The sequence below is a fragment of the Furipterus horrens genome, unplaced genomic scaffold (assembly GCF_987537825.1).
Source record: "Furipterus horrens unplaced genomic scaffold, mFurHor1.1.pri manual_scaffold_19, whole genome shotgun sequence".
In the NCBI taxonomy this organism is placed as follows: Eukaryota; Metazoa; Chordata; class Mammalia; order Chiroptera; family Furipteridae; genus Furipterus; species Furipterus horrens.
Genome location: NW_028327189.1, coordinates 1214341 through 1791056, shown reverse-complemented (window position 1 = coordinate 1791056; position 576716 = coordinate 1214341). Strand labels below are relative to the sequence as shown.

The 576716-nt window shown below is 40.0% G+C and overlaps 2 protein-coding genes, 1 non-coding gene and 1 pseudogene across 5 annotated transcripts; all 4 read right to left on the bottom strand.

Moving 5' to 3' along the window:
• Positions 1-41339: 41339 nt before the first annotated feature.
• Positions 41340-49004, bottom strand: LOC149990273 (minichromosome maintenance domain-containing protein 2-like; annotated as a pseudogene).
• A 79792-nt stretch (positions 49005-128796) lies between these two features.
• On the bottom strand, positions 128797-484611 carry LOC149990272 (lysine-specific demethylase 6A-like). 3 transcript variants are annotated; one of them, XM_090265492.1, is made up of 28 exons: positions 484131-484611; positions 483863-483926; positions 435715-435823; positions 384405-384454; positions 339417-339475; positions 336827-336947; positions 300622-300676; positions 298287-298321; positions 264033-264126; positions 262488-262614; positions 248236-248334; positions 247887-248106; positions 247258-247392; positions 246653-246808; positions 244466-244561; positions 226631-227382; positions 210951-211080; positions 209280-209385; positions 208609-208814; positions 194739-194803; positions 194586-194660; positions 194006-194154; positions 185636-185750; positions 174919-175106; positions 173815-173956; positions 132240-132366; positions 130847-131017; positions 128797-129041 (listed from the first exon to the last, which is right to left on the bottom strand). In XM_090265492.1, the coding sequence occupies exons 1-28, from the start codon at positions 484280-484282 to the stop codon at positions 129012-129014; spliced, it is 3828 nt and encodes a 1275-aa protein (XP_090121618.1). In that variant the 5' UTR covers positions 484283-484611; the 3' UTR covers positions 128797-129011. The 3 variants fall into 3 exon arrangements, with proteins under 3 accessions (XP_090121618.1, XP_090121617.1, XP_090121619.1); XM_090265491.1 differs by having other exon boundaries at positions 128797-128968; XM_090265493.1 differs by lacking the exon at positions 247258-247392 and having other exon boundaries at positions 128797-128968.
• Positions 484612-537566: 52955 nt separating this feature from the next.
• On the bottom strand, positions 537567-552892 carry LOC149990271 (ATP-dependent RNA helicase DDX3Y). Its single transcript, XM_090265478.1, has 17 exons — positions 552713-552892; positions 550001-550061; positions 548718-548765; positions 546299-546428; positions 545415-545570; positions 545245-545344; positions 544760-544895; positions 543786-543871; positions 543273-543371; positions 543034-543194; positions 540391-540535; positions 540134-540278; positions 539730-539911; positions 539538-539655; positions 539147-539300; positions 538719-538852; positions 537567-538514 (listed from the first exon to the last, which is right to left on the bottom strand). The coding sequence occupies exons 1-17, from the start codon at positions 552755-552757 to the stop codon at positions 538435-538437; spliced, it is 1980 nt and encodes a 659-aa protein (XP_090121604.1). The 5' UTR covers positions 552758-552892; the 3' UTR covers positions 537567-538434.
• A 2268-nt stretch (positions 552893-555160) lies between these two features.
• LOC149990270 (small nucleolar RNA SNORA38) lies at positions 555161-555291 on the bottom strand. The gene has a single exon (XR_016508876.1). It is a non-coding gene; the product is annotated as a small nucleolar RNA SNORA38 (small nucleolar RNA).
• Positions 555292-576716: the final 21425 nt, after the last annotated feature.

The window sequence follows — 576716 nt, the reverse complement described above, 5'->3', positions numbered from 1 at the left end:
GCCTAGGTGCATGCAGGAGGTTTCAAGCAGTCCATAGTCCTGGTGAAAGGCAGGAGGTGGCTAGCAGTCCTTAGGCCTGGTGCAAGGCAATGGGTGGCTAACAGTCCTCAGCACAGGTACAAGGCTGGAGTTGGCTAGTAGTCCTTAGGCCAGGTGCAGGGCATGAGGTGGATAGCAGTCCTCAGGTCAGGTGAAGACAGGAGGTAGTAAACAGTCCTCTGCCCTGGTACAAGGCAGCAGGTGGTTAACAGTCCTGAGGCCTGGTACAAGGAGGGGGTGGTTAGTAGTCCTCATCCCAGGTGCAAGGCAGCAGGTTGTTAAAAGTCCTCACCCTGATGCAAGGCATCAGTTGGTTGAGAGTTTACAGCCCATATGCAATGCAGCAGGTGGCTAACTGTCCTCAGTCCAGGTGTAAGTCAGCAGGTAGATAACAGTCTTTAGTGCTGGTGCAAATCAGGAGCGCAATAGTAGTCCTCAGACCAGGTGCAAGGCAGGAAATCCCTAAGAGTCCTCAGGCAATGTGCATGGCAAGAAGTTGGTAGCAGTCCTCAGCCCAGTGCAAGACAGGAGATGGCTAAAATTCCTTAGGCCTGGTGCAAGCAGGAGAAGGATAGTAGTCCTTAGCCCAGGTGCCAGGCAGCAGGTGCTAACAGTCCTCAGCCAGATTCAAGGCAGTAGGTGGCTAACAGTCCATAGGCGTGGTAAAGGCAGGAGAGAGCTAGCATTCCTCAGCCCAGTTGCAAGGCAGGAGGTGACTAACAGTCTCATCTCTGGTGTGGCAGGAGGTGACTAGCAGTCCTTAGGCCTGGTACAAGGCAGCAGTTCTCTACCTGTCCTCAGGTCAGGTTCAAGTCAGGAGGTGGCTAGCACTCCTAAGCCCAGGTGCAAGGAAGGAAGTGGTTAACAGTCCTCAGCCCAGGTGCAAGGAAGCAGGTAGCTAAAAGTTCTTAGGCCTGGTACAATGTGGGAGGTGGCTAGTTCTCCTCAGCCCAGGTGCAGGGAAGGAAGTGGCTAACAGTCCTTAGACCAGGTGCAGGGCAGGAGGTGGCTAGCAGTCTTCAGCCCAGGTGCAAGGCATGAGGTGGCTACAGTCCTCAGCCACAGTCAATGCAGGAGGTGACTAGCAGTTATTAGGACTGGTGCAAGGCACAGAGGGCTAACAATCCTCAGCCCAGGTGCAAGGCAGGTGTTGGCTAGCAGTCCTCATGCCAGGTGAAACACAGGAGCTGGCTAGCAATCCTCAGCCAAGGTACAATGCAGGACGTTGCTAACATGTTAAGCCTGGTACAAGGCAGGAGGTGGCTAGTAGTCCTCTTTCAACTTGCAAGGCAGTTGGCTAATAGCCCTCAGTACTGGTATGAGCCAGCAGGTGGGTAACCGTCCTCAGCCAGGTGCAAGGCAGCAGGTGGCTAAAAATTCTTAGGCCTGGTGCATGGCAGGAGGTGGCTAGTAGTTCTCAGCACAGGTACATGGCAACAGGTGGCTAAAAGTCCTCAGGCTGGATGCAAGGTAGAAGGTGGCTAACAATTCACAGCCTAGGTCCATAGCAGTAGATGGATAACTGTCCTGACCTGGTGAAAGGCAGGAGGTGGGTAGTAATCCTCAGGCCAGGTACAAGGCAGCAGGTGCTAGCAGTTGTGAGTCCACATGAAAAGTTCGAGGTAGCTAACAGTCCTCATCCCAGGTGCAAGGCAGGATGAGGCTAAAATCCTGAGGCCAGGGATAAGGCATGACAAGGCTAGCATTCCTCAGACTGGGTTCAAGGCAGAAGTTGGCTAACAGTCCTTAGGCCCGGTTCAATGCAGCAGGTGGCTAAGAGTCCTCAGCCCAGGTGAAAAACAGGAGGTGGCTAGCAATCCTCAGCCCAGGTGCATGACAGGAGGTAACTAACAGTCCTCAGCCCAGGTGAGGCCTGGAGGTGGCTAGCAGTCCTTAGGCCCGGTGCAAGGCGGAAGGTGGCTAGTCGTCCTCAGCCCAGGTGTGAGGTAGCAAGTGGTCTATAATCCTCAGGCCAAGTGCAAGGAAGGAAGTAGCTAACAGTCCCCATTCCAGGTATAGGCAGCAGGTGGCTAGAAGAGCTTAGGCCTGGTGCATGGCAGGAGGTGGCTAGCCGTCCTTAGGCCTGGTACAAGGCAGAAGGTGACTAACAGCCCTCAGGATTCTGCAAGGCAGGAAGTGGCTAGCAGTCCTTAGTCCTGGTGCAAGGCAAGAGGTGGTTAGTAGTCCTCAGCCCAGGTGCAAGGCAACAGGTTGCTAAAAGTCCTCAGCCAAGGTGTGATGTAACAGGTGTCTAACAGTCCTCAGCCCAGGTGCAAGGCAGGAAGTGGCCAACAATTCACAGACCAGGTGAAAGGCAGAAAGTGGCTAGTAGTCCTCAGACCAGATGCAAGGCATGAGGTTGTGAACAGTCCTCAGCCCTGGTGCAGGCAGGAGGTGGCTAGTAGTCCTTAGGCCAGGTGCAAAGCATGTGTTGGCGAGCAGTCATAAGGCCAGGTACAAGGTAAGAGGTGGCTAACATTCCTCATCCAGGTTCAAGGCATAAGGGGCTAACAGTTCTCAAGCCTGGTACAAGGCAGCAGGTGCCTAACAGTCCTTAGCCCAAGTGCAAGACAGCAGGTGGCAAAAAATCCTCAGCCCAGGTGCATGCAGGAGGTTCCTAACAGTCCTCAGCCCAGGTATAGAGAGGAGGTGGCTAGAAGTTCTTAGGCCTGGTACAAGGCAGGAGGTGTCTAATAGTCCTCACCTAGTTGCAAGGCAGCAGGTGCTAGCAGTCCTGAGTCCACGTGCAAGGCAATAATTAGCTAATAGTCCTCAGCCCAGGAGCAAGGCAGGAGGTGGCTAACAGTCCTCATTCCAGGTTCAAGGCAGCAGGTGGCTAGCAGTCCTTAGGCCTGGTGCATGGCAGGAGGTGGCCAGCAGTCCTTAGGCCTGGTGCATGGCAGGAGGTGGCCAGCAGTCCTTAGGCCTGGTACAAGGAAGCAGGTGCATAACAGTCCTCAGTCAAGGTGCAAGGCAGAAAGTGGCTAACAATCCTCAGCCCAGGTGCAAGGCAGACGGTGGCTAACAATCCTTACCCTTGGTGCAAGGCTGCAGGTGGCTAACAGTCCTCAGCCCAGGTGCAAGGCAACAGGTGGCTATAGTCCTCATCCCAGGAACAAGGCAGCAAGTGGCTAGTAGTCCTCAACCCAGGTGTAAGGTAGGAGGTGGCTAACAATCCTTAGCCCCGGTGCAAGGCTGCAGGTGGCTGACAGTTCTAAAACCAGGTGCAAGACAGCAGGTGGCTAACAATACCCAGCAGAAGTGAAGGCTGGAGGTGTCTAACAGTCCTCAGGCCAGTGCAAGGCTGGAGGTAGCAAATAGTCCTGAGCCCAGGTGCAAGCCAGGAGGTGGCTAGTAGTCCTCTGCCCATGTGCACAGCCAAAGGTAACTAGCAGTCCTTAGGCTAGATATAAGGCAGAAGGTGGTTAGTAGTCCTCTTCCCAGTTGTAATGCAGCAGGTTGCTGACAGTCCTCAACCCAGTTGCAAGGCATGAGGTGGCTAAAAGTCCTCAGCCCTCATGCAGGAAGGCTGTGACTAGCAGTCCTTAGGCCTGTTGCAAGGCAGGAGGTGGCTAGCAGTCCTCGGGCCAGGTACAATGCAGCAGTTGGCCAGCAGGCCTCAGGCCACGTGCAAGGCAGGAAGTGGCTAGCAGTCCCGAGCCCAGGTGCTAGGCAAGAGATGACTAACATGCCTTAGGCCTGATGGAAGGCAGGAGGTGGTTAATAGTCCTCATCCCAGGTGCAAGGTAGCTGGTGCATAACACTACTCAATCAAGGTACAAGGCAGAAGGGGGATAACAATCTTTAGCCCAGGTGCAGGGCTACAGGTGGCTAACAGTCCTCAGCCCAGGTGTAAGGCATGAGGTGGCTAACATCATCAGCCCAGGTGCAAGATGGGGGTGGCTAGCAGTCCTTACCCCTTCTTCAGTGCAGGAAGTGGCTAGCAGTCCTTAGGTCTTTGCAAGGCAGCAGGTGGCTAATGTCCTCAGGCCTGGTGAAAGGCAGGATGTGGCTAACATACCTTATGCCTGGTGTAAGACAGGAGGTGGCTAGTAGTCCTAAGCACAGATGCAAGGCAGGAGGTGGCTATCAATCCTTAGGCCTCGTGCAAGGCAGGAGGTGGATAGTAGTACTCAGCCCAGGTACAATCAGCAGGTGCCTAACAGTCCTCAGCCAAGGTGCAAGGCAGCAGGGGGCTAACAATCCTCATCCCAGGTGCAGACAGGAAGTGACTAGCAGTACTTAGTCTTGGTATGAGGCAGCAGGTGGCTATCAGTCCTCAGTCCAGGTGCATGGCAGCAGGTGGCCAATAAATCTCAGCCCAATTGTATGCAGGAGGTGGCTAGCATTCTTTAGGTCTGTTCCAATGCAGGAGGTGGTTAGCAGTCCTTAGGCCTGGTGCAAGACATTGGAGTCTAACATTCCTTAAACCTAGTGCAAGACAGGAGGTAGCTAGTAGTCCTCATCCCAGGTGTAAGGCAGCAGGTGCTGGCAGCCCTGAGTCCACATGCAAGACAGGAGGTAGCTAATACCCTCAGCCCAGGAGCATGGCAGGAAGTGGTTAATGGACCGCAGCCAAGGTGATAGGCAGCAAGTGGCTAACAATCCTCCGCCTAGGTGCACATAGGAGGTAGCTAGCAGTCTTAGTCCTGGTGAAAGGCAGAAGGTGGCTATGAGTTGTCAGCCTAGGTGCAAGCCAGGAGTTGGCTAGCAGTCCTTAAGCTTGGTGCAAGGCAGGAGGTTGATAGCAGTCCTTAGGCCTGGTGTAAGGCAGGAAGTATCTAGTAGTCCTGAGCCCAAATGCAAGGCAGCAGATTCTAGCAGTCCTGAGTTCATGTGCTAGGCAAGGGAAACTAATGGTGCTCAGCCTGGGAGGTAATCAGGAAATAACTAAAAGTCCTCAGCTCCAGTGTAAATTAGGAAATGGCTAACAGTCCTCAGTCTAGGTGCAAGGCTGCAGGTGGCTAACAGTCCTTAGGCCTGATGCAAGGCAGGAAGTGTCTAGTAGTACTGAGCCCAAATGAAAGGCAGGAAGTGGTTAACATTCACAGACAAGGTGAAGGCAGCAGGTGGCTAACATTTCTCAGCCTAGGTACACATAGGAGGTGGCTAACAGTCCTTAGACCTGGTGCAAGGCAGGTGGTGCTTAGTAGTCCTCAACACAGTTGCAAGGCAGCAGGTGCTAGCAGTCCTTAGTCCACGTCCAAGGGAGGAGGTACCTAACAGTCAGCCCAGGTGCAAGGCAACAGGTGGCTAACTGTCCTCAACCTAGTTGCAAGGTAGCATGTGGTAACAATCCTCAGGCCTGGTGCAAGGCAGCAGGTGGCTAACAGTCCTTAGCTTAGGCCTGGTGCAAGGGAGGAGGTGTCTAGTATCCTTCAGTTCAGGGGCAAAGCGTCAGGTCCTAGCAGTCCTGATTCTACGTGCAAGGCAGGAGGTAGCTAATAGTCCTCAGCCCAGGAGCAAGGCAATAAGTGGCTAACAGTCCTCAGCCCAGGTGCAAGGCAGCAGGTGGCTAACAGTCCTCAGCCCATGTGTAAGGCAGTAGGTGTCTAACAATCCTCAGCCCAGGTGCAAGGCAGCATGTAGCTAAGAGTTCCCAGGCCTCGTGCAATGCAGCAGGGTAAGAGGCAGCCTGTGACACACAAGTGAAAAAGAGAAAGTTGCATCAAGGATAGGAATTTGTTTCCTGACCCCCAGCTGACATTGGAATTGCTTCTTATTTTCCTTTGTCCGTGTTCATGAGACTTAGGGGGCTTAGGAAACAAAGGTGCATGTTCTGTGAGCACGGAGGGCAACTGTGGGTGCCACATTTTGGGAATGGGGATGTTGTGTGCCCAGAGCAGGACCCTGGTAAGGAGGGAGGGCAGCTCTCTTCCCCCACGCCCTCCTGTGTCCAAGTCTCCAACTACCCCGCAGACTCCTTCTCCTGCCAGACGTGTTTAGAAGTCCTCCCTGGAATGTCTTCAGAATCTATTCCTGTTTTCACCATAGTGTCATGGGAAGGCAGGTAGGATCCCTACATCCCTTGCACCAGTGGAGCATCTCCGAATTCTGTTGTTTTCACTGTCTTGATCGCGCTTGTCCTGGTCGGGACGATTTCTTTTAGCTGCTGGGAGCCATGCAGGTGGGAGAGGCCCCGGAGGCACTGGACAGGAGGGCGACGACTGGGCTGGGCCTGCAGCAGCCGCGAGTTCATTCTGGGCACATTCTCCGTAGCTCTGTGCGGGCCCCATCAGGGCTGTGTTGCACGTGCCTAGAGTGGCCCCTGTTTTCAGGGCATGCGCTGGAGCCCTGTTTTCACCTAGTCCTTCACAGGTTTGTGTCTCCCTCTGTCCCCAGCAATGGCTGCTGGAAAAGCAGCGGGTCCTCATCCAATAGCACGAGGACGCCAAGGAGCTCAAGGAGAACCTAGACCATCGGGAGCGCCTCGTGTTCGACATCCTGGCCAACTACCTGCGGGAGGAGAGCCTGGCGGACTACGAGTTCTTTGTGAAGATGAAGTCGGCCCTTATTGTTACAGAAACAGAGGAGTTCAAAAACAAACCCCAGAGTTTGTGGCTGGGAGATAGGGAGCAGGAAGCAGCTTTCAGGATGCCCTTGCATGCCTGGAGCTAGTGGCTGGAAACATTGTTACAAAGATCCGCTTTACTTCCAAGACTCAGGAAGATGGGAGGGATCTTTGGCTGTGGGCTGGTACGGAAGAAGAAGACAAAGCCTACGTAGGGTTCTGTGAATGGTCAGGACAGTTTGCAACACCCACTGCGTGAGAGGACGCAGGGAGGGAGAGAGGAGACAGGGAGGAACAGAAGCAGCTTCGGACATATTTTGGGGCTGGCTCTGGCTCTAGGAGGCTCTCTCTCAGGCTCTCTCTGGCCCTCATGCCCTCACTCTCTGGATCTTGTGGGATCCCTCCATCTGGCTTGGAGAAGGGATCTCCAGGCTGCTTTAAGAAGAGGCTCTTGCCAGACTGCTTTGAGAAGGAGAGGAGATCCATGCGGTTTGCAGGAAGAAGGCAGTTTACAAGGAGGCTGAGAATCCAGGCGGTCCTGCATTGAGAGCTGGAGGGCACCACAGCACAGAAAGGACCTCCCCAATCAGAACTGAGTGATTGGCAGCTACTGGTAAAGCTGAACTGTGCCTAGGAAGTAGGGAAACAGTGTTTCTGACTTTCCTAAGACTGGCCAGGTCTGGGAGGGGGAGGCAGGACTTTGTGTAAATAAACAATTCTTTTCCTTTTCACCAAACTCTGGTATTCAGAGTTATGATTCTGGCGGCGGGCAATCGGGCCCCTAACTAAATAGCTCGTGGGTTCTGTTTCAATCGGAGCAGCCCAGGGGTTCTGTTACATTATCATCGAGCAGCAGGAGTTGGAGGACAAGATCCACCTGGGCGAGGAGCAGCTCCGGTGCTTGGTAGACAGCCTGCAGCTCGAGAAAGGCAAGTGACAGGCTCGTCCCCGGTGAGGGATGGACACCGGCCTTGGCTCCGAGGTGCCCAGGAGGCCTGTGAAACGCCAGCCTGTGTGTGTGTCCTGTAGCGAGAGCCCTCCCTCAGCAAAGCGGCTGTGAGAGACGCAGGAATTCGCGTGTGTGTCTGGGATGAGTTGGGGATGCTCCTGGTTTCCCTTTGGAATGCTGAGCCGAGCTGCTCCCTGTCAGCCATTCACCTTTATAAGCAACCGGATGTGGCACCGGGCGGTGGGGCGCAGCGGGTGTCTGCTGTGCAGACCTTGGACTCCGAGCCCGTAGCGCACGCGGGGGCTCATGAGCAGCCGTCAGGGTGCCCTGCCTGCTCCAGAGCCGCTGAGCCAGCCGCGCAGGAAGCGACTGAGGGAGTCTGCAGGGGCAGGAGAGGGGAAACCCTGCCCCCATCTTCTGTGATTCTGCCGGGCCAGGGGCTGCCCTGTGTTCTCCGCATCCGTCCCACGGCGTCAGCCTTCAGTGTCTCTGTCATGTAATGCCAGAGACATTACATAATGTTCCCCTGACCTAGCACAAACCCTGATGATGATGATGATAATTTATTAACGTTTTATAGAGGTGAAGACTTCCCAAGTGGTTGTAAACCAGCTGTGAAATGCATAACCTTTATGTTAGGTTCGCTCGTGCTAAACTCGTGGTGGAAACGGGGAGCATGCTTTAGCACTGAGCATGCTTTAACACAGATGCACAGTGCCGATTCCTTGAATTCACCTCCCCCGGTGGCACAGAGCAGGTGTTTTCCTGCGGTGTGAAATGACTGGTTAAATGTATGTCTGCTCATCCTGAGCTTCCTAGATATTTTGTCTCGTGAGGCCAATGGGAAATTTCTTAAATTACTTTCCCCCCAGAATGTGTATTGTGTGTGTGTAGGGTCTTTAATGGTAACTGGCTACTTTCTGTTTTTGTCTCTTTAAATTGGTCAGCATGCCCTGAAGGCCCCGATCCATTTACTATAAGAACCTTGCCTCCTGCTTTTCAGAGGTCCCATTGACTGTACAACTTTGCCACCAAGTTTACAGAGTTTGTGCCCTCTTGAGGGGTTGAAATTGCAAGATTCTAAAATGAGTCTATTCACATAAAAAAAAGAAAAACACACTGTCTTGCTGTCAATTTCTGGCTTACAAGTCGCAGGCTGGGAGAAGATATTGGCAGGTCACATATGGGGCAAAGGGATAATCTCCAGAATGTATCAAGAACTCTATAAAAATCTACCATCAGAAAACAAACAGCCCAGTTGGAAACGTGGGTGAAAGACTTCGCCAAAGGAGATCTATGCGTGGCAAATAAGCACAGTGGAAAGAGGGGGGACCGCCCATGGCTTGATGATTAGTTATGTATCTCACCTAAATCATTGTAGAGCCTTTGGGTCTCTTCACGGATGCCCATTGGATTAAATGCGTGGTTCATGGGGGGAGGACCCCTTGGACGAGTTCATGTCAAGAGAACATTTGGACATTTGTTTGATGTTGGAGGATCGTTTTAATACCCAGTTGCCCTTATTCCCATACAAGAAGTTTTCCAGCAGGTGGCGAGACGTCTCCTTGTGAGCAGTAACTAGTGCCTTAACAAAACACACACACACACACACACAGACACACGCACGCAGAGATGTCTTAGGACATCGGTCCAGTCCAACACTTCAGGAGCCAGAGGGGCTGAGCCAGACGGGCAAGCTTCGCTAACGCAGGCAATAAGCCTCTTTTTGGCAACCGATCCACACCGAGAGGGCAGATCCCTTCTCAGGCATTTTCATTCCTACTAAGTTAAGCCCTGTGACTTGAAAACCCTGCCAGGGAAGTGCCCTCCTTTCCACTTGGGCGCTGGCTGTGAAAATGGGCCGTGTCAGTAAAGGTCCAGCTAGCTGGCCCTGCATGAACCTCTGTTCATCTCCATCCCTCGGGGGGACAACCACGCTCATTTCCACGTGTCTGATGGTTCATCGAGACAAAGCTTTGATCTGTGATTCCTTCCCCTCCAGTACAGTATTGTGATTTTGGTGATGTCTGTGTCAAATGCGAATAACCGAACGTGTGTGTCTGTGTGTGGCCTCTGGATGTCGCCCAAGAACTTGGTTATACATAGCAATATGTAGTAGTGCTGTTGCTGTTGGCCTCCTCAGCGTCTCAGTAGCAGGGACGCAGAGATGCCAGCGCATGGATGTACACACACAACCTTGTATATAATTATATTATTGCCCAGAAACCCTGTCTGGTGCTACTGTTGAGCCCTTGATGTTCCTGGAGTGGGGGGTGGCTGAGCCCATGATGTGGCTCCCCAGAAGCGTGTTCTGATGGTGGGTGGGCCCGGGCCTGTGATTCACTGTGGAGAACATACATAGATGTCATGCCCGACACTTTCCTCTCAGCACGTCCTCCTGCTTGACTGCCACAAAATAAATGGCGTCTCAGAGTGCACGGCGCATGTGTCTCATTTATCTATGTGACGACCCCTTTCTGGAACAGTCAGAAAGTCTTCCCTGTAAGTCAGATTCCTAAACCATTATTGATTCGTTGAGGGATGTGTAACTATTTATGCCAGTTGATACATAAGGTGGATCCATTCGCAGTCCAAAAACATTGGGGTTGTTGGGAGTGTGTGGGGGTGACATCAGGCTGCACAGCTATGTGACCTATGTCTTGTGACCCACATGTTGTGACCCATCGGTGACGATGTGCAGGGTGTTGTCCCTGAGCCCCCGTGTGCTCAAGCTCACAGAGAATCATCTGTACTTTGGCATAGGCTGTCAGACTTGTTTTGGACCTGCCAAGTTGGGTACAGAGACACAGTCAAGGACATGGGGAAATGTCACTTGCTCCATGTTCAGTCCTGGTGGTTGTACTGTCCCTGGTCTGTACCCTCCCAGCACCCCCTCTGTTGTCTGCATGTCCCATTAAGAAAAAAAAGGAAACCAAGGCACAGTGTGTTTATTCTGGGAAAGGCTGCATCTGAAGTCACAGCCACTTGCAGAAATGGGTCCCCCAAATCCAAGCTGTATTGTCTGCATGCTGCAACATCTCCCCCACATCTCAAAATGTCACATCGGTGTTAGCACCACTGAGACAGAGAGAGGCAGAGGTGACGTAACTGAAACTATCTCTGGCAAGTTTCACCAAAGCACAGGGCTCTGCAAGCTCATTTCTGGCCCCATCAGGGCCTACGAAGGACCAGACTGTGAGGGAGAGGCCCTGGGGCTTAGGCTTTGGAGCTGCACAGTAAGTAAGCCTGTGGCTCGCTTAAACCTGGTTATAGAACTCAACCAAGTAGCATCCTGCAGCCATGTCAAGAGGCATCGTCAGCACTGTTGGCAGCCCCAGGAATGAGACATGGACTCTGGATGTAGGGGCTCCAAGAGACACAACCCACTTCAGAGAAGGTCTTGCCAGGAATACATTGCACAAACCCCCAGGGAGGGAAAGGCTTTCAAAAAAAACTGATCGGTCCTCTTAAAAGCTGCCAAGGTAGTGAAAAGTGATGGCAGATAAACCGACACACAGGTCAGAACTGGAGGACAGGTAGGTACCTGCCGACAGGGAGACACCTGCTCCCAGACGAGTCATCAGATGGCAGGAGTGATGGGATGGGGGTCTGTGGTTCACATCGCTGTGTCAGTGCTCACGTCTGAGATCTGTCCCCGGCACTGGGGTTGTGGAAGTTCTTCCCATTTGGGAAGTCTGGGGGAAGAAGACATGGAGGCCTTTGTGATCTTGGCAATTTTTGGGGGACATCTGAAAAGTTTTTAAGTTTTGCTTATTTTTTCCCCCTATTTTAAGGGCAGTTTTCTTTTGGCCTCTTCCAAAGATCCTTTTCTCCTATCTCATTATAACTCAAGTGCTGTCACCAGGGATGTTCAGAGGCACTTTAAAGTAGAGTTCCGATACTCTCTGGCCACTGTGGCTCAGTGGGGTGGGTGTCATCCCACAAAGAGAATGGTCATGGGTTTAATTTCCCAGTCAGGGACGCATACCTGGGTTGTAGGTTGGCCCCCTGCCAGGGCGTGTGGGAGAGGCAGCCAATTGATGTTTCTCACATCCATGTTTCTCTCCCTCTCTGTCTCCCTCCCTTCCTGTCTCTCTAAAATTAATAAGCAAGTCCTCAAGTGAGGACTCTGTTTAATTTTCACTTCGGAGTTTCCCAAACACATTTGAGGTTTGGTTGCTCCCACCCCGCATTTACAAATTTAATACATCAAAGGCCAACATATCTTGACAGGCACAGTTCTAAGGATGGCAAGTCCTGGAGTCAATGTAGGATGCAGAATGTTGACTATAAGGGGCTCCCGGCCACTGGGATGGAGAGAGGTGCCCAACTCTGTCTCCTTACAAGACCATGGCCTTCGAATTTAATTTCGTATACATTTTTATCCAAATAAAGCCTAGAACATGACCAATAAATATGCAAACACACATGTGTGTGTGTCCATAGCTAATGATATATGTAACCCCCCTTTCACACCAGGTACATATGGGCCATCTCAGACTCTTGCCAAGGAGCCGCCTACCAGTGACGGCACAGCTGGCATTAGACGGCAGGTCTCGGCTGGCTGCATGTCCATCTCTCCCGTGGTCCCTAACCCTGCTGCCAGCTCCACCCTTGGGCAGACCTGAAGCTCCAGAGCAGTGCCATCTTCTACTGGGAGCGGTGACGTTCCTTAGACCCTTAAAGGGCACTACTATCATGTCCATCCCAGCCCCGTGAGGTGAGGACGCTGAGACTCCCCAGAAGTACCGTGCAGGGACCAGGTGATACATCACGTATCTATCTGCTCCCCATCCCCCTTCCGCTCTCTCCATACCCTCCCTCCCTCCCTCCATTCTCTTCCTCCCCGTGCCTTTTTTCTATTCATTTTTATTTTTTAAGAAACAAGGTTCTAGGATCACATATTTTTAAAACCTACTTTTTACTGACACCATTAAAAACTTTTCCCCCTCATTATCTTCAACATCATGTTGAACTCCTGTGTAGGATGGCATTAGAAAGACATAAAATGTTTTCCTGAATGTAGCCTCTCAAGGGGGTTTTTAGATTCTTCTTCTATTTCTCCCTGTTGTAACCTCAGTTATGAGGTTCATTGGTTTTTTTTTTTTTTAATGAAGATATTTGTAGGCATCTCTGTTCATGTGCTTTGAATAATTTCCTCACAACAGAAACTGGAAGCAGAAGATTCCAGGGGAGTTTTGACCCCCATATACATTTACTCCAAATGCTGTCCGACTGAACCCATGGGCATGTGTGGCAACCTCACTTCTTACAAAAACCCCATTCACCACCCTCCCAGGTCTTAGCAGCCAGCTTCTCACAATGGCGATTATCCCTCCTGTCTTGCTCATACACACCATGTTCCAATAACTGGGTCATCCAAGATTCACTGGCAGGTCATGTCCCCCCATTGAAGAGTGCCTTTCCTAATGTGTGACCTGTCACCGGTCTTTCCTGAGTCCCACCCATCGGTGCCACTTCTGCTAACACCTGCATGGATATGTTGTCATGGCTGATTTTAAGCTGTTATTACATCCAGATGGTACATTAGATACCATTTCTGGGGGTTAAGAGTGTGATTAGACATGGCTCAACTTCTGGTTGGCATGGCTCAGTGGATTTAGCACCAGCCTATGCACCAAAGGGTCGCCAGTTCGATTCCCAGTCAGGGCAAAAACCTGGGCTCTGAGCCCAGGTGCCCAGTTGGAGGCTCACCAGAAGCAACCACACATTAATGTTTCTTTCTGTTTTTAAAAACAATTTTTATTGGTTGATTTGAGAGAGAGAGAGAGAGCATCAACGTGTTCCACTTATTTCTGCATTTATTGGTTGCTTATTGTATGTGTCCTGACCAGGGATCAGACCTGCAACTTTGGTGTATAGGGACAATGCTCTAACTAACTGAGCTATGCAGCCAGGGATGATGTCTCTTTCTCGCGCTTTCTCCCTCCCTTACCCTCTCTCCAAAAATAAATAAATAAATAAATAAACCTTTAAAAAGTCAGATTAAAAATTAAAATAAAAAAGGACACAAGGCTCAAATGCAGCAGACCCTGAAAGGATTCTGATGGGCTATTAATGAGCCTCCCCACGCCCTGAAAAGTTGACCAAGTGGGGGACATATTCAAGAAAAGCCAGGACAGGTCGTCAAGGAAAATGGCTGTCATCACGGTGCTCGGAGCCTAGCAACAGAATCCTGGAGGTGCGGACAATGGGGGTGTGGAGTATGATAATGGACAAGAGGCTGCGGAGAGGGTCAGTGCTGCCTGCCTGGCCTGCGGTATGGCTGAGACGCGCATCTGCCCACAGCGAGAAGCCAGCAGACGACCAGCTGCGGCAGTGGGGCCAGCCCCCAGGCCGGTAACCTCCCGCGCAGACGTCTGCTTCCTGGGAGACGTGCCCCCCGGTTGCCTGAGGCTCAGCCTGCTTGTGAGGTGGCTGCTCTTTGTGGTAAGATAGATAGGACAGCAATGTCCCTTATTACCATTTGTGTTAGTGGGGACCTTCACTGTGTTGTTCTACTATCATCCCATAATTGCTCATCTTCACAAACTGAAATCTGTCCCCATTGAGCCCCAGCTCCCCAGTAACCCTTAGTCCCTGGTAGCCATTGTTGCTTTCTCTGTCCATTGACTTTGACTGGCCTAGGCACCTCCTGTGAGTGGAATGATGATGTATTTGTGTCTCTGCTACTGCCTCATTTCACTTGGCAGGATATCTTCAGCGTCCATCCCTGTCATAGCATGAATGAAAATGTCCTTCCTCTTCATGGCTGAGTAATATTCCCCTTGTGGAAACAGACCACATTTTCTGTATCCATACATCCATTTTTGGACGTGGGGTTGTTTCCACCTTTCAGCTATTGTGAATAATGCTGCTATGAACATGGGTGTGCAAATAGCTCTCTGAGTCCCTGCTTTTGCTTCTTTTGGCTATATGTCTAGAAATGTGATGCTGGATCTTAAGAGTCATTCTACAATTAACTTTTGGGCTCTGTGTTTTATTTTCTCAGTCCTTCTTTATTGTATTTTCACTCGCTGGCTGTTGTGGAGCAAGTGCGAGAACCAAAGAGTCAGAGACAACCAAATTAGAATTTAAAGAGCCTTTATTAGCTGGCCAGTGACTGCCCACCCATCCACTAGCCAGACTTGGGTGGACATTTCCGACCTTAGGGATTGGGGGGTTTATAAAGCATTTCAGGTGCGTTCTTGTTCCTGCAGGTGCAGGAACTTGGATAGAAATACAGCTTGTATAGACAAAAATTTTCCACTATTCTCCAGGTCATTGCTTAAAGGAATAGGTCACAGCGATTCCCCAAGTCATTGGTCAAAGGAATAGGTCACTGCTCAAAGGAATAACAGTTAGGTTAAGTTCCTTGTTCTGATTGGTTGAAGCATGCAACTGTGGGGGTCCTGAGTCTGGGACCCAAGTTCAGCTGATTACCCTACTGGCTGGACATCTAAGAAATACCCTTTAACACTGGCCACAGAGTGTGTTTTTTTTTTCCTCCCTCTCAATGTCTATTGGCTGGATCTGTGTCTCCTTTACATTCAGATCCCTATCCCTGGGTCTCTTCTGATGCAGATTCAGGTGGCAGCATGTGAGCGACACTCACCTGTGGAGACAAAAGGAGGTAGAAGGATGTGACCGGCCACTGACCACAGAGTCCTTCCCAGCAGACCATATAGTCTCATTCGAAACCTCGCAGATCCTGTCTTCATTCTGCAGCTTGTACACAGGGCCCTCTTGTGGTCCTCACACATCTACTGTCCTAACTGTTTTAAGTTATTGGTATTTCACTGCCCGGGTTCAAGGTCATTCACACACTCAACAAAGTCCACCTCTCCCAACTGCTTCTCTGCCTGTGCCTTCTTGATCCCGTTCCTCTTTTTCTTTTATGTCTTCCAATTATTGGACAGCTGTGTTCCTTCAAGGTCATCTCCTCATCCAGTGAAAAAAAAACCTGACTGTCCCTAAGAACAATCAGCCTTGTGTCCTTGCTCCCTCACCCCCTTAGCTCCTAGAGACGCTCGCCTGAGCACAGGACCACTCATAACTCAGGCACCATGTGAGGTCTATGGCTCCCATGTGACTGGAATCCAGCATCTCCCAGGACACTCCACAGACAGGGTCTCCATCTTAGGGAAACCATTTCAGACTTCCTAGAGCTGGGTTTAATTCAAAGGGTGGACGTCACCAGACTTTTCAGGTTAGGAGCCGGAGTCTGGTTAGGTACTTGTGTTTTAACCAACATGAGGCCAGAAAATAACCAGAAGACTACAATTAAGATCAGTTTTAAGGAGAAGACGGTAGAGGAGTGAGGGTAGGCTGCGCTTTCAGGCTCCCAAGACCCATCTGTAGTTTGGACTAATTGCAGACAGAACATCTCAGTGAGCAACTGGACACTGGCAGGAGTCGAGCCTTGGCACTGATGGATTAGAGAAAAACCATCTGGGAACAACCTGTTTAGTGAGGATAGCAGAGGAAAAAAGGATGAAATGGGATTCCTGACTGGGGTGGCTTCCCGAGCTGCAGCTGGAAGTACACAAAGGCTTTTTGGTGACCACAGGCTTCCCCAGAGAGGACTTGTGAGGAGAGTGGTTCTCTGCCCGCTGGCAGAGATGGGACTCAACCAAGTGGCATTGGCGCTGAAGGATAGGAGACAGCGTACTGCCGGGCAAGTGAGAACATAACTCTCCTTTATATATTTTTCTTGTGGACTGCGGAGAGGGGTGGAAAGTTTGGGGGTGGTAGGCCATTCTTGAGGAGCACAGTCGCAGAGGTGTGCTCGTCCACTCCCCAACCCTCCCCTTGGGTCGCATGGGCGCGCATAGGGAAGTGCTCTCATTTACTGGCCCAGGTGCATGGCCGCAAGTTCAGGTGCCCCGGGACACGCCACAACAAACAAGATCAGTGCCCCAGCAGGCAAAGGGAGGACCCACTGAACACGCAGAAGACCGTGTGCAGACACTGCTAGCTAGGTCCAGTGGGTGCCAGGCCCCAGGCCAAAACGCAGACCACTTGCCTATAGGTTCTGCTCGTGCTGGCCCAGATGGGTGCGGGAACAGTGGGTGGAAGCAACTCACAGACGTTCACTTCCACTGTGCACAACTGTCCAGGGCCCTGCCCTAAGAGGTGAGAGATCAACTCCGGGAGTGCGACTTGGCTCTGCGGGACTGAGGCTAGCTTTCGAGTTGCCTTGCATGTGCACAGGCACACGAGCATGGAAGCACCTCGGCCCAGCTTCAATAGGTGCCAATCGCTCCCTTCCACTGTGCTCAAGTGTCTGGGACCCCGCCCTGGAAGGCGAGAGACCAGCTTCCGGAGCGCAGCTCCACAGGCCCAAGGCAAGCTCTCGGGCCGCCCTGCAGGCGCGCAAAGGCACCTCAGCTGGCTCCAGCGGGCGCTAAAGGAGAGCGCTGTGCCGGCCACCACGAGCACACACCACTACTAAAAGGAACAAAAACCTCTGACCCGCCACATTAGACCAGCTGGTGACACAGAAAAAGAAGTTGACACACGAAGGCTGAACTGAGTAAAACATTCCCTTTTTTTTTCTTTGTTTTTCTTTCTTAAAAAAGGGAAAAAAGAAGAGAAGAGAGGAAGAAAAAAAAAACACTATATATCTGTTTCATTTCATATAATCTCTCCTTCTCATCCTTCCTCTTTAATCGTTGTTTATTTGTTTGTCAGTCTAGTTTAGCCTCCCTTTCACTCTAAATAAATAGAATATAATTACTATATACATCCAATACTATACAATCCCACTTTCTTATTATATTTTGCATTTTCCATCCTTTTTTTCTATTTTTATTAACATACAATGTAAATATTACCTACTGTCTTGCATAGTCTCAACTATTATTAATCTATCATTCCCACCCTCAAAAATCATATTTTTCCTCCCTAAAAACAATTCTTATCTATTCTTCCTATAGTATAAAAGCTCCAATCTCTCTACATTTATATTAATACTGGCTTGTTGGCTGACGATAGCGGAATTGAGGATGGGGAATATTTTTGAGAGTGTGGGTCTCCTGCCTGGGCTGTGTGTTTATGTTTTTAACAGCATCTCCACAAAAGAACTCAAGACAAAGTGGACACAGTGACCATCAATCAACTAGCCAGAAGGAAGATCCTACCAAAGAGCGTCTGAAATAAAACCATAGAGTATAAACAAATGACATAAAGGAAAACCCAAGAACATCAGACTCAGGAGATCTAAGAGACTGCTCCACTGAAACTCCCAGATCTCCCATAAAGAACCTCACACCACAAAGTTGGGAAGTCAAAGCAGACAAACCCACAAAAATAAAATCAAACAAGAAGAATCCAACATGGTAAGACGTAGAAATATCCTCTCAATGAAAAGAGAAGAGGAATCCCCAGAATGAGAGGTAGATGAAATAGACATAGCCCAAGTGTTAGACACGGAATTCAAAACAATGGTGGTGAAGAGGCTAAATATACTTGATAACCTTAAAAACAACTATGAAAACCTCCAAGGAAGTTACCAGCAGCTTCAAGAAAATTACAGGGAACTTTCAGAGAACTACACCAGCATAAAAAAAAGACATAGAAACTATTAACAAGAACAAGGAAGAAATGAAAAATTCAATCTATGGACTGAAAAACACAGTAGAATAAGTCAAAAGCAGACTAAAAGAAACAGAGGATTGATTAGTGAGCTAGAAGATAATGTAGAGAAATACTTCCAGACAATACAGCAAAATGAAAAAAGACTGAAAAAATATGAACAAGATGTAAGAAAATTACAGGTTATCATAAGAAGAAATAATATCAGGATAATCGGAATTACAGAGGGAGAAGAAAAGGAACATAAAATTAAAAAATTGATAGGAGAAAGAGTGACACAAAACTTTCCCAACCTGCTGAGAGAAAAAGTTATACAAGTTAGGAAACACAGAGTCCCAATGAAGAGGAACGCCCCAAAACCCACTCCAAGGCACATCATAATTAAAATGACAACATTCCAAGACAAAGAGAGAATCCTAAAAACAGCAAGAGAAAAATAGCAAATAACACACAAGGGAGCTCCAATTTCTCAACAGAAACACTACAAGTCAGAAGGGAATGGTCAAAAATATTTCAAGCTTTCAAAAACAAAAGCCTATAACTAAGAATACTGTACTCAGAAAGGCTCTCATTCAAAATGGAAGGTGAAATGAGGAGTTTCCCAGATAAAGGAAGACTAAAAGTATACATCTTCACCAAACCACCATTGTAACAAATGCTAAAGGGAATGTTCTAAGAAAAAAGAAGAAAAAGAAAAAAAAAAGAGGAGAGGAACAGAGGTAAGAAAGGGAAGTGAATAAAAACACATCAATAATAACCTTAAATGTAAATGAGTTAAATGCTCCAGTTAAAATACATAGGGTAATGGAATGGATAAGAAAACAGGACCCACATATTTTCTGTCTACAAGAAATACATCTCAAGACAAAAGAGTTACATAGACTGAAAGTGAAGGGATATAAAAAGAATATTCCAAGCAAATAGACATGAAAAAAAAGCCGAGGTAGCAGTCCTCATATAAGACAAAACAAACTTCAAAGCAAGGGCAATAAAAAGAGACAAAGAAGGACATTTTATCATACTTAAAGGAACAATCCATCAAGAAGATAGAACACTGATAAACATATATGCACCCAATATAGGAGCACCCAAATACAAAAAACAAATACTAGAAGACCACAAAAAAAAATATCAACAACAACACACTCATAGTAGGGGACTTTAACACTTCATTATAAACAATAGAGATGTCATCGAAGCAAAGAAACACCCAGGATATACAGGCACTGAACAACACACTAAGCCACATGGACTTAACTGATATATATAGAACTTTCCACCCCAAAGAAGCAAAATATACATTCTTTTCAAATGCACGTGGGACATTTTCAAAGATAGACCGCATGATAGGACATAAAACAAACCTCAACAAATTCAAGACAACTGAAATTATATCAAGTGTCTTTTCAGACCACAATGCCTTGAAATTAAATATCAACCTCAGAGGAAAAACATCAAAGAAACCCAAATTCATGGAGAATGAATAACATGCTATTAAATAATGTATGGGTTAACGATGACATCAAAGTAGAAATCAAAAAATTTCTAGAAATTAATGATAATGAATACACAACCCCCAAACCTATGGGACACAGCAAGATCAGTTCTAAGAGGGAAGTTCATAACAATACAGGCATATCTGAAAAGGATAGAAGACTCTCAAATAAAAAATCTAATTCTAAAGCTACAAGAACTAGAACAACAGCAAACAAACTGAGGGCAAGAAGAAGAAAGAAAATCATCAAGATCAGAGCAGAATTAAATGACATGGAGACTAAACAAACAATCCAAAAAATCAACAAAACTAGGAGCTGGTTCTTTGAAAAAATAAACAAAATCGACAAGCCTCTAGCCAGGTTCATCAAGAAAAAAAGAGAGAAGACCCAAGTAAACAAAATCAAAAATGAAAGAGGAGAAATCACGACTGATACCACAGAAATACAAAGGATAGTAACAAGTTGCTACAGACAACAGTATGGCAAGAAATTTGGCAACCTATAAGAAATGGACAAATTTTTAGAAACATATAACCTTCCACAACCGAATCAAGAAGAAGTGGAATGTCTCAACAAACGAATAACAAAGAAGGAAATTGAAACAGTAAGAAAAAATCTCCCTGCATACAAATGCCCTGGACCGTATGGCTTCACAGGCGAATTTCACAAAACATTAAGAGAAGAACTAACTTCTACTCTCCTCAAACTATTCCAGAAAATCCAAGAAAAGGAAAAAATCTCAAACTCTTTCTATGAAGCCAATATTACCCTAATTCCAAAACCAGGTCAAGCACAGCAAAGAAAGAACACTACAGGCCAATATCACTGATGAACATAGATGCTAATATCCTCAACAAAATTTTGGCAAACAGGATCAAGCAATACATCAAAAAGATCATACATCACGATCAAGTTGGATTCATCCCAGGGATGCAAGAATGGTTTAATATTCACAAATTAATAAATGTCATACACCACATAAACAGAATGAAAGACAAAAATCACATGATCATATCAATATATGCAGAAAAAGCATTTGATAAAGTACAACACCCATTTATGATGAAAACACTCAGGAAAATGGGAATAGGGGGAGCATACCTTAACATAATTAAGGCTATATATGAAAAGCCTGAAGCCACCATCATACTCAATGGGCAAAAATTGAAAGCATTCCCCCTGAAATCAGGAACTAAACAAGGCTGTCCACTCTCTCCCCTCCTATTTAACATCGTGTTGGAAGTCCTAGCCACAACAATCAGACAAGAAAAAGAAATAAAAGGCATCCAAATTGAGAAAGAAGATGTAAAACTACCATCATATGCAGGTGACATGATATATACCTAGAAAACCCTATAGACTCCACTAAAAGACTACTCGATATAATAAGTGACTTTGGCAAAATAGCAGAGTACAAAATAAATATACAGTAATCTAAGGCATTTCTGTACACCAACAATAAATTATCAGAGACAGAAACAAAAAAGAAAATACCATTTAGTATAGCAACAAGAAAAATAAAGTACCTAGGAGTAAACTTAACCAAAGAGATAAAAGACCTGTACTCTGAAAATTACATAACATTGAAGAAAGAAATTAAGGAAGATACAAATAAATGGAAGCAAATACCATGTTCTTGGATGGGAAGAATCAACATCATCAAAATGGCCATACTACCCAAAGCAATTTACAGATTCAATGCAATCCCTAGTAAAATACCAACGACATATTTCATAGACCTAGAACAAATACTCCACAAATTTGTATGAAACCAAAAAAGACCCCGAATATCAAAAGCAATCTTGAGACAGAAGAACACAGCAGGAGGAATCACAACACGAGATATCAATCAATACTACAAAACGACGGTGATCAAAACAATCTGGTACTGGCATAATAACAAAAATATAGATGATTGGAACAGAATAGAGAGTCCAGAAATAAAGCTAGGCCTCTATGGTCAACTAACCTTTGATAAAGGAGGAAGGAACATAAAATTGAGTGAGAAGAGCCTCTTTAACAAATGATGCTGGGAGAACTGGATTGAGACGTGCAAAAAAATGAAACTAGACCACCAACTTACACCATACACTAGAGTACACTCAAGATGAGTCAAAGACTTAAATGTAAGCCATGGAACCATAAAAGTCCTAGAGGAAAACATAGGCAGGAAAATTTCAGATATCCCACGTAGCAACATTTTCACTGATATATCTCCTAAGGCAAGGGAAATAAAGGAAAGAATAAACAAATGGGACTACATCAAACTAAAAAGTTTCTGCTCAGCTAAAGAAAACATCAGCAAGATGCAAAGGAAACCAACCATATGGGAAAATATATTCGCCAATGACATCTCAGACAAGGGATTGATCTCCAAAATATATAAAGCACTCATACGACTCAACACCAAGAAGACAGACAACCCAATTAAAAAATGGGCAAAGGACCTGAACAAACACTTCTCCAAAGAAGACATACAGAGGGCCCATAGACATATGAAAGTATGCTCAACATCACTAGCCATCAGAGAGATGCAAATTAAAACCACAATGAGATACCACCTCACACCAGTCAAAATGGCAATCATCAACAAATCAACAAACAACTTGTGCTGGAGAGGATGCGGAGAAACGGGAACCCTGGTGCATTGCTGGTGGGAATGCAGATTGGTGCAGCCACTGTGGAAAACAGTTTGGAATTTCCTTAAAAAACTAAAAATGGAACTGCCTTTTGAACCAGCAATTCCATTGCTAGGATTATATCCAAAAAATCCCGAAACACCAATTCAAAAGAACCTATGCACTCCAATGTTCATAGCAGCACTATTTACAATAGCCAAGTGCTGGAAAAAACCTAAGTGCCCATCTGTAGATGAGTGGATCAAAAAACTGTGGTACATTTACACAATGGAATTCTATGTAGCAGAAAGAAAGAAGGAACTTCTACCATTTGCAACAACATGGATGGAACTAGAGAAAATTATGCTTAGTGAAATAAGCCAGGCAACAAAAGAAAAATACCTTATGCTGTCACCTATTACAGGAAACTAATGAACAACACAAACAAATGAGCAAAATTGAACCAGAGGTATGTAAACAAGAAGTAGACTAACAGTAACAAGGGCGGCGGGGGGGAGGAAAAGAAAGGTGTAAGGGGATGGGTCAAGTTAAAAAATATATATATATATATGAATTACCCACAGACAGGTGCAACTGAGTGGGGACTAAATGTGGGGGAGGGGAGGGACAGGGTGCAGGGAAACAAGAGGGCTAAAAAAGTGAGACAACTGTAATGAAAAAACAAACCAAAATTTTTTAGTGGGGGAAAAATGAAAATATGAAGAATGGAAATGCCAGTTCAGTGAATATTAGGACAAAGATTTTCCTTCACGTTGTATATGTTTCTCCCTATTTGATCCCTCCAGAGTTTGGCATTCTAAACAAGTAAATAATGACATAAGTTCCTTTGCATAGAACTAATAAGACCAGTTGTCAACAGAGGTTCTTGTTTTTTTTTTTTTTTTTTTTTTTTTTTTTTGACCAAGTCTTTGACTGGAATGTCAAGCCTAAAGGAAACATACTTGGGCTCAGATTGTTACCAGAAAGCCCTGAGGAACTGGGAATGACTTTCAAAGGTAATAAAAGCCCGTGAGATAAAAGGCCTGGTACCATGGTTGGTTGTGCTGTCCACAGCAATCTAGTGATCATTTGCTGCTCTTGTTATGTTTATGCAAACGAACAGGATAAATTAAAAATGGACTTAATGTAGTCCCTTTAAAGACAAGGAGGGTAACCTTAGGGAGAAAAATTATTATTCAAGGAAAATCACAGTGATCAGTAGTAGAGTATAAAACAGGGCAACTAACCGTCTTAAAAGTTTCTTCTCCAGATTTAGAGACTTGTTTGCGGGTTATGTTACATAAATTAACACGTGTTTTCTGTTTTCAAAGGACATAAGCCTATGATCGCATTACCTGAGTGATTATCTGTATGCATAAACCTCACTTAATCCTCTCTGCAGCGCTGCCTCCTGAGACTCAACGGTTTGGCTGAACTAAATGGCTGGGTTGGGGAAGAATGGGGTGGTCTGTGGGCTTCACTATAAAACGGGTTTCTCTTTTCTATCCTAATGGCTTGGACAGAAAAGGCCCAGAGGTCTGAGAGGGGGAAAAACCTAAACTATTTCCCTCAGCCCAAACTAAGTATAATGGGCAAAAGGGTTTTGGACAGGCGAGATGTGCCTAGCACACCTTCTTACAAAGAAACTTTTTTCTTTCCCTAATATGGAACATTGAAAAATTAATCCCTGCCTTTTGTCATCTAGTAGTTATGGATTGAATGATGTCTTTTAACCCTTTTCGCCAAATCTGTTGCCCTCAGAACACAACAAGGACACCAGCCTGTTGAACCAAGCACGCCGTTGACCGGAGGCAGCCAACTGACCTGGAGTCTGCACGATCCTTCCCCATGTGGGAAGGCCACCCTCCCCTCCACACCCCCACTGTTATTAGGGTTTTCTGGACCCAAGGGTAGGTAGGACGATGACCATGTCCAGCTTGAAGAAGCTAGAGGAGCTTGAGACCTTCGCCCATTGTCCTTTACAAGATTACAAAGGGTCCTAATATTTGAGAGGGGGGGGATAGTTAATTTTTACGAACCAGGGGTATGGACTTGGGGGGGATTGCTGGGGGAGAAGGGTGCTGTGGGGAGAGGAACAAGGGGGAGAAAATTGGAACTGTTGTAACAATATAATCAATAAAAAACATTAAAAATAAAAAAAAATAAAAATAAAAATAAAAGGGAAAAAAAAAAAAAAAGGAAAACATCAGCAAGATGAAAAAGAAATGAACCATATAGGAAAACATATTTGCCAATGACATCACAGACAGGGGACTGATCTCCAAAATATATAAAGAGCTTATACGACAACATCAAGAAAACAAACAGCCCAATTAAATAACGGGCAAAGGATCTGAACAAACACTTCTCCAAAGAGAACATACAGAAAGTCTATAGACACATGAAAAAATGTTCAACGTCACTAGCAATCAGAGAGGTGCAAATAAAAACGACAATGAGATACCATTTTACGTCAGTCAGAATGGCCATCATCAACAAATCAACAAACAACTAGTGCTGGCGAGGATGCGGAGAAACGGGAACCCTGGTGCACTGTTGGTGGGAATGCAGACTGGTGCAGCCACTATGGAGAACAGTATGGAATTACCTCAAAAAACTGAAAATGGAACTGTCTTTTGATCCAGCAATTCCACTGTTAGGATTATACCTCCAAAATCCTAAAACACTAATTTTAAAGAACTTATGTACCCCTATGTTCCTAGCAGCCATGTTTACAACAGCCAAGTGCTGGAAACAGTCTAAATGCCCATCTGTAGATGAATGGATCAAAAACTTGTGGTACATTTACACAATGGAATTCTATGTAGCAGAAAGAAAGAAGGAACTCCTCCCATTTGCAACAACATGGTTGGAACTAGAGAGAATTATGCTTAGTGAAATAAGCCAGGCAAAGAAAGAAAAATAGCATATGATATCACCTAATACAGAAAACTAAAGAACAACACATGCAAAAGAACTAAATAGAACAAATAGCAGAATAGCAGTCAATAGGGGGGAGAGGGGAGGTAGAGAAGGGGATAAGTAAGAAAAGGTTTTAGGCAAAGAACGTGTATTAATGACTCATGGACATGGACAACAAGGAAGAATATGATTTAGGGAGGAGGAGTGGGCCCAGTGGGGAAGAGAAATGGGGAAAAATGGGACAACTGTAATTGAAAAACCAAAAAAAAAAAGAGATAAGTTTTAAAGCTTCCCTTGTCTCCCAAGGTTCCTGCACCCTGAGAGGGCATAGCGATTGCAGACACAGACAGGCAGCCATGAAAGCTAAACAGGTGAGCAGTAAAAAGTGCTGCGTGGGCAGAGATGTTGCTGGTGGGATTGTCAAATGGCACAGATGCTTTGGGAAATGGGGGGGGGGGGCTGAGAAGGGGAATCGTGGAGTGTTTGTTCAGGTCCTTTGCCCATTTTTTAATTGGGTTGTCTGTCTTCTTGGTGTTGAGTCGTATGAGTGCTTTATATATTTTGGAGATCAATCCCTTGTCTGAGATGTCATTGGCGAATATATTTTCCCATATGGTTGGTTTCCTTTGCATCTTGCTGATGTTTTCTTTAGCTGAGCAGAAACTTTTTAGTTTGATGTAGTCCCATTTGTTTATTCTTTCCTTTATTTCCCTTGCCTTAGGAGATATATCAGTGAAAATGTTGCTACGTGGGATATCTGAAATTTTCCTGCCTATTTTTTCCTCTAGGACTTTTATGGTGTCACGGCTTACATTTAAGTCTTTGATCCATTTTGAGTTTATTCTGGTGTATGGTGTGAGCTGGTGGTCTAGTTTCATTTTTTTGCATGTCCCTGTCCAGTTCTCCCAACACCATTTGTTGAAGAGGCTCTTTTCATTCCATTTGATGTTCTTTCCACCTTTGTCAAATATTAGTTGACCATATGAACCTGGGCTCTCTATTCTGTTCCATTGATCTATATCTCTGTTTTTATGCCAGTACCAGACTGTTTTGATTACCGTGGCCTTGTAGTATAGTTTGATATCGGGTATTGTGATTCCTCCTACTGTGTTCTGCCTCAAAATTGTTGTGGCTATTCGGGCTCTTTTTTGGTTCTATATAAATTTTTGAAGTATTTGTTCTAGGTCTGTGAGATATGTTGCTGGTATTTTAATAGGGATTGCATTGAATCTATAAATTGCTTTGGGTAGTATGGACATTTTAATGATGTTGATTCTTCCCATCCATGAGCATGGTATACGCTTCCATTTATTTGTATCTTCTTTAATTTCTTTCTTCAGTGTTATGTAGTTTTCTGTGTACAGGTCTTTTACCTCTTTGGTTAAGTTTATTCCTAGGTATTTTATTTTTCTTGTTGCTATGGTAAATGGGATTTTTCTTTCAGTTTCTATCTCTGAGATTTTATTGTTGGTGTATAAAAATGCCTTCGATTTCTTAATATTGACTTTGTATCCTGCTATTTTGCCAAATTCACTTATTAGATTGAGTAGTTTTTTTGTGGAGTCTAAAGGATTTTCTATGTACACTATCATGTCATCTGCAAATAATGACAGTTTTACTTCCTCTTTTCCAATTTGGATGCCTTTTATTTCTCTTTCTTGTCTGATTGCTGTGGCTAGAACTTCCAAGACTATGTTGAAAAGGAGTGGAGAGAGCGGACATCCTTGTCTTGTTGCTGTTGTCAGGGGGAATGCTCTCAGTTTTTGCCCATTGAGTATGATGTTGGCTTCAGGTTTCTCATATATGGCCTTTATTATGTTGAGGTATGCTCCCTCTATTCCCATTTTGCTGAGAGTTTTTATCATAAATGGGTGTTGTACTTTATCAAATGCTTTTTCCGCATCTATTGATATGATCATGTGGATTTTGTCTTTCATTTTGTTTATGTGGTTTATCACGTTTATTGATTTGCGAATATTAAACCATCCTTGCATCCCTGGGATGAATCCTACTTGATCGTGGTGTATGATCTTTCTAATGTGTTGCTGGATCCGGTTTGCCAATATTTTGTTGAGGATTTTAGCATCTATGTTCATCAGCGATATTGGTCTGTAGTTTTCTTTCTTTGTTGTGTCTTGACCTGGTTTTGGAATTAGGGTTATACTGGCTTCATAGAACGAGTTTGGGAGTCTTCCCTCTTCTTGTATCTTTCGGAATAGTCTGAGGAGGATAGGAGTTAGTTCTTTCCTAAATGTTTTGTAGAATTCACTTGTGAAGCCATCTGGTCCTGGGCTTTTGTGTGCTGGGAGTTTTTTGATTACTGCTTCAATTTTGCTAGCTGTTATTTGTCTATTCAGACTTTCTGCTTCTTCTTGATTCAGTTTGGGCAGAGTATAGTTTTCCAGGAATCTGTCCATTTCCTCCAGGTTGTCAAATTTCTTGCCATACAGTTGTTCGTAATAATTTCTTATAATTCTTTGTATTTCTGTGGTATCAGTTGTGATTTCTCTTCTTTCATTTCTGATTTTATTTATTTGGGTTCTCTCTCTTTTTTTCTTGATGAGCCTGGCTAAAGGCTTGTCAATTTTGTTTATCTTTACAAAGAACCAGCTCCTACTCTTGTTGATCTTTTGAATTGTTACTTTAGACTCTATGTCATTTAATTCTGCTCTGATCTTGATGATTTCCTTCCTTCTACTTGATCTGGGTTTTGCTTGTTGTTCTTCCTCTAGTTCTTGTAGCTGTTGGGTTAAATTTTTTATTAGAGATTCTTCTAGCTTTTTTAGGTAGGCTTGTATTGCTATGAACTTTCCTCTTAAGACTGCTTTCGCTGTATCCCATAGGTTTTGGGTTGTTGTGTGTTCATTATCATTGGTTTCCAGGAACTTTTTGATTTCTTCCTTGATGTCATTGTTAACCCATTCATTATTTAATAGCATGTTATTCATTCTCCATGAGTTTGAATGTTTTTGAGTTTTTTCCTTGAGGTTGATTTCCAATTTTAAGGCATTATGATCTGAGAAGATGCTTGATATAATTTCAATTTTCTTGAATTTGTTGAGGCTTGTTTTGTGTCCTACCATGTGGTCTATCTTTGAAAATGTTCCATGTGCACTTGAGAAATATGTATATTTCGCTTCTTTGGGGTGTAAACTTCTATATATATCGACTAAGTCCATTTGATCTAAAGTGTTGTTCAGTGCCTCAATATCTTTGTTGTTTCTTTGCTTTGAAGATCTGTCCATTGTTGACAATGGGGTGTTAAAGTCCCCTAGGATGAGTGTGTTGCTGCCTATATCTTTCTTGGAGTCTTTCAAAATTTTCCTTACATATTTGGGTGCTCCTAAGTTGGGTGCATATATATTTATAAGGGTTATATCTTCTTGATGGATTTTTCCCTTAAGTATTATGAAATGCCCTTCTTTGTCTCTTTTTATGGACTTTGCTGTGAAATCTGTTTTGTCTGATATAAGTATTGCTACCCCGGCTTTTTTTTCATGTCCATTTGCTTGGAATACATTTTTCCATCCCTTTACTTTCAGTCTGTGTAGATCTTTTGTTCTAAGGTGGGTCTCTTGTAGACAGCATATATGTGGGTCATTCTTCCTCATCCATTCAGCTACCCTATGTCTTTTAATTGGAGCGTTTAATCCATTTACGTTTAAGGTTATTACTGATAAGTACTTATTCATTGTCATTTTCCCCCTTTGTACTCGTGTTCTTCTTTGTTTCTCTCTGTTTCTTTATCTTTTTAGAGCAGACCCTTTAGCATCTCTTGCATTGCTGGTTTGGTGGAGATGTGTTCTTTTAGTCTTCCTTTGTCTGAGAAACTCCTTATTTCGCCTTCCATTTTGAATGAGAGCCTTGCTGGGTAGAGTATTCTTGGTTGTAGGCCTTTGTTTTTCATTGCTTGGAATATTTTTTGCCATTCCCTTCTTGCTTGTAGTGTTTCTGCTGAGAAATCTGAGGATAGCCTTATTGGAGCTCCCTTGTATGTTATTAGTTGTTTCCCTCTTGCTGCTTTTAGGATTTTCTCTTTGTCTTTGGATGTTGCCATTTTAATTATGATGTGTCTTGAGGTGGGCCTGTTGGGGTTCATCTTCATTGGGACCCTCTGTGCCTCCTGGATTTGCGTGACTCTTTCTCTCCTCATGTGAGGGAAGTTTTCTGTCATTAGTTTTTCAAAGAGGTTTTCTATCCCTTGCTCTTCTTCTTCTCCTTCTGGAATTCCAATGATACGGATATTGTTACGTTTCATGTTGTCCTGCAGCTGTCTTAGAACCTCTTCAGTCTTGTCCAGTCTTTTTTCATTTTGTTGCATTGTCTGGGAGTTTTTGTGTACGTTGTCCTCCAGCTCGCTGATCCGATCTTCTGCTTCCTCTAGCCTGCTATTAATTCCTTCTACTGTGTTCTTCAATTCAGAGATCGTATTCTTCATTTCCTCCTGGCTCTTATTGATAGCTTCCATGTCCTTTTTGATGCTGGTATAATTCTCAGTAAGTTCCCTATAGTTCTTCTGGAGTTCACTGTAGTTTTTCTGGAGTTCTTTGTAGTTTCCGCTGAGCTCATTTAGCTTCTCCATAATCCATGTTTTAAATTCTGTATCTGATATTTTGCTCCCATCTATTTCATTTAGCACTCTTTCTGGGGATTCTACCTTTCCTTTTGATGGGGGGTTGTTTCTCTGTCTCCCCATTTTTGTGATTCCTTTTGTTTGTTGGTGCTTCTTAGAATGATCAGTTCTTCCTGGATCTGCCTCTGGTAGCGTCAGATCATGTACCAGACTGGCCCTAGGCAGCCTGTTGGAGACTTCCAGTGATCTACTGCCTTTGTCTCTCTTCTTTAGTTGTTACTATACTCAATCTGTGATCAGCCGTCAGGCTTAAGGACCGTGGGTGTGGCAACTTAATTCCTGTAGGCAGGGCTTTTATTTCCCCTTAGTATGACACCACTTGGAGGGGGATGGTCTGTCTTTTGTACTGGGGCTGAGTCAGCACTGGCTGGTCCTGGGAGGGGGTTTGTGTAGCTTCCACTTACTCCTCCGCCCTCCTGGATCTCCGTCTGTGTTGTCCTTGATGATATTTCTTTAATCTGTCTGGTTGTATTTCAGCTACTTTTTGGTGGATCTTTTTCTCTGGTTAGTTGATTGAGAGTCACTCTGCCCACCTTGTCTTGAGATCTTTTGTGAAGGTGCTGCTAAAACATAATTACACAACCCAGGCAAGAAACCCACACCCTCCAATGTCTCCCCCAAATACAATCCCACTATAGGCTGCCAATGAGCCCGTGTTAATATACTTGTGGAGATACTGGGACTCTTATTTTGTAGGAGAAACAGAAAGGAGTTGTTTTAAATGAAGGAAGGGTAATTTTTGAGCTGGAAGTTGATAGAGTATTAATATTAGCAATTGGGATCAAGGTTATGTAAGAGAGCAATTAACACTTACACTGTCTGTTTGAAAAGGAGGGGAGGGTTACAGTGTGGAGAGAGAAAGTGGAAGTGTATAGTATTAGGATTATATAATCGGTATATACTATATGATTAGCGTGGGAGGTAGGGTAGACACAACAGACATCCAGGTAGACAGACAGCCAGAAATTGAAAGAGAGGGATGGGGAGGTTAGAAGGTAGGAAATAGATTGAGAGAGAATTTTTTAAGGATAAAAATACAGAGTAGAAAATAGCAAGACAGGAAGGGAGAGAGGAAAGAGAGAGAGAAAGTAGAGAAGAGAAGGGTAGGAGAGAGAAGAAAAGAAGAAGGGGAGGTAGAAGAGAGGGGACTGGATTAAAATTCTTTTTTAAATTATATGTTATAAAAAAGATTAGGAGATTAAAACATGATATAAAGTTGTAAGATAGAGAGAAAAGGTGAATATAGAGAGAGAGGAATAGGAGATAGGAAAGCAAGAGGATTTTGGAGGAAAAGAGCTCACAGGAGGGAAGGAAATCAGGAGGAAGAGGAGATATTAGGGAGGGGAGGATTGAAATTGAAGAGTTGGCAAAAGATAGGATGAAGGAGAGAAATACAAGAGGTAGGGAAAGAAGTGGGGGGGTGGGGTAGAAAAAGAGAAGGGGTAAGAATAGGAGAGTAAAGGGAGAGGGGGATAGATTAGAATTATAATTTGAATATTAAGAGATTAGAATATAAAGTGTAATAGGGAGAGAGAGAGATTATGTATAGAAAGAGAAGGAAAATAAGGACAAGAGATGAAAGAAAAATGAATGTAGACTGAAGGGGGTACAAAATAAAGAAAGAAATTTAATAAAGTTGAAGGTGAGTAGCGCAGAGAGAGGAGAGGGTGAGAAAGGGAGAGAACTTAAAATTATAAAATTAACTGAGAATAGGATGCAGGGGAGAATGCTAAGGGGAGAGAAGGGGGGAAGGGGAGGGGAGAAAAGGAACGAGAATAAGAAGGGACTGACGGTAGGGGTAGTTAGAGAGAGAGTGAGAGATAAAAGAATGAGGATTTTAACTCTATTCAACTTTTATGCACAGTCTCTGTGTGTTTTTGGTTTGTTTGTTTTTTGGTTTTTCCTTGCTTCCTTCCTGAGTCTGCTCCTATTCAAAATTCGATGAGTTTCAAATCTTTTCTGGTTGGTTGGCTGGCTGTGGGAGGGTTCTGCTTGATTCTGGGGTTGCTAGTCTTTTTTTCGTGGGCCTACCACCGCTCTGCTGTGAGCTGCCTTTAGTTGTCCCCTCCTGAGGCAGCCTCAGCCCTCCTCAGGCTTGTCCAGCTACTCCTTCCCTCTGTTGGTCCAGCCTGTGCCTGCCAGCAATCCCCGCCCTGCCTCCAGTCCTGTCTCTATTCCCAGGCTACAGCTTCTGCTCTCTTTCCTGTCTATATGCCTGAGCACCCCACCTCTCTCCCTGTCTCAAGATCGTCCTTTTGTTCTGCAGGACTCTGGCACAGTCGGTCAAAGTGCCGGGCCCAGTGGCCCTTTCCTGCCCAGGGCCTCTCCCCTAGTCTGGAGCTTTGCAGTGTCTTTCCTGCCTGTGCTCTTCTCCTTGCCCCAAAACTTTCTCTATTCCGAGCTACCGCTTCCGCTGGCTTCCCTGTCTATCGGCCTGCGCGCTCTATCTTTCTTCCCGCCACAGCACCGTCCCTTTGTTCTGTGGGACTCTAGTGTGGTCGGTCAGTGCAGCACTCTCCTTCACCGGAGCTCTCTGCCGGTCCGGAGCTTCACAGCAGCCCCTCCCCGCTGGCCCTTCTCCTTGCCCTAAAACCGTCTCCCCTCCAGAACCTCCGCCTCCGCCCTCTTCCCTACTTACACACCCTGCACGTCCTATTTCTCTCTTAGCCCCAAACCTGCCTTTTGTTCTGTGGGATTCTAGCGCGACTAAAGAGCAAACACTGATTTCAAGAACACAGTTCTCCCCCGGTCCGGAGTTCCGAAACAGCTTTTCTGTGAGGCCCGTCTCCTAGCCCCAAAACTGCTCCTTTTTTCTGTAGGGCCCTAGCGCAAGTGCTGGGCGCGCCCGGGATGCCGAGCTTTCCGTCGGAGGTTGCAGCTGAGGATGTTTCTCTCTAGACTCAGGTCACACAGTTTCTCCCAGTCCTGGTTGTTCACTGTTCTCTCCCTCCTCTGACTTTTTCGGCCAAATCCTCTCCCTAACTCCCTACAAGAATTCACTCCCGGCTAGTTAGCTCTCTGGCTTGATACTGCAAACGCACGGAGTCTCAGAATGACTCAGCCTGCAGTTTGTGATAAACCCCTCCACCCCCCTCCACGCTGCTCCCACTATCTCCTCCCTGTTCACGTTATCAGATATTCCCACTCACTCAGTCATTCCTCCCCGAGTTTGTTCCTCCTGGATTGTCTCCTTAACAGGAGCGAGCTGAGAACACTGTTCCTACTCCGCGGCCATCTTGGTCCCCCCCTAGAAATTCTTAATAATAGTGGGGGTGTTGTAGGGGAGGGTAGATTTCCCACATGGGGAACGATCTTGCAGAGTCCAGGTCAGTTGGTTGTCCCCAGGAAGTGGCATGCTTGTTTTAACAGGCTGGCATCCTTGTTGTATTCTGGGGGGCAACAGATTTGGCAACAGGGTTAAAAGGCATTATTAGAACAATAACCACTAGATGACAAAAGGCAGGGGTTAATTTTTCAATGTCCCACATTTTAAAAAATGGCTTTTTTGGAAGAAGGTGTCCAAGGCACATTACACCTGTCCAAAGCCCTTTTGCCCACTATACTTAGTTTGGGCTGAGGGGAATATTTTAGTATTCCCCCCTCTCATACTTCTGGGCCCTTTCTGTCCAAGCCACCAGGACAGAGAAGAGAAACCAGTTTTCAAGTGAAGCCTACAGACCACCCTTTACTTCACCAAACCAACCATTTAGTTCAGCCAAACTGTTGAGTCTCAGGAGGCGGCAATGGAGACAGCCTTCTCAAGTGAGGCCCATACATACAGACAATCACTCAAGTAATGAGATCATAGGCTTATGTCCTATGAAAACAGAAAGAACACACATGTTAACTCACATAGCACAATTCACAAACCAGTCTCTAAATCGTCAAGACTGTCTTATTGGGAAGACATCCAGTTGTAAGGCATTTGAAATTCTTCTTGCCTGTAAATTAGGTATCTTTGATAATGTCCCAGACCTGGTTTAACTTTCAAATGAAAACAAACTTTAAATGAAAATAAACTTTATAAACAGTTACCTGCACTACTTTATAGTCTACCACTGAGCATTGTAATTTCCCTTAAGCCATAATTTTTATCCTTAAGATTATCATCCTTGTCATTAAAGGGGCCACATTAAGTCCAGTTTTAATTTAGCCTGTTCATTTGCATTAACACAATAAGAGCAGTGATTGATCACATATGATCTTTATGTCTGCTTTGCTGAAACTTAGTCAAGGAACATTTAGGGTGACCTTCAGTCTGCCATTCAGGGCACAGAAGCTGAGCCACACACCTGCCATTCAGCCTTTCCTGTAAACACCTGTATTTTACAAGTCCTTCACATTTTCCATTGTGCCTTAATGTTCCATCTAGCCATCTTTCAGGAAAGCAACCTCTGTTTGTTCCATGGAAATATTGCCATGAACTCCACAACCAACCAAGGTGCCAGGCCTTTTTTCCCCTGGCCTTTTATTACCTTCAAAAGTCAATTCCAGTTCCTCAGTGCTTTCTGGTAACAACCAGAGCCTAAGCATGCTTCCTTCAGGCATGACATTCCATTCAAAGTCTTGGTTAACAAAACCTCTATTCACAACTGGTATTATTAGTTTTATGAAAAGAAACCTAATGTCATTACTTACTCCTTCAAATTGCCAAATTCTAGAGGGATCAGGTAGGGAGAGAAATATACAGTGTGAAGTAAAACCCTTGTGCTTCTAATATTCACTAAAATTGCATTTCCATGCCTAATACTTTCTTTTGTTCACTCTCCTACATGTGAAGTTTTAACTTTCCCTTGGAAACCTCAATTTTCCTTTCAGAACATATGGCCTATATCAATACAGAGAATCCCATATGACCTTTCCTAGGTCTCATTAGCCAATACCAATTCAGAGTACAGTAACCATACAATCAGACCACGAGTAGTTGAGGTTTCCTCTTCCCAGGTTTAAAAACTTTCACAACCTTTCCATATATTAACCCATTCAGATTTAACCATACCCATTTTCAATTCTTGTTCTTTTCCACACTGTAAAGGACTATACACTCATATTCAGTATTTGGCAGCTCAAAGTTCTCTAGGTTTGTAGATCCTGCAGTTTCCTGAAGCTTAGACCTTGCAAATACCCTGTCATGTAGCAATGACCTCAATGTGTAGACATATGCCATTGTACTAACAAGGCACATCGCCTGAAGAGCATACCTAACCGATCATTTTGCCCACTTCAAAGATGGTGGCAGCATTACATGTAGCATCTTCAAAGATGGTGGCACCCATATGTACCACCCACAAAATGGTAGGAAACCCACATGACTCATGCTCATGGTGGAGCACTTACATTATTTAATTGGCTAGCATTAAGTTGGGAGGCCCCCAGTGTATATTGGGTTCCTTGGTGGGTGTTGGCAGGGGAGACCCACTCCTCCTCCTGTGGGGGTGGAGCTGTGGGCGTTGCGGTCACTTCAGAGGCCATAACCTAAAGGAGTGGTGGGAGGGAAGCCCCCTGAGTTTGAAGAGGGGTGGGCGCTGCGGAAGCCACTCCCACCTGTGGAGGAGGAGGTGCAGTGAAAGCAGCCTCCACTTGTGGAGAGGGCGATTTCACAGAAACCGCCTCTACCTGGGCACAGTTTGGCGCCAAAACAGCTCCTTTTGTTTGCAAGTCTTTGTCTCCCGGATTCAGAATGTTAATGAGGGCTATTTCCTCATTCTCTCTTTCTTCTGGTGTTTTACTCTCAGGAAAAAGCTTTGGGACAACTTTTTCCGTTACACCATTCCAGTGAAAACCCCTCCCATCTTCTTGGGGCCTTGAAAGAAGTAAAGCCATTTGCATAACTGAGACACTATTTACCAGCCATAGTCATGCAAAGGCATCTTAAAAGCTGTTCTCTTTTCCCCATCCATCAACCCGCAGGTTCTGGGGATTTTTTAGGGGGAAACCCCCCACTCTGTAATAACTACCCCCTCTAGCCCCTAGACAAGACCTTTGGAGTCCATCCTGGGACCACTTAGATAGCTGAGTCTGGGGGAGGCTCTGTGGTGAGGAGGAGGAGCTGGGTGTCTTCAATGCTGACCTATATTGCTCTTTAGAAAAGCAAACAATTTATAAGTATAATTACAGAACACATAAACACATATAGGAGTCCAAATAGAATGTGTTCACAAAATTTCCAGTCAGCTGGAGCATAACAGCCACCCCAGTGGCAAAGAACACTACAACTAAAGTAATGGGTACTAAAAATAACCAGTAACACTCTTCTATCATTGCCATCGCTTGAGACGCTCTGACCTCCAAGGAGGGATTGGTGCTGTTGGCAATTCCTCAGTCCCTTTGAGGCCTATTTTGGGAGTCCCTGGTGGACAAGGCTTGACCCATGTGTGATGTACCCAAGCAGTGACACAGGCAACCTTGATAGCCATGGGGGTGGTAAGAACAAAAGTGTGAGGCCCTTCCCATAATGGTCCTAAAGGTTTTCTTTTCCAAACCTTTATAAGAACTTGGTCCCCTGGCCTAATTGGGTGCAGGGGCATTACTATAGGGACTGGGCACCTCTCCAGGACTCACTGTTGGATTGAAGCGAGGGTCTTTTGGAGGGCCTGCAGTTGCTGGACTAAGGTGTGTTAACCCATGACTTGTAAGTCCCCTACCTGGAGTGTCAAAGGTGGTGGCCTGCTATATAATATTTCAAAAGGGGTCATGCCATCAGTATATGGAGTACACTGGGACTGGAAAAGGGCCAACAGAAGGAGGTCTGGCCAGGGAGAATTAGTTTCCTGGTGGGTTTTTTGTGGGGTTTGCTTCAGGGACTGGTTCATACATTCTACCTGACCTTCACTCTGGGTCCAATAGGCGGCATGGAGGTTCCACTTGATTTTTAAAGCCTGGACTACAGCCAGAACAGTTTCTGCCCCAAAACCTGGACCATTGTCTGACCCAATGCTAATAGGCAACCCATATCAGGGAATAACTAGATTCAACAAAGCCTTTACAACCTCTCGATTCTTCTCAGTCCAGGTGGGAACTGCTTCAACTCATAGAAAAAAAACCATCAAGATTTGCTGACAGTCCTCCCAGGTTGGTCGATATGACCAGCAAATAGATTCAAACAGTTAGTGAGTGCTCAGGGCTGCTCGTAAAATGACAGATTCTGAGCTCGCCAGTTATAAAATTCACTAGTGGAGAATGGGACATAAATGTATGTGGTTCAGTGCCCAGGACTGGGCTCAACAGCCTCCCTCAAAGGGAGGACAGGCCTAGCGGCCTGGGCCTCATTAGAAGAATTAGCATAGCTGGGTGGGTGCCTTGGCTGTAAATGGGTGGAAGGGGGACTCCGCCACGGGAGACAGCTCAGAAGAGGCTCCACCCCTGGGACCTAGGGGTAGAGGGACTCGGGGGCTCCACTATAGTGTGGGGGCTGCAGAAGATGATTTTCCTCAGGGTCTGAAGGGAGAGGTGGGGAGCTTGAGTGACAGGGCTTAGTGGACTTTGATCCATCACGCTGATCCTTGCCCTGGGGCTGTCAGGCTAAGAGAACTTTACAGGTTTCTGACCCTACACACCTTCCAAGTCAAGTAGGTGGGTCCCTAGCCAGTTCCTGCGAGTGGCCAATGTCATCAAACTGGTCATGGTAACCAGGCTTCCCTGAGACAATGAGGTGCACTGCCCGTGTGATGCCTAGATTCAGAGTTCCTCCCAGGGGCCATCCCACACTGAAAATTGGCCATTCTGATCTGCAGAGGATCTCTAAGACATCAGGGCTCATAGAAGGGTCTTGCCCCTGGGATTGGGAAAAATTCCAGAGCACACAGTCGAGAACCACGGGCAAGAACTTGGACTGACACCCACCCATGATGACTAAGGCGACTTCTGCAAATATACACTTAATTTGGATTACAATCAGGGGCAGGAACACAAGACACAGGAGCAATTCCACCCCTCATGGCGCAGAAAAACAAGGGTAGGGAACTCTCCAAAGGAAGCTACTCAGATGCCCACCTGGTCCCTCCTCTTGTGAGGAGCTTAGGCTTGGCTAAGCTAAGGCTCCCTGAGTAAAATCTGGGTTTAGCAGCCGTTATGCCATATGACAAGCCAAGGAATTGCAGGTTAGGGCCCACTCAGACTCCGTAGCGATAGCTGTGGAGCCACACATTGGATGAATTAGGGACGAGCCACTAATTCCCCTTACTCACTTCACATGCACACATAAGTTAAACAGTTTCCCTCCCTGTCCCTTGTCTTGACTTGAACCCCCCTGGGACGCACCATGTCGACTAACAGGTGGTCAAGCCAAAACTTGATTCCAGAGAGCTCAATAACCAACAGGCATGAATATATCAGACCAATCAGATTCACTAAAGGAGAACTAAACTTGACCCTGCATCCAGGTGTCAAGGGGTGCCTTGCCCACACACGACGGGTGCCTCTAGGTGTCACCTATCCCAGTGGCTGTGACTCACCTGTTCACTGAGTCTGGTCATCCACTTTTGTTGTCCCTATACCAATCCACTGGAGGGAACTGTGACCCCATACATTCCATGAAGACATGAGGGATGCTCAGAATTTTGAGTGTGTGGCCAGTCTCATAGCCACTTGGAGAACTTCACAGAGTCCCCAGGGGGTCCTCCCAAGTTGGCACTGTGCTCAGGAGAGGATATCTCACTGGGGCCTCGAAAATGTTATGGCAGATTCAGTGAGAATAAACCACTCATGGACAGTGGATAAGGAAATCAAAGGGTTTATTGCCGGTGGCCAGGCTGAGACCAAGTCTCCAAAATGGCACCAACCCTGAATGAGGTTTAGGGCAGGGCTTATATATGGTCTTTCCTTCAGTGGGAAAACGACCCTGGCAGGAAATGGAACAATTGCAGGTAGGTGTGTATATGATATCCGGCAGCAATAGGGACAAGGTTTATGGGGTTATCTTCAGTTGTAGTTGGCTAGCAGCAGACATTTGCAAATATTTACAGGCCTTAGGCAATGGGACCTTATGGGATGACTGGAATTCCTTACAAGGAATGGCTGAAGACCATACAGTACAACTACCCACCAACTTATTCTTCTTTTTAACATCCTTTAGAGAGACCCAGATTTAAATTTGTCTCATACTTTATCTCCTCAGGCTCCAAAAACAACTAAATATTATAAACCAGCATATTAAAACTAGGCAAATATAAATAATTAATCCTTCTTACCCCATCAGGTTTTTCTGCTTTCCTATGTTACAATCCCCTCTGGGACTTCTTGGACAGCTGCAGCCACAGCCACTATGATCAAATATTTCTTTCCCATCAACCTAAAAAAACTATAACTACTTATGTCTCTACACTTTGCCATTTAATAATCAAAGGATGAGATAGAGTTCAGCAATTATTTGGCTATGATCTGGGGGTATTCACTTACCCCTGACTCAAGTTTATTCCTCAATTGAATCTACATATTAAAAGCAAAATTAGTCCTACCCCAATATCTGAAGCAAAAAGTATGTTTATAAATCAGGAAAAACCGGAAAAGAAATAAGAAGAAAAAGTAAGCATATAAGTTTTTTAAACATTGTAAATTTTAGAATTAAAAACTACTGTTCCAAAAACAAGTCATGCCAAGCTTCCTATCTCCCCTGTCTTCTCTAGCCTCTGTGAAGCTGTCAAAATAACTAAATAATTAAAATAGCCCACTTTTAAACACACTAAAGGAATGCAGTAATCACCAAAAATAAAAAAAGTTTCTCTTTTTTTTAGCAGAAATGGGAGCACACTCCCAGCTTCCTCCCAGGGTATAGCTGCCACTGTTTAACCCCTTAATTCTCCCCTGATATCTTACAGAAAGAGGCTTGTCTCTGCAGAAAGTCCTAGGTTTATAACATCATCAAAAATAAAGTATTATTCCAGCAAATGCCCTGTAACTGGGTGTCTCCACAGTCTTACAGACTCAAAGTCCAGTTTATGCATTATGTAAACTAACCATTTTGCACAAGTTTGTTCATTGCATGTTTATCTATCCACCTAAGAAGCCTCATCACTGACTTCAACCAGAGATCAATCTTACTGAAGGCCTGGAAGCCTCAAGACCCTAAACAGCCTCTGGCTAAACAACAGACTGGTTCCTATGATGTCCTGTTGCAGACCTGTATTGATCAGGAAACCCTAGCCCACGGAATCAGCTGTACTGTAGCTGGGGATAAAGACAGAATACCCTGGTCACTAGACAACAGCTCACCTGTGACTCCAGATTCTTGAGACTATATATCGCCCCACAAAAATAGAACACTAGTCAGCATTCTTGGGCTGACACATAACATCATTTACAGGTACCTTTTCCACCATCCTAAAAGGCCAAACTGATTGGCTACAATTTGAACTCCATCAACAACTTATGGACTTGAAGTAGCTCACTAAGCAAGAGGTTTTACAAGTCCTCCATAATAATCTCAGTTAGCTAAACCTAAACAACTGTTTTGATGGACTTAACCTAAGGTCGTGGCTCCTAGGAGCTACTGGTTTCTTACTGATTTTAACAACAGTCTGTATGCTTTGCTATATTTATAAATTATTTTCTCAGAGTCATAAGAGAGACCAGCAAGTAGTAAGCTTTGTAGGTCTCACTAATAGGAACGATTTAACTAAAAACAAGGGGGGCATTTATGGGTAGCTGGGGTGCTGGGTGGTGGCAAATGTAGCTCAGCCCCAGATTTGGAAAACCACTGGGAACGTGGGGGCACATGGGACCCACTCCACACACCAGTTCTCCTGTGGGGAACCACAGCTGCGTTTCTATAATAGCTTAAAAGCTTGCTTTCTGCTAAAGGACTCCCTCATCCTGGGCTGAGAACAACAAATGTTCACCATGTAACCTTGAAGCAGTTTCTTTTCTTTTTTTTTTTCTTGAATATAGAATTTTACTGTACTTTTAAAAACTACTTTCTGAAAATGGGCCTCAGTGGATATTGAATATTGTCAAGTGACAAGTGAATGATTTGTCAAAGTCCTATAGGGTGAGAACTGTCTACCGTATGGTTCAGCTCCTAAAGAATTAATGCATGGTAGTTTCTTGGTTAATAAGATGACAATTTTGTGATGATTCATTTAGTGAATAAAATTAATTTGAGAAATGAAAGAATTTGGGGGTTTTTACAAGGAGTATATTTTCTCATGATGTCTACTTTTTCATGGCAGTTTTCTTCCCTCCAGTGAGGTTTAAAGAGCCAGTTAAAATAATTTGTAGTACTCTCATTTAAAGTTGTCATCTTGTGACAAATAGAGAGTACATAAAATTACTTTTTTTACAGTGCTTACCTTGCAATGTTAAAATAGTAAATGACTTATTTTTTTAATCTGTCACCCAGTGGTGTACTGGGCTAGCCAGGGGTTTGTTTGTTTTAAATAGGATTCTCCTACACTTTAAAGTTATGCTGTTGGCTTTGAGATTTGAATTAGTGTTTGTTAGCATTTAATTTGAAGAAATTATATTTTTAAGGTGTCATTCTAATGTATCCCTATATATAGTATTAACTGAAGCATTACTTCAAAATCACACTTTTTTTCCACTGCTGTAGTAGAAATGAAGAAAATTTTTCTCAGATTGCCTATTCATCACTAGCAAAAATGGCTGTCCCGCGTCCTTATGTGGCAATAAACTGTAGGAGCTGTTGTTGGCACTGAGTCAGATAGATGTCCCTTTGTTCCAAATATTCTTCATAATATGGTTCAAATGGAAATAATGCGTTTGGAGCAACACAAAATAGAGCGGCCCCATATTTCAATGTGAGAGATGTTTCAAATAATAAAGCTGCAATTAGTATATCTTCTTTAAGCATTTTGCTCCTTAAGTTCAGTCGAGCATGAGCTTCAGATAGGGAAACTAGATATTTTAATGCAGATGCTGACAGTTTTGATCCACATATAGAATCTGTTCTTATTTGCGACTTGCTAGATAATAGCCACGAATCATTCTTTCTGCCTCCAAGCTGAATTCTACATTCACATTCTTTGCAAAAGCCAGCAGCTTTTCAAAATCTTATGTTGTGAACTGTTTAGAAGTTAAATAAAGCAGTCCTTCAGGATCCATGGCTTTCTTTAAAGTATGTTGCGCAGTAGAAAGAAATGGGTGGCAAGGATATGACTCATTAGAGTTAGTCAATAATCCAAATGCCTCTACAAGATTAGCTGGAATCAAATTGCAATCCATCTCACCAATTAGAGTGTTGGTTTTCTGCATATTTTTCTTGAGGCTGAATCCATATCAATGAAAGACCAAAAACTGCTCTGAATTGGAAAAGTCATTTGTTGATCGATATCATCCCCAAACTTCTTTCCAGGGATATATATACTGTGATGCTTCTGTTTTCCATAACTGATTGAAGTTGTTCAAGTTTATCTTTTTTGTGCGAAGCCAAGTCTCCTATAAAGCAGATACCACCTTTAGCTAGCAAAGCACTACCAGCTTGAATGCTAACAGCTACAGTTTCATAAATATTCCTGGATAGAGTAGAAAAAATTTCAGTAGAAACTGAATGACGTATACCACGGGGCACAAGGCTTGTACTAAAATTCAAAAGCCTTTCTACAAGTAGAGAATCACTTGTTACAATTAAAATATCCAGCCAATCTTCCACTTCCTTGTTAAAATGACTTATCTGGGCTAAACTCATCAGCAAACATAGCTTGAGCAAATTGTAAGTCCCAGGAGGAACAATGTGTGATGCAAAGATATTGGTAAGTATTGCTGTAAACTTCCAGAATGAGCTGGAAGTCAAAGAGAGGAGATATCTGAAATTGTCGCTAATTCCTGAAGGAACTTTTGGATTGCAAAAAGTGATGCTATTTGCTTCTATACAGACAGAAGTTTGTCAAGTTTTTACACAGGTTGATATGTCAATAATTTTATACTCATTTCCTATATTCATTTTATTCACTGATTCATCTCTTAGGAAAACTGTAAAAAATTGAAACCTAAATGGCTGGTTGTTAGAATATCCTTGAAAAGCATAAAGGGCCTTTGCAGTAATTATTTCAACTATCAGTTTATCACCAAGTACTCTAAATTTTCTGTCTTCTTGAAGTGAAGATGAACACAGATTATACAAAAAAGTCATTTCTTACTGTTGTAGATTCTGTAGCACCAGGCATATGAACTCTTATATACTGAAATCCTTTTGAAAGAGGACATGCTTCATCTGAACAAAGAAATCTTGCACATTGTGTATACTAGGTTACAGTTGTCATTGCAATCCAAATTCCTTCCATCATATAAAATCTTTGAGATGTATAATCAAGTGGAAACTCACAAATATTAAGACTATAATTTGGCAGAGGAGGTAAATGTGTTAACTTTAGCGCTATATTAATCTAATAAGAACACAAACATTATATTAATAAAAACTGCAGATCCAATTGGACTTGCATTACAATATATAAGTATATTTGTAGGGTAAATCAAGTAAATGATTGTTAGTGTTATTAGGAACAAAAATTTTAAGCAAAAAAATAGATTTAAATATACAATTAAAGTTGTAAAACTCATATTCTTACATTTTAATTGAAAGTATCATTATGAACTCATAATTTTTTTTAAAAGTACACATTTTCTGGAAAGACATAAAGCAATGAAAACCCAATAGCAAGGAACACTTCTACTGTTCAAACTATGATTGCTAACTATAACTTTTCAGAAAAAAAAACCAAAACAGGGCTCCTTAGGAAAAATGGCTCATTCCAGGTCTGGGGCAGAAAATATACCAGATGGACCTGGTACATCTATTTGTGCCAGAAACCAAGGGACTTATAAAAAGCCAATGTGATGGTTCCAAATGAGACAGAAGCAAATTTTAAGGGACTCCCAATAATCAAAGGTAGGATAATAGAAGCATCAAAAAAAAAAGACAAAAATTTATTAAAACATATCAGATATATTTATAAATTCATGAGTTCCTCAAAATATTTTTTAAAAGAAAAGAAACATTAATTGGTCATCATTATTAGAAGCTAGATTTCAACTAATTTCTTTCTGAAATTTTATAAATGGAAATAATCAAACATTTATTCTGTCTTTATTGTATAAATTGTATTTCAGAGTAACCAAATAGTTGATGAAAGAAATTTCTCTTATATTTCAGTTAGTAAATTCTGAAAGGATGCTAAAGTTAAAAAAGTCACAATTTTGCAACTCCTAATGAAATAATAGATTATAGGAAATTATCATCAATAACTGCAAAAACCATTAAGTGAAAGCTCATAGAAGACGGTATATTGGAGGGACCTGGACACATCACTTGAACCCAGTGACCCACAGTGGCATTGCTAAAATTGGGACAACATAGTATAGTTCTTTTTTTTCTTTCTGCTAGTTTATAATTTTGGCTTTTATTTTTTTATTTATTTTATTTTTTGGTGTTTCAATTACAGTTGTCCCATTTTTTTCCCATTTCTCTCCTCCACCCAGCCAACCCCTTCTCCCACAATCATATCCCTCCTTGTAGTCCATGTCCATGAGTCATTTATACACATTCTTTGACTAAACCCTTCCCTTACTTATCCCCCTTCTCTCCCTCTCCCCTCTCCCTTCCCCCCTATTGATTGCTACTCTGCTCTTTGTTCTATTTAGTTGGTTTGTTTGTGTTGTTCTTTAGTTTCTTTGTTTTTTAGGTGATACCATATGATTTTTTTTTCTTTGCCTGGCTTATTTCACTAAGCATAATTCTCTCGCGTTCCATCCATGTTGTTGCAAATGGCAAAAGTTCCTTCTTTCTTTCTGCTACATAGTATTCCATTGTGTAAATGTACCACAGTTTTTTGATCCACTCATCTACAGATGGGCATTTAGGCTGTTTCCAGCACTTAGCTATTGTAAACAGGGCTGCTATGAACATAGGGGTTCATAAGTTTTTTTGAACTAGGGTTTTAGGATTTTTCGGGTATAATCCTAGCAGTGGAATCGCTGGTTCTAAAGGCAGTTCCATCTTTAGTTTTTTGAGGTAATTCCATACTGTTTCCCACAGTGGCTGCACTAGTCTGCATTCAAACCAACAGTGCAGTAGGGTTCCTGTTTCTCCACATCCTCGCCAGCACTTGTTGTTTGTTGATTTGTTGATGATGGCCATTCTGACTGATGTAAAATGGTATCTCATTGTGGTTTTTATTTGCATTTCCCTGATGGCTAATGATGTTGAGCATTTTTTCATGTGTCTATGGACCTTCTGTATGTCCTCTTCAAAGAAGTGTTCATTCAGGTCCTTTGTTCATTTTTTAATTGGGCTGTTTTCTGGATGTTGAGTCGTGTAAGCTCTTTATATATTTTGGAGATCAGTCCCCTGTCTGTGATGTCATTGGCAAATATGTTTTCCCATATGGTTCATTTCCTTTTCATCTTGCTGATGTTTTCTTTTGCTAAGCAGAAACTCTTTCGTTTGATGTAATCCCATTTGTTTATTTCTTTTCTTTATTTCTCTTGCCTTAGAAGATGTATCCGTGAGGATATTGTTACGTGAGATAACTAAAATTTCCCTGCCTATGTTTTCCTCTAGGACTTCAATGGTTCCATGGCTTACATTTAAGTCTTTGACCCATCTTGAGTGTACTCTGGTGTATGGTGTAAATTAGTGGTCTAGTTTCATTTTTTTGCACGTCTCAGTCCAGTTCTCCCAGCACCATTTGTTAAAGAGGCTCTTCTCACTCCATTTTGTGTTCCTTCCTCCTTGATCAAAGATTAGTTGACCATAGAGGCCTGGCTTTATTTCTGGACTCTCTATTCTGTTCCATTGATCTATATGTCTTTGCGGTATTGATTGATACCTGGTGTTGTGATTCCTCCTTCTGTGTTCTTCTGTCTCAAGATTGCTTTTGATATTCTGCGTCTTTTTTGGTTCCATATGAATTTGTGGAGTATTTGTTTTAGGTCACAGAAATATGTCGTTGGTATTTTACTAGGGATTGCATTGAATCTGTAAATTGCTTTGGGTAGTATGGCCATTTTGATGATGATGATTCTTCCCATCCAAGAACATGGTATTTGCTTCCATTTATTCGTATCTTCCTTAATTTCTTTCTTCAGAGTTATGTAATTTTCAGAGTACAGGTCTTTTATCTCTTTGGTTAAGTTTATTCCTAGGTATTTTATTTTTCTTGTTGCTATAGTAAATGGTATTTTCTTTTTTGTCTCTGTCTCTGATAATTTATTGTTGGTGTACAGAAATGCCTTAGATTACTGTATATTTATTTTGTACTCTGCTATTTTGCCAAATTCACTCATTTTATCGAGTAGTCTTTTAGTGGAGTCTATGGAATTTCCTAGGTATACTATCATGTCATCTGCATATACTGATAGTTTTATTTCTTCTTTCACAATTTGGATGCCTTTTATTTCTTTGTCTTGTCTGATTGCTGTGGCTAGAACTTCCAACACTATGTTGAATAGCAATGGAGAGAGTGGACAGCCTTGTCTAGTTCCTGATTTCAGGGGGAATAATTTCAGTTTTTGTTCATTGAGTATGATGTTGGCTTCAGGTTTCTCATATATATAGCCTTAATTATGTTAAGGTATGCTCCCGCTATTCCCATTTTGCTGAGTGTTTTCATTATAAATGGGTGTTGTACTTTATCAAATGCTTTTTATGCATCTATTGATATGATCATGTGATTTTGTCTTTCATTTTGTTTAGGTGATGTATTATATTTATTGATTTGCGAATATTAAACCATCATTGCATCCCTGGGATGAATCCCACTTGATCATGGTGTATGAACTTCTTGAAGTATTGCTGGATCCTGTTTGCCAATATTTTATTGAGGATTTTAGCATCTATGTTCATCAGTGATATTGGCCTGTAGTTTTCTTTCTTTGTTGTGTCTTGACTTAATTTTGGAATTGGGGTAATACTAACTTCAAAGAGGGAGTTTGGGATTTTTTCCTCTTATTGGATTTTTTGGAATAGTTTGAGGAGGATAGGAGTTAGTTCTTCCCTGAATGTTTTGTAAAATTCGCCTGTGAAGCCATGCAGTCCAGGGATTTTGTGTGCAGGGAGATTTTTTCTTACTGTTTCAATTTCCTTCTTTGTTATTGGTCTGTTGAGACTTCCCGCTTCTTCTTGATTCAGTTTCGGAAGGTTATATGTTTCTAGAAATTTTTCCATTTCTTCTAGGTTGTCAAATTTCTTGCCATACAGTTGTTTCTAGTAATTTCTTACAATTGTTTGTATTTCTGTGGTATCAGTCGTGATTTCTCCTCTTTCATTTCTGATTTTGTTTATTTGGATCTTCCCTCCTTTTTTCTTGATGAGCCTGGCTAGAGGCTTGTCGATTTTGTTTATTTTTTCGAAGAACCAGATCCTAGTTTCACTGATCTTTTAAATTGTTTGTTTAGTTTCCATGTCACTTAATTCTGCTCTGATCTTAATGATTTCCTTCTTTCTTCTTGCTCTGGGCTTTGTTTGTTGTTGTTGTTCTAGTTCTTGTAGCTTTACGATTAGATTTTTTATTTGAGATTCTTCTATCCTTTCAGATATGACTGTATTGCTATTAACTTCCCTCTTAGGACTGCTTTTGCTGTGTCCCATAGGTTTTGGGCTGTTGTGTGTTCATCGTCATTAATTTATAGAAATGTCTTGATTTCTTTTTTGATCTCATTGTTAACAATAGCGTGTTATTCATTCTCCATGAGTTTGAGTGTCTTTAACTTTTTTCTCTGAGGACGACTTGTAGTTTCAAGGCATTGTGCTCTGAAACGATGCTTGATATAATTTCAATTTTCTTGAATTGTTGAGGCTTGTTTTGTGTCCTGTTATGTGGTCTATCTTTGAAAATGTTCCATGTGCCTTTGAAAAGAATGTATATTTTGGTTCTTTGGGGTGAAAAGTTCTATATATATCAGTTAAGTCCATGTGGCTTAGTGTGCTGTTCAGTGCCTGAATATCCTTGGTGTTTCTTTGCTTGGATGATCTGTCTTTTGTTGATAATGGAGTGTTGAAGTCCCCTACTATGAATGTGTTGCTGTTAATATTCTTCTTGTGGTCTTCTAGTATTTGCTTTATGTATTTGGGTGCTCCTATGTTGGGTGCATATGTTTTTCAGTGTTCTATCTTCTTAATGGATTGTTCCTTTAAGTATTATGAAATGTCCTTCTTTGTGTCTTTTTATTGCCCTTGCTTTGAAGTTTGTTTTGTCTAATATGAGGACTGCTACCCCAGCTTTTTTTTTCAAGTCTGTTTGCTTGGAATATTTTTTTATATCCTTTTAATTTCAGTCTATGTAAATCTTTTGTTTTGAGGTGTGGTTTTTTTTATTGTATTTTATTGATTATATTGTTACAATAGTTCCAATTTTCTACCCTTTACTCCCCTCCACACAGCACCCCCATCCCTCAACCCCCCCCCAATTCCATATGCCTGGTTCGTAAAAAATAACTATCCCTCCCCCTCAGATATTAAGACCCTTTGTAATCTTGTAGAGGACAATGGGCAAAGGTCTCAAGCTCCTCTAGCTGCTTCAAGCTGGACATGGTCATCGTCATACTTACCCCTGTGTCCAGAAATCCCTAATAATAGTGTCAGTGTGGAGGGGAGGGGGGCCTTCCCACATGGGGAAGGATCGTTCAGACTCCAGGTCAGGTGGCTCTATTCAGACAACGGCGTGCCTGGTTTAACAGGCTGGCATCCTTGTTGTGTTCTGGGGGCAACAGATTTGGTGAAAGGGTTAAAAGACATCATTCAATGCATAACTACTAGATGACAAAAGGCAGGGATTAATTTTCCAATGTTCCACATTAGGGGAATTTTTAAAAGGGGGGGGACTTTTTGGAGGAAGGTGTGCTAGGTACATCTCACCTGTCCAAAACCCTTTTGCCCATTGTACTTATTTTGGGCTGAGGGAAATAGTTTATGTTTCCCCTCTCTCAGACATCTGGATCCTTTCAGCCCAAGCCATTAGGATAGAAAATAGAAAGCAGTTTTAAAGTGAAGCCCACAGACCACCCAATTCTTCACAAACCCAGTCATTTAGTTCAACCAAACCATTGAGTCTTAGGAGGCAGCACGGCAGACAGGATTTAGTGAGGCTTATCTGTACAGATGATAACGCAGGTAATGCGCTCATAGGCTTATGCCCTTTGAAAACAGAAAACACATGTTAATTTATGTAACGTAACCCACAAACAAGTCTCTAAATCTGTAAGACTGTCTTATAGGGAAGATATCCAGTTTTAAGGCACTTGATATTCTACTTACCTGAAACTTGAATATCCTTGATGATATCACAGACATGGTTTAACCTTCAAGTAAAACCATATTTTAAATGAAAAGAAACTTTTAAGACGGTTAGCTGCACTACTTTATAGTCTACCACTGATTATCGTGACTTTTTTTGAATAATGATTTTTCTCCCTAAGATTACTCTCCTTGTCTTTAAAGGGATTACATTAAGTCCATTTTTAATTTATCATGTTCATTTTCATAAACACAACAAGAGCAGCAAATGATCACTTATGATCTTTAGTTCTGCTTTGCTGGAACTTACCCAAGGAACATTTAGGGTGACCCTCAGTCTGCTCTTCAGGGCACAGAAGCTGGGCCACATAACTGGCATTCATCCTTGCCTGCGCACACCTGTCCTTTCCAAGGCTTTGTGCATTTTCTTTGTGCCTCAATGTCCCTTCTAGCCATCTTTCAGGAAAACAACCTTCATTCCTTCTCTGGAAAGATTGCTGTGGACCGCACAGCCAACCATGGTACCAGGCCTATTATCTCGCGGGTTTTTATTACCTTTGGAAGTCATTCCCCATTCCTCAGGGCTTTTTGATAACAACCAGAGCCCAAGCATGTCTCCTTTAGACTTGACATTCCAGTCAAAGACTTGGTCAAAAAAAAAAAAAAAAAAAAAGAACCTCTATTATCAACTGGTCTTATTAGTTCTATGCAAAGAAACTTATGTCATTATTTAATTGTGTAGAATGCCAAACTCTAAAGGGATCAGATAGGGAGAAAAATATACAGCGTGAAGGAAAATCTTTCTCCTAGTATTCACTGAACTGACATTTCCGTTCTTCATATTTTCAATTTTCACCCACTAAAAAAAAATTTTTTTTCCATTACAGCTGTCTCACTTTTCCCCCCCTCTTGCTTCTCTTCACCCTGCCCCTCCCTTCCCCCACATTCAGTCCCCGCTCAGTTGCCCATGTCCGTCGGTCATTTACACATGTTCTTTGACTTTACCCTTCCCCTTCCTACTCCTTTCTCTCCCTCACAGTTACCCCCTTGTTACTGATAGTCTACTTCTTATTTACATAGCTCTGGTTCAGTTTTGCTCATTTGTTTGTGTTGTTCATTAGTTTCCTGTAATAGGTGACAGTGTAAGTTATTTTTCTTTCGTTGTCTGGCTTATTTCACTAAGTATAATTCTCTCTAGTTCCATCCATGTTATTACAAATGGTAGAAGTTTCTTCTTTCTTTCTGCTACATGGTATTTCATTGTGTAAATGTGCCACAGTATTTTGGTCCACTCATCTATAAATGGGCATTTAGGTTGTTTACAGCACTTGGCTATTGTAAATAGTGCTGCTATGAACATTGGAGTGCATAGGTTCTTTTGAATTGGTGTTTCAGGATACTTTGGATATAATTCTAGCAATGGAATTGCTGGTTCAAAAGCCAGTTCCATTTTTAGTTTTTTGAGGAAATTCCAAACTCTTTTCCATAGTGGCTGCACCACTCTGCATTCCCACCAGCAATGCACCAGGGTTCCCATTTCTCCTCATCCTCTCCAGCACAAGTTGTTTGTTGATTTGTTGATGATGGCCATTCTGACTGATGTGAGGTGGTATCTCAAAGTGGTTTTTATTTGCATTTCTCTGATGGTTACGGATCTTGAGCATACTTTCATATGTCTATAGGCCTTTATATGTCTCCTTTCGAGAAGTATTTGTTCAGGTCCTTTGCCCATATTTTAATTGGGTTGTCTGTGTTCTTGGTGTTGAGTCGTATGAGTTCTTTGTATATTTTGGAGATCAATCCCTTGTCTGAGATGTCATTGGTGAATATTTTCCCATATGGTTGGGTTTCTTTTTTTCATCTTGCTGATGTTTTCTTTAGCTGAGCAGAAACTTTTTAGTTTGATGTAGTCCCATTTGTTTATTCTTTCCTTTATTTCCCTTGCCTTAGGAGATATATCAGTGAAAATGTTGCTACGTGGGATATCTGAAATTTTCCTGCCTATTTTTTCCTCTAGGACTTTTATGGTGTCACGGCTTACATTTAGTCTTTGATCCATTTTGTGTTTATTCTGGTGTATGGTGGAAGTTGGTGGTCTAGTTTCATTTTTTTGCATGTCCGTGTCCAGTTCTCCCAACACCATTTGTTGAAGAGGCTCTTTTCACTCCATTTGATGTTCTTTCCCCCTTTGTCAAATATTAGTTGACCATATGAACCTGGGTTTATTTCTGGGCACTCAATTCTTTTCCATTGATCTATATGTCTGTTCTTATGCCAGTACCAGACTGTTTTGATTACCGTGGCCTTGTAGTATAGTTTGATATCAGGTATTGTGATTCCTCCTACTGTGTTCTTTCTCAAAATTGCTGTGGCTATTCGGGCTCTTTTTTGGTTTTATATATATTTTTGAATTATTTGTTCTAGGTCTGTGGAATATGTTGCTGGAATTTAATAGGGATTGCATTGAATCTATAAATTGCTTTGGGTAGTATGGACATTTTAATGATATTGATTCTTCCCATCCATGAGCATGGTATATGCTTCCATTTATTTGTATCTTCTTTAATTTCTTTCTTCAGTGTTATATAGTTTTCTGAGTACAGGTCTTTTACCTCCTTGGTTAAGTTTATTCGTAGGTATTTTATTTTTCTTGTTGCTTTGGTAAATTGGGTTTTTCTTTCGGTTTCTATTTCTGCGATTTTATTGTTGGTGCATAAAAATGCCTTCGGTTTCTTAATATTGACTTTATATCCTGCTATTTTGCCGAATTCACTTATTAGGATGAGTAGTTTTTTTGTGGAGTGTATAGGGTTATCTATGGACACTATCATGTCATCTGCAAATAATGACAATCTTACTTCCTCTTTTCCAATTTGGGTGCCTTTTATTTCTCTTTCTTGTCTGATTGCTGTGGCTAGAACTTCCAAGACTATGTTGAATAGGAGTGGAGAGAGAGGACATCCTTGTCTTGTTCCTGATCTCAGGGTTAATGCTCTCAGTTTTTGCCCATTGAGCATGATGTTGACTTCAAGTTTCTCGTATATGGCCTTTATTATGTTGAGATATGCTCCCTCTATTCACATTTTGTTGAGAGTTTTTATTATAAATAGGTGTACTTTATCAAATGCTTTTACTGAAATTATTGATATTACCATGTTGTTTTTTTTGCCTTTTATTTTGTTTATGTGGTGTATTACGTTTATTGATTTGCAAATATTAAAACATCCTTGCATCCCTGGGATGAATCCCACTTGATCGTGGTGTATGATCTTACTAAAATGTTGTTGGATCCGGTTTGCCAATATTTTGTTGAGGATTTTAGCATCTGTGTTCGTCAGCAATATTGGCCTGTAGTTTTCTTTCTTTGTTGTGTCTTGACCTGGTTTTGGGATTAGGGTTATACTGGTTTCATAGAACGAGATTGGGAGTCTTCCATCTTCTTGGATCTTTTGGAATTGTCTGAGGAGGATAGGAGTTAGTTCTTTCCTAAATGTTTTGTAGAATTCACTTGTGAAGCCATCCGGTCCAGGGCTTTTCTTTGCTGGGAGTTTTTCTATTCCTGCTTCAATTTCACTAGGTGTTATTGGTCTATTCAGACTTTCTGCTTCTTCTTGATTCAGTTTGGGAAGACTATAGGTTTCCAGGAATTTGTCCATTTCCTCTAGGTTATCAAATTTCTTGCCATTCAGTTGTTCGTAATAATTTCTCACAATGCTTTGTATTTCTGTTGTATCAGTTGTGATTTCTCCTCTTTCGTTTCTGATTTTATTTATTTGTGTCCTCTCTCTTTTTTTCTTGATGAGCCTGGTTAAAGGCTTGTCAATTTTGTTTATCTCTTCAAAGAACCAGCTCCTACTTTTGTTGATCTTTTGAATTGTTAGTTTAGTCTCTATGTCATTTAATTGTGCTCTGATCTTGATGATTTCCTTCCTTCTACTTGATCTGGGCTTTGCTTCTTGTTCTTCCTCTCGTTCTTGTGGTTGTAGGGTTAAATTTTTTATTAGAGATTCTCGTAGCTTTTTTAGATAGGTCTGTATTGCTATGAATTTCCCTCTCAGGACTACTTTTGCTGTATCTCATAGGTTTTGGGTTGTTGTGTGTTCATTATCATTAGTTTCCAGAAACTTTTTTATTTCTTCCTTCATGTCATTGTTAACCCATTCGTTATTTAATAGCATGTTATTCATTCTCCATGAGTTTGAATGTTTTTGAATTTTTTCCTTGAGGTTGATTTCCAATTTTAAGTCATTGTGATCTGAGAAGATGCTTGATACAATTTCAATTTTCTTGAATTTGTTAAGGCTTGCTTCGTGTCCTACAATGTGGTTTATCTTTGAAAATGTCACATGTGCATTTGATAAGAATGCATATTTTGCTTCTTTGGGGTGAAAACTTCTATATATATATATCGACTAAGTCCATTTTGATCTAGAGTGTTGTTCAGTGCCTCAATATCTTTGGTGTTTCTTTGCTTCTAAGATCTTTTCATTGTTGACAGTGGGGTGTTAAAGTCCCCTATTATGAGTATGTTTCTGTCTATATCTTTCTTGGAGTCTTTCAAAATTTTCCTTATATATTTGGGTGCTCCTAAGTTTGGTGCATATATATTTTTCCCTTAAGTATAATGAAATGCCGTTCTTTGTTTCTTTTTATGGACTTTGCTGTGAAATCTGTTTTTTCTGATATACGTATTGCTACCCCAGCTATTTTTTCATGTCCATTTGCTTGAAATACTTTTTTTCCATTTTTTTACTTTCTGTCTGTGTAGATCTTTTGTAGTAAGATGGGGCTCTTGTAGACAGCATATATGTGGGTCATTTTTTCTAATCCATTCAGCTACCCTATGTCTTTTAATTGGAGCGTTTAATCCATTTACATTTAAGGTTATTACCGATAAGTACTTATTCATTGTAATTTTCTCCCTTCATACTCATGTTCTTCTCTGTCTCTCTCTGTTTCTTTATCTTTTTAAAGCAGACCCTTTAGCATCTCTTGCATTGCTAGTTTGGTGCAGATATATTCTTTTAGCCTTCTTTTGTGTTGGAAGCTCCTTATTTCACCCTCCATTTTGAATGAGAGCTTTGCTGGGTATAGTATTTTAGGTTGTAGGCCTTTGTTTTTCATTGCTTGGAATACTTTTTGCCATTGCCTTCTGGCTTGTAGTGTTTCTGCTCAGAAATTTGATGATAGCCTTATTGGAGCTCCCTTGTATGTTATTAGTTTTTTCTCTCTTGCTGCTTTTAGGATTCTTTCTTTGTCTTTGAATGTTGCCATTTTAATTAAATGTGTCTTGAGGTGGGCCTGTTGAGTTTCATCTTCATTGGGACCCCCTGTGCCTCCTGGATTTGCATGACTCTTTCTCTCCTCATGTGAGGGAAGTTTTCTGTCATTAGTTTTTCAAAGAGGTTTTCTATCCCTTGCTCTTCTTCTTCTCCTTCTGGAATTCCTATTATATGGATCCTATTATGTTTCATGCTGTCCTGCAGCTGTCTTAGAGCCTCTTCAGTCTTGTTCAGTCTTTTTTCATTTTTTTGCACTGTCTGAGAGTTTTTGTTTACATTGTCCTCCAGCTCGCTGATCCGATCTTCTGCTTCCTCTAGCCTGCTTTTAATTCCTTCTACTGTGTTCTTCAATTCAGGGATTGTATTCTTCATTTCCTCCTGGCTCTTATTGATAGCTTCTATGTTTTTTTTCATGCCCATGTAATTCTCTGTAAGTTCTTTGTAGTTTCCCTGGAGTTCTTTATAGTTTCCACTTAGCTCATTCAGCTTCTCCATAATCCATGTTTCAAATTCCATATCTGATAGTTTGCTCCCCTCAATTTCATTTAGCACTCTCTCTGGGGAGTTTACCTTTCCTTTTGATGGGGGGTTGTTTCTCTGTCTCCCCATGCTTGTGATTCCTATTGTTTGTTGGTGCTTCTTAGAATGATCTGCACTTCCTGAATCTGCCTCTGGTAGCGTCAGATCATGTACCAGACTGGCCCTAGGCAGCCTATTGGAGACTTCCAGGGATCTGCTGCCTTTGTCTGTCTTCTTTAGTTGTTAATCTATTCAATCTATGATTTGCCATACAGCTTAAGGACCATGGGTGTGTGAGCTTAATTACTGTAGGCACGGCTTTTATTTTCCTGTAGTCTGATGCCACTTGTAGGGAAATGGTCTGTCTGCTGTACTGGGACTGAGTCAGCACTGAGTGCTCCTGGGAGGAGATTAATGTAGCTTCTACACTACTCCTCCGCCCTCTTGGATCTCCATCTGTGTTGTCCTTGATGTTATTTCTTTAATCTGTCTGGTTGCATTTCAGCTACTCTTTGGTGCATCTTTTTCTCTGGTTAGTTGATTGAGAGTCACTCTGCCCACCTTGTCTTGAGATCTTTTTTGGAGGTGCTGCTAAAACATAATCACACAACCCAGGTAAGAAACCCACACCCTCCAACATCTCCCCCAACTTCAATGTCACTATAGGTTGCAAATGAGTCCGTATCAATATACTTGTGGAGATATTGGGACTCTTATTTTGTAGGAGAAACAGATAGTTGTTGTTTTAAATGAAGGAAGGGTAATTTTTGAGGGGGAAGTTGGTGGGGTAATAGTATTAGCAATTGGGATCAAGGTTATGTAAGACAGCAATTAACATTTACATTTATGTTTGAAAAGGAGGAGAGGGTTACAGTGTGGAGTGAGAAAGTGGAAGTGTATATTATTAGGATTATGTAATCAGTATATGCTATATGTTTAGCGTGGAAGAAAGGATAGACACAACAGATATCCAGGCAGACAGACAGCCATAAATTGAAAGAGAGGGCTGAGTAGGTTAGAAGGTAGAAAACAGATTGAGAAAGAATTTTTCAAGAATAAAAATACAGAGTAGAAAATAGCAAGACAGGTATGGAGAGAGGAAAAAGAGAAAGTAGAGTAGAGAAGGGTAGAAGAGAGAATGAAAGAAAAATGGGAGGGAGAAGAGGGGCGACTGGATTAAAATATTTTTTAAAAATATATATTATAAAAAAATTAGGAGATTAAAACATGTTATAAAATAGCAAGATAGAGATAAAGAGAGAATATATATAGAGAGAGAAATAAGATATGGGAAAGCAAGAGAATGGGGGAGGAAAGGACATGGAGGAGGGAAGGAATTCAAGAGGAAGAGTAGATATTAGGGAGTGAAAGATTGAAATTGAAGAATTGACAAAAGATAGGATGAAGGAAAGAAATATGAGAGAGAGAGACAAGTGAGGGGATGGGAGGAAAGAGAGAAGTTTTAAGGGGAGGGTGAAGGGGAGGGGAGTAGATTAGAATGAAAATTTAAATATTAAAAGATTAGAATATAAATTGAAATAGGGAGAGAGAAAGAAAGAGAGAGAGAATATTTATAGGAAGAGAAGAAAAATAAGGACAAGGGAGAAAAAAAACAAATGTAGAATGAAAGGGGACAAAATAAAGAAAGGAATTTAATAAAATTGAAAGTGCTTAGCACAGAGAAAGGAGAGAGAGAGAAAGAAAATGGAGGGAGGATGAGGGTAAGGGTGAGGGAAGGGGATTAGAAGAAGGGAGTAGGAAGGAATGGGAGAGAACTGAAAAATAAAAAATTAACAAAGAATAAGATGAAGGGGACACATGCTAAGGGGAGAGAAGAGTGGAAAGAGTAGGGGAGAAAAGGAAAGAGAATAAGAAAGGATGGGAGGGGCAGTTAGAGAGAGAGTGAGAAATAAAAAATGAGAGGATTTTAACTCAATTCAACTTTTAGGCACAGTCTCTGGGCATTTTTGGTTTGTTTGTGTTTTGTTTTTCCTTCCTTCTTTCCTGAGTCCGCTCCTATTCAAAATTTCATGGGTTTCAAATCTTTTCTTGTTGGTTGGCTGATTGTGGGAGGGTCCTGCTTGATTCTAGGATTGCTAATCTTTTATTCCAGGGCCTACCGCTGCTCTGCTGTGAGCTGCCTTTAGTTGTCCCCTCCTGTGGCACCCTCCGCCCTCCTCAGGCTTGTCCAGCTACTCCTTCCCCTCCCCAGCATTGTCCCTTTGTTCTGCAGGATTCTAGTATGGTCGGTCAGCGCAGCGCTCTCCTACCCAGGAGCTCTCCACCAGTCTGGAACTCCACAGCTGCCTTTCCCTGCGGACCGTTCTCCCTGCCCTGAAACCATCTCCACTCCAGAACCACCGCCTCCGCGCTCTTCCCTACTTACACGTCCTGCGCACCCTATTTCTCTCCTAGCCCCAAACCCGCCTTTTGTTCTGTGGGATTCTAGCACAATCACTCAGTGCCACAGGCATGCACTGTTCTCCTGCTCAGGAGCTCTCCCCCAGTCCGGAGTTCCGCAGCAGCTTTTCTGTGCAGCCTGGCTCATTGCCCCAAAACTGTCTCTTTGTTCTGTAGGGCCCTAGCTCTAGTGCTGGGCGCTCCCGGAATGCCGAGCTTTTGGTCGGATGTTGCAGCTGAGGAGGTTTCCCTCTAGACTCAGATCATACAGTTTCTCCCAGTCCTGGTTGTTCACTGTTCTCTCCCTCCTCTGGCTTTTTCAGCCAAATCCTCTCCCTAACTCCCTATGAGAATTCACTTATCGGTGTGCCCCGAGCAGGGGGAGGCTCCAAGCAGCTCTCGGCTAGTGAGCTCTCCTTCTTGGTACTGCAGATGCACCAGGTCCCGGAATGACTCAGCCTGCAGTGTGTGGTAAACCACTCCACCACCATCCACGCTGCTCCCACGCTCTCCTCACTGTTCACGCTATCAGAGATCTACACTCACTCAGTCACTCCTCTCCACATTCGTTCCTGGAGTCTCTCTTTAACAGGAGTGAGCTGGGAACATTGAGCCTACTTTGCTGCCATCTTCCCCACCTCTGAGGTCTGTTTCTTGTAGTCAGCAAATATGTGGGTCCTGATTTCTGATCTATTCTGTTACCCTATGTCTTTTAATTGGAGCATTTAATCCATTTACATTTAAGGTTATTATTGAGATGTATTTATTTATTTCCCTTTGTACTTCTTCTACTCTTTTTTCTTCTTCTTTTTTTTCTTAGAATATTGCCTTTAGCATCTCTTGCAATGCTGGTTTGGTGGAGATGTATTCTTTTAGTCTTTCTTTGTCTGAGAAACTCCTTATTTCACCTTCTATTTTGAATGAGAGCCTTGCTGGGTAGAGTATTCTTGGTTGTGGGCCTTTGTTTTTCATTACTTGAAATATTTTTGACAATTCCCTTCTGGCTTGTAATGTTTCTGTTGAGAAATCGGTCGATAGCCTTATTGGAGCTCCCTTGTAAGTTATTTGTTGTTTTTCTCTTGCTGCTTTTAGGATTCTCTCTTTGTCTTGGAATGTTGCCATTTTAACTATGATGTGCCTTGGAGTGGGTTTTTGGGGGTTCCTCTTCATTGGAACTCTCTGTGCTTCCTGGACTTGCATAACTTTTTCTCTCATCAGGTTGGGAAAATTTTCTGTCACTATTTCTCCTATCAGTTTATCTATTCCTTGTTCTTCTGATCCCTCTTTAACTCCAATTATTTTTATATTATTTTTCCATATGCTATCCTGTAATTTCCTTACTCTTCTTCATACTTTTTCAATCTTTTTTCATTTTGCTCTATCATCTGAGAATTTTTTTTACATTATCTTCTAACTCACTAATCTGACCCTCTGCTTCGTTTAGTCTGCTTTTGACTGATTCTACTGTGTTGTTCAGTTCAGAAATTGCATTCTTCATTTCTTCCTGGTTTTTGTTGATAGTTTCTATGTCTCTTTTTATGCTGGTGTAGTTCTCTACAAGTTCCCTGTACTGTTATTGGAGCTGTTGGTAGCTTCCTTGTAGGTTGTCAAAGTTGTTTTTAAGGTTCTCGAGTGTATTGAGCTTCATCACTGAAATTGTTTTTAATTCCGTGTCTGATATTTGGGCTATGTCTATTCTATCTACCTTTCTTTCTGGGGATTCATCTTTTCTTTTCATTGAGAGGTTATTTCTGTGTCTTACTATGTTGGATTCTTCCTGTTTGTTTTTGTTATTTGGATTTATCTGCTCTGCCTTCCCACCTTTGTGGTATGAGATTCTATATTGGAGATCTTGGGGTTTCAGTGGTGCCGTCTCTTTGATCTCCTGAGCCTGATGTTCTTGTGGTACCCTTTATGTCATTTGTTTATGCTGTCTCGTTATATTTCAGATGCTTTTTGTTAGGATCTTCCTTCTGGCTAGTTGATTGAGAGTCACTCTATTCACTTTCTCTTGAGTTCTTTTGTGGAGATGCTGTTAAAAACATAAACACACAGCCCTGGCAGGAGACCCGCACCCTCAAAAATATCCCCCACCCTCTATCCTGCTATCATCAGCCTATGAGCCAGTATTAATATAAATGTAGAGAGATTAGAGCTTTTACACTATAGGAAGAATAGATAAGAGTTGTTTTCGGGGAGGAAAAATTAGATTTTTGAAAGAGAGAATAATAGATTAATAATAGTTGAGACTGTGCAAGACAGTAGGTAATATTTACATTGTATGTTAATAACTATAGAAGAAAAGAAAAGGGAAGAGTGCAGAATATAGTAAGAAAGTGGAATTGTATAGTATTGGATTTATATAGTAGTTATATTTTATTTATTTAGAGTTAAAAAGAGGCTAATCTAGACCCACAAACAAATAAACAACAATTAAATAAGGATAAGAAGGAAAGATTATATAAAACAAATTAGTGATATAGTTGTCTTTTTTCTCCCTTATTTCACCTCCTTCCTCCTCCCCTCCTCTTTCAGGAAGAAAAGAAAAAAGAAAAAGAGAAAAAGAAAAAAAAGGAATGTTTTTACTCAGTTCAGCCTTCTCAGTGTCGTCTTCTTTTTCTACGCCCACAGCTGGTCTAATGTGGCAGGTCAGAGGTTCCTATTCCTTGCAGCAGTGGTGTGCGCGAGGTGGCCAGCAGGGTGCTATGCAAGGTGCCTGAGAGCCCACCTCAGGCCTGCTGCACTGCACTCAGGGGAAGCAGGCCGCGCCGCGCTCCGGGGGTAGCCGCCAAGGTGTTTTTTCACTCGAGCGCTGGTGCGCACCCAAGGCGGCCAGGGAGCTAAGATCAGGCCTGCCGTGCCTCGCTCTGAGAAAGCCGGCCAAGCCACGCTCTGGGAAAGCCCTTGAGATGTTTTTTCGCTCGAGCACTGATGCACACCCAAGGTGGCTGGGGAGCTAGCCTCAGGCCTGCAGCACCGCATTCTGGGAGTTGGTCTCTCTCCTCTTAGGGCAGGGCCCCAGACACTAGTTCTCAGTAGAAGTGAGTGTCTGTGAGTCGCTGTTGCCCGCTGTTCCCACACCGCAGCCGCCCACCGTTCCCGCACCGCCTGGGCGGGCACATGCTGACACTGAGCAAGTGCTCTGCACTCTGGACTGGCACCCAACGGGGCTGGCCATGGGTGGCTGTGCACAGTCTTCTGCATGTCCAGTGGGCCCTCCTGGCGCATGTTGGCATACTGATCTTGTGTCTGTTGGGGTGTGTCCGAGGGGCACCAGGACGCACGGCCCTGCACACCTGGGACAGTGAATGAGGGCACTTCCCTATGCACGCCAGCTCGACCCAAGGGGAGGGTTGGGGAGTGGGCAAGCGCACTTCTGCGCCTGCACTCCTTAAGACTGTCCTATCACCCGCAAACTTTTCCACCCTCTCCGCAGTTCACAAGAGAAATATACAAAGGAAAAATTACGTTTTCACTTGTACAGCAGCACGCTGTCTCCCATCTTCCAGCATCAATGCCACCTGGTCGAGTCCCATCTCTGCCAGCAGGCAGAGATCTGCTTTTCTCCTGACTCCCCTCTGGGGAAGCCTGTGGTCACCAAAAATCCTTTGTGTCCTTCCAGCAGCAGCTCAGGCAGCCACCCCAGTCAGGAATTCCATTTTGTCCCTTTTTCTTCCGCTATCCTCACTAAACAGGTTGTTCCCAGATGAGTTTTTTCTAATCCAGCAATGTGAAGGCTCGACTCCTGCCAGTGTCCACCTGCTCACTGAGATGTTCTGTCTGAATTAGTCCAAACTACAGATGGGTCTCTGGAGCCTGAGAGCGCAGCCTCCCCTCACTCCTCTGCCATCTTTCTCTTTATGTCTATTTCATCTACCTCTTTTTCTGGGGATTCCTCTTTTCTTTTCATTGAGACGTTGTTTCTGTGTCTTATAATGTTGAATTCTCTTTGTTTCTGTATGTTTTTTGGGGTTGTCTGTTTTGACTTCCCACCTTTGTGGTATGAGATTCTTTATGAGAGATCTGGGGGTTTCACTGGTGCAGTCTCTTTGATCTCCTGAGCCTGATATTCTTGGGGTACCCTTTATGTCATTTGTTTATACTGTCTGGTTATTTTTTTAATGTATTTTATTGGTTATATCGTTACAATAGTTCCAATTTTCTCCCCTTTACTCCCCTCCACCCAGCATCTCCCTCCCCCAGAAATCCTCCCCCAAGTCCATACCCATGGTTCGTGAAAAATAACTATCCCTCCCTCTCAGATATTAAGACTGTTTGTAATCTTGTAAAAGACAATGGGCGAAGGTCTCAAGCTCCTCTAGCTGCTTCAAGCTGGACATGGTCATCGTCCTACCTACCCTTGGGTCCAGAAAACCCTAATAAGAGTGGGGGTGTGGAGGGGAGGGTGGCCTTCCCACATGGGGAAGGATCGTGCAGACTCCAGGTCAGTTGGCTGTCTCCGGTCAATGGCGTGCTTGGTTTAACAAGCTGGCATCCTTGTGTTCTGGGGGCAACAGATTTGGTGAAAAGAGTTAAAAGACATCATTCAATCCATAACTACTAGATGACAAAAGGCAAGGATTAATTTTTCAGTGTCCCACATTAGGGAAAAGAAGGGCTTCTTTGGAGGAAGGTGTGCCAGGCACATCTCACCTGTCCAAAACCCTTTTGCTCACCATACTTAGTTTGGGCTGAGGAAAATAATTTATGTTTCCCTTCTCTCAGACCTCTGGGTCCTTTCTGTCCAAGCCATTAGGATAGAAGAGAGAAACCCGTTTTAAAGTGAAGCCCACAGACCACCCCATTCTTCACCAACCCAGCCATTTAGTTCAGCCAAACTGTTGAGTCGCAGGAGGCAGCGCTGCAGAGAGGATTAAGTGAGGCTTATGCATACCGACAATCACTCAGGTAATGCGGTCATAGGCTTATGCCCTTTGAAAACAGAAAACACATGTTAATTTATGTAACATAACCCACAAACAAGTCTCTAAATCTGTAAGACTGTCTTATTGGGAAGATATCCAGTTGTAAGGCACTTGACATTCGACTTGCCTTCAATTTGAATATCTTTGATGATATCACAGACATGGTTTAATTTTCAAGTGAAACCATTTTGTAAATGAGAAGAAACTTTTAAGACTGTTAGTTGCCCTACTTTTTAGTCTACTACTGATCATTGTGATTTTCCCTGCATAATGATTTTTCTCCCTAAGATTACCCTCCTTGTCTTAAAAGGGACTACATTAAGTCCATTTTTAATTTATCATGTTCATTTGCATAAACATAACAAGAGCAGCAAATTATCACTTATGATCTTTAGTTCTGCTTTGCTGGAACTTACCCAAGGAACATTTAGGGTGACCCTCAGTCTGCTCTTCAGGGCACAGAAGCTGGGCCACATAATTGGCATTCATCCTTACCTGCACAAACCTATCCTTTCCAAGGCTTTCTGCATTTTCATTGTGCCTTAAGGTCCCTTCCAGCTATCTTTCTGGAGAACAACCTTCATTCCTTCTCCGGAAAGATTGCTGTGGACCGCAAAACCAACCATGGTACCAGGCCTTTTATCTCACGGGCTTTTATTACCTTTGAAAGTCATTCCCAGTTCCTCAGGGCTTTTTGGTAACAACCTTAGCCCAAGCATGTCTCCTTTAGGCTTGACATTCCAGTCAAAGACTTGGTCAAAAAAAAGAAAAAAAAAAAAAGAACCTCTATTAACAACTGGTCTTATTAATTCCATGCAAAGAAACATGTCATTACTTAATTGTTTAGAATGCCAAATTAAAGGGATCAGATAGGGAGAAAAATATACAACGTGAAGGAAAATCTTTGTCCTAATATTCACTGAACTGGCATTTCCATTCTTCATATTTTCATTTTTCCCCCACTAAAAAATTTTTTTTTCCATTACAGTTGTCTCACTTTTTCTCCCTCTTGCTTCCCTGCTCCCTGCCCCTCCCTTCCCTCGCATTCAGTCCCCGCTCAGTTGCCCATGTCCGTGGGTCATTTACACATGTTTTTTGACTTGACCCTTCCCCTTCTTACCCCCTTCTTTCCCTCCTACCCCCCCTTGTTACTGTTAGTCTACTTCTTGTTTACATAACTCTGTTTCAACTTTGCTCATTTGTTCGTGTTGTTCATTAGTTTCCTGTAATAGGTGACAGTATAAGGTATTTTCCTTTCATTGCCTGGCTTATTTCACTAAGCATAATTCTGTCTAGTTCCATCCATGTTGTTGCAAATGGTAGAAGTTCTTTCTTTCTTTCTGTTACATAGAACTCCATTGTGTAAATGTACCACAGTTTTTTGATCCACTCATCTACAGATGGACATTTTGGTTGTTTCCAGCACTCGGCTATTGTAAATACTGCTTCTATGAACATTGGGGTGCATAGGTTCTTTTGTATTGGTGTTTCAGGATTTTTTGGATATAATCCTAGCAATGGAATTGCTGGTTAAAAAGGCAGTTCCATTTTTAGTTTTTTGAGGAAATTCCAAACTGTTTTCCACAGTGGCCGCACCAGTCTGCATTCCGACCAGCAATGCACCAGGGTTCCCATTTCTCCGCATCCTCACCAGCACAAGTTGTTTGTTGATTTGTTGATGATGGCCATTCTGACTGATGTGAGGTGGTATGTCATTGTGGTTTTTATTGGCATCTCTCTGATGGCTAGTGATGTTGAGCATACTTCCATATGTCTATGGGCCCTCTGTATGTCTTCTTTGGAGAAGTGTTTGTTCAGGTTCTTTGCCCACTTTTTAATTGGGTTGTCTGTCCTCTTAGTGTTGAGTCATATAAGTTCTTTATATATTTTGGAGATCAATCCCTTGTCTGAGATGTCATTGGCGAATATTTTCCCATATGGTTGGTTTCCTTTTCATCTTGCTGATGTTTTCTTTAGCTGAGCAGAAACCTTTTAGTTTGATTTAGTCCTATTTGTTTATTCTTTCCTTTATTTCCCTTGCCTTAGGAGATATATCAGTGATAATGTTGCTACGTTGGATATCTGAAATTTTCCTGCCTATTTTTTCCTGTAGGACTTATATGGTGTCACGGCTTACATTTAAGTCTTTGATCCATTTTGAGTTTATTCTGGTGTATTGTGTAAGTTGGTGGTCTAGTTTCATTTTTTTGCATGTCCCTGTCCAGTTCTCCCAACACCATTTGTTGAAGAGGCTCTTTTCACTCCTTTTGATGTTCTTTCCCCCTTTGTCAAATATTAGTTGACCATATGAACCTGGGTTTATTTCTGGGCTCTTTATTCTGTTCCATTGATCTATATGTCTGTTCTTATGCCAGTAGCAGACTGTTTTGATTACCGTGGCCTTGTAGTATAGTTTGATATCAGGTATTGTGATTCCTCCTACTGTGTTCTTCCTCAAAATTGGTGTGGCTATTCGGGCTCTTTTTTGGTTCCATATAAATTTTTGAAGTATTTGTTCTAGGTCTGTGGAATATGTTGCTGGTATTTTAATAGGGATTGCATTGAATCTATAAATTGCTTTGGGTAGTATGGACATTTTAATGATGTTAATTCTTCCCATCCATGTGCATGGTATATGCTTCCATTTATTTGTATCTTCTTTAATTTCTTTCTTCAGTGTTATGTAGTTTTCTGTGTACAGGTCTTTTACCTCCTTGGTTAAGTTTATTCGTAGGTATTTTATTTTTCTTGTTGCTATGGTAAATTGGGTTTTTCTTTCGGTTTCTATTTCTGCGATTTTATTGTTGGTGTATAAAAATGCCTTCGGTCTCTTAATATTGACTTTGTATCCTGCTATTTTGCCGAATTCACTTATTAGGTTGAGTAGTTTTTTTGTGGAGTGTATAGGGTTTTTTATGAACACTATCATGTCATCTGCAAATAATGACAGTCTTGCTTCCTCTTTTCCTATTTGGATGCCTTTTATTTCTCTTTCTTTTCTGATTGCTGTGGCTAGAACTTCCAAGACTATGCTGAATAGGAGTGGAGAGAGCGGACATCCTTGTCTTGTTCCTGATCTCAGGGGAATGCTCTCAGTTTTTGCCCATTGAGTATGATGTTGACTTCAGGTTTCTCATATATGGCCTTTATTATGTTGAGGTATGCTCCCTTTATTCCCATTTTGCTGAGAGTTTTTATCATAAATGGGTGTTGTACTTTATCAAATGCTTTTTCTGCATCTATCGATATGATCATGTGGTTTTTGTCTTTCATTTTTTTTATGTGGTGTATTACGTTTATTGATTTGCAAATATTAAACCAACCTTGCATCCCTGGGATGAATCCCACTTGATCGTGGTGTATGATCTTACTAAAGTGTTGCTGGATCCTGTTTGCCAATATTTTATTGAGGATTTTAGCATCTATGTTCATCAGCGTTATTGGCCCGTAGTTTTCTTTCTTCGTTGTGTCTATATGCTGTCTGGTTATATTTCAGATGGTCTTTGTTAGGATCTTCGTTCTGGCTAGTTGATTGAGAGTCACTCTGTCCACTCTGTCTTGAGGTTCAGTTCATCCTTTTTGTGTCCTCTTCTTTTTCTTCATCCACAGCTGGTCTAATGTGACTGGTAAGAGGTTCCTATTCCTTACATCAGTGGTGTGCATGCGGTGGCTGGCACAGCATGTGTTTGGCACCCGTTGGAGTAGCTGAGGTGCCCCTGCATGCAAGGCGCCCAAAAGCCCACCAAGGCATGCCCAGCCGCTCTCCATTAGTTGGTCTCTTGCATCCTAGGGCTAGGCCCCAGACACTCTGCACAGTGAAAGTGTGCGATTGGTGGGTGTTTTTGTGCTCACGTGCTAGTGGGCGCCCAAGGCGGCCAGGGAGCTAGCTTCAGGCCTGCTGCGTCGGGCTCCCGGAGTTGTTCTCTTGCCTCGCTGCACCTGTTGGGGCACTGATCTTATGTCTGTTGGGGTGTGTCCGAGGGGCACCTGGACGCGCGGCCCTGTGTACCTGGGCCAGTGAATGAGGGCACTTCCCTATGCGGGCCCCTGAGACCCAAGGGGAGGGTTGGGGAGTGGGCGAGTGCACTTCTGCGCCTGTGCTCCTCAAGAATTTCCTATCACCTGCAAACATTTCCCCCTCTCTGCAGATCACAAGAGAAAAATACAAAGGAAAAATTACGTTTTCACTTGCACAACAGTACACTGTCCCCTGTCTTCCAGCGTCAAAGCCTCCTGGTCGAGTCTGGTCTCTGCCAGTGGGCAGAGTTTTGCTTTCCTCCTGACTCCCCTCTGGGAAGCCTGTGGTCACCAAAAAACCTTTGTGTCCTTCCAGCCGCAGCTCAGGCAGCCATCCCAGTCAGGAATCTCATTTCGTCCCTTTTTCTTCTGCTATCCTCACTAAACAGGTTGTTCCCAGATGGTTTTTCTCTAATCCAGCAGTGCCAAGGCTCGACTCCTGCCAGTGTCCAGCTGCTCACTGAGATATTCTGTCTGCAATTCATCCAAACTACAGATGGGTCTCAGGACCATGAGAGGGCAGCCTTCCCTCACTTCTCCGCCATCTTCCTCCTCGACCCTTTGTCTCTTTTTATTGCCCTTGTTTTGAAATCCTTTTTGTCTGATATGAGGACTGCTACCCCGGCTTTTTTTTTCAGGTCTGTTTCCTTGGAATATTTTTTTATATCCCTTTACTTTCGGTCTTTGTAAATCTTTTGTTTTGAGGTGTGTTTCTTGTAGACAGCAAATATGTGGGTCCTGTTTTCTTATCCATTCCGTTACCCTATATCTTCTAATTGGAGCATTTAATCCTTTTATATTTAAGGTTATAATTGACGTGTGTTTATTCATTTCCCTTTGTACCTCTGTTCCTCTCCCTTTTTTTTTTCTTTTTCTTCTTTTTTCTTAGAACATTCCCTTTAGCATCTCTTGCAATGCTGGTTTGGTGGAGTTGTATTCTTTTAGTCTTCCTTTTTTTGAGAAACTCCTTATTTCATCTTCTATTTTGAATGAGAGCCTTGCAGGGTAGAGTATTCTAGGTTGTAGGCCTTTGTTTTTCATTGCTTGGAATATTTTTGACCATTCCCTTCTGGCTTGTAATGTTTCTGTTAAGAAATTGGTCGATAGCCTTATTGGAGCTCCCTTGTAAGTTATTTGCTGTTTTTCTCTTGCTGCTTTGAGGATTCTCTCTTTGTCTTGGAATGTTGCCATTTTAACTATGATGTGCCTTGGAGTGGGTTTTTGGGAGTTCCTCTTGATTGGAACTCTCAGTGCTTCTTGGACTTGCATAGCTTTTTCTCTCATCAGGTTCGGAAAATTTTCTGTCACTATTTCTCCTATCAGTTTTTTAATTCCAGGTTCCTTTTCTTCTCCCTCTTTTATTCTGATAATCCTGATATTATTTCTTCTCATGCTATCTTTAATTCCCCTACATCTTGTTCATATTTTTTCAATTTTTTTTCATTTTGCTGTATTGTCTGGGAATTTTTCTCTATATTATCTTCTAACTTACTAATTTGATCCTCTGCTTGGTTTAGTCTGATTTTGACTAATTTTACTGTGTTTTTCTGTTCAGAGATTGCATTCTTCATTTCTTCCTGGTTCTTGTTGATAGTTTCTATGTCTTTTTTTATGCTGGTGTAGTTCTCTGCAAGTTTTCTGTAATTTTCTTGTTGCTGCTGGTAACTTTTCTGGAGGTTGTTATAGTTGTTTTTTAGGGTGTCAACTATATTGAGCCTCTTCACCACCATTGTTTTGAATTCCGTGTCTAACACTTGGGCTATGTCTATTTCATCTACCTCTCATTCTGGGGATTCCTCTTTTCTTTTCATTGAGAGGTTATTTCTGCGTCTTACCATGTTGGATTCTTCTTGTTTGATTTTATTTTTGTGGGTTTGTATGCTTTGACTTCCCAACTTTGTGGTATGAGGTTCTTTATGGGAGATCTGGGAGTTTCAGTGGAGCAGTCTCTTAGATCTCCTGAGTCTGATGTTCTTGGGTTTTCCTTTATGTCATTTGTTTATACTGTCTGGTTTTATTTCAGACGCTCTTTGGTAGAATCTTCCTTCTGGCTAGTTGTTTGAGTGTAACTATGTACACTTTGTCTTAAGTTCTTTTTTGGAGATGCTGTTAAAAATACACAGCCCAGGCAGGAGGCCCACACACTCAAAAAATCCCCCACTTTCTATTCCACTATCGTCAGCCAAGGAGCCAATATTAATATAAATATAGAGAGATTAGAGCTTTTATACTATAGGAAGAATAGATAAGAGTTGTTTTTAGAAAGGAAAGTATGATTTTTGAGAGAGGGCATGAAAGATTAATAATAGTTGAGACTATGCAAGACAGTAGGTAATATTTACATTGTATGTTAATAAAAATAGAAGTAAAGGATGGAAAAATGCAGAATATAGTAAGAAAATGGGATTGTATAGTATTGGATGTATATAGTAATTATATTCTATTTATTTAAAGTGAAAGGGAGTCTAAACTAGACAGACAAATAACGATTAAAGAGAAAGGATGAGAAGGTGAGATTATATGAAATGAATTATAGATATAGTTTTTTTTCCACCTTCCTCTCTTCTCTTCCTTTTTCCCTTTTTTAGAAAGGGGAAAAAGAAAAAGAAATGTTTTTACTCAGTTCAGCCTTTGTGTGTCGTCTTCTTTTTCTGCGTCACCAGCTGATCTAATGTGGCGGGTCAGAGGTTCTTGTTCCTTGCAGCAGTGGTGTGCACCCGTGGTGGCCAGCACAGCGCGCTCCCTTGGGGTCCGCTGGAGCCAGCTGAGGTGCCTTTGCGCGTGAGCATGGCAGCCTGAGAGTTTTCCTCAGGCCTGTGGAGCCGCGCTCCTGGTGCTGGTCTGTTGCTCCCAGGGTGGGGTCCCAGACACTTGGGCACAGTGGAAGTGAGCGATTGGCACCTATTGAAGCTGGGCTGAGGTGCTTCCACACTCGTGTGCCTGTGAGCATGGAAGGCAGCCTGAGAGCAAGCCTCAGTCCCGCAGAGCTGAGTTGCACTCCGGGAGTTGGTCTCGTGCCTCTTAGGGCGGGGCCCCGGACACTTGTGCACAGTGGAAGTTAGCGTCTGTGAGTTGCTCCCACCCGCTGTTCCCGTGCTGTAGCCGCTCACTGTTCCCGCACGTGCCCGCCATTCCCAAACCCGTTTGGAGGGTCACAAGCAGAGCCTAAGCAAGTGCTCTGCGTTCCAGCCTGGGGCCTGTCACACACTGGAGCTGGCTAGGGGTGTCTGCACACCGTCTTTTGCGTGTTCAATGGGCCCTCCCTTTGCCCATTGGGGCACTGATCTTATGTTTGTTGGGGCATGTCCATGGGGCACCTGTACTTACAGCTGCACACCTGGGCCAGTGAATGAGGGCACTGCCCTATTCGCGCCCGCGCAACCTGGGCACTGGAACCCTGGGCTGTGTAGTCTGGCCTGGGCTGGGATTGCTGTCTCCCAGGGTATCCCCCTGATTTTTACTCACCACATATAATTTGGGACTGTCCATTCTGCTGCCACTGCCACTTGTCTGATCCGCACCACCTCTCTGCCCTGTCTTCATGACTCTGCCCCTCCTACTTATCCGGGTGAATGTAGCTTCTTTAAATACTTGGTTGTGTGACTTCCATATAGATCAGTTTTTGATAGTTCAGGTTATTTGTGATCTGGTTGTAATTCTTTCTATGGATGTACAAGGTGAAGTGTGTCTACCTACTCCATCTTGACCGGAAGTCCTAAAATTTTTAATTCTTAAAGTGTAAAACTCTGGCAGGATTAGATAACTAGATGGATAAAGCTTAAGAGAGGACTGGGAAACCTGGAAGATAAGTCAGATGAAATGCCTGAAACAGAGAGTGAAATAGAAATTGTAAACTTGATGGAGTACTGAAGAGGCATGGAGGATAGCATGAGAAGGCCCAATGTATGTCTCCAGGCATTTCAGGGGAATAAAAAGAGATTGTGAAAAAGGAAATATTTAAAGTGAAATAGAAATTTTTTCCAGAGTTAGCAAAAGATGTGAATCCTCAGGTCAAGAAATTTTATTGTCTTACGTAGGATGAATAAAAATAGGTTCACATCTAGATGTATCAATGAAAAAGTAGAAACTTCATATACAAAGAAAAATTCTTAAAAACAAAAGCCAGAGAACAAACAGAAATTTATGATAAAGGGTTTAGAATTAGACCAAAAAACCCCATATTTCTTAGCAAAGAGAATAATATTGAAGCAATATCTTCTAGCCCTGACCATTGTGGTTTAGTGGGTTGAGCATTGTCTCACAAAGTGAAACGTTGCTGATTTGATTGATGATCAAGGCACATACATGGATTTCAAGCCAGGTCCGCAGTTGGGAGTGTATACAAGAGGCAACTGATTGATGTTTCTCTCACATATTGATATTTCTCTCCCTCTCTTTCTCACTCCCTTCTCCTCTCTCTGAAAATAAATAAATAAAATCTTTTTAAAAAACACAATACATACCAAGTGCTAAGAAAGCAATGGTAAACCAGTAATTTTATACCTACTAACCCATCACTCAAGAATTAAGACATTTTCAGATAAAGAACTTACAAAGGGAGACAGTTTGGGAAGAAAGTAATTGGATACAGAATTAAGGAGTTAGATCCGGAAGCAATGATGAACACGAATTGTTGAACATGTGGGAAAATCCAAACCAGCACTAATTATGTTTTATTTTTATTTACTCATATTTTAAAATATTTTATTTACTCATTTTTTGAGAGACGGGAAGGGAGGGAGAAAGAAAGGAAGAGAAGCATCAATGTGAGAGAGAAACATTGGTCAGTTGCCTCTCCCATGCACCCCTACTGGGGACTGAACCTGCAACCCAGTGCCCTGTCCAGGAATTAAGCCAGCTCAACTGTTGGATACAGTATTTTTTGTTTGCTTTATTCTTTGTTTGCTTGGTCTTTTCGGTTTTTTTTTTATTATATGCAAACATAATTTAAAGTTTGTTGTTTTGTGTACACTGGAAATTCTATGTCTATACAATGGGACTGGTGGCTGAGAGAATATCTCTGCTATTGGGACTAGGAAAGTTCACTTGGTGCTGATAGAATATGGCTGTGGTGAGAGACCAAGTCTCTGCCATGAGACTGGTTGGTGGGAGGTCACTGGATACACTCGTAGGTGAGAGAGTGCCTCTACCAATGGGATTTATGGCCATCTGGACCTCAAAATTGTCTGTGTGATCAGCTGGTAGGGCCAGTTAGTATGAGACCACATTCTAAGGCTATAGTCCCCTTCTTCCTTTGAAACTGTCTTTGCTTTGCTTCTGTTCTGAAAGAAAATTGAGGTTGCCTGGGGAGAGTAAAAACTTCACATCAAGTGGAAAAGTAAATAATATTAGAATGATAAGGACTTTTTTTCATGTTATGCATTTTTCTCCCTGCCTGATCCCTCCAGAATTTGTCATTCTTATTAAGTGAGTGACAGCATAGTTTTTTTTTTGCACAAAATCAGTAAGACCAGTTTTGGTTGGTGATTTTGTTAACCAAGAGTTTAATTGGAGAGTTACACCTGAAGGAGGCATATCAGGTATTGTTATTGCCACAAAGCCTTGAGGAACTGATACAGACTTTTGAAGCTGTCAAAATCCCACTGGAGAAATAGCCTAGTAATTTGGTTAGTCATGTGGATCATGGCAATCTTTCCAGGGAAGAAGTGAAAGTTGCTTTCCTGAAAGATGGTAAGGAGGAATCTTGACACACATCAGGAACCTCAGGAACTTGAGGGATACAGGCATTGCAGGCAAAGCCTGATGTAAGTTGTGGTTCTTGGCTTCTGGGCCCTGATGGCACACTAAATGTTAATTTAGAGACAATCCAGGAAGAGCAAATGCAGAGAGGGGTGACTGAGTGAGTGTGGATATCTGATAACGTGAACGGGGAGGAGATAGTGGGAGCAGCGTGGAGGGGGGTGGAGGGGTTTATCACCCACTGCAGGCTGAGTCATTCCGAGACTCCGTGCGTTTGCAGTATCAAGCGGAGAGCTCACTAGCTGGGAGTGAATTCTTGTAGGGAGTTAGGGAGAGGATTTGGCCGAAAAAGCCAGAGGAGGGAGAGAACAATGAACAATCAGGACTGGGAGAAACTGTGTGATCTGAGTCTAGAGAGAAACATCCTCAGCTGCAACCTCCGACCAAAAACTCAGCACTCTGGGCGAGCCCAGCACTAGCGCTAGGGCCCTACAGAACAAAGGAGCCGTTTTGGGGCAAGGAGAATGGCAGCACAGAAAAGCTGCTGCGGAACTCCGGACCGGGGGAGAACTGCGTTCTTGAAATCAGTGTTTGGTCTTTAGTCGCGCTAGAATCCCATAGAACAAAAGGACGGTCTGGGGCTAGGAGGGAAATAGGATGCACAGGGTGTTGAAAGTAGGGAAGAGAGCGGAGGCGGAGGTTCTGGAGGGGAGAAGGTTTTAGGGCAGGGAGAAGGGTCAGCAGGGAAGGGCTGCTGCGGAGCTCCAGAGTGGCAGAGAGCCCCAGGGTAGGAGAGTGCTGCGCTGACCGACCACACTAGAATTCTACAGAACAAAGGGACGGTGCTGTGGCAGGGAGAGAGATAGAGCGCGCAGGCCAATAGACAGGGAAGCCAGTGGAAGCTGTAGCTCGGAATAGAGACAGTTTTGGGGCAAGGAGAAGAGCACTTGCAGGAAAGCCGCTGCAAAGCTCCAGACTAGGGGAGAGGCCCTGGGCAGGAAAGGGCCACTGGGCCTGGTGCTTTGAATGACTGTGCCAGAGTCCTGCAGAACAAAAGGATGATCCTGAGACAGGGAGAGAGATAGCGTGCGCAGGCATATAGACAGGGAAGAGAGCAGAAGTTGTAGCCTTGGAATAGAGACAGGACTGGAGGCAGGGCGGGGATTGCAGGCAGGCACAGGTTGGACCAACAGAGGGAAGGAGTAGTTGGACAAGCCTGAGGAGGACTGAGGCTGCCTAAGGAGGGGACAACTAAACGCAGCTCACAGAAGAGCGGTGGTAGGCCCACGAAAAAAGAGACTAGCAATCCCAGAATCAAGCAGAACCCTCCCACAGCCAGCCAACCAACCAGAAAAGATTTGAAACTTATGGAATTTTGAATAGGAGCGGACTCAGGAAGGAAGCAGGGAAAAACAAAAAAACAAACAAACCAAAAATACCCAGAAACTGTGCATAAAAGTTGAATTGAGTTAAAATCCTCATTCTTTTATCTCTCAGTCTCTCTCTAACTACCCCTACCGGCAGTCCCTTCTTATTCTCTCTCCTTTTCTCCCCTCCTCTTCCCTCCCTTCTCTCCCCTTAGCATGTCTCCCCTTCATCCTATTCTCAGTTAATTTTATAATTTTAAGTTCTCTCCCTTTCTCACCCTCTCCTTTCTCTGTGCTACTCACCTTCAACTTTATTAAATTTCTTTCTTTATTTTGTCCCCCTTCAGTCTACATTCGTTTTTCTTTCATCTCTTGTCCTTATTTTCCTTCTCTCCCTATATATATTCTCTCCCTCTCCCTATTCCTCTTTATATTCTAATCTCTTAATATTCAAATTATAATTCTAATCTATCCCCCTCTCCCTTTACTCTCCCATTCTTACCCCTTCTCTTTTTCTACCCCATCCCCTTACTTCTTTCTCTATCTCTTGTATTTCTCTCCTTCATCCTATCTTTTGCCAACTCTTCAATTTCAATCCTCCCCGCCCTAATATCTCCTCTTCCTCCTGATTTCCTTCCCTCCTCTGAGCTCTTTTCCTCCCAAATCCTCTTCTTTTCCTATCTCCTATTCCTCTCTCTCTATATTCACCTTTTCTCTCTATGTTGCAACTTTATATCATGTTTTAATCTCCTAATGTTTTTTATAATATATAATTTAAAAAAGAATGTTAATCCAGTCCCCTCTCTTCTACCTCCCCTTCTTCTTTCATTCTCTCTCCTACCCTGCTCTTCTCTACTTTCTCTCTCTCTTTCCTCTCTCCCTTCCTGTCTTGCTATTTTATACTCTGTATTTTTATTCTTAAAAAATTCTCTCTCAATCTGTTTCCTACCCTCTAACCTCCCCGGCCCTCTCTTTCAATTTCTGGCTGTCTGTCTACCTGGATGTCTGTTGTGTCTACCCTACCTCCCACACTAATCATATAGTATATGCCGATTATATAATCCTAATACTATACACTTCCACTTTCTCTCTCCACACTGTAACCCTCCCCTCCTTTTCAAACAGACAGTGTAAGTGTTAATTGCTCTCTTACATAACCTTGATCCCAATTGCTAATATTAATACTCTATCAAATTCTAGCTCAAAAATTACCCTTCCTTCATTTAAAACAACTCCTTTCTGTTTCTCCTACAAAATAAGATTCCCAGTATCTCCACAAGTATATTAACACGGGCTCATTTGCAGCCTATAGTGGGATTGTATTTGGGGGAGACATTGCAGGGTGTGGGTTTCCTGCCTGGGTTGTATAATTATGTTTTAGCAGCACCTTCACAAAAGAACTCAAGACAAGTCGGGCAGAGTGACTCTCAATCAACTAACCAGAGAAAACGATCCACCAAAAAGTAGCTGAAATACAACCAGACAGATTAAAGAAATATCATCAAGGACAACACAGACAGAGATCCAGGAGGGTGGAGCAGTAAGTGGAAGCTACACTAACCCCCTCCCAGGACCAGCCAGTGCTGACTCAGCCCCAGTACAGCAGACAGACAATTCCCCTCCAAGTGGCGTCATACTAAGGGGAAATAAAAGCCCTGCATACAGGAATTAAGTTGCCAAACCCATGGTCCTTAAGACTGACGGCCAACCACAGATTGAGTATAGCAACAACTAAAGAAGAGAGACAAAGGCAGTAGATCACTGGAAGTCTCCAACAGGCTGCCTAGGGCCAGTCTGGTACATGATCTGACGCTACCAAAGGCAGATCCAGGAAGAACTGATCATTCTAAGAAGCACCAACAAACAAAAGGAATCACAAAAATGGGGAGACAGAGAAACAACCCCCCATCAAAAGGAAAGGTAGAATCCCCAGAAAGAGTGCTAAATGAAATATAGGGGAGCAAAATATCAGATACGGAATTTAAAACATGGATTATGGAGAAGCTCAATGAGCTCAGAGGAAGCTACAAAGAACTCCAGAAAAACTACAAGGAACTCCAGAAGAACTATAAGGAACTTACTGAGAATTATACCAGCATCAAAAAGGACATGGAAGCTATCAATAAGAGCCAGGAGGAAATGAAGAATACAATCCCTGAATTGAAGAACACAGTAGAAGGAATTAATAGCAGGCTAGAGGAAGCAGAAGATCGGATCAGCGAGCTGGAGGACAATGTACACAAAAACTCCCAGACAATGCAACAAAATGAAAAAAGACTGAACAAGACTGAAGAGGTTCTAAGACAGCTGCAGGACAACATGAAACGTAACAATATCCGTATCATTGGAATTCCAGAAGGAGAAGAAGAAGAGCAAGGGATAGAAAACCTGTTTGAAAAACGAATGACAGAAAACTTCCCTCACATGAGGAGAGAAAGAGTCACACAAATCCAGGAGGCACAGAGCGTCCCAATGAAGATGAACCCCCAACAGGCCAACGTCAAGACACATTTAATTAAAATGGCAACATTCAAAGACAAAGAGAGAATCCTAAAAGCAGCAAGAGAGAAACAACTAATAACATACAAGGGAGCTCCAATAAGGCTATCCTCAGATTTCTCAGCAGAAACACTACAAGCCAGAAGGGAATGGCAAAAAATATTCCAAACAATGAAAAACAAAGGCCTACAACCAAGAATACTCTACCCAGCAAGGCTCTCATTCAAAATGGAAGGCGAAATAAGGAGTTTCTCAGACAAAGGAAGACTAAAAGAATACATCTCTACCAAACCAGCAAGAGATGCTAAAGGGTCTGCTCTAAGAAGATAAAGAAACAGAGAGAGACAGAGAAGAACACGAGTACAAAGGGGGAAAATGACAATGAATAAGTACTTATCAGTAATAACCTTAAACGTAAATGGATTAAACGCTCCAATTAAAAGACATAGGGTAGTTGAATGGATTAGAAAGTATGACCCACATATATGCTGTCTACAAGACACACACCTTAGAACAGAAGATCTACACAGACTGAAAGTAAAGGGATGGGAAAAAGTATTTCAAGCAAATGGACATGAAAAAAAAGCTGGGGTAGCAATACTTATATCAGACAAAACAGATTTCACAGCAAAGTCCATAAAAAGAGACAAAGAAGGGCATTTCATAATACTTAAGGGAAAAATCCATCAAGAAGATATAACCCTTATAAATATATATGCACCCAAGTTAGGAGCACCCAAATATATAAGAAAAATTTTGAAAGACTCCAAGAAAGATATAGACAGCAACACACTCATCGTAGGGGACTTTAACACCCCATTGTCAACAATGGACAGATCTTCAAAGCAAAGAAACACCAAAGATATTGAGGCACTGAACAACACTTTAGATCAAATGGATTAGTCGATATATATAGAAGTTTTCACCCCAAAGAAGCAAAATATACATATTTCTCAAGTGCACATGGAACATTTTCAAAGATAGACCACATGGTAGGACACAAAACAAGCCTCAGTAAATTCAAGAAAATTGAAATTATATCAAGCATCTTCTCAGATCACAATGGCTTAAAATTGGAAATTAACCTCAAGGAAAAAACTCAAAAACATTCAAACTCATGGAGAATGAATAACATGCTATTAAATAATGAATAGGTCAACAATGACATCAAGGAAGAAATCAAAAAGTTCCTGGAAACCGATGATAATGAACACACAACAACCCAAAACCTATGGGATACAGCGAAAGCAGTCTTAAGAGGAAAGTTCATAGCAATACAAGCCTACCTAAAAAAGCTAGAAGAATCTCTAATAAAAAATTTAACCCTACAGCTACAAGAACTAGAGGAAGAACAACAAGCAAAACCCAGATCAAGTAGAAGGAAGGAAATCATGAAGATCAGAGCAATATTAAATGACATAGAGTCTAAAGTAACAATTCAAAAGATCAACAAAAGTAGGAGCTGGTTCTTTGAAAATATAAACAAAGTTGACAAGCCTTTAACCAGGCTCATCAAGAAAAAAAGAGAGAGGACACAAATAAATAAAATCAGAAACAAAAGAGGAGAAATCACAACTGATACCACAGAAATACAAAGAATTATAAGAAATTATTACGAACAACTGTATGGCAAGAAATTTGACAACCTAGAGGAAATGGATAGATTCCTGGAAACCTATAGTCTTCCCAAACTGAATCAAGAAGAAGCAGAAAGTCTGAATAGACCAATAACAGCTAGCGAAATTGAAGCAGTAATCAAAAAACTCCCAGCACACAAAAGCCCAGGACCAGATGGCTTCACAAGTGAATTCTACAAAACATTTAGGAAAGAACTAACTCCTATCCTCCTCAGATTATTCCAAAAGATACAAGAAGAGGGAAGACTCCCAAACTCGTTCTATGAAGCCAGTATAACCCTAGTTCCAAAACCAGGTCAAGACACAACAAAGAAAGAAAACTACAGACCAATATCGCTGATTGAACATAGATGCTAAAATCCTCAACAAAATATTAGCAAACCGGATCCAGCAACACATTAGAAAGATCATACACCACGATCAAGTAGGATTCATCCCAGTGATGCAAGGATGGTTTAATACTCACAAATCAATAAACGTAATACACCACATAAACAAAATGAAAGACAAAAACCACATGATCTTATCAATAGATGCGGAAAAAGCATTTGATAAAGTACAACACCCATTTATCATAAAAACTCTCAGCAAAATGGGAATAGAGGGATCATACCTCAACATTATAAAGGCCATATATGAGAAACCTGAAGCCAACATCATACTCAATGGGCAAAAACTGAGAGCATTCCCCCTGAGATCAGGAACAAGACAAGGATGTCCGCTCTCTCCACTCCTATTCAACATAGTCTTGGAAGTTCTAGCTACAGCAATCAGACAAGAAAGAGAAATAAAAGACATCTGAATTGGAAAAGAGGAAGTAAAACTGTCATTATTTGCAGATGACATGAGAGTGTACATAGAAACTCTTTTAGCCTACACAAAAAAACTACTCAACTTAATAAGTGAATTTGGCAGAATAGCAGGATACAAAGTCAATATTAAGAAACCGTAGGCATTTTTATACACCAACAATAAAAACTCAGAGATAGAAACTGAAAGAAAAATCCCATTTACCATAGCAACAAAAAAAATAAAATACCTAGGAATAAACGTAACCAAAGAGGTAAAAGACCTGTACACAGAAAACTACATAACACTGAAGAAAGAAATTAAAGAAGATACAAATAAATGGAAGCATATACCATGCTCATGGATGGGAAGAATCAACATCATTAAAATGTCCATACTACTCAAAGCAATTTATAGATTCAATGCAATCCCTATTAAAATACCAGCAACATATTTCACAGACCTACAACAAATACTTCAAAAATTAATATGGAACCAAAAAAGAGCCTGAATAGCCACAGCAATTTTGAGGAAGAACACAGTAGGAGGAATCACAATACCTGATATCAAACTATACTACAAGGCCACGGTAATCAAAACAGTCTGGTACTGGCATAAGAACAGACATATAGATCAATGGAACAGAATAGAGAGCCCAGAAATATGTCCACGTTCATATGGTCAACTAATATTTGACAAAGGGGAAAGGAACATCAAATGGAGTGAAAAGAGCCTCTTCAACAAATTGTATTGGGAGAACTGGACAGGGACATGCAAAAAAATGAAACTCGACCACTAGCTCACACCATACACCAGAATAAACTCAAAATGGATCAAAGACTTAAATGTAAGCCATGATACCATAGAAGTTCTAGAGGGAAAAATAGGCAGGAAAATTTCAAATATCCCACGTAGCAATATTTTCACTGATATATCTCCTAAGGCAAGGGAAATAAAGGAAAGAATAAACAAATGGGACTACATCAAACTAAAAAGTTTCTGCTCAGCTAAAGAAAACATCAGCAAGATGCAAAGGAAACCAACAATATGGGAAAATATGTTCGCCAATGACATCTCAGACAAGGGATTGATCTCCAAAATATATAAAGAACTCATTCGACTCAACACCAAGAGTACAGACAACCCAATTAAAAAATGGGCAAAGGACATGAACAAACACTTCTCCAAAGAAGACATACAGAGGGCCCATAGACATATGAAGGTATGCTCAACATCACTAGCCATCAGAGAGGTGCAAATAAAAACCACAATGAGATACCACCTCACACCAGTCAAAATGGCAATCATCAACAAATCAACAAACAACTTGTGCTGGCGAGGATGCGGAGAAATGTGAACCCTGGTGCATTGCTGGTCGGAATGCAGACTGGTGCAGCCACTGTGGAAAACAGTTTGGAATTTCCTCAAAAAACTAAAAATGGAACTGCCTTTTGAACCAGCAATTCCATTGCTAGGATTATATCCAAAAAATCTCGAAACACCAATACAAAAGAACCTATGATCTCCAATGTTCATAGCAGCAGTATTTACAACAGCCAAGCGCTGGAAACAACCTAAATGCCCATCTGTAGATGAGTGGATCAAAAAACTGTGGTACATTTACACAATGGAATTTTATGTAGCAGAAAGAAAGAAGGAACTTCTACCATTTGCAACAACATGGATGGAACTAGAGAAAATTATGCTTAGTGAAATAAGCCAGGCAACAAAAAAAAATACCTTATACTGTCACCTATTACAGGAAACTAATGAACAACACAAACAAATGAGCAAAATTGAACCAGAGGTATGTAAACAAGAAGTAGACTAACAGTAACAAGGGAGAAGGGGGGGAGGAAAAGAAGGGTGTAAGAGGAAGGGTCAAGTAAAAAAATATATATATATCAATGACCCTCAAACAGGGACAACTGAGTGGAGACTAAATGTCGGGGAAGGGAGGGACAGGGTGCAGCGAAGCAAGAGGGGTAAAAAAGTGAGACAACTGTAATGGAAAAACAAACAAAAAAATTTTTTTAGTGGGGGAAAAATGAAAATATGAAGAGTGGAAATGCCAGTTCAGTGAATATTAGGACAAAGATTTTCCTTCACGTTGTATATTTTTCTCCCTATTTGATCCCTCCAGAGTTTGGCATTCTAAACAAGTAAGTAATGACATAGGTTTCTTTGCATAGAACTAATAAGTCCTATTGTCAATAGAGGTTCTTTTCTTTTTTTTTTTTTTTTCGACCAAGTCTTTGACTGGAATGTCAAGCCTAAAGGAAACATACTTGGGCACAGATTGTTATCAAAAAGCCCTGAGGAACTGGGAATGACTTTCAAAGGTAATAAAAGCCCGTGAGATAAAAGGCCTGGTACCATGGTTGGTTGTGCGGTCCACAGCAATCTTTCCAGGGAAGGAATGAACATTGTTTTCCTGAAAGATGGCTAGAAGGGACCTTAAGTCGCAATGAAAAACCAGAAAGACTTGGAAAAAACAGGTGTGTACAGGCAAGGACGAATGCCAGATATGTGGCTCAGCTTCTGTGCCATGAAGAACAGACTGAGGGTCACCCCAAATATTCCTTCAGTAAGTTTCAGCAAAGCAGAACTAAAGATCATAAGTGATCATTTGCTGCTCTTGTTATGTTTATGCAAACGAACAGGATAAATTAAAAATGGACTTAATGTAGTCCCTTTAAAGACAAGGAGGGTAACCTTAGGGAGAAAAATTATTATTCAAGGAAAATCACAATGATCAGTAGTAGAGTATAAAATAGGGCAACTAACCGTCTTAAAAGTTTCTTCTCATTTAAAATATGGTTTCACTTGAAAATTAAACCATGTCTGTGATATCATCAAAGATATTCAAGTTGCAGGCAAATAGAATTTCAAGTGCCTTGCAACTGGATGTCTTCCCAATAAGACAGTCTTACAGATTTAGAGACTTGTTTGTGTGTTATGTTACATAAATTAAGACGTGTTTTCTCTTTTCAAAGGACATAAGCCTATGATCGTATTACCTGAGTGATTGTCTGTACGCATAAGCCTCACTTAATCCTCTCTGCAGCGTTGCCTCCTGAGAGTCAACGTTTTGGCTGAACTAAATGGCTGGGTTGGTGAAGAATGGGGAGGTCTGTGGGCTTCACTTTAAAACGGGTTTCTCTTTTCTATCCTAATGGCTTGGACAGAAAAGGCCCAGAGGCCTGAGAGGGGGAAAACCTAAACTATTTACCTCAGCCCAAACTAAGTATAATGGGCAAAAGGGTTTTGGACAGATGAAATGTGCCTAGCACACCTTCTTACGAAGAAGCCCCCCCCCTTTTTTTTTTCCTAATATGGAACATTGAAAAATTAATCCCTGCCTTTTGTCATCTAGTAGTTATGGATTGAATGATATCTTTTAACCCTTTTTGCCAAATCTGTTGCCCCCAGAACACAACAAGGACACCAGCCTGTTAAACCAAGCATGCCGTTGACCAGAGACAGCCAACTGACCTGGAGTCTGCACGATCCTTCCCCATGTGGGAAGGCCACCCTCCGCTCCACACCCCACTCTTATTAGGGTTTTCTGGACCCAAGGGTAGGTAGGACGACGACCATGTCCAGCTTGAAGCAGCTAGAGGAGCTTGAGACCTTCGCCCATTGTCCTTTACAAGGTTACAAAGGGTCCTAATATTTGAGAGGGGGGGGCGATAGTTAATTTTTATGATCCAGGTGTATGGACTTGGGGGGGATTGCTGGGGGAGGGATTTGCTGGGTGGAGGGGAGCAAGGGGGAGAAAATTGGAACTGTTGTAACAACATAATCAATAAAAAAACATTTTAAAAATGTGAAAGAAAATGTTAATTTAAAAGTTCCTAGTGTGATTTCCTACAAAGCGGACTTAAAGGACCTATGTGATCATTTGCTGCTCGTGTTGTATTTATCGAAGTTAACAAGTATAAATTAAAATACGACTTAATGCTGTTTCTTTGAACAGCAATGAGGGTAATTATAAGGAGAAAATTTATGTTTCAAGGAAAAGTATAATGCTCAGTGTCAGACATTGGACTCTAATGCAGCTGTCTTCAAAGTTTTATTTTCACTTGGAAGTTGAACTGAGTTTACATCACCAGGGATGCTAAATTTAGAGGCAGAAAGAATTTGTCAAACAGTCACTGTGTTAATATTATTTCAGCAAAAGCCTTGCAATTGGATGTCTTTGCAAAAGACAGACTCATAGACTCAGAAACTGATTTGTGATTTGCTGTGTGAATTAACCTGTGTGTTCTCCTTCTTGTTATCATAGGGTGTACCTAGGTGATTTACCTGGGTTATGGTTTACATAGTATAGGCCTCACTTTAGCAGCCCATCTGAGTCACCACTTCCTGAGACTGAAAGGTTTGGCTAGGACAAGTGGTTGAATTGGTGAAATATGGATCAGTCTGTTGGCTTCACTTAAAGCTATTTTCCTTTCTGCCCTAAGAGTTTGGACAGAAAGGACCCAGACATGTTAAAGGGGGGAATCTCAGGATATTCCCCTCAGCCTAAGTTAAGTATAGTGGGCAAAGGATCTCTGAACAGGTGTGACACGCCTTACACACCTTCCTCCACGGATGCCGCTCTTTCTTAATGTGGCACATTGTAGAATTAGTCTCTAACTTTGTCATTTAGTGGTTATAATTCTGATTGTGCCTCCTAACTCTCTTGCCAAATTTGTCACCTCCAGAATGCAACAAGGATGCCAACTTATCCAGCAACGCTATCCTTTGCAGATCATACACACAGCTTTCCATGGGCAGCCAACTGATCTGGACTCTGCAAGATTCTTCTCTTTGTGTGAAGGCTACCATCCCTCCATTCTAGAACCCCTTTCTGTTAGCGATCTATGGACCAGGGGATAGGTAGGACTATGTCTATGGCAGCAGGAATTAGTTCCAGAAGACTGAGAATTTCTCCCATTGTCTTTGTAGGATAACATCCAGAGAGTATTGAAGGGGGCAGTTGTAACAGAATGTTACTGGAAAAACCCTAAAATTGATTAAAAGGGATTTTTGCCCTCTCTGTGATGGGAGGGAACAGAAAACAAGAAAGATCGCCCCAGGCAGCTGAGCAAGTTGTGACTCAGCAAAAGGGAGCTTGTACAAAGCATGTGTGGTTCAAGAATTTGGCCCCTTGCTAAACATGGTGTCCATAAGAGGGGCAAAGGCAAACGTGGTTGACTCTTGCTTCCCTTGGTTGAAAAGCTAGACACTGTCACTGGCTTCTGGAACACAAAGGATTGTGGGAGAGGACTTTTAAACAAAAGGCAGGAAGAAGCTCACACTTTTGGTCTCTTGGCCTCTGGGCCACTTGGCCTTTTGGCTTCCTGAGCTCCCTTGTTTTTGCCTTGCACAGATGGGACAGATGCCAGGATGGCTCAGGCCCTAGGTCCTGCATGGCTGGAGGCCAGCTCCTGGAGGTAGAATCCCATGCTGCGATGCATGCCTCAGTAGGAGCCAGCCCTTAGGATTCTGTAACCTTATGCAGCAAAGAACATGGGTTTGGTACTTTTTCCATTCTCTTGTCCTGAGAGAATTTTGAGATAGAAAGATGAAGACTTATTTGAGTAACACCCTTGGGTTACAGATAAGCAATACTGGGGAACCTCTGGACCTGGATTTGGACTTTAATCTTCCTAGGGTGGCTGCAGAGGCAGATTAAGGTCGGTTGAGGCTCTGGGCACAGAAAATATTGAGTCCCTTAAAAAAAAAGAGAGACACACAAAGAACCCGTATAAAAGACTCATGGACATGGACAACGGGGAGGGATATGATTGCGGGAGAGGGGGTGGGTTGGGTGGGGGAGAGAAATTAGGGGAAAAGGGGACAACTGTAATTGAAAAACCAAAAAAAAAAAGAGAGACACAAAAAATAAAAATACATGTTAGCCATATTTTTAAATAAGTAAAAAATATCATGTGCTATTAATGTTTTATTTCCAAAAAAATTTGAATATAACTTGTATAATTAATGACAGTATAATAATAATCACAAAGTTTTGAACTAATAGTTGAACATATGTAAAAGTATAATTATAATTAATGATAGTATACATATTATAGTAACAATCATAAATTTGAACAAAAAATTACAGAATTTTGCTTGAAATTAAAATTACAAATGTGAAAATATTTAAATAAATGTTTTTCTTGCTGATGTAACAACAGGAATTAACTTTTATCTTAATATAATTTTAACAATAAAAATTAATTTTATTTTAATATAATTTCAAATTACCTGAATATTTATTTATACACACAGAAAACTATTTTTAAAACCATAAATGAAACAAATACATATCCACAAACTAATTTACACCCCTGCATATTTGTGTATATTGTGTCTACACTGCAGGAGAACCTTTGTAAATACAAAGTAGCAAGTACGATTTTATTGCTCCAGTGAGCCGTAGCACAGCTACGCAGCGTAGTATGTGTATAGTATGCAGCATAGTAATGAAATCATGAAAATAAGCGAATATAAACATACTATCAGGTTTTACCACTGATTGCAAACTTGTACATAATTAAAATTGCACATATGAAACCTAACTTTGTGTCATTAGAAAAAAGTGTAAAGTTGGGATTCTGTGGGGCCCTTCAGAAGTCAGGGCCCATGGCGCGTGCCCGGTGCACTGGCTGTTAAATCCCCCTCTGGGTGGCTGGTTTTCTGTGCTCTTATGGGAGGTCAGCTCATTTGGCTTGGAGCAGGAATGCTCCCAGCTCTCTCAAATTGGAAACCCTGCTTATAAAATCCTATTCCTTCCCCACGAATCTTCATGTTATGTATGTTCAAGGCAAAACGTGACCAGACCCATGCTGCCTGGTTACATAAGCACTGCCCACTATCTTCTGCTAGATTTAGTTTTCTAATAATCTGTTGAGGTTTTTAGCATCTATATTCATCAGGGATATTGACTTGTATTTTTATTCTTTGTAGTGTCTTTATCTGGATTTGGAATTGGGATAATGCTGGCCTCATCACAGTTTGGAAGTCATTTCTCTTGAATCTTTTTGGAAGAGTGTGAGAAAGAGAACTGTTAGTTCTCTGAATGTTTGGTAAACTGCCTGTGAAGTCATCTGGCTCAGGACTTTTGTTTGCTGAGAGTTTTTGATTACTGCTTCAATTTCATTAGTTGTAATTTGTCTTTCAGGTTTTTTGCATCTTCCTGATTTTGTTTTGGAAGATTGTATGTTTCTAGAAATTTATCCACTTTGCCCATGTTTTCAGATTTGTTGGCATGTAGTTGTTCATAGTAGTTTCTTACAATTCTTTGAATTTCCTATTCTCTTTCATTTCTGATTTTATTTATTTGGGTTGACCCTCTTTTATTTTGTTGATGAGTCTGGACAAAGGTTTGTCATTCTTGATTATCTTTTTAAAGAACTCCCTCTTGGTTTTACTGCTTTTTCTTTTATTTATTTATTTTTTGGTCTCTATAGTATTTATCTCCATTCTGATCTTGATTATTCCCTTCCTTCTGCTTATTCTGGGCTTTTTGTTGTTGTTGTTCTTTTAGGTGTATTGTTAGATATTTTATCTGAGATTTTTCTTGCTTCTTGAGGTAGGCCTGTAGTGTGCTATGAACTTCTCTCTCAGGACTGCTTTCACCATGTCCCATAGAGTTTACATTGTTGTGTCCTCATTTTCATTTCTTTTCAGGTAACTTTTTATTTTTTCCTTGATCTCATTGGTAACTCATTTATTGTTTAATAACATGCTATTTAGCCTCCATGTGTTTGAATGGTTTTCAGTTTTTAATTGTAGTTAGTTTCTAATTTCATACCATTGTTACCTGAGAAAATGTTTGAGATGATTTCAATCTTCTTGAATTTGTTATGACTTCTTTTGTGTCTTAACATGTGGTCTGTTTTTTTAGAATAATCCATGTACACCTGAGAAGAATGTGTATTCCACTTATTTAGGATGAAATGTTTTGTAAATATCAATTAAATACATTTGATCTAGTGTATTCTTTAAGGTCACTGTTGCCTCGTTGATTTTTTTGTTTGGAAGATCTATCCATTGATAACAGTGAGGTGTTAAAATCTTTCACTATAGCTGTATTGCTTTCTTCTGTTTCTTAAAGTCCTCCAAGGTTTTCTTTGTATATTTAGGTGCTCCTATATTGGGCACATATATATCTATAAGGGTTATATCCTCTTGTTGGATAAAGCCCTTTAGAGGTATGTAGTAACCTTCTTTGTCTGTTATTATAGCCTTTGTTTTAAAGTCTATTTTGTCAGATGTTAGTATTGCTATGCCAGCTTAAATTTTTTGTAATTTGCATGGAATATTTTATTTCATTCACTTTCAGTCTGTGTGTATTTTTACTCTGAGATGAGTCTCTTGAGTCATGTTTTCTTATCTATTCAGCTACCCTGTGCCATTTGATTGGAGCATTTCATTCATTTACACTTAAGGTTATTATTCATGGTTACTTCTTTATTTCCATTTTTTCCTTTTTACTTATGTTCTGCTTTCTCTCTATTTCTTCTTCCTCTTAAATCAGTCCCTTTAACATTTCTTGCAATTTGGTGATAATAAAATTAATTAATTAATTAATTAATTAATTTTTTTCAATCTTTTTTTTGGTTTTTCAATTACAGTTGTCCCCTTTTCCCCTAATTTCTCTCCCCCACCCAACCCACCCACTCTCCCGCAATCATATCCCTCCCCGTTGTCCATGTCCATGAGTCTTTTATACAAGCTCTTTAATTAAACCCTTCCCTTACTTATCCCCCTTCTCTCCCCCTCCCGTCCCCCCTATTGACTGCTATTCTGCTCTTTGTTCTATTTAGTTCCTTTGTTTGTGTTGTTCTTTAGTTTCCTGTATTAGATGATATCATATGGTATTTTTCTTTCTTTGCCTGGCTTATTTCACTAAGCATAATTCTCTCTAGTTCCATCCATGTTGTTGCAAATGGCAGGAGTTCCTTCTTTCTTTCTGCTACATAGTATTCCATTGTGTAAATATACCACAGTTTTTTGATCCACTCATCTACAGATGGGCACTTAGGTTGTTTCCAGCACTTAGCTATTGTAAACAGGGCTGCTATGAACATAGGAGTGCATAAGTTCTTTTGAATTGGTGTTTCAAGATTCTTTGGGTATAATCCTAGTAGTGGAGTCGCTGGTTCAAAAGGCAGTTCCATTTTTAATCTTTTGAGGTAATTCCATACTGTTTTCCATAGTGGCTGCACCAGTCTGCATTCCCACCAACAGTGCAGTAGGGTTCCCGTTTCTCCACATCCTCGCCAGCTCTTGTTGCTGGTTGATTTGTTGATGATGGCCATTCTGACTGGTGTAAAATGGTATCTCATTGTGGTTTTTATTTGCATCTCCCTGATGGCTAATGATGTTGAGCATTTTTTCATGTGTCTATGGACCTTCTGTATTTCCTCTTCGGAGAAGTGTTTGTTCAGGCCCCTTGCCCATTTTTTAATTGGGTTGTTTGTTTTCTTGATGTTGAGTTGTATCAGCTCTTTATATATTTTGGAGATGAGTCCCCTGTCTGTGATGTCATTGGCAAATATGTTTTCCCATATGGTTGGTTTCCTTTTCATCTTGCTGATGTTTTCTTTTGCTGAGCAGAAACTCTTCAGTTTGATGTAATCCCATTTATTTATTTTTTCCTTTATTTCTCTTGCTTTAGGAGATGTATCCGTGAAGAGATTGTTACGTGAGATATCTGATATTTTCTTTTTTTTTTATCTTTCAAATTTAGTCTTTATTTATCTCTAAGCAAATCATGTTTTTTTTTTATTTTTATTTTTTATTTTGGTGTTTCAATTACACTTGTCCCCTTTACCCCTAATTTCTCTCCCCCACCCAACCCACCCCCTCTCCCGCAATCATATCCCTTCCTGTTGTCCATGTCCATGAGTCTTTTATATGGGTTCTTTGACTAATCCCTTCCCTTACTTATCCCCCTTCTCTCCCTCTCCCCTCCCCCCTATTGACTGCTATTCTGCTCTTTGTTCTATTTAGTTCCTTTGTTTGTGTTGTTCTTTAGTTTCCTGTATTAGATGATATCATATGGTATTTTGCTTTCTTTGTCTGGCTTATTTCACTAAGCATAATTCTCTCTAGTTCCATCCATGTTGTTGCAAATGGCAGGAGTTCCTTCTTTCTTTCTGCTGCATAGTATTCCATTGTGTAAATGTACCACAGTTTTTTGATCCACTCATCTACAGATGGGCACTTAGGTTGTTTCCAGCACTTAGCTATTGTAAACAGGGCTGCTATGAACATAGGAGTGCATAAGTTCTTTTGAACTGGTGTTTCAAGACTCTTTGGGTATAATCCTAGTAGTGGAGTCGCTGGTTCAAAAGGCAGTTCCATTTTTAATCTTTTGAGGTAATTCCATACTGTTCTCCATACTGGCTGCACCAGTCTGCATTCCCACCAACAGTGCAGTAGGGTTCCCGTTTCTCCACATCCTCGCCAGCGCTTGTTGCTTGTTGATTTGTTGATGATGGCCATTCTGACTGGTGTAAAATGGAATCTCATTGTGGTTTTTATTTGCATCTCCCTGATGGCTAATGATGTTGAGCATTTTTTCATGTGTCTATGGACCTTCTGTATGTCCTCTTCAGAGAAGTGTTTGTTCAAGTCCTTTGCCCATTTTTTAATTGGGTTGTTTGTTTTCTTGATGATTAGTCGTATCAGCTCTTTATATATTTTGGAGATGAGTCCCCTGTCTGTGATGTCATTGGCAAATATGTTTTCCCATATGGTTGGTTTCCTTTTCATCTTGCTGATGTTTTCTTTTGCTGAGCAGAAACTCTTCAGTTTGATGTAATCCCATTTATTTATTTTTTCCTTTATTTCTCTTGCTTTAGGAGATGTATCCGTGAAGAGATTGTTACGTGAGATATCTGATATTTTCTTGCCTATGTTTTCCTCTAGGACTTTTATGGTGTCACGGCTTACATTTAAGTCTTTGATCCATCTTGAGTTTATTCTCGTGTGTGGTGTAAGTTGGTGGTCTAGTTTCATTTTTTTGCAGGTCCCTATCCAGTTTTCCCAGCACCATTTGTTAAAGAGGCTCTTCTCACTCCATTTTATGTTCCTTGCTCCTTTATCAAAGGTTAGTTGACCATAGAGGCCTGGGTTTATTTCTGGACTCTCTATTCTGTTCCACTGATCTATATGTCTGTTCTTATGCCAGTACCATACTGTTTTGATTATAGTGGCTTTGTAGTATTGTTTGATATCTGGTGTTGTAATTCCTCCTGCTGTGTTCTTCTGTCTCAAGATTGCTTTTGCTATTCAGGGTCTTTTTTGGTTCCATATGAATTTATGGAGTATTCGTTCTAGGTCTGTGAAATATGTCATTGGTATTTTAATAGGGGTTGCATTGAATCTGTAAATTGCTTTGGGTAGTATGGCCATTTTGATGATGTTGATTTTTCCCACCCAAGAATATGGTATTTGTTTCCATTTATTTATTTCTTCCTTAATTTCTTTCTTCAGAGTTATGTAATTTTCAGAGTACAGGTCTTTTATCTCTTTGGTTAAGTTTACTCCTAGGTACTTTATTTTTCTTGTTGCTATAGTAAATGGGATTTTCTTTTTTGTCTCTGTCTCTGCTATTTTATTGTTGGTGTACAGAAATGCCTTAGATTTCTGTATATTTATTTTGTACCCTGCGATTTTGCCAAATTCACTTATTATATCGAGTAGTCTTTTAGTGGAGTTTATAGGATTTTCTAGGTATACTATCATGTCATCCGCATATAATGAAAGTTTTACTTCCTCTTTCCCAATTTGGATGCCTTTTATTTCTTTTTCTTGTCTGATTGCTGTGGCTAGGACTTCCAACACTATGTTGAAAAGGAGTGGAGATTGTGGACAACCTTGTCTAGTTCCTGAGTTCATGGGGAATGCTTTTAGTTTTTGTCCATTGAGTATGATGTTGGCCTCAGGCTTCTCATATATAGCCTTAATTATGTTAAGATATGCTCCCTTTATTCCCATTTTGTAGAGTGTTTTCATCATAAATGGGTGTTGTACTTTATCAAATGCTTTTTCTGCATCTATTGATATGATCATGTGATTTTTGTCTTTCATTCTGTTTAGGTGATGTATTATATTTATTGATTTGCGAATATTAAACCATCCTTGCATTCCTGGAATGAAGCCCACTTGATCATGCTGTATGATCTTTTTGATGTATTGCTGAATCCTGTTTGCCAATATTTTATTTAGGATTTTAACATCGATGTTCATCAGTGATATTGACCTGTAGTTTTCTTTCTTTGTTGTGTCTTGACCTGGTTTGGGGATTAGGATAATACTGGCTTCATAGAAAGAGTTTGGGATTTTCCCCTGTTCTTGGATTTTTTGGAACAGTTTGAGGAGGATAGGAGTTAGTTCTTCCCTGAATGTTTTGTAGAATTCGCCTGTGAAGCCATCCGGTCCAGGCCTTTTGTGTGCCAGGAAATTTTGTATTACTGTTTCAATTTCCTTTTTTGTTATTGGTTTGTTGAGACTTTCCACTTCTTCTTGATTCAGTTTTGGAAGGTTGTATGTTTCTAGAAATTTGTCCATTTCTTCTAGATTGTCAAATTTCTTGTCATACAGTTGTCTGAAGTAATTTCTAACTATCATTTGTATTTCTGAGGTATCAGTCGTGATTTCTCCTCTTTCGTTTCTGATTTTGTTTATTTGTGTCTTCTCTCTTTTTTTCTTGATTAGACTGGCTAGAGGCTTGTCGATTTTGTTTATTTTTTCGAAGAACCAGCTCCTAGTTTTGTTGATCTTTTGGATTGTTTGTTTAGTCTCTATGTCATTTAGTTCTGCTCTGATCTTGATGATTTCATTCCTTCTTCTTGCCCTAGGCTTTGTTTGTTGTTGTTGTTCTAGTTCTTGTAGCATTGTGGTTTGGTTTTATATTTGAGATTCTTCTATCCTTTTCAGATATGCCTGTATTGCTATAAACTTCCCTCTCAGGACTGCTTTTGCTGTGTCCCACAGGTTTTGGGTTGTTGTGTGTTCATTATCATTAGTTTCTAGAAATTTCTTGATTTTTTCTTTGATGTCATTGTACACCCATTCATTATTTAATAGGATGTTATTCAATCTCCATGAGTTTGGGTGTCTTTGATTTTTTTCTCTGAGGTTGATTTCTAGTTTCAAGACATTGTCATCTGACAAGATGCTTGATATGATTTCAATTTTCTTGAATTTGTTGAGGCTTGTTTTGTGACCCATCATGTGGTCTATCTTTGAAAATGTCCCATGTGCACTTGAAAAGAATGTATATTTTGCTTCTTTGGGGTGAAAAGTTCTATATATATCAGTTAGGTTCATGTGGTTTAGTGTGTTGTTCAATGCCTGTATATCCTTGGTGTTTCTTTGCTTTGATGATCTGTCTATTGTTGATAATGGAGTGTTGAAGTCCCCTACTATGAATGTGTTGTTGTTGATATCCTTTTTGTGGTCTTCTAGTATTTGCTTTATGTATTTGGGTGCTTCTATGTTGGGTGCATATATGTTTATCAAAGTCATATCTTCTTGATGGATTGTTCCTTTAAGTATTATGAAATGTCCTTCTTTGTCTCTTTGTATTGCCCTTGCTTTGAAATCCATTTTGTCTGATATGAGAACTGCTACCCTGACGTTTTTTTCCAGTCCGTTTGCTTGGAATATTTTTTTATATCCCTTTACTTTCAGTCTGTGTAAATCTTTTGTTTTTAGGTGTGTTTCTTGTAGACAGCAAATATGTGGGTCCTGTTTTCTTATCCATTCCATTACCCTGTGTCTTTTAATTGGAGCATTTAATCCATTTACATTTAAGGTTATTATTGACGTGTATTTATTCATTTCCTTTGTACCTCTGTTCCTCTCCTCTCTTTTTTTTTTCTTCTTTTTTCTTAGAACACTCCCTTTAGCATCTCTTGCAATGCTGGTTTGGTGGAGATGTATTCTTTCAGTCTTCTTTGTCTGAGAAACTCCTTATTTCACCTTCTATTTTGAATGAGAGCCTTGCTGGGTAGAGTATTCTTGGTTGTAGGCTTTTGTTTTTCATTGCTTGTAATATTCTTGACCATTCCCTTCTGGCTTGTAATGTTTCTGTTGAGAAATCAGTTGATAGCCTTATCGGAGCTCCCTTGTATGTTATTTGCTGCTTTTCTCTTGCTGCTTTTAGGATTCTCTCTTTGTCTTGGAATGTTGCCATTTTAACTATGATGTGCCTTGGAGTGGGTTTTTGGGGGTTCCTCTTGATTGGAACTCTCAGTGCTTCTTGGACTTGCATAGCTTTTTCTCTCATCAGGGTCGGAAAATTTTCTGTCACTATTTCTCCTATCAGATTTTCAATTCCATGTTCCTTTTCTTCTCCCTCTCGTATTCCGATGATCCTTAAATTATTTTTCTAATGCTATCCTTTAATTCCCTTACATCTTGTTCATATTTTTTCAATCGTTTTTCATTTTGCTGTATTGTCTGGGAGTTTTTCTCTACATTATCTTCTAACTCACTAATCCGATCCTCTGCTTTGTTTAGTCTGCTTTTGACTGATTCTACTGTGTTTTTCATTTCAGAGATTGTATTCTTAAGTTCTTCCTTGTTCTTGTTAACAATTTCTATGTCTTTTTTTTATGCTGGTGTAGTTCTCTGCAAGTTCTCTGTAATTTTCTTGGAGCTGCTGGTAACTTCCTTGAAGGTTGTCGTAGTTGAGTTTAAGGATGTCGAGTATATTGAGCTTCTTTACCACCATTGTTTTGAATTCCATGTCTGAGATTTGGGCTATGTCTATTTCATCTATCTCTCTTTCTGAGGATTCCTCTTTTCTTTTCATTGAGGGGTTATTTTTGCATCTTACCATGTTGGATTCTTTTTGTTTTTATTTATTTATTTATTTATTTGGTTTTTTTTTGGGGGGGTGGTAGTCTGCTTTGACTTCCCTCCTTTGTGGTGTAATATTCTTTATCGAAGGTCTGGGAGTTTCAGTAGTGCAGTCTCTTTGATATCCTGAGCCTGATGTTCTTGAGTTACCCTTTATGTCATTTGTTTATGCTGTTCGGTTATATTTCAGATGTTCTTTGATAGGATCTTCCTTCTGGCTAGTTGGTTGAGAGTCACTCTATCCGCTTTGTCTTGAGTTCTTTTGTGGATATGCTGTTAAAGACATAAACACACAGCCCAGGCAGGAGACCCACACCCTCAAAAAGTATCCCCCACTCTATCCTGCTATCGTTAGCCAACTAGCCCGTATTAATATAAATGTAAAGAGATTTCAGCTTTTATACTATAAGAAGAATAGATAAGAGTTGTTTTTGGGGATGAAAAATATAATTTTTGATAGAGGGGGTGATAGATTAATAATAGTTGAGACTGTGCAAGCCAGTTAGTAATATTTACATTGTATGTTAATAAAAATAGAAGAAAAGGATAGAAAAATACATAATATAGTAAGAAAGTGGGATTGTATTGTATTTGGGTTTATATAGTAATTATATTATATTATTTAGAGTGATAGGGGGGCTAAGCTAGACACACAAATGAATAAACAACGATTAAAGAGAAAGGATGAGAAGGAGAGGTTATATGCAACACATTAGAGATAAAGTTTTTTATTATTGGAAGAGGAGAAGGAAAAACACCCCCCCAAAAAATCCCCAAGAAAATAGAAGAAAGAAGAGAGAAAGAGAAGAAAATAAAAAATTTACCACAACCCCCCCAAAAAAACCCCAAAAGGGAAGAAAGAAAGGAACAAAGAAAGATAGAAAAGAAAGAATAAAGAAGAAAGAAAGAAAGAAAAAAGAGAGAAAAAAATTGAAAAAAAATTATATATATATACCCCCCAAAAAACCTCCGCTGCCTTGCGGCATACCTCTTCAGGGGAAAGGCTAAGGGAGTAAACCCCGACAGAAAATCCAGAGCCGGAGTCCCTAAGGCGGTTTGACGTTGTAGTCAACACCGGCAACTCCTGCGGCGCACCTGAAGCCAAGCTGTATTGACTCCGTCTTTCCCTTGGACCCTTCAGCTGCGAAGAGAGGGGGAGGTCTGCTGCAGGGGCAACAGCAGACCCTCCATATCACCCTGCCCAGGCTCTGTAGCTTCAGCTTCACTGGAGAGGACACTCCAGCGTCATCGTAAGATGTCGATTCAACACGGGAGGAGACAAATACCGTGTCACTCCCGAGTTGGACTGCACAGCCATTCTCGGCGGTGCAGATAGACTCTTAAGAAGCTACACCATCGTCTCTCGAGACGGACGGCTGCCGACGACCCCCCAAAACCCCCCCAAAAAAACCCCAGGAAAAGAATAAAGAAAGAAGAAAAGAAAAGAAATAATTAAGAAGAAAGAAAGAGCAAGGGAGAAAAAAAATTGGAAAAAAAAAAAAAAGCGATGTTTTTACTCCGTTTTAGCCTTGGTGTTTTGCCTTCTTTTTCTGGGTCCACAGCTGGTCTAATGTGGCAGGTCAGAGGTTCTTGTTTTTTGCCGGACTGGTGTGCGCCCCCGGTTGCCGCTATGGTGTGCGCCCGCGGTTGCCGGCACAGCGCGCTCCCTTGCTGCCCGCTGGAGCCATTTGAGGTGCCCTTGCACGCGAGCCCCTGCGCGCTCGGGCGGCCCGAGAGTTTGCCCCGTGGTTGGAGCCCACTGCTGCCGGGCCGCGGTGGTTCTGCGTTTACGCCGAGGTGTCCCTGCGCGCGTCTCTGCACTCGTGGGCGGCCCGAGAGCTTTCCCCGGGATTGGCGCCCACTGACCCTGGGCTGAGGTGCTTTCGCGCTCGCGCACTGCCCTGTGCACTCAGTCCCGCTGAACCGAGCTCCGGGAGTTGGTCTCTCGCCTCTTAGGGCAGGGCCGGGGACACTTGTGCTCAGTGGAATCGAGCATCCGTGGGTTGCCGCTTCCCGCTGTTCCGGTGCTGCAGCTGCCCGCCTTCCCTCACCCGTCTGCGCGGGCACAAACAGAGCCTGCGCTAGTGGTCTGCTTTCCGGCCTGGGGCCCTGCGCCCACGGGAGCTGTCTAGGGGTGTCTGTGCACGGTTCTCTGCCTGTTCAGTGGGCCCTCCCTGTGCCCGTAGGAGCACTGATCTTATGTCCATTGGGGAGTGTCTGAGGGACGCCTGGACTCATGGCCCCGCGCACCTGGGCCAGCGAGTGAGAGCACTTCCCTATGTGCGCCCCCGCGACCCAAGGGTAGGGTTGGGGAGTGGATGAGCGCGCCTCTGCGCCGGGGCTCCTCCAGAATGGCCTACCACCCCTAAACTTTCCTCCCCTCTCCACCGTCTACTAGAGAAAAATATAAAGGAGAATCATGTTCTCACTTGCCCGGCAGCACGCTGTCTCCTGTCCTTCAGCGCCAATGCCACTTGGTCGAATCCCGTCTCTGCCAGTGGGCAGAGGTCCGCTCTCCACCTGACTCCTCTCCAGGAGAGCCTGTGGTCACCAAAAATCCTTTGTGTGCTTCCCGTCGCAGCCCGGGCAGCCGCCCCAGTCAGGAATCCCGTTTCGTCCCCTTTTCCTCCGCTATCCTCACTAAACAGGTTGTTCCCAGATGGATTTTCTCTAATCCAGCAGTGCCTTGGCTCAACTCCCGCCAATGTCCAGCTGCTCACTGAGATGTTCTGTCTGCAATTAGTCCAAACTGCAGACGGGTCTCCGGAGCCTAAAACCGCAACCTCTCCTCACTCCTCCGCCATCTTACCTCTCCCTAATTAATTAATTAATTAATTAATTAATCTACCTAAGCTCTTTATTTCACCTTCAATTTTAAATTATAGCTTTGCTGGATGGAGTAATTTTGGTTGCTTTCCATCACTTTGAATACTTTTTGCCAGTCCCTTCTGCCCTGAAGAGCTTCTGCTGAGAAATTAGCTGATAGTCTTATGGGAACTCCCTTCTACATAACCAACGGTCTCTCTCTTGCTGCCATTTTAATTATTATTTGCCTTGGTATTGGTCTCTTTGGCTTCATGTTGACTGTAACTCTCTGTGCTTCCTGAAATTGTGTGACATTATTTTTAAACAAGGGTAGCCAAGTTTTCTGCCATTATTTCTTCATATAAGTTCTCTATTACTTGCTCACAATCGCCTCAAGGCTTCTGGCACTTCTGTGATGCAGATTTTATTTGCTCAATGTTGTCCCAGATGTTCCTTACATTTTGCTCATTTTTCTTCAAATCTTTTTTTTTTTTTTAATTTTTTGGGTGTGTACTGTTATCTTGTTTTCTAACTTGCTGATTTATCCTCAGCTTTGTCTAACTTGCTGTTAATTCCCTCTAGTAAGTTCTTCATTTCAGATATTGTAATATTCATTTTTGGTGCTTTTCCATGTTTTCTATGTCCTTTTGAATGCTTTGTATCTCTTTAAGTTCTCACTGAGATCATCTACTCTTCCCCTAAAGTCATTGAGCATCTTTATAAACATTAAGTCTTTTCTTTTTAAATTCTCACACTAGGATATGCTTACTGGTTTAAAGGCAGGAGTATTTGTGTGTGTGTATGTGTGTGTGAGAGAGAGAGAGAGAGCGAGGGAGAGAGAGAGAGAGCGAGAGAGAGAGAGAGAGAGAGAGAGAGAGAGAGAGAGAGAGAGAGAGAGAGAGAGAGAGAGAGAGAGAGAGAGAGAGAGAGAGAGAGAGAATGCTGATTAGTTGTCTCCCATATGTGCCCTGAGTGGAAATCAAGTCCTGAACCTTTTTGGTGTACAGGATAATGTTCCAACAATCTGAACCAGCTGACCAGGGCTATGATTATTGTTTTAAACTCTGCATCTGGTATTTTGGTTGCTTGCATTTTATTTAATTCTTTTTCTGGATATGTCTCTTGTTTTCTTCATTTGGGGCATAATTCTTTGTCTCCCCATTTTGTCTCTGTGTATTAGTTAGATCAGCAATGACTCATAAATTTGTTATGATGGCATTATAATGAAGTGTCTTGTTAGGCTCAGTGACACAGTCTCCCAGACCACCTGAGTTCTATGATCTAGGAATGTTTCTTGTGGATTATGTGCACTCTTTTGTGATTGAGTCTTGAATGCTCAGCTACATGGGTAGAATTAACCCTTTAGGCTGGCTGATTATGACAGACTGTTTCAAGGGTGTCCTGAAGGCAAGTTCAGTTTTTTTTCCAGCAGGGTCTTATGACTGCAGGTATACCTCTTTCGGTATGCCACTTGTGTGGTTAGTTGGATGGAGCTCTGGTATATTCTGAAGCCCATGACTGGTTGTATTGGTTCTGGATTCACTTGGGAGTAGTTCAGGTACAGATCAATATCAGATACTAGATGTAACTGGCCTTGGGCTACCTGTCTGGTGACACTACTTTGTTCACTGTCTGTGTCTGCATCTACTGGACCTGGCATGTGGGAGGAACCAGCTTGTATATAATGGTCAGCTGCATCTAGCTTAGAGATGTAGGCAGATCTGTAAAAGAACCGAGACTTTCTGAGGTATGCCTCCTCTTGTCAGCCCTCTCACCTTTCTCTGAGGTTGCCTCGTCTTCCTCCAGAGCCTTCCTTAGAGAGACTATAGGATTAGCCCAGATTAGTGCAATTCATATCCTCTTCCACAGGTTTTGAACTTGGTAAAGTGGGTCAAGAAGGGTCAGCAGGACAGAGCTAGTGGATTCTCTACTTGAGGATCACAAAGTGAGGCCCTCAATGAGAAAGTGACCCCGCTTCAAAGCCAAACCACTCAGTCTGCCAGTTTCTAACTCTAGCTCCCCTTATAGGGGCTTGCTGCAGGTTCAGGTTGGGTGCAACCCTCTGTCCTCTCTGCAGGTGCAAGCTCAGGTGAAGATCAAAAGATTCTCCCATTGGTAGTGATGCTGATCCAGCTCACAGGAGGGGCTAAGAACTTCATCTCAGTCTGAAACAATAGCCTTCAAAGGTTTCACACTTTGAATGTCCAAACTCTAAGTAAGCTGCTCTCCCTCCCACCCATGGAACTGAGGCCAGTGGAGCAGGGTATTTGGAACTTGTCAGGGCTGATCCAAACAGTCTCTTGTTGGGGGTGGTGCGAGGGACCCTTTGGGCGGGGTCAGGTAATTCTTCTCCTTACTTAGGTATTGTGGGGTGAACAAACAGACTCACAAGTGGTATTGGATTTGCCCCCATCAAGGTAGGTACACACTGCAGGACTCACCCATATAGTTCCTGGAAAGATTCCCTGGGATACATGGTCCAAAAGTTTTAGCTGTGCACAGCACTCCGGTATGCCTGTGTCAATGAACTCAGCAGGATAGGGCCAGGCAAGTGATTCAACCTGTGAGGAGAAGGTCACTGCTTGTGTGCTTGAGGTGGGAGAGACCAGTTCTTTTTCAAGTCACACAGGTTAGTCACCTAGTTTTGCCAAAATCCTCCCCAGAAAAAGATGGCTCCTTAAACTCTCTGCTGGGTGTTGCCAGCAGACCCTTCTATAGGACTCAAGTATGGCAGTGTGCTGTCACCAGAAACTGAAGGCCAGATAGTACACTTCCCAGGCTGGTGCTGTAACAACAGTAGTGTTCAACCCTGAAATTGTGGCATCTGGGTCTTCCAAGCAGACAAAATTTCACCACCAGGTGCTATGTAGGCTCCTCTTCCTATCTTTGTTGCTCTGAGTTGGAAATACCATTTGAGACCCTATGCTCCTGTGGAAAGGGATTCACAGTCACAATATCACTCTGGCTTCTCAGCTGATGTCACACCTGTGTGGGGACTATCTCTCTTTCTGTGTTTCTGTCCTTCTCGCCAGTCTCTGTGCATCTTCTGCAAATTCTTGGTTATAATATTTCAGTTAAGCTAGCCTTCAGTTGGTTATTCAGGCTAATTGCAGTATAATTTAGTTGTAAATCTGGTTCAGCGTAAGGAGCAGGTGGGTGTAGCTTCCACCTACTCTGAATACATCTTGCAATCCCCTTGACTTGATTTTTAATATTGTTGTGTCTCAGGAAATAGGGAGGCTGACAAGACATAGAGAGATGAAAATAGCCAGTTAGCAGAACAGACCACATGTGTATTAATTAAGTTCACCATTTAAAACATGACGCAGAGATTCAAAGTGAGCAAATGCTGTTGAAAACAATGGTGCTGATAAACTTGGTTGACACAAGCATTGCCACAAGCCTACAAATTGAAAAATCTCAGCATCTGAAAAGCACAGTAAAATGAGTGATTCCTATCCATAATATACTTATCCCATGATATTATGAACCTAAAATAGAATATAAATAATAACAAATGAACCTAAGTATATTATAATTGAATTACTATAAACACATTGAATGAATGAATGAGGGCACAAAGAACTAACCTAAGCTCAATACAAAAAAAAAAAAAAAACTATTAGTAAAAACATTTTGTATTATGCTTCTTACATGTATACAAAAATTGAAAAAATGTGCATAGTATGAACCACATTTTGTAACTCTGTTTAATGAGTCTAGATGAAATGACACCCCAACAGAAATGAAGACACCTGAGTTTATATGTTGGTTTCTAAAAGTCATTCTTTAACAAAGCCATCAGGCTTTACTGGAGGAATGACTGGTCTAGGAATGGGGAGTTATGAACAGAAAATAATATAAAATGAAACTAAAATATCTCATGCCATTAAATTAGAAAATATTAAAAAGGAAGGAAAGAAGGTTAAAAGAAGATGTAAGACAAAGAAAGAGGGGTAGAGAGGGGTATAAATGTAAAAACAATAAGAACACTTGGTTCTAAAATTTTCCAGGTTGGCTTAGATATCATGTGTTTAACAGATTCCTCCTTGAAATGGAAACTTATGCAATACAAATAGTACTTATACTTAGAATATTGTCTTAAAATTTTTTTAGCTCAATCACCATTATGATTTTAATATAGGTACAATGCAGTAGATAGCTATTAATATTTTGAAATGGAAAGTATTTTCTCATCATTTTTATTTTCCAGTGCATGCATCTTCACTTTATCATTCTAATATTTTAACCACAATATAGGTTACAATTAATCACCTTTTTCCACTCGAAGAGTGAACAACATATAGTAACATAAGGCTGAAAGGAGGTAACTATTACGTCCCCAAAGTGTCTTTCTAATAACTTAAAAATCTGTGCTGACTGTGGTCCAAATTGCATGATAATGCATGCCAGGTTGCCCAAGAAGATAAACAGTCTCTTTCCCCACCCTCTATTTTTGGTGCCCAGTTGTGAATTGAGGATTCACACTGCTATCCCACCACATCCAACTCTCTCACTGATCACAAAACCAAGGAGGCAAAATTGATGAAGATAAGTAAACCTGACTGACATTCCACATCCTTCCATCTCTCACAGGGTGTCAGTAGATCCCAACAATCTTACACCCTCTTCAGAGGCATAAAAGCAGTGCAAGTCAGGGCCCAACTATTGCTAGAAATGTTCCAACTTGTGGTAAGAAAGAAATTAAATTTTAACTCATTGTTTTATAAGAATTCACTGTGAGCTAATGCCCCTTTTTTGTGGAGTTGGTGTCAAAGAGAGATCTATGAGGAAGCTGAGTACATATACCCAAATGGCCTTTAGGCTACACCACAACAGAAAAAATGTCTGAAAAATAAGATTAGTAATAAAATAAATAAAATATTAGTCAATAAATACTACCCAAGACAAATCTTTGGAAGGAGCTGACAAATTTAAATAAGCAACAATCTATTGCAAATTTCTTAAAACAATAGAAAAAGTCTCAGCAAATACATAGAAATGATCAAAAACATCTATAAGTAAATCGTAGAACTAAAAATATGAATGAAAATAGAAAACATAAGATGGCTCAGTAGTAGAATGTGAAAGACATTAAAAAATACAATAAACAACAACAAAATGCAGTTTCTAAGAATAATTCTAGCTGAACAAGAAAGAAAATAGACTGTAAAAAGTGAACAGAACAAAGTTACAGGCACTAGTTGGATTATAACAGAGATATCATTCATCAAAGTACCAGAAGAGGATAAAGTAACCAAAAATTTATCAAAGAAATAATGACCCTAAACTTTACAAATACACTTATTTATGAAATTAACAAGCAAACTGAATTCCTACTAGGCAAAATTCAACTAATTTATAAGAAACATATAATAAATTTATAAAAACCAATGACAATAACAAATACAAAAAGCAACCAGCAAGAAAGACAGGTTGTTAATAAAAATAATTTGAACTACAGTGAATTTTGTACTTGAAACCAAAGAGGCTGGAAGAGGATGGCATAGAAATTTTCAAGTGCTGAAAGAAATATAAGCCCAGAATTATATAACTAGCTGCAGAAATTAAGGACAAATGGGAACATTCTTAAAAAAAAAAAATCAGAATACCGGTTGCTATAAAACCTGTAGTTAAAGAAGCAGCTAGAGGAGCTTGAGACCTTCGCCCATTGTCCTTTACAAGATTACAAAGGGTCCTAATATTTGAGAGGGGGGGGATAGTTAATTTTTACAAACCAGGGGTATGGACTTGGGGGGGATTGCTGGGGGAGGGGGGTGCTGGGTGGAGGGGAGCAAGGGGGAGAAAATTGGAACTGTTGTAACAATATAATCAATAAAAAACATTAAAAAAAGAATGGTTAATTCAAGTTTAATACACAAAAAGAAAATACTGACAGGAGAATTCAAACTTAATGAACAAGGATCACCAAAAATGGGTAAAAATTGTGGTGAACTTAAGGTCCTAAGTTTTCAGGAGTTTGTTGAATCATTTTGAATTGAAACATAACTATAACGCTATCCGATGTGATGCACAATGATTACAAAGAAAATAATTAGTGGGGGGGAAACCTAAAATATTTCCCTCAGCCCAAACTAAGTATAATGGGAAAAAGGGTTTTGGACAGGTGAGATGTGCCTAGCACACCTTCCTCCAAAGAAGCCCTTTTTTTTTTTTCCCTAATGTGGGACATTGAAAAATTAATACCTGCCTTTTGTCATCTAGTGGTTATGGATTGAATGATGTCTTTTAACCCTGTTGCCAAATCTGTTGCCTCCAGAATACAACAAGGATTCTAGCCTGTTAAACAAAGCATGTCGCTGTCCAGGGACAGCCAACTGACCTGGAGTCTGCAAGATCCTTTCCCATGTAGGGAGGCCACCCTCCACTCCACACCCCCATTCTTTTTTTTTAAATGTATTTTATTGATTATATTGTTACAACAGTTCCAATTTTCTCCCCTTTACTCCCCTCCACCCAGCATCTCCCTCCCCCAGCAATCCCCCCCCAAGTCCATATCCCTGGTTCATAAAAAACAACTATCCCCCCCTCTCAGACATTAAGACCCTTTGTAATCTTGTAAAGGACAATGGGCGAAGGTCTCAAGCTCCTCTAGCTGCTTCAAGCTGGACACGGTCGTTGTCCTACCTACCCTTGGGTCCAGAAAACCCTAATAATAGTGGGGCACACCCCTATTCTTATTAGGGATTTCTGGAACCAAAGGTAGGTAGGACGATGACCATTCCAGCTTGAAGCAGCTAGAGGAGCTCGAGACCTTCGCCCATTGTTTTTTATGAGATTATAATGGGTCTTAAGTCTGATAGGGGGGGATTGTTATTTTTTATTGTTCAAATAATTAAATAATTATTAAAAAAGAAGAAGAAGAATATATGAAAGGTTGAAGCCAGAGAACTTGTATGTATGACCCATAGGCATGGACTTGGGGGGTGAGGATTGCTGGGGGAGGGGTGGTGCTTGGCAGAGGGGAGCAAAGGGGAAAAAAATTAGAACTATTGTAACAATATAATCAATAAAATATACTTTACAAAATATAACAAACCTATAAAAAAAGAAAATTATTAGTATATATAAAATGTGAAAAAAGAGGGAGACTTCCAGTCAAGATGTAGGTGTAGGTAGACATACTTTGCCTCCTTGGGCAACCATAAGAATCACAATTAACTTCAAAACAAAACAAAAAACATCCAGAGCAGCCAGAAAATTAAAGTATATGGAAGTCCAAGAACCAAGGATTTACAGAAATCTCATTTACCCAGATGGGTAAAGGGGCTGAGCCAGGGAGCAGATGGGGAGGGGACTCACTGTGGCAATGGCAAGACAGCAACTGTAGTGGCTAAAAGCAGCATGAATGGTTCCATATTCACATATGATGGATGAAAAATTGGGAGGGGTATCTTAGGAATGAGCAATCCAAGCTCTAGGCAAGACCATACAGCCCAGGATTTCAGTGCCAGGAAAGTAAAACCTCATAACTTCTGGCTGTAAAAAGCAGTGGGGGTTGGGGCATTGGAAAAAATTGTTTTCTCTCAGTAGGGTCTCTTTTAAGAACTCGCATGGTCCTAGAACATACACAAACCAACCCACTCTGGGAACCACCACCAGGGCAACAACCAGGAGGGCTCTGGTTGCATACAGGGAGAGGGTTAAGTGACTGGAAACAGGATGACTACTGAGCAAACATCCAGCAGACAGGCAGAGACATTGTCTTCTCCCAAACCCTTCCCCTACATACAGAGCCACAAAGCAGTGAAGTGGTTGCCCCACCCTGCCGAATGACTAAGGCTCTGCCCCATACAACTTAACAGGTGTACTAAGACAGGGAGTCAAAGTAGTTCTACCTAATACACAGAAACAAACACAGAGAGGCTGGAAAATCAAGAAGATAAGGAAATATAGCCCAAATGAAAGAATAAAACTAAGCCCCAGGAAAAGAACTAAACAAAATGGAGACAGCCAACCTATCAGATGCACAGTTAAAAATAGTGGTGATAAGGATGCTCAGAGAACTCAGTACAGCAAAAGTGTAAGAGAGGAAATGAAGGCTACACTAAATGTAATGAAGAAAATCCACAAAGAACCAACAGTGAAGAAAAGGAAGCTGGGGTTCAAAACAATAATTTAGAACATAATAAAGAAATAAACTTAATGACCAAGGGAGGGAAGATGGCGGAGGAGTGAGGAGAGGCTGAGGTTTCAGGCTCCTGAGACTCTTCTGCAGTTTGGGCTAACTGCAGACAGAACATCTCAGTGATCAACTGGACACTTGCAGGAGTCGAGCCAAGGCACTGCTGGATTAGAGAAAATCCATCTGGGAACAACCTGTTTAGGGAGGATAGAGGAGAAAATGGGGATGAAACAGGATTCCTGACTGGGGCAGCTGCTGGAGCTGCGGCTGGAAGGACACAAAGGATTTTTGGGGACCACAGGCTGCCCTGGGAGAGGAGTCGGGAGGAGAGCGGATCTCTGCCCGCTGGCAGATACTGAACTCGACCAAGTGGCATTGGCACTGAAGGACAGGAGACAGCGTGCTGCCGGGCAAGTGAGGACATAATTCTCCTTTATATTTTTCTCCAGTGGATGGTGGAGAGGGGAGGAAAGTTTGGGGGTGGTAGGCCATTCTTGAGGAGCGCAGGCGCAGTGGTGCGCTCATCCACCCCCCAACCTGCCCCTTGGGTCGCGGGGTTGCGCATAGGGAAGTGCCCTCATTCACTGGCCCAGGTGCGCAGGGCTGTGTGTCCAGGTGCCCCTCGGACACAGGCCAACAGACATAAAATTAGTGACCCAATGGGCGCAGGGAGGGCCCACTGGACACGCAGAAGACTGTGTGCAAACACCCCTGGCCAGCCCAGTGGGCGCCAGGCCGAAGTACCAGGCCAGAATCCGGAGTGCAGAGCACTTGTCCAGGCTCTGCTCGTGCCCGCTCGGGAGGTGCGGGAACGGTGGGCAGCAGGACTCACAGACACTCACTTCTACTGAGCACAAGTGCCTGCAGCCCTGCCCTAAGAGGCAAAAGACCAACGCCCAGAACACAGCGCTGCAGGCCTGAGGCTAGGTCCCCAGCCGCTTGGGTGCACACCAGCACTCGAGCCAAAAAACACCTCAAGGGCTTTCCCGGAGCGCAGCATGGCCTGCTTTCTGGGAGCGCAGAGTGGCAGGCCTGAGTTTAGTTCCCCGGACACTTTGGGTGCGCACCAGTGCTCGAGCAAAAAAAACACATGGAGGAGTTTCCTGGAGCTTGGCGAGGCCTGCTTTCTAAGAGCGCGGCGCGGCAGTCCTGAGTTTAGTTCCCCAGCTGCCTTGGGTGCGCACTGATGCTTGAGTGAAAACAAACAAACAAACAAAACACCTTGCCAGCTTCCCCAAAGTGCAGCATGGCCTGCTTTCCTGGAGCGCAGCGTGGCAGACTTGAAGTGGGCTCTTGGCTGCCTTGCATTGCACCTTGTCGGCCACCTTGCGCACACCACTGCTACAAGGAATAGGAATCTCTGACCCATCACATTAGACCAGCTGTGGACGCAGAAAAAGAAGATGACACAAGAAGGCTGAACTGACATCTCCCCAAAAGAATTCGAGATAAAGTGGATAGAGTGACTCCCATCAACAAGCCAGAAGGAATATCCTAACAAAAACAACAACAACAACAACAAAAATCTGAAATATAACCAGACAGCATAAACAAACGATATAAAAGGTCCCCCAAGAACATCAGGATCAGGAGATCAAAGAGACCGCACCACTGAATCCCCCAGATCTACCATAAAATATCTCATACCACAAAGGTGGGAAGGCAAAGCAGACAAATCCAAATAACAAAAACAAACAAGAAGAATCCAACATGGTAAGAGGCAGAAACAACCTCTCAATGAAAAGAAAAGAGGAATCCCCAGAAAGAGAGGTAAATGGAATAGACATAGCCCAAATGTCAGACATGGAATTCAAAACAATGGTGGCGAAGAAGCTCAATATGCTCGAAAACCTCAAAAACAACTATGACAACCTCCAAGGAAGTTACCAACAGCTCCAAGAAAATTACAGGGAACTTGCAGAGAACTACACCAGCATAAAAAAAGATATAGAAACTATCAACAAGAACCAGGAAGAAATGAAGAATGCAATCTCTGAATTGAGAAACACAATAGAATCAGTCAAAAGCAGACTAAGTGAAGCAGAGGATTGGATTAGTGAGTTAGAGGATAATGTAGGTAATAATTCTCAAATGATACAGCAAAATGAAAAAAGATTGAAAAAATATGAACAAGATGTAAGGGAATTACAGGATAGCATTAGAAAAAATAATTTAAGTATCATTGGAATACAAGAGGGGGAAGAAAAGGAGCATGGAATTGAAAATCTGATAGGAGAAATAGTGACAGAAAATATTCTGAACCTGATGAGAGAAAAAGCTATGCAAGTCCAAGAAGCACTGAGAGTTCCAATCAAGAGGAACCCCCAAAAACCCACTCCAAGGCACATCATAGTTAAAATGGCAACATTCCAAGACAAAGAGAGAATCCTAAAAGCTGCAAGAGAAAAAGAGCAAATAACTTACAAGGGAGCTCCAATAAGGCTATCGAGCGATTTCTGAACAGAAACATTACAAGCTAGAAGGGAATGGTCAAAAATACTTCAAGCAATGAAAAACAAAGGCCTCCAACCAAGAATACTCTACCCAGCAAGGCTCTCATTCAAAATAGAAGGTGAAATAAGGAGTTTCTCAGACAAAGGAAGACTAAAAGAATACATCTCCACAAAACCAGCATTGCAAGAGATGCTAAAGGGAATATTCTAAGAAAAAAGGAAGAGAAAAAACAAAAAAAGAGTAGAGGAACAGAGATACAAAAGGGAAATGAATAAATACATGTCAATAATAACCTTAAATGTAAAAGGATTAAATGCTCCAATTAAAAGACACAGGGTAACTTCCGGCCAAGATGGAGGCTTAGACGGACACGCTAGGTCTCCCTCTACAACTATAGTGGAATACAACTACTTCAAAACAAAGGATAACTAGAAATTCCAGAAAATAAAGCTACACGGAAGCCCAATATATGAAGTTATAAACCAGCGGTGCCATTTGGGCAGGTAAGAGTTAAAGAAGGCAAAGCTGTTTGCGGAGCGGCGGGGCGGGGCGGGGCGGCGAAAAATCCTGGAGGCAATCAAGCCCCTGGCGAGCGCGACTCAAATCAAGCCCCTGGCGTGTCGGACTCCGGCGCTGGGGAGCAGCCGCAGCATCGCCTTGAACAGTGAGGCCCAGGGGGGCGGGAGGACGGATCCCGGTCTCCTAGCTGAATAACTGTGTGAATCCATCTTGGACCCCCGCCCCCACAGAAAGCACCACAGGGCTGCGAAATAGGTCGCGGACAGGCAGGCGACTCCGATCAAGCCCCTGGCGTGCCCGACTCCGGCGCTGGGGAGCAGCCGCAGCATCGCCTTGAACAGTGAGGCCCAGGGGGGCGGGAGGACGGATCCCGGTCTCCTAGCTGAATAACTGTGTGAATCCATCTTGGACCCCCGCCCCCACAGAAAGCACCACAGGGCTGCGAAATAGGTCGCGGACAGGCAGGCGACTCCGATCAAGCCCCTGGCGTGCCCGACTCCGGCGCTGGGGAGCAGCCGCAGCATCGCCTTGAACAGTGAGGCCCAGGGGGGCGGGAGGACGGATCCCGGTCTCCTAGCTGAATAACTGTGTGAATCCACCTTGGACCCCCACCCCCACAGAAAGCACCACAGGGCGGCGAAATAGGTCGCGGACAGGCAGGCGCCGGCGGTCGCTGATTTGTGACGCGTAGGCAGGCACTGCCCCCTGCCCCCGACAGCCGGCCCAGGAAAACAAAACGCATCTGTCAAAATGTGGCAGACAAATATAGAGATCCCGGTGGCACAACTCACCAGACAGCAGATAGAGAACCTGACAGATGAACAGATAAGAAACCTGTCAGAGGCTCAGTTCTGGGCCATTGTTATCAGGTGGCTTACAGAATTCACAAAAGAGCAGGAAAAAGATATGAAAGAAGCGAAAAACTTTCATAACGAAAGGAACAAAACCACATACGAGACAGATGGTGAGGAATCCAGAGTCCATTTCAACAAACTGGAATATGGAGAAGGAACAAGCAGTCAACCAATGCAGCGAGAGGAAATGGCAAGCAACAATGAGAGGATCAGAAACCTCTGGGACAGCTATAAAAGGCCCAACATAAGAATCATTAGTTTGCCAGAGAATGAGGAAGATGAACTAGAACTTGAAAAATTGAGTGAAAATATAATAAAGGAGAACTTCCCAGACTTGGGGAAGGGAATAGACTTGCAGGTCCAGGAAGCACAGAGAGTTCCAAAACAACTGGACCCAGGGAGAACCACTCCAAGACACATTATAATCAAAATGTCAAAAATTAAAGATAAAGAGAGAATCTTAAAAGCAGCAAGAGAGAAGAAAAGAATTATGTACAAAGGGGTCCCAATTAGACTATCAGCTGACTTCTCAAGGGAAACCCTACAGACAAGAAGGGACTGGCAAGAAATATTCAAAGTAATGAAAATCCAAAACCTACAACCACGAATACTCTATCCAGCGAAATTGTCATTCAGAATAGAAGGACAGAGAAAGTGTTTCCAGGACAAAATAAAACTGAAAGAGTTCATTAGATCCAAACCACTGTTATATGAGAAGTTAAAGGGACTGGTTTAAAAAACAGAAGCTAGGGAGATGAAACAAAGGCAAACGAAACAGGCAACGAGAGTGGAAAAGGAACTGTGGGTAAGGGAAACATAATGGGGGGAGGCCAACAGGGAGGGGGAGTGGGGAGAGGGAGGGAGATGATATAGGAATTGGGGATCATGGTAGGAGGGAATGGAATAGACGGAGAGAGGTTGGGAGGAACTGTAAGCACAACTAATGGACATAATCTAAAAGGGGGGGACAACTGGAGGGAGGGGGCCACCGGGTGGAGGGGAGCAGAGGGAAGGGAAAGTGGCACAAATGTAATATTTTAATCAATAAAACACATTAAATCTGAAAAAAAAAAAAAGACACAGGGTAATGGAGTGGATAAGAAAACAGGACCCACATATTTGCTGTCTACAAGAAACACACCTCAAAACAAAAGATTTACATAGACTGAAAGTAAAGGGATATAAAAAAATATTCCAAGCAAATGGACCTGAAAACAAAGCTGGGGTAGCAGTTCTCATATCAGACAAAACGGATTTCAAAGCAAGGGCAATACAAAAAGACAAAGAAGGACATTTCATAATACTTAAAGGAACGATTCATCAAGAAGATAGAACACTGATAAACATATATGCACCCAACATAGAAGCACGCAAATACATAAAGCAAATACTAGAAGATGACAAGAAGGATATTAACAACAACACACTCATAGTAGGGGACTTCAACACTCCATTATCAACAATAGACAGATCATCCAAGCAAAGAAGCACCAAGGATATACAGGCATTGAACAACACACTAAACCACATGGACTTAACTGATATATATAGAACTTTTCACCCCAAAGAAGCAAAATATGCATTCTTTTCAAAGGCACACTGGGACATTTTCAAAGATAGACCACATGATAGGACACAAAACAAGCCTCAACAAATTCAAGAAAATTGAAATCATATCAAGCATCTTTTCAGACCACAATGCCTTGAAACTAGAAATCAACCTCAGGGAAAAAAATCAAAGACACCCCAACTCATGGAGAATGAATAACATGCTCTTAAATAACGAATGGGTTAACAATGACATCAAAGAGGAAATCAAGAAATTTCTAGAAACTAATGACAATGAACATACAACAGCCCAAAACCTATGGGACACAGCAAAAGCAGTCCTAAGAGGGAAGTTCAGAGCAACACAGGCATATCTGAAAAGGATAGAAGAATCTCAAATAAAAAACCTAACCCTAAAGCTACAAGAACTAGAACAGCAACAACAAATAAAGCCTAGGACAAAAAGAAGAAAGGAAATCATCAAGATCAAAGCAGAATTAAACGACATAGAAACGAAACGAACAATCCAAAAAATCAACAAAACTAGGACGTGGTTCTTTGAAAAAATAAACAAAATTGACATACCTCTAGCCAGGCTCATTAAGAAAAAAATAGAGAAGACCCAAATAAACAAAATCAGAAATGAAAGAGGAGAAATCACGACTGATACCTCAGAAATACAAACAATTATAAGAAATTAGTATAAACAACTCTATGGCAAGACATTTGACAACCTAGTAGAAATGGACAGATTTCTAGAAACATATAACCTTCCAAAACTGAATCAAGAAGAAGTAGAAAGTCTCAACAGACCAATAACAAAGAAGGAAATTGAAACAGTAATCCAAAATCTCCCTGCACACAAAAGCCCTGGACCGGATGGCTTCACAGGCGAATTTTATAAAACATTTAGGGAAGAACTAACTTCTACACTCCTCAAACTATTCCAGGAAATCCAAGAAGAGGGAAAAATCCCAAACTCTTTCTATGAAGCCAGCATTACCCTAATCCCAAAACCAGGTCAGGACACAGCAAAGAAAGAAAGCTACAGGCCAATATCACTGATGAATATAGATGCTAAAATCCTCAATAAAAATTTGGCAAACAGGATCCAACAATACATCAAAAAGATCATACACCATGATCAAGTGGAATTTATCCCAGGGATGCAAGGATGGTTTAATATTCGCAAATCAATAAATATAATACATCACCTAAACAGAATGAAAGGCAAAAATCACATGATCATAGCTATAGATGCAGAAAATGCATTTGATAAAGTACAACACCCATTTATGATGAAAACACTCTACAAAATGGGAATAAAGGGAGCATATCTTAACATCAATAAGGCTATATGTGAGAAGCCTGAGGCCAACATCATACTCAATGGTCAAAAACTGAAAGCATTCCCCCTGAAATCAGGAACTAGACAAGGCTGTCCATTCTCCCCACTTCTATTCAACATAGTGTTGGAAGTCCTAGCCACAGCAATCATACAAGACAAAGAAATAAAAGGCATCCAAATTGGGAAAGAAGAAGTAAAACTATCACTATTTGCAGACGACATGATAGTATACCTAGAAAACCCTATAAACTCCACTAAAAGACTACTCGATATAATAAGTGAATTTGGCAAAATCGCAGGGTACAAAATAAATATACAGAAATCTAAGGCATTTCTGTACACCAACAATAAAATCTCAGAGACAGAAGCAAAAAAGAAAATACCATTTACTATAGCAACAAGAAAAATAAAATACCTAGGAATAAACTTAACCAAAGAGATAAAAGACCTGTACACTGAAAATTAGGCAAGATTGAAGAAAGAAATTAAGGAAGATACAAATAAATGGAAGCAAATACCATGTTCTTGGATGGGAAAAATCAACATCATTAAAATGGCCATACTACCCAAAGCAATTTACAAATTCAATGCAATCCCTATTAAAATACCAATAACATATTTCATGGACCTAGAACAAATCCACCAAAAATTCATATGGAACCAAAAAAGACCCCGAATAGCAAAAACAATCTTGAAACAGAAGAACACAGGAGAAATCATGATACCAGACATCAAACAATACTACAAAGCCACTGTGATCAAAACAGTCTGGTACTGGTATAAGAACAGACATATAGATCAATGGAACAGAATTGAAAGCCCAGAAATAAACCCAGGCCTCTATGGTCAACTAATCTTTGATAAGGAGGAAAGAACATAAAATGGAGTGAGAAGAGCCTCTTTAACAAATGGTGCTGGGAGAACTGGACAGGAACGTGCAAAAAAAAAATGAAACTAGACCACCAACTTACACCACACACGAGAACAAACTCAAGATGGATTAAAGACTTAAATGTAAGCCATGATACCATAAAAGTCCTAGAGGAAAACATAGGCAAGAAAATATCAGATATCACAAGTAACAATATCTTCACGGATACATCTCCTAAGGCAAGAGAAATAAAGGAAAAAATAAACAAATGGGACTACATCAAACTAAAAAGTTTCTGCTCAGCAAAAGAAAACATCAGCAAGATGAAAAGGAAACCAACCATATGGGAAAACATATTTGCCAATGATATCACAGACAGGGGACTGATCTCCAAAATATATAAAGAGCTTATATGACTCAACATCAAGAAAACAAACAACCCAATTAAAAAATGGGCAAAGGACCTGAACAAAAACTTCTCTGAAGAGGGCATACAGAAGGCCCATAGACACATGAAAAAATGCTCAACATCATTGGCCATCAGAGAGATGCAAATAAAAACCACAATGAGATACCACCTTACACGTGTCAGAATGGCCATCATCAACAAATCAACAAAAAACAAGTGCTGGCGAGGATGTGGAGAAATGAGAACCCTACTGCACTGTTGGTGGGAATGCAGACTGGTGCAACCACTATGGAAAACAGTATGGAATTACCTCAAAAAACTAAAAATGGAACTGCCTTTTGAACCAGTGATTCCACTGCTAGGATTATACCCGAAAAATCCTGAAACCCTAATTCAAGAGAACTTATGCACCCCTATGTTCATAGCAGCCCTGTTTACAATAGCTAAGTGCTGGAAACAGCCTAGGTGCCCGTCTGTGGATGAGTGGATCAAAAAACTGTGGTACATCTACACAATGGAATACTATGTAGCAGAAAGAAAGAAGGAACTCCTGCCATTTGCGACAACATGGATGGAATTAGAGAGAATGATGTTTAGTGAAATAAGCCAGGCAAAAAAAGCAAAATACCATATGATATCACCCAATACAGGAAACTAAAGAGCAACACAAACAAACGAACTAAATAGGCAAAAACTAGAATAGTAGTCAGTAGGGGGGAGGGGGGAGGGAGGGAGATAAGGGGGATAAGTAAGGGAAGGGTCAGGTCAAGGAACGTATATGAATAACTCATGGACATGGACAACGGGGAGGGATATAATCGTGGGAGAAGGGATGGGCTGCGAGGGGGGAACAATGGGGGAAAAATGGGACAACTGTAATTGAATAACAAAAAATAAAATTTAAAAATAAATAAATAAATAAAACTTATTGACCACAACAAAATGAAGAAAAAAGAATTTATATAAAAACAAGGAGAGAATAAGATGACTCTGGAACATCTCCAAAAGTGCCAACATTCAAATTATAGGGATGCCAAAAGGAGAAGAAAAAGAGCAACATATTGAAAATTTATTTAAAAAAATAATAAAAGAACACTTCCCTAATTTAGCAAAAGAAATAGACATACAAGTCCAGGAAGTACAGAGTTGGACCCAAAGAAGACCACGCCAAGACACATCATAATTAAAGTGCCAAAGGTTAAAGATAGAGAAACTTAAAAGCAGCAAAAGCAGAGAGTTACCTACAAAGGAGTACCCAGAAGACTACCAGCGGATTTCTCAAAAGAAAGTTTGCAGGTAAGAAGGGACTGGCAACAAGTATTCAAGGTGATGAAAAGCAAGGACCTGCAACCAAGATTACTCTATCCATCAAAACTATCATTTAGAATGGAATGGCAGGTAAAGTGCTTTCCAGACAAGGTACAATTAAAGGAGTTCATCACCTTCAAGCCATTATTATATGAAATGTTAAAGGAACTTATTTAAGAAAGGAAAAAAAAAGATCAAAACTATGAACATTAAAATGACAGACTCACAACTATCAATACCTTAATCTAAAAAACAAAAATAAAAACAAACTAAGCAAACAACCAGAAGAGAAACAGAATCATAAGTATGGAGATCGTTTGGTGGGTTATTAGCTGGGAGAAGGAAGGGAAAGAATGGGGAAAGGGTACAGGGATTAAGAAGCATAATTGATTGGTACAAAATAGAGTATTGTTGAGAATAATATATAAAATGAAGAAGCCGAAGAACTTATATGTGTGACCCATGAGCATGAACTGAGGGGGGCATTTTTGGAGGGAGTGGGGATATTGGGTAGAGGGCAGCAAATGTGGGAAAACTGGGACAACTTTATAGCATAACCCATAAGAAATACTTAAAAAAATAAAAAAAGAAAAGAGCCCTGGCTACTGTGATTCAGTGGATTGAGCACCAGCTTGCTGGCTGAGAGGTTGCTGGTTCTATTCCTAGTCAGGGTGCATGCCTGGGTTGTGGGCTTGGTCCCCAGTTGGAGGTGTGAGAGAAGCAACCAATCTCACATATCATGTTTCTCCCCCTCTCTTTATCCCTCTTTTCCCCATTCTCTAAAAATAAATAAATAAAATCTTTAAAAGAAAAAAATAAAACAATACAGGGAAGTGGAATTTCCACACTTCAATCCAAGTAGGTATATAAGTAGACAAGATTGTTAAAATCAAATATATGTTGTAATACCTAAAGCAACTACTATAAAAATTATACAAAGTAGTACACTAGAAACAAACAAACAAAAAACCAACCTGTTAGAAAAAAATACATAAATAAATTTAAAACACTGTTTGTAAATCACTATGGAATCCAAAAATTTTCCAAATAATTTACATGAGGTAAGAAAACTTTAAAACCTAGGAAACAAAACCAAAAAACAGTAGGTTGGCAGCCTCAATTACTAAATTATCAATACTGTCTTAAATGTAAATGGTCTGTATATACTATTCAAAACTGGCAGAGTTGGTTAAAAAATATGACCCAAATATATGCTGGTTAAATAAAGTAACTTAAATTTAATGACTTAGGTCAGTTAAAATAAAAAAGGAAAGTATAAAACATGCAAAAGTAACTTTTAGGAAGAAATGGCTATAGTAATATTTAATAAAGTAAATTTCAGAGCAAAGAAAATGACTAGAGGCAAAGAGGAGGTACATAATGACTAAGGTGAAATCACCAAGAAAATACATGATTGTAAATGTTTCAGGGAAAAAGCAGCTGGAACATACATGAAACAAGAAGGAATAGAACAGAGGAGAAATCTAAAGATACCATATTTGAAAGCAGCATTCTTCAAAACCTGTGACACAGCAATTAATACAATTAGAAAAAATCAGCAAGGATACAGAAGATCTGAAGAACACAATTTCTAAATAAACAAATGAGCAAAGAAACAACTGAACAAACCAAAGGAACTAACTTAATTGAAATATATAGAACACTTCAATAAACAGCAGAAGACATAATTTTTAAAATTTCCCATACAAACTTATCAGGAAAGATTATATCTTTGGACACAACAAACATCAAATTTAAAAGAAGTGAAATGATACACAGTATATTCTTTGACCAAAGTAGAACAGAAGTTGGAATCATTAGCATAGGAAAACAATAACCCAGAACAGCTGTGCACATTTGGAAATTAGACAACATACTACTAAATAATTCATAAGTAAAAGAGAAAAATCTCAGATTTCTAAAGAGAGCTAGAATCAAATGAAAGTTAAAATACAACTTTGCAAAATCTATGACATCTAGAGAACTGAAGAAAATTTATTGTACTACATACATATAGTAGAAAATATTTTAAAATCGAAGTTTTTACATTAACAACAACAACAAAAACAGTGAAATAAATCCAAAGCTGTGGAGTCAGCTGAGGTGGTGATGCAGGAAGCAAATGATGTAAGATGAAAACACATTTAAAAAATTTTAATTTTAGAGAAGCAGAGGGAAAGATGAGAAAGAGCAAGAAAGAGATAGAGAGATTTGTTGCTGCACTTAGTTATACATTCTTGTATGTACCTGATCTGGGACTCAGCTGCAACCTTACTGTATCCTGTGGATGCTCTAACAAACAAAGCTACCCAGCCAGGGTGAAGATGGAATATTATTTTCTGAAAGGACTGCCACTGTACAACAGAAGCACTTTTAGTCATTTTATGCTGACACTGGGTGTAAAGCCTCAATGGATAATCCTCAGTCTGTTTGCTCATGTGGGAGTGCCCATCTGCATAGATCCATGTGACAGAAAAAACAAACATCTTTTTCCACTACCTACATCAGGAATGGGACAAAATGTACTTCTAAGAAGAGAGACAAGGAGGAAGTGGACCTGGAGGGCGATAGCTGTGTAACCTCTCACAAGTTCTCACAGACCAAGAGCTCACACCTGCAAGACACACTCATGCTCCCAGTAGGTGCCTCCTATGTGTTTCTTCTCACCCACCTTCCCTTTGTAAGCACCCTGCCCTCCCACACTCTGCTATGCACACCACTTCTAAAGTCCTAGAAGTATATGCCTTTCTCTGCCTTGAGTCTTTATTTATGCTGTAAAATGTAAATGAAGAATGGTTAAAGAGATAACAGATTCATTAGTGTGATGTCAATAGATGCTTCTTAGAAAACAACATTGTTATTCCCACCTACCCCACTTCAGATGTGGTTTGTAAGGAGGTAAAGAGAACCATGTGGTTTTGAAAGGGTGTAGAGCCTTGCAGTCTGAAAGAAGGGAGAGGAGGCCATTTGGACTGGGCTAGTTAGTAACAAAGCAGTACTACTGCTGCTTTAATCATGCTGACTTCAGCAGACCCCAAGCTGCCAAGAACTTTACTTTGCAGACCTGAACATTCTTAACTTTTCTGGACTTCACCATGATCCAGTGCAACATGGCACATGGTTTGCTTGACTGTTATATGGAGGGCGATCACATCATACCCCAGAACCTAAAGGAGACAGCTGATAGATAAGAAATAGGGAATTTCTGGGCATGATTTTGGCTTCCATTTTTTGGGGGAACAGGGGAAGTGCTGGGTCACATGGGAGAATGGGGCTCTGAGGAGGAATGCTCACAGCGCATCCAGGTTGGAATATTGTAAATAAAAAACCTGGTTTCCTCAACACTAATTTTTGGGTTTTACATGAAGACATCATGTGAAAGAACTCTCTTTTGCTCAGTAACAGTTTTGGTGACTAGTGAAACCTATAGCTAGGTCCTATAAACGTGGGGCAGACTGACCCCTGGAGCATTGCTGTGGGGATTTTCCAGAATCAGGGACCCACCCTGCAGCCCAGCTCAAGGAGCAGGTTGCCAGGAATGGCCACAATGGTGTAAGAAAACAGGTTTGGGAAGGAAGGGAACACTTAGGCTCTGTAAACTGAACCCACATACGTGTTGTGGATCAGACACTGAGCTGCATGGGAATGCTGTCATTTGGGGTAAATCACATGGGTGCTCCATTATAAAGGATGAGTCACGTGGGTCCTCCACCATCTTGTGGGTTGTACATAAGTGTGTTGCCATCTTTGAAGTGTGCAGGATGGTGGGTTAGGTGCGCTCTTCAGGTAATATGCTTTGTTTGTAAGATAATATATTTCCAGGAATTTAGGTCATTGCTGCATGACAGAGTGTTTGCAAGGTCTAAGCTTCAGAAAGCTGGGATGTTCCTGCAAATCTAGGAACTTTTAGCAGCCAGATACTGAGTTTGAGTATAGTCCTTCACAGTGTGGAAAAGAGCAAGGATGGAAAGTGTATTATGCTTAAATCTGAATAGATAAATAGATGGGAAGTTATGGTTAAATCTGAAGGAGTAAAGGGTATTTAGAAAGTTTGTAAATGTTGCAGAAGGTCTGTGGAAAGTTGTAAAGATAAATGAAAATTCTTATGAAAGTTTTTAAACCTGGTAAAAGAAAAGCTCAGCTGCTTGTGTTCTGACTTTATGGAAATGTAATGGGCTTTGAATTTTACTGTTCCGAATTTTGTCCTGTTCTCTCCTGAAATCCTCTGTATCTGTTTTGGCCAATGAGACCTAGGAAAGGTCACCTGTAAACTGGTGAGACGGTATGTTTTTGCCAAGAGACCAGTTGGTAAACTGGTAGGCAAGACGGTGTCTCTACATTAAAAGTGAGGGACTATGGAGTGGTGATGAGTATGCCAGCTATGGGTTAAAGGGCACCTCTCTCCAGGAAGCAAGCAGATACTGGTAAGAAAGTGCCTAGCTTTTTGTGTTTTGGATTATTGCTGTTTATGCTCTGAAAGAAAAATTGAGGTTTCCCAGGGAAAGTTAACGAGCAAAACTATAAGTCATGGGAATGAAGAAGGTTTGTAGAAGATATATAAGTTTTGTTAGTAGTTTGTGAAAATTTTGAAAATTGTATAGTTTTAGTAATGGAAGGTATACATGGAGATGCAGTTTTGAAAGACAATGATTTTCCTTCATGCCTTTGTATTTTCTCCGTACCTGATCCCTCTAGAATTCATCATTCTGAAGGAGTAAGTAAGGACATTATGCTTATTTGCATAAAATTAGTAAGACCAATTGTTAATGTTGGTTTTGTTAAACAAGACTTTGGAATACTATACTTGAAGAAGGCATGCTTGGGCTCTGGTTGTTACCAGAGAGCCTTGAGGAACTAGAATTGACTTTCAAAACTAATGAAAGCCAGACTTCCGGCCAAGATGGAGGCTTAGACGGACACGCTCGGTCTCCCTCTACAACTAAAGAGGAATACAACTACTTCAAAACAAAAGATAACTAGAAATTCCAGAAAATAAAGCTACACGGAAGCCCAACGTATGAAGTTATAAACCAGCGGCGCCCTTTGGGCAGGTAAGAAGAGCGAAAGGGGGCGGTGCTGTTTGCGGTCGCACCTGGGACAGCGGCAGGGAGAACAATCCCAGCGGCAGGGAGAACAATCCCAGCAGCAGGGAGAACAATCCCAGTGGCAGGGAGAACCCCCGGCAACTCGCGACCCCAACGCTGGGGAAAGCAGCCACCACATCGCCTTGAACAGTGAGGCCCAGGGGGGCGGGAGGACGGATCCCGGTCTCCTAGCGGAATAACTGTGTGAATGCATCTTGGACCCCCGCCCCGAAAGAAAGAGCCACAGGGCTGCGAAATAGGTTGCAGACAGGCGCCGGTCGCTGGGTTGTGACGACAAAGCACCACGGCGCAGCGAGAAAGGTTGCGGATCACCGCTAGTCGCTGGGTTGTGACGAGTACACAGGCACTGCCCCCTACAGCCGGCCCAAGAAAACAAAACGCATCTGTCAAAATGAGGCAGACAACTATAGAAATCCCGGTGGCACAGCTCACCAGGCAACAGATGAGGAATCTGACAGATGAACAAATAAGAAACCTGTCAGAGGCTCAGTTCAGGGCCATTGTTATCAGGTGGCTTACAGAATTAACAAAAGATCTGGAAAAAGATGAGAAAGAAGCGAAAAACACTCATAACGAAAGGAACAAAACCACATACGAGACAGATTGTGAGGAAAAAAAATCCAGAGTTCATTTCAACAAACCAGAATATAGAGAAGGAACGGGAAGCAACGATGAGAGGGTCAGAAACCTCTGGGACAGCTATAAAAGGCCCAACATAAGAATCATTGGCTTGCCAGAGAACAAAGAAGACGAACTAGAACTTGAAAAATTGAGTGAAAATATAATAAAGGAGAACTTCCCAAACTTGGGGAAGGAAATAGACTTACAGGTCCAGGAAGCACAGAGAATTCAAAAAAAACTGGACCCAGGGAGAACCACTCCAAGACACATTATAATCAAAATGTCAAAAATTAAAGATAAAGAGAGAATCTTAAAAGCAGCAAGAGAGAAGAATAATGTACAAAGGGGTCCCAATTAGACTATCAGCTGACTTCTCAAGGGAGACCCTGCAGGCAAGAAGGGACTGGCAAGAAATATTCAAAGTAATGAAAATCCAGAACCTACAACCACGAATACTCTATCCAGCGAAATTGTCATTCAGAATAGAAGGGCAGAGAAAGGGTTTCCAGGAAAAAATAAAACTGAAAGAGTTCATTAGATCCAAACCACTGTTATATGAGATGTTTAAGGGACTGGTTTAGAAAAAGGAGGATCAAAACTATGAAATCTAAAATGAAAACTGCATCACAAGAAACAACAACAGAAGCTAGGGAATTGAAACAAAGGCAAACTAAACAGGCAATGAGAGTGGAAAAAGAACTATAGGTACGGGGAACATATTGGGGGGAGGTCAACAGGGAGGGGGAATGGGGAGAGGGAGGGAGATGATATAGGAATTAAGGATCATGGTAGGAGGGAATGGAATAGACAGAGAGAGGTTGAGAAGAACTATATGCACAACTAATGGACATGGTCTAAAAGGGGGGGACAACTGGAGGGAGGGGGGCCACAAGGTGGAGGGGAGCAGAGGGAAGGGAAATTGGGACAAATGTAATATTATAATCAATAAAACACATTAAAAAAAAAAACTAATGAAGGCCCATGAGAGAAGCCTGATACCTTGGTTGGTTGTGTGATCCATGGCAATCTTTCCAGGGAAGAACAAAGTTTACTTTCCTGAAATATGTCTAAAAAGAAGCAGGTGTTTACAGGAAAGACCAGATGGCAGGTGTGTGGCTCAGCTTTTTTGCCCTGAAGGGCAGACTAAACAGTCAGACCTAAAGGTTCCTTGTGTGAGTTCAAGCAAAGCAGAACTAAAGATCATGTGTGGTCAATTGCTGCTCTTGTTGTGTTTACGCAAATGAACAGGATACATTAAAACTGGATTTATGATCCTAAGGAGAAAAACCATGATTCAAGAAAATCACATTTTCAGTAGTGGACAATAAATAGTGCAGCTAACTATCTTTAAAGTTTGTTTTCACTTGAAAGTTGAACTGGGTCTGTGACATCATCAGAGATACTCAATGTACAGACAAGGATATGTCAAATGCCTTGCATCTGGATATATTCCCAATAAGACAGCCTCACACACTCAGAGACTGGTGTGTGTTGTGTTAACATGTGTGTTCTTCCTTTTTGTTTTCACAGGACAGAAGCCTATGATCTCATTCCCTGAGTGATTGACTGTACATATATGCCTCACCTAAGAAGTCCATCTGCATCACTGCCTCCTGAGCAACTCAACTTTGGCTGACTGAACTAAGTGGTTGTATGGTGAGGTATGGGGTGGTCTGTGGGCTTCACTTTAAAACTGGTTTCCCTTTCTGACTTTATGGCTTGGACAGAAAGGGCCCAGCAGTCTAAGAGTGAGAAATCTAAATTATTCCTGTCAGACCAAACTAAGTATAGTGGACAAAAGGTCTTTGAAGAGGTGTGATGTGCCTTACACACCTTCCTCCAGAGAAGCTGCTCTTTCCTAATGTGGGACATTGAAAAATCCCTGCTTGTTCCCATTTAGTAGTTATGGATTTTAATTATGTCTTTTAACTCTGTTGCCAAATCTGCTGCTTCCAACATATGACAAGGATGCCAGCTTGTTCAGAAGTGCCAGCCCTTGGAAACTGAGCATGCTGCTGCCTGGGGACATCCAATAGACCTGGACTGTGCAGGATCCTTCTGCATATGGGAAGGCCACCCTCCCCTCCAAGACCTGAGGATAGGTAGGACGATGCTCATGTACAGTATGAAGCAGCTAGAGGAGCATGAGGCCTTCACCCATTGTCCTTTATAAGATTTTAAAGGGTCTTAAGTCTGAGAGGAGGAAATTGTTAAGAGTGGAGCTCCCAAAGTTCTCCAGAGTCCAGTTTAAGAAGTGGGGAATAGAAATTAGTGGGTTCATAGCTATTTTTCTGAGATGTGTTTGCATATCTAAGGCAGGTAGCTAGTGTCTCAGTTATGAAAATAACTTTGGTTCTTCCAAGGCGCCAAGGAGATGGGAGGGGCTTTGGCCAAAGAATGGTGAGGAAAAAGCATACAGGGCCTGCACAAGGTTCTGTTAATGGTCAGAATCAGTTACTATGCCCATTGCCTCACAGGTTGTAGTCAGGGATTTAAAAATAAGGCACAGCCACTACACAGGGGGAATGCTATGTGGTTTGCAGGGAAGGAGAAAGAAAGCCATGCGGTTTGTAAGGAGGTAAAGAGAACCAGGTGGTTTTGAAAGGGCCATATGAGAAAAATGGAGTCACTCAGACTTCATCATCTGGATGTCCAGTCATAATCGACTCCCATTGACAGAGAACTTAGGGTTCTGTAACCAATGATGTCATTTTCTGGCATGCAGTTGGCCCTGTCTATGCTTAGTATATAGGGAGGGTGGGACCCTAGCTGAGGGGAGTGAGCAAGTGCAAATGTGGAGTGTCTTCCAGACACAAACCAAGAGTAATCAGCCTCTTTATAATAGTCGAGGAAAGCATGTGCCATGTTGCACTGGATCATGGTGAAGTGCAGAAAATTTCAGAAAGTCCAGGTCTGCAAAGTGGAGTTCTTGGCAGCTTGGACTCTGCTAAAGTTGGCATGATTAACACAGCAGCAAGCCAGTTTTTTTACTATCCTAGTTCACATGGCCTTCCTTCCCTTCTTTCAGACTGCATGGCTCCATGCTTGTTCTGCAAATGCTAGAGGCCTGGCAGGTTCAATCTGGATTCAGGAAGCCAGAAGAAAAGATGCAGAATTAATGGCATATCTGGCATCATGAGAGATCTTTTGAGTGAAAGGAAAATTTTATATGTTGTACTTATCATAGCTATATTATACCACAGTTTTGCAGGATGTTACCATTGGAGAAAAGTAGGTACTGGGTACTTAAGCCCTTTGCGTTTTCTTTCAATTGTATGTTCATACCCAATGATGTAAATATAAACATTTAATCAAAACATAATATACACAGTTACCATAATTATAGGCTCTCAAATTCAAAGTCACAACAATGCAAAGACTTTTCAAACACTAAGTTCTCATAAAGGATATAGAAATTACAAAGTTCCTATTGTGAGAGGGAGTAGCACCTCCTCTGACTGGAGTCAAGATAGGCAGAATTTGAATCTTTATCTTTCTGATTCTTAATCCTTTATAAGTAAAATAAACATAAAATAATGACAACCTCAGAAAGGATCATTTTTGAGGGTTAAGTAGAAAAATGTATGGAAAGTCCTTTAAACATGCTATTCATAAGTGAACAGTCAATGGTACATATAGTTAAGTCATAACTATATTACTGGACAACACCATTAGTTTGGTTGCCTTTTTGCCACAAAAGTCAAACTCATGAGGCAGGACCTGGTGCAAAAAGACATTTTATTAAGGTGCTGCATGATCTGGAAGAATGGCAGACTCCAGTTCCAAAGGTCATCTTCTCTTTCTGCCATGGAAAAAGTCCAACTCTTCTCACCAAGGCCAAGAGAAGAGCTAGTGTCCAGGATTCCTGTCCCATTTTATAGTCCTTTGGAGCCAGTAGGCAGCTGCTATGTGGTCACAGTCCCCATCCTGGAAGCTTAGCTTATTTCTGGCCGCAGTTAATTTCAAACTCCCTCCTGATGCCTGTAATGTGGAGCCTGCATGGCCTTGGGCCATACAGCTGCTGGAGTCACATGATTGTATGCTCCCAGGTGAGAAAGTATGCAAATGCATGAGCTATTGCATAACCTTGTTGCAAGGCTCCACTCTGTAGGCCATGGGCAAGTGCACCATGCAAGTGCAAGTCACAAGCAAGAACTAGAGAGCCTCTCTATTCCCCTGGGTTTATATTAACTTGGATGAGGGAAGGACCATGTGCTTTCTCAAAATGACCAATCAACTTCCTAAACTTCAGGCACTTTTGGTGGTTTCACTTTCCATCCAATCCCTTCTTTCTCAGGCTAGAGTTACAGGCCTCTTTGGTCCAGCACCTCCCCTGCACCATTTTGACTTCTACGGCACATGTTTCTGCTTTCCTGTCCATCCCCCAATCTAATACCAGAGGAGGGAAAAGGCCTCTTTTCTATCCAATTATCTTGCTGGCTTTTCATGTGCTTGATCTAAGAGACTCCCCCTGCTGCTGTCTTGACCAATGGGGAAAACTCCATTTGTCTGTCTTTTGGTAACACACAGACAAGTTAAAAGGTACTTCTTAAGACAAATATCATCTCAGTTGTTTCAAATATTGAAACACTAACAGTACCACATAAAGCACTGTAGGTCAAAACCACAAAAATGCTGCTTGAAGCTGGTAATCTGTATGGTAGATACTGTGTACAAATATAAACTAATATTAGGTGTTTCTGGACGGATCTGATTCCTTTCAAATTCACAATCTTTTCCCTACCATTCCCATTAATTTACTAATGCTGCTCAGGCTAACTTCCTAGTTTTTATCTTTTCAGGACCATGAGGACATGGCTTTCCCAAATATCCTGACTTGACCCCCATTACCCTGTTCCTATTTTAGTTTTCTTCCTTTTACTCTCCTCTTTTCCTTGTTGTGATGTTCCAAATAATACTTGGTCCTTTTCTCTCCTTTGTTGGACTTCCTGTAAAAGCCACTCCTAAATTCCATAAACACATGCCAATCAATTCTTCTCTAAATAAATTTAAATTACTTACATACTCTACTGATAAATTATAACCTTGTGCTCTGTCCCTTTACTTTTCATGTTAAAAGGCCACTCATATGAAAAAGACTATTTAACTGTGGCCTGTAAACTCTTTTTCTTTTTCTTATCCTCACCTGAGGATATATTCATTTGCTTTTTAGAGAGAGAAAGGGAGAGACAGCAACATCTTTGGATTGATTTGTTGCCTTCCTACACACCCAGGCTCAGGATCCAAGCTGAGATCTTCAGTGTCCAGGCTGCGGGGTGCAAGCACCTGCACCTGGACTGGGAATTTACACACAACCTAGACATGTGCCCTGACCAGGAATCAACCAACAACCCTGAAGTTACCAGACAACACTCCAACCACTGAGCCACACTGGCTACAGTGGTCTGTGTACTTTCAAGCCCAAAACATTTTTTTGCTGATCTTCTATTTTTAGAACTATCCTTCTGGCAAATATGTAAAGAACAAACACTGTATGAAATAGAAAAAAAATTTGCAAGTGTAATATTTTGTTTAAAACTAATCCATAAAGTTACATTTATTAACTGCAGGAAAAATCCAAAAGGTCTCTCTACCACCAGATCAGGTTCTATTTTCAAGTTGTCTGTTAACTTCCTTTTTTTTTTTAAATTTTATTTTTTGTTATTCAATTACAGTTGTCCCATTATCCCCCAACTTCCTTAATGTATTGTCATGAAAAAATTTGTTTTAAACCCTCATGTTCTTTGACATGTGAACAGTAAGAGACTTAATCCTGTCCTCTAACATAAACCCTAAAAATACTATTATCTGTTATGTTTACACAAATCTCCAATATTGTATGACAAAATCCTTTTGTATATGAAGGGTAACAAGTGCACATCTTTTTCACACTTGCTTTTCAGCAGATGCTAAACAAGTAGGTTTCAATAAGTGAAAATATAACATTAACTTGACTAAACAAAAGGTGTACATGTTTAAGAATACATTCAGCATTGATAATGAATTCACATTATATGATAATAAACTTCAGTTGACCAAATACTATATTTTAAAGATTTAAGTTTCTAAAAAATAACTCCACTGAGGTGTATTTGATATACACAAAGTTCTGAATTTTCAATTTACTACTTTGGAAAACAACTTAGGTTTTAATTGAAAATGCAGAAACTTGAATATATTTTTTGGTAAATAATAAATCAACTAGGTTGAATTGCACAGTCATTGTATAAATGCAAACTAATTTTTATAAAGTATGTGCCAAAAGAAGGTTCCTATTTAATGGTAACAAAAAGCAAAAAATATGACTTAGTTCCCAATTTCTGAGTTAATATCTGTTGTTTTAAGTAATTTATAATGTGTGTTACAATATTTAATTAATTGAAAGGTACTTATATAGAATCTACCTTAAAAAGTAAACAGACTAAAGTAAAACAGGAATTAAAAAACAGAAGTAAAAGAACAAAAGTCTATTTATTTTGTAACTTTCAAAATCCAATTTAAAAAGAATTGATGAAAATAGATAACAAAGAACTTCATTTATAGATAGTCTTCTAAGTGGTGGTGATATATTTGATATTTATTTCTTGTTCTTTATTCATTTAAAGACTTCTAGGTTTTACAAGATATAATTGTTGATATATACTTCAAATATTGATTACTAAAGAAACACAAGACATTTTTATGTGCACTTAAATTCAATTTATATTAATCTTGGCAACAAATCATTTCAAAAAGAAATGAGACAATAGCCCTGGCTGGCATTCAGTGGATTGAGTGTGGGTCTGTGAACCAAAAACTGCAAATTCAATTCCCAGGCTGCCCACATGCCTGGGTTGTGGGTCAGGTCCCCAGTTGTGGGGGTGGGAGAGGCAACTAATTGATGTGTCTCTTACACATTAATGTTTTTCTCCTTCTCTTTCTCCCTCTTTTCCCTGCTCTCTAGAAATAAATAAATAAAATATTTAAACAAGTAGAAATGAGGCAGTAAGATGTTTTGTAAGTAACAGAAAATAGAAATGACTCTGAAAAGATCAGATTTAGTGCTAGTATCTTACAATCTTTGTTTCCTAATGACTAATTTGTAATATTTGTTTGGAAAAAAGTTTGTCTGCACTTTTATTATCAATAATCTTTAAATGGAATTTCTTAAAAAGAATTATAAATATATTAGCAGTTAAAAAAGACCTAAGTAAATCACACTTAGTCCAGCCATGAACTTAGTTCCATCCTAATGAAAGGGATATGCTTTGAGAAATGTGTGGAGATGATCTTATGTTATGTGAATATCAGAGCATACTGAGAGACACCAGGTTACTATACACCTAAGCCACAGTAAATCCTATTGCTTCTAGGCTGCAAACCTGGTGCAGCATGTTACTGAATGTTGTAAGCAACTGAAATACAATGCTAAGTGTTTACCTAAACATATCTAACTATAGAAAAGGTAGAAATAGGATGTGAAAGATAGTAAATGGTACAACTGTATAGAGCACTTACCATGAAAGGAGTTTGCAGGACAGGAAGTGGCTGTGGGTTAGTCATGGAGGGAGTGGAGAGAAAATGTGAAGCCCTAGAACACCACTGTGAATGACTATAAACACCACACTCCAACATCACCAAAATATGTAATGTACTGTGCTGTGAAATTATGAAAACTATAATGCTACGAGGCAACAGAAAATTTTCAGCTTCATTATAATCTTGTGGAATTCCTACTGTGTCTATAATATAGTCTCTTGTTAACTGAAATGTTGTCATATAGAATATGACTGTATTTTTTAAAAAGTGGGTTTGCAAATATTTCCTTTTCAATTATTATACACGAAAATCACTGTGGAGATTTTAGTTCTTAAAAATTTATCTAATAAAGTCTCTACAAAATTTTGATTTTTAAACTATTGGGTCAGCCAAAAAATCTGTTATATTTTCTCATAAAATAAAAACACATTTTTGTTTTTACCAGTAACTTCATTGGTTTAGATATTTTGAGTATGTCAGCTCTCTTCCACTATTGGCTTCTAGTGGGTAGATGCCAGGGGTGCTGTTAACCATCTTCCAATGTGTAAGACACTCCCATGGCAAAATATTGTTTGGTCAAAATCTCAATAGTGCATGAAAATTTGCAAACCACTTTTGACACGTTCAATCAGTCAAAGCCCCTTCTCCATACACTGCACAAATCTTTTCTGCATTTCAGTAGTTTTTTTACCTTTCTGGAAATAAAGCATAATATACCAGGTATGCTATTTATCTTCTTCATCTTCAATATTAAAATGGTTGCACAAAAATTCACCAATTTTGGTAAGTTTTTAAAAATGAATGCTGATCTGACAGCTGTTACAATACAATCTAACAAAAATTGTTTCAAATGAAGTTAAAGACAACTAAGCGCTACTAGAGCCATCGTACAGAAAAAAACATAAAGAACTTTTTGGCTAACCCAGTATTTATAGAGAGGCAGAATGCTCAAAAATTTTTGGAAAAGGGTACTTCATTAGTAGAATCATCAAGGCATTTTGCTAGATAGAATTATAAATTATTTCTTGACACTTGCATAAGTTAATTTATAAAACTACCAAAACTCCATGGAAGATTCTTAGAAAGACCAATGAGAATACAGGCCAAATACCTCAGAATTCTCAAGTGTTATTAAAATACTTAAGAAAGAAGATACTACGGTTAATTAAAAGTAATTTGTTCATTTGAAATAAATGCCTTAATAGAATTTATTAAAATTCACTAATTTAGTAATACAGAATTTGAATATTTTCTCCCTTCTCTAGCCACATTCTACAAGCAGAAAAGCTTGGAATTTCAAAGTCATTTAACTTAAAAGAAAAGCCACTTAATATATTTATTCTTTAAAGTGAAGGCTGTCATTCTAAATGTTTTTCATAATAAACACAATAAGCAAAATTTATCAAATCTATATCATGTCCTCTTAATGATGTTAAACTCACTCACTATGCTTTCTACTATACATTTTGTCAGCAAGTATATACTAGCTATCATTGCAATAACTGCAACTTAAACCAGGTGGAATAACATGTACTTTAAAAACAAACATACTTTTGCAAGTGGTGCTTTACAGTTGTTACCTCAAAAACTACCAGAGATATGAAAATTTAGAAATTTTATCTTTGTACAATTATATAGTGATATTTTATGTTATATATTTGTCTATATAAATATATAAAATCAGATATAAATATGAACAAAAATTGGGTTTTTACAGAAGTCTTTCTAAAACTCAAATTGTGGAAAACACATTAAACAATTTTAATAGATATATCTGTACAATGCTAAGTAGTTTTATTTATACATAGAAAATGTAGAAGGAGTAGTGTGTAAAATGACAGAACTCCTTTATATTTAATGGCAGGTAAATATTAAAAAAAAGCAACATTTTATTCACATATATTTTTAAGCAATAAGTAAGTATTCATGTATAGTGTGAATCTGTATCAAGATTAATAACAAAAATCACAGATCTGAAGTTTAAGCCTTACTTTATATGTAATCCATTATCTTTGTATGCTGATTATTATGCGATGAAATTTTAAAATATTTTTATTTTGGAACCAAAATGTAATTATTGTGGACTCAATACAGAAAAACACAAATCAGTAAAAAGGTTTTCTCATCTAATTTTTCTCATAAAAAAATGAAAGATTTAAATTAGTTATCCTAACCAAACAAATGAACAGTTAGGACAATATTCTTTCCCCCACTAAAATTCTCTAAAGGGTCAAATATAGATAAAAACAAATCCATCATTGAGAAATAGAGAAAAGTAAAAAGATGTCTTCAAGTCAGTAGTGTGTTAAAAATTGCCAGGTTTGTCAGATACCATGAAATATGTTTATTTTTATTAAGTACAACTGGATCTGCTTTGTGAGAGTCTTGAGTAGAGGCAGTGCTCTTATATGTCACGTTGGTCGACACTCTGTTCTTGGAAGGTTACATAGAAATACCTTTAGTCAGCAGATTTATGAAACAGAAAATCCAGTGGTGCAAAACTTTCCTGAAGAGCAGAAAAGGCATCATTTAATATTCTTAGGACAATATCAAGAAGAGGATGATGATAATGAAGAAGCCTAAAATTAAAAATAAGCTATGTTAATAGTTTTGGTATATTAATTCTTACCAGTATTCCCTAGCTCATGGCTACAAAAAACATACTGCCTACTTATGAAGTGAGTTAGAAACAAACACTAAAGTTTCCAAGTTCAGCAGCTTGCTAAGTGATGTTTTCTTACTGGATCAATTGCAACCAGTTTCCTAAGTATTCTAAAGCATTAACCTCATTCTCCTGTACTTCATCATTTATTCAGAAAGCCTTCTTAAACATTAAATTTATAAATTTCTTAGATGCTAAAAGAGAATCTCATGGAAAGATAATCTTAAAATTCAATAAAACCTCACTAGTGAGGACAGGCTTAGATACTTTATATATAAGGTCTCTCTGGAAAAAGTCAAGCCATTGTTAATATGACAAGAACAGTTGAGAGACATCAGTGTAACCCGACAATCAAGGGGAGTGGACTGGAATGCGTATGCATGAACAGTGATAACTTCACTGTACTAGTCATGGCAGCACTAGACGCTGTTAAGTAAGCATGTGTATTGTGTGGCCATCGCATTCAAAAAGACTGAGTGAGTAGAGCAATGAATCTGTATCAGATTTTGTGCTAAGCTTGAACATTCCTTGGCAGAAACTTCGAATGATTCAGAAGGCCTCGACTATTGGCAGCTGGTGATTGGCAGCTTCATCCCAACAATGTGCCTCCTCATGCATCATGCCTTATGCAGAGATTTTTTTAGCAAAACATCAAATCATCCTAGTGACTTGGACCCTGAGAGCCAAGACTTTGAGCCCTGCAACTTCTGGCTTTCCCCAAAACTAATCTTTGAAAATTTATTTATTTATTTGTTTATTTTTAGGGAAAGTGGAGGGAGAGAGAGAGAGAGAGAGAGAGAGAAAGAAACATATTCTGATTGTCTTTCACAAGACCCCAACTGGGGACCTGGCTTGCAACTCAGGCATGCGCCCTGACTGGGAATTAAACCAGCGACCTTTTGGTTCAACACCCAGTCCAGTGAATCACACTAGTCAGGGCTAAAATCACCTTTCAAATCGCCTTTGAAAGGGAAGAGATTTCAGACAGTCACTGAGAGTGAAGAAAATATAATGGGTCAGCTCATGGTGATGGGAAGAATTGTTTGAGGTCCCAGGGTGCCTACTTTGAAGGGGACTGAAGTGTCATTGTCCTATGTACAATGTTTCTTGTATCTTCTTCAATAAATGTCCCTTTTTGATAGCACATGGCCGGATACTTTCTCAACAGACCTTGTATGTCACCAGTATTTTTTTCTTTACCAAGAAATCCTGAGAGCCACCCAACTGAAAAACACCAGAAACTTATTTTTGAAATTTAGAACCAAAGACACTATGACTGCATCAGTATCAACAACTCATGAATTACTACTGTGTGTATATTCACAAAGCTATTTAGAGACACAAGTAAATGCTATCTCAAGCAATATGTCCTTGAAAATAAATACTGTTGATTTTACAGTATTATTAATTAATTTCATGCATCTCATATATTATACCACCTAGTCAAGAAGCATCTAATATTTTCATCAGTTTAATATTTCAAGACTAGGTTTTAAACAAATATAATTAAAACATAACTACATTAAAAAATTGATTTTCTTTTGGATTATCCCCATAGAATTAAATTTCTTATATTTTGTTTTATTAGTTAAGTCAAATAAACATAAACACTCAGGTAATAATCTAAAAATGCACAAAAATTTTATAATTAATATGTCAGGTAGCAAAACAAACACTGATGCTTCAAAACCAGACATATATTCACATGTTGATTTTACTTACTAATGTAAACTGTTCATAGACTTGCATCAGGTCCTCCATTTTGTACTGTTCTAGCACCACAAAATTGTCCAGGCTTCCACTTGTTTTTCGTGCACAGTCTTGGCAATGTACTATGTAAGTCTTCTGAGAATTGCTTTCATTTGTAACAAAAAGCAGATCGAAAACTTCTACCTATTTCATACAATAAAAAAAGTAAACCACTAAACAGAGATAGTTCCATTTATTACACCACTTTTGTATAACTATGAAGTTCTACTTTATGTGACATTGTGGATAGTGGTTTTCATTGACTGCAGGTACTTAAAAAATATATCCATGTTTGTTTGTTTTTTAGATACTAGAATTCTTTTGTAACATATCCAAAGTGAAGGCTAATGTTACATATTTAGATTCTGATTCAAGGAAAACAAATATTTGTTATAAGCACTGATTTAAAAAGCCAGTTAGTTGTTTAGTTAATCCTGTAGGACTACTCCAATAGCCTCCAAATTTGATCTCTACCTTCACTGTTTCCAATTATCAGCCTCCACTTTCTGAAACATATTTTGACTTCAAAAACCTTTAATGGCATCAATGACCTCAGAATAAAAGTGTTAAACTGAATTCAAGATTCTTTGCAAGTTACATACCACCTACTTTTACATGCTTCTGAGAATGTGAAGTCCATTTTCTAGCCACATTGCACTAGTAGGCCTTTTTATATGTGTTACTAATTTCCCCATCATTATACTGTTCTTAAAGACTAATTATGTTTTATAAACCTCTAAGTCTAGCCACTTTTTGCCCACTGAAATCAAATACACTTTTAAGGTGGGATTCAAATGTTAAAAGGTCTGCAGGCTCTTATGCTAATATTATTAGAAAAATCATTATCCCTCAATTTTTCTATGACACACTGTATACATGTCCAGCTTCTTACTTATCATATTCACAGGGCCATTATAACTAGTTCTTTATAATAGGTCTTCTCCAAATGCTATGTAAGCTCTTCCAGAGGAGGTATTACATGATTATTTTTGCACTTTTTGCAAGCCCTAGCCACAAGAGAGAAAAAAATCAACAACTAGAGAGAGAATTTGATGCTGATCAGCTTAGATCTGTGTGGAAACTGCTAGTTTGTTTGCATTTGTATACTTATTATGGATTGTTCTTCTGAAATGCATATCATCTAGTAAGGAATTATTACTGATTTTTCTATACAAGATACTGTACTTCTAAATTAATGTGCAGTAGAATATCACATCAAATAATATAATTGCTATAATAGTCAATTTCAAAACAATTGCTATAAATCAATTTCCCTATAATGCATTACATAAAACTATAGGTAAATTTATCATTAAAAATAAAAACCATAGAGAATCCTCAATGAAACTGTAAATAGAATGGTTACCTCACAAATGCTGCAGTAATGCGCTGGTTCATCATTTGTCCGCCCATGCCATATAATGTCTTTTCCTGCAGCAATGAGAGCTTCCCTCAATGTCTGACATTGCTTTAGTACTTTCAGAAGGCAATACCTATTATGATGAAAAATTATTCAAACAATAAATTAATAATGAATATTCTTAGTATAAAAAATAAACCAGGGGGATCCAAAATAGTGGAGAAGTAAGTGGAAGATACACTAACCTTCTTCCAGGACCAATCTGGACTTACAATTTAATTGTGGAGAAATCATCTGGAATAACCAACTGAACACTAACTGGAGAGAAGTCTTATAACCAGGGAGAAACAGAAAAGGCTACCTCCTCACACCATGACTGATAAGAAGTGCAGAGACATGAAAGGGCTGGCTGGGTTCCCATGGGTGGCAGCTGAAGGGACTGAGAAACAGCTCAGCAGCCAGGGGTTCCCCCTGAGAAAGGCAGGGTCTAAGCCCCCAGCTGGGCTTCCCAGCCTACAGCAACAGAGCAGAAAGTAAAATACTATTGAGCTGTGAAAAGTGAAAAGTCATAGGGTTTCTTTAGGCCTGAAAGAAATGGCAGGAGACAAAAGCTCTTAAATGAATGATGTATGAAAATATTTTGGCACCCACTTACCCTGGGCTCAAGCAGAGGGAAGGCAGAGAGGACTGGAGATACTTAGGGAGAGTTTGAGGTGGTGGCTTTAGGGGTAGAACTAAGAACACAAGTACAAAAGGGGTAAATGACAATGAACAAGTATCTACTGATAACAACCTTAAATGTAAGTGAATTAAATGCACCAATCGAAGACATAGGGTAGCTGAATGTATTAGAAAGCATGATCACATATATGCTGCCTACAAGGGACCCACCTGAGAACAAAATATCTACCCACACTCAAAGTGAAGGGATGGAAAAAAGTATTTCAAGCAAATGGACATGAAAAAATAGCTGGGATAGCAATACTTATATCAGACAAAACAGATTTCACAGCAAAGGCCATAAAAAGAGACAAAGGAGGACATTTCATAATACTTAAGAAAAAAATCCATCAAGAAGATATAACCCTTGTAAACATATATGCACCCAACATAGGAGCACCTAAATATGTAAGAAAAATTTTGAAAGACTTCAGGAAAAATAAAGACAGCTACACTCTCATAGTAGGAAACTTTAATACCCCATTGTGAACAATGGACAGATCTAAGAAGCAAATAAATATCAAGGATACTGAGGCATTAAACAACATTCTAGATCAAACGGACTTAGCTGATATATATAGAACTTTTCATCCCAAGAAGCAAAACAGACATTCTTTTAAACTGCATATGGAACAATTTCAAAGATAGACTACATGGTAGGACACAAAACAAGCCCCAAGAAATTCAAGGAAATTGAAATTATATCAAGCATCTTCTCAGATTACAATGGTTTGAAACTGGAAATTAACCAAAGGAAAAAAATGCAAAAACATTCAAACTCATGGAGAATGAATAACATGCTATTAAATAATGAATTGGTTAACAATGACATAATGGAAGATATCAAAAAGTTTCTGGAAACTGATGATGAGGAACACACAACAACCCAAAACAAATGCAATACAGCAAAAGCAGTCTCAAGAGGAAAGTTCATAGCAATATGGGCCTACCTAGAAAGTATAAAAGATTCTCAAATAAAAAACTTAATCCTACAGCTACAAGAACTAGAGCAATAACAAAAAATAAAGCTCAGAGTGAGAAGAAGGAAGGAATCATCAAGATCAGAGCAGAATTAAATGACATAGAGACTAAACAAAAAATTCAAAACATCAAAAAGACCAGGAGCTTGCTCTTTGAAAAAACAAACAAAACTGACATGCCTTTAACCAGACTCATCAAGAATTGGAGAGAGAGAACCCAAATAAACAAATTCAGAAATAAAAGAGGAGAAATCACACGTGATGCCACAGAAATACAAAAGGTTGTAAAAAATTATTACAAACAACTGTATCACAAGAAACTTGACAACATAGATGAAATGGACAAGTTTCTGAAAACATATAATCTTCCAGAACTGAATCTAGAATTAGCTGAAAGTCTTAACAGACCAATAACAACTAGCAAAATTGAAGAAGTAATAAAAAGCTCTCAGCACACAAAGTCCTAAACCAGATTGCTTCACAAGTGAATTTTACAAAACATTTAGGAAAAAACTAACTCCTATCCTTCTCAAGCAATTCCAAAAAATCCAAGAAGAGAAAAGACTTCCAAACTCGTTCTATGAATCCAGTATTACTCTCATTCCCAAACCTGGTTAAGACACAACAAAGAAAGAAAACTACAGGCCGATATTGCTGACGAACACAGATGCTAAAATCCTCAACAACATATTGGCAAACCAGGTCCAGCAACACATTAGAAAGAGCATACACCACGATCGAAAGGAATTCATCCCAGGGATGCAAGGATGACTTAATATTCACAAGTCAATAAACGTAATAAACCACATAAACAAAAGAAAAGACAAAAACCAGATGATCATATCAATAGAGGCTGAATAAGCATTTGATAAATTACAACACCCATTTTTGATGAAAGCACTCAGCAAAATGGACATAGAGGGAGCATACCTCAACATAATGAAGGCCATATACGAGATACCTGAAGCCAACATCATACTCAATGGGCAAAAACTGAGAGCATTCCCCCTGAGGTCAGAAACAAGACAAATATGTCCACTCTCTCCACTTCTGTTCAATATAGTGTTGGAGGTTCTAGCCACAGCAATCAGATGAAAAAGAGAAATAAAGGGCATTTAAATTGGAAATAAGAAGTAAAACTGTCATTATTAGCAGACAACATGATATTGTACATAGAAAATCTATAGACTCCACGAAAAAAACGACTTGACCTAATAAGTGAATTTGGCAAAATAGCAGGGACCAAGTCAATATTCAGAAATCGAAGACATTTCTGTATACCAACAATAACATATCAGAGATGGAAACTAGAAAACAAATCCCATTTACCATAGCAACAAGAAAAATAAAGTACCCAGGAATAAACTTAACCAAGGAGATAAAAGACCTGTACTCAGAAGACTACATAACACAGAAGAAAGAACTTAAGGAAGACACAAATAATTGGAAGCATATATCATGTTCTTGGGTGGAAACAATCAACATCATTAAAATGTCCAGAGAGAGGAATATGGCGAAGGAGTGAGGGGAGGCTGCGCTCTCAGGCTCCCGAGACCCGTCTGTAGTTTGGACTAATTGCAGACAGATCATCTCAGTGAGTAGCTGGTCATTGGCAGGAGACGAGTCTTCGCATTGTTGGATTAGAGAAAAACCATCTGGGAACAACCTGTTTAGTGAGGGTAGCGGAAGCAAAGAAGACGAAACAGGATTCCTGACTGGGGTGACTGCTTGAGCTGCAGCTGGAAGGACACAAAGGCTTTTTGGAAACCACAGACTTCCCCAGAGGGGAATCAGGAGGAGAGCGGATCTCTGCCCACTGGCAGACAGGACTCAACCAGGTGGCATTGATGCTGGAAGATGGGAGACAGCATGCTGCTGTACAAGTGAAAACGTAATTTTTCCTTTGTATTTTTCTCTTGTGAACTGCGGAGAGGGTGGAAAAGTTTGGGGGTGATAGGACATTCTTGAGGAGTGCAGGCGCAGAAGTGTGTTCGTCCATTCCCCAACCCTCCCCGTGGGTCATGCCAGCATGCATAGGGAAGTGCCCTCATTCACTGGCCCAGGTGCACAGGGTCGCGCATCCAGGTGCCCCTCGGACACACCCCAACAGACATAAAATCAGTGCCCCAACATGCTCAGGGAGGGCCCAGTGGACTTGCAGAAGACTGTGCGCAGTCGCCCCTGGCCAGCCCCGGTGGGCGCCAGGCCAAAGTGCCAGGCCGGAGCGCAGAGCACTTGCTCAGGCTCTGTGTGTGCCTGCCCAGGCGGTGCGGGAATGGTGGACAGCTGCAGCGTGGAAACAGAGGGCAGCAGCGACTCACAGACACTCACTTATACTGAGCACAAGTGTCTGGGATCCTGCCCTAAGAGGCGATAGACCAACTCCCTGAACCCGACGATGCAGGCCTGAGGCTAGCTCCCCAGCCGCCTTGGGTGTACACCGGCACTCGAACGAAAAAACACCTCAATGGCTTTCCCAGAGCACGGTGCAGCCGGCTTTCTCAGAGCACGGCATGGCAGGTCTGAGCTTAGCTCCCCGGCCGCCTAGGGCGCGCACCAGCACTCAAGAAAAAAAAAAAAAACACCTCCTCGCCGGCTTCCCTGGAGTGCAGCGTGGCCTGCTTTCCCGAAGCACAGCGTGGACTGCTTTCCTTGAGCGTGGTGCAGGAAGCCAGAGGTGGGCTCTCAGGCGCCTTCCATTTCACCATGCTGGCCACCTCGTGCACACCGCTGCTGCAAGGAATAGGAACCTCTAACCCGCCACATTAGACCAGCTGTGGATGCAGAAAAAGAAGGCGACACAGAAAGGCTGAACTGAGTAAAAACTTTCCTTTTTTTTTTTTTTTTCTCTTTTTCCTTTTTCTTTTCTTCCTGAAAGAGGAGGGGAGGAGGAAGGAGGGGAAGGAAGGGGAAAAAAAAACTATATCTCTAATTTGTTTTATATACTCTTTTCTTCTTATCCTTCTTCTTTAATTGTTGTTCATTTGTTTGTGGGTCTAGTTTAGCCTCCCTTTCACTCTAAATAGAATATAACTACTATATAAATGTAATACTATACAATTCCACTTTCCTACTATATTCTGCACTCTTCCCTTTTCTATTCTTCTATAGTTATTAACATACAATATAAATATTACCTACTGTCTTGCACAGTCTCAACTATTATTAATCTAATATCCCTTCTCTCAAAAATCATATTTTTCCTCCCGAAAACAACTCTTATCTATTCTTCCTATAGTGTAAAAGCTTTAATCTCTCTACATTTATATTAATACTGGCTCGTTGGCTGACGATAGCAGGATAGAGGGTGGGGGATATTTTTGAGGGTGCGGGTCTCCTGCCGGGGCTGTGTGTTTATGTTTTTAACAGCATCTCCACAAAATAACTCAAGAAAAGTGCAAAGAGTGACTCTCAATCAACTAGCCAGAAGGAAGATCCTAACAAAGAGCACCTGAAATATAACCAGACAGCATAAAAAAACAACATAAAGGGTAACCCAAGAACATCAGGCTCAGGAGATCAAAGAGACTGCACCATTGAAACCCCCAGATCTCCAATATAGAATCTCATACCAGAAAGGTAAGAAGGCAGAGTAGATAAATCCAAATAACAAAAACAAACAAGAAGAATCCAACATGGTAAGACACAGAAATAACCTCTCAATGAAAAAAAAAGATGAATCCCCAGAAAGAGAGGTAGATAGAATAGATATAGCACAAATGTCAGACATGGAATTCAAAGCAATGGTGGTGATGAAGCTCAATATACTCAACAACCTTAAAAACAACTATGACAACCTACAAGGAAGCTACCAACAGCTCCAATAACAGTACAGGGAACTTGTAGAGAACTACACGAGCATAAAAAGAGACATAGAAATTATCAACAAGAACCAGGAAGAAATGAAGAATGCAATTTCTGAACTGAACAACACAGTAGAATCAGTCAAAAGCAGACTAAACGAAGCAGAGGATCGGATTAGTGAATTAGAAGATAATGTAGAAAAAAATTCTCAGTTGATAGAGCAAAATGAAAAAAGATTGAAAAAGTATGAAGAAGAAGTAAGGGAATTACAGGACAGCATAAGGAAGAACAATATAAGAGTAATTGGAGTTAAAGAGGGATCAGAAGAACAAGGAATAGATAAACTGATAGTAGAAATAGTGACAGAAAATTTTTCAAACCTGATGAGAGAAAAAGTTATGCAAGTCCAGGAAGCACAGAGAGTTTCAATGAAGAGGAACCCCCCAAAACCCACTCCAAGGCACATCATAGTTAAAATGGCAACATTCCAAGACAAAGAGAGAATCCTAAAAGCAGCAAGAGAAAAACAGCAAATAACTTACAAGGGAGCTCCAATAAGGCTATCGACCAATTTCTCAACAGAAATATTACAAGCCAGAAGGGAATGCTCAAAATATTTCAAGCAATGAAAAACAAAGGCCTCCAACCAAGAATACTCTACCCAGCAAGGCTCTCATTCAAAATAGAAGGTGAAATAAGGAGTTTCTCAGACAAAGGAAGACTAAAAGAATACATCTCCACAAAACCAGCATTGCAAGAGATGCTAAAGGGACTGTTTTAAGAAAAGAAGAAAAGAGGAGAGAAACACAGGTATAAAGGGAAATGAATAAATACATGTCAATAATAACCTTAAATATAACTGGATTAAATGCTCCAATTAAAAGACATAGGGTAACGGAATGGATAAGAAAACAGGACCTACATATTTGCTGTCTACAAGAAACACACCTCAAAAGAAAAGATTTACATAGACTGAAAGTAAAGGGATATAAAAAAATATTCTAAGCAAACAGACCTCAAAAAAAAGCTGGGGTAGCAGTCCTCATATCAGACAAAAGAGATTTCAAAGGAAGGGCTATACAAAGAGACAAAGAAGGACATTTTGTAATACTGAAAAGAACAATCCATCAAGAAGACAGAACACTGATAAACATATATGCACCCAATGTAGGAGCACCCAAATACATAAAGCAAATACTAGAAGATGACAAGAAGGATATTAACAACAACAGACTCAAAGTAGGGGACTTCAACACACCATTATCAACAATAGACAGATCATCCAAACACAGAAACACCAAGGATATACAGTCATTGAACAACACACTAAACCACATGGACTTAACTGATATATATAGAACTTTTCACCCCAAAGAAGCAAAATATACATTCTTTTCAAATGCGCATGGGACATTTTCAAAGATAGACCACATAATAGGACACAAAACAAGCCTCAACAAATTCAAGAAAATTGAAATCATATCAAGCATCTTTTCAGACCACAATGCCTTGAAATTAAACATCGACCTCAGAGAAAAATATCAAACACACCCAAACTCATGGAGAATGAATATCACGCTATTAAATAATGAATGGGTTAACAATGACATCAAAGAGGAAATCAAGAAATTTCTAGAAACTAATGACAATGAACACACAACAGTCCAAAACCTATGGGACACAGCAAAAGCAGTCCTAAGAGGGAAGTTCATAGCAATACAGGCATATCTGAAAAGGACAGAAGAAACTCAAATAATAAAACCTAACCATAAAGCTACAAGAACTAGAACAACAACAACAAACAAAGCCTAGGTCAAGAAGAAGAAAGGAAATCATCAAGATCAAAGCAGAATTAAACGACATAGAGACTAAACAATCAATCAAAAAATCAACAGAACTAAGAGCTGGTTCTTTGAAAAAATAAACAAAATCGACAAGCCTTTATCCAGGCTCATCAATAAAAAAAGAGAGAAGATCCAAAAAAACAAAATGAGAAATGAAAGAGGAGAAATCACGACTGATACCTCAGAAATACAAACAATTGTAAAAAATTTCTACCAACAACTGTATGGCAAGAAATTTGACAACCTAGGAGAAATGGAGAAATTTCTAGAAACATACAACCTTCCAAAACTGAATGAAGAAGTAGTGAAAAGTCTCAACAGAACAATAACAAAGAAGGAAATTGAAACAGTATTCAAAAATCTCCCTGCACACAAAAGCCCTGGACCGGATGGCTTCACAGGCGAATTTTACAAAACATTTAGTGAAGAAATAACTCCTATCCTTCTCAAACTGTTCCAAAAACTCCAAGAAGAGGTAAAAATCCCAAATCTTTCTATGAAGTCAGTATTACCCTAATCCCAAAATCAGGTCAAGAAACAACAAAGAAAGAACACTGCAGGCCAATATCATTGATGAACATAGATACTAAAATCCTCAATAAAATTTTGGCAAACAGGATCCAGCAAAACATCAAAAAGATCATACATCATGATCAAGTGGGATTCATCCCAGGGATGCATGGATGGTTCAATATTTGCAAATCAATAAGTATAATACATCACCTAAACATAATGAAAGACAAAAGTCACATGATCATATCTATAGATACAGAAAAAGCATTTGATAAAGTACAACACCCATTTATGATGAAAACACTCAGCAAAATGGGAATAGAGGGAGCATACCTTAACATAATTAAGGCTGTATATGAGAAGTATGAAGCCAACATCATACTCAATGGACAAAAACTGAAAGCATTCCCCCTGAAATCAGGAACTAGACAAGGCTGTCCACTCTCTCCACTCCTATTCAATATAGTGTTGGAAGTTCTAGCCATAGCAATCCGACAAGACAAAGAAATAAAAGGCATCCAAATTGGGAAAGAAGTAAAACTATCACTATTTGCAGATGACATGATAGTATACCTAGAAAACCCTATAAACTCCACTAAAAGAGTACTCGATATATTAAGTGAATTTGGCAAAATAGCAGAGTACAAAATAAATATACAGTAATCTAAGGCATTTCTGTACACCAACAATAAAATAATGGAGACAGAGGCAAAAAAGAAAATACCATTTACTATAGCAACAAGAAAAATAAAATACCTAGGAATAACCTTAACCAAAGAGATAAAAGACCTGCACACTGAAAATTACACAACAAATGAAGAAAGAAATTAAGGAAGATACAAATAAATTGAAGCAAATACCATATTCTTGGATGGGAAGAATCAACATCATCAAAATGGCCATACTACCCAAAGCAATTTACAAATTCAACTCAATCCCTATTAAAATACCAATGACATATTTCACTGGCTCAGAACTAATACTTAAAAATTCATATGGAACCAAAAAAGACCCCAAATAGCAAAAGTAATCTTGAAACAGAAGAACACAGCAGGAGGAATTACGATACCAGACATCAAACAATACTACAAAGCCACTGTGATCAAAACAGTCTAGTACTGGCATAAGAACAGACATAGTGATCAGTGGAACAGAATAGAGAGCCCAGAAATAAACCGAGGCCTCTATGGTCAACTAATCTTTGATAAAGGAGGAAGGAACATAAAATGGAGTGAGAAGGGCCTCTTTAACAAATTGTGCTGGGAGAACTGGATAGGAACGTGCAAAAAAATGAAACTAGACCACCAACTTACACCACACACAAGAATAAACTCAAACTGAAGATGGATTAAAGACTAAAATGTAAGCCGTGACACCATAAAAGTCCTAGAGGAAAACATAGACACGAAAATTTTAGATATTCCACATAACAATATCTTCACGGATACATCTCCTAAGGCAAGAGAAATAAAGGAAAAAATAAACAAATGGGACTACATCAAACTAAAAAGTTTCTCCTCAGCAAAAGAAAACATCAGCAAGATGAAAAGGAAACCAACCATATGGGAAAACATATTTGCCAATGACATCACAGACAGGGGACTCATCTCCAAAATATATAAAGAGCTTATATACGACTCAACATCAAGAAAGCAAACAACCCAATTAAAAAATGGGCAAAGGACCTGAACAAAAACTTCTCTGAAGAGGACATACAGAAGGTCCATAGGCACATGAAAAAATGCTCAACATCACTGGCCATCAGAGAGATGCAAATAAAAACCACAATGAGATACCACTTTACACCTGTCAGAATGGCCATCATCAACAAATCAACAAACAACAAGTGCTGGTGAGGATGTGGAGAAAAGGGAACCTTACTGCACTGTTGGTGGGAATGCAGACTGGTGCAGCCACTATGGAGAACAGTACGGAATTACCTCAAAAAACTAAAAATGGAACTGCCTTTTGAACCAGCGACTCCACTGGTAGGATTATACCTGAAAAATCCTAAAACCCTAATTCAAAAGAACTTATGCACCCCTATGTTCATAGCAGCCCTGTTTACAATAGCTAAGTGCTGGAAACAGCCGAAGTGCCCATCTGTAGATGAGTGGATGAAAAATCTGTGGTACATTTACACAATGGAATACTATGTAGCAGAAAGAAAGAAGGAATTCCTGCCATTTGGGTCAACATGGATGGAACTAGAGAGAATTATGCTTAGTGAAATAAGCCAGGCAAAGAAAGCAAAATACCATATGATATCACCTAATACAGGAAATTAAAGAGCAACACAAACAAATGAACTAAATAGGCAGAGACTAGAATAGTAGTCAGTAGGGGGGAGGGGGGAGGGATAGAAGGGGGATAAGTAAGGGAAGGGTCTAGTCAAGGAATGTGTATAAATGAGTCATGGACATGGACAACGGGGAGGGATATGATTGTGGGAGAAGGGATGGGCTGGGTAGGGGGAGCAATGGGGGAAAAATGGGACAACTGTAATTGAAAAACCAAAAAATAAATTATTTGTTGAATGAAAAATAAAATAAAATGTCCATACCAACCAAAGCAATTTAATAATTCAGTTCAATCCCTATTAAAATACCAACAACATATTTCTCAGACCTATAACAAATACTTCAAAAATTTATATGGAACCAAAAAAGCCCCAAATAGGCACAGCAATATTTAGGAAGAAGGACACAGTAGGAAGAATCACAATACCTGATGTCAAACTATATGACAAGACCATGGTAATCAAAACAGTCTGGTACTGGCATAAGAACAGACATCGTCGGCAGCCGTCCGTCTCGAGAGACGATGGTGTAGCTTCTTAAGAGTCTATCTGCACCGCCGAGAATGGCTGTGCAGTCCGACTCGGGAGTGACACGGTATCTGTCTCCTCCCGTGTTGAATCGACATCTTGCGATGACGCTGGAGTGTCCTCTCCAGTGAAGCTGAAGCTACAGAGCCTGGGCAGGGTGATATGGAGGGTCTGCTGTTGCCCATGCAGCAGACCCCCCCTCTCTTCGCAGCTGAAGGGTCCAAGGGAAAGACGGAGTCAATACAGCTTGGCTTCAGGTGCGCCGCAGGAGTTGCCGGTGTTGACTACAACGTCAAACCGCCTTAGGGACTCCGGCTCCGGATTTTCTGTCAGGGTTTACTCCCTTAGCCTTTCCCCTGAAGAGGTATGCCACAAGGCAGCGGAGGATTTTTGGAATCAGAGTTTTCCTTCTCTGATATGCCCTGCCTGGAAGATCGAACCAGCGACACTTAGCTCACAGGCCGACACTCAATTCACTGAGCCAAACCAGCCAGGGCAGAAGAACAGACATATAGATCAATGAAACAGAACAGAGAGCCCCGAAATGAACCCAGGTCTCGATGGTCAACTAATATTTGACAAAGGGGGAAGGAACAAAAATGGAGTGAAACGAGTCTCTTCAATAAATGGTGCTGGGAGAACTGGGCAGGGACGTGTAAAAAGAAAAAAATGAAACTAGACCACCAACATACACCACACAGCAGAATAAATACAAGATGGATCAGAGACTTAAATTAAGACCTGACAACATAAAAATCCTAGCGAAAACCTTCAGATACCCCATGTAGCAATATTTTCACTGATATATCTCCTAAGGCAAGGGAAAGAAAGAAAAGAATAAATAAATAGGATTATATCAAATTAAAGAGTGTCTGCTCAGGAAAAAAAAAAAAAAACATCAGCAAGATGAAAAGGGAACCAACCATAAGGGAAAACATTTTGCCAATGATACCTGAGACAAGGGATTGATCTCCAAAATATATAAAGAACTTATATGACTCAACACCAAGACAGACAACCCAATCACAAAATGGGCAAAGGAACAAACACTTCTCCAAAGAGGACATACAGATGGTTCATAGGCATATGAAAGAATGCTCAACGTCACTAGCCATCAGAGAGATGCAAATAAAAACCACAATGAGATACCATCTCACACCAGTCAGAATGGCCATCATCAACAAATCAACAAACAAGTGCTGGCGAGGATGCGGAGAAACGGGAATCCTGGTGCCCTGCTGGTGGGAATGCAGACTGGTACAGCCACTATGGAGAACAATATGGAATTCCCTCAAAAAACTAAAAATGGAACTACCTTTTGAACCAGCAATTCCATTCCTATGATTATATCTGAAGAATCTTGAAACCCCAATTCAAAAGAACCTATGCACCCCTATGTTCATAGCAGCACTATTTACAATAGCCAAGTGCTGGAAACAGCCTAAGTGCCCACCTGTAGATGAGTGGATTAAAAAACTGTGGTACATTTACACACTGGAATACTTTGCAGCAGAGAAAAAAGGAACTTCTACCATTTGCAACAATATGGATGGAACTAGAGAGAATTATGCTTAGCGAAATAAGGCAGGCAATGAAAGAAAAATATCTTATGCTGTCACCTATTACAGGAGATGAATGAACAACACAAGCCAATAAGCAAAATTGAACCAGAGGTATGTAAACAAGGAACAGATAACAGTGACTTAGGGTGAGGGGGAAGGGAGAGAAGGAGGTAAGAAGGGGAAGGGTCTAATCAAAGCACATGTATAAGTGACCCATGAACATGCACAACTGGGTAGGGACTGACTGTGGGAGAAGGGGTGAAGCAAGGTGCTGGGAAGCAATAGGGAAAAATGTGGGACAACTGTACTAGAAAAACAAACAAAAAATTTTAGTGGGGGAAAAATGAAAGCAAAATAAATTAATAAATGAGCCAGCAAGCCCCCTCTACCCGCCGCCCTGCCCCCAAAAAAACCTATCATGTAAGAAAGTGAACAAAAGTAAATATAAAGTATTGAAATACAATTTTAGTGAATATTAGGACAAGGATTTTCCTTCACACTGTATGTTTTTCTCCCTATCTGATCCTTCCAGAATTTGGTATTCTAAAGAAGTAATAACATGTTTTTTTTGCATAAAACTAATAAGAGCAGTTTAAATAGAGATTTTGTTAACCAATACTTTGACTTGAATGTCATGCCTAAAACATGCATGCTTAGGCTCTGGTTGTTACCAAAAAGCCCTGAGGAATTGGGATCGACTTTTGAAGGTAATAAAAGCCCACAAGAAAAAAGGCCTGGTACCCTGATTGGTAGTGTGGTTCATGGCGATCTTTCCAGGGAAGGAACAAAGGTTCCTTTTCTGAAAGATGGCTAGAAGGGACCTTAAGGCACAATGAAAAACCAGAAAGACTTGGAAAGGACAGGTGTATACAGGCAAGGCTGAATGCCAGGTATGTGGCTCAGCTTCTGCGCCCTGAAGGGCAGACTGAAGGTCACCCTAAATATTCCTTGGGTAAGTTCCAGCAAAGCAGACTTAAAGATCATATGTGATCATTTGCTGCTCTTGTTATGTTTATGCAAATGAACAGGATAAATTAAAAATGGACTTAATGCAGTCCCTTTAAAGACAAGGAAGGTAATCTTAAAAAGAAAAATCGTGATTCAAGGAAAATCACAATGCTCAGTGGCTGACTGTAAACTAGTGCAGCTAACTGTCTTTAAAGTTTATTTTCATTTAAAGTTTATTTTCATTTGCAAGTTAATCTAGGTCTTGACATTATCAAAGATGCTTAATTTACAGGCAAGAAGAATGTCAAATGTCTTGTAACTGGATGTCTTCCTAATAAGACTGTCTCGCAGATTTAGAGACTGGTTTGTGGGTTATGTCGCATTAACAACCTCATTACCTGAGTGACTGTATGTATAGGCCCCACTTAATATTGTCTGCATCACTGCCTCCTGATACTCAATGGTTTGGCTGAACTAAGTGGTTGGGTTGGTGAAATATGGGGTCTTCTGTGGGATTCACCTTAAAACTGGTTTTTCTTTTCTATTCTAATGGCTTAGACAGAAAGGGCCCAGAGATCTGAGGCAGGGGGTAAGGAGGAGCCTAAAATACTCTCTTCAGCTCAAAATAAGTATAGTGGGCAAAAGGGCTTTGGACAGGTGTGACATACCTTGCATACCTTCCTCCAAAGAAGGCTTTTTCCTCCTAATGTGGGACCTTAAAAAATTAATCCCTGCCTTTTGTCATTTAGTGGTTATGGATTTAATGATACATTTTAACCCTGTTGCCAAATATGTTGCCCTCAGAATACAACAAGGATACCAGCCCCTTAAACTGAGCACGCCATTGCCCAGGGACAGCCAACTGACCTGGAGTCTGCAAGATCCTTCCCAATGTGGGAAAGCCACCCTCCCCTCCACACCCCAACTCTTATTAGGGATTTCTGGACCCAAAGGTAGATAAGACGTTGACCACCTCCAGCTTGAAGCAACTAGAGGAGTACGAGACCTTTGCCCATTGTCCTTTATAAGATTATAAAGGGTCTTAAGTCTCAGAGGAGGGAATTGTTACAGAGTGGGTTCACGCCAACAATAAAAATTTTTTAAAAGGTATGTTTAAAAAAAGAAGGATCTGAATTGTCTTGCCTCAGGGTGAGAGTCAGAGGGCAACTTTCTCCCAGAAACAAGGGCTGGCACTTACCATTGTTCCTTTGCTGAACCACCTCCCACAGAGCTGACAAAAGGGCACCATATCTGAGTCTCCATCAACTTGGCTCACTCACACTGTTCAGTCTTTTCTGGTGATTCTTTGGGACCTGACACCACACAATTTCTGGGCCAATCCAAGACCTTTCCAGTAACTTTTTATATAAATGGCCTGTCTTGTCTCATGCTTGAGACATTCTTAAATCTTTCAAAGGGTCACAGACCCCAGACAAGCAGCATCTGGCCTTAGTGTGCTAAGCTGCCTTAGGCCTGGCTCTAGCAGTTCACAGCTTGGCCTCACCTGGGTGTCTCCAAGGCCAGCATAAGTAGCAGTCATTTGCAGATTACTATGTAGCTCATTCCACATGGCATTGGGCAGAACACAGGCAGTGGCTGATCTTGGCTTGCACCTTGTGGGAGATCCAAGAGTTAGCACACCTAGTGGACAGATTCAGACCACACTGATGCACTATCACCAATCACCTCCACAAGGGACAAAGTCAAGGGCTGGATTCAGCCAGCACCAGAACCTGACTAAAGTAGGTCCTGCTCTGCAACGTCAGCCTCTGCACAGCTGATCCTTCACAGTAGTTGGAAGTCACAGCCAGTTCTCTGAGGTAATTGGCCTCGGGGTGATCCCCTCACCTACACTGGCCTACCAAAAGCAATCAACTATAAGAGTAGAGTGTTTTCAGCTCACATGAAGGACACACCTCAAGTACCCAGTTTGGGTGATAGGGGAGGCTGTGCCACTGGATGCTACAGGACATGTAAAATATTAGGCCATGCAACCAAGACAAGGAGTCATAGCAGCACTACCTGTTATATAGAAACAAATGCATGATGTGGCCAAAATAAGGAGACAAAGAAACATGGCCCAAGTGAATGAACAGAAAGAAAAAAAAAAAAAAACAGAAAAAGAACTAAACAAAATAGAGATAAGTAATCTACCAGATGCAGAGTTCAGAACACTGGTTACAAGGTAATTATATAATGTGCTCAAGAAACTTAGTGAGGACCTCAAAAAAGAGATAGAAAACACAAAAATGAATATAGAAAATATGCAAAAAAATAACAGTCAGATACGAAGAATACACTAAGTGAAATGAAGGATACATTGCAGGGAATCAACAATGGAGTAGATGAAGCAGAGGATCAAATCAGGGATTTAGAAGATAAGTGAAAACACTCAATAAGAACAGCAAAAAGACAAAAAATTAAAAAATATGGACAGTGTAAGGAGCCTCTGAGACAACTTCAAATGTTCCAACATTTGCATCATGGTGGTGCTGGAAGAAGAGAGAAAGCAAGAAATTGAAAACTTTGAAAAAATAATGACATAAAACTTTTTTTAATTTAGTGAAGGAAACAGACATAAAGTCCAGGAAGGGGGGAGAGTCCTGAAAAAGGTGTACTCAAAGATGCCCACACCAAGACACAGTGGAAATAAAATGAGAAAGGTTAAAGATAAAGATAGGATCTTAAAAGCAGCAAGAGAAAAGCAGATTTACATACAAAGGAGTTCCCATTATCAGCTGATTTCTCAAGAGAAACTTGGTAGGACAGAAGGGACTGGCAAAAAATATTCAAAGTAATGAAAAGCAAGGACCTATAACCAACGACGACATTTATTTTTCATAACCAAGATTACTTTAGAATCAAACACAGATAAGAAGTTTCCTAGAGAAGAAAAATTAAAAGGTGTTCATCACAACCAAACCAGTATTATATAAAGTGTTAAAGGGCCTTTTTTAAGAAGAGGAAAAAAAGACAAAAAGTATAAACAACAAAATGGTAACAAATATATATTTATCAACAATTGAATCTTAAAAACAATAAATAAACAAGTAGAACAGAAACAGAATCATAGATATAGACATTTTAACAATTGCTCTATGGGAGAAGGGTTACAAGCACTTGGTGAAAAACGTGAAGGGATTGAGAAGTACAATTTGGTAGTTACAGAATACTCACGGATGTAAAGTACTGCTTAGGGAATACAGCAATAATATTGTAATAACCAAATATATGTATGGTGTCATACGTGTGCAAGATGTATCAGAGTGATTACTCAGTAAGTTACTTAATGTCTAATGTAATAACGTATGTCAACTCTAATTGAAAAAATAAAAACAAAAAAATGAAAGACCAGAAAAAGTGAACTTGAGCCTGCAAGCCAAATGTCACTGGTTCGATTTCCAGTCAGGGTACATGACTAGGTTGCACATCAGGTCCCCAGTTGGGGCGTCAATGAGAGGTAACCATACAGTGATGTTTCTCTCCCTCTCTTTCTCCTTTTCCCTCTCTAAAAATAAAATAAACAAACAAATAATTTAAAAACAAAAAAGAAAAAGTGAACTAGAAAACATTGGGAGAAGGACAACTTCAAGAAACCTAATATGTGTGTAATCAGAGTTCCTGAACAGGGAGGTGGGGTTGGGTGGAGTATATGCTATTTGAGAATATAATGGTTTAAGTTTTTCCTCCCAAAATTTGATGACAACTATAAATCCACAGACCCAAGACACTCAAAAAGTGTCTCTGGCTTGCTACTGGCCTCTGGTATAAATGGAATATTTCTATGGGACAGAAAAGTAACTGAGGCCAGAACTGCCAACACTTGGTTCCGTGAGACCAACAATACATAAAGTTGGATAGATATATTGTAATCTGAGAGTAAAAGCTCCAAGATTGGGTTCATGTAGGTGCACAGGTAAGTGGTCCAGCCCACATGTCACCTACAACTGTCACACATACATCTGTATCTCATCAGGCGGTATTTTCTGGGCAGAAAGATAACCTGGCCCACAGACAGAACTGGATGTATATGTGTGTTGCCCTAGAAGGGATCCAAGCTGCTGGGTCACAGCCAGAGACAGAGGCTATGACCTTCCCCTAAATGCCCCTCTTCTGGAGACACTGATTTGATTGGAGACACTGATTTGATTGAAGTCCAAGCTCTGCTCCATATTCCCTGTATCCTCTAGAGCTCCCCTCCGGGACCAGTACCAGTGGGCACTAGGCAAAAAATCTCTTGGCCCCAGACACCAAGGGGCATTGTCAGATCACCTTCCTGTTTGGGATGCAAGAAGGTCCTCCTTGGATTAGCAGGGGGTGTCCACACGGTGTGATCCAAGTAGGGGTGGGGACAGGGAGTAGCTACAGACTTGTTTTGTGAGGTCTCTTCTGATTGTAAAAACACCTCTTATAACAAAAAAATCTCCAATAACCAAAAATTCTCAATAGTATCTGTTGCTAATGTCAAACCTACTGGAAACTTTGATTAAAAAATTTACATATTATATATGAACACGTACAACTTAAGTAGCCCTGGCTGGTTTGGCTCAGTGGATTGAGCGTCGGCCTGCGAGCTAAGTGTCGCTGGTTCGATCTTCCAGTCAGGGCACATCAGAGAAGGAAAACTCTGACTCCAAAAAACCTCCGCTGCCTTGCGGCATACCTCTTCAGGGGAAAGGCTAAGGGAGTAAACCCCGACAGAAAATCCGGAGCCGGAGTCCCTAAGGCGGTTTGACGTTGTAGTCAACACCGGCAACTCCTGCGGCGCACCTGAAGCCAAGCTGTATTGACTCCGTCTTTCCCTTGGACCCTTCAGCTGCGAAGAGAGGGGGGGTCTGCTGCATGGGCAACAGCAGACCCTCCATATCACCCTGCCCAGGCTCTGTAGCTTCAGCTTCACTGGAGAGGACACTCCAGCGTCATCACAAGATGTCCATTCAACACGGGAGGAGACAGATACCGTGTCACTCCCGAGTCGGACTGCACAGCCATTCTTGGCGGTGCAGATAGACTCTTAAGAAGCTACACCATCGTCTCTCGAGACGGACGGCTGCCGACAACGACGACAACTTAAGTGGGAAGATACCATAAGCCTGTTTTGATCACACCAGAATAAATTAAGTTCATTTGCAACTTAAAGGTTATGTGAAAAAGTTTTTACAACACTTTAGATTAAAACAGAAATTTACTAAGATTAAATATTTATCTTAGAGATCAATTTCAGTCATTCCTGAGTTCAAAATGAAAATCTTTTAAGTCAACACCACTGCATTTCAAAATGACAGACAAAAATCAAAATAATTATTATGTTTTTCATTTATAATTTCCCCTTATTGCCAATTTAGGTGATATTTGGAATAAATTAAGTAGAATATGAATAAAGATAATTTTAGTAAAACCACTAAACTGCAGAAATCTGAAAAGAGTTCTGAATGATTAACTCAGACAAATGGCTTTATGGAATTAGAAAACAGTGATATCAAACATGAACAAAGTATAGAAAAAATACAAGAATATATAGACTAGTTTAAGAAAGATAATTTAGTCTTGAAACAATAAGGAAATAGTAGGTCAGTGCAAATGGTCATTTGCCATTATTCAACTACCCATTACAAGTATAAATTTAAATAAAGTTAAAAATCACTTACTTATACCAAATTTTCCTAAGTTTTATAGAAGTCATTGGTGTTAGAATCAAGCTATTTACAGTAGTTAGCTTATTTTGAAACTGTGCCCATTCTGACTCGCAGTTCCCTTGTCCAGCCAGGTAAAAGACCCCGCCTTGAGGTTACGCCCTCGGTATGGTGGCGAGGTGATCACTGGTAGAGGGTTTTCTGCTGCTGTGAGCTCAGGCTGTGGGCGGGGGTGGGGGGGTCACGCTCACACACACCTCACCAGCTGGGGTGGGGTCATGCTCACACGTACCTCACCACCTGGGCGTGGATGAGGCCACAGCCCCAGACAACACCAGAGCCACAAGCAGAAAGGACCTGGAATGAGTGTGCCAGAGAGGACAGCACCTGCTAGGGGCCTGCCTGAACTGCTCCGTGTACCCAGAGCGAACTGCATGGGTCTTTTTGTACAGGCTGAGCCGGTGGCCAGGACAGTTCAATCTACCTGAGACCAATGTCTGCAGGGTCCTGCGAACACTAGTAGCAGCTTCTTGACGAAGGATGTCAGAGACGAATGAGGAGGGCACTTTCTCTTTATCTGAAGTCCAGTCGAGTCAGTGATATCAGAAATAAATGTGGGGGCATTGGTGGACACAAACCCAGGCAGAGAATAAGATTATTTGTAACTAAAGGACAGAAGGCTGCTTGCGATTCCATACTGGTGACTGGAAACACCTGGGAACGCCTGGTAACACCGAAATCACACCTGAAAACACTTGCCAGTGAACTGCCTGCAGCTTGTCACAGATGACTGAATATGGCTCTGGACTGCCCAGCACCACCTGCATAATACCTGGTACCACCTCCTACTGCCTGTGTAATATCTGAGCAACACCTTTTAAGCCCTGCCCATGTCCTGCCTATTCATATGTTCACTGCAGAAATATTAATGTGTTTAAGAATGCTGCCACAGACTCAGCAAGTTGGGGAAAATATATTTATTTTTTAAACCAAACAAAATTGCCCTGGCTGCTGTGGCTCAGTGGATTGAACGTCGGCCTGTGAGCCAAGTGTTCCTGGTTCGATTCCCAGTCAGGGCACATGACTAGGTTGCATGTCAGGTCCCCAGTTGGGGGCGTGAGTGAGAGGCAACCACACAGTGATGTTTCTCTCCTCTCTTTCTCCTTTCCCCTCTCTCTAATAAAATAAAATAAAGAAAGAAACAAATAAATAAATAAATAATTTTTTAAAAAAACAAAGAAAATCTGAATTTCAGGGTAAGGCAATAATCTATAGCATTTCTTGAATCTTCTTTCAGAAGAGTACTACTTTTTACCATTGTTCATTATCAGTATTACCATTAAAGCAAAGATCATATATTTTAATGGTTTGTTTCTATTAAGTTTTAGAAATTATCACATTTTTAGGTACCCTGCAAATGCTGAGGCAACAAAGTGATTCAGAACACTGATTGAATTAAAGGATAAAAAAGATCTCAAACTGCAGTGATGAGCAGTAAAAAACCAAAGTAAATTCTGCTTATTTTCTTTCATGTTAATGTACAATATTTATATATAATGAATTTAACTATAAACCAGCTATGAAACACTATATACACCACTCTGCAGATTCAGAAGTTAGGAGTCAGGGAGAAGGGTGAGAAAGAAACACCATTTTTGCACCCTTTCCACTGCACTTTGTAGCGTGAGTAGCTTTTCTATTCTTTTTTAATTGGGAACAATTTTTATGTTTAAATAATACAAAATTGTTATTACTTAACAAAAGTTATGTTTCAATGTAAATCAAATGAGGTTTAAATTGTAACTACATGGTGGCAAAAGTAATAGAAAAATTCAAGTTATTTAAAATCAACAGACAAAAAAACCCTATCAAGACAGGTGGAAGGGAGAGTACCAGGCTGAAAAGTATAGATTCTAAAAAGTCTACAGTTGTTCCACTTCGTAATTAAAATAGTTGGCCCATGATAAGCTCAACAAGAGCAGTTTTAGGGATATATTAGGGTGAGAAGCTATCTTGCTGTGGATAAAGGAGTAAAGAAAATACCTGGAGCTAATATATAAAATGACTCAGTGCAGAAAAAAGTATTGCTCAAGAATCAACAGCTCACAAATCAAGTTAAATTCACACCACCTCCTTTTCACAGTGTACTAGATTTGACAACTAAAGCAGTGATGTGGATACATGGACTATAGAGCAAAACTGTGCTTAGAAAAAAATAATAAATCATTCTCTTTATTTTGGTAACAATATCTCATTGCTCTCCTGGTCTTCTCTGTTAATTCTCTTTTGCAGTTCCTGTCTTAGAAAGTGTTTTCTGAAGTTCTACTCTTCCCCTCAAGATAATCATACTACTAGGTACAATATTCCCCTGCTTTAAGTGATCTCTGAGGTTCTGCATTTTCAATAACTTTTTCTAATATCTTATTCAGCTTAGTCTTGCTACTGCCCCAAAGTGAAGTGATGTGTTAGAATTCATGTTCAACAGATACAGGTGTTTTAAAACGCTTTTTCTCTAACTGCATGAATGAACAAGGGTGTAACTAAGAGAATTTATTAAGCATATAGAACTTCATAATAAGCTTAGAATAGAGCTTATTAAGCTTACCAAATACTGAATTTCTAGAACCTATGACATGAAAACACAAAGGGATAATTTGCTAATTCTTTCTCACATCAACTTCTCTACTTTCTTCCTATACATCTTTGTCCTTAACAGAAACTATATTCATTTTTAAAAAACAGCTCCCCCCAAAATTTTCAATTTCTACAGGATCCAAAAGATATATCATTACATTTTTTTGAAGCTTTAAACAAAACTTTTGTTTATAATTGAATTTATTGGGGTGACAGTGGTTAATAAAACTTTGTTTCAGGGGTACAATTCTATAATACATTGTGTATATATTGAATTGTTTGTTCATCATCCCAAGTCAAGTCTCCTTCCATTATCGTTTATCCCCTTTACCCTCTTCTACCTTCCACCTGCCTTTTCCTATGGGAATCATCACACTGTTGTCTGTGACTGTAAGTTGTTTTTTTGGTTGGCTTAATCCCTTCCATCTTTTTACATAGCTCCCAAACCCCTCCACCCTGACAGACTGTATCTACAAATCTATTTTGTTAGCTTATTTTATTCATTAGATTCTATGTATAAGTGAAATCATATGTTACTTGTCACTTTTACTGGCTTATTTCACTTAGCATTATACTCTCCAGGTACATCCATAATGTTGCAAAGAGTAAGATTTCCTTCTTTTTTATGTGGTGAAGTAGTCTTCCATTGTGTAAATGCACCACAACTTTTTTATCTACTCATCTACTGATGGGCACTTTGGGCTGCTTCCATATCTTGGATGTTGTAAATAATGCTGCAGTGAACACAGGGGTGCATGTATGTTCTCAGATTGGTGTTTTGGGATTCTTACAATATATTCCTACAAGTAGAATTGCTGGGTCAAAAGGCAGTTTTATTTTTGAGTTTTGGAAGAAATTCCATACTGTTTTCCACAGTAGAGGCTCCAACCTGCACATGAGGCTTCCCTTTTCTCTGCATCCTTTCTTGCACTTGTTTGTTAATTTATTGATGATATAGCTATTGTGACAGTTGTAAGGTGATATTTCACTGTGGTTTTAATTTGCATTTCTCTGAGGATTAGTGACATTGAGCATTTTTTATATGTCTATTGGCCATCTGTATGTCCTCTCTGGAGAAGTGTCTATTTAGGCCCTTTGCCTGTTTTTTAAATTGATTTATTTTGGTGATTTTTATAAATTCTTAATAAATTTTGGACATTAATCAGATGTGCGAAGGTTCTTCCATTCTGTGGGTTGTCTTTTCATTTTGTTGATGGTTTTTTTTTTCCTGTGCAAAATCTTTTTAGTTTGACATAGCCCCCATTTATTTTTTTTCTTCTATCACCTAAAGAGATATATCGGGGGGAAAAACATAAATGCTACGAGATATGTCCAAGATTTTACCCCTATGTTTTCATCTAGGATTTTTATGGTTTTGAGTCCAACATTTAAATCTTTAATCCATTTTGAGTTTATTTGTGCATGGCTTAAGAAGATGGCCTAGTTTCATTTCTTTTTCATGTAGCTATAAAAATTTTCCAATACCATTAACTGAATAAGACTGTCTTTATCCCACTGTATGTTTTTCTCTCCTTTGTCAAGTATTAATTGACCATAAAGATGTGGTTTTATTTCCTGGCTCTCTATTCTGTTCCACTGCTCAATATGTCTGTTTTTATGCCAATACCAGGCTGTTTTGATTACTGTAGGCTTGTAGTGTATGAGGTAGTTTGATATCAGATAGCATGACTCCTCCAAATTTGTTCTATTTTTTTTCAAGATTGCTGTTGCTACTATGGTCTTTTGAGCTTTCATATAATTTTTGGAATACTTGTTCTGGTTCTGTGCAATATGCTATTGGTGTCTTTATAGAAATTGTATTGAATCTATAAATTGCTTTCAGTAGTGTGGACATTCTAATGAGGTTAATTCTTCCTATCCATAAACATATTATGTGCTTCCACTTATTTGCATCTTCTACTTCTTTCTCCATTGTATTATACTTTTCTGAGTACAGGTCTTTTACATCCTTGGTTATATTTATTCCTAGGTATTTTATTGTTATTTCTGTTATTATTATTTTATTCCTCAACCAAGGATATATATATTGATTTTTTGAGAGAGGGAGAGAGAGAGAGAGAGAGAGGGAGGGAGGGAGAAATGGAGGGTGGGAGAGAGATATCAGTTGCTTCCTGTACATGCCTTGACCATGGATCTAACCAGCCACCTAGGCATATGCCCTTACTAGGGTCAAACCCACAACTTTTGGTATAACTAATGATGTTTCAACCAACTGAGCCACCCAGCCAGGCTATATTTTACTATTTTTGATGCAATTGTAGAGGGGCTTGTTTTCTTTCTTTCTTATTTTAGAGAAAGGGGAAGAGAGGGAGAAAGACAGGGTGAGGAAACAGCTGTGAGAGAGAAACATTGATGTGAGAGAGAAATATTGGTCAGTTTCCTCTCAATCACATCCCAGCAAGGGACCACACCTGCAATCCAGGCATGTGTCCTGTCTAGAAATCAAAACAGTGACCTTTCAGTTCACAAGAGGATGTTCACCCAACTGAGCAATGCTGGCCAGGGTGAAACTGTTTTTTTAGTTTCCCTTTCTGATAGTTCATTATTGATGTATAAAAATGCAACTAATTTCTCTGAATATTTATTTTGTATCTTGCTATTTTTCTGAACTAACATCAGTTCCAGAAGTTTTTGGTGGAATCTTGCAGTTTCCCTATATGCAGTATCATGTCATTTGCTCTTTATATTTGAAGTTGTATATTATTCTTTAATTAGTTATAACTGATATAACCATTACATTCCTAAATGTAAATTTTCAATCTATGTATGTACATGTGCGATATTTTACCCTCCTTCTTCAATTGCCTCTCCCTCTCTCCAGAATGGAAAAACACATAAAGATAGAAATATGTTTCCTGGATGCTGTGGCTCAGTGGACTGAGAGTCAGCCTGAGAGCCAAGTGTCGCTGGTTCGATTCCTAATCAGGGCACATGACTAGGTTGCACGTCAGGTCCCCAGTTGGGGGCGCGAGTGAGAGGCAACCACACAGTGATGTTTCTCTCCCTCTCTTTCTCCTTTCCTCTCTCTCTAAAAATAAACAAACAAATTATTATTTTTTTAAAAAAGACAGATATGTAGAGAATATTTTAAAATCTCCAGGGCTTTAGCAAGTTTCTTCTACTCAGTTAGCACTCAGATAGTATGTTCATTAAATAAAAGATATTACAAATAAACATTATTGACTGATGAAAAGTAATTTTCAGAGGTGGCTGCATTACTCTGGTTAACATTTTCAGAATGATGGCAACAATGGTGCTAATCAAACATTAACTAACCAAAGGTTGAAGAATAATTCTGAAATTATAGTAAAAGCAATTAATATTCAAAATGATTCCACATTTTCTAAGCAATTATCTAGAAAAACCACCCTGGCAGGGTGGCTCAATTGATTGGAGCAACATCCTGTACACCAAAATGTGGATTTAATTCCCAGTAAGGGCACATAAGTAGGATGTAGTGTAATCCCCAAAAGGGATGCATACAGGAGGAAACCAACTGATGTTTCTCTCTCTCCCTCTCTCTCTAAAATCAGTAAGTATATATCCTCGGGTGAGGATTAAAAATAATAAAAATACCAAAAACACCAAAGCTGAATTGAAGTGCTGATAGATACATAGGTTCAGTTACATTTTTTTTTAATGTGTAAGAATAATATGGCTGAAAACTATTTTCAGTAATTTAAGTGGAAGAAAACCTAAATTTGTATATTCAAATTCAATACTAAGTTGATTGCCACAACAAAGACAGTTTAATTTAAGCTGCCACTGTAGAAAAATATGGAAACACCCCAGTTCATGGGAGGCAAGTTATAGCATCTCATGTTTAAAATATTGAGAGGGACACTCCTAAACTGAAAGAGATCTAGAAAGATGTTAAGAACAGTGAGTGTAAAGAAAAAAAAAAAAAAAAGACAGCAGTGAGATATATTTTAAATTGATGAAAAAGTAAGAATACAACCTGATAACCATTTTCTCTTGATTCCCTTTTCCTTGTATCACTATCCAATCTATGAATAAACCCTAAAGCTTATACTTCACAATAGTCGGTACTGTGATCCTCTATTACCACGGCTACGATGTCAATCCACGTTAGTCTAGATTGTGGCAATTGCATATTCTAACTGTCCTCCCTAGTTCTAATCTTGCACTTTCCAATATTTTTGCCATAAAGTAACAGATACATATTTTTAAAGTATAAAAACAATCTAGCCCTTTCCTTATTTAAATCTTCTAATAGTAGCCTATGACACTCAGAATTAATATTTAAAGTTCATACCATAGCCTATAAATTTATCTATAATTTGGTATCTGAACATTTATGTGAAATCACCACTCCTAATTTATTAATTTCCTTCATTCTACTACAGTGACTTGATCATTTTGTCCCATAAATATACCAAAGCCTTTAACTTTTTTGGGGTGGTGTCCTAAAATATTTCTACTGTCAGATCTTAAAATGGTTTCATTGTTTAGGTGCAAGCATGGAAAACATGGTATCATGATATACTTTTTAAAAAGTAGCATTTTCTACATCTCTAACCAGAAAAAAATATTGCCCTATTTAATATTACTCATATTACTTAACAGTTACCTATGATAATTACCTACTTGGCAGTTTATCTGTTTTGCAGAGATTTTGTTTTAGACACTGGAGTACCTATTTTTATTGCCAACACCAGTGTCTGGCATAGAGTTTGTGGTTCTCAAACACTTGTTGAATTAAATTCATTTTGTATAAATTTTAGTAATATTTAGACCTCTGGGAGAAAACACTACATTTTGGACCTGTCTCTATCTTTAAGACACTAGACATGAGGTCTAAAGATGGCAGAGGAGTGAGGGGCGGCTGTGCTTTCTTGGAATTCCCAGAAGGAAGGACAGACTACATAGAAGCAAGCAAGCTATCAGACATGGAATTCAAAACGAGTAATGAGAAAGTTCAATGAACTCGACAACCTCTAAGAACGTTATAACAAACTCTAGGGGAATTATAAAGAGCTCCAGGGAAGCCATAAGGAACTTACTGAAAACTACACCAGCATAAAAAGCAGAAATAGAAACTATCAACAAGAACCAGGAAGAAATGAAGAATACAATTTCTGAATTGAAGAATACAGTAGAATCAATCAAAAGTAGGCTAAATGAAGCAGAGGACCAGATCAGTGAGTTAGAGGACAACGTAAAAAAAAAATCCCAAACAATACAACAAAATAAAAAAAGAGTGAAGAGGCTTTAAGTGAACAGGACAACATGAGGAGAAACAACATTTGAATCATAGGGATAAAAGAAGAGAAGCAAGGGATAGAAAACGTCGTTAAAAAAGTAATGACAGAAAATTTTCCCAACTTGATGAGAGAAAAAGTCATACAAGTTCAGGAAGCACAGAGGGTTCAATGAAAATGATTCCAAAAGGCCTACTCCAAGGCACATCACAATTAAATTGGCAGCATTCAAAGACAAAGAGAGAATCCTAAAGGCAGCAAGAGAAAAACAGCAAGTAATATACAAGGAAACTCCAATAAGACTATCAAATGATTTCTCAACAGAAACACTACAAGAGAGAAGAGAATGGCAAAAAATATTCCAAGCAATGAAAAACAAAGGTCTACAACCAAAACTACTCTACCCAGCAAGGCCGTCCTTCAAAATGGAAGGTGAAATAAGGAGTTTCCCAGACAAAGGAAGACTAAAAGAATACATCTCCACCAAACAAGCTTTGCAAGAGATGCTAAATGCAATGCTGTAAGAGAAAAAAAAAGAAAGAGGGAGAGAAGAAGAGAAATACAGAAACAAAGAAAAATGAGTAAATACCTGTCAATAATAACCTTAAATGTAAATGGATTAAATGCTCCAATCAAAAGACATAGGGTAGCGGAATGGATACAAAAACATGATCCACATATGTGCTGTCTACAAGAGACACACCTCAAAACAAAAGATCTACACAGACTGAAAGTAAAGGTATGGAAAAACTATTCCAAGAAAATGGACATAAAAAAAAAGCTGGGGTAGCAATATTTATATGAGACAAAACTGATTTCATAGCAAAGGCCATAAAAAGAGGCAAAGAAGGACATTTTATAATACTTAAGGGAAAAATCCATCAAGAATATATAACCCTTGTACACATATATGGACCCAACATAGGTGCACCAAAATATATAAGAAAAATATTGGAAGACCATAAAAAATATATCAACAGCAACACACTCATAGTAAGGGATTTTAATACCCACTGACAACAATGGACAGATCTTCAAAGCACAGAAACACCATGGATATTGAGGCATTGAACAACACTGTAGACAAAATGGACTTAATTGATATATATAGAATTTTTCATCTCAGAGAAGCAAAATATAAATTCTTTTCAAATGCACATGGGACATTTTCAAAGACAGACTACATGGTAGGATACAAAACAGGCCTCAATAAATTCAAGAAAATTGAAATTATATCAAGCATCTTCTCAGACCACAATGCCCTGAAACTAGAAATCAACCTCAGAGAAAAAACTCAAAAACATTCAAGTTCACGGAGAATGAATAACAAACTATTAAATAATGAATGGGTTAACAATGACATCAAGGAAGAAATCAAAAAGTTTCTGGCAACAAATGATAATGAACACACAACAGCTCAAAACCTCTGGGACACAGCGAAAGCAGTCCTGAGAGGAAAGTTCATAGCAATACAGGCATATCTGAAAAGGACAGGAGAATCTCAAATAAAAAATCTAACCCTAAAGCGAGAAGTAGAATAAGAACAACAAAAAACAAAGCCTAGGGAAAGAAGAAGGAAGAAAATCATCAAGATCAAAGCAGAAGTAAATGACATAGAGACTAAACAAACAATTCAAAAGATCAACAAAAGTAGGAGCTGGTTCTTTGAAAACATAAACAAAACCGACAAGCCTTTAGCTAGGCTCATCAGGAAAAAAAGAGAGAGAACCCAAATAAACAAAATTAGAAACAAAAAAGGAGATATCACGACCGATATCACAGAAATACAAAGGGTTGTAAGAAATTACTACAAACAACCGTATGGCAAGAAACTTAACGACCTAGATGAAATGGACAAATTTCTAGAAACATATAATCTTCCAAAACTAAGACAGGAAGAAGCAGAAAGCTTGAACAGACTGATAATAACAAGTGAAATTGAAACAGTAATCAAAAAACTCCCGGCACCTTGCTGCTGTGGTTCAGTGGCTTGAGCATCGGCCTGCGAGCCAAGTGTTGCTGGTTCAATTCCCAGTCAGGGCATATAACTAGGTTGCACGTCAGGTCCCCAGTTGGGGGCACGAGTGAGAGGCAACCACACAGTGATATTTCTCTCCCTCTCTTTCACCTTCCCTCTCTCTAAAAATAAAATAAACAAACAATTATTTAAAACAACAACAACAAAAAAATCTCCCGGTGCACAAAAGCTCTGGACCGGATGGCTTCACAGGCGAATTTTACAAAGCATTTAGGGAAGAACTAACACTTACTCTTCTCAAACTATTCCAAAAAATCCAAGAAGAGGGAAGACTCCCAAACTTTCTATGAAATCAGTATTACCCTAATTCCAAAACCAGGTCAAGATACTACAAAGAAAGAAAAGTACAGGCCAATATCATTGATGAACATAGATGCTAAAATCCTCAACGGAATATCGGCAAACCAGATCCAGCAACACATTCTAAAAATCATACATTATGGTCAAGTGGGATTCATCCCAGGGACGCAAGTTTGGTTTAATATTTGCAAATTAATAAATGTAATACACCACATAAAAAATGAAACACAAATACCACATGATCATATCATTAGATACTTACAAGGCATTTGAAAAGTACAACACCCATTTATGATGAAAACACTCAGCAAAATAGAAATAGAGGGAGCATACCTCAACATAATAAAGGCCATAGACAAGAAACCTGAAGCCAACATCATACTCAATGGACAAAAACTGAGAGCATTCCCCCTGAGATCAGGAACAAAACAAGGCTGTCCACTCTCTCCACTCCTATTCAACATAGTGTTGGAAGTTCTAGCCATACCAATCAGACAAGAGAAAGAAATAAAAGGCATCCAAATTGGGAAAGAAGAAGTAAAACTATCATTATATGCAGAAGACATGACAGTATACATAAAAAACCCTATAGACTCAACCAAAAAACTACTCGACCTAATTAGTGAATTTAGCAAAATAGCAGGGTACAAAGTCAATATTCAGAAATCAAAGGCATTTCTATGCACCAACAATAAAATATCAGATATAGAAACTGGAAAACAAATACCATTTACTACAGCAACAAGAAAAATAAAGTACCTAGGAAAAAAATTAACCAAAGAGGTAAAAGACCTGTACTCGGAAAACGACATAACCCTGAAGAAAAAAATTAAGGAAGATACAAATAAATGAAAGTATATACCACGTTCATGGATGGGAAAAATTAACATCATTAAAATGTCCATACTACCCAAAGCAATTTATAAATTCAACGCAATCCCTTCTAAAATACCAGCAACGTATTTCACAGACCTATAACAAGTACTTCAAAAATTTATATGAAAACAAAAGAGCCCAAATAGCCACAGCAATCTTGAGACAGAAGAATGCAATAGGAGGACACAGAATACCTGATATCAAACTATACTACATGGCCACTGAAATCAAAACAGCCTGATACTGGCATAAGAACAGCCATATAGATCAATGAAACAGAATAGAGAGCCCAGAAATAAACCCAGGTTCATATGGTCAACTAATATTTGACAAAGGAGAAAGGAACATAAAATGGAGTGAGAAGAGCCTGTTCAACAAATGGTGCTGGGAGAACTAGACAGGGACATGCAAAAAACTAAAACTGGACCACCAACTTACACCACACACGAGAATAAACTCAAGATGGATTAAAGACTTAAATGTAAGCCGTGACACCATAAAAATCCTAGAGGAAAACATAGGCAGAAAAATTTTGCATACCCTATGTAACAATATTTTCATTGATACATCTCCTAAGGCAAGGGAAATAAAGGAAAAAATAAACAAATGGGACTACATCTTGTTAGAAGGTATTTTTAAGATGTCCAGCCAGTAGGTTAATTAGCTAGACTTGGGTCCTGGGAACCGGACCCCTGTGGTTGCATGCTCCGACCAAGCAGAACATGGAACTTAACCTAATTGTTATTCCTTTGAGCAATGACCTGTTTCTTTGAGCAATAACCTGGGGAATAGTGGGAAATTTTTTCTGTATACAAGCTGTATTTCTGTCCAAGTTCCTGCACCTGCAGGAACAGGAATGCAGCTGAAATGCTTTATAGCCCTCCAATCCCTAGGGTGGAGGCTGTTCATGTAAGTCCAGCTTGTGGATGGGTGGGCAGTCGCTGGCCAGCTAAATAAATGCCACAATTTGAAATTAAAATTGTCTCTGACTCTTATTCTCACTAATGCACCATAACATTTGGAGGCCCCAGTGAGATTCTCAACCCTTGCTGGGAGGAGAGGCTGGGATTGGATGGCTGCCGGAGGTGTGTCGGGGAGATCTTGGAGAGACGTTCCTCAGCCCTGACCCTGCAGTCCGAGCTGTACTGCAATCCTATTTTCAATCAGCTATTTGCTGTTAATTATTCAGGTAGGGACATTTACACTGAGGGAAAGGTGTATGTGGATGGGCCCAGGGCAGGTGCGCCAGGGGAGCCCACAGGAAGGCTGGATGCAGCATCACTTCCAGGGCTTGAGTGAACTACACGACGGTGAGTTCAGCCCATAGGCTCTGTTTCGTGTCTTGTTCAGTGTCTGTCTTGTTGTCAGTCTTTTCCTAAGTGACATGGGGCAGTTGTCGTCATGTTCATCATGTTTGCCCCTTCAATGTTTTCTTAAGAATTTCCAGGATTTCTGGAGACAGGCCTCCTTCTATGGGAAGCCTGTCACCCCAGGATAATTGCAGACTTTCTGTGAATTGGAATGGCCGACCTTCCCAGGGGTTTTCTGGCCCTCTGATGGGTCTTTTGATCTTCGAACAGCCTATGGGGTCCACCGGGTTTGTGCCGGGAGGCCCGGACACCCTGATAAAATTTCATACATTCAAGTTTGGATGGACATTTTAGAAGACAAACCTAAGTGGTTAAAAAGCTGTCAGAAGAAGGCTGCTGTTTTAGTGGCCTCCAAATCGAAGGATGGCCCCACTTTGGGCCACCCTCCAGTTCTCTAGGACTCACAGGAAAGTCCCCCTCCTGTGAGACCCCCACCATATCCCCATGCCTCCCCAGATTCGTCTGGGACTAGCAGCGATCCGCCTTTTAGTCCCTCCCATACCCACTAGGGTAGGGACTACCATCCCCCTCCTGACTCAGGGGATGAACCTGTGCCTCTTTTGCCCTTGCGGGAGGCTTCAGCCCCTGCTGAGGAAGCTGGGCGCCCCTTCGTGGTATATATCCCTTTCTCCGCCAGTGATTTATATAATTGGAAGAATCAGAATCCCTCCTTTTTCCAGAACCCCACTGGCCTAATTTCTCTTTTGGAGTTTGTTTTCTTTACCCATCACCCTCCCTGGAATGATTGCCAGCAGTTGTTGCAGATTCTTTTTATTTCCAAGGAGAGAGAGGGGGTGACAGGAGAGGGACAGAAGCTCATTCTCGAGCCAGATGGTCAACCATCTGCTGACCCGGTGAGACTAGAGCTCGTCTTCCCTCTAGCCCGGCCAAGCTGGAATCTGAACAGCAACCAAGGTAAGGAGGCCCTAGATCGGTATCGCCAGATTCTCCTTCATGTACTTTGTGCCACAGCCTGGAAGCTTACCAATCTTTCAAAGGTTACTGAGGTAAGTCAGGGTCCTGATGAGTCACCAGTAGCCTTTCTTGAGCGCCTTCAGGAGGCATATTGCCTTTATACTCCTGTTGATCCTGAGGCACCAGAGAATAGGTGGGCCCTGAATATTGCTTTCGTTTCCCAGTCAGCTCCTGATATTCGAAAGAAATTACAGAAATTGGAGGGGTTTGAGGGGAAGCCCCTGACCAAGTTGGTAAATATCACCCAGTGCGTCTTTAACAACCGAGAGGATCCTAGGGAATTGAATAAAAGGATGGCCCAAGTCCTCCTAACCATGGCCAGAGAGCCTACTAAGAAAAGTGACAACCCATGAAAGGCTCCTGTGGAAAAGGTCAAGACAGACCTCCCGTTGGGTTGAAACCAGTGTGCCTTCTGTAAAGAAGAGAGCCATTGGAAAAACGAGTGCCCCAAATGGAAGACTTCAGCCCTCTGCACGTCAGTCCTGGTTCAGGGGACTCAGGACTGATGGGGCTGGGGCTATGCATTTATTGGCTCCCAGGAGCCCAGGGTACAAATGCAAGTAGGGGGCCAATCTGTAGATTTTCTTGTGGATACCAGCGCAATCTTCTCAGTACTTCAAGAGGCACAGGGTCCTGTATCCCAGGAAAAGATGCCCATACAGGGGGCCACAGGCAAGATTAAATTACACCCATGGACCTAGGCTAGAATAACAGACCTTGGTGCCACAAGGTCACCCATTCCTTTCTTGTCATGCCCAACTGCCCGTTTCCTCTCCTGGGTCGAGACCTTCTCCACAAACTGAAGGCCACAATTTCATTCGATCAAGTGGAGCCAGAGGTGACCCTAGGGCTTGCCCCAGCCTTGGCTATGGTCACTTGCCCACTTTGGGAAGTGTACCTCCTCCTAGTAGACCAGGCCTACTCCTAGCCTTTGGACCTCCTGGCTTGGTGGCAACAAGATATACCAACAGTATGGGCTGAGAGGAACCCCCCCGGCCTGGCGGCTCATGTCCCTGGCAGTTGTTGTGACTCTTTTAGGGAATGCGGTACCGTACTGGCAGAGGCAATATCCTATGCCAATAAAGGCCTGGCAGGGAGTTGCGGTTCATATCCGGTGCCTGTGGGAAGCCAGTATCCTAAAGGCCTGTAAGTAGGCATGGAACATCCTGCTCCTCCCAGTTCAGAAGCCAGGCACTGAGGACTACCGCCCAGTACAAAATCTGAGGGAAGTCAATAAACAGGTTGAACTGTCCAACCTATGGTGCCCAAACCTTATACTCTTCTCAGCCTTTTGCCCCCTGATCAGACAGTATACTCTGTTTTAGACTTAAAGGATGCCTTCTTCTCCATTCCCCCTGGCTCCAGTCAGTCAGCCCCTCTTTGCATTTGAATGGACTGACCCGGACACTGGAGAATCAGGTCAATTAACATGGACTCCTTTGCCGCAAGGTTTTAAAAACACTCCAACCCTCTTTGATGAAGCGCTCAGCAGGGATCTTGCCCCCTTCCTAGAGGACAATCCACACATTACATCCTTCAATATGTAGGTGACATCTTATTGGTGGCTGAGGACCTAGCCAGTTGCCTGAGGACCTAGCCAGTTGCCTGGAAGCAACGAAAACATTACTAAAATTACTAGCCCATCTAGGGTACAGGGTGTTGGCCAGAAAGGCCCAGTTATGCCAGAAGAAAGTCACTTACCTAGGGTATACATTAAAGGAAGCAGAGAAGGAAAACTCTGACTCCAAAAAACCTCCGCTGCCTTGCGGCATACCTCTTCAGGGGAAAGGCTAAGGGAGTAAACCCCGACAGAAAATCCGGAGCCGGAGTCCCTAAGGCGGTTTGACGTTGTAGTCAACACCGGCAACTCCTGCGGCGCACCTGAACCCAAGCTGTATCGACTCCGTCTTTCCCTTGGACCCTTCAGCTGCGAAGAGAGGGGGGGTCTGCTGCATGGGCAACAGCAGACCCTCCATATTACCCTGCCCAGGCTCTGTAGCTTCAGCGTCATCACAAGATGTCGATTCAACACGGGAGGAGACAGATACCGTGTCACTCCCGAGTCGGACTGCACAGCCATTCTCGGCGGTGCAGATAGACTCTTAAGAAGCTACACCATCGTCTCTCGAGACGGACGGCTGCCGACGACGACATTAAAGGAAGGTAGCCGGACCTTGTCCCCTAGAAGAATCCAGGCCATTTTACAGATCCCAGCCCCCACCACCAAGCGCCAAGTTCGTGAGTTTCTCGGGGCTGTTGGCTATTGCCGCCTATGGATTTTAGAATTTGCAGAACTAGCTAAGCCTCTTTATGTCTGCACATGGGGAACAAAAGAGGCCTTAGTATGGACCGAGGCAGAGGAAGGGGTGTTTCAGGCGCTAAAGGAGGTGCTCATCACTGCACCTGCTCTGGTGCTACCAAGGCGTGACAGGCCCTTCCAGCTATATGTGGCGGAAAATAAGGGTACAGCAAAGGGGGTTCTCACACAGTGACTAGGGCCTTGGAAGCGACCTGTAGTTTACCTTTCTAAGTGGCTAGACCCAACAACTACTGGGTGGCTAAATTGTTTATGGGCTATAGCTGCCATAGCACAGCTAGTAAAAGAGGCTACGAAGCTAATGTTTGGACAGGAGCTACAGGTCATCACGTCACATGCCATGGAGAACTTATTGAGAAGTCCCAGACAGATGGCTCTCCAATGCACACATTGTACAATATCAAGTTCTGCTCCTCGATCCGTGACATGTCAAGTTCCTTAAGTCAACAGCCCTTAACCCTGCTACCCTCCTCCTGGATGACAACCCACACCAACCTCTCCATGACTTCATTGATGTGCTCACTGCCCTCACCAACTACCAAGTGGCTCTCACAGACCTCCCCCTGACCAATCCTGATACGGTTCTGTACACTGATGGCAGCAGCTTCGTCCAGGAAGGAGTCCAATACACCGGAGCAGGTGTTGTAATGAGCGACACTGTCGTCTGGGCCCAAGCTCTGGGGCCTGGCTCGTCTGCCCAGAGAGCTGAGCTCATTGCGTTAACACAAGCACTTCGCTGGGCAACAGGAACGCAGGTATATATCTACACAGACAGCCACAGACGGTATGCCTTTGCTACAGTGCATGTCCATGGGAGCATATATCAGAAAAGAGGGCTCCTGACATTAGAGGGAAAATGTATAAGGAACACCCAAGAAATCCTTGATTTCCTCACAGCCATTTGGCTTCTGAAGCAGTTTGCAGTAATCCACTGCAAGGGGCACCAGGCAGCGCAGACACCAGAAGCCTGAGGAAATGCCTTCGCAGACCGAGAGGACAGAAAGGCGGCCCTATAACCAGTGGGGCCCCTAAAGCTCCTGCCTTTGGTTCCCCGACAGGTGCTTGGTTGGCCCCCAGTATATTCAGCCAGGGATCAAGAAATTGCTGTCAGAATGCAGGCCCAGGACACTCAAGGTGGTTGGAAATGCCTCTGAGACACTCGCACTCTGGTCCTGGAGGCCCTTGGGTGAGAACTAATCTGGCAAACTCACTAAAGCACCCACCTAGGGGGGACAAAGCTTGCTGAACTCCTCCAATCAGCCGATTTCATTCCCAGACTTTTTCAGGGAGCCAAGGAGGTGAGCCTGTGGTGTTCCCAGTGCACTGCAGTCAACCCAGTCCCCAAGGACCCCCAACCCCCTCGTCACTGCCTGCACAGGGATGCTCCCAGAGAGAAATGGGAGATCGACTTCACTGAAATGCCGCTGGCATGGTGAGGGTACAAATACCTCCTAGTCCTAGTAGACACCTTTTTGGGCTGGGTAGAGGCCTACCCCACTCCGTCAGTCAGCTTTAGTAGTAACCAAAAAGTTAATACAATAAATAATTTCCTGACTCGGCCTCCCTCTAGCCATGGGATCTGATAATGGCCCGGCTTTCATAAGCCAAATCACCCAACAACTCAGCAAAGCGCTAAGTATTGAATGGAAGTTGCATTGTATTTACAGGCCCCAGAGTTCAGAACAGGTAGAAAGAATAAATAGGACGCTTAAGGAAACATTAACCAAGTTAAAATTAGAAACTCGCGGAGACTGGCTAGGACTCCTTCCCTTTGCCCTCTTAAGGGCCCACTGTACCCCTTATTTCCAGCAGTTTATGCCCTATGAAACTATGTTTGGTCATCCACCACCACTCTTGCCTAAATTGGGACTAGACATTTCTGCTTCTATCACTAACCAGGAGCTTCTTAAGTCCCTACAGGCTTTTTCAGGGAATACTCGACACCTGCACTCCCTCCTCCGGGTAAATTGTCCCATTCCAATCACATGGAATCCAGAAGGACCACTGGCTGAGCAAGGGGATCTCATGTGGGTCAAGCAATGGGACCCTGGAATGTTAGAGCCACGATGGACTGGATTGTATCAGGTGGGACTGAGCACCCCAACGGCAATAAGAGTAGCAGGAAAGAAGTATTGGATTCATCGTTCGCAGATTAAGCCAGCCAGTGACATGGCTGAAATTTCAGAAGAATGGACTGTAGAGTGCTCCGAACATTCCCTTTAAGTGTGGCTGCGGCAGTGTTCCCCTTAATCCTCCTCCTCATCTCTCTTGACTCTTGCCATAGGAAACCCTTACCATTTAACCAACCACACCTGGCAAGTGTCTAGGACCACTGATGGGGCACTAGTAAGCCAAATCAGTACCCTGGGGACCCCAGTGTTTTCCTTTGAGCTCTGCACCCTCCTCAGGAGCAAGTTCTACCCCAGTAGCTGGGGGCAAGATTGGGATGAAAAACCCCCAGGTCCTATGGGTGCTCACCTGCACACCAGAGCCTTAAACAGGGTAACTACTGGGCCAGGGTGCAGGACTCTACAGGGGGAAAGGAAACTACAATCAGTCCAGGTCTATATGTGCCCATTCTCAGAGTTCCCCCAGTGCCAGAGCCAAGGGGAATTTTTCTGCCCTAAGTGGGACTGTGTAACCTTAACACCCTGGAAAAATATGGACCTCTCCCTTGCTTTTGATCATTCCTGTATCTGAGGGCATGCTCTGTGGGGGCTTGCAACCCTTTCAAGCTATGGCCCCACAACCCCAGGCAAGATGACTGGGAAGGGGGAAAAACCTGGGGCCTGCGGCTCTATGTATCAGGCCGAGACCCAGGAGTGTTGTTCACTATCCAGAAGCGCTGTCTCCCCTGACTAGGCCTCCCTATAGGGCCCATAGCTGAACTGGGTCTTCCCCCATGGCTGAAGGTGCTCTCACCCCCACCAACTCCTAATGCCAGGACGGAGGGTAGGGGAGGTCGGGGTTCTACCCCGACCGAGGAAACCATGACCCCTCCTGCCCCATCCAATAAAAAAGGACAAAAACAAATACACAGAACACTTCACACTGTTTTCCAGTTCCTGAACCAATCCCACCCTAATACGACAAAAGACTGCTGGGTATGTTTAAACCCTGAGCCCCCTTACTATGTCAGGATAGGAGTGAACCGCAGCCTAGGGACAAGAGAGGAAGACATCAAAAACCTTACCCTTCCTCAACTGAGCCAGCAGCCTAGCCACTGCTCATGGGGTCGGTCCCCCAGACTTACTTTAGGGTCTTTTGAAGGTCAAGGGCCTACTTTCTATCCTCAGACTATAAGTTATTCGCTTCCCCTTATAGGGACTCGTGTGCTCAGACAACTATACTGCCCCCTAGCAACGTAACAGAGGCAGTCCTAGTTGCTCCCCCAGGCACCTGGTTTGCTTGTAGAAGTGGTTTAATGCCATGTGTTTCTTCCTTCCATTTCCTGCTTGAGACCTCTTCTGGCTCCCCTGAACTTTGTATTTTGACACATCTCTTGCCACAGGTCTATTACTATTCTGGAAGTCAGGACAGGGAACATTTAGGACTTGAAGGGTTCAGCCGGTACAAGCGCACTCCTGTCCTAGTCCCAGTACTCCTAGGCTTAGGGGTATCCGGGTCGGCTGCCCTAGAAACATCAGCCCTAATGACAGGAAAAAAAAACTTCAAAGACCTTAGCGCCTAAATAGACTAAGATTTAGCCACTGTTGAAAATAGTGTAAGTAAACTAGAGGATTCCTTAAGCTCGCTTGCTGAAGTAGTTCTACAGAAAAGATGGGGCCTAGATTTATTGTTCCTTAAGCAAGGAGGCATTTGCTTAGCCTTAGGGGAAGCCTGTTGTTTCTATACCAACCATTCCAGAGTAATAAGAGACAGTCTCAGTCAGTTTCGGAAGCGGTTACAGGACAGGGAGAAAGACAGAAAACAAGGCTAAAATTGGTATGAACGGCTTTTCTCCATGTTCCCTTGGGTCACTACACTTATAACTGCGCTTGCAGTCCTCTCCTCCTTTTACTTCTAGCTCTAGCTATTGGTTTCTGTATAATTAACTGCCTCACTAATTATATTGAGGGGCATATCCAAGCTGTCAAGTTATTAGTTTTTAGAAGTCATTATGTCCCCATCGAAGCTCAGGATTCAAGGGTTTGAACCATCCATTGCAACCAGTGGGGAATGTTAGAGTGTATTTCTTAGATGTCCAGCCAGTAGGGTAATTAGCTGGACTTGGGTCCTGGGAACTTGACCCCCATGGTTGCATGCTCTGACCAACCATAACAAGGAACTTAACCTAACTGTTATTCCTTTGACCAGTGACCTGTTCCTTTGAGCAATGACCTGGGAAATAGTAAAAAATTTTTTGTGTATACAAGCTGTATTTCTGTCCAAGTTCCTGCACCTGCAGGAACAGGAATGCACCTGAAATGCTTTATAGCCCCCCAATCCCTAGGGTGAAGGCTGTTCATGTAAGTCCAGCTTGTGGATGGGTGGACAGTCACTGGCCAGCTAAAATAAACACCACAATTTGAAATTCAAATTGTGTCTGACTTTTCCATTCTTGCTAATGCACCATAACACATCAAACTAAAGAGTTTCTGCTCAACATAAGAAAACATCAGCATGATGAAAAGGGAACCAAGCATATGGAAAAACAAATTTGCCAATGATACATCAGATAAGGGATTGATCTCCAAAATATATACAGAACTTACACATCTCGACACAAAGAAGACAGACAGCCCAATTAAAAAATGGGCAAAGGACCTGAACAAACACTTCTCAAAGGAGGATATACAGAGGGTCCAGAGGCATATGAAAAAATACTCAACATCACTAACCATCAGAGATATACAAATAAAAACCACAATGAGATACCATCTCACACCAGTCAGAATGGCCATCATCAACAAATCAATAAACAACTTGTGCTGGTGAGGATGCAGAGAAAAGGGAACCCTACTGAACTGTTTGTGAGAATGCAGATGGTGCAACCACTATGAAAAACAATACAGAATTTCATCAAAAAACTAAAAATGGAACTGCCTTTTGAACCAGTGGTTGCACTACTAGGATTATACCTGAAGAATCCTGAAACCCCAATTCAAAAGAACTTATGCACCCCTATGTTCATTGCAGCACTGTTTACAATAGTTAAGTGCTGGAAACAGCCTAAGTGCCCACCTGTAGATGAGTGGATCCAAAAACTGTGGTACATTTACACAATGGAGTACTATGTAGCAGAAAGAAAGAAGGAACTCCTGCCATTTGCGACAACATGCATGGAACTAGAGAGAATTATGCTTAGCAAAATAAGCCAGGCAAAGAAAGCAAAATACCATATGCTATCACCCAATACAGGAGACTAATGAACAACAAAAATAAATGAACAAAATTGAACGAGAAACAGAGTAACAGTTATCAGGGGGTGGGGGGTAGAGAGGGAAGAGGGTAAGTAGGGGAAGGGTTTAGCAAAGAAACTAATATGAATAACCCCTGAACATGGACAGCAGGGTCGGGATGGACTGTGAGAGAAGTAATGGGCTGGGTGAAGGGTAGCAATGAGGGAAAAAGTAGGACAATTGTAACAGAAAAAGAATAAAAATTAAAATTAAAAAACAAAAAAAAAGAAATTAGACTTGATGTAATGACCCACAATAAAGAAGTTACCAAATGATCATAAACTGGAATTTTATTTGAAATTATTACACTGAGTAGGAATTTTGACTAAATGTTCTTTCTAACTTTTCAAATTTTATATATCTATCAAAGGTGAACTGAGTTAATAGTAAAATAGCACATAGGTATATTACCCTGGCATCACAATTTTTGTGTTGGACATACTAGGTAGAAAAATATTTTGATTTGAGAGTTGAAATTGTTTATAATAAGCAAGCACTATTAAAAATATTTTTAAATTTATTTTTAGAGAGAAGGGAAGGAGGGAGAAAGAAAGAAAAACATCAATGTGAGAGAGAAACACTGATCAGTTGCTTCTCATGCCAGGCCCAATTAGGGACCAAACCCACAACCCAGGCTTGTACCCTGACCAGGAATTGAACTGAAGACCTTTACTTTGCAGGGCTATGCCCAACCAAGCCATTCTAGTCAGGCCAAGCCAGCACTATTTTTCAAGACAATAATTAGTAAGCTGTGGAGATCTGTAAATCTTTCTCTTTCACAATCACAAAATTTACATGAATATACATATATAGGCAATGAAAAGACTTAATAAACAGTGGTTTAACTATTCAGTTAGTAATTTCTTAAATTTGTTTGATAAATTTATTATTCTTTGACAATTGGTAGTGAAGGGGAGGAGACAAGAAAAGTAGATAAATCATAATTTGAAGAAGCACTACTAAATGGCACTGTCTAAATATGTATTCTAAATGTTGTTATAAAATAAGTGGAATAGAAACTCGGCTAACAAATGAGAAGCTCCTAGAATATATATAATCAAATTGTTAATCTATTAAATTTCAATGAATGGGTTAGGAAGCTAAGAAAAGAATGATTAAATTAGAGCAGTCAGAAAATTTTACTGTTTTAGTGAAATCACTATCCTAAATGTTATTTTAGTTATGGGATATTTATATTATATTATCATTCTCTGTTGATGCAGGCAAACTTCCAGTATTAAAATTTTAAAAAGCACTGGGAAATCAGTTTGGTCAGCAGTTAAGGGAAAGCACAGATGTGTAAATTTAGTATAGAATCATGTATGCCTTAATTCTTCTCTCTGTACCATAACCATAACCAGTCTGCTTGGAAAGTAAGAAAATAAATATATACATATATATTTTCCATATGGAAGAAAATATTTTTAATGTGAATTCTCTTACTAAGTTTTTTGTCAAAACTTCAGTACTATTTTATCATTTCAGGTCAATAGATATACTTCATTTGGGAAACAGTATTGATTAGTTAACATCGCTCATTATACTTCCCCATACCACCAAAAGAAGAGACTATAGCAGTTATGGAAATCACTTACTTAATCATTTCAAAAAGCTTGGGATCAGAGACTTTGATATTCCGAGCCATATTCCAAGAAAGATGAACCATAGGTACTACTGACTTCACATTTTGCAATTTGTTCCATTCATACCGTTCCACTGCCAATTTATACTGGCAGGCTAGGAGGAAAAAAAAATGTTATAAAGTAACCCAAAGTAATGAAAGACATCACCTCTCAGGTGATAACTTTAACACCAACTCTGAAAACCTCAGGACACAAAAAGATAGTTTTATAGTAATTATAATTTTGAAAGAACTTAAAACGTAAAGAACACTTACTAGTGTTCAGCACTGTGTAGGGCTTTTATACCTAATCTCATTTTACTGCTTCAAACAAACTTATTGAATTTACAATTCTCATTTTGAAGGTTAAAAAAAAAAAAGCAGTAAGTGAGGATCTTAAAATTTTTAAAACATTTGCCTAAAGTCACAAGATTTAACAAAGGTAGAACCAAGAATATATTAGTCAGGTTTTTCTGAATGAAAAGGTAGATTCTTTACATTATGTGTATTAGGCAGATTGACATACTGTGGCTGTACATATGATATATCAGACGAAATAAAAATTCTGAACAATAGTTGTGCTTCATTTTTGCCCAGAAAAGGCTTCCTTTATGAAAACACACAACATTGGTATCAAAAGTCTATCCTCTGTATCTATAAAGCAGACATTTTTTACTAGCCCAAATATCTGTGGTTGGATATCCATGTATTTGTTTTTTGCTTATTTAAAATAAACTTCACCCAATGCTTTGTTTAGTGATTTTAGAGAGGGAAGGAGAGAGGGAGGAGGAGGGAGAAACATTGATGTAAGAAAAAAACATTGATTGGCTGCTTCCCATATGCACCCAGACCGGAGATCCAATCTGTAAACTTTTGGTGTACAGGAGGATGCTCCAATCAACTGAGCCACCAAGCGAGGGCTGGATATCCATTTCTTAACTTAATTTATTCTCTATACTAAGAAAGTTTTCCCAGGGACACAATCTTCCAATTTTTAGTGACTTTAATATAGGAAAAAAAATCTACATTACAAAAATTCTTTAAAATGTAAGATCTGTTCATGTACTACTTGAAATACCTGTAAGTGGACCAACATTCCAAGCAATATTGTTGCACCAGCCAACAGCCTGAACCCAATGCACAGTGCCTGCGTTTATCCAGACCAAATCACCAGGTCTTTGAATAAACCGATATACAGGAACATTTGCTTCATAAAGCTCTTCAAGGTTGGGCCACCAAGAACTCATTAGGAAATTCAAATTATTTCTGAAAAATAAATGTAATAAAAAGTTTTTCAAAGTTTCATCAATATATGAAAATAATCCCCACCCAAAATTAAAAGATACTCTCAGTGTGTACATCATTAAAACAACATTCCAGTAAGAACTGTATTTCACAAAAGTGAGGCCTTTAAAACAAAATTAAAAGCAAGTGAGACTAGGTATATATATATATTTTGATGTCACAGACCAAGTTTGACTTTCAAATGAAAGCAAACTTTAAATAAAAGTAAACTTTAAAGACGGGTAGCTGCACTACTTTATAATCAACCATTGAGCATTGTGATTTTCCTTGAATCGCGATTTTTCTCAAGATTACCCTCTTTGTCTTTAAAGGGACGGCATTAAGTACAGTTTAAATTTATCCTGTACATTTGCATAAACACGGCAAGATCAGCAAATGATCACATATGATTTTTAAATCTGCTTTGCTGGAACTTACACAAGGAACCTTTAGGGTGATTTTCAGTCTACCCTTCAGGGCACAAAAGCTGAGCCATATACCTGCCATTCAGCCTTGCCTGTAAACACCTGTCTTTTCAAGTCCCTTGGGTTTTCCATTGTGCCTTAAGGCTCCTTCTAGCCATCTTTCAGGAAAACAACCTTTGTTCCTTCCCTGGAAAGATCGCCATGAACCACACTAACAATCAAAGTACCAGGCCTTTTTTCTCATTGGCTTTTATTACCTTCAAAAGTCTATCCCAATTCCTCAGGGTTTTTTGGTAACAACCAGAGCCCAAGCATGCCTCCTTTAGGCATTACATTCCAGTTAAAGTCTTGGTAAACAAAACCTCTATTAACAACTTGGCCTCATTAGTTTTATGCAAAGAACCTAATGGATTACTTCTTCAGAATACCAAATTCTGGAGGGATCATGTAGAGAGAAAAATATATTGCGTGAAGGAAAATCTTTCTCCTTCTACTACTAACTAAAATTGCATTTCCATACTTTATATTTTCTTTTGTTCACTTTCCTACATGTGAGGGTTTTTTGGAGGGTGGGAGTTTGCTGGCTTATTAATTTTTTATGCTTTCATTGTTATTTCCCCACTAAAAATTTTTGTTTGCTTGTTTTTCTGTTAGTTTCCCACATTTTCCCCCAGTGCTTCCCTGTACCCTGTCCCCCTCTTCTCCCACAGTCAGTCCCCACCGAGTTGCCCATGTCCATGGGTCATTTATACATGTTCTTTGACTAGACCCTTCTCGCCCTCCCCCTTTGTCACTTTAGTCTATTTCTTGTAAACATGTCTCTGGTTCAATTTTTCTCCTTTGTTTTGTTGTTCATTAGTCTCCTGTATTAGGTAATATCATATAGTATTTGTCTTTCATTGCCTGGCTTATTTCACTAAGCATAATTTTCTCTAGTTCCATCCATGTTGTTGCAAATGGTAGAAGTTCCTTCTTTCTTTCTGCTACATAGAACTCCATTGTGTAAATGTACCACAGTTTTTTGATCCACTCATCTACAGATGGGCACTTAGGTTGTTTCCAGCACTTGGCTATTGTAAATAGCGCTGCTATGAACAGAGGTGCATGGGTTCTTTTGAATTGGGATTTCAAGATTCTTCGGATATAATCGTAGCAATATGCTGGTTCAAAAGGCAGTTCTATTTTTAGTTCTGAGGAAATTCCATACTGGTTTCCATAGTGGCTACACCAGTCTGAATTCCCACCAGCAGTGCACTAGGGTTCCCTTTTCTCTGCATCTTCTCAAGCTCTTGTTTGACTTGATGATGACCATTCTGACTGGTGTGAGGTGGTATCTCATCGTTTCTTTTGTTTTTTTTTCTTTTCATCTCTGTGTGGTTGCCTCTCACTCGTGCCCCCAACTGGGGACCTGATGTGCAACCTAGTCATGTGCCCTGACTGACAATCGAACCAGCAACACTTGGCTCGCAGGCCGACGCTCAATCCACTGAGCCACAGCAGCCAGGGCGTCATTGTGGTTTTTATTTGCATCTCTCTGATGGCTAGTGATGTTGAGCATACTTTCATATGTCTATGGGTCCTCTGTATGTCTTCTTTGGAGAAGTGTTTGTTCAGGTCCTTTGCCCATTTTGTAATTGCGTTGTCTGTCTTGTTCTTCTTTTTTTTCAAAGTGTATTTTATTATGTTGTTACAATAGTCCCATTCCCCCCCCCCTTTGCTTCCCTCTACCAAGTCTGCCCCTTCTCGCCAGAAACCCCACCTCCCCCCTTAATTCATGTCCATGGGTCATGCCTATCAGTTCTTTGACATCATCCTTTCCTACGTTATTCTTAAATCCCCCCCTATCTTGTACCAACCAATTATGCTTCTTAATCCCTGCACCATTTCCCCATTCCTACCCTTTCCACGCCCCCCTCCAGCTGATAAGTCTCCAAGTGATCCCCATAACTATGATTCTGTTCCTATTCTGGTTTGCTTAGTTGGATTATGCTTTTATTTTTTAGATTCAGTTGTTGATAGTTGTGAGTTTGTGGTCATTTTTTTTTTTTAGATTTTATTTTTTAGTGTTCATAGTTTTAATCTTATTTTTCTTAAGTAAGTCCCATTGGCCTTTCATATAATAATTTGGTGATGATGAGCTTCTTTATCTTGTCTGGTAAACACTTAATCTGCCCTTCCATTCTAAATGATAGCTTTGCTGGATAAAGTAATCTTGGTTGTAAGTCTTTGCTTTTCCTCACCTTGAATACTTCTTGCCAGTCCCTTCTTGCCTGCAAAGTTTCTTTTGAGAAATCAGCTGATAGTCTTACAGACACCCCTTTGCAGGTAATTCTCTGCTTTTCTCTTGCTGCTTTAAAGACTCTGTTTATCTTGAACCTTTGGCATTTTAATTATGATGTGTCTTCGTGTGGCCCTCTTCGGGTCTAAATTGTTTGGGACTCTCTGTGATTTCTGGTCTTGTATGTCTACTTCCTTCACCAAAGTTTCAGGAGTTTTCCTTAATTATTTCCTCATATAAAATTTTAATTTCTTGGTCTTCCACTTCTCCTTCTGGCACCCCTATGGTTCAGATGTTAGCACGTTTAAAGTTTTCCCAGAGGTTCCTAAGCCTCTCCTCATTTTTTCCAATTCTTGTTTGCTCATTCTGTACTGGTTGATTGTTTTTTTCTTCCTTATGTTCTAAATCATTGATTTCAACCCTGGTATCCTTCCCTTCACCAATGGTTTTGTGTTAATTATCCTTCATTTCACTTAGCATAGCCTTCACTTCTTCCCTTACATGTTTGCCATACTTAAGCATATCTCTCAAGTCTGTGAGCATCATTATAACCAATGTTTTGAACTCTGTGTCCGATAGGTTGGCTATCTCCTCGTCTGTTAGGTTGGCTATCTCCTTGTCACTTAGTTCTTCCCCTGGAAATTTGATCTGTTCTCCCTTTTGAGCCATGCTTTTCTGTTTCCTCATCTTGACAGATTCCTGTAGTGTGTTTGCCTCTATCTTAGGTAGAATTGTCACTCCTGTTACACTGTTAAGGGGCAGACCCTTAGGGATTCATCAGTACAGGGCGACCTGTTTCAGCACATTGTGGCACTGTGTGTGGGAATGGGGTCGAGAGGGAACTATGCTGCTTGCTCAGAACTCACCCCTTTTCCAGGCACTTCTCCCACTTTTGTATGAGACCAGTGCCTCTCTCGCTGTTGCTTTGGTTGCTGTTCCCAGAGTAGGTGAGTCTGAGGATATTCTAGGATGGTGGAGGGGTGGGCTTTAAACAAGCAGACTGTGCCTAGAGACTGGAAGTTTCTTACTCCACATTTATCCCCACTGGTTTGCACATTCAAAAGCAATGAGGCTTTATTTTCCTCAGCGCTGGGACCATGAGATGCATGGTCTAGTCTGGTGCTGGGAGTGATCCCCAGGTGTCCCCCCGCCACCACAACGCATCCTCTCAGCCCTAGCTCCGCCCCTCCTACCCGTCTTGATAACTATATCTTTTTTATATCTTTGTTAGTTGGACTTCCATGCCGCTCAGTTTTCTGAAACTTCTTGTTGTCTCTAGTTTTGAGGTAGTTGTATTCCCCCTTAGTTGTGGAGGGAGACGCAGCATGTCTGTCTAGGCCTCCATCTTTGGGTTGTCTGTTTTCTTGGTGTTCAGTCATATAAATTTTTATATATTTTGGAGATCAATCCCTTGTTTGAGGTGTCATTGGCAAATATGTTTTCCCATATGATTGGTTCTCTTTTCATCTTGCTGATGTTTTCTTTTGCTGAGCAGAAACTCTAGTTTGATGTAGTCCCACTTGTTTATTCTTTCATTTCCCTTGCCTTAGGAGATGTATCAGTGAAAATATTGCTACATGGGATATCTGAAATTTTCCTGCCTATGTTTTCCTCTGGAACTTTTACATGTCACATCTTACATTTAAGTCTTTGATCCATCTTGAGTTTATTCTGGTGTGTGGCATAAGTTGGCGGCCTAGTTTCATCTTTTTGCAAGTCCCTGTGCAGTTCTCTCAGCACCACTTGTTGAAGAGGCTCTTTTCACTCCATTTTATGCTCCTTCCCCCTTTGTCAAATATTAGTTGACCACAGAGATCTGGGTTTATTTCTGGGTTCTCTACTCTGTTTCATTGATCTATATGCCTTTTCTTATACCAGTAACAGAATGTTTTGATTACCATAGCCTTGTAGTATAGTTTGGCATCAGGTATTGTGATTCTTACTACCGTATTCTTCTTCCTCAAGATTTCTGTGTCTATTCAGAGTCTTTTTTGGTTCCATATAAATTTTTGAAGTATTTGTTATAGGTCTGTGAAATATGTTCTTAGTATTTTAATAGGGATTGCATTGAATCATTAAATTGCTTTGGGAAGTATGGACATTTTAATGATGTTGATTCTTCCCATCCATAAACATGGTATATGCTTCCATTTATTTGTATCTTCCTTAATTTTTTTCTTCAGAGTTATGTAGTTTTCTGAGTACAGGTCTTTTATCTCCTTGGTTAAGTTTATTCTTAGGTAACTTATTTTTATTTGTGCTATAGTAAATGGGATTTTTTTTTCCAGTTTCTCTCTTCGATGTTTTATTGTTGGTGTACAGAAATGCCTTCGATTTCTGAATATTGACTTTGTACCCTATTTGTACAATTCATTTATTAGGTCAAGTAGTTTTTTCGTGGATTCTATAGGGTTTTCTATGTACACTATCATGTCATCTGCAAATAATGAGTTTTACTTCCTGTTTTCAAATTTGGATGCCTTTGTTTCTATTTCTTGTCTGATTGCTGTGGCTAGAACCTCCAACACTATGTTGAATAGGAGTGGAGAGAATGGACATCCTTCTCTTGTTACTGATCTTAGAGGGAATGCTTTCAGTTTTTGTCCATTCAGTATAATGCTGGCTTTGGATTTCTCATATATGGCCTTTATTATGTTGATGTATGCTTCTTCTATTCCTATTTTGCTGAGTGTTTTTATCATAAATAGGTGTTGTACTTCATCAAATGCTTTTTCAGCATCTACTGATATGATCATGTGGTTTTTGTGTTTCATTTTGTTTATGCAATGTATTAAATATATTGATTAGTGAATATTAACCCATTCTTGCATCCATGGGACAAATCCTACTTGATCATGGTGTATGATCTTTCTACTATGTTGCTGAATCCAGTCTGCCAATATTTTGTTGAGGATATTAGCATCTATGTTCATCAGTGATATTGGCCTGTAGTTTTCTTTCTTTGTTGTGTCTTGACCTGGTTTGGGGATAATACTGGCTTCATAGAAAGAGTTTGGGATTTTTCCCTCTTCTTGGATTTTTTGGAATAGTTTGAGGAGGGTAGGAGTTAGTTCTTCCCTAAATGTTTTCTAAATTCACCTGTGAATCCATCCGGTCCAGGACTTTTGTGTACAGGGAGATTTTTGATTACTGTTTCAATTTCACTAATTGTTATTGGTCTGTTCAGGCTTTCTGCTTCTTCTTGATTCAGTTTTGGGAGATTATGTTTTTAAAAATTTGTCCATTTCTTCTAGGTTGTCAAATTTCTTGTGATACAGTTTTTCATAATAATTTCTTACAATCCTTTGTATTTCTGTGGTCTCACTTGTAATTTCTCCTCTTTTGTTCCTGATTTTATTAATTTGGGTCCTTTTTTTTCCTTCTTGATGAGTCTCGTAAAGGCTTGTCAATTTTGTTTATCTTTTTAAATGTTCAGATCTGGTTTTACTAATCTTTTGAAGTGATTGTTTAGTCTCTATGTCATTTAATTGTGCTCTGATCTTGATGATTTCCTTCCTTCTAATCGCTCTGAGCTTTGTATGTTGTTGTTCCACTAGTTCCTGTAGCTGTAGGGTTAGATTTTTTATTTGAGTCTTCTATATTTTCTACATAGACCTTTATTGCTATTAACTTTCCTCTCAGGACTTCTTTCGCTGTATCCCATAGGTTTTGGCTTGTTGAGTGTTCATTATCATTTGTTTCCAGAAACTTTTTGGTTTCTTTCTTGATGTCATTGTTAACCCATTCATTATTTAAAAGCATGTGATTTATTCTCCATGAGTTTGAATGTTTTTGAGTTTTTTCCTTGAGGTTGATTTCCAGTCAAGCCACAGTGATGCGAGAAGATGACTGATATAATTTCTATTTTCTTGAATTTGTTGAGGCTTGTTTTGTGTCCTATCATGTGGTCTACCTTTGAAAATGTCCCACGTGCACTTGAAAAGAATGTCTATTTTGCTTCTTTGGAATGAAAAGTTAAATATATATCAATTAAGTCCATTTGATCTAGAGTGTTGGTCAATGTCTCAGTATCCTTCATGTTTCTTTGCTCGAACATCTGTCCATTATATACAATGGACTGTTAAAGTCCCCTACTATGAATGTGTTGTGGTCTATATCCTTCCTGAAGTCTTTCAAAAGTTTCCTTACATATTTTGGTGCACCTATATTGGGTGCATATGTTTTTACAAGGGTTATATATATCATCTTTATAAATTTTTCCATTAAGAATTATGAAGTGTCCTCCTTTGTCTCTTTTAATGGCCTTTGCTGTGAATCTGTTTTGTCTGATATAAGTATTGCTACTTCAGCTTTTTTTCCATGTTCGTTTGCTTGAAATCGTTTTTCCATCCCTTCACTTTCAGTCTGTGTATATATTTTGTTCTGAGATGGATCTCTTGTGAGACACCATATATGTGGGTCATGCTTTCTAATCTATTCAGCTACCCTACGTCTTTTGATTGATATATTTAATCCACTTACATTTAAGGTTATTTTTGATAGGTACTTATTCAGTGTCATTTCCCCCCTTTATACTTGTGTTCCTCTCTGTCTCTCTCTGTTTCTTCATCTTCTTAAAGCAGAAGTTTTAGTATCTCTTGTAAAGCTGGTTTGGTGGACATGTATTCTTTTAGCCTTCTTTCATCTGTGAAACTCCTTAGATTACGTTCCATTTTGAATGAGAGAATGAGAACCTTGCTGGGTGGAGTAGTCTTGGTTGTAGGTTTTAGTTTTTCACTGCTTGGAATGTTTTTTGCCATTCCCTTCTGGCTTGCAGTGTTTATGTTGAGAAATATAATGGTAGCCTCATTGGAGCTCACTTTTATGTTATTAGCTGTTTCTCTCTTGCTGGTTTTAGAATTCTCTGTCTTTGAGTTTTCTCAGTTTAATTATGATGTGTCTTGGAGAGTGCCTGTTTGGGTTCATCTTCATTGGGACCCTCTCTGCTTCCTGGACTTGGGTGACTTTTTCTCTCAGCAAATTAAAGAAGTTTTCTGTCACTAGTTTTTCAAGTAGGTTTTCTATTTTTTGTTCCTCTTCGTTTCCTTCTGGTATTCCTATGAAACGAATATTATTATGTTCCATGTTGTCCTGTAGATCTCTTAAAACCTTTTCATTCTTCTTCAGTCTTTTTTCATTTTGTTGCACTCTCTAGGAATTTTTTTCTACGTTGTCCTCCAGTTCTCTGATCTGATCTTCTGCTTTATCTAGCCTGCTTTTAATACTTTCTACTGTGTTCTTCAATTCAGAAATTGTATTCTTCATTTTCTTCTTGCTCTCATTGATAGCTTCTGTGTCCTTTTTCATGCTGGTGTAATTCTCTGTAAGTTCCTTGTAGTTTCCCTGGAGTCCATTGTAGTTTCCCTGGAATTCTTTGTAATTTTCTTTGAGCTCGCTGATCTCATTGAACTTCCCTATAATCCATGTTTTGAATTCCATATCTGATAGTTTACTTTTTTATATTTCATTTAGCACCCTTCCTGGAGATTCCTCCTTTCCTTTAGATGGGGAGTTGTTTCTGTGTCTCCCCATTTTAGTGACTCTTCTTTGTTTTTGCTGCTTCTTAGATTAATCTGCACTTCCTGGATCTTCCCCTGCTGGCGTCAGATTGTGTATCATTCGGGCCTAGGCAGCCTGTTGGAGTCTACCAGAGGTCTACTGCTTTTGTCTGTCTCCTTTAGTTCTTAATATATCTAGGTAAATTTTTTAAAGATCTGTACAATATGCTTAAACTTGTTTTTCAAAAATCTAAAATTAAAAGTTTTATATTATAGTTATATAGACTGATTTTTCATTTGTGTTTCATGAGAAATATTTTGATATAGCCCTTCTCCCTGAAGAACCTCTTAATAACCAATATCTCTGAGGAGAAAATCGAGAGTGAAGGCAACAACACGCCATTTAACCTCTTAATCAGAATCACTATGGCAGATGTAGGAACAAAAAATTTCCCTGATTCAGTAATGGATCAAGGCTTTTCCTTCCTGCTCTTTTCTCCCAGGAATTTTGAGGTCCCTGATATAAAATGAATTAGTACCATCAGCATGATGAACACAAAGAGAACGAATTATTAAGGTTTAATTTTAAATTTAATTTATTTACTACTCTCCATGAAAATATTAATTAATTAAGAATTTTTTCTATGAAGAATCTAAAAACATACTTTAGGTATTTCAAATCATTTAATTTTTTCAAGAGGAAGAAATTCACATGATACAACTGTTGTTTTTCTGATATTTAATATATGTTTTTTATTTTATTTGTTTTCTCAAAATATAATATAGGGTGCCTTGGAGTTGTCTATATGGAAACTTCTTCTCTTCCTTTCCTGACCTAAAATGGAAAGTTTTCTTATAAGTCTAGCAAATGCTAATATATCAAGGGATTTTTTTAAAGTGTGGTATTAATAAGCTTTCAAATATTTCCAGTTAAAATACAGGCAAAGAGAGGGAAATAGGGAGGGAGTGAGGGAGAGAAGGGGAAGAATAGAGGGAAATTGCAAACACAATACAATTCTTAGCCATATGCTACCTCCACACTACCAATATAAAACTGGAGAAAACTTCCTAGATTAAAAAGAAAAAGGAAGAAAAGCCAACAAAGAGAAATAAATCAGGCTTTTTTTTCACACTAAAGTTTGAAGCAATGATTGATTTTAAGATAAATGGTTTGTAGAGTCATAAAATTAAAATAGAAATTATTAACACTGGAAGCAATATCTTTATGGAAAATAAAACTACCCTGAAGAACTGAGAGGATAAAAGCCATTTCTACAATTTTAGATGAATCATTCTAACCTGATATTTTTATTACTTTGAAATTCAAACATTTTAGATACCACCTGTCTTTTTCAACTATTTGTGACCTAGTCCACCTGTCTATTAGAAAGCAAGAAAAGTTAAATCTTGAAAACAATCATTCACACCCACAATAATAAGAATCAGTATACTGAACATGTAACAATTATTACAATTTACCTCTTTCTAACTTTAAGAAATAAATGCTTTCTTAGCACAAGGAAGACGTCCCAAATGACAATTCTCTTTTCTTTGCTTATTTAAGCTTCTGGTTAGCTGATACATAAAGTTGAGATAAAATTACATTGTTTTCTTAATAAATTTTTAAAAATTTTACATTAACCTAAGGAAAATTTATACATAATACAAAATTTATCAAGTAATCAAATCTTGTCAGTACGTGAGTAAAATTTGGAGTATTTTTTTTAACCACAATGATGTACTTTTTAGTAAACATATTGATAAAGGCCCATAATCTCATGTGCATTGTTATAAAAATGTCATCCAATTTTTATGATGTTATAAGTAGATAATGTAAAATTTATATTACGTATGTAATAAGTATATAATGAATAACTTACATGGTTACACCAGTATCATTACCAACTATGAAAATAACAGGTGATTCACTTGGTATTGGACAAGCGATAATTTTATGCTGACTTATGAATATACATAGCTTGATTCATTAACAAGGTAAAAGGATACTTAATTTTAGAATTCTTACCACTTCCAAATTGAATTATAATAATAAATTTCTCTTTAAAGCACACTTGCCAAGTGAATGTGGATTTAAGCATCAATTTTTAAAATGAACATAAGAAATAATTCACTACCCCATATTCTGAACTCATGGCTGTTACCGCATGGACTGGTTTCATGGCCTTTCATTTACTATTCCACATAACAAATAAAAAACTTGAAATAAAATCATTTAAAATAAAATTTCTACTAAACAGTAATTGGAAATTCAGCATCAAACTTTTCCCCTTTAAAAGTTTAGAAACCCACTTTTCACAGAAGTCATTCAGAACACCCCAATAATCTTCAGGAACGACAAACCATTCACAATCACCTGGGCCAATATTTATGTTAACAGAACAGAAGTTGTTATTTTCTTGGTGACCTGAAAATTAACGGGGAAAAATGTCATTATTATACTGTAAATTCAAGAGGACAAATGTGTGTTTAAATAACTGGGTTGTTTCAAATGCTTACAGATACATGGTTAGTAAATGCTTACAGATATATGAATAGCACACGGAAACCAATTAATATTAGCTATTGTCATTGGTATTACTACTTCTTCCCCTAAACACCACTAATTTTTGCAAAGAGTGTCAGAAAACTAATAAAGAGGTACTATTTTCAAGATGTAACTGGTTGCTTAACAACCTATACCTCTTACATTCTATAACATCCCAAACTGATATCAGTGCACACTTTAAATGCTTATAATTCTTCCACCATAGGTAAATCAATGGTATTACCCTGGCATGAAGCTTTAAAATTAGAGATGTGGGACACCATGACAGACTGATTTAAAAAAAAATTATCAGAATAGGACCTGAGAACAATTAGCATTTTACAGCATACATTTAAAAATCATGTCAGAATGTAGAGTCCTATAGCAAGTACCATTTGTATTTATGTAAGAACAGATACAAAACTTTTATGAAAGAAATGGGAACTCAGAAATCTTTCTTTGAATTACATTGATTGAAATATACCACATTATACTGTTGAAGAACTAATGCTACACAGAAAAATAAACTCCAGGAATGCAGATCCAACTTACAAAGCAGTATAAAGACACAGAGCTCATCCCCTCTCTCACTCTAAACACACACCTATATTAGGAACAATTCCTTCTGAGAGTCAACTGAGTGACAACCAAACAGCTTCTGCACAACACAGGGGGAAGACCTTTTAGAGAAGCCTGGAGAATCTTGTGAGTTCTGCTTAATCTGATGGATCCCACTGAGATTAAAGGAGCAGATGGGTGGCATTGTTTGCATTTACCCAAATTAGAATGGTTCCTTGTTTACAGTCAGATCTAGTGGATCCAACAGAGATCTGAAATACACACACATCAAGCCACTGCTGAATGCATACAGGGCAATCCTGCCTGTTAGAGAATGCAGAGTGTACCCCAATGGTGGTGGGCCAAAAACAGATGAGACTCAAGTAGCAGTCAAATCAATAGGAATGGCTGCACACAGGGAAGCTCTCCCTGGAATAATAGTAAACCTGCAGGGCACCCTGTATGTCCACTCTCACCGGGCTGCCCTTTACAGCACAAACTCTGTTCCTGAAGAAGATAATAAAATCGAGAGGGACCACCTCAAGAACACACCAGAAGGCCCTGCCTCAATCAAGAGAGACCAGCATGGTACTGTGGGGCCACCTACAGAGCTTTACTACCCAAACCAGCTAAGCACAATGAAGCAAGCTCTTACCATGCTGTGCTGCCTACACATGCTCCTCTTGGTCAGGTGGCACCCCAGTATTGCAGGTGCCTGTTCCAACTCCATCCAAACTAAAAGCATCCTCCATACAGTCTACACAGTACTACAGATTGTAATGTTTTCAACATTGGGACAGATAGCTATGTGATCTAACTCACAGTAACAAACACAGAAAGTCTAACAAAAGGAGACAAAATATTCCATAATGAAGGAAAAACAACAAAAAAGCCAGAAATAAATTCTTATGAAATAAATATCAGTAATTTATCTGATAAATGATGAAAAAAATGGTCATAAGGATGCTCAAAAATTTAAAAGTAAATAGAGAAACTCAGAGAACTTCAACAAAGAGTTAGAAAATATAATAAACATTCAGAGATTAAGAATGCAGTTACTGAAATGAAAAACATACTAGAAATAATATACAGCAGATTAGATAATATAGATAGATTAGCAACCTAGAACACAAGTGAAAATTACCCAATCAAAGGTCAAGCAAAATGAAAAAACAACTCCTGGATATGGACAACAATCAGTATGGTGATCGCTGGGAAGAGAGGGTTATAAGTGGACTAAATGATAATGGAAAAAAAACCCCAGAAACCTCCAATCAAAAGACAGGATAGTTACAGGGTGTAAATTATAGCACAGGAAATATAGTGAATAATATTATAATGACTATGTACTGGATCACTTTGGTACTAGAAGTTTCAGGGAGATCACTTTGTAAAGTATGCTGTACACCTCAAACTAATACAGAATACTAAAAATAACCTGTAATTAGAAGTAAATATAAGATAAATAAAAAATTTTAAAAACATAAGGTAGCAGACCCATCTATATCCTGCCTACATGAAACACATTTTACCTGAAAAGACATATACAGACTGAACTGAAGGAGTCAAAAGAGATAGCCTATGAAAACAAGCAAAAAGAAAGATGAAGTAGCAATATTTATATCAGACAAATAGATATTAAAACAGAGAAGGTAAAAAACACAAAGAAGGACATTACACAATTTTTAAGGGGTCAATCCAGAACAGAATATAACAATTATAAATATCTATGACCCTAAAAAGGGAGCACCTACATATATAAAATAAATATTAGTGAACATAAAAGGCAGATATTAACAATAGTAACAAAACTAGGGACTTGACTACCCTATTCTAGCATTGTTGGGAGGCCATTCAGACAGCAAGTGAATATGGAAACAGTGGCTTTAATTGTCATGTTATACCACATCAAATTAATAAAACATTTCATTCCCCAAACTGCAGAGCAATTTTTCCAAGTGCACATAAAACATTCCTCGATTTTTCAAACAGTAGACCTGAAAACAAGTCTTTATACACTCAAGAAGACTGAATTTATATCAAGCATTTTTTTTCTCACCATAGTGGTATAAGAATAAAACTGGAAATAACGCAAACATGTAGACATTAAACAATGTTACTAAGCACCCAGAGTACCAAAGAAGAAATTGAAAGGAAATAAAAAACACCTAGAAACAAATAAAAATAAAAGCACAACTCCCCAAGATTTAGATAATGAAGCAAAAGCAGGTCTAAGGTGGAAATTCATATCTATACAAACCTATCCCAAGAAACAAAGAAAATCCCAAATAAAGAACTTAACCTTCCACCTAAAGGAATTAGAAAATCAATAAACAAAACCCAAATGAGTAGTATAAAGGAAATAATAATTACCAAAGTGGAAACAGAGACTAAGACAAAAATAGTGTAAAAGATTACTGAAACTACTATTAACCAGATTTATCATGACAAAAAGCTCAAATAAATAAAATCAGAAATGAAATAGAAGAGTTTACAACAGACACCATGAAATACAAAGAATCATTTATGAATAATATGAACAATTGTATGACAACAAAGTAAACAACCTGGAATAAATAAATAAATATCAGCAAACATACAACCTCCAATTGTGAAAAAGAGAACAAAGAAACTAGTGACTACTGACAGCTGTAGTATAGGGGAAGGGCATGACACACACACACACACACACACACACAAATGAAACAGAATAGTCCAGAAATAAACCCTTGCTTAAATGATCAATTAAGGCAAAGGCAAAAATACACAATGGAATAAAGACAATCTCAGTCTCTTTAATGGTGCAGTTAGGAAAACTGGACAGATACATGCAAAAAAGTTAAACTGGACAATTCTTTTACATCATATAAAAAGTAAGGTCAAAATTAATTATAAATGTAAACATAAGACGCAAAATATAAAACCCCTACAAAAAAAAATTGGTAGTACAGGCTTACCCATCAGTCTTAGTAATATCTTTTTAGATACCTCCCCCCTTGAGGAAGAGAAACAAAATGAACATGAATGGGAAATCAAAGTAAAGCTTCTGCATAATGATGAATACTAAAACGTTAAAAACAACAACAATAACAACAAAAAAGCATCCTACTGGCCCTGGCTGGTGTGGCTCAGTGAATTGAGTGCCCGGCTGCAAACTTAAAGTTTGCCAGTTTGATTCCCAGTGAGGGCACATGCTTTGGTTGTGGGTCAGGTCCCCAGTTGAGTGAGAGACAACTGATCGATGTACCTCCCCCACATTGGTGATTCTCTCCTTCTCTATCTTGCTTCCCTTCTCTCTTAAGAGTAAATAAATAAAATCTTAAAAAAAAAACAAACATACTGAATGGAAAACTATATCTGCAGATTGTGTATCTGATTAGGTGATTAATATCCAAAATATATAAGGAACTCATACAACTCAGTAAAAACAGCAAAAAAAAAAAAAAAAATCCATAAAAAATTGGGCAGAGGACCTGAACAGACATTTCTTCAGTGGAGACATACAGATGACTACCAGACATATGAAAAGATGCTCAACATCACTAACCATCAAGAAAATACAAAGTAAAACCACTAATTAGCACCTAAATACTGTAAAAATGGACATTATAAAATTCAATGAAAAACCAGTATTGGCAGAGATATGGAGAAGAAAGAAGCCACGTTCCTTGTGGATGGGATCATAAATTAGTGCAGTAACTATGAAAAACAGTATGCAGAATTATAAAAAAATTAAAAATAGCTCTAGATATGGAAGCCAAGATATGAAAGCTATTTAGGTAGCCATAGATATATAAGTGGACGAGAACATATGGAGTCACACAACCCTCCAACCCCACATACAAAATGGAATATTATTTGCATTAAAAAAGGACCTCTTGCCATTTGTAACAACATGGATGGACCTAGAAGGTATGCTAAATAAGCTACCGTCAGAAGGAGAAAGACTAATGTATGATTTCGATTATCTGTGAAATGAACAAAAACAGACTCTTTAAATTTACTAATATGTGTCCATCATAGAAACAGAGATCAATCTCTTGGTTGCTACAGAGAAAAATATTGGGAACATGGATAAAAAAGGTGATAAGGAATGTGTCAATAATATTGTGATAACTGCAAATGATTAATACACTCAAAGGGGTGATTAAATCATAAGGTACATAAATGCTGAAACACTATGCTGTATATCTGAGATTAATACAGTATTATATGCCAACAATAATTAAAAATAAGAAATTATAATTTAGAGTTGAATGAACTTCATAAATAAGAAGATTTAAGAAAAAAAGAAATGAAAAAATACCAAGCACTTTCAGGCACAAAGGACAAAGAGATAAACTGTTAAGTTTGGTATGCCTGCCTATTAAAAAAAAAGAAAAAGACTTTTAATTCAGTTTTATATATTTACATTTATAAAATTTTCAAATTGAATGAGATAATTAAAATAATATTAATAGACCCAGTTTAATAGTATATACAGAAGGAATAAAAAACTTCAGGTAAAGTTCTTGCTCAGTTTTAACAATGAGAGGCAATTTATAAGTGAATTTCTAATTATCACATATGAATGAAGAGTCTAACCACTGGGTTCTATCTCTGGCTGTACATCAAAATCAGGAGGAGCTTTTAAAAATATGCAAATATCTACATCCCAAAATGTAGAGATTAAGTATATTATCCAAAAGTCTTTACAGGATATTCAAGTAAGTTAAGTTAGGAAATCTAACTCATTTAAAAACACACAACATAATTTTTTAAAAAATTGGTTGGCCAGTATATAGTGGGAATATGCTGAAGAAGGAAGCAATTGGATTTAGAAACTATAGCTCCTGCAAGTAGCAGCTGCAAGTACCAAACAGAAAAACAAGTGGATGACAGACATTAGTATACAACCAAATTGGTTGTTTGTTGCTACCATCTACCCTAACAGGCCAATGGCTAGAACTTACAAATGACTAACTATATGAACTATCATCTATGATATAATCAGGTCAATGCAAGGGGCTCAAAGAAGAAGTTATATTTGAATTTTTTCTTTTAATCAAAACATTTGTGTTGAACAAAGCTTTAAGATTTTTAAATCAGGGTATGACATATATGACCCATGAGGCAAATACCTGTTGTAGATAAGATTTTCATGGGACACAGATTTTCATGGTACATGTTCTATGGGAGTCTTTATGCCAACACATCAGAATTTAGCAGTGTGACAGAGATCTTACAACATGCATATCTCAAAGAAAAACAACAGAAAGAAAAAATTTTAAATGCAAAATGTATTATTTCATCAAGCAAAACTTTCATAAAAAATTAAAACAAAATTGTGGCAAAACCAAATAAGGTCTCTGGCCAGGCAAGAAAAGCATTTTAAAGATAGAGTTAACTAAATCATGTTTGATTGCAGTAGGTACTTTCTGAGAAAAGAAAATGATTCTAGACTATTAGCCTTTTGTTGAAAACAGTCTACTCAATTAAGACGTTACAGGCAACATCAATAATCAATTAAAAAATGAAGTAAGTAACTTCAAGCAGCTTTTCTTGGCCCTTGACAAAGCAACGGATTATTATTAAAACTATTTAAGTGGCATTGTTTATTTTAAAAGTCAATGCCAAAAATGAAGTGACTCAAGAATTAAATCCTGTGAGAATATTTTCAATGAAGATGAAAAAACAAACACTATTGAAGTGGCACCTGTTAAGATATGTTACAACTGAGGGTGGGGAAAATATGTATGAAGTGAGAAGAAGTTTTACTTGGATTAATTAATGAAGTTCATAGAACTGTAAAGTGCATAGCCTTGGCTGGGTGGCTAGGTTAGTTGTTTCAATCACCAAAACATTGCTCGTTAGATCCCTAGTCAGGGCATACACTTAAACTTGTGGGTTCATCCCATCAGGGTATATTCTAGAGGCAACCAACTGATCCTTTTTTTTTCCTCTCTAAAATCAATGAACATATTCTTGGGTGAGGATTTAAGAAAAGTAAAGTACTTAATGTCTGTGGTTATGTTACTTGCTGACACATATTTTATACAATAAAAATTGTGTGCCATCCTGAAAGACTTACTGAACATCAATTTCATAAATTTTTTTTCAGACAGGAGCTGACCATAGTTGCTCTATGGTTTAGCAAAGTTGAAGTTGTTCTGTAAATTTTAGGGTACTCAGGGTTGAGACTGAAATTTTTTTGAATGAGAACAACCATCAACCACTGTAATTGGTCATGAAAATTTTGTTGCAATCTTCATAATGATTCTTTAAAAATTCAACTTTATGTTGCAAAATAAAACATACTACACAGTACAGTATATGGAAGATAATATTTTTTGTTGCTTTGTATGCTATGTGTGAAACTGAAAATTAAACATGTAGATGTCCAGCTGCTTTATAGACTTTGTCTGACATTAAAAATTATACAAAAATTTACATGCCCATTCTTTCAACCATTTGTAGCATATATTTTCCATTTGATCTTAGTTCAAATGGCTGTGAAGCACTTGCAGTGTATGTTTTCAAATGCAAATTACAGTCCTAGTACCATTTTTCAAACCTCAATTCAAGTGCACAGAGTATTTATTTTGCAAAAGCCCTTTGCAAAACTGAGAAGCTTCCAATTTACCTTTCATTGGAAAAGATTAATCTGCAATATAATAAAATGTAAAGAGACACATCAAGTAAAAAATTAACAGAACTCTTTATTTGGTTTCTAACCAATTAATATGTTCAATAAAACATACCCATATGACAGTCCTACCTGGGAATGCATATTTTTGTGAAGATAGTTTAGAAGGTAAAATATGTATTATCTCATTGTAGAATAGCTTTAATAGATGTAGATTTGCAGTTGATTTTGATAATACAAACACAGATTTTGAGCCTAATAAGGGGAAATTTTATTACCCCATTAGGAGAAAAAATTGTTTCAATTATATATTTTGACTATTATCAACGAAAGACAAGAAAATTTATTTTTTATACTTTTATATTGGTACCTACATAATATCTTCAATTTAACCTCTTGGCTTATAAATCCTAAAATACTTACTCAAATTTTTTAAAGAAAAGTGCAGTGACTACAGCATTAGAAAGTGTCTGAATTTCATTTTTTAAAATAAATTATATCAGTACAATATCAGTATGTATTTTAAGTATTTTTAGTAAAATTTAAATTATAGGTAGGAAGCATATTAAGTTCATGATATGATATAGTTCTGAACATAACTGTGGTGAAGTAAATTTGGAAAGCTGTCAGCTTGCAGCCAATGTAAACAAGACAAAGCTTTTACACGGCCTTCAGTTACTTTACTCATTGAGTGAATTAATGCCCCCTACCCACATTATACTTTCTTGTTTTGGTGTTTGCCTATGTTTAAAAAAGACACAACAGAGAAAACAAATTAATACTCTCAGATCAATTATAAGAGTAATTACAAATATTTTTACTTATAAGAAAGTCTTCAAAAATTCTTTGGATTTAATAATTACAAATGGAAAGAAAATGATTTTGTAAATGTATCATATTTGATTAACACATTCTTTCCAATTATACAAGATATGATAGTCTATAAAATAACCTGGTGTTCGACTCCCCGGAACTTTCATGTATAGCTGAACTGTATTCATGCCCAGAATGGTATGACCAAGATGGCTTAGAAGATTTCCTGCTGATACCACCCGTACAAAAGCAGGAAGTTTAGTCAGCTCATGTAGCTGCAATTTCCACCTGAAATAAAGCAACAGATCAAAAGTGTAATCTTGCTGCAAATATTTATGATAATTATGTCTCAAAAGTCTTGTGATCTAATCGGAAAACATTTAAATCTCTAAGTCTTATAACTTGTAGGTCAAAAGTACCAAAGTGTTTAACTTTTTAAAAACATAGAAATAATTGCATAAAAACCAAAATTTATAATAATCTTGTAAATGAAAGAGGATTTTTATTTTTAATTTATAAAATTAATGATTTGACATTCTTCATTAAGAAAAATCAAATACAAAACAATAAAAATATTTTTAAATGCTTGTCCTTTTCAGTAATGTTAACATAAAAAACTTAGTAGGGATAAAAACAAATAAACAAAACCCCCAGATAATTAGGCAACCTCCAATCTTGCAATCCTATTTCTACTTCATGGACAGAACTGGAAGACTTACTTTTTGTCATCAGAGAGGTCAATGTTGGTCCCAAACTTTATAGTTTTAAAAGGTCCTTTCCTTCTCATTCCAGAGCTTAAAAAATAAAAAACAACTAAATTAAACCAATGAATTTTGGACAGAAATATTGAGGGAACACCAAAAGTTACTTACAAATCTGAAGATGTGGATTCATTATCTGAGCATTCTTTATGTTGCATTCTTTTCTCATTTTCTTCCTATAGAATATACAAACATTCATGCACAGTATCCTATTATAGGTTCCCATTTAATTATATAAAGTGACTAAAAGAGCCCCCCTTTTAAAACTAAATTTCTATAACTGCATCTCATAAAAAGTATCTTCAATGACCATATTAAATAATAAATCAAGAAAAGCCAAGTCAAATGTCATGATACTCAACCTCTTCCACTGTCCACAAAATAAATATTACAAAACCCAGTTATAATGCAAATAAGAAAAACATGTATCCACTGTGGCTCAATGGATATTCAAAACAGTAAAGAAAGTTCATTTTAAATAAAGTCAAAGGAATTTGAGAGAGAACTAAAAAATTAAAAGAAAAATACTTTATAAAACCTGAAAATGTTTTATGAATAAGAAATTTTCTAAGTGCATACTTTTGAGAAAAAGATTTTCTTCCCTTTTTCAAAAACAAAGAGCAGAGTATGTTTTTTCTTACACTCTTCTCTGAGAATAAAATCTGTAGTTTTAAAATTTTTGCCACATATTTAAGAAGGGAAGAAAAGAAATTAAAACAAGATTAGGCGACTAAGCATCAAAGGTACTTATAAATACCAAGTAGCAAAGCAAAAGTACACATTCTAAACTGGGAGGAGTATGTTTGCATACAAATATAAATTTACATAGCTAAAAATGTATACAGCAAGAAATAAAAATTGAGACTTTGTACTTTTAATTATGATTTGGTTTAGTCATCTGACCTACTCTGTGTGGATTACAATAACAAAATTACAAGAAATTAAAGAAGCTCTTAATAGTTTGTTTTGACACAATTAATTCTATATACAAATAAAATATTTACAGAGCAGTAGTAAAAATATTAAATGCTGAATAAAAATTTCTTGACAAAGCTGCCTATATAATTCAGGAGAACATGAAGTTGAGGCAACTGGGAATTCATATTTTAAAATGAAGATGGAAAATCCAAGACAGCAGCATATTAGGTAAAAGCTACACTATCCTCTTCCCAGAACCAAAGTGGAATTGCAACTAAATTATAATACGATCATCCTGCATAACTAACTGAAGACTAGTTGAACTAAACAGAAGTCTTGTAATTACAGATTTACAGAAGAAGCCATATCCAGATGGTGCCATCTTTTTTTGGGCAGAGCACTACACTTTGTTCAGCATCAGCCTCGGGACAAGAAATAGTGCCACTGGCTGGAATCCTTTTTGCCCCACCCCATGGAGTTTATATCTGTTTTTGGACTACAGATGGGGGCACTTTCAGATTTCAGGGTGCCTTGGAACTTTGGCTGACCAGTCCCCAGGGTCCCATGCTGGTAAAAGGTGACCATGGTGTACAGCTTGGTCCCTACAACAGCACATCAAGGCAGTGAGATCCACAAACTGTGGATGGCTGGTAGCTCCAAACAGTTGCCCAGGACCAGCCACAGGTGGCAATGCCTGACATTGGACTGCAGAAGAGTCCCTCCCAAGAGACCGAAAAGCAACACAGTGCCCAGCTTCAGAAAACAACTGAGCAGGATCCAATTAACTTCCAAAGCAGCAAATCTAAAGGGAGATCTCAGCAGGCAGCACACTCCACTGAGATGAATTCTGGTTTGTGTGATCAACACTTGTACAGTGTGTTGGGGGTGAGCCTCACACTCACCCAGACTGGGGGTCAATCCCATCCACCAATGAGCCAACAGCAATCAAGATTCAATTACAACAGGAGAGTCCAAATAACACACACAATGAACACTCATGGAGCATCCAGCTCAAATGATCAAGGAGACTGTACTACTGGATCCCACAGGACACCTACTATGTAATGCCATGCCACAGAGGACAAGTGGAGAGACAAAGAAGCCCTAAGTGAAAGAACAAGGAGTTCCCCAGAAAAAGAACTAAATGAAATAGAGGCAATTTATCAATTACAGAACTCAAAGTAATGGTTATAAAAATTATGAACACATGAAAAAGAATATACAAACACTAAATAAGGGCCTGTCAGAAATGGAGAACAGAATATCTGAAATAAAGAATACACTGAAAGGAATAAACAGTAGGTGTGATAAAGAAGAGGAGTGAATCAGCAATTTGGAAGACAAGGTTGAATAAAACACACAATCAGAGAAGAAGAAAAATATTTTTTTTAAAGGAGGGTAGTTGACGACGTTTGGGACACCATGGTGTTTAACAACATGATGTGCCTCATAGGGGAACTGGAAGCAGAAGAGTGGGCAACAGATTGATAACCTCTTTGAAGAAATAATGTGGACTAGACCAGGTAACTCAGTTGGTTACAGCATTGTCCCCATACAAGAACCACCCAATGAATGCATAAATATGTGGAACAACTAATCAATGCTTTCCTCTACCTTTCTGCATTTCTCTAAAATCAATAAATAAACTTTAAAAAAGAAATAATGACCAAAACACCACCCTAACTTGATGAGGGGAAAATAGACACAAGTCTCAGAAGTGCCAAGTACCAAATAAGATGGACTCAAAAGGACTACATCAAGACATATATTAATTAAAATGGCAAAGATTAAAGATATAGAGAGAATCTTAATAGCAGCAAGAAAAGACAGTTGCATACAAGTAGGCTCCCTTAAGAGTATCAAATGATTTCTCAGCAGAAGAATTTCAGGCCAGAAGGGACCAGCATGAAATATTCAAAGTGACAAAAACAAAAAACCTACAGCTAACACTACTTTAACCTGCAAGGCTATTATTTAAAACTGAAGAAAAAAATAAAGAGCCCCCAGACAAAAAAAGCTAAAGGATTTTGATATGACATAACTAGCATTACAAAATATACTAAAGGACCTGTTTTAAGAAGAATAAGAAACAACAAAACAAAAACATAGTAAAAAGAATAAAATGGCAATAAATATATACCTATTAGTAATCACTTTAAATTTAAACGGGTTAATGTTCCAATCAAAAGACATAGAGTGGCTGAATGTATAAGAAACCAAGACCCATATACATGCTTGTCTTTAAGAGGCCTACATCTAAATGAAAGGTACACACAGACTAAAAGTAAAGGCACAGAAAAAACATTTCATTCAAATAGAAAGGAAAAAAAAAAAAAAAAGCTGAGGTAGCTATACTTACATCTGACAAAATAAACTTTAAACCCAGGCTATAGTAAAAGACAAAGAAGGACACTATATAATGATGAAGAAAGCCACCCAACAAGAGGCTATAACCTTTGCATACATTTATTCACTCAACATCAGAACATCTAATTCTGTAAAACAAATCTTGATGAATATAAAGAGAGAGGCTGAATACAAGTCATATTCAGGGATTTTAACACCCATCAACATCAATGGACACCAGGCAGAAAATCAAAAAGAAAACGGTCGCCTTACATCACACTCTAGATCAGATGGATTTAATTGACATTTTCAGAACATTTCACACTAAAGCAACAGAATATATGTTCTTTTCAATTGCACATGAAACATTTTCTATGATAGACCACGTGTTAGTTCACAAAACAAGTATCAATATATCTAAGAAGACTAAATCATATCAAGCAACTTCTGACCATAATGTTGTAAAATGAGAAATTGATCACTGAAAAAAATTAAACAACACACAAAGAAATGAAAAATAAATGTCGTCGTCGGCAGCCGTCCGTCTCGAGAGACGATGGTGTAGCTTCTTAAGTGTCTATCTGCACCGCCGAGAATGGCTGTGCAGTCCGACTCGGGAGTGACACGGCATCTGTCTCCTCCCGTGTTGAATTGACATCTTGCGATGACGCTGGAGTGTCCTCTCCAGTGGAGCTGAAGCTACAGAGCCTGGGCAGGGTGATATGGAGGGTCTGCTGTTGCCCATGCAGCAGACCCCCCTCTCTTCGCAGCTGAAGGGTCCAAGGGAAAGACGGAGTCGATACAGCTTGGCTTCAGGTGCGCCGCAGGAGTTGCCGGTGTTGACTACAACGTCAAACCGCCTTAGGGACTCCGGCTCCGGATTTTCTGTCAGGGTTTACTCCCTTAGCCTTTCCCCAGAAGAGGTATGCCGCAAGGCAGCGGAGGTTTTTTGGAGTCAGAGTTTTCCTTCTCCCAGTGAAAAATAAATAGCATGTTACTAAATAATAAATGGGCTCATAATGAGATCAAGGAAAAAATCAAAAGATACCTTGAAACAAATGACACAACAATCCTAAATCTATGACACACAGCAAAGCAGGCCTAAGAGAAAAACTCACAGCATTACAGGCCTACTTTAAGTAAACAATATGACTTTACAATTAAAGGTCCTGGAAAAAAATAAAAAACAGCAAAGAAGGTCCAAAGTTAGTAGAAGAAAGGAAATAATAAAGATCAGAACAAAAATAAGTGAAATAGAGCCTAAAAATACAAGAGATCAGTGAAAACAAGAGCTGGGTCTTTGAAAAGATAGACTGAGAAATCTTTAACCAGATGGGAGGAGGAGGAGGGGAGAGAGAGAGACAGAGAAATATAGAAGGCCTAAATAAACACAATCAGAAATGAAAGAGAAGTAATAACTGACACCAAAAACAAACAAAAAAGCAAAGATGGTAAGAAAAAATTATATAAATTCCTAGAAACATACACTCTTTAAAAACTAAATGAGGAAGAATCAGAGAATCTGAATAGACACGCTACTACTAATAAAACTGAAGCTGTAATCAAAAAACTTCTATCAAGCAAATTTCTGTACTAGATATCTTCCCAGGTAACTTTTACCAAATAATCACAGAATAACTAACACTTCTTCTTGAAGTATTCCAAAAAATGGAAAACAAGCGAAGGGTCCTAGCTCATTTTATGAGACCAGTATTACCCTGATTCTAAAACCAGAGAAATAAATTACAAAAAGAGACAGTTCTAGGTCATTAGCCCTAATGATCACAGATGCAAAACTCGTTGACAAAATATTAGCAAATCTTATTCAATAGATTAAAAAGATCACATACAATCATGCAGTGGTATTTATTTCTGGGATGCAAACTTGGTTCTATATCTGCATATCAATTAATATAATGCAGACATAAACAAAGTAATTATAAAAACCAAATGCTCATATCAAAAAATGTAGAAAAAGATGAAAAAATCCACCATCTGCTTATGATAAAAACTCTAAGCAAGGAATAAAAAGAGAGTATGCCTCCATAAAATTAGGATCATAAATGACAAACCCTAAGGTAACATCATACTCAAAGGAGAAAAGTTAAAAGTCTTTCCTTAAGATAAAGAGCAATACAAAAAGCTTTGCTTTCAAAATTTTATTCAAAACAGTATTCAAAGTCCTAAACACAGCAATCAGACAAGAAAAAGAAATAAAAGGTACTATATAAAAATGGAAAGGAAGTAAAACTGTCATAATTTGCAGGTGACATATAAAAAACAATAATGATATAACCAAAAACTATTGAATTGACAAATTCAGAAAAGTAGTAAGGTATAAATTAATATCGAGAAATCAATTGCATTTTTATTCAACAAAAATGATATATCAGAAAGAGAAATTAAGAAAATAATGCCATCAACAGTTGCATTAAAGACATACACACAGGATTAAGAAGCATAATCGGACTTTAGGCCAAGATGGAGACGTAAACAGCCATTCTGCGTCTCCCTCCACAACTTCCTCAAAACTAGAAACAACCAGGATTTCCAGAAAACCTAACTGCATGGAAATCAACAAAATATACTTTAAAAAAAACAACAAAAAACAGACACACAGGCTTCTGGCCATGATGGAGGTGTACATAGACACGCTTCATCTCCTTCCACAACTATAAGAAGGATTACATCTACTTCTAAACTAAAAATACCCAAAACTACCAGAAAATCGAAGTCCACGAAAATGCAACAAAAAAGATATAAAGAAATAACACTCATTTTAATGGGTATGAGGGGTAGAACTGGGGTAGAGAACATGGTGTGGCTGTGGGGTGCTGGAGGTGGCGGCAGCAGCAGCAAGGCATTGGCTAGTCAGCAGAAAGAGCAGTTACAGATTATAAAAGTTGGTAAGACACACCAGGGGAGTGATACCAGTGCCAGACCAGACTGCACAGCTCATGGTTCCAACAGTGGGGAAAATAAAGCCTCTGTGCTTCTGACTGTGAAAACCAGTGGGGGTTGCCATGAAGGAACAACCTGCCAGTCTCTCAGCAGAGTCCATTTGTTTATAGGGCCCCCGAGGTCCTAGAACATACACAAACCAACCCATTCTGGGAACTAAAAACAGGACAACAGCTAAAGGAGCACCAATCCCATTCAAGAAGTGGGTGAAATGCCTGGAAAAGGGTTGAGTGCTGAGCAAGCAGCATTGTTCCCTCTCAGACACCTCCTCCACACACAGCATCACAATGTGGTGAAATGGGTTGTCCCTTATTGACAAATACCTAAGGCTTTTCCCCTTACAACATAACAGGTGTGACAGCTCTACCTAAGTCACAGAGGCAAACACAGGAGCCTGTCAAGCTGAGAAGACAGGAAAGTATGGCCCCAAAGAGGGAACAGCTCAATGTTCCAGTGGGAGAACTAAGCAATGAGGAGATAGCCAACCTAACAGATGTTCAAAATACTGGTGATAACGATGCTTATAGACTTTACAGACAAGTTTGAGTATGGGTATGGGAAATACATAAGGGAATGAGTGAAATGAAGGAAAATCCACATGAAACCAATGGAGAAGGGAAGAAAGCTGGGATTCAAATCAAGGGAAGATTTGGAACATAAGGAGGAAATAAACAGTCAACCAGTACAGAATAAAGAATCAAGAATTGAAAAAAAACAGAAAGGAACCTCTGAGACAACTTTAAATACATCAACATCTGAATCACAGGGGTGTTGGAAGGAGAAGAGAAAGAGCAAGAAACTGAAAACTTATTTGGAAAAATAATGAAGAAAAATTTCCCTAATTTGGCAAATACAAGTCCAGGAAGCAGAGAGAGTCCCAAACAAGATGGGCTCAATGGACCACACCAAGACACATCATTATTAAAATGCTAACAGCTAAATATAAAGAGAGAATCTTAAAAGCATTAAGAGAAAAGAAGGTTACCTACAGAAGGTTTACTCTGGCTAAGATGGAGATGTAAATACACGCACTGCTTCTCCTCACAACTAAGAATTTACAATCACTTCAAAACTAAAAAAAAACAAAAAACAGAAAATCCAAAAAATCAAAACTACAGGGAAGTTCATTATGAAATAAAAGAAGAAATAATCAACCAGAAAGGCAGGAGGGGCGGAGCCTGGACAGAGAGAAAGAGGACCAGAACGGCAGCAGCTGTGGGGGCTGTGCTTCTCGGCAGCACGGCTAGAGGCGGTGCAGCTCACAGGAGAGCAGCGGGTGGGTGAGGCTAGCAGCAGCCCTAACAAAAAACACAGTCATACTGATTAAACCTGAGAAATGATCCCACCCCCAAACTAGACCACACAGATTGCAGTTCCAGAGCCTAGGAAAATAGAGCCGCATTACTTCTGACTGTAAAAGCAAGAGGGGAGGAGGCGCAGGAAGAAGCTGCCAGTCTCAAAAAGGAGGTAGCTTGTGTAGTACAGAAAGGGGAAGAAGTGCCTGGAAAACCAGCGGCAACTGGCACTTTTCCCTCTCAGACCCCTTCCCAACATACAGCACCAAAACGCGGTGAAACGGTCCCCAGAACTAACAAATACCTAAGTCTCCACCCCCATATAACATAAGAGGTATGTCAGCCCTTGTCCAAATCACAGAGGCAAACACAGAAAGATGAGGAGACAGAGAGGTACAACCCAGAAGTGGGGGCAGATCAAGGTCCCATTGGCACAACTAAGCAATGAGCAGACAGCACGCCTAATGGATGAGGAGATAGAGCTTAACAGATGCACAGTTTAAGGTATTGGTGATAAGGATTCTCATAGACCTGACAACAAAGATTAAATAGGACAGGGAAAGAATGAAGGCTATCCTGGCTGAAAGGAAAGAAAATCCATATAAAGCAGAGTTCAAATCAACAAATTGGAACATAATGAAGAAACAAACAGTCAACCAGTACAGAAGGAGGATATGAGAATTTTAAAAAATGAGTAGAGGCTTAGAAACCTTTGGGACAGCTATAAACGTGCCAACATCCTAATCATAGGGTTGCCAGGTGAAGAGGGAGAGCAAGAAATTGAAAAATTATGTGAAAAAATAATGAAGGAAAACTTCCCTAATTTTGGGAAGGAAATGGACATACTGGTTCCAGGAAGCACAGAGTCCCAAACAAACTAGACCACACCAAGACACATCATAATCAAAATTCCAAAGGTTAAAGATAAAGAGAGAATCTTAAAAGCAGCAAGAGAGAAGAGGACAATTACTTACAAAGGGGTACCTATAAGACTGTCAGCTGATTTCTCAAAAGGAACTTTCCAGGCAAAAAGTATTCAAAATGATGAAAAACAAGGACCTACAACCAAGATTACTCTACCCAGCAAAGCTACCATTTAAAATGGAAGGGCAGATAAAGTGCTTCCCAGACAAGGTAAAGCTAAAGGAGCTCATCATCACCACACCCTTATTATATGAAATGTTAAAGGGACTTATTTAAAATAAACATGACCAAAACTATGAACATTCAAATGACAACAAACTCACAGCTATCAACAACAGAATCTAAAAAATAAAAACAAAAACACATTAAGCAAAGAAACAGAATAGGAACAAAATCATAGATACAGGGATCATTTGAAGGGTTATCAGCTGGGAGGTGGGTGGTGGAGAAAGAGGGAAATGGTTCAGGGATCAAGAAGCATAACTGGTTGAAACAAAGTAGAAGTTAAGAATAATATAGGAAAGGGTGAAGCCAAAGAACTTGTATGCACAACCCATTGACATGAACTAAGGGAGGTGGGATTGCTGGAGGGAAGTGGGGTACTGAGCAGAGGGGAGCAAAGGGGAAAAATTGGGACATCTGTAACAACATAATCAATAAAACATACTTTTTAAAAAATTACTTGAAGACCATGAGCATGTTAACAATCTTTTCCAAGTCAGATTTATTCCTTAAAGGCCTGAGAATGTTTACCAAACAATCAATCTCAAGTCTATACGTGAAATAGAATAGGGTATTGCTGGAGGGGTGCAAAGTGGAAAAAATGGTACAACTCTAATAGCATAATTAATAAAATACATTCATAAAAAGAAATTCTTGGTATGAAGGATGGCAATATATTAATATGGTGAATTCATTCTGTAAGACAATTTGACAAGTTACTTAAAAGAATAAACATTGAGTTACCATGAAACCTACCAATTCTATCAGGCATCTAGTAAAAAAAAAATAGAATATGTTTCCAGAAATTATTCTTTATGAATATTTACAGCAGCTTTGTTGCAAATAGCTACAAAGCACAAAATCTACAAAGCCAACGATGGATGTTTACTTATTTACTATACTATAATTTGGCAATAAAGTAGAAATAATGTTCTAATAGATGTTACAGAACAAATAAACATTAAAACTTTTATGATTAAAATGGCAGCCAGCCCTGACTGGTGTGGCTCAGGGTTGGAGTGCCATCCCATACACCAAAATGTCACAGGTTTCATTCCCAGTTATGGTACATATCTAGGTTGTGGATTTGATCCCTAGTTAGGGTGTATATGGGCACATAGGGGAGGCAACCAATCAGTATGTCTCTCTTACTTTGATGTTTCTCTGCTTCTCTCTCATCCTCTCTCAAAAAAGCAATAAAAAATGCCCTCGAGTAAGAATTAGAGAAAGGGGGTATAGTCATTAATGACAACATATTACATAATTTGTTGTACATTAATGCCCAAAACACGCAAATGTATAGAAACATTAAGTATTTAGGTGGTTGCTTGGACTGTGGTAGTTGGGGGAGAAATGTGTGTCTCCCAATAGGCACGAACACTCATTTAGGGGTAAGGAATGTTTATAATACTAATTGTACAACTACAGTTATACTAAAAACCATTCAACTGTACCTTTGAAATGGTGAGTTACATGTTATGTTTATTATACACCAAAAAAAAGATGTACAAAAGGAAATGGTGTACAGTTGACATCTGCCAAAATGGTGGGCAAAAAGGGAAAAAACATTTTTCTCCCTTGAAAAATAAATAACAGGAAACTGAGAATAAAAATTCCTATAGAAGCTAAGAAAAAGAATTGCAGGTATATACCATTGTTTCAAGAAAAAAAATTCAAACAACTTTAAAACAATAGGAAATCTTTCAGTGTTTCTTACTTGCCCTTCTTTATTTCTTCCAACGCATGCTGCAGTCTTCATCTGAAAGATGAAGAAAACGAATTCCAAATTCTTTTCTTCAACACAGAGATAGCCAAGTATACCTTTTTTACAACATCTAAACTTTTTAGGGTCTGACTAAAAGACTTGTCTCCATTTTACCTCATAATAGTACTTTTCAAACATTTCAAAAAGGAGATGAAAAAATCTTTTATTCTAAAAGTCTAACATTATCCTAACACCTGAAACAAAGGCACTTCAAAGAATTATAAACCATTATCTCTCATAAATATTAACACAAAAGTTCCAAAACAGTTAGTGAACAGAATTCAACAACATATTAAAAGGATTACATTCAATGACTGATTAAAGTTCTCACAATCAAACTAAAAAAAATATATATTTATATAAATAAATGAACTTAAAACACCACATCAACAGAATTAAAAAAGAAACTCCACAAATAGAAGAAAAGTTTCTGAGCCTCACAGATACCACCATACCCAATGGTCAAAGACTGAACACTTATACTCTAAGAACAGAAAGAAGATGAGAACTGATGGTTTAGAAGAATAAGTACAGTTAAGATGTCAATACTATTCAAAGGAATCTATAGATTAAATGTAAGCCTCATTAAAATTACAATGTTTTTCTTCCTAGAAATAACAAAATTCATCTTAAAATGCACATAAAGTCTTAAGGAACTCAACTGGTGAAAACAATGTGATAAATAAGAACGGTGGGGTCCCACATTATTCTGATTTCAAAAAATTTTACAGTGACTAAACAAAAGAATGGGATATTAGCACAAAGACAATTAGATGTTGTAATAAGAACCCAAAAATAAAACTAGGCATTTAATGTCAACTGACATTTCATGAGGATGACAAAAGTATTCAATGGCAGACAGGACAGCCTTTCAGCAAATGGTATAGGAAAACTGGCAATCTACATATAAACCAATGAAGTTGGATTATTATACCATACACAAAAATGACCTAAAAATGGATCAAAGACCTTAGCATAGGAGTGAAAACCATAATATTCTTTTAAAAATTAGGGGAAAACTTTTTGACATTAGATTTGGCAATGATTTGTTGAAAAACACAAGAAATTTTTTTTCCTAATATGGGACATTGAAAAATTAATACCTGTCTTTTGTCATCTAGTGGTTATGGATTGAATGATGTCTTTTAACCCTGTTGCCAAATCTGTTGCCCCCAGAATACAACAAGGATGCCAGCCTGTTAAACTAAGCACGTCGTTGTCCGGGGACAGCCAACTGACCTGGAGTTTGCATGATTCTTCCCCAGGTGGGAAGGCCACCTTCCCCTTGGGATACTTATTAGGGATTTCTGGACCCAAGGCTAGGTAGGATGAGGACCACACCCAGCTTGAAGCAAGGTAGAGGAGCACAAGACATTTCCCCATTGTCCTTTGTAAGAGTATAAAGTGTCTTAAGTCTTAGAGAGGGGAACTGTTACAGAGTGGGGATCGCCCCACAAAATTAATTAATTAATTTTAAAAAAAACAAGAAAAGCATAGTCAACAAGAGAAAAATAAATCAGACTTCATCAGAATTTAAAATTTTGTGCATCAAAGCATATTATCCATAAGGTCAATTACCATAAAATGATAGAAAATATTCACACATCATATCCCATGATATGGGATAAAGATTCAGGATATAGAGAGAATCCCTACAATGAACAGCCAAATAACAAATAACCCAATTAAAAACAGGCAGTGAACTTTAATAGATATTTATCCAAAGACATACAAACGGGGAATAAGCAAAAGAAGATTCTGAGCATCACTAATAATTAGAGAAACATACATAAAACTCACGAGATATCACTCCATACTCCTTAAAATAGCTATTATTTAAAAAATGTAGCAAGTGTTGGTGAGAATGTGGAAGAACTGGAACTCTTGTGCATTACTGGTAAAAATATGAGATGAAACAAATTGTAAAAACAGGTTGTAATAAGTTAAGCATATAACCACCTTATGTTGTAATCATTCACTCAACTTCTGGCTACAGACCCAAAATTTAAAAGCAGGGATTAAAAGATGTTTTGTACACCAGTTTTCATAGTTGTATTATTCACAAAGGCCAAAAAGTGGAAATAATATAAATGCTCATCAATAGATGAAGGAAACAAAATGTATTTGTACTCAGTAACGGAGTACTATTCAACTTTAAAAAGAAATTGTGAAACATGCTACAATAATGCATAAACTGTGAAGACATCATGGTAAGTAAAATACCACCCCTACAAAACAAATACTATATGATCTCACTTTTACGAGTAGAACTGTCTAACTTACAGAAAAAAAAGTAGAATAGTAATTACAAAAGACCATGGAGATAAGGTAGTGGTGAGTCATTTTTCAAAGGATACAATGGTTTTCAACTTAGGATAATAAAAAGTGCTGGAGATGAATAATACTGATGGTGGCACAAAAATGTGAATGTATTTAATGCCACTGAATGATCAGAAGTGTAACAATGAAGTCAGAACTTTTAAATATTGTATCCCAAAACACATAAAAGGAATACACGTGTAAAAGCTTTCTTTTAAGAAAAGTTTTTTATTTATTTTTTAGAGAGAGGGTAAGGGAGAAAGAAAGAGAGGGAGAGAAACATTGATCAGTTGCCTCTTTCATGCCCTCAACTGGAGACCTGGCCAGTAATCCAGGCATGTGCCCTGACTGGGAATCAAACCAGTGACTTATTGGTTTGCAAGCTAGTGCTTAACCAAATGAGCCACACTAGCTAGGGCCACATATAAAAACTCAGTTATAGTATCTTGATGTATTCTTTAAAAATTAGACAAGTCTTTCAATTAAAGTAATATGGTTAATAGAAAATCTCTGGCTCTAACCTTGTCCTACAAATATATTTTTAATAAAATTTCAGTTTTATTTTTTTATCTGTGACATATTCAGTTCAAATTCACAGTTTAAACTTAAACACACTGTTAAGAAAAAAAATTAAAATAAGTATTTGAGTAATAAATGCAGTGATCTCATTGCTATTGTTTATTTTGTGAAAAAATTCAAAAGTTCTTATTTTAATAAGTACTAGAAAAGTCTATTTCTGATTCAGTTCCTATTAGGTCCTCTAGTACCCCCTCTCTGATTTAAGGATATTTGTTTTTAGCTTTATTTTCCCAAGTATTTTGAGATATTTTGATAAATTTCTCCTTCTCCTATTGTTTTCTTTAGAAGCTAAGATTCATACAGGGAGAGTAATGTTTCCCATAGAAGTTTCTTTCCAATAAAACAAAATAAACACATTTCTTCATTGACCAAATGAAAAGGAGAGCTATACACATAATTCTCTTCATATTAAAATCATTCTTCAACTTCAAGTAAATTATTTATAATTCTAAATAAAAACATTTCAAAAATATGGAATATCTTATGATAGTAAATTTATTTATTAATGTAATTTCATGAACTGTTTAAATTTTTAAAACTTTAATAATCTGTATGTAACAACACGTATAAAATCTAAATTATAGAAACTAAACAGATAGTTATAAAAGTAATATGAATTCAGTAAAATAATGTCCAGGAAATAAGCACTTACTCTCAATGACTCCTGGAAGGAGGAAGCCTGGTACTGTGCATACTTAGCAATTGTAGTATGAGATCTATTACTTTCACAACGCCAGATTTTCTTTGTTCCAGTGGGATCCCAGTTTTCATCAGCTGGTTGCAACAACTGTGTCCTCACCTCTACTACATGTTCATTGTTAGCTTCTACCAAAGTTTTGGTAGAGAAAAGTCCAAGATCTTAATAAATAAATAAATACTGTTACTTAATAAAATTGAATTTGGTACAACGAAGATTTTTAAAGTACCTTTAAAAGAAAATGGAACTCCATCCATTTCTATGGAGGTTATTTTAAGCCACTTGGTACCATATTTTCATAGCAGTCCCACGAAGCACCAGATTTAACCATCATGAGGTATAACAAGAGGTTTTAGAATTTACAAGGTGGATCTAATTTTACATGTATTGTATACTCATCTTGGTTATCTAACCTAAACCACTCATGTGGATACAAAATGAAAAACTAAAACTTCATGATGAATTTGACAATAATCAATATTGAGAGCATCTATTAACACAGAAAAATAACATTAAAATACTCAAAAATTTTAAAAAAGTAATAGGTATCTGCTTGTGTTTTTAAAAATTAATAGTAGCAAAAGAAATGCTTAAGTTTTTTTTAATTACTTTTAAAAAGCCCTTACCTAGTTTAAGAGCTCCAGCAAGGCCACGTATAACTGTAACAGGGTTTTTGGGATTTGTACAAAATTGATGTAATGGAGGAAAGAAAGCATCACGCTTATTTTCCAACTGTAAAATGAAAATGTTTTGTTAGATATCAAAAAAAAATTAAGTATTACACTACAAATTTATATTCATTTTTCATCAACCATTTTAACATCTTAACACTGTATCACTACATCTTATCATTAGGCTTCCCAAGAAATTGTTATTAGGACATAAATGCTATGTAAATTTGTGCTTCAGACAAATATGTTTAAATTTGATAATTTTTGAAATTGTTACCAATATTTACCAATATTTTCTGAGTTTATTATCCAATTATAATCCCATAATTCTTGTATTAAAACATGGGAAAATTGAAATTTAAAGTTCAATGGTTTTAACAGTACTATCAAAATACAAAATGATTCAATGACCCACAAAAAACAAATTCTTCATTTTGCACTTATTCTCTCAAAGTTTAGTTTGAAAGGTTTATTTTCATCTTACTGTCAGAACCTTCCTACCTATAAACTTTAGGATAGTAAAGTATTAGGTTAGTAAAGTATCACACCTAAAAAACAAAAAAGAACAAAAGTCTCTAAAATCCTCTCATCTGTAAAATCATTCTAAATACTTGATCTTTAATTTTTGGCTGAGAATCATTTTTAACTTGTGTGTTAGGGGTAATCTTAAGAATGGATAACAGAAATCCCAGAAACAAAAACACTCAAATTATTTTAATTAAACTCAGATCAACTTTAACTTTCTAAAATGTAAAAATAGCACTCAACTTCAAATTTAAAATTAAACACATTTAGTTTATTTTAACATTTCTGGTCGCATGTATCCATCAATTTTAGATTCTCTACCATTTTTTTTAACATACAATTTTTTAAATTTATTGATTTTAGAAAAGCATTGAAAGGGAGAAACAATATAAATACAGAGAGAGAGAGAGAGAGAGATGTTTATTTTTCCACTTATTTATGCATTCAATGACTGTTATCCTGGCCAGAGACTGAACCCACAAGATTGATGTACTGAGATGACATTCTAACCAATTAGTTTCCCAACCAGGGGCAAAACAGTCTTTTTTTCAATCACATAAAATCAAATGAATTTGAAGATCCATGCAACTATCAGGTGGCAGAAGGCAGGCTTAGAAATATGTTAACAAAAACTGACACAAAACAAATTATCTTTTGCTTTTCTTACTTAATCTCAATTCATATATGAGAAAACACTTAAATTTAAAGATTCTTGAAAATTGTTTCTGAATATACCATGGTCAACAACATTTTCTGTAAAAGAACAGATGATAATGCTTTTTATTTTATCAACTGGATGTTCTGTTTTGCAAATACAAAGCTAATGCATGACAGAGATAACATATATAAAGCACCTTGTTTGTTTAACAATAGAATTTTTATTTACAAAAATAGGTATTGGCCATATTTAGAGAGATATCAGCTGTCATCCATCCTCTAAGATACAAATCTGTTTTAGCAAAATATTTGTCTACTGAGACAACAATTAAATATACCTAAACTTTTAAAAATCAATTTAACTTACATTGCTTTAAGATACATCTTTAAAAGACAGACTAATTCAGACATTTGATTTCTGTCTAATTAATCAATGAAACTCACATAAATACTAGGTGTAGGTGGATTCAACTTGTCCTTTGGCAAAGGAGGGTATGGTGAAGTTGGTGGTCTTGGAGGTGGACATTTTTCAAAAAAAATGCGACTATTAGACAAGCCATTTTTACCTAAATTCCTATGAAATAATAAGTAGAAGAACTGTATTAACTATTAATTCTGAAAACAGATATTTAAAACTATTTTAAGTATAGGCATTTATAAAGATAAAATCATTTAGGATATTGTAATCCATTCTTTAATAAAACCAAAATAACATTTCTACCACAAGTTCACTCTGATTTCTTATATCTTTTAAGAGAAAATTACCAAGATACACTGTATAGCCACATAATATAAATTATTGAGCAATTTCTTTCTCCTCATGATTTCCCTAAATATTTTCTCACCTAAAGACTACAAAATAAAAAAGACTAGTAAATTTAAAACTATCAACATATTTCATCCTAACATATTCTTCATTAAAGTAAAACAGTACCCTGTGCAGAAAACAGGTTTAGATACCAATCTTTTCATAGTAAGATCTGTCTCCTTTTCTATACCTTATCTTAATTGTTTCCAAAATAACAATATGACTACTTTTAAATTTAGAAATATCACTTGTTCTCTATTATAAAAATGATTCTCAGTTCAATTCCCTAATATTCATCAAGACTCCACTTTACTAAATTTATAATTATAGTAATTTTAAAGGGAATTGTTTAGTTGCTATAAATACTCATAATGCACATAATTATTACATAATATTACTTAGATTAACTTTTCCCCCCTTTAATTAAACATATCATATTGGCTAAGTCATAAATTCTAAACATGTAGAAATATTACTCCCAAACTCCAACTTTGATTTTTAGTATAAACATTAGATACTTGTAAGTTCTTAATATTTTAACTGAGAAAACAGATACCAAACACTGTTAAACCTTTGAAATAGTTTAAGTTGTTTTATTAAATTATTCAAATTCAAAAGTAATAAATGTACTAAGTATGTAAACGAGCTTTTAAAATATTAAAATTTCAGATGATATGAATATTCTAAGTTAGAGAGTTAAATATACAGGTTGGGAAAAAAGAAGATTTACAGTTTAGAGTATGTGAAACAGTTTAGTCTTGTATTATTTATTAGTTATTGTGTTAGTTTCCATACAAACAACTGTAAACCTGCTTTTGTCCAAACCAGTATGTCAGAAATTAAGAACAAATTATGTTTTTTCTTATAAATAAAATGACACAAACTGAAGCATATTACCATTTCTTGCTGAGTTTTATGTTTGCTAAAGAGAAGGAAAACTTGTAAGTCACACCTTTTGGTGGGACTAATTAAAACTAAGGCTTGAAATGAATAATCAGCTTTTGGGATACCATATTAAAGAGTCCCTTGTATGTAAAACCTCCATTTTAACTACAACAAAGGGCTTGTAATGGACTTCACGGTTATGAATTACACGTTTAAAATTACTAATTTTTGTTGAATAAAAGAATATGCAAATACATATTTCACTAAATATTACACTTTAGTAATTTAGTTTAAACAGTAAACCAATATGTGGTTTCCGTATCTGACCACAATTAGACATAATAAATTTTAAACTTTTAAGTCAAAATATAAAATTGATTCTAATTTAGAAATTCAACAATCTTTTATAGTTAACAAATAAAAATACATGTTTGAAGCTGATAATGGGAAAATTAAAATGTCTGCATTAGACCAATACAATTAAGAGTTAAGTATAATGCCTACATAATAAACAACAGGTTTCATGGTGAATTATGTATCAGTTACTCTATTTTATACAAAATATAATTTTGTTTAAATATATAATGTTGTTTCCAAGAGAAAGATGACATAACATAAAAAATTTTCATGTATTTTGAAATATGGCTCAAGTACTTAATTGTTCTTGAAATGTTTTTTAATGGCAATTAGTGGCATTTGAAGCTCATGCTTATTTAGCATCCACAATAGGAAAAATGAGTAGGTAACAGAAACTGAAAGCTAATAAAATTCTGTCTCTATAATAGATTTAAAAAGTTAAGCAATGGAAAGTGTAAATATCTAGACTTCCAGCCAAGATAGAGGCTTAGACGGACACACTTGGTCTCCTTCTACAACTAGAGAGGAATACAACTACTTCAAAACAAAAGATAACTAGAAATTCCAGAAAATAAAGCTACACGGAAGCCCAACGTATGAAGTTATAAACCTGTGGTGCCCTTTGGGCAGGTAAGAAGAGCGAAAGGGGGCGGTGCTGTTTGCGGTAGCACCAGGGACAGCGGCAGGGAGAGCAATCTCAGCTGCAGTCTAACCCTGGCAGCTTGTGACCCCAACGCTGGGAAAAGCAGCCACCGCATCACCTCAAATGGTGAGGCTCAGAGGGCGGGAGGAAAGATCCCGGTCTCCTAGCGGAATAACTGCAGGAATCCATCTTGGACTCCCACCCCCACACAAAGCGCCACAGCGCTGCGAAATAGGTTGCGGATCGCCACTGGTCACTGGGCAGTGACGACAAAGTGCCACAGCATGGCGAGAAAGGTTGCTGGACCACCACTGGTCGCTGGGTTGTGAGGACAAAGCGCCACAGCACGGCGAAAAAGGTTGCGGATCGCTGCTGGTCGCTGGGTCATGACGAGTACACAGGCACTGCCCCCTATAGCCGGCCCAAGAAAACAAAACGCATCTGTCAAAATGAGGCAGACAACTATAGAAATCCCAGTGGCACAGCTCACCAGGCAACAGATGAAGAACCTGACAGATGAAAAAATAAGAAACCTGTCAAAGGCTCAGTTCAGGGCCATTGTTATCAGGTGGCTTACAGAATTAACAAAAGATCTGGAAAAAGATGAGAAAGAAGTGAAAAACACTCATACTGAAAGGAACAAAACCACATATGAGACAGATGGTGAGGAAATAAAATCCAGAGTTCAAATCAACAAACCAGAACATGAGAAGGAACAAACAGTCAACCAGTGCAGAGAGGAAATGGGAAGCAAGGAAAATGATGAGAGGATCAGAAACCTCTGGGACAGCTATAAAAGGCCCAACATAAGAATCATTGGTTTGCCAGAGGGCGAAGAAGATGAACTAGAAATTGAAAAATTAAGTGAAAATATAATAAAGTAGAACTTCCCTAACTTGGGGAAGGAAATAGACTTACAGGTCCAGGAAGCACAGAGAGTTCCAAAACAACTGGACCCAGGGAGAACCACTCCAAGACACATTATAATCAAAATGTCAAAATTTAAAGATAAAGAGAGAATCTTAAAAGCAGCAAGAGAGAAGAAAAGAATCATGTACAAAGGGGTCCCAATTAGACAATCAGCTGACTTCTCAAGGGAGACCCTGCAGGCAAGAAGGGACTGGAAAGAAATATTCAAAGTAATGAAAATCCAAAACCTACAACCACTTTATCCAGCGAAGCTGTCATTCAGAACAGAAGGGTAGAGAAAGTGTTTCCAGGACAAAATAAAACTGAAAGAGTTCATTAGACCCAAACCACTATTATATCAGATGTTAAAGGGACTGGTTTAGAAAAAGGAGGATCAAAACTATGAACACTAAAATGAAAACTATATCACAAGAAACAACAACAGAAGCTAGGGAATTGAAACAAAGGCAAACTAAACAGGCAACGAGAGTGGAAAAAGAAATGTAGGTATGGGGAGCATATTGGGGGGAGACAGAGAGAGGTTGAGAAGAACTATATGCACAACCAATGGACATGGACTAAAAGAGGGGGACAAGGGGAGGGAGGGAGGTCACTGGGTGGAGGGGAGCAGAGGGAAGGGAAAGTGGAACAAATGTAACACTGTAATCAATAAAACACATTAAAAAAATTATATTATATCATATGGTAAAAAATAAAAGTGTAAATATCTACATTTGACAAAATGAATGTGACATGAGTAAGGGAGCCAAAACTAATTCTAATTACATTTTAAAATCTTAAAGAAACCAAAGATGCTATAACTACAACTAAGATACGATACGATACTTAGTAAGAAAAATATAGGTGTAAAACCCAGAACAAATAATACAATGTAACCTAACAGGTTCAAATCAGAAGCTACAAAATTTTCCAAAAAATAATGTACTCTATATGTCATTGCATTGCATTTAGCTTTGCTGAGCTCTTCAGATTTCTTACTTAATTGAAGGTCTGTAGCAACCCTGCACCAAGTTAGTCTTTCATCATTTTTCCAACAGCATTTGTTCACTTTGTATCACATTTTGGTAATTCTCACAAAATTTCAAGAATTTTAATTATTATAATATTTGTAATGATAATCAGTGATCTTTGGTGACCCATTCCCTGAGACATCCCTATATTAAAAATGGGCAAGTTAATAACTGTACAATAAACTTAAGGGTTCAGGTAAAAGGAAGCGTCTCATGCCTCCTATTTTAAATATAAATCTAGAAAAGATTAAAATTAGTGAGGAAGGCATATCAAAAGCCAACACAGGTCAAAAGCTTGTCAGTCTTCTTACAACGAAGTTCCAAGCTGTGAATACAAAGAAAGTTATCAAAGAAATTAAAAGAGCACTCCAGTGAAGAAATGAGCAATATGAAAGTGAAACACTTATTGCTGCACAGAAGGTTTCAGTGCTCTGGAAAAAAGATCAACCAGCCACTATCCTGCTTGAAGCCAAAGCCTACTCCAGCTCATAGTGCTGTCTCTCTTCAGTTCTGTGCAGGCCGAGAGGTGAGCAAGCTGCCAGAGAAAAGTTTGAAGCTAGCAGAGGTTGGCTCAAGAGACTTAAGGAAAAAGGCTGTCTCCGTAACATCAAAGTGAAAAGAGTTGCTAATGTACAGGTTGCTGCAGGTTATCCAGAAGATCTAGGTAGGAACATTCATGATGGGGAACACACTCAACAACAGAATCTTCAGTGTAGATGAAACAGCCTTATATTGGAAGAAGATACCCCATAAGACCTTATAGCCTGAGAGGAGAAGTCAACGCCTGGCCTCAAAGCTTCAAAGCACATACTGACTCTCTTGTTAGAGGTCAGTGCAGCTGCTAACTTTAAGTTGAAGTTGGTGCTCACGTATGTTCTGAAACTCCTAGGGCCCATAAAAATTGTGCTTATCTACTGGGCCTGAGCAATATAAATGGAATAACAAAGCCTGGCTGACAGCACATTTGTTTGCAACATGGTTTACTTAATATTGTAAGCCCACTGCTGTGATCTACTGCTTGGAAGAAAAGATTCCTTTCAAATTATTACAGTTCACTGACTAGCTCTCTGGTCACTCAACAGCTCTGACAGGGGTATACTATGAGATTAATGTTGGTTTCATGACTCCTAACACAACATGCATTTTGTTATTATTTAAGAAACAATTTTATAAGATTATAGCAGTCATAGATACTGAGGCTTCCAATGGATCTAAGCAACAGAACTTAAGAACATTCTGGCCTGGCTGTTGTGGCTCAGTGGATTAAGCGTCGGCCTGAGAGCCAAGTGTCACTGATTCAATTCCCAGTCATGGCACATGACTAGGTTGCATGTCGGGCCCCCAATTGGGGGCGCAAATGAGAGGCAACCACACAGTGATGTTTCTCTCCCTCTCTTTTTCCTTTCCCCTCTCTCTAAAAATAAAACAAGCAAACAACTAAATTATTAAAAAAAAGAAAAACATTCTGGAAAGCACTGACCATTCTAGATACTATTAATAACATTTGTGATTCATGGGGATGAGATCAAAATATCAATGTTAATACAAGTTTAGAAGTTGATTCTAACTGTGATGTATGACTTTGAGAGGTTCAAGATCTTTTGGAGGAAGAACTTCAGTTATCATGTAAATAACAAGAGAACTAGAACTTTGTGTTTAAAGAATAAAAAACTGTTCTTTAAAAACTATGTCAGGTTTTCTTTCAAGGTAATGAAACTGCAGTAAAATTGACTATGGTGATAGTATATCTGGGAATATACTAAAAATTATTTAATCACACATTTTAAATGAATGCAATGTAGGGTATGAGAATTATATCTCAAGAAAGAATTTTTGTTTTAAAAAAGATACATTAGCCTCTGAAGAAAGCAGAACATCTGTATTAAGTCATACTGTCAAAGAAAGTGCTCCTCAGTCTGATTCTTTGTGTGTGTGTAGGGTGGGGGAGGGAATAAAACCCATTTAAGAAATAAATTTCTGAGGCTCACTCTTGTAAGAACAGCAGAATATAGCTGTTTTTCCCAGAGTGGCAAATAGTCTATTACATTTCTCAGTTCTTTTTGCTTTTCCTCTCATCCCTCCTACTCATTTCACACAAAGTGATACCAGAAAGAAAACAAACCATAATATTTTCCAGGCTTTATTATTTTCTATCAAATATAATTTTACCCCTATTATCTTATTTTTCAATCCCTCAAATAAGGTAGATCACAGAGAAACTAAAAACTCTGGTAGCTAATAAGAATCAGTACCCTTAGACAAAGCAGGTTGTAAGAAAGGCTGATGCTCAAAATAAAAATATTTTGCACAGGAAAGATAATCAACAAAAGAACAACTTACTTAATGAAAAAAGAAATTTACCAATGATTCACCTGAGAAAGGGTTTATGTTCAAATTTCTAAAAAAGTCAGATGACTCAACATCAAAACAAACAAAAATACAACTGAAAATGAAGAGACCTAAACAGATACTCCAAAAAAACATATAGATGTCCAATACATAGGAGGTGGTTAATATTACTTATCATCAGAGAGATGCAAATTAAAACCACAATGAGATACTGCCTCACCCCTGTCAGAATGGCCATCATCAACAAATCAACAAGCAAGTGCTGATGAGGATGTAGAGACACATGAACACTAGTGCACTGCTGGTGGGAATGCAGACTGGTGCAGCCACTCTAGAAAACAGTATGGAATTTCCTCAAGAAACTAAAAATGGAACTGCCTCTGACCTGGAAACTTCACTTCTTTGATTATCCAAAGAAATCTGAAATACTAATTTGAAAGACTATATTCACCCCTATGTATATAGCAGCACTATTTACAATAGCCAAGTGCTGGAAACAACCTAAGTGCGTGCCTATAGATGAGTGGATCAAAAAACTGTGGTACATTTACACAATGGAATATTACTTGACCTTATAAAAAGAATACAATTTACTACAGTACTGATGGATGTAATTGGTATTAAGAAAAGTTAAATAAGTCAATAAGACAAAAACAAATGCCAGATGATCATACTTATATGTGGATTCAAAGGTGACAACATAAATGAACAAACGAAAGAGAAACACTCAAATACAGTGAACAGACTGATGGTTGCTAGATGGGAGGGTGTTGAAAGACTAGTTGAAAAAGACCTACCAGGTTATTACTGAGTGAGAAGAAAATCTGCTTTCTTTCTGTTAGGTTCTGTAATCTATGGTCGGCACCTTCAGTAAGCAGAGGGGAAATCTGTGCAGAACACCCTAATCCCACACAGAAAGAAAATTAAAAATCTCCAGCAATCAAACTAATGACATGGGAATATGTGATACAAGTATCAGAGAACTCAAGATTTGCAGTTCTGAAAACAGTCAGTTTAATGAACCCAGAAATAAAATCAATAAATAAAAATGAATACTGTATCAAAGAGAATAAAACTTTTAAAAAGAACCAAACAGAAATTATGGAGAAGAACAACTCAATAGAAAAATATCAAGAATAAACTACCAAGCTCTGGCCAGGGTGACTCAGTGGGTTGAAGTGTTGGCAGGTAGACAGAAATGTTGTAGGTTCAATTCCAGGTTAGGATACATACACAGTTGCAGGTTCAATCTTCAGCTGGATCACATACAAGAAGCTAAACAAGTAATGTTTCTCTCACATCAATGTTTCTCTCTACCTCTTTCCCTCCCTTCCTCTCTTTCTAAAAGCAATTAAAAAATTGAAAACAACAACAATGAGCTAGCAAACCCAGGCAATAGAGTGAACTAGATGGAGGTAAAGATAATTAATAGTGAAGATAGAAATCTAGAAATAATATAAAGGAGAAAAATACTTAAACAAAAAAAAATTTAAAAACTCTATGAGAACTACCTGACTCTATCAGAAAGAGCTATAAAAATATATGTATATGAGAAAACAGAAGAAAAGGAATGAAGAACCTATTCAAACAGAGAATGGATAAGAACTTCCAAAACTATGGGAAATGCTAGATCCTCAAGTCAAAGAAGCAGACAGAACACCTAAATACCTCAATACAAAAGAAAACCTTTCCTGCCCTGGCCAGGTAGCTCAGTGGGTTAGAGCATCATCCCAAGATACCAAGGTTATAGGTTCCACCCCCACCCGCATCAGTGAACATACAAGAATCAGCCAATGAATGCATCAATAAGTGGAACAACAAATCAATGTCTCTCTCCCTCTCTCCCTCAAATCAAACAATAAAAATTAAAAATTAAGAAAGAGCTTTCCAAGGCACATTGTATTAAAATTGCTCAAAAGTTAATGATAAAAAATTCTAAAGGGAGCTAGGGAAAAGAAAAAAGTAACCTACAAAGGAAAGTCCATTACATTATTACCAGATTTCTCTGAAAAATCTCTACAAGCTAGAAGAGAGTGGAATCAAATATTTAAACCCCTGAAAGAAAAACTAGCCAAGAATAACACATACAGCAAATTATCCTTTAGTTATGAAAGAGAAATAAAGATTTTTTCCAGCCACACAGAAACTGACAGACTTTATCATCAGAAGACCTCCATTGAAGGAAATATTCAAGGAGGATATTCTACCTGAAACAAACAAAAACTAAGGTCACAAAACGATGAGTAAGATCAACAACAAACTTACAGTCTAAATAGTGATAATTTGTGACAACAAAAATATAAAAATGGAGAGGATAAATGTCTGAATTTGCAAAGGAGGATGAAGATCAGATGCATTCAAAAGAACTACTATACATAAAAAACTCTGTCATATATCTAATAGTAACCACACACCAAAAAAATCCCAAAGGTGAGACATATAGTTTTTTTAAAAAAGAGGATACAGAGGGAAGAGGTATGAAATGCTACCAAACAAAAACAACAGAGAGAAACACATACACACAAAAAGAACCAATGGAGGCATAGAGTAATAGAAAATTCTCATGCATCAATAATTTTCTTAAAGGTAAGTAGGCTAAATTAACCAATAAACAAGCACAGTAACAGATTAGAAAAAAACAAAATCCAGCCAGCCTGACAGTTGTGGCTCAATTGGTTGGAGTGTTCTCCCATAACCAAAGAGTTGAGGGTTTGGAGCTTATGACTGCATTGCAAGTTGAATCTTGGGTCTGAGAAATTATAGGAGACAGCCAATTGATGCTTCTCTCTTCTATCAATGTTTTTCTCCCTTCCTCTCTGTCTAGAAGTGATGGAAAAAATCCTTGAATAAGGATATAAAAATTTGAAAAACTCCAAATATATGCTGCCTTCAGGGGACATGTCTAAGCTGTAAAGGAAAACATAGATTCAAAGTAAAAGGGTGGAAAATGATTATCCCAGCAAACAGCATCCACAGAAAAGTAAATGCAGCTATACTTACATTTGACAAAATAGGTCTCAAGATAACACAGGTAGCAGGAGACAAAGATGGACATTTTATAAAAATAAAGGGGACACTGAATCGAAAAGAGGTAACACTTACCAACATATGTGCACCCAACCAGGGAGCACTGAAAAATATAAAGCAATTACTCACAGAACTAAAGGGAGAAACAGACCAAAACACACTCATATATGGCGACCTTAATACTCCACTGACAATTATAGACAGATCATCCAAACAAAAATCAACAAAAAATATCAGTCTTATATGACACATTAGACCAAATGGACATAATTAACATTTCCACAGCCTTTTATCCCAGAACATCCAATTATACATTCTTCTCCAGTGCACATGGAACATTGTCAAGGATAGACCATGTGTTGGGTCACAAAACTAGCCTCAACCAATTTAAAAAGATTTAAATTATACCAAGTATATTCTCTGACCACAATAGTTTGAATCTGTAAATCAACTGCAAATAGGAAGTAAAGAAACTTGCAAGTATGTGGAGGTTAAACAACGTACTACTAAAAAGTGACTGTTTCATTTTCAAAACTTCTGGGATGCAACAAAAGCAGTGGTAAGTAGAACATTTATGTCATTGCAGGCCTATCTCAATAAACATAAGGATCCCAAGTAAACAACCTAAGATTACCTCTTTAAAAACTAGAAAAGAAAGAACAAAAGCAATTCAAAGTCAGCTGGAAGAAATAAAATTAGAGCAGAATTGAAGAAAATAAAGAACAAAACATGCAAAAAATTAATAAAACAAAGAGTTGAATCTTTGAAACTATTAATAAAATTAACTAACCCCTGGCTAGTCTTACTAAGGAAGAAAGAAAAAAGACTAATATAAACAAAATCAGAAATGAAAGAAAAGATACCAAAGACATCTCAGATATATAGATGATCACACTAGAATACTGTGAAAGGTGATATGCAGGGGGAAATTGAAACAACTGTAGTTAGAGCAACAATAAAAGAGGAAGTTTTTAAAAAAAAAAGGAAAAAGAAAGGTTAAATCCCACCAATTCAATAACCTACAAGAAATGGATGTTTTTAGAAATATATAACCTTCCTAGACTCAATTATGAAGAACTGGGAAATCTAAATAGATGGTCAACAGTGAGGAAATTGAAACAAACATTAAACACCTCCAAATAATAAATTTCCAAGTTCTGATAACTTAACTAGTGAGTTCTACCAAATATTCAAAGAGGATTTGATACTTGTCCTTCTCAAAATCTTCCAAATAATTAAAAGGCAATACTTTATGGCACATTTTATGAAGCTAACACAACCTTGATACCAAAGCTGGGCAAGAATAAACTCAGATCACTATCTCTGATGAATACAGAGGCAAAAATTCTAAACAAAATACTAGCGAATTAAAAATTTAAAATAATACTACATTATGACCAAGTGGAGTGTATTCCAGGGGTACAAGGATGGATACCATATGAAAACTGATCAACCTAATATACAACATTAAAAAACTAGGGATAAAAGTCATATGCTCTCAAGAGATGCAGCAACAGCATTTTATAAGATACAATGTCCATTTATAATTAAAAACATTCAATATAATGAGTACAGAAGGAAATCATATAAGCATATAATAAAGGATATAAATGACAAACCAGTATCATCCTCAGTTGTGAAAAACTGAAAGGTTTTCCTCTAAAATAAGGAACAAGATAAAGGTGCCCACTCTTACCACTATTATTCAGTACAGTTCTGGAAGTCACAGCCAGAGCAATCAGGCAAGAGAAAGATATAAAAAGCATTGAAATTGGAAACAAAGAAGTAAAAGTGTCACATTTTGCAGATAACATAATCCTGGACAGAAAAAATCTTAAGGACACCACCAAATAATCAGCCCTGGCCAGGTGGCTCAGCTGGTTAGAGCATTGTTCTAAAACCAAAAGGTTGCAGGTTTGATCCTGGTAAGGGCACATGCCTATGTTACAGGGAGGCAACTGATTGCCGCTTCTCTCTCACAACTCTCTCTCTCCCCCGCCCCCCTTTCTCTTTCTCTAAGAAAAACAATGAAAAAAAAATGTCCTCGTGTGAAGAATAAAAAATAAAAATAAAATGAAATAAAAATAATAAATGAATACAGTAAAGTCACAGAATACAAATTCAATGTACAAAAATCCACTACTTTCCTGCCATGACTGGATGGCTCAGCTGGTTGGAGTGTCATCTGTCGTCGTCGGCGGCAGCCGTCCGTCTCGAGAGACGATGGTGTAGCTTCTTAAGAGTCTATCTGCACCGCAGAGAATGGCTGTGCAGTCCGACTCGGGAGTGACACGGTATCTGTCTCCTCCCGTGTTGAATCGACATCTTGCGATGACGCTGGAGTGTCCTCTCCAGTGAAGCTGAAGCTACAGAGCCTGGGCAGGGTGATATGGAGGGTCTGCTGTTGCCCATGCAGCAGACCGCCCCTCTCTTCGCAGCTGAAGGATCCAAGGGAAAGACGGAGTCAATACAGCTTGGCTTCAGGTGCGCCGCAGGAGTTGCCGGTGTTGACTACAACGTCAAACCGCCTTAGGGACTCCGGCTCCGGATTTTCTGTCGGGGTTTACTCCCTTAGCCTTTCCCCTGAAGAGGTATGCCGCAAGGCAGCGGAGGTTTTTTGGAATCAGAGTTTTCCTTCTCTGATGTGCCCTGACTGGAAGATCGAACCAGCGACACTTAGCTCGCAGGCCGACGCTCAATCCACTGAGCCAAACCAGCCAGGGCTAGTGTCATCTGTACAACAACATATTATAGGTTTGAACCCCAGTCAGGACACAAACCTTGGTTCCAGGTTTGCGCACCAGGAGATGTGCATATAGGAGGCAACTGATCAATGTGTCTTTCTCACATCAATGTCTCTCTCTCTTTCTTCTCTCTCTCTCCCACTCCACCCCCGCCCTCTCTCTCCAATCAACAAACATATTATCTGATGTAAAAAAAAAATAATTAAAAATTCATTCCTTTTCAATATACTAATGATAAAACTTCAGAAAAAGAAATGAAAAAACGTCCTTTTGCAATTGCAACCAAAAGAATAAAATACTTTTTTAAAAAAGAATAAAATATTTCAGAATAAACTTAACAAAGGATGTGAAGGATCTATATACTGAGAGCTAAGAAGAGCATAATTAGAGACTAAAAAAGACACAATAAAAAAAATCCTATGTTCATGAACTTGAAGAAGCAAAAGAGTTAATTAAGATGTCCATATTATCCAAAGTAATATATAGATTTATCATAATCCCTATCAAAATTCCAATATCATTTTTTATAGGACAAAAATTCATGGAATTTCTATGAAAACACAAAAGACCCCTAATAGCTAAAGCAACCCTGAGAGAAGAGAAAAAGCTGGAGCTAGCCCACTTCCTGACTTTAAGTGATACTACAGAGATACAATAAAGAAAAGAGCATGGTATTGGCCGAAAAAGAGACACACAGACCAATGCAACAAAATTGAGAGCCCATAAATCCATATGCATATGGGAAATTTTTGACAAAGGAGTCAAAAATGCACAATGGGGAAAAGAAATCTGGGAAAATTGGAAGACACATGTAAAGGGATGAAACTAGACTACCGTTTGTTCATATACAAAAGTTAATTCAAAAGACTTAAATATAAAATCTGAAACAATAAGTTATATAAAAGAAAACATGATACTAACTTATGGACCTTTGTTGTAGTAAACATTTTATGAATTTGACCACAAAGGCAAAAAAGTAAAGGTAAAAATGTAAATGAATGGAAGTATATTAAAATTAAAACTCTGCACAGTAAAAGAAACTGCCAAAAAAAAGAGCAACCAGCTGAATGTAAAAAATTATTTGCAAACAACAGCTCCAACATGTGTTTGATATTTAAAATATATAAAGGATGCATACAACTCACACCAAACAAACACACAATCCAATTAAAATATGGGCAGAGGACCTTAACAGACACTGCTCTCTAAAACAGAAGCAGCCAACAGTTACATGAAAAAACACTCAACCTTGCTAGCTATTAGGGAACTGTAAATCAAAAGTACAATACAATACCACCTTCCACTCGTTAGAATGGCTATCATCAACAAGACAGGTAATAACAAGTGTTGCAGATATTGTGCAGAAAAAGGAACGAACCCTCATTCACTGCTGGTGGAAATGTGAACTGGTACAGTCACTATAGAAAAACAGTCTAGTGGTTCCTCAAAAAATCAAGTACAGAGTTATCATATGACTCAGCAAACCCTCTTCTGGGTATTTACCAAAAAAACTCAAAAACATGTACTCAAAAACATGAATGATTGTCATGGAGACAATTGAAGTGTCCTTTGATAGATGATTGGTTATAGAAGATGTGGTCTATATATACATTGTAACACTACTCAGCCATAAGAAAAGATGAAATACTACCATTTGCAACAACATTGATGGGCCTTGAGGATACTATACTAAGCAAAATAAAATAAGCCAGTCAGAAAAGGCTAGGAATCATATCATTTCACTCATATGTGGGATATAACATTGAAACTCATAGACAGAAAAATGGTTGCCAGAAGAAAAAGAGGTAGGTGTAGAGGTAGTAAAGGGTAAAGGAGACCAAATACATAGTAATGAAAGACAATATGACTTTGGGTGGTGGGCACACAGTGCAACCTACAGATGATGTATCATAAAAATGTATACTTGAAACCTATATGATGTTACTAACCAATATCACACTAATAAATTTTTTTAAAAGGAAAAAGATGTAATAATTTGTAGTTACAAAATTGTTACATGGATGTAAATAAAGTACAGTGAAGGGAATATAATCAATACTATTGTAGCAATTATGTATGGTACAGGTGGGTAATGGAAATATCAGAGAAATACTTCATAAAGTATATTATTATCTAGCCACTGTGTTGCATGCCTGAAACTAATAGCATAAACTGTAATTAAAAAATGAAATTAAAAAATGAACTCTGAGGAACAATTGTCCTAGATCTTAGAAGACTAAACAGAATTTTAAAAGACTGAATGGAATGCACAGGTCTTTCTAGTATAGAATAAGAAACCTGAGGTTATTTTTGGAACAATGGAAAATTTTAAGTATGGATGGCATTAGAAACTTTGCAATTTGTTATGGAAACAATGGACTTACAAATGGGAAACTTACAGTATATTTCCATTTTGGTTTCAAAATACCTAACTTTATATTTATACACAGCAAATATCTGGAGGGATCATCGTCGGCAGCCGTCCGTCTCGAGAGACGATGGTGTAGCTTCTTAAGAGTCTATCTGCACCGCAGAGAATGGTTGTGCAGTCCGACTCGGGAGTGACACGGTATCTGTCTCCTCCCGTGTTGAATCGACATCTTGCGATGACGCTGGAGTGTCCTCTCCAGTGAAGCTGAAGCTACAGAGCCTGGGCAGGGTGATATGGAGGGTCTGCTGTTGCCCATGCAGCAGACCCCCCCTCTCTTCGCAGCTGAAGGGTCCAAGGGAAAGACGGAGTCAATACAGCTTGGCTTCAGGTGCGCCGCAGGAGTTGCCGGTGTTGACTACAACGTCGAACCGCCTTAGGGACTCCGGCTCCGGATTTTCTGTCGGGGTTTACTCCCTTAGCCTTTCCCCTGAGGAGGTATGCCGCAAGGCAGCGGAGGTTTTTTGGAGTCAGAGTTTTCCTTCTCTGATGTGCCCTGACTGGAAGATCGAACCAGCGACACTTAGCTCGCAGGCCGATGCTCAATCCACTGAGCCAAACCAGCCAGATCTGGAGGGATATACATACAAATACATATACATGTACATATATGTCCATGTGGATAACAGAGGTAACCTCTGAGAGGCTGGAATATAGTATTTTTATTAACTATTTCTCTAAGTTTTATAATGTATATGTACTATTTTATAAAAATTTAAAAATAACCTCCATATTTTTATTAGGCCAGAAATTAAGACATCAAAAAAGTGCTGGTAAACTGATACTAAAACATAAGAAAGTTCCTGATGAACTGTTATTTTAGATAAATCACTGCATCACTTTTCGCATAATTTCTATTTCTTATAAAATCAACATATCTCAGTTTTCTGATTTGGACAGCAATAAGCTATTTTCACTTTGTGATGACATTTCCCATACTAACCTGCATGCCTTCAGAACTTCTGTGGAACTTGAATATATGGACACAGACATTGATGGAATAAACTGGGGACCAGATCTGAGGCTAATTATAGGCATATCTGCTTTTTTAGAGGTCTGTAAGTTCTCTAGTTCTTCTGTATTAATTGTGTATAACATATTTTGAGAATTGTTAAGGCTGGTAACACTGAGTGTGGTTGTCTGCTCAGTGGATTTTGTAGATGCTGTTGTGGAAATGACTGAAGAGGGTGAATAGGTAACAGAATTATTAGTTTTTGTATGAATAGCTTGGTGATTATTATTGGCTTTGTCACTAGGTTTTCCAATCAACGTGGCAGATATCTGAGAACTGTCTGTTACTAGTAAATTTGGTGATGTACAATCTCCATGGTTAGGACTGCAAACAGGTTCTGCTATCAGATGCTGAACATGGTTAGAAAGTTCCTTGACAACACCACAGCCATTAGGTGTATCTCCAGCATGCCTGCTTATTTCAGGCACCAAAGATCTAATTCCTGAAGGTTTGCTCTCTTTGGTAAAAGTAATGCCTTGTTGTCCACCTGAGATAGCTATATGAGAGGAGAGGTGACTCAGAGCAGCTCTCTGTGTTTCTGAGTTGCTAGGAAGAGTTTGATGTCCAGCCTGTTTCTGAATACCAGTGCCAGCTGCCTGGAAATACTGGGCAGGCCCAGTAGAAAATGGAGGTTGTTTATCGTTAGATCCTGACCAATGTGAACTCTGACCTTTGTGAAGCACCTAAAAAAAAAAAAAAGATATAAATATAGAAATTAAAAAAACATTTGTTTAAATCTATTATTAGTAAACTCAGAACAATAAAGAGGATTTAAAAATGTTAAATAAATGCAGTTACCAAAAACAATTTCTTTAAAATTATTTTTAAAGTTCCCTTTACTAATCAATTAAAGAAGTTGGTATATTTAGAAAAAAATATTGTAATTGCACTGCTTAATTTGATTCTATTTATTAATATGTCATAATATTTCTTCACATATGGTTTTGAGATTTTAAAAAATTCTGTCACATACATTTTCATCTTTATAGAAATTCATCAGTAAATTTAGATATGAAAAAGCATATATATAGTCATTACCAATTAAATTCACAAACACAAACTAAATAAAACAAATTATTGATCTACAATGTACCATAAGTTTAATACAGAAAATGTATTTATTAATTTTTTAAAATTATTAGCCAGCTTTTAATGTTAACCTGCCAGCTAGCCTCAATCCAACAAGTAAAAGTATTTGAAGAAATAATATATAAACATCCACTGTTTCATTGTCTCCAGGCACAATTCACAAAAATATTTTAAGTCTTGATGAATGTCTTGAAAAGAGATAGCACTTCTTCCCAAATTCACTTAATTAGAAGAGTATACTGATATTGTTAAATAATTCTGATGAGGCAGTTTATCATAAATTAATAGAAGTTTTTAACAGAGATACATTCTTTTAGGTAATAAAAATTTGCAATGAATTAACTTTTACCTGAAATTTATGCTTAGTGTCGTAAATTGCTCTAAAAATTTTTTCATTTTAATTTACTGACAAGGTAATTAATAAACTAATTCATCAACCCTACTTAAAGTAATATTGGAACACTAAAACAATAGTGTGACAGCTGCCAAACTATTCTAATAATAGACCATGAAAGCTAGCAACATCTCAGGAGTTAGAAATATAATACACTAACATATTTTTAACTTCAAACTGCATATTAAGTGGAACCTCAGAATGATGGAGAAGATTTTAGAATTGCTGATTTCTGAATTTGATAATTTAATAACATCCTAAAAGCCTGCTTGCTTTTATGTGAAGTGAGATTTGTCAGTAATAACCTGTAAAGTAATAAAAATTGAACTGACAAGTTTTATATAACCTAAAGTCACTTTTAATCATCTAATTAAAATTTACTAACATGCTTTGGATTCTGAGTTTTACCATTTAAAACATCTTGAAATAGTAATAAAATGTTTTAAATCAGATTATCTATGTTATCTACTATAATATTTGACACATTAAAATGACACAAATTAAAAGTTCAAAGGGACAAAATGTAAAGAATTCAAGTACAATAAAATCCTGTAGATTTTGTAAACAATAAAGCAAATATTATAATCTAATCAACACTATCAGTAGAAAAGGATGTGGCTAGGCAAATCAAATATCCATTCAGCACCATCAAAATTAACTGACAGATTAAATAAGTAGAAAATAAGCAACCAAATGAAAAAAAAATAACAATTTAATAACATTCCAAGCTATATATTAAAGTATTTTGAGTTTATAATGTTTTTTTAAAGGGAATCCATGGTAGAGTAAAGCAACTGACTGCAAATTCCATGTGTTTCTAAACCAACACTCAACAGGCAATCTGATTGACTATGAACCCAATTTTAGTTCTAATAATTAGGTGACCACCAACATATTATAAACACTGAGGAAAATTCAAGGAAACCAAGGTAAAAATTGAAACTAAAATAAAGAGAAAAATAGTGGCTACCAGCTTCAAGTGAGAATGCAAAAATGGCAAGTTACTAATGTGAAAAAAATTAAGTTTCTTAAAAAAAATGGGTACAATACAGATTTTAAATGATTGGTAGCCCATTAAAAAATTGCTGAACATAAATGAACAGACACTCAAAAACAGTATTTGAATAAATCAAGAAAGAACATTTCCCATTTTGATGGAAACCTTCATCAAGTGCACAAATACTAAGGGTATGGAAATCCTAAATATTACAGACAAAAAAGTAACTGTATACCTGACATTATGATAAAAACTGCTTTATGCTACAATGAGAAAACTCAAAAGCAGCAAAGAAACTAACAAGTCACATTAAAAGAAAAAGGGATATGAAAATCAAGACATTTCTCTTAAAAACTGAAATCTAGGTACATGGAATGACATATTCAAAGTAATCATAAGAAAATAAATTCCAAATGAGTATTCTTTTAAAAGGAAACTGTACTTCAAAAACAAAGGTGAAATAAAGGCATTTATCAAAATGTACCAGTTAACATAGGGGTGCAAAATAACAAAATACCAACATAAAAAATAGTAACATATAATTTAACTGAAAGAAAATGACATTGGCTAATAATTTAGGACCAGAAGAAGAAATAAACAACAGTGGAAAAATTTTAGATACTGTAAATGTAAAAAATTGTGTGTATGTATGCATTCTATTTCTTACCTTTTAAACATATAAATGTTTAAAGCAATTATAATACTTTATTATTCAGTTTATATGCATATAAATTATATGTATGACAGCAATTCCACAAACAAGAGAAAGTAGATCAAGATCACTATTCTGTATTTAAAGAATTCACTGCTACACTAATATACACTAGATAAACAACATGAAAAGCAGTAAAGATGGCAAAAAAAGAAAACAGACATTACAGGTAGAAAACAAAGAGCAAGTGAAAATTAAATTAACTACATTAATAATTATAGTAAATATAAATGGAATGAATTTTCTCTCTATAAGCAAACCTTAGCAGATAGCTTAAAAATACCAATATCCAATTATCTTAAAAAACATAAAAATGTTGAAAGTAAAAAAACAAAAGACAAATGATATACCTTGGAAACAGTACCAAAGAAATTACAATGATGATATTAACATCAAAGAACACATCAGAGACAAAAGTTAACATAAAAGAAATATTTTTCAATGAAAAAAGAATTGTTAGATTGCATATGTTTCCTTAAAAGCTACAAACAGATAAGCACCATATAAAAGACTATAGTATGAAATAAACATAGATGTTAAAGAAATACACAGTCCAATAATAGTTGCAAATATAAATAGCCTATTGCCTATGATTAATATAAATTAGTCAAAAAGTAGACAATGATATGAAAAATTTAACAATGCTATACACCAGCTAAACATATCATACTATACACACTTCACTCAACATCAACAAAATATATATATATATATATTCTTAACAGTTCATATGAAACACTGTCTAAAAAAGACCGTACACTAGAAGTGAAAACAAGTCTCAAGAAAATTATAAAAATTAAAATCATACATGTTCAAAATGGAACTACATCAGATAACAAAATAAGGTCTGAGAAATACCCAAATTTTGGAATATAAACAATAGAACTCTACATATCCATGGGTCAATTTAGAAATCACAGTAGAAATTTAAAAATTTGATAAAAATCAAAACATAAAATATGCAAATTTGTTTGAAACAATATTAAGGTTATTTATAACTTTGAAAACATTGTCAAAAATAAATAAAGTAAGCCAACATACTGCAAAGCTAGGAAGGTACAAAAATGAATGTAACTACAGGGAAAAAAAAAATATTGACCAGAAAAAAATCAATAAAGTGAAAAAATAGAGCATGGAAAAATTCGGCAGAAAAATAATATCTGTCTCTAAAAATACTAAACAAATATACATTTAAAAAATTAAGTGTAGGACTCAAGAAGATGGCAGAGGTGTGAGGTGAGGCTGCACTTTCTTGCTGCTGAGACTCGTCTGTAGTTTGGACTAATTGCAGACAGAACATCTCAGTTAATATCTGGACACTGGCAGGAGTTGAGCCTTGGCACTGCTGGATTAGAGAAGACCATCTGGGAGCAACCTGTTTGGTGAGGATAGCGGAGGAGAAAGGGAAGAGATGGGATTTCTGACTGGGGTGGCTCCCTGAGCTGCGGCTGGAAGTACACAAAGGCATTTTGGTGACCACAGACTTCCCCAGAGAGGACTTGAGAGGAGAGCGGGGCTCTACCTGCTGGCAGAGAAGTGGGCCAGGTGGCATCTGGTGCTGGGAGGCAAGAAACAGTGTACTGCTGTGTATGCAAGAACGTGTTTTTCCTTTTTCTTTTTCTCTTTTGTTTTTGTGGGGAGGGGAGGAGAGGTTAGAGGTGGGAAGAGATTCTTGAGGACTGCAGGCGCAGAAGTGCACTCACCCATTCCCCAACCCTACCCTGGGTTGTGCGAGCGTGCACAGGGAGGTGCCCTCATCCGCTGACCCAGGCACCCAACCAACTTTCCAGCAGCCGCATCCAGGTGCCCCTTGTGTCTGGCCCAACAGGCACAAAATAATCACGCCAGCCTACAGGTACAGAGGTCCGACTCGGTCGTGCTCAGGTGTTGGCAGCCCCGCCCCAACAGGCACAAAATCAACTTGCTGGGCACGCTGGCCACCATGCACAGGCACCCCTGGCCCACCCCAATAGGTGTGAAATGAACACGCTGGCCACTTGCCCAGGCACTACTCACAAATGCCCAAACAGGCGCAAGAACACGAGTGGCTGCAGCTCACAGATGCCCACCTCCACGGTGCACAGGTGTCCAGGGCCCTTCCCCAATGGGCGAAAAACAAACTCCCTGGGCATGGCTAGGAGGCACGAGGCTAGCACACAAGCCACCGCGCGAGCGCACACTCGGAAGCACCTAGGATGGCTCCAACAGGTGCCAAACAAAGGCGCTGGACAACACGCAGGGGTGTCACCAGGGCGGTGTGACCCAGCAGGCACGAGGCTAGCACGCCCAATGCCACACACAGGTGCACACTGCCGCCACCAAGCCAAGGAACCTCCAGCCCACCTCAATAGGCGCCAAACCCACGCACCGGCCGTTGCACCAAGGTGCCACCCGAGCATGCCCCAGTGGGGGCAAGACCAGTGGCCGGGCGCCACACATAGGTGACCACCACCCCTACACACAGATGCCCATGGCCTGGCCCCAATGGACACAAAACCAACTCGCCTGCCACCACACACAAGCACAGGCACCACCCAGACTTGCCCCTACAGGTGTGAAATCAACATGCCACCCACCCCAATAGGCCCACAACAAACCAACCCACCTGCAAGTAGAGGCCTCCCCCTCTGCTGGAACATGAGAGCAACCAGTCTGCATAGGACCCACCTGCCCCGGTGCACAACGGGTCAACCCGCTCCTGGCCTTCATGAGGGAATGCACTTGCCTCTGGCTGAGGACGAAGGACACTGAAATGAACTACAGGCACTTTGTAATAAGTTTAGCATGATGGCTCTTGAGAAATAGCTGGGAGAGCAGAGGACTAGGTCCCAGAACAGAAGCATCCAAAGTGTTATTGGAGAAATCACTTAAGCAGACTGGTCCCTTCCAAGTGGTGTCAACTGGAGAAAACAGCTCAACAACTGTATACAAAAAGTTTACACCATTAAGGCAGAAAATAAAAGCAAATCAATCTAAGAAGCAGAAACAAGACCAGGGCCCAAAATGGGGAGGTGGAATAACACCCCACCAAACAGAAACAACACCCCACCAAAAAGAAAGAAGGAATTTTCAGAAGGCAGGATAGACAACACAGAAGTGAGCAAGCTATCAGACATGGAATTCAAAATGATAGTAATTAGGAAGCTCAATGAACTCGACAAACTCTAAGAAAATTATAACGAACACCAGGGGAATTATAAAGAGCTCCAGGGAAACTAGAAGAAACTTACTGAAAACTACACCAGCATAAAAAAAGATATAGAAACTATCAACAGTAACCAGGAAGAAATGAAGAATACAATTTCTGAATTGAAGAACAAAGTAGAATCAATCAAAAGTAGGCTAAATGAAGCAGAGGACCAGATCAGTGAGTTAGAGGACAATGTAGAAAAAAATTCCCCCAAAATATAACAAAATAAAAAAAGTGAAAAGAGTGAAGAGGCTTCAAGAGAATTGCAGGACAACATGAGACGAAACAACATTTGAATCATAGAGATAAAAAAAGGAGAAGAAGAGGAGCAAGGGATAGAAAATCTCATTGAAAAAGTAATGACAGCAAATTTTCTTAACTTGATGAGAGAAAAAATCATGCAGGTCCAGGAAGCAAAGAGGGCCCAGTGAAAATGATTTCAAAAAGGCCTATTCCAAAGCATATCACAATTAAAATGGCAACATTCAAAGACAAAGAGAATCCTAAAGGCAGCAAGAGAAAAACAGCAAATAACATACAAGGGAACTCCAATAAGACTATCAACTGATTTCTCAACAGAAACACTACAATCCAGAAGGGAATGACAAAAAATATTCCAAGAAATGAAAAAGAAACGCCTACAACCAATACTACTCTACCCAGCAAGGCTCTCCTTCAAAATGGAAGGTTAAATAAGTAATTTCCCAGATAAAGGAAGACTAAAAGAATACATCTGCACAAAACCATTTTTTCAAGAGATGCTAAAGGGAATTCTGTAAGAAAAAGAATAAAAAGAGAGAGGGAGAGGAACACAGGAACAAAGGGAAATGAATAAATACCTGTCAATAATAACCTTAAATGTAAATGAATTAAATGTTACAATCAAAAAGTATAGGGTAGTGGAATGGATACAAAAACATGACCCACATATATGCTGTCTACAAGAGACACACCTCAAAACAAAAGATCTACACAAACTGAAAGTGAAGGGATCAAGAAAAGTATTCCAGGCAAATGGACATAACAAAAAAGCTGGGGTAGCAATACATATAACAGGCAAAACTGATTTCACAGCAAAGGCCACAAAAAGAGACAAAGAAGGACATTTCATAATATTTAAGAGAAAAATCCATCAAGAATATATAACCCTTTTAAACATATATGCACACAACTGAGGAGCACCCAAATATGTAAGGAAAAATTTGAAAGACTTCAGGAAGGGTATAGACAGCAACACATTCATAGAAGAAAACTTTAATACCCCATTGTGAACAATGGACAGATCTATGAGCAAAGAGACACCAAGGATACTGAGGTATTGAACAACACTCTAGATCAAATGGACTTAAATGATATGTATAGAACTTTTCACTCCAAAGAAGTAAAATATACATTCTACTAAAGTGCACATGGAACATTTTCAAAGATAGACCCCATGGTAGGACACAAGACAAGCCTCAAGAAATTCAAGAAAATTGAAATTATATCAAGCATCTTATCAGATCACAATGCCCTGAAACTAGAAATCAACCTCAGAGAAAGAACTCAAAAACATTCAAACTCATGGAGTGTGAATCACATGGCATTAAATAATGAATGGCTTAACGATGACATCAATAAAGAAATCAAAGTTTAAGGAAATAAATGGTAATGAACACACAACAACCTAAAACCTATGGGATACAGCAAAAGCAATCCTGAGAAGGAAGTTCATAGCAATACAGTCCTACCTAAAAAGGAGAGAAGAATCCCAAATAAAAAATCTAACATACAGCTAGAAGAACTAGAGGAAGAACAACAAGCAAAGCCCAGATCAAGTAGAAGAAAGAAAATCATCAAGATCAGAGCACAATTAAATGACAGAGACTAAATTAACAATTCAAAAGATCAACAGAAGTAGGAGCTGGTTCTTTGAAAAGATAAACAAAATTGACAAGTCTTTAACCAGGCTCATCAAGAAAAAAAGAGAGAGGACCCAAATAAACAAAATCAGAAATGAAAGAAGAGAAATCACAACTGATACAACAGAAATACAAAAAATTGTAAGAAATTATTATGAACAACTGTATGGCAAGAAATTTGACAACCTAGAGGAAATAGACAAATTCATGGAAACCTATAGTCTTCCCAAAATGAATCTAGAAGAAGCAGAAAGTCTGAATAGACCAATAACAGCTAGTGAAATTGAAGCAGTAATCAAAAAACTCCCAGCACACAAAAGCCCAGGACCGGATGGCTTCACAGGTGAATTGTACAAAACATTTACGAAAGAACTAACCCCTATCTTCCTGAGACTATTTCTAAAGATACAAGAAGAGGGAAGACTCCCAAACTTGTTCTATGAAGCCAGTATTACCCTAATTCCAAAACCAGGTCAAGACACAACAAAGAAAGAAAACTACACACAGGCCAATATCGCTGATGAACATAGATGCTAAAATCCTCAACAAAATATTGGCAAACTGGATCCAGCAACACTTTAGAAAGATCATACACGACGATCAAGTGAAATTCATCCCAGGCATTCAAGGATAGTTTAATATTTGCAAATAAATAAATGTAATACACCACATAAACAAAATGAAAGACAAGAACCACATAATCTTATCAATAGATGCAGAAAAAGCATTTGATAAAGTACAACACCCATTTATGATGAAAACTCTCAGCAAAATGGGAGTAGAGGGAGCATACCTCAACATAATAAAGGCCATATACGAGAAACCTGAAGCCAACATCATACTCAATGGGCAAAAACTGAGAGCATTCCCCCTGAGGTCACGAACAAGACAAGGATGTCTACTCTCTCCACTCCTATTCAACATAGTGTTGGAAGTTCTAGCCACAGCAATCAGACTAGATAGAGAAATAAAAGGCATCCAAATTGGAAAAGAAGAAGTAAAACTGTCATTATTTGCAGATAGCATGATACTGTATATAGAAAACCCTATAGACTCCACACAAAAAAAAACTACTCAAACTAAAAAGTGAATTCGGCAAAATAGCAGGGTACAAAGTCAATATTCAGAAATCGAAGGCATTTCTGTACACCAAAAATAAAGTATCAAAGAGAGAAACTAAAAGAAAAATCCCATTTACTATAGCAACAAGAAATAAAAGTACCTAGGAGTAAACTTAACCAAGGAGTTAAAAGACCTGTACTCAGAAAACTACATAACAACGAAGAAATAAATTAAGAATAATATAAGTTAATGGAATCAAATACCATGTTCTTGGATAGGAAGAATCAACATCATTAAAATGTCCATACTACCCAAAGCAATTTATAGATTCAATGTAATCTCTGTTAAAATATTGACATATTTCATAGACCTAGAACAAATACATCAAAAATTTATATGGAACCAAAAAAGACCCCAAATAGCCACAGCAATCTTGAGGAAGAACACAGTAGGAGGAATCACAATACCTGATATCAAACTATACTACAAGGCCACAGTAAACAAAACAGTTTGGTACTGGCATAAAAACAGACATATAGATCAATGGAATGGAATAGAGAGCCCAGAAATAAACCCAGGCTTTATAGTCAACTAATATTTCACAAAGGGAGGTGGAAAATAAAGTGGAGTGAGAAGAGCCTCTTCTACAAATGATATTGGGAGAACTGGACAGGGACATGCAAAACAATGAAAGTAGACCACCAGCTTACACTGTACACCAGAATAAACTCAAGATGGATCAAGACTTAAATGTAAACTCTGGCGCTATAAAAATCCTAGGGGAAAATATAGGCAGGAAAATTTCACATATCTTGCGTGGCAACATTTTCAATGATACAACCTCTGAGACAAGGGAAATAGAAGAAAGAATACACAAATGAGACTACATCAAACTAAAGAGTTTCTGCTCAGCAAAAGAAAACATCAGCAAGATGAAAAGGGAACCAACCGTATGGTAAAAAAACATTTGCCAATGATACCTCAGACAAGGGATTGATCTAAAAATATATAAAGAACTTACATGACTCAACACTAATAAGACAGAAAACCCAATTAAAAAATGGGTAATGAACCTGAACAAACACTTCTCCATGAGGATACACAGAGGGTCCAAAGACATATGAAATGATGTTCAACATCACTAGCCATCAGAGAGATGCAAATAAAAACCACAATGCGATACCACTTTACACCATTCAAAATGGCCATCATCAACAAATCAACAAACAACACATGCTGGCGAGGACATGGAGAAAAGGGAACCCTGGTCCACTGTTGGTGGGAATGAAGACTGGCACAGCCACTATGGAAAACAGTTTGGAATTTCCACAAAAAACTAAAAATGGAACTCCTTTTTGAACAAGCAATTCCATTGATAGTATTATATCCAAAGAATCCTGAAACATCAATTCAAAAGAACCTATGCACCCGTATGTTAATAGCAGCACTATTTAAAATAGGCAAGTGCTGGAAACAACCTAAGTACCCACCTATAGATGAGTGGATCAAAAAACTGTGGTACATTTACACAATGGAGTACTATGTAGCAGAAAGAAAGAAGGAATTTCTCTCATTTGCAACATCATGGATGGAACTAGAGAGATTTATGCTGAGCGAAATAAGCCAGGCAATGAAATAAAAGTTCCTTATGCTATCGCTTATTACAAGAGTCTAATGAATAACACAAAGAAATGAGCAAAATTGAACCAGAGGACATAAGCCTATGATCTCATTACTTCCGTGATTGTCTGTACGTATAGGCCTCACTTAATTCTGTGTGCATCACTGCCTCCGAGACTCAATGGTTTGGCTAAACTAAGTGGCTGGTTTGGTTCAGAATTGGGTGGTCTGTGGGCTTCACTTCAAAACTGGTTTCTCTTTTCTATCCTAACGGGTTGGACAGAAAGGGCCCAGAGGTGTGAGAGGGGGAAACCTAAATCATTTCCCTCTGCCCAAACTAAGTATAATGGGCAAAAGCGTTTTGGACAGGTGAGATGTGCCTGGCACACCTTCCTCCAAAGAAGCCCTTTTTTTCCCCTTAGTATGGGACATTGAATTAATACCTGCCTTTTGTCATCGAGTGATTATGGATTGAATGATGTCTTTTAACCCTTTTGCCAAATCTGTTTCCTCCAGAATACAAGGATGCCTGCCTGTTTAACTAAGATTGCCATTGTCTGGGGACAGCCAAATGACCCAGCATCTGGAGTCTGCAAGATCCTTCACCATGTGGGAATATCACCCTCCCCTCAACACCCCCACTCTTGTTAGGGATTTCTCGACCCAAGAGTAGGTAGGACGATGACCATGTCCAGCTAGAAACAGCTAGTGGAGCTCGTGACTTTTGCCCATTTTCCTTTATAAGATTATAAAGGGTCTTAAGTTGGAGAAGGGTGAATCGTTATTTTTTATTGTTGAAAAAAATAATTAATTAGTTGTTTTGTTTAAAAAAAATAATCTAGGAAAGAAAGAAGCCAGAGAACTTGTTTGTATGTACAAACCATGGGCATGGGCTAGTGGGAGACGGCTGGTGTAATTGCTGGAGGAGGGGTGGTGCTGGGCAGAGGAGAGCAAAGGGGAAAAAAATGGAACTATTGTTACAATGTAATCAATAAAATATACATTAAAAACAAAAAACAAAAACAAAGAGAAGGTCCTAAAGAGATGAAGAGAGAAACAATGAATAGCTCCAATAAGACTATCAGCAGATTCCTCAGCAGAAACACTACAAGCCAGAAGGGAATGGCAAAAAATATTCCAAGCAATAAAAAACAAAGGCCTACAACCAATAATAATTTACCAAGCAATGCTCTCATTCAAAATGGAAGGTGAGATAAGGAGTTTCCAAGACAAAAGAAGGCTAAAAGAAATCATCTCAACCAAACCAGCATTGGAAGAGATTCTAAAATGTCTGCTTTAAGAAGATGAAGAAACAGAGACAGAGAGGAACAGATGAAAAAAGAGGAATAAAATCAAAATGAATAAGTACCTATTAATAATAACTTTAGATGTAAATGGATCCCCCTGGCTGGTTTGGCTCAGTGGATTGAGCGTGCCTGCGAGCTAAGTGTCGCTGGTTCGATCTTCCAGTCAGGGCACATCAGAGAAGGAAAACTCTGATTCCAAAAAACCTCCGCTGCCTTGCGGCATACCTCTTCAGGGGAAAGGCTAAGGGAGTAAACCCTGACAGAAAATCCGGAGCCGGAGTCCCTAAGGCGGTTTGACGTTGTAGTCAACACCGGCAACTCCTGCGGCGCACCTGAAGCCAAGCTGTATCGACTCCGTCTTTCCCTTGGACCCTTCAGCTGCGAAGAGAGGGGGGGTCTGCTGCATAGGCAACAGCAGACCCTCCATATCACCCTACCCAGGCTCTGTAGCTTCAGCTTCACTGGAGAGGACACTCCAGCGTCATCGCAAGATGTCGATTCAACACGGGAGGAGACAGATACCGTGTCACTCCCGAGTCGGACTGCACAGCCATTCTCGGCAGTGCAGATAGACTCTTAAGAAGCTACACCATCGTCTCTCGAGACGGACGGCTGCCGACGACGAGATGTAAATGGATTAAATGCTCCAATAAAAAGACATAGCACAGCCTAATGGATAAGAAAACATGACCCAAATATATGCTGTCTACAAGAGACACACCTCAGAACAAAAGATCTACATAGACTGAAAGTGAATGGACGGAAAAAAGTATTTCAAGCAAACAAACATGAAAAAAAAGCTGGGGTAGCAATACTTGTATCAGGCAAAATAGATTTTACAATAAAGGACATAAAAAGAGACAAAGAAGGACGTTTCCTAATACTGATGGGAACAATCCATCAAGAAGATATAACCCTTGTAAACATAAATGCACCCAACACAGGAGCACCCAAATATATAAGAAAAATCTTGGAAGACTACAATAAGGATATCACCAGCCACACAGTCATCTTAGGGGGTTTTAAACACCTAATTATCAACAATAGACAGATCTTCAAAACAAAGAAAAGCCAAGGATTTTGAGGCACTGAACAACACTCTGGATCAAATGAACTTAATTAATATATTAATTAATATATTTGAAATCTTTCACCCCAAAGAAGTAAAATACACATTCCTTTCAAGTGCACATGAGACATTTCAAAGATAGACCACATGGTAGGACACAAAACAAGCCTCAACAAATTTAAGAAAATTGAAATTATATCAAGTATCTTCTCATATTACAATGCCTTGAAACTAGAAATCAACCTCAAGGGAAAAACTCAAAGACACTCAAACTCAAGGAGAATGAATAACATGCTATTAAATAATAAATGGGTTAAAGGTGACATCCAGGAAGAAATTATTAAGTTTCTGGAAATAAATGATAAGGAATATACTACAGCCCAAAACTTATGGACACAGCAAAAGCGTTACTGAGAGAAAGTTTTAGCAATTCAGGCCTACCTAAAAAGGATAGAAGAACCTCAAATAAAAAGTCTAACCCAACAGCTACAAGAACAAGAAGAACAACAACAATCAAAGCCCAGAGAAAGAAGAACGAAGGAAATCATCAAGATCAAAGCAGAATTAAATGACATAGAGACTAAACAAACAATTCAAAAGATCAATAAAACCAGTGCCTATTTATTTGAAAAGATAAACAAAATCAAAAAGTTTTTAACCAGGCTTATCAAGAAAAAAAGAGAAAGGATCCAAATAAACAAAATCAGAAATGAAAGAGGAAATATCACAAGTGATACCACAGAAAAAGAAAGGATTGTAAGAAATGACTACAAACAACTACATGACAAGAGATCTGACAACGTGGATGAAATGGAAAAATTTATGGAAATAAATATATAATCTTCCAGAACTGAATAAAGAAGAAACAGAAAGCCTGAATAAACCAATAACAACTAGAGAAATTGAAGCAATAATCAAAAACACCCAGCACATGAAACCCTGAACTGGATGGATTCACAGGTGAATTTTAGAAAACATTTAGGGAAGAACTAACTCGTATCCTTCTGAAACTATTCCAAAATATCCAAGAAAAGGGAAGACTCCCAAATTCTTTCTATGAGGTAAGTAGTACCCTAATTCCAAAACCAGGTCAAGACATAACAAAGAAAGAAAACTACAGGCCAATATTGCTGATGAACATAGATGCTAAAATCCTCAACAACATACTGGAATACTGGACCCAGCAACACATTAAAAAGATCATACACCATGATCCAGTGGGATTCATCCCAGGGAAGCAAGGACAGTTTCATATTTGCAAATAAATAAACGTAATACACCACGTAACAAAATGAAAGACAAAAATCACACAATGATATCCACAGATGCTGGAAAAACATTTGATAAAGTACAACACCCAGCAAAGCCTCAGCAAAATGGGAATAGAGGGAGCATCCATCAACATAATAAAGGTTATATATGAGAAACTTGAAGCCCACAACCTACTCTATAGGCAAAAACTGAAAGCTTTGCCACTAAGATCAGGAACAAAACAACATGTCTACTTTCTCCAATCTTATTCAACATAAAATAATTTTGGAAGTTCTAGCCATAGCGCTCAGACAAGAAAAACAAATAAAAAGCATCCAAATTGGAAAAGAGAATGTAAACTGTAATTATTTGCAGATGACATGATAGTGTACATAGAAAACTCTACAGAATCCATGAAAAAACTACTCAAACTATATTCATAAATTGAAGGCATTTCTGTACACCAACAATAAAATATCAGACACAGAAACTAGAAAAAAATCTCATGTACTATAGCACCAACAAAAATAAAGTACTTAGGAATAATCTAACCAAGGAGGTAGAAGACCTGTACTCAGAAAACTACATAACACTGAAGAAAGAAGTTAAGGAAGATACAAACAAGTAAATGGAAGCATATACCATGATCATGGATGGGAAGAATCAACATCATTAAAAAGTCCAAACTACCCAAAGCAATTAATAGATTCAGCTCAATCCCTATTAAAATACCAGTGACATGCTTTACAGACTTAGAACAAATACTTTAAAAATTTATTTGGAACCAAAAAATAGCCCGAATAGCCACAGCAATTTTGAGGAAGAAGAACACAGTAGGAGGAATCACAGTATCTGATATCAAACTATACTACAAGGCCACAGGAATCAAGACAGCCTGGTACTGGCATAAGAACAGACATATAGATCAATGGAACAGTATAAGGAGGTCATAAAAAAACAAAACAAAATAGGTCTATATGGTGCTATATTTGTATGTTAAAACTTAATCTTCAATGTGATGGTATCTGGTGGTGAAGGCTTTGGGAGATGATTATGAAGACAGAGCCCCCAAGAAAGGAATTAGTGCCCTTGTGATATTCTAGAAAGCTCCCTTGTTCCTTCTGCCTCATGAGGACACAGTGATAAGACACTGTAAACTATGAATCAGTAGGAGAATCCTCAACAGATACCAAATCTACCAATGATTTCATTTTGGAATTCCCAGCTTCCACAACTGTGAGAAATAAATTTCTGTTGTTTATAAGCCACCCACTTAAAATACTTTGTTTATACCTGCCTGAAATTACTAAGCTTTTAACATGAAATGCTGGAAGAAGCTAGAGCAAAAAGAAGCCTCAGAGGTTATTAGTAGGAATGCAATATGGTATAGCACCTTTAGAAGATACTGTCAGTTTTATACAACATTGAACCTACTATTTACCATATAAGCTAGCAATCATGCCTCTAAATTTTTATCTCAGTAATTTGAAAACTTATGTCTACACAAATATAGAGTAAATTTTTCTAGCACCTTTATTCGTAATTGCAAAATGTATAAGTAACCAAGAAGTCCTTCACTTAGTGAATGGATAAACTGTGGTAAATCCAAAGATGAGATCTAATTCAATGATTAAAAACAAAAACACCTATTATGCCAAGGAAACATATGGATAAACCTAAAGGCATATTACTAAGTGACAGAAGCTACTTTCTCAACACAGTACAGCTTATATTTTATTGAAAATAAAATTTTACTAGTCTTTTAATCCCATTAAAATAAATGCTAAACACCTGGCATAGTACTGATCTTATGCAGGGACTCTTTGCATGTATTTATTAATTGAAAATATAAAAAACATGGTTATCATGTCTTAATTATTAGCAATGACATTTGTGGAAAGTGTAAGAGTGTTGGTATTTTTCTCTTTTTTTATTCTATACTATATAACTTAGTCTTTTAGATAAGTAAATCTACTGTGTAGAGACTGAACTTACAATGTAGTACTAATAATGTAAAACTTGAAATTATCATTTAATTATGAATTATTTAAAATAAGCTTTTAAAGATAAAAATATTATTTAAATATTTTTTCTTCTTCTCAAAATGTACACAAGCCAAAGAAAAATTATTATGTGAGAGCAAGCAAAGCAACTAATCTTTCTTTTACCTGAGTGTAGTTACATAGCTGTTTACTCCATGGCTCTTCTGCGCTCCTGTTCAGGTTTGTGCAGTTATGAGGTTGAGTGAATGTGTTTTGCTGTAGGTAAGGGACATTTCCATTACTTTCAATTTCTGTTACATAATAATTGCCTACCAAAAATATTATCTGCACTCCCTAGTGTTTTTGGTGTGCTGAAAAAAGCATAGCCTGCAGAAAAAGATCCATTGGACAAAGGTTTTTCAACACAAGCAGAGCAAACTTCAAGTTGAAACACACTAGATACTCTGGGAAGAGGAGAATATGGTTGCTGTCTAGAGACAGAGTTTGTAGGTAGTGATGAGTCAGCTGTTGGCCCATTAGGAACTCCAGTAGTCTGTCCTGTTTATCTCATCTTCGAAAAACAAAAACAAAAACAAAAACCTGCTTGTGTGACTCTGAAATGTGTCATCAATACATCCCTAATTTAGTTTACATTTAATCTATCTAGATTAAAAAAACACACATTTTGAAAGTGACACATTATGCTCATATGGGTAAAGCAGAAATATTTTTAATTATATAGTTAAAGAAACCTTTATTAGTGGTATAAAGACAAAAAAAAAGCAGCTGAAAATTGTAAATGAGTCAGTAATTTATAAGCCTTATTTTCCATCAGTAAAGGGAATATAAAATTTCCATTTTATTAACATTCATACCAAAGTCTTGATATCAAACAATCCTTAAACAGAGCTCCACATCATTATGGGTAATCTGTTAACTATAAAATAATAAAAATAAGCATAGAGAACCTGAAATAATATTCAAATAAAGAGCAACACACCAAGTGTTTTGCTCTAAATTTATGTATATTTAAAAGAAAATTCTGTCCATTAGTATTTAAATTCAGATATATAAATTCTATTGACTATATGGAGAAAGTTGAAGTGACCATTAGTATCCTCTGAAATAACATTTTAGTCCAGAAAAACATTTAATATGATAATAAGTATCAGAATAAAAATAGTATACATACTTGTTGCATTAAGGAAAACTGACTTTCCAACTGTTCCAGCATCAGTTTCTGTGCTGGATTTAAATGATCTGTATTTGCACGTAGCTGTTCTAAGTGCTACAAAATGAAAAAACAATAACATACAAAGTTAAATGTAAGAAATAAGATACTATCAGGCAACCTGTCACTGAAAAGAGTAAAAACTCAGAACCTTTATGAGGGAGAGTATAGTGGTCCCCAACTCAAATTAATTAATGTCATGATGAAGTCCTTTCAGAAATAAGAAAGATAAAAATCCATAAAATGCACCTGAAGGTTACTTATGTGTTTTAAGTTAAATATAATTGTAGAAATGAAATTATAATCTTAAAGTTATTTAACCTTAGAATATGTTGTGACAGAAAAGTTTAAAAGCAGCATTGCTTTGTAATGAGAACACTGGAAATATTTCTAAAAGTGCAACAACAGGTATCTAATTAAATAAGCAGTAGTCTCTATGAGACAAAATGTAACATTATGTAGCTATAAAAGAACAAGCCATCTATACAGACATGAAGAGTCTGAAAGATACATAAATCTCTAAGAGAAAATAAAAATCAAAGTCCTGAATACATATAATGTTTTACCCATATTTACTGAACAACAAAGATAAGAAGGAATCTATAATATAACCATATTTTCTTGTATATATGCGATGGTTATCTATAGGAATAAAAACACAAAAGATTAACTTTGATCATTGGTAGGAAATGGAAATTAAGTGATTAAACATAGGAACTTGGAGGATTCTTTTAGAAGTGTACTCCATGTTCTATTAATTCTTTAAAACAGGAAAACACGAAAATGAACTATGAACTCTGCTTCTTTTGCCCTACAAAAGTGGGCTCTTTATGCTATGTGTATATTGTTTTAGTTTGCTGTCATTCAGTTTTAAAAATTCATACCTAAAAATAGCTTTTTAAGCTTTCTATTTAAAAAAGGAGATGGGAAACTATTAATAGAATATTTCATAACTATAATTTCTGTGATGTCAAACACCATGTATTAGCCTGTTGCTGTGCTGAAGTGTGTGAAAGAATCTAGTAACTATTCAAGTCCTAAAAAGTATTCTAAGGAAAATTTAATTTAAAGAAAATTCAAAAATATTTTGTTGAACTCATACACTAAAAGGAACAGTGAGACATCACATAAGTAAGAATTGGAGAATTTAAATACAAAAGACTTATCTTAAAATCATTTTAAACATAATTTTAAATAAATAATCATTTAGAAACCTATGAATATGAAACATATATTCATCTTTTACTGCAACTGAAAATGTCACTTATCTTAATCATGCTTCAAATAGCTAGCATACTATTTTTCTCCAAAATTCAATTTATTTCAATGCTAGCACAAATTGGTGGGAAAAACATATTGTTTACTTTGCAAAAGCAGAAAATTGAATTAAACGATTTGATGAGCATTAAGCTATCCCTATATCTTGTTATTTAAATGCTATGACAACTTCAGGGCAAAACATACTGATAAATAGTCGTCGGCAGCCGCCCGTCTCGAGAGACAATGGTGTAGCTTCTTAAGAGTCTATCTGCACCGCCGAGAATGGCTGTGCAGTCCGACTCGGGAGTGACACGGTATCTGTCTCCTCCCGTGTTGAATCGACATCTTGCGATGACGCTGGAGTGTCCTCTCCAGTGAAGCTGAAGCTACAGAGCCTGGGCAGGGTGATATGGAGGGTCTGCTGTTGCCCATGCAGCAGACCTCCCCTCTCTTCGCAGCTGAAGGGTCCAAGAGAAAGACGGAGTCAATACAGCTTGGCTTCAGGTGCGCCGCAGGAGTTGCCGGTGTTGACTACAACGTCAAACCGCCTCAGGGACTCCGGCTCCGGATTTTCTGTCAGGGTTTACTCCCTTAGCCTTTCCCCTGAAGAGGTATGCCGCAAGGCAGCGGAGGTTTTTTGGAATCAGAGTTTTCCTTCTCTGATGTGCCCTGACTGGAAGATCGAACCAGCGACACTTAGCTCGCAGGCCGATGCTCAATCCACTGAGCCAAACCAGCCAGGGGTATACTGATAAATAATAGTACAATAACTAAAGAACTTTTTAGTCTTTGTATACAAGCTTAAAATATAAGACAAGCAAAATTTCAGAAGATTTAAGAGCCTCATTTTTTATTGGGATTTTCCATTTCTCTACAATGTACATATACCTTTGTTGGACTAGATGTTCTTTTCCTCTTGGCAGGACTGGACAGGCCATCTACTTGGCTAGAACGAATCATGTGTACTGGCAAGGACTGCGATAAAATTGGTGTTTGAATGAGGCCTAATACAGGTTCGGTTTTTGGATGATGAGCTTTAGAAGCCTAAGGGTTACAGAAGTAAAACAAAAACATGGTTCTACATATGCTTAATTCATCCCTTCCAATTATAAAACGTTATAAGTGGCATGTTTTTCAAAACTATGTGAACAGTTATTGAAAATCAAAATCAAATGAATCATCGATGGAGAACTGTGTACCTCATCTGGAAAAACTTGTTTCTTTAACTAAATAAGTTACAATTATAGTCCCTTAAGAGATCCTTTTCAAAAATCATGAGAAAATTTAAAGGTTTTAAATTGTTATCTCAAGTTTCTTCCCATATGAGAGGAAGTCATTATTTTGATCTAAAATCCCTTTGCAGTTAAATTTGAAAGTTTTTCTTTTCTTTTTTTTAATGTCAACCCTGCTCTTAGTAATTATAAGTTTGATCACCACAGATTGGAAAGAACCCTTAAAGCTGGGCACCTACAGAATATAACCCAACTTCTCACCTGCTGTGCTGTGTTCATGGCACCCTGCCTGGAAGTAAGCTCTGCAGGTATTGGTAGGCTCCATGCCTCCTCAATACTAGGAAGTAATTTAGTTTTATTCTGTAGACTACCTTGTGGAAGGTTACACAACTGAGCCTAGGAAAAATTATGTAAAAAGCATATTTAACACAGGCCTACTAAAGTAAGTCCACTAAATCCTCCTGAATGTTACAAGTATTTATTTTTTAAAGAAAAGAGATTTTAATTTTGGGGTTTTAGATATATGCTAAGTATAAAGAGGGAGAATAGAATATACTTTGGCAAATCAGAATAAAGTTGTTTTATAGAATTCTTATATAATCTCATGACATTTCAAGCAAGACTGAAAAACAATGTTTCTTTTCTCTAAAATATTATAACAAACATGTAGATAACACACAGAAAAATCATGCAAATTAATGTGCATCAAAAAGCATTACGAGCAAAATATTTTAAGTACTATTTATCTTACCTAAATGAATAAAATCACAAAATATCAAAAATTATAAAAATAAGGCATGACAAAAATAGACAAACTTTCCAGCCACCCTCTTTGTGCCAGTTATCATACCGATATGTGTCTTGTAAAATATGGTACTTAAAATTTTCACCTGCAAAAACTTAATTCTTCCTGCAAGTATAGCGGTATTACTACAACTTTTGCTTCTAGCTGCATTTAAGTAGCATTTAATAGCATCCTGAGGTTGATTGCAGGATTCATAGAGAGTGCCTAGGTCCATCCAGGCTGCGGCATGACCATGATCCAGTTGTACAGCACAAATATATGCCTGTAAAGCATCCATTGGCTGATTTTGCTGCTGATAGAGCACACTAGAAAGAAAAACAAAGAACAGACTGTCAAAAACTAATTGGGAATAAATATTAACAGTATGTTACATGCGCTTCAATAAACATTTGTATCAAATAAAATGTTACAAATCTTATATACACAAAGCTTACCCTATTGAACACCATGTATCTGCACTTGCTTCTGATTTATCAATAGATTGCCTATAAGATATAAAGGCATCCTGAACTTTCCCAATACTTGAATAGCACCTGTAAAGGAGAAAGGGAATAAACAAATAAATAAATATTTCCATTAATAATTAAATTAACCTATATTTGCCAAGATGATGTATGTGGAAAAGAAAAACAGTAATAAGTTAACATATGCATATTTATCTATACTGCTTAAGTCTTTATTTTTAATTTGCTGTTAAATAACTCTCTTATTTCTACTACTGCCAACATGTGATGTTAAGGAACTTTGTTGAACCCAACAAAGCCCAAATTTGTTTAATGCAATACTTACTATTTCTATATAGTTTGTACTAAGGTTTCTATATGACAGGAAAATAGAACAAAAAGAAAAACAAAAAGAAACTAAAATTGATTTCAGCAGCTCAGAATTCTCATTTGTAAACTTCCAACCCTCAGAACATTCCTTAATTCATGAAAAATACAAAACTGATATAGTTAATACTATTAAAACAACATACAATGTATTTTAAATATTTACTACATATTTTAAAATAATTAAAATTTTTTAATTCTTTTTTTCTTTAAGAAAATGTTTCTAAAGACATTAAGAGGAAGAACAGTGTATCATAGCTTTACTGAACAACAAAATAACCAAATATAAATACAAAAATGATATGTACATAATGAATAACAGAATGATTGTTATAAGTGTTAGCTATTGGGATAGAAAACGGAATCAACTGTAAAAATATCCTTAACTAGTTCTCTTTGTTTTAAAAAAATTTTAATGTAGAAATTGTTTGTCTATGTGTTTCCATGAAACAATTTGTATAGTTTTACCTCTTACAGCATTAGATGATAGAAAATAGCAAAAAAAAGAAAAAAAAAAAAGAAAGAAAAGTTTTTCATATATTTAATTTTATACTTTCTGTTTTGGGTAATTAATAATTAAAATTTTGGTAATTTATGTAATGCAAATGGTTGCGAATCAAAGATAAAGCAGAAAACAGGATAGAGGGCATTTCATTTGTGCTTGAAGAGTAGAAGCAAAAATTACTTAGTATACAAATAGACAATTTTAAATCCAGCTGTGGTCTACTTGAGATTTGTCTTTCCAAACAGGCAGTGGCATGACGAGAGCACTTTATAGAAATGTTAATCTCCTAACATACACAAACTAAAAAATTAAGAAACTGAAATGAAAATAATTAGACAAAACAACAAAGCTGATACACATACTTGAGCCAGGACTATAGTGGAACTAATGAAAATGGTATGAAAGAATAATACCGAATGTTCAATAAAGACTAAATGATTTCATTAGATATTTGAGAACAGGTAATTGTTTTTAAACCTGTTTACTATTTTTTAAAAAATCAATCATTGTCAAAACAGAATAATAATAATTAAGTTACTGTTTTGAGAAAAAATATGAAAGAGGTTTTAAAAAATGCCAATTTTTATGTATGCTGATGACTTTCATGATATTCAGTAAAAAGTAGACTACAACTTAAGTTTACACACCTTAAGAGTTTGACATGTCAACTTAGAATACACCCATATAACAGAACAGTTTAAAATTGCAGGATGTACACAAGAAGGGTAGAAGTAAGCCTAAAGTATGGTTCATCTGTGCGTTGGGAGATATAAAAAAGGCTAGCACGAGAGAGAGGAAATGAAAGCAGTTTCAGGGAAGGAGTGCAAACAATCTCTTTCTATGCAATAGGGAGAATAAAAAAGAGGTTAGCAGTGATGCAAATAAGAACAAACAAAAGAGACAAAGTGGTAATAACAGGAAAAATATTTTTAAACAAAATCAAATTTTAGATTATTAGACAAATCCTCCTAAATGTTGAGAGAAATAAAGTTATTCCTGAAACCAATACTTTCCACATTCTAATTTTAATCCATCAAAAAAGAAAGCCAATATGCCACATACTAATATCTGAGTCCATCAGCATACATGTTTTCTCTAACAATTTACCTAGGTTCCTTTAAGGTTGCGTTATGTAATGGAAACAGCCCTGAGTAAATTGTATTGTAACTCTTTCTGGGACACTAATCAGCAATGTGAACTTTTAAGCCACTTTTCAATCACTGGCTCTACTCCCACCCATCTGTAAAATAAGAGGGTATACTACAATGGCTTGCTGCCTGATCACTCCCAACTCATTAACAGTTTTGTGACTACAGGAGAGTCATTACCAGGTTAGTTTAACTACTACCACATCCCCATATATTACTCTGATATATGCAACACAATTAACAGACAACATCAACATATAGTACACACTTGAATACAGAACAAGTAAAAGTCTTCAAAATACTAGGGAAACCAAATCCCTATGCATCTTATTAATAACAAGATCTTCTTTTGGAGCCCTAATAAAATTTAAAATAAAAATTTTGACAAACTTAATTTTCTCTAACAATAAAGCAAATCAGAAGTAATAGAGTAAAAAAGGTAGATGAGAGTAAGAGAAAACAAAATCACTGAAAACAATTTAGCAAACTAAAAATAATAGCTTTATAAAATGATAATATTGAAATCAGAAAATGTTAGTGTCTTATATTTGAGAAATCAAGGAAGTTTTTTGTATAATCGGAAAATTTTATCTAAAATGTTAAAAATAAAGCACATACCAATGTTTTAATTTCATATAACTATGAAAAAGCACTCTATAAAATACTGGTAAAATAAAAAAGTATATCATTACTCAACTGGTAAACATATATCATTATATCTTGATCATATCTGACTGTGATTAAACAATAACACGAACAACAATATGTTATATTAAAGAGACATATACAATGTATATTATATTAAGCTATAAATTTTAAATCACAAAAGAATAAAATTTCCAGGTTCGTACTCATTTAATCTATAGAAGTAGGAATGTTAGCAATGCAAGTAATGTTTACATTTCCCCTCTTCCTAGTAATAGCCTCTTTCACAGTCAGCGTATTAATATATATGAGGGGGGACCCCCAAAACCACAATTTATTTATAAAAAATTGTGTATTTATTTGTACATGTTTAAACATCAGTCACCTTCAGAGTACTTTGCATAAGATTCAATAACCCTATCAAGACTTTTTTCTACTGTTCAAAATACTTTTTGTCCTCATCAGTTCTGATGCCTTTGGTGCTTCTGCCATTTTTTTGTTTCACCTCTTCCACATTGGCAAAATGTTTCCATTTGAAAATTTTTTCATCCAGGGGGAAAAAAAAGTCACTTGAGCCCTGCCTGGTGTGGTTCAGTGGACTGATGACCAGCCTACAAACCGAAGGTCACAGTTCCATTGTGGTAAGGGCAAATGCCTGGGATGTGAGCCAGGTCTCCATTGGAGGCAAGTGAGAAGCAACCAGTAAATTCTTCTCTCGTTCATCAATATTTCACTCCCTTTCTTTCTCCCTTCTTTCCTCTCTCTCTAAAAATAAATAAACAAAAAATTTTAAAATGTCACAGGGTCGGTCGGCAGCCGTCCGTCTCGAAAGACGATGGTGTAGCTTCTTAAGAGTCTATCTGCACCGCCGAGAATGGCTGTGCAGTCCGACTCGGGAGTGACACGGTATCTGTCTCCTCCCGTGTTAAATCGACATCTTGCAATGACGCTGGAGTGTCCTCTCCAGTGAAGCTGAAGCTACAGAGCCTGGGCAGGGTGATATGGAGGGTCTGCTGTTGCCCATGCAGCAGACCGCCCCTCTCTTCGCAGCTGAAGGATCCAAGGGAAAGACGGAGTCAATACAGCTTGGCTTCAGGTGCGCCGCAGGAGTTGCCGGTGTTGACTACAACGTCAAACCGCCTTAGGGACTCCGGCTCCGGATTTTCTGTCGGGGTTTACTCCCTTAGCCTTTCCCCTGAAGAGGTATGCCGCAAGGCAGCGGAGGTTTTTTGGAGTCAGAGTTTTCCTTCTCTGATGTGCCCTGACTGGAAGATCGAACCAGCGACACTTAGCTCGCAGGCCGACGCTCAATCCACTGAGCCATACCAGCCAGGGACGAGATCAGATAAATAGGGAGGGTGACGGGACAAGGGTTATGTTTTTTTTTGGTGAAAAACTATTGAACACTCTGCTTGGTGTGGGCAGGTGTGCTTGTAAATCACCCATTATGAAATGGGCAAACATGTTGAAAGAGTGTTAAAAAAAATTTACTAAAGCCAAACACAGCCTCTCATAACAATGCCAGCTGGTACATAGATATAGATGGGTTCTTAGAGCACTCACCTATTAGGGAAGCCTGAACTTTAAGAGGCTGACCCTCAAGAAGGTAATTTGGTTTCTTTGGGTCTCCCCATATAACTTTACTAACAGTTTTAATGGTATTAGCTTGAAACCCAAATACTACATGTGGGAGACCAGTATGTATGGTACAGAGGGCTATAGCCACTCTGTGGAGCCAGGAACAGGATACGGGGCTATCAGCCTGAACTGGATGGCAAATGCACCCCACATACAATGCTGCCAGTCCCTCACTCAAGGGAGTTTTAGAAGTAGAATAGCAGTGCAGTGTACTGTTTGAAGCTGATGAAGCCTGCTTGCTCTGTGTGGCCCCAAATTGTTATCAGTAGATTGTGAAAACAAAAGGTTTAAGTAAAAAGAGGCATCTAGACTTCTGTGATATGCCTTGGTGCCTCACAGTCTTGCTACCTATCTCCTTATGCTGATTTATGCTGCACTTTGTTGTTACTCCCAACCATTTGGTGGAGGTCTGCATGCTTACTCCATGCATTTCTGCACATAGCAAACTCAGTAAAAACCCTGAATGAGAAAAGAGTGGTCAGCAAACTCCAATGAAAGATGCTCACCCTTCTCTCTCCTCAGACAATTTGTTTCTGAGTCAGTTCTTTCATCCGTGTGGAGGGAGCTGCAGGACAGGGAACCTCTCAAGTGGTGCCTGAACAGGGATCAGCGAGAAGGACTCACTGGAGTGCTGCTGGCTATGACAGAGGGAATCATTTGCCACATTATTCCTGGGGGAAGAAGCAGTGGCATTGTCTTCATTGGTAGGGCCACCAACATGGTTCAGTTATAAGAAAGGGCTCTTTCTTTTCTAAAACTTCCCAGCTATTCTTTTCACATCTATATTTTTGTTTTCACTCTCTTTCCTCTTGAAAAATAACCACAAATTGTGAGCACGGGTTGAGCAGGTAATCGCTATTAGAACACTCGCCATTCTGAAGACTCCCATGACAGGATAAGCTGGAATGTAGAGAAGGACAGAAATACTAGGTTTCCCGTCAGCCAGAAGACAATGTGAGGCACACAGTAAAAACATTCACAGCACCACCCCCATGGCGTTTCCCAGCTCAGGATTGATAGAAAAGAAAGAGAGAGACCTAAACCACTTTCTTTCATAGAAAATTCTGTTTCTATTTTCTTTTTTTTTACTTTCTAATTATGGGAACAGGTCTTTCCAAAGGGCAGGACATTTATTCCCACCTCCTCTTACAGTTCCTAAAAGCTGCAGGATGCTAGGTGAAGGAACAGAATTTAATTAATCTATTGCAGGCAGTGAAGTTAAACTGCCCCTGGTTCCCGGATAAAGGGTCATTTGACTTAGATATTTGGGAAAAAGTAGGAAGAAAATTTAAATGGCTTCAGGACAAGAGGACCCACATAGGTCATCAGAACTTAATTACTCAAGGTTTAGTTCATACAGCTCTAACTCGCCTATATACTCCCTCAGTTAAAACCAAAAGTAAAAGGAGTGGGGAGTAGAGTTCCAGTTTGGAAGGCAATGCCGTGGCCTTACATATTCAAGAGAAGGAAAAGGAGAGATTATAAATCTATGACGAGAGTTTTGCCAAGGAAGAATTAAATCTGTTGCTCACAGGGGTAGTGGGAGGCAGAACTCCCATACCTATGGCAGTTCTCCTGCCTTGGGACAAAGAAACTGAGAATTCGCTGCTGCCTCCACTTGTTAATGAGATTCCAACAGTTCTGAATGGCTGTCTGCGGGAGGCAATGAAAGCCGGAGACTGGAAAGCTATTTCAGCCTTTTCCATCATTGCAAAGCAAGGGGCAAAGAGAGCAGGTAACTTATAAAGTATACAAAGAACTAAGAAAGAGCGTTCAAGAGAATGGACTCCAGTTTGGCATAACTGAGGTGATAACAGAGCGGTTCAGTTTGACTCCCTGTGACTGGAAAGGTCTAGTCAGAACCATTCTCACTCTGGCCCAGTACACCATTCAGGCTATGGAATATACTGACGGTTGCCATCATCAGGCAGCAGTAAATGCAGACCATGAAATCCCTATTGAATTTGAGATGCTTACTGGCACTGGCCAATATAACACCACTCGTGCAGAGGCCGGTATGGATCCCTGAGTGTTTGCTCAGTGTTTGGCTCTCACTTTATAAAGGCATGGACATAAATCGCAGAATCCAACTTCCATGGCCCTGGGTCCTTTGTTAACGTTCACCAAGGGGCCATGGAAGCATATGTATTTTGCAGATAGACTGCAGCTAGTGATTCAGAGACAGGTAGAAAGCCAGGAGGTGGCTCAAACAGTATTACTTCAGCTAGCTTATAAAAATGCCAATAACAATTGTAAGGCAGTGCTAGCCCTGATAAAACCTACTCTTACTGACATAGGGCAATACTTAAAAGCATGACATAATATAGGGACTGAGGAACACAAGGCTGCCTTGCTAGCCACTGCCATTTCAGGGAACCAAATATGCTTTCAGTGTGGCAGTCTAGGCCATATGCAGCAAGACTGCCATACTGCGTCTAAGAATGCAGAAAAATCTGAAGCTCCTAGTCAGCTGTGACACTGCTTCAGAAAAAGCATGCATTGGGCCCATCAGTGCTGATCGAAATTTGATAAAGACGGCAACCCCTTACAAAACAGGAAAATGGGGAACAAGGGGCACGAGCTGAAGCACCCCGGTTTACAACAGGAGCCCTGTAGGGACCAGCAACCAGTTGATTTGGACTCAGGGAGGTGCTGAGTTGCAGACCTCCATGCCACCACAAGGGGGAGCACAGGGTTGGACCTGGTCACTACCCAGGAATTAATCTTAAAGGAACAGGATTGGATATCCCTAGCTCCTACCAGGGTGTGGGGGCCATTCCCTAAAGGCACAGTAAGACTAATAATAGGGGAGCAAGGGGGAGAAAATTGGAACTGTTGTAACAATATAATCAATAAAAAACATTAAAAAAAAAAAAAGACTAATAATAGGAAGATCCAGTGTTACTAAAGGAATTTTAGTTCAACCATGTATTATTGACTCAGACTATGAGGGAGAAAGTAAAATAATGCTACAGGTTTTCAGGATATTATATTATCCTTCCAGGCACCCGTATAGCGCAACTTCTTTTCCTCCTCCACGTAGTCCCCAGAACACAGGATGTTATATGGGGAAAAGGAAGTTTTAGAAGTACAAATAATTAACCTGTCTTTTGAACAGCCTCTATTCAATTAACTAAGCCTATAATAGAGGTTACAATTAAGAATAAGATCTTCCCTGGGCTATTGGATACTGGAGCTGACATTTCAGTAATTCCCAACTAATTGTGGCCCTTGAAATGATATCTCCATAACAGGCATTGGAGGTCTCACCCAACCTAGGAGCGTCTGGTCGCTCCAACGTGATGTCCTTCCTCCTGGCCCCATTAAATATATGGGTAAGAAACCTTCTTACTCAATGGGAAGTGAAAATCACCCTGACACATTTTCCCTAATGGCCACTGTTTCAGTGTCTCTACCTCTCACCTGGCCTAAAGATATGCCAGTGTGAGTCAAGCAGTGGACTCTAAAGGAGGACAAATTTCATGAATTAATTCAAAAACTACTTAAGGCAGGGCATACTGAACCTTTTACTAGTCCCTGGGACATTCCGATTTTTGTAGTCCCTAAAAAATATGGAAAATGGAGACTTGTACATGACCTTAGAAAGTTAACAAAATTCTTCAACCAATGGGATCTTTACAACCAGGCATCCCTAACCCAGCCTGTATACCTAAGGACTGGCCACTCTTAGTCATAGATTTAAAATTTTTTTTTTTTTACAATACCTCTAGCAGAAAAGGATAGGGAGAGGTTTGCTTTCTCCAACCCAGTGCTTAATAATTCTCATCCACTGCAACGGTTCCAGTGTAAAGTCTTGCCTCAAGGCATGCTAAATAGCCCTACTATCTGTTAGCATTTTGTGCATCAGGCTTTACAGCCTACTAGAGAATAGCACCCTGAGTCTATCATATACCACTACATGGAAGATACTTTAGTTGCTGCCCAATCTCAAGGACAATTAGCTAAGTACCTTTGCTCATGTACAGCAACCTATAGCCCAGGCAGGCTTGCAAATTGCACCTGAAAAGGTACAATAGTCAGAGCCCTGGAAATATTTAGGTTATGTACCCTATCACAGAACTATTCGGCCTCAAGTAATTCAGATCGTTCCACCAAAGCCCTTAATTTTTAACAATCTTCAACAGTTGTTAGGCATCATCAATTGGCTACAGCCTAGCCTTGGCATCACAACCCATCAATTCATCTTTTTAACACCTTGAAGGGAGACTGATCTCAATTCATCTGGAGTCCTTTTGGTACAGGCCATGAAAGAGTTAAACCTTGTCAATCAGCATATCAGAGATCAGCAGCTAGAGAGAATTAACCCTTAGTGTCCTGTCAGGCTTTTCTGCTTTCCAACTATAAGTACTCCTACTGGATTAATAGGCCAATTGCAGCCACATCTAAGCATGAGTGAATGGCTGTTTCTCTCTCATCAGCCTCAACGCACTATCACCACTTATATAATAGCTCTTTGCCATTTAATTGTCAAGGGCCGTGAGAGAACTCAGCAATTTTCTGGCCAGGATCCAATAGTAATTCATGTTCCTCTCACACAGCTTTATTTACAGAACTATTCAGTCAATCTTTAGAATTTCATTGTGTGATAGCTGATTATGTAGGAAAAATTGATCTCAGTCTTCCCTCTGACAAATTTTTACAAAATATTCCAAAATTAAATATTTGGCTGAAGGATAAATTAAGCCAGACACCATTATCAGGAGCCAAAACAATATTTGTAGATAGATCAGGAAAGGCAGGCAAGGCTGCCATTACCTGCCAGGAGGACCAAGAATAGAAACATGATGTTACCCGTGGGCACTTGACCACACAATGGGCAGAGCTAGCAGGAGCCATAATGGCCCTGCAGCAGTGACCCCATGAGCCCTTAAATTTAGTTTGTAATTCAGGCTATACAGTATATACCATTCTTCATCTAGACCAGGCCCCGATTAAGGGATCCCTTGATCCTCAGTTACTCAATTTGTTTTTGTCTTTGCAAAAACTATTAAATAAAATGGAGCATTGTTTGTTTATTACTCATATTTGTTCCCATACAGGCCTTCCTGGGCCTATGGCAGAAGGCAAACTGCTGAGCTGATGCCTTAGTAAGCATCATAACGACTTTCAAAAGGCAATTGCCTTGCATCAGTTTTATCATTAAAATAGCCATGAGCTTTGCCACAAATTTAGCCTTCTGCACTCCCAGGCTAAGCAAATTATTAGAGAATGTGTGGACTGGCAGGAGGGCAAGGCACCACCCAGCACAAGTGTAAGGCCTTGGGACTTAGTCTACGAATAATTTGGTGGACGGACGTCACTCTCTACCTTCCTTTTTGAAAATTCAAGTCTATTCATGTCTCAATTGACACCTATTCTGGAGCATTACACACCACTGCTCTTGCAGGAGAGTCAGCAAAGCATATTCAGACACACTGGCTTGAGGTGTTCAGCTGCTTAGGATGTCCACAACAAATAAAACTGATAATGGACCAGGCTATGTAGCTCACTCCACCCAGGAATTTTTACAAAGAAGGGATATTAAATATAAAACAGGCATTCCTTATAATTCTACATGCCAGGCCATTGTTGAATGAGCCCATCATACCCTTAAAATCTTCTCAAAAACAAAAAAGGGGGAGTATGGAGTCCTCCCACTAGAATTTTACTATGTTAGCAGTTATACTTGCAACTTTTAAAACTGTGATTAACTATCTTACTTCAGCTATTGAATGGCATTTTTGCAGCCAAGGACCAGAGGATAAGGGAACTCATCCCCTAGTGTTATACCGGGACCCTCAAGAGAAGGAACTTGGGAGGGCCAGTTGATTTACTGACATGGGGGAAGAGGGTATGCATATGTTTCTACCCCAACAGGTCCTTTGTGGCTTCCTGCAGAGCGAGTAAAGCCATTCCATGGATGACGAACATTCGTTGTTCCAGTGAGAACCATCCCAGGACAAGCAGATCAGGTGCCTGGAGACTGTGATGGGACAACTAAACAAGATGTCAATGGATAAATGATGCCACCAGTGCCAAAGCCATTGGAGACGTGATGCAAAAAAAAAAAAAAAAAAAGCAGAAAGTCTTTCCCCTGGAATAACTTGGGAAAAGTTAACAGCCCTCAACAAAGAGGCTGAAAAGTTTCTCCAGAACACAGGGTCAGAGGATACCTCAGAGAATACATTCCTAGCCTATATGGTCATAGTGTCCTCTACATCAGCTAAAGTAATATTTATAATTACCTTACTGGCTTGCTTTGGAGGCTTAGGTCTAGCTTCACAGCCCCACCATATATACTGGGGCCATGTTCTGAACCCACCTACCTTTATGCTTCAAACCTGGTGGCACTCAGAGCCCCCTCTCTCCACTAATGACACTGAAGGGGCAGGAGGGACATGGTTCCCACCTGGTGAGACTTTAGAGGAAAAAATGGCATTGGCTTTATGCCCTGGAAGATGCCACTTTTGTAGCAGAACAATTACCTGCTTGTTTTTCTATTCTAACTACTACTTTATGTTTACCCCTTAAATCTCAATGGTATGCTTATACAATTGTCCAGGTGGATAAGCCCCCTTCACTGTCTATTGATTTCTTTTTAATAGGATCGGTTGCAATTGACCTAACTCAAAATGGAAACAGCAATAACCTCCCTAATACTCTCCTTTGCCAGGCCAAGTCTCAAATTCCCACCATGGTAACTTGGACTTCATGTCAAGGCAATAAGCCCTCATTTAGACAAATCATTCATACTCCATTAATAGCACAGAACTGGGGTGTGGGATGCGCTATATATACTGATAATGGTCCAGCAGAGCCTAATAAGAAGTACAACACCCTTGGCTGGCTTGGAGGAGGATTAGGAGCTCCAACCATAAGAATAATTGCTCCAAATCATACCAGCCCTTGGCATAATAATTTGTGACATATTGGGCTTCTGTTCATTGAGCATCTTAGAGGCCATGCCTATTATAGGAGAAAGAGACCATATATGTCCTATACATTTGATATTACTGATAGTTCCTGGGTCACCGTTTGTACTTCTCACCCCATATCTCTTTTTAGCCACCCAAGGTCTGCCTCAACTGACTTATGACAATGTTTCCAACTTATATAACCTTACTCTCTCAACAGGTTCCATTTATGTGAGCTGCCTTACCTGCATCAATGTTACTCAGCTCAATTTAACCACTGTTGTTATAATCCAAAGACAGGCCAAGCTGTGGCTGCCAGTCAATGTCACCAGAGAATGGAGGACACAGGAAGACTCACAGCCATTAACTGTGCCCTCCCTTTCCCAAACATGGATGCAATGATTTTTAGGTGTTCTCATCTCATGCATTGTCTCTGCTATTACCACTGCAGCGAGAGCTGCCACCGCTGCTGTAGCCATAATGGAGTCCATTCAAATGGCTCATACAGTGGACCTCCTCACTAACTCCACACAAGAAATGCTACAACAAACACAAACTGACTACAAAACCCTTGCCCAGCTTTCAGCCATAGAATCTGCAATGATATGGCTTGGAGACTGGCAAGATGCCCTAATTACCCGCCAACCGCTCACCTGTGATCCAGAATTCTCCAAACTCTGTCACCCCTTTAAAATGGAACTCTAGCCAGCATTCATGGGAAGAGGTCCAACATCATCTGAAGGTGGCCTTTTCCACTGACCATAAAGGCCAGGTAGACCAATTACAGCATGAGCTTCAGCAACATCTTCAGGACTTTAAATAACTGACTGAGAAAAAGGTTTTTCAAATCTTACAAGAGAACTTACAATGCTCAACTCTAAAAACTGGTTTGATGGACTGAATTTAAGAATTTGGGTAATGGGAGCTATCAGATGCATTCTGGTTATTATTATACTCTGTGGGTTAAGATGCCTTTGCAAATTATTTGCTAGTGACAAAACACATAAAGAGCAAATAGCAGGTTTCATTGGCCTTACCATTATATCTCAGGCAGTTCACAAAAAAGGGGAAGATGTGGGAGACCAATATATATGGTACAGAGGGCTGTAGCCACTTTGTGGAGCCAGGACCAGGATATGGGCCTATAAGCCTTAACCGGATGGCAAATGCACCCCACATACCATGCTGCCAGTCCCACACTCAGGGGGGTTTTAGAAGTAGAACAGAAATGCAAAGTACTCTTTGAAGCTAGTGAAGCCTGATTGCTCTGTGTGGCCCCAAATTCTTACCAGGGGAATGTGAAAACAAAGGGTTTAAGTAAAAAGAGGCATCACAGTCTTGCTACCTATGATGACTTATGCTTCTCTTTGTCATTACTGCCAAACATTTGGTGGAGGTCTGCATGCTTACTCCATGCATTTCTGCATGCAGCAAACTGAATAAAAACCCTGACTGAGAAAATAGTGATCAGTGAACTCCTATGAGAGACACTCCCCCTTCTCTCTCTTCAGACAATTCGTTTCTAAGTCAGTTCTTTCATCTGTGCCGAGGGAGCTGTGGGAAAAGGAATCTCTCAGCTACATATTTATTCAATTTCTCAAACAATGGACACAAGAACTCAGCTTCTCCCTGAGGACTTCAGTGGCAAAGACTTAGTTTGGACACTCAAGTTTTATAATGCAAGCAACTCGAACTAGACTCTTCTGATAAGCCTTGCAGAAGACTAGAAAAATCTCTAGTTAATTTTATTGTGGCATTATTTACAATAGCCAAGACATGGAAGCAACCTAATTATCTATAAATATAAAAAAAATGGTGCATATATACAATGAAATATTAGTCAGCCGCATAAAGAAGAATGAAGTCTTCTCATCTGTGACAACATGAGTAGAACTAGTGAGTATTGTGCTAAATGAAATGTCAGAGAAAGACAAATACCACATGATTTCACTTATATGAGGAACCTAAAACACAAACAACAAAATAAATAAGAACAGAAACAGAGAAATGAATACAGAGAACATCTAGAAGGTTACCAGGTGGGAGGAGGTTGAGGAGATGAGTGAAAAAGGTTTGGAGTTGAGAAGTACAATATGGTAGTTACAGAATAATCATAAGGATTTAAAATATAGCATAGGAAATATAGTCAATAATATTGGAATAACTATGTATGGTGCCATGTGGGTACTTGAGGATTACTTTGTAAATTATATACATATCTAATTATGAGGTTGTATACATCAAGCTAATATAATAATGTACATCAACTGTAATTTAAAAATAAAAAATAATTTTAAAAAGTCTTTACTAAAAGTTGACTTCATGTTTAATAAATATTAAATTTTGAAAAGGAACTATTATAATTTCCCTCAACATAAAAAGCTTGAAGGTTTAAATTTATAAAGCTTAAAAAAAAATGATTCATCTAAAATTAACACAAAAACTAAATTTCAATTAGTTTTGTCACCAGGTTTTGAAAAATAAATCATTCTTATAAAAAATGAGGCAAAATTTATAATTAAAGTAAAGTAGTACAACTGAATTAACTATAACCTTGAGAAAAGCTACCTGACAGGTCTAATCCAATCCTCCAATGAAATAAAAATTGAGACCTTCAATTGTTAAATGAAATTTTCCACAGGCTACTAATGATATCGGGTAGAATTTAAAAATTAATGAAGATGAATATATCAAAAATAACAGAAATCAGAGTGAACACAATTTAAATACTGAATTTAATAATAATAATACTAGAAAAGTTTTAAAGACTCTTTATAAACTAACAATAATTCAAGACACATGAAGACACTGGAAAAAGAAAAACAAATAAAAGGAAAATAATTTCTTGGTAAAACACCAAATTTTAGAGACCCAGTTTTACCTCCCAAGAATTTTGGCTACAATGTATTTTTTTTTTAATGTTAATGACCGGGTTATATTACATGATCTAACATTTTAGATATCTAAATCAACTCTAGACAGCACAGTCCAAGTGTCTGGTCTCACCTCCCAAGGAAATACCAAGACAGGCCAGAATTAGGATCTGCCTCCAGTGACTTTTGGAGATACTGAATTGCATAGCTTTCCTTGGTGGCTTTGTCTTCCAGTAGATCCACATTATGATGCATCCATCCTATAATTTAAAAATTATAAGCATTTACCCATTACTCAACTATTCTACTCACTTTAAAAACACCAACTAAAATACTATTTTGGTATATTTATTTATCTTGGATCAAACTTCCTCAAATTTAAAACTACAAGAGATAACTATAAAAAATCTGGTTTACACAAAAAGATAAAATTAAAGCTACCAAGAGCTCTTTAAAAAGAGGGAGAAATTTAAGTGGTTTGGGGCACTGCACTGCCACTATGTAGGTTAGAAATTACAGTTTCTTCTTTTCTAAATTTAAATTTTAAAAAGTCCTACTTATGAGGCAAATAATATAAATATAATTAACTTACTACTTCTTTAAAGATTAAGTGTTTTATTAATCTAGCAAGCCAATGTGTATTTCTAAAGAATAAATAAATAAAAACATGTAATGAAAGATAAACCATTAAAAACAACACAACTTATAGGAGACCCTATACATTACTGGCAATAGTTATTTTTATTAACACCTTAAATATAACAAAATTTGACCAAATATAAAAAGAATAAACAAAAAATCTCTATGGTATATTGAAATCAAATGCAAAATAGTTTTAAAGACCTAAAATGTTAATTACTTAAGACAAATAGAAACCAGTGTCTCAGCTGTAAGTCAATTCAAGTGTATTATTTTACCGTTTAAAATCCCACCAACACAGTTTAGTTGCTTTTCATATTATTAAAGATAAAATAGTGACATTAAGAAAATACTCATAATTCTGATTAAAATTTAGTAACTATTTGATCAAGACCAAATAGAAACAGCTAAAGAAAAAACAAACACTAACCAAAATATCAAACTAACTAACAAAATGAATTAACGGGGTGTTTCATTTACTGTAAACTTCTAAGTAAAAAACAAACAAAAAATAACACCTTAAATATCAGATTTTCTTTTTTAATACATGATATAATGAATTGCTAGAGAAAATATAAAAATTCTTTAATTTTATGTGTGCTGTTTCCATTAATTTATATTATGAACAAATCTGTGAGAACAAGCTCAAAAGGCACTTGCTAGCTGTGTGAATGATGTTAATTTTATTAACTTCAAACACATACAAGTAATCAAGCCTCCTTTAGAGAATTTCTAGGTATCAGGTTGAGAATTTAAAAGGACTAGATACATTGAAAGCACTGTGTTTAAATGAATTTTGAAATGAATTGTGCTGGGCATTGTGCATAAATACAATATATCAACTCAGGGAAAAAAAGGTATACATTTATTAGTAGAAAGGTGTATAATATATTCATTTTAAATATAATACATGTCACAATCCTAAAACACAAAATTCTAAATAAAAATTGACTTTTAAATCAGAAGTTAAAATTGTTCCCATGCACATTAAATTTTAAAAACTCAATGTAATATATAATAACAGTAAATTTTTATGTACCTAACTGTTGTAAAACAGTTGCTTTTACTTGTGCAGGTAGGTTTTCTGTCTGTAAAAGTTGTTCATAGGCTTCTTTTGCAAAACGATACTTCTGCTAAGGAGTAAAAAAAAAAAAAATTTTTTTTTCACAGCAAAATTAAAAAATAAATATTTAAATTGAAAACTCTACATTGTAAAAAGAGCTAATGATTTGATTTGTTTAACTTTTAAAGTAACACAATAAAAACTAATGCAATTTGTAAACTGGCCTATGTATAAAAATTTAGATACTAATAATAGAAATGTATCTGAAAGTCAAGTGCTAAATATTTGTTTAAACCTGGACAGCCTTGTTTCAGAATAACAGCTAATAAAAGTACCCTTCAAAACAACAAGGTGTCAACAAAATGACATCTTAAAAATCTGCTGTATCCAAAAATTTCAAAAAAATTATTTTGACCTCATGTTATTTGAATTTTATAAAGCTATAGATGTATTCTATTATCAATATATAATAGCATAGACTTGCAAACATACCCACATATTTTTAGTAAGAAAATACAGCAAGTTAAAATTTTAATTTTAAAATACAGTTGAGCCTTGAACAATATAGGTTTTAGAGTGCTGACCCACACACAGTTGACAATCCATGTTTACTTCTGTTTCTCATAAGACTCCTTTTGCCAGTTTCAAGGAGGAACCCAAGAAAACTTACTGGTTGTTGGTAAATCTGGGACTTCATACTGATACTTTATAGACACAAGATACTAGATGGTCCGAGGTAGGTGTAGTACTAGTTAAACATTCATTGTTAAAATGATGCCCCAGTAATTAGAGGTCAGCTACATATTGTAACAGAGTTCCTGGTGGTTGCTTGGACCTTATCCTGTCCTCTGTTATTATAAACTTTGAAGGCAATATCTCCTAATTGGGAAGGATTCATGCCTATTCCTCCCTCTAACTTTTGGAGTTTCTTTCTTATGTCAGGTGCATTTTGAGAAATAAAAGTTGTATTCACCATTCTCATATTTTCAGGAGTTTGTGGATCCAAATCAGTATATTTCTATAGGTCTGGGAGATAACTTTCAAGAAACTCAGAGGGGTCTTTTGTGGGCTTTTGTTGTGCCACCTGCAACATATTCAGAGTTTTCTGCTTAGGGACTCTTATCTTCAGTCTCTCAAGGATGCACCTAATAATTTCTAAGAGAAATTAGCACTAGGGTCCCAGTTGGGCTCAGCTAAAGGTATTGCTTTAGTATGGTTAGGAGCCCCATCTGGATTTTCTTGGTGCCATCTCCAAGCCTCCTCATTTGCCATACCCAACACCAACTTGCATTCATCTCCTGTAAGTAAAATGTTTAGTAAGTCTGGTAGGTCTGCCCAATTGGGATGGAGAGTGGGAAAAACTGACATAACTAAGTCAGTCATTTTAGTAGCATTATCCCTGAGTTTTCCAGTTTAACATATCCAATGTAGAAAACAGAGTATGTGCCCAGTAACATCCAGGAGGCTGGCTCTTTTTTGGCGCTACTCCCACTGAAGGTGTTCACAGGGGGTAATTCCCTACCTCAGCAAGGGCTTATCTTCCACCAGATTTGGTTACATGATGGGTTCAGGATGGAGAGACCAATTCAGGATCCCCTCCTCTGACTTCCTCAGCTAAATAAGGAGGAGGATCCTTCATGGATGGAGTTGATCTGGGAATCTTGACCATGCTCGCAGCAGCCATAACACATTGATCTTTTCAGTTACTCTACTCTGAGGTTTTGCTATCCACCAAAGGCAAATTCTTTTTTCTCTAAGCCATCAACTTTTTTCCTTTTAATCCTTTATCTGCATCTTTATAATGTAAATTCACAGAAGCCTGTACATGAGGTATCTTGGGAAATGTGGTACCTCCAACTTTGTTCTTCTTTCTCAAGACTGATTTGGTTATTAGTGCTTTTTTATAGGTCTATTGAATTATAGAGGTGCTTTTTATATATCTGTAAAAAAATATGTCATTGGTATATTTGACAGAAATTGCCTAAAATTTGTACACAATAGTATAAACCATTAAATAGTATTGTCTCCTGACATTACACAGGATGTTTTTCCATTTGCTTCTTATCTTCTTTCATAGATGTTTTGTACTTTTCAGTATACAAATCTTTCACTTCCTTAGGTGTATTTCTAAGTCTCGAGCCATTAGTTTTCTAAGTATATTTTTAAAGATAATATACTTTGAGTGTTCTCTTGTGAGTTTTTCCTATTGTTGGGGAGGAATTAAACATATCACAGGAACATAATATTCTTTACTCTTATTAGTAGTTTTTGAAAGAGAATTGTAGGCATTGGACTCATTTGTAAGATTTTAATGTATATAAAGGTAAAGACTTTCCAAAGCAAGTAAACACACACAGGAATGTAGCAGGATACAAACTTAACAATAAAGTGTCACTTTCTATACACTAATAAAGAAATGAAAAAGAAAAACAATTCCACTTGTAACAGTATTAAAAAATAAATTTACCAAGAATGTTTCAGAACTGTATAAAACATCACAATTTTTATAATCATTCATCTGTCAATGAATATTATTCATTCACCTGTGAATAATAGTTTCCTTATTCTGGCTACTATTAATAGTGCTGCAATGAATACAGTAGTGTTAATATCTTTGAGATATTGATTTCAATTCATTCAATAAACACTCAGAAGTAGGAAGAGATCATATGGTAGTTTTGTTTTTAATTTTTGTGAGAATTTTTTACTGTTTAACATAATAGCTGCACCATTTTGCATTCCACAAACAGTATGTAAATTTCCAATTTCTCCACATCATTACTATCTTTTGTGTTTTGATGATGGCTATTTTGGTAGGTTTGAAGTGATAGATATAGCTGTTATTTTGATTTGCATTTTCCTATTACTGACATTAAGCACTGTCTCATAAATCTGTTGGTCATCTATATGTCTTCTTGGGAGAAATTTATATTAAAACCCTAACCCCATTCATAAGTTAGGTTATACATTTTTTGATATTGAGATATAAATGACCTTATGTATTTTCAAGGTTAAGCACTTATTATAAAAAGGTTTGCAAATATTTTCTCCCATTGTGGAACCTGCATTGTTGGCAAATCTATTGATTGTTTCTTTATAGTAGCAGGACCAATATCATAAATTTTGCCCCTAAGTTTTCTTCCAGGGGTTTTACAGATTCTTTTAACCCTTTTGAGTCAATTCTTGTTTAAAAGATAGGGTTCAATTTCATTCTTATACATATAATATTCAGTTTTCCTAACAATACCATTTATTAAAAAAACTGACCTCACCTCATTGTGTATTCTTGGCAAGCTGTCAAATTATCAGTTGACAATGTATATGTGGATTTACTCCTGGCTCTCTATTCTGTTCCATTGATCTGCATTTCTGCCTCTAATCTAGTAATGAAACCATATTGTTTGTGTTATTGTAGCTTCTCAAAGTGCAGCTGACATAAGAAAGCAGACATTAGAGGAAGGAATAGGCATAAATCCTTCCCAATTAGTAGGCAATGCCTTCAAAGTTTATAATAACAGAGGACAGGAAAAGGTCCAAGCAACCACCAAGGAACTCTGTTATAATAATAGCTGACCTCTAATTACTGGGGTATCATTTTAACAATGTTTAATACTAAAGCTACCTTGCAGCATCAGGCATCTAGTGGCAACAAAGTATCAGTACAAAGGCCCACATTTGCCAACAAGCAGTAAGTTTCCTTGGGTTCCTGCTTGAACCTGGCAAAGGAGACTTATTGGAAACAGAAAAGAAACCATAATTCATATGAGAGTTCTCAATATGAGGAAGCAGTTAAGAGGATTCTGGGCTACTGTTGCATCTGGATTCTAAACTTTGTACTCATTGCTAAAACACTGTATGAAGCTCTGAAATAACCAGAATAGAGCCTTTTAGAACAGATGAATGAGTGCACTCAGGTTTTTGAGTACTGGAAGGTGCACATGGCTTCCTCACCAGCCCTGGGGCTTCCAAACCTTCTAAAGCCCTCCAGTTATACCTTCGTGAAAGGCATGGCATTGCCTTAGGATTTCTCACCCAAATGCTTAGTGACATTCAGCAACCCATTGCTTATTAATTAGTCAAGGAAACTAAATCACTGTCCAGAGGCGGCCAGCCTGCTTGTCAGCTGTGGCAGCCACCGGCAAACTCTTACAGGAAGCTGAACAGTTTTCCCTGGAACAGCCTGTAAGAGGCATAAAAACTGGTGACTCTCAAACCAGTAGAAAATAATTAGCAGCAAAGGACGAATGTAATTAGAGGGTCTCTGAGCCAGAGTTAACAGTATTAGCATATTTATAAACCACAAAGGGGGCATTCCGTAGCTCAGCACAAATGCCTCTGAGAACAAAGAATATCTGAGATCAAAGGGGTGGAGATATTCATCACCAAACACAGGGAAATGGTAAAATGTAGCTAGACAGCCCAGCAAACAAGTTAGGAAAATTTCAAAGGAGAGTTGAAGACAAGAGATTTATCCTGAGTTAATTATCACCCTCAGTTAATATGGTTAATTGCATTAGATTGTAATGCTGGAGTTTTCAGCATGGAAAAACAGAGGAGGAGAAGGAGGAGAATGGGGGGAGGTGGGGTTTACACGTGTTAGGATAAAAACAGCCAAATCTGTTTTGTCAGCGTGCACCTTTGATTTGGTTTTTGGCTGTGCCCAGAGCTGCAGATCTGTGAATAAACAACTGCTCTGGTTACTGCTAAAGTCCTATGTCCTGGTGTTTTTATTGTGAGTGTTTCTCACAAGTTTATCACCACTTATGCACCCCACCAAATACAGATCTTGCTGGAGCAAGAAAAATTTGTGGTTCACTGCTGGAAGAACAGGCAAGCACCAAGCAATTCTTCCTGACAACCCCAATGTTGCCCTCAAAACTGTAAGTAAAATAAATCATGCCCTTCTTCTCCCAGAGCCTGACTCAGTTGCACTAATACATGACTGTGCTAACTGAGGAAGTTTATTCTAGCAGAATCAATTTACAGGACCATCCTCTAGAAGAGGTAGACTGGATTCTATATGCAGATAGAAGCACTTATATAAGCAAAGGAAACAGAAATGCTCGTTATGCAGTGGTAACACTTGAAGGAGTAGTGGAGGTCAAGGCCTCGCCACCAGGAACCTCTGCCGAGAAAGCTGAACTGATTGCATTGATGAGGCACTGGAATTATCAGATAAACAAGAGTGAATGTTTATACCTACTTGAGGTATACTTTCTTAATTTTGCATGCACATGGTTCCATCTGGAAGGAAACATGACCATTAACCTCCAATATAAAGGAGATTAAGGATGCAGTAGAAATTTTAAAATTACTAGAAGCTGTCCAGGTACTTGTACAGGTGGAAGTTATACGAAGCCCTGGGCATCAAAAAGAGGATACTGAAGTGGTTACAGGAAACACTTGGTTAATTAAACAGAGAAAGAGCCTGCTCAAGGAATATTTATAATGCCCTTGGTACCTGTCTCAGACTTGTCATGACTTGACTGTGACTATTTAACTACAGACTTAGAGGAAGCAGAGAGCCTGGGGTATTGATAAAGAAAGTCCTGGAACTTCCACTCAAAATAGGGGCATAGGTAGACACTCTTTGTCTTCTCACGCAACCATAGAAAGAATTACAACTAGATCTCAAAACAAGTAACCCCCAGAATCATCAGAAAAATCAAGCTGTATGGAAGTCCGACATCCAAGGATTTAAAGAAGCCACATTTATCTACAGTGGTAGGAGGGACAGAGCTGCAGAGATGGTGTGGGGTGGTTATGTCAAAATGGATGATCCCACATTTACATATGGTGAATAAAAATTGAAAGGGTTACCTTGGGAATAAGTGATCCCAGACCCAAGCCAGAGAGCACAGTTCAGGGTTCCAGCTCCAGAAAGACCTCCCGACATTCAGATCGACAAAACAGTGAAGTAGGTGGCCCCACTCTGGTGAATATCTAAGGCTCCACCCACACAATTAACAGATAACTTTTCTACATTAGGTCACAATACTAAGACAGGAAATCAAAGCAGCTCTACCTAATACAGAGGAACAAACACAAGGAGGATGGCAAATTGAGGAAGCAAAGAAATATGCCCCCCCAAAAAGAACAGAACAAAACCCCAGAAAAAGCACTAAATAAAATGGAGATAGCCAATCTATCAGATGCAGAGTTCAAAACACTGCTGAAAAAGATACTAAATAAACTAAAAATTTGGCAGCAATATAGAGAAATGAAGGTTATACCAAAGTGAAATAAATAAGTCTACAGGGAACCAACAGTGGAGGAGAGAAAGCTGGAATTCAAATCAATGATTTAGAACATAAAGAAGAAAAAAGCATTGAAGCAGAACAGAAAGAAGAAAAAAGATTTTTAAAAAATACCAACATCTGAATCATAAGGATGCCAGAAGGAGAAGAGGAAGGGCAAGAAATTGGAAACTTATTTGAAAAAATAATGAAGGAAAATTTCCCTGATTTTGTAAAGGAAATTTTCATTTAAGTCCAGGAAGCAAAGACAGTCCCAAACAAGATGAACCCAAAGAGGACCACACCAAGACACATCATATTTAAAATGTCAAAGGTGAAAGATAAAGAGAGAATCTTAAAAGCAGCAAGAGAAAAGAATAGAGTTATCTACAAAGGGGGTGCCTATAAGATTATCAGCTGATTTCTCAAAAGAAACTTTGCAAGCAAGAAGGGACTGGCAAGAAGTATCCAAAGTAGTGTAAGGACCTGCAACCAAGATTACTCTATCTAGGAAAGCTAGCATTTAGAATGGAAGGGCAGATGAAGTGCTTCCCAGACAAGGTAAAGCTAAAGGAGTTCATGATCACCAAGCCCTTATTATAGTAAATGTGAAAGAGACTTATTTAAGAAAAACAAGGTTAAAATTATGAACAGTAACAATGTGAGTGCCATGAGTAATTTGAAATTAGGATCAACATGAGAAAAAAATTATATTAATATATAACCTGAGGTACAAAAAAAAGAGAACAGAATATAAAATACAAATTGTTCCATTGTTATTTACATTTCAAGCCATCGAAAAGAGTCACTGGGAGCAATGCTGGCAATATTGGAAAAATTTGTCAGCATCACTCACAGCAATGTTGGCACTCAAAGGGTTAAAAAGGTAACAACTTTACAATTGTCAATGACTGAATCTTAAAGAAGAAACTAAGTAAACAACCAGAATAGGAACAAAATCACAGATATGGAGATTATTTGGAGGGTTATCAGCTGGGAGGCAAAAGGGAAAGAATGGCATTAAAAATGTACAGAGATTAAGAAGCATAATTAGTAAGAACAAAATAAGACGGAGAGAGGTTAAGAATAATATAGGAAAGGGTGAATCAAAAAACTTATGTACATGACCATGAACATGAACTAAGGGTGGAGACACTGCTGGAGGGAAGAAGGGTACAGGACAGAAGGGTCAAAGGGGAAACTACTGGGACACTGAAAGCATAATCAATAAAATATTTTTGGGAAAAAGGAAGTGCTGACAGTAGATGAGAGAAAAATCAGAAAGAGCTTATCCTGCTTCTTTAACATTTACAAGAGCCAGTAAAGAAGCATTTGCATAAGGCCACTCACAATGGAGTAGATTCATTAACCATCTATATTAAAACTTGCCTAAACAGATCCTGGAATTTCTAAAGTCATGGAAAACAATAGTTAGATGTGTTATGTGTCTGAAAAACAATCCACGACAGATCCCCATGAGAAGAAAGAAAGGAAATAATAACAAGGACAGTGTCCATTTGAGGACTGGCAAAGAGACTGTACCCAGATGTTAAAGGGTCTGGGTGGAAATATTTGTTAGTCTTTGTTGACATATTCTTTGGGAATTCTTACCCTATTAGAACTGAGAAATCCTCAGAGATAGTGAAATTCCTTGCTTTGGCCTATGCATCAACATCCAGAGCAATAATGAACCTGCTTTTGTTTCAGAAATCACATAAAAAAGTTAGTCAATTTTTAGGAATCAGGTGTACTCTACATGGCACAGACACCCCAGTCCTCCAGGAAGGGAGAGGAGGTTAATCATACCTTAAAGGAAAATATAGCCAGGTTGTGTAAACTAAAGTCTAATGAAATCAAGTATTACCTATTACCCTACTCAGGGTAAGGGTGGCTTCTCAAAGTGGGATTCAATTGAGTCCTTATGAAATTGTATGCACAGAAATTCCAGTCTACCATTGGAACAGAAGATCAGCATATAGATCAAGAAGTGAAGGTAAAAAACTATGTACAGCACTTAAGTCAGATCCTAGCTATACTTTATGACCTCACTTGAGTTAGAGATTTCTCTCCAACAGGTTCACTACATTCCTTTGAGTCTAGAGATAAGGTGTTACTCAAGACTTGGAAGGCAAAATCTCCAGAAAGCCAATAAAAAGAAAAGTGGACTGGACCTTTGGACACACTCATCATGACACACACGACAGTGAAACTGGCAACAATAAAACCTTAAATTCATCACACCAGAGTAAAGAAAGCACTGGAATAACAATGGACCACCAAACCACAGAAGACCTGAAAGTCATCCTTTGAAAACAATAATTAATAAACTTTTCCTACATTACAGAGAATCTATTCCTTTCAGATGGGATAAAAAATATTTGGGTATTTTAGTAAAAATGCTCTAAATATCTTTTACTTTTGTTTTGTAGGAGTAAAATTGAACAGACTTTTGTTCATGTCTTGTAAACATTTGTACTCCCTTGGAAAGACTCCGATATTATTAATATAATTGGGGATCTGTGTTAAAAATCACTAGTGCAGCCTCAGATAGAGAGTGGAAAACTTTTGTTTATTGTATGAAAAACTGTTTTAGGTTATTTGGAACACCACCACTTACATGTATTATGCCTTTAGTCACATCAAATTTCCTACTGTGTGGTTTCTAATATGTGAAAGGAGTCTTTACAGCAAAATGATTACTGCTCAGGCAGCAGACCTGAGGGGAAGAAATAGCCCTGCATACAGGAATTACTCTGCCCCAACCTGCTGTGTTTAAGCCTGACTGCTGATTACAGCCTGATAAGTTTAACAACCAATCATTTTAATGGCTGATTAATTTAATGATAAGATGGAAAATACAAGCAGCAGCCAAAAAGGAAAGATAAAGAAACAGACCCCAAATGAAAGAACAAAATAATTATCCAAAGAACTGAATTAAATAAAGGCAAGCAATTTATCAAATAGTTTAGTCATGATTATAAGGATACTCAACAGCATAAAAAAAAACCAACAACAATGAAACAAAATATGGAAACTATTAAAAAGGACCAGTAGAAATAAACACTGCAGTATATGAAATAAGTAATATACTGCAAGGACTAAACAATAGGCTAGATGGAGCAGAGAATTGTATCAGTGATTTGGAACAAAAGATAGAAAAAACACCCAGGCAGAGCAGCAAGGAAAAAAAAGGAATTAAAAAAAAAACTGAGAGGAGCTTAAGAAACATTACAGATAACATAAGTGTAACAACATCCACCTCATGGGAATACCAGAAGGAAAAGAGTGAGCAAGGGATGAGACCCTATTTGAATAAATAATGACCAAAACATCCCTAATCTACTGAAGGAAAAGACAAGGTCCAAGAAGCTCAGACAGTCCCAAACAAATTGGAACCAAACAGACTCACACCAACACACATCATAATTAAAATGACAAAGATTTAAAGACAAGAAGAGAATCCTAAAAACTGCAAGAGAAGCTCACATCGTCACCTAAAAAGGAGCATCAATTAGATTGCATTCAGATTACTCAACAGAAACATTTCAGGCCAGAAGTGAGTGGCATGAACTATTCAAGGTGATGCAAAGCAAGGATCTACAACCAAGACTACTTTACTCAGGAAGGTTATCATTTAAAATTGAAAGAGAAATAAAAAACTTCCCAGACAAAAAGAAAACCTAAAGGAGTTTATTAATACCAAACCAGTACTGTAACAAATGTTAAATGGCTTGCTTGAAGAAGGAAGAGAGTAAGAGGAGGAGGAGAAAGAGGGGTGCACGAGGAAGAGTAAGAGGAGGATGGAAAGAAAAAAAACACAGGAAAACAGTCTAACAATAAAATGACACTACATACGTATCTATAAGTTATCACCTCAAATATTAATGGCTTAAATGCTTTAACCAAAAGACATAGTATAGCTGAATGGGTAAAAAAAACAAGACCTATATATATATATGATGCCTCCAAGAGACCCATCTCAGATCAAGATACACACAGACTAACAGTAAAGAAATAGGAAAGAATATTTCATGCATATAGAAAAGAAAAAAAGGCTAGGGTAGCAGTACTTACATCTGGCAAAACAGACAAAACAAAGGACACTACATAATGATAAAGGGAACAATCCAACAAGAAAATATAAGCCTAGTAAACATTTATGCAACCAAAATAGAAGAATATACTTAGATGAAGTAATTCTTGTTGGATATAAAAGGAGAGATCTACAGAAATACAGACATAATCAGGAATGTTAACCCATTGACGTCAATGGATAATCTTCCAGGCAGAAATGGGACTCTAGATCAAATGTACTTAACTGATATCTTCAGAGCATTGCAACCAAAAGCAGCAGAATATACATACTTTTCAAGTGCACATGGAACGTTTTCTAAGATAGGCTACATGTTAGGACACAAAACAAATCTCAATAAATTTAAGAAGACTGACATAATATCAAGCATCTTATCTGACAACAATGCTATAAAACTAGAAATCAATCACAATAAGAACACTGAAAAATACACAAAGACACGGAAACTAAATAACACATTATTAAACAATGAATGGGTCAACAAGATCAAGGAAGAAATAAAAAGATACCTTGTAACAAATGAAAATGATGATACAACTATCCAAAATCTATGGGACACTGGGAAAGTAATCCTAAGAGAAAACTGATAGCATTACAACCCTATCTTAAAAAAAAAAACAAGAAAAAGCTCAAATAAACAATAAACTCTACACTTACAGGAACCTGAAAAAGAATAAACAAAACCAAAAGTGACAAATAGGAAGGAAATAATAAAGATCAGAGCAGAAATAAACAAAATAGAGTAAAAAATAATGATGCAAAAGATTAATGAACCCAAGAGCTTATTCTTCGAAAAGATAAACAAGATGAAAAACCAGCCCTGGGTGGTGTGGCTCAGTGTTTTCAGTGCTGGCCTGAGGACCAAAGCGTTGCTGGTTTGATTCCTGGCCAGTGCACATGCCTGGGCTGTGGGCCAGGTCCCTAGTGGGTGGCCTTGAAAGGCAACTGAATGATGCATCTCTCACACACATCGATGTTTTTCTCCCTCTCTGTCTTCCTCCCTTCCTCTCTCTCTAAAATTAAATAAATAAAATCTTTTCTAAAAGATCAAAAAACCTTTAACCAGTCTGATTAAGGAGAAAAGGAGAAAGGACCCAAATAAATAAAATCAGAAATGAAAGAGAAGAAATAACAACTGACCCAAAGAAATACAAAGAATTCTAAGAAAATATTATGAACAACTACACAGGAACAAACTGGGCAACCTGAATGAAATGGATGAATTCCTAGAAAGATACCATCTTCCCAAACTAAATCAGGAAGAATCAGAGAATCTGAGTAACAGATTACACCTAGAAACTGAAACAGAAATTTTTAAAAACTCCCAACAAACAAAAGCCCTGTACTGGATGGCATTACAGGTGAATTATATCAAACATTCCAAGAACTAAGACCTCTCCTTCTCAAACTATTTCATAAAATTCAAGGGGAGGAAAGGTTCCCAATTCAATTTACAAGGCCAGCATTATCCTAATTCTAAAACCAGGTAAAGACAAGGACAGCCTCAGTTCCCAAGCCCTTCCCCCCACCTGCCTGCAGCTGCCTGGGAGATAACGATGTTTTGGGCCGGGAGTTCCCTGAAATAAAAGGGTGTGTCAAGCTGAGCCGCATTTGGCCTTAATTGGCCCATCATACTTGCAGCTGTGAGATAACCAAAATCGGCGACTAACTTCAACAGTTCCTTTTTTCTTCCCCCTATAAAGCAACCCGCTCCTCCCCTAGGAGTCTGGAGTAGCAGCCACCTGTGGCACAGCTCCCTTCCTGCTTGCTGATTTTCCCAATAAACTTTTTTTTCCTGCTCACTGCGTCTTGATGACCTTCTGAGAGACTCTGTTCTTACATTATGGTGCTGAAACCTGGGATTGGGTCACCGCCTCGAATGGGTCTCCCGACCCCTTCTCTGACTGCCATTTACTCCCAATCAACGATGGCCCTCAGATTCATAGGTGAATTCTTGCCATCATCTCCTCCTGTGGTTCTGTTTCCTGGTCTATCCGAGACCACTCCAGGCAGTTCGGCCCTAAATCAGAGCGCTAACTCAGAACCACTCTCGGAGTCACCTGACTCCTCGGGTCAATCGGGACCTACTCTCTGGGGCCTGACGACTTCTGGGGATGCCTGGGATGAAATAGCACCTCTTTTCTCGACTGTAGGCCCTCCACTCACTGATTGAAATGGGAACACTCGCCCCTGCAAATTGCAGAGCCAGAAACATTGGCTTGGATTCGCCCTCCTCCTCCTTCTCAGACCCACATTAACCCTACCCGTCGCCATGGGAATTGGCCAGTCCCACTCACCCAAAGGTATTCCTCTTGGGTGTTTAGTCCATAATCTCACATCTCTCCAACTAAATGGAGAAGACAAAGACTTGTTTTTCTGTCCACTGTCGCATGGCCCCAATTTCCTCTATATAACCAGTTGGTGGCCAGAAAATGGCACTCTTGACTTCACAGTTCTCACAGACCTCAATGACTTTCTCTGGCAGTTGTGCAAGCAGGCAGAACTTCCCTGTGCTCAGGCTTTATGGACTTTTCAGAGCAAACACTCTGCGAACAGCTCACTACCCACCAAAGTCTCCTTGTCCAAAAAACCCACCTTCCTCTCGACCTTTTGCACCCCCTTTAACACTTTCTCCTTCTTATTTGTGAGAAAAATACTCACAACAAAAAAACGGGACACAGAATTTTAGAAGTAACCAAAGCAGTTGTTTATTCACAGACCTGCAGCTTTGTGCACAGCCGAAAACCAATTCAAAGATGCATGCCAAAAGATAAATTTAGCTGTTTTTATGCTAACGCGTGTAAACCCCCCCCCCTTTCTCCCTCTCCCTCCTTCTCCTTCTCCATTTTTCCATGCTGAATACTCAGAAATTATAATATAATGCAATTACCTAAATCAACTAAGGGTGATCTGGTTATAGGTGTGTCCTGAGCTCTTCCTTAAAATTTCCCTTTCTTTTTTGCTGGGCTGTCTAGCTACATTGTCCCATTTCCCAGGGTTTGGTAATGAATGTCACCTCCTTGGATTTCGGATGTCCTTTGTTCTCAGAGGTATTTGTGCTGGGTGAGGAATGCCATTTTTTGATGCTAATATTGTTAACTCTGGCTCAAAAGCCCTCTAATTACATTTGCCCTTTAATGCTAATTATTTTCTACTGATTTAAGAGCCACCAGTTTCCTTGCCTCTTACACTTGGACACATTTGATCCCGCTGACCACCCACTTCCCTATGACCCTGCGCAGGAAGCCCCCTTGCCCCCCTTCAAAACCTCAGTCACCTGACTCCTCACAGTACCCAGCCCTCCAAGACCCCGAACCCTCTCCTCCCCATACCCGATCCCACAGCCCATCTGTACCTCCTCTTCCCCGGCTCCCTCCGCTCTCCGATCAGCCTCGCACCTCTAGTCTCTATACTCTCAGCAAGGTCACTGGTATAGATGGTGTTATGCAAATAGATGTCCCACTTCCTTTTGTGTCTCCTTGCTGGGATGCGCTAATTGAGCTTTAAAGCTGTCAACTATGACAGAATTCTCAAATTCACCCAAAGTCCTAGTAAAAATCCAGCCACCTTCTTAACAAGGCTCACAGAATTCGTCCAAATACACCAATCTAGATGCCACTTCGCCAGAGGGACACCTCTATTTACACACCTACTTCATTAGTCAGTCAGCACCAGACATTCAAAAAAAGCTCCAAAAGTTAAAAATGGGCCCCAAGACTCACCAAAGTGAATTTATTCAGGTTGACTTCTGAGTATGCAACAACCAGCAAGAGGAACAGAAAAAAATAATAATAAAGAAAAAAAAAGTGTACTAATGCCCTGGGGAACTCCTTCAAGGAGCAAAATAAGCCTAAGGGTCGTCGTCGTCGTCGTCGTCGGCAGCCGTCCGTCTCGAGAGACGATGGTGTAGCTTCTTAAGTGTCTATCTGCACCGCCGAGAATGGCTGTGCAGTCCGACTCGGGAGTGACACGGCATCTGTCTCCTCCCGTGTTGAATTGACATCTTGCGATGACGCTGGAGTGTCCTCTCCAGTGAAGCTGAAGCTACAGAGCCTGGGCAGGGTGATATGGAGGGTCTGCTGTTGCCCATGCAGCAGACCCCCCCCTCTCTTCGCAGCTGAAGGGTCCAAGGGAAAGACGGAGTCGATACAGCTTGGCTTCAGGTGCGCCGCAGGAGTTGCCGGTGTTGACTACAACGTCAAACCGCCTTAGGGACTCCGGCTCCGGATTTTCTGTCGGGGTTTACTCCCTTAGCCTTTCCCCAGAAGAGGTATGCCGCAAGGCAGCGGAGGTTTTTTGGAGTCAGAGTTTTCCTTCTCTGATGTACCCTGACTGGAAGATCGAACCAGCGACACTTAGCTCGCAGGCCGACGCTCAATCCACTGAGCTAAACCAGCTCTTATTCCCTCGTCTCATGCATCCCACCTCAAACCTCCCACTTTACTATCTTAGACCTCAAAGATGCCTTATTCACTGTCCCACTCACCCTGGCCTTCAAACACCTCTTTGCCTTCACCTGGACTGACCCAACCACAAAAATAACCCAGAAACTGACATGGACGATCCTGCCTCAAGGGTTTCGAGATAGTCCCCACCTATTCAGACAAACCCTAGCAGCTGAGTTACAGCAGCTTGACCTTTTATCCAAGCGTCCTCCTACAGTACAGGGACAATCTCCTCCTCTGCAGTCCATCTGAGAACCTTTCTCAGCTCCGTACTGCCCAGCTCCTAAACTTTCTTGCCAGTTGGGGATACTGTGTGTCATGAAACAAAGGCCAGTTCTCTCAGACTCAGGTCACATATGTTAGACTTTCCATCACCAACTCATAAACACCTAACTCCAGAAAGACAGGACCTAATAACAACCCTCCCCCTGGCCAATACTAAACAAAAACTCCTATCATTTTTAAGCCTCACCAATTTTTCAAAACTTAGATAATTTTAATTCCTTGGCTAAACATTTGTATCCAGCAACAGTTGGAGACTTGTCTGAACCCCTAGAAAACTCTCAATCATTCCTTGAGCATTTTACCACACTCAAAATGGCACTTGGCCAAGCCACAGCTTTAGCCCTTCCAAATCCAGATAAACCTTTTCTCCTACACACCAACACAAAAGACTGTTTTGCTCTTGGGCTATTAGTACAGCATTATAAACTAAACCAATGCGTTATAGCCTACTTTTCCAAACCACTCGAATTCCCCCTTCCTAGGGTGGCCAGCCTGACTCTGCGCTTTAGCAGTGCCATCAATTCTCAGTCAAGAAACACTTATTTAGTTTCCTTTTTCCAGATAACAGTCTACTCCTTCCAAAATATTTCGGCCCACTAACCCACCAATCCATCGCCACAGCTTCCCCATCCCAAATTCATTCTTACACGCCCAACTATTTCAAAATCCTCAGATCTCCCTACATAAATCAGCTCTCCCCCTCAACCCTGCCTCATTGCTTCCCCTCCCCCACTCCCATACCCATACCCATGACTGCACTCAACATCTCTCCTCCTTTTTACACCCCTTCCCCAACATACAAGACACCCCTCTACCCCTGGTGGAATTCTGGTTTATAGATGGAAGTTCCTACAAGACCGGCCCAAAGGGAGCAGGATATGCCATCACTATCCTCACCTCCATCACTGAGTTGGGACACTTGCCCTCTAGTACCTCTTCCCAACAGGCAGAACTTATTACCCTAACATAGGCCTTTGGCCTTTGCAAAAAATCGTCAGATCAGTATATATACCCTGACTCTAAATATGTCTATACATCATACATTCACACATCCCAATTTGGAAAGACAGGGGATATCTCACCTCTAAATACTCCCATCATCAACAAATATCTCATTCTCAAACTTCTACAAGCAGCTCAGCTCCTGACAAAAGCAGCAGTTATTCACTGCAAGGGACATCAAGCCAGGACAGATGTCATAGCTCAGGGAGATCACAAAGCAGACACTGAGGCAAAAAAACAAGCCCATGCCTCTTCCATCCTTCTTATGATGCCTACCAAGGCACCCCTTATGCAGAGGAAGAAAGATGGACCCTAGTTAAGCTTAAAGCAACTGAACAAAATGAATAGTTTCATCTGCATAACAAAGTAATTCTCTCCAATAATCATGCTCAACATATCCTCACCTATCTCCATAACCAATTTGATGTAAGTGCAAGACCACTACACACTTTATTATCCCAAATGATACATGACACTGACATACTAACCCAGCTAAAAAATATCCCATATTGGGTACATTTCTCCCATCTCAAACCTGCCCCTCAGGTACCTGAATCTCCTCTAACCCAGGATCTTGAGCCCACCATCACCCAGATCGTACCCTTCAAGGAAGACACACAAACAACACAGCCCACGTATTTCTGCACCCCCACTGAAACCTGAGGGTAAAAATCACCCGAGCCCAACCCTCCACTAAATAACCCTTCCACAGACCCTATTCTTTCCTCATCTCATCTCGAAAAACCTTTTATTATACAAAGCCCCCACAGATGAACTTTCAGTTTTTAGAACATGTCTTGGATGCCTGGCTGCAGGGCACTTTCAGCGACTACACCCCTGACAAATTTACTTTTACACTTTCATGCTGGTCCTATCCCTCACTGACTTTCTTGAATCACCATAACCATGCTGACTCCCCTCACAATTACAGTTATTACCCTTCTAACCTTTGTCACCTCATATCAACAAAGTCTAGTCCCTAAAATATAGCGAACAGAGTGATTAACCAACAAAACCAACTTCTAGATCTGCCCCACTCCTCCCACCACCCAGGCATTAAGGTAACTGCCTTACTGCCCAATCTCACCACCTTATATAACCTTATTGCCTGTATTCTCTCATCCCCATACTACAAGGGTTCAGCACATCTCCCTGGTTTAGCCCAGCTAGTAGCCACCATCACATATATTATAGATTCTACCGCTCTCTGAATCCGCTTCAGACATGTCAACAGCACCTACATTCAGCCTCACTCCTTGGGTGCATTCAACCTTCCCCTTCTCTGCAACCACACCCTAGACCTATGAAGGCCAACCAAGAGCTCCTACCTGTCCTTACATATTAGCCCAAATTCACAATCATACCAACACTTCAGATTTTCCTGCTACCCCTACTGGATCATGGATTTTCAATTTAACTAATATGGCCAAACATTTCTTCACAAAAGCTTCCATAATGTTTAGTGCTGGTCAATAAAAAACAAAACTCACCCCATTTACATTGTCATCACCAAAGCAAAGTATAGCACTACTATTTCCTTTCAAGGGACAGGATATCACGTCCTCTGTGTTATGCAAGCATAGGCAATGATTCCTCCTTACTGGACTGGCACCTGCTGACAGTCACTCCAATACTAGATGCCGCTATACTAAGCCCCAGAAAATGGCCACTTCCTAGGCAATCCCCAACACTTGGTCCTTCCTTGAGACCTCGCACTTGTTCCGCACCCAATACAAATGAGACCAGCAGTGATCTGAGTTTGGTGGACATGTGTACAGCAACCCTATCCTAAAAAAATCAAAAATAGGGCACGCCGTATACAGAGGCTTCTTCTGGTTTGTACAAATATCTCAATTTAAAAAAATCAGAACTAAATCTCTCTTTATCCCTTTAAGAAACTTGAAATGTCACCCTCCAGGATTTAGAAAAACAGCAATAATCTCTAAACAGCCTAGCAGACATAGTTCTCCAAAATAGCAGGGTCCTAGACATCCTCACAGCCTAAGGAGGGGAACCTGTGCCATACTAAACAAAACTTGTTGTTTTTACATTAACAATACAGGAATAATAGAAAAAAATTTACAAGTACTTAGAAACACATTACCATTATTGCCCAAGCCAGGGAACGAGCATAGAGAGAATCCTGGTTCAGAACCTATGCTCTTCTCCCATGTGAATGCAGCTCCATGGGAGATAACGATGTTTTGGGCTGGGAGTTCCCCGAGATAGGAGGGTGCGTCAAGCAGAGCCATGTTTTGTCTTGGTTGGCCCATGATACTTTCAGCTGTGAGATAACCAAAAATGGTGACTATGTTCAATAGTTCCTTTTTTATTACCCCTATAAAGCAATCCCCTCCTTCCCTAGGAGTCCAGAGTCAGAGCCACCCGCGGCATGATTCTCCCAATAAACTTTTTTCCTGCTCACTGCTTCTTAATGGCCTTCTGAGTGACTCCATGCTTACAGACACTACAAAAACAAAATCATAGGCCAATATTCCTGATGAACAAAGATTTTAAATTGTGCTACAAAATATTAGGGAACTGAATACAGCACGCATCAAAAAGATTATACACCATGGACAACTGGGATTCATTCTGGGAATGAAAGGTTGGTATAACATTTGCAAATCAATGAATGTGATTCACCACATAAACAAAATGAAGGATAAAAACCACATGATCATATCAACAGATACAAAAAAAGAATTTGATAAAATCCAACGCCCGGTACTTGGGAAGATGGCGGCAGAGTAGGGACAGTGTTCTCTGCTCGCTCCTGTTAAGGAGAGACTTCAGGAATGAATGAGGAGAGGAGTGACTGAGTGAGTGTGGATCTCCGATAGTGTGAACAGGGAGGAGAGCAAGGAAGCAGCGTGGAGGGGGGTGGAGGGGTTTACCATGCACTGCAGGCTGTCATTCCGGGACCCGGTGCGTCTGTAGTACCACACCCAAGGTCTCAATAACCAAGAGCTGCTTGGAGGCTACCCCTGCTAGAGTTGCATGAATAAGTTAAGTCTTTTAGGGAGTTAGGGAGAGGATTTGGCTGAAAAAGCCAGAGGAGTGGGAGAACAGTGAACAATCAGGACTGGGAGAAACTCTATGACTTCAGTCTAGAGGGAAACCTTCTCAGCTGCAACCTCCATCTGAAAGCTCAGCATTCTGGGTGCGCCCAGCACTTGCGCTAGGGCCTACAGAACAAAGGGACAGTTTTGGGGCAAAGAGACGGGCCACACAGAAAAGCTGCTGTGGAATTCCGGACTGTGGGAGAGCTCGTGAGAAAGAGAGCAGTGCATGCCCCCGGCGCTTTGAGCCATCGCATTGAATCCCACAGAACAAAGGGTGGGTTTAGGACTAGGAGGAAGATACTGCACACAGGGCGTGTAAGCAGAGAAGCCAGCAGAGGCTGTGGTTCTGGAGTGGAGACGGTTTTAGGGTGGGGAGAAGGGCCCGTGGGGAAAGGCCGCTGTGGAGCGCCAGACTGGTGAAGAGCTCCTGGGTAGGAGAGCACCGCGCTGACCGACCACACAAGAGTCCTGCAGAACAAAGGGATGGTGCTGGGGCAAAGAGGGAGTTAGAGCGCGCAGGCCTACGGACAGGGAAGCGAGCGGAAGCTGTAGCTCGGGAATAGAGACAGCTTTGGGGCAAAGAGAGAAGAGCCCAAGTGGGAAAGCCGCTACAGTGCTCCAAACCAGTCAGAGGTCCTGGGCAGGAGAGCACCACTGGACGCAGTGCTTTGACTGGTTGCGCTAGAGTTCCGCGGAGCAGGGGGATGGTTCTGGGGTAGAGAGAGAGAGAGCGCACGCAGACAAGAAGGCAGGGAGGCAAGCGGAGTCAGTGGCTCAGCAGTGGACACAGTTGTGGGGCGGAGAGGACGGCCCGCATGCTTAAAGACCACTGCGGAGCTCCAGACTCGTGGAGAGCTCCTGGATAGGAGAGCGCCATGTACACCAACAACACTAGAGTCCTGTAGAACAAAGAAACGGTGCTGGGGCAGGGAGGGAGATAGAGCGCGTAGGCCTATAGACAGGGAAGCCAGCGGAAGCTGTAGCTTGGAATAGAGACAGTTTTGGGGCAAGGAGAAGAGCACACGCAGGAAAGCCGCCGCAGAGCTCCAGACTAGGGGAGAGGTCCTGGGCAGGAGAGTGCCACTGGGCCCGGCACTTTGACCGACTGTGCCAGAGTCCAGCAGAACAAAAGGACGATCTTGAGACAGGGAGAGAGGTAAGGGTGCACAGGCATATAGGCAGGGAAGAGAGCAGAAGCTGTAGCCTGGGAATAGAGACACGACTGGAGGCAGGGGGGGGATTGCAGGCAGGCACAGGTTGGACCAACAGAGGGAAGGAGTAGCAGGACAAGCCCGAGGAGGGCTGAGGCTGCCTCAGGAGGGAACAACTAAACGCAGCTCACAGCAGAGCAGTGGTAGGCCCACGAATAAAAGACTAGCAATCCCAGAATCAAGCAGGACCTTCCCACAGCCAGCCAACCAACCAGAAAAGATGTGAAACCCATGGAATTTTGAATAGGGGCGGACCCAGAAAGGAAGGAAGGAAAAACAAAAAACAAACCAAAAAATACCCAGAGACTGTGCCTAAAAGTTGAATTGAGTTAAAATCCTCTCATTATTTTATTTCTCACTCTCCCTCTAACTGCCCCTCCTGTCCTTTCTTATTCTCTCTCCTTTTCTCCCCTCCCCTTCCCTCCCTTCTCTCCCCTTATCATGTCTCCCCTGCATCCTATTCTTTGTTAATTTTTTAATTTAAAGTTCTCTCCCTTTCCTTCCTATTCCCTTCTTCTAATCCCCTTCCACCCTCCTTATTTTCATCCTCCCACAATTTCCTTTCCCTCTCTTTCCTTCCTCCGCGCTAAGCACCTTCAATTTTATTAAGTTTCTTTCTTTCTTTTGTCCCCCTTCAGTCTCCATTCGTTTTCCTTTCTTCCCTATCCCTTATTTTCCTTCTCTCCCTATATTCTCTCTCTTTCTTTCTTTCTCCCTATTTCACTTTATATTCTAATCTTTTAATTAAATATTTAAACTTTAATTCTAATCTATTCCCCTCCCCCTTAACCCTCCCCTTCTTAACCCTTCTCTCTTTCCTTCCCATCCCATCTCTCCTTTCTCTCCCTCTTGTACTTCTCTCCTTCATCCTATCTTTTGTCAGCTCTTCAATTTCAATTTTTTCCTCCTTAATATCTCCTCTTCCTCTCGATTTCCTTCCCTGCCCTGTATTCTTTCCCTCCCTCATCCTCTTCTTTCTTCCCTTTTTTTTTCTAAGTACTTTTAATTTTATTAATATTTTTCTTTATTTTGTCCCCTGCTCACTCTCCATTCAATTATTCTTGCTTTCCTTTCCCATCTCTTATTCCTCTCTCTGTATATTCTCTCTTTCTCTCTATCTTGCAATTTTATATCATGTTTTAATCTTCAAAATTTTTTGTAATATATATATTTTTAAAATTTAATCCAATCCCCCCTCTTAGCCCTTCCCTACTTCTTTTGTTCTCTTTCCTACCCTCCTCTTTTCTACTTCATCTCTCTCTTTCCTCTCTCTCTTCCTGTCTTGCTATTTTCTACTCTGTATTTTTATTCTTGAAAACTTCTTTCTCAATTTGTTTCCTACCTTCTAACTTCATCAGCCCTCTGCTTCAACTTCTGGCTGTCTGTCTGCTTGGATGTCTGTTGTGTCTATCCTCCCTTCCACACTAAATATATAGCATATACCAATTGTATAATCCTAATACTATACACATCCACTTTCTAACTCCACACTGTAACCCTCTCCTCCTTTTGAAACATACAGTGTGAATGTTAATTGCTGTCTTGCATAGCCTTGATCCCAATTGCTAATTTTATTACTCTACCACTTTGCTCTCAATAACTACCCTTTCTTCATTTAAAACAACTCCTATCTGTTTCTCGTATGAAATAAGTGTCCCAATATCTCCAGAAGTATCTTCATACGGGCTCATTTGCAACCTACAGTGAGATTGTAGTTGGGAAAGATATTGGAGGGTGTGGGTTTCTTGCCTGGGTTGTGTGATTATGTTTTAGCAGCACCTCCACAAAAGATCTCAAGACAAGGTGTGCAGAGTGACTCTCAGTCAACTAACCAGAGGAAAAGACCCACCAAAGAGTAGTTGAATTACAACCAGACAAGTTAAACAAATAACATCAAGGACAATACAGACGAAGATCCAAGATGGTGGAGGAGTAAGTGGAAGCTACACTAACCTCCTCCCAGGACCAGCCAGTGCTGACTCAGTCCCATTACAACAGGCAGACCATTCCCCTCAAGGTGACATTAGCCTGAGGGAAAATAAAAGCCCTGCCTACAGGAATTAAGATGCCATACCAAAGGTCTTTAAGCCTCATGGCTACTAATAGATTGAGTAGATTAACAACTAAAGAAGACAAAGGCAGTAGATCCCTGGAAGTGTCCAGCAGGCTGCCTAGGGCCAGATTGGTATATATGATCTGACACTACTGGTGGCAGATCCAGGAAGTTAAGATCATTCTAAGAAGCACCAACAAACAATAGAAGTGACAAAAATGGGGAGACAAACAACCCCCCATCAAAAGGAAAGGTAGAAACCCGAGAGAGTGCTAAATGAAATAGAGGGCAGCAAAATATCAGATACAGTATTCAAAACATGGATTATGGAGAAGCTGAATGAGCTCAGCGGAAACAATAAAGAACTCCAGGGAAACTACAAGGAACTCCAGAAAAACTACAGGGAACGCACAGATAATTACACTAGCATGAAAAAGGACATAGAAGCTATCAATAAGAGCCAGGAGGAAATGAAGAATACGATCTCTGAATTGAAGAACACAGTAGAAGGAATTAAAAGCAGGCTAGAGGAAGCAGAAGATCGGATCAGCCAGCTGGAGGACAACGTACACAAAAACGCCCAGGCAGTGCAACAAAATGAAAAAAGACTGAACAAGACCCAAGAGGTTCTATGACAGCTGCAGTACAACATGAAACATAATAATATCTGTATCATAGGAATTCCAGAAGGAGAAGAAGAAGAGTAAGGGATAGAAAACTTCTTTGAAAAACTAATGACAGAAAACGTCCTTAACATAAGGACAGAAAGAGTCACGAAAGTCCAGGAAGCACTGACAGTCCCAATGAAGATGAACCCCAACAGGCCCACCTCAAGACACATCATAATTAAAATGGCAACATTCAAAGACAAAGAGAGAATCCTAAAAGCAGCAAGAGAGAAACAACTAATAACATACAAGGGAGCTCCAATAAGGCTATCATCAGATTTCTCAGCAGAAACACTACAAGCCAGAAGGGAATGGCAAAAAGTATTCCAAGCAATGAAAAAGAAAGGCCTACAACATAGAATACTATACCCAACAAGGTTCTTATTCAAAATGGAGAGTGAAATAAAGAGCTCCCAAGACAAAAAAAAAGGCTAAAAAGATCCATCTCCACCAAACCATCATTGCAAGAGATGCTAAAGTGTCTGCTTTAAGAAGATAAAGAAACAGAGAGAGAAGGAGAAGAACATGAGTACGAAGGGAGAAAATAACAATGAATAAGTACTTATTGGTAATAATCTTCATTGTAAATGGATTAAACGCTCCAATTAAAAGACATAGGGTAGCGGAATTGATACAAAAACATGACCCACATACGTGCTGTCAACAAGAGACACACCTCAAAACAAAAGATCTACACAGACTGAAAGTAAAGGGATGGAAAAAAGTATTTCAAGCAAATGAACAGGAAAAAAAAGCCGGGGTAGCAATACTTGTATCAGACAAAACAGATTTCACAGCAAGGACCATAAAAAGAGACAAAGAAGGGCATTTCATAATACTTAAAAGAAAACGACATCAAGAAGATATAAACCTTATAAATACATATGCACCAAACCTAGGAGCACCCAAAAAAGAAGAAAAACTTTGAAAGACTCCAAGAAAGATATAGACAGCAACACACTCATAGTAGGGGACTTTAACACCCCACTGTCAGCAATGGACAGATCTTCGAAGCAAAGAAACACCAAATATATTGAGGCACTGAACAACACTCTAGATCAAATGGACTTAGTCGATATATATAGAAGTTTTCACCCCTAAGAAGCAAAATATACATACTTCTCAAGTACACATGGAACATTTTCAAAGATAGACCACATGGTAGGACACAAAACAAGCCTCAATAAATTCAAGAAAATTGAAATTATATCAAGCATTTTCTCAGTTCACAATGGCTTAAAATTGAAAATCACCCTCAAGGAAAAAACTCAAAAACATTCAAACTCATGGAGAATGAATAACATGCTATTAAATAATGAATGGGTTAACAATGACATCAAGGAAGAAATCAAAAAGTTTCTGGAAACTAATGATACTGAACACACAACAACCCAAAACCTATGGGATACAGCGAAAGCAGTCCTAGGAGGAAACTTCATAGCAATACAGGCCTGCCTAAGAAAGCTAGAAGAATCTCTAATAAAAAATTTAACCCTACAGCTACAAGAACTAGAGGAAGAACAAACAACAAGCAAAGCCCAGATCAAGGAGAAAAAAGAAATCGTCAATATCAGAGCACAATTAAATGACATAGAGACTAAACTAACACTTCAAAGATCAACAAAAGTAGGAGCTGGTTCTTTGCAATGATAAACAAAATTGACAAGCCTTTAACCAGGCTCATCAAGAAAAAAAGAGAGAGGATCCAAATAAATAAAATCAGAAACGAAAGAGGAGAAATCACAATCGATACCACAGGAATACAAAGGATTGTCAGAAATTATTATGAACAACTGTGTGGCAAGAAATTTGACAACCAAGAGGAAATGGACAAATTCCTGGAAACCTATAGCTTCCCAAACTGAATCAAGAAGCAGAAAGTCTGAATAGACCAATAACAGCTAGTGAAATTGAAGCAGTAATCAAAAAACTCCCAGCAAAGAAAAGCCCTGCACCGGATGGCTTCACAAGTGAATTCTACAAAACATTTAGGAAAGAACTAACTCCTATCCTCCTCAGACTATTCCAAAAAAATCCAAGAAGACGGAAGACCCCCAAACTCGTTCTATGAAGCCAGTATAACCCTAATTCCAAAACCCGGTCAAGACACAACAAAGAAAGAAAACTACAAGCCAATATCGGTAATGACCATGGATGCTAAAATCCTCAGCAAAATATTGGCAAACCGTATCCAGCAACACATTAGAAAGATCATACAACACGATCAAGTGGGATTCATCCCAGGGATGAAAGGATGGTTTAATATTCACAAGTTAATAAATGTAATACACCACAAAAATAAAATGAAGGAGAAAAACCACATGGTGACATCAATCGATGTAGAAAAAGCATTTGATAAAGTACAACACCCATTTATGATAAAAACTCTCAGCAAAATGGGAATAGAGTGAGCAAAGCTCAACATAATAAAGGCCATAAATGAGAAACCTGAAGGCAACATCATAATCAATGAGCAAAAACTGAGAACATTCTCCCTGACATCAGGAACAAGACAAGAATGTCCGCTCTCTCCACTCCTATTCAATATAGTCTTGGAAGTTCTAGCCACAGTAATCAGACAATTAAGAGAAATAAAAGGCATCCAAATTGGAAAAGAGGTAGTAAGACTGTCATTATTTGCAGATGACATGATAGTGTACATAGAAAACCCTATAGACTCCACAAAAATACTACTCAAACTAATAAGTGAATTCGGCAAAATAACAGGATACAAAGTCAATATTAAAGAATCGAAGGCATTTTTGTACACCAACAATAAAAACTCAGAGATAGAAACTGAAAGAAAAATTCAATTTACCATAGCAACAAGAAAAATAAAATACCTAGGAATAAACTTAACCAAGGAGGTAAAAGACCTGTACTCACAAAACTACATAACACTGAAGAAAGAAATTAAAGAAGACACAAATAATTGGAAGCATATACCATGCTCATGGATGTAAAAAATCAACATCATTAAAATGTCCATACTACCCAAAGCAATTTATAGATTCAATGCAATCCCTATTAAAATACCAGCAACATATTTCACAGACCTAGAACAAATATTTCAAAAATTTATATGGAACCAAAAAAGAGCCCGAATAGCCACAGCAATTTTGAGGCAGAACACAGTAGGAGGAATCACAATACCTGATATCAAACTATACTACAAGGCCACAGTAATCAAAACAGTGTGGTACTGGCATAAGGACAGACATATAGATCAATGGAACAGAATAGAGAGCCCAGAAATAAGCCCAGGTTCATATGGTCAACTAATATTTGACTAAGGGGGAAAGAACATCAAATGGAGTGAAAAGAGCCTCTTCAGCAAATGGTGTTGGGAGAACTGGACAGGGACGTGCAAAACAATGAAACTAGACCACCAGCTCACACCATATACCAGAATAAACTCAAAATGGATCAAAGACTTAAATGTAAGCCGTGACACCATAAAAGTCCTAGAGGAAAACATAGGCAGGAAAATTTCAGATATCCCACGTAGCAACATTTTCACTGATATATCTCCTAAGGCAAGGGAAATAAAGGAAAGAATAAACAAATGGGACTACATCAAACTAAAAAGTTTCTGCTCAGCTAAAGAAAACATCAGCAAGATGCAAAGGAAACCAACCATATGGGAAAATATATTCGCCAATGACATCTCAGACAAGGGATTGATCTCCAAAATATATAAAGAACTCATACGACTCAACACCAAGAAGACAGACAACCCAATTAAAAAATGGGCTAAGGACCTGAACAAACACTTCTCTAAAGAAGACATACAGAGAGCCCATAGACATATGAAAGTATGCTCAACATCACTAGCCATCAGAGAGATGCAAATTAAAACCACAATGAGATACCACCTCACACCAGTCAGAATGGCCATCATCAACAAATCAACAAACAACTTGTGCTGGAGAGGATGCGGAGAAACGGGAACCCTGGTGCATTGCTGGTGGGAATGCAGACTGGTGCAGCCACTGTGGAAAACAGCTTGGAATTTCCTAAAACAACTAAAAATGGAACTGCCTTTTGAACCAGCAATTCCATTGCTAGGATTATATCCAAAAAATCCCGAAACACCAATTCAAAAGAACCTATGCACCCCTATGTTCATAGCAGCCCTGTTTACAATAGCCAAGTGCTGGAAACAACCTAAATGCCCATCTGTAGATGAGTGGGTCAAAAAACTGTGGTACATTTACACAATGGAGTTCTATGTAGCAGAAAGAAAGAAGGAACTTCTACCATTTGCAACAACATGGATGGAACTAGAGAAAATTATGCTTAGTGAAATAAGCCACGCAACAAAAGAAAAATACCTTATGCTGTCACCTATTACAGGAAACCAATGAACAACACAAACAAATGAGCAAAATTGAACCAGAGGTATGTAAACAAGAAGTAGACTAACAGTAACAAGGGGGGAGGAGGGAGGAAAAGAAGGGTGTAAGGGGAAGGGTCAAGTAAAAAAAAAATATATATATATGAATGACCCACAGACAGGGGCAACTGAGTGGAGACTAAATGTGGGGGAAGGGAGGGACAGGGTGCAGGGAAACAAGAGGGCTAAAAAAGTGAGACAACTGTAATGGAAAAACAAACAAAAAAAATTTTTTAGTGGGGAAAAAATGAAAATATGAAGAATGGAAATGCCAGTTCAGTGAATATTAGGACAAAGATTTTCCTTCATGTTGTATATTTTTCTCCTATTTGATCTCTCCAGAGTTTGGCATTCTAAACAAGTAAGTAATGACATAGGTTTCTTTGCATAGAACTAATAAGACCAGTTGTCAATAGAGGTTCCTTTTTTTTTTTCTTTTTTTTGACCAAGTCTTTGACTGGAATGTCAAGCCTAAAGGAACCATGCTTGGGCACAGATTGTTACCAAAAAGCCCTGAGGAACGGGGAATGACTTTCAAAGGTAATAAAAGCCCGCGAGATAAAAGGCCTGGTACCATGGTTGGTTGTGCGGTCCACAGCAATCTTTCCAGGGAAGGAACGAAGGTTGTTTTCCTGAAAGATGGCTAGAAGGGACCTTAAGGCGCAATGTAAAACCAGAAAGACTTGGAAAAAACAGGTGTGTACAGGCAAGGATGAATGCCAGATATGTGGCTCAGCTTCTGTGCCCTGAAGAACAGACTGAGGGTCACCCCAAATATTCCTTGGGTAAGTTCCAGCAAAGCAGAACTGAAGATCATAAGTGATCATTTGCTGCTCTTGTTATGTTTATGCAAACGAACAGGATAAATTAAAAATGGACTTAATGTAGTCCCTTTAAAGACAAGGAGGGTAATCTTAGGGAGAAAAATTATTATTCAAGGAAAAACACAATGATCAGTAGTAGAGTATAAAATAGGGCAACTAACCGTCTTAAAAGTTTCTTCTCATTAAAAATATGGTTTCACTTGAAAATTAAACCATGTCTGTGATATCATCAAAGATATTCAAGTTGCAGGCAAGTAGAATTTCAAGTGCCTTGCAACTGGATGTCTTCTCAATAAGACAGTCTTACAGATGTAGAGACTTGTTTGTGGGTTATGTTACATAAATTAACACGTGTTTTCTGTTTTCAAAGGACATAAGCCTATGATCGCATTACCTGAGTGATTGTCTGTACGCATAAACCTCACTTAATGCTCTCTGCAGCGCTGCCTCCTGAGAGTCAATGGTTTGACTGAACTAAATGGCTGGGTTGGGGAAGAATGGGGTGGTCTGTGGGCCTCACTTTAAAACCGGTTTCTCTTTTCTATCCTAATGGCTTGGAGAGAAAAGGCCCAGAGCTCTGAGAGGGGGAAAACCTAAACTATTTACCTCACCCCAAACTACGTATAATGGGCAAAAGGGTTTTGGACAGGTGAGATGTGCCTAGCACACCTTCTTACAAAGAAGCCCTTTTTTTTTTTTTTTCTCTCTAATATGGAACATTGAAAAATTAATCCCTGCCTTTTGTCATCTAGTACTTATGGATTAAATGATGTCTTTTAACCCTTTTCGCAAAATCTGTTACCCCCAGAACACAACAAGGACACCAGCACACCGTTGACGGGAGACAGCCAACTGACCTGGAGTCTGCACAATCCTTCCCCATGTGGGAAGACCAGCCTCCCCTCCACACCCCCACTCTTATTAGGGTTTTCTGGACCCAAGGGTAGGTAGGACAACGACTATGTCCAGCTTGAAGCAGCTAGAGGAGCATGAGACCTTTCCCCATTTTCCTTTACAAGATTACAAAGGGTCCTAATATTTGAGGGGGGGGGGATAGTTAATTTTTACGAAACAGGGGTATGGACTTGAGGGGGATGGCTAGGGCCGGGGGTGCTGGGTGGAGGGGAGCAAGGGGGAGAAAATTGGAACTGTTGTAACAATATAATCAATAAAAAACATTTAAAAAAAATTGGAAGCATATACCATGGTCATGGATGTAAAAAATCAACATCATTAAAATGTCCATACTACCCAAAGCAATTTACAGATTCAATGCAATCCCTATTAAAATACCAGCAACATATTTCACAGACCTAGAACAAATACTTCAAAAATTTATATGGAACCAAAAAAGAACATGAATAGCCACAGCAATTTTGAGGAAGAACACAGTAGCAGGAATCACAATACCTGATATCAAACTATACTACAAGGCCATGGTAATCAAAACAGTTTGGTACTGGTATAAGGACAGACATATAGATCAATGGAACAGAATAGACAGCCCAGAAATAAGCCCAGGCTCATATGGTCAACTAATATTTGACTAAGGGGGAAAGAACATCAAATGGAGTGAAAAGGGCCTCTTCAGCAAATGGTGTTGGGAGAACTGGACAGGGACGTGCAAAACAATGAAACTAGACCCCCAACTTACACCATACACCAGAATAAACTCAAAATGAATCAAAAGACTTAAATGTAAGCCGTGACACCATAAAAGTCCTAGAGGAAAAAATAGGCAGGAAAATTTCAGATATCCCATGTAGCAACATTGTCACTGATATATCTCCTAAGGCAAGGGAAATAAAGGAAAGAAACAAATGGGACTACATCAAACTAAAAAGTTTCTGCTCAGCTAAAGAAAACATCAGCAAGATGCAAAGGAAACCAACCATATGGGAAAATATATTTGCCAATGACATCTCAGACAAGGGATTGATCTCCAAAATATATAAAGAACTCATACGACTCAACACCAAGAAGACAGACAACCTAATTAAAAAGTGGGCAAAGGACCTGAACAAACACTTCTCCAAAGAGGACATACAGAAGGCCCATAGACATATGAAAGAATGCTCAACATCAGTAGCCATCAGAGAGATGCAAATAAAAACCACAATGAGATACCACCTCACACCAGTCAGAATGGCCATCATCAACAAATCAACAAACAACTTGTGCTGGAGAGGATGCGGAGAAATGGGAACCCTGGTGCATTGCTGGTGGGAATGCGGACTGGTGCAGCCACTATGGAAAAGAGTTTGGAATTTCCTCAAAAAAATAAAAATGTAACTGCCTTTTGAACCAGCAATTCAATTGCTAGGATTATATCCGAGAAATCTTGAAACACCAATTCAAAAGGAACTATGCATTCCATTGTTCATAGCAGCACCATTTAAAAGTGCTGGAAGCAACCTAAGTGCCCATTTGTAGATGAGTGGATCAAAAAAATGTGATACATTTACACAATGGAGTTCTATGTAGCAGAAAGAAAGAAGGAACTTCTACCATTTGCAGCAACATGGATGGAACTAGAGAGAATTATGCTTAGCGAAATAAGCCATGCAACGGAAGAAAAACACCTTATGCTGTCACCTATTACAGGAAACTAATGAACAACACAAACAAATGAGCAAAATTGAACCAGAGCTATGTAAACAAAAAGTAGACTAACAGTAACAAGGTCAGAGGGGAGAGGGAGAGAGTGGGGTGAGAGGGGAAAGGCTCTAGTCAAAGAACATGTATAAATGACCCACAGACAGGGGCAACTGAGTGGGGACTGAATGTGGGGTAAAGGAGGGGCAGGGTGCAGGGAAGCAAGAGGGGGGAAAAAGTGGGACAACTCTAATGAAAAAAAAATTTTTTAGTGGGAGAAAAATGAAAATATGAAGAATGGAAATGCCAGTTTAGTGAATATTAGAAGGACAATGATTTTCCTTCACATAGTATATTTTTGTCCCTATCTAATCCCTCCAGAGTTTGCCATTCTTAAGAAGTAAGTCATGACATAAGTTTCTTTGCATAAAACTAATAAGACCAGTTGTTAATAGAGGTTTGTTTGTTTGTTTTTTTTACCAAGTCTTTGACTGGAATGTCAAGCCTAAAGGAGCCATGCTTGGGCTCTGCTTTTTACCAAAAAGCTCTGAGGAACTGGGAATGACTTTCAAAGGTAATAAAAGCCTGTGAGATAAAAGGCCTGGTACCATGGTTGATTGTGCGGTCCACAGCAATCTTTCCAGGGAAGGAACGAAGGTTGTTTTCCTGAAAGATGGCTTGAAGGGACCTTAAGGCACAATGAAAAACCAGAAAGACTTGGAAAGGACAGGTGTGTACAGGCAAGGCTGAATGCCAGGTATGTGGCCCAGCTTCTGTGCCCTGAAGAGCAGACTGAGGATCACCCTAAATGTTCCTTGGGTTAGTTCCAGCAAAGCAGAACTAAAGATCATAAGTGACCATTTGCTGCTCTTGTTGTGTTTATGCAAATGAACAGGATAAATTATAAATAGACTTAATGCAGTCCCTTTAATGACAAGGAGGGTAATCCTAGGGAGAAAAATTGCGATTCAAGGAAAATCACAATGCTCAGTGGTGGACTGTAAAGTAGTGCAGCTAACAACCATCTTTAAGGTTTCTTTTCATTTAAAATATGTTTTCACTTGGAAGTTAAACTATGTCTGTGGTATTATCAAAGATATTTAAGTTGCAGGCAAGAAGAATGTCAAGTGCCTTGCAACTAGATGTCTTTCCAATAAGACAGTCTTACAGATGTAGAGACTTGTTTGTGGGTTATGTTACATAAATTAACATGTGTTTTCTGTTTTCAAAGGGCATAAGCCTATGACCACATTACCTGAGTGATCGTCTGTACGTATAGGCCTCACTTAATCCTCTCTGCAGCGCTGCCTCCTGAGACTCAATGGTTTGACTGAACTAAATGGCTGGGTTGGTGAAGAAAGGGGTGGTCTGTGGGCTTCACTTTAAAACTGGTTTCTCTTTTCTATCCTAATGGCTTGGACAGAAAGGGCACAGAGGTCTGAGAGTGGGGGAACCTAAACTATTTCCCTCAGCCCAAACTAAGTATAATGGGCAAAAGGGTTTTGGACAGGTGAGATATGCCTAGCACACTTTCCTCCAAAGAAGCACTTTTTTTCTTTTTTTTCCTCCTAATGCGGAACATTGAAAAATTAATCCCTGCCTTTTGTCATCTAGTAGTTATGGATTGAATGATGTCTTTTAACCCTTTTTGCCAAATCTGTTGCCCCGAGAATACAACAAGGATACCAGCCTGTTAAACCGAGCACACCATTGTCCAGAGACAGCCAACTGACCTGGAGTCTGCACGATCCTTCTCTATGTAGGAAGGCCAGCCTCCCCTCCGCACCCCCACTATTATTAGGAATTTCTGGACCCAAGGGTAGGTAGGACGACGACCATGTGCTGCTTGAAGCAGCTAGAGGAGCTTGAGACCTTCGTCCATTGTCCTTTATAAGATTACAAAGGGTCTTAATATATGAGAGGGAGGGATAATTATTTTTTACGAACCATGGGTATTGACTTGGCGGGTGGATTGCTGGGGGAGGGAGATGCTTGGTGGAGGGGAGTTAAAGGGAGAAAGTTGAAACTATTATAACAATATAATCAATAAAATACATTAAAAAAAGAAAAAAAAACTTACATAATTTTATTAACCAATTTCACCCCAATAAATTCAATAAAAATAAAAAAAATTACATAATTATGGAAAAAGCTTTAGACAAAAATATTCAGTTGAAAAATAAGATTATCTATGACAATCATAAAAGAATATTGCAAGTTTTTAACATGCATCTTATAATATACAAAGAATCACCAATTAGCAGGATTTCATACCTTGATAGTATATCAATTCTCATTCAGTAAATATGGGAATTTATGGTATATAAGTGAGGGAGAAGGTGGCTGGGAGAGATGAGCTACAGAAACCTGATAGTAATATTTTTAAAGCTCCCCCTGATATCTACTCCATTAACTGGGTTTAGCAACAAGCTACTGAAATGATCTTAAACTATGTTACTTAAATTTTTTTTAACATAAATAATAAATGATGTATCATCTTTCCCCTTTGGAGTAAAAGTTTGCATAACATCTATCCCACTCCATTATTTTATATTTGGACTAAAAACAAACAAAAAAGAAATTCAAAAATTTTTAATATGTAAAGTGTTTTACACCTGAAAAATACTATCATGTGTATAATATCTCACAATTAAAATACAATAAATATTCAAATACATTCTGGATAAACTCTACATTTAATTGTCTTCAGTCATCTACAAACTTTATTTCTACGAGACTCTATATTTGTATGCTACTGTACTTTTCAATTCAGCAACCAAAAATATTTGTTATATAGTAACTCTTCTAAAATTAAACTAAAATAGTTTCAAATACCTACCTTGAAGTAATGATAATAGCAAAGAATGACTACACTGTATTAACAACAAGGTGTTTAAAGAAGATATTATTTCATTATTAGAGAAAAACAGAAGAAATTATTCAAAGACAATGCCTTATAACATACATCCATAAATATTTTGAAAATATAATTAGATATTTAAATTAGGATGGTAAAAAGATAAATATAGTCATTTTACAGTCTGTTGATGACACAATATTACAGGCAAATCACTTTAAGTTATATTTTCTATTATACAACAGTGTGTTTGGGAAATTGGTTAAGTAACAATGAGCTGAAATAATTATAAAAACTATAGTCACTGAATATGGACCTAAGTTCCTCTATTGCTCTTACAAAATTTCAAACACTTTCAATGAGAAATGTAGTGGTATATACCCAGAACTCAATTAAATTCACTGATACTTTGCTTAGAAATTTAATTTCACTTAGAGCATGGATGAGGATTCTGTTGTTAGTTCTCATTCATATATAAGCAATGTAAGTTAAACACTTACCTGGGTTTCATACAAGTGGGCAATATGAAATTGAACTAAAAAGGATAATGGAAGGAATTAATTATAATACAGCTGGGTTTAAGTTAATGAACAAAAGAAAAAAGAAAAGAAAAAATACATTAAAAAATGCTAAAACTAGATCACATATTGTATTTAGAAATGTAATTTTGGTTTTAATTAAACAATATGCAAAAGTAAATCTTTTAAAGATAATTAGCATGCTGAAAGAAAGCATTATGTTATTATTAAATAATAATTTAAACCTTATTTTTAATACAAATAACATTTACATACATAAAAAGCATTAACAGTTATCAATAAGTAAGTTTACAACATGCAAATCAGCATTAAGTATAACAATCTACATTTATATATCTTCAAACATGTGATTCAGTACTATCATCTTAAAAATATAGTAAAGCTACAGCTGAATAGACTTTTTAATTTAGAATTTTTTTTTACAGTAAATTCCATATAAACAACATTTCTGAAGAAGTTACACACCAGGAGAATACTAGTAAAATATTTTTTACTAATATATTAGTTTACAGAACTCTTTTAGTAAGCAATTTTCCAAATAGTTTTTGTTCTTCAGAGTTAGGTGACTTTTAAAGAAGAAAAATTTTAAACCACCTAAAAAGCAAGATTACATAATAAGTATATCTGAAAACTCATACAAAGGCAGAATATGCTTTAAAAAAAAAAAAAAAAAAACTCTTCCTGATGCTCAATTCTCAATTACGAGAATGCATGAGTGATTCAAAAAAGACCATAAAAATAATCAACAAAACAAAATCACAATAATTATAATTTAAATTCTACTCATCTGAATTATATTATTTTTATTTGTTAAATACAAATCTCCTTTCTTTTCTATGTTAGGTTCCAGCTGTAAATATTTTGAAAATTATATGCACGATATGTAAGTATATGAATTTTTTTCCAAGAAAGGTCTCACAACAGTCATAAAACTCTCATTTGGGATTAAGTTTCAAAATCACTCATTTTCTCTCTCCCTTTCTTCTCCCTCCCAACATCTTCTCTCTCAACAAAGAGCATAAATACAACATTCTTTCTAAGAGGTATAAAATAGTTACCAATTCTTAAGCTCAGCTCTTACAGATTCTGATTCAGTGAGCCTATGGTAATGAAGGTTTTAAAACTCTCATTACTGAGTCTCCCAGATTTCTAGAAACTTCTATACACCCTGATAAAGAATACTGTCTAGGTACCCCTCAGTTCCATTCAATAAAAACATTAGCCCTAAATTTTGTAATAAAATGTAAAATCAAATAACTATTTGGTACAAATTAATTTCTCCATGTTTATAGCCTCAGTCTCATAAAATCATTTTTTGTAAGGTAAAAATCTATTTTATACAACCAGCAAAATGCTCAACATGGAAATTTTCTATTACACTAACAAAAATTTTGACATTGCCAGAAAACGTTTTGATATTAAACTATTCAGAAACATTGTTCTTAAAATCCTCAAAAGAAGATATTTCTTTCATTGTTTCTAGAGAGAGGAAGAGAAGAACAGAAGGGGGAGAGGGGTAGATAGACAAAGACACATCAATGGGCTGCATTCTAGTAAGTTCCTGATGGGGAGCAAATCTGTACCATAAATATGTGCCCTCAACAGGAATCCAATCTGCACTTTTTTGGTTTATGGGAAAGACTCTCCATCCAACTGAGACACACTGGCTGGGGCAGAAACATTATTTTTTAAATATCTGAATAAAGCACAACTTATAATGAAGGTTTCGTATCACATAAAGCTTTTCAAAAATATTAACTGTATATACTGATTGTACTAGCTCTAAAAATAATATATATTTACTTAAAGAAATTATAATTTTTAAATTACATAAATAAAATTACATTTTCCATTCAGTTTTTGGTTTTGTTTTTTTTTTTACTTTGAACACTTTTGATCATCCCAATTTCACAACCACAGGTAAGAGTTTCAAAGAGTAGCCATGGTATATGGAATATAATGGAACACAAATCCTCAAAGACATTAAAAGAAAAAAGTAATAAATTTTTCATTTAGAAAGACAGAAACTACAAGATAACAATAACTACAAGTGATATCTAGCACAAAGCAGGCAACCACTATGTGTTACTGTTCTGTGAGAAACCAGAATCACTGTAATTCTCAAGAAATTATGATGATCTTTAAAAAAATACTCAAATCAGAAGTCTGTGAGTTAGTCTAGTGCCTCTTGTTATTGTTTTAAATAACCAACAAAATGTATTCGTGGTCATGATTTGAAAAATCTTACAGGTAGACTATTCCTCAAAAAGACAAAGAACTATATACAAATACTTACTTTCAACACTGGATATAGTACAGGGATTACAGTCAATCAAGGCTAACCGAAAATGCTATAAGAGAAAAGTGAAAATATTAATGCACTAAATTTAGAGTTGCATAAAATCAATTTCTATATTTTATGATTTATGTTGTAGTATATAATAATAAAATCATATTGGAACTTCCAAGATGGCTGTAGAGTAGGTATGAGCTACATTTACCTGCTCCCAGCAGCAAACTGGATTTCCAACTTTATTATAAAGCAATCAACCTGAATAACTATTATAACCAAGGACTTAGAGAAGCCACATAGGAACTAGAAAAATGTGGAAACTAGGAAAGGGCCGCCCAGCACACATGAGTGCTGCGACTGAGAAGCAGACTCAGCTACAAAACCCCTACCCATAGGAGCATGGGGTCTCAATGCCAGCAGGTATTCCCACACCCAGAGCAACAGAGATAAAAATATGAATGTGTTCATAAAAATCAGTTGGGCTTCATTCTACCCAGGAGAGAAGGATGAATGAAAGAAATCCTGAGCACTCCTATCCTTAAAGCATCAGCCTTGGGAATGGGCTGCTTTGGTCTTCCAACTATTGACAACAGCATTTGGTTGTGCTTGCTTCCCAAGAAGGACTTTTGGGGTGATCTTTGCCTGGAAGATCTATAAGGGAGAATCAAAGTGATTAAACTGTGCTGCTTTGGAATGGGGACCATTATTTGTCACCTCGATCACAAAGACAGCATTCCCTCTACCTGTTGAATCAGTCCTGTGACTGCCGAGTTAAATGCCATCCCAAAGGGTGATTAGAATACTGCACAGAGCTTTGACTCCTCGAGCACAGTCTCTAAAAAAGGCTTCTGTGGTAATTAGCCAGGCAGGTGCTATATTGTGCTGTTATATCACAAGGGAGCCACTATTATCTCATCTTTGAGCTCACTTTGCTGTATTCCAGTAAAGGAAATAAAAGCCACACCCCTCACAGTGACTTGCAAGCACTACCTTCAACAGGAGACTGGATTCGCCCTTCCAAGTTCCAGTAGCACAAATATGCTGAGCTCACTTCTAAGGTGGACAGGTGGGCTGCTCAGAGCAGGGACATTTGGAGCATGTCTCTGTCTGAGGCTGTTGTCTAACACTAGGATGATGTACGTGGCCCCCTCTTATGTGCCTCAATGGAGACTCTTGTGGCCCCAGTGGCCCTGACCTGATGAAATTGCTCCTGCAGAGGAAACTGCTGGCTGTATCCAACCTGATCCTCTGGCATGCTGCTCCTGGGGAAGCTACTGTGGAGTAGGCACCACTTTCAGCTTATTGGCTGCTTGACCACAAAGCCCCCAGGTAGGAGACCCAATAGTCTCCCACCATCTTCCTAAAACTGATCATTCTGTTCTACTGAGCTCATGTGCTGTGAAAGGGTCTGCAGCTGACAGTCATCCTGGGTCCAGTCTACTCTCATTTGTTGGAAGACTATGGAGCAAGACCAGGTATCCTTAGGTTGAGGCAGAGTAGCTGACATGTAGAGGCAGACCTCAGGGATCCTTCGTCCTTATATAGATCTACCCTCAGCTTTAAGTTGGAGGAAGCAAACCATTGTATGATACACAGATTGGCCCCTCTATGTATGCACAGGTCCAATAGATGTAGAAACAAACAGTAAACAGTGTGATGAATTAAGACAGAAAGCCAAAGGCCAGTTATTCACACACCTGACATTGACCTACACAAGAATACTGCACAAGTGGACCCAAAACCAACATATCCAGTGATGACTTCTGACTGCATCGGAGCTGGACCCAACTAGCCACTGAAGGAGCACACCAAACAGGGATTCCAGCAGGCTCCAGACCCTGCCAGGAACAACTCTGTCTTGAGGCAGACCCTGCACAGTGACTCATAAATGATGATTGAGGTCTACCTTACAGTCAGCCAACCTCAAGAGTTTACTCCACCCATGAAAGGGCCAACAGCATGCAAAACTCAACAACAGTAGAGTGTATACATAACCCACAAAAATCAAAACAAAACAAAACAGAAAAACAATCTCTGGAGCATCAAATTCAGGTCATCTGCAACACTGTGCCATGATGCCAAAACACACCTTATCATAAAGCCATCATAACAGTTTGAAAGTCATAGCAAATCTACTTGATGCATAGACAAAATGGGAGGACAAAGAAATATGCCCCAAACAAAACAACAAGACGCCTCACCAGAAAAAATAAAATAAATGAAAACAACCAAAATTCCAGATTCAGAGTTTAAGAGTACTTATAAGGATGATCAAGGACCTTAGGGAAAGAAAGGATGATCTCAGAATTTAAACAGAGATGGTAAGCATTAGAAAACATAGAAATTATATAAAGAACGAGTCAGAAATGAAGAATACAATATCTGAAATGAAGAATAAGCTAGAAGAAATAAGCAGCAGGTTAGATGAAACAGAGGTTCAAATCAGTGATTTACAGCACCAAACAACAGTGAGCACCCAAGGAGGACATTAAAAGAAAAAGAAAAATTTTTTTTTAAAAAGGGGAAAAGGTCTAGGGGACCTCTAGGACAATGTCAAACATAACAACATCCTCATCATAGGGATAGCAGAAGAATAGAGTGAGCAAGTTCTTTGAAGAAATAATAGTAGAAAACTACCCTGAATTGCTGAAGAAAAAAAGTCACAACAGTTCAAACAGCAGAGTATCCCAGGACACGTAAACCAAGAGGCCCACACAAAGACACATCACAATTAAAATGCAAAAAAATAAAGACAAAACGAAATCTTTAAAAGAACAAGGTAGTGACAGTTACCCGCAAAAGACTTCCCATAATGTTGTCAGGTGATTTATCAACAGAAACACGTCAGGCCAGAGGAATTGACATGAAGTACACAGGTGATGAAAACAAGGACATAAAACATGATTATCCAGCAAGGCTATTATTTAACATAGAAGGTGTAATAAAAAGCTTCCAGACAAGAAAAATTAAAGGAGTGCATTACCACAAAACCAGCACTGCAAGAAATGTTAAAGGGCCTCTATTAAGAAAAAGGTTAGGGGGTTGAAGAATTAAGCAAAAAGAAAAGAAGACTCATGGACAAGGGCAAAAGTAGGGCAATTGCAGTGTGTAGGAGAATAGAAGGGAACTAAACTGACATCCCATGAGGCCCTCCCTGTGAGTGCAGCTTCCTGAAGAACAACAAGACCAGGATGTTCTAAATGGCTATACTGCATCCTGTGTAAGCTCTGCAAAATTAATAATTTAGGTACAATGGAAAGTCCCAAGCAGGGCCAATAGCTCACAGGTGACCAACAGCCAATGGGGGTCACACTGCCCCCCCTCAATAGATTGCCCCTTCCCCTACCAATTTGGGTGGAGTCCTGACCACCCTCGGCGGGGCTCCTTGCTTGCTTACCCCCAATAAATCATTGTTTCTTAGCTCGCTGCATCTTAGCTGTTAGCTGAACGACTCCATTCCTACATTTTGGTGCCAAAACCCGGGACTAGGCTACCAGTTTGGGCAAGCCTACCTGACTGGGCCAGGCCCTGGAGAGGTCCCAGTCTCCAGACCTGGAGTTGCTCATGTGTCCATGAGACAGTGGCTCAAGCTTACCACTGCCTTGCCAACCCCCTCTCTTTCCTCAGATCCCCTCTCCAACTACTGTTAATCTTCATTCCACACCAGTCACTGCATTATCGGGTGAATCTTCATCTTCATCTCCCTCCAGTCTGGTGGTTCTGTTTCCTGGTCTTTCTCAGACTGTCCCAGGCAATTCTGCACTAAATCTGAGCACTCAGTCAGAACCACTCTTGGAGTCTCCCAACTTCCTGGGTCAACCCTGACCCTCATCTCCAGCCCTGATGACCCCCCAGGGAGGCCTGGGCCCACTAAGTGCCTATTTTGCCTCCAGGCTTTCCCCTTTCTAGTCAACATGGGGATGCTCACCTTGACAGATTACAGGGCTGGGAAGGTTGGCTTGCACTCACCCTTCTCTTCCTCCTTGGCATCATCCTAATTATTGTCTCCAATATGGATATTGGTCAGTTGCTCCCACCCAAGGACACCCCACTCAGATGTTTGGCACACAATCTCAGGCCTCTCCAACTTAATGGGGATGTTAAAGCTCTCAGACTTGTCTCTCAACTGTGGTCTGGTCTCAATAACCTCTTGACAACCAAAGCCAATGGCAAGAAAATGACAAATTTGACTTCAACATCCTAACAGATTTAGAAAACTTTCTCCGGCAGTTGGTGAAGTGGTCCAAGGTTCTCTATGTTCAGGTCTTTTGGACTCTCCAGAGCAAGCCTCCCTATGTTAGCAATTAACCAGAGAAGAAACCTTTCACTTCTCAGCCCTCTGGTCCCCTGTTGCTCCCCCTCCTTCCACTCCCTCTGACTCCTTCGATCCTGCCGACCACCCACTTCCATATGATCCAGCCCCAGCTGATCCCACACTTTCTTTGGATCCCCCGTCACCAGATTCCTCATGGTCCTAGCCTCCCCCCCGATTCTGACCCTTCCCCTTCCTTCATTCAATCTCTTAACCCAGTCCCCGACTTTTCCTCCTCATCTCCTTCTCCACCTGACAGCAGCAGCCCCATTGGCCTCTACCTGCTCCGTGAGGTGGCAGAAAGAAAGGGAGTTATGCAAGTTCATGTCCCTTTTGCCCTGTCTGACCTCTCCCATGTCGTGCAGCATCTTGGGTCCTTCTCTGAAGACCCCACAAGGTTTATTAAGGAATTTAGATATCTAAACCAGATATCTAAACCAGACCTATAACCTTACCTACCAGAACTTCACCACCATCCTGGTTTCCACCTCAACCCCCGAGGAAAAAAACCACATTTGGGCAGCTGCCATGGCCCACGCCGATGAACTCCAAGCTGACCGACCTGCCGATCACCCCATCATGTTGGTAGTGGTTCCTGCCACCCCTCCAACTTGGGACTATCAACTAGATTCCCATGATCTTGGAAAAATGTCCCATTTTCTTAAGTGTCTCTTGGCCGGAATGCGTAAAGCAGGTTTTAAAGCTGTCAACTATGACAAAACACTAGAAATGATGCAAGGTCCAAATGAAAACCCAGCTCACCAAATCTATCCAAAAGCATACTACCTAGACCTAACCTCCCCTGAGGGATGCCTCTTCCTACAAACCCATTTCATTAGACAGTCTGCCCCAGACATAGGAAAGAAGCTCCAAAAAGTAGAAGGTCCTGAAACACCCCAAAATGAACTCATCCAGGTCACTTTTTGAGTATTCAACAACTGGCAGGATGTGCTCAAACTAAGGGAGAGGGAAAAGGAAAAGAAGTGACAGGACAGAAAGCAGAAGACTCAGACAGAAAAGGGAGGACAAGCAGTATCCTTTACTGGCCAACACCCTGGAACATTCCTTCAAAGGATAGAGCAAGCCTATAGGCAAAGCTCTTACCCACAAACAGCCCCAGGTCCCTGTTTTTGGTGCAGCCAGGAAGGACATTGGGCAAAGCAATGTCCAAACCCTCACTCACTCTGGGTCCCTGCCCTCTGTGTCAAAATACAAGTCACTGGAACTATGACTGTCCAGTGGCATCTAACCAGGGGATAAGATCACCTGCCTCTGTGGCAAACCCAGGAATGGGCTTCTCAGTCCCAGATCTCCTCAGCCTAGCAGGGCCCGGGTTTGGAAACCCCAACTCTCACCATCACAACTGCAGAAACCAGGGTAAACATCTTGGTAGCAGGTAAGCTTGTCTTTTTATCCTTGATACGGCGGCCATGTATTCTGTCCTGCCTGACTATTCGGGGCTCCTAACTCCCTACACCATCTTGGTTGTTAGAATAAACAGCAAGGTGACACAAACCCAGCCACCCCTCCCTTAACTTGTCTTATTGGAAACCAGGGATTTTACACATTCCTTTTTAGTTCTTCCCCATGGCCCAGCTCCTCTGCTTGGGCAGGACATTCTCACCAAACTACATGCCTCCTTAATCCTTACTAACCTCAGTCCTAAGCCCGCCTTATCAACCACCTTTTAAATCTAGGCCAATCCTTCCTCCCAGAGTATGACCCCCCCCCCTTATTAACATCAATAAACCCCATCGTCTGGGACACAAACAACCCCTCAGTTGCTTCACAACACACTGTGCTTTATGTTACCCTAAAGGGCCCCACCTATGTTCCCAACAAACCCCAATACCTGCTAAACCCCATGGCTTTAAGTGGCCTCAAGCCCGTTATAGACTGCCTCCTAAATGCAAGGCTGCTTCGTGTTGCTGCCTCCACTGCTAACACCTCTATCCTTGCCATTAAAAAAAAACCCCACAGTTCCTACCACTTATTCAGGATCTGCAGGCAATAAACAAGGCCACTGTTCCCATTATCCCTATTGTCCCTAACTCTTATTCCCTCCTGTCCCACATCCCACCCCAGGCCTCCCATTTTACTGTCCTTGACCTTAAGGATGACTTCTTCACCATCCCACTCTCTCCTCTTCCCAAGACTTGTTTACCTAGACAGACCCTACCAAAGATATAACCCAACAACTCACATGGACCGTCCTGCCTCAGGGGTTCCGAGATAGCTCCCACCTCTTCAGGCAAGCCTTGGCTGCTGATTTACAGCAACTTGACATCTCGCCAAGCACCCTCTTATGGTATGTAGATGTTCTTCTCTGCAGCCCCTCTGAGGAACTCTCCCGACTCCACATCAAGCAGCTCTTAGACTTCCTTGCCAACGGGGGATACCTCATGTCGCAAAACAAAGGACAATTTTCCCAAACCGTGATCATCTACCTTGGTCAATCCCTTACCCCCACCCATAAGCACCTAACACCAGAACAGCAAGACCTCATAGCAACCTTTCCACTTCCTAATACCATGCAGGAACTCCACTCCTTCTTAGGCCTTGCCAACTTTTTCAGAACCTGGATAACCAGTTTTGGTTCTCTTGCCAAACTTCTATATAAGGCCACCACCGACAACTTGTTTGAGCCTTTGGACAACCCCCCCATCCTCCTTAAGTCTTTTAATGCAGACAGGCTCCGCGTTGGCTCTCCCAAATCCTGACAAACCCGTCCTCCTATACACTGACATCAAAAGTGGTTTTGCCCTCAGACTTCTAACACAGCAGTATGGACCAGACCAGCAAATCATAGCTTCCTTCTCCAGGCACTTAGATTTCCCTTTTCTAGAATGACCTGCCTACCTCCATGCCCTTGCGGTGGCAGCAATTCTTGGTTAAGAAACTCTCAAGTTAGTCCTCTTTGCTAAAATGACAGTTCACTCCTCTCATTCTACCTCTAGTCTACTAACCCACCAGGCTATCGCTGGGGCTTCCTCCCAAATTCAATTTCTACATGCCCAGTTATTCCAAAATCCCCAAGTTACCCTCCACAAATTCCCTCTCCCCCTACATCCCACCTCACTTCTTCCCCTTCCTCAGCATCACGCACAAGCACACAACTGCACTCAACATCTCTCCTCATTACTACACCCCTTCCCCAACATAAAGACACTCCTTTACCCATCCCAGCAGATACGTGGTTCATAGATGGCAGCTCCTATAAAGACAACCAGAAAGGAGCAGAGTATGCCACCACTACACTTAATTCCACCCTGAAGTTAGGACCCCTACCTCCCAGCACCTCTTCTCAGCAAGTGGAGCTCATAGTCCTAACCAGGGCCCTAGCCCTTGCCAAAGACTGACAAGTTAATATACATACTGATTCTAAATATGCCTTTCACAATATCCATTCACATATCCCAATTTGGAGAAAGAGGGGATAACTCACCTCTAAACAGCCTCTCATTATCAACAAAATTCTCATTCTCAGACTTTATCAAGCAGCTCAGCTCCCAGCAAGGGCAGTGGTCATCCACTGCAAAGGACATTAAACAAAAAAGGACTCCACTGCTCTAGGAAATCATAAAGTGGATACCAAAGCCAAAAGACAGGCTCAAAGCTCCACAATCCTCCTAACTATGCTCCTGGAGGCACCCCCATACATTAGAGAAGAAATACAGAACCTAATATAACTCGGGGCGACCCTACAAAATGGTTGGTTCCATATCTGTAACAAAATAATCCTACCCAGCAAACAGGTACAGCAGATTCTTACTGGTCTAGGTGACCAGTTTCATATAGGTGCAAAACTCCTACATACTCTATTATCCCAAACAATACAACACACAGACATGTTGACCCGGTTAAAAAAAATTCCCAAAACTGTTCCATCTGCCAGCAAGCTAACCCTCAGGGAAAACTAAGATTGCCTTTCCCACACATCAAGTCCAGGGACATTTCCTAGGCCAGGACTGGCAAATAGACTTCACTCATTTGCCCCCAGTAAAGTGGGTCCAATACCTCTTAGTCTTTATAGCCACTTCCTTAGGATGGATTGAAGCTTTCCCCACCAACACAGAAAAAGACGCCAAGGTAATGACATCAAGAGTTATATTCATTCAGAGTATCATTCCCCAATTTGGACTTCCCTTCTCTCTTCAATCAGACAACAGTCCTGCTTTTGTCTCTCAAATATCCAAACAAATAACTCAGGCCCTAAATATTAAGTGGTGGCTCCACATCCTGAACCGTTCCTTAATCTTTGGGAAAAGTAGAGGGAGCCAACAGCCTCCTAAAGGTACACCTGACAAAACTCTGCACACAAATGCAATTACCCTGGCCTAAAGTGCTCCTCTAGCTCTTCTCAAGCTGAGCTCGACTCCTAGAAAGCCTCATAATGCTTAGCCCCTTTAAAATCATGTATGACAGACCACTTCTCTTACAGAACATCCCTCCCTCTGGCTCTGGCTATGGGAACTACTTCTCATTTTATCTCTCTTCAGGTCTACCCTCCAACAATTTGCTGACTCAACCTTACCACTTCCTCCCTCTGACCAAAACCTTCCCATCTCCCTGAAGAACTATGTCTACTTAAAAAACCTTACAACAAAGGCCCTCACCACCAAGTGGTCCGGGCCTTGCCTAGGTACACTTCTCTCACCTCAAACCCATTCACTGGGTCTCTAAGTCCCCTCTAACTTCAGACTCCAAGTTCGCTGCTGACTTGCTTGCCCAGATCCAAGGAGAGCCAGATACAGCTCCCTCCACCTATGCCTGCATTTCCACTGGAGACCTCACAGTATATATCACCCATACCTAACTATACTTTACTTGGCATGAGGCTTCCAGAGCCCTTCTCTTCAACCACCTCATCTCACAAGACCTCCTTCAGTATCAAAGGCCCACACAAACCATCTCTGACCTATTAGAACGTATCACAGATGCCTGGCTGCAAGGCATGCCTGCTGACTTTACCCCCGACAGAATCTACTTCTACATCTTTGTCTTAACCCAATCTCTTGCAGGCTTTCTCAAACATACTGCTCATCGTCTTCCCCCTCATCACCCCGTGGTGACACCTCCTAACCCCCATGATACAACAAATGGCAAGCCTAACTAACCAATCTAACTGTTTGATATGTCCCAACTCCTCTCACCATCCTGACAATCAAGCCACAGCTTTTATACCCAATCTCACTGTCCTATATAACCTCACTGCCCACTTCCTCCCTTCCCCTTTCAGCTTTCCTCCCCTCAAAGCGCCACCACACTCTTTTGGCACAGCCCAGCCAGTGGCTACCATCACCCATATTATCAACATGGCTGCCCTCTGTATCCAATTCAATTATATTAATAGCACACATGTTCATCTCTGCTTCTTAAGAGCGTCCAACCATTTCCTCTTCTGCAATCATACTCTACACTTAGCAACCATCCACAACAGACAAAAAAAAAAAAAAAAGGGAGACTGACCCATGCATACTCCACTTACCAAATACACAATTAAACCAATGTGTCAGATTTTCAAGCCATTCCTCACTCCATAATGGATTTCAGAAACACTCAATACCAACATGTTCTCCTACACAAAATTATTAATAACGCCTGCTGCCAATAAATAAAAAATACCACCCACCAACTTTGTAACAACATTACCAATTCCAGCCTAACCAGCACCATCTCACTGCAGGGAACAGGGTACCACTTCCTGTGTGACACACCCAGGCATACTTAGACCTACCCCCTTTCTGGCCTGGCATCTGCATGATATTAACCTTAGTACTAGATGCCTCAATAGTAAAACCCTAAGAAATGGCAACCTCTGAAGCAATACCCAACTAAGGCTCCTTTCTTGAAACTTCCCTCCTGTCCCATCCCTTATCTAAATCAGATTGGCAATGGTCCAAGGTTGGTGGGCATGAATATAGCAACCCTATCTTCAAACAACCAGGTATAGGTCATTCCATTTATAGATGCTTCTTCTGGTTCGTTGGAATACCCCAAGCTAGAGAAGTTGGTCCTAACCTGCTCCCCATCCCTTCAGGAAACATGGAATGCTACCGTCTGGGCCCTTACTAAACAGCAAGAGTCCCTAAACAGCCTCACAGATTTAGTTCTCCAAAATAGAAGAGCATTAGACATCCTACAGCAGAAGCAGGAGGAATTTGTGCCCTACTTAAGAAAACTTGCTGCTTTTACATAAACAACACAGGCATAGAAGAGAACTTATAAGTCCTCAAAAAAACAACAACATTGCTATCATTGACTGAGCCAGGGAACAGGCATATGGGGAGTTCTGGTTGGGAACCCTCCTTTCCTACTTCTCTTCCCCGCTTAAAGTTTTTTTATTACCCCTTTTAACCTCACTCCTCCTCCTCCTTCTATTCTTAATTATCAGCTCCTGCCTACTATGATTGTTAGTCAATTACATCCAAAAAAAGGCCAGGTCATGATGACTCTACTGTACATAACATAGTTCTGCTACAGTCTTACACATACCATCCTCTGGCAGAAAATGATGTCAAACTGGCACTAACGCCCCCTCACCATCCTTAGTCAGCAGGAAGTCATTGCAGAAGAGACTTGGCGACCCCCTGGATCATTCACCGCCGGCATCAGCCCAACCCTCGCCTCTTTTCTATAAAATTAAAAAGGCTAAAATGATATCCCGTGAGACCCTGTCCCTGCCTCCTCCCTGTGAGTGCAGCTGCCTGAAGAACAGTAAGAGCAGGATTTCTAAATGGTTAGACCGCATCCTGTGTAAGCTCTCCAAATGGGATATTTAAAGCACAATGAAAGTTCCGAGCAAGGCCTGCAGCTGCCAGGTGACCAATAGCCAATGAGGTGACACTGCCTGCACCCCTAACAGATCGTCCTCACATAAACCCCTTCCCCTCACAATCTGGACAGAGAAGTCATGACCACCATCTGCGGGGCTCCTTGCTTCCTTATCCCCAATAAATCTCTGTATCTTAGCTCGCTGTCTCAGTGGTTATCTGAAAAACTGCATTCTTACACAAATGATAATGAAAAAAATACAACAAAAAAAATTTTTAAAGGAAACAGAAAGGAACATAGGTATAGAGAATAAAATGGCAATAAATAAGAACCTATGAATAATGACAATAAATGTAAATAAAATATATTCTCCAATAAAAAGCCACAGGGTAGCTAAGTGGTTAAGAAAACATGACTCATATACATGCTGTCTACAAGAGATCCACCTCAGAACAAGATACACACAGGTTGATAGTAAACAAATGGGGGGGGGGGGGAGGGATTCAATGAAAATGGATGCCAACAAAAGCTGCAGCAGCAGTACTTATACCTGACAAAAGAGACTTCAAAATAAAGGCCATAACAAGAGACAAAAAGGCCACTACATATCACTGAAGGAATCGCTCCAATAAAAGAGTATAACCCCTATAAATATATATGTACCCAATATCAGAGTACCTAACTAAATAAGGAAAATCTCCATGGGCTTTCAGAAAAAGGCTGACAGCCACATAGTCATAGTAGGGAATTTTAACACCACACTATCATGAATAAATAGCTCTTCTAGACAAAAAAATCAACAAGGCAACAATGACCTTAAGTGACACATTAGACTGGTTATGTTTACAGAATATTTTATACCACAGCAGCAGAATACACATTCTTCTCAAGTATGCATAGAACAATTCTCAAAGACAAACCCATGATAGGGCACAAAATAAGTCTTAATAAATTCAAAAATATTAAAATCATTCAAACATCTCTGTCCACAAGTACAATTAAAACAAAACACCACACCTGAAAACCATTCAAATACATAAAGTCTATATAGTATGTTATGAAACAATAAATAGGTCAACATTGAGATCAAGGAGAAAAGCTTTTTATATTACCCACAAACAAATGAAAAGAAACGATAATCCAAAATCTATGGGACACAGTAAAACCAGTCATGAAAGGCCATAATATTATAGGCCTACCTCAAGAATCAAGAAAAATCTCAAATAAAAAATCCAATGCTACCCCTAAAAGAACTATAAAAATTAATAAACAAAGCCCAGAGGAATTAGAAGGAAATAATAAAGATGAGAGTAGAAATAAATGGCATAGATACTAAAAACACAACATAAAAGATCAATGCACTCAAGAGCCAGTTCTTTGAAAAAATAAAAGATTGACAAAACTTTAATCAGACTCATCATGAAAAGAGGACCCAAATAAATATAATCAGAAATGAAAGAAGAGACATAAAAGCTGACATGACAAAGATACAAAGGAGTGTTAAGAATATATTATAAACACCTATATGGCAGCAAATTACATAGCCTGGGTTAAATGAATAGATTCCTGGAAATATATAACTTTCCAAGACTGAGTCAGGAAGAATCAGGAAAACCTGAGTTAAACCAATTACAACTAATGAAATTGAAGCAGTTAAAAAAAAAACCCTTCAGAAAGTAAGAGTTCTGAACCAAATGGCTTCACAGGTAAGTTATATCAAACACTCAAAAAGAATACCTATTCTTCTCAAACTATTCCAAAATTTTCAAGAGAAGGGAAGACTTCCAAACTCCTTTTAAAGGTTAGCATTATCCTAACTCCAAAACCAAATAAAGAAGTAAATAAAAGGAAAGAAATAAAAAGCCAATATCCCAATTAACATAGATGGTTAAATCCTCAACACAGTATTAGCAAACTGAATCCAACAGTATATTAAAAAGATTATAAACCATGATCAAGTGAGATTGATCCCAGGAATGCAAGGGTGGTACAATACTTGCAAATAAATAAACACAGTATTTCACATAAACAAAATGAAAGATAAAAATCATACTCTCATATCAATAGATGCAGAACGTATTTGATAAAATCCAGCACCCATTTATGATAAAAACTCTGAGCAAACTGAGAATAGAGGAATCATACCTCCATATGATGAAGACTATTTATGACAAACACAGAACCAACCTCAAAATCAAAGGTCAAAAAGTATTTCCATTCAGGTCAGGAAAAAGGAATATCTGCTTCGACCACTCTTGTTCAACATGGTACTGAAGTCCTAGCCACAGCAGGAAAAAGAAGAAGAAAAAGAAAAGAAAAAATTGTGCTATTTTTGACTTCACACCCAAATTGCAGAAGTGATATCCATCATGTGTAATGTGTTTACTTAAGATGGTAAAAACACTAAATTTGTAGGTGGAACACTTGAACAGAAAACATTTTCTAACTGCAAACAATACATTTTGCCAGAAAGTACTGAGGCTATACAGACTTCAGCAAGAGATGACCTGAAACAAAAGGCAGCAGGCTGTTGACCACAAGAAATGGTTACATACATTCAGAAATAGGTTTGAATTAAAAAACAAATTACTGTAGAAGTTGCATCTGCTGATGAATTAACTATTGCCACATTTCCACCAGAATTAAAGAAGTTGATTAAAGAATAAGAGTACCATCTAAAGCAAATGTTCAGCTGTAATGCAACTGAACTCACTACCCAAAAGAATTTACATTCATTAAATTGCAAAAAAAGGCACCAAGGCATAAAACATCAAAAATCATTCACTTCTGATTCCATAGCACTCATCAAAGCTGCAACAAATTAATTACAATCACAATTTACCTGAAACACGTTTCAATAAATAGTTACCCCCATATCTGAAGATAAGAGTTGGGAATGATTTTAAAGACTCACCAGGAATCAAGGACATAGTTAGAAAAATCATTCACACAGCAAAACAAGTTGACTGAAAATTTTCTGACATACTTCATAAAAAAGCAGAAAGACATATGGGAAAGTGTTGATAAATAAAAATTGGAAGAACTTGGTTACTCATGTACAGAAAAAAAAGAAAATAAAGAAGCAGAATCAGTAATGTTAACATGACCAAAATTTGCCAGCGTTCTGAACTGCAAAGACATTAAAGGGCAAAATTGGGACCTACCATTCTCAGAGGAAATGCAGTATTTAAGTCACCACCAGTATCATAAAATGAAAGACTACAACCATTGTTCTAACACTTGGGTGACTTAAAAAGAAAGGACAATTTGTGATTATAATTTCCTTCAAAACAAACAATGAAAAATTTGAAAGCAGCATGAAAATTACTGCTTTTTCATTCCAAACAAAAAACAATATAAAATATCAAACATTTAAAGAGCTTTTGACATGTCCTAACATTTAATGATAAAATAGATCAGCATATTTCATGCCTGTAAAATGTCTTTAACAAATCTGATCAAGTTTTAAAATATCTGTGCATCCAAAAATATTCATGCATAATACAAGTACATAAACTAAATTCAATTTTTCATTGAAAGAATTAATTTAATTACAGCTTTATAGAAGTTGTGAAAACTGATATTAAAAATGCACTTTGAAAAAAATCATTCTCTTTATTAAACATAAATTGAATGCCTTAAAATCACTCCTTCTTTCCTGTTACCCTACTTTTGTGAGGCTAGTTTATCCATAAATATTTTTATAATAAAGAGTTTGATGTTGGCTTCAGTTTTCTCATATGTGGCTTGTATTATGTTGAGGTATGCTCCGTCTATTCCCACTTTGTTTTCATCATAAGTGGGATTGTACTTAATTAAATGCTTTTTCTACATCTATGAACATGACTATGTGATTTCTGTCTTTCATTTTGTTTATACGTTGTACTATGTTAATTGATTTGTGAATATTAAAACATCCTTGCATCCTGGGATGAATCATTTTAATGTATTGCTGGATCCAGTTTGCAAATATTTTGTTGAAGATTTTAGCATCTATGTTAATCAGCGATATTGGCTGGTAGTTTTATTTCTTTGTCGTATCCTGACCTGGTTTTGGAATGAGGATAATATTGGCTTCATAGAAAGAGTTTGTGAATCTTCTCTCTCGTGAATTTTCTGGAATACTTTGAAAAGGGTAGGCATTAGTTCTCCCTTAAATGTTTTGTAAAATTCCCGTGAAGCCATCCAGTCCGAACTTTTGTGTGACAGGAGTTTTTTGATTACTGTTTCAATTTCACTAGTTGCTACTGCTCTATTCAGGCTTTCTTCTTCTTGATTCAGTTTTGGAAGATTATATGTTTCCAGAAATTTGTCCATTTCATCCACTTTGTCAAATATTTGCTGTACTTTGTTTGTATTAATTTCTTACACTCCTTTGTATTTCTGGGGATCAGTTGTGATTACTCCTCCTTCGTTTCTGATTTTGTTTATCTGGGTCCTCTTTTTGCTTTTTTTGAGGATCTTGGCTAAAGGCTTGTTAATTTCATTTATCTTTTCAAAGAACCATCTCCTGGTTTTATTGATCTTTTGAATTGTTTAGTCTCTAGGGTAATTTAATTCTGCTCTGGTCTTGATGATTTCCTTCCTTCTACTCACTCTGGGCATTGATTGTTTTTGTTCCTCTACTTTTTATAGCTGTAGGATTAGATTTTTTATTTGAGATTCCTCTATTCTTTTAAGATAGACCTGTATTGCTATGAACTAGCATAACAACAGACATATAGATCAATGGAACAGAATACAGAGCCGAGAAATAAAGCCAGGCCTCTATGTCAACTAATATTTGACAAAGGGGAAAGGAGCATAAAATGGATTGAAAAAGCCTGTTCAACAAGTGGTGCTGGGAGGAATGGACAGGAATATGCATAGAAAAAATGTAACTAGACCACCAACTTACACTATACACCAGAATAAATTTAAGATGAATCAAAGGCTTTAATTTAAATGTAAGCTGTGACACTATAGAAGTCCTAGAAGAAAATATAGGAAGAAAAATTTCAGATATCCCACATAACAATATTTTCACCAATACATTTCCTAAGGCAAGGGAAATAAAGGAAAGAATAAACAAATGGGACTATGTCAAACTAAAGAGTTTCTGCTCAGCAAAAGAAAACATCAGCAAAATGAAAAGAGGATCAACCATATGGAAAAACATATTTGCCAATGATACTGCAGGCAAGAATATGATCTTTAAACTGTATAAGAATTTATACTCAACACCAAGAAGACAGACAACAACCCAATTTAAAAATGGGCAAAAGACCTGAATAAACAGTCCTCCAGAGAGAACATACAGAGGGCCCATAGGCATATGAAAGAGTGCTCAACATCACTAGCCATCATAGAGATGCAAATAAAAACCACAATGAGATACCACCTCACATCAGTCAGAATGGCCATCAACAACAAATCAACATACAAGTAATGACCAGGATGTGGAGAAAAGGGAACCCTACTGCACTGTTGGTGGGAATAGAGACTGGTCCAGCCACTATGGAAAACTATGCAATTTCCTCAAAAAACTAAAAATGGAACTGCCTTTTGAACCAGCAATTTCATTGCTAGGATTACACCTGAAGATTCTTGAAACAGGAATTCAAAAAAACCTTAGCACCCCTATGTTCCTAGCAGCACTATTTACAATAGCCAAACGCTGGAAATATTCTAAAGTGCCCATCTGCAGATGAGTGTATCAAAAAACAGTGGTACTCTGCTGCTGGAGGGGAAGATGGCGGCGGAGTAGGGACAGTGTTCTCAGCTCGCTCCTGTTAAGGAGAGACTCCAGCAACGAATGCGGAGAGGAGTGACTGAGTGAGTGTGGATCTCCGATAGTGTGAACAGGGAGGAGAGCGTGGGAGCCGCGTGGGGGGTGGGGTGGAGGCTGAGTCATTCGGTGCATCTACAGTACCAAGCCGGAGAGCTCACTAGTCGAGAGCTGCTTGGAGGCTCCCCCTGCTCGGGGCACACCGATAAGTGAATTCTTGTAGGGAGTTAGGGAGAGGATTTGGCTGAAAAAGCCAGAGGAGGGAGAGAACAGTGAACAACCAGGACTGGGAGAAACTGTGTGACCTGAGTCTAGAGGGAAACCTCCTCAGCTACAACCTCCGACCGAAAGCTCAGCACTCTGGGCACGTGCAGCACTTGCACTAGGGCCCTACAGAACAAAGGGACAGTTTTGGGGCAAGGAGACGGGCCGCACAAAAAAGCTGCTGTGGAACTCCGGACAGGAGAGAGCTCCTTAGCAGGAAAACAGTACATGCCCCGGTGCTTTGAGCAATCATGCTAGAATCCCACAGAACAAAAGGCAGGTTTGAGGCTAGGAGAGAAATAGGATGCACAGGGTGTGTAAGTAGGGAAGAGAGCGGAGGCGGAGGTTCAGGAGTGGACAAGGTTTTAGGGCAGGGAGAAGGGCCCGCAGGGAAAGGCAGCTGTGGAGCTCCAGACTGGGGGAGAACTCCTGGGTAGGAGAGCGCTACGCTGACCGACCACACTAGAATCCTGCAGAACAAAGGAACGGTGCTGGGGCGGGAAGAAAGATAGAGCGCGCAGGCCTATAGACAGGGAAGCCAGCAGAAGCTGTAGCTCGGAATAGAGACAGTTTTGGGGCAAGGAGAAGAGCACAGGCAGGAAAGCCGCTGCAGAGCTCCAGACTAGGGGAGAGGTCCTGGGCAGGAGAGTGCCACTGGGCCCAGTGCTTTGACCGACTGTGCCAGAGTCCTGCAGAACAAAGGGACCATCTTGAGACAGGGAGAGAGGTAGGGTGCGCAGGCATATAGACAGGGAAGAGAGCAGAAGCTGTAGCCTGGGAATAGAGACAGGACGGGAGGCAGGGCGGGGATTGCAGGCAGGCACAGGCTGCACCAAGAGTGGGAAGGAGTAGCTGGACAAGCCTGAGGAGGGCTGAGGCTGCCTCAGGAGGGGACAACTAAACGCAGCTCACAGCAGAGCGGCGGTAGGCCCACGAATAAAAGACTAGCAATCCCAGAATCAAGCAGGACCTTCCCACAACCAGCCACCCAACCAGAAAAGATTTGAAACCCATGGAATTTTGAATAGGGGCGGACTCAGAAAGAAAGGAAGGAAAAACAAAAAACAAACCAAAAATACCCAGAGACTGGGCCTAAAAGTAGAATTGAGTTAAAATCCTCTCATTCTTCTATTTCTCACTCTCTCTCTAACTGCCCCTCCCATCCTTTCTTATTCTCTCTCCTTTTCTCCCCTCCTCTTCCCTCCCTTCTCTCCCCTTAGCATGTCTCCCCTGCATCCTATTCTTTGTTAATTTTTTAATTTAAAGTTCTCTCCCTTTCCTTCCTATTCCCTTCTTCCAATCCCCTTCCCTCCACCTATCCTTGTCCTCCCTCCATTTCCTTTCTCTTTCTCTCCTTTCTCTGTGCTAAGCACCTTCAATTTTATTAAATTTCTTTCTTTGTTTTGTCCCCCTTCAGTCTACATTTGTTTTTCTTTCATCCCTTGCCCTTATTTTCCTTCTCTCCCTATAAGTATTCTCTCTCTTTCTTTCTCTCTCTCTATTCCACTTTATATTCTAATCTCTTAATATTTAAATTATAATTCTAATCTATCCCCCTCTCCATTCACCCTCCCATTTTTACCCCTTCTCTTTTTCTAAGCCATCCCCTCACTTGTTTCCCTCCCTCTTGTATTTCTCTCCTTCATCCTATCTTTTGTCAACTCTTCAATATCAGTCTTTCCCTCCCTAATATCTCCTCTTCCTCCTGATTTCCTTCCCTCCTCCGTGTTCTTTCCCTCCCCCATCCTCTTGCTTTACAATCTCTTATTCCTCTCTATATATATTCTCCCTTTCTCTCTACCTTGCAATTTTATATCATGTATTAATCTCCTAATCTTTTTTTATAATATAAAATTTTTAAAAATTTTAATCCAGTCGCCCCTCTTCTCATTCCCCTTCTTCTTTCTATCTCTCTCCTACCCTTCTCTTCTCTACTTTCTCTCTCTCTTTCCTCTCTCCCTTCCTGTCTTGCTATTTTCTACTCTGTATTTTTATTCTTGAAAAATTTTTTCTCAATCTGTTTCCCACCTTCTAACCTCCTCAGCACTCTCCTTCAATTTCTGGCTGTCTGTCTGCCTGGATGTCTGTTGTGTCTATACTCCTTTCCACGCTAATCATATAGCATATGCCAATTATATAATCCTAATACTATACACTTCCACTTTCTCACTCCACACTGTAACCCTCCCCTCCTTTTCAAACATACAGTGTAAATGTTAATTGCTGTCTTACATAACCTTGATCCCAATTGCTAATTTTATTACTCTATCAACTTTCCTCTCAAAAATTACCCTTCCTTAATTTAAAACAACTCCTATCTGTTTCTCCTACAAAATAAGAGTCCCAATACCTCCACAAGTATATTAATACGGGCTCATTTGCAACCTATAGTGAGATTGCAGTTGGGGGAGATATTGGAGGGTGTAGGTTTCTTGCCTGGGTTATGTGATTATGTTTTAGCAGCACCTCCACAAAAGATCTCAAGACAACGTGGGCAGAGTGACTCTCTATCAACTAACCAGAAAAAAAGACCCAACAAAGAGTAGCTGAAATACAACCAGACAGATTAAAGAAATAACATCAAAGGCAACACAGACGGAGATCCAAGATGGAGGAGGAGTAAGTGGAAGCTACACTAACCTCCACCCAGGACCAGCCAGTGCTGACTCAGCCCCAGTACAGCAGACAAACCATTCCCCTCCAAGTGGCATCAGACTAAAGGGAAATAAAAGCCCTTCCTACAGAAATTAAGCTGCCACACCCACAGTCCTTAAGCCTGACCACTAATCACAGATTGAGTAGATTAACAACTAAAGAAGACAGACAAAAGGCAGTAGATCACTGGAAGTCTCCAATAAGCTGCCTAGGGCCAGTCTGGTACATGATCTGACACTACCAGAGGCAGACCCAGGAAGAGCAGATCATTCTAAGAAGCACCAACAAACAATAGGAATCACAAAAGTGGGGAGACAGAGAAACAACCCCGCATCAAAAGGAAAAGTAGAAACCCCAGAGAGAGTGCTAAATGAAATAGAGGAGAGCAAAATATCAGATACAGAATTCAAAACATATACTGTGGAGAAGTTGAATGAGCTCAGTGGAAACTACAAAGAATTCCAGGGAAACTACAAGAAACTCTAGAAAAACTAAAAGGAACTCACAGAGAATTACACCAGCATGAAAAAGGAAATAGAAGCTATCAATAAGAGCCAGGAGGAAATGAAGAATACGATCTCTGAACTGAAGAACACAGTAGAAGGAATTAAAAGCAGGCTAGAGGAAGCAGAAGATCGGATCAGCCAGCTGGAGGACAACGCACACAAAAACTCCCAGACAATGCAAGAAAATGAAAAAAGACTGAACAAGACTGAAGAGGTTCTAAGACAGCTGCAGGACAACATGAAACGTAATAGTACCCATATCATAAGAATTCCAGAAGAAGAAGAGCAAGAGATAGAAAACCTCTTTGAAAAACTAATGACAGAAAACTTCCCTCACATGAGGAGAGAAAGAGTCACGCAAGTCTAGGAAGCACAGAGGTTCCCAATGAAGATAAACCCCAATAGGCACACTAAGAGACACATCATAATTAAAATGCCAACATTCCAAGACAAAGAGAGAATCCTAAAAGCAGCAAGAGAGAAACAACTAATAACATACAAGGGAGCTCCAATAAGGCTATCATCAGATTTCTCAGCAGAAACACTACAAGCCAGAAGGGAATGGCAAAAAATATTCCAAGCAATGAAAAACAAAGGCCGACAATCTAGAATACTCTACCCAGCAAAGCTCTCATTCAAAATGGAGGGTGAAATAAGTTTCCAAGACAAAAGAAGGCTAAAATAATACATCTACACCAAACCAGCAACACAAGACATGCTAAAGGGTCCACTTTAAGAAGATAAAGAAACAGAGAGAGACAGAGAAGAACACGAGTACAAAGGCGGAAAATGCCAATGAATAAGTACTTATTGGTAATAACCTTAAATGTAAATGGATTAAACGCTCCAATTAAAAGACATAGGGTAGCTGAATGGATGAGAAAGAATGACCCACATATATGCTGTCTACAAGAGACACACCTTAGAACAAAAGATCTACACAGACTGAAAGTAAAGGGATGGAAAAAAGTATTTCAAGCAAATGAACAGGAAAAAAAAGCCAGGGTAACAATATTTATATCAGACAAAACAGATTTCACAGCAAAGTCCATAAAAATAGACATAGAAGGGCATTTCATAATACTTAAGGAAAAAAGACAACAGGAAGCTATAACCCTTATAAATACATATGCACCCAACTTAGGAGCACCCAAATATATAAGGAAAATTTTGAAAGACTCCAAGAAAGATATAGACAGCAACACACTCATAATAGGGGACTTTAACACCCCATTGTCAACAATGGACAGATCTTTGAAGCAAAGGAACACTAAAGATATTGAGGCACGGACAACACTCTAGATCAAATGGACTTAGTCGATATATATAGAAGTTTTCACCCCAAAGAAGCAAAATATACATTCCTTTCAAGTGCACATGGAACATTTTCAAAGATAGACCACATGGTGGGACACAAAACAAGCCTTAACAAATTCAAGAAAATTGACATTATATCAATCATCTTCTCAGATCACAATCGCTTAAAATTAGAAATCGAACTCAAGGAAAAAACTCAAAAACATTCAAACTCATGGAGAATGAATAACATGCTATTAAATAATGAATGGGTTAACAATGACATCAAGGAAGAAATCAAAAAGTTTCTGGAAACTAATGATAATGAACACACAACAACCCAAAACCTATGGGATACAGCAAAAGCAGTCCTGAGAGAAAAGTTCATAGTAATACAGGCCTACCTAAAAAAGCTAGAAGAATCTCTAATAAAAAATTTAACCCTACAGCTACAAGAACTAGAAGAAGAACAACAAGCAAAGCCCAGATCAAGTAGAAGAAAGAAAATCATGAAGATCAGAGCACAATTAAATGACACAGATTCTAAACTAACAATTCAAAAGATGAACAAAAGTAGGAGCTGCTTCTTTGAAAAGATAAACAAAATTAATATGCCTTTAACCAAGCTCTTTAAGAAAAAAAGAAAGAGGACCCAAATAAACAAAATAAGAAACAAAAGAGGAGAAATCACAACTGATACAACAGAAATACAAAGAATTATAAGCTATTATTACGAACAACTGTGTGGCAAGAAATTCGACAACCTAGAGGAAATGGACAAATTTCTGGAAACCTATAGTCTTCCCAAACTGACTCAAAAAGAAGCAGAAAGTCTGAATAGACCAATAACAGCTAGCAAAATTGAAGCAGTAATCAAAAAACTCCCAGCACACAAAAGCTCAGGACCAGATGGCTTCACAAGTGAATTCTACAAAACATTTAGGAAAGAACTAACTCCTATCCTCCTCAGACTATTCCAAAAGATACAAGAAGAGGGAAGACTCCCAAACTCCTTCTATGAAGCCAGTATAACCCTAATTCCAAAACCAGGTCAAGACACAGCAAAGAAAGAAAACTACAGGCCAATATCACTGATGAACATAGATGCTAAAATCCTAAACAAAATTTTGGCAAACCAGATCCAGCAACACATTAGAAAGATAATACACCACGATCAAGTAGGATTCATGCAAGGGATGCAAGGATGGTTTAATATTCGCAAATCAATAAACATAATACACCACAGAAACAAAATGAAAGGCAAAAACCACATAATCATATCAATAGATGCAGAAAAAGCACTTGATAAAGTACAACACCCATTTATGATAATAACTCTCAGCAAAATGGGAATAGAGGGAGCATACCTGAACTTAATAAAGGCCATATACGAGAAACCTGAAGCCAACATCATACTCAATGGGCAAAAACTGAGAGCATTCCCTCTGAGATCAGGAACAAGAGAAGGATGCCCGCTCTCCCCACTCCTACTCAACATAGTGTTGAAAGTTCTAGCCACAGCAATCAGACAAGAAAGAGAAATAAAAGGCATCCAAATTGGAAAAGAGGAAGTAAGACTGTCATTATTTGCAGATGACATGATAGTGTACATAGAAAACCCTATAGACTCCACAAAAAAACTACTCAACCTAATAATTGAATTTGGCAAAATAGCAGGATACAAAGTCAATATTAAGAAATTGAAGGCATTTTTATACACCAACAATAAAAACTCAGAGATAGAAACTGAAAGAAAAATCCCATTTACCATAGCAACAAGAAAAATAAAGTACCTAGGAATAAACTTAACCAATGAGGTAAAAGACCTGTACTCAGAAAGCTACAAAACACTGAAGAAAGAAATGAAAGAAGATACAAATAATTGGAAGCATATAACATGCTCATAGGTGGGAAGAATCTACATCATTAAAATGACCATACTACCCAAAGCAATTTATAGATTCAATGCAATCCCTATTAAAATACCAGCAACATATTTCACAGATCTAGAACAAATATTTCAAAAACTTATATGGAACCAAAAAAGAGCCTGAATACCAACAGCAATTTTGAGAAAGAACACAGTAGGAGGAATCACAATACCAGATATCAAACTATACTACTAGACCATGGTAATAAAAACAGTCTGGGACTGGCATAAAAACAGACATATAGATCAATGGAACAGAATAGAGAGTCCAGAAATAAACCCAGGTTCATATGGTCAACTAATATTTGACTAAGGGGGAAAGAACATCAAATGGAGTGAAAAGAGCCTCTTCAATAAATGGTGTTGGGAGAACTGGACAGGGACATGCAAAAAAATGAAACTAGACCACCAACTTACACCATACACCAGAATAAACTCAAAATGGATCAAAGACTTAAATGTAAGGCGTGATACCATAAATGTCCTAGAGGAAAATATAGGCAGGAAAATTTAAGATATCCCACATAGCAACATTTTCACTGATATATCTCCTAAGGCAAGGGAAATAAAGGAAAGAATAAACAAATGGGACTACATCAAACCAGAAAGTTTCACTCAGCTAAAGAACACATCAGCAAGATGCAAAGGAAACCAACCATATGGGAAAATATATTTGCCAATGACATCTTAGACAAGGGATTGATCTCCAAAATATATAAAGAACTCATACGACTCAACACCAAGAAGACAGACAACCCAATTAAAAAATGGGCAAAAGACCTGAACAAACACTTCTCCATAGAAGACATATAGAGGACTAATAGACATATGAAAGTATGCTCAACATCACTAGCCATCAGAGAGATGCAAATTAAAACCACAATGAGATACCACCTCACACCAGTCAGAATGGCCATCATCAACAAATCAACAAACAACTTGTGCTGGAGAGCATGCGGAGAAACGGGAACCCTGGTGCATTGCTGGTGGGAATGCAGACTGGTGCAGCCACTATGGAAAAGAGTTTGGAATTTCCTCAAAAAACTAAAAATGGAACTGCCTTTTGAACCAGCAATTCCATTGCTAGGATTATATCCAAAAAATCCTGAAACACCAATTCAAAAGAACCTATGCACTCCAATGTTCATAGCAGCACTATTTACAATATCCAAGTGCTGGAAACAACCTAAATGCCCATCTGTAGATGAGTGGATCAAAAAACTGTGGTACATTTACACAATGGAGTTCTATGTAGGAGAAAGAAAGAAGGAACTTCTACCATTTGCAGCAACATGGATGGAACTAGAGAGAATTATGCTTAGCTAAATAAGCCAGGCAACGAAAGAAAAATACCTTATGCTGTCACCTATTACAGGAAACTAATGAACAACACAAACAAATGAGCAAAATTGAACCAGAGCTATGTAAACAAGAAGTAGACTAATAGTAACAAGGGGGAGGTGGGAGGGAGAGAAGGCGGTAAGAAGGAAAAGGGTCTAGTTAAAGAACATGTATAAATGACCCACGGACATGGGCAACTGAGTGGGGACTGAATGTGGGGGAAGGGAGGGGCAGGGTGCAGTGAAGCAAGAGGGGCAAAAAAGTGAGACAACTGTAATGGAAAAACAAACAAAAATTTTTCTTTTTAGTGGGTGAAAAATGAAAATATGAAGAATGGAAATGTTAGTTCATTGAATATTAGGACAAAGATTTTCCTTCACGTTGTATATTTTTCTCCCTATCTGATCCCTCCACAGTTTGGCATTCTAAACAAGTAAGTAATGACATAGGTTTCTTTGCATAGAACTAATAAGACCAGTTATTAATAGAGGTTCCTTTTTTCTTTTTGACCAAGTCTTTGACTGGAATGTCAAGCCTAAAGGAGACATACTTGGGCTCTGGTTGTTACCCAAAAAGCCCTGAGGAACTGGGAATGACTTTCGAAGGTAATAAAAGCCTGTGAGATAAAAGGCCTGGTACCATGGTTGGTTGTGCGGTCCACAGCAATTTTTCCAGGGAAGGAACGAAGGTTATTTTCCTGAAAGATGGCTAGAATGGACATTAAGGCACAATGAAAAACCAGAAAGACTTGGAAAGAACAGGTATGTACAGGCAAGGCTGAATGCCAGGTATGTGGCCCAGCTTCTGTGCCCTGAAGAGCATACTGAGGGTCACCCTAAATGTTCTAAATGAACTAAAGATCCTAAGTGATCATTTGCTGCTATTGTTGTGTTTATTCAAATGAACAGGATAAATTATAAATAGACTTAATGCAGTCCCTTTAATGACAAGGAGGGTAATCTTAGGGAGAAGAATCATTTTTCAAGGAAAATCACAATGATCAATAGTAGACTATAAAGTAGTGCAGCTAACAACCATCTTTAAGGTTTCTTTTCATTTAAAATATGGTTTCACTTGAAAATTAAACCATGTCTGTGATATCATCAAAGATATTCAAGTTGCAGGCAAGTAGAATATCACGTTCCTTGCAACTAGATGTCTTCCCAATAAGACAGTCTTACAGATTTAGAGATTTGTTTGTGGGTTATGTTACGTAACTTAACATGTGTTTTCTGTTTTCAAAGGGCATAAGCCTATGACTGCATTACCTGAGTGATCATCTGTATGCATAAGCCTCACTCAATCCTCTCTGCAGCGCTGTCTCCTGAGACTCAATGGTTTGGCTGAACTAAATGGTTGCGTTGGTTAAGAAAGGGGTGGTCTGTGGGCTTCACTTTAAAACTGGTTTCTCTTTTCTATCCTAATGGCTTGGACAGAAAGGGCCCAGAGGTCTGAGAGTGGGGAAACCTAAACTATTTCCCTGAGCCCAAACTAAGTGTAATGGGCAAAAGTGTTTTGGACAGGTGAGATGTGCCTAGCACACCTTCCTACAAAGAAGCCCTTTTTTTCTTTTCTTTTTTTTTTTCTCCTAATGTGGAACATTGAAAAATTAATCCCTCCCTTTTGTCATCTAGTAGTTATGAATTGAATGATGTCTTTTAACCCTTTTTGTCAAATCTGTCGACCCTAGAACACAACAAGGATGCCAGCCTGTTAAACGAAGCACGCCATTGTCCAGAGACAGCCAACTGACCTGGAGTCTGTGTGATCCTTCCCCATGTGGGAGGGCCACCCTCCCCTCTGCACCCCCACTATTATTAGGAATTTCTGGACCCAAGGGTAGGTAGGACAATGACCATGCCCAGCTTGAAGCAGCTAGAGGAGCTTGAGACCTTCGTCCATTGTCCTTTATAAGATTACAAAGTGTCTTAATATCTGAGAGGGAGGGATAGTTATTTTTTACGAACCATGGGTATGGATTTCGGGGGGGATTGCTGGGGGAGGGAGATGCTGGGTGGAGGGGAGTAAAGGGGAGAAAACTGGAACTATTGTAACAATATAATCAATAAAATACATTAAAAAAAACACTGGTACTTTTACACATTGGAATATAATGCAGCAGAAAGAAAGAAAGAACTATCATTTGTAACAACATGGATGGAAGTAGAGACATAATTATGCTTAGTGGAATAAGCCAGGCAACAAAAGACAAATACAGTAGTCCCTCTCTTATATCGCGGTTCACTTATCGCGGCCTCACTGTCCTGGGATTTTTAAAAATATTATATTTAATTATTAATCGTGGATTTTTCACTATATCATGGGATTTTGCGGTACTGTATATGTATGTTGTTAAAGTTATGTAGGTTTAAGAATGTAGAATATGTTTAAGAATGTAAGTAGTGTTTATAAAAGTGTGGAAAAATTTAATAAGGGACACAGAATGGTTTGTAAGTGTGTGGGAGGGGTTTATAAAGCCTTAAAATATATATAAATACTAAAATAAAGGTAAGGTTCCTACTTCGTGTATTTTCACCTATCACGGGTGGGGTCTAGAACATAATACCTGCAGTAAATGAGGAATACTGTACCATATATATCACCTAATACAGAAACTAATAAACAACACAAACAAAAGAGCAAAACTGAACCAGAGGCATGTAAACAAGGGGCAGACTAACAGTTCCAGGGGAGCAGGACATGGAGTGGGTGGAGAGAAGGGTGTAAGCAAAGAAAGGGTTTAATAAAGGAACTAGTATAAATGACCCATGGACATGGACAATGGGGTGGGGACTGCCTGTGGGAAAAGGTGTGGGCTGAATGGAGGGAGATAACGGGGGTAAAACGTGGGACAACTATAATAGAAAAACAATAAATAAATTTTTTAAGTTTGAAATCATATTACATTTTGTGAGTAGCAGTGGGAATTACAATTCCTAACTAAATTTACATGTATAAAAGATGGTTTATACTAGTTGCTGAAAAGTACAATTATAAATTTGTATAGATCTCTTTTCCTAATCTTCAATTTGTTCTCATTATATTTATTGAAATATTGAATTCTGTCACTTAAATCTAATAAAAATAACTGGTGCCTACAGTTTCTACATTTTAATATTTCATTTACCTGTATTTCAGTTTTAGCAACTCATCTGTATTTCATTTTATAATACAATAAAACATAGATATATAACTGATTTAAAGTTTATAAGAGAAACCTGTTACTGGTAATCTTCTAATCAGTGTAAGCAAAAGAAATGATCAGAATGAGACTTACAAAGACAAAAAATTAATTGGAAACTACATTCATATTCTCCTAGGACCAAAGTGGAATTACAACTAAAATAAACAACATTCAACTTTAACAACCAACTGAACAATAGATGAAGAGAAGTCTTATGAGAAAGGATTTACAGAAGTTGCCACATCAAGACTGGTAGGAAGAGGACAGTTGTGGAAAATCCGGGCCCCACTCCCACATGCAATCATTGAGGTTCTGAAGGGTAATCTTGGATGCAAAGATTCCTCCTAAGTATGGGGTGTAAGCTGCAAACCTGGTTTCTTTGGTCCAGAGCACCCAAAGAGTCCCAAACAAGTGGGACCCAAACAGTACCATACTAAGAAACATTATAATTAAAATGCCAAAGGATACAGATAAAAACAGAATCTTCCAAGCAGCAAGAGAAAAGAAGAGTTACCTACAAGAGTTCCCATAAGATTGTCAGCTGATTTCTCAAAAGAAATTTTTAAATATTCAATGTGATGAAACGCAAGGACCTACAACCTTGATGACTCTATCCAGCAAAGGTATCATTTAGAATGGAAGGGCAGATGAATGCTTCCCAAACAAGGTGAAGCTAATGGAGTTCATCATCACCAAGCCATTATTATATGAAATATTAATATCACATCAGAGAAGGAAAACTCTTGATTCCAAAAAACCTCCGCTGCCTTGCGGCATACCTCTTCAGGGGAAAGGCTAAGGAGAAGGGAAACTCTGACTCCAAACCTCCGCTGCCTTGCGGCATACCTCCTCAGGGGAAAGGCTAAGGGAGTAAACCCCGACAGAAAATCCGGAGCCGGAGTCCCTAAGGCGGTTTGACGTTGTAGTCAACACCGGCAACTCCTGCGGCGCACCTGAAGCCAAGCTGTATTGACTCTGTCTTTCCCTTGGACCCTTCAGCTGTGAAGAGAGGGGCGGTCTGCTGCATGGGCAACAGCAGACCCTCCATATCACCCTGCCCAGGCTCTGTAGCTTCAGCTTCACTGGAGAGGACACTCCAGCGTCATCGCAAGATGTCGACTTAACACGGGAGGAGACAGTTACCGGTTATAAGCTCATCCGATTGGCGAAGGAAACGAGCGCCAGGGGTCTCCTCTGACGGTGGGAGAGGTCATCGCACCTCACTGGTCAGCTACCGCCCGCCTCAAGCTGGGCAGCCCCCAGCCAATTAGGTGCCGTCTCGCCATGGCTCACCTGCCCCACTGGGTGCGTGGGGATCAGAGAGGCGTCTCTTGAAAAGTGGGCCACAAAACACTCGCGCCAGGCAATTCCAAGCAAACAACAAGAAAGAAGCCTCCAGCTCTTCGCCTCGCTAGCTGGAACATCAGGACCATGTGTCGCGGACTTACTGCAGACCTTCCGTGGATCAATGGTGCCAGGAAAACTGCCGTCATCGACAGGGAACTGGCACGACTAAACATCAATATTGCGGCTCTACAGGAGACCCGGTTGGCCGACAACGGAACTATCAGAGAAACCAACTACACCTTCTACTGGCAAGGGAAGTCTCCGGACCAACCAAGACAGCACGGTGTTGGGTTCGCTGTGAAGAACACGCTTGTTAACTCCATAGAGCCACCCACAGGAGTCACAGAGAGATTACTTACCCTCCGATTGTCAACAACTTTCGGCCCAGTCAGCATTCTTGGCGCGTACACCCCAACCCTCTGCGCCACCACCGAAGAGAAAGAACAGTTCTACCATGCACTGGACGAAGCGTTATCCAAGATCCCCAGAGGTAACGCTCTTTATCTCCTTGGAGACTTCAACGCAAGAGTAGGAGCCGACCACATGGCCTGGCCCACCTGCCTCGGAAACTTTGGGAGAGGAAAGATCAATGAGAATGGTCAGCGACTGCTTGAGCTTTTGTGTCACCACAGCCTGTGCGTGACAAACACATTCTTCAAGTGCAAAGAGATCCACCAGGTGTCATGGAGGCACCCCCGCTCCCGCCACTGGCACCAGCTTGACCTCGTCATCACCAGAAGAACGGATATTGGCAGCATCCTCCTCACCTGCAGCTACCACAGTGCAGACTGCGACACGGACCATGCCCTCGTGGTGAGCAAGGTGCGCATAATGGCGAAGAGGTTGCACCACTCCAAGATGAAGGGTAGCCCACGCATCAACACCAGTTGTGCCAGCAACCCAGTTAAGACCCAGCAATTCATCAACAGGATGGAAGATGCACTCGGCGAGGGAATGGCGGCAGACGACATTATCGAATCCAATTGGTCACGTCTCCGCGACGCCATATACAACTCCGCCATTATTGCTTACGGGAAGAAAGAGCGGAAGAACGCTGACTGGTACGAGGCTCACTGGGAAGAAATGGAACCCGTGATCGAGGCTAAGAGGAAGGCCCTACTGGCTTACAAGGCCACGCCCACTCCCAGTACACTTCAAGCTCTACGGGCTGCCAGGAACAAAGTCCAGAAGACTGCCCGCCACTGTGCCAACACCTATTGGCTAAACCTGTGCAGAACCATCCAGGAAGCCGCCGATATAGGCAACGCACGAGGAATGTATGAGGGTATCAAGAAGGCAACAGGCCCAATCCCCTCCAAGATCGCCCCCCTTAAGTCCAAGACAGGTGAGGTCATCACTGACCAGGAACAGCAAATGCGGCGGTGGACCGAGCACTACCTCGAGCTGTACGCGACGAGGAACACCGTAACAGACACTGCTCTTAACGCCATCCCAGACCTACCAGTCATGAAGGAGCTAGACACCCCACCTACTGCGGCAGAGCTCGGCAAAGCCATCGACCGCCTCGCTTGCGGGAAAGCACCAGGAAGCGACGGAATCCCTCCAGAAATCCTAAAGAGCGGGAAACCAGTCCTGCTACAGCCGCTCCACCATCTACTCTGTCTCTGCTGGAAGGAGGGTTACATCCCCCAGGATATGAGAGACGCCAACATTATCACCATGTACAAGAACAAAGGAGACCGCAGCAACTGCAACAACTACCGGGGCATCTCTCTCCTCAGCGTCGTCGGCAAAGTATTCGCCCGGGTCGCTCTTGCCCGCCTGCAGACCCTTGCTTCCCGCGTCTACCCAGAGTCCCAGTGTGGCTTCAGAGCTGGCCGATCAACAGTGGACATGATCTTCTCCCTACGTCAGTTGCAGGAGAAGTGTCACGAGCAGCATAAACCACTCTACCTCGCCTTTATCGACCTCACGAAGGCGTTTGATCTGGTCAGTCGAAGTGGACTCTTCAGCTTGCTACGGAAGATTGGCTGTCCACCACATCTGCTTGCTGTGGTCATGTCCTTTCACGACAACATGCACAGCACGGTGTCCTACAACGGCGCAACCTCTGAGGCCTTCCCAGTCAGCAGCGGAGTAAAGCAGGGCTGCGTCCTCGCGCCTACGCTGTTCGGAATCTTCTTCTCCATGCTCCTCCAATACGCCTTTAAGGACTGCAGCGAGGGTGTCTTCATTCACACCAGATCCGATGGCAAGCTCTACAACCTGGCCCGTCTACGAGCCAAGACCAAAGTCAAAGAGGTGCTCATCCGTGAGATGCTTTTCGCCGACGACGCAGCCTTGACATCACACTCCGAAGAGGGACTCCAGCAGCTAGTCACTTGCCTTTCCCACGCATGCAAGGAGTTCGGACTAGCCATCAGCCTGACGAAGACGAATGTTATGGCTCAAGGCACGGGGACTCCCCCATGCAGCACCATCGACGGATACACCCTGGAGGTTGTCAACGACTTCACTTACCTCGGGTCCACCATCTCGAGCTCTCTGTCAGTTGACTTGGAGGTCAACCGGAGAATCGCCAGGGCAGCCACAGTTATGGCCAGACTGAACCGGCGAGTGTGGAACAATTCCAGCCTCACTGAGAAAACCAGACTGCGCATCTACCAAGCCTGCGTGCTCAGCACTCTCCTCTATGGCAGCGAGACGTGGACCACCTACGCAAGGCACGAAAGGAAACTCAACAGCTTCCACATGAGGTGCCTGCGACGCGTCCTGCATGTTGCCTGGCAGGATAAGGTTCCCAACACCGAGGTGCTGAAGCGAGCCAACATGAGCAGTTTGCATGCAGTTCTTAGTGAGAGACGCCTCAGGTGGCTCGGCCATGTCAAAAGAATGGATGCAGGCCGTATTCCCAAAGACCTCCTCTACGGCGAGCTAGCAGAAGGCCAGAGGATGACAGGGCGCCCAAAACTGCGGTTCAAAGACATCTGCAAAAAGGACATGGCACAATGCTCCATCAATCTCAACACATGGGAAGTTCAAGCAGACGACCGCCTAGCCTGGAGGCTCGCGGTCAGGCAAGGTACGTCACACGCAGAGGCTGCGCGCAACGAGGAGGCGGTCCAGAAAAGATCGAGGCGGAAGCAGCGTCAGCAGCAGCAACAACAGCCATCTGCCTTCACCTGTACCAAGTGCGGCAGGGATTGTCACTCCCGAATCGGACTGCACAGCCATTCTCGGCGGTGCAGATAGACTCTCAAGAAGCTACGCCATCGTCTCTCGAGACGGACGGCTGCCGATGATGATTAATATGACTTAAGAAAAAGAAGATCAAAACTATAAACACTAAAATGACAACAAACTCAGAACTATCAAGAACAGAATCTAAAAAATAAAAACAAACTAAGCAAACTAGAATAGGAACAGAATCACAGGTATGGGGGCCATCCAGAGGGTTATCAGCTGGGAGGGGGGGGAGAAATGGGGATATGGTTCAGGGATGAAGAAGCATGATTAGTATGTACAAAATAGACAGGAGTTTGTTAAGAATAGTAAAGGAAATGGAGAAGCTAAAGAACTTGTATGAACAACTCATAGAAACTAGCTAAAGGGGAATTCCTGGAGGGATGGGGGTACCAGGTAGAGGGGGCAAAAAGGCAAAAATTGGGACAACTGTAACAACATAATCAATAAAATATATTTTAAAAATGATAACTCCACCAAGATAATTACAAACCAATACATTAAACTATTTTTAAATACAGTGTTAATAAACCAGATTTGTAATGACAAAATGATAAAGGCAGCCCTTTCCACCTTTTGTTCTTTCTACTCAAGTTTCTCTTCCAAATAAGCAGCATAATTTGGTGAACCTCCACTCCAGCAGTGCATACTGGGGCACATACAACCAATGAATGCAAATAAGTGGAGTGACCAATCATTGTTTCTCTCTTTCCATCTCTCTCTAAATTTAATTTGTTTAAGTGAAATTTAAAAGTGTCAGAGGACCTGAACAGAAACCTCTCTAAGGAGGACATACAGAAGGCCCACAGACATATGAAAGGATGTTCAACATCACTAGCGATCAGACAGATGTGAATTAAAACCACACTGAGATTCCAACTCACACTTGTCAAAATGGCCATCAACAAATCAAGAAACAACAGTGCTTGCAAGGTTGTGGAGAAAAGGGAACTCTAGTACACTGTTGGTGGGAATGCAGACTGGTCCAGTCATTATGAAAACAAAGTAGGGTCCTGAAAATATTTAAAATGGGGTTGCTTATGACCCAGCAATTCTATTTCTGGAGGTATATCCAAAGAAATCTGAGACACTAATTCGAAAGAACTGAAGCACCCCTATGTTTAATGCAGCATTATTTACAATAGCAAAGATATAGTAGAGTAATCCACTGTCCATCAATAGTCAAATGGATGAAAAAAACCTCAGTATATATATTAAATGGAATATTACTGAGCCATAGAAATGACTTAAGTCTTACCATTTCCATCAACAACCTAGACCAGAGATTTTGAACCATTTTCATCTCATGGCACACATAAACTAATTACTAAAATTCTGTAGCACACAAAAAAAAATACACTAATTGTTTTTTTACTGATGTGATAAAAAAATAGATATAATTTTCATTCGTTCACAATGGATGGTTATTGTTCTGATGGCTGTTGTAATTTTTAATTTGACAAGCTAAAGGAAAAGAGGTCAATGTCAGTGACTCCATATTCAGGTATTGCATGTTTTAAAAATTATTGTTTCACACGGGTTGAAATTGCTTATCTAAAGGGTATCATGCGAAGTGAAATAAGTGAGTTACAGGAAGACAAATGTCATATGATTTTACTTATATGTGGAATCCAGAGAACAAATTAATGTACAAAGTTCAAAGAGTATTAGATGCAGAGAGCAGACTGATGGTTGCCGGAGGGAAGGGGCTTGGAGGGACTGGGTGAAAAAGGTGAAGGGATTGGGAAATGCAATTGGCAGTTACAAAATAGTCATGGGAATGTAAAGTACAGCATAATAAATATAGTCAATAATACTGTAATAACTGTGGTGTCAGGTAGGTAGTAGAAATATCAGGGGGAGTACTTTGTAAAGTTTATAATTGTCTGACCACTATGCTGTACACCTGAATTAACAGAAAGAAATATTAATTATAAATTATAATTGAAAAATAAAATTTAAAAATAGAAAGAATCATAGTAAGACTCAAGTATTTTCTCTGGTTGGTAATACTCCCATGAGTGTAATCAATGACACATTGCTGTGAGAAGAATTAACTGGACTCCTGCATGAGGTGTTTCCTGGACTCTACCTTTTATATCTTTTGCCTTTGACCATTTTAATTTGTATTCTATTATTAAAAAGGAACCATAAATCAATTGTTTTTTTAAGTCCACTGAACTCTAGGAAATTAATGATCTTGATTTAGGCTGTTCAGAGTAAATCCTAATCGTAAATTCTGTTTCTCTGTCTCTCTCTCTCAAATACACACACCACAGGCTTTGTATCAAGATAATGTATAACAGATCTATGTTAAAAAAAAAAAATTCTAAGTAGTCACAAAATCACAAAATCTTGTTTTTCTGCAGAAACCCATTGTTTTGCAGAGCGATGCCTTTGTTAGGCAGATTATTCCTATTCCCATTTAAAATCTTATAAATTATAAGACGACAGCACAAACCCAAAAACTCTGATAAATGGAAGGTTCTGACAAATCAAATTGCCACCTGAAGTAAGGTATTTAAAATTAATGCATTATTTTTCCCATATGTTTTATCCTTACTAACAAGGCTTACTAAAGGTTAATCTAATCTATCATTTTCTATGACACATGACCTCCTACTAGAAGTGGATGCATTTCTAATTAGATTCACAGGAAAAAATAGTCAATAAATAGATCCTATGTACAGCATCACCAACCAACTCTTGTGTCTCTTATGGCTGATGGGCAACCACTCCTCATGGTTTAAGGAATTGTAGACCCAGCCTGAGCATGACGAGCTGCCAGCATCCTGGCCATGCTTATCTCTAAGTCTCAACATAAGGTTGTGTGGGGAACATGACTGACAACCACTCAGAGGGTTGCCATGGAAATTAGATTTGAAAAATGCTTATTGTGCTTTAAAACTTGCTCTGCTTTCCTTATTAGCAATGTAGTGTAAGCTATCTTAAGCAGGGAGTATATGGAACCCTGCACCTGGTCCAAATGTTTTATAGACCTTAACTCTCATCAGTCAATGGGACTCACAAATTAGTGTTACCTGTTACTGTCAAACGCCTGAATACAATAGACGATTTATAAATTTTAACTTTGCATTTCTCATATGTATCCTCCTCAATAAAAGACATTAGGAATGAAGGTTTGACTCCTGATCTCCACTAGAGAGGCAGTCACCTTCCTTCCCCCAGATATAACTAAGTGTTCTGAGTAAAAAGTTTGTTCCACCATGGTCACGAAGCGTCTGTTGGACAGAGCAACTTCAAACTGAGCCTAGGGTATGTGTGGCACCTCCGCCATAATGGCTATCAGATACACAAAAGTGCATTACATGCTAAAATGAAATAAAACCATTCTTTGTTTCCAGATCAGAAATGCTAGTATTAAATTTTTTATAACAAAATACTTATAATATTTAAAGCACTAAAATGTTACCCTGTACATCTTAGCATCATATCTACTTTGTGCCCTAAAATTCAACCCCTTTTTACCTTTTAGTTCATATCCTAAATTTATTCATTTTTAAAGCATTAGTATAAGTTCCAAACTGCTCTATATTCTTATCATTTAAACACATACACATTGAAAAGAACAGATTTAATGCATCTAGGGAACACCCCAACGACATACCTTTAAACTAGATTCATAATCTGTGTTCACTTTGAACATAAGCCCAAGTCGTAAATGAATTTCCTTAGCTCGACAAAAGCTGGGATCCACATAAAGCACATCCTGAAATGCTTTAATGGCCCTTAAAGAATATAGACATAAGAAACTGTTAGAATTTTAATATTTATATGTATTTTCCTTGGTAGTACAAAAAACTTCCTGGCAATTTTAACAGAAATAACAATTTTATAAAAGCACCGAGTAGTAAAAGGACATTAGAAAATGGTAAGGAATCTCAGTTGAATTTATTTATACTTTCTCAAATTGTTCAGTGAACAATATTTAACCTTCCTAACATTCTGAGTATAAATTACCAATTTAAATTTTTCTGACACATATTAGGAAAACAATAGTAGGAAACTTTTTAGGAGGGTAAGAGGTAAGATCTTAATCCTGGATCTATAGTATTCCATACAAATCAACTTTTAGAAATTTAACTCCTATCACATTTTGGGTTATAGTCTACACCTACTAAAAGTATGATGTAACTCAGATAGTGATTATTATTTATTTTTTACATATGCAATTGCTATGGAAGAGGATAATCTGAAAAGTACATTCTTACTCCTATAGCAATGCAGTGCCACCTTTGCCATAAATCAAAGGCCCATATTCATGAAACACTTTCTGACTTCTCCATAAACCTCAACCTGCAGGCTAACTTTGTCTTAACTGTATATTGTCTGAATTATTTTTCACAAGTCTTGAAGGAAAACTCAGATACATGAAACATATTTTGAATACTTTGTAGCATTTAAATTTTGTGAATCATTGATAAGTATGAAAAGACAAAAGGAAAAAAGTGATTTGATCTAAATTACTATATTCCCTAAACACATGAAACACATTAGAGATCACTTTTAGAATATTAACGTTTCCAAAGTCAATTTTATTTGTACCACAAATAAATGTACATACCACTCATATCCCAATTTTAAAAAGCAACATACCACCTGTCTTTAGTCACTTGCTTTAAGCGCTACTTCAAAAATTGCATAGCTACACACACACTACAAAATATAGCATTTTAGCAATCATATAGACATTTAGAAATGTTATCAAAATTTGTAATCATTTTTCCACAAACAACTTAACATTTTCACATATATACAGGGGTCAGCAAAATACCTTTACACAAAAGGTATTTTGTGTTATCAGTACCCAAAACACAGAGTTTATTCTTGTATTATTTATTAATTGTATTATTTATTTGTATTTCCAATTGTATACTTAAAGCAATTAGTATTTTCCATATAAAATTACTTATCTCCCTAATCTGTTTTCTTATATTTAATCTAAGGGAACTCATGGGTTACCTTAAATATGTAAGAATTGTCCAACGTGTAGAATACCTCTCTATTCTTAATCTGTAAAGTTCTTTGTTTCCAGGTGTACACCAAATTTTATATAAATTTGTTCTGGCTAACTAAAATAATATCTATTTGAGCAAATAACTACAAATACTGATTAAAAAACAGACCTTGTTCTACCCTGACCTTTTTGCCACATTACACACTTTCCTACAACAAATTATTCTATTTAATATTACTTTTAGACTTAATTCTAAACAATTTCTCTAAAAACTTGGTAAGTCCTATGTCTAACTTTTATAACCTCCTGTCTTCTTATTTATAAGTGATCACAAGTCTACAAATACAATGCCATTGACAGTTGTGCAAAACAATGCCATTTTTTTTCTTTCAGTATGGAATATGCTTTAAATTATAAAGGCAGAGTCCTGAACATAAGGCCTGCTTCTGTCACCAAATAACTGGTTAAAAAACACCAAGTAAATATTAACACATATTATTTTCCCTATCAACAAAATCAAAAGATTAAAACTGTGTGATCTTGTGATCTCTAAGATCTTTTCTAGTTCTAAAAACTCAGAACTGTAAATTGTGTGAATAAGATATTCAGAAAATCTACAGAGATCTTAAAATAGTCCTAACCTAGACTTAATTTGAGATAAGGTTCACTACTAAAGAAGGCAGTGGCTTATGTATAAGATCTCACAAAACAATGTGCGATTCAAGAGAAAAAAGTTTTAACAGTTATAATACAAAAGTTTATTAACAGGTAATGCCAGACATCAAAGTATGACATAATTTAAAAACCAAAAACCAAAAAACTAAGAAAATTAGTATTCAAACTGTCCAACTAAAAGCTAAATATTGATCTCTCAAAAATCATATACGTATTTAAGAACTCTGTGTTAACGATTCAGAATGATCTTCACAACATGGTTATGAACATTGACCATTTACCCAATTCACACTGCTTTGAATTCTCAGAACACATAAATCAGAAAAATGCAAGCTAAGATCAAGTTTCCTATATGATATACAAAATATTATATAGTATTATCATAGTTAACCCTTCACACTGAAAGATATTATTACTAACTAAAAAATACTAGCATTTATAATGCAGGCTAAATCAGATTAGAAACTTAAAACAGTAAATATGTTACTAATACAATGTATGTTTACTGACGGTAAAATATTTTGTGTTTATTACATACATAAATATCTGATGTAAATCAACTTACCAATGAAATGCATTGTAGTAGAAGTAAACCAAACCAAGGCCATATAAAAAGGCAGCATTCTGTTAAAAGGAATAGTAAAAGTGGGTACATTTTAGATTTCTAAGTCCCAAACTTCTTGCACATCTTATAATATACTTACAAGAAACAATAAAGTCATGAGTCAACACAGAATATGAAAGAAAAGAACCTTGCAGAAATTTTTTTCAGTTTCGTTTTAATCAATTATATAGGAAAGAAAAATTTGTAACAATTCTAAGATTTGTGTAAAACCACGCACAAAAAGAATAACAAATAAAGCAATTCGGAGAAAGAAAAAAGCTCAAGGTATTATGTTTACTGATTCAAATTATACTACAAAATATAAAAATGAAAACCATAATAGTTGACAGTCTTGGTTCCCATACCCTCTCCCCTCCCTCTGCCCACCTGCAGCTGTCAGGGAGTTTCCTGTGTTAGCGGGGTGCGTCAAACCAAGCCCCATTGGGCACTGATCAGCCCATCAAACTCACAGCAGCAAGATAAACAATTCAATAGTGCCTTTTTTCTTCCCCCTATAAAACAGCCCCCTCCTTCCCTAGGATTCCAGAGTTGGAGTCGTTCTCTCATGCTCGGCTCCCTTCCAGCTTGCTAATTCCCTCAAACTTCTTTTTCTGCTTGCTGTGTCTCAATGGTTTTCTGAGCAACTCCGTTCTTACATGATGGTGCCAAAACCCGGGATTCGAACATCGGCTCAATCAGGATGCCTGAATTGGACTCAGGCCCAAGCTGGCCCCAATCCTTTGACCCGGAATCGCTCAGACCTCCATGTGTAGGCAGCTCGAGCTTCCCCTCTGGCTTCCTGAGCCCATCTGCCTCCTTCTTCCTCTGACCCTTATCCCAACTGCCATTTACTCCCAATCAACACCAGCCCTCGGATTCACAGGTGAGTCTCAGCTTTCGTTTCCACTGGTGGTTCTGTTTCCTGGTTTATTCGAGACCATTCTGAGCAGTTTGGCCCTGAATCTGAGCGCTCAGTCGGAACCACTCTTGGCATCCATCCAGACCCACTCTCCGGGGGCCTGATAACTCCCAGGTACACCTGGTACAAATCTGTGCCTCTCCTCTTGGCCTTTGGCCTCTCCACTCTGGTCAAAATGGGGACACGTGTATCCACAGAGTGTGGAGCCAGAACATTGGCTTGAATTTGCCCCTTTTTTTCTTTTTCAGATTCACGTTTAACTCTAACCATTGCCATAGGAATCGGTGAGCTCATCTCACCCAAAGATACCTCTCTTGGGTGTTTAGTCCGTAATCTCACACCTCTCCAACTAAATATAGAAGTCAAGGCCCATCTGCTTCTCTTTCTGTCCACTATTGAGTGGCTCCAATATCCTGTAAATAACCAAAGTCAGTAGGTGTAAAATAGCACACTTAACTTCGAAGTTCTCACAGACCTCCATAACTTTCTCGGGCAGTCGGGCAAGCAGGCAGAACTTCCCTGTGCTCAGGCTTTCTGGATTCTTTGGAGCAAACACTCTCTGCAAACAGCTCACTATACACCAAATTATCCTTGTCCTTAAAAACCCACCTTCCTCTCAACCTTCTGCACCCCTTCTCCTTCTTCGTTGCATAAAAAGTTACTCACAATGAAACACCAGAATGCAGAATTATAGTAGTAACTGAAGCAGCTATTTATTCAGAGATCTGAAGTTTTAGGTGCAGCCAGGAACCACAGAGGCTTACCGGAAGAAGAAACTTAGCTGTTCTTATCCTAAAATGAGAAAAACCACCCCCTCCATTCCTCCTGCTCCCCCTCCTTCTCTGTTTTTCCATGCTGAATACTACCAAGTTATAATGCAACTAAATAAATTAATTGAGGGTAATCTAGTTATAGGCCTATCTCCAGCCCTTCTTTGGAGTTTCCTTGCTTGTTTGCTGGGCTCCCTGGCTGCATTTTCCCATTTCCCAGGGTTTAGTAATGAACGTCCTCCCCTCAGATTTGATTTCGGATGTTCTTTGTTCTCAGAGATATTTGTGCTGAGCGAGGAATGCCCCTTTTATAATGCTAGTATTGTTAACTCTGGTTCAAAAAAACCCTCTAATTACATTTGCCCTTTACTGCAAATTATTTTCTACTGATCCACCAGTGTCCTTGCTTAGACACTTTCCCTCCCGCTCTCGTGCTGCCTGACCCTGCACTCCTGCCTCTGCAGTGGCTGGCTCAAGATGTTCCTGGTCCCGCCACGGCCAAGCCATGGAGGGAGGACTGAGGCGCGCAGCTTCTGCTCCCCCAACTCCCTTTACAACCCCAGTCACATGACTCCTCACAGTTCTCAGCCCTCCAAGACTCTGGACTTTTTCCTCCCCATAGACAATCCCAGGGGCACATTCCTACCTCCCCTTGCCCGGATCCCTCTTCGCCTCCAATAAGCCTAACACCTCTACTCTCTATCACGTCTGCGAGGTCGCTGATAGAGACGGTGTCTTGTAAATATATGTCCCACTTCCTTATGTGTCTCCTTACTGTTATGCACAAATTTGGCTTTAAAGATACCAGCTACAACAGAACTCTGAATTTAACCCTAAGTCATAATAAAAATCCAGCCAACTTCTTAACAAGGCTCACAGAATCCATCCAAAAATACCCCAATCTAAACCACACTTCACGTGAGGGATGCCTCTTTTTAAACACCCACTTCATTAGTCAATTGGACCCAGACATTCAGGGGAAAAAAAAGAAAAAAACATTGAAAAGTTAGAGGCAAGCCCCAAAAATCCCCAAAGTAAACTTATTCAGGTTACCTTCCAAATATACAAAAATCGGCAAGAGGAGAGGGGAAAGGAGGGACGGAAACAGAAATACAAGCTTTCTTTTGCTGGCTAATGCCCTGGGGAACTCCTCCAAAAAGCAAAACAAGCCTATGGGTCAAAGCCTCCACCAACAGGCAGCCTCCGGGACCCTGTTTACAGTACGGTCAGGACGGACATTGGGCAAAGCTTTGTCCAAACCCCTTGCTTCTATCTTGGGGGTCCCTGCCCTCTCTTTCAAAAAACAGGTCACTGGAAGGTTAACTGTATAACCAGGGGAGTAGAAAGCCTACCCTGGCAGCAGATCCAGATGCGGGCCTCTCAGTCCCAGACCTCCTCAGACTTTCCACCACCTGACGGGGCCCAGGTTCAGGAACCCCACCTCTCACCATCACGGTTGCAGAACCCAGGGTAAACATATTGGTGGTAGGTAAGCTTGTCTCCTTTATCCTTCATACGGGAGCTACGTATTCTATCCTGCCCGAATTTTGGGAGCTCCTAACTCCCTCTGGCATGTCAGTTGTAGAAATAGATGGCAGGGCAACCCAACCCCTAAGTACCCCTCCCCTAGCCTGTTTCAATGGGCATCAGGCACTCACTACTTCGTTTTTAGTCTGCCCCACTGCCCAACCCCACTTCTCCACGCGATATTCTAACCAAACTGCACGCATCTGTATCTCTTCATTATAGAAACTCCATGTCCTCACCAGATAATCCCACCCCTCCCATTCTTCTTCTAATTTTAGAGCAGTCCCTTCACACTATCCCAGACCCTGCCTTGCCATCCTGGCTAACAGTGATTAATCCTGATGTCTGAAACACAAAAACATCCTTTCATTACCTCTCACCATGCTGTGGTATCTATAACCCTAAAAGATGCCCCTTTTATCCCCAACAAACCTTAGTACCAATTAACCCTCTTGGCCTTATATGGTCTGAAACCAATTATAGACCACCTGCTGGGAGCAGATCTCCTTTGACCAGCTGCCTGTCCTACCACTTCCCCCATCCTAGCAGCAAAAACAAAAACAAAACACAAAGAACCAAATAAAAACAAAAAAACAACAGGTCTCACCATCTTGTCCAAAATCCACATACAATCAATAAAGCCACTGTCTCTATCAACCCCATCGTCCCTAACTCTTATTCCCTCGTGTCATGATTCCACCTCAAACCTCCCACTTTACCATCCTAGACCTCAAAGATGCCTTCTTCACTATCCCACTCTCCGCAGCCTCCCAAGACCTCTTTGACTGCACCTGGACGGACCCAACCATGAAAATAACCCAGAAACTGACATAGTCCTGCTTCAAGGATTTTGAGATGGCCCCACCTCTTTGGTCAAACCCTAGCAGCCGACTTCAACAGCTTGACCTTTCCCCAAGTGTCCTCCTACAGTACAGGGACGATCTCCCCTGCAGTCCATCTAAAAACCTTTATCATCTCCATATTGCCCAACACCTAAACTTTCTTGCCAGTTGGAAATACCGTGTATCATGAAACAAAGGCCAGTTCTCTCAGACTCAGGTCACATACTTTGGACTCTCCATCACCCCCACTCATAAACACCTAACTCTAGAAAGACAGGACCTGATAATGACCTTCCCCCTGCCCAATACTAAACAAGAACTCCTATCAATTTTAGGCCTCACTAATTTTTTCAGAACTTAGATACCTAATTTTAAATTCCTAAGCAAACCTTTATAAGAGGCAACAGCTAGAGACTTGTCTGAACCCCTAGAAAGCTCTCAAGACCTCCTTAAACCTTTCACCACACTCAAAACAGCACTTGGACAAGCCCCAGACTTAGCCCTTTGAAACCCAAATAAACCTTTCCTCCTATACACCAACACAAAAAATAGCTTCTCTCAAGCTGTTAGCATAGCAATATAAGTAAGACCAATGGGTTATAGCCTATTTTATCAAACCACTCGATTCCAACTTCCTAGGGTGGCCAGACTACATCCGACCTAGCAGTGGCAGCAATTCCCATTTAAGAAACCCTTAAGTTAGTTCCCTTTGCCCAGGTAACAGTCCACTCCTCTCATGCTCTTTCCTGCCTACCAACCCACCAGAGGCCATCACTGCAGCCTCCCCATCCTGAATTCAGTTTTTACATGCCCAACTACTTCAAAATCCTTAAATCTCCCTATAGCTCTCCCCCTCAACAATGCCTCATTCCTATCCCTTCCCCACTCCCACGACAACACTCAACATCTCTGCTCCTTTTGACACCCTTCCCCAACATACAAGACACCCCTGTACCCCAGGTGAAAGCTCCTAAAAGACCAGCTCAAAATGAGCAAAATACACCATCCCTGCCCTCGCCTCTGTCATTAAGTGGGACACTTGCCCTACAGTATCCCTTCCCAACAGGCATAATTTATTGCCCTAACATGGGTCTTGGCCCTTACAAAAAATCAGGTCAATATATACACTGACTTTGGCTCAGTGGATTGAGCGTCGGCCTGCGAGCTAAGTGACGCTGGTTCAATCTTCCAGTCAGGGCACATCAGAGAAGGAAAACTCTGACTCCAAAAAACCTCCGCTGCCTTGCGGCATACCTCTTCAGGGGAAAGGCTAAGGGAGTAAACCCCGACAGAAAATCCGGAGCCGGAGTCCCTAAGGCGGTTTGACGTTGTAGTCAACACCGGCAACTCCTGCGGCGCACCTGAAGCCAAGCTGTATCGACTCCGTCTTTCCCTTGGACCCTTCAGCTGCAAAGAGAGGGGGGGTCTGCTGCATGGGCAACAGCAGACCCTCCATATCACCTTGCCCAGGCTCTGTAGCTTCAGCTTCACGGGAGAGGACACTCCAGCGTCATCGCAAGATGTCGATTCAACACGGGAGGAGACAGATACCGTGTCACTCCCGAGTCGGACTGCACAACCATTCTCGGCGGTGCTGATAGACTCTTAAGAAGCTACACCATCGTCTCTCGAGACGGATGGCTGCCGACGATATACACTGACTCCAAATATGCATATCACATCATACATTCATGCATAAAAATCAACCAAGCCCAACCCTCCTCTAAATAAGCCTTCCATGGGCACTACTTTTACTCATCTCACCATGCAAAAACTTTTATTATATGAAAAGTTCCCCCAGACTCTCTCAGTTTTTAGAACACATCTTGGATGCCTGGAAGCAGGGCGCTCTCAGCAACTACACCCATGAAAAAATTTACTTTTACACTTTCATTCCAGTTCTATCCGTCATTGACTTACTCGAATCACTGTAACCATGCTGACTCCTCTCACAATTACAGTTATTGCTCTTCTAACCTTTGCCAACTCATATCAACAGCCTCTAGCCCTCACAATACAGCAAACAGTGGACTTAACCAACAAAACCAACTGATCAATCTGCCCCCACTGCACCCACCACCCAGGCATTAAGGTAACTGCCTTCCCGCCCAATCTCACCACCTTATATAACCTAACTGCCCACTTTCTCCCATCCCCCTACTATACAGGTTTGGCAGATCTCCCTAGAGCAGCCCAGCCAATAGCCACCGTCACTCATATGATAGGTCCTTCCGCTTGCTGCATCCTCTTCAGACATATCAACACACCCACATTCAGCCTCACTCCTTGGGCGAATTCAGCTATTTCATTCTTTGCAACCACACCCCAGAACTAGCCTTCATACACTACAAAACCCAACCAAGAGCTCCTACCCATCCTAACATATGAGCCCATATTCACAATCATACCAACACTTCAAATTTTCCTGCTACACCTACATAGATCATACGTTTTCAATTTAACCAATACATGCAAACATTTCCTCATAAAATCCTCCATAATCTTTAATGCCAGTCAATAAAAAACAAAACTCACCCCAGATGCATTGCCATCACCAAAGCAAAACATAACACTGCTCTTTCCCTTCAAGGGACGGAATATCACTTCCTATAAAGCACGCAAGCATACGTAATGATTCCTCCTTACTGGACTGGCACCTGCAAAATAATCACTCTAATACTACATGTCTCTATACTAAGCCCCCAGGGAATAGTCACTTCAGAGACAATCCCCAATTTTGGCTCCTTCCTTGAGAACTCCGTTTTGTCCTGCCCCTGACACAAGCGAGATCGGCAGTGGTCTGAGTTTAGCAGGCTTACTTACATACAGCAACCCTATCCTTAAACAACCAAAAATATGGCACTCCATATATAAAGCTTCTTTTGATTCATAGAAATACACCAATTAGAGAAATCGGTACTAAATCTCTCTTTATCCCTTCAAAAAACTTAAAATGCCACCCTCCAAGTTCTAAAAAACAGCAAGAATCCTGAAACACCCTAGCAGACATATTTCTGCAAAACAGGAGGGCCCTAGAAATCCTCATAGCCAAAGCATAGAAACCTGCACCATACTAAATGAAACTGTTTTTATATTAACAATATAGATATAATAGAAAAAGAACTTACAATTATGTAAAAAACAAGTTAACATTATTGCCCAAGCTTGGGAATGGGCACACAGAAAATTCTGGTTCAGAACCTTCCTCTTATACTTTTTCTCTCTCTTCAAAGCAATTTTAATGCCTCTCATAGCCCCACTGCTTCTCCTCCTATTATTCATCGCCCTTGGCCCATCCTTCCTCAAACTACTAATTACTTTATTCAAAAAATGGTCCAATCCATGACAGCCTCTACCATCTATAATATACTCTCATCAAGATCTTTCAGGAAGATCCAAGATGGTGGAGGAGTAAATGGAAGCTACACTAACCTCCTCCCAGGATCAACCTGGATTTACAACTTAATTGTGGAGAAATCATCTGGATTAACCAACTGAACACTATCTGGAGAAAAGTCTTATAACCACGGAGACACAGAAAAGGCCACTTCATCACAAAGTGACCGGTAGGGAGTGCAGAGACATGAAAGAGCTGTCTGGGCTGCCACTGGCAGCAGCTGAAGGGAATGAGAATCAGTTCATCAGCCAGGGGATTCCCCTAAGAAGGGCAAAATCTAAACCCCAAGCTCGGCTTCCCAGCCTACAGCAACAGGGGGGAAAGTAAAACAGTATCCAGCTATGAAAAGTGAAAAGCCACAGGTTTTCTTGCTAGCCAGAGAGAAACAGCTGCAGAAAAAGAGCTCTTAAGCAGATAACGTACAAAAATATTTTGGCCCCCACTTACCCTGGGCTCAAGCAGAGGGAAGGCAGAGAGAACTAGAGACGCTTGGGGAGAATTTGGTGCTGTGGCTTTGGGGTAAGAACTGGAAGAGCAGCCGACCGGGTCCCAATGCTGACTCATCCCCAGTACTGCAGGCAGACCATTCCCCTCCGCATGGCATCAGCCACAGGGGAAGCAAAAGCCCCGTCTATAAGAATAAGCTGCCACACCTTCGGTCCTTAAGCTTGACAGCAGATCACAGATTGAATAGATTAACAACTAAAGGAAACAAAGGCAGTAGATCTCTGATAGTCTTCAACAGGCTGCCTAGGGCCAGACTGGTACATAATCTGAGGCCAGCAGGGGCACATCCAGGAAGTGCAGATCAATCTAAGAAGCAGCAACAAACAAGAAGAGTCACAAAAATAAAGAGACAGAAAAACAAGCTCCCATCGAAAGAAAAGGAAAAATCCCCAGAAAGAGTGTTAAATGAAATAGAGGTAAGCAAACTTTCAGATATGGAATTCAAAACCTGGATTATGGGAAAGATCAATGTGCTCAGTAAGCTCAAGGAAAACTACAGAATACTCCAGGGAAACTACAAGGAACTTACAGACAATTACACCAGCATTAAAAACGACATAGAAGCTATCAATAAGAGCCATGAGGAAATGAAGAATACAATTTCTGAATTGAAGAACACAGTAGAAGGAATTAAAAGCAGGCTAGAGGAGGCAGAAAATTGGATCAGCGAGCTAAAGGACAACGTAGAAACAAACTCCCAGACAATGCAACAAAATGAAAAAAGACTGAACAAGGATGAAGAGGTTCTAAGACAGCTGCAGGACAACATGAAATGTAGTAATATCTGTATTATACAAATTCCAGAAAGAAAAGAAGAGCAAGGGATAGAAAATTTGTTTGAAAAACTAATGACAAAAACTGCCCTAACATAATAAGAGAAAGAGTCATGCAAGTACAAGATGCACAGAGGATCCCAATGAAGGCGAAGCCCAACATGCACAATTCAAGACACATCATAATTAAAATGGCAACATATAAAAGACAAACAGAGAATCTGAAAAGCAGCAAGAGAGAAACAACAAATAACATACAAGGAAGCTCCAATAAGACTATCATCACATTTTTCAACAGAAACACTACAAGCCAGAAGGGAACAGCAAAAAATATTCCAAGCAATGAATAACAAAGGCCTACAATCAAGAATACTTTACCTAGCAAGGGTAAATGGAAGGTGAAATAAGGTGCTGCCAAGACAAAAGAAGGCTAGAAGAATACATCTCCACCAAACCAGCATTACAAGAGATGCTAAAACTTCTGCTTTAAGAAGATGAAGAAACAGAGAGAGACAGAGAGGAACACACATACAAGGGGGGAAAATGACAATGAATAAGTACCTATCGGTAATAACCTTAAATGTAAATGGATTAAATTCTCCAATCAATAGACATAGGGTAGCTGAATGGATTACAAAGCATGACCCACATATATGTTGTCGACAAGAGACCCACCTTAGAACAAAAGATCTACACAAATTGAAAGTGAAGGGATGTAAAAAAGTATTTCAAGCAAATGGACATGAAAAAAAAATCTGGGGTAGCAATACTTATATCAGACAAAACAGATTTCACATCGAAGGACATAAAAAGAGACAAAGAAAACATTTCATAATACTTAAGGGTAATGTCCATCAAGAATATATAGCCCTTGTAAACATACATGCACCCAATTTTAGGAGCACCCAAATATGTAAGGAAAATTTTGAAAGACTCCAAGAAAGATACAGACAGCAACACACTCATAGAAGGTGACTTTAACACCCCAAGGTGAACAATGAACAGATCTTTGAAGTAAAGAAACAAGAAAGATATTAAGGCATTGAACAACACTCTAGATAAAATCGACTTAGTTGATATACATAGAAATTTTCACCACAAAGAAGCAAAATATACATTCTATTCAAGTGCACATAGAACATTTCCAAAGATAGAACACATGGTAGGACACAAAACAAGCCTCGACAAATTCAAGAAAATGGAAATTATGCCAAGCGTCTTCTCAGATCACAGTGGCTTATAACTGAAAATCAACCTCAAGGAAAAAACTTAAAAACATTCAAACTCATAGAGAATGAATCACATGCTATTAAATAATGAATGGGTTAACAATGACTCATGGACATGGACAACAGGGAGGGATATGATTGTGGGAGAGGGGATGGGCTGGGTGGGGGGAGCAATGGGGGAAAATGGGACAACTGTAATTGAAAAATAAAAAAATTAAAAAAATTTAAAAAAAAGAATTGTAAAAAGAAAACAATGACATCAAGAAAGAAATCAACAAGTTTCTGAAAACGAATGATAATGAACACACAACAATCCAAAACCTAAGAGATATAGTGAAAGCAGTCCTGAGAGAAAAGTTTATAGCAATACAGGCCTACATAAAAAAAAAAAAAAAAGAAGAATCGCTAATAAAAAATTTAACCCTACAGCTACAAGAACTAGAGGAAGAACAACAAAAGAAGCCCAGAGTGAGTAGTAGGAAAAAATCATCAAGATCAGAGCAGAATTAAATGACATAGAGACTAAACAAACAATTCAAAAGATCAACAAAAGTAGGAGCTTATTCTTTGAAAAGATGAACGTAACTGAAAAGCCTTTAACCAGGCACATCAAGAAAAAAGAGGACCCAAATAAACAAAATCAGAAACAAAAGAGAAGAAATCACAACCAATACCACAAAAATACAAAGGATTACAAGAAATTATTATGAACTGTATGGCAAGAAACTTGAAAACTTAGAAAAAATTAACAAATGTCTGGAAACATACAATCTTCCAAAACTGAATCAAGAAGAAGCAGAAAGCCAGAAGTAACCAATAGACCTAGTGCTATTGGAGCAGTAACCAAAAAACCCCCAGCACACAAAAGCCCTGGACCGGATGCCTTCACAGGCGAATTTTACGAAACATTTAGAAAAGAACTAACTCCTATCCTCCTCAGACTATTTTTAAAAATCCAAGAAGAGGGAAGACTCCCAAACTCATTCCATGAAGCCAGTATTACACTAATTACAAAACCAGGTAAAAAAATAACAAAAAAGAAAACTACCAGCGAATATCGCTTATGAACATAGATGCTAAAATCCTCAACTAAATATTGGCAAACTGGATCCAACAACACATTAGAAAGACTAGAAAACCACGATCAAGTGGAATTCATCTGAGGGATGCTAGGATGGTTTAATATTCGCAAATCAAAAAATGTAATAAACCACATTAAAAAAACGAAAGATGAACACCATATGATTGTATCAATAGATGCAGAAAAAGCATTTGATAGAGTACAACACTCATTTATGATGAAAACTCTCAGCAAAATGGGAATAGAGGAAGCATGCCTCAACATAATAAAGGCCACATATGAGAAACCTGAAGCCAACATCATGCTCACTGGACAAAAACTGAAAGTATTCCCCCTGAGATAAAGAACAAGACAAGGATGACCACTCTCTCCATTCCTTTCAACATAGTGTTGGAAGTTCTAGACACAGCAATCAGACAAGAAAGAGAAATAAAAGGCATCCAAATTGGAAAAGAGGAAGTAAAACTGTCATTATTTGCAGACAACATGATAGTGTACATAGAAAACCCTATATAAAACACGAGAAAACGATTCAACCTAATAAGTGAATTTGGCAAAATAGCAGGGTATAAAGTCAATATTCAGAAATTGAAGGCATTTCTGTACACCAAAAATAAAATCTCAGACACAGAAAATAGAAAAAAAATCCCATTAACAATATAGCAACAAGAAAAATAAAGTACCTAGAAATAAACATAACCAAAGAGATAAAAGACTTATACTCAAAAAACTACATCACACTGAAGAAAGAAATTAAGAAAGATACAAATAAACGCAAGCACATAGCATGTTCATAGATGGGAAAAATCAGCATCATTAAAATGTCCATACTACCCAAAGCAATTTACAGATTCAATGCAATCCTTATCAAACTACCAATGACATATTTCACAGACCGAGAACAAATACTTCAAAAATGTATATGGAACCAAAAATAACCGTGAATAGTCATGACAGTCTTCAGGAAGAAGAACACGGTAGGAGGAATCACCATACCTGATACAAAACTATACTCCAATGCCAAGGTAAACTACTAAGTCTGTTACTGGCTTAAGAACAGATATGTAGATCAATGGAACAGAATAGAGTGCCCAGAAATAAACCCAGATCAACTAATATTTGACAAATGGGTAAGGAACATAAAATGGAGAGAAAAAGGCCTCTTCAAGAAATGATCTTCAGGGAACTGGTCAGGGACATGCAAAAAAATAAAACTAGGTGACCAAGTTACACCAAACACCAAAATAAACTCAAGATGGTTGAAAGACTTAAATGTAAGCTGTGACACCATAAAAGTCTTAGAGGAAATCATAGGAAAATTTCAGATGTCCCACATGACAATATTTTCATCAATACATCTCCTAAGGTAAGGGAAATAAAGGAAAGAATAAACAAATGAGAATACATCAAACTAAAGAGCTTCTGCTCAACAAAAGAAAACATCAGCCAGATGAAAAGGAAATCAGCCATATGGGAAAATATATTTGCCAATGATACCTAAGACATAATTTGATCTCCAAAGTTTATAAAGAGCTTATATGACTCAACACCAAGAAGAAACACAAACCAATTTAAAAATGGGCAAAGGACCTGAACAAACACTTCTCCAAGGAGGAAATACAAAAGGCCCATAGGCATATGTAAGAATGCTCAACATCACTAGCCATCAGAGATGGATATAAAAACCACAATGAGATACCATCTCACACCAGTCAAAATGGCAATCATCAACAAATCAACAAACAAGTGCTGGCGAGGATGTGGAGAAAAGGGAACCCTACTGTACTGTTGGTGGAATGCAGACTGGTGCAGCCACTATGGAAAACAGTATGCAATTTGCTCAGAAAACTAAAAATGGAACTGCCTTTTGAAACAGCAATTCCATTGCTAGGATTATATCCGAAGAATCCTGAAATACCAATTCAAGAGAACTAATGCACTCCTATGTTCATAGCAGCCCTGTTTACAATAGCTAAGTGCTGGAAACAGCTGAAGTGTCCATCTGTAGATGAGTGGATCAAAAAACTGTGGTACATTTACACAATGGAGTACTATGTAGCAGAAAGAAAGAACTCCTGCCTTTTGCAACAACATGGATGGAACTAGAGAGAATTATGCTTAGTGAAGTAGCAGGCAATGAAAGAAAAATACCTTATGCTGTCACCTATTACAGGAGACTAAAGAACAACACAAACAAAGGAGCAAAATTGAATCAGAGGTATGTAAACAAGGTGCAGACTAACAATGACAAGGGGGGAGAGAGGGAGAGAAGGGGGAAAGAAGGGAAAGGGTCTAGACAAAGAACATTTATAAATGACTCATGGACATGGACAACTTGGTGGGAACTGTCTGGCAGAAAGGGTGGGTAGGGTACGGGGAAGCAATAGGGAAAAATGAGACAACTGTAATAGAAAAGCAAATAAAAAATGTTTAGTTTGGGAATAAATGAAAGCAAAGTAAGTTAATAAATGAGCGAGCAAATCCCCCACCTACCCCCCCCCAAAAAAACCCTCACATGTAGATAAGTGAACAAAAGAAAATGTAAAGTATGGAAATGCAATTTTGGTAGATATTAGAAGGACAATGATTTTCCTTCACACTGTATGTTTTTCTCCTACCTGATCCCTCCAGAATTTGCCTTTCTGAACAAGTAAGTAATGACATAAGGTTCTTTGCATAAAACTATTAACACCAGTTGCTAATAGAGGTTTTGTTGACCAAGACTTTGACTGGAATGTCATGCCTAAAGGATCAATGCTTGGGCTCTGGCTGTTGTTGTTACCAAAAACCCTGAGGAACTGGGATTGACTATATATATACAGTGACCTGTTTTCTGCCTTCTTCCCGGGGGGCGTGTCTACCAGGCCGAGCAAGCTGCTCACCTGTTCTTTGTACCCTTTCTTCTGCCTTCACCCCGGGGGCTATGTCTACCAAGCCGAACAAGCTGCTCAGATTTTCTTTGTTACCTGTCTTCTGCTGTCACCCCGGCGACCTGTCTGCCAGGCTGAGCAAGCGGCGCTCCTGTTTTTGGTTACCCCTCTTCTGCCTTCACCGTGGGGGGGCGTGTCTACCAGGCTGAACAAGCTGCTCAGCTGTTCTTTGTTACCTGTCTTCTGCCTTAACCCCGGGGGGCGTGTCTACCAGGCCGAGGAAGCTGCTCACCTGTTCTTTGTTATATGTCTTCTGCCTTCACCCCGGGGGGCGTGTCCAGCAGGCCGAGCAAGCTGCTCTTCTGTTCTTTCTTCCCTGTCTTCTCCCTTTACCCCAGGGGGCGTGTCCACCAGGCCGAGCAAGCTTCTGACCTGTTCTTTGTTACCAGTCTTCTCTCTTCACCACGGCGGCCTGTCTAGCTGGCTGAGCAAGCTGCTCACCTGTTCTTTGTTACCTCTCTTCTGCCGTCACCCCGGGGGGTGTGTCTAATATATATTATATATAAATAATATGCTTTATTATTTATGCTGTTAGAGTTGTCCCAATTTCTTTTCCCTTTGTTCCCCTCCACCCAGTGACATCCCTCCCTCCAGTTGTCCCCCACCCTTAGTCCATGCCAATTGGTTGTGCATATAGTTATTGTCAACATCTTACTACCTACTCCACTCCCTCCTACTATGCTTCTTAATTCTTGTCCCATCTCCCTGATTTACCCCCTCACCCCTCCCCACTGACCTACCCCCAAAATGTTCCCCATACCTATAATTCTTTTACCACTCTTGTTGCCTACTTAGTTTGCCATTGTTTCGATTCCCTAGCTTCTGTTGTTGGTTATTGTGATACAGTTTTCATTTTAATCTTCATAGTTTTGATACTTCTTCTCCTAAATAAGTCCCTTTAATATTTACAATAATAGTGGTTTGGATCTGATGAACTCCTTCAGTTTTCTTTGTCCTGGAAGCACTTTCTCTGCCCTTCTATTCTGAATGACAGCTTCGCTGGATAGAGTAATCGTAGCTGTAGGTTTTTGCTATTCATTACTTTGAATATTTCTTGCCAGTCCCTTCTTGCCTGCAGAGCTTCTTTTGAGAAATCAGCTGATAGTTTTATAGTGACCCCTTTGTAAGTAATTCTCTTCTTCTCTCTTGCTGATTTTAAAATTCTTTTTCCTTAATTTTTGACATTTTGATTATAATGTGTCTTGGTGTGGTTCTCCCTGGGTCCAGTTGTTTTGGAACACTGTGATTCCTGGAACTGTAAGTCAATTTCCTTTCCCAAGTTAGGAAAGTTCTGCTTCATTATTTTTTCACATAATTGTTCAATTTCTAGTTCTTCTTCACCTTCTGGCATCCCTATGATTCGGATGTTGTCCCGCTTATAGCTGTCCAATAAGTTTCTGAGCCCCTTCTCATTTTCTTCACTTTTCATTTCCTCTTTCTTCACTGGTTAACTGTCTGTTCCTTTCTTATGTTTCAATTTCTTGATTTGATCCCTAGTTTCCTTGCCTTCACCACTAGTTTTGTATGTGTTTTTGTTCATTTCAGCAGGACTAGCCTTCATTCCTTCCCGATCTTGTTTAAGATCTGCTGTTAGGTCTGTAAGCATTCTTATAACCAAAACTCTGAACTGAGCCTCAGAAATATTTCCTATCTGCTGAGCCATTAATTAGATATTTGCTGTCTGGACAGCTGCATCACTGGGATCTCTATCATGATATGTGCCATCCTGACAGTTTTGTGTTTACCTTTGCTTCCTGGGTGAGGCTGTCACACCTCCTACACTATAGGAGGCAGAGCCCTGTGCACTCATCACAACCGGGTATTCTATCTCACCATGCTGTGGCGTTTTTTTTGCGGGGGTGGGGGTTAAAGATGGATTCCTGCCGTTCAGTCTCAGCTGAGAGAGCAGGAGCCTCCTCCACTGTCCACACCTCCTCCGGGCCTCACAGTACAAGGCAATGGAAGTCTGCTTTTCCCAGCTTTGGAATCTCAAGCTCATGGGTGTGGTCTGCAGCCAGGGGTGTTCCCCATTCGCTTCTTAAAAAGACCCCTTAATACGGGTCTTTTTGCTTACTGCTGTCCTGCCTCCATCGCTGCTGCTGTGGACAGCACAGCCTGAACTCTCCTCCCTGACTTCACCCCTCCTACTTGTCCAGACGAGCACCACTTCTTTATAACTTCATACATAGAACTTCTATTCATTTACTGGAACTTGTGGTTATTTCGAGTTTTGCGATAGTTGTATTCCTTCTTAGTTGTGGAGGGAGACGGAGCATGTCAGTCTAGGCCTCCATCTTGGCTGAAAGTCTCCTGTGTGTTTGCTTCCATGTCCCAGGGAGAGCTATTGCTTCTACTACATTGTAAGGGGCAGAGCTTAGGTATTCATGATTAACAGGCAACCTGTTTAACCACATTGTGGTGCTGTATGCGGGGGAGGGGTCTGAGAAGGAACAGTGCCACTTGCCCAGCACTCGCTCCTTTTCCAGGCACCTCTCCCATTTCCACACTGGACTTGCGCCCCTCTAGCTGCTGCCCTGGCCATTGTCCCCAGAGTGGGTGGGTCTGCAGATGTTCTAGGACCATGGGGGCCCTTTAAATAAGCAGACTCTGCTTGTTAACCTTGGTACTTGGTTGGTTGTGTGGTCCATGGCAATCTTTCCAGGGAAGTAATGAAGGCTGTTTTCCTGAAAGATGGCTAGAAGGAGTCTTAAGGCACAATGGAAAATCCAAGGGACTTGAAAAGACAGGTGTTTACAGGCAAGGCTGAATGGCAGGTATGTAGCTCAGCTTCTATGCCCTGAAGGCCAAAATGAAAGTCACCCTAAATGTCCCTTGTGTAAGTTCCAGCAAAGCGGACTTAAAGATCATATGTGATCATTTAGTGCTCTTGTTGTGTTTTTGCAAATGAACAGGATAAATTAAAACTTGACTTAATGCATTCCCTTTAATGACAAGAAGGGTAATCTTAAGGAGAAAAATTGTGATTCAAGGAAAATCACAATGCTCAGTGGCAGACTATAAAGTAGTGCAACTAACCATCTTGTCTTTAAAGCTTATTTTCATTTAAAGTTTGTTTTCATTTGAAAGATAACCGAGGTCTTGGACATCTTCAAAGATGCTTAATTTACAGGCAAGAAAAATGTCAACTGTCTTGCAACTGGATGTCTTCCCAATAAGAAAGTCTTGCAGATTTTGGAAATGGTTTGTGGGTTATGTTGCATAAATTAACATGTGTGTTCTGGTTTCATAGGCCATAAGCCTATGATCTCATTACTGAGTGACTGTATGAGTAGGACTCACTTAATCCTGTCTGCATTGCTGCCTCCTGAGACTTAACGATTTGGCTGAACTAAGTGGCTGGGTTTGTGAAGTATGGGGTGGTCTGTAAGCTTCACTTTAAAATTGGTTTCTCTCTTCTGTCCTAATGGGTTGGACAGAAAGGTCCCAGAGGTCTGAGAGGAGGGAAACCTAAAATATTCTCCTCATTCCAAACTAAGTATAGCGAGAAGAAGGGTTTTAGACAGGTATGATGTGCCTGGCACACCTTCCTCCAAAGAAGCCCTTCTTTTTTTCCTAATTGGGGACATTGAAAAATTAGTCTCTGCCTTTGTCATGTAGTGGTTATGGATTGAATGATGCCTTTTAACCCTGTTACCAAATCTGTTGTCCCCAGAATACAACAAGGATGCCAGCCTGTTAAATCAAGCACACCGTTGTCCAGGGTCAGCCAACTGAACTGGAGTCTGCACGATCCTTCCCCATGTGGGATGGCCATGCTCCACTCCACACCCCCACTCTTATTAGGGATTCCTGAACCCAAGGGTCGGCAGGTCGAGGATCATGTCTAGCTTAAAGCAGCTAGAGGAGCATGAGACATTCACCCATTGTCCTTTATAAGATTATAAAGGGTCTTAAGTCTGAGAAGGGGGAATTATTTTTTGTTATCAAAAATTAATTAATTAATTAAAAAATAAAATAAAAATAACTATTATCTCCACCCTCCACAAAAAAAAAAACCAAACAAACAAACACAATAGATGTCCTCACTGTGCCCTGTACCTATTGTAGAGAAGCCCAAGACCCAGAACTGGGGGTATACCAGACACAGAAGTGGCAGCTACAATAACAGATTGTTTGTTGCTCCCACCAGGTGGCCCAGGGAAGACACAGGCAGATGGCGTTGGCTTGCAGCAGACCTGCTTCCAAAATGTCCCAGAACCAAACACAAGTGGCCAACAGCAGAGAAACCTAATTAAGCTCCATAAAAGACATACCAAAAGGATGGTTTTGGCAAGTATGAGAGCCTCAGTGGATCAAATGCCACTTGTTCAGCTTAGATACCATAGTGTAACTTGTCAAATGTGGCCATGACTAGTCCTCATGGACAGAAGGTCAGGAGGTCAACCACATACAAACATCCCAACAACCAATAAGACTCAACTACAACAATCAAGACTCAGCTTCAACAACTGGGCACACCTAACACATACAAGGCTCATCCCTGTAGCAATCAGCTCAGGTGACCAGGAAGTTCATATCCTGGGACCCACAAAACAACTACAGCATAAGGTTACCCCACCAAAAACAGTATATGTATCAGCTCCCAAAACGAGGAGAAAGAAACACATCCCAAATAAGAGATTTGAACATAACTACAGAAAAGAAAAAAAAAGAACACTAAAAACGAACACAATCAATATGCCAGACACATAATTAAAACAATGATTCTAAGAATACTCAACGAGCCTTGGCCAGTTGGCTCAGTTGCTTGAATGTCACCCCCTGCACCAAAAAATTGTGGGTTTCATTCCCACTCAGGGCTCATACCTAGGTTGTGGGTCTGATACCTGTTTTGGGGGTGTATCAAAGGCTATGAATTAATATTTCTCTCAAATGAATGTTTCTCCTTCTCTTTTCCCCTTCCTCTTTCTCTAAAATCAATAAATATATCCTCTGAGGATTTTAAAAAATGAACACTCAATGAAATTAGGGAAAGAGTACATGAACTAAGACCTTCAACAGAGACAGAAACCATAAGAAAGGTAGAAATAAAAAATATAATTATCTGCAATGAAATATACCCTAGATGAATCAACTGCAGACTGGATGAAGCAGAGAATTTACTTAGCAATTAGAAAGAGAAAGAAGCAAAAAATACGCAATAGGAACAGCAAAAAAATCTAAAAATATTGAGAATAGTATAAGAAACCTCTGAAAAAACATAAAGTGTAACACCATCACCTTAGAGGAGTATCACAAGTAAAAGACATAGAATTAGGCATTAAAAACCTATTTGAAGACATAATGACTGAAAATTCCCTAAACTAGGGAAGAAAATAAATACACAAGTCCAGAAAGTGCAGGGAGTCTCAAAGAAGATGAACCCAAAGAGGCTTACATCAAGACACATCAAAATTAAAATGGGAAAGGTGAAGACCGAGAATCTTAAAAGCATCAAGAAAACAGCAGAGTTACCTACTAATTTTTTAAAAGGTGCCATAAAGCAGTCGCTAATTTCTGAGTAGAAACTTTTCCAGGGGGGACCACGATGGCCGCGGAGTAGGAACAGTGTTCTCAGCTCGCTCCTGTTAAGGAGACAATCCAGGAGGAACAAACTCGGGGAGGAATGACTGAGTGAGTAGGAATATCTGATAACGTGAACAGGGAGGAGATAGTGGGAGCAGCGTGGAGGAGGGTGGAGGGGTTTATCACAAACTGCAGGCTGAGTCATTCTGAGACTCCGTGCGTTTGCAGTATCAAGCCGGAGAGCTCACTAGCCGGGAGTGAATTCTTGTAGGGAGTTAGGGAGAGGATTTGGCCAAAAAAGTCAGAGGAGGGAGAGAACAGTGAACAACCAGGACTGGGAGAAACTGTGTGACCTGAGTCTAGAGAGAAACATCCTCAGCTGCAACCTCCGACGGAAAGCTCGGCATCCCGGGCGCGCCCAGCACTTGCGCTAGGGCCCTACAGAACAAAGGAGCAGTTTTGGGGCAAGGAGACGGGCCGCACAGAAAAGCTGCTGCGGAACTCCGGACCGGGGGAGAACTGTGGTCTTGAAATCAGTGTTTGCTCTTTAGTCGCGCTAGAATCCCACAGAACAAAAGGCAGGTTTGGGGCTAAGAGAGAAATAGGACGTGCAGGGTGTGTAAGTAGGGAAGAGAGCGGAGGCGGAGGTTCTGGAGGGGAGACGGTTTTAGGGCAGGGAGAAGGGCCCGCAGGGAAGGGCTGCTGCGGAGCTCCAGACGGCAGAGAGCTCCGGGGAAGGAGAGTGCTGCGCTGACCGACCACACTAGAGTCCCACAGAACAAAGGGACGGTGCTGTGGCGGGAAGAAAGATAGAGCGCACATGCCGATAGACAGGGAAGCCAGCGGAAGCGGTAGCTCGGAATAGAGAAAGTTTTGGGGCAAGGAGAAGAGCACAGGCAGGAAAGCCACTGCAAAGCTCCAGACTAGGGGAGAGGCCCTGGGCAGGAAAGGGCCACTGGGCCCGGCACTTTGACCGACTGTGCCAGAGTCCTGCAGAACAAAAGGACGATCTTGAGACAGGGAGAGAGATAGGGTGCACAGGCATATAGACAGGGAAGAGAGCAGAAGCTGTAACCTGGGAATAGAGACAGGACGGGAGGCAGGGCGGGGATTGCTGGCAGGCACAGGCTGCACCAAGAGTGGGAAGGAGTAGCTGGACAAGCCTGAGGAGGGCTGAGGGTGCCTCAGGAGGGGACAACTAAACGCAGCTCACAGCAGAGCGGTGGTAGGCCCACGAAAAAAAGACTAGCAACCCCAGAATCAAGCAGAACCCTCCCACAGCCAGCCAACCAACCAGAAAAGATTTGAAACTCATGGAATTTTGAATAGGAGCACTCAGGAAGGAAGCAAGGAAAAACCAAAAAACAAACAAACCAAAAACACCCAGAGACTGTGCATAAAAGTTAAATTGAGTTAAAATCCTCATTCTTTTATCTCTCAGTCTCTCTCTAACTACCCCTACCAGCAGTCCCTTCTTATTCTCTCTACTTTTCTCCCTTCCCCTTCCCTCCCTTCTCTCCCCTTAGCATTCTCCCCTGCATCCTATTCTCAGTTAATTTTATAATTTTAAGTTCTCTCCATTTCTCACCCTCTCCTTTCTCTGCACTACGCACCTTCAACTTTATTAAATTTCTTTCTTTATTTTGTCCCCCTTCAGTCTACATTCATTTTTCTTTCATCTCTTGTCCTTATTTTCCTTCTCTCCCTATACATAATCTCTCTCTCTCCATATTACACTTTATATTCTAATCTCTTAATATTCAAATTATAATTCTAATCTAACCCCCTCTCCCTTTACTCTCCCATTCTTACCCCTTCTCTTTTTCTACCCCACCCGCCCACTTCTTTCCCTACCTCTTGTATTTCTCTCCTTCATCCTATCTTTTGCCAACTCTTCAATTTCAATCCTCCCCTCCCTAATATCTCCTCTTCCTCCTGATTTCCTTCCCTCCTCTGAGCTCTTTTCCTCCCAAATCCTCTTGCTTTCCTATCTCCTATTCCTCTCTCTCTATAGTCACCTTTTCTCTCTATCTTGCAACTTTATATCATGTTTTAATCTCCTAATCTTTTTTATAACATATAATTTAAAAAAGAATTTTAATCCAGTCCCCTCTCTTCTACCTCCCCCTCTTCTTCTGTTCTCTCTCCTACCCTTCTCTTCTCTACTTTCTCTCTCTCTTTCCTCTCTCCCTTCCTGTCTTGCTATTTTCTACTCTGTATTTTTATCCTTAAAAAATTCTCTCTCAATCTATTTCCTACCTTCTAACCTCCCCAGCCCTCTCTTTCAATTTCTGGCTGTCTGTCTACCTGGATGTCTGTTGTGTCTACCCTACCTCCCACGCTAATCATATAGTATATACCGATTATATAATCCTAATACTATACACTTCCACTTTCACACTCCACACTGTAAACCTCCCCTCATTTTCAAACATACAGTGTAAGTGTTAATTGCTCTCTTACATAACCTTGATCGCAATCACTAATATTAATACTCTATCAAATTCCAGCTCAAAAATTACCCTTCCTTCATTTAAAATAACTCCTTTCTGTTTCTCCTATGAAATAAGAGTCCCAGTATCTCCACAAGTATATTAACACGGGCTCATTGGCAGCCTATAGTGGGATTGTATTTGGGGGAGACATTGGTGGGTGTGGGTTTCTTGCCTGGGTTGTGTAATTATGTTTTAGCAGCACCTTCACAAAAGATCTCAAGACAAGGTGGGCAGAGTGACTCTCAATCAACTAACCAGAGAAAAAGATCCACCAAAAAGTAGCTGAAATACAACCAGACAGATTAAAGAAATATCATCAAGGACAACACAGACGGAGATCCAGGAGGGCGGAGGAGTAAGTGGAAGCTACACTAACCCCCTCCCAGGACCAGCCAGTGCTGACTCAGCCCCAGTACAGCAGACAGACCATCCCCCTCCAAGTGGTGTCATACTCAGGGGAAATAAAAGCCCTGCCTACAGGAATTAAGTTGCCACACCCACGGTCCTTAAGCCTGACGGCTGATCACAGATTGAGTATAGTAACAACTAAAGAAGAGAGACAAAGGCAGTAGATCCCTGGAAGTCTCCAACAGGCTGCCCAGGGCCATTCTGGTACATGATCTGACGCTACCAGAGGCAGATCCAGGAAGAACTGATCATTCTAAGAAGCACCAACAAACAAAAGGAATCACAAAAATGGGGAGACAGAGAAACAACCCCCCATCAAAAGGAAAGGTAGAATCTCCAGAAAGAGTGCTAAATGAAATAGAGGGGAGCAAAATATCAGATACAGAATTTAAAACATGGATTATGGAGAAGCTAAATGAGCTCAGCGGAAATTACAAAGAACTCCAGAAAAACTACAGTGAACTCCAGAAGAACTATAAGGAACTTACTGAGAATTATACCAGCATCAAAAAGGACATGGAAGCTATCAATAAGAGCCAGGAGGAAATGAAGAATACAATCTCTGAATTGAAGAACACAGTAGAAGGAATTAAAAGCAGGCTAGAGGAAGCAGAAGATCGGATCAGCCAGCTGGAGGACAACGTACACAAAAACTCCCAGACAATGCAACAAAATGAAAAAAGACTGAACAAGACTGAAGAGGTTCTAAGACAGCTGCAGAACAAAATGAAACGTAACAATATCCGTATCATTGGAATTCCAGAAGGAGAAGAAGAAGAGCAAGGGATAGAAAACCTCTTTGAAAAACTAATGACAGAAAACTTCCCTCACATGAGGAGAGAAAGAGTCACGCAAATCCAGGAGGCACAGAGGGTCCCAATGAAGATGAACCCCAACAGGCCCACCTCAAGACACATCATAATTAAAATGGCAACATCCAAAGACAAAGAGAGAATCCTAAAAGCAGCAAGAGGGAAACAACTAATAACATACAAGGGAGCTCCAATAAGGCTATCCTCAGATTTCTCAGCAGAAACACTACAAGTCAGAAGGGAATGGCAAAAAATATTCCAAACAATGAAAAACAAAGGCCTACAACCAAGAATACTCTACCCAGCAAGGCTCTCATTCAAAATGGAAGGCGAAATAAGGAGTTTCTCAGACAAAGGAAGACTAAAAGAATACATCTCCACCAAACCAGCAATGCAAGAGATGCTAAAGGGTCTGCTCTAAGAAGATAAAGAAACAGAGAGAAACAGAGAAGAACACGAGTACAAAGGGGGAAAATGACAATGAATAAGTACTTATCAGTAATAACCTTAAACGTAAATGGATTAAACGCTACAACTAAAAGACATAGGGTAGCTGAATGGATTAGAAAGAATGACCCACATATATGCTGTCTACAAGAGACCCACCTTAGAACAAAAGATCTACACAGACTGAAAGTAAAGGGATGGAAAAATGTATTCCAAGCAAATGGACATGAAAAAAAAGCCGGGGTAGCAATACTTATATCAGACAAAACAGATTTCACAGCAAAGTCCATAAAAAGAGACAAAGAAGGGCATTTCATAATACTTAAGGGAAAAATCCATCAAGAAGATATAACCCTTATAAATATATATGCACCCAACTTAGGAGCACCCAAATATGTAAGGAAAATTTTGAAAGACTCCAAGAAAGATATAGGCAGCAACACACTCATCCTAGGGGACTTTAACACCCCATTGTCAACAATGGACAGATCTTCAAAGCAAAGAAACAACAAAGATATTGAGGCACTGAACAACACTTTAGATCAAATGGACTTAGTCGATATATATAGAAGTTTACACCCAAAGAAGCAAAATATACATATTTCTCAAGTGCACATGGAACATTTTCAAAGATAGACCACATGGTAGGACACAAAACAAGCCTCAATAAATTCAAGAAAATTGAAATTATATCAAGCATCTTCTCAGATCACAATGCCTTAAAATTGGAAATCAACCTCAAGGAAAAAACTCAAAAACATTCAAACTCATGGAGAATGAATAACATGCTATTAAATAATGAATGGGTTAACAATGACATCAAGGAAGAAATCAAAAAGTTCCTGGAAACCAATGATAATGAACACACAACAACCCAAAACCTATGGGATACAGCGAAAGCAGTCTTAAGAGGAAAGTTCATAGCAATACAAGCCTACCTAAAAAAGCTAGAAGAATCTCTAATAAAAAATTTAACCCTACAGCTACAAGAACTAGAGGAAGAACAACAAGCAAAACCCAGATCAAGTAGAAGGAAGGAAATCATCAAGATCCGAGCACAATTAAATGACATAGAGTCTAAAGTAACAATTCAAAAGATCAACAAGAGTAGGAGCTGGTTCTTTGAAAAGATAAACAAAATTGACAAGCCTTTAGCCAGGCTCACCAAGAAAAAAAGAGAGAGAACCCAAATAAATAAAATCAGAAATGAAAGAGGAGAAATCACAACTGATACCACAGAAATACAAAGAATTATAAGAAATTATTACGAACAACTGTACAGCAAGAAATTTGACAACCTAGAGGAAATGTACAGATTCCTAGAAAACTATACTCTGCCCAAACTGAATCAAGAAGAAGCAGAAAGTCTGAATAGACCAATAACAGCTAGCGAAATTGAAGCAGTAATCAAAAAACTCCCAGCACACAAAAGCTCAGGACCGGATGGCTTCACAAGTGAATTCTACAAAACATTTAGGAAAGAACTAACTCCTATCCTCCTCAGACTATTCCAAAAGATACAAGAAGAGGGAAGACTCCCAAACTCCTTCTATGAAGCCAGTATAACCCTAATTCCAAAACCAGGTCAAGACACAATAAAGAAAGAAAACTACAGGCCAATATCGCTGATGAACATAGATGCTAAAATCCTCAACAAAATATTGGCAAACCGGATCCAGCAACACATTAGAAAGATCATACACCACGATCAAGTAGGATTCATCCCAGGGATGCAAAGATGGTTTAATATTTGCAAATCAATAAACGTGATACACCACATAAACAAAATGAAAGACAAAAACCACATGATCATATCAATAGATGCGGAAAAAGCATTTTATAAAGTACAACACCCATTTATGATAAAAACTCTCAGCAAAATGGGAATAGAGGGAGCATATCTCAACATAATAAAGGCCATATATGAGAAACCTGAAGCCAACATCATACTCAATGGGCAAAAACTGAGAGCATTCTCCCTGAGATCAGGAACAAGACAAGGATGTCCGCTCTCTCCACTCCTTTCAACATAGTCTTGGAAGTTCTAGCCACAGCAATCAGACAAGAAAGAGAAATAAAAGGCATCCAAATTGGAAAAGAGGAAGTAAAACTGTCATTATTTGCAGATGACATGATAGTGTACATAGAAAATCCTTTAGACTCCACAAAAAAACTACTCAATCTAATAAGTGAATTCGGCAAAATAGCAGGATACAAAGTCAATATTAAGAAATCGAAGGCATTTTTATACACCAACAATAAAAACTCAGAGATAGAAACTGAAAGAAAAATCCCATTTACCATAGCAACAAGAAAAATAAAATACCTAGGAATAAACTTAACCAAAGAGGTAAAAGACCTGTACACAGAAAACTACATAACACTGAAGAAAGAAATTAAAGAAGATACAAATAAATGGAAGCATATACCATGCTCATGGATGGGAAGAATCAACATCATTAAAATGTCCATACTACCCAAAGCAATTTATAGATTCAATGCAATCCTTATTAAAATACCAGCAACATATTTCACGGACCTACAACAAATACTTCAAAAATTTATATGGAACCAAAAAAGAGCCCGAATAGCCACAGCAATTTTGAGGCAGAACACAGTAGGAGGAATCACAATACCCGATATCAAACTATACTAGAAGGCCACGGTAATCAAAACAGTCTGGTACTGGCATAAAAACAGACATATAGATCAATGGAACAGAATAGAGAGCCCAGAAATAAGCCCAGGTTCATATGGTCAACTAATATTTGACAAAGGGTGAAAGAACATCAAATGGAGTGAAAAGAGCCTCTTCAACAAATGGTGTTGGGGGAACTGGACAGGGACATGTAAAAAAAATGAAACTAGACCACCAGCTCACACCATACACCAGAATAAACTCAAAATGGATCAAAGACTTAAATGTAAGCCGTGACACCATAAAAGTCCTAGAGGAAAACATAGGCAGGAAAATTTCAGATATCCCACGTAGCAACATTTTCACTGATATATCTCCTAAGGCAAGGGAAATAAAGGAAAGAATAAACAAATGGGACTACATCAAACTAAAAAGTTTCTGCTCAGCTAAAGAAAACATCAGCAAGATGCAAAGGAAACCAACCATATGGGAAAATATATTCGCCAATGACATCTCAGACAAGGGATTGATCTCCAAAATATATAAAGAACTCATACGACTCAACACCAAGAAGACAGACAACCCAATTAAAAAATGGGCAAAGGACCTGAACAAACACTTCTCCAAAGAAGACATACAGAGGGCAGATAAAGTGATCCCAAACAAGGTTAAGTTAAAGGAGTTCATTATCATCAAGCCATTATTATATGAAATGTCAAGACGGACTTACTTAAGGAAAAAAAGATCAAATCTATGAACATTAAAATGACAACAAGCACAGCTATCAAAAAATAAAAAGAAAATCCACCTAAAGAAACAAGAACAGGAACAGAATCATAGATATGGGGATCATTTGGAGAGTTTTCAGCTGGGAGGGGGCAGGGGAGAAATGGGGAAATGGTGTATGGATTAAGTAGCATAAATGGTTGGTACAAAATAGACAGGGGGGTGGTAATAATAATACAGGAAAGGGTGAAGCCAAAGAACTTATATCCACGACCCATGGACATGAACTAATGGGCATGGGATTGCTGGAGGGAAGGGGGGTGCTGGGCGGAGGGTAGCAAAGAGAAAAACCATTGGGACAACTTTAACAAAATAATCAATAAAATATACTTAAAAACAAGAAAAAACTCTGGGAAACAAAACAATTTTAAGAAAAAAATTCATAGCAGTACAGTCAGGGCACATACCTAGGTTGCAGGTTCAATCTCTCTCTATATATATATCCCTTCCCCTCCCTCCCTCTCACCAATAAACATATTTTTAAAGGTAACAGTCTTGGGAAAACTGTACAGATATAGGCAAAGAAAAAAAAAAAAAAGTAACTAGACCACTTTCCTAAACCATATACATGAATAAACTCAAAATGGATTAAAGATCTAAATGTTAAGATCCAAAACCATAAAATGAGCAGAAAATAAAGGCACTAAACTCTCTGACATCAAACTTTTAGCACATTTTTGGGATGTGTTTCCTCTGGCATAGGAAACAAAGGAAAATATAAACAAACGGAACTGTACCAAAACAAAAAGACAACACAGTTAATGGCAAAATATATTTAACAATAATACAGTATAGGATTAATATACATATTTTATAAAGAATTCACACAAATTAACACAAAAGTAATTAACAATTTGATTTTAAAATGTGCAGAAAACCTGAATAAACATTTCTCCAAAGACTTGCAGATGTCCAACAGACCTATGAAAAGATGCTCAGTGTTACTATCAGACAAGTTAAAAATAAAGCCACTATGAACTATCACCTCACACCTATAAGAAGTACTATTACCAATATTAACAAACAACATGTATTGGCAAATATGTGAGGAAAGGTAATCCCCATGCACTGTTGATGAAACTGCAAATTGGTGCAGCCACTATGGAAAACTGTGTGAAGGGTCCTCAAAATATTAGAAATATAACTACTTTATTAACCCAGCAATTCCACTTCTGGGAATATATCTAAAATAACTCAAAACACTAATGTGAAAAGTCTCTAGGGTCACTGTAACATTAATTACAATTGCCAAGATATGGAAGCAATTTAGTTTTATTGATAGAAGATTAGGTAAAGTAACACACGTTAAATGGAATATTACTTGATCATAAAAAGAAAGAAATCTTACCATTGAAACCACACTGATGGACCTATAGGGCATTATGCTAAGAGAAATGAAACACTTGCTGTAGGGAAATACAAATCAAAATTACAATCAGCTACCACCTCACAACTGTCAGAATGGCTATTATCAACAAGACAAAAATACACAATGCAATATGCAGATGGAGTATTAGAGAACTGAATATTAGAAAAATATACTTTTATTAACCACAGTCGCCCCAGTAAATTTAACTTAAAAGAAGCAATACAAGAAATAACAAATGTTAGAATATGGACAGAAAAGAATCCCCACATACTGCTATTGTAACCTGGCACAACACTATGGAAAACAGTTTTAGTTTGCTCAAAAAATTAAGACTAGAGCTACCATATAAAGCAGAAATCCCTCTTTTGGGTAGCTACTAAAAAACTTTAAAGCCCTTATTCATAAAGAAATACATACCCCTATGTTCCATCATAGCATTATTCACAGTGACCAGGATATGGAAACAAGTGTTCTTTAATGGAAGGCTGGGTAAGAAAGATGTGAAACATATGTAAAAGGGAATAGTACACAGGCATAGGAAAAGATTAAAGAAACTGCCATTTGGAACAACATAAAAAGTTTGAAAAGGAAAGAACCACACAATTTCACTCATATGTGAAATATAAAACAAAAAGGAACAAATGAACAAATAATACATAAAGTCATGACACAGACAACTGCCACAGGATGGATAATGAAAGGAAAAAGGATGAGGAGGAAGTGTAAGAATGTAAAGGGTGTCAATCTCTGGGCAATGAGCTCTCAATACAATATAATGTATTATTTAATTTAAAAATATATTGTAATATGTAAATTAATAGAAGTGCTAATCATTACTACAATGACAATCATATTAAAATATATAAAATTAACATGTACTCTTTATATTTGTTTTATAGCAAATATTTTGATTTAAAAATAAAATTTTAAATGCCTAATAAGTACATAAAAATATTCTCAAATACCGTAATCCTTCATAGCAATTACAACCAAAATCACAATGAGCTACTTCTTCATACCTACTAGAACTGCAAAAAACAAATAAGACAAACAAGTATTGGCAAACTTCTGGAAAAACTGCATAAGAGCATAGACATCAAAATAATGTTAATGGACCCTCTCCAAGAAAAAGAATATCTATTGCCTTTTCACACTGAAACCTGGAACCATGACAAACTGTCATAAAGAGCCTTGCCTGGAAATTATTCTAAATCCCTTGTCATTCTTTGATCTATTTTGAGGATTAAAAATAATTTTCTACAAAATACACTTTATCATAATCTGCCTCCATCAGAATCAATAGGTTTAGGAAATGTATACTATATCAAAGTGCCCATCACAAACCCACAATTAAGTAGTTAATTGTGATTATAATGAGGCTATAGGACAAGTTTATGTTAAAGAGAAAAACCATCACTGAATGTCACCAAAATTGTCAGACAAGAGGCTCCTGACTTTCCCTCCACCCAGTGCAGCAAAAAAGATATACAAAGTAATATGGATTAATTCTGTGAGTGAAATCTAGAAGCTAGTTGATTGGTTTGTACACATCAAGCAACTGAGAAAATACAGACACCAAAATGGGTAGGAAAGGCTAAGACTCCCTCAGGCCATAAACTGTACAGCAGTACACTCTTCCCTTACAGCTATGAGGGAATTAGCCTCCAAATCCACCCTTCTTCCAGTATTTGAACCATATATCTAGTATAGTAACATATAAGGCACCTGTCCAAGGACAGTTACTCAAATCTCCTAGTTCTCAGTGACAATGCAGTATAATATTCACGCGTCTCTCAAAGACACAGCAAACAAAGAATCAGCTGTTAAATAAACATGTAAACACTCCCTGTAGCATAACTATTCATAAATGAAAGCAATAAATTTCTTAAGAGAAAAAAAGCACCAAAAGAAAATTTTGTAACTTCTCAAAGAACAGGAATAGACATGGTTTGGAGTTTATATGGTAAAGCACATATCAGAAAATAATGATCCATCAACCAAACTGAGTTCACACTCTATGCAGAGCAAAAAATAAGTTTTATATTTTTACAAGTTTATTTTTTAAGTACATGACAGAAATCAGGTATGACTAATAAAACTTAAAATTTAAAGTCAATTCCATGTTTTTAAAGGTTTACCAAACTCTATAATCAGCAACTCAAATTTAAGTTTCTTAAAATATGTTTTATAGTGGGAAGTAAAACTTACTAAACTGTTTAACACAGATATAATATGAGAACATATGCAGCCAGACTTCACCTCAGGGGTACTCAAACCTCCTCCCTCCTTCCCTACCCATCAAGCCAGAGGACATACTCTGGGACAGGACTGGCAGGTTGAGTTTACTCAGATGCCTCCAGTTAAAAAATACAAATACCTCTTAACTCTGGTGGACACCTTTTCACGATGGGTAGAAGTCTACCCCACTACCTCAGAAAAGGCATCTGAAGTCACTCAGGCTATACTAGAATCTATCTGTGCTGCACAGGAATTCCTATAACCCTTCAATCTGACAAAGGTCCTGCATTTATTTCACAGGTTACATAGGAGCTCATTTGTTCTCTACATGTTCAATGGAAATTACAAACATTCCATACCACCCATGATCATCAGGAAAGGTAGAAAAGGCAAATTCCATCCTTAAGACACAGATAGCCAAGTTATCCCTAGAATTGAGGCAGGACTAGACTGTGCTCCTTTCCTAAGCACTAGCTTACATCCATACTGTCCCCCAGGGGTAAGGGATAAAGAAGCCAAAGACTCTCAAACCAGTAGGCAATAATTAGCAGATGAATCATGGAAAGGGGACAAGAAAATGACATTGTGCAGCTTCTCACACATTTCTCTGGGATCAAAAGAAGGAAAATTGCCATCAGAAAACACAGAAATGGGAAGATTTACTAGATAACTTTGCAAATAAGAGGGAGACATACCTATAACTAAATTACCCTTTATTAATCACACCCTTAGTTAAGTAATCGCATTCAATTATGAACCCTGATTATCCAGTAATGGAGAAACAGGGGAAAAGGAGAGGGGACGGGGAGCTAATCACATTAGGGATGGGGAGCTATTTGCATTAGTATAAAACCAGTTTTCTTTGTCTACTTTGGGTACACATTCCCTTGGATGGCTGTGCTCCTGACTCTGCAAACTCGTGAATAAACGCCTTGCTTTGCTTCTGAAGTCCTGTGTCCCAGTGTTTTACTGTGAACATTTCTCACAATTTGGGGGCTTCTCCGGGTCCTCCATCTGTGTGCAGTAAGGGGCTCTGAGCCAAGGTGGGGAGACACGTCCTACCCGCTTCTGAGTGGCTGGTTCAACCTAGGGCCCACCTGCCTCACAATGTTCAGAAATGAACCGAGACTTCTTGTTGCAAAAATAGTAGACCAACGCAGAGGGGAAACAAAAGCAAACACAGTGGTAACCACAACTAAGAAAAAATAGAACTGCAAAACCATAAATAACCAGAAGTTCCAGAAAATAAAGTTAAATGGAAGTCCAGCATATGAAGTTATAAAAAAGTGGTGCGCATCCAGATGGGTAGGAAGGGCGAAGCTGGAGCGGAGAGGTCAAGCTGTGCTGGCAGCAGCCGCTGTGGCAACAGCAGCGGAACGGAACGACAGTAAGCACAGACACCCATATTTAAAAAGTGGCAAGAAACACCTGAGAAGCAACCCCAGCTGCAGACCAGACCTGTCAGCTCGTGATTCCAACACCAGAGAAGAAAGACCCCCATTGCCTCGCACTGTGAAGGGCAGAGGAGGTGGGGATGGAGGAAGAAGCTCCTGGTCTCTCAGCAGGGACTAAAAGACAAGAATTCACCCTGGACCCCTGCCACCATACAAAACACCACAGTGTGGTGAGAAGGGTCACCCGGTAGTGATGAGTGCACGGGGCTCAGCCCCCTATAGCATAGGAGCTGTGACAGCCCCACCCAAGAAGCAAAAGTAAACACAAAACTATCAGAATGACACAGATCATGACAGAGATCCCAGCGACACAGCTGATCAGACAGCAACATCTGATCTAATGGATCAGCAGATAGGAAATCTTTCTGAAGCACACTTCAGAGTTTTGGTTATAAGAATGCTTACAGACCTAACAGCAGATCTTAAACAAGACAGGAAAGGAATGAAGGCTAGTCCTGCTGAAATGAACAAAAACACATACAAAACAAGTGGTGAGGGAAAGTAAACCAGAGATCAAATCAACAAATCAGAACACAGGAAAAACAAATCATCAACCAGTGAAGAAAGAGAAAATGAAAAGTGAGGTAAATGAGAAAAGCTCAGAAACCTATGGTACAGCTGTAAGTGGGCCAACATCCAAATCATAGGGTTGCCAGAAGGTGAAAAAGAAGAACTAGAAATTGAAAAATTATGTGAAAAAATAATGAAGCAGAACTTCCCTAACTTGGGGAAGGAAATAAATTTTCAGGTCCAGAAAGCACTGAAAGTTACAAAGAAACTGGACCCGGGGAGAACCACACCAAGACACATTATAATCAAAATGTTAAAATTAAGGCTAAAGAGAATTTCCAGCCAAGATGGAGGCTTAGACTGACACGCTCTGTCTCCCTCCACAACTAAGTAGGAATACAACTACCTCATAACCAAAGATAACTTGAAATTCCAGAAAATCAAATTATATGGAAGCCCAACATATACAGTTATAAACCAGCGGTGCTCGCCTGGACAGGTAGGAGGGGTGAAAACATAATTGGGACAGAAAGGTAGGGCTGTGCTGTCGACAGTAGCAGCGGGGATAGCGGTGGGACTGCGAGAAACGCCAGGGGAGCAATCCCGGCTGCAGTCAAGACCCAGCATCCTGAGATTCCAACAGTGCAGAAGGGAGACCCCCCCCCATTGCCTCCAACTGCGAGACCCAGAGAGGGTGGGGAAGGACGCTCCTGGTCTCTCAGCGGAGAGTAATCGCAGGAATCCATCTTGGACCCCCGCACCCACAAAAAGCGCCACAGAGCCGTGAAAAAGGGCGCCAGACGCCGGGCTGTGAAAAGTGCACGGGGTTCCGCCCCCTACAGCTTAACCAGGAAACAAAGGTAAACAGAAAACTGACAGGATGAAGCAGATCATGATTGAAATCCCAGTGACGCAGATCACCAGGCAGCGGATGAGGGACATAACTAATGAGCATATAGGAAAATTTTCTGAGGCTCAGTTCAGAGCTATAGTCATAAGGTGGTTTACAGAATTAACAAAAGATTTGGAACAAGATGGGGAAGGAATGAAAGCTAATCATACTGAAACAAATGAAAACACATACGAGACAAGTGGTGAGGAAATGAAAACCAGAGATCAAATCAACAAATCAGAACATAGGAAAGGAACAAACAGTCAATCAGTGCAGAAAGAGAAAACAAAAAGTGAGGAATACGAGAAGAGGGTCAAAACCCTTTGGGACAGCTATAAGAGAACAAACAATTGAATTATGGGATTGCCAGAGGGCAAAGAAGAACCAGAAATGGAAAAATTATGTGAAAAAATAATGAAGCAGAACTTCCCTAACTTGGGGAAGGAAATACAGTTACAGGTCCAGGAAGCTCAGAGAATTCCAGAAAAACTGGACCCAGGGAGAACCACTCCAAGACACATTATAATCAAATTGTCAAACACTAAAGATAAAGAGAAAATCTTAAAAGCAGCAAAAGAGAAGAGAATTATGTACAAAGGGGTCCCAATGAGACTAACAGCTGATTTTTCAAAGGAGACCCTGCAGGCAAGAAGGGACTGGCAAGAAATATTCAAAAGTAATGAAAAGCAAAAACCTACAACCACGAATACTTTATCCAGCAAAACTGTCATTCAGAATAGAAGGGCAGAGAAAGTGCTTCCAGGACAAAGTAAAACTGAAGGAATTCATCAGATCCAAACCACTATTATATGAGATGTTAAAGGGACAGTTTAGGAGAAGGAGGATCAAAACTATGAACACTAAAATGAAAGCTGCATCACAACAACCAACAACAGAAGCTAGGGAATTGAAACAAAGGCAAACTAAGTAGGCAACGAAAGTGGAAAAAGAACTATAGGTATGGGGAACATATTGGGGGTAGGCCAGCAGGGAGGGAGAAAAGGGAAAGGGAGGGAGATGGTACAGGAATTAGGAAGAATAGTAGGAGGGAGTAGACAGGAAGAGGTTCAGAAGAACTATATGCACAACCAATGGGTATGGACTAAAAGTGGGGGACAACTGGATGGAGGGGGGTCAGTGGGTGGAGGGGAGCAGAGGGAAAAGAAATTGGGACAACTGTAACAGTATAATCAATAAAAAATATTGATTATATAAATAAATAAATGAAGCTGCTAGTGAGAACAACCAAATCACTGGTTTAGCAAACTTAGGATAACCATTTATACATATTTTCAATAACTGAAAGATTTCAAATATATAAATTACAGTGACAATGTCTCTCCAGATAAAAGTCGTCATCGTCAGCAGCCGTCCGTCTCGAGAGACGATGGTGTAGTTTCTTAAGAGTCTATCTGCACCGCCGAGAATGGTTGTGCAGTCCGACTCGGGATTGACACGGTATCTGTCTCCTCCCGTGTTGAATCGACATCTTGCGATGATGCTGGAGTGTCCTCTCCAGTGAAGCTGAAGCTACAGAGCCTGGGCAGGGTGATATGGAGGGTCTGCTGTTGCCCATGCAGCAGACCCCCCCTCTCTTCGCAGCTGAAGGGTCCAAGGGAAAGACGGAGTCAATACAGCTTGGTTTCAGGTGCGCCGTAGGAGTTGCCGGTGTTGACTACAACGTCAAACCTCCTTAGGGACTCCGGCTCCGGATTTTCTGTCGGTGTTTACGCCCTTAGCCTTTCCCCTGAAGAGGTATGCCGCAAGGCAGCGGAGGTTTTTTGGAGTCAGAGTTTTCCTTCTCTGATGTGCCCTGACTGGAAGATCGAACCAGCGACACTTAGCTCGCAGGCTGAAGCTCAATCCACTGAGCCAAACCAGCCAGGGGCTCCAGATAAAAGTATTAATATAAAAATTATAATTACTTAAAAATATCAAATGGATATTCTAAAGTTAAAAATAACTAAAATGAAGTTAGAGGGTCTCAACTTGTATCTAAAATAGGCAGAATGAATGAGTAAATTTAAAGAACAGATTGAACACCACCAACAAAAAGAGAGAGAAAAGAAATTAAGAGAAATACACCATTGAGTGCTTGCACACATGTCTATGGAAATTCCAGAAGACAGGAAAGCAAAGAAAAACATTTCAAACACCAATAAAATAGAATGGAAATTTCAGGGGGGAAATACTTTAATTTGCATATCAGTAACCTAAACTAAATTCAGCTGGGATAAACAAAATGATTCAGAGATGGAAGGAGGAAGGAAGAAAGGGAGAGTGGGAGGGCGGGAGGGAAGGAAAAAAGGAATGAAGAAGAAAAGGAGGAAAGAAAGAAAAAAAGGAGGAAATAAAGAAAGGAGGGATGGAGGGGAAAAAGGGAAGGAAGGAAGGAAGGATGAAGTGAAGAAGGAGGGAGGGTGGAAGGAAACCAAAGACGAGGAGAAAAATCTTGAAAGCAGTATCACAAAAGAACTTCAATTAGATTAACACCTCATTTATGCTCAGATATTATGACAGCCCAAAAAAATGCAGTGCTCAGAAAAACTGTAAACTAAAAATCTCCATCCTATGAAGTAATGGAATACAGCATACTTCATATTTCTTCTCCTTTCCTCTCAAAATTGACTTAACAGAGAACTGTTTAATAAATCTCTGTATAATTATATTTGGGGGCTAAAGAAATTACTTTAGATGACAAGCCAAATATAAAAGAACAAATGAAGAAATTCAGAAATGGCAATTAAAACAGCTAATAATAGGAAAATGAGAAATAGCCCTAGCAGTTGTGGCTTGGTTGTAGTATCGCTTTATAAAACAAAAGGACACTGGTTCAATTCTTGGTCAGGGTGTGAGAAACGCTCACAATAAAAACTGGGACACAGGACTTGAGCAGTAAAGCGAGGCCTTTATTCACGAGTCTGCAGAGCCGGGCGCACCCTCACAGCCAGGAGAATGTGCGCGCCAAATAGACAAAGGAACCTGGTTTTATAGTCTTAGCTTCCCCACCCTAAAATTGCCATTCTAAGGTGAGAGCGATTAGCTTCCCCGCCCTAACGCAACTAGTTTCCCCTCCCCTCTCCTTCTTCCCCGTTTCTCCATGACCGGATACTCAGGAGGTACAATCTAACGCGTTCATCTAAATACCCCTATTGTGATTTGTGAATATGCTAATACTGTCCACTCCCTTCCCAGAGATCCTTTAATTACATTTGCCCTTAAGACCCTTTAATTACATTTGCCCTTAAGACCCTTTAATTACATTTGCCCTTTGTTACCAATGACTTTGCTACTGGTTTGGGAGTCACTATGACCTTGTTTCTAACAAGGGTACATGATTGGGTTGTGGCTTTAGTTCCTGGTTGGGGTACATAAGGGAGAAAACCAATCCATATTTTTCTCACATCAATGTTTTTCTTTCTTCCTCTCTCTCTGTCCTGTCCCCTGTCTCTAAAGTCAATAAGCATGTCTTTAAGTGAGGATGTTTTAAAAAAATAAAAAAATAAAAAGCCAAAAGTATAATCTTTTTGTTTTAAAAGTGAACATAGTTAATATTAAACAGTATAGTGTATGTATTATAATTATTGGGGTTACAATATTTATCAACATAATGTGTATAAAAATAAAAAGGGGATGAATAAAGTTCATAGAGCTATATTACAGTTACATTTCCATATCCCATAGGGAGAATTAGATTAGTATAAATGAAGGTAAATTCATATAACTTTATATATATACATATATAAAGTTCTGTGTGTGTGTGTGTGTGTGTGTGTATGTAAAGTAATCAGTATGGAAATAACACTAAATTTAAAAATAATTTAAAATAATTTAAAAATTGAAAGATATTAAATTTTAAAAATTTGTTTCATACAAAAAAAGCAGGAAAAGAAAAAACAGAGGTAAAAGATAAATGTGTTGAAAAGAAAAGTAAAATGGTAGATGGAAATCCAATGCATAAATAATAACATTAAACAATATCAATTAAACAAGAAGAATGCATAAATTATAAAACTGGAAAAAATTAAGATCCAACTATATATAGTCTTCAGGAGACCATATTTTAGATTAAAAGACACATTGTGCCCTAGCCACGTGGCTCAGCTGGTTGGAGCATCATCCTGTACACCAAAGGCTGAAGGTTTGACTCTGGTCAGAGGACATACCAAGGTTGCTGGTTCAGTACCTGGTATAGGAGGTGGTATGGGAGGCAACCAATTAATGTTTCTGTCTCACGTGGACATTTCTCTCCCTCCCTACCTCTCTCTCTAAAATTAATAAGCCTGTCCTTGGGTGAGAATAAAAAGAAAACACATTTTTTTATAAAAAGTTGAAAAGCAATAAACTCACAAGAGTCCCCCTTGTCCATGGTTTTGCTTTCCTCATTTTCATTAGCCATGGCCAACACAGATCCAAAATATTACATGTAAAATTCCAGAAATAAAGTATTTATAAATTTTAAATTGCATGCTATATTGAGGGGTGTGATAATATATTTCATGTTGTCACCAAATCTTTCCAGAACATGAATGATCACTTTGTCCAGAGTCTGCATGCCATAATAGTGGTGACCCCCAAAACCCAGAATCTATTTATTAAAAATTGTGTATTTATTATTTTTTTGAATAATTTGTTGTTTTTGCTATTTATTTATTTTTAGAGAGAGGGGAAAGGAGAAAGAGAGGGAGAGATACACCACTGTGTGGTTGCCTCTCACTCATGCCCCCAACTGGAGACCTGACGTACCACCTAGTCATGTGCCCTGACTGGGAATCGAACAGGCGACACTTGGTTCGCAGGCCGACGCTCAATCCACTGAGCCACAGCTGCCAGGGCTTGTGTATTTATTCTTGCATGTTTAAATTTCAGTCTCCTTCAAAGTACTCTCCATTTGATGCAATAACCTACCAAATCATTCTTTCCCCACCACTCAAAACAGTTTTTGAACCTATCAGTTTTCATGTCTTTTAGAGCTTCTGCCATTTTTTGTTTCACCTCTTCCACATGGACAAACCATTCCCCTTTGAGGACTTTTTATCATCCAGGGAAACAAACAAACAAAAAAGTTGCTTGGGGCAAGATCAGCTGAATAGGGAGGGTGGGGCATAGGGGTCAAGCCATTTTTGATCAAAAACTGCTTAACACTCAGTGCAGTGTGGGCGGGTGTGTTAATAAATCACCCATCATGAGATGGGCAAATATGTTGAGTCTTCAGAACAAATTCACTGAAGCAGAATGCATCCTCTCTCAACAACACCAGATAGTACAGGGATACAGATGGGTTCTTAGAATACTCACCATAGCAGGGAAGCCTGTACTACAAGGGAGCTGCCCTGCAGAAGACAATTCTGTTTTCTGTCTCTCCTCTCCAGTACGCTCCCCATTCATTAGTCACTTAGTAGCTATATTGGTTACAATATCCACTGCCACAGTATTTCAGTGTGTTCAGGCAACTATATAGTAAACTAATATTATCACAATGGTGTCATTCACCTCACTTCATTACAACATATCAGAATTATATCATCTCATATCATCATAAATTTTAAAAAGGTTAATACAATTTTGAGACAGACTACATTCACATAACTTTTAGAGAATATCGTCATAATTGTCTTATTTTTATTATTTTTAAAAATCTCTTACTGTGCCTAATTTTTAAGTTAAACTTTATCATTGGCCCTGACTAGTGTGGCTCAGTGAACTGAGTACAGGCCTGCAACCGAAAGGTCACCAGTTTTACTCCCACTCAGTGCACATGCCTAGGTTGTGGGCCAGGTCCCTAGCTAGGGGCACGCAAGAGGCAACTAAAGGATGTTTATCTCATACATCTATGTTTTTCTCCCTCTCTTTCCTTCTTTCTAAAAATAAATAAATAAAATCTTTTTAAAAAATTTTATCATCAGTATGTATTGATAGGAAAAAACAGTGTAGGTAAGGGTTTAGTATCCACAATTTCAGGGACCCAGTGGGCTCTTGGATCCTATCCCTCTCAGATGTGTGGCACTACTGTATCATAAAACAGTAATTATACAAATTCTAGAATGGCTATAATAATTATCTACCAGAACAGTTCAAAATAAAATAGTTACTAGAAATAAAGGACAATTAAAGGATCTATCTTGGTATTATATATTTAATACCAGCTACAATGGTAGATCTTAAATGTTCTCAAGACAACAAATAATAGTCATTATGTGAAATGATGGAGGCATTAGCACTAGTGTCAAACATTTAGCTATAAATGTGTATCAGATCAACACATTGCACACCTTAAACATACACAATGTTATATGTACACTTTAAACTTATACTATATTATATAGCAATTATGTCTCCATAAAGTTGGTATGAAAACAAAAATAAATCATATCATTTATAAAAAACATGACAATTATAAATAGAACTGCACCTAAAGAAGAAACCATACCAAAATACAAAAAACAAAACTCCACAAAACTAATCCAAAGAGTGGACAATTCATCAATAATTGAAGACTTCAATCACATATTCATTTTGAATAGAAGTGCTAAAGAGAAGATAAACAAGGAAATGGATGTTCCGGGATCCCCAGGGGATGCCCAACACCACAGTTAGTACCAAACTCTAAATATACTGCATTTTTTCCTATACATGTGTATCTATGAAAAAGTTTTATTTATAAATTGGAACAATAAAAGATTAGCAACAATAATATAAAATAGTACAACTATAACAATATACGATAATAAAAGTTATGTTGAGTGTTTTCTCTTTCTCTTTCCTGAGTAATTTAATTTCTGTACAAACCTATTTCTAATCCTCTGTAACCATTCCTTACTGGCAGTAAATGGCTTGGTGTTATATCTGTTTCATAAAGGCTCAATGCTTTTTGGCACATGTTGCAGTCAACCACTACTTCCACCCACAAATGTAAGACTTTTCCATCTTACCCAAGCACTTATCACAAAATGTTGTCATCCTTTCTTCTTTTTTTAATTGAATTTACTGGGGTGACATTAAAATTAATAGAATCACATAGGTTTTAAGTATACAACTCTATAACATATCATTTGTATACTGTATTGTGTCACCACCCCAAGTCAAGTCCCCTTCTATCATCATTTACCCCCTTTACCCTCTTTTACTTCCCCCACCTCCTTTTCCCTCCTTTCCCATATGTTGCCTGTGTCTTTGAGCTTTTTCTTTTTTGTATAATCCCTTCATCTTTTCACCCACCCCCACCCCCCACTCTCCTCTAACAGCTGTTAGTCTGTGTTCTGTATCTAAAGTCTGTTTCTATTGTTTATTTATTTGTTCACTAGATTCCATATGTAGGTAAAATCATATAGTACTTGTCTTTCTCTGGCTGGCTTATTTCACTTAGCATAATACTCTCCAGTTTCACCCACACTATCACAAAGGGTAAGATTTTAATCTTTTTTATGGACAAGAGTCCATTGTATACATGTTCCACAGCTTTTTTAGCCAACCATCTTTTGATGGGCACTTGGGCTGTATCCAGATCTTTTCTGTTGTAAATAATACTGCAATGAACACAGGGGTGCATTTATGTATTCTTTTGAATTAATGTTTCAGGTTTATTCAGGTATATTCTCACAAGTGGCCATGACTTTTTCTGTTTTAGGTGTGACCACAAACTGTATTAATATATCTTAGCAACATCACCATAACAAGTTAAGGCCTTTCATTTTTTCTCTTTAAAGATGACAGTTTAATAACTGACATATTTATTGCTATTAAGCAATAAATAGGCAAGTAATGCACACAGAATAAATATGTGGACATAGAGAAAAATCACATCCTATGTGAAATGAAATGGGATAGCACAAGATATCACCATGCTTCCTAGAACAGTGCATAATTTAAAGCTTATTATTGTTTTTTTTCTGGAATTTTTCATTCAATATTTTGACTGAAGTTCACCATGGGTAATTAAAACCAATAAAAGCACAACCACAGATAAGGAGATAAAGTTATCTCTGTTTTCATATATCACAATCTTGTATGTAGGAAATACAAATTAATCCATAAAAAGCTATTAGAACTGATGAGTTTGGCAAGGTTGTTATTAAAAATTCATAAACAAATGTCAGCCATAATCCTGGCTGGTGTGGCTTAATGGATTGAATGTTAACCTGGGAACCAAAGGGTAACAGGTTCAATTCCCAATCAGGGCACATGAGGGCCAGGTCACCAGTTGGGGTGTGTAAGAGGCAACCACACGTTGATGTTTCTCTCCATCTCTTTCTCCCTCCCTTCCCCTCCCTCTATAAGTAAATAAAATCTTTTTTTAAAAAGTCACTATTTTCCATACTTTAAATGAACATCTGAAAATAAAGTAAAATTATAAAATAATTGTATTTATAATAAAATGACTCAAATATGTATATATAGTATATGAGCAAATGTTCGAGTTCAAAGATACAAGCATACTTAAATAAATACAGTGAAAATGTGTACTGGTACAGGGGTAGAGATAAAAATAGAACTGGGAGTCTAGAAACAAGCTCACACATCTATGCTCAAGAGACTTGTGACAGTGGTACCAAAACCATCCAAATGGAGAAAGAATAGTCTTTTCAACAAATAGTGCTGCAAGAACTAAAGATAGTCACATGGAAAATAATGAAGTTGTAACCTGACCTCACAGCATATACAAAAAGTAACTCAAAATGATGACAAACCTAAAAGTAAAATCTATGACTTTGAAACTTTTTAAAAGAAAAACAGTTTGGCAATTATAACAAGGAAAGGGTGGGGTAAAAGAGGATAAAGGGGGACTAAATAGTGGTGGAAGGAGACTTGACTTTGGGTGTTAAGCACACAATACAATATACAAATGATGTATCATAGAACTGTATACCTGAAACTTGTATAATTTTAAGAACAAATGTCCTCCTAATAAGTTCAGTTAAAAAAATTGATAATCTTTTATAATTTAATTGGTAATTGATATATGGCACCAAAAAGCATAAGAATCCAAACAAAAGAAAAAAATATATGAGAATTAGTCATAACATTAAACATTTGTCCCTCAAAGGATTCTAACAAATGTCAAAAGATAACCAAAAAATTGAAGAGAACACATGCAAATAATCTTGTAACTCTTCCAATTAAATAAGAAAAACAATTAAAACTGTTAAATGGAAAGATATTTGCAGACACTTCTCAAAAAAAGATACATAATGGACAATAAACAGTATGTTCAGACATAATTAGTTGTGAGACAATAAAAATGAGAACTAATGAAAAACCACTTTACACTTACAAGAATTGTAAAAATTTTGTAAAGACATAAAACTCAAGAGTTGGTAACATTGAGAAACAGGTTTTTATACATTGAGTCTGAGACAGTAACATGATAGTCACTTTAAGAATTATCGTCATGCACAAGGGGATGTTAAGAACAGTATAGGAAATGGTGAAGTCAAAGAATTTATATGCATGATCCATGGACATGAACTAAAATGGAAATAATTGGGACAACTGTAATAGCATACATAATCAATAAAATATACTTGAAAAAAGAAATAAAATAAAAATTCGTAATACAGATCATCAAAATTTTAAATTACTATGTGCCCTAGTGAAATCCCCTCTGAGGTATCTAAACTGACACACACAAAATAAAAATATGTATTCGAACAAAAATATGAACACAAGTGTTCATAGCAGTATAATTCATTATTGCCATGAGGTAAGTTCAGATGTTCATCAACAAAAAATGCAATATAAATAAAACATATATCCATATACTAGAATTTGTATCCATAAAAACCAATGAAATACTATGTTACATGCTATATTAAACATGCTCAGTGAATAAAAGTAAGTCCAGGCTATGTAAACATCTAGAAACAAAAGGTAAATTAATGGTTGCTTAGGACAGGGTTATGGGGAATGAGAGAAAATATGGGGTTTCTTTTATACACAAAAATATACTCTAAAATTGAATGTGGTTATAGATATACAGTGAATGTATGTCCACTGAATTGTACTCTTTAAATTATTGTTTTATGATAGGTATATTATTATGTTTTCATGATGGTGTCCAAAAATAACAAATTTACACAAATATTTTTGGATTAAGTAGTCTTTATTTTTGTTTCTCTCCACTACAAGTACCCGCATTTTTTGCTCCATAAGATGCACTTTTTTTTCTCCAAAAGTGAGGGAAAACGTCTGTGCATCTTATGGAGTGAAGTTTGAATCACAGATTGTGATGTGTATTGCCTGAACTGTCAGCGGTGGCAATAACTGTTAGAAGAGGAAGCAGTGGGCCCACATGATACCCCTGGAGATGCTTAAACGTCCCACTTCACTGATGAATCTCAGGGCGTCTGGCCAGTATGAAGATAGTGAAGAAAGTAATATCAGTGATTGTGAGCAACTGAGCTTCACAAATTCTGTCACTAGCGATGATGAGTTCTTGGGGTTCCCAGAAAACTAGAAGAGTATTGAACCTTAAAGTCTCTCCTCATTTGTTAATGACAGTGATGATGGTCCTTAACACCACTGTTGACTGCTGTTCACTTTACATGGTTGAAATATTATTCTGTTATATTTTATTATATATTTTAGTACACCATTTGGTTCAGATTTTCTTTTTTCTTGTTTTTTTCCTCTTATGGCCAGGTGTGTCTTATAGTGCGAAAAATATGGTAAATCACAAAAACCAGCAATGCTTTTTTACTTACACCATGGATCAACACATGGGCTTTCAAAGTCTTTGGATAACATAACATTTTTCTTTCATTCACACAGCACTATATAACTAATCTCATATTATATCTAAACTTCATACTATGTATTACATCTTATTACAAGATGTATTTGTTTTGTTGTATACAATAATAGCACATATTTCTTAAAAGCAATCCATTTAGCTAGTTTTACCATATGTGAAATTATGCATGCTGTAAAAGATAAATATGATAGTTTAACTTTACTCATTAATCTAGATAACAGGGAGCATAATTCATTATTAAACATATTTCTTTATTTACACAAGTCCTAAAATGAAGTTTTAATTCTCCCCAGAGCTGCAGTCATAGAGAAACTGTCAAAAGAAGAACAGTCCTTAGCCTTCAGGATGAGCCAACTTTTATCTCAGAATCACCATCATTCATCCTTCACATTTATTCCCAAGTATGAACTTAAAAAAGGAATAGTATTTATACTTGATTTTGTTTGCTGTTAAAGTATCACACTCAGAATGCAATGTGTCTTACTAATAAACTGTAAGAAAAAATTCTAATTAAGGATCAGATACCTCAGGTAAAATTGCTGGAACAAAATAATACATCTCCCCCTTTCCAATAACCTTACTTAAATTTAGGATTTTGTATTATTTGCCCCAAATGAAAAATAAAACAGGCATTCAAGTGTGTACTAACCTTCCAGTAGTCAGACTGCAAACTGTGGTAACTCTGATATGCAGATAATGCTGAAAAGGTGAAAAATAATTATTAGTCAAATGGTGTCCCTTTTAAAAATCAAAAACACACATATGAATATTTTAATTTAAGATGTTCATCATGGCTGCTTCTCAGCAAACAGCTATATAAACATTAAACAATTTATTTTATTTATGAATAATCACCCATGGAAATAATGAAAATTATAATAGCAATAAATAATCTACAGGAGATCAGGTATATAAAAGCATATCTAGATAATATTTAAATTTAAATAATTATAAAACATTGGAAATTATTTCAACCAGTTTGATCTCCCTCATAGACCAAATCTCACAGGAATTTTTAAAGGCTATTGCATATTAAAATGAATTTTCTAAATTCTTCTCAAAATGCAACTCACTTCTGAAAAAGATAAAAACCCCATCTACAACAAACCTTAATTCCAAAAAACTTTCAGTAAAAATAAAAGAGAAAAATAGCAGTACACCAAAGGAAGCACAAATAGTGGAAATGCTTTCTTAATCATGCTATGAGGCCAGATTTTCCTAAAACTCAAAGCGAAGACTTTACAACACAACTAGTACATACCAGAATCTCTCATATACATACTTGCAATAATCCTCAATAACACAGAGGCAAACAGAATCCAACAGTAAATAAAAAGAATCATATATAAGTGAGGCAGGAGATAGCACAGGATGCTGTTGCTGACCAGCACGTAATGTCCTGGTTGCCAGGAAATGCATTTTGGCACTTAGATAAAACGGATAGTGAACTAAGGCAGGGAGGAGGAGTAAGGCTTGCCCACTCACTAATTCAGCAGTCCTGGGCCTGGTGCAGTAATACTGCCAGGTGTTCCAACATCACAGGAAAACACCATGCTAGTAGGAGGAGGGCAGTCCTTCAAATTTTATGTATCATTTCAACTATCTGGGAAAGAAAGCCTTTGAAACTCTGCTTTCATCCCAAGGCCTGAGGGTGGGAAAGGGCCCACAATGCCCAGAAGAAAAAAGCTCATAAAATAACCTTGATTAAATGTCTGTCTCTGGTCATTAACTATTTTAAAGTGAGGCCCTAATGTTTACAGAGACCTCATAACCGCCCCAACTCTAATTAACTGCCTCCTGCCATGTATTTGTTTTACAACAAGATGGACAAATGGAGTCTGGAGTAAGATAAGGAGGCAGGCTAACAGATTTCCACATGTACATAAGTTTGGGTAGCCTGTTTGGGTAGTCAGAACCCCCTGGAAAAGCTGGCACCACCTTTACCCATTAATCAATATGTAACTTCTTCACCCCCAGCCTACCAACTATGTAAGTCCTCAGAACAAATGACCTGGGGCACTTGCAACCAGGGCCTTTGGCCACCTTTACTTTTGCCACTTGTGCCCTGAACCTATGCCTTTCCCTGCCTACCTCCCACCTCTGAAAAGTCCTATTCTCTTCCATGAGAACATGTCAATAAAAACTCTGTTTGCACGATAACAGATTCACTGATCTGTAACTCTTTACAGTGTCAGCAAGAAGATGCGAGTTTCTCCTATTAACATAACAACCAACTGAAATTTATCCCAGGAATGAAATGCAGGTTCAACATTTAAAAATATTTATTGTAATATATCACATCAATAGGATAAAAAAATCAACATGATTATATCAACAGATACTGAGAAGCATGGACAAAATCACACACATATTCATAATTAAAAAAAAAAAATCACACTGAACTTAGAGGAGACAGAAACTTGCTCATCTGGCAAAGAATATCTACCAAAAATTACAATATCATACTTAAAGGTGAGTAACTCAAAGCTTTCTTACTAAGATCTGAAACAAGGCAATGATGTCCTGTCTCCCGACTGTTCTTGTAATCATAATGATAATGGCAGTTCTAGATAATGAAATATGATAAGCAAAATAGAAAATATACAGATTGAGAAGAAATAAAACTGTCTTAGTTTGGAGATGACATGATTCTCTATGCAGAAAATCTAAAAGAACTGACGTAATAACTCCCGAAACTAATAAATGATTATAGTAAGATTGCATAATACAATGTTATTAAATATATACCAAGAACCCTAAAAACTCAACCATTAGAAAACAAACAACTCAGAAATGGACCATAAACCCTAGCAAATACACACCAAAAAAAAAAAAAAATGCAAGTGGCAAGTAAGTATATGGAAAGATGCTTCACCTCACATGCCATAAAAAATGCAAATTAAATGTACATATTTATCAGTAAGGCAAAAATCCAGACCTGTCCAGTGTGGCTCACTTGGTTGGAGTGATATGTACACCAAAAGGTCACAGGTTTAATTCACAACCAAGGCACATACCCAGGTAGAAGGTTCAATCCCCAGTGTGGCACTTATGAAAAGGAACAAATCAATGTTTCTCCCATCAATGTTTCTCTCTCTCTCTCTCTCTCTCACTCTCTCCCCTCTCTCATTCTAAAAGTAATGAAAAGAATTTCCTCAGGAGAGGAGTAAAAGAGAGAGAGAGAAAAAAAGAAGTTCAAAATTCAAACAATGACAATACCAAATGCAAAAAGAATTTTCATTCACTCCCAGTGGACATACAAAATAGTGCAGTCACAATTGACAGCTTCTTACAAAACTAAACATACTTTTACCATATGATCTAACAATTATGCTATTTGGTATTTATCCAAAGGAGTTAAAAACCTGGACATAGCAGCTTTATAGAAAACTCAGGAGCAAACGTGATGTCCTTCAGTAGGTAAACAGATAAACAAATTGTCTCCATCTAGACCATGGAATATTAATCAGTGCTAAAGGAAAAAAAACAAACAAACTCCTGACCAGTGTGTCTGAGTGGATTAAGCACCAGCCTGTGAAACAAAAGGTTGCCGGGTGTATTCCTACTCAGGGCACATGCCTGGGTTTTGGGCCAGGTCTGCAGGTGGATTTGTGCAAGAGGAAGCCAATTGATGTTTCTCTTGCACATGGACGTTTCTCGCTCTCTCTTCTCTCTCCCTTTCACTCTAAAAATAAATAATAAAACCTTTAAAATAAAAAGCTAACAAGCCATAAAAAAGACATGGAGGAACCTTAAATGTATATCACCAAGTGAATGAAACAAATATAAAAAGCCTTCATACCAATTTACGGACAATTAGCAGGAAGGCTGAAGGACACTGCTATCTATAAGATTTACTTCTGTGGAATTTAGCTATATGCCTTTCATTCATATATACAAACTAGCAAGAAAGAATGTCCTTTCAGTGATCCTCTACCTTTTAAATGTCAAAAACCACACCCCTGGATGGATATTTAACATGCTAATGAAACATGTGACACATAAAGAAGCATGTAGTTCCTCTGCACAAACACCAAAGATTTAGCTGGCACACTTAGACGTTGTTCCCCCAGCTTTTGTTTGGAAAGCAAGTTTTCTCTTTGTCCAATTAAATGTTGTTTCCCTGGACCTATGAGCTTCTTAACAAACCTTTCACATGAGTATTATTTTTATGGCAACCTCTCTTATTTTCTCTCTCAGGACTTCTCAAGAATCCTCTGGTGATTCAGTGGAATTCTCACCTGCCATGCAGGAGAACCAGGTTTTATTCTGACCAATGTACTGTATTGGTTTCTAGTGATCTCTTTTGATTTCTATTCTGAGAGATCACAGGAATCCAGGATGGTGTGAGTGACAGAAAAGAAAGATAAATGGGCAGATCACATAGGATAATTGGTGCAGTGAAAATATCTTGTATTACACTATAATGTTGGATACAGGTCATTCTCCATTTGGAATGAAGTACAAGTGTGAAGCATAAACTATAGAGTTTCAGTGATTATAAATAAATAAAATATATATATATTTATATATAAATATATGTTCATTCGTTTCAATAAATATTAAGGTAAAGAATGTTGATTTGGGGGAAGTCCATACATATAGAGGGACAAAGAGTATATAGGAATCCCTATACCTTTCCTTAATTTTCCTATGAACCTAATATAGTCCAAAAAAAATGCTACAGAATAAAGGGACACCAAGGAAACAAGCCCGTATGATTTAACATGAATCTATGGGTGCCTGCATGAGGATAACTTGTTTTTATGACTCTTTGGAAGAATTATACAATTTTGTGCCATTCACAGGAATCTTCTTTAAACAACACATCCCCAAACAGACCTTCTTTCAGGCATCTTTAGGTTCAGTTTGACATTATTCTGTCATAAAACTACTCCAGGGAGAAACAGAGGTTGGCAAGAAATCCAGGTGCCCTCTCAAAGGGAAGCACAAAAATTTAATTCACAGCCACTCACCCCGAGTTAAAGAAAGAAGGAAAATAACAGCAGACTGGAGTATAAAAGCATACACTGGTTTGCATTATTCCAGGGACAGAACTAAATAAACAGATGCCAGAATCCTTGGCAGAATCCCTCTCCCATGCTGCCCAAATACGCCTTCTTCCCTCTATAAGAAACTTCCCCCTCCCCCCCACAAAAAGAAACTCGCCTCCATATACCATCAGTCGAGGGGAATGTACAAGCCCCCCCTTCACTACTTCCTGTGTTCCCACCATTAGTGAAAATAAACATACAACAACCAATATCTATGGGACATAGCAAAAGCAGTCATAGCATTAGAGGCCTACCTCAGGAAACAAGAAAAACCTAAAATAAACCATCTCACTTTAAAAGTAATGAAAACAATGTCCTCAGGTGATAATTAAAATACAAAAGTTTCCACCAAAAACAACTAGAACTGGAGATTCCCCAAGATGACAACCTAGGTTGACACGCCTTGCCTCCTTGGACAAGCACATCAAATTACAACTAAATATAGAACAATCATCACGCAGAACTGTCAAATCAAACTGAATGAAAGTCCTACAATTTTATGGAATTAAAGTAGAAACCATATCCATCCAGACTGGTAGGAGGGGTGCAGACATAGAATAGCTGGTCTCACATCCTCATGTGGTGGATAAAAACTCATGAGGGATGTCTTGGAAGTGAGGTGTCCCAGCCCCAGACCAGGACCCCCAGCACAGAGTTCCAATGCCAGGAAACAAGTACCCTGTGGTTTCTGGCTGTAAAACCATTGTGTAGGCTGCTGGAGTCCCAAGCAGTTCCTCTTAAACAACCCACATACAAAATTACTCAGACTCACTGCCCCTGAGCTCCAGCACTGGGGTAGCAGCTTAAAAGGCATCAGCAGCATAGAGAGGAATTAAAATGCCTGCCATCAAGGCAAGAGCCAGGGAATAGTCTTTTCTGAAACAGAACTGCAGATGGAGGCCGTTGTTCCTTTTCTGTATTGTCACCCCACAGAGTCACAGAGCTGCAGGCACCATATGTGAGATTGCATTAAGCTAGCTATTACTGTTTGGCCTGCCTGAGTGATTGATTAAGGCTCAGCTCCATACAACTTTCGGAGCCACCCAAGCTGATTTTCTATATGAATGGCTGCTATTGACACATACTTTGTATCTTCCTAAATCCTCTCAAACAAGGAGAAGCTGACCTCAGTGAGCTCCTTACCTCTTGCTAAGTGGCTCCAGGCTCTGCACTAACAGCAGTCAGCCTTCATTCACAACTTGGCCACACTTGCATACCTTCAAGCACAGCACAAGTAGCAGCCACCTGCAGATCACTTTATAGCTCACTTCAAATGGCCCCAGAGAGAACACATGCAGTAGTAAACCTTGATATGTACCACATAAGAAACCCCAGGGCCAGGACACCCAGTGGACAGCTACAGATCATGTCAGAGCACCACCATCCTGCCCTTACACAGCTGATCCTCCACAAAGGGCAGAGATTGGTGTTTAGTGGTCACAACCAGTCCTTGCAGCTGACTGGCCTGGGTAAATCCCTCCTATTGATCTGCCAACAGCAACCTAGGTTCAATTACAAGAGGAAGGTGTACTCAGCCCACACAGAGAGCACACCCTGAGTACCCAGCCTGGGTGGTAGGGGGAGCTATGCCACTGGACCCTACAGGACACCTACTACATTAGGCGGCACTATCAATGCACAGAGTTAGAGCAGCTCTACCTAAAACACAGAAACAAACACAGGGAGACTGCAAAGTTGGGGAGAAAAAGAAAGATGGCCCAAATGAAAGAACAGAACAAAGCACCAGAAAAAGAACTAAACAAAATAGAGATGAGCAATCTATCATATGCAGAGTTCAAAACACTGGTTATAAGAATGTTCAAGGAACTTAGTGAGGCCTTCAATAGCATAAAAAAGATCCAGTTAGAAAGGAAGGATATACTAATTGATTAAAGAACAATTTACAGGGAACCAACAGTAGAGTGGATGAAGCTAAGAATCAAATCAATGATTTGAAACATAAGGAAGCAAAAAAAACAATCCATGAGAATATCAGGAAGAAAAGAAATACCGCAAATGAGGACAGTGTAAGCAACCTCTGGGAACACTTCTAGTAACCCAACATTTGCATCATATCTGGTGCCAGCAGGAGAAAAGACAGAGCAAATAATTAGAAACCTATCTGAAAAAATATGAAAGAAAACTTCCCTAATTTGGTGAGGGAAGTAGACATGCAAATCCAGGAATCACAGAGAGTCCCAAACAAGATGGATTGAAAGGGGCCTACTTCAAGACACATCATAATTAAACTGCAAAAAATTAAATATAAAAAGATAATCTTAAAAGCAACAAGACAAAAGCAGTTAGTTACCTATAAAAGAGCTCCCATAAGACTTCCCACTGATTTCTCAAAAGAAACTTTGCCAGCTAGAAGGAATTGGCAATATATATTCAAAAATATGAAAAGCAAGAACCTACAGCCAACACTGCTTTACACAGAAAAACTATCATTTAGAATCAAAGAGCAAATGAAGAGCTTCCCAGAGTCCTGGCTGGTATGGCTTAGTAGGATGAGTTACAGCCTGCAAACCAAAAGGTTTCTGGCTCAATTCCCAATCAGGGCACAGGCCTGAATTGGGGGCCAGGTCCCCAGTTGAGGGAGAGTGAGAGGCAACCACACATTGATATTTCTCTCCCTCTCTTTTTTCTTCCCTTCCCCTCTCTCTCTAAAAATAAACTTTAAAAAACAGCTTCCCTGCAAAGAGCTAAAGGAGTTCATCATCACCAAAACATTAGATGAAAAATTAAAGTCATTTTTAAAAAGCAGATTAAAATTATGAGAAATAAAATGGTAATAAATACATATCTATGAACATATGAACCTAAAAAACAATGCAGGCTAACAAGAAGAGCAGATTCGTGGATATGGAGGGCATTTTGATAGTTGCCAGATAGAAGAGGAGTTTGGGAAAAATAGATGAAGAGGTGAAGGAATTAAGAAGTAAAAATTGGTAGTTATGCAATAGACATGGAGATATAAAGTACAGCATAGGAAATCTGGTAGCCAAAGAACAGTTATGCATGATCCATGGACATGAACAAATACCGGGTGATGCTGGGTGGAGGGGGATGAAGGCGGTAAAATTGGGACAACTGTAATAGCATAAAAAATAAAATGTAATTTAAAAAAACAAAGGGGCAAAAAAGATGGTGGCGGAGTAGGTAGCAGTGTTGTATGCTTTCTCCCATCGAAGAAAGACTTGCAAGTACAAACACAGAGCAGAGTGAGTGTGAATTTGAGATGGCACAAACAGGGACTGGAGTGTGAAAATAGCATGGGAGAGGACAGAAAACTCGGCCCGCATTCTCCAAGTGGAGTTGCTGGGCTTCCCAGCCCAGCGCCCTGCTGCACCACATAGAAAGGGGCAGCTGCTGACCAACTCATTAGCGGGGATCTGCTTGGAAACTTCCTCCTGCCATAGGCACCCTGACCAGCAAAGTCCCAGAGGGAGTCAGTGAGAAAGTTTGGTGAAACAGCCAGAGGTGTGGGAAGACAGTGAACAGCCTGGACTGTGAGAAACTATGTGAACTGAGTCTAGGTAGGGACCCTGGGCTGGCAGCTCTGCGCTCGAGGGTGCTTGGATCATGGCTCCACCAAACAAAAACACATAACTGAGCCACAGAGAGAAGCCCACATGCTAAAGCTGTGGCCAAACCCCAGACTTGGTGGGGACCCCGGCGAGCAACCCTGCGCCCGGGGGCACTCTCACCAAGGCTCCAGCAAACAAAAATGCAAAACTGTGCTGCAGAGAGGGGCCCACATGGGAAAGCTGCACCAAAACCCTAGACTTGGTGGAGACCCCAGGCAGGCAACTCTGTACACAGGGGCACACAACAAGGCCCTGCCAGGCAGGAACGTGGGACCAGTGCTGCAGCTTGGAGGCAAAACAGAGACATTTTTGGAGGAGGAGCAGAGGCAGGACCTGAGGCTGGGCAGGGACTATGGGCATGCACACTGGCTAACCAGCAGAGTAGCACTGCTAGACAAGTGTGAGGAGGGATGGAGGGTGCTGCAGAACCATGGCGGGGGACTCAACTAAGTGCGGCTCACAGCAGAGAGTTGCAGCAGGCCCACCAGTGAGAGAATAGCAGCCTCAGAATCCAGCTAGATCTCCTCACAGCCAGCCACCCAGAAAAGAAAATTTGAAACCCATGGAATTTTGACCAGAGGAAGATCCAGAAAAAGAAAACAGTGCCCAAAGGTTGTGCTGGGGAAAAACCCTTTCTTTAATCTGTTTCCTACCTTCTCTCCCTCCTATTCTTCTTAATTTTTTTGTTTCTCTGTTTGCTTTATCCTCCCTCTCACATGAAGTACATAACATATAACTGCTATAAAAACCTAATACTATACACTTCCACTTTCTTCATTCTTTCCTTCCTTTTTTTCAACATACAAGGTAAATGTTACTTACTGTCTCACATAGCCTTGACCCTGCTTCTGACTATTATTATTCTACCATCTTCACTCTCAAAAATCATCTTTCCTTCAGTTAAAACAACTCTTATCTGTTTTTCCTATACTATAATAATTTTAACCTCTTTACATCTATATTAATACTGGCTCATTTGTTGCTGATAGTGTGATTGTGGGTGGAGGATATTTTTGAGTGTGGGTTTCTTGCCTGGGTTGTGTGTTTATGTTTTAACAGCATCTCCACAAAAGAACTTAAGACAAAATGGCCTGAGTGACTCTCAACCAACTAGCCAGAAGGAAGTTTCTACCAAACAGTGAAATAAAACCAGACAGCTTAAACAAATGAAATAAAGGGCATCCCAAGAGCACCAAGCTCAGGAGGTTAAAGAGACTGCACCACTGAATCCCCAAGGTTTCCTATATAGAATCTCTACCACGACTATGGGAAATCGAAGCAGACAAATCTAAGAAACAAAAACAAACAAGAAGCATCCAACATGGGGAGAAACAGAAACAGCCTCCCAATGAAAGGAAAAAGGAATCCCCAGAAAGACAGCTAGATAAAACATAGGTAAGCAAACCATGAGACATGGAATTCAAAAGAACGGTTATAAGGAAGCTCAATGAACTTGACAAATTCAGAGAAAACTACAACAAACTCCAGGGGAACTACAAAGAACTCCAGGAAAATTACAAAGAAATCCAGGGAAGCTACAAGAAACTTATGGAGAACTACACAGGCATAAAAAAGGACTTAGAAACTATCAATAAAACCAGGAATAAATAAAAAATACAATTTTTGAACAGAGGAATACAGTAGAAGCAATCAAAAGCAGGCTAAATGAAGCAGAGGATTGGATGACTGAGTTAGAAGACAATGTTGAAAAAAATTTCCAGACAATACAACAAAATGAAAAAAAGATTCAAAAAGAATGAAGAGGGTTTAAAAGATATGGAGGACACATGAAACAAAGCAATATCCATATCATAGAAATACAGGAAAAAGAAGAAGAGGGTCATGGGATAGAAAACATGATTGAAAAAGTAATGACAGAAAATTTTCCTTACTTGATGAGAGAAAAAGTCATGCAAGTACAAGAAGCACAGAGGGTCCCAATGAAGATGAATCATAAAAGATCCACTCCAAGCCACATCATAATTAAAACAGCAACATTCAAAGACAAAGAGGAAATCATAAAAGCAGCAAGAGAAAAACAGCAAATAACATACAAGGGAGCTCCAAATAAGGCTATCAATTGACTTCACAACAGAAACACTACAAGCCAGAACAGAATGGCAAAAAATATTTCTAGCAATGAAAAACAAAGGCCCACAACCACGACTAATCACCCAGCAAGGCTCTCTTTCAAAATGGAAGGTGAAATAAGGAGTTTTTCAGAAAAAGGAAGACTAAAAGAATAAATCTCCACCAAACAAGCATTAAGAGATGCTAAAGGAAATGCATTAAGGAAAAGAAGAAAAAGAGAGAAAGAGAGGAAAACAGGAACAAAGGGAAATGAAAAAAATACCTGTCCATAATAATCTTAAATGTAAATGGATTAAATGCTCCAATCAAAAGACAAAGAGTAACGTATCGGATACAAAAACATGACTTACACATATGCTGTCTACAAGAGACAGACCTCAAAATAAAAAGATCTACATAGATGAAAATGAAGGGAGGGAAAAAAATATTTCAAGCAAATGGACATGAATAAAAAGCTGGGTTAGCAATATCATATCAGACAAAATAGATTCCACAGCAAAGGCCAGAAAAAAAAGATAAAGAAGGGCATTTTATAATACTTAAGGAAACAATCCATCAAAAAGATGTAACTCTGGTAAAAATATATACACCCAAGATAGGAGCACCCAAATATATAAGGAAAATACTAGAAGACTGCAAGAAGGATATCAACAGCACAGACTCGTAGTAGGGGACTTTAACACCCCATTATCAACAATAGACAGATCTTCAAAGCAAGGGAACACTAAGGATATTAAGGCATTGAACAACACTCTAGGTCAAATGGACTTAACTGAAAAATACAGAACTTTTCACTCCAAAGATGCAAAATATACATTTTTCAAGTGCACATGGAACACATTAAAAGATAGACCACATGGGAGGAAACAAAACAAGCCTCAACAAATTCAAGAAAACTGAAATTATTTCAAGCATCTTCTCGATCACAATGGCTTGAAACTGGAAATCAAACTCAAGGAAAAAACTCAAGAGACTTGCAAACTCATGGAGAATAAATAGCACGATATTAAATAATTAATTAAATAACAATGATAAGAGGATGAAATAAAAAATTTTCTGGAAACTGATAATGACCACATAAGAACTCAAAACCTAAGGGATACAGCGAAATCAGTCCTGAGAAGAAAGTTCATAGCAATACAGGCCTACCTAAAAGGACAGAAGAATCCCAAGTAAAAAAATCTAACCCTACAGCACAAATAACTGGAACAACAACAACAAACAAAGCCCAAAGCAATAAGAATGAAAGAAATCATCAAGATCAGAGCAGAATTAAATGACATAGAGACTAAACAAACAATTCAAAAGATCAATGAAAATAGGAGCTGTCTCTTTGAAAAAATAAACAAAATCAACAAGCCTTTAGCCAGGCTCATCAAGAAAAAAAGACAGGACCTAAATAAATAAAATCAGAAAGAAAACAGGAGAAATCACAACTGTATCACAGAAATATAAAGGATTGTAAGAAACTACTACAAACATCTATATGGCAAGAAACTTGACAACCTAGAGGAAATGGACAAATTCCTGAAAACATATATCTTCCAAAACTGAATCAAGAAGAAAAAAGCCTGAACAGACCAATAAGAAAGACTGAAATTGAAGCAGTAATCAAAAGACTCTCAGCATACAAAAGCCCTGGACTGGATGGTTTCACAGGTGAATTTTACAAAACATTTAGGGAAGAACTGACACTTAATCGTCTAACTCTTTCCAAAAATTCAAGAAAAGGAAAGATTTCCAAAACCTTTCTATAAACCTGTATTACCCAAATTGCAAAACCAGGTCAAGACACAACAAAGAAAGAAAACTACAGGCCAATAGCGCTGATGAACATAGATGCTAAAATTCTCAACAAAATATTAACGCACCAGATCCGGCAACACGTTAAAAAGATCATACCACCACAATCAAGCGGGATGCATCCCAGGAATGCAAGGATGGTTTAATATTCGCAAATCAATAAGTGTAATACACCACAAAAACAAAATGAAAGACAAAAATCACATGATCATATCAATAGGTGCAGAAAAAGCATTTGATAAAGTACAACACACATTTATGATGAAAACACTCAACAAACTGGGAATACAGGGAGCATACCTCAACATAATAAAGGCCATATACGAGAAACCTGAAGCAAGCTTCATACTCAAGGACCAAAACTGAGAGCATTCCCCCTGAGGTCAATAACAAGACAGAATGTCAACTATCTCCACTCCTATTCAACATAGTGCTGGAAGTTGTAGCCACAGCAACCAGACAAGAAACAGAAATAAAAGGCATTCAAATTGGAAAAGAGGAAGTAAACTGTCATTATTTGCAGATGACATGACAGTATACATAGAAAACCCTATAGACTCCACTAAAAAACTACTTCACAACATAAGTGAATTTGGCAAAATAGCAAGGTACAAAGTCAATATTCAGAAATTGAAAGCATTTCTGTAAATGCAACAATAAATTATTGCAGATAGAAACCGGAAAAAAAATTCCATTTACTACAGCAATAAGAAAAATAAAGTACCTAGGAATAAATATAACCAAAGAGATAAAATACCTGTACTCGGAAAACTATATATCACTGAAGAAACAAATTAAAGAAGATACAAATAAATGGAAGCATATACCATGCTCATGAATGGGAAGAATCAGCATCATTAAAATGTCCATACTACCCAAAGCAATTTACAGATTCAACACAATCCCTATTAAAATACCAGTGACATATTTCACAGACCTAGAACAATACTTCAAAAAATTATATAGAACCAAAAGACCCCGAATAGCCACAGCAATCTTGAAACAAAAGAACACAATAGGAGGAATCACAATACCTAATCAAACTATACTACAAAGCCACAGTAATCAAAACAGCCTGGTACTGGCATAAGAACCGAAATATAGATCAATGGAACAGAATAGAGAGCTCAGAAATAAACCCAGGCCTCTATGGTCAACTAATATTTGACAAAGGGGGAAGGAACATAAAATGAAGTGAAAATTGCCTCTTCAACAAATGGTGCTGGGAGTACTGGAAAGGCACGTGCAAAAGAATGAAACTAGACCAACTTACTCCACACAGCAGAATAAACTGAAGATGAATCAAAGACTTAAATATAAGATGACACCATAAAAGTCCTAGAGGAAAACATAGGCAGAAAAATTTCAGATATCCCACGTAGCAATATTTTCACCAATAAACCTCCTAGGACAAGGGATATAAAGAAAATAATAAAAAAATGGGATCACATCAAACTAAGGAGATTCTGCCCAGCAAAAGAAAACATCAGCATGATGAAAAGGGAACCAACCATACAGGAAAATATATTTGCCAATGATACCTCAAACAAGGGATTAATCTCCAAAGTTTATAAAAAAGTTACATGACTCAACACCAAGAAGAAACACAACTCAATTAAACAATGGGCAAAGGACCTGAACAAAAACTTCTCCAAGGAGGATATGCAGAGGGTCTATAAGCATATGTAAGAATGGTCAACATTACTAGAGAGATGCAAATAGAAACCACAATGAGATACCACCTCACACCAATCAGAATGGCCATAATCAACAAATCAACAAACAACAAGTGCTGGGGAGGATGTGGAAAAACAGGAACTCTAGTGCACTATTGGTGGGAATGCAGACTGGTGCAGCCACTATGAAAAACAGTATGGAATTTCCTCAAAAACTAAAATATAACAGCCTTTTGAACCAGTGATTCCACTACTAGAATTATACCCAAAGAATCCTGACACCCCAATTTAAAATAATCTGTGCACCCCTACTTTCATAGAAGAGCTGTTTATAATAGCCAAGTGCTGAAAACAACCCAAGTGCCCATCTGTTGATGAGTGAATTAAACAACTGTGGTACATTTACACGATGGAATATTATGTAACAGAAAGAAAGATAGAACTCCTGCCATTTGCAACAACATGGATGAAATAGAGAGAATTATGCTTAGTGAAACAAGGCAGGAAATGAAAGAAAAACACCATATGATATCACCTGAGACAAGAGATTAATCAACAACACTAACAAATGAACAAAACTGAACAAGAATCAGCGTAAAAGCTATCAGGGGATGGGGGAGGGAAAGCAGTGGGGTAAGTAGGGTAAGGGTTTATTAAAAGAACTAGTATAAATAACCCATGGACATGGACATGGACAGCGAGGTGGGAACTGACTGTGGGAGAAGGCGTGGGCTGAGGGGAGGGGAGCAATGCGGAAAAAAAATGGGAAAACTGTAATAGAAAAACAAGAAAATTTAAAAATTTTTAAAAAGCAAATGGGAAAAGAAAAACAGAACTGATACATAAATTCAGCAAGTAGCAGGTACAAAATAAATGTTCAGAAATCAGGTATATATTATACACCAAAAACAAAGAGAAATAAACCAATAATGCACTTAGTAAAAATCAATTTAGAACTGCATCAAGAAAGTGAAATATGTAGGAATATATTTAATCAAGAAGTTAAAAGATCCATAGTAGGACAGTTATAAGACACTAAGAAAACTGAAGATAAAAATAAGTGGAAACATATACCGTGTTCATAGGCTGGGAGAATTAACATCATGAAAATATCCATACTACCTAAAACAATCTATAGATTCAGTGTAATTCCTATCAAGATGCCAATGCTGCATTTCACAGAACTACAACCAATAATCCCAAAATGTATACAGAACAAACAAAAAACCAAAAGACATCGAATCCTGAGAAGAAAGAAAAAACATGAGTGCCAGTTGTACATTGGGTGAAGGACAGAATGAAAGAACAGAACAAAGCCCAGAAAAAGAACTGAACAAAACTGATAGTCAACCTATCAGATGCAGAGTTCAAAACACTAGTAATAAGGATGCTCAGAGAATGAATAGATTATGGGGGGAAAATAAAAATAATGAAGGTTGTGCTAAGTCAAATAAAGAATAATCCACAGGGAACCGACGGTGATGGGAAGAAACAAACATTCAATCAGAACAGAAAGAAGAAACACAAATCCAAAAAAATAAAGAGAGGCTTAGGAACCTCTGGGACAACTTCCAATATGCCAGATAGGGACACATATGGGAAAAAAAACAATCAATGTTTCTGTCTCACATTGCTATTATGCTTTCCCTCTCTTTCTCTCTCCACCTTCCTGTCTGTCTCTAAAATCAATTAAAAATATATTGTTGGGGATTCAAAAAAACAAAACAAAACAAGGACTTGAACAGAAAGGGGAGATGGTCTTAGAGGTGGGCATACACCATTCTTTCCTCTTGCACCAGCACCAACCTCATGAGTTTGGCTTTCATTGCAGCACACAGCCAAATCTTTGTTTCAGATACCCTGTCAAGACTGAGGTAATGGAGTGTACTGGGAATGCCCTTAAAAGGGGCCTAGAATGTCCAAAACCATAGTGTGGATATTTTAGTAAGGTCTCCATCTGGACATTGATGAGACCTCCAGCCTTGTTTGTGTGCTTTACTAGAATCATGCTCAAAACACTGACATGCTTCTACTCCATCACACACTTACCACCCTGCAGCTGCCTGGCTTAAGACTAATGCCCACGGCTCCAACTGAGGATGTCAACAGTGACTGGGACTTCATGCAGGATACTCATTTCTATCAGGTAAGTTCCCCTCTCTGTGTGTAACCTCTGTGTGAATCTATTACCTTATTAGGAAGTCTAATAAACCTGGCATAGTGGAAAGATACAATGTGTCTAAGTGACTCCTTTCAGGGGATGCTCCCATGTTCAAAACTGTAATACCCTGCCTTCTTATTTTAACTCACATACTATAAACAAGTGTCCTTTTAATAATATACTTGATATTATTTTTTCTTTTACATTTTTGGGGTTTTTTTAGTGATGTAGTTACTGTAAAGATGGAACAGCTCAGACCATAAAGATGCAGTGAGCTTTAAGGATGTATTAAGGAAAATTGACAAGTGAGGAGAGCAGCAAGTGGGGAGACCTGCCACGAGTGGTCAGGACTCCGAGCTTTTACGGGAGTAGGGGATTACTTTTATGAGAGAGAAGTGCAGGGTTTTGCAGCAGTTTTTGCCACCTAGCAATTGCGGGTGTGAAAAGTTGATCAACACAGGACGTGGTTTCAGTCTTGAGACATGCTGTCATCTCGCAGGCAGTTGTGGGCGGGGTGAGGGGTCTCACAGGCCACAGCAGGCAGAGTGGCACAATATGGGGTTTGGGGCTGTCATTTCAGCTTTTTTGTTTTAATAAAAAGAGATGAGGTGTGGGGTGTTGGCAGAGTCAGAAGGAATAAGGGTTGTCTTTTTTTTTTGTAACAAATTTTTGCTGAGTTAGGGTGATGAGAGGGGGCTGTCTATCAGTAGGGGGTCATCCTCTACCATGGGTTGGTGGTATTTAAAAGATTTTAGTAAGAATATATTATGGATGGTAGAGGTTGTCATGGATTTAAGCATTTTTTGAATAAAGTTAATTAGTAATTTTAGAAAGCAACGGCCAAGGATAAGAAATAGAAGCAGAAGTAGTGGGTTTATGAGAGGCACTAGGATTGATTCGAAAGGAGAGGAGAAGTACAAAAGGAAAGTTTCGAACCAGTATTTGCCATATGCCTATTTTCTGATTTGGGCAATAATGTTAATTTTTTTTAGTATTTGTTAATTATTTTTTATTATGTTTGTATTGTTAATGTAAAAAGTGCAGGTTTTGTTTACCATGGAGCAGGTTTCCCCTGCCTCAGCTGTGAGGATGTTTAGGGCCCTTTTGGAGAACTGTGTCTGCTAGGTTGTTTTGGGATTTTTGTTGTCTTTTTAGGGCTTGGAGGGTGGCATTCCACATTCTTTGAAGGGATAAAGAGAGATTTAGTATTGATATTTTTAATTGGGGTATTTTTACTCCTTTACACATGGAGTGCCCTATTTTCTGTCATTTAAGGGCAGGGTTGCTGTGCCCATGTTTGCCAACCTCTGACCACTGCTGGTCTCGTTTGTGTCAGCGGTGGGATGAGAGAGAGGTCCCGAGGAAGGAGTCAAGGTTGGGGACTGCCCCAGAAGTGGCCATCTGCTGGGGGCTTAGTATAGAGGCATCTAGTATTAGAACGATTACTATGCAGGTCCCAGTCCAGTAAGGAGGAATCATTACATATACTTGGATATTATATAGGAAGTGCTATTCCATCCCCTGTAGGGAGATAGCATTGCTATATTTTGCTTTAGTGATGGAAATGCAATTGGGGTGAGTTTTGTTTTTTATTGACCGGCAATAAACTTTACGGAGGATGTTGAGAAGAAATGTTTGGTTGTAGTGGTTAAGCTGAAAACTTATGATCCATTTTGGAGTAGCAAGAAAGTCTGGAGTGTTGGTATGATGCGAATTTTTCCAACAAGTAAGAATGGGTAGGAGCTTTTGGTTGGCCTTCAGGGTGTATGAAGATCAGGTCTAGGGTGCAGTTATAGAAAAGGGAGTGGTTGATTGCGCCCAAGCAGCAAGACTGGAAGTGGGTGCCATTGGTATGTTTGAAGCGGATGAAGAGTGGCAGGGCCTATAATACTGGTGACGGTAGCTACCAACTCAGCCACTTTAGAGGGATTTGTTGGATTTGTGTGGGTTTGAGGGGTCCAGGAGGGGGATAGAAGAAGGCGGCAGTAAGGCTATATAACGTGGTGAGATTGGGTGGGAAGGCGGTTACCTCGATGTCTGGGTGGTGGGAGGAGTGGGGGCAGATCCAGCAGTCGGTTTTGTTGGTTAGGCGCGTCATTCGCTGTATTGTGGGGGCTAGAGGATGCCAATATGAGGTGGCAAAGGTTAGGAGGACGATAACCATAATTGTGAAGGGAGCCAGCATGGTTATGATGATTTGAGTAAGACAGCGAGGGACAGAACTAGAATGAAAGTGTAAAACTAAACTTTGTCAGGAGTGTAGTCGCTGAGAGTGCCCTGCAGCCAGGCATCCGATGAAACGAGTGGGGTCCCCAGAGAAAGAACCAAAACACTGCTCAATTTGGGAAAGATCAAACAAATTGAAGGAGACATTAACTCACATAACAGCATCTCTTCCAGTGACCTCACGAATAGGATAGAGGCCAGAAGGGTTAGGAAGTAGGGATGGACCTGCAGGGTTAGATATGGGGAGGAGAAGGTTCGAGGACTTGAGGGGCAGGGGGCTGTGAGAAGTCAGGTGACAGGGGCTCTGAAGGGGATGAGGGGGTGTGAGGTGCAAGGTCGTAGGGAGGCAGGTGGTCAGCGGAATCAAAGGTGTCCAAGGAAGAAGGAGAAGAAGTTAAAGGGGGCGTAGAAGGTCGAGAGGAAAGAGACTTTCTCCGATCAAGGAGAATTTGGTGGGTAGTGAGCTGTTGGCACAGAGAGTGCTTACCCCGGACGTAAGTTGACCACTTGCTTGACCACCGGAGAAAGTTGTTGAGGTCTGTGAGGACTCCAAAGTCAAATGTGCCATTTTACTGCCACTGACTGATTATCCAGAGGATACTGGGGCCACGTGAAAGCGGAAAGATAGACGAGTTGATGGGCCCTGACTTCTCCATTTAGTTGGAGAGATCTGAGATTATGGATTAAACAACCAAGAAGGGGTATCTTTGGGTGGGTGGGACTGGCCAGCTCCCATGACTATTGTTAGGGTTAATGTGAGTCTGAGAAAGAGGGGTAGGGTGATTCTAAACCAATGTTCTCAGCTTTACAATTGGTCGAGACAAGCGTCCCCATGTCGACCGGAGAGTGGAGAGGCGATGAATCATATGGGAATCCCCAGGAGTTGTCAGTTCCCACAGTGAGGGTCTGGATTGAGCCGAGGAGTTAGGTGACTCTGAGAGTGAGTCTGACTGAGCACTCAGATTTAGGGCTGTCCCCAAAGAAAGAGTCTATCCAATGGACCAGGAAACAGAACCACCAGGGGAGACAGAGGCAGAGACTCACCCGTGAATCCAATGACCAGTGTTGACAAAGAGTAAATGGCAGTCAGACGGAGCAGCTCAGAAGACCATAAAGATGCAGCAAGCTGAAAGTCCAAGGATGTATTGGGGAAAATTAGCAAGCATGGAGAGCAGCAAGTGGGGAGACCTGCCACGAGTGGTCAGGACTCTGACCTTTTAGGGGAGTGGGGAATTGTTTTTATAGGAGGGAGAAGTGGGGGGTTTTGCAGCCATTTTTGCCACCTAGCTAATTGCGGGTGTGAAAAGTTGATCAACACAGGATGTGGTTTCAGTCTTGAGACATGCTGTCATCTTGCAGGCAGTTGCAGACGGGGTGAGGGGTCTCACAGGCCACAGCAGGCAGGGTGGCACAATATGGGGTTTGAGGCTGTCCGTTACCAAGAGTATACTTAGGAAGGGCTTTCTAGTATTCCTAAATTCAATGAGGATATAATGAGACTTTCAGAGAACACAGATTAGTAAGCTTCATTCACTAATTAAATTATACTCTTATGAACATGAGTTTAATATTAATATATCAATAATATATATTACATCATGCTTTAAACAAAAACACATAAAACCAAGTTTTATACCGATTTGTTAACAAAACATAAGTTGACCAGAGGTTAACAAAAAATTAATGATGCATTTCCCTTAGAAGAAATGATTCAGTATATGATAACTCAACATTTCCTGCTACTTTACAACTACCATTTAAAACAAGAATCTACTGTATAGCTGGGTAGCTTAGCTTGTTAGAGAATTGTTCCAATATGTCAAGGTTGTGGATTCAATCCACAGTCAGAGCACACATAAGGAACAACCAATAAGTTCATGAATAAGTGTAACAACAAATCAATCTGTTTCAGTCTCTCTCTATCAAGTCAATCATAAGTAAGTAAAGTTTTTTAAAAAGAACATACTGTATATTTTCAATTAAAAAATATTCTGAAGAAAACATTCTGTATATATTGCATATATGCAAAGTATAAGTTTTACTATTAGTTGTAATATCACATGTGCACACATGAAATGGGTATATATAACATATTTATACATGTATAATAAATAATATATAGTACATACATACACAATGTATATTATAAATACTATATCCAAGATGAAAAAATTATTTTTGGATACACCAACTCAAAGACCCATTATTAGAAAGTATTCACTTTACGTTGATATTCTGCTACCATATAACTCTGGGCAGAGCAGTTAGTTCACCTGGGAAGAAAAAAAGTCAAAGGAGAGAGGAAACTCATCAAGCTTTGATGTGCATTGTTAGTCAGTCCTGGGCTAGGAATGGCAACTTACCTATTAGTAAACATGCAATAACCAAATATTTTTAATGAAGTTACAGTCAATCAAAAAATTTAATTATTTTAAGGAAGAAAAGAGGAGAGAAAACTATAATGGCTAGAATCTCATGGAGCTTATAAGTGGAAAGCTTGCAGCTCACTGTGAAATATAATATACACATGAATATCTGGATTTTTCTTCTATTCTCTACAATTACAAATAATCAAGCCAACTATTTCTAGATGACAGTGATTTGACTCAACATCCTATCAATAACTTAAATCTAAGGTTATACTTTTTTTGTCAAAAGGATTTTCATTACTAGTAATTCTTACTAACAATACTACTTATTGAATTATATCCAATCACTGTTTAACCACATGCACAAAAAATTCCTAACAAAAAAAAATTAACAAAATCAAAAACCAAGACTCTAAAGCACAATTTCCTAAATTGTTTATTCATTTCAGAGCCAAAAATCTAACTATACAAAGTCTCCTGTTCTTTTAAATATTAAAAATATATATATTCAAAAACAAAAAAATGTTGTCTTGATTTCCAGCCAGGGTGGAGGCGTAGGTAGACATTCCTCACCTTCTCACACAACCATAAGAAGGATCACAACTAAACCTTAAAATAAAAAACAACCAGAACTGCCACAAAATCGAACTGTATGGAAGTCCAACAAACAACGATTTAAAGAAGAAATATTCCTCCCAACAGGTACAAAGGGTGAAGACTGAGAGCTGGGGTGGAGAGGATGCAGTGTGGCAGTGGAGAGGTAGTGGTGGCAAAGCTTTGGCTTTGGCCAGTGGAATGAATGAGTGGTCCTGTATTCATGTTTGGCAGATAAAAGCCAGGAGGAACACCTAGGAAATGATCCCAGCCCCAGGTCAGACCCTGAAGCTCAAGGTTTCAAGCTCAGGGAAAATAAAGCCTCACAGCTTCTGGGTGTGAAAACCAGAGAGGTCTGGGGCTGCAGAAGAACTTGCCCGTCTCTCAGGTGAGTATATTTAGAGTGCCCCCAGAGTCCTAGAATGTAAGCACACCCACCCACCCACCCTGGGAATTACCACCACCACAACAGCTAGAGGGACACCAGTCACATAAAGGAAGTGGATGAAGTGACTAGAAATGGGGCAAGCAGCATTGTTCCCTCTCTTGACTCTTCCCCCACATTGTACATGTCACAGAGTGGTGAAATGGGTCCCAGACACCAATGAATACCTAAGGCTCTGTCCCATACAACTTAACAGATGCACTATGACTGGGAGTCAAAGCAGCTCTACCAAATACACAGGGAGGTTATCAAACTGAGGAGGCAAAAAAGTATGGCTCAAATGAAAGGAAAAAAAATCAACACTCCATAAAAAGAACTAAGCGAAAAGCAAACAGCCAACCTATCAGATGAAAAGTTCAAAACACTGGTGATAAGAATGCTCAGAGAACTCACTGAATATGGCAAATGCGTAAGGGAAGAAATGAAGGCTACACTAAGTGAAATAAAGAAAAATCCACAGGGAGCCAATAGTGAAGTGAAGGAAGTATGGGTTCAAACCAATGAATTGAAACATAAAAAAGAAATAAACAGTCAACCGGTACAGAATGAAGAAATGAGAATTTTTCAAAAATGAGGGAAAAATAAAGACTCTGGAACATCTCCAAAAGTGCCAACATCTGAATCATAAGGATGCCAGTAGAAGAGAAAGAACAACAAATTGAAAATTTATTTGAAAATATAATGAAAGAAAACTTCTGTAATTGGTGAAAGAAATAGACATACAAGTCCAGGAAGCACAGAGAGTCCCAAACAAGTTGGACCCAAAGAGGACCACACCAAGAAACATCAAAATTAAAATTCCAAAGGCTGAAAATAGAGAGAATCTTAAAAGCAGAAAGAGGAAAGCAGAGTTACCTATAAAGGAGTTCCCAATAAAACTATCAGCTGATTTCTCAAAAGAAACTTTACAGGCAAAAAAAATGACTGGCAAGAAGTATTTAAAGTTATGAAAAGCAAAGATCTACAATCAAGATTACTCTATCCAGCAAAGCTGTCATTTGGAATGGAAGGGCAGATAAAGTGCTTCCCAGACAAGGTAAAACTAAAGGAGTTCATCATCACCAAGCCTCTATTATATGAAATGTCAAAGGGACTTATTTAAGAAAAAGAAGATAAAAACTTTGAATAGTAAAATGACAACGAACTCACAACTATCAACAGCAGAATCTAAAAAGTAAAAATAAAAACAAACTAAGAAAAAAACAACAGAATAGGTACAGAATCATAGGTATGGGGATCATCTGGAGGGTTATCAGTGAGGAGAGGGAAGGAGTAGAAAGGGGAAAAAGGTGCAGGGATTAAGAAGCATGATTGGTAGGTACAAAATAGACAGGTGGATGTTAAGAATAGTATATGAAATGGAGAAGCCAAAGAACTTATATACACGACCCATGGACATTAACTAAGGGGGGTGTTACTGGAGGGAATGGGGGTGCCAGGCAGGGGGGGGGCAAAGGAGGAAATATTGGGATAACTGTAATAGCATAATCAATAAAATATAAACAAATAAAATAAAAAATGTAACTAAATCACCATAAAGCTATAAGAAATTATAAATAAATATCCTTAAATAGCCACTAAGTAGTCCTTAGTGCAACTTCAGTTGCTGTTCATTAGCTGTTATATTAACAAAAAAATCACAAATGCATTATAAAAAACTCATATATTTATATTCTCTATTTATTTCCTTTAAATATTATGACAGTCATGCACCAATTCAAGAGAAATATCTCCTAAGGTAATTTTGTTATTGTGCAAATGTGATAGACTGCACATATACAATGGTAGATGTTATAGCTTTCTACACACCCGGGCTATCTGGTCTAACCTATTGCTCCTTCATGACAAAATTTCACAGCACCCTAGTGTCCAAAACAACATGAAATTAAATCAAGCACCAAAGGAATGATGCAATCAAGTGACAGAGAACACAAAATACATGTGACTGTTGCCAGTGTGACTCAGCAAAATGTTTATATAGTAAACATTTTTTATAAGTAGAAAAACTACACTCTAAAATAATGATAAAAATATAGCATACTAAATACATAAACAGTTCGGTAACATAATTATTTATTATTATTGTCAAGCATTTAGTATTGTACATAATCACATGTACAGTGCTTTCAATGACTGGAAGCACAGTATATTTGTTTATACCAGAATCACCACAACACATAACTAAGATCATCACACTATGACTAACATGACTACAAGGTCATTAGGCAATTGAAATTTTTCAACTGTTAGAATCTTACATGCAGTCCTTCATTGACCAAAAACATTATTATGCAGTATATAACAGTTTTAACTAACTTACAAGACCTAATTCAGTAATTTTTCAACCTGTGTGCCTCCAAGAATTTTTAAAATATGTAACACCTGACTACTGAGTCAGGGGCACTGACTTCTTTTCCCTTAGATTTTCAAATAAAAAGAAAAGCAACAGCTGACACAGCATGGTCATTCAGTGTGAAGGTATCAAAATTATACCTATTTTTTGTCATATCACCAAAAATATTGCAGAGTTTTAGAAATTAATATGCACCATGAGATGAAAAGGGTTAGAAATTACTGCTCTAAAGGGATACAAACAGTACTGTAAGAATTATATTTTCACAAGCACTCAGTTTCATTTACCATTCATAAAACCCCTATGTGAATGGCCTGTGCAAAGAAGTTGTCAAACTCAGGGGAAGTCACATGGCAGGACTGACAAGCTCAGTGACCAAATGTAACCACACAAAATTGTCTGATCACAAAATCCTAACTGGGTAGATATTCTCATCCTAGGCATATAGCTTCCTTGACAAAGACCAGTCTTTACCTTAACAAAGCCTTGTCCATTATTTTTATGCATCTGGGATTACATGCCATTTAAACGCTAGTCATTTTCTTTTCCAGACTCCTCAGGGATTATCCACCACACCTGGCACAAAATCATAGAATCCCTCATTGTTATCTTGCTCTCTCTCTGCCACCTCTATGTACTACAAATGTTAATTGTTAACCATCCTGTACCCACTAATGTAAAAAAAAAAAAAAAAAAGCATGTATTGGTTTACTTTTTAAGCAATCACGGAGATTTCCCCACTTTGCTTTCTCCCACCAATGTATTTCATGTAACTTTTTTTTTTATGCCTTCTGCTTTGATGATAACATATAAAATGAGGTGCAACACTGCCATTTCCCAGAGCATTTTCTCAATCCATTGAAATTTTGTTTCCCAGCCAGTGTCATCAGTTTGGCTCAAATAAACTCATTAAAAAAGTTCAGGGGAGGCCAGTGTTACGGGGTTACAAACTCAGAGACCTAAAGTAATTTGTGGGGTTAATGCTTGACATAGCCCTTCCATCACCCAAATCAGGGCTGGCAGAGGACCCCTGGCCAAAAGGAATGTATTGTCCTGAGGAAATGAAATGCAGCTGCCTCCTGTCACCTGGGGTATTGGTTTCTTGTCAGCTGACTGCTTCTTGACCTTTTCTGTTTTGCACATACACACAGATGTAATAAAGCCTAAAGCCACATGAAAACTTACGTAACTTAGACCCATGCTGCCTCTGTCTGGGACCCCTTATAATAGGTCTCAGATTAGAGTTAGCATGGTCATGCCTCACCAACCTGCCGATATTGGTGCTCTCTGTAAAGTGAGTGATAAGGATACATCTGCTCGACCAGGTCCTCCTTTTAGTTTTTGTCTTATCTGAAAGACTGGTCAAGATCCTCAGGATCTATCTCCTGCCTTAAGAATTGGCTTAGGTGACAGGATTCAAATACTGTGAAAAACCCCAGAGGTGAATCAACTGTGAACAGTATGCTGAGTAGATGGTTATCAGGAGGAATCCTGAGCTTGTCAAAAAATTCTATATGGTACAAAGTAGCAAATTTTTTTGATTGATGGGGACTACCATGGGACTGGGGTAATGCCCCCAGAATTACTGCTGGCATCCCACAGGTCTTGAGCATGTAGGCAAGGGTTGCACTGTAAGGAAAAGAAAGACCTCCACCATGTTGCTACAGCTGTTGGTTGGCTGCTGGTGGGACACTGTGGAATGTAACTGAGATGAAGACAGAGGAAGAAGCACCCACTGCTCATTTAGAAAAGTAATAGAAACTTACAAGAGGACAATAAGGATGCCCTTGGGACAACAGAACAGACCAGTGAGTAGTTACAGGGCTTAGGATGCTGCTTCACCAGGATACAGTGGCAGCAAATAGCATCCACCTGTATTCAATCGATCCTGGCACAGTCTGATTGGAATCCCTGTAAGTGGAATCATATGGCCAAAAGCAAAATTGACTCAGACACAGAGATCATAGTGGATAAGGACTGGGAGGATATAAAGATTAAAGAAGGAAACTTAGAGCCCATCTCATAATGACATATATGTTTAAGACCCAACAGTCGCAGGTGCAACTGTGTATATCAGAGCTTCCTCCCCAGAGACTATTGAGGCTATGGGATATAGTGATTGATGGCATTTTGCTACAGTGGTTGAATTGAAACATGTCTTCTGTCACCACTGATCCCTCTTTAAGGCAAAGTATCCATGATGCTAGAGCTCATGCAGTCACACCATCACCCTCCTTTCATTGCTAATGTTTGACTGGTGAGTAGCATGGCCAAATGAAGAGGATCTATCATCCTCTAACCCTGCAATCCCCAACCTTTTTGGTACCTGAGATCACTTCTATGGAAGACAATTTGTTCATAGACTGGGGTGGGGGATGGTTTCAGGATGATTCAAGTACATTACTTCTATTATTATCATATTGTAATATATAATGATATAATTATACAACTTATCACAATGCATAATCAATGGGAGCCCTGAGCTTATTTTCCTGCAACTAGATGGTCCCATCTAGGGGTGATGGTAGACTGTGACACCTATGTTGCTTATGCCCAGTCTACACTGTATCTTGTTCTGGTTGCTGTCACTGCAGAAAACCCTGCTTCCCAAACATAGGTTGTTGAAGATGGAAGCAGGCTTTTGGTGCTTTTCTGGCAACCTCAGGATATTCCACCATGGTTTTAATCCAGAATGTATGGAAATTTGAAGTTGTCTCAAACATACTTTTAAGGCCACCATCACTTGTGGTGATCCTCTTCTAACACAGACAAAGTCAATTCACCTGGCTTATTCACAAATGGGTCACAGATCCATTCTTTTCCAGTTTGGGAGTCTTTGTGGTTGGGAAGTAATGCTCAATGTCTTCTGAAAGCTGAGATAGGTGATTGTGCACCAGCTGGAAGAAAGAAGTCCCTGGCTCATTCTCCTTCAAAATGTCTGCTAATGTTTGAAACGTCAAAAGTCCCAATGGTCACTTGTTACCCCCATAATTCCAGTTTGGCTTTGAATGCAGCCACTTTATCTGCCAACTTGAACACAGGTGTCATTCTCCTATGAAGTGACAGATTGAATTTATTGAGCAGAGTAAGCACCCCATACCATGCCAATGAAAAGCGGTGCCAGGTGACTTTTTTTAAAGAAATCTTTCAAGCAGCTCTTGTAAATTAAAACTCTGGACTGTGATCTATCTTTAGAAAGTCATCTCTCTTCTGTGTATAAGAGAAAATGTGTGTGCTCAGCATGAATCTCCTCAAAGAGTTGTTGGAACAGATGTTGAGTTAAGTGCATGTACTTTAATGTGGTTGATAATTTTAATCACATCCTGCAAAATGTTGTTAAGTTCAGGTGACATTTTTTTGGCTAGCAAGAATTTCCCTATGGATGACACAGTGCATAGACTCACATTCAGAAGCGATCTCTTTGACCTGAGTAACTGAAATCATAAAGCCATCCTGTCATGGCAGCTGCTCCATCCATGCATATACCTACAGAAAGTGACCAATTCAGTTTTCCTGATATGTAATAATTCAAAAACCTAGTAGTTCTTCAGTTTTGGTGCTGGTTGGCAACAAAAGTGCCCATAACATATCCTCATGCACATCCCCCTGAAAAATATCACACAAAAACAAGCATTGTTGCCTTGTTGTCAACACTGGTAGACACACAACCTGAATTGCATACCACGATGACTCCTTAATTCTCTAACAAACGGACTTCATTGTCCTGTTATTTCATCAATTCCTCTAGTTATGGTGCTAGCTGAAACAGGAACGTGTCACCTTTTGAACTGCAGCCTAAAAGTTAATGACAAATGTCCTTAGCAGTAAGCAGAATCAACTCTACACCCATAGGAAAGGGCTTCCTAGCTTTAGCAACGATGTTAGCCAAAAGAATGATGCTGTCAGTGCAGACACATCTGATGAAGTGATGGCCTTCAATAATTGCTCTGTTCTTTGTGTTAAGCTTTTTCTTTTGGAAACCTCCAAAGGCTTGTCTTTTTATGCACGGTGCTTGGTTTCCATGTGGAAAAGCAGTTTTGAAGGTTTCATGACTTCGTTGAATAGCCCGCGGCCACACATTATACAAAGTGGACTTGGAGAACGTGAATCACCTGTGGTAATGAACCAGTAATTTCGGTGGACTCTTGGTGTTTTCTTTTAAAAGCAGCTTTCTTTCTGTTGGAAGTCTTAAGAGTCTTCTGATGGCTCATCATTGGGTCTTTCCCCCTTTACAAAGAGGCTGTCCAGCAATATTTGTTCTTTGTTTTTTGTTTTCATTTCGGCTACGGTTAGCTTGGGGGCTTACCAAAACTGTGACTGAGACAAGTGCGCAGTGTAGGAAAGAGGCATGTTCAAAAGTTGTAAATCAACGGTTCTCAACCTGTGGGTCGCAATCCCATTGTGGGTCAAACAACCCTTTCACAGGGGTCACGTAAGACCTTCGAAAAATACATATATAATTACATATTGTTTCTGTGATTATCACTATGCTTTAACTATGTTCAATTTGTAACAATGAAAATACATCCTGCCTATCAGATATTTACATTATGATTCATAACAGCAGCAAAATTACAGTTATGAAGTAGTAAGGAAAATAATTTTATGGTGAGGGTCACTACAACATGAGGAACTGTATTAAAGGGTCGCGGCATTAGGAAGGTTGAGAACCACTGTTGTAAATAAAATAATGGGCAGACTACCCACAAACTAAAATAAAAGCCTGGCAACAGATGCAGCTGTACAAGTGAAGTACATCAACTCATTTCCTACTATAAAGTCTGTCGCCAGATGAAGCTTAATGGTCACTTACCACTCACTGATAGGGTTTTGATATGAGTCTGCAGGCAATTCATTTCTCATGGTATCTGTGCAGTCAAACCTCACTAATAATCATCTGTATTTGCAGCTGCTCCCCAGTACCAGCATCACCACCTCAGCTCCACCTAAGATCATCAGGCGTTAGATTCTCATAAGGAGGGCTAGATCCCTCGCGTGCATAGTTCATAGCAGGGTTCATGCTCCTACGAGAATCTAATGCCTCCGCTGAGCTGACAGGAGTCGGAGCTCAGGCAGTAATGCAAGCTGGGGAGCTGCTGAAAATACAGATGAAGCTTCGCTTGTTCTTCCACTGCTTATCTCCTGCTGTGCAGTCCAGTTCTATGGCTTGGGAAATGGGGGCCCCTGCTCTAATCCACACTGGACCAGTTTCCTGAAGCTCCAGCAGTTTATTCAGGAGCTAGGCATGTGACAAACCATGTATGACTCACAGCTTCCAATGAGCCCGATACAAAAGATTTACTGCAGGAATGAGAAACTGTATTGTGCAAACTGTGCCCCTGGTTTACCTTGCACCCTGATACCTGTTTTGTACACTAAGGTGGGCAATTGTGTATAGGATGTAGGACAGTTTAGGAGAGGTAGAATTACTGACACAAAGATAGGGGTAAGACCAGTAGAAAAGGACAAAGAAGGAAACAAGCGAGAGAATCTGTGAAAAGTAAGGAGAAATATCCTGTGAAGGTCACCCATAAACAGCTATGGAATGATCTTGTAAAGGCTGGGGTAGATAAATACAAAATAGACAAAAAGCCTAACTGCATTGTTGTAAGTATGTGGCAGCAACTGAAACCTCAGTAACAGGCCCACCCTATAGCGACATCCGCTGTGGGGATGTTGCAATGGACTCTGTCAACTGAAGTGGTCCCATCAGTGCCCTTAAAGCCAACATCCTGTCTGGCTGACTTTATGGCTTGCCCTGCTTATGGAAATTACCTTCAACTCATCCAGAGGATGACCCACGTGGAGGGATCTTTGCTTAGGGGGATGGTCAAGGGACCCCCTTACCAAGACCCAGTAGGAATCAGAGGCCACATGAAGAACTTGCTATATATTGGTCCCCAATGAATGTACAATGAGTAGTGGGCTTTGGATGATACTGGTATAGAAAGTATTGTTATTTATGGTAATCCAGAGAGGTGTAGGGGGCCAAAACTGAAACTGATGGCTAGGGAGAGACAGTCCATTCATGTCCTAGCTATGACATTAATCCTTAAGGTAGGGTATTTACCACCATGCCCTATAAGGTATGCATTTCCCCTATACTTCAGTATATTCTGGGAATTGATATTCTAGCTGGCATGCACCTACAGACCACCATGGGTGGGGGGTTGAAGGGGATGGCCTCTGAATCTGGGTTGTGAAGGCCATTCTGAGTGAGCATGCCAGACACTCCCCTGTGTCACTTCCCACTCCCTGTAGAAGCCACCAAACAATACTGCCTTCCAGGGGACCATAAGCATATTACAGAGACCATAGATGACCTGGCTAAGGTGAACATCATCAGACCACCACATAGTCCCTAGAACTCACCTACTTGCAAGGCCAGCATGGAAATCAGATGGACATTTACACGTGACTATAGATTATAGAGAAGTAAATAAGGTGATTCCTTCTCTTTTTGCAGCCATGCCTAACATAGCTAACCTCCTAGACCAGCTCAGCTATGAGCTGGGCACACACTATTAGGTATTAGATTTAGCTAATGTCCACTGGGAAGGCTACCAGTGGACACTTACTCTTCTACCTCAAGGTTACTGCACAATCATACAGTCTGCCACCGTCTTGTGGGTGAAGACTTTGCTGAATGGACTGTACCATTCTCTGTGAAACTGTACCATTACATTGATGATATTACGTCAAACTCTGATTCTCTTACAGAGTTAGTTAAAGCACATCAGTCCTCAGATGTTGGTCCGTCTGCAAGCTTAAAGATGGGGAGTCAGTTTCGACAAAGTCCAGAGACCTGACTTGTTTCTCAGCTTCTTGGGGGTTGTTTCATCAGGTAAGAAAAGATTAAATCTGCTGCCAGTTACGGATAACACTCAAATTTTCCCCATCTCACAAAAGCCAAGATACAAATGGCCTGAAGCTGGGGAATACCTGGCTGACCTGCTGGCAGGTTGACTAATCAGCCCTGTACTGTAGGGGCTTGAACCATTCCTTATAAGGAATTCCAGTCATCCCCAAAGGGCCCCATTGCCTAAGGCCTGTAAAAAATTGCCAATGTCTGCTGCTAGCATTAAGTAATTGCCTCTTTGAGGCTTTTCTCTTGCAGAGAGTCTGGCTTTTCTGCAGAGCTATCTGTCCTGCAGAGAATCCAGTTAAGCAGTCAACTATGACTAAAGATAACCCCGTAAACCTTGTCCCTGTTGCTGCCAGATGTCACATACACAACTACCTGCACCTGCCCCACCCCCACTTCCTGCTGGGGTAGTTTTCCTGCCAAAAGAACAGACCCTATATAACCCCTGCACTAAACCCCATTTGGGGTTGGTGCCATTTTGAAGACTTGGTCCTGGCCCAGCCACCAGCAATAAACCCTTTGCTTTCCTTACCCACTGTCTCCAAGTGGTTTATTCTCACTGAAACTGCCATAACACTACAACTATCCAAAGGCACATGTTATGCCTTGATGTGTGTAGTTAGGACTACTGCAAGTATACCCACGCAAGCTAGCCATACAGTGAGCCACCACCTGAAGCCTAAAGTAGCTATGTGCTGCATATGAAATGGCAGAAGTTATCAAAAGCAACCAACACATCCACTTCATGGGACATCAAGTACTAGAATGGGCAGAGTTTCTCAATATAGATTTGAAATTCCATTTGATACAACTCTACTGAAGCCGGAATCATTGAGAGATAGAATGGCTTCTTGAAAAATGCTCTGAAGACTGACTCTGATTCTTTCTAGGGGTGGATGACCCATGTTTCAGACTGACTATGAGCTTTGAATGAAAGGCCTGGTATAGGACTGAGGCCAAGTTGCCTCCAATGCCCTGGCTTGATTGGAAACTACTCTGCCCAGCAGAGGTTTCATGACCATGGTGAACAAACTTATCCAGGACGCTGTATTTTGTCTGGAGGGGAAAGGAGGTGGCTGTTCCCTCTAGTGGAGAAAGCACAAGACCTCCATCCCTCATGCTTTTTACTGAGAAGGGTACGCATGGGAGATACAAGGTCAAAATTCATAAATCATCAATAGCTCTTAGGTGCTTGGATTACAGTTGACAGTTACAGATTACAAGTACCAATACAGAAGGCACAGTGATCATCAGTCTGTGTCAAGGTCTAGTAAACATCTTGACACCACACTGGCATTAGGTGCAAAGTTTCATATATTTCTTGCTAGAGATTGTTTATAGTTAACTAAAGAAAAGCAGAGCACATTCCAAAGCATAATAAGCATTCTTTAAATCCAATTCCCATGGAAACCCTCTGAAAGGCCTTCAGTCATGTCTCCTGCACAGCCTTCCAGTGTCCTGTTGAGACTTAAAAACAAGCCAAGGGGACAAGTCTGGCTAAAGGCAGGAGTTACAATTCCTGACACCACAAGGAATAATTCCCCACATCGAACAAGCATCTTCTGTCAACCTTCTCAGTAGACTTAGGGGAGCACCTATCAGCCTAAAATTAAGCACCCAGATGACATCTCCAGACCAAGGACTATGCAATCCTTACCCCACCTCCAGCTGCCTGTGAGATGACAGGATGTATCAGGCTGAAACAACATCCTTTTTGATCAGGCTGTCACACCCGCAGCTGCCAAAAAACCAGAGCACTGACGAGGCTCACAAAAAAATCCCCCATCATGCTCTCCCCCATAAAAGAAACCTCCTTCTCCCCTAGACAGGCAGAGTCCTGACCACCAGTGGCAGGTCTCCCCACTTGGCTAATTCTCCTAATAAACCTCTGCTTTCCAGCTTGCTGAGTCTTAATGGTCATCTGAGCAACTCCATTCTTACAGTTGTCTGTGCCAAAACCCAGGATTGGGACACCAGCTCAACGAGGTCTCCTGAGTAAGACTCTGGCCCCAAGCCAGCCTCAATCCTTGGACCGGGAGTCTCTCAGATCTCCATGAGTCAATGCCTTGAGCTTCTCCTCTGGCTTACTAACCCCATCTGTCTCCTTTTCCTCCAACTCCTTCCCTGACTGCTATTTACTCTCAGTCAACACCAGTCATCGCATTCATGGGTGAGTCTACCTCTGTTTCCATCACATCAGGTGGCTCTGTTTCCTGTCTATCCAAGACCACTCCAGGCAGTTCAGCCCTAAATCTGAGCGCTTAGTCAGAACCACTCCTGAGTCTCTTGACTCCTTGGGTCAATGCAGACCACTTTCCTCAGCCTGACAACCCCTGGGGAACCCTGTGATGACTCAGTGCCTCTCCTGCCAACCTTGGCCTAACCCATCCATGGTCGACATGGAGACACTTGTCTGAAAAGATTGTGGGGTCAGGAACGTCAGCTTGGATTCAACCTCCTCTTCCTTCTTGGACCCACATTAACCGTAACTGTTGCCATGGGAATCAGCCACTCCCTCCCACCCAAAGATACCTCTCTTGGGTATTTAGCCCATATCTCACACCTCTATATCTAAATGGAGAAGTCAAGGCACATCAACTTATTTTTCTGTCCACTGTCATGTGTAAAGGGTTAACTCTGAAGACTTCTGCATGAAGGCTTGCAAGGCCCAACGGGCCCAGGTGTCCTGTGACTCAGCCCAGAGGTCTGCAAGGCAGATCTTGTTTATGGCAGCTGAAGTTCTAAGGCCCTCGGAAGCAAAGAAGTCATGGAGAGCCATGTCTCCTTTCCCATAGTGATAACGTCTTATGTGAAATATACTCCTTAAATTTATAGCCTTGTTTAGTAGCCATAATAGAAACAACAAATGTGTTTTGAAAACTCCTTGTTTGACCTATATATTTTTATGTTTGCTCCTACATCCTTGAGAAAGTGTATACTGATTGCATGAAGATCCTTTGACCTTATTATCAGTAACTTCATTTACCTAATAAAAGGGGGGGCTAGGCTGCTAGTTTTTTGCTGACAGCCTGAGCGAGCTTCAGTTCTCCATCCATTTTTAGCCAAATCATTCTACTTGCCAAGATTATCTCAGCGTCTCCATTCACAGAGTACAGCAACACGTGTGACCTCAATATCTCTGGATAACCAGTCAGTGGCCGGAAAATAGCACACTTGACTTCAGCATTCTCACAGACCTTGACAGCTTTTTCCAGCAGTTAGGTAAGAGGTCAGAACTTCCCTGTGCTCAGGCATTCTGGACTTTTCCGACCAAACACTCTCTCTGCAAGCAGCTCACCACCCACCAAATTCTCCTTGCCCAGGAAAAGCCACCTTCCTCTCGACCATCTGCACACCCTGTAACTTCTCCTTCTTCCTCAGACACCTTTGATCCCACTGACCACCCACCTCCCTACAACCCTGGGCCAGATGCCCCCTCAAGCCCTTCAGAACCCCTGTCACCTGACTCCTCACAGTCCCCAGCCCCCCAAGATCCCAGACCTTCTCCTCCCCATACCCAATCTCACAGCCCATCCCTACCTCCTATTTCCAGGCTCCCTCCCTCTCTGATCAGCCTTGCCCTTCTGGCCTCTATCCCCTCTGCAAGGTCGTTGGTAGAGATGTGTCATGTGAGTTCACATCCCCTTCAATTTGGCTGATCTTTCCCAAACTGAGCAGCATCTCAGTTCTTTTTCCAAGGACCCCACTCATTTCATAAAAGAGTTCAGGTACTTAACCCAGACCTATGACCTCACTTACCAGGAAGTCACCACCATCCTTATTTCTACCACTACATCCAAAGAAAAATATCATATCTGGGCAGCTGCCATGGCTTGTGCCGATGAGTTAACATACTGACAGACATGCAGACTCTACTATCCCGTTGGGTCAGTAGAAGTACCCCCAACATCCCTTATTTGGAACTATCAGATAAATTTCCCTGACCTTCACAAAATGTACCACTTCCTTCTGTGTCTCCTTGCTGGGATGCGCAAATCAGGCTTTAAGCTTTCAACTATGATAAAATTCTTGAGATCACCCAAGGTCCTAGTGAAAATCAAGCCATCTTTTTAACAAGGCTCACAGAATCTGTCCAAAAGTACACCAACCTAGACCACACTTTGCCTGAGGGACGCCTCTTTTTACACACCCACTTCATTAGTCAGTCAGCTGCAGATATTCGAAAAAAGCTCCAAAAGTTAGAGGTGGACCCCGAGACCCCCCCAAAAGTCATCTTATTCAGGTCGCCATCCGAGTGTTCAACAACTGGCAGAGGAACAGGAAAAAAGAGGAAAGAAGAAGGAAAAAGAAGAACAGGAGCAGGAGGACAAGCAATATCTTTCATTGGCTAATGCCCTGGGAAATTCCTCCAACGGGTAAAACAAGACTAAGGGCAAAGCCTCCAACATCAGGCAGCCTCCAGGAACATGTCTTCAGTGCAGTCAGGATGGACACTGGGCAAATTTCTGAACAAACCCCGACTTACCTCCTCCAGGTCTCTGCCTTCTCTGTCAAAAGACAGGTCATTGGAAGGTTGACTTCCGACGGCCTCTAACGGGGGACTAGACTGCCCACCCTGGCTGCAGATCCGGATGCGGGCCTCTCAGTCCCAGACCTCCTCAGACTTCCCTCCACCTGACGGGGCCCGGGTTCAGGACCCCTGCCTCTCGCCATCACGGCTGCAGAACCCAGGGTAAACATATTGGTGGCAGGTAAGCTTGTCTCCTTTATCCTTGGGCTCCTAAGTCCCTCTGGCATGTCAGTTGTAGGAATAAACGGCGGGGCGGCCCCACCGCTAAGTACCACTCCCTTAACCTGTCTCACTGGGCATCAGGCACTCACCCCCTACTTTCTAGTCTGCCCCATGGCCCAACCCCACTTCTCGGACGTGATATTCTAAACTGCACCCATCTGTATCTCTTGCTTGTTGTGACTCCATGCCTTCACCAGATAATCCCACCCCTCTCATCCTTCTTCTAATTTTGGGGCAGTCCCTTCACACTGTCCCACACACTCCCTTGCCATCCTGGCTAACAGAGATCGATCCCGATGTCTGGGACACAAACAATCCTTCTGTCACCTCCCACCACACTCCAGTCTCTGTAACCCTAAAAGATGCCTCCCTTATCCCCAACAAACCTCAATACCCATTAACCCCCTCAGCTTTAAGCGGTCTGAAGCCTATTACAGACCGCCTGCTGGGAGCACATCTGCTTCGACCTGCTGCCTCTCCTGCCAATTCCCCCATCCTAGCAGTAAAGAAACCCAATGGGTGTCACCATCTTGTCTGGGATCTCTGTGCAATCAACAAGGTTACCATCTCTATCAACCCCATCGTCCCTAACCCTTATCCCCTTGTGTCGCACATCCCACCTCAAATCTCCCACTTTATCATCCTAGACCTCAAAGATGCCTTCTTCACTATCCTACTCTCCCCAGCCTCCCAAGACCTCTCTGCCTTCACCTGGACCGACACAACCACAAAAATAACCCAGAAACTGATGTGGATGGTCCTGCCTCAAGAGTTTCGAGATAGTCCCCACCTCTTCAGTCAAGGCCTAGCAGCAGACTTACAGCAGCTTGACCTTTCCCCAAGCATCCTCCTACAGTACGTAGATGCTCTCCTCCTGCGTAGTCCATCTGAGAACCTTTCTCATCCTCATACTGCCCAGCTCCTAAACTTTCTTGCCAGTCGGGGATACTGTGTATCATGGAACAAAGGCCAGTTCTCTCAGACTCAGGTCATATACCTTGGACTCTCCATCACCCCCACTCATATCACCTAACGCCAGAAAGACAGGACCTAATAACGACCTTCCCCCTGCCCCATACTAAACAAAAACTCCTATCATTTTTAGGTCTCAGCAATTTTTTGAGAACTCAGAAACCTAATTTTGGATCCCTGGGCAAACCTTTATATAATGCAACAGCTGGACACTTGTCCGAACCCCTAGAAGACCCTCGAGCCCTCCTTAAACATTCACCACACTCAAAATGGCACTCGGCCAAACCCCAGCCTTAGCTCTTCCAAACCCAAATAAGCCTTTTCTCCTATACACTGACACAAAGATGGCTTTGCTCTTGAGCTGTTAGCACAGCAATATAAACCAGACCAATGGGTTATAGCCTATTTTTCCAAACCACTCGATTCCCACTTCCTAGGGTGGCCAGCCTGCTATGTGCCTTATCAGCAGCAGGAATTCTCAGACAAGAAACCCTTAAGTTAGTTCCCTTTGCCCAGGTAACAGTCCACTCCTCTCATGCTATTTCTGGCCCACTAACCAACCACACCATCGCTGCAGCCTCCCCATCCTGAATTCATTTTTACATGCCCAACTACTTCAAAATCCTCAAATCTCCCTACATAAATCAGCTCTCCCCCTCAACCCTGCCTCATTGCTTCCCCTCCCTGACTCCCACACCCATACCCATGACTGTACTCAACATCTCTCCTCTTTACACCCCTTCCCCAACATACAATATACCCTTCTATCCCACGGAGAATCCTGGTTTACAGATGGAAGCTCCTACAAGACTGGCCCAAAAGGAGCAGGGTATGCCATTGCTACCCTCACCTCTGTAAGAAACAAGGACTTAGTGACTCCCAAACCAGTAGAAAGTCATTAGTAACAAAGGGCAAATGTAATTAAAGGGTCTAAAGGGGAAATGTAATTAGAGGGTCTCTGAGAAGGGAGTTGACAGCATTAGCATATTTACAAATTACAATAGGGGCATTTAGATGATCAAGTTAGACTATACCTCCGGAGTAACCAGTAATGGAGAAACGGGGAAGAATGAAAGGGGTGGGGGAGCTAATCAATTTCACTTTAGAGTGGCAATTTCATTTTAGGGTGGGACTTTACTATAAAACCAGTTTTCTTCATCTACTTGGGATGCACATCCTCCTGGCTGAGGGTGCACCCGACTCTGCAGATTCATGAATAAATGCCTCACTTTGCTGCTCAAGTCCTGTGTCCCGGTTTTTATTGTGAGTGTTTGTCACACCTCCATCACTGACACGGGACACTTGCCCTCCAGTACCCCTTCACAACAGGCAGAACTTAATGCCCTAACATGGGCCTTAGCACTTGCAAAAAATTGTCAGGTTAATATATACACTGATTCCAAATATGCCTATCACATCATACATTCGCACATCCCAATTTGGAAAGACAGGGGATATCTCACCTCTAAACACTCCCATCATCAACAAACATCTCATTCTCAAACTTCTACAAGTAGCTCAGCTCCCGACAATAGCAGCAGTTATTCACTGCAAGGGACATCAAGCCAGGACAGATGTCATAGTTCAGGGAGATCACAAAGCAGACACTGAGGCAAAAAAACAAGCCCATGCCTCTTCCATCCTCCTTACAATGCCTCTGAAGCAACCCCTCATGCAGAGGAAGAAAGACACACCCTAGTTAAGCTTGAAGCAACCCAACAAAATGGGTGGTTTCATCTACATAACAAAATAATTCTCCCCAATAATCATGCTCAACATATTCTCACCAGACTCCATAACCAATTTCACATAAGCTCAAGACTACTGCATGCTTTATTACCCCAAACGATACATCACACTAGCATACTAACCCAGCTGGAAAAAATATCCCAAAACTTCCCTATATGCCAACAAGCCAACCCTCAGAGAAAGTTAAAACCTCCCTTTCCCACACACCAAAATCCAGGATATCTTCCAGGTCAGGATCAGCAAATGCAGACATGCCTCCAGTAAAGCACCTCCAATACCTTTTAGTCTTTATTGACAGTTTTTTTCTGGATGAATCAAGGCTTTCCCCACCCCTATGGAAAAGGGCTCTGAAGTACCTCAGACACTCATTAATTACATCATCCCCCAATTTGGACTTCTTTCCTCTCTTCAGACAGATAATGACCCTGCCTTTGTTTCACAAATATCCCAGCAGGTGGCTCAAGCACTAAACATTAAGTGACGGCTCCACAACCCATACTGACCCCAGTCATCAGGGAAAGCAGAACAAGCTAATGGCCTATTAAAGGTCCACCTAACCAAACTTATGCCAAAAATGCATCTCCCCTGGCCCAAATTACTGCCTCTAGACCTCCTCTGAATTCTCTTGGGTCCCAGAAATCCTCACATGCTTAGCTTCTTTGAAATTCTGTATGACAGACCCTTACTTCTAAGCAACACCCCTCCCACCAAGTTGGACTACGGAGACTACCTCCCTATCCTCTCACGCCTGAGATCCACCCTCAAAAGCCAGGCCAATTCGACCCTCCCCACCCCATCCACTGATCCCCCATTACACCAGGAGATTATGTCTACCCTAAACACCCCCTTACACCTAAAGCTCTCGCCTCTCGGTGGTCCAGCCCACTTCTAGTCCTCCTAACCACGCCCGCAGTGACTAAACTCCTAAATATCCCATATTGGGTACATTTCTCCCATCTCAAACCTGCCCCTCAGGTACCTGAATCTCCTCTAACCCAGGATCTTGAGCCCACCACCACCCAGATCATACGTACCCTTCAAGGAAGAGACACAAACAACACAGCCCATGTATTCCTGCACCCCCACTGAAACCTGACGGTAAAAATCACCTGAGCCTAACCCCTCCTCTAAGTGAGCCTTCCACGGGCCCTACTTTTTACTCATCTCATCTCGGAAGAACTTTTTTCTATACAAAAAGTGCTCCCAGATTGATATCCTCAGTTCCCATGCCCTTGCCCCACGTGCCTGCAGCTGCCCAGGAGATAAGATAACGATGCTTTGGGCTAGGAGTTCCCCGAGATACGAGGGTGCATCAAACTAAACCGTGTTTGGCTTTGATGAGCCTGTCATGCTTGCAGCTGCGAGATAACCAAACGACGACTAAATTCAATAGTGCCTTTTTTCTTCCCCCTATAGAGCAAGCCCCCTCCTCCCCTAGGACTCGGAGCCATAGCTAACCATGGTACGACTCCCTGCCTGCTTGCTGATTCTCCCGATAAACTTTTTTCCTGCTCGCCACGTCCTAATGGCCTTCTGAGCAACTCCACTTTTACACAGAATATCACTCAGTTTCTAGAACGCGTCTCAGATACCTGGTGCCTGCAGGAAACTCTCAGCGACTACACTCCTGACAAAGTTTAGTTTTACACTTTCATTCTAGTTCTGTCCCTCGCTGTCTTACTCAAATCATCATAACCATGCTGGCTCCCTTCACAATTATGGTTATCGTCCTCCTAACCTCTAGCCCCCACAATACAGCGAATGACGCGCCTAACCAACAAAACCGACTGCTGGATCTGCCCCCACTCCTCCCACCACCCAGACATCGAGGTAACCGCCTTCCCACCCAATCTCACCACGTTATATAGCCTTACTGCCTGCATTCTCCCATCCCCCTACTGGCTCCTTCACTCTCACAAGGGTTCAGCAGATCCCTCTGGAGTGGCCCATATTATTGGTCCTGCCACTCTCTATATCCATTTCAGATGTATATACAGCACCCACAACCAACCCTGCTTCTTGGGCACATTCAACCTCTCCATTTTCCATAACCACACCCTAGACCTAGCCTCCATCCACCATGAAGACCAAGCAGGGAAGCCTTCTACCCATGCTTACAGTACCTTCCAAATTCACAATCACACCAATGTTTCACACTTTCCTACCACCCCTCATTGCATCATGGATTTTCAAAAGAACCAATACAACCAAACATTTCTTTGCAAAATCATCGATAATGTTTGATGCCAGTCAATAAGAAACAAAACTCACCACATTTGCATCACCATCACCAACGCAAAATATAGCACTGCTATTTCCCTACAAGGAACAGGACATCACATTCTATGTGGTACACAAGCATACGTAACAATTCCTCCTTACTGGACTGGAACCTGCATGATAGTCACTTTAATACTAGATGTCTCCATACTGAACCCCCCACACTGAACCCCCAGCAAATGGCCACTTCCCAGCCAATCCCCAACCTTGGCTTCTTCCTTGGGATCTCCCTCTTGTTCCACCCATGACACAAACGAGACTGACAGTGGTCTGAGTTTGGCAGACATGCATACAGCAACCCTACCTTTAAACAATCGGGAATAGGGCACTCCATATATACAGAGCATTCTTCTGATTCATAGGAATACCCCAATTAGAAAAATCAATCCTAAATCTCTCTCTATTCCTTCAAGAAACTTGGAATGCCACCCGCTAAGCCCTAGAAAAATAGCGAGAATTCCTAAACAGCCTAGCAGATATAGTTCTCCAAAATAGGGGGGCCCTAGACATCCTCACAGCTGAGGCAGGGGAAACATGCACCATGCTGAATGAAACATGCTGTTTTTTACATTAACAATGCAGGCATAATAGAAGAAAATTTACAGGTACTTAAAAAAAATATTGACATTATTGCCCAAGACAGGGAACAGGCATACGAAGAATCCTGGTTTACAACCTTCCCCTCATACGTCTCCTCTCCCTTCAAATCAATCCTAGTGCCTCTCATAACCCCACCGCTTCTCTTCCTATTATTCCTCACTCTTGGCCCCTGCTTCCTAAACTGCTAGTTAACTTTATTCAAAAAATGGTCCAATCCATGATAACATACACTATCCATAATGTACTCTTGATAAAATATTTTGGATACCAACCCTTGGCAAAAAACGACCCCCAATTGGCAGTGAACCCACTCCCATCACCCTAATTCCACAGGAAGTCATTACAGAAAAGAGATTTGACAACCCTTTTCCCATCCTGTGTCTGCCACACAAAAAAATCACCCTGCCACGTAAAAAACACCCCACCCCTCACCCCCTTTTATTAAAGCAAAAAAGCTGGAATAACATCTCCAGACCCCATACAATGCAACCCCCTACCCCGCCTTCAGCTGCCTGTGATATGACAGGATGTATCAGGCCAAAACCACATCCTGTTTTGATCAGCCGTCCCACCACAGCTACCAGAAGGCCAGACTGCTGACAAAGCTCACAAAAAAAAAACCCTCTGTGCTCTCCCCCTGTAAAATAAACCCCTTCTCCCCTAGAAAGGCAAAGGCCTGACCCCCCATGGCAAGTCTCCCTAGTACCTGATTTTCCCAATAAACCTCTGATTTTCAGCTAGCTGCATCTTTACGGTCATCTGAGTGGCTCCATTCTTGCACCAGGATCCTCTGCTGTGCTCTGGACTCAGACAGCTAAATAACATGTTCTTACCAGAGCCCCAAGACATACACCCAGGGAAAAGCATCCTCACCTATCCTTGGCCAGGACAATTAAGAGTCCTATCGGTGTTCTTGGTGGCTCACTGGAGAGACCGATTAGTAATACAGTTACATCTAGCACCCGTGGTGACAGCCTCCTGGTCCATTACCCTTATTTGTTATAACCCACAGCAGTCCTTAATGCCTAAGGGAACTAACATAACCTCAGTTTGGAAGGTACATACACCTCCCTTGTCTCTTCAAGTATAGGAGGCCATCAGCCCAGGGCCACACAGAGCATGGTACCAATGACTGGGGCATCCACCAAACTGTGGCTTGTGTATTGCCAGATCAACAAGATCTACCTTTATTAGTTCCTATTAAACATATCTCTTACCATCCTTAGAGTCTGCTCTGGAAATACCCTTCCACAATGAGCTGGCATGCTAGCAGCCATCAGCAACTGCTCTGATTGTTGAGTCTACAATGAATTTCCATACCTACCACAGTAGGCACTTGGTGGCATTTACTCCTCCTAGATGTCTTTGGTTTTTGTCTTGTGCTTTTTAGTCTGGAGGTGTAGCCTTTTCTTATGTGCAATGGATAAACATGTTTACCACACAAGTCCCCATCAGAAAAAATTAGCAGCAGAGAATGTGAGGTGGAAGCATAATGTTGTGGTAGAGTGTAGGGTTAATGCTGGACATGGCTCTCCAATCACTCTTGATAAGGGATGGCAAGAGGGGCCCTGGCCAGGAGAAATGTATACTGTCCTGAGGAAATGGATTAAAACTTCTTCCCTATCTCCCCTGAGTATCAGGTTCTTGCCTGGTGACTGTTTTTTGACTTTTACTCCTACACTGATGTAATGCAGCTCTGGGCTACATGCAGGTTTGTGCAACTTAAACCTATGCCACCTTTGTCTGGAGTCCCTTATAACCAGCCTTAGACAGGAGGTTGGGAGAGCCAGTGTCCTGTTTCACCAATCTGCTGCCATCAGTAATTCCTATAAAGTGAGTAGCAAAGAGTATGTAAGATCCAGCAGGTCCTCCTTGTAATTTTTTGGTTTATCTGGATAAGCAGTCCAGATCATCAGGAATGATGTGTTACAGAACTACACAGGATGGTCTGAAATGAAAACTTATTAAGTAAAATCAGGTCATGATTGGTAGTCACGTCTAGGCTAAAATCTTCCCTGACAAATGTCAGTCTTACCTTAATTAAGTCTGTCTATTGCCTTTTGGCATCTATGATAACATACCTTTGGAATGTCAAATTATCCTTTTAAGTCCTCTCCAGGCTGAGATGACACCATATATCCACTCATCATTATTGTTATCATGTAAAGTATTGATTGTTAACTATCTTGTACCCACCTGTGTAAAAGAAGCATGTGTCTATCATTTCACCTTTTGTCCAATCCCAGAGGTTTGCGAAAACTTCTTTGTTTTCTCCCACCTCCCTAATCTATCATCCATGGATTTCCTGTAATCCTCTTATGCTACCTCTTTTGGTTGTACTGTATAAAATAAAATGTAAAACTGCCATTTTCCGGAGCATTTTCTCAATCCATTGAGGTTTTGCTTCACAGCAATTGTTGTCAGTTTGGCTCAAGTAAACTCATAAAAATTCTTATAGGTTTGGACATTTCTTATATTAACAAAGAAACTCAGCTTCTTACGTGTGCTAACTGGGCAAATACAATCAGAGCTCCAAAGAAAGATGAAGAAAATGGGAAGAGTTATTTCTTTGCATTTCATGACCAAATGGTGAAATATATTCCAGTAATAAGTGCTTAGGATATAGCAGCTGTGAGAAGCCAATATTTGGACAAAACTGAAGACAATACTTATGACCTAGTGACAGTGGTAACTGCAATAATGGATGTGGAGGCAAGTGTGCTTAACCATCTCCAACACTCCCATTATGCTTTCTACATGCTAATTTCAGATTTTGAAATCTGTATCAAAATGCCATAAGGGAATCACAAGCTGCATAATAAAATTAATAAACTACAGAAAATTTCCAATAATCAAGGCACCCACAGTTTTAATAATATTTTTAAATTTACAATATTAACCACTTCTTATATATTTTATTCTTTTTTTTTTTAAATGCTCACTGGAAGACATGCCTGATGATTTTAGAGACAGGAAAGGAGAAAGAAAGAAAGGGAGAGAAACAGTGTGAGAGAAAAACACCCGATTCACAGCCCCTCACATGAGCCCTGCCTGGGGACTGACCCACAGCCCAGGCATGAGCCCAGACTAGAAATTGAACTTATGATCTTTCAGTTAGCAGGACAACACCCAAGCAACTGAGCCACATCTGCCAGGGTACAAGGAGTTAACAATTTTAAATCACACGTATTCAAAAACCAGAAATTCTTCAACAGTCTTGGTGATGTAAAGTATGGGAAATACAGTCAATAATATTGTAATAGCACTTATGGCCAAGATGGAGGCATAGACAGCCATGCTGCGTCTCCCTCCACAACTAAGAAGAAATACAACTACCTCAAAACTAGAAACAACCAGAAGTTCCAGAAAATCAAACTGCATGGAAGCCCAGAAAACAAAGATATAAAGAAGAAACACTCATTGAGACAGGTAGGAGGGGCAGAGCCGGGGCAGAGAGGATGCGCTGTGGTGGCGGCAGCAGTGGCAGCAGCAGCAGCGACAGGCCAGCAGAAAGCAATTCACACATTTTAAAAAGTCAGGAGGGACACCTGGGGAGCTTTCCCAGCTCCTCCCCAAACCTTGCAGCTCAAGGTCCCAGCACCAGGGAAAATCAAGCCTCAATGCTTCTGACTGTGCAAACCAGTGCAGGTTGGGGTGGAGGCAGAAACTGCCGGTCTCTCAGTAGAGTCTGCTTGTTTAAAGGGCCCCCATGGTCCTAGAACGTCCAAAGTCCCAGCCACCCTGGGAACAACACCCAGGTCAGCAGCTAGAGGGGCACCAGTCTGGTGTGGAAGTGCGAGAGGTGCCAGAAAAAATGGCAAGTACTGGGCAGGTGGCATTGTTCCCTCTCAGAGCCCTTCACCACATACAATGCCACAACATAGTGAAACAGGTTGCCCTGTACTGACAAATCTCTAAGGCTCCGCCCCTTACAATGTAACAGGAGCAACAGCGTGACCTGGGACGTGGAGGCAAACAAACACAGGAGGCTGCAAAAATGAGGAGATAAAGAAGTATGGCCCAAAAAGGGGAATGGATCCAGGCTCCAATGGAAGAACTAAGCAATGAGGAGATAGCCAACCTAACAGATGAGGAGCTAGACAACATAACAGACACAGAATTCAAAACACTGGTGATAAAGGTGTTTACAGGATTGACAGATATGCTTGAGTACAGCAAACGCATAAGAGAAGAAGTGAAGGCTATGATAAGTGAAATGAAAAAAAATCCACAAAAAACCAATGTTAAAGAGAAGGAAGCCAGGGTTCAATCAATGATTTGGAACATAGGGAAGAAAAAAACACAGTCAATCAGTGCAGAATGAGGAAGCAAAAATTGAAAAAAATGAAGAAAACTTCCCAAATTTTGTGAAGGAGATGGACATACAGGTTCGGGAAACACGGAGGGTCCCAGCTGAGCTGGACCCAGAGGGTACCACACTAGGACACATCATGACTAAGATGCCAAAGGTGAAAGATAGAGAGTCCTGGGGGAAGCAATAGAGAGGCGGAGAGTTTCCTACAGGGGGGTGTCTATAGGACTATGAGCTGATTTCTCAGAGGACACTTTGCAGGCAGGCAGGGACTGGCAAGCAGTATTAAATGTGATGAAAGGCAATCTGCAACCAGAATTACTGTAACCAGCAAGGCTATCATTAGAATGGAAGGGCAGATGAAGTGCTTTTCAGTCAAGGTACAGCTAAAAGAGTTCATCATCATCAAGCCATTATTATATGAAATGTCAAAGGGACTTATTTGAGAAAAAGAAGATCAAAACTATAAACTCTAAAATAACAAACTCACAACTATCAACAACTGAATCTAAAAAATAAGAACAAAATTCAGCTAAGCAAACCAGAACAGGAACAGAATCATAGGTATGGGGATCATCTGGAGGGTTATCAGCTATGGGGGGGAGGGGAAGAAATGGATATATGGTGCAGGGATTAAGAAGCATAATCAGCTGGTGCAAAACAGACAGGGAGATGTTAAGAATAATATAGGAAAGGGTGAAGCCAAAGACCTTATATGCTCGACCCATGGACATGAACCAAGGAGGGTGGAATTGCTGGAGGGAAGGGGGTACTGGGCAGAGGGGAGCAAAGGGGAAAAAACTGGAATTACTGTAACAACATAATCAAAAATATATACCATATATATATATATATATATATATATATATATAAAAAATAATTAGTAGCCCCTGGCTGGTTTGGCTCAGTGGATTGAGCGTCGGCCTGTGAGCTAAGTGTCGCTGGTTCGATCTTCCAGTCAGGGCACATCAGAGAAGGAAAACTCTGACTCCAAAAAACCTCCGCTGCCTTGCGGCATACCTCTTCAGGGGAAAGGCTAAGGGAGTAAACCCCGACAGAAAATCCGGAGCCAGAGTCCCTAAGGCGGTTTGACGTTGTAGTCAACACCGGCAACTCCTACGGCGCACCTGAAGCCAAGCTGTATTGACTCCGTCTTTCCGTTGGACCCTTCAGCTGCGAAGAGAGGGGGGGTCTGCTGCATGGGCAACAGCAGACCCTCCATATCACCCTGCCCAGGCTCTGTAGCTTCAGCTTCACTGGAGAGGACCCTCCAGCGTCATCGCAAGATGTCGATTCAACACGGGAGGAGACAGATACCGTGTCACTCCCGAGTCGGACTGCACAACCATTCTCGGCGGTGCAGATAGACTCTTAAGAAGCTACACCATCGTCTCTCGAGACGGACGGCTGCCGACGACGACGATATATTAGTAGCTGTGTATGATGCAGGATAGATGCTTTCATACTGGTACTTAAATAATTTAATTGTAAATTATACAATTATATAACCATTTATTTGATAAGGAGTTTTGTTTGAAAGGAAAGTGAAAGCATTTGTCCTGCTCACTTTAAATTTCTAAATGAGTAATGGTCTTGGAGGAACTATGGAACCACACATTAAAAGAATAAGAAAAATTCATCCAAACAGAAGCCAGGGAGGAGAGGACAGAGTGTAGCAGCACAGGTGGAAAGCACAATCACACATTATAAAAGTTGGGAGGGACACCTGGAGAATGATCCCAGCCCAAGACCAGACTACATAGCTGAAAGCTCCAGTGCTGGAGCAAATAAAGCCTCACTGCTTCTGACTGTGAAAAGTCCACTTGTTTATTGGACCCACATGGTCTCAACCACACTGGGAACCACTTCATCCTCTACTGATGAATCCCTAAGACTCTGCCCCTTACATTGTAACAGATGCAACAACTCTACCTAAGACACACAGGCAAACACAGAAGACTGTGAAGTTGAGGACACAGAGAAGCAAAGCCCCAAAGAGGGAGCAGAATAAGGTTCCAGGGGGAGAACTGAGCGACAAGCAGATAGACAACCTAACAGACAAGGAGACAGCCAACTTAACAGATGAAGAGTTCAAAACACTGGTGATAAAGATGCTCATAGACTTGACAGATATGCTTGAGTACAGCAAATGCATAAGGGAGGAAGTTAAGGCTATGCTGAATGAAATGAAGGAAAATCCAGACAAAGCCAGTGATGAAGGGAAGGAAGTTGGGGTTGAAATCAACAACTCAGAACATAAGGAAGAAATAAACAGCCAACCAGTACAGAATGAGGAAACAAGAACTGAAAAAAACAAGGAGAGGCTTAGGAACCTCTGGGACAACTTTAAATGTGCCAACATCCAAATCACAGGGGTGCCAAAAGGACAAGAAGAAGAGCAAGAAACTGAAAATTTATAAAATAATGAAGGAAAACTTCCCTAATCTGTTGAAGGATATAGACAAACAAGTCAGGAAGCACAGAGTCCCAAACAAGCTAGACCCAAAAAGAACCACACCAAGACACATCATAAGTAAAATGCCAAAGGTTAAAGATAAAGAGGGAAACTTAAAAGCAGCAAGAGAAAAGCAGTTACCTACAAAGGAGTTCCTATAAGACTACCAGCTGATTTCTCAAAAAAAAACTTTCCAGGCAAGAAGTATTCAAAGTGATGAAAAAGAAGAAGAAGAAGAAAAAAAAGAATAATAATAAGAAAAACAAGGAACTACAACCAAGATTACTCTATCCTGCAAACTTCACATTTAGAATGGTAGGGCAGATGAAGTGCTTCTCAGGTGGGTTCATCATAACCACACCCTTATATGAAATGTTAAAGGGACTTATTTAAGAAAAAGAAGATCAAAACTATGAACATTAAAATGACAACAAACTCACAACTATCAACAACAGAACCTAAAAAAGTAAAAGTATAAACAAATTAAGCAAAGAACCAGAATAGGAACAGAATCATAGGTATGGGGATCATTTGGAGGGTTATCAGCTGGGAGGGTGGACGGGGAGAAATGGGAAAATGGTGCAGGGATGAAGAAGCACAATTGGTTGGTACAAAATAGACAGGGGGAGTTAAAAATAACATAGGAAAGGGTGAAGCCAAAGAACTTATATGCACAACCCATGGACATAAACTAAGGGGAGTGGGATTGGTGGAGGGAAGGAGAGTACTGGGCATAGGGGAGCAAAGGGGGAAAAAAATTGGGACAGCTGTAACAACATAATCAATAAAATATACTTTAAAAAAGAAAAGATAAAGTTAGTGTCATTTGCTATTGGTGGCACCATTTGCTGAGCAGGCCTATGACCTTCATTACTGCCATTATACACTTCTGGGGACATACCCCAGGACTGTAAGTTACTGGAAAGCAAGAAGAGAATGTGACTAACCGCTCCCCAGAGCCACAGGCAGAAGATAACATTGGAGCAAACTGCAGCATCACGTTACAATGCCCCAACACCCCAGGGGCAACAAAATATCAACTTCCCTAACCTTTTAAAATCAAATTATAATCCAATAAAAGCTCCAACTCCCCACCCATCAATGCTGGTATCTATGTCCACAACATGCCCCGCTCTTTTCTTGGAGAGTGAATAAAAGCTTTACTCTATGCACTTCCTTCTCTTTGTGAACTCTTTCACAGCCCATGTCATTGACCTCACTAACACACATCTTAAAACACTTTCTCAGGTTATTTATCTCCACCTATTTCTGAGAAAAAAATATTCCAAATGAATTAAATGTTTTATTCAAAGCTCAAACTTAGAGAAGACTGAATTAATGTTACTGTAGCTAGTTATTAATAAGAAAAGAGAATTAGACATTGAGCTTAACTGACTGAGAAACATAAGCCTGTTTGCTTCACAGGAAGGTACAGCTTCACACTCCAGGCGACCACAGCACTGATCCTCCAAGGGGATTAACACTCTTCCCTTCCCCCTCTGGTACCAGATAGTTGGGAGACACAGCGGAGAAAGTGGACATAGAGGACTGCCATTTTAACTACAGTATGGCCCTATGAATACCCTGCAAAACCTTTAAAAATTGGCCATTTTGAAAAAAACTCCTGGTTATAATCCCAGGGGAACAAAGCAGCAAAGAATCTTTCTCTCTAATTTGTGTGCTCAACTCATCAGTTCATTAGTACATTCTTGTGTTCTCTCTCTCTCTCTCCCCAACCCCGTCACCGTACACCCTCCCTCCCTCTCTCCCACCTTTGCTCTCCCTCCCTCCTCCCTCCCTCTCTCATGGAACCATGTGACAACATATGTCTAGCAGCCACCAGGGCCATGGCAGACTTGTCTGGGCTCCAAAGAACTAAGCTTTAATGTGTACCAAAAATTGGACAGTGGCCTTGGCATGGACAGTAGTGGGATTTGGTGTCCTTTCCTCCTGTATACACTCCAACCAAGAATTGAACCTGCAGCCAAGGTATGTGCCCTGATGGGGGACCAAACCTGCAACATCTTGGTATAAAAAAAGGCCATTTCAATGAACTGAGCAACCCAGGTTGAAATGGAAATTTTTAAAGAAAATCAAGAACAAAACTAATTTTCCCTAGCAAGGTATTTCACTTGGTTAAGTGTTTTCCAATATGCCAAGGTTGCAAGTTTGATTCCAGATCAGAGCACGTACAGGAATCAACCAATACGTACCTAAATAAGTAGAACTACAAATCAATGTTTCTCTCTCTCCTTCCAGTCTCTTCTCAAATCAATCAATAAACCAACAGAAAGGATTTGAAACCATGTTTGTGTTTGTAGTAATAAAATTATTTTGGTCTATGTAGTGGTTCATGACAACTCCTACTAGAAAAGCTTAGAATTTCCTCAGTGATAGACAGAAGTTCTTTCATATTTCAAAGAACCTCTTTTGAGCTCACCAGGATTTCTATTAATGATTTACCATGGAACCTTTATGTAGTCCCAACAAATGCAAAATAAACTTTTGCACTGACATCTGATGAGTTTATGACTTTCTGGTCAGTAAATTCATTCTGGCTCCTCAGGAAGAGAAGTTCTTGAGCTCTGGAAACTTCCAGACCTCACCCTGTATTCTTCATATTTTCAGTGTTCACTTACATGTTCTTTGTAAAAAACCATCGAATCTTCCCCTGGGTTTTAGTGGGCCATTCTAACAAATTGTCAAAAGAAGAAGTCATGGAAAACACTAATTTAAATCTGGTCTCTCAGTAGCACAAGTGAACACCTTAACTTGGAATTGGCAAGATTAGCGTGTCCTTCCAATACGCTAAGGTTGTGGATTTCATCCCTGGTCAGGGTACATACCGGAGTCAAACAATGAATACTTAAACAAGTAGAATAACAAACAAATCAATGATATTCTCTCTCCCTCACTCTCTCTTTTTCTCTCTCTCTCCTTTCTCCTCTGTCTATAAAATCAGTTTTAAAAAATTAAAAAGAACAAAGGACAGCAAAACAGCAATGCATATATACAAAATGATTCATGAATTTTTACATGATATTAAATAAAAATTTCACATTTCTGTCATGACCAGTGACTCGGTCAGGTGTCACTCCATAAAGGGAAAAGTCACCAGTTTGATTCCTGGTCAGGACACATCTTGGATTTTGAGTTTGTGCTTACAGGAAGGAGCCAATTGATGATTCTTCTTCACATTGATGTTTCTCTCCATTTCTCCCTCCCTTCCCCTCTCTAAAAATAATTAAATTTAAAAATTTTTTTTAATTCACATTTTCATCAACTTTTTTTATAAACCTGAGGTGGCATTGGTTAATAAAAGTACACAGAGTCCAAGCTTCTTCTGTCTCCATGTATCTGACCTCTTTCACCCTTTACTTCTCTCCTCTTTTTCATCTGGTAAACCACTATACTGTTGTCTGTGTCCATGAGGATTTGGTTGTTTCTTCAGTTGTTCTCCATCTATTCTCTTTGCTTGCCATTTGTGTTTATGACCTTATTAGAAAAAACTAAAATACAATAATAAGTGCCTATGATAAAAGGGTAAAAATATTGACATTTATATATTATGCAAACAAATTAAACACAAATTTTAAAAGAGAAAACATTACCTTTTGGATAATCTTCCAATAAGAGGTTGAAGTGACCTAATTGACAAAAGGAATCAGACTCCACTCTTCCTTCAGCTTTTAATATTAAAGATTCATAGCAGCGAACAGCCTAGAAATAAAAAAAGTATGTATTAAGAAAAAGATAAAATCCTAATGGAATCCTTTGTGAGACAATGCAATATATGCCATATGAGAGTACTCAAGAAATCAAAGCAATTCATAGGTAATGTCTACCACTGACTCAATATTAAGTTTCTGAGAAGAAAGTTTTCTAAGTTTTTTTTTTAAGATTTTATTGATTTATTTTTAGAGAGAGGGGAAGGGAGGTAGTAAGAAAAGGAGAGAAACATCAACATGTGGTTGACTCCCACACACCTCCAACTCCAGATTCAGACTATAACTCAGACAGGTGCCCTGGCTCGGAATTGAATCACCGACCATTTGGTTTTCAGGTTGGCACTCAGTTGACTCAGTGACACCATCCAGGGTTAAGTATTTATTTTTTTAATGGAGCCATCATCTTATGATATAGTTGCTTTCCTATATAAAAAGAAGGGAAATAAGAGCTACCAAATAAAACTAAAAAGGAGTTCCTTAGCCCTGGCTGGTTTGGCTCAGTGGATTGAGAGCCTGCCAGCGAACCAAAGGGTTGCTGGTTCAATTTCCAGTCAGGGAGCATGCCTGAATTAGAGGCCAGGTCCCTGGTTGGGGGCACGTGAGAGTCAACTACACTTTGATGTTTCTCTCCTTTTATTTCTCCATCCCTTCCCCTCTTTCTAAAAATAAAGAAAAAAATTTTTTATAAAAGGAGTTTCTTAATGATTTATTATGAGTTACAAATCTAAATTGTGACTTTTGTCCTTGTTCATATAAAACTACGCTCAAAAAATTTTACTGGAGAGAGGAGAGAAGATGGCGGAGGAGTGAGGGGAGGCTGCACTTTCTGGCTCCCAAGACCCATCCGTAGTTTGGCCTAATTGCAGAAAGAACATCTCAGTGAGCAGCTGGACACTGGCAGGAGTTGAGCCTTTGCAATGCTGGATTAGAGAAAACCATCTGGAGCAACCTGTTTGGTAAGGATTGCAGAGGACGAAGGGACAAGATGAGATTTCTGACTGGGGTGGCTCCCTGAGCTGCAGCTGGAAGTACACAATGACTTTTTAGTAACCACAGGCTTCCCCAGATAGAAATCGGGAGGAGAGTGGATCTCTGCCCACTGGCAGAACCAGGAGAAGACCAGGTGGCATTTGGCATTGAAAGACAAGAAACAGCGTACTGCTGTGCATGTGAGAACATGATTTTTTCTTTATTTGTTTCTCTTTTGAACTGCAGAGAGCGGAGGAAAGGCTGGGGGTGATAGGACATTCTTGAGGAGCGCAAGTGCAGAGGTGCCCTGGCCCACTCCCCAACCCTCCCCTTGGGTAGCCCAGGTGTGCACAGGGAAGTGCCCTCATACACTGGCCCAGGAGTGCAACCAGGTCACCGGCCGCATGTCTTGGTGCCCCTGGGAAACACCCCAACAGACATAAGATCAGTTCTTCAACGGGTGCAGGGAGGGTCCATTGGACACGCAAAAGACCATACGCAGACACCCCGGGCCAGCTCCAGTGGGCACCAGGCTGGAGTGAAGACCATTTGCGCGGGCTCTACTCGTGCCCACCCAAATAGGTGCGAGAATGGCGGACGGCTGCAGCATGGGAACAGAAGGCGGCGGTGACTCACAAACACTCACTTCCACTGTGCACAAGTGTTCAGGGCCCCATCCCAAGGGGTGAGAGACTAACTCCCAGGGCGCGGCTCGGCAGGCCTCACACTAATGGGCAGGCCACCTTGCATGTGCAAGTGCGCGCGCGCACAAGCACCCCAGCCAGTTCCAAATGGGCACCAAACCTGCAAAGATCATGAACTTCTGGCCTGCCTCATTAGACTAGTTGTGGATCCAGAAAAAGAATACGACACACAAAGGCTGAACTGAGTTAAAATTTTCCTTTTGATTATGTATTTTTAATTTTTATTTATTTTAGTTTTATTTTTGGATTTTATTTTTTAATTTTTTAATTTCTTATTTTTATTTTTATTTTTACTTTTATTTAAAAAATCTTTTTAAAACTATCTCTTTAATTTGTTTCATACCATCTCTTCTTCTCATCCTTCCTCTTTAATTTTTGTTTATTTGTCTGCTTTGTTTAGCATCCCTTTCACATTAAATAGAATATAACTACTATATAGATCTAATACTACACAATTCACTTTCTTACTATATTCTGCATTCTTCCCTCTTTTTCTTTAATTATTAACATACAATGTAACTATTACCTACTGTCTTGCATAGTCTTGACATTACTTACTACTATTACTAATCTATCATCCCCTCTCTAAAAATCATATTTTCCTCTTTAAAAACAACTCTTATCTATTTTTCCAATAGTATAAAAGCTCTAATCTCTCTACATTTATATTAATACTGGCTTATTTGCTGACGAGCGCAGGATAGAGGGTGGGGGATATTTTTGAGGGTGTGAGTTCCCTGCCTGGGCTCTGTGTTTATGTTTTTAACAGCATATACACAAAAGAACTCAAGACAAAGTGGAAAGAGTAACTCTCAATCAACTAGCCAGAGGGAAGATCCCACAAAAGAGCATCTAAAATATAACCAGACAGCATAAACAAATGACATAAAGGGTAACCCAAGAACATCAGGCTCAGGAGATCAAAGAGACTGCACCACTGAAACCCCCAGATCTTCTATAAAAAATCACATACAACACAGGTGGGAAGTCAAAGCAGACAAACCCAAAAAACAAAAACAAACAAGAAGAATCCAACATGGTAAGATGCAGAAACAACCTCTCAATGAAAGGAAAAGAGGAATCCCCAGAAAGAGAGGTAGATGGAATAGACATAGCCCAAATGTCAGACACAGATTTCAAAACAATGACGGTGAAGAAGCTCAATATACTCAACAACCTCAAAAACAACTACGACAACCTCCAAGGAAGTTACCAACAGCTCCAAGAAAATTACAGGGAACTTGCAGAGAACTGCACCAGCATAAAAAAAGACATAGAAACTATCAACAAGAACCAGGAAGAAATGAAGAATACAATCTCTGAACTGAAAAACACAGTAGAATCAATCAAAAGCAGGCTAAACGAAGCAGAGGATCAGATCAGTGAGTTAGAAGACAATGTAGAAAAAATATTCCAAAACAATACAATAAAATAAAAAATGATTGAAAAAGTATGAAAAGGATGTAAGGAAATTACAGGATAGCATGTGAAAAAATAACATCCGGTCATCAGACTAAAAGAGAGAGAATAAAAAGAACAAGGAATAGAAAAGCTGATAGGAGAAATAATGAGAGAAAATTTTCCCAACCTGATGAGAGAAAACTTATGCAACTTCAAGAAGCACAGAGTGTCCCAATGAAGAGGAACCCCCAAAAATCCACTCCAAGGCACATAATAATTAAAATGGCAACATTCAAAGACAAAGAGGAAATCATAAAACCAGTAAGAGAGAAACGGTAAATAACATATAAGGGAGCTACGATAAGGCTATTGACTGATTTCTCAACAGAAACACTACAAGCCAGAAGAAAACGGTCAAAAATACTTCAAGTAATGAAAAACAAAGGCCTACAAGCATGAATATACTCCCCAGCAAGGCTCTCATTCAAAATGGAAGGTGAAATAAGGAGTTTCGCAGACAAAGGAAGACTAAAAGAATACATCTCCACCAAACCAACATTGCAAGAGATGCTAAAGGGAATGTTCTAAGAAAAAGTGAAAAAAAGAGGAGAGGAACAAAGATACAAAGGGAAATAAATAATAACCTTAAATGTAAATGGTTTAAATGCTCAAATTAAAAGACATAGGGTAACGAAATGGATAAGAAAACGGGACCCACATATTTGCTGTCTACAAGAAACACACCTCAAAACAAAAGATTTACACAGACTGAAAGTAAAGGGATACAAAAAAGTATTCAAGCAAACGGACATGAAAAAAATCCTATCAGACAAAATGGATTTCAAAGAAAGGGCAATAAAGAGACAAAGAAGGACATTTCATAATACTTAAGGTAACATTCAATTAAGAAGATATAACACTGATAAATATATATGCACCTGACATAGGAGCATCCAAATACATAAAGAAAATACTAGAAGACCACAAGAAGAATATTAACAGTAACACACTCATAGTAGGAGACTTTAACACTCCATTATAAACAATAGACAGCTCTTTGAAGCAAAGAAACACCAAGGATATACAGGCATTGAACAACACAGTAAACCACATAAACTTAACTGATATATATGTAGACCTTTTCACCCCAAAGAAGCAAAATATATATTCTTTTCAAATGCACATGAGACATTTTCAAAGATAGACCACATGATAGGACACAAAACAAGCCTCAACAAATTCAAGAATATTGAAATCATATCAAGCATCTTTTCAGACCACAATGCCTTGAAACTAAAAATCAACCCCAGGGAAAATATCAAAGACATCCAAACACATAGAGAATGAATAATATGCTATTAAATAATGAATGGGTTAATAATGATATTAAAGTAGAAATCAAGAAGTTTCTGGAAACTAATGATAATGAACACACAACACCCTAAAACCTATGGGACACAGCAAAAGCATTCCTAAGAGAGAAGTTAATAGCAATACAGGCATATCTGAAAAGCATGGAAGAATCTCAAATAAAAAATCTAACCCTAAGGCTACAAGAACTGGAACAACAACAATAAACAAAGCCTAGGGCAAGAAGAAGGAAGGAAATCATCAAGATCAGAGGAGAATTGAATGACATAAAGACCAAACAAACAAATCAAAAGATCAATGAAAATAGGAGCTGATTCTTTGAAAAAATAAACAAAATCAACAAGCCTTTAGCCAGGCTCATCAAGAAAAAAAGAGAGAAGACCCAAATAAACAAAATCTGGAAAAAAAAAAAAGGAGAAATCACGACAGGTACCACAGAAATACAAAGGATTGTAAGAAATTACTACAAACAACTGTATGGCAAGAAATTTGACAACATTAAAAAAATGGACAAATTTCTAGAAACATATAACCTTCCAAACTGAATCAAGAAGAAGGAAATTGAAAAAGTAATCAAAAATCCCCCAGCACACAAAAGCCCTGGATCGGAATGGCTTCACAGGCGAATTTTACAAAACATTTAGAAAAGAACTAACTCCTATCCTCCTCAAACTATTCCAAAAAATACAAGAATAGGGAAAAATACCAAATTCTTTCTATGAAGCCAGTATTACCCTAATTCCTAAACCAGGTCAAGACACAACAAAGAAAAAAAACTACAGGCCAATATCATTAATGAACATAGATCCTAAAATCCTCAACAAAATATTGGAAAACAGGATCCAGCAATACATCAAAAAGATCATACACCACAATCAAGTGGGATTCAACCCAGGGATGCAAGGATAGTTTAATTTTCACAAATCAATGAATATAATACATACCTAAACAAAATGAAAGACAAAAATCTCATGATCATATCAAAAGATGCAGTAAAAGAATTTGATAAAGTACAATACCCATTTATGATGAAAACACTCAGCAGAATGGGAATAGATGGGGCATACCTTAACATAATCAAGGCTATATATGAGAAGCCTGAAGCCAACATCATACTGAACAGCCAAAAACTGAGAGCATTCCCCCTGAGATCAGAAACAAGACAAGGATGTCCGCTCTCTCCACTCCTATTCAACATAGTCTTGGAAGTTCTAGCCACAGCAATCAGACAAGAAAGAGAAATAAAAGGCATCCAAATTGGGGAAGAAGAAGTAAAACTATCATATGCAGATGACATGACAGTATACCTAGAAAACCCTATAAACTCCAATAAAAGATTACTAGATATAATAAGTGAATTTGGTAAAATAGCAGGGTACAAAATAAATATACAGAAATCTAATGCATTTCTGTACACCAACAATAAAATATCAGAGAGACAAAAAAAAAATACCATTTACTATAGCAACAAGAAAAATAAAGTATCTAAGAATAAACTTAACCAAAGAGATAAAGACCTGTACTCTGAAAATTACATAACTCTGAAGAAAGAAATTAAGGAAGATACAAATAAATGGAAGCAAATACCATGTTCTTGGATGGGAAGAATCAACATCATCAAAAGGGCTATACTACCCAAAGCAATTTATAGATTCAATGCAATCCCTATTAAAATACCAATGACATATTTCACAGACCTAGAACAAATACTCCAAAATATTCATATGGAACCAAAAAAGACCCTGAATAGTAAAAGCAATCTTGAGACAGAAGAACACAACAGGAGGAATCACAATACCAGATATCAAACAATACTACAAAGCCACTGTGATCAAAACAGCCTGGTACTGGCATAAGAACAGACATATAGATCAATGGAACAGAATAGAGAGTCCAGAAATTAATCCAGGAATATACAGTCAACTAATATTTGATAAAGGAGGAAGGAACATAAAATGGAGTGAGAAGAGCCTCTTTAACAAATGGTGCTGGGAGAACTAAACAGGGACGTGCAAAAATATGAAACTACACCACTAACTCACACCACACACAAGAATAAACTCAAAATGGATTAAAGACTTAAATGTAAGCTGTGACGCCATAAAAGTCCTAGAGGAAAACAGAGGCAGAAAAATTTCAGATATCACACATAACAATATTTTCACGGATACATTTCCTAAGGCAAGAAAAATAAAGGAAAAAAATAAAGAAATAGGACTACATCAAACAAAAGAGTTTCTGCTCAGCAAAAGAAAACATCAGCAAGATGAAAAGGAACCCAACCATATGGGAAAACATACTTGCCAATGATATCTCAGACAAGGGACTGATCTCCAAAATATATAAAGAGCTTATACGACTCAACATCAAAAAAACAGACAAGCCAATTAAAAAATGGGCAAAGGACCTGAACAAACACTTCTCCGAAGAGGACATACAGAAGGTCCATAGACACATGAAAAAATGCTCAACATCATTACCCATCAGGGAGATGCAAATAAAAATCACACTGATACACCACCTCACACCAGTCAGAATGGCCATCCTCAACAAATCAACAAACAACAAGTGCTGGTGAGGATGTGAAAAAATGGGAACCCTACTGCACTGTTGGTGGGAATGCAGACTAGTGCAGCCACTATGAAAAACAGTTTGGAATTTCCTCAAAATGAAACTGCCTTTTGATCCAGCAATTCCACTGCTAGGATTCTACCAGAAAAATCCTGAAACCCCAATTCAAAAGAACTTATGCACCCCTATGTTCATAGCAGCACTCTTTACAATAGCTAAGTGCTTGGAACAGCCTAAATGCCCATCTATAGATGAGTGGATCAAAAAACTGTGGTACATTTACATAATGGAATACTATGTAGCAGAAAGAAAGAAGGAACTCCTTCCATTTGCAACAACATGGATGAAACTAGAGAGAATTATGCTTAGTGAAATAAGGCAGGCAAAGAAAGAAAAATACCATATGATATCACCCAATACAGGAAACTAAAGAACAACACAAACAAACAAACTAAATAGGACAAGGAGCCGAATAACAGTCAACAGAGGGGTGGGAGATAAGTAAGAGAAGGGTTTAGTCAAGGAACGTGTATAAATGACTCATGGACATGGACAATGGGGAGGGATATGATTGTGGGAGAAGGGCTGGGCTGTGTTGGGGGGAGCAATGGGGGAAAAATGGGACAACTGTAATTGAAAAATCAAAAAATAAAATAAAAAAAAAAGTTTACTGAATTTCAGCAGCCAGTAACCATGTCTTATAACCCACAAGACCAGCTCAAAATAGTCCTATATTGTTTAACCAGACTGAGTTGGTTTTCAAACAGCGCAGATCAAAACCACATATCATTCGGCCAAGGTATGAAGCATGATTAGAAGGGAGACCTTTGACTGCCTTGCAATCTCCTCAACCACACCCCCTCCAACACATACAGAACCAAAGCATTGGACCTACCTAGAACCCTTTCAGAAGCAAGGGGCCATTGTCTTCTGCTGTTGGTACTCCTTTATCATAAATAGCCAAGCTTCAAGGTCTTCCAATTCAAATTTTCCCCACCAGCACGTCCCCTTACCTGCACCCACTAACCCCTCAAAAAGTTTTAGGCCAGTCCAGCACACAAAATGAATCTGAGGTACCATTAAGTCTACCATATTCTTGGTTGGCACCTTCTCAATCAATAATCCTTTTCTTACTCCAAACTCTGACATTTCGAAGTATCCAGGCATATGAAGTTGGATTCAGTAACATGATTTTTAAACATTAGAATGGCAAGTCCAAATTGAGACATGCTGTAATTTTATATTACAACACAGATTTGAAAGACTACATTCAAAAAGTGAAAAATATTGACTAATAATTTTATGTTGAACAAATTAGAGTAATAGTTTGATTATAGTAAGTTAAATGAGATATTAAAGTTGTGTTTTATTTTTACTATTTTTAATACCGCTGTTATATAATTTAAAATTAACATATGACTTCAAAAATGTCTTTACAATACAAAAGCTGCTCAACAGAAGCTACCATTTGTACTATGCAGCTATTGTTTTGCAAAGTATACTAACAAAGTAGACTACTATATACTCTTTAAATTGTTTTCTTCCTAGTTATCCTCATATTTTACCCATACTAACTCAAACATTATCTCAACCAAATACACTGAGATATCTTTCCAACATCCTTTCTAAAGAACGTATTGTTTTTGAACCTAGTAAGTTTGAAGAAGTAGGAAACAAAAATTCTGTACTAAAATATCAGAAATAATAATGTTCTGGAGTTCTCTGCAAGCCAAGTTGTCACTAACCATAAGAGAGCTTAGAAATTTAAGCACTTCATGTTTCAGTCTTAACAACATAATGCCTTGTGTATTTCGAGCGACCACAAAGAAATAAATACATTCTTGTATATCTGTGTAGACACCAAAAAATATTCCCAGGTTGGTACCTCTGAAAAATCACCTGACATCAAATATTTACACACACATTCTAACACATACACTTGCTAATACTAAGAAAGCAGGATAATTTCTCAACACCATTGAAATCTCACCTCCTGAGCAATATCTCTTGGGATGACAAAGTGTGTTATTGGGATAGAGTCCCCATATCAAATGCCTTGTTTTCTTCCTTTGAGAAAGAGTACATTTCAAATAGAGAACCAAAAAAATTATATATTCAAAGCAGTACTTAAAAGTAATTTAAATATCTATTATAAAGCTATTCCGACTGAGAACTATCTTTACAGTAAAATATAAGACTTTTCAGTTTTTATGTTACTCTTAGCTATGTAAATATTTATAAATACAAAACTACAATCAGTGAAAATAATTAAAAGTCTGAATCTATTCTTAAATCCCACAAATTAATATAATTTTGATATAAAATTTCAAGTTCCTCTTTTATCCAAGTCATCTATGATTTCTCTGGTAAACAGTTAAAATACAAAACACAAAACCTTAAAACTATTAGGCTACACAGTGTTTTTAATCTTTCAGTAATAAAACAATAAATTTGACATTTTAAAGTTAATATGAACATTGTAAATAAATCTCTAATTAGTTGTGGATGTAAAAGGGGCCACATGTGAAACCTGACAAGCTCAGGGAGGCCTGAACCTTCCTTGTCAAAAGCACATCCTACTTCCCCAGAGCACTAGCCACTAGATCCCTCATTGTTACCTTACTGCTGCTTCCTTACTGCTTACAACCATCCTTACTGCTGTAAAATTGTCATTCTCTAGATTGTTTTTCAGTCTGTCAAGATTTCACCATTGTCATTAACATCTCTACGGATCTAGACATTTTTTAAATTAATAGGTTACTTTATTTTTTAACTCACTGTACCGTATTCAGAAATCTCTAACTTTTATATCTAATTAAATATTAAATTTACAAGCAAATAGTTAACAGTCAAAAAAGATTCAAAATGTATACCTAATAAAATTTTCATGATTAAGAAAAATAATGTTACTGTAATATTCTATCCTCCTTATCAGTATACGTTCATGCCACTATTAAGTCTATAGAGCAAACATTCTCCTATTAATAAAGAACTGTTCAATTAAACTAACAGTGTCACTAATTACCTTATAATGCTAAGACTTAGAATTTTATTATTTTTTTAATCCTCACCCAAGGACTTATTTTTTTTCATTGCTTTTTTAGAAGGAGAGAGCAAAAGTGAGAGAGAAATATCAATGCCTCTTGGACATACCTGAGCTGGGGATTGGAACCTGGACTTGGAATCAAACACATCTGCACCCAGCCTGGGGATCAAAGTGCCACCTAGGTATGTCCTCTGACCAGAAATTGAGCCTACAACTTTTCAGTTACAGGATAATGCAACAACCAGCTGGGCCACACCAGCCAAGGAGAGAAATTTAAATATTTCAGCCCATAAATTTAGGCCTGATACCAAATTCTTAACTTTTTCCTAAGCCAGTGGTCAAAAAATTATGCAGAAAGAATCAGATGTCAACTAAGTTGAAAGTGAACAAGATAGAAAAATGATGGTTTCCAGATACATTACATGTCTGGCTGCTCATTATAACAACTGCTTTTATTTGGGGGGTGAGGGGACCTGTTCCCTCAGAATCTGGCTTCTGTGTACCTGATGAGAAAAGAACCCCCAACTTTGGTCAGTAACAGTTCCCAAAGGAACAGAGTGAAACTGAGGGGAGGAACTTGCTCCTCTCCCAGAGGCATGTGGGAAAGTGTGGAGATAATCTGATAAACATTCTACAGTGCAGAAACAGACTAGCTCCCCACAAGAGATTTATCTAATAAAAAACCCCGTTAATGCCAACATTGAAAAAATATGACTTAAAGGTATTCTAATGTTTCGGGAAGGCCAGTGGAGGCAGAGAAGGCCAGCAGCCAAATGCTGAACAAGGTGGTTACTGAGGACGCCCCAGGGCAGGCTGGGGTTGGGGCAGCCACCAGCAGCCAGGGGCAGGCCGGGGGTAGTTTTAAGAAGCTCTGAGGCTTGTAATACGGAAGCAGCACAGGAAGGGCTACGTTGCCCCCTTGTACAGCCAGCAGGTTGGTGGCTGGACAGCTGCCATCTACTGATAGTGGCCTGAGTTTAGGGCAGCTGGGGGCAGGGGGAGTGGAAGGGGCTTTGTGCAGATGGCTCAGGTAGGGCAGCGGGAGTTCTTTCTGAGAACAGGGTTTACTAAATTCCTGTCTGCAGAAAATGATACCTTTGAAGACCAGAGGCAGCAGCTTTATTGGGGGTGAGGCAGTCCCTGACACCAGGAGTTACTGTGGGCCCTTGGTAAAGTCTGGTCTGGATTCCCAGAACCCAGGTCTGATGACTAGGATTCCTGCCTTTGTTTTATTGATTCTGGGGCGTTTGGCCAAATATCAGTTCTTCTGGAACTGCTTCAAAGCTTAAATTTAGGGCATAGATCTATCTCTGTATTTCTTCTTGAGATACTGGTTGATACGGAAGGGTATGGAGTAGGAGCATATCACTGACAGCTTGATCAGTGGCAGCCTGCATTGTCTTGCAGACAAAACTTATTAGAAGAAATAGGAAACAGGGACCTACTAAGAGAAAAAGCAAGTGATTATTACTGGGGTTATTAAGGGTATCAGCATGGCCTGGAAGGGAGAGAAAAAATAGGAGAGGGTTTCAAGCCAGGAGGGGTCACTGGCAGCATTTATTTCTACATGTTTTATGATGTCAATATTTTCCTTTAAAACTAAAATTTTCTACAACCTGTCCACTAGTGTTGATATAAAAACCACCCATCTCATTTAACAGAGCATGTTCCACCTGTCTCAGCAGCTGAGGAGGAGAAGCAAGACTATCACTTTAAAAATACCAGCAGGTGGGAGAGGTGAGCTTGGAAATAAGCTGTACTGCTATAGAATGGGCCACCTCCACCTGTGCCCTGCTCTCTCAGAGCAGGCCCCAGAGAGAACCAGGTGAGACTACAGGCTAGAGCGTAAGACAGGAACTGAAAAACAGCCTCAGTTTAAAATGTCACTTTTTTTTTTCTTTTCTTGGCAGTAGAGAGGCAGGCATCCTGCTGTTTTCTGCAGGAGTTTCAGTAGCACCTAGGTCTAGAAGTTAGTGTTTCAAAGACTCATTTCCTTGTTTGACAAAGCTTTCCTTGTATTTAAAAATGTATCAAGCCTGATTAGTCTAAAATTTTCTTTTTCTGTGAGAAGAATAAATCCTTGAGATATTTCAAGGTGTTACAGAAACAGGGGAGTCTGGGAGGGGGAGGCAGGACTTTGTGTAAATAATTCTTTTTTCTTTTCACCAAGCTCTGGTATTCACAGTTATGATTCTGGCGGAGGGCAATCGGGCCCCTAACTAAACAGCCCGTGGGTTCTGTTTCAATCGGAGCAGCCCAGGGGTTCTGTTACAATTTTGGCGACCTCGGCAGGACTTTAATAATTGCCCGTGGCAGGTCGACCCCCTTGGGAGACACCTTCTGAGGGCGCCGGCCGCCTAAGTACGCCTGTGTGGTGAAAAGAAAAGAGAACTGAGAAGGGATTAGAGAAGTAAGATTGTTTGCTAAAAATTATTTCTGAGCATTTCTGAAATAATGGTATCGTGGATACTAGATTTGTTTGTCCGATTAGGAGAATTCTTGGAAGTAATAGAATTATGGATGCCTGAGTGGTATATATGTTTTCTAGTCCTTGGGATTTTTCTAAACTGGGATAAATACTGTTGTTATCCTATCTCTAGAAAAATATTGATGTATTATTGTGACACTGTTTGGCCTAAGTATGTTCTGGATGGTGGGGAAAGGTGGCACAGGCTTCCTCGGAAGCCACACAGGTGGCGGAAGCGGTGGTTCCCGAGGCTCTGCCCCCTCTGCAGGAGGCCCAGGCTTTGGCAGCGGCGGCGGTGGCAGCGGCAGTTGATGCCGGCCTCTAATGTGACCGCAAAGCCAATGACTCCACTCTTTCAGGAGGAGGAGTGGGTCTCCCCCACCAGAACCTGCAAAAAAGGTTGTGAATTGGACACTGAGCCTCATAGGTGCACTGCCATGTTGGGTAAACCGCGTGAGTGCTCCACCATGGTGGTAGAGTCATGTGGGTTTGCCACCATCTTGTGGGTGGCACTTATGGGTGCCACCATCTTTAAAGATGCTGCATGTAATGCTGCTACCATCTTTGAAGTGAGCAAAATGGTGGGTTAGGTATGCTCTTAAGGTGACGTGCTTTGTTTGCAAAATGGTATATGTCTAAACATTCAGGTCATTGCTGCATGACAGGTGTTTGCAAGGTCTAAGCTTCAGAAAACTGCAGGATATCTGAAAATCTAGGGAACTTTTACCTGCCAGTTACTGAGTTTGAGTATAGTCCTTTACAGTGTGAGAAAAAAAGAACAAGAATTGGAAAATAGGTTATGGTTAAATCTAAATGGGTAAATATATGGAAAGTTTGTGAGTGTTGCAAAAGGTCAATGTAAAAATCATAAAACTGTATAATAAGGTTGTGAAAGTTTTTAAACCTGGGGAAAGGAAACCTCAACAACTTGTGGTCTTATTGTATGGTTACCATACCTCTGTATTGGCATTTAGCCTTGGGATCTATAAAAGGTCATTTGGAATTCTCTGTGTTGAGATTTGCATTACCCATTGGAGACCTATGTAAGGTCTAGAATTCTCTGAGACCTAGGAAGGGTCTAGAATTCTTTGGTTTGGCATTAGCCATTGGAGACCTACATAAGGTCCAGAATTCTCTGAGACCTAGGAAGGGTCTGGAATTCTTTAGTTTGGCATTAGCCATTGGAGGCCTATGTAAGGTCTAGAATTCTCTGAGACCTAGGAAAGGTCTGGAATTCTTTAGTTTGGCATTAGCCATTGGAGACCTATGTAAGGCCTAGAATTCTCTGAGGCCTAGGAAGGGTCTGGAATTCTCTGTATTGGTATTGGCCATATAATCTAAAAGGAAAATTAAGGTTTCCCAGGAAAAATTAAAACTTCACAAGTAAGAAAATGAACAAAAGAAAGTATAAGGTATGGAAATGCAATTCAAGTGAATATTAGAAAGACAAGGATTTTCCTTCACACTGTATTTTTCTCCTTACCTGATCCCTCCAGAATTTGGCAATTTTGAAGGATTAAGTAATGACATTAGGTTTCTTTGCATAAAACTAAGAAGACCAGTTGTTAATAGAGGTTTTTACCAAGATTTTGGCTGGGGGGAGAGAAGGGGAAGATGGCGGTGGAGTAGGGGCAGTGTTCTCAGCTCGCTCCTGTTAAGGAGAGACTCCAGCAACGAATGCGGAGAGGAGTGACTGAGTGAGTGTAGATCTCTGATAGCGTGAACAGGGAGGAGATCGTGGGAGCAGCATGGAGGGGGGTGGAGGGGTTTACCACGCACTGCAGGCTGAGTCATTCCGGGACCCAGTGCGAGTGCAGTATCAAGCCGGAGAGCTCACTAGCCGAGAGCTGCTTGGAGGCTCCCCCTGCTCGGGACACACCGATAAGTGAATTCTTGCAGGGAGTTAGGGAGAGGATTTGGCCGAAAAAGCCAGGGGAGTGAGAGAACAGTGAACAACCAGGACTGGGAGAAACTGTGTGACTTGAGTCTAGAGAGAAACCTCCTCAGCTGCAACCTCCTACGGAAAGCTCGGCACTCAGGGCGAGCCCAGCACTAGCGCTAGGGCCCTACAGAACAAAGGAGCAGTTTTGGGGAAAGGAGAACTGCAACACAGAAAACCTGCTGTAGAACTCCGGACCGGGGGAGAACTGCTGAGCAATCGCGCTAGAATCCCACAGAACAAAAGGCCGGTTTGGGGCTTGGAGAGAAATAGGACGCACAGGGTGTGTAAGTAGGGAAGAGAGCGGAGGCGGAGGTTCTGGAGGGGAGACAGTTTTAGGGCAAGGAGAAGGGCCCGCAGGGAAGGGCTGCTGCGGAGCTCCAGACCGGCAGAGAGCTCTGGGGTAGGAGAGCACTGCGCTGACCGACCACACTAGAATCCTGCAGAAAAAAGGAACGGTGCTGGGGCGGGAAGAAAGATAGAGCGCGCAGGCCTATAGACCGGGAAGTCAGCGGAAGCTGTACCTCGGAATAGAGAAAGTTTTGGGGCAAGGAGAAGAGCACACGCAGGAAAGCCGCTGCAGAGCTCCAGACTAGGGGAGAGGCCCTGGGCAGGAGAGTGCCACTGGGCCCGGCACTTTGACCGACTGTGCCAGAGTCCTGCAGAACAAAAGGACCATCTTGAGACAGGGAGAGAGGCAGGGTGCCCAGGCATATAGACAGGGAAGGGAGCAGAAGCTGTAGCCTGGGAATAGAGACAGGACTAGAGGCAGGGCAGGGATTGCAGGCAGGCACAGGCTGGACCAACAGAGGGAAGGAGTAGCTGGACAAGCCTGAGGAGGGCTGAGGCTGCCCCAGGAGGGGACAACTAAACGCAGCTCACAGCAGAGCAGTGGTAGGCCCACGAAAAAAAGACTATCAATCCCAGAATCAAGCAGAACCCTCCCACAGCCAGCCAACCAACCAGAAAAGATTTGAAACTCATGGAATTTTGAATAGGAGAGGACTCAGGAAGGAAGCAAGGAAAAAAAAAAACAAACAAACAAACCAAAAATACCCAGAGACTGTGCCTAAAAGTTGAATTGAGTTAAAATCCTCATTCCTTTATCTCTCACTCTCTCTCTAACTACCCCTACCGGCAGTCGCTTCTTATTCTCTCTCCTTTTCTCCCCTCCTCTTCCCTCCATTCTCTCCCCTTAGCATTCTCCCCTGCATCCTATTCTCAGTTAATTTTTTTAATTTTAAGTTCTCTCCCTTTCTCACCCTCTCCTTTCTCAGTGCTACGCATCTTCAGTTTTATTAAATATCTTTCTTTATTTTTTCCCTCTTCAGTCTACATTCGTTTTTCTTTGATCCCTTGTCCTTATTTTCCTTCTCTCCTTATACATATTCTCTCTCTCTCTCTATTACACTTTATATTCTAATCTTTTAATATTCAAATTATAATTCTAATCTATCCCCCTCTCCCTTTACTCTCCCATTCTTACCCCTTCTCTTTTTCTACACCATCCCCCCACTTCTTTCTCTACCTCTTGTATTTCTCTCCCTCATCTTATCTTTTGTCAACTCTTCAATTTCAATCCTCCCCTCCCTAATATCTCCTCTTCCTCCTGATTTCCTTCCCTCCTCTGAGCTCTTTTCCTGCCAAACCCTCTTGCTTTCCTATCTCCTATTCCTCTCCCTATATTCACCCTTTCTATCTTGCAACTTTATATCACGTTTTAATCTCCTAATATTTTTTATAATATATAATTTTAAAAAAGAATTTTAATCCAGCACCCCCTCTTCTACCTCTCCTTCTTCTTTCGTTCTTTCTCCTACCCTTCTCTTCTCTACTTTCTCTCTTTCCTCTCTCCCTTCCTGTCTTGCTATTTTCTACTGTGTATTTTTATTCTTAAAAAATTCTTTCTCAATCTGTTTCCTACCTTCTAACCTCCCCACTCCTCTCTTTCAATCTCTGGTTGTCTGTTGTGTCTACCCTACCTCCCACGCTAATCATATAGTATATACCGATTATATAATCCTAATACTATACACTTCCACTTTCTCTCTCCACACTGTAACCCTCCCCTCCTTTTCAAACAGACAGTGTAAGTGTTAATTGCTCTCTTACATAACCTTGATCCCAACTGTTAATATTAATACTCTATCAACTTCCAGCTCAAAAATTACCCTTCCTTCATTTAAAATAACTCCTTTCTGTTTCTCCTACGAAATAAGAGTCCCAGTATCTCCACAAGTATATTAACACGGGCTCATTTGCAGCCTATAGTGAGATTGTAGTTGGGGAAGATATTGGAGGGTGTGGGTTTCTTGCCTGGGTTGTGTGATTGTGTTTTATCAGCACCTCCACAAAAGATCTCAAGACAAGGTGGGCAGAGTGACTCTCAATCAACTAACCAGAGAAAAAGATCCACCAAAAAGTAGCTGAAATACAACCATACAGATTAAAGAAATATCACCAAGGACAACACAGACGGAGATCAAGGAAGGCGGAGGAGTAAGTGGAAGCTACACTAACCTCCTCCCAGCACCAGCCAGTGCTGACTCAGCCCCACTACAGCAGACACACCATTCCCCTCCAAGTGGCATCATACTAAGGGGAAATAAAAGCCCTGCTTGCAGGAATTAAGCTGCCACACCCACGGTCCTTAAGCCTGATGGGCAATCAACAGATTGAGTATAGTAACAACTAAAGAAGAGAGACAAAGGCAGTAGATCACTGGAAGTCTCCAATAGGCTGCGTAGGGCCAGTCTGGTACATGATCTGACACTACCAGAGGCAGATCGAGGAAGAGCAGATCATTCTAAGAAGCATCAACAAACAATAGGAACCACAAAAATGGGAAGACAGAGAAATAACCCCACATCAAAAGGGAAGGTAGAATCCCCAGAGAGAGTGCTAAATGAAATAGAGGGGAGCAAAATATCAGATACAGAATTTAAAACATGGATTATGGAAAAGCTGAATGAGCTCAGTGAAAACTACAAAGAACTCCAGGGAAACTACAAGGAACTCACAGAGAATTACATGAGCATGAAAAAGGACATAGAAGCTATCAATAAGAGCCAGGAGAAAATGAAGAATATGATCTCTGAATTGAAGAACACAGTAGAAGGAATTAAAAGCAGGCTAGAGGAAGCAGAAGATCGGATCAGCCAGCTGGAGGACAACATACACAAAAACTCCCAGACAGTGCAACAAAATGAAAAAAGACTGAACAAGACTAAAGAGGTTCTCAGACAGCTGCAGGACAACATGAAACGTAACAATATCCGTATCATTGGAATTCCAGAAGGAGAAGAAGAAGAGCAAGGGATAGAAAACCTCTTTGAAAAACTAATGACAGAAAACTTCCCTCACATGAGGAGAGAAAGAGTCACGCAAATCCAGGAAGCATAGAGAGTCCCAATGAAGATGAACCCCAACAGGCCCACCTCAAGATACATCATAATTAAAATGGCAACATTCAAAGACAAAGAGAGCATCCTAAAAGCAGCAAGAGAGAAACAACTAATAACATACAAGGGAGCTCCAATAAGGCTATCCTCAGATTTCTCAGCAGAAACACTACAAGTCAGAAGGGAATGGCAAAAAATATTCCAAACAATGAAAAACAAAGGCCTACAACCAAGAATACTCTACCCAGCAAGGCTCTCATTCAAAATGGAAGGCGAAATAAGGAGTTTCTCAGACAAAGGAAGACTAAAAGATTACATCTCCACCAAACCAGCAATGCAAGAGATGCTAAAGGGTCTGCTCTAAGAAGATAAAGAAACAGAGAGAGACAGAGAAGAACACGAGTACAAAGGGGGAAAATGACAATGAATAAGTACTTATCAGTAATAACCTTAAACGTAAATGGATTAAACGCTCCAATTAAAAGACATAGGGTAGGGGGGACCAAGATGGCCACGGAGTAGGAACAGTGTTCTCAGCTCGCTCCTGTTAAGGAGACAATCCAGGAGGAACAAACTCGGGGAGGAATGACTGAGTGAGTGGGAATATCTGATAACGTGAACGGGGAGGAGATCGTGGGAGCAGCGTGGAGGGGGGTGGAGGCGTTTGTCACAAACTGCAGGCTGAGTCATTCTGAGGCTCCGTGCGTTTGCAGTATCAAGCCGGAGAGCTCACTAGCCAGGAGTGGGTTCTTGTAGGGAGTTAGGGAGAGGATTTGGCCGAAAAAGCCAGAGGAGTGAGAGAACAGTGAACAACCAGGACTGGGAGAAACTGTGTGACCTGAGTCTAGAGAGAAACATCCTCAGCTGCAACCTCCGACGGAAAGCTCGGCATCGCGGGCGCGCCCAGCACTTGCGCTAGGGCCCTACAGAACAAAGGAGCAGTTTTGGGGCTAGGGGACGGGCCGCACAGAAAAGCTGTTTCGGAACTCCGGACCGGGGGAGAACTGTGGTCTTGAAATCAGTGTTTGCTCTTTAGTCGCGCTAGAATCCCACAGAACAAAGGGCAGGTTTGGGGCTAAGAGAGAGGTGGGACGCGCAGGGTGTGTAGGTAGGGAAGAGGGCGGAGGCAGAGGTCCTGGAGGGGAGCCTGTTTTAGGGCAAGGAGAAGGGCCCTCAGGGAAGGGCTGCTGCGGAGCTCCAGACCGGCAGAGAGCTCCGGGGAAGGAGAGTGCTGCGCTGACCGACCACACTAGAGTCCCACAGAACAAAGGGACGGTGCTGTGGCGGGAAGAAAGATAGAGCTCGCAGGCCGATAGACGGAAGCCAGCGGAAGCGGTAGCTCGGAATAGAGAAAGTTTTGGGGCAAGGAGAAGAGCACAGGCAGGAAAGCCACTGCAAAGCTCCAGACTAGGGGGGAGGCCCTGGGCAGGAAAGGGCCACTGGGCCCGGCACTTTGACCGACTGTGCCAGAGTCCTGCAGAACAAAAGGACGATCTTGAGACAGGGAGAGAGATAGGGTGCACAGGCATATAGACAGGAAAGAGAGCAGAAGCTGTAGCCTGGGAATAGAGACAGGACTGGAGGCAGGGCGGGGAGTGCTGGCAGGCACAGGCTGGACCAACAGAGGGAAGGAGTAGCTGGACAAGCCTGAGGAGGGCTGAGGCTGCCCCAGGAGGGGACAACTAAACGCAGCTCACAGCAGAGCAGTGGTAGGCCCACGAAAAAAAGACTAGCAACCCCAGAATCAAGCAGAACCCTCCCACAGCCAGCCAACGAACCAGAAAAGATTTGAAACTCATGGAATTTTGAATAGGAGCAGACTCAGGAAGGAAGCAAGGAAAAACCAAAAAACAAACAAACCAAAAACACCCAGAGACTGTGCCTAAAAGTTGAATTGAGTTAAAATCCTCATTCTTTTATCTCTCACTCTCTCTCTAACTACCCCTACCGTCAGTCCCTTCTTATTCTCGCTCCTTTTCTCCCCTCCCCTTCCCCCCCTTCTCTCCCCTTAGCATTCTCCCCTGCATCCTATTCTCAGTTAATTTTATAATTTTAAGTTCTCTCCCTTTCTCACCCTCTCCTTTCTCTGCGCTACTCACCTTCAACTTTATTAAATTTCTTTCTTTATTTTGTCCCCCTTCAGTCTACATTCATTTTTCTTTCATCTCTTGTCCTTATTTTCCTTCTCTCCCTATACATAATCTCTCTCTCTCCCTATTACACTTTATATTCTAATCTCTTAATATTCAAATTATAATTCTAATCTATCCCCCTCTCCCTTTACTCTCCTATTCTTACCCCTTCTCTTTTTCTACCCGACCCCCCCACTTCTTTCCCTACCTCTTGTATTTCTCTCCTTCATCCTATCTTTTGCCAACTCTTCAATTTCAATCCTCCCCTCCCTAATATCTCCTCTTCCTCCTGATTTCCTTCCCTCCTCTGAGCTCTTTTCCTCCCAAATCCTCTTGCTTTCCTATCTCCTATTCCTCTCTCTCTATAGTCACCTTTTCTCTCTATATTGCAACTTTATATCATGTTTTAATCTCCTAATCTTTTTTATAACATATAATTTAAAAAAGAATTTTAATCCAGTCCCCTCTCTTCTACCTCCCCCTCTTCTTCTGTTCTCTCTCCTACCCTTCTCTTCTCTACTTTCTCTCTCTCTTTCCTCTCTCCCTTCCTGTCTTGCTATTTTCTACTCTGTATTTTTATCCTTAAAAAATTCTCTCTCAATCTATTTCCTACCTTCTAACCTCCCCAGCCCTCTCTTTCAATTTCTGGCTGTCTGTCTACCTGGATGTCTGTTGTGTCTACCCTACCTCCCACGCTAATCATATAGTATATACCGATTATATAATCCTAATACTATACACTTCCACTTTCTCTCTCCACACTGTAACCCTCCCCTCCTTTTCAAACAGACAGTGTAAGTGTTAATTGCTCTCTTACATAACCTTGATCCCAATTGCTAATATTAATACTCTATCAACTTCCAGCTCAAAAATTACCCTTCCTTCATTTAAAACAACTCCTTTCTGTTTCTCCTACGAAATAAGAGTCCCAGTATCTCCACAAGTATATTAACACGGGCTCATTTGCAGCCTATAGTGGGATTGTATTTGGGGGAGACATTGGAGGGTGTGGGTTTCTTGCCTGGGTTGTGTAATTATGTTTTAGCAGCACCTTCACAAAAGATCTCAAGACAAGGTGGGCAGAGTGACTCTCAATCAACTAACCAGAGAAAAAGATCCACCAAAAAGTAGCTGAAATACAACCAGACAGATTAAAGAAATATCATCAAGGACAACACAGACGGAGATCCAGGAGGGTGGAGGAGTAAGTGGAAGCTACACTAACCTCCTCCAGGGACCAGCCAGTGCTGACTCAGCCCCAGTACAGCAGACAGACCATCCCCCTCCAAGTGGTGTCATACTAAGGGGAAATAAAAGCCCTGCCTACAGGAATTAAGTTGCCACACCCACGGTCCTTAAGCCTGACGGCTGATCACAGATTGAGTATAGTAACAACTAAAGAAGAGAGACAAAGGCAGTAGATCCCTGGAAGTCTCCAACAGGCTGCCTAGGGCCAGTCTGGTACATGATCTGACGCTACCAGAGGCAGATCCAGGAAGAACTGATCATTCTAAGAAGCACCAACAAATAAAAGGAATCACAAAAATGGGGAGACAGAGAAACAACCCCCCATCAAAAGGAAAGGTAGAATCCCCAGAAAGAGTGCTAAATGAAATAGATGGGAGCAACATATCAGATACAGAATTTAAAACATGGATTATGGAGAAGCTAAATGAGCTCAGCGGAAACTACAAAGAACTCCAGAAAAACTACAGCGAACTCCAGAAGAACTATAAGGAACTTACTGAGAATTATACCAGCATCAAAAAGGACATGGAAGCTATCAATAAGAGCCAGGAGGAAATGAAGAATACGATCTCTGAATTGAAGAACACAGTAGAAGGAATTAAAAGCAGGCTAGAGGAAGCAGAAGATCGGATCAGCGAGCTGGAGGACAACATACACAAAAACTCCCAGACAATGCATAAAATGAAAAAAGACTGAACAAGACTGAAGAGGTCCTAAGACAGCTGCAGGACAACATGAAACGTAACAATATCCGTATCATTGGAATTCCAGAAGGAGAAGAAGAAGAGCAAGGGATAGAAAACCTCTTTGAAAAACTAATGACAGAAAATTTCCCTCACATGAGGAGAGAAAGAGTCACGCAAATCCAGGAGGCACAGAGGGTCCCAATGAAGATGAACCCCAACAGGCCCACCTTAAGACACATCATAATTAAAATGGCAACATCCAAAGACAAAGAGAGAATCCTAAAAGCAGCAAGAGAGAAACAACTAATAACATACAAGGGAGCTCCAATAAGGCTATCCTCAGATTTCTCAGCAGAAACACTACAAGCAAGAAGGGAATGGCAAAAAATATTCCAAGCAATGAAAAACAAAGGCCTACAACCAAGAATACTCTACCCAGCAAGGCTCTCATTCAAAATGGAAGGCGAAATAAGGAGTTTCTCAGACAAAGGAAGACTAAAAGAATACATCTCCACCAAACCAGCAAAGCAAGAGATGCTAAAGGGTCTGCTCTAAAAAGATAAAGAAACAGAGAGAAACAGAGAACACAAGTACAAAGGGGGAAAATGACAATGAATAAGTACTTATCAGTAATAACCTTAAACGTAAATGGATTAAACGCTACAACTAAAAGACATAGGGTAGCTGAATGGATTAGAAAGAATGACCCACATATATGCTGTCTACAAGAGACCCACCTTAGAACAAAAGATCTACACAGACTGAAAGTAAAGGGATGGAAAAATGTATTCCAAGAAAATGCACATGAAAAAAAAGCCGGAGTAGCAATACTTATATCAGACAAAACAGATTTCACAGCAAAGTCCATAAAAAGAGACAAAGAAGGGCATTTCATAATACTTAAGGGAAAAATCCATCAAGAAGATATAACCCTTATAAATATATATGCACCCAACTTAGGAGCACCCAAATATGTAAGGAAAATTTTGAAAGACTCCAAGAAAGATATAGGCAGCAACACACTCATCGTAGGGGACTTTAACACCCCACTGTCAACAATGGACAGATCTTCAAAGCAAAGAAACACCAAAGATATTGAGGCACTCAACAACACTTTAGATCAAATGGACTTAGTTGATATATATAGAAGTTTACACCCCAAAGAAGCAAAATATACATATTTCTCAAGTGCACATGGAACATTTTCAAAGATAGACCACATGGTAGGACACAAAACAAGCCTCAATAAATTCAAGAAAATTGAAATTATATCAAGCATCTTCTCAGATCACAATGCCTTAAAATTGGAAATCAACCTCAAGGAAAAAACTCAAAAACATTCAAACTCATGGAGAATGAATAACATGCTATTAAATAATGAATGGGTTAACAATGACATCAAGGAAGAAATCAAAAAGTTCCTGGAAACCAATGATAATGAACACACAACAACCCAAAACCTATGGGATACAGCGAAAGCAGTCTTAAGAGGAAAGTTCATAGCAATACAAGCCTACCTAAAAAAGCTAGAAGAATCTCTAATAAAAAATTTAACCCTACAGCTACAAGAACTAGAGGAAGAACAACAAGCAAAACCCAGATCAAGTAGAAGGAAGGAAATCATCAAGATCAGAGCACAATTAAATGACATAGAGTCTAAAGTAACAATTCAAAAGATCAACAAGAGTAGGAGCTGGTTCTTTGAAAAGATAAACAAAATTGACAAGCCTTTAGCCAGGCTCATCAAGAAAAAAAGAGAGAGAACCCAAATAAATAAAATCAGAAGTGAAAGAGGAGAAATCACAACTGATACCACAGAAATACAAAGAATTATAAGAAATTATTACGAACAACTGTATGGCAAGAAATTTGACAACCTAGAGGAAATGGACAGATTCCTGGAAAACTATAGTCTGCCCAAACTGAATCAAGAAGAAGCAGAAAGTCTGAATAGACCAATAACAGCTAGTGAAATTGAAGCAGTAATCAAAAAACTCCCAGCACACAAAAGCCCAGGACCAGATGGCTTCACAAGTGAATTCTACAAAACATTTAGGAAAGAACTAACTCCTATCCTCCTCAGACTATTCCAAAAGATACAAGAAGAGGGAAGACTCCCAAACTCGTTCTATGAAGCCAGTATAACCCTAATTCCAAAACCAGGTCAAGACACAACAAAGAAAGAAAACTATAGACCAATATCGCTGATGAACATAGATGCTAAAATCCTCAACAAAATATTGGCAAACCGGATCCAGCAACACATTAGAAAGATCATACACCACGATCAAGTAGGATTGATCCCAGGGATGCAAGGATGGTTTAATATTCGCAAATCAATAAACGTGATACACCACATAAACAAAATGAAAGACAAAAACCACATGATCATATCAATAGATGCGGAAAAAGCATTTGATAAAGTACAACACCCATTTATGATAAAAACTCTCAGCAAAATGGGAATAGAGGGAGCATACCTCAACATAATAAAGGCCATATATGAGAAACCTGAAGCCAACATCATACTCAATGGGCAAAAACTGAGAGCATTCCCCCTGAAATCAGGAACAAGACAAGGATGTCCGCTCTCTCCACTCCTATTCAACATAGTCTTGGAAGTTCTAGCCACAGCAATCAGACAAGAAAGAGAAATAAAAGGCATCCAAATTGGAAAAGAGGAAGTAAAACTGTCATTATTTGCAGATGACATGATAGTGTACATAGAAAATCCTTTAGACTCCACAAAAAAACTACTCAATCTAATAAGTGAATTCGGCAAAATAGCAGGATACAAAGTCAATATTAAGAAATCGAAGGCATTTTTATACACCAACAATAAAAACTCAGAGATAGAAACTGAAAGAAAAATCCCATTTACCATAGCAACAAGAAAAATAAAATACCTAGGAATAAACTTAACCAAAGAGGTAAAAGACCTGTACACAGAAAACTACATAACACTGAAGAAAGAAATTAAAGAAGATACAAATAAATGGAAGCGTATACCATGCTCATGGATGGGAAGAATCAACATCATTAAAATGTCCATACTACCCAAAGCAATTTATAGATTCAATGCAATCCCTATTAAAATACCAGCAACATATCTCGCAGACCTAGAACAAATACTTCAAAAATTTATATGGAACCAAAAAAGAGCCCGAATAGCCACAACAATTTTGAGGCAGAACACAGTAGGAGGAATCACAATACCCGATATCAAACTATACTACAAGGCCACGGTAATCAAAACAGTCTGGTACTGGCATAAAAACAGACATATAGATCAATGGAACAGAACAGAGAGCCCAGAAATAAGCCCAGGTTCATATGGTCAACTAATATTTGACAAAGGGGGAAAGAACATCAAATGGAATGAAAAGAGCCTCTTCAACAAATGGTGTTGGGAGAACTGGACAGGGACATGCAAAAAAATGAAATTAGACCACCAGCTCACACCATACACCAGAATAAACTCAAAATGGATCAAAGACTTAAATGTAAGCCGTGACACCATAAAAGTCCTAGAGGAAAAAATAGGCAGGAAAATTTCAGATATCCCACGTAGCAACATTTTCACTGATATATCTCCTAAGGCAAGGGAGATAAAGGAAAGAATAAACAAATGGGACTACATCAAACTAAAAAGTTTCTGCTCAGCTAAAGAAAACATCAGCAAGATGCAAAGAAAACCAACCATATGGGAAAATATATTCGCCAATGACATCTCAGACAAAGGATTGATCTCCAAAATATATAAAGAACTCATACGACTCAACACCAAGAAGACAGACAACCCAATTAAAAAATGGGCAAAGGACCTGAACAAACACTTCTCCAAAGAAGACATACAGAGGGCCCATAGACATATGAAAGTATGCTCAACATCACTAGCCATCAGAGAGATGCAAATTAAAACCACAATGAGATACCACCTCACACCAGTCAAAATGGCAATCATCAACAAATCAACAAAAAACTTGTGCTGGAGAGGATGCGGAGAAACGGGAACCCTGGTGCATTGTTGGTGGGAATGCAGACTGGTGCAGCCACTGTGGAAAACAGTTTGGAATTTCCTTAAAAAACTAAAAATGGAACTGCCTTTTGAACCAGCAATTCCATTGCTAGGATTATATCCAAAAAATCCCGAAACACCAATTCAAAAGAACCTATGCACTCCAATGTTCATAGCAGCACTATTTACAATAGCCAAGTGCTGGAAACAACCTAAGTGCCCATCTGTAGATGAGTGGATCAAAAAACTGTGGTACATTTACACAATGGAATTCTATGTAGCAGAAAGAAAGAAGGAACTTCTACCATTTGCAACAACATGGATGGAACTAGAGAAAATTATGCTTAGTGAAATAAGCCAGGCAACAAAAGAAAAATACCTTATGCTGTCACCTATTACAGGAAACTAATGAACAACACAAACAAATGAGCAAAATTGAACCAGAGGTATGTAAACAAGAAGTAGACTAACAGTAACAAGGGGGGCGGGGGGGAGGAAAAGAAAGGTGTAAGGGGATGGGTCAAGTTAAAAAATATATATATATATGAATAACCCACAGACAGGTGCAACTGAGTGGGGACTAAATGTGGGGGAGGGGAGGGACAGGGTGCAGGAAAACAAGAGGGCTAAAAAAGTGAGACAACTGTAATGGAAAAACAAACCAAAATTTTTTAGTGGGGGAAAAATGAAAATATGAAGAATGGAAATGCCAGTTCAGTGAATATTAGGACAAAGATTTTCCTTCACGTTGTATATTTTTCTCCCTATTTGATCCCTCCAGAGTTTGGCATTCTAAACAAGTAAGTAATGACATAAGTTCCTTTGCATAGAACTAATAAGACCAGTTGTCAACAGAGGTTCTTTTTTTTTTTTTTTTTTTTTTTTTGACCAAGTCTTTGACTGGAATGTCAAGCCTAAAGGAAACATACTTGGGCTCAGATTGTTACCAGAAAGCCCTGAGGAACTGGGAATGACTTTCAAAGGTAATAAAAGCCCGTGAGATAAAAGGCCTGGTACCATGGTTGGTTGTGCGGTCCACAGCAATCTTTCCAGGGAAGGAACGAAGGTGGTTTTCCTGAAAGATGGCTAGAAGGGACCTTAAGGCACAAGGAAAGACCAGAAAGACTTGGAAAAAACAGGTGTGTACAGGCAAGGATGAATACCAGATATGTGGCACAGCTTCTGTGCCCTGAAGAACAGACTGAAGGTCACCCCAAATATTCCTTGGGTAAGTTCCAGCAAAGCAGAACTAAAGATCATAAGTGATCATTTGCTGCTCTTGTTATGTTTATGCAAACGAACAGGATAAATTAAAAATGGACTTAATGTAGTCCCTTTAAAGACAAGGAGGGTAACCTTAGGGAGAAAAATTATTATTCAAGGAAAATCACAATGATCAGTAGTAGAGTATAAAACAGGGCAACTAACCGTCTTAAAAGTTTCTTCTCCAGATTTAGAGACTTGTTTGCAGGTTATGTTACATAAATTAACACGTGTTTTTTGTTTTCAAAGGACATAAGCCTATGATCGCATTACCTGAGTGATTATCTGTACGAATAAGCCTCACTTAATCCTCTCTGCAGCGCTGCCTCTTGAGACTCTACGGTTTGGCTGAACTAAATGGCTGGGTTGGGGAAGAATGGGGTGGTCTGTGGGCTTCACTTTAAAACGGGTTTCTCTTTTCTATCCTAATGGCTTGGACAGAAAGGGCCCAGAGGTCTGAGAGGGGGAAAAACCTAAACTATTTACCTCAGCCCAAACTAAGTATAATGGGCAAAAGGGTTTTGGACAGGCGAGATGTGCCTAGCACACCTTCTTACAAAGAAACTTTTTTTTTCCCTAATATGGAACATTGAAAAATTAATCCCTGCCTTTTGTCATATAGTAGTTATGGATTGAATGATGTCTTTTAACCCTTTTCGCCAAATCTGTTGCCCTCAGAACACAACAAGGACACCAGCCTGTTGAACCAAGCACGCCGTTGACCGGAGGCAGCCAACTGACCTGGAGTCTGCACGATCCTTCCCCATGTGGGAAGGCCACCCTCCCCTCCACACCCCCACTCATATTAGGGTTTTCTGGACCCAAGGGTAGGTAGGACGACGACCATGTCCAGCTTGAAGCAGCTAGAGGAGCTTGAGACCTTCGCCCATTGTCCTTTACAAGATTACAAAGGGTCCTAATATTTGAGAGGGGGGGGATAGTTAATTTTTACGAACCAGGGATATGGACTTGGGGGGGATCGCTGGGGGAGGGGGGTGCTGGGGGGAGGGGAACAAGGGGTGAAAATTGGAACTGTTGTAACAATTTAATCAATAAAAAACATTAAAAAAAAAAAAGACATAGGGTAGCTGAATGGATTAGAAAGAATGACCCACATATATGCTGTCTACAAGAGACCCACCTTAGAACAAAAGATCTACACAGACTGAAAGTAAAGGGATGGAAAAAAGTATTTCAAGCAAATGGACATGAAAAACAAAGCCGGGGTAGCACTACTAATATCAGACAAAGCAGATTTCACAACAAAGTCCATAAAAAGAGACAAAGAAGGGCATTTCATAATACTTAAGGGAAAAATCCATCAAGAAGATATAACCCTTATAAATATATATGCACCCAATTTAGGAGCACCCAAATATATAAGGAAAATTTTGAAAGACTCCAAGAAAGATATAGACAGCAACACACTCATCGTAGGGGACTTTAACACCCCATTGTCAACAACGGACAGATCTTCAAAGCAAAGAAACACCAAAGATATTGAGGCACTCAACAACACTCTAGATCAAATGGACTTAGTCGATATATATAGAAGTTTTCACCCCAAAGAAGCAAAATATACATATTTCTCAAGTGCACAGGGAACATTTTCAAAGATAGACCACATGGTAGGACACAAAACAAGCCTCAATAAATTCAAGAAAATTGAAATTATATCAAGCATCTTCTCAGATCACAATGCCTTAAAATTGGAAATCAACCTCAAGGAAAAAACTCAAAAACATTCAAACTCATGGAGAATGAATAACATGCTATTAAATAATGAATGGGTTAACAATGACATCAAGGAAGAAATCAAAAAGTTCCTGGAAACCAATGATAATGAACACACAACAACCCAAAACCTATGGGATACAGCGAAAGCAGTCTTAAGAGGAAAGTTCATAGCAATACAAGCCTACCTAAAAAAGCTAGAAGAATCTCTAATAAAAAATTTAACCCTACAGCTACAAGAACTAGAGGAAGAACAACAAGCAAAACCCAGATCAAGTAGAAGGAAGGAAATCATCAAGATCAGAGCACAATTAAATGACATAGAGTCTAAAGTAACAATTCAAAAGATCAACAAGAGTAGGAGCTGGTTCTTTGAAAAGATAAACAAAATTGACAAGCCTTTAGCCAGGCTCATCAAGAAAAAAAGAGAGAGAACCCAAATAAATAAAATCAGAAGTGAAAGAGGAGAAATCACAACTGATACCACAGAAATACAAAGAATTATAAGAAATTATTACGAACAACTGTATGGCAAGAAATTTGACAACCTAGAGGAAATGGACAGATTCCTGGAAAACTATAGTCTGCCCAAACTGAATCAAGAAGAAGCAGAAAGTCTGAATAGACCAATAACAGCTAGTGAAATTGAAGCAGTAATCAAAAAACTCCCAGCACACAAAAGCCCAGGACCAGATGGCTTCACAAGTGAATTCTACAAAACATTTAGGAAAGAACTAACTCCTATCCTCCTCAGACTATTCCAAAAGATACAAAAAGAGGGAAGACTCCCAAACTCGTTCTATGAAGCCAGTATAACCCTAATTCCAAAACCAGGTCAAGACACAACAAAGAAAGAAAACTACAGGCCAATGTCGCTGATGAACATAGATGCTAAAATCCTCAACAAAATAATGGCAAACCAGATCCAGCAACACATTAGAAAGATCATACACCACGATCAAGTAGGATTGATCCCAGGGATGCAAGGATGGTTTAATATTCGCAAATCAATAAACGTAATACACCACATAAACAAAATGAAAGACAAAAACCACATGGTCATATCAATAGATGCGGAAAAAGCATTTGATAAAGCACAACACCAATTTATGATAAAAACTCTCAGCAAAATGAGAATAGAGGGATCATACCTCAACATAATAAAGGCCATATATGAGAAACCTGAAGCCAACATCATACTTGATGGGCAAAAACTGAGAGCATTCCCCCTGAGATCAGGAACAAGACAAGGATGTCCGCTCTCTCCACTCCTTTCAACATAGTCTTGGAAGTTCTAGCCACAGCAATCAGACAAGAAAGAGAAATAAAAGGCATCCAAATTGGAAAAGAGGAAGTAAAACTGTCATTATTTGCAGATGATATGATAGTGTACACAGAAAATCCTTTAGACTCCACCAAAAAACTACTCAACCTAATAAGTGAATTCGGCAAAATAGCAGGACACAAAGTCAATATTAAGAAATCGAAGGCATTTTTATACACCAACAATAAAAACTCAGAGATAGAAACTGAAAGAAAAATCCCACTTACCATAGCAACAAGAAAAATAAAATACCTAGGAATAAACTTAACCAAGGAGGTAAAAGACCTGTACTCACAAAACTACATAACACTGAAGAAAGAAATTAAAGAAGATACAAATAAATGGAAGCATATACCATGCTCATGGATGGGAAGAATCAACATCATTAAAATGTCCATACTAACCAAAGCAATTTATAGATTCAATGCAATCCCTATTAAAATACCAGCAACATATTTCACAGACCTAGAACAAATACTTCAAAAATTTATATGGAACCAAAAAAGAGCCCGAATAGCCACAGCAATTTTGAGGAAGAACACAGTAGGAGGAATCACAATACCTGATATCAAACTATACTACAAGGCCACGGTAATCAAAATAGTCTGGTACTGGCATAAAAACAGACATATAGATCAATGGAACAGAATAGAGAGCCCAGAAATAAACCCAAGTTCATATGGTCAACTAATGTTTGACAAAGGGGGAAAGAACATCAAATGGAGTGAAAAGAGCCTCTTCAACAAATGGTGTTGGGGAAACTGGACAGGGACATGCAAAAAAATGAAACTAGACCACCAACTCAAACCATACACCAGAATAAACTCAAAATGGATCAAAGACTTAAATGTAAGCCATGATACCATAAAAGTCCTAGAGGAAAAAATAGGCAGGAAAATTTCAGGTATCCCACGTAGCAACATTTTCACTGATATATCTCCTAAGACAAGGGAAATAAAGGAAAGAATAAACAAATGGGACTACATCAAACTAAAAAGTTTCTGCTCAGCTAAAGAAAACATCAGCAAGATGCAAGGGAAACCAACCATATGGGAAAATATATTCGTCAATGACATCTCAGACAAGGGATTGAACTCCAAAATATATAAAGAACTCATATGACTCAACACCAAGAAGACAGATAACCCAATTAAAAAATGGGCAAAGGACATGAACAAACACTTCTCCAAAGAAGACATGCAGAGGGCCCATAGACATAGGAAAGAATGCTCCACATCACTAGCCATCAGAGAGATGCAAATAAAAACCACAATGAGATACCACCTCACACCAGTCAGAGTGGCCACCATCAACAAATCAACAAACAACTTGTGCTGGAGAGGATGCGGAGAAACGGGAACCCTGGTGCATTGCTGGTAGGAATACAGACTGGTGCAGCCACTATGGGAAACAGTTTGGAATTTCCTCAAAAAACTAAAAATGGAACTGCCTTTTGATCCAGCAATTCCATTGCTAGGATTATATCCGAAAAATCCCGAAACACCAATTCAAAAGAACCTATGCACTCCAATGTTCATAGCAGCACTATTTACAATAGCCAAGTGCTGGAAACAGCCTAAGTGCCCATCTGTAGATGAGTGGATCAAAAAACTGTGGTACATTTACACAATGGAATTCTATGTAGCAGAAAGAAAGAAGGAACTTCTACCATTTGCAACAACATGGATGGAAGTAGAGAAAATTATGCTTAGTGAAACAAGCCAGGCAACAAAAGAAAAATACCTTATGCTGTCACCTATTACAGGAAACTAATGAACAACACAAACAATTGAGCAAAATTGAACCAGAGGTATGTAAACAAGAAGTAGACTAACAGTAACAAGGGGGGCGGGGGGGAGGAAAAGAAAGGTGTAAGGGGATGGGTCAAGTTAAAAAATATATATATATATGAATAACCCACAGACAGGTGCAACTGAGTGGGGACTAAATGTGGGGGAGGGGAGGGACAGGGTGCAGGAAAACAAGAGGGCTAAAAAAGTGAGACAACTGTAATGGAAAAACAAACCAAAATTTTTTAGTGGGGGAAAAATGAAAATATGAAGAATGGAAATGCCAGTTCAGTGAATATTAGGACAAAGATTTTCCTTCACGTTGCATATTTTTCTCCCTATTTGATCCCTCCAGAGTTTGGCATTCTAAACAAGTAAGTAATGATATAAGTTCCTTTGCATAGAACTAATAAGACCAGTTGTCAACAGAGGTTCTTTTTTTTTTTTTTTTTTTTTTTTTTGATCAAGTCTTTGACTGGAATGTCAAGCCTAAAGGAAACATACTTGGGCTCAGATTGTTACCAGAAAGCCGTGAGGAACTGGGAATGACTTTCAAAGGTAATAAAAGCCCGTGAGATAAAAGGCCTGGTACCATGGTTGGTTGTGCGGTCCACAGCAATCTTTCCAGGGAAGGAACGAAGGTGGTTTTCCTGAAAGATGGCTAGAAGGAACCTTAAGGTGCAATGAAAAACCAGAAAGACTTGGAAAAAACGGGTGTGTACAGGCAAGGATGAATGCCAGATATATGGCTCAGCTTCTGTGCCCTGAAGAACAGACTGAGGGTCACCCCAAATATTCCTTGGGTAAGTTCCAGCAAAGCAGAACTAAAGATCATAAGTGATCATTTGCTGCTCATGTTATGTTTATGCAAACGAACAGGATAAATTAAAAATGGACTTAATGTAGTCCCTTTAAAGACAAGGAGGGTAACCTTAGGGAGAAAAATTATTATTCAAGGAAAATCACAATGATCAGTAGTAGAGTATAAAATAGGGCAACTAACCGTCTTAAAAGTTTCTTCTCATTTAAAATATGGTTTCACTTGAAAATTAAACCATGTCTGTGATATCATCAAAGATATTCAAGTTGCAGGCAAATAGAATTTCAAGTGCCTTGCAACTGGATGTCTTCCCAATAAGACAGTCTTACAGATGTAGAGACTTGTTTGTGGGTTATGTTACATAAATTAACACGTGTTTTTTGTTTTCAAAGGACATAAGCCTATGATCGCATTACCTGAGTGATTGTCTGTACGCATAAGCCTCACTTAATCCTCTCTGCAGCGCTGCCTCCTGAGACTCAACGGTTTGGCTGAACTAAATGGCTGGGTTGGGGAAGAATGGGGTGGTCTGTGGGCTTCACTTTAAAACGGGTTTCTCTTTTCTATCCTAATGGCTTGGACAGAAAAGGCCCAGAGGTCTGAGAGGGGGAAAACCTAAACTATTTCCCTCAGCCCAAACTAAGTATAATGGGCAAAAGGGTTTTGGACAGGTGAGATGTGCCTAGCATACCTTCTTACAAAGAAGCCCTTTTTTTTTTCCCCTAATATGGAACATTGAAAAATTAATCCCTGCCTTTTGTCATCTAGTAGTTATGGATTGAATGATGTCTTTTAACCCTTTTCGCCAAATCTGTTGCCCCCAGAACACAACAAGGACACCAGCCTGTTAAACCAAGCACGCCGTTGACCGGTGACAGCCAACTGACCTGGAGTCTGCACGATCCTTCCCCATGTGGGAAGGCCACCCTCCCCTCCACACCCCCACTCTTATTAGGGGTTTCTGGACCCAAGGGTAGGTAGGACGACGACCATGTCCAGCTTGAAGCAGCTAGAGGAGCTTGAGACCTTCGCCCATTGTCCTTTACAAGATTACAAAGGGTCCTAATATTTGAGGGGCGGGGCGGTAGTTAATTTTTACGAACCAGGGGTATGGACTTGGGGGGGATTGCTGGGGGAGGGGGGTGCTGGGTGGAGGGGAGCAAGGGGGTAGAAAATTGGAACTGTTGTAACAATATTATAATCAATAAAAAACATTTAAAAAAAATTAAAACTAGGTTTGTAACATCATCAAAAATGTTCAATCTACAGGCAAGGAGGACCTGTCAAACTGCCACTGTTAAATATCATTCCAGCAAAAGCCCTGTAACTAAATGTCTCCACAGTCTTACAGATTCAGAAACTGGTTTGTGGGTTATGTTGTGTGAATTAACATGTATATTCTTCCTCCTGTTTACATAGGACATAAGCCTATAATCTCATTACCTGAATAATTGTCTGTACATACAGGCCTCACTTAAGAAGCCCATCAGCATCACCATCTCCTGAGACTCAAAGGTTTGGCAGAACGAAGTGGTTGGGTTGGTAAAGTGTGGGGTGGTCTGTGGGCTTCACTTTAAAACTTGTTTCTCTCTTTCTGTCCCATAGCTTGGACAGAAAGGGCCCAGAAGTCTGAGATGGGGGATATCCTAAAATATTCCCCTGAGCCCAAAAGGGCTTTGAACAGGTGTGACACGCCTTGCACACCTTCTGCCAAAGAAGCCAATTTTTTTTTTCCTAATGGGGGAGCATATGAGGCTAGAAAAAATAGATTGGCTGATAATGCAGCGACGCAGGCTGCATTATAAGGAGAAAGCAAAATCCTCTGTCTAGTTCCATGTCTCCCTCCAGTGTCAATAGCTCCCACCTTTTCCTTGGAGGAAACAAGGAGATTAACTCAGGAGCATCAAAGGATGCAAATGGGAAGTAGAAATTCCCAGATGGGAAAGAGATGCTGAATAAGCAAGTCCTCAGGGAAATTATGATAACACTGCATCAAGGCAGCCATTGGGGGGACCTCATGCCCACTGTGACATAGTTCTCAGACAATATGGTGGATTTTGAATTTATATTATAGCTAAGCAGGTCTTCCATGGATTCCTTATATACCAGAAGGTAAACAAACAGGCATCACACAAGGTGCAGCTTGGAGGAAGGCCACCAGGACTCAGGCCCTTCCAAAAGCATTTAGATTGATTTTACTGAAATGCCAAAGATAGGTAATCAGAAATTCCTCATGGACATAGCAGATCATTTTTCTGGGTGGATAGAGGCCATTCCACTTCCATCAGCCACAGCAAGTAAGATGGTTAAAACAATCCTTGAGCAAATAATCTCCAGATTTGGCTTAGTTGAAAATATTGACTCAGACAATGGGAGCCATTTCATCTCCCAGGTGTTAAGAGGGGTCATGAATTTCCTGGATATCAAATGGGATTGTCATACCCCCTGGCACCCTTCTTCCTCAGGCTGAGTTAAACACATGAACCAGACCCTAAAGAAACAACTAACTAAATTAAACTTGGAGACCAAGCTACCATGGACCAAGTGTCTTCCATTGGCTCTCAAGATCAGGACAGCTTCTAGGAAGGATATTGGGATACCACCCTACGAGTTCCTATATGGACTCCCTTACCTTGGAAAGAGGACTGAGCTACCCACCCTGGAGACCAAGGATCAGTTCTTAAAGAAATATATATTGGCTATTTCATCTACCCTTGCCTCTCTCAAAGCAAAAGGTCTCCTTGTCCAGACCCCACCACTCAAGTTCCCGGTTCACAGCTTCCAGCCTGGCGACGAGGTTCTGATCAAGTCCTGGAGAGAAGAGAAACTTCAGCCCACGTGGGAAGTACCATTCCAGGTGCTCCTGGCCACCAAGACTGCCATGAGAACTGCTGAAAAGGGGTGGACTCATTACACTAAGGTAAAGGGACCTTTAGAAGAAAAAGCAAGGGCTGAGTGGGAAGTAACTTCAAATCAGGTAAAGGACCCTTTAAAGTTAACTCTCAGAAAATGGCTATGATGTCCCCTAGAAGGTGGTGTGAGCTCATAAGGCTCTGCTGGGTAACATTATTCTTTCAAGGTGCCCTGAGTTAAGTTAGGCCCAATAACCCTAATGATTAATGTAACTGAAATTACAGGTCCCCAAACCCTAAAGTTTGACACATGTCAAGTTTTGCCTTATGGGACCTTACATATTAGCGCGGGTTGTCATCTCAGGAAAAACATCTCTGTCCCTATCTAGGAAATAATGGAATTTTTACGTATTTAGGGAAAGGCCCTTGCCTTACCTGGGATAATATTTGGTGGACCACAAAACCTGATGGGCAAATGGCCACTCCCCCTGAGCAAGTAAAATCACTATGTGTAATGCTCGGGGGGGACAGTGTTTCACCTTTATCCCTAGTACAGCTCCTGGTGGATCTATCACTAAACCTCTTCAGGGACTGACAACCTTAGCAAATGAATTAATTGAAAGCTCAGGTACAGACAATCCTATAACAGGATGGTTAAAAAATTGGTTTGGCAATTGGAAAGGAATGATTTCATCAGCTCTCATATCTCTCATAGGGATAGCTGGCATCCTCACAGCTTTAGGCTGCTGGATTATTCCCTGTGTCAAAGGTTTAGTATGAAGGCTGATTGAGACTGCACTTACTAAACAAATGCCAGCAACATATCAATCTCCTCCTCCTAGAGGACAGAGGAAGCCCTCTCTATGAGAATGAAAGTCAAGAAATCCTCCTTAGGTTTGAGAAAACAAATAAAAAGGTTTGAGTAGTCAATTTCCCAAAAGAAACAAGGGGAATTGTGAGAGACAGATAAAAGTGGCACTCAAACCGGCAAGAAATGATTAGCAGCAAAAGAGAAATGTGATAAGCAGGTTAAGAAAACTTTCAAGAGGGGCTAGAGACACAGATCATCAGAGCTAAGGAATATTTACCACCTGACAAACAGAGTTAACAGAGTGTGAGGGGCACCCATCATGTAATATTTATAACCTGGGAACTATGGTGAAATAAGGACATTATTCATGAGTTAGTTACTAACCTTAGTTGATTTAGTCAATCGTGTTAGATTGTAACCCTGGAGTATCCAGTAGGGAAAAACAGAGAGAAAGGGGAGGGAGAGGACAGAGGAGTTTTACTCGCGCATTAGGATAAAAACAGCCAGCTCAGGTCTGGTGGCGTGCACCTTTGAATTGGCTTTCGGCTGCACCCAGAGCAGCAGATCTGTGAATAAACAACTGCCTCAGTTACTGCTAAATCCTACGTCCTGGTGATTTATTGTGAGCGTTTCTCACATGGTGAAAAAAAATACCAACACAGCCACAGTATCACCAAAATCTTACACTCAGCACTGTGAGAGAACTAGAAAGGAAAGCACAACTCCCAGCTTTGAAGGGTTGGTGAAAGAACACAAAAAGGCCCCATTAAGGCCCTCTGTACCAGAGCTAGCTATCTCTCTTTCTTTGAGCCTGTCAGGCATAATTAACTATTGTTTTTCTGAGCCTATATTCGCAGGATCCCTGCACAACTCTTTTAAAACTTATGCAAATAAGGCATGTCAGACTGGAGCACCCAGACTCTGAACCCAAAGATAGCAGAATAAACTTAAGCCTGAACAATCAGTCAGAGAGCTCCTGATTTCCAACTAATTGCCACCACTACCTGACTGCATGTCCCTCCCCCTCAATCACCCAATAAAAACTCATAGCCCCAACTTTTCACTGCTGGCATACTTCTTCACAACAGTTCTTTTCCTTCTCATGGGAAAGTAAAAATAAAACTTCACTCTCTGCATTTTCTTCTTTGTAGATTCTTCCACAGCCTGCAGCACTGGCTATCCTAACAGTCTGGATACCATGTGTGGTGCCCCAACTTTTAAGCCTTCTACCTAACAGCTGGGACCCTAAAAGAGCTAGCTTTGCAAGCTAGGAGTTGAGACCAAAAATCCCACAAAGCTACAGGGAACTAAGAAGCAGTTTTTAAAGGCCTGTGTAAATGTAGCAGATTGAAACACTCTTCTTCATTGAAAGAGGTCTATTTGCTTATCTTAATAGATGTGCCCTGAGGAAGCACACTTCTAATTTAATACATCTCAAGAGTGTTCAAAGAGATCTGGGATGTACTGTACTGTAATATTCTCCAGAGACCTGGAAGTCAGGCATGTGCCATCTTTAAACTCTCCCTCTGTTTATCTTACTGCAGGCCACAGTTATCTCCCAGAAAGAAAATTTTGCACACATACAGTTCTCTGGTTTCTACAGTAGCCACATACCCGACACCTCCTGATTACCTGGCTCTGGAGGCCAACAGAGCTTAAGTTTATCAGTCCCAGGAAACTGTAACAAATCATTTTTAACACAATATCTCACCAAGGCACAGCACAAAGACAGCAGACACAATTACCCACCACCCCACATTGAGTGAGGTATACCAGTATTTGCATATTATACAAACTGTTGATTGAGGGTCCTGTTTGCAACCACTTTGAAAATAGGTGCTGACTGAGATCCACCCCTTGGGAGCACTGGCATGTTAGCACACATTCAACTACCTGGAGCTACTAGTAAAGAAGGCTACTTGCATAACCACAAAGCTTTGAGAAACAATCAAAGCTAGATCAGTATCTGTCTTCTACAAGGGGCAATTCCTTCAGGATTGAGAGAGATGATGTTGTGTATTAGGTGCAGAAACTAGCAGAGAGAAGGAGAAAAAATGAAGAAATAGAGAAATATATTTCAAACAGAAGAAAAAAAATAGGACCTCCGGAAAGGACCTTGAGGAAACAGGTTCAAAATCATGTTCATAAGATCAGATAGGCACTGCGTGAAAAAAAAAAAAAGAGAGAATTTCATAAAAGAGACAGAAAAAATCATAAGTACCAAACAGAAATCACAGAGTTGAAGAATACAGTTTAAATTAAAATTTAAACAGATAAATAAACAGAACAGAAGCAGAAGAAAATCAGCTAATTCAAAGACCAGGCAGTGTTATACATCCAGTCACAGCATCAGACAGAAAAATGAAAGTTAAGAGACTTACTGGGTAGACCAACATTCATATTATAAACAGTCCTTGATGTAGATGTTTCAACTTAGAATTTTCCAACTTTATGGATTGCTCAAAAGCAGTATGCACTCATTGGAAATGCACTTTGAATTTTGATTTTTCACCAGTGATCACAGTTAATTTTCCTAAGTATCCAATGTACACAGTTGGTACAAACATGTCATAAAACTCCCCTTTTCCTCTTGTTATTTTGTCTTTTATTATAAAGAGATTCTCAACAAAGAACACATAATGGTAACGGGGAAATTATTTTTCATTCCCTACAGGGATGCAGAAATCTATGTTATTTCTACACTGCCTGCATAAAACCCTGACCAGCATGGCTCAGTCAGCTGGGCATTTGTACTACAAAGCAAAAGGCTGCCAGTTCAATTCTCAGTCAGGACACATGCCTGGGTTGCTGTCCTGGTCCCCATTTGGTAGTGCTGGGAGAAGCAACCAATCCATGTTTCTCTCCCTCCTTTTCCTCTCTCTAAAAGTAAATAAGTAAAACAAATTTTTAAAAAGAAGGAACTTATACTGAATGCATAAAACGCTTGGACTTATCAACACTTAAGTTTTTGTTGCTCTGCCCCATGATTTCAATTTATAAGCCAATCATGTGAACCTTCAAAATGAGATAGTAAATATGCTAATCATTAAATAAACTCCATTAACAGTCTATAAATATATATTTATATAGTCTTTAATTTGCTAACTCAAACAATCTTATAGTTTTCTTAACACATATTACCTCTCTGAATATGTCATTTCAAAAATATTAGTATTGTCATTTAGCATCATTTGCAAAGTGCTCAAAACATCACAAAAATGAACATTAAAGTGAAAAAAAAATCTACTTTAATTCTATAGTTCGCCAAAACATTAAATTTCATTTTGGTTTAAATAGTGAGACTTATAAATCAATATTATAACCTAACTCAGAAAATTTCATATCTGGCAGAACAGTTTTACTCAGTACATAAAATAACAGCAGTCAATTCTCCAGTACTTTTGATTATGTAAAGAACTACTTAAGACTTCATGCCAAGATGGAGGCCTAGACAGAGACGCTGTGTCTCCCTCCAAAACTAAGAAGGAACACAACTACCTCAAAAATAGAGTCAACCAGAAGTTACAGAAAATCAAGCTGCATGGAAGTCCAACAAAGATATAAAGAAAAAATACTCTGTCCTGGTTTTACAGAAACAGGGGAGTCCAAAAATCCCCACAGTTTGCAGCTGGGGGATGGGGAGAAGGAAGCAGCTTTTAGAATGCCTCCACATGCCTGAGGCTGGTGGCTAGTGTCTTTCTTATGCAAAATGGCTTTAATGCATCCAAAGCCTCAGGTAGATGGGAGGAGTCTTGAACCAGGGGACGGTATGGAAAAGGCACATAGAGCCAATGTAAGGTTCTGTGAATGGTCAGAACTGTTTGCAATGCCCACTGCGTCAGAGGACACAGTCAGGGATATATAAGGAGCTGCGGACATTTTAGCTCTCTCTCTCTCTCTCTCTCTCTCTCTCTCTCTCTCTCGCTCTCTCGCTCTCTCGCTCTCTCGCTCTCTCGCTCTCTCGCTCTCGCTCTCTCGCTCCCTCCATGCGGCTTGGTGAAGGGGCCTTCTCCATGCAGAATAAAGAAGCTAAGTTCTCCATGTGGCTTGGAGAAGGGGTCTCCAGGCTGCTTTAAGAGGCTCTCGTCATGCAGTTTTGAGAAGGAGAGGAGATCTATGTGGTTTGCAGGAAGAAGGCAGTTTGCAAGGAGGCTGAGAATCCAGACGGTTCTGCATTGAGAGCTGGAGGGCACCACAGCACAGAAAGGACCTCCCCAATCAGGAGAGTGATTGGCAGCTGCTGGTAAAGCTGAACTGTGTTTGGAAAGTAGGGAAATGGTTTCTCTACTTTTCTAAAGCTAGCCTGGTTTGGTAGGAGGGAGGCAAGGATATGTGTTTGTCGGTGTTTTAAAGAACATAAGACTTAACAACAGAAATCTGCAAATAACTAAATCTATATAACTGTTAAATAAACAATTCTTTTTCTTTTCACCAAACTCTAGTATTAAGAGTTATAATTCTGGCGGCGGGCAATCAGGCCCCTAACTAAAGAGCCCATGGGTTTGTTTTCAATTGGAGCAGCCCAGGGGTTCTGTAACACTGGCTGGTGTGGCTCAGTGGATTAAGCACCAACCTGTGAATCAATGGGTTGCTGGTTCAATTCCCAGTCAGGACACTTGCCTGGGTTGCAGGCCAGGTCCCTAGTTTGGGGTGCACAAGAGGCAACCACACATTGATGTTTCTTTCCCTCTCTTTCTCTCTCCTTCACTTCTTTCTAAAAATCAATACCCATCCAGACAGGTAGGAGGGGCAAGCCAGGGTGGAGAGGACGAGGTGTGGTGGCAGCAGCAGCTGCAGGGTGACAAAAAGTGCAGTCACATGTTTTAAAAGTCAGGAGCGACACCTGGGGAGCACTCTGAGCATCAGACCAGACCAGACCATGTATCTCACAGTCTCAGTGCTGGGAAAATCAAACTTCATTGCTTCTGACTGTGCAAACCAGTGAGGGTTGGGGCGGAGGAAGAAACTGCCAGTCTCTCAGCAGAGTTCTTTAGAGCCCCCACAGTCCTAGAATGCCTGACCCACCCACTCTGGGAACTGACATCTCCAGACCCCATACTATGCAACCCCTTACCCCACCTGCAGCTGTCTGTGAGATGACAGGATGTATCAGGCTGAAACCACGTCCTGCTTTGATCAGCCTGTCGCACCCAGAGCTGCCAAAAGGCCAGATGGTTGACAAGGCTCACAAAAAATCCACCTTTTCACTTTCCTATAAAAGCAACTCCATTCTCTCATAGAAAGGCGAAGTCCTGACCACCTGTGGCAGGTCTTCCCGCTTGCTAATTTTCCCAATAAAATCTCTACTTTCCAGCTTACTGCATCTTAATGATAATCTGAGAGGCTCCATTCTTACAGGAAGGATGGCCAGGACAACAGCTAGCAAGGTGCCAGTCCCATAAAGAAGAGGGAAAAGTGCCTGGAAAAGGGGCAAATGCTGAGCAAGCAGCATTGTTCCCTATCAGACTTCTCCCCAACACAGCGCGACAACGTGATGAAACAGGTCACTTGTACTGATGAATATCTAAGGCTCCGTCCCTTACCATGTAACAGGTGCAACAGCTCTAGCTAAGACAGAGGCAAACAAACACAGAAGCCTGTCAGAATAAGGAGACAGGGAAGTATGGCCCAAAAGGGGACACAGATCAAGGTTCCAGTGGGAGAACTAAGCGAGAAGGAGATAGTCAACCTAACATATGAGGAGACAGCCATCTGTTCTGGTGCCGAGTTCAAAACACTGGTAATAATGATGCTCACAGACTTAACAGATATGTTTACATATGGTAAATGCATAAGGGAAGAAGTGAAGGCTATGCTAAATGAAACAAAGGAAAATCCACACAAAATCAATAGTGAAGGGACGGAGACCAGGGTTCAAATCAATGATTTGGAACATAAGGAAGAAAAAACAAACAGTACAAAATGAGGAAACAAGAACTAAAAAAAATGAGGAGAGGACTAGGAACCTCTGGGACAACTTTAAACATACCAACATTGGAATCATAGGGGTGCCAGAAGGAGAAGATAAAGCCCAAGAAATTGAAAGCTTATGTGAAAAAATAACAAAGGAATACTTCCCAGATTTGGCAAAGGAAACAGACGTATAAGTTCAGGAAGCACAGAGAGGCCCAAACAAGCTAGACCCAAAGAGGACCACACCAAGACACATCAACATTAAAATGCCAAAGGTGAAAGAAAGATAAAGAGAGAATCTTAACTCTTTGAGTGCCATGCATAATTTTAAATTTGGATCAACATGAGAAAGTGATATCAATATATGACCTGAGGTACAAAAAAGAGAACAAAACACAAATTATGAATTATTCCCTTGTTATTTATAGTCATTGAAACAGTTGCTAAGAGCAACACTGGAACTTCTGGGAAAATTTGTCAGCATCTCTCACAGCGACACTGGCACTCAAAGGGTTAAAAGCAGCAAGAGAAAAGCAGAGATACCTATAAATGATTGTCTCTAAGACTATCAGCTGATTTCTCAAAACAAATTTTGCAGGCAAGAAGGGACTGGGAAGAAGTACTCAATGTGATGAAAAGCGAGGATCTACAACCAAGATTATGCTATCCAGCAAACCTATGATTTAGAACGGAAGAGCATCACCAAGCCATTATTATGTGAAATGTCAAAGGGACTTACTTAAGAAAAAGAATATCAAAATTAGGAACCTTAAAATGACAACAAACTTACAACTATCAACAACCAAATATAAAAAATAAGAACAAAATCCAAATAAGCCAGTGGTTCTAAACCTTCCTAATGCCGCAACCCATTAATACAGTTCCTCATGTTGTGGTGACCCCCAACCATAAAATTATTTTTGTTGCTACTTCATAACTGTAATTTTGCTACTGTTATAAATTGTAATTAAATATATGATATGCAGGATATATTTTCATTGATACAAATTGAACATAATTAAAGCATAGTGATTAATCACAAAAACAATATGTAATTATATATGTGTTTTCCGATGGTCTTAGGTGACCCCTGTGAAAGGGTCGTTCAATCCCCAAAAGGGTTGTGACCCACAGTTTGAGAACCGCTGAACTAAGCAAACCAAAACAGGAACAGAATCATAGGTATGGGGATCATGTGGGAAGTTATCAGCAGGGAAGGGGAAGGGGTGGAATAGGGAAATGTTGTAGGGATTAAGAAGCATAACTGGTTCATACAAAATAGACGAGGGGAAGTTAAGAATAACATAGGAAAAAGTGAAGCCAAAGAACTTAATATGCACGACGCATGGAGATGAACTAAAGGGGGTGGAATTGCTGGAGGGAAGCGGGGTACTGGACAGAGGGGAGCAAAGGGGGGAAAAATTGGAACTACTGTAACAACATAATAAAATATACTTTAAAAATTTTTTAAAGGTCTAGTTAATTTTTAGAAAGAAAACTAAAAGTAAGAAAATGACTATAACCTGACAGTTCTAAATTGTGTTGTAATCATTTTCAATAATCTCTTCAATCTTTATGACCAGTATTATATCAAAATTGTAGTGACATTCTTATGAAGTGCCTACCTCAATCTTTGTCCAGTAATATGTTAAAAAAAATTATATATATATATATGTGTGTGTGTGTGTGTGTGTGTGTATGGTTTAGAAGACAACTTTCCTAAGAAAATATGCTTTTTAATGCACAAAATTAAAGGCTTAATTTCTAAACAGCAAAACATGACATTATTTCTATGGTCACTTGAACTCAAAATGCCTTAATTGGAAATAAGTATATGTTTAAATATCAAAAAACAGAACACACAGCCCTGGCTCTTGTAACTTAGCTGGTTGGAGCATTGGTAAACCAAAGGGTCACAGGTTCAATTCCCAGTCAGGGCACCTGCCTGGGTTGCAGCTTTGGACCCCAGAGAGGAAAAGGAAAGGGAGACACAGAGAGGGAGGGAGAGGAAATTGATGATACTTTCTCTCCCTCTCTCATTCCCTTCCCCTCCCTGAAAAAACCAATAAGCATGTGCTCAGGTGAGGATAAAAATAAGCTAAAATAAATTAAACTAAAATAAGCTGAAATAACATACAGAACATACACATAATACAAAATTATATTAATTATCACCATTCAAATATTACAATATAAAAAAATTTTCTGAAAATAAGTTTTCTCCATGCAATCAAATCTCATTTTAAAAAATGCTTTAATATATTTTAAACTACTTCCATTACCCAAAAACTTTTGAAGAACAACTTTTCTAAAACTAACTCCAGGTCAAAAAGCACACATATTGTTTAACAGTAAACATGATTTCCTTGTTAATCATTTTACTTATTATAATAATTAGCCAGAGAAAGTTTCAGTAACAAATTATCTTGATCAAACTAAAAACTGATGAAGATTCTTCTAAATAAACAATAAGAATGGGTGTTTTAGCAATATCTCCTTCCTCAGGCCTCTACCATTGTTAAAGGAACATTTTAACAATATCATGTCAACTCTACTCTTTTTCCTAACATAAACAAAATCAACCCAAAATGTTTGCACATTGCAATAAAAGTAATTGTCGTTAATTTCTGTAGAAAGATTTCACTAATTACTTAAACTACACTGTAATTTAAATATAAGTTAAAACCTGTATTACTATAAGAGCAAATGTTAGCATCAGTTTAACTGAAACCTATGTAAGATCATATGATAGTTCAGACACTCGAGGCAAACAATTACCTGTTTATAGTTTATTTTGAAGTTTCACTAAAAACAATATACATTACTAATTTATGTTTTAACCTAAAACTCCCAACACAGTACATCATATGGCAATCTCCTAAATATTATTACATTACAAATTTTAAGTGTATTACTATAACCATTCTAATGGTTCATACTAACATTTACATTAAATTTTTTTTTTTAACTAGAGACCAAAAGAAATTAGCTGTTGGGAGCAAGTACCTTCAAATCTATGAAAAGTGGAGAAAAAGACCTAATTCAAGCACAAGTTTTGAGGACAGAAAATATTAAAAATTCCTTGTAAATATTTCACTCCTAATTTAGACTCACAAGAAAGCAGTGAAGAATTGCATGGGACAACAGACCCCTACCTGGTATTTAAAAAGAACAAATTATTAACTACATACACTACAACATGGATAAATGTAAAACTTATGCTAAGTGATAAAAAGGCAGACATGAAGGGTGCATATTGAATGATTCCATTAATATAAAATTCTAAAAATGTAATCTATACTTTACATGATCACTAAAAAGTCCAATGTACATAAGCTGGTGTAGAAGAATGACAGAGTAAGAAGGAACTTCCAAGGTGACTCTTTTGGAAGTGATGGATATGTACATGATCTGGATGGTGGTGATGACTTCATGGATATGCATATATACAAAACTTATCGAGTTCAGTGTGACAACTTTAATTCAATGAAGCTGGAGATAGGAGCGGAAGGAGAATCAGACAGGGAGAGATCCATGATGTTACTAGCACACAACTCAAAATATTTTACTTAACTTTATTATTAAAGTTAATGAGTCTTGACTTAAGCAGATGGGGAATTCAGAAAAGTCTCAAACCTAAGTGAAGTTAATTTTTTTCAATTTCACACAAAATAGTCATAGTAGTTTGACAAAATATAACATTACTCAGTATTTTATGAATTCTTAGAAACATGATAGTTTAAATCTTCTCATATTTAAAATGTTACCATAATTAAAGTTGAAAGATAGGTACACGCTCACAATTAGTTGAAAAATATGAGGATCTTAAAACTTAAAGCCAATATTACATAGTATCTGAAGCGTTCTTTCCAAATTCATGTCTAATATTAATCCAACACCCATTAACAATTTACCTGTAAACATCATTTGGATATTTAAAGTTCTCAAAAAGTATTTTCACAAATATCCACAAATACATAAAACATCACTTTTACTTCCTCATTATCATAACTTTCCTTTAAGTTCAAAAAATTAATCTACTGGAATAACTTTAAAAGCAAAATACTTAAGCACACCAACCATTTTTAAAAATTAAGACAATCACAACTGCTTAAACTACAACAGAGCTAGTTGATAGCCTTGGTTCCCACGCCATCCCCCCTCTTCCCACCCGCCTGCAGCTGTCCGGGAGTTTCCCATGATAGTGGGGTACATCAAGCCAAGCTACGTTTGGCCTTGATGAGCCCTAGACCCACCGTTGCGAGATAACGACCTAATTCAATAGTTTCTTTTTTTCTTCCTCCTGTAAAACAGCCCCTCCTTCCCTAGGACCCCAGAGTCGGGCCATCGGCGACCCCGCTTTCTCCCCGCTTGCTAGTTCGGACACAGTTCTTACACTAGTCTCTATTTCTCCAGTGATTTTTTAATGAAGCAATTGTTACCTACAGTGTGAAAAAGAAATAGATTAACCAAAAATATATTACACTGAAATTTCTGGTCATTATTTACCATCAAAACAAATAAAACTGATAAAAGAATCTTTAAATTATGTTTAATTCAAAGTACAGATAAAAATACTTGATAAGAAAATTTTTTAAATAAAAATTCAATTAGTCCTCCTGAATTGCAGCTTAACTATAGCAAGTTCATAGCTAGTGTTTTCGGATGGCAAAAATAACTAGTGGAAGCAACATTTAGCTCACATAGGCCACATGTCATTGTAGATCTATGTATGCTACTGAGAAGCTTGTGAGCTATATTATCAATTTTAAATAACAGTGATCAATCTTTGTTAAACACCAACAAACTACCCCCTTGGAAGATAAGGCCTGTTCATAGTTAGTATTTCCCTGTTCCTATCTCCTCCCTCCTCTAAAGCAGCCCTTCATTTCTCCTCCCCCTCTTTCCTGCCATCTTGGCCGACAGGGGCAGCCATTATCTAAGTCACGGTGCCAAGAAGTTTCCACAAATAAACAAGGATTCCAGCCCTGATCTTCATCAGATACCGGACACAAGGCACAAGAAAAAAACACAATAATAAAATCTTACTCAAAGTAATATTTCTGTGGCAAGGGAATGAAACAAGGACAGAAAACCACGTAACTTCAGGTCGAAAACATACTGATTAATAAACTGATCAAATACCCACTGCAAACTCTATAGCTGTAACGTCCCTGTAGCTTACCAACTTGAGAAAAGGGATATAAAGAAGCTTAAAAGTGTAGTTAAAATTAGACATCCCAGCTGACTGCCAACAGGAAAAAACACCATAGAGGGTAGAGAAATAGAAATGTTGAAAACAGCATACATTCACGATATTCTGATTTTTAAATTCAAAGATCTCACCAAAATACCCTAAAATAACTGCTGAGCCTAGCAACAAAGTACCGCTATCTGTGCACCTCAAGCTCCAAGACAATTTCGGAAGAAACCGAATGAGGTATTTGTAGTGACATAAGACGAATAATGTTATTTTTCCTTTGCAGCCACAATGACCGGCAACCAGCCTCCGGGGCTGCAGGACCCGGAGCCGAAGGCAGACAAGGCAGCATGAATCCGTGGTTGCCTTACCTTGCCTAATAGGGTCTTGGTCCTGGCGCCATCTTCATGAAGCCTAAGGAACCCAAAGAGCCGGCTGTGAAAGGAGATACAGGAGGCTCGTCACATTGTATAAGAGCCACCGACCCTTCCCTTCCCGAGCTCAAGGCCCCGGTATCCAACGCTTGGAAAGCTGTGGAATCACCCCCTGTTGCCACCGAAGGCAAGCTGTAACGGGGTCTCCCCAGAAAGCGGCGGCAGCCTCCGTGCAGCCAGGTAAGACTGTGACGGCGGTCCGTACCTGTCCAACCCGCTGAGCACCTCCTTCTCTTCGGCTGTCAGGCTTAAAGATCCGTCCTTGTTCTCGCCGCTCTCTTTTCCCGCCGCCATTTTCTTTCCGTCATCACCGAAAGAAGAGGTGGTACTAGCAAGCGACACTCGGCAAGATTTCATGGAAAAGCAACAAATTTAAAACTCCGACTCTGAAACTTACCACCCCTCAGTGCAGAGCGCAGACGCCCTCGCACCGGGGACCGGCACACTCCGTTGTCGGTTCGCCTGCTCCACGGCGGATGGCGGCGAGAGGAGCCCCATGTGATGGAGAACAGCAGATGCGGGCTACGGCCCTCGGCTACCGGGGCCCAACTCCCAATAGGCGGGGACGGCAGAGAAGGCGGGAGCTTGTGGCACTGGGAGGGTTTCGGGGAATCGCACACTCCGCCAGCAGTAGCCCGAACTTGTCGTTGTGTCACAGGGCGAACCCCAATACCCACGACGCGTCCCCCATGCAACCAGCCAGGCGCTGCCGACTGAAGCGACGGGTGTCTCTCACGTGACCTTTATTGACTTACGGCAGCTGTGGCTCAACTGAACTCGCTAACTGCTCACGAGTGAGCCCGGGGCAGGGGCGGGCAGGTGACAACCCCGGGTGCTAAGTGGCCGGTGGGCACGCCTGTCCGGGGAAGGTAGTAGGCACATGCAGCGGTCGCCCTTTGTTCCTGGCTGAGTAAGCTTGTCTAGAGAAAGTGTCCGCGGCCTGCCACTCGGTAGGTGACATGTACCAGGACAGGGCGGTGGGGACGCGCTCAGGCACATGCTGGAGGCAACGGGAGTGCGGCCGAGGATGCATGGACCCCCTTTACCTGCCCTGCGCCCCAGAACCTCAGGATGGCGAGGGTCCCGTTAGAGGTAAGCAGTGCATGGTATCGAGCCTGCGCTGTCAGAAGGCCACACTTCCAGCACCTCTGAAAGTAATGGGTCCGTGGCCAACTCCTCCCTCGCTCTCTGCCCTCTTGAGTCTGCTTGACCTGCTACAGCTCTCAACTCCAATGTTTTTGTTTTGTTTTCTTTTGTTTACCTTTGTTTCAAACTTTATTCCCAGCCTTATTCAGCATAATTAGCTACAAAGAATCATTTGTGCATAAGCAAAAACTGAAAAGAGCTGCAGAGACTATGGAGCTTGGGCTTAAAATATTAGGTATCCAGATTGCATCAGATTCATAAACAAAATTTGAAAAAACAGTCGTAATATAAAATTGCAGCTCCCAGTAACTTTTTAAAGTTTTATCTTTATAACTGATTCAAATCACTATGCTTCATTCTTGGAAGTCTCATCACAGTTGTCCACAAAATCTGGAACTTCATCATCATCATCATCCTCTGCCATAGCAAGTGGTGCAGTTCCAACCACAGATTGTTTAGGCAGAGGTTCAGCTAGTCTCCTTAAATCTAGCCAGGCTGTCTGCACCATGCTGGTGTAGGATGCTGTGTAGTGTTTCCATCACCTGCTGTGTCTCAGCACTGGCTGTAATGGTGAAAGTATTTGTTGCCAGAGATGCCTCAAGTTCAAAGTTGATAAAATGGATCACTGTTGCTTTTTGTGAACATATTTACCTCTTCAGTACCAGAAATATTGTGTACCCCTAATTTCTGTAAGTAGAATTGAAGTGTTTTATTATCTGCTTTGGCTATTGTATGAACCACCTTCTTTCTGTGAATATTTTCTCTCTCACCAATGGACACTCAGATCTGCAGTTTGCTGAAGTTTTCTTGGTTCATGTTAGTTTCCTTCATCCTGCTGGAGAGAAAATGGGGGTGTTAGGAGACCAGCTGGGACTAAGCATACACACAACACATACACACAGAGACACACACACACCCAGTGGGAGACAAAATGCTAGGTAGAGGGCAATGCCAGTGTCCTTTTCTTTTTTTCATTTTTAAAAATCCCTCACCTGGAATACATTTACTGATTTTAGAGAGAAAGGAAGGCTGATTGAGAGACAGAGAGAGAGAACTATCAATGTGAGACGGAAATATTGATTACCTCCCATATGTGCCCCTACTGGGGACTGAAACTGCAACCTCAATGTGTGTCCTGAGGAGAAATCAAACTACAAACTTTTGCTGTACTGAAGGACTCACCAGTCAAGTGAGCAACCTGGCAAGGATGCAATTCCAATGTTCTTTTGATGACAGCTTCATGCAACCTGAGTTTATGAGTTCACAAAATAACAAAACAAAACACACACAAGAATTTAGTACTCTAAAATGTTCTGATTTCACAGTTGGGGCCTTAGTGGGAGCTGCTTATGAACAACACTAAGAGATGAAACAGTTAAGATCATTGCAGTTTGAAGATGTTGTAAGCCTTAGATAACAAGTCATAATACCACCTTCCTAATTTTGGTTGTAAACAAACACTTTAATTTGGACAAAAAGAGGACTCAATTACTATTTCCAAAAGACACTTCATAATTCTATTTTATACAACAGATCTTTTATGGGCTATTCCTCTAATAATTAAAAAACAGAAAAGTGTTATTTCTTAAAAGGCAGTTGAAGAAATACATAATTTTGTATGTTTGGGATAAATATCCCAACATCTAAAACTGGCAAAATATGTTTAAACTTTGATTTATTTAAGAAGGAAGACATTTTATTAGACAGTTGGCTAAATTCTAACAGTATTGAGTGAGGAGCTATGGAAATCCCAACTATTTTGCTCACAGACATGTATTTGAATTATTTTTTTGAAAATAATCACTAAATCTAGTTATGTCAACTAAAGTCTCTGGGTACCTTTTCTTAAACACCTGTTCTTTCCTTATTCTATTTTAGTTGAATGATTAGAGATACCTGAGTATTTTCAATAGTTGTATTAATGTAGTACCTATGTCGCCCTGGCTGGTTTGGCTCAGTGGATTGAGCGTCGGCCTGTGAGCTAAGTGTCGCTGGTTCGATCTTCCAGTCAGGGCACATCAGAGAAGGAAAACTCTGATTCCAAAAAACCTCTGCTGCCTTGCGGCATACCTCTTCAGGGGAAAGGCTAAGGGAGTAAACCCCGACAGAAAATCCGGAGCCGGAGTCCCTAAGGCGGTTTGACGTTGTAGTCAACACCGGCAACTCCTGCGGCGCACCTGAAGCCAAGCTGTATTGACTCCATCTTTCCCTTGGACCCTTCAGCTGCGAAGAGAGGGGGGGTCTGCTGCATGGGCAACAGCAGACCCTCCATATCACCCTGCCCAGGCTCTGTAGCTTCAGCTTCACTGGAGAGGACACTCCAGTGTCATCGCAAGATGTCGATTCAACACGGGAGGAGACAGATACCATGTCACCCCCGAGTCGGACTGCACAACCATTCTCGGCGGTGCAGATAGACTCTTAAGAAGCTACACCATCGTCTCTCGAGACGGATGGCTGCCCCCCAATACCTATGTAATAAATGATGATGTGACCCTCAAGACTGAGAAAGTTTTAACCCATGCCCCCATGACACAAGCAGAGATAAAGATACTGTAGAATCTATACAGGTCATCACCTATACAAAATAGTTTAATTTTTTTTATTGATTTTTAAGGAGAGAGAGAGAGAGAAACATCAATTTGTTGTTTTACTCATTTATGCATTCATTTGTTGGCACTTTATGTGCCTGGCTGGGATCAACCCCCAACCTTGGTGTATCCATGCGATGCTCTAACCAACTGAGCTACCTGGACAGAGCAAAGGTAGTTTCAAAAAATTTTGTCACCAAGCACAGTTTTCCCAGCTTTCCCCAGTCTTACTCATATTTAAAAGATTATGGAAGATGGCGGCAGAGTAGGGGCAGTGTTCTCTGCTCACTCCTGTTACAGAGAGACTTCAGGAGCGAATGCGGAGAGGAGTGACTGAGTGAGTGTGGATCTCTGATAGTGTGAACAGGGAGGGGAGAGTGGGAGCAGCATGGAGGGGGCGTGGAGGGGATTACCATGCACTACAGGCTGTCATTCCAGGACCCAGTGAGTCTGCGGTACCAAGCACGAGGGCTCAATAGCTGAGAGCTGCTTGGAGGCACCCCCTGCTAGGGGCACACTGACAAGTGAAGTCTCATAGGGAGTTAGGGAGAGGATTCAGCTGAAAAAGCCAGAGGCATGAGAGAACAGTGAACAACCAGGACTGGGAGAAACTATGTGATCTGAGTATAAACGGAAACCTCCTCAGCTGCAACCTCTGAACGAAAGCTCGGCATTTGGGGCATGCTCAGCATTCCCACTAGGGCCTTACAGAACAAAGAGACAGTTTTGGGACAAGGAGAGGGCCCATGCGAAAAGCCGCTGTGGAACTCCAGACTGGGCGAGAGCTCCTGAACAGGAAAGCACTGCATGCCCCCAGCACTTTGAGCCATCGCGCTAGAATCCCACAGAACAAAGGGTCGGGTTTAGGGTTAGAGGAGATAGGGCGCGCAGGGCATGTAAGCAGGGAAGCGAGCAGAGGCTGTGGCTCGGGAGAGGAGACGGTTTTGGGGCAGGGAGAAGAACCCAAATGGGAAAGCCACTGCAGAGCCCCAGACCAGGGAGAGGTCCTGGGCAGGAGAGTGCCACTGGGCCCAGCACTTCGACCAGTCGCGCTAGAGTCCTGAGGAGCAGGGGGATGGTTCTGGGGTAGTGAAAGAGAGCGAACGCAGGCAAGTAGGGAGGGAGGCGAGCAGAGGCAGTGGCTCAGGAGTGGAGACGGTTTTGGGGTGGAGAGGAGGGCCCACGCGGAAAGGCAACTGTGGAGCTCCAGACTGGTGGAGGGCTCCTGTGTAGCAGAGCGCCAAGTTGACTGACCACACTAGAGTCCTACAGAACAAAGGGACGGTGCTGGGGTGGGGAGGGAGGTAACACTCACAGGCCTATAGACGGGGAAGCTGTAGCTCGGAATAGAGACAGTTTTGGGGCAAGGAGAAGAACTCACATGGGAAAGCCACTGCAGAGCTCCAGACTCGGGGAGAGGTCCTAGACAAGAGAGCGCCACTGGGCCTGGCGCTTTGACTGACTGCGCCAGAGTCCTGCAGAACAAAGGGATGGTTTGGGGCAGGGAGAGAGGTAGGATGCGCAGGCATATAGACACGGAACAGAGCAGAAGCTGTAGCCCAGGAATAGAGACACGACTGGGAACAGGGCGGGGATTGCTGGCAAGCTCGGGCTGGTCCAACAGTGGGAAGGCATAGCTGGACAAGCCTGAGGAGGGCTGAGGGTGCCACAGGAGCGGACAACTATACGCAGCTCACAGCAGAGCGGCGGTATGCCCACGAATAAAAGACTAGCAACCCAAGAATCAAGCAGGATCTTTCCACAGCCAGCCAACCAACCAGAAAAGATTTGAAACCCATGGAATTTTGAATAGGGGCAGACCCAGGAAGGAAGAAAATAAAAACAAACAAACAAACAAACAATACCCAGAGACTGGGCCTAAAAGTTGAATTGAGTTAAAATCCTCTCATTCTTTTATTTCTCACTCTCTCTTACTGCCCCTCCCATCCTATTCCCTCTTCTTTACTCCCCTCTTCCTCCCTCCTTTCTCTGTCTTTAGCATGTCTCTCCTTCATCCTATTCTTTGTTAATTTTAAAATTTTAAGTTATTTCCCTTTCCTTCATATTCCCTTCTTCTTATTTCCTTCCCTGCCCCCATCCTGATCCTCCCTCCGTTTCCTTTCTCTCTTTCCATCTTCCATGTACCTTCAATTTTATTAAATTTCTTTCTTTATTTTGTCCCCCTTCCCTCTCCACTCGTTTTTTTTCTTCCCTTACCCTTATTTTCCTTCTCTCCCTATATATATTCTCTCTCTCTTTTTTGCTTTCTCCCTAGTCCACTTTATTTTCTATTCTTTTAATTTTTAAATTTCAATTTTAATCTAGTTCCCTCCTTCTTATCCCTCCCCTTCTTACTCTTTTTCTCTTTCCTCCCCAGCCCTTCTCTCCTTTCTCTCTCTCTTGTATTTCTCTCCTTCATCCTATCCTTTGTCAACTCTTCAATTTCAATGTTTTCCCTCTCAAATCTCTCCTCCTCCTTTCTATTTCCTTCCCTCCCCCTTATTCTTTCCCTCCCTCATCTTCTTTCTTCTCTTATTTCTTTCTAACTACTTTTAATTTTATTAATTTTTTTTATTTTGCCCCCTCTCCCTCTCCATTCAAGTATTTTTTCCTTTCCTTTCCCATCTCTTATTCCTCTCTCTCTCTGTTCTCTCTCTATCTCACTATTTTATATCATGTTTTAATTTTTAATTAAAAAAATTTCAATTCATTCCCCCCTCTTCTCCCTCCCCTTCTTCTTTCTTTCTCTTTCCTACCTTCCTCTTCTCTACTTTCTCTCTCTCTTTCCTCTCTCCCTTCCTGTCTTGCTATTTTCTACTCTGTATATTTTATTTTTGATAAATTCTTTCTCTGATCTGTTTCCTACCTTCTAACCCGCTCAGCCCTCTGCATCAACTTTTGGCTGTCTGTATGCTCGGATGTCTGTTGTGTCTATCCTTCCTTCCACACTAAACATATAGCATATACCTATTATATAATCCTAATACTATACACTTCCCAGAGAAGGAAAACTCTGACTCCAAAAAACCTCCGCTGCCTTGCGGCATACCTCTTCAGGGGAAAGGCTAAGGGAGTAAACCCCGACAGAAAATCCGGAGCCGGAGTCCCTAAGGCGGTTTGACGTTGTAGTCAACACCGGCAACTCCTGCGGCGCACCTGAACCCAAGCTGTATCGACTCCGTCTTTCCCTTGGACCCTTCAGCTGCGAAGAGAGGGGGGGTCTGCTGCATGGGCAACAGCAGACCCTCCATATTACCCTGCCCAGGCTCTGTAGCTTCAGCGTCATCGCAAGATGTCGATTCAACACGGGAGGAGACAGATACCATGTCACTCCCGAGTCGGACTGCACAGCCATTCTTGGCGGTGCAGATGGACTCTGGAGAAGCTACACCATCGTCTCTCGAGACGGACGGCTGCCGACGACGACGACTATACACTTCCACTTTCTCACTTCATACTGCAACCCTCTCGTTTTCAAACATACAGTGTAAATGTTATTTGCTGTATTGCATAGCCTTGATCCCAATTGCTAATATTATTACTCTATCACCGTCCCTCTCAAAAATTACCCTTCTTTCAATTAAAGCAACTCCTATGTTTCTTCTATGAAATAAGAATCTCAATATCTCCACAAGTATATTAATATGGGCTCATTTGCAACATACAGCGAGATTGTAGTTGGAGGAGTTATTGGCTGGCGTAGGTTTCTTGCCTGGGTTGTGTGATTACGTTTTAACAGAACGTCCACAAAAGATCTCAAGACAAGGTGGGAAGAGTGACTCTCAATCAACTAACCAGAGGAAAAGACCCACGAAAAAGTAGCTGAAATACAACCAGACAGATTAAACAAACAACATAAAGGGCAACACAGATGGAGAGCCAAGATGGTGGAGGAATAAGTGGAAGCTACACTAATCTCCTCCCATGTCCATCCTGGGTCTACAACTTAACTTTGGAGAAATCATCTGGAATAACCAAATGAACACTAGCTGGAAAGAAGTCTTATAGCCACAAAGAGACAGAAAATGCCGCTACATCATAAAGTGACTGGCAAGGAGTGCGGAGACACGGAAGGGCTGGCTGGACTCCCAGAGGTGACAGCTGAAGGGACTGAGAAACATCTCAGCAGTCTGGGTTTCCCCCTCAGAAGGACAGGGTCTAAACCTGCAACTAGGCTTCCCAACCTACAGCAACAGAGTGGGAAGTAAAATAGTATCCAGCTGTGAAACATGAAAAGCCACAGAATTTCTAGCTAACCAGAGAGAAACAGCGGGAGAAAAGAGCTCTTAAGTGGATCACATACAAAAATATTTTGGCCCCCAATTACCCTGAGCTCAATCAGAGAGAAGGCAGAGAGGACTGAAGACACTTGGGGAGAGTTTGGCACGGTGGCTTTGAAGGGAGAACTGGGGAGCAGCCGACCTGGTCCCAGTGCTGACTAATTTACAGTACGGCAGGCAGACCATTCTTCTCCAAGTGGCATCAGCCTGAGGGGAAATAAAAGCCCTGCCTACGGGAATTAAGCTGCCACATCCAGGTCCTTAGGCCTGACGGCTACTCACAGATTGAATAGATTAACAACTAAAGAAGACAGATAAAAGCAGTACATCCCTGGAACACCAACAGGCTGCATGGGCCAGACTGATACATGATCTGACGCTTCCAGAGGCAGAGCCACGAAATGTAGATCATTCTAAAAGAAGCACCAATTAACAATAGGAGTCACAAAATGGGGAGACAGAGAAACAATCCCGCATTGAAAGGAAAGGAAGAATCCCCAGATAGAGTGCTAAAGGAAATAGAGGGGAGCAAAATATCAGATATGGAATTCAAAACATGGATTATGGAGAAGCTCAATGAGCTCAGCGGAAACTACAAAGAACTCCAGGGAAACTACAAGGAACTCCAGAAAAACTACAAGGAACTTACAGAGAATTACACCATCATGAAAAAGGACATAGAAGCTATCAATAAGAGCTAGGAGGAAATGAAGAATACGATCTCTGAATTGAAGAACACAGTAGAAGGAACTAAAAACAGGATAGAGGAAGCAGAAGATTGAAACAGTGAGCTGGAGGACAACGTACACGAAAACTCCCAGACAATGCAACAAAATGAAAAAAGACTGAACAAGACTAAAGAGGTTCTCAGACAGCTGCAGGACAACATGAAACATAACAATATCCGTATCATAGGAATTCCAGAAGTAGAAGAAGAAGAGCAAAGGATACAAAACCTCTTTGAAAAACTAATGACAGAAAACTTCCCTGACATGAGGAAAGAGTCACGCAAGTCCAGGAAGCACAGAGGGTCCCAATGAAGATGAACCCCAATAGGCACACTTCAAGACACATCATAATTAAAATAGCAACATTCAAAGACAAAGAGAGAATCCTAAAAGCAGCAAGAGAGAAACAACTAATAACATACAAGGGAGCTCCAATAAGGCAATCATCAGATTTCTCAGCAGGAACACTTCAAGCCTAAAGGAAATGGCAAAAAATGTTCCAAGCAATGAAAAACAAAGGCCTACAACCAAGAACACTCTACCCAGCAAAGCTCTCATTAAAAATAGAAGGTGAAATAAGGAGCTTCCAAGACAAAAGGAGGCTAAAAGAATACACCTCCACGAAACGATCATTGCAAGAGATGCTAAAGGGTATGCTTTAGGAAGATAAAGAAACAGAGGGAGACAGAGAGGAACACGAACAAAAAAGGGGGAAATGACAATGAATAAGTACTTATCAGTAATAACCTTAAATGTAAATGGACTAAATGCTCCAATCAAAAGATATAGGATAACTGAATGGATTAGAAAGAATGACCTGCATATATGCTGTCTACAAGAGACCCACCTTAGAACAAAAGATCTACACAGACTGAAAGTAAAGGGATGGAAAAAAGTATTTCAAGCAAATGGACATGAAAAAAAAGCTGGGGTAGCAATACTTATATCAGACAAAACAGATTTCACAGAAAAGGCCAGAAAAAAAGACAAAGAAGAACATTTCATAACACTTAAGAGAAAAGTCCATCAGGAAGATATAACCTTTATAAATATATATGCACCCAATTTAGGAGCACCCAAATATATAAAGAAAATTTTGAAAGACTCCAAGAAAGATATAGACAGCAACACACTCATAGTAGGGGACTTTAACACACCATTGTGAACAATGGACAGATCCTCGAAGCAAAAAAACACCAAAGATATTGAGGGACTGAACAACACTCTAGATCAAATGGACTTAGTCGATATATATAAAACTTTTCACCCCAAAGAAGCAAAATATATATTCTTCTCAAGTGCACATAAACATTTTCAAAGGTAGACCACATCGTAGGACACAAAACAAGCCTTAAGAAATTCAAGAAAATTGAAATTATATCAAGCATCTTCTCAGATCACAATGGCTTAAAATTGGAAATCAACCTCAAGGTAAAAACTCAAAAACATTCAAACTCATGGAGGATGAATAACATGCTATTAAATAATGAATGGGTTAACAATGACATCAAGGAAGAAATCAAAAAGTTTCTGGAAACTAATGACAATGAACACACAACAACCCAAAACCTAAGGAATACAGCGAAAGCAGTCCTGAGAGAAAAGTTCATAGCAATACAAGCCTACCTAAAAAAAGCTAGGAGAATCTCTAATAATAAATTTAACCCTACAGCTAGAAGAACTAGAGGAAGAACAACAAGCGAAGCCAAATCAAGTGGAAGGAAGGAAATCATCAAGATCAGAGCACAATTAAATGACATAGACACTAAACTAACAATTCAAAAAATCAACAAAAGTAGGAGCTGCTTCTTTGAAAAGATAAACAAAATTGACAAGCCCTTAACCAGGCTCATCAAGAAAAAAAAGATAGTGGACCCAAATACATAAAATCAGAAACGAAAGAGGAGAAATCACAACTGATACCAAGAAATATAAAAAATTGTAAAAAATTATTACTAACAACTGTATGGCAAGAAATTTGACAACTAAGAAGAAATGGACAAATTTCTGAAAACTTATAGTCTTCCCAAACTGAATCAAGAAGAAGCAGAAAGCCTGAATAGACCAATAACAACTAGTCAAATTGAAGCAGTAATCAAAAAACTTCCAGCACACAAAAGCCCTGAACCAAATGGCTACACAGGTGAATTCTATAAAACATTTAGGAAAGAACTAACTCCCATCCTCCTCAGACTATTCCAAAATATCCAAGAAGAGGGAAGACTCCCAAACTCCTTCTATGAAGCCAGTATAACCCTAACTCCTATACCAGGTCAAGACACAACAAAGAATGAAAACTACAGGCCAATATCGCTGATGAACATAGATGCTAAAATCCTCAACAAAATATTGGCAAACCAGATCCACCAACACATTAAAAAGATCATACACCACGATCAAGTGGGATTCTCCCAGGGATGCAAGAATGGATTAATATTCGCAGATCAATAAACGTAATACACCACATCAATAAAATGAAAGACAAAAACCACATGATCATATCAATAGGTGCAGAAAAAGCATTTGATAAAGTACAACACCCATTTATGATAAAAGTTGTCAGCTAAATGGGAATAGAGGGAGCATATCTCAACATAGTAAAGGCCATATATGAGAAACCTGAAGCCAACATTATACTCAATGGGCAAAAACTGAGAACATTTTCCCTGAGATCAGGAACAAGACAAGGATGTCCGCTCTCTCCACTCCTATTCAACATAGTCTTGGGAGCTCTAGCCACAGCAATCAAACAAAAAAGAGAAATAAAAGGCATCCAAATTGGAAAAGAGGAAGTAAAACTGTCATTATTTGCAGATGACATAATAGTGTACATAGAAAACCCTATAGACTCCACAAAAAAAAACTACTCGAACTAATAAGTGAATTCGGCAAAATAGCAGGGTACAAAGTAAATATTCAGAAATTAAGGCATTTCTGTACACCAACAATAAAATCTCAGAGATAGAAAATGAAAGAAAAATCCCATTTACTATAGCAACAAAAAAAATAAATAAATAAAGAACCTAGGAATAAACTTAACCAAGGAGGTAAAAGACCTGTACTCAGAAAACTATATAACACTGAAGAAATAAATTAAAGAGATACAAATAAATGGAAGCATATACCGTGCTCATGGATGGGAAGAATCAACATCATTAAAATGTCCATACTACCCAAAGCAATTTATAGATTCAATGCAATCCCTATTAAAATACCGATGACATTTTTCACAGACCTAGGACAAATACTTCAAAAATTTATATGGAACCAAAAAAGAGCCTGAATAGCCACAGCAATTTTGAGGAAGAAGACCAGAGTAGGAGAAATCACAATACCTGATATCTAACTATACTACAAGGCCACAGTGATCTAAACAGTCTGGTACTGCCATAAGAACAGACATATAGATCAATGGAACAGAATAGAGAGCCCAGAAATAAACCCAGGTCTATATGGTCAACTAATATTTGACAAAGGGGGAAGGAATATCAAATGGAGTGAAAAGGGCTTCTTCAATAAATGGTTTTGCGAGAACTGAACAGGGATATGCAAAAAAATGAAACTAAACCATCAACTTACACCATACGCCAGAATAAACTCAAAATAGATCAAAGATTTAAATGTAAGCCATGATACCATAAATTCCTAGAGGAAAAATAGGCAGCAAAATTTCAGATATCCCACATAGCAACATTTTCACTAATATATCTCCTAAGGCAAGAGAAATAAAGGAAAGAATAAACAAATGGGACTACATCAAACTAAAAAGTTTCTGCTCAGCTAAAGAAAACATCAGCAAGATGAAAAGAGAACCAACCATATAGGAAAATATATTCGCCAATGACATCTCAGACAAGGGATTGATCTCCAAAATATATAAAGAACTCATATGACTCAACACCAAAAAGATAGACAACTCAATTAAAAAATGGGCAAAGGATCTGAACAAACACTTCTCAAAAAGAGGACATATAGAGGGTCCATATACATATGAAAGAATGCTCAACATCACTAGCCATCAGAGAGATGCAAATTAAAACCACAATGAGATACCACCTCACACCAGTCAGAATGGCCATCATCAACAAATCAACAAACAACTTGTGCTGGAGAGGATGCAGAGAAATGGGAACCCTGCTGCATTGCTGGTGGGAATGCAGACTGGTGCAGCCACTATGGAAAGAGTGTGGAATTTCCTCAAAAAACTAAAAATGGAACTGCCTTTTGAACCAGCAATTCCACTGCTAGGATTATATCCGAAAAATCCTGAAACACCAATTCAAAAGAACCTATGCACTCCAATGTTCATAGCAGCACTATTTACAATAGCCAAGTGCTGGAAACAAACTAAATGGCCATCTGTAGATGAGTGGATCAAAAAACTGTGGTACATTTACACAATGGAGTTCTATGTAGCAGAAAGAAAGAAGGAACTTCTACCATTTGCAACAACATGGATGGAACTAAAGAGAATTATGCTTAGCGAAATAAGCCAGGCAACGGAAGAAAAATACCTTATGCTTTCACCTATTACAGGAAACTAATGAACAACACAAACAAATGAGCGAAATTGAACCAGAGGTATGTAAACAAGAAGTAGACTAACAGTAACAAGGGGGGAGGCGGGAGGGAGAGAAGGGGGTAAGAAGGGGAAGGGTCTAGTCAAAGAACATGTATAAATGACCCAAGGACATGGACAACTTAGTGGAGACTAAATCTTGGAGAAGGAGGGGACAGGGTGCAAGGAAGCAAGGGGGGCTGGGAGTGAGACAACTGTAATGGAAAAACAAACAAAAATTTTAGTGGGGGAAAAATGAAAATATGAAGAATGGAAATGCCAATTCAGTGAATATTAGAAGGACAAGGCTTTTCCTTCACACTGTAAATTTTTCTGCCTAACTGATCTCTCCAGAGTTTGGCATTCTAAAGAAGTAAGTAACGACATAAGTTTATTTGCATAAAACTAATAAGACCAGTTGTTAATAGAGGTTTTTTGTTTGTTTGTTTTTAAATCAAGACATTGACTGGAATGTCATGCCTAAGAGAGACATGCTTGGGCTCAGGTTGTTACCAAAAAGCCCTGAGGAACTGCGAATGACTTTCAAAGGTAATAAAAGCCCACGAAATAAAAGGCCTGGTGACATCGTTGGTTTTGCGGTCCACAGCAATCTTTCCAGGGAAGGAACAAAGGTTGTTTTTCTGAAAGATGGCTAGAAGGGACCTTAAGGCACAATGGAAAACCAGAAGGGCTTGAAAAAGACAGGTGTGTGCAGACAAGGCTGAATGCCAGATATGTGGCTAAGCTTCTGTGTCCTGAAGGGCAAACTGAGGGTCACCTTAAATGTTCCTTCGGTAAGTTCCAGCAAAGCAGGACTAAAGATCATAAGTGATCATTTGCTGCTCCTGTTGTGTTTATGCAAATGAACAGAATAAATAAAAAATGGACTTAATGTAGTCCCTTTAATGACAAGGAGGGTAATTTTAGGGAGAAAAATTATTATTCAAGGAAAATTACAATGATCAGTGGTAGAATATAAAGTGGTGCAGCTAACCGTCTTTAAAGTCTCTTTTCATTCAAAACATGTTTTCATTTGAAAGTTAAACTATGTCTTTGGTATCATCAAAGATATTTAAATTACAGGCAAGAATAATGTCAAATGCCTTGTAACTGAATGTCTTTCCAGTAAGACAGTCTTACAGATTTAGAGACTTGTTTCTGGGTTATGCTACATAAATTAACATGTGTTTTTTGTTTTTAAAGGGCATAAGCCTATGATCTCATTACCTGAGTGATTTTCTGTACATATAGGCCTCACTTAATCCTCTCTGCAGCGCTGCCTCCTGAGACTCAACGGTTTGGCTAAACTAAGTGGCTGGAACACAACAAGGATGCCAGCCTGTTAAACCAAGCACGCTGTTGTCCGGGGACAGCCAACTGACCTGGAGTCTGCACGATCCTTCCCCATGTGGGAAGGCCACCCTCTCCTCCACACCCCCACTCGAATTAGGGATATCTAGACCCAAGGGTAGGTAGGACGACAACCATGTCCAGCTTGAAGCAGCTAGAGGAGCTTGAGGCCTTTGCCCATTGTCCTTTATAAGATTATAAAGGGTCTTATTATCTGAGAGGGAGGGATTGTTATTTTTTTATTGTTAAAATAATCAATCAATCATTTACCTATTTAAAAAAGAAGAAGAAGAATATATGAAACGGTGAAGCGGGAGAGCTTGTATGTACGAACCATGGGCACAGACTTGGGGATGGGATTGCTGAGAGATGGGGGTGCTGGGTGGAGGGAAGTAAAGGGTAAAAAATTGGAACTATTGTAACAATATAATCAATAAAATATACTTAAAAAAAAAGATTATGTAGAGGCATATCAAGAAGGCATTGCAAGTTTGCTATCAGACCAACTAGAAGTAAATACAGTATTCCCTCACTTTTCGTGGGTATTACATTCCAGACACCCCCGCGAAGTAGGAGCCTTATATTTATTGTACACTCTTAAACCTAAATAACTTTAACAACATATGTATACAGTACCACAAAATCCTGCGATATAGCGAAAAATACGCGATAAATAATTAAATATAATATTTTTTAAAATCCTGCGATATAGGGAGGCTGCAATAAGTGAACCGCAATATAGCAAGGGAATACTATATTACAATAAAGTGAGGTACATAATATTTAAAAATTTTCATGTATATAAAAATGTTTGCAATTAAATTCTACTGTAGTCTATTAAGTGTGCAATAACATTATGTCCATAAAAACAATCTACAAACTTTAATTTAAAAAATTCTTTTGTACTAAAAAAAAATGCTGACCATCACCTGAGACTCCAGCTATCGTAATCTTTTTTGCTGATGGAGGGTCTTACATTCACAATGATGGCTGCTGACTAATTAAGGTGGTAATTTGTGAAGGTTGACATAACTGACAATTTTTTAAAATAAAGATGAAATTAACCTCATCAGTTAACTTTTCCTTTCACATATAACTTCTCTATAGAAAACAAGCTTCCAAAATTGGAGCCACTCCTCTCAAAACCTGCTGCTGTTTTATTAGCTAAGTTCATGTGAGATTCTAAATCCATCGTTGTTTTTTCAATAATCTTCACAGCATCTTCACCAGTGTAGATTCCATCTCAAGAAACCACTTCCTTTGCTCACTCTTAAGAAGCATCTTCTTATTTCTTCATGTCTTATTAGAATAATAAACAATTCAGCCACATCTTCCAGCTTCACTTGTAATTCTAGTGTTCTTGCTATTTCCACCACTGAAGTCTTGAACCCCTCAATGTCACCCATTACATAGGGAGGCAATTTTTAACATAATTCCTGTTGAGTTCAATTTTTCAGCTCTTTTAGACTTAAATAGTCATGCTGATTTCAAAACTGCAATTAGTTTTCTTCTAACACATCAAGTTTTTCTATACAGCTTATCTTAATGTGACCACTCCAGGCTGGATCAAGTGAAGCACTAGTGCTTTCCTATTGGCTGAGAGAAAACCTCTCTCAAGTGGGGAGGTGTGGGGGATGACCTTGGAGACCAGCAAAAGGTTTATACTTGTCTAGGCTATTTAGTTACACATGAGACAGTGGGGAGGTTGTGTGAACTCTATATAGTGAATCATATTTCAAAGTCTAGTCCGAGTTCTTGTCTATATACAGGAATTTATTTTTTATTTACATACATATTTATTTCCTTTCCTTCAGATCATGTCTGCCTCTGCTATTTCTCATCATAAGTGCCTAAACAACCCTGATTCTTTTTGATATATCTATAGCAGTTTCATCATTCCCAAAGGACAAATAAAAGCGCATTTGTCAGGCAAGCCTTGTTTGCATATTTTAAAGTAAAACTTGGTTGTCAAGACTTCCAGTGAAGATGGAGGCATAGACAGACATGCTGCATCTCCCTCCACAACTAAGAAGGAATACAACTATCTCAAAACTAGAAACAACCAGAAGTTCCAGAAAATCAACCTGCGTGGAAATCCAGCAAGCAAAGATATAAAGAAGAAATACTCATCCAGACAGGTAGAAGGGGCAGAGCCAGGGCAGAGAAGATCAAGTGTGCTGGTGGCAGCAGCATCAACTATCAGCTGATTTCTCAGAGGACACTTTGCAGGCAGGAAGAGACTAGCAAGCAGTATTTAGGGTAATGAAAAGCAACCTACAACCAATATTACTCTATCCAGCAAAGCTATCATTTGGAATGGAAGGGCAGATGCAATGCTTCCCGAACAAGGTGAAGATAAAGGAGTTCATCATCACCAAGCCATTATTATATGAAATGGCAATAAGACTTACTTAAGAAAAAGAAGATCAAAACTATGAACACTAAAATGACAATAAACAACTATCAACAACTGAATATAAAAAACAGGAACAAAATCTAACTAAGCAAACCAGAATAGGAACAGAATCATAGGTATGGGGATCATTTGGAGGGTTATTAGCTGGGAGGGGAAAGGGGGAGAAATGGGGAAATGGTGTAGGGATTAAGAAGCATAATCAGTTGATACAAAATAGACAGGGGGATATTAAGAATAATAGAGGAAAGGGTGAAGCCAAAGAACTTATATGCACAACCCATGGAAATGAACTAAGGGAGGTGGGATTCCTGAAGGGAAGGGGGATACTGGGCAGAGGAGAGCAAAGGGGGAAAAAATTGGAACTACTGTAACAACATAATCAATAAAATATACTTTAAAAAAAAAACTTGGTGGTCAAGATAAGTCCTGGGCCCCTCACAAGGTGTGCAAGCAATGTGTTGAGAGTTTACAGATGTGGACAAAAGGAACACGTGATGAATTGCTATTTGGTATACCTGTTTGGCGAGAGCCCAGAGATCATTCAAGTGACTTACTTTTGTATAGTGAAAACATCAGGATATAACAAGAAAAATAAATGTAAAATAGAATACTCTAGTCTACCATCAGCTATGTGCCCAGAGCCTCATTCAGCTGAAATCCCAGTGCCAGTTTTTATTGAACTACTCTCCTTCAAAAAACAGGACTATGGTGAAGAACTAAGTGACAGCAATGATGAAGACTTTGAAATTGAAGATGACTCAGTTCATAAGGGATTTGATCAGCATAAGTTGAATGCTTTGGCACGAGATTTGAGACTATCCAAAGAGGCTTCAGAACTCCTAGCATCGAGACTGCATGAGAAAAACTTGTTTGAAAAAGGAGCAAAGGTATCCTATTTTCGATCAAGAGAAAGTGCATTTCTGCTGTACTTTCGATGTGATGGTGGCTTTTTGTATTGCCATAACATACATGGTTTAATGGCGGAATTGGGAATTCCAATCTAGGATGCAGCTGAATGGCGACTGTTCATCGATATCTCAAAATGGAGCCTGAAGTGTGCCATCCTTCACAATGGCAGTTTAGTTGGTGCAGTCCCAATTGACCAGTTTGTTTTTATGAAGAATATAGAAACATAAAGAATCATTGATCTGGTGCAATATCAAAAGCACAATTGGATCATCTGGGTTGACCTTAAAATGGTCTGCTTCCTTCTTGGTCAGCAACGTGGATACACCAAATAACCCTTTTTTTTGTGTACGTGGGACAGCAGAACTCGTGAGTGGCATTGGGTGGAGTCAAATTGGCCTCCAAGATCTGACCTCAAACCTGGTGATCCAGACATTCTACATGAGCCACTTGTTGACAGAAAGAACACTATAGTCCCACCTCTGCACATAAAACTGGGCCTCATGAAGCAATTTGTTAAAGCTTTACCAACTGAATGAGACTGTTTCAAGTATCTCATTTTGGCATTTCCTAGCCTGTCATTTGAAAAGATAAAATATCTTAATATGTTTGGTAGCAGAACTTTATTACTTGTACACAATTAGACTTACAGTAACTATATATATCGCCTTTATATGAATAAAAGTAACTAAATAAACAGTATATTCAGGTAATTTTTTCTTCATTTTCCTTTGTATGTATATTTTGTGTGATTTTTGGGACAAAGGGAGGGTATCCTGTACCTTAAAAAGTTGACATGATAGAGAAAAACTGGGGTCATTTTTGGATTCAGATGTCAAAAGTTAGTCAAAAACAAGTGTCACATCTAACTCAATGAAAATTGTATTCCCCCGTGTAATGGTTGGAATCAACTTTTCCCCAACTCTCATTTAGTTGATTTCAAACTGTTCCCATAAATAACAAATGTTCTTAATGCCATTTCAAATGGTGAGCCCTTTCCAAAAGTTTTAAATTTCCATTGTTCAGATGCATCAGATGAATATAGCAGCTATAGTATTACAATGTGTATTTTTTATATGATAAGACTTGGTAGTCAAAATTACTTCTTGATTCATGGGCTGCAGAATGCATATTGTGTTAGCAGTCATGAAACCAACATTAATCTCATTATATAGAGCTGTTGGGTGACCAGAGAGCTAGTCAGTGAGCTGTAATAGTTTGAAAGAAATCTTTTCTTCCAAGCAGTAGGTCACAGCAGTGGGCTTACAATATTCAATAAACCATGTTGCAAACAAATGTGCTGTCAGCCAGGCTTTGTTGTTCCATTTATATTGCTCGGTCCCAATAGATTAAGCACAATTCTTATGGGCCCTAGGAGTTTCAGGACATATGTGAGCACCAATTTCAACTTAAAGTTAGCAGCTGGACTGACCTCTAACAAGAGAGTCAGTATGTGCTTTGAAGTTTTGAGGCCAGGCATTGACTTCTCCTCTCAGGCTATAAGGTCTTATGGGGCATCTTCTTCAAATATAAGGCTGTTTCAACTACACTGAAGATTCTATTGTTGAGTGTATTCCCCATCATGAATGTTCCTACCTAGATCTTCTGGATAACCTGCAGCAGCTTGTACATCAGCAACTCTTTTCACTTTGATGTTACTGAGACAGCCTCTTTCCTTAAGTCTCTTGAGCCAATCTCTGCTAGCTTCAAACTTTTCTCTGGCAGCTTGCTTACCTCTCAGCCTGCACAGAACTGAAGAGAGACAGCACTTTGAGCTGGAGTAGACTTTGGCTTCAAGCAGGATTGTGGCTGGTTGATCTTTTTTCCAGAGCACTGAAGTCTTTCAGTTTCGTATCGTTCGTGTCTTCACTGGAGTAGCATTTATTTCCTTGTTTTAATTTTATTTTTCAATTACTATTTATAGTTAATATTATTTTTATTAGTTTCTGGTGTACAGCACAGTGGTTAGGCAATCATATACTTTACAAAGTGTTCTTCACAATATTTTAAGTACCAATGTGGCACCATGCATAGTTATTACAATATTGTTCACTATATTTTCTAAGTGATACCTTACATACCCAAAACTATTTTATAACTACCTTTTTTTTTTTTTTGATGTCATATATTTGTTGTTTTACTGACACAAATACATTGAGCAATTTTCTTCAGTGTTTTGCTTGGCATTGGGATTGGTGACCGATGGTCAGCTGAGCTTCTCTTTCCACAACAGATTTGCAATTCTTTGAGGGGATATTCTGGATTATCTCAGCACAGTAATATTTGTTACACATCAGCAGTACTTGCAAGTCCTTGATGTTGTAGACCAGGAAGTTCCAAAAGCCATTGGGAGGCATTTGCTTTGTTTTTGTTTGTTTGTTTTTAAAATATTTTATTTATTTATTTTTAGAGAGAGGGGAAGGGAGGGAGAAAGACAGGGAGAGAAAGGTCAATGTGTGGTTGCTGCTCATGCACCCCCAACTAGGAACCTGGCCCATAATCCAGGCATGTGACCTGACTGGGAATCTAACCTGCAACCCTTTGATTTGTAGGACGGCACTCAATCCACTGAGCCACATTAGCCAGGGCTGCTTTGTTTTTTGTGGCTCCCATAAATAATGTTTGCATCAACATCTGGCCCTTAAATCTTGTGTACATTTATCTTCAGTGTCTCACAGTTACACTTAATTTTGACATATCAGTCTGACTGGTGTTGGATGAACTTCTTGGTCTTTTAATAACCCTGAGTTTCACAAGGGGCCTGGGGCAGCCATGGGGCCAAGCAAGAGATAGTTGCCTCCTCTTTTTACAAGCATCTGTCTATTCTTTGTGTCTCTGAGTCTGTTAAAGTTTGCCTTGTTTTTTCATTTTGTTCTTGTCTTTCTCTGTCTAACTTATTTCAGTAACACAGCACCTTCTAAGAAGTCCATGCATGCCATCGCAGTGGTATAATTCCATTGCATATATGCACCACTGCTTTTTTACCCACTTGTCTATTATTGGACACTTGGGTTGCTTCCATAACATAAATATTGTAAATAAGACTACAATAAACGTAAATCGCATATATTTTTTGAGTCAGTGTTTCAATAGATGTAGGCCGAGATGACATCACTAGGTCATAAGAGTTTCATTTTTAGTATTTTGAGGAAACTGCATACTGTTTTCCACAGTGTCTCCCCCAGTCTCCATTCCCATCAACAGTGCACCAGAGTTCCCTTTTCTCCACATCTTCCCAGGCAGTTGGTATTTGTTTATGTGTTTACGATGGCCATTCTCACCAGTGTGAGGTGATATCTCATTGTGGTTTATTTTATTTATTTATTTTTTTAGGATGTATTAGTTGCATCTTTGTATGCTTTGTGTGTGTGTGTGTTTGTGTGTGTAACTTTAATATTTTTATTTAGTTTATTGGTATTTAGAGAGAGGAGAAAGGAGAAAGAAGGGGAGAGAAACATCAATGTCTTGTTGCCTCTCACACGCCCCCAACTGGGGACCTGGTGTGCAACCCAGGCATGGGCCCTGACTGGGAATTGAACCAGCGACACTTGGTTCACAGACCAACGCTCAATTGACTGAGCCACAGTCCCCAGGACTTCTCGTTGTGGTTTTAATTTGCATCTGCCTGATAATAATGTAATCAAACAAAACGGACGTTCATGGGTTGGCTGCCACAATAGCCAAACATGTGAAGCAGGTGCTGATTCAAAAAGAAAGAGGTTTATTCAGGTGCCACACAACCCAAGAAAATAGTGGACTCCCATCTCAAACAACATCTCCTCTCTCTACTCAAGTGCACAGTTTTTATGGAAATAGGGAGGAAAGCTTGGGCTTTTTTTCCTATCTAATTATATTTCTAGCTTAGGTGTGCTAGGGCCCTATGGAATATTACTCATCCATAAAAAAAGATTTAAGTTTTACCATTTGTAACAGCATGCATAGACCTAGAGAGTGTTATACTAAATGAAATAAGTCAGCCACACAAAGACAGCTACCATAGGATTTCACTTTTATGTGGAATCTAAAAGACAATATAAATGAACAAATAAAAGTGAAACAACTCATAGATACAAAGAACAAACTGGTGATGGCCAAAGGAAAGGGGCATTTGGGGATGGGGTGAAAGAAGTGAAGGGATTTAAAGTGGGTTTTGGGGGGGTGTTTAAGATTTTATTTATTTATTTTTAGAGCGAGGGGAAGTGAGGGAGAGTCAACACTCATCAGTTGACTCTCACATGCCCCTAGCTGTGGACCTGGCCCACAACCCAGGCATGTGCCCTGACTGGGAATTGAACTAGTGAACTTTTGGTTCACAGGCCATTGCTCAATCCACTGAGCCACACTAACCAGGACAGTGAAGAGCTTAACAAGTATAGCTTGGTAGTTACAGAATAGTCATGGGGAGGTAAAGTACAGCATACAGAATATAGTCAATAATATTGGAATAACTATGGATGGTGCCAGGTGGGTACAGGATTTATTGGGGGATCACCTGGTAAGTTACATAACTGTCTAACCACTAAGCTGTATACCTGAAACTAATATAAAATATTGTCAACTTTAATTGAATAAGAGAGAAAAAGGGATGTTACTATGGCATCTCATCAATGTTACAACAAAACAATATTATTCAAGGACTTGCTACATATACAATGGAATATTATACATTCATTAAAAAAGGAAATTCTTTCACTTGCAAGAACAAGTATGGATCTTTAGGACATTGTGCTAAGTGAAATAAGTCAAACAGAGAAAGACACATACCATGTGATCTCAGTTGTGTGTGGAATGTACAAATTTTTTAAAAAACAAAATTATAAATACAGAGAACCAATTGAGGTTGCTAGTTGTGAATGAAATCAATGTAGTGAAAATGTACAAATTTCCAAGTATAAAATAAATAACCCCTGTCCATGTAATGTACAAAAGGTTGAGTATATTAACTAATAATACTGCATTGCCTATTTGAAGACTGGGAAGAGAATAAATCTTAAAAGTTTTCATCATAACGAAAACATTGTAACTATATTGGGCTATATGTTTGTTAACTAGACTCATTGTGGTGAGCATTTTGCAATATAGACATGTGTAAAATCATGTGTAATAATCATAACTAATAAATGTTATGTCAATTATATGTCAGTTTTATAAAGATTAAAAAGAAAACAATTGTACTGTATACCTGAAACTGCTCTGAAAAAACAGCTTATTAATTCAAAAAACCTAAACATCCAACGGTTGTTGGCCCAGCAATTGCTCACCTGGACATTAACTCCAGAAAAATAATCTCTTATTACCACACAAAATGTACACAGATATAAATAATAGTTTTATTCATAACAGCCCAAAGTGGAAGCAACCCAGATTCATCAATAGATGAATAGGTAAACACATTATGATAATCCAAAGAATATTGCTCAGCAACAAAAAGTAATGAAGTAATGATGCATGCAACAACTTGAATGAGTATCCAGAGAATTATTTGAGTGAAAAAGGTCTATACCAAAAGATTACACACTGTATTATTTGTGTAACATTCCTCCAATTATATTATTGTAATAAAAGTAGATTAGTGGTTGCCAGAGACTAGAATGAGAACAGGACTGAGCAACAAGCATTTTGTGATGATTTAATTGTTCTGTATCCTAACTATGTCAATGTTAATATCCTGGTTTTGAAATATATTATGGTTTTGCAAGATGCTATTATCATTTTCTAAAGAGTACTTGGGATTTTTCTTTAAATTTTATTTACTGACTTTTAAGAGAGAGAGAAATATCAATTTGCTGTTCCACTTTCTGATTCATTATAGGTTGCTTCTTATACGTGTCCTGACCAGGGATTAAACCTTCAACCTTAGGTGTATCCAGATAATGCTATAAAATATTGAGTTGCTCAGCCAGGGCTCTGTTAAGTTTTGGATGTGTCTGAGTAATAATACTCCCATACATATTAAAACACCAACATTTTTTAATTGATATTTTTTTGAGAGAGGAAGAAAAAACAAGAGACCAATTATGTATTCATTGGTTGATTCTTGCCTGTGCCCTCATTGAGCATCCAACCATAACCTTGGCCTACTAGGATCAGGCTACAACTAATTGAGCTACCCTGGCAGGGCTAAAATGTCCACATTTTGATGTGTATGTGTACCTTGTAATTCTAATAGGTAAGTCCTCCATGCACCACAGAAGGGAAGTCCTGTATACATATAGCAGGAGGTTATTGCTCATAATAAGTAATATTCTGGGCTACTTGATTATCATCTCCTAACGTGATCTTCAGAATATTGAACATATTAATAGCCTTCAAACAAGGATTCATTGGAATATATTTAAGTATACAATGGTTTAACTCTACTAAAACTAAGTCACATCTGATCATTGGAGTTGCAATAATTTGTGAGTTTTGCTATATTCTAACATGCTGTCAACATTAAACAAGGTTCTATATACATTCAAACATATACCTCTATTGCCTATTTTTTCACACTTATTCAGTTTTCTTCTTCCTTTCAGGTAAAAGATGTACAGTGGGTTGTATTAACCTCCTTATAACATTTAGTGTCTTTCTCCGTGGTTATAAAATACACTTCTTAAATCAAATCAAATAACTAATTGGCTACTTTATCTAGTCTAATGTTACAAAGATAGATATAATTTCTAGAATTCAGTTCTAAAAAACTATAGGGAACAGAAACATGGAATGTGCTGAGAAATACACTAATATTTCCACAGCTATTAAAAAGATACTGGATTTTGGTATGTCTACTATGAATATAACCTCAGCTTCTGACATGCACTAACTTTGCAAATACAACCAGAGCTCCAAAGAAAGATGAAGAAAATGGAAAGAATTATTTCTTTGCATTTCATGACCAAATGGTGAAATATATTCCAGTAATAAGTGCTTAGGATATAGCAGCTGTGAGAAGCCAATATTTTGGACAAAACTGAAGACAATACTTATGACCTAGTGACAGTGGTAACTGCAATAATGGATGTGGAGGCAAGTATGCTTAACCATCTCCAACACTCCCATCATGGTTTCTACATGCTATTTTCAGATTTTGAAATCTGTACCAAAATGCCATAAGGGAATCACAAGCTGCATAATAAAATTAATAAACTACAGAAAATTTCCAATAATCAAGGAACCCACAGTTTTAACAATATTTTTAAATTTATAATCTTAACCACTTCTTATATATTTTATTCATTTAAAAAATAAATGCTTACTGGAAGACATGCCTGATGATTTTAGACACAGGAAGGGAGAAAGAAAGAGGGAGAGGAACAATGTGAGAGAAAAACATTCGATTCACATACCCTCACATGAGCCCTGCCTGGGGACTGACCCACAGCCCAGGCACGAGCCCAGGCTAGGAATTGAAACTATGACCTTTCATTTTGCAGGACACATCTGCCAGGGTACCAGGAGTTAACAATTTTAAATCACACGTATTTAAAAACCAGAAATTCTTCAACAGTCTTGGTGATGTAAAGTACAGCATGGGAAATACAGTCAATAATATTGTAATAGATGTGTATGATGCTGGATGGGTACTTACATACTGGGGGGATCACTCTGTAAATTATATCATTGTGTAATCATTATGCTATACACCTGAAACTAACAAATAATATTGAATGTCACCTATAACAGAAAAATAAAACAATAAAGTGATTAGAGAATGAAGTCACAAAATGCAGAAATTGTTTTGAATATTACATTTATGTTAAATTGAACTCCTAATGAGTTTAATAAAGCAGCTAATCTTGTCTGTACCTACTAAATATACCATAATGATATGCTCTTATGCTGAGACTCTTGCACTTTGCAATCCTAATGACCGCTGTTAGTTTCTAGTACAGATAATGCTAGACCAACCGAATTTCTCCCAGCATCTTACAAGTCACAACAAAGTCTTATCTGAAGGAGTGGTGAGCCTGAAATAAAGTGTTAGCTTCATAAAATTAAGTGTGAGCATACCCATTAGATATGATAAGAAGCAGAAATGCAGACTTTATGGTTGATTTTAGCCCCGTTTTACCTAAAAGTAGTGCATAGAAGAGATACTGAAGACTATTCAAAGGCAAGCATAGATGATTAGATGAGAGATGAACAGACATATCAAGGTTATAAGGAAATAAAAGATTAAAAACAAAAACTGTATTATTCTGGGACTTTGTTCTTCCTTCATGTGTTCATAAATCAGGCCAGCACTGGTAAGTTAAGATATAAGATTTCCTCATTCTTCCTCTCACTGTCCCATACCAGTTTTAGGCAATTGAGAAACAAAAATTAGTAAGTGCTGTCCACACTTGATTTAATCCCTGAAAATATTCTTGGTGCCACAGCCATTGTTAATACAACAAGAATGGTTTTCACAATATCAATGTAATCTGGCAGCCAAAGAGGGTGGACTGAAATGTGCATGAGTTAACAATGATGACCTCACTGTTCTCGTCAATAGGTGGGGGTGGACTCCATTTAGTGAGCATGTGTACTGTGTGGTCATTGTGTAGTGGCCAGCAGACCCCTTAGCCACCTCCCTAATCAGCTTAGCCTTTAACCTAGATTTTTTTCTGAGCTCTCTTGTACAGTTTTCTGCAGTGAGCTGAACCTGGGATTGCACAACAAATAAGCTCAGGCAAGGCAAAATCAACTTCCTGGAGAGTGCCTACCTCATCTCCCAACTGCAACAGACATGATGACTTGCTCAGACCCTTGCCTCATCCCTTCCCCTTTTCCCTTTTTAACCCATCAGTATAAAAACCCTGTCTAGACCCCAGGCAGAGGTCGGTGCATGTTTGGAGATTTGTTTCTAAGGCTCTGCTCAACCGCCGGCATCAATAAACCTCTTGCTTACCCTATCCACTATCTCCGAGTGGTTAATTCTCACTGAATCTGCCATAACATTTTTTTGGAGGCCCCAGAGAGATATCCCACTCCAGGGTACAGTGCCATTTTTGGCGGACCCCCTGCGGACTCAGTGGACCCCATGTGGTCCTCTGAACGGCGATGAGACTGTGGCCACACGCTCTGACTTTGTTGAGCATCCCTTGTGTCTTTGTGGGTTGTACAGGGCCATGGTTTCCTCTGGCGGCCTGGTATAGGGGATAACAACGGTAAGTGTCCAATCTTGATAGACAGGTGAGTAACAGTGTGGGGAGAGGCGTTTTTTAGGATGCCTATCATCAGTGGGCAAGGCGCCCCTCAGCACCTGGACGCAGGGTCGGGTTTAGTTTCCCCTTACTTGAACTCTTATTGGTCTGAAATAAGCCATTCAATTATTGAGCTCTTTGAAATTCGGATCTGCCTGATCACCTGTCAGTCGACATGGGACATTCAGGGGCATAAGTCCAGACCAGGGAGGGAACCAAGGTGGGAATGTGTTAACCTCTCTGTGTGCATGTGAGGAAAAGTGGGACACCTGTTGGCTTGTCTCCAGTATTCCAGTCTGTGGCTCCACAGGCCTGTGCCTATGGAGTCCAAGTGGGCCCCAACCTTCGATTCCTCAGTCTGTCATACAACATAATGGTTGGATCTAACCTGAAATTTGCTCGAGCAGTCTTAGCTAAGACAGACTCAAGTCCTCACGAGAGGTGAGGCTAGGCGGGCATCAGTGTGGCTTCCTCTGCCAAGTACCCTTCCTTTATCTGTCTGCCAAGAGGGGGGTCTGCGCCTTCCTTGAGTGTTTTTTAGGCATCCTTGTGTTCCAAGTCATTTGTGTTGTCAGGACCATACTTTTAGTCACCATGGGAGGTTGTCAGAGTAAGATTGAAGCTATAGTCTTGGACAGTATGTTAAACAATTTCTCTAAGGGTTTCAGTCACCGGGGAGAGGGCGATGCCCCAATAAACCCAGGCACCTTGAGGACCCTATGTGAATTAGAATGGCCAACTTTTAGAGTCGGATGGCCCTCAGAGGAAACTCTGGATGTACCCACCATTAGCCGAGTCTGGCAGGTAATTTTTGGAAACCCTGGGCACCCAGATGAGAGTGATTATATCCTTAGGTGGCTCAAACTTGCAGAGGCACCTCCTTCTTGGCTCTGGCAATGTGTCGGGTCTGAGACCCGTTGCATTCTCCTAACCCGACAAACTCCCAATAAGGATCAGGCTCCTCAACCAACTCCCCTGCCCTCGGCCCCTGATGATGACTAGCATCTCCTTCAGCCTCCCCCTTATGCCACCAACTTTGGTGAGGAGGGGGAACAACCTTCCCAGCCTTCCCCTTCTGTCCCAGTTTTACTCAGGACGTTCCCTCCCCACCGGCTTCCCACCTCAGATCATGGAAGCTAATTTGGGACGCAGTTGGGGGTCCTGGTGAGGCCCAACCAGCAGTCCCTGTCCTCCCGCTGGGGGAGGTTGTTAACCCTGGCCTAGGTGGTCCGAGAACCACCTTTGTATACATCGCATTCACTACTAGTGACCTTTATAGTTGGAGAGCTTAAAACCCCCCTTTCTCGGAGCAACCCTGCGTGTTCACTCGTGTCTTTGAATCCATCTGTTGGTCCCATCGCCCGACCTGGGATGACTGTCAGCAACTTCTCCTGACCCTTTTTTCGGTGGAGGAAAGGGAGCTGATTCTGAAGGCTGCTAGGGAGGATGAGAGAGTCCGAGCTCTAGGGACTGAACAGGAAAAGGAGGTAACTATTTGGGAAGTTCTGCCTGATCTGCCCCCTGACTGGGACGCCAATACTCAGGATGGGATGGAGGCCCTTCTCCAGGGCATGATCAAGGCAGCCAAAAAGCCCACCAATATAAATAAAGTCTCAGAGATCATTCAGGGCTCGAAGGGAGTCCCACTGCGTTCCTTGAATGATTCTGAGAGGCATTTTGTATGTATATGTCTTTTGACGCTGAGGCCCCTGAGAATGCCCGCCTCATCAACATGACCTTTGTCACCCAGGCTGCTGCTGATATTTGAAGGAATTTACAAAAGTTAGAGGGATGGGGGGGCATTAATATGGCCCAGGTCCTCGAGGTTGCAACCAAGGTCTACCTCAATCGAGATAAGGCTGATAAAAAGAGAGAGATTGTAAAGAGGAGGGGACAGGCTCGGGTGCTTGCTGCTGCTCTCCGAGAAACCTCAGATTCTAGCCGCCCAATGCCCAGAAGGAAAATAAAGGCAAGGAAAAAGAAAACAGAAAAGGCCTGCCATCTAACAAATGTGCACACTGTAAGGAAAAGGGACATTGGAAAAATGAGTGCTCAAAGCAAAAGAAAAAGCCCTCCACGAAGCTTATGGCTGCAGCAGACATGGACTCGGATTGAAGGGGCTGGGGCTCCCTCTTTCTAGGCTCCCAGGAGCCCATGGTAACTCTAAATATTGGGGGCCACCCTATGACTTTCTTAGTTGATACAGGGGCAGGAATTTCGGTGGTCACCTCTCCAGTCGGACCTGCCACTACAAAACGTACCAAGATTCAAGGGGCTACCGGGAGCATAGCTAAGTACTCTTACTGTGCCACTCGCAAAGTACAGTAAAGAAAAGCTACCACCACCCACTAATTTCTGCTGGCCCGATTGTCCTTTTCCTTTGTTCAGACAGGACCTCCTCTGAAAGCTCAGAGCTCACATCTCTTTCTCTCCAGTAGGCACTGAGCTACAGGTGCACCCTCGGATGGTTTTAGCAGTCACCCTCCCCATTGAGGAATAATATCGGCTCCTCGAGGCACCCAAGTCACTGTAACAATCTATTCCAGAAGACTTGGTGCAAGCCTTTCCTGAGGTGTGGACAGAAAACAATCTGCCTGGTCTAGCTGCCCATATACCACCTGTCATGGTCCAGTTACAGAGCAACGCCATGCCTATTCGTCTACAGCAATATCCAATCTCCTGGAAAGCTCAACTAGGGATTAAGCCACATATAGACCAACTGCTCTGAGAAGGGATCCTCAGGGCGTGCCAGTCGGCTTGGAATACTCCCTTTCTGCCAGTCTGGAAGCCAGGGACTAATGATTAAAGGCCAGTGCAGGACCTGAGGGGGGTGAATGCAGTGATTGAAACCAACCACCCGATGGTGCCAAACCCCTACACACACCCTTGAGCCTGCTGCCACCTGACCGGACATGGTATACTACTCTAGGTCTAAAGGATGCCTTCTCCTGCATTCCATTGCATTCCCAGACATCTTTGCCTTCGAATGGGAAAATCCAGAGACAAATCATAAGCAGCAACTTACATGGACTCGGTTGCCCCAGGGGTTCAAAAACTCCCTTACAATGTTTGGGGAAGCTCTGGCACAGAACCTCAGCCCCTTTTCAGAGGCTAATTCTCATTTAACCCTCTTCCAATATGTAGATGATTTATTACTGGCTGCACAGATTGAGAAAAACTGCAGAGGAGGAACGGCCAGTTTATTAGCCTTACTCCAGAAAAAGGGCTATCAGGTCGCGTAGCACAACGCCCAAATATGTCAGTAAAAGGTCAAGTTACTCAGATTCGTGCTGTCCGAGAGTACCAGAAGGCTGTCAGCAGAAAGGAAGGGGGGGTCATTATGCAGATCCCAACTCCTACGACAAAGAAGGAAGTCCGTGAATTTTTAGGAACGGCTGGATTCTGCCATCTATGAATCCCCAACTTTGCAGTTATTGCTAAGCCCCTACACAAGGCAACTCGAAATCCCAGCTCCCCATTGGAATGGGGAGAAAAGGAGGAGACAGCTTTCCAGAAATTAAAGGAAGAATTGACCCAGGCCCCAGCCTTAGCTCTGCCAGACATAACAAAGCCCTTTAATCTTTATGTCTATGAAAAGAAAAGAAAGGCGAGAGGGGTCATCACCCAAATGTTAGGCCCCTGGAGGAGGCCGGTTGCATACCTTTCCAAAAGGCTGAATGCTGTTTCCCAGGAAAGGCCTGCTTGTCTCCGGGTAATAGCAATAGCGGCAACTACTCTGCTTGTCAAGGAGGCTGACAAGCTCACCTTAGGGCAGGACCTTATGGTGAGCATCCCTCATGCAGTAGAAACTCTTCTTTGGGGAACAGGGGGCAAGTGGCTCACAGGCAGTCACCTCACACATTATCAAGCCACCCGGCTTGAAGACCCTAGGCTGCGCCTGCAGGCTGTATGAGCCCTAAACCTGGCCTCTCTGCTCCCCTTCGAGGAAGGGACTCCAGAACATGACAGTGAGGAAACAATAGACCAGGTATGTGCCTCTAGGCCTGGCTTACAAGATGTCCCACTGCAGGACCCCAATGATGTCCTGTTCACTGATGGGAGCAGCTTTGTCAAGGATGGCATTCGCTATGCAGGAGCAGCGGTAGTCACCAAGGACAGAATAGTTCAAGCAAAGCCTTTACCCCAAGAATGGTCCTCCCAGTGTCCTGAATTAGTCGGGCTCCCCTGGGCTCTAGAAAAGGCAGCAAACAAAAAAGTCACAATCTATACAGACTCCTGCTATGCCTTTGCAACACTGCATGTCCATGGAACCATTTACAAAGCAAAGGGTTTACTGACCTCAGAGGGAAAAACCATTAAAAATGCTGAGGAGATTCTAGTCCTAATGCAAGCTGTGTGGAAACCAGCACAGGTAGCGGTAGTTCACTGAAAGGGCCACTAGAAGGGGAGGTCAGAAACCGGCTGGCAGCCTTAAAAGGGAAACGACAGGTTCCTGTGGGGCCCGTCTCCCCTGTGCTGGTAATTGCCTCCAAGCCACCACACTATTCCCAAGCAGAGAGGGTCTGGGCCCAGGCTGAGGGGCCTCCCGAGAAGGATGGTTGGCTAATCCTCCCAGATGGAAAGATTTTTGTTCCAAATCCTGTCGGCCTTCAGCTTGCTGTTGAACTGCACCAAACTGGAAACAACCAGTAGATGCTTCTCTGACATTGCACTTTCTTTCTTTCCCTTTCTTTCTCCCTTCCTGTATCTAAAAAGCAATGAAAAATGTCTTCAGATGAGGATAAAAAAATGTATCTTCAGGTGGATATATTATTCAATCCTTTGGAATGCTATATATATATATTTTGGAGACCACAGTTTTATTTTCAAGGCTCCAATAATGTTACAAAGTACTGTCTGGCATCATTAATTTTAGTAATAAAAATGACACGTTGGTTGAGACAGAACACATTTGCTTTTAAGAATATGATTTTAAGGATTAGAACGTTTTCTTTATTTGAATAGTAATTATAAAAGTCACTTTTAAAGTATTTTTTATGCTGTTTTGTGCCCTTTTTATATAATAACAGATAATGGTCTCCTTAAGTACCCTGCTGTTTATAGATTTGGTGTTCTATTTTGTTTTTTACAGATTTTATTTATTTATTTTCAGAGAGAGAAGGGAGAGAGGGAGAGACATTGACTGACTGAAGAACATGGATCAGTTCCTCTCACACGCCCCAAAATGAGGACCTGGCCTGCAAACCAGGCATGTGCCTTGACCAGGAATCAAACTTGTGACCTTTCAGTATGCAGGCTGATGCTCAATCCACTTAGTCATACCAGTCAGGGTAGATATTTTGGTGTTGAGTAATGCATGTAAGAAATATTATTCTTTTGACATGTCTATATTGAACAATACAAATCTATAATCTCGAACTTTTAAAAAAGATTTTATTTATTTTAGCAGAGAGAAGCATCAATCAATTGCTTCTTGCACACCCCCAGAAAGGGACCTGTCCTGAAACCCAGGCATATTCCCTGACTAGAAGTCAAACGGGCAACCTTTTGTGCAGGACAGTGACCAACTGAGCCACATCTTTCAGGGCCAATAATCTGCAATCTATATCAAAGGACACAGAGAAGGAAAACTCTGACTCCAAAAAACCTCCGCTGCCTTGCGGCATACCTCTTCAGGGGAAAGGCTAGGGGAGTAAACCCCGACAGAAAATCCGGAGCCGGAGTCCCTAAGGCGGTTTGACGTTGTAGTCAACACCGGCAACTCCTGCGGCGCACCTGAAGCCAAGCTGTATTGACTCCGTCTTTCCCTTGGACCCTTCAGCTGCGAAGAGAGGGGGGTCTGCTGCATGGGCAACAGCAGACCCTCCATATCACCCTGCCCAGGCTCTGTAGCTTCAGTTTCACTGGAGAGGACACTCCAGCGTCATCACAAGATGTCGATATAACACGGGAGGAGACAGATACCGTGTCACTTCCGAGTCAGACTGCACAGCCATTCTCGGCGGTGCAGATAGACTCTTAAGAAGCTACACCATCGTCTCTCGAGACAGACGGCTGCCGACGATATCAAAGGACATTAGTTCCATCCACAATGAGATAAGAATAAAGTGCTTTATGACTAAGTTTTAAATCTATAAACACCCACTACATTTGGGGTAACTAATATTGCGGTAAAGTGTGCTTGTAATTTTGTCTCAATTTAGTTTTTGTAAAGTGGGAGAACATTGTTTCACCACATCGGATCTTGTCTTGAAACAAAGGCACATACTTAACATATGTATATTTTAAATCCACCTTAAAACACTGTTCAATATAAAAATCAATTTCAGCATTTGCTATAAACTGGAATATTCCAGCGATTCATATATTAAGCCCTGTAAACTTAAAATAGAGCTAATGAACAGTTTGAATACTTAAAAGGAAGTTCTTTATGTGTTCAATAATTAAATATCTTTGATTCTTTCATTAATACTTTTATAATACTCCTTTAGATTTTATAATTTGTTGCATAATCCTTTAACTATCAGAAGACCAGTAAGTATCAGTGGGCAGGACAACAAACTAATCTGCTTAGCACAACTTGGGTCAATATAAATACCAGAAACCAGTGTGTCCCAGAGCTACAGCAGCACTATGTGTACTACAGGGCTGCCTAGCTGTGGTTTCTATTCCCTGTTACTTTACACTTCAACAAGGGAAATAATATTTTCACGTTGATTTAAAACAATACTATGTCATTTCCCCTTTCATGGGATGACATTCTTCCAATATACAAGGTGGGGTAAAATTAGGTTTATAGACTTCTGGTCAAGATGGAGGCATAGGTAGACTCGCTTTGTCTCCTCATGCAATCACAGAAAGAATTACAACCAGATCACAAAAACAAGTTGACAACCTCGGTTCCCATGCCCTCCCACCTCCTGCCACGCACCTGCAATGCCTGTGAGTTTCCCCATGATAGCAGGGTGTGTCAAAACAACCCACATTTGGCCTTGATTGGCCCATCATGCTTGCAGCTGTGAGATAAACAGGCGACGACTAAATTATATAGTTGCTTTTTTCTTCCCCCTATAAAACACCTCCTCCTTCCCTAGGAGTCCAGAGTCAGAGCCACTTGCTGCAGGGCTCCCTCCCCACCTGTTAATTCCCTCAAACTTTTTTCTACTCACTGCGTTTGATGGCTTTCTGAGTGACTACATTCTTACATGATGGTGCCGAAACCCAGGATTGGGAGACCAGTTCAATCGGGACTCCCAAGTTGGAGGCTCAAGCGTCCCCACTGCTTTGCTGAACCCTTCCACCTCCTTTTCCCTCCAACCCTTTCTCCAACTGCCATTTTCTTACTCCCAGTCAACGCTGGCCCTCAGATTCAAGGGTGAGTCCCCACCTTTGTTTCCTCTGGCGGTTCTGTTTCCTGATCTATCCAAAACCATTCTGGAACCCCAGCCCTAAATCTGAGTGCTCTGTCAGAACCACTCTTAGAGTCACCAGACTCCTTGGAATTAATCGGGACCCACTGTCCAGGACCTGACTACTCCTACGGACACCTAGGACAAATCAGTGTCTCTCCTCTCGGCCTTTGGCCCTCCACTCTCTGGTCGAAAGGGGGACACTCGTCTCAACAAAAAGGGGAGCCAGAACGTTGGCTTCAATTCACCCTCCCCCTCCTTCTTGGACTCACATTAACCCTAAACAACACCATGGGAATCGGCCAGTCCCTCCCACCCAAAAATACCCCTCTTGGGTGTTTACTCCATAATCTCACACCTCTCCAACTAAATGGAAAAGTCAAGGCCCATCAACTTGTCTTTCTGTCCACTGTCATGTTGCTCCAATATCCTCTAAATAACTAGAGTAGATGGCCAGAAAATGGCACAGTTAACTTCGGAGTTCTCACAGACCTCCATAACTTTCCCCAGCAGTCGGGCAAGCTGGCAGAACTTCCCTGTGCTCAGGCTCTCTGGACTCTTTGGAGCAAACTCTCTCTGTGAACAGTTCACTACCCACTAAATTCTCCTTGTTCAGAAAAAGCCACCTTCCTCTTGACCTTCTTCTGCACCCCTTCTAACCCTTTCTCCTTCTTCCTTGTACGAAAAATACAATAAAACACCAAATTCAGGATTTTAGCAGTACCGAAGCAGTTGTTTATTCACAGCTCTGCAGCTTTTGGCACAGCTGAAAACCAAAGATGCTTACCTAAAGGATGAAGCTGGCTGTTCTTATCCTAACACGAGAAAAACCGCCCCCTCCCTTCATCCCTCTCCCTCCTTCTCCTTCTCCATTTTTTCATGCTGAATACTCCAGAGGTATAACATAACGCAATATACTAAACTAATTAAGGGTAATCTAGTTATAGGTCTATCTCCAGCCCTTCTCTTGGAGTTTCCCTGTCTTGTTTGCTGGGCTGCCTGGCTGCATTTTCCCATTTCCCAGGGTTTAGTAATGAACGTCCTCCCCTCGGATTTCGGATGTCCTTTGTTCTCAGAGATATTTGTGCTGGGTGAGGAATGCCCCTTTTCTAATGCTAATATTGTTAACCCTGGCTAAAAAAGCCCTCTAATTACATTTGCCCTTTAATGTTATTTTCTACTGGTCTGGGAGCCACCAGTTTCCTTGCCTCTTACACTTGGATACATTTGATCCCACTGACCACCCACTTCCCTATGACCCGGCACAGGAAGCCCTCTTGCCCCCTTCAAAACCCCAGTCACCTGATGCCTCACAGTCCCCAGCCCTCCAAAACTCCGAACCTTCTCCTCACCATACCCAATCCTCAACCCATCCCTACCGTCTCTCCCGTGGCCCCCTCCCCCTCCAATCAGCCTCCCACCTCTAGTCTCCATCCCCTCCTAGAGGTCACTGATAGGGATGGTGTCATCACGTCCCACTTCCTTATGTGTCTCCTAGATGGAATGTGCTAATTGGGCTTTAAAGCTGTCAACTATGACAGAACTCTCAAATTCACCCAAAGTCCTAGTAAAAAAATCCAGCCGCCTTCTTAACAAGGCTCACAGAATCCGTCCAAAAATACACTAATTTAGATGCCACTTCGCCTGAGGGACGCCTCTTTTTACACATCTACTTCAACAGTTGGTCAGCCCAAGACATTCAGAAAAAGCTCCAAAAAACAAAAGCGAGCCCCGAGACCCCCCAAAGTGAACTTATTCAGGTCACCGTCCAAATATACAACAACCAGCAAGAGGAGAGGGAAAAGGAGCGATGGGAACAGAAAGACAAGCACTCTCTTTTGCTGGCTAATGTCCTGGGGAACTCCTCCAATGGGCAAAACAAGCCAAAGGGCAAAGCCTCCACCATCAGGCAGCCTCCGGCCCCCCGTTTCCAGTGCGATCAGGATAGACATTGGGCAAAGCTCTGTCCAAACCCCCTGCTTACCTTCTCTGGGTCCCTATCCTCTCTGTCAAGGGACAGGTCACTGGAAAGTTGACTGTCCATCAGCCTCTAACCGGGTGCCTCTACCCGGCAATGGATCTGAACGTGGGCCTCTCAGTCCCAGACCTCCTCGGACTTTCCACCACCTGATGGGCCTGGGTTCATGAGCCCCGCCTCTCACAATCACGGCTGCAGAACTCAGGGTAAACATACTGGTGGCAGGTAAGCTAGTCTCCTTTATCCTTGATACGGGAGCTATGTATTCTGTCCTGTCCGAATTTGGGGGGCTCCTAACTCCCTCTGGCATGTAGGTTGTAGGAATAGATGGCAGGGCAACCCAACCCCTAAGTACCCCTCCCCTAGCCTGTCTCGTTGGGCATCAGGCACTCACCCCCTCCTTTCTAGTCTGCCCCGCAGCCTAACCCCACTGCTCGGACGCGATATTCTAACCAAGCTGCATGCATCTCTATCTCTTCATTATAGAAACTCCATGCCCTCACCAGATAATCCCACCTCTCCAATTCTTCTAATTTTAGGGCAGTCCCTTCAGACAGTCCCTTGCCATCCTGGCTAACAGAACAGTGGTCAATCCCGATGTCTGGGACAAAAACAATCCTTCTGTCGCCTCTCACCATGCTCCAGTCTCTGTAACCCTAAAAGATACCTTTCATATCCACAATGAACCTCATTACCCATTGACCCATTCAAATACCCATTCACCCTTAAATGGTCTGAAGCCTATTATAGACCGCCTGCTGGGAGAGGGCTTCTTCAACCTGCCTGTTGACTTTCCTGCCAATTCCCCCATCCTAGCAGCAAAAAAAAAAAAAAGATAAAAAACAAACAAAAAACCACCAACAGATGTCTTGTACAAATTCTATGTACAATCAATAAAGCCACCGTCTCTATCAACCCCATCGTCCCTAACCCTTATTCCCTCGTGTCGCGCAGCCCACCTCAAACCTCCCACTTTACCATCCTAGACCTCAAAGATGCTTTCTTCACTATCCCACTCTCCCCGGCCCCCCAAGAACACCTGGACCTACCCAAGCACAAAAATAACCCAACAGCTGACATAGACGATCCTGCCTCAAGAGTTTTTAAATAGTCCCCACCTCTTCAGTCAAGCCCTAGCAGCCAACTTACAGCAGCTTGACCTTTCCCCAAGCATCCTCCTACAGTACAGGGATGATCTCCTCCTCTGTAGTCCATCTGAGAACCTTTCTCAGCTCTGTACTGCCCAGCTCCTAAACTTTCTTGCGGGTTGGAAATACCGCGTGTTGCAAAACAAAGGCCCGTTCTCTCAGACTCAGGTCACATACCTCAGACTCTCCATCACCCCCACTCATATCATCTAACTCCAGAAAGACAGGACCTAATAACAACCTTCCCCATGCCCAATACTAAAAAAGAACTATCAATTTTAGGCCTCACCAATTTTTTTAAAACTTAAATACCTAATTTTAAATCCCTAGCCAAACCTTTATATAAGGCAATAGCTGCATACTTGTCTGAACCCCTAGAAAGCCCTCGAGACCCCCTTAAACCTTCACCACACTCAAAATGGCACTAGGCCAAGACCAAGTCTTAGCTCTTCCAAACCCAAATAAGCCTTTTCTCCTATACACCAACAAAAGATGGCTTTGCTCTTGGGCTTTTAGCACAGCAATATGGACCAGACGAATGGGTTATAGCCTGCTTTTCCAAACAAATCATTACCCCTTCCTAGGTGGCCAGCCTGCCTCTGTGCCTTAGCAGCAGCAGAAATTCTCAGTCAAGAAACGCTTAAGTTAGTTCCCTTTGCCCAGGTAACTGTCCACTACTCCCATGCTATTTCCGGCCCACTAACCAACCAGGCCATCGCTGAAGCCTCCCTATCCCGAGTTCATTCTTACATACCCAACTGATTCAAAATCCTCAAATCTCCCTACATAAGTCAGCTCTCTCCCTCAACCCTGCCTCATTGCTTCCCCTCCCCCACTCCCACACCCATACCCATGACTGTACTCAACATCTTTTCTCCTCTTTACACCCTTCCCCAACATACAAGACACCATTCTATCCCAGGGAGAATCCTGGTTCACAGATGGAAGCTTCTACAAGACCGGCCCAAAGGGAGCAGGATATGCCATCAATACCTTCACCTTCATCACTGAGTAGGGACACTTGCCTTCCAGTACCTCTTCCCAACAGGCAGAACCTATTGTCCTAATGCAGGCAAGACTGACTTTAAATGTGCCTACCACATCATACATTTATGCATAAAAATCACCCAAACCCCACCCTCCTAATGAGCTTTCCACGGGCCCTACTCTTTACTCATCTCATCTTGCAAAAACCTTTATTATATAAAAAATTCCCCCAGACTATCTCTCAGTTTTTAGAACACGTCTTGGATGCCTGGAAGCAGGACGCTCTCAGCAACTACACCCATGAAAAAATTTACTTTTACACTTTCATTCCAGTTCTATCCCTCACTGACTTACTCGAATCACCGTAACCATGCTGACTCCTCTCACAATTACAGTTATCACCCTTCTAACCTTTGCCAACTCATATCGACATCCTCTACCCCCCACAATACAGCAAACAGCGGGCTTAACCAAAACCAACTGCTGGATCTGCCCCCTCACTTCCCACCATCAAGGCATTAAGGTAACTGCCTTCCCGCCCAATCTCACCACCTTATATAACCTTACTGCCCACTTTCTCCCATCCCCCTACTATACAGGTTTGGCAGATCTCCCTAGAGCAGCCCAGCCAGTAGCCATCGTCACTGCATCTGCTTCAGACATGTCAACAGCACCCACATTCAGACTCGCTCCTTGGGCGCATTCAACCCTTCCCTTCTCTGCAATCATACACTAGACTTAACGTTCATACACTATGAAGGCCAACCAAAAACTCTTACTCGTCCTTACATATTAGCGCAAATTCACAATCATACCAACACTTCAGATTTTCCTGCTACCCCTATATGGATCATAAATTTTCAACTTAACCAATATAGCCAAACATTTCTTCACAAAATCCTTCATAATGTGGAAGATGGCTGCGGAGTAGGGACAGTGTTCTCAGCTCGCTCCTGTTAAGGAGAGACTCCAGGAACGAATGCGGAGAGGAGTGACTGACAGCACCTCCACAAAAGATCTCAAGACAAGGTGGGCAGAGTGACTCTCAATAAACTAACCAGAGAAAAAATCCACCAAAAAGTAGCTGAAATACAACCAGACAGATTAAAGAAATATCATCAACGACAACACAGAAGGAGATCCAGGAGGGCAGAGGAGTAAGTGGAAGCTACACTAGCCTCCTCCCAGAACCAGACAGTGCTGACTCAGCCCCAGTAGAGCAGTCAGACCATTCCCCTCCAAGTGGCATCAGACTAAGGGGAAATAAAAGCCCTGCCTACAGGAATTAAGCTGCCACACCCACAGTCCTTAAGCCACAGCCAATCACAGATTGAGTATATTAACAACTAAAGAAGAGAGACAAAGGCAGTAGATCACTGGAAGTCTCCAATAGGCTGCGTAGGGCCAGTCTGGTACATGATCTGACACTACCAGAGGCAGATCGAGGAAGAGCAGATCATTCTAAGAAGCATCAACAAACAATAGGAACCACAAAAATGGGAAGACAGAGAAATAACCCCACATCAAAAGGGAAGGTAGAATCCCCAAAGAGAGTGCTAAATGAAATAGAGGGGAGCAAAATATCAGATACAGAATTTAAAACATGGATTATGGAGAAGCTGAATGAGCTCAGTGAAAACTACAAAGAACTCCAGGGAAACTACAAGGAACTCACAGAGAATTACATGAGCATGAAAAAGGACATAGAAGCTATCAATAAGAGCCAGGAGAAAATGAAGAATATGATCTCTGAATTGAAGAACACAGTAGAAGGAATTAAAAGCAGGCTAGAAGAAGCAGAAGATCGGATCAGCCAGCTGGAGGACAACATACACAAAAACTCCCAGACAGTGCAACAAAATGAAAAAAGACTGAACAAGACTAAAGAGGTTCTCAGACAGCTGCAGGACAACATGAAACGTAACAATATCCGTATCATTGGAATTCCAGAAGGAGAAGAAGAAGAGCAAGGGATAGAAAACCTCTTTGAAAAACTAATGACAGAAAACTTCCCTCACATGAGGAGAGAAAGAGTCACGCAAATCCAGGAAGCATAGAGAGTCCCAATGAAGATGAACCCCAACAGGCCCACCTCAAGACACATCATAATTAAAATGGCAACATTCAAAGACAAAGAGAGCATCCTAAAAGCAGCAAGAGAGAAACAACTAATAACATACAAGGGAGCTCCAATAAGGCTATCATCAGATTTCTCCACAGAAACACTACAAGCCAGAAGGGAATGGCAAAAAATATTCCAAGCAATGAAAAACAAAGGCTACAACCTAGAATACTATACCCAGCAAAGCTCTCATTCAAAATGGAGGGTGAAATAAGGAGCTTCCAAGACAAAAGAAGGCTAAAAGAATACATCTGGAGCAAACCAGCAATGCAAGAGATGCTAAAGGGTCTGCTTTAAGAAGATAAAGAAACAGAGACAGAGAAGTACACGAGTACAAAGGGGAAAAATGACAATGAATAAGTACTTATCAGTAATAACCTTAAACGTAAAAGGATTAAACGTTCCAATTAAAAGACATAGGGTAGCTGAATGGATTAGAAAGCATGACCCACATATATGCTGTCTACAAGAGACACACCATAGAATAAAAGATCTACACAGACTGAAAGTCGTCGGCAGCCGTCCGTCTCGAGAGACGATGGTGTAGCTTCTCAAGAATCTATCTGCACCGCCGAGAATGGCTGTGCAGTCCGACTCGGGAGTGACATCGTATCTGTCCCCTCCCGTGTTGAATCGACATCTTGCGATGACGCTGAAGCTACAGAGCCTGGGCAGGGTGATATGGAGGGTCTGCTGTTGCCCATGCAGCAGACCCCCCCTCTCTTCGCAGCTGAAGGGTCCAAGGGAAAGACGGAGTCAATACAGCTTGGCTTCAGGTGCGCCGCAGGAGTTGCCGGTGTTGACTACAACGTCAAACCGCCTTAGGGACTCCGGCTCCGGATTTTCTGTCGGGGTTTACTCCCTTAGCCTTTCCCCTGAAGAGGTATGCCGCAAGGCAGCGGAGGTTTTTTTGGAGTCAGAGTTTTCCTTCTCTGATGTGCCCTGACTGGAAGATCGAACCAGCGACACTTAGCTCGCAGGCCGACGCTCAATCCACTGAGCTAAACCAGCCAGGGCCACAGACTGAAAGTAAAGGAATGGAAAAAAGTATTTCAAGCAAATGGACATGAAAAACAAAGCCGGGGTAGCACTACTTGTATCAGACAAAACAGATTTCACAGCAAAGTCCATAAAAAGAGACGAAGAAGGGCATTTCATAATACTTAAGGGAAAAATCCATCAAGAAGATATAACCCTTATAAATACATATGCACCCAATTTAGGAGCACCCAAATATATAAGGAAAATTTTGAAAGACTCCAAGAAAGATATAGACAGCAACACACTCATCGTAGGGGACTTTAACACCCCATTGTCAACAATGGACAGATCTTCAAAGCAAAGAAACAACAAAGATATTAAGGCACTGAACAACACTCTAGATCAAATGGACTTAGTCTATATATATAAAACTTTTCACCCCAAAGAAGCAAAATATACATACTTCTGAAGTGCACATGGAACATTTTCAAAGATAGACCACATCGTAGGACACAAAACAAGCCTTAAGAAATTCAAGAAAATTGAAATTATATCAAGCATCTTCTCAGATCACAATGGCTTAAAATTGGAAATCAACCTCAAGGAAAAAACTCAAAAACATTCAAACTCATGGAGAATGAATAACATGCTATTAAATAATGAATGGGTTAACAATGACATCAAGGAAGATATCAAAAAGTTTCTGGAAACCAATGATAATGAACACACAACAACCCAAAACCTATGGGATACAGCGAAAGCAGTCCTAAGAGGAAAGTTCATAGCAATACAAGCCTACCTAAAAAAGCTAGAAGAATCTCTAATAAAAAATTTAACCCTACAGCTACAAGAACTAAAGGAAGAACAATCAAAACCCAGATCAAGCAGAAGGAAGGAAATCATCAAGATCAGAGCAGAATTAAATGACATAGAGTCTAAAGTAACAATTCAAAAGATCAACAAAAGTGGGAGCTGCTTCTTTGAAAAGATAAAAAAAATTGACAAACCTTTAACCATGCTCATCAAGAAAAAAAGAGAGTGGACCCAAATACATAAAATCAGAACCGAAAGAGCAGAAATTAAAACTAATACAACAGAAATATAAAGAATTATAAGAAATTATTATGAACAACCGTATGGCAAGAAATTTGACAACCTAGAGGAAATGGACAAATTCCTGGAAACCTATAGTCTTCCCAAACTGAATCAAGAAGCAGCAGAAAGTCTGAATAGACCAATAACAGCTAGTGAAACTGAAGCAGTAATCAAAAAACTCCCAGCACACAAAAGCCCAGGACCAGATGGCTTCACAAGTGAATTCTACAAAACATTTAGGAAAGAACTAACTCCTATCCTCCTCAGACTATTCCAAAAGATACAAGAAGAGGGAAGACTCCCAAACTCGTTCTATGAAGCCAGTATCACCCTAATTCCAAAACCAGGTCAAGACACAACAAAGAAAGAAAACTACAGGCCAATATCACTGATGAACATAGATGCTAAAATCCTCAACAAAATATTGGCAAACCGGATCCAGCAACACATTAGAAAGATCATACACCACGATCGAGTAGGATTCATCCCAGGGATGCAAGAATGGATTAATATTTGCAAATCAATAAACGTAATACACCACATAAACAAAATGAAAGACAAAAACCACATGATCATATCAATATGTGCAGAAAAAGCATTTGATAAAGTACAACACCCATTTATGATAAAAACTCTCAGCAAAATGGGAATAGAGGGAGCATAACTCAACATAATAAAGGCCATATATGAGAAACCTGAAGCCAACATCATACTTGATGGGCAAAAACTGAGAGCATTGCCCCTGAAATAAGGAACAAGACAAGGATGTCCGCTCTCTCCACTCCTTTCAACATAGTCTTGGAAGTTCTAGCCACAGCAATCAGACAAGAAAGAGAAATAAAAGGCATCCAAATTGGAAAAGAGGAAGTAAAACTGTCATTATTTGCAGATGACATGATAGTGTACATAAAAAATCCTTTAGACTCCACCAAAAAACTACTCAACCTAATAAGTGAATTCGGCAAAATAGCAGGATACAAAGTCAATATTAAGAAATCGAAGGCATTTTTATACACCAACAATAAAAACTCAGAGATAGAAACTGAAAGAAAAATCCCATTTACCATAGCAACAAGAAAAATAAAATACCTAGGAATAAACTTAACCAAGGAGGTAAAAGACCTGTACACAGAAAACTACATAACACTGAAGAAAGAAATTAAAGAAGATACAAATAAATGGAAGCATATACCATGCTCATGGATGGGAAGAATCAACATCATTAAAATGTCCATATTACCCAAAGCAATTTAAAGATTCAATGCAATCCCTATTAAAATACCAGCAACATATTTCACAGACCTAGAACAAATACTTCAAAAATTTATATGGAACCAAAAAAGAGCCCGAATAGCCACAGCAATTTTGAGGAAGAACACAGTAGGAGGAATCACAATACCTGATATCAAACTATACTACAAGGCCACAGTAATCAAAACAGTCTGGTACTGGCATAAAAACAGACATATAGATCAATGGAGCAGAATACAAACCCCAGAAATAAACCCAGGTTCATATGGTCAACTAATATTTGACAAAGGGGGAAAGAACATCAAATGGAGTGAAAAGAGCCTCTTCAACAAATGGTGTTGGGAGAACTGGACAGGGACATGAAAAAAAATGAAACTAGACCACCAACTTACACCATCGTCGTCGGCAGCTGTCCATCTCGAGAGACAATGGTGTAGCTTCTTAAGAGTCTATCTGCACTGCCGAGAATGGCTGTGCAGTCCGACTCGGGAGTGACACGGTATCTGCCTCCTCCCATGTTGAATCGACATCTTGCGATGACGCTGGAGTGTCCTCTCCAGTGAAGCTGAAGCTACAGAGCCTGGGCGGGGTGATATGGAGGGTCTGCTGTTGCGCATGCAGCAGACCCCCCCTCTCTTCGCAGCTGAAGGGTCCAAGGGAAAGACGGAGTCAATACAGCTTGGCTTCAGGTGCGCCGCAGGAGTTGCCGGTGTTGACTACAACGTCAAAGCGCCTTAGGGACTCCGGCTCCGGATTTTCTGTCGGGGTTTACTCCCGTAGCCTTCCCCTAAAGAGGTATGCCACAAGGCAGCGGAGGTTTTTTGGAGTCAGAGTTTTCCTTCTCTGACTTACACCATACACCAGAATAAACTCAAAATGGATCAAAGACTTAAATGTAAGCCGTGATACCATAAAAGTCCTAGAGGAAAAAATAGGCAGGAAAATTTCAGATATCCCACGTAGCAACATTTTCACTAATATATCTCCTAAGGCAAGAGAAATAAAGGAAAGAATAAACAAATGGGACCACATCAAACTAAAAAGTTTCTGCTTAGCTAAAGAAAACATCAGCAAGATGAAAAGGAAACCAACCATATGGGAAAATATATTCGCCAATGACATCTCAGACAAGGGATTGATCTCCAAAATATATTAAGCACTCATACGACTCAACACCAAGAAGACAGACAACCCAATTAAAAAATGGGCAAAGGACCTGAACAAACACTTCTCCAAAGAGGACATACAGACCGCCCACAGACATATGAAAGTATGCTCAACATCGCTAGCGATCAGAGAGATGCAAATAAAAACCACAATGAGATACCACCTTGCAGCAGTCAGAATGGCCATCATCAATAAATCAACAACCAACTTGTGCTGGAGAGGATGTGGAGAAACGGGAACCCTGGTGCATTGCTGGTGGGAATGCAGACTGGTGCAGCCACTTTGGAAAACATTTTGGAATTTCCTCAAAAAACTAAAAATGGAACTGCCTTTTGAACCAGCAATTCCATTGCTAGGATTATATCCGAAAAATCCTGAAACACCAATTCAAAAGAACCTATGCACTCCAATGTTCATAGCAGCACTATGTACAATAGCCAAGTGCTGGAAACAACCTAAATGCCCATCTGTAGATGAGTGGATCAAAAAACTGTGGTACATTTACACAATGGAATTCTATGTAGCAGAAAGAAAGAAGGAACTTCTACCATTTGCAACAACATGGATGGAACTAGAGAAAATTATGCTTAGTGAAATAAGCCACGCAACAAAAGAAAAATACCTCATGCTGTCACCTATTACAGGAAACTAATGAACAACACAAACAAATGAGCAAAATTGAACCAGAGGTATGTAAACAAGAAGTAGACTAACAGTAACAAGGGGGGCAGAGGGAAGAAAGAGAAGGGTGTAAGAAGGGGAAGGGTCAAGTAAAAAAAAAATAAATATATGAATGACCCACAGACATGGGCAACTGAGTGGAGACTAAATGTGGGGGAAGGGAGCGACTGGGTGCAGGGAAGAAAGAGGGGTAAAAAAGTGAGACAACTGTAATGGAAAAACAAAAAAAATTTTTTAGTGGGGGAAAAATGAAAATATGAAGAATGGAAATGCCAGTTCAGTGAATATTAGGACAAAGATTTTCCTTCACGTTGTATATTTTTCTCCCTATTTGACCCCTCCAGAGTTTGGCATTCTAAACAAGTAATGACATAAGATTCTTTGCATAGAACTAATAAGACCAGTTGTTAATAGAGTTTCCTTTTTTTTTCTTTTTTTTGACCAAGTCTTTGACAGGAATGTCAAGCCTAAAGGAAACATACTTGGGCTCAGATTGTTACCAAAAAGCCCTGAGAAACTGGGAATGACTTTCAAAGGTAATAAAAGCCCGTGAGATAAAAGGCCTGGTACCATGGTTGGTTGTGCGGTCCACAGCAATCTTTCCAGGGAAGGAACGAAGGTGGTTTTCCTGAAAGATGGCTAGAAGGGACCTTAAGGCACAATGAAAAACCAGAAAGACTTGGAAAGGACAGGTGTATACAGGCAAGGATGAATGCCAGATATGTGGCTCAGCTTCTGTGCCCTGAAGAACAGACTGAGGGTCACCCCAAATATTCCTTGGGTAAGGTCCAGCAAAGCAGAACTAAAGATCATAAGTGATCATTTGCTGCTCTTGTTATGTTTATGCAAACGAACAGGATAAATTAAAAATGGACTTAATGTAGTCCCTTTAAAGACAAGGAGGGTAACATTAGGGAGAAAGATTATTATTCAAGGAAAATCACAATGATCAGTAGTAGAGTATTAAATAGGGCAACTAACCGTCTTAAAAGTTTCTTCTCATTTAAAATATGGTTTCACTTGAAAATTAAACCATATCTGTGATATCATCAAAGATATTCAAGTTGCAGGCAAATAGAATTTTAAGGGCCTTGCAACCGGATGTCTTCCCAATAAGACAGTCTTACAGATGTAGAGACTTGTTTGTGGGTTATGTTACATAAATTAACACGTGTTTTCTGTTTTCAAAGGACATAAGCCTATGATCGCATTACCTGAGTGAGTGTCTGTACGCATAAGCCTCACTTAATCCTCTCTGCAGCGCTGCCTCCTGAGACTCAATGGTTTGGCTGAACTAAATGGCTGGGTTGGGGAAGAATGGGGTGGTCTGTGGGCTTCACTTTAAAACGGGTTTCTCTTTTCTATCCTAATGGCTTGGACAGAAAAGGCCCAGAGGTCTGAGAGGGGGAAAACCTAAACTATTTCCCTCAGCCCAAACTAAGTATAATGGGCAAAAGGGTTTTGGACAGGTGAGATGTGCCTAGCATACCTTCTTACAAAGAAGCCCTTTTTTTTTTCCCCTAATATGGAACATTGAAAAATTAATCCCTGCCTTTTGTCATCTAGTAGTTATGGATTGAATGATGTCTTTTAACCCTTTTCGCCAAATCTGTTGCCCCCAGAACACAACAAGGACACCAGCCTGTTAAACGAAGCACGCCATTGACCGGAGACAGCCAACTGACCTGGAGTCTGCATGATCCTTCCCCATGTGGGAAGGCCACCCTCCCCTCCACACCCCCACTCTTATTAGGGTTTTCTGGACCCAAGGGTAGGTAGGACAACGACCATGTCCAGCTTGAAGCAGCTAGAGGAGCTTGAGACCTTCGCCCATTGTCCTTTACAAGATTACAAAGGGTCCTAATATTTGAGAGGTGAGGGATAGTTAATTTTTACAAACCAGGGGTATGGACTTGGGGGGGGATTGCTGGGGGAGGGGTGTGCTGGGTGGAGGGGAGCAAGGGGGAGAAAATTGGAACTGTTGTAACAATATAATCAATAAAAAACATTTAAAAAAAAGAAAAAGAAAAGAAAGGGTGAAGCGGGAAAGCTTGTATGTACGAACCATGCTTATGGACTTGGGGGGCGATTGCTGGGGGAGGGAGATGCTGGGTGGAGGGGAGTAAAGGGGAGAAAATTGGAACTATTGTAACAATATACTGAATACATTAAAAAAAAGAATGCATATTAAAGAAATAAGGTAATTCTCTTTAATAACCATTATAATAAAGTTAATGTTTCTATTTAAAAAAGTTTTTACAAATACTGAAAAAAACACATTGTCCCCCAAGCTATAAAACGGGCATACAGAAAATCCTGGTTCTGAACCTTCCTCTCATACTTCTCCTTTCCCTTCAAAGCAGTCCTAGTGTCCCTTATTACCCCATTGCTTCTATTATTTCTCGCCTTTGACCCTTGCTTCCTCAAACTACTAGTTAACTCTTCAAAAAATGGTTCAATCTGCAACAGCCTCTACCATCCATAATATACTTATTAAAGATCTTTCAGATGTTTACCCATGGCAAGAGACAACCCCGGGCCAGCAGTCAACCCCCTCCCATCGCTCCAACTCAGCAGGAAGTCATTATAGAAGATTCAAAGACCCCTCTCCCAACGGGTCTCTGCCAACTCCAAATACACACCTGACCCCTCGCCTCCTTTTATTAGAACAAAAAGGCTAGAATGACAGCCTCAGTTCCCCTGTGTTCTCCACTCCCCCTGCCCACCTGCAGCTGCCTGGGAGTTTCCCGTGATAACAGGGTGCATCAAACCGCATTTGGCCTTGACCGCCCATCATGCTTGCAGCTGTGAGATAAGCAGGTAGCGACTAAATAAGTTCCTTTTTCCTTCCCCCTATAAAACAACCCCCTCATTCTGTAGGAGTCTGGAGTTGCAGCCACTCGCGGCACGGCTCCCTCCCTGCCTAATTCCGTCAATAATTATTTTTCTGCTCGCTGCGTTTTGATGGCTTTCTGAGCGACTCCGTTCCTACACAAGTAACAATCAGAACCGTCAGATAATCTGAGCTCTATGGAGTCCAACGACCAAGGATATAAAAAGGCCACATTTATCCACCCCTAGGCCAGACCACAGAGCCCAGGGTTCTAGCAATGGGAACAAAAATACTTATTGCCTTTGGCTATAAAAACCAGTGTGCATTGGGACAGCAGAAGAAACTGCCAGATTTTTGCCTTAAAGGACCCACATGGTCTTTGAACATACACAAACACCAGGGCAGCAACTGGAAGGGCACCAATTGCATATAGGAAAGGGGTGGAGTGAATGGAAACAGGGCGAGTAACAGGCATATCTCTAGAAGCCAGGCAGCGGCACTGTCCCTTCTGACCCCCCACCACAAACAGAGCCACAAAGATGTCAAGTGAGTTGCCCAGCCCTGGTGACTAAGGCTATACCCCATACAGTTTACAGGTGCGTTTGTACATAACCCACACTACACTACTAAGACAGGGAGTAAAAGCAGTCCAGCTAACACAAAGAAACAAACACAAGGAGGCTGCCAAACTGAAGTGGCAAAGAAATATGGTCCAAATGAAATAACATGGAAAGAATGCAATGAAACATAGTCAACCTGTAAGATGCAGAGTTCAATACACTGGTGATAAAGATGCTCAAAAAAGTCGAGTACAGCAAAAAAATTAAGAAATGAAGGTTACACCTAGTGAAATAAAGCAATATATACAGGGAACCAAACGCAATTAGAAGGGAAACAAATCAACATAAGGAAGAAATAAACATTTAACCAGAAGAGAAAGAAAAAAATAAGAATGCAAAAAATACAAGGAGAGGCTTAGGAACCTCTGGAATGACTTTAAATATACCACCAACATCTGAATCATAGGGATGCCAGAAGAAAATAAGGAAAACAAGAAATTGAAAACTGACTTGAAAAAATTAAAGAAAACTTCCCTAATTTGGGAAAGGAAATAAGATATACGAGTCCAGGAAGCACAGAGTCCCAAAGAAGTCTGACCCAAAGAGGACCACATGAAGACACATAATTAAAATGCCAAAGGCTAAAGATAAAGAGAGAATCTTAAAAGCAGCAAGAGAAAAGAAGAGTTATCTACAAAGGGATGCCTATAAGACTATCAGCTGATTTCTCAAAAGACATTCTTCAGGCAAGAAGGGACTGGCAAGCAGTATTCAATGTGATGAAAAACAAGGACCTACAGCCAAGCTAAGCTACCCAGCAAAGCTATCATTTAGAATGGAAGAGCAGATGAAATGCTTCCCAGACAAAGTAAAGCTAAAGGAGCTCATCAGCACCAAGCCATTATTACATGAAATATTAAAGGGACTTATTTAAGAAGATCAAACCTATGAACAATAAAATGTCAATAACTACGTATCTATCAACACTCAAATTTAAAAAACTAAGCAAACAACAGAGACAGTATCACAAATACGAAGAGCATTATAATGGTTGTCAAATGGGAGGGGGTGTGGAGGAATGTGTGAAGAGTTGAGGGGATTAAGAAGTAGAAACAGGTAGTTACAGAATAGCCATGGGGATGTGAAGTACAGCGTAGGAAATGGAGAAGCCACAGAACTTACACACATGACCCATGGACATGAACAATGGTGTGGGGATTGCCTGAGGGAGTGGGGGGTCCTGGGAAAAGGGGGGCAAAGGTGAAAAAATGGGATAACTAGCATAATCAATAAAATACAATTACAAAAAAATAGAATTTTCTAGTTTAAATTAAAATGGAGTATTGAAGCACATTTTTAAACAAGATTTTTAAAATTTGAAACAGAATACTGTGAAAGATTATTATGTGACTTAATTTTTCAGGTCTCTAATTTCTACATATTTAAATTTTAAGCTTAAAATATCGCTGAAAAATTTTCTGCAAATGTGCACCAGAATAAATGTCTGAAAATTTAATTTATAGTGGAACTATATACTTTTTTCTCATCTTTACAACTTAGAAATCATTAGTGTAATTCTCTTTCAAGCCCTCACCTGATATTTATTAATTTTAGAGATAAACGGAGAGAAAAACAACTGATAATGAGAAACATTGACCCTCCTATATACACCCTGTGGCATTAAAGCCACAACCTTTTGGTGCGCAGGATGGCACTTCAATCAACTGAGCCACCCAGCCACGGCCTGAATATCATTCTTAAAAATTTCAGTTATGGATACAAATAGTCACACAGCAATCACATTTCAACTATTGGAGGAAGTCTTGATTTTAAATAGCCTAACTCCTTGTTAGTAAAAATCATTTTCTCAAAAATTTCAATGTCTTGAGAAATAAAAAATCATGGCAAATCCTAGGGCTAAATCACAAAATGGAGAACAGTGTTTGTGTCTGCATTGCCCAATTTCACCAATAACCCTAAATTAGCTTAGCTGGATTCCCATGGTCAATATCTGATCAGTCTCAATTAGTGAGGTTCTTCATTCACTAGCCTATATTCCCCAAACCTACGCCATGTGTTGTCTATTAACCTGGTCTACCATCACCAAGAGTCTTGTTAAGCTAGTTAGAATTCTCCTATCCTTACCCCAAGTTTCTGTCCTCACAGTAATTTTCCATGCACTGACATCACCCCCTACCCTATTCCTTGGCTATAAATACCATGCTAAATCAACCCAGAGATTCAGTACATAATTATACAAAGCCATCAGAATAAAACTAGTAACTATAGACAACATATGATCTCAGAGGTTAACAATGAGTGAAAGGAACTATACAAGAATATAAAATATTATTACCCTTTATAATGACAGGTTAGTTGCAAGGAGACACAAAAACTGAGGTTAACTCCCTTAAAATTTAAAAAAAAAATAATATTAGTGTTTAACCTGGTTTAACTCTTATATAATACCTGCTAATTCATAGTGGTTTCCTATATGAGTGTAATAATATATAGGCCAACAAATGAAATCAAAGTTGGAGACTGGGAACCTATCCAGATTTGCTATCACTGTCCTGTTCTAACTAATTCTGGATCGTTATATAGATTAAGGCCATACATATTATACAAAGGTCTTTTTGATTTCTATGATTTATAAAATAAAAACCCTGCTTCAAATATTCCATCCCTATACCACCTAAAAGCCCAGGAGTACTTACTGCTTCATGAAGAAGAGGTATTTCAAAAACAGCCTTAATGGATAATCAAGAAATGTCCAAGAATAACCAAGAATTTCCAATTATGCAGATTTACCACTTAATTACATTTCTACCTTTCTTAAATCACAGCTAACAGCAAGAAAAAGATTGTGTTCAACTTTTTACTTTAATAAAATCAAAATAACCAGAGCACATGCAGTGCTAGCTAGCATCTAAACTAAAATAAGCCACTACTAAACCAACCTATGGTATGTTGAGGTTCAATGACTACACGCAGAAAGTTTAAACCAATCCTTATTTACTAGTTGATAAAAATGAATATAAGTCACAGATATGGCAATACACAAAGATAACGATATGCTTAAGAATCACAAATAAACCAGTCAGTGAAAAGGAAACCAAATAAAACTCAAAACCTTTGAGAATGTGGACACTTCCAATAAGTGTTTCAAAGTGTATCATTAATATTTTAAGACAAAGCTATCAAAACCTTGGCAAATTTAATTTTTAGCTGCTAATTTTGTCTTAAATTCTGCCAGAAAGTTATAGCTAGATATATTGCCAATGCAAGGTCTGCTTAATTTGACTCAAGTTTAAAAGGACTCAACATTAAAAGTTTCACACTATCTCGAAATATATTATTTCATATACGGTGATATTTAAGTGCCAGTGTTTTTCTACTGTCTTTTGGTGAAGTTTCTTTAAACTTTTAAAGAATTGCTTTTAGGCTTACAAAAATAAATATTTGTCAAAATGTTCAATAAATATTACACAAACTAGCAGTAAAAGTATCTAAAATCTGTCATGTGCAAAGTTTCTTCACAACTATCATTTGATGGTCCCAAACAAAATTGTATAATCTAGTTGTTAAACTGCATTCAACATTATCCAAGAGATAAAATAAGATTGGAAGTTTAAGGATACACACACAAAACATGTGCATGTGTGTATGTACGTATATAAATTCTCTAAATGTGCAATAAAATAAGTACTTTGTAAAAAGTTATGGGCAAGGTGTCCAAGACTCTATACCTACGCTAATTGAAACAGCACCATAAAAACAACTGACCTCAATACTGTCTAGTGGACCTACTAACAGTTTTAGAACAAGGCACAATACACTTGAAAATCTATTGCACTTTTAAGAAACTTCTGCTTTCTTAAGCCACTATAACAATTAGTTTTAAGGATCACTAATTTCTAGCCACATAAGCATAGTGTTCCATGTGGCAGAGGCATTTTTAGTGGTGGACAATCATCTTTGGCCAAATTTAACATAAAAGAGACATAAATAGAATGAAAACCTATGAAACTAAAATAAGGCTAAAACTGTACTACACAGAATAAACGCCTGTGCAGTTATTACATATTTCCGACATCTGTGATCTCAAGGATTCAACTTGTTGTTATTCTGATTTACAAAGTCCACAAGTGTAAGCCATTTTAACATTCAACAGCTTAAAGAGAGTAATGTGAATTTCTGTATTAAGTCAAACCTGCTGCATAGTTCTCCCTGCTCATATCCTCTTGACCAAAATACAACACTAGCATACAGTGCAGACCAAATTCCAACCAGGCCCATAAAGAGGACAAGTCACTGCCATGGTCGACCATTCTACCATTTCAATTTTATTTATGGCAGGCATTAAAATAACCTAATAGAGAATACCCCCGTCGAACATTTAAAAAATTAAACACTTAAAACTTTCCCTGTAATAGTATGCCCACACTTTTGCCTAGCTTACAATTAATAATGTAGGCATTAAAAGAGAAATTATTGAATTCACTTGCATTAACTTCGAAGAATGCTTTGAAAAACGCATAGATGTATTCATACATGCCATCTTATCATGACTGGAATATCTTTATATACTACAAGGTTCTAAGTGCTTATCCAGGATAGAGTGAGCAATTAAGAACTTTAACATAGTATACTTTGCCACATTAGAAACTAATTGTTTAAGATGTTCTTCTCCCCAGTCTTTAAGTATCAAAAAGTACTACCAGAGGTTATTGCTTACATTTTTAAGAATCTTATAATAAAATAAATTTAGGACTCCTGTTACCACACCTGTGTGCCAAGGTTTAATTTTAGCCCAAGTTCAGTAATTTATTTTGTGAAAACAATTGATATCCTGAGTATACTGAGCCAAGAGGACATCAAAATAAGTTGTCTACAGTTAAAGTTACAGTACATTAACAAATGATTCTGTCACAAAATTATAAATGCAGCTGGGGATGGAAAATAAGCAGAAGGGGAGTTAATCCAAACTACAGTAATTAAGTCTTTGAACCAACTTCTGAATGGAGATGTTATTGTTCCTTTCTTCATGTGACTTTGAGCTTCCATGAATTTTCAGGAGAATCACAGCTAGTAATGTACTGCATGTTCTTAAAGCTTCACAATATAGTCTGGCTAAGTTACATGTGGTTTCATATTAGCTCATTTGAAAGGGTGATGTTGCTGCAGAGCTGGCTCAATTGCCCCACCAATCAACCCCTTGGGAGTTATAATTTCCTCCATATCCGTCACTATTGTAGAAGCCTCCATAGCCACCTATCAATAAATGTTTACAGAGACATTAGGTTAGCCACTGTACTTTGAAATAAGTAAAAACAAATACACAAACATAAAAAACACCCCACAATATTAAATTCCGTGTTATTTGAAAATAAATTTCTTCAATAAATTATTCACTGAGAAACAGTAAGAGAAAAAAGCCTCTTTCCAAAGTTATAAAAGAAGAAGAATTAATATTACCTCCACCAAATCCTCTGCTGCTACTGTGACCACCTCCACCACTACGGCTGCTGCTTCCACGGCCACTATTAAAGCTAGAACTGCTGGAACCACTACATTGTCGATAGTCTCTGGCACCAAATCCTCCACTGAATCTATTATAAAGAGAAACATTATATGATGACTTGTGAATATGAAACTCAAAATGACAACCGACATAAACCCTCAAACTCTAATTTCTGATTTTTCAAATCATTTTCCACTGTTGACAATACTTCTGAGGTTTCCAAAGGCCTTAGCAGTTAAGAGCTGACACAGTCCATGTCACCCTTTCTAATAATATCCCTTGCCCTAAGCATGTGACTAGCAGCAGTATTTTAGTTAACATGAATGTAACTTCCTATCGAAAGCAAAGAGTAGGAAGAATGAATGCTCAAATCAATCTGTACCTCTTAGAACGTCCACGACTGCTACCCTTATATTGATGTTCATAAGCCATATTTTCTAACCAAGATGGCACTTCTTGTTTAGCTTCAATGAGAAGATCCAATAAATCCTTTGTAATATTTAGATTTCTTTCGTTAAGGAATGAGGTGGCAAGACCTGTAAGAGTTAAAAAAAAAAGTCTATATTTGCATCAGGTAGCCCTGTATTCTTACTTTAATATGTAGAACGCTTAATAAAACACAAAAACTTGACACTATAATTTGAAATATAACCAACTTAGAAACTGACCAAAAGTGTTTAGTGCCTAACATCTGATGTCACCTTTCCCTTTGAAAATGAGGGTTTCAGTATTTAACGTTCTATGTAAAACTGTCAAATAAATAAACACTTTACCAAGGTTTCCTACACGTCCTGTACGGCCAATCCGGTGTACATATTCTTCAATATCACTTGGCAAATCAAAATTAATAACATGTTTCACATTTGAAATGTCTAGTCCTCTTGCTGCCACCTGAAAAATAATTTTTGTTAGTAAAAAAGGCAATATTCAAACACACGTAACTCAAAAATAAAAAGTAAACTCACAGCTGTAGCCACTAGAATTGGGCTTCTTCCAGAGCGAAACTGGTGAAGTGCTTCTTCTCTATCTCTTTGTGATCGGTCTCCATGAATACTAGTACAAGCGTATCCTTCATGATATAAAAAATCCTCCAGAGAATCAGCACCCTTTTTGGTTTCCACAAACACTAAAGTCAGTGAATCTCTCCCTGAAAAATTATAAATAAAGATTTTGTTTATTAACAGAAACTTAGCATCAACCATTGGTTACATCTAAGTATTAACTGGCTTAGCTCTCTTTGATCTTAAGTTAGCATGCACATTGCAGTTAATTAAAAAATGCTTTAAGGCTTAAAAAGTTGGAAAACACGTAGGTGCTAAAGCCATCCGAAAGCATTTTCCTTATATGTGACTATTATTTATCACTTTACCTGCTGCATTTAACAGATCAAGCAGAAATGACCGTTTGTCTGGCTCTTCTACCCAAACTACTTTTTGTGTGATGTTCTCAGAGGTAGAGCCAACTCTGCCTACAGCCAGAAAGATGTATTCATCCAAGAAATCACGAGCAAGCATCTGAAAGAGGAGAAACCTTAAGTTATTATCTACTTTAATTTTTAAAATTATCTGAAAACAATATATTACATGTAAACAAAAATGTTCTCAGAAGAATTGTATTAAACAATACCTGTATTTCCTTAGGAAAAGTAGCACTAAACATCATGGTGTGACGAATACCTTTAGATGGCATAGTATCTTGTTCAACTATACGACGTATCTGAGGTTCAAATCCCATATCTAGCATCCTATCAGCTTCATCCAACACTAAGTATCTGTTACAAAAGACACAGTTTAGAATTTAATGAAAAACTGAACACTAAGTATAGTTGTCACTATAGTTAGGTTAACCGTCATTCTAAGGTATCAGTCTAAGATTTCAGCACATCTAAAACATAGATCACATAATCCAATTAGCTATATTTTTCCAATCAACTACAGACTTTGTAATTTCAGTGAAAAAAATACAGACTACTGGTTTAGATGGTGGGTAGATAATCCCACAAACATATCAAAATCATAACTAAACTACAGAACCACCATCATTCACAACTGCCTGAAATCTGGCTGAAGGGGAGTCCTACTACAAGGGAGTTCAAGAAGCTACTTCAAGAGTCTGTTGGTAGGAAGAGCAAAGACACAGATCTCACACCCACATATAGATGTTAAAATTGGGAGGGACACTTTGACTACAGCAGTCCACCCTGAAGAGCAAGGGGTGCCAGCCCCCCACCAGGACACCCAGCCCAGGGTTCCTGTGCAGGAGTATAAGTCTCCATAATTACTGGCTGTAAAAGCCAGCAGGGAGGCCATGGAAGACAGAAACTGCTTCAGTTACACAGTTCCTCAAAAAGGGCCTGCACAGAGATTTATATGAAATCAACTGCTCTGAGCTCTAGCAATGAGGCAGTAGCTTGAAAGGCACCCTAAACATACAGGGAGGAAGTGAACTGCCAGGTATCAGGGTGAGAGACTGGGTCACTGGCAGAAGGAAGGGTAGAGCGCAGCTTTCTCCCAGAGAAAAGAGCTGGTGGAGGACATTGTTCCTTTGGTGAGCCCTCCTGAGAATCCATCCACCTGAGACACTCTGTTCATACCTCCCTGGTGACTGCCCAGGACCCCACTGCGCCCCACAACAGGGCAACCCAAGCGGTTTCCAGTGGCTTTTCCATACAAATACCCTGACTTGACTCATGCTTGAGACTTTCCTAAGATCTTTCCAAAGGTAACAAACCGCAGTAACAAACAGCATCTCGTCTCAACATGCTAAGTGGCCTCAGGCCTGGCAACAGCAGTTCATAGCTTGGCCTCCCCTGGGCACCTCCAAGCCCAGCACAAATAGCAAGCAGTAAGCTTTGTAGCTCCTGCCATGTGTCCCAAGCAGGACACAGGCACTGGCCAACACCTCCCAGGAGGTCCCAGAGTCAGAACATGTGGAAGAACCACTACCCAACCACTTCCATAAGCAACATATTCAAGGAGAGGGCTCAGCAGGTACCACAGCTCATTCTCCATGGCGATCAGAGGTCAACATTGCAGTTTGACCTAGGAGTAAGTGCCTCCTGCCGATATGCCAATAGCTATCAAGACAACTACAAAAGCAAAGTGTATACAGCCCACAGAGGGTATACCTGCAGCACCCAGCTAGAGTGAATGGGGAAGCTGTGCCCCGGACCCAACAGGACATCACTATATACCAACCCCAGGAGACGTAGCAGATCTAAAATAGAAACAAAGAGAGACTGACAAAAATGAGAAGACAAAGGAAAAAAAAACACACCTCCCTAACCCGATGAAGGAGAGAGACATACAACTTTAAGAAGTGCAGAGTCCCCAAAGAAGCTCACAACAAAATAGTTAACCCTTTGAGTGCAAACGTCACTCCCAGCGACTTTTTTTTCAATGGCTATAAATGTAAATAACAATGGAATAATTTGTATTTTATGTTTTGTTCTTTTTTGTACCTTGGGTTATATATTGATATAACTGTTTCTCATGCTGATCCAAATTTCAAATTACAAATGGCACTCAAAGGATTAAAGACCGAGAGAGAATCTTAAAAGTAGCAAAAGAAAAGGAGAGAGTTACCTACAAAGGAGTTCCCATAAGAAAGTCAGCTGATTTCTCAAAGGCAACTCTGCAGGCCAAAGTGACTGGCAGGAATACTCAAAGTGATAAAAAGCAAGGACCTTCAACCAAGACTACTCTATCCACTGAAGGTGAATCACTTAGCATCAAAGGATATATAAGGAGCTTTCTAGACAACAAAAAGCTGTTGTCATCACCACCAAACCAGCATTTTTACATAAATGTTAAAAGCATCTTCTTTAAATAATAAAAAACATGAATAAAATGGCAATAAATACAAATCTATCTACAATTAAATCTAAAAAAAGCAAAACAAAAATATTAAAATTAAAAAAAGTTAATTTTAGAGTTATTCTATTTTTTTATTTATTTTTAGAGAAGGGAAAGAGGGAGAGAAATATCGCTCAGCCATCTTGCTTCTCACGCCCCCAACCAGGAACCTGGCCTGCAACCCAGGCAAGTGCCCTGATGGGGAATCAAACCGGTGACTTTTTGGTTCACAGTCCTGCGCTCAACCCACTGAGCCACACCAGTCACTGCACAAAGTTAATTTTAATTTTCAAAAAAATACGTAGAAAGTTAAATTAAAATTACTTTTTCATCTTAAAATTTATCCTAGTAAATGCTAGAAAATGACTGCCAATATTATTTAAAAATTATACCCCATACATTAAAATTAACATACTTGCAGAAGTCTAATCCAATCTTTCCTCGTTCCATCATATCCACTAGACGTCCTGGAGTGGCTACTAACAAGTGACATCCACGTTCTAAGTCTCGAATTTGCTGACCAATATCAGCACCACCATAAACCACACAAGGACGAACTCTAGACCGGTATGAAAACTATAAGCAAAGAATTAGGTGGTCATAAGAACATCAGAATTAATAAAAGTGCCAATAGTAAGTAAAATGCATATTTACTTTTCTGGCTTCCTCATAGATTTGTAAAGCCAATTCTCTTGTTGGGGCTAACACCAAGGAGATTGGATATTGTTTACGGCGTCCATACCTTCCAGTTTCCTAAAAGAATAAGTACAATTTATAATTAGATTCAAAGACATAAGACTTTTATTATTTTTCAAAGCCCTAACAAAGGAAAAAATAACCTCCCTTTTTAATTTAACAAATGTTCATTGGAGAAATAGATTGAAAAGAAACTATACAGCTCTGGTTAGGTAGCTCAATTGGATAAGAGTGTCTTCTGGATACATCGAAGTTGTGTGTTCTATCACTGGTCAGGGCACACACCAGAATCAATCAACAATGAATAAGTGGAACAACAAATCCATGTTTCTCAAATCAATAATTTTTTTTAAAGGTACAGAAATGTAAATAAAGTATATTTGTTATAGTTTAGGGACAAGGGTGCCAACAGGTATTTGCAAAACTTTTTCTAAGAAAAGTTCTTACTTTATTCAAAAATCTTTATTTTACCTTCATAGCCTTCAAAGTCTCGCCTGGACCATCTGTATAAATCTGACTCAAGATGGGCAAAAGAAATGCTGCAGTTTTTCCAGACCCTGTTAAAAAAATAACTGGCTTCTAAATTTAGAATATTAATATAGTGTTCCAAATATTCCTTTGGTATAAAATAATTTTACTTTAATGCATAAATTTTGGGGGTAGTATTTTTACACAGCTAAACAACAATGCCAAATTACTTGTCTGATCCATTTAAACAATGTAATGTTCATTCCTTCACATTTAATTTGTACCAAAAACCCAAGCACTTTGCCTATAAACTGGCTTCCACTTCAATATCTTCTGTGTTACCACATACCCTTGGAACATAATACAGACATCAGCAAACTTCCTGAAAAGTCTAATTGTGAAGGGCTTTGCAACTCAGTCTTGTTTTCCTTTTGAGAATATAAGCTATGGGTATAGTTCTTTCAACAAACATTCTTTTTAACATTTTGGCCCAAGACATTAGTTAGATATAAGAAATATTCTATTTTTTAAAGAAGAAAGTAATATTAACTGTGATAAATGATTCAAGTTACAGATTAATCTACTGTAGCCACTCCTATTCCCCCATTTTCAAAATATCAAAAGAAAGTGGAAGGAACCTTTTCCTTACCCACATTTTTATAGATCACAGGATCTTCACTGATTTTATTTTCTACTCCAATTATATTGCTTAACTTGCCCTCCATTGTATTCACAACCTCCTATTACAATAATATCAGGGTGAGAATGTGGTATAAACTTTCCCAAGTCACTTGTATAAAATCACTAGTTTTATTCAAAGGAAACAAAGACTTAAGACAAAAAGAGACATCTTCACTTAACCTTTACCTAACTCAAAATAATGTTAAATACAGGACTCAGACCTCCAAATAGAATAAATTATTTTTAGAGTTAACCCCAGTTAAGATTAACTTTTACTGTTCATCAAATGAGCTTACCTGTTTGGGCACAAGCCATTAAATCTCTCTTTTCTTTTATAATAGGAATTGCATATTTTTGCACTGGAGTAGGACGAGTGTAACGAGTAAGCTCAATGTTCCCCATGATAATCTCGCCCATCTCAACATCGCTGAACTGTCAAAGAAATTTAACCAGCTCTATCAGACATAATACAACTAGAAATGCCTTATCTGCCACAAATTTTTTAGTAAGAGGAGTACAAAAGCAACTAACTAAGTGTCTGAATATGATCTGAGTTTACAGTTGCTTTGATTTTAGGCAAAATACCATGTTTTTTTAAAATGAACTCCTAAGTCCAGTATACCATAGTTTTGGGTACTTATTATGATTGGCAATTTTTCTGTTCTTCAAGGATTACTCATAATGGTGACATTAATCTCAGTTTCTCCCTTTTCATAATTCAATAGTGTTTGGTAGTACTTTAAAGAACTGTAAACAAAAAAGAAAAACAAGCTCAACTTACACTCTCGATATGTGGAGGACAGTTACTGCCAGTTGCTTCTACTGGAATATCATCATACTTCTCAAAGTTAATCCCAGTGTTTCCTCCAGAAAACAGTTCCCTAAAATCAAATGATTATTACGTTATAATAATAAGTTTCATTAATAATCAACATTCATTTAAAAACTTACTGCTCCAAGCGTTCACTTGGTGGAAGTGGTTTTGACCAATCGTCTTCATCTGATCTGTCACACCATCGACTGTATCCACTGCGATCAAATTTTCCAAAACCAGTCCTGTCACGACTGCCAACACCATCAGAGTCACTCCGTCCACGATCATCAAACCTGAATAGCACAAGCAACTGATCAGAGTATGTCATTTAGCCAATATCATATTACTGTCTTTCTAAACATTTACTTGTATATTAATTGAATTCAGTTACCAAGTACCTTTCAAAGATGTCAACAATTCAATTTGGCTATCTCATTTATGAAATACAGCCCTCTAGTTAACCAGTGATTATATATAATTTCCATATTTAGGTTTTTTTTATTTTGAAACAGCATCCTTTAGTGTTGTACAAAATTATTCAGCTTACACAGGTCTCATATACTAAGTTTTGTAATACTTATAAATAGTACATACTTTATATCTTCATTTTATAATAATTTCAATGTGTTTAATAAAAAAAGAGAAGTAACATCGATGTCAATTATACTTCTGGATACTGAAAGGACTTAAGATTTTTAGTTTTATTTGTGAAAACTAGATCCATTTACCACACTCATACAGTCATAAAAAATGTTTTAACTGCCAGAGAAGCCATAAAATCACATAAAAATAACAGACCCATCATGTCAAATAAGTCTTGTATATAACTTCTGTTTTACAGAAATAAAAAAATCTGCTGAACACTTTTAAAAACACGAATTAATAGAAAGATGGTCGGTTAAGGGGGTAAAAAAATTCATGATTAAAGATCAAGAAAAGTGTACAAAGAATGAAAACATATCAAACTAGAGTTGTTTCCTAAACTGCTACTTGTATACACACTTGAAAACCGAGAACTTACCTTCCCCTTGATCCGCTTCCACGATCACTGTAGTAACTGGACTTTCCTCTTGAATCTCGAGACCCAAAACTGCTATATGCATCTTTATCTTTACTACAACTCCACCCTGAACTCTCTTTATCATTGGATCCTCAGGAAAAAAAAAAAGAAAAAGAAAATACTGGAAATTGACAATACTTTTAGGAAGATTCCCGTCTTTTCAAGTAAGAGGTTCTTCACAGTCTTCCATATCTTATCTTTGGGAGGGGAAGACACCAAGTGTCATGGGATTATTTTTATCAAGGTAAGGTCTATGTTCTGAATGAATACCACCCCTAAGATATTAACAAAAACAATGAAACAGGAGCCTACCACAATGAGATTAATTTAAACAAGACTATGGAAAGACTTTTTAAAAAAACCTTTACTACATGACATTGGTTCACAAAAACATACAGGTTTCAAGTATACAATGCAACAAAACATAGTATCTAAGACTTCTTTAAAACTATGACTGCTGCTAAAAAAAAGAAAAAAAGCCACCAGAACCCAAAAAACTATGACTGTTTTCAGAGAAATCCTCCAAACTTTGAAGGTTAAAGGTAGCAAGGAGAGCAGTCTGTAAGTTACATTTTTATTTCGTCCCATCCCTAAATATAAACTCACAAACCCTGAATACAAAAACTGACTTAAAATATGTACTATACAGCATACACAATACACATTTCAGAATTCCCACTACTACAAAATGATTGCCAATGTTATTAGGACAGTGAATTTCAAGATTCATCAAGAATGGAGCTCCAATTACAGGTATTAAATTATGCTCAAACTACTCATATGAAATGTATGTAGTAAGCAGTGTGGTGAATAACAGGGCCTCATTCAATGAAAGAACTTGAAGAAGGCAAAGTGGCAGTAACCTATCAAAAGCAATGTAAATATAACATACCAACTGAGTATCTTCAGTACATAAGAAACAATCTGGCTTAGTCTAACATCTAAAAAAATAATTAGTGGAAAAAGTGAAAAAAGAGTTTAAATGCTGTCCAGTTTGCTTTAGCAGACTTAAGGGAAGGGTGTCCTCTATAGTATCCATATAGAAAAGTACCTGTATTCAAAAACTGAATTATAAAAAAAATGACATCAGCTTTAGGCATAGAACAGTGAAACATTTACAGTAAACAGATCTTCCTACAGAATTTTGAAAATTCACAACCCCCTTCTTAAATCATTAAAAAAACCCACAGTACTTAAAAACAAAGATTTCTCAATCCATTGTCATGAATGTCTCTCTGCTTCAGTACTAACAGCCAAAATAAAAGTATGAAGAATCATTACACTACTTTATAATCACGTATACTGTTTTTCAAATCCTAGGTGTCCAACATCTACAGACAGATCTACTTACTCAACAATTAAATGTCTGTATTACATTCAGACATTTTATTTTGAAATTTACAAATTAATGAGGTTACTTTCCCTCTGCTTTATAGTTCCAATTGACCAACATACTAGCTGGAAAAAAAAGCGTTTGATTTTTAAGTTCTCTTTCATTTCTTAACTTCCTAAGATACTGCCAGTTCCTCTGAAACACCTATCCTGGATGCAATTCCAGCCAGATACATTTGGAGATATATTCATGATAAAGAAAAAACTTAAGTTACTTTAGGGAAAAAAATCCTATCATCAGCTAAATGATCACCTTGTAGACACAAAAATCTGTTAAATGTTTACTGCTGTAAACTACACCCTACATATGGAAGCATAATACCCAAATACAACCTACATTTTATTTTTACCCCTTTCCAATACTACTCCCCACTGCCAATGACTCCTGTTGGCTTTCCTTTCTCTTCTTGAAAATTTGAGCTTCATATCTTGATGAATATACATCAATAAATTGTCATTCTTACAATATGACCCTAATAAACAATCACTCTGCATTAAAAACTTAACACTAAAAACTTATGCATATTTTAATAACATTTCAGACCAACCCTATATATAAACTTAAAGCAAAAAGTTAACAATAGACAATCCCTCCAACCTATGGAAGTTGTCCAAAGATATAATCTTGCAATTATGAACTAACTATTCTGCAATAACCCCACTTTCACTTTGACAGCATTTCAAGACAGCAGAAAAGTAGTTCACTGCCATTCATTTTACATAATGGGTACACATACAAACACATCCCTTTCAAAGTGAAATCATATCAGTATTTACAAATAGATAAAGCTCAAAGTAGTAAAATTATACTATTAAAACTTTCAGCTCAAAATAGGTAAAAAAAAAAAAAAAAAGAACAATTCATTATGTAGTATTAGATTAACTGTTCGAAGTTGGAAATACTAGTTCTTGAAAACATAGCAAACCACAAGAGAAAAATTGTGTATACACTAATGAAAATTACCTCGAAGCTGCCATAAGCACATACCTTTTGACGCTTCTCTGTTCCTTAAGTGAGGAGGTATATAGCGCCCCTCTAAAGATAAAATGTAAAATTAAAAGCATATAATAGTCTCCAAGACAGAAAACAATTTTAACATTGTTCTTAAAAATATTTTGCAATAGGAGGACAATATCCAAAAACTGGTTATGCTTAATAAGCAAAATTTTTGCCCTAACCTCCCTCCCCCATGCAAAAGAATAGGGAGAGAAGTAAGTTTGGCAACATGGATTTTAAGAAATCCTCAGAACAAGTACATTTCTGTAGCTATTACTGGTTATTTAACAAATATTTTTAAAAGGCCCTATTTCAGTAAACAGTTACACAAATTACAGCATTTAATAAATATAACCATTACTACAACAAAACAGCCTATTGAATCAACTAATTAACTTCAATTACCCCAAAAGATGCTATTTGTTCTACTCTAGTAAGATGACCATACAATAAAAATACATAATAACTGGAGTTTCCGTATTTAAGCCAACAATCTAGTCTATGAGTGAGAAACAAAAGAATTTAACCTACAAAGTAGAAGAAAGTCACCTGAAAACCAATTTTTTAAACTAAATCTCTAACTTTTGGATTGAGTTAGGAATCCCAAACTGTTAATATAATTATATTCTTATCATATTCATATAATGGCAAATGAGATGCAATATGAATTAATCAAGTTTAAGGAGGCTTTTCAGAGTGGATCCAAGCTGAGATCTGCTGCCAAATAATATACCACCAACCATCCTCCCTATCCTAACAGTAACTCTAATAAGTCTCAAAAATAACTAAACATACTAATGAAACCACACCCAGACTCTTTTCAAAAGATCTTCATTTCCAAACAATTTAATATTGCTGACATTTTAATTCTAACTATGACCCAAGAATCAGTATAGCCTAGTTATATGATTAAGTCTCCAGTTCTTCATGGGAAATGGTAGCAATAGCTATAATACATAAATGTAGGTTCTCTTTATTAGGTTGAATATACAACGCCAAGAAAAATGGATATATCCTCCTATATTTCACGCTTAGCCACAATTTATATTGTACAGTTTTCTAAAAATGAGTAGTACTACCTTCACTTTTTATAAGTGAGTAACTTATAAAAGTGACTAACTCAAAAAGAACCAGTGTCTTTTATTAACCAGATATACCAAAATACTTCAAAAACATGTGAAAATAGGAAAAATTTAAGTTTAAAATTATAAAGCACAATAAGATATTAACATTAAGCTCTAATAAAGATTTTAGACAAAAAAACTTTTACTTACTGCTTGCTGTACTTCCCCCTTTACTTTGATTATCAGAAGAGTTCAGGTCTAGACCAGCAAACTAGGAGGAGAGAGATATTAACAGCTCACATACTGACATACTTTATATACTAAGAGGAGGAAAGTCAAGCACAGATAGCCTTACAAAACACATCAGTCCTACCCGAGTACTATTTACTAGCTAGCTGCCCTGTCTGTCTTTCTGGTTTTAAGACTGCTTTAAAAAAGTCTACACTGTAAGACAAATGCAAAAAGGCAGGACCCAGATGCCAGCAGCACACCAGTACAGATGGTTCAAATACATTCATCCAAATCAAGTTTTACTGTAACATTTTTTCACAGCAAAAATTCTCCAATCACCAAACTAGATGATTATCATCAACTTCTCACAGCCACTGGAGTTTTCTAGTTGATATTATTTTAATTCTAAAAGGTCTACCTGAAAAATGTTAGGTGAATTTGAAGATTATGAAGTTTCTTTACCACTAAAAATTGTATGACTTTTTAATTTGGATTAATTCATAAGCAGTGACACCACCACTACCCGTAATGTAGTTACAGTACTGTGTTATTTAACTTAGCAGTCCACCACTTAATGCTTGCCACATGGTGAAAGCAATACTTATAAGACAAGCACAGGAAAATCAATGGTCACACAAAGCTACAAAGTGGCACAACTAACACTAAAAATTTTCAAGAGGTCTGTAATTTTTATTCCTACCTGCCCCTTTACACTCATAGATTTCAATACTGTAGGAAAAAGTTTATTTTGCTTTATTGCATTGTGCAATAAATAATGAAGAACCACCTACAAGCAGTATATTAAGTTATATATCCTACAATAAATTTTTAAAAAGCATAAAAGACCAAAGCAAAAAGCAAGGTTGACAGTCTGGAATGCAAATTTGGTACATGATGTTTATAAACACTAGATTAAAAAGATTAAAAAGTCCAAAACATCAAATTTACCTGCACTACCAATATTATACTTTAAATTATCAAGCTCTTCCAGATCAAATTTATTACTAAATTCAAATGACTCAAATAGCACAATTTATCAAAACTTAAATGGATTCCAGCTACACAGAAAATGTTATAAATCACTTGTTTGTAATCTTAATATGATTTTCAACTCCTATACCTTCTAATATATCAAGTCTCAATACTAAAATACTACATCAATTTGTGTCATTAATCTTTGTTTCAGGAGAATCCAGGAGTTTGTCAACCCTATTTTGTAAAAGACTGATGTACTAAATCAATGGTTTTCCAGTGGGGTACCCTGATAATTTTTAAAACAGGCAATGAGTGACTAGTCAAGATTCCTGATGCAGTTTCTGTTTTACGGTCAAATAGAAAAATAGCCAACACAAAAATAGCGGTCAAGTATGAATGAACAAAAATTACTGCATAACTACTTTTTTCAGATCGGCTAAAATTATTTTTGGTGTGTTACAGAATTTAGTTGTTCCTCTTCGTATGCCATGAGATGAATGAGATTGAAAACCACTGGTCTAAATCCATTCTATTAAATGTTGAAAATAAAAGCCAAACAAGGTATTGTTTACTTACTGTGTTTCAACGACTCGCTAGAAAGGTTGTCTGGAGGCAAGAGCACTGGGAAAAGATATACTGCCTCGGAAAATGGGCCTGTAACTCCTATTCATAGTTCCCACATCTTACAAGAGGGAAAGCCGTCGTTTTCACTTTACACTTTTTTTTTATCCTCTGAGACACGACAAGTCAGTAACAAAAACTCTGCCTGCCCCAATAATCTTCTTGAATCTTTTCCTGATTTGACTCGTGTTATGCCTAATGTAAATAAATATACATACCCCTTACTGTATTACCCCCACCAAAAAACTGGAGTACGCCCAACTAAACGGCCGTTCAGTAACTAAGAATAAATAAATAAAAGTGTAAATCTATAATTATAATCTCCGTAATGGCTCCCAGCCAAGTTCTAACTTTCATTAGCACACGCTGATGAAAATAAGGACGGCGGCCTTCTTTCTCTTCTTCACCATCTCTTTCCGGATCTTAAGCGTAAGAAAAGTTGACACGCTATAAACAGCCTCAACAAACGCAGCACAGGTGGCAATTAGGCAGGTGCCAAGAGGTATGTAGGGAAGCACAAGCCCAATTTGGTGATTTTTTAACACTCAGTTCCGTGCCTGGTCCCACCGGCGCGGACTTTTCGTAAGCAGAGCGCAGCGGAGTACAGCCACGCAGTTCGAACAAAGGAGACTGCCGCCATCATTCCAATAAAGGCCCAATTGCTCCTAGCCTATATTCCGTGGTCGCAATCTACTTCCCACAACGACGCGTCAGAGCCTTTACGAGGCCTGTACAATGGGAGGTAATTACCTCAATACAGAAAATGGCCCGCTTTCCATTCCTCCAACCCATCACTGACGCCGCGCTCGATCAAGCGAGTCTATACGAGATGACGCAAGCACATAAAAGCCGCCATTTTGCGCCGGTCGGTACAATAATTCAGGTTCAGGGACAACCCGAACTTAGTAATACTTGAAATCAACATTACCACTACCATTTCGCCTTCCATCCACACATACTCCACAAAGTTTAATTAATCCAGTTTTTTCCCCATCCGACTACCTTCACACCCACAAAAACGCACTACAAACCTGGATAAAGGCCGATAGTTTACCACTACGCCACCACACGGATAGACTTAAATAGGCACCTCACCTGCTGGTCCAACTCAAGGGCACTTTCCACGTCCACATGCCTCATGCCTGAAGTCAAGCGAGGACTTTGAGTACCCAACTCGTGATCCTGTTTAAGGATGTGTACGACACTTCGAGGTACACAAGCCGAAATACACCCATTTCGATGGCTTTACGTACTACGTAAGACGTAAGCCTTCCTCTTCCGCGTAGCACACCACCAACCCGATTTTTACCGTCACTTTTGACTGGCTATTTCGCGTTCATAACCTCGAGTGATAGCTACGGGATTTTCTACTCAATCTCGTTAACAAACGGCCTCAAAATTCGCGACAGTTCTCCGCCCTTGTCCCCCTCTCCGGCCCGCCGGAAGATCTGGGAATTCTTGAAAATCGGGGAAAACTCACTTCCACAATCTATCAATTGAGAAAATCTTAAAACACGCGGCCAGATTACCATTATCTCTCCCACTCTCCTCTCAGCCCTCCCACTTTCTTTCCTTTTACTGCTTTCCCTTTATTTTCCCTTTCACTTCCGGGACTCGGAACTTTTGTAAAACACCTGTATCCTAACTCACTCGTCTCCAATTTTTTTAGCACTAGGGATCGGTTTCGTGGAAGACAGTTTTTTTCCACAAATGGGGATGGAGCTCAGGCAGTAATTCCAGTGAAGCCTCTCTGGCTCCCCTCCTGCTGTGCCGCTCGGTTCCTAAACAGGGGAACCGAGCCGCACAGTAGCGTATTGGTCTAACTAGTCGGAAAAAAACCTGAAACCGAGTAAACTGACAGTTACAGGACCCCAGATGTCAGCCGCGTTTACCATTTTGCAGAGTGATCAACAACTTCTATAGTATCAGCTGAGGAGGCGAAACAAAGGAGCTGGACACGGTTACTCTGCGGAGGCTGGCCTCAAAGCCGAGGTGGAATCCGCAGCACGGGCGGGCCCGAGCTGCCCGGCCTGAAGGGTTTAAGCTGCCTGGGCTTGGCCAGGACCCTCAGGCCTCTCCCGTATGCTAGCAGGGATTGCGCATTTAATGCTCTCTGGGCCTCCGCGTCACGTAGTGACGCAACAATGAAACAATGCTAAGGTTAATGGTGCACTTTCTTAGTACCTACTGCCCAGTATAACCCCCCACCTCCTCACCCCTGCTCCCTACCCTACTCCGCAGGCTCTCGGGCTACATGAGTTTTAAATTCCTCCAGCAGTCTAGATACTGTGGCCGCTAGTACTGTACGAACAACAATGGGTCACTGAGTCGTTTAAAAGACCCTCTTAGAACCCAAGTGACTGAGAACTTTTCGTGGCTGGGTGGAATTAGCGGGTCAAAGTGTAAGGGACAAATAAAAATGACACTCAAACCAGTAAGAAATGATTAGCAGAAAAAGAAATGTGATAAACAGGTTAAGAAAACTTTAAAGAAGGGCTAGAGACAGAGATAGTCAGAGTTAAGGAATATTTATCACCTAAGAAACAGAGTAACTCAGAGTGTAAATGGTATAATATTTATAACCTGGGAAAATGTGATAAGGAAGTTAAGAAAACTTTCAAGAGGGACTAGTATAAGAACGGAATCGCACAGAAGACCATAGAAACGCAGCAAGTAGGAGAATAGAAATTTATTGGTGACAGCTTCGGTTCCCACGCTGTACCCTCTACTTCACCTGCTTGCAGCTGCCTGTGAATTTCACCTGATAGTGCGGTGTGTCAACCTGAGCTCCGTTTGGCCTTGATCAGCTCTCAGACTCACAGCTGCAAGATAAACGACTAAATTCAATAATGCCTTTTTCCTTCCTCCTATAAAACGGCCCCCTCCTTCCCTAGGAGCCCAGAGTTGGGCCATTCGTGGCAAGGCCTCCTCCCTGCTTACTAATTCCCTCAAAAAAACTTCTTTTATTTCAGCCCGCTGCATTTTAATGGTTCTCTGAGAGACTCCATTCTTACAATTGGGAGAATCAGCAAGTGGGAAGGGAGCCCTGCCATGGGTGGTCAGAACGCTGAACTCCATGGGGGGAGAGGGGTTGCTGTATGGGGGTGAGAAAAAGAGGTTTTTGAGCTTTGTAGGCCATTTGGCTATCTGGCAGCTGTGAGTGCGACAGGCTGATCAGAGCAGAACACGGTTTAGTTTATTTTCAGGCTGAAGCACCCTGTTATCTACCAGGCAGCTGCAGGTGGGAGTCGGGGTGGCACATGTGAACTGGGGATGTCATTCTAGCCTTTTTGTTTTAATAAAAGGAGGTGGGGGTGGGGTGTTTTTTAGGGTGGCAGAGTGCTTTTTTGTGGCAGAGACTAGATGGGAGAGGAGTCATCGAATCTCTCTTCTATAACAACTTCCTTCTGAGTTAGGGCGATGGGAGGGGCTTACTGCTAGCTCGGCGTCATCTTTTGCGATGGGTTGGTATCTGAAAGATCTTAATAAGAGTCCATTATGGACGGTAGAGGCTGTCATGGATTGGACCTTTTTTTTTTTTCTCTGTGTGGGATGGTTGATCTTGAGCCTGCAGGGAGCAAGCTGGCCCCAGACTTCTCCAAGTCCACATTTCTTTGCCTCCAATTCTTTCGTGTCCAAAGATAGGGAACCATAGATGGACCATTTTTTGAATAAAGTTTATTAGTAGTTTGAGGAAGCAAGGACCAAGGGTCAGGAATAATAGGAGGAGAAGCAGAGGCACTAGTATTGCTTTGAAGGGAGAAGAGACGTATGAGAGGAAGGTTCTGAACCAGGATTCTCCATATGCTTGTTCCCTGGTCTGGGCAATAATGTCAATGTATTGTTTAAGTACCTGTAAATTTTCTTCTGTTATACCTGTATTGTTAATATAAAAACAGCAGGTTTCGTTCAGCATGGCACAGGTTCCCCCTGCTTCAGCTGTGCAGATATCTAGGGGCCTCCTGTTTTGGAGAACTACATCTGCTAGGCTGTTTAGGGATTCTTGCTATCTTTCTAGGGTTTAGAGGGTGACATTCCAAGTTTCTTGAAGGGATAGAGGGAGATTTAGGACTGATTTATCTAATTGGGGTATTCCTATGAACCAGAAGAAACCTCTATATATGGAGTGCCCTATTCCCGGTTGTTCAAAGATAGGGTTGCTGTACGCATGTATGCCAAAGTCAGACCACTGCTGGTCTTATTTGTGTCGGGGGTGGGACAACAACGAGGTATCAAGGAAGGAGCTAAGGTTGGGGACTGCCTCAAAAGTGGCCATTTGCTGGGGGTTTAGTATGGAGACATCTAGTATTAAAGCAACTATGGTGATGACCACGTCCCGGCTTATCATTGGGTGTTGACCATGAAGCTTCTCCTGTCTGGGTACAGCTCCCAGTCAGATGCTGCTGGCAGTTCTAGTAGATCTGGCTTCCAGAATAACTCTGTGTATACTTCCAAGCAGACATATGGAGGGCTGAGTCTCCCTCTATGCCTGGGAGCAGAATGTCTGGATTCAAGGTTCTGGGAGTCTGCAAGGTAATATTTGGGTTGTCCAACAGAATGCCCTGGTATTTCCCTATGTGCCCTGCTGTCATCCAATACTCTCCTTTCTGTTCCAATACAGTCAGGACCTGGTATGGTAGGTTGCAATACTACAGTGGGCTGTCCAAAAATAAACCTCAGTTTCCTGTAAGATATAACAGGTAGCTGCCACTACTCAAAGAAATGGTGACCATCCCTTTGTTGTGTGATCCAGCTTCTTTGAGAGAGAAGTTATCAGTCTAGAGATGCATCACAGAATCTGGGTTAGTAAATCCAATCCAATGCCTTGACTTTCATGAACATACAATTTAAAAGGCTTCTGTAAGTTTAACAAGCCTAGTGCAGAAGAAGAAATTAGCTTTTCTTTTAATGTTAAAATGCTACCTGATGACCCATTGTCCATTCAAAATGTTCAGAGTCCAGTCCTTTCAAAAAATTGTACAGTGGTTTTGCTATAAGTCCAAAGTAGGGAATTCTAATTCAGCGGCATTCTGTAATCTCTCAGAACCCATGAAGTTGCCTTCAGTTCTCTGGGATTTTTAGTGAAGCAATGGCTTGTTTTCTAACTGCCATCAAGCTCCTATTGTGAGAAATGCTCCCAATAAAAACTGGAACACATGACTTGAGGAGTAAATCGAGGCGTTTATTCACGAGTCTGCAGAGCTGGGCACACCCTCAGCCAGGAGAATGTGCTCACCAAGTAGACAAAGATAGCTGGTTTTATATTTTTATCTTCCCCACCCTAAAACTTCCCCACCTGAAATTGCCCTGAAAGTGATTAGCTTCCTGCCTTGAATGTGATTAGCTTCCCCGCCCTAATGCAATTAGCTCCCCCCACCCCTCTCCTTCTTCCCCATTTCTCCATTACTGGTTACTCGGGAGTTACAATCTAATGCGATTATCTAAATGCCCCTATTGTGATTTGTGAATATGCTAATGTTGTCAAATCCCTGCTCAGAGACTCTTTAATTACATTTGCTCTTTGTTATTACTGATTTTGTACTGGTTTGGGACTGCCCTGGCTGGTTTAGCTCAGTGGATTGAGCGTCGGCCTGCGAGCTAAGTGTCGCTGGTTCGATCTTCCAGTCAGGGTACATCAGAGAAGGAAAACTCTGACTCCAAAAAACCTCCGCTGCCTTGCGGCATACCTCTTCAGGGGAAAGGCTAAGGGAGTAAACCCCGACAGAAAATCCGGAGCCGGAGTCCCTAAGGCGGTTTGACGTTGTAGTCAACACCGGCAACTCCTGCGGCGCACCTGAACCCAAGCTGTATTGACTCCGTCTTTCCCTTGGATCCTTCAGCTGCGAAGAGAGGGGGGGTCTGCTGCATGGGCAACAGCAGACCCTCCATATTACCCTGCCCAGGCTCTGTAGCTTCAGCGTCATCGCAAGATGTCGATTCAACACGGGAGGAGACAGATACTACCATGTCACTCCCGAGTCGGACTGCACAGCCATTCTCGGCGGTGCAGATAGACTCTTAAGAAGCTACACCATCGTCTCTCGAGACGGACGGCTGCCGACGACGACTGGTTTGGGAGTCACTATTTTCTTGTTTCCTACACTATTATCTGGATCAGTTGAAATCCCTGGTATACCACCTTCTTGTGCCAAATCTGGACCTTGTGAGGTGACACCTTATATCTCATTTTTGCCAAATGATTTAGGACTGTGATGATGCTAAACAAACAGTCTTCATAGGTTCTGCTAGTTGTCAGTCGTCATCGGCAGCCGTCCGTCTCGAGAGACGATGGTGTAGCTTCTTAAGAGTCTATCTGCACCGCCGAGAATGGTTGTGCAGTCCAACTCGGGAGTGACACGGTATCTGTCTCCTCCCATGTTGAATCGACATCTTGCGATGACGCTGGAGTGTCCTCTCCAGTGAAGCTGAAGCTACAGAGCCTGGGCAGGGTGATATGGAGGGTCTGCTGTTGCCCATGCAGCAGACCCCCCCTCTCTTCGCAGCTGAAGGGTCCAAGGGAAAGACGGAGTCAATACAGCTTGGGTTCAGGTGCGCCGCAGGAGTTGCCGGTGTTGACTACAACGTCAAACCGCCTTAGGGACTCCGGCTCCGGATTTTCTGTCGGGGTTTACTCCCTTAGCCTTTCCCCTGAAGAGGTATGCCGCAAGGCACCGGAGGTTTTTTGGAGTCAGAGTTTTCCTTCTCTGTAGTTGTCAGTATGTCATGTATATATTGCAGAAGAACTCCTGATTTCAATTGTCTATCCCTTAAGCCCTTTGCTAATACTTCACCAAATGTAGTTGAGGAGTTCTTAAATCCTTATGGCAGTGCAGTATAGCAGTGGCTTTAGTTTCTGGGTCCTACCAATCAAAAGTGAGCAGTATTTGAGCCTGTTCGTCTATTGGGATGCAGATAAAGGCATCCTTCAAGTCCAGGATTAAAACCATTTTCTGTCTCCAAGTACAATAGTCAACAGAGTATAGAGGATGGGCACCATAGGATCATAGGAAGAATGTCCTGCACAATGTTATTTATGGGTCTAAGATTCTGCAAAAATCTATATTCATCAGACTGAGGCTTTTTGACTAGAAAAATAGGTTTGTTATAGGGAGACTGGCATGATCAAATTAGTTTTGCTTTTAAAAATTTCTGTAATGCTGGATGAATACCCTCTAAAGCCACCTTTTACAGGGGGTACTATTCCTTCCATGAAATCTACACTCCCTATTTAGGTTAATTTTTATAAGTTGAAGGTTAACCACTTTACCTGAGGTTCCATCAGCTTAAACAGTTTGGTTGACCTGTTCTAGATCTCAGGTGGGGACTATTCACCTCTGGGGCCTTCTAGACGGGTCAGGAGTGCCTGGAGCTGGAGAGTGTGTTCCAGTGGGACCTCTATATACAGTTGCTGTTTTTCAGGAGAAAAAATTACTGGGCGTGCAATTTGCAAAGTAAATCTTGGCCCAGCAGGGGAATAGGGCTGTCTGGCATGTAGGGAAAGCTATGTGCAATTTTTTTTATCTTCAAGCTTCCATTCTAGGGTTTGAAGGAATGCCTGTTTTGTAATTGTCCAGTCACTCCAATAACCATTACTGTATCTGAACTTTCCTTGATTACTCTTGTCTTCAGCACTGAGTAGGTAGCTCCTGTGTCTACAAGAAAATCAGTTGGCTGTTTCTCTGTGCTCAACTGTACCCAGTGCTCTTGTGGGGATATAGTAATAGGTCGGGAGGTGTCCAAGGGAGTCCATGGGTCTCCTACTTTGTCATCAGATTCCCCTCACATTTTTAGCATTTCTCAGTGATGTTTTCTATCCCTGGTTTCACTTTTGATTTTCAGGCACTTCTTTTTCCATAAGTCCTATTTGTAATAGTCAAACTTTTGGCCCCTAGAGGGTCTTTCCTTTTTTCTTTAGTCTCCCACCTTCTGGTCTCATTATTTTGTTTCTAAGAATACCAAAGCCTGCTTTACCTTCATGCTTCCAGGGCATTGTAGACTTTAAAGTCTATGTTTACCAGGTAAGAGGGATTAGTTTCCAATGTGCCATCTAAATTCTGGAGTTTCTTTCTGATATCCAGGGCATTTTGGCCAGTGAAAGTCACGCATTTTCTAGTGCCTATGGGTCAGCATCAGTGTGCTTTCTATAGGCCCGATAGATCCTCTCTAAATATTCAGAATGATCCTCATCTGGCTGAAGGACCTGTTCATATTGGAGCCCTTTTGCTTAGACATCTCTTTCTTAAGCCCTTCTGTTACAGAACCCCTGGGCTAGTCCAGTTGAAAACAAGCCCACGGGCTCCTTAGTTAGGGGCCCGATAGCCCGCCACCAAAATTATAACTCTCAATACCAGAGTTTGGTGGAAAAAAAAAAAGAATAGTTTATTTAACAGTTATATAGATTTAGTTATTTGCGGATTTCTGTTGTTAAGTCTTATGTTCTTTAAAACACCCATAAACACATATCCTTGCCTCCCCCCTCCCTACCAAACCAGGCTAGTTTTAGAAAAGGCAGAGAAACCCTTTCCCTACTTTCCAAACACAGTTCAGCTTTACCAGTAGCTGCCAGTCATTCAATCCTGATTGGGGAGACTTCCTCTGTGTTATGGGGTCCACCAGCTTTTAATCCAGAACCTCCTGGATTCTCAGCCTCCTTGCAAACTGCCTTCTTCCTGCAAACCACGCGGATCTCCTCTCCTCAAAACCACATGGCGAGAGCCTCTTGAAACAGCCTGGAGACCCCTTCTCCAATCCACATGGAGAAGGCCCCTTCACCAAGCCACATGGAGGGAGCACACGAGACAGCGAGAGAGCAAGAGCCCGAGAGGGAGCGAGAGAGAGCTAGAATGTCCGCAGCTCCTTATATATCCCTGACTGCATCCTCTGATGTAGTGGGTGCGGTAACCAGTTCTGACCATTCACAGAACCTCATGCAGGCTCTGTGTGCTTTCTCCATACCGTCCCCTGGTTCAAGACTCCTCCCATCTACCTGAGGCTTTGGATGCATTAAAGCCATTTTGCATAAAAAAGACACTAGCCACCAGCCTCAGGCATGTGGAGGCATTCCAAAAGCTGCTTCCTTCTCCCCATCCCCCAGCCATAAGCTCTGGGGATTTTTGGACTCCCCTGTTTCTGTAACACTTCCAATTTATACTTTCTGTAATGTTGCAAGAAGGCTAGGTCCCAACATTTGGGTTCTAGACAGGCACTCTCAAAGGAATTGCCCCAGCTGGGTTGGGGAACTCACTGAGATTATCTTGGTGGATGCTTTATTTATAACCAGCCGTCTCTCATCTGTTGTTAACAGGATATTACAGAGAGCCTGTTCCTCTGCTCAGGTAGGATTATGAATGGCAAAAATGGAGGCAATAAGATCTGCCATTCTCTGAGGATCTTCTCTATATGAGGGACTGGAATTCTTCCATTTCAGTAATACTTAAGTGGAGAATGGAACATGAGCCCAATAGTAGACAGCGGACATCCTTCCTGATTTACTCCACCTATGGGATACTGCCTGAAAGGAAACTGCCTTGCTCCAGATAGGGAGGCACCCTGGCCAGTTGGGTGCCCTTGCAGGTCTACAAAGGAGAAATACATCCTTCATCATACAAGGGTGGGGTTGCTGCCTCTTTGGGCTCTATTTGAGGGGTAGCTTGTGGAGATGACAGTGAAGGAGGTCCTTCTGTGATGAACCTTGTGTCCCTTGAGTTCAGGGCATTAATAAGGCTCATTTTCTCATTCACCTTTTCTTCCTGTGTTACTATCAAGAAAAGGTTTCAAGTCCCCTTGCCTTCTCTGCACCAACAAGTGGACTTGGGTCTCTGGTGAAACCCCATTATGCAATGATATAAATGCCTTGATATAATGGATTTCATCTCATTTAAGAAACTGTTGGCAATACTGTTTCTGTCTTATTATAGCACAGTAATCCAGGGAACCATTCATGGGCCACCTTTCCCCACAATCCAAAACATGCATAGGCCAAAACATGCATAGACCACACTAATAAACCAATACCTACCCCCCTGTGCTAAAATTCTACCAAGTGGGCTTTCTCCAGGAGCCAACTCAGAACAGCTCCTATTGGCCCAGATGTACAGTCCTAAAGGTGTGACCTAAAGGATGCTGGAAAACTGAAAAAATATAAACAAAACCTGAACCCATAACTCCCTTATTCCAAAGAGTGCACATAAGCAAGCCTTCCATCAACCAATCTTCCAAACAGTGGTCCCAATCAATGGCCCACCCAAAGCGTGGCCAGTTCTCACTGGACCTAGTTTGCAGCCCTAAAACTTAGGTGTTTCTTCCTCCTTCCCAGACTATTTTCCGTTCCCAGACCCATTTCCTTTCCACCTTCAAGGTGTTTTTAAGCAGCCAATGCCCTTAGCTGGTGTGCAGAGCAATTCCCAGCTACTGAGAAAACTCACAGTCCTACTCCTTGGGCAGGTTGGCCTGGTACAAGCCACTAGGGCTCCACATTGGGTGCCTGTACTGTAACTGCACAACTAGTGGGGTTGCACCTACTGCCGCCCATAGGCTTTAACTCTAGAGACAGAGTCTGGTAGAAAGGGGAAAGAAATTTTTACTTACTTATAGATATACACAGTAAATTTCTATTTATTTATTTTTATTTTTGCATTTTTCATTACCTTATCCTGTGCTTTTGGGTATATTCTGATTTTTAAAGATTTATTTATTTATCTTTAGAGAGAGGGAAAGTGAGGGAGGAAACCATTAACGTGGGTTGCCTCTTGCGCCCCCCCAACTCTGGACCTCGCCGGCATGCCAGACATGTGCCCTGACTGGGAATCGAACCAGCAACCCTTTGGTTTGCAGGCCAATGATCAATCCACTGTGCCACACCAGCTGGGGCTACAGTAGATTTCTTGATGCCCACCACCACCACCATCACTGCTGGAGGAGTGAGCAGGCTGCTGGTGGGTGGCCACCACAGTGGTTATTCGCATCTTCACATGTGGGGTAGAGGCAGAGGGCTTGTCGCCTGGCCCTTCCACTGCCCAGGACCTGCATCCCTAGATGTGCCAGCGCGTATCTACCTACCCCGACAGCTCCACACTCCCTTGTTAGCAGCCTTGAGCCTAGCACCTGCAGTGCTGTGCTCCGGCCAGACCCTAAGTGCTCCAGGAGCGGTGTGAGGCCTACCCCTCTCTCCCTGGCTGCACAGTGGCCATGACCAACTGACTCACAGTGGTGTAGGCCATGAGCAGGTGGCAGCCGATGTGTCTTCCTGCCTGGCAAAGGGGCACAGGTTTTGCTGGCCCAAGCCTCTGTGAGCCCTCAGGCCTAAGCCTCCCAGCCCTGCCTGTTGCCTGAGCCTCCCTTCTGCCCTCCCACTGGAAACCTACTATGCACCTGGACAGGGAGGTCCTGGAGTGCTATGGCAGAGAGCATTGGGAATCCCTCTGGCTAGGTCCCTTGTTCAGAAAATTCAGACCCCAACTGTGGACCCATCAGCCAGGAAATGGGAGAGCAAAAAGCCTGACATTTGTGCACACTCTGCCTTTTAAAGACCTCTGTAAAACCCCAGTTGCCAGATTGCTGGGCGGAGGCATGCATTGGTCATATTTGGCACTTCTCCACCACCACCCCCATTTCTCCACAGGAGTTCCTCCTATTACACAGTGGACAGACAGTTCTTTACAAAGAATCACTCATATGGTTAAAAATGCTGTTTGTCATAACTCTGCTTAAATGGAGTCAGGTGCAAAACCTATATCGCCAAACCAAGGTTTAATACCTAAACTAATTTTAATTTCAACCTGGCAGTCTAGAATTATGGTGGTCATCACCAAGTGTGGTAATTCACCTGATAGACTCCTTTGGAGTCTCCTAAAGAAAGGTGGCCTTTCCAGAAACAATCCAGTTTCCCCTTCTGCCTATAAAAAGCCTTCAATTTTTTATAGCTCCTCTGAGTTCCTTTCTGTTGGCTAGATGGAATCCTAGATGGGATTTACAAATGGTTGAAAAAAGCCATTTTTATCATTATATTTACTAAATTGAGTTTTGCTTAACAATATAAACAATATTTTTTAGATAGTGTCAATATACTGGATTTTTTTAAAGGATTTTTTGCAAGTACTGTATAACAAGGTAAATCTATATGTTACAATTTTGAAAAATAATACCAGCAACAGTGACATTGTATACAGGATGTGTGAACACATTTTGTTTCTCTTGTCACTGAATGGGATAACAAGTATAGACTGTTGTCAGTGTGATGGTGCAGAACATTTATGTATTTACTATTTTATTATAATTATTTCCCTTTTATTTCTTTATTTTACAATTAGGTCATTTTGGTGGAAAACTGCATCAGAGGTTTAAATTTATATCACCTATAAGTTTAATTTCACTATGCTAACTGTCATTAGGAAAATATTTGGTATAGAGATATTTATGTAATTCAGCTAACAGTAAGTGGACAGAGGAGTAAAGTAACTTGTATCACCTCTGAGTTTTTCCATTTTGAAACTGAAAAAGCAAGAATATCTTTTATGTGGTCAGTTTTGAGAATGGAGCTATTGTAATCATGGCAGCAGGAGACCTTGTCAAGGTTTCAGGGGACCATGCACATGTTACCTCTCACTTAAAAGTTAGAGATCTAAGAAGACTTCTAGCCGACACGGAGACCTAGGCTGACACGCTCTGTCTTTCTCCCCAACTAAGAAGGAATACAAGTACCACAAAACCAGAAATAAGCAGAAGTTCCAGAAAGTAAATGGAAGTCCAGTGTATGAAGTTATGAAGAAGTGGTGCTTGTCTGGATGGGTAGGAGGGGTGAAGCCAGGGCAAAGAGGCAACAGCGGTAGGATGGCAGTAAACACAGACACCTGTATTTAAGGAGAGGCAATAAATGCTTGGGGAGCACCCCAGACTGCAGACCAGACCCGTCAGCTTGCGATTCCAATGGTGGGAAAGGCCTTGGACTGTGAGGCCCAGAGGGGATGTGGACAGAGGAGGAGGTTCCTGGTCTCTCAGCAGAGAGCGAATGGCAGGAATCCATTTGGGACCCCCACCCCCACAGAAAATGCCACAGCGTGGTGAGAAGGGTCACCTGGTTGTGACGAGTAGACAGGGTTACTCTCCCTAAAGCATAGAAGGTGTGACAGTCCTGCCCATGAAGCAAAGGTAAACACAAAATGGTCAGGATGGCACAGATCATGATAGAGATCCCAATCAGGAAGCTGACCAGACAGCAAATATCTAATCTAATGGCTCAGCAGATAGGAAATCTTTCTGAGGCTCAGTTCAGAGCTTTGTTTATAAAAATGCTTACAGACCTAACAGCAGATCTTAAACAAGAAGGGGAAGGAAAAAAGGCTAGTCCTGTTGCAATGAACAAAAATACATACGAAACTAATGGTGAGGGCAAGAAAACCAAGGATCAAATCAACAAATCAGAACATAGGGAAGGAACAGTCAACCAGTGCAGAAAGAGAAAATGAAAAGTTAGGAAAATGAGGACAGGCTCAGAAACCTATGGGACAGCTGTAAGTGGGCCAACATCCAAACTGTAGGGTTGCCAGAAGGTGAAGAACTAGAAATTGAAAAATTATATGAAAAAATAATGAAGCAGAACTTCCCTACTTTGGGGAAGGAAATAGACTTAAAGGTCCAGGAAATACAGAGAGTTCCAAAAAAACTGGACCCAGGGAGAACCACACCAAGACACTTTATAATCAAAATGTCAAAAATTAAGGGTAAAGAGAGAATCGTAAAAGCAGCAAGAGAGAAGAAGAGAATTACATACAAAGGGGTCCCAATAAGACTATCAACTAATTTCTCAAAAGAAGCTCTGCAGGCAAGAAGGGACTGGCAAGAAATATTCAAAGTAATTAAAAGCAAAAACCTACAACCATGATCACTCTATCCAGCAAAGCTGTCATTCAGAAAAAGTTCTTCCAGGACAAAGTAAAACTGAAGAAGTTCATCAGATCCAAAATACTTCTATGTGAAATGTTAAAGGAACTTGCTTAGGAGAAAGGGGATCAAAACAATGGACTTTAAAATGAAAACTGCATCACAACAACCAACAACAGAAGCTAGGGAGTTGAAACAAAGACAAATTAAGTAGGCAGTAAGAGTGGGAAAAGGATTACAGGTACAGGGAACATTATAGGGGGAGGTCAGTAGGGAGGGGGAAGGGGGGAAAGGGAGGGAGATTGTACAGGACTTAAGAAACATAGTAGGAGGGAGTGGAATAGACAGGAAGATGTTGAGAAGAACTATATGCACAACCAATGGGCATGGAGTAAGCGGGAGGGAGACTGGAGAGAGGGGGATCATTGGGTGGAGGGGAACAAAGGGAAAAGAAATTGGGACAACTATAAGCATAATCAATAAAGCATATTTTTTTTAAAAAAAGTTAGGGATCCAGTAGGGAATACATTTTCTCACTTGTGAGTAGCCTATGGAGCCGACTGCGACCTAATTTGCCTAGAAGAGGACCCCAAGAAACGACTGTGAAAGCAGTAGCCTGTTTCTTTCTATTTATCAGCCTGGGGGTCACTTAAGTGGAGCCTAGTTAGGCAACTTCAAGGTTCCTTTTGTGAAAAATGCTCACAATAAAACACGGGGACACAGGACTTAAGCAGTAAATGAGACAGTTGTTTTTTTCATGGATTTGCAAGTCCAGGCACAGCCTAACAAAGGGCACGCGCCAGGGCCCAGAGCAGGTCACTTTTATCCTAACGCGAGTAACCTCCCCTTTCCTCCTCCGCCCCTTTCTCTCCATTTTTCCCTACTGGATACTCCAGAGTTACAATCTAATGCTATCGACCAAATCAACTAAGAGTAGTAATTACTCATGAATAAGTTTCCTTATTTTGCTGACCATGAATAGTTTCCAAGTTATAAATATTCCATGATGGGTGCCCCTCACAGTCAGTTAACTGACCGTTTCTCAGGTGATAAATATTCCTTAGCTCTGACTATCTGTGTCTCTAGCTGAAATCCCCAGTTCCCATGCACCCCCCCAAGCCCCCACCTGCAGCTGTCTGTGAGATAACAATATTTCAGGATGAAAATACCCCTCCTGCAGCTGCCTGGGACATAACAGGGTGCTTCAAACTGAAAATAAACTAAACCACGTTCTGCTTTGATCAGACTGTCGCACCTGTAGCTGCCAGATAGCCAAATGGCCTACAAAGCTCAAAAGCCCCTTTTTCTTCCTCCTATAAAGCACCCCCCCTCTCCCCTAGGAGTTCAGAGTCCTGACCACCCATGGCAGGGCTCTCTTCCCACTTGCTGGTTCTCCCAATTGTAAGAATGGAGTCTCTCAGAGAACCATTAAGATGCAGTGAGCAGACAAAAAGAAGTTTATTGAGGGACCTAGCAAGTGGGGAGGAAGCTGTGCTGCAAATGGCCCAACACTGGGCTCCTATGTAAGGAGCAGGCTGTTTTATAGGGGGAAGAAAAAAGGCACTATTGAATTCAGTAGTTTATCGTGCAGCTGTGAGTCTGGGGGCTAATCAAGGCCAAACGGAGCTCAGCTTTACACTCCCTGCTATCATGGGAAACTCCCAGACAGCTGCAGGCTGATGAGGGTAGGGGGAGGGCATGGGAACCAAGGCTCTCTTTCTAGCCTTTTTGTTTTAATAAAAGGAGGTGGGGGAGGCGATGGCAAAGACCGGTTGGGAGAGGGGTCGTCGAATCTCTCTCTTCTATAATGACTCCTGCAGAGTTTAGGACAATGAGAGGCTTGCCACAGGTTGATATCCAAAAGATCTTAATAAGAGTACATTATGGATGGTAGAAGATGTCATGGGTTGGATCATTTTTTTGAATAAAGTTAACTAGCAGTTTGAGGAAGCAAGGGCCAAGGGTGAGGAATAATAAGAGGAGGAGCAGTGGGGTTATGAGAAGCACTAGGACTGCTTGGAAGGGAGAGAAGTAAGAGAGGAAGGCTTTAAATTAGGATTTTCTATATGCCCATTTCCTACCTTTGGGCAATAATATTAATGTGTTTTTTTAATGTGTGAACATATGATGTGATAGGTATATTTGGAGTTACTGTATATAGGAACCTGATGATTTTTTTGTAAGGGCCAAGGCCTATGTTAGGGTAATAAGTTATGCCTGTTGGGAAGAGGCACCAGAGGGCAAGTGTCCCAATTCAATGACAGAGGTTAAGGTGGTGATGACATATTCTTCTCCTTTTGGGCCAACCTTGTAGGAGTTTCTATCTATAAACCAGGCTTCCACCAAGGTTAGAGGGGTGTCTTGTGTGTTGGGGAAGGGGTGTAAAGAGGAGGAAAGATATTGAGTGTAGTGATGGGTATGGGTGTGGGAGTCAGGGAGGGGAAGCAATGAGGCAAAGTTGAGGGGGAGAGCTGATTTATGTAGGAATATTTGAGGATTTTGAAGTAGTTGGGTATGTAACAATGAACTTGGAATGGGGAGGCTTCAGCAATGGCCTGGTGGGTTAGTGGGCCAGAAATAGCATGAGAGGAGTGAACTGTAACCTGGGCAAAGGGAAGTAACTTAAGGGTTTCTTGACTAAAAATTGCTGCCACTGCAAAGGTGCAGAGGCAGGCTAGCCACCCTAGGAAGGAAGTGTTTTGGAAAAATAGGCTATAACCCATTAGTCTGGTTTATATTGCTATGCTAACAGCGGGAGAGCAAAGCCATTTTTTGTGTCAGTGTATAGAAGAAAAGGTTTATTTGGGTTTGTTAGGGCTAAGGCTAGGTCTTGGCTGAGTGCTATTTTGAGTGTGGTGAAAGGTTTAAGGAGGGCTTGAGAGTTTTCTAGGGGTTTAGACAAGTCTCCAACTGTTGCTTGATATAAAGCTTTGGCTAGGTATTTGAAATTAGGTATTTAAGTTTTGAAAAAATTGGTGAGGCCCAAAAATGATAGGAGTTTCTATTTAGTATGCAGCAGGGGAAAGGTAGTTATTAGGTCCTGTCTTTCTGGAGTTAGTGATATGAGTCAGGGTGATGGAGAGTCTGAGGTGTGTGGCCTGAGTTTGAGAGAATTGGTCTTTGTTTTGTGACACATGATATCTCCGACTGGCAAGAAAGTTTAGGAGTTGGGCTGTGGAGCTGAGAAAGGTTCTCAGATGGACTACAGAGGAGGAGATCAACCCCGTACTGTAGGAGGATGCTTGGGGAAAGGTCAAGCTGCTGTAAGTCGGCTTCTAGTGTTGACTGAAGAGGTGGGGACTATCTAGACACCCTTGAGGCAGGACCATTTATGTCAGTTGTTGGCTTATTTTTGTAGTTCGGTCGGTTTAACTGAAGGTAAAGAGGTCTTGGGAAGCTGGGGAGATGGTATAGTAAAGAAGCTATTTTTGAGGTCTAGGATGGTAAAGTGGTAATTTTTGAGGTGGGATGCATGACAAGAGGGAATAAGGGTTAGGCACGATGGGGTTGATAGAGATAGTGGACTTATTGATTGTACATAGATTTTGGACAAGACGGTGAGATTTGAAGGGGTTTTTTGATGCTAGGATGGGAAAATTGGTGTGGAGAGACAGCAGGTCGGAGAAGACCTGCTCCCAGTAGGTGGTCTATAATAGGCTTCAGACCGTTTAAAGCTGAGGGGATTAATTGGTATTGAGGTTTGTTGGGGATATGGGAGGTATTTTTTTAGGGTTACAGAGACCAGAGCATGGTGAGAGACGATGGAAGGATTCTTTGTGTTCCAGACATCAGGATTAATCGCTGGCTGATCAAGGCCGAAGATGGTTCAGTTTGGCACTTTCTGCAATCATGGGAAACTCCCTTCAAAGACTATTGCTTTTTCCCAGGCAGCTGCAAGCAGGCAGTGGGAGGGGGGAGGACATGGGAACCAAGGCTGTCACTCACCTGGACTCATGGCTGCGTGGGTGGCTCAGAGTTAGCGAGGAACAGAGAGCAGCTGTGGACACCATATTCCAGGGCAGGACAAGCGTGGGCTGTAGTTGGTCGTGTTTATGGGGATGGCCACGTGCTGTCCACAGGTGGCCATGGTGACCCACAGCTGTTGAGGCATGTGGGGCCAGACGCCGAGTGTGGTAGGAAGTCTGGTGTGTGGCCCTCGGTGCCCCGCCCAGCTCCTTCCTGTCTGTCTCTGTGGACTCCCAGGTGTCCTGTGTGTTCTCCTTGCTCTGACCAGAGCTGCCGTGCCTTTGCCACTGCACCCCTCGTCCCTCAGTAGTTTGATAACCTTAAAGCCAAGGAGTGGAGGAAGGAGCTGCGTGAACACACCTACAGTTCTTCCAGACTTTCCCTGGGGGCTTACTCAATCCTCTTTGCATTTGGTTCTGCGTTTCATGGATTTCCTCAAAAGTGTCCTTAGGAGCTAGGTTCTTTTGGTGTGCTCTGGTGTTATTTAAGGAAACGTCGCCATCACACTGGGAGGTGTGGTTCATTTGGTTCGTTCAGGAGGCAACCAATTAATGTTTCTCACATTGACGTTTCTACCCCCTTCCTCTCTCTAAAAGCAGTGAAAAACTGTCTTTGAGTGAAGATAAAAGTTGCCATCTCCAAGTATCATCTATACAAGTAGCCTCAGGATTTCCATCAGATGTGGGTTGCGTTGACTCCTGCATAAGGAGCATGCTCCAGAGCGAACTGTCCTCAGATTTCTGTCATTGTGGGTTTGCATTTTTTTTAGGTTTTCATACAAAAGGCATAGTACATGTGTGATCCCCTGTCTTGATATTTCCCCTCGTGGAATACTCCCATAATGTCCCTCAGACTGTCCCCAGTCAGGTTTCATTCCTCCTTTCAGCCTCACAGTTCCCCAGGGGCAGCACAGTGACTCGGAGCCCAGGGATGGGGACTTTGTCCCCACTGGGAGCCTCTGTAGCATCTGCTTGGTGTTTTGGAAGCACCTCTTTTCTCAGGGGAAGCCTGTGCCTTTGCTCTGTGCTCTCCTGTTGGGTGGCCCTCCCACTGCTGCTGGTGTGCCTTGTTGAACATGAAACTGGGAGCCTTCAACTCCGTTGCTGCCTCTGTGCACGGTTTCAGGCTCAGGTCGCTTGCAGCAAGACTCCCAGGAGAGACCATGAAACCCTCATCATGTGTGTCTGCTCCTCTTGGTTCCCTCGGCTCAACTGGAATGGGTCTGGGGATAAAGAGGTGAACACCTTCCCAACATTCAGTTCTCCCACTTGCTTAAGTTAACACCTTTGTCCGTGCCTCCCAGCCTCTGTCTAATGGTCTCACGTATTTGCACAGGAAGCAGAAGGAACTGGAAGAGATGGAGAGGGAGCAAAGGAGATATCAATAACTGTGCAAGAAGAAGCAGAAGCAGAGGGACTGCAAGCTCTGCCACAACCAGAAGAAGCTGGAGAAGATGAAGCTGGAGGAGCAGGAGCTGCTGCTGGCCCAGTGCAGCCTGCAACCCATCTGGCTGATTGCAGAGCTGCTGTGCGTTGCCAAGGTACCCAGCTTCCCGTGCAAGGTGATCCATCACCTGGTGTTGGTAGGGTTCCTGCGTCAACCCGGATTTCAGACTTAGGGACTCGGTTGAGTTCCGTGGTGCCAGCTGGAAGGCCTTGGGTGGTCAGGGACAAGTGTCACCGTTTTCCCTGGGGACAGGGAGGAGTGGCAGGGTTCACAGAGGGTCACCTGGCTCCCAAAGCTCTCCACACCCGGGACATGCAGGCCAGGCCATCAGGTCACCAGGCCAGTAACCAAGGGTGTGAGGAGGAGGGCTGAGACTGGTCCTTGGGGAAACCAGGGTGCACCAGAGCCTGGAGAGCTGCATCCGTCCCCTACAGCTGTGGTCTGACAGGTGTTGTGCTGTTCTGAATGGACAACCTGTTAGTCCCGAGAGCCTCCTCGTGCCTCCTGGAGACTTTTCTGGTTACTCCAGCAAGCTGGGCCCAGACTTGCAGACAGACATGTGCTCAGGCATCCGCATGCCTTGTGTAGTCCAGCTCGGGGTGACCCCACAACTTGTAGCCTGATTACAAGTTGATAAGGCCCTGGAAGGGCAATGGCGGGAGCACTGCGCCATGTGGCAGCTTGGTTCTAATGTCACGGTAAATATTGAAGGCACAGACCCGGGCTACACCCAGCATGTCCCTGGCAGCCCATGTTGGCGTTGCCTCAGCTTCCTGTCATGGAGACCATAAAGTGGCTCGGGGCTGCTTTCCTAAATTATTTTTACTTGGAATGTTTCAAGCAGATTTCAGGCTGCAAATTTGTTAAGTTTTATAATGGTGTGCTTCACATGAAGTGCAGAAGTACTTAAAAATACCTGTCATCTTATCATTAGGAGAGATGGTGTTTATTCCAACTTGCATTTTTATGGTGAAATAAAATCTTTTCCAGTGAACTAGGATTTTGCATATTTCTTTGCCTGTCTTGCTGTAAGTCCTCTGGACTCTGTTGTTGAGCTGTGGCCTCTTTAGTGTATTCAAAACTCATAGAAAACATTTGCTTTTCCTAGAACCACTAATTTGCAGTGATGCTTTTAATGGTCCGGTTATGAAATAACCCCCTAGGGGAGAATCCTGGGACATCAGAGTTGTTTGATAAAGTTTAGTGAATTCACTAAAGCAATCTTTTCAGAGACTAAAGAGCTGCTTTTAAAAAACAAGGTAAAACTTCTGGCCAAGATAGAGGTGTAGACAGACACACTGCATCTCCCTACACAACTAAGAAGGAATACAACTACTCCAAAACTTGAGAAAACCAGAAGTACCAGAAAATTGATCTGCATCAAAGTCCAACAAACAAAGATATAAAGAAAAAATACTCATCTAGGCAGGTAGGAGGGGCGGAAAGGATGCGGTGTGGTGGTGGCAGCGACTGGCTGGTGGAAAGCACAGCCATACATTTTTAAAAGTCAGGAGGTGACACCTGGGGAGTGTACCCAGCTCCTCATTGGACCTCAGATCTCATGGTCCCAGCACCAGGGAAAATCAAACCTCCTTGCTTCTGACTGTGCAGACCAGTGAGGATTGGGGCAGAGGAAGAAACTGCCAGTCTCTCAGCAGAGTCTGCTTATTTAAAGGGCCCCCATGGTCCTAGAACGTCCACAGGCCTACGCACTCTGGGGGCGATGGCCAGGGTAGCAGCGAGAGGGTGTCCAGTCCATTGCAGAAGTGGGAGAAGTGCCTGGACAAGGGGTGAGTGCTGGGCAGGCGGCATTGTTCCCTATCGGATCCCTCTCCAAAATACAGCACCACAATGTGGTGAAACAGGCTGCCCTGTACTAACAAATCCCTAAGGCTCTGCTCCTTACAACATAACAGGAGCCACAGCTCTACTTGGGACTCCAGGGCAAACAAACACAGGAGCCTGTCAGAATGAGGAGAGAAGTATGGCCCAAAAGGGGGAATGGGTCAAGGTTCCAATAGGAGAACTAAGCGACAAAGTGATAGCCAACCTAACAGAGGCAGAATTCAAAACACTGCTGATAAAGATGCTTACAGGCTTTACTGATATGCTTAAGTGTGGCAGATGCATAAGGGAAGAAGTGAAAGCTATGCTAAGTGAAACAATAAAAAATCCACAGAAAACCAATGTTGAAGGGAAGGAAATTGGGGTTCATATTAATGCTTTGGAACATAAGGAAGAAAAAAACAGTCAGCCAGTTCTGAATGAGTAAGCAAGAATTGAAAAACTTGAGGAACACTTCCCATATTTTGTGAAGATGGACATACAAGTCCGGGAATCACGGAGTGTACCAGATGATCTGGACCCAGAGAGGATCACACCAGGACAGATTATGATTGAGATGCCAAAGGTGAAAGATAAGAAGAGAGTCCTGGGGGCAACAAGAGAGAGGCAGAGAGTGGCCTACAGAGGGGTGCCTATAGGACTATGAGCTGATTTCTAGAGAACACTTTGCAGGCAGGAAGGGACTGGCAAGCAGTATTTAATGTGATGAAAGGCAACCTGCAACCAGGATGACTCTATCCATCAAGGCTATCATTTGGAATGGAAGGGCAGGCAAAGTGCTTCCCAGACAAGGTGAAGCTAAAGGAGTTGATCATCACCAAGCTATTATATGAAATGTCAAGAGACTTACTTAAGAAAAAGAATATCAAAACTATGAACACTAAAATAACAACAAACTCACAACTATCAACAACTGAATCAAAAAAATAGAGACAAAATCCAACTAAGCAAACCAGAACAGGAACAGAATCATAGGTATGGGGATCATTTGGAGGGTTATCATCTGGGAGGGGGGAGGGGGAGAAATGGAATATGGTGTAGAGATTAAAAGCATAATCAGTTGGTACAAAAGAGACAGGGGGAATTTAAGAATAATATAGGATGAGTGACCACAGGCTTCCCCAGCGAGGAATCAGGAGGAGAGCAGGTCTCTGTCCACTGGCATAGCCAGGAATGGTCCAGGTGGCATCTGGTGCTGAGAGACAAGAAACAGCATACTGCTGTGCATGTGAGAACATGTTTTTCCTTTATATTTTTCTCCTGTGTGGTGCGGAGAGAGGAGGAAAGGTTGGGGGTGATAGGACATTCTTAAGGAGCACAGGCACAGAAGTCCACTCACTGACTCCCCAACCCTCCCCTTGGGTCGCACAGGTGCGCACAGGGAGGTGCCCTCATCCACTGGCCCAGGCAAGCAGCCAGGTTGTTGTCCGTGCATCCCAGAGCCCCTCAGACCCACTCCAAGAGGGGTCCGCCCGCTGGGCACACAGGAAACCGTGCACAGACACCCCTGACCAGCCCCAATAGGCACCAGGCAGATGCACAGCCCACTTGTGCAAGTTCTACTCCTGCCCGCCCAGGTGGGTGCAGGAAGAGCGGGTGGCTGCAGCAAGGGAACAGAGGGTGTCGGTGACTCACATACGCTCACTTCCAACATGCACAGATGTTGAGGGCTCCACCCCAAGGGTCGAGAGACCGACTCCCGGTGTGCGGCTCCACAGGCCTGAGGCTAGCACGCCGGCCACTGTGCGCGCACAGGGGCGCGCGCGCACAAGCACCCTGCCTGGCTCCAGGAGGCGCCAAACGAATGTACTGGCAACCCTGTCGAACAGGTGTTACTCAGGCACAGGACCAACACCGCGCCACAGGTGCACACCGCTGCTGCAAGGATCAGGAACCTCTGGCTCGCCCCATTAGACCAGCTGTGGATCCAGAAAAAGAAGAGGACATACAAAGGCTGAACTGAGTAAAAACTTTCCGTTTGTATTTTTTAATATTGTTATATCTATTTTAGTATTTTATTTGTATTTCATTTTATCGTACATTTTTTAATTTTTTATTTAATTTTAATTTTAATTTTAATTTTTACTTTTATTTAAATTTTTTAAACTATCTCTTTAATTTGTTTCATACCATCTCTCCTCATCCTTCTTCTTTAGTTTTTATTTGTTTGTTTTGTTTAGCCTCCCTTTCACACTAAATAAATAGAATATAACTACCATATAAATGTAATACTAAACAATTCCACTTTCTTACTATATTCTGCATTCTTCCCTTTTTTATTATTTTTAAAATGTAATTTAAATATTACCTACTGTCTTGCACAGTCTCTACACTACTTGCTACTCTTATTAATCTATCATCCCCTCTCTCAAAAATCATATTTTTCCTTCCTAAAAAGAACTCTTATCTATTCTTCCTATAGTATAAAAGCCCTAATCTCTCTGCATTTATATTAATACTGGCCCATTTGCTGACGATAGCGGGATAGAGGGTGGGTGATATTTTTGAGGGTGTGGGTTTCCTGCCTGGGATGTGTGTTTATGTTTTTACAGCATCTCCACAAAACAACTCAAGACAAAGTTGACTGAGTGACTCTCAATCAACTAGCCAGAGGGAAGATCCCAGCAAAGAGCATCTGAAATATAACCAGACAGCATAAACAAATGACATAAAGGGTATCCCAAGAACATCAGGCTCAAGACATCAAAGAGACTGCACCACTCCATCGCCCAGATCTCCTATGGAGAATCTGATACCACAAATGTGGAAGTCAAAGAAGACAAATCCAAAAAACAAAAAGAAACAAGAAGAATCCAACATGGTAAGACACAGAAACAACTTCTCAATGAAAAGAAAAGAGGAATGCCCAGAAAGAGAGGTAGATGGAATAGACATAGCCCAGATGTCAGACATGGGATTCTGACAATATTCTCGGCAACCTCAAAAACAACTACGACAGCCTCCAAAGAAGTTACCAAGAGCTCCAAGAAAATTACAGAGAACTTCTGGAGAACTACATCAGCATAAAAAAGGACATAGAAGCTATTGACAAGAACCAGGAAGAAATGAAGAACACAATCTCTGAACTGAAAAGCACAGTAGAACCAATCAAAAGCAGGCTAAATGAAGCAGAGGATCGTAAGAATGAGTCAGAGGACACTGTAGAAAAAAATTCCCAGACGATACAACAAAATGGAAAAAGAATGAAAAACTATGAAAATGATGTAAGGGAATTAATTACAGGATAGCATTAGAAAACATAATATCAGGATCATTGGAATAGAAGAGGAAGAAGAAGAGGAACGAGGAATAGAGGAGGTAGTAGAAGTAATGACAGAAAAATTTCCCAACCTGATGAGAGAAAAAGTTATACAAGTTCAAGAAGCACAGAGAGTCCCACTGAAGAGGAACCCCAAAACTCTCACTCCAAGGCACATCATAATTAAAATGGCAACATTCCAAGACAAAGAGAAAAAAAAAAAAAGTACCAAAAGGAAAACGGCAAATACCATACAAGGGAGCTCCGATAAGGCTATAGACAAATTTCTCAACAGAAACACTACAAGCCAGAAGGTAAAGGTCAAAAATATTTTAAGCAATGAAAAACAAAGGCCTACAATCTCGAATACTCTAGCCAGCAAGACACTCTTTAAAATGGAAGGTGAAACAAGGAGTTTCCCAAACAGAGGAAGTCTAAAAAAATACATCTTCACCAAACTAGCATCGCAAGAGATGCTAAAGGGAATGTTTTAAGAAAAAGAGAGGAGAGGAACACAAGTACAAAGGGAAATTAATAAATACATGTCAATAATAACCTTAAAAGTAAATGGATTAAATGCTCCAAATAAAAGACATACTGTAATGGAATGGATCAGAAAACAGAACCCATATATTTGCCGTCTACAGTAAACACACCTCAAAACAAAAGATTTACACAGACTGAAAATAAAGGGATATAAAAAAG

Coding starts and splice junctions, on each gene's coding strand:
- LOC149990272 (XM_090265491.1), bottom strand. CDS start 484,282: ATGAAATCTTGCCGAGTGTCGCTTGCTAGTACCACCTCTTCTTTCGGT. Junction 248,107..248,235: donor GATACATGGTGTTCAATAGG/GTAAGCTTTGTG, acceptor TTTTCTTTCTAG/TGTGCTCTATCAGCAGCAAA. Junction 185,751..194,005: donor TCCGGGGAGTCGAACACCAG/GTTATTTTATAG, acceptor GTTAATTTTCAG/GTCACCAAGAAAATAACAAC.
- LOC149990271 (XM_090265478.1), bottom strand. CDS start 552,757: ATGAGGCATGTGGACGTGGAAAGTGCCCTTGAGTTGGACCAGCAG. Junction 540,536..543,033: donor ATTGGATTAGACTTCTGCAA/GTATGTTAATTT, acceptor CTTTTGTAACAG/ATACTTAGTGTTGGATGAAG. Junction 539,912..540,133: donor TGATCTGTTAAATGCAGCAG/GTAAAGTGATAA, acceptor ATAATTTTTCAG/GGAGAGATTCACTGACTTTA.